This window comes from Schistocerca nitens, chromosome 9 (genome assembly GCF_023898315.1).
Source record: "Schistocerca nitens isolate TAMUIC-IGC-003100 chromosome 9, iqSchNite1.1, whole genome shotgun sequence".
In the NCBI taxonomy this organism is placed as follows: domain Eukaryota; kingdom Metazoa; phylum Arthropoda; class Insecta; order Orthoptera; family Acrididae; genus Schistocerca; species Schistocerca nitens.
The window spans coordinates 143653592-144113166 of record NC_064622.1 but is presented as its reverse complement, the minus strand read 5'-3'; the positions used below and the strand labels follow the sequence as shown (position 1 = coordinate 144113166).

Genomic DNA, 459575 nt, shown 5'->3' with positions numbered 1-459575 from the left:
TCAGTATTTTCAGAAGGGGAGGGGGCAAGGAGAGCTGAGGGATATCGATATAATTAATTAATTAATTAGTCAAGGAAGTTGATAGAGTGGTAGGGGGCGGTGGGCTATTTGAATAATCTGAAACAGCTCGTGAATACCGAAAGAGGCACAATTGAGCTATTTCCTGTCAATTTTTTCAATCAATTTAATTAATTAGACAGTTAATTTGAAATCAGAAGTGGTGGCATAACAATACTTACAGCAATTGTGAAGTAATTGTTAGTGCCCGACACAGTCAAACAAATACACAGTGATCTTTCAAAGTTTCGTTATTTTTGGTACAGCTGTAGCTGTTTGCACCCAAAAGCGACATTTGCTCCAATATTTCACTTCTTGAAGCTTAAGAGATGTAGCGCGCTTTGCCCGATTTCTCGTTCGCAAATTACGTCCATTTTTAGTCAATTTGAGAGAAAATTCCCGGTTCGTCAGACAGAAATTATGGCACCGTAGATACATAGAAAGCTGAACATAGAGTTATTGTAAAATGGGGGGCAGTATTACCTACATTTAATCTTATGTTCAGTTTTGTTGCCACAACTGGCAGGACACAGGCAATGCTCGCACACCAGCACAGACCTGTTCATTGTGCTCAGACTGACATCGACCTGTCCAGCACGCTCAGACCAGCATTCATCTGCAGATGGGGTAGAATGCTGCATTCCTGTTGGCTCCCTGGGGGAAGTGTGGGTGGAGGGGGCATAAGGTATGTAAAGGCCGCTCCACCCCTAGTCGCCCTCATTGTGTCGTAGAGAAACACATTTCATTCTCTAAATGAATGACGCCAAGAATTATGCTCTGCTTTCTTGACATGCAACATTTTATGTAGATGCCACTCCAGAAACTCGTTGAAACTTTGCCTCCGGCGGATATGCATATCACTCGAGCTGCACTTCCTGATGAGGAAAAGTTTCAGTTTGTGACTAGGAAGGGGGTTTCCCCATACATGTATGTGGACATTATGGCAAAAACTCAACAGAACCAGGCTACCCGACATAACTACGTTCTGCAATAACCTTAGAGGCGATGCCAAACGGATGCAGAGTATGAGCATGCCGTGAATGTTTGGCGGGAATTCAACATCTCCATTTAGGGGAGTATGCGTGGCTTTACATGCACTTGCTTATGGACATTGTCGAAAAATTTCAGAGACTATGCATGACCAAATATTCTCTGTATCCCACATTCTATTACATGGCACATGGGTTGTTGTAGGACGTAATGCTCAAGAAAACGAACTGCAGCATCAAATTACTTCTTTTCTTTGAGCAAGGGATCTGTGGGGGACTTTGCCAATGTGTCTATAGGCACGTGAAGACAAATAACCCATGGATGGGTGACAGGTTCCATGTATCTCTTGATTCGAGTTATATATTCCAACTGAATGTAAATAACTTACACAGGCATGGTGGGAGGGGTAGGTGTGACATGGAAAACCCCTTAGCCGTACAATAAGTTAAGAACCACGTCAATCAAAAGATAACATTAGTTTTACCCCTGAACGGGTACTTGTCCTTGATGTAGGCAACCTGCAATGTGTGCTGACGTTGTCTTTGTTCCCCTACTGCCCGCATCTAAGTAGAATACCACAGAAGAAAGAAATACGCTCTGTTCCTTAAGAGGAGACACAAATAGTAATTTTACCCGCTGACAGTGGAAACGCAACTGTTCTTCTGCCTGCAACATCTTAGCTTGGTAAGGTGATAGATTTAATGGAGGTCTCATCATATTGTAGTCTCCAGAAGGATCCAGCAGCTGCAGTAGAACAAAATACATCTGCCTTCCTCAAATCCAGCCAGTTTCCTGATCATCTGAAAAAGAACTTAAGAGTGCAAGTGCCATTTCCACCACTATTTTATGGGATGCCAAATGAGGCATGGGATGTGAGGAAGGTTTGTCCCATTGAGAGCAACATAGGAGCCCCAACATATTACCTAGCAAAACATTTGTTTCTAAAAAAGTTAGCAACATTTTTTTTAATTCCACAAAAACAGTAACAAAAATGGCTTCAATGAAATGACATAAATAAGGTGACAGATAATTGCAGTCATAAATTACAGCATTCAAAGAATGAGTCTTTAGCAGTAGCACAATTTATCACCTTCACTGTCACCTTCAACTGGTGGCTTTGCACATTTTCTTCTTCTGCAGCCGGTTCCTAATCATCATTTCCCAGACCCAAATTAATCATTCAGTAAATCCTTGATGTGTGTTCCTTCCAGGGTAAATTACGTGGACAGAAGAGCTGTCCCGAACAGCGACATCACAAAATACTTCACTGCCTTGTTATTTTTGTCAGTTCCAGCCTTCTAAACGCATCCATAGGGAGTTCAAGATCTTGCTTTATATCACACACCAGATGTTTGTCGCCATATTCTTGTATCTGCTGTACTACTGATTTATTTTTCATGTGTGACTTGCAGGTGAGGTTAGGGTCGGGAACGTGACCCAACCCATTCCCTCTCTACTAGGAATCCAGTTCCTAACCTATACGTATTCTGTTGAAGACAATTCGGAGCATGTTACCATATTTCTTATTGTGATTCTGATATTTAAGTATTTTCTCGAATTCATTTTCCATATACATCTTGTATTCAATATGTTGCCGTCCGAAGTGGCCGTGCGGTTAAAGGCGCTGCAGTCTGGAACCGCAAGACCGCTACGGTCGCAGGTTCGAATCCTGCCTCGGGCATGGATGTTTGTGATGTCCTTAGGTTAGTTAGGTTTAACTAGTTCTAAGTTCTAGGGGACTAATGACCTCAGCAGTTGAGTCCCATAGTGCTCAGAGCCATTTGAACCATTTCAATATGTTCATCGCTCCCGATATTGTTAAAAACATAACTTGTATATTTGCCCATTAACCAAATCACTGCGTTATTTTTTGACTGAGGGTAGTAACTTTCCTCTGGTCTGAAGAAAATGTTAATCGGTACATTGTTTGCTGAAGTTCTTGTTATTTGAGCAATTTTCTCCCTGGTCCACCTCCAGTTTATAATCCGACCTCCACATGTGTGACGATGAGGCACACTATCAACGAGGTTGCATTTGCTGCAGAGGTTAGTGTCACTGAAACCGATGGCAAAGACACGCTCATTAGTGCTGACGATGTTATTAACTACCTTGTACCATGCTGTTCTCACGTCAGACGAAAGAACATCACTACTGATTTTTTCCAAACCACGTTCCACGCTATTCCAGCATATTTAGTTTCTATGTTATTTTTCCTTTCATGTTTCCGTCTTTCAGCCAAAATCGCCTTTGCTGTAACGTTTTTGGAGTTTAAAAGCTTTTTGCTGAGATAACTTAGTTCAAGATAATACTCCCTAATGTGTTTTAGCTTAAAACTTATTTTTTGTATATTTATCGGCGGCTCTACATTCTGGCCTGACAATATCGTATAGTTTTGCTGTAATACAACCTGGATCATTACACGTTATGCTCCATGTTCGTTTGACATACAATGCCATCGCTTTAGACTTTATGTCGGTTAGATCCATTCCTCCATTGCTTGGATCCAAAACTGCTGCCTTCACCAGCACTCGAAACAATTCCCCTTTCCACAAGAACTTTGCTAAGGTGGACATGATCGTCTTCGCCACCATTGATGGAATGGGGAGAACTTGTGCTATGTAGTAGGCCTTGGATAAAATATACATGTTGATAAACAGTATTCTCTGGAACTGGTCTATGCTACGTTGATAGTTAGTCATGGTTGAAGTATACTGCAAAAGCTAAAAAAAACGTACACTAAACGAAAACCCTCGAACTGGAGGCTGAATGAAAACGTTCATATAACTGCTGTAACTGTCAGGGGCTTGTGTCAGTCGACGGTCCCACATTAAATTGAACCACTCACACTCATAGAGAGAGAAAAAAACACTCATATAGCTGATATGATCTCAGAGATAAGTTTTATTAGGTTACTTCATTCGACTGAAACAATCAACAATGTAAAAAATGGTTGAGTGGCCAATCGGTTGTTAAAACCAGTCGGTTTTTCCATCACTACGTTCGCTTCTAGCATCTTCCCTCAGTCTCTTCACAACATTGCACACAACTTCGGTGATGGCAGAATTTCGTTGTGGACAATTCGATGAATGTAAAAGGGTCATTGACTTGATGTTCCTGTGAACGTATGCGTGTTTTTTTTGTTTTTTTTTTTTTTTTTTTTTTTTTTTTTTTTTTTTTTTTTTTTTTTTTTTTTCCATCAGCGAGGATGATGTGTTCCACTGTGAAGTTCCACTGTTTGTTTCAGAGTCGTAACCTAACACCCATCACTTATCAGCAGTTATGTAACTAGACAGGAAATATGGATCATCTCGAACAGTCGTTTGCTGTTCAGTACGCACTTAAGCCCAATGGTCTCATTGGCCAGCGTTCAAAGGATGATGTACGAACTTCGATGCAATGCGCCTCATGTTCAGTTCTTTAGGTAGAATGCGTTGACATGCCAGTAGGAAATTCCCAACAATTTCACACACATCATGGATTATCTGCCTTCTGTCCTTGTGGATCGCTTCATGCCCTGTCATGATGGTTTTCAGAGTTGTGCGTGATGACTGTGGCCCTAGGTTTATAATCCCTGCAGACTCCCGGCCACCTCTAAATAACTTCAACGGCTCAGATGTTGTTGCTTGGCTCAAGGACTGCTCGCCAAAAGCCTCCCTCAGCGTGCTAAATGTTTGAGATGTAGTTTTACGGAATTTAAAACAAAACTTAATACAGATCCTTGTTCATTTAAACCAGCCATTTCAAAAGTCTCAGACACAGTAGAAGATGTTGTGAAGAAATCATCAACAACGTTCACACCAGAGCACTCACAACAACACCACGTGACTGTCAGTAGTTGAAACCAAGCTTGTTAGAATAAAGGGAAATGGCGTTGCCTATATTAAGGTGTTGGCTGAAGCCAAGGGATGCGGCAGTCCGCCATCTTATGGAGACCAAGACGAGGACTTCTCCATTAAAAACCTGTGTGAAAATTGCCCTGTCTACTTAGAGCACCTGAACTGACAGTCACATCTGAGTATGTACTTATATATGACCTACTTTCGTAGAAGAATACTCATAATCAGTTGCTGCAAAATTTGATTTGTTAAGCATATACTAGCTCACAGCAAATCAGCCAATCGCTTAGAGTTAAGTCGAACTGCTATCAGTTCACTGTACAAAAGACCCATAGTCTTCATGTTTATTTCACTAGCAAAATGTATGCTATTAGGAATGTAAGACTGAAATAACGCTTTTTAGTCAGAGGAACAGGACAACATTGTATGAAAATTATTGGTCGAATTTAGATGCAGTTAAATATTACCACTAAAAAAGCGTACACTTAATGTCATGCACAGCTCTCTCACACATTTTTCCGATGCTAAGAATGTTTAGATCAATCTACACACTATCAGTTTCGTTTGACAATATTGCACAACCAAAAACATATATTTCAGTCACGATTTTCACCTATAGTTGCAATCAGTAGTACAAGTAATATTCAGTTATTACGTCTGTCTGGTGGTCTGGCTTTTGTCTGGGTTGGTGTCTGACTCAGTCAAGTGAAAAATGGTCAGTGCCCTGGTCGGGGTCCAAGGGTGCACTGGATCGATGTCCAGTCACTGAACTAGGCGGCGCTGAAGACTGCTGCTGAAAACGCTACCAAAAGATGAGCTGCAGGGCACTCAAAATTGAGCCCAGAGTGTGAGTGCTGTCTATTGATGGTCATGCAGCATCTTAATCCAGCAGAAGGACTCCCGTGAGGTGTCACATAACATGTGAATGTGTGTTATATAGTATGCAGACGAAATGTAGTGCTGTGTTCGCGATGCCCCCAGTTGAAGTCTGGTGTGTACACAGAATAATGTGCAGCTGTGTATACACAGAGTGGCGTGTGGCGTGTTGCTATTGTCATCTGCCACTATCTGGAAGCATGCAGTTTGTATGCCCAGAATTGGGATTGCCACGTGTATCTGGGTTCATTGGAGGACGGCTACAGGTCTGGCAGCCCACTGGCCATAGATGTGTTCCATTGTGGTATTGGCAAGGTGAGTGCCCAGACACTACATGCACAATTGAACATCTCTAACAGTGAGAGAGCCGCCATATGGGAACTAAGAGAAGACACAAATATCATGGTTTTACCAGCTGACAAAGGCAACACAACTGTGGTACTGTGTCACCAGGATTACAATGACTAAATGCAGGGCTTGCTACAAGACACTGCATACCAGAACATAGAAGTTGATCCCACCAAGAGGGTGAAGATAATCCAGCCTGCCAGACGATACTGTTAATAAGTTATAACAGAGCACCAGCTTCACTGAGATTTTACGGACTGCCAAAAGTTCACAAAGACTGGGTGTCTTTATGGCCTATTGTGAGCAACACTGGTGATCCAACATACTCACCCACACCCACTAAATACCTGAAGGATTTGCTTAGCCCTTACATTGGAAAGCGTTCATATCACACAAACAACTCTGTGAATTTTGTTGGATGCTTTAACAATGCTAACATTAAGGGTATTGACATCCTTTTGAGCTTTGACGTTATCTCCCTTTTTACTAGAGAGCCTTTACAAGAATTCTTAGAAGTGTTAGGGCAGGAATTTGACACAGAGACGACCAACCTACTTAGGCATGTCTTGACGTCGACATACTTTCTTTTGCATGGTGGCTACTATGAGTAGATGAAAGGAGTAACCACTTGGAGCCCACTTTCATCAGTTGTTGCCAACATGTATATGGAAAATTTCGAGGAGGAAGCCCTGGTACATAGTCTTCCCCTTAATCATATTCTCACACAGGTGAGACAAGCTGACTGACTTCCTTATATATTGAATTCTACACACCAGAACGTCAAGTTTACGATGAGGCTCAAAGTGGATGGAGTGCTCCCCTTTCTGGACGTCCTGGTGCAAAGATGAATGGTCAGCATGTTGGAGACAGAGGAATGGGTGCTCAAAGCATTGGCACATAGGGCTCGTGCCCTCTCTGACAATGAACGTCTGAATCAAAAACTCGAAAATCTGAGGATGGTGTTCCGAAGCCATGGCTACAAGAAATGGCAAATTCAGAGCTGTACATCCTACACCCACTGTATATCCAGCGGAAACAGAAGAGGGACCTCAGAAGAATGCAGCCTTTGAAGTTATACCTTTTTGTGACACATTATCTGGAAAGACAGAACCAATTCTCCGGAAACCCCATATGAAGAGCGTCTTTCATCCACCAGATAGAACAGGAGTACTATTTGGTAGTGTCAAAAACGACCTTAGACTACAGAAATCCGGGATCTATCAGATATTTTACCAATGTGACAAGAGATATACACATTAAAAAACTTTTGCATCACCTCGATTCCGCGAGTTCCGGAAGCTGTACAGAAAATTCGAATAGAAATCAACATAAACATCATTTCCGCCCTTTTTATTGCTCATGGAAACCACACTTTGATGTTGTACCACCATACAGCCAGACCTTAAGAGGTGGTGGTCCACATGGCTGTACACACCGGTACTTCTAATATCCAGTAGCACGTCCTCCTGCATTGATGCATGCCTGTATTCGTCGTGGCATACTATCCACAAGTTCATCAAGCACTGTTGGTCCAGACTGTCCCACTCCTCAACGACGATTCAGCGTCCATCGTCCATAAACAGCCCTTTTCAATCTGTCCCAGGCATGTTCGATAGGGTTCATTTCTGAAGAGCATGCTGACCACTCTAGTCGAGAGATGTCGTTATCCTGAAGGAAGTCATTCACAAGATGTGAACGATGGGGGCGCGAATTGTCGTCCATGAAGATAAATGCCTCGCCAATATGCTGCCGATATGGTTGCAATATCAGTCAGAGGATGGCATTCACGTATCGTACAGCCGTTACGGCGCCTTCCATGACCACCAGCGGCGTACACTGGCCCCACACAACGCCACCCCAAAACAGCAGGGAACATCCACCTTGCTGCACTCGCTGGACAGTGTGTCTAAGGCGTTCAGCATGACCGGAATGCCTCCAAACACGTTTCCGACGATTGTCTGGTTGAAGGCATATGCGACACTCATTGGTTAAGAGCACGTGATGCCAATCCTGAGCGGTCTATTCGGCATGTTGTTGGGCCCATATGTACCGCGCTGCATGGTGTCGTGGTTGCAAAGATGGACCCCGTCATGGACGTCGGGAGTGAAGTTGCGCATCATGCAGTCTACTGCGCACAGTTTGAGTCGTAACATGACGTTCTATGGCTGCACCAAAAGCATTATTCGACATGGTGTGTTGCTGTCAGGGTTCCTCCAAGCCATAATCCATAGACAGCGGTCATCCACTGCAGCATTAGCCCTTGGGCGGACTGAGTGAGGCATGTCATCGACATTCCCGTCTCTCTGTATCTCCTCCATGTCTGAACAACATCCCTTTGGTTCACTCCGAGACGCCTGGACACTTGCCTTGTTGAGAGCCCTTCCTGGAACAAAGTAACAATACGGACGCCATCGAACCGCGGTATTGACGGTCTAGGCATGGTTGAACTACAGACAACATGAGCCGTGTACCTTCTTCCTTGTGGAATGACTGGAACCGATTGGCTGATGGATCCCCTCCGTGTAATAGGCGCTGCTCATGCATGGTTGTTTACAGCTTTGGCCGTGTTTAGTGACATGTCTGTGATACAACATCCACAGTCAATGTCTATCTTCAGGAGTTCTGGAAACTGGGGTGATGCAAAACTTTATTTAATGTGTGTATGTAAGTCAAAGAGTGTGTACTGTCAACGATCGTTACCGAGATCACCAGCGGCACACCAGACTGCAGTAGCCTAACAAGTCGGCAAACATGGAACATTGCCTGTCGGAATTAGCCGAGATGAATTAAGACCATACTAAAGTTCTGACATGGACATCTAAGTTCTGGGACTGCGTCATTAAAGAATCTACTAAGATTCGAGCAAGGTAACCCCTGATCAATTGTGGTAGTGGCTACATCCTTAGTAAGACATGGGATACCGACAAATAGTCTGATTAAGAAGAAGAAGCAGACATTCCACAATGAACTGACTTTGGGGACAAGCAGAGGAATAGCAGAGGTGCCACCAACATGGGTGCGAACCTAGGACAGAGCAACGTGTCGGCTGGAGGAGTAGGGAAAGTGAGGCTGGACGAAAACGTCATTTAGAGCTACAGATCGATGGGAGCAGGAAGGGGGGGGGGGGAGAAATAAAACCGTTGCATCGACCACTAAGCGCCACGGTTGACGCCACCTAGACAACACTCCATGCCGAGATGGAGACTGCCTGCCTCCTGTTCCGGGAAACCTCCCATCGGCAGCAGCAGATGGATCATGAGCAGTACAGACCAATAAACATGAATATAACGATGCCCTCACGAACTGAGGACCGCCCAGCACGACAACAGGGAATGAAAATGACCCTGACATATGAGCCCAAGTGACATCAGTAGATAGTGGTCAGCCGAGCAGTACAGACGTCAAGCAGCTTGCCATTACTCCCAGAGGAGAGTCTAGAGAGGCATGGATGGACACACCCAAGCTCTGTTGGCCAATAAGAGCTTACAAACGCACGGAATAGTCACACCAGGCAACTATTTGTTGATACCCAGAAAACTGACTGATACAGATGGAAGAAACTGAGTGTGAAAAGCATGGAAACTCTAGGTGTTCATGAAACGACAGCAGCTGCAAACCAGCTGTACAGCAAGGTAGTAACACTAGCTGTTCCGGCCAGTGTTTTGGATGTTTCCCTGGCAGTAAGTCAAACGCCGGAACTGTTCCCAAAAACCGTCCACTGCAAAACCATACCCTAATTCAGGAAATGGAAACCAAATACACTCCTGGAAATGGAAAAAAGAACACATTGACACCGGTGTGTCAGACCCACCATACTTGCTCCGGACACTGCGAGAGGGCTGTACAAGCAATGATCACACGCACGGCACAGCGGACACACCAGGAACCGCGGTGTTGGCCGTCGAATGGCGCTAGCTGCGCAGCATTTGTGCACCGCCGCCGTCAGTGTCAGCCAGTTTGCCGTGGCATACGGAGCTCCATCGCAGCCTTTAACACTGGTAGCATGCCGCAACAGCGTGGACGTGAACCGTATGTGCAGTTGACGGACTTTGAGCGAGGGCGTATAGTGGGCATGCGGGAGGCCGGGTGGACGTACCGCCGAATTACTCAACACGTGGGGCGTGAGGTCTCCACAGTACATCGATGTTGTCGCCAGTGGTCGGCGGAAGGTGCACGTGCCCGTCGACCTGGGACCGGACCGCAGCGACGCACGGATGCACGCCAAGACCGTAGGATCCTACGCAGTGCCGTAGGGGACCGCACCGCCACTTCCCAGCAAATTAGGGACACTGTTGCTCCTGGGGTATCGGCGAGGACCATTCGCAACCGTCTCCATAAAGCTGGGCTACGGTCCCGCACACCGTTAGGCCGTCTTCCGCTCACGCCCCAACATCGTGCAGCCCGCCTCCAGTGGTGTCGCGACAGGCGTGAATGGAGGGACGAATGGAGACGTGTCGTCTTCAGCGATGAGAGTCGCTTCTGCCTTGGTGCCAATGATGGTCGTATGCGTGTTTGGCGCCGTGCAGGTGAGCGCCACAATCAGGACTGCATACGACCGAGGCACACAGGGTCAACACCCGGCATCATGGTGTGGGGAGCGATCTCCTACACTGGCCGTAGACCACTGGTGATCGTCGAGGGGACACTGAATAGTGCACGGTACATCCAAACCGTCATCGAACCCATCGTTCTACCATTCCTAGACCGGCAAGGGAACTTGCTGTTCCAACAGGACAATGCACGTCCGCATGTATCCCGTGCCACCCAACGTGCTCTAGAAGGTGTAAGTCAACTACCCTGGCCAGCAAGATCTCCGGATCTGTCCCCCATTGAGCATGTTTGGGACTGGATGAAGCGTCGTCTCACGCGGTCTGCACGTCCAGCACGAACGCTGGTCCAACTGAGGCGCCAGGTGGAAATGGCATGGCAAGCCGTTCCACAGGACTACATCCAGCATCTCTACGATCGTCTCCATGGGAGAATAGCAGCCTGCATTGCTGCGAAAGGTGGATATACACTGTACTAGTGCCGACATTGTGCATGCTCTGTTGCCTGTGTCTATGTGCCTGTGGTTCTGTATGTGTGATCATGTGATGTATCTGACCCCAGGAATGTGTCAATAAAGTTTCCCCTTCCTGGGACAATGAATTCACGGTGTTCTTATTTCAATTTCCAGGAGTGTATAAAGGTCCCTGCACTATTGTGCTAAAAACGAATAAAGATTAATAAATGTAACTTACCTTCGTGTACGTCATGGCTGAAAAGGACAATGTATGTCTTCAAGTAGCCCACTCCACCCCACAAGAACAGAAAAAAAAAAAAAAAACAAAGAGATCAGTTCGTCGGCGTACCTGATAATTCCGATGTTGCCGCTTGCCGAAATATTGTGCCCATTGGACATTGACACCCAGCCATTCATCCATGAACTGTTTCGTCATTACGTAACCCTGGAGAAGCTGAAGAATGACAAAGCATTTCTTACAGTGGTTTTAGTACTGTGTTCAAAGAAAAAGAAAACAAGGCGTTGGTCCCAAGTAAGGTTGATATATTCACCCCCATGAAAATCTGATAAAGGAAACTGTACCCTCAAGACCTAGTAATTATTTCAACTTTCTCAGAATGGCAGTCAAACTTTTAATAACTTGTTAGAATTACTCCGCTCTCGTATTCCAGTTTCTCGACAATTGCTATGACTGAGATACTTCACAAATGTTGCAGATTCTGAAGATTTAAAATCTCTATACTGCATTGCACCTCGTATACTGACATTAGTATGGAAACAAAGAAAACTATAAATTTAGTATTAAGACTCCTGGTTATACGTCAGTAATAAAATGTTAATTTTTTCTGTCTTCCTCCGTTATACTGAGACAGGAAAGTCGTATCACCTCCACTATTTTCGTAATCTCCAACTTTTTTTTGTCCAATTATTCCTTTGCTGTTAGTTTCCACAACAGTGAGAACGCACTATACAACGAGGTGAGCTGCTATACTAATTCTTGTTCGCTCAAAATGCGCGAATAAACATTGACATGCATGCGGTCCGTCATTTCGGAAGACTGGCAACGAGCTGGCTTCTGTTTGAAAAATGCAAGCGCAAAAGCTCAAATTTGTTGCCAAATCGACCGTCAATCTTAATTTCTGTCAGAAACGTCTAAGGCAGTTCTTGTTTTACAGTCACACCAAACAAATCAGCACTCTGGCAAATAATTTGACAAACTTGTGAAATTTGACGAGCTGTTCCATTGTCTGAGGGGGTCTTTACTCAGACTTTTCTGGCCATCCAGAGTTTGGTTTCTTCTAGTTGCACTAAGCATTCTATACGCGAATGGCGAGCTGGATCTTTTGAAAAGGACAGGATTGTTTGCTTCTGCATTTACATACATACTCCGCAAACCACCGTACGGTGCACATCGGAGAGTATCTTGTACCATTACTATTCAATTCCTATCCTATTCCACTCGCAAATAGAACGAGGAAAAACCACTGCGTAAAACTCTCCGTACGAGTCCTAATTTCCCGTATCTTATCTTCACGGTCCTTATGGGAAATGTACACTAGTGGCAAAACAATCGTTCTGCAGCTGGCCTCAAATGATTCTTCTCTAAATTTGCTAAATTTGCAGTATGCCTTGCAGAAAGGGCATCGTCTTTTCTCCTTCATACTTGCATGTTGATCGAATCTACTGGTAACAAATCTAGCGGCTCACCTCTGAATTGCTTCGATGCCTTCCTTTAATCCGGCCTAATGGGGATCTTGGACACTTGAACACTATTCAAGTATGGGTCACAAAGTGTTCTACAAACCATCTCCTTTATGGATGAGCTACATTTTCCTTAAATTCTCCCAATAAAACTAAGTCGAGCATTCTTCTTTCCTATTACCAACCCGACGTGCTCATTCCATTTCATATCACATCGCAACATTACGCCTAGATGTTTAATCGAAGTAATTGTGTTAAACTGCACCCAACTAATTCTGTATTCGAACGTTAGAGGACTGTTTTTCCTACTCACCCGAATTAACTTATATTTTTCTACATTTAGAGCAAGCTGCTATTAATTGCACCAACTAGAAATTTGTGCGGGCGCAGTGGTGTCGGAGATTTGATGTTTTGCTTGATTCCTGATATCCACAGTGAACTCGTGAAATGGTCGTGTGGGAAAATCCCCACTTCATCGCTACCTCGGAGATGCCGACTATAACACAACGTTACCAGTTTCTTTGGCGCTACAGTGAATGTACTCCATATGGAAGTCTGTGCGATAGTCAAACGGCAGTCTCTTTGTACGATCCTTTTGTGTGAAGAATTTCTTAAGCGAGAAATTTAAAACTTCAGTTTTCCTTTTGCTGTCTTCTATTGCCGTCACAGACTGGCCGACGAGTGCTTCCTGACCTTGCTCTACTTCAGGCTAATGATCTTACTAGTACCGCGATATTAAACCTTGAGAATTATTACTTTTTCACTGACTCCCTTATATGCAGTACGTGAGATATTGTCTTCATTATGGCGAATTGCCTGAGAAGGTGCTTCTACCTGAGAAAGTGCTTGAACTGAGGAAAGCCTACGACACTAAACTATCGACCAGAGAGTTCTGGTGATATCATCGACGCAAGCGAATAGAAAATATTTAAAAAAAAAAGTCGATTATGAGACTGATCAGGGAAGGAATGTTCTGATTAAAAAGTTTCGCAACCATTTTTATAACCGTTTCTACACTTTAATTTTTGTATTCTCGTTCTGGTGCATTTATTAGAATCTGAAAACGTCGCGTAGATGCTTAACATGGTTTACAGTCATAGCCAATGAAGGCGAAGTAAAATTAAAAAGTTTCAGTTTCGGGACAAGTTTTGACTGTGATGCAATAATGTCTGTAGAGTGCTTATAAACCGCATACTTTATACAGTCAGTACATTCGTGCCGTACTCAGTTCAACTACGAAAAGTGTGCTTCACATATTCGCTGTTTCAGACAGTAAGGGGGAAATGAGGAAACCGAAGTGGACCGTAAGGACATCATTCGGAATTCATCTGAAAACCACACATAGGAAAAGGAATGAATGTACCCACGTAATATTAGGCCAACAGCTTTTGAAGAAAAATAGTAGCCTTGAGTGAACTGAAGCACTCATCTTCTGTGAACTCTTTCTTCTTTTAACATTGACTTAAACAAAACAAAAGAATGGGCGACAGCGTACGTGTGATTCTTTTTATACACACGTCAGCGTACCTATAAGCGAAGGTTTTCCGAGAAGCCATTAACTGCTCTCTTGAGCGCTTTGCCTTCAGAAGCAAATCATGCTACCGTCTACCGTTTACCGCCTGAGTAGAAATCAACATATGAAAGGAGGAGGCTACAGCGGAATGCTAACGAGACAGTTGTTAAGATTATTCTCCTACAGGAACGAACGGCGGTCGCCAACCTTCGCCGCGGCACCTGAAGACGTTTAGCACCACGCTGCAAGACTTCTAAACGAAAGCGCTTCCTAGAATTGTATTGCTGGCAGCTGTGACGCAAGTGCAGCAATTAAGCCGTTCGGCATGAGAACTGGCCCCTGTGGGATTTCCAGCGTCTTTCCCTGTCACCGCATTCGGTCGTGATCCAAGAACTGCAAACAGAGCCCACAGAACGCTTCTTTAACTGTGCATTTTTAATCCTGTGTTAGACTGGAAAAGGAAAATGACGCCATTAGTGCGATGGGCTTTCTGACACCCCAGATCTTTTTACTGATAAAAAAACAACTAATGAGTAATCGCCAAATCTTAATCTGTACATATTTCCCCTAAAATTTAATTCAGCTACGCTGAGACTACTAACTTTTGAGCCATGACTGAAAAAAAATCACCCCTTTAGTTTGAAATCAACATTTATGTCTTTTGTGCTATAATCAACATTTACCTTAAAGTCAACGTTACTGTTATTTTTGTGCTTGAATAATGCAAAATAAAATTAAAAAGTAAAGAAAAAAACATAAAGTTGGAGGTATCGTTATTATGACGGGAAACTAAAAACATCCATAAAATTGAAACTGCATGAAAGAATTTGGTTGTCACAGATTTATGTTTCAGAAATACGTGCTTCACAATAATGTTTTGCCTTTTTTCACTCCAAACTTGTTTTCTGTTTCTTGAACGAGGGTAAATGGGGCATCAACCTTGATGTTTTGGATGAACCAGAGGCTTCGGAATCACCCACGATGTTGACTTTGAACAATTACGTCATCACAAGCCCCGAAATGCAACACAAACATGACGTCACAATCATCCGTTTCCATGGCACCATTGACCTAAGAAGGCACAAGCGAAGAAAACGAGGGTTTTGGGCGGGGTCAAACTAAAAATCGAAAATAACAACCACAAAATCACGAAAATGCTGAAATGTAAAATCTAAGATATCCAGAAGAATACCAAAAAATGGCTGGCATCAAAGACGCAAAAAAGACCACTAAGATAGAACGAGCCAGCTATCACTGATGTCGAGAACATCAGATGACAAGTATACCTCAACTGAAAATCACGATAGCAATAAAAAAAATCGTGTAAACTAATTATAATCAATATCTGTTAGGTTAAGGGGGATCTGGTGATGCTGATTTATTTTATTGTATCACTCTTGAGACTGTTGCCCGCCCCCACCAAACTAATTCTGGTACACCTCGATTTATTACTTCCAGTTGTTAATATTGACTTCCTTACGCTGTCCTTTAAAGGATTAAGTCTTCATTTACAATGAAAAGATGTATGCCATTGCTACCCATGGGACAGTCGTCTGCTGGAAAGGGTGTTCCTCATCTGCGCTCGCTATGGTGGGTGATGCAGCATTTCCTAGCCCCATTGATCTAACAATTCAGTCACAACCAGCGCCATATGCGCCAGAGCACAGTCATGCAAAATGGCGGCTTTTGCAGAAAGCGTAGCCACTTCTTACTCTCAGCTGATCGCGAGTTGTGTTCCAAAAATGAATAGCTTAGAGAAAGGGGCAGCGACGACTTTTTGCAGGAGCGCGTATGGTACACGTTGTGACGGATTTGTTCAATCGATGGGGTTGGGAAATGCTGTACCACTTGTCACGGTCTGCGCACTTAAACCCATGTGGCTTCAACTTTATTTCTAAATTGTAGGAAGCACTTCATGGCATAAGCTATAAAACGCACTGCATTGGAGGAGATGTCATTTGTACTCAGGTTTCCGACGTGATTATGGCCGCACGATGGGAACTGGCAGATATTGAACGCGAATGGTAGTTAGAGTTAGACACGTGGACAATTCCATTTCGGCAGTCGTTACGGGATTCAATATTCCGAGATCCACAGTGTCAAGAGCTTACGGAAAATACCAAATTTCAGGCATTACCTCTCACCACGGACAACTCAGTGGCCGACGGCCTTCAATTAACGACCAAGAGCAGGAAAGTTTGCGTAGAGTTGTCATCACTTAGGCCGGTATCACACTATCAAATTTCTTTGTCAAATATCTTTGTCCAATATCTTTGTCAAAGATATTTGATGGTGTAATAGGGAACTTTGTCAAATGTCGTCCAATATTTGATTAAATCTAGGGCCTTGCTGTAGATCTGATAAAGAAGTCGCTTGTCTTCTGTTCACTGCAATGTGACATGTTACCACATAGAGCGCTAGCATTGCTGCTTTCTGTCGTCTGTAGTGTTTTTATAAACATTGCGGGTAAATACAATTGGTGTGGACCGACAACTACAAAATTAATAGAGTGTATGAAGCTGATGAGGCGCTATACAACGTGAGGCACGCTGAATACAAAAATAGATTACGAAGGTTGGAGACCTGACCTAACCTAACCTAACCTAACCTCTCCTGTAGAAATAAATCGGAGTGTTACTGTGAGCCTGTCTTCTGCAGATGTAGCAGTTCTTAAGTGAATATTGTGCTTTGTGATATGAGGATACACTTCATTGAGCACGTATAGAAACGTATGCTCATCCATTCTTAAGTAATTGATGTACGACTTGACGTCCTCCACTATAAGCTCACGTAACAAGTTTTGTTGAATGCTTTTATCGTGTCGTCGTAAAACCCAAGGCTTCACCCAGGTTTGTTTCCTTTTTTTCCCCCGCTTGTCTTCTGCATATGCACACAGTGCAATTTTGGTACATGCAACAGCTGCGGTTAATAACAAGTTGTTGTTGTCAGCCATCTTGAACTTTGACGAAAAATATGACAGTGTAATACCCCTTCTAGTGCTACGTCAAAGATCTTTGTCAAATATATGTGACGGAATATTTGATCACATCTTTGATCAAATCTTTGACAAAGAAATTTGATAGTGTAATACCGGCCTTACAAACAAGCAGCACTGCGTGAAATAACTGCAAGAAGCAATGTGGAGTGAACAGCGAATGCATCAGTTAGGACAGTGTAATGGGCTATGGGCAGCAGACGACCGACGCGACTGCCTTTGCTAAATGCACGACATCGCCTTCAGCGCATCTACTGGGCTCGTGACCATGTCTATTCGATCCTAGACGACTGGAACACTGTGGCCAGGTCGGCTGGGTCCTGATTTGAATTGGAAACAGTTGAAGATTGGGTTAAAAAATGGTTCAAATGGCTCTGAGCACTATGGGACTTAACATCTCCAAGTCACCGGGTCACAACAGTCACGATTGGTTTAACGAACATTCTGGACAGTTCGGGTGAGTGAATGCGTCACCCAGATCGCCCGACATGAATCCCATCGAAAATTGACAGGACATAATTGGAGAGGTCTCTTTGTGCACAAAATCCTGCACCAGAAACAATTTGGCAATTGTGAACGGCTCTAGAGGCAGTATGGCTCAATATTTCTGCAGGGGACGTCCGACAACTTGAGTCCATGCCGCGTCGAGCTGCTCGCTACGCCGGTCAAAAGGAGATCCAACACGGTAATAGGAGATACCCATGGCTTTTGTCACAGTATACACAATGCTTGTGACTAGTTTGAACGACACTGAAACTTTGAAACACATATCTATTTTGCATAAGTTGTAAATAAACAGTTGCCACTATTAAACTCCCAACCTAAATAGAACGTAAAACAAATTTAAAAATAAAGCAAAAACTTAGCTCAAGTGAAGAGTTTATCACAGTTACACGACTAGCTGGTGAGTGAATGACACACATAACTTAAGGAATAACAAACATTCCATTGACCCCCTGTTAGATTACAAAACCACAAGATAGATAATAGGAAAAAATTAAATGTGGCCAAATACCAATCCCGTTTGTACGGCACCACACCAGACTAACTCAGGGTTAGTTTAGGAAATATCAGTTTAACAAATTTCAAACAAACTTTTGTTCCCTACATGGGCTCCTTATTGTATGTGTCTGGTACTTCTCTCTAATTTTTCCGATAGGTGGCACATATCTTTCCCATAGTGATGTACACTTCCGCAGAGCATAACATATTGCCGTTAACCATTGCTACTTATCCATTTTGCACTTTCTGTCATGCTCATTTTTAGGTTTGCCCTTTTGCTTGCTTCATTTGTTATGGTTTTATAATTTCTCCTTGTATCAACTAAATCCCATCGCACGAATATTTCAGTAAAAAATATAATGTAAATGGACAGAAAAAATGCGAGACATTACTTACATTTGCTCATACTCACAAAATCTGAATATGAAATTTCCACAGGTAACATACCTGCGATTATTAAGTATTTTGACAAAATCTGAAAAAAAACATGTAAAAAAACCTGGTTTTTAAAATGGTTCAGTAAATTTTGTTTGCATGGACTGTAGTTACAACTAAAGAAGAGCTTGCAAACGGTTACGATATGCGATGTAGCAACAATATGTGATATCTTTCGAGATTTTTTTAAATATATGTGTTCCTGACTTCGAATATCTTTAAATCAAGCAGATAAAATAATTTGGAGGAGCTGGGATTTGAACCCATGAAGCAGACACTCTATCTCTGAGTTACAACCCTCACGCCACCCGGTCGTCTAATTGTTGATATTTACCGACACAAAATGATTATTTCTGTTTGAAATGATTATTTTTCAGTGGTGCCTATTAATATGATGTTTATAAGTTACGTTTCCTACATTAAAATAGGGCGCAATATGTTCCACATTGATGAACTGAAGCCCTATGCTTTAAGGGTCATATTCGCTTAGCAGCTATTTGTTGATGTTGCTAATGGTCTTCACAATCTAAAAACATAAATACGATCTTCATCGCCAAAGTTATGGCAGAAAGGAGCTGCAACTACAGATTTCTTGGACAATATTTATAGCAATATAAGTCAATCAGTTTTCCACGGTGTAATGAAGTAGACATAGTATTTGTGACGACAAGTTGCTGTATACCTGCGGATCTATTTATAATAGATCAATATTTCAGTAAAAATTATGACTTTTGCTCAGCTTTAATTGGACAGTAACTTATGATGGGAATCCCAATTTAGTGGACGCAGAAAATTAATACAACGGTTACGCTTCCTGCGTTCACAGCGCTCTCGATGGATTCGCAGCAGACTAATTCTCCTTGCAAGAGTTATGGGTTTTATAGACATCATAGCACAACAGTTCCGTTGCTCCACAAGGAAATCGGATATAGAGACAACTGACAGCTGTCATCTCAATTGTATATCTCTAAATGAACACCTTGTCGGCTTGTGAGTTACATTTTCCTTATTAACTGAACCTTCTTTATTAAAATTTTACCTCCAAAAAATACAACAACCAGCCACCTTTTATACAACTTTTATTGTACCAATATGCATTTCGAATTTTCAACGAACATCAGTTGCCGTATTATAAATACTACGTTTTTCACCTGTGTTTTTAAACGCTGCAGCTGCGCTGTACAAAGTAAGAATTCCTTTGACATCACGTTTCTCGCACAAGTTATTTAATCCACAGCCACTAAGGTCAACCATCGTTATCATGGATAAATTAATATTAAAATATCTGATTTTAAGTACTTAACGTACGTGTAGGCTGAATGTACGACTGCTATGGAAGAACAAAGCACCGGTATTCAATATTTTCCTAACATTTGTTTTTGGCATTGAATAACGTATTACCTTTATAGTCGATAGAACACAATTACACACAATTTCCATTAAACTATGGTCAAAGTGATGTAGTGCAACGGAAACGCATTGCAATATCACTGCATTCGTATTCAAGTGAAGCAGAGTGCAAATCTCCACGAAGTTGCCCTGTTTTAAATTTTCTGCACTTTCTGTAAGTCACCTCTGGTGCACCCTGGAAACTGATTCTTCAGGAAAGGCCACAATCGATATCCTTTACCCATTCTGCCCAGTGTATATGCGAAATGCTTACACCAACCAGATAATTTAGAGAGAGATCATATTTCTTGAATATCAGTGTAGCAATTTATTGTGGAAAATGACCTCCTTCCATATGTTTCTTAATAGGCTTCTATGCGTATCTTAGATAAAGACGTGGATTCTCTGCAACATCTCCAATGAACCATTATATACAATATTATTTGTATGACTCGTTCCTGTTGGTTAACAAGGTTTACGCAGACCATTTATCTGACTGATCGCAGTACATTATGATTTCGAATTTTAATTTTCCACGATTTTTCTACAACTACAACAAGAAATTTCAAATTAGCAGGCTTCGTGCTTCTCCAGGACCAATCCAACTGCTGTGAAGCATATGTAACACAAGTTCTATGCAATAGGATACTGTTGCACCAAATTCTGTCACGCTTGATATTTTTCTGTTTGTCATTTTATGCTTAGTGTAATACAGGATTTCTTCGGTGATGCCGCATGACTAAATAAATAAATACAAGTTGCATCGAAGTTACTTCTCAGTTTTTTAATTAGTTATGTGTGATCTGCTATTACTTATGTTATTACACAGTATGAAACGTGATCTCTATGTACATAGCATTCATTCCTCGCCAGGTGACGCTGTTATCGCATGGACGGATTTATATCGATCGTAGTTAGTCGGTCGGTAGTCACAATGTTCTGGCTGATCGGTGTAACTGTAAGGCGACAGAATGCGGTGTTTTAGTACGTACTGGTAAGAGCGAAAAGTAATCGGAGATTTACTATGCTCCGTTCTCTGTTCCCCAAAGAAGCATTAGGCGTGTTGACTCGGCCACTCACATGAAATGTGGGTTCGTCCGTGAACATTTAACGATTTAATCAGTGACTATCCTTCAAATGGTTTAAATGGCTCTAAACACTATGGGATTTAACATCTGAGGTCATCAGTCCCCTAGACTTAGAACTACTTAAACCTAACTAACCTAAGGGCATCACACACATCCATGCCCGAGGCTGGATTCGAACCTGCGACCGTAGCAGCAGCGCGGTTCCGGACTAATGCGCCTAGAACCGCTCGGCCACAGCGGCCGGCGTGACTGTCCTTCCTAACGCCCACAAATCATTATAAGAAATTGGAGTCGAGCTCCGTAATTCAGCTATAAATACAGTATGGATACATATTGAGGTATCATCGAACAAGTTCTGTTGATAAGCGGCGGAGTGGATTTCTTGTCCTGTCCTGGCTTGTCGAATATCTTCCGCCTGTGTGAGACATCTGCAATGCATTCCCAAGAGCATACTGCACCATTTAACGATGTCTCGATATGATGGGACATACCTAACGTTGTACCGACGTTTCAAAGTTCGCTGGGTCTCCACGACACTTGAAAAATTTCGCATACCATGCGACACATTGAGCACGTTGTTGTGAAGTAACAATCATTTTCATTTAACAATCGAGCCCCACTGAGCGCGCTAACTTGTGCCACCTCTGTGCAATGCGTTTCTGACTTCTTGTGTTTGCGCTGCGAACTACAAGCTATTGGCTTGGTCACTCATTGTTAACTCGTATTATATTCACGTACAGTACGGAAAACTGCTCAGAGGTATACACATTAAGTTAATAAATGTAACGTTATACTTTTCTGACATCTCAAACGGATCGTTCTGTGTATTTCGTGTTGATGACTGTCAATGTCGAAAATTCTACCTCACGTAAGTAGTATATTTCAAACGTATCAAAGCTCATTGTGCCGCGTTACCTAACTGCAGATACTCCTGCTTCACCAGGCTTCAAAACTTAAGTAGTGATAGCCGGCCGAAGTGGCCGAGCGGTTCTAGGCGCTACAGTCTGGAGCCGCGCCACCGCTACGGTCGCATGTTCGAATCCTGCCTCGGGCATGGATGTGTGTGATGTCCTTCGGTTAGTTATGTTTAAGTAGTTCTAAGTTCTAGGGGACTGAGGACCTCAGAAGTCAAGTCCTATAGTGCTCAGAGCCATTTGAACAATCAAGTAGTGATAAGGAAACGAACTACGATTTCAATGTGGAGTTTGAAGAAATATCAATAAATTGCTCTTGTTCTTCAGTGATAACTCTTGATGGAAGTTGTGCACTGAAAGGATGTTAGATCCAGTTGTGTGGATCATCTTCTTCTGGAAAGTACTTCAGAAAGTAATCACTAATTTCAGTTAAATTATCCATAAAGGCAGTTTCAATTCTTCACTCATCAATTTCTTCTAAAAAGTGTGAAGAACAGGGAAAACATAAAGTATAACAATATTTTGAGCATACTGACGTGTTGCTATCGGTAGCCCTTGCCTACCATAGTTGCTAATATTTTTACGGAAGACTTCGACAGCGAAGAACTTTAGTTGGCGGTTTTGAAACCTATGCTTTTATGGAAACATGTGTACGACACCTTTGTGTTATAGTCACGTGGGACAGCAACGCTTCCATCATTTCTGGGACATCTTAATTCCCTCCGTCCGATCATTTACTTCACCATGGAAGTGAAGAAAAATGATCCACAGAAAAGGTGGCAATCACTAAGGTGAGAGTGTGTTCCGTAAACCAACACACTGACCCATATTGTTGATTTGCAGCAGGATTTTGTAACATATACTTTGTTCGAACTTTATGAATTATCTCGAAGAAAACGGTTTATTGATAAACTGCCAACACGGATTCAAAAAATATTCTTGTGAAACACAACTAGCTCTTTATTCTTAGGAAGTCATGAGCGCTAGATTTCCGAGGGCTTTTGACACCGTACCTCACAAGCGATTTCTTGGAAAGTCATCGAGTAAAACAGAAGTAAGTAATATCTGGTGTTCCCCAATGAAGTATTATAAGCCCTCTGTTGTTTCTGATCTACATAAACGACATAGGAGACAATCTAAGCAGCCAACCTAGATTGTTCGCAGATGATGCTGTCATTTACCGTCTTTTAAAGTCATCAGATGATCAAAACAAATTGCAAAACGATTTAGACAAGATATCTGTATGCTGCAAAAAGTGGCAATTGTCTCTAAATAATGAAAAGCCTGAAGTCATCCACATGAGCACCAGAAAGAATCAGCTTAATTTCGATTACACGATAATTCACACAAATCTTTACTTTAAACTCAACTAAATACTTAGGGATTATAATTACGAGTAACTTAAACAAGTAAAAAGACAATGTTGACAGGAAAGCGAATCAAATACCGCGATTTACTGGCAGAACGCTTAGAAAATGCAACAGATCTAGTAAAGAGACTGCCTAAACTTGTCCATCCCCTTCTGGACCGTTGCTGCGCAGTTTGGAGTCAGCAACAGCTAGGACTAACGGAGGACATCGAAGAAATTCAAAAGGGCAGCTCGTTCTGTATTATCACGAGATTGGAGAGAGTGTACCATGGATATGGTATGCTAATTATGGCGGAAATCATTCAAACAAGGGCCTCGTTATCCTCGCCATGAAATTTCAATCACCTACTTTCTCCTTCAAATACGAAAGTTTTATGTTGGCGTCCACGACATACGGAGAAATGATCATCATAATGAAATAAAAAACAGATTGCACGAAAAGATTTAAGTGCCCATTTTCACATGCGCTGTTCAAGAGTGGGACGCTTTAAGGTGGTTCGATGAACCCTACGCCAGCCACTAAATGAGTAATCGTGTAGAAGTAGATGCAGTTATCTATGAGCTATGAGCTACCATCACCCATGCAGTGGTGTATTACGGACTGTCGCTCATAGAGCTAGAGTTATCTCAGATCCAGAGAGCTTATCAGCAGACTTTGGCCGCCTTCGCTCTGAGTTTCTACAGAACGGGTATTCTGAGAAGCAGATTCGAAATGCATTTCAACCAGCACGCTCTAAACGTCAAGAACAGTCGGCACAAACGGAGAACTCCTTGAGGATGGTTTTTCTACTATATTTTGGTGGTATGCCCTTCGAGATCGGCAAGCTATTCAAGAAACATAAAATAAAGTGTATCTCCCGCCCTCCAGCACGAGTGCAAACGATGCTGAATCCTGTTAAAGACGACCTACGTCTAAGGACCAAGTAATATATAAAATTCCGTGTCAGTGTGGGAAATCATACATTGGCCAGACGTTGTTGTTGTTGTTGTGGTCTTCAGTCCTGAGACTGGTTTGATGCAGCTCTCCATGCTACTCTATACTGCGCAAGCTTCTTCATCTCCCAGTACCTACTGCAACCTACATCCTTCTGAATCTGCTTAGTGTATTCATTTCTTGGTCTCCCCCTACGATTTTTACCCTCCACGCTGCCCTCCAATACTAAATTGGTGATCCCTTGATGCGTCAGAACATGTCCTACCAACTGATCCCTTCTTCTGGTCAAGTTGTGCCACAAACTCCTCTTCTCCCCAATCCTACTCAGTACCTCCTCATTAGTTATGTGATCTATCCATCTAATCTTCAGCATTCTTCTGTAGCACCACATTTCGAAAGCTTCTATTCTCTTCCTGTCCAAACTATTTACCGTCCATGTTTCACTTCCATACATGGCTACACTCCATACAAATACTTTCAGAAATGACTTCCTGACACTTAAATCTATACTCGATGTTAACAAATTTCTCTTCTTCAGAAGATGGTCGGCCGGAGTGGCCGTGCGGTTCTAGGCGCTACAGTCTGGAACCGAGCGACCGCTACGGTCGCAGGTTCGAATCCTGCCTCGGGCATGGATGAGTGTGATGTCCTTAGGTTAGTTAGGTTTAATTAGTTCTAAGTTCCAGGCGATTGATGACCTCAGAAGTTAAGTCGCATAGTGCTCAGAGCCATGGTTCAAATGGCTCTCTGCCCGGATCTCGTGGTCGTGCGGTAGCGTTCTCGCTTCCCACGCCCGGGTACCCGGGTTCGATTCCCGGCGGGGTCAGGGATTTTCTCTGCCTCGTGATGGCTGGGTGTTGTGTGCTGTCCTTAGGTTAGTTAGGTTTAAGTAGTTCTAAGTTCTAGGGGACTTATGACCACAGCAGTTGAGTCCCATAGTGCCCAGAGCCATTTGAACCATTCAAATGGCTCTGAGCACTATGCGACTTAACGTCTGAGGTCATCAGTCGCCTAGAACTTAGGACTAATTAAACCTAACGTTCCAGTAAAGTCTGGCTGACCTAACGTAGTGTGACGTCCGTGTTCATCGCATCATCTTTAATAGTGCGATACGTCTGGCCAATGTATGATTTCCCACACTGACACGGAATTTTATATATTCCTTGGTCCTTCGACGTAGGTCGCCTTTAACAGAATTCAGCATCGTTTGCACTCGTGCTGGAGGGCGGAAGATACACTTTATTTTATGTTTCTTGAATAGCTCCACATACTGGGAGTCCATCGCTAAAGAAGTATTTGAAATACATGTAACTAACAATCTGATTAACAGACAAGGGATTTCAAGTTAGCAAGGCACAGGAGCCTTGGCCGTACTAAGGCATCATCGGCCGTAGACGAACGAATATAGAGTCAAACAGGCGGGGCATCGAAGCCCGGTTCTTCAACTGCGCGCCAACACGCCGTCCGCGCTCACGAGCTGGGCAGCGATGTGCGGACGCGTGCTAAGACCGTGGCCCGTTTCTCCGGCAGGGGACACTGGATGTCGCCGTGCTCTATGATTCGTCTACTTACATTATAGCCCCACCCACTGGCACTTGCACTTTTCAAGCGAGCCAGCGCATTTATTGACGAGACCCTGCAGCAACAAGTCAGTAAACACCTGACGATGAAATGATCGTATGGCATTATTGGCCGGGAGGCCCCATGCGGGGCAGTTCGGCCGCCGTATTACAAGTCTTCGGCGACTTGCTTCGTCAATGATGATGAAATGATGATGAATGATACACAACACCCGGTCATTTCGAAGCAGAAAAAATCCCTGACCACGCTTGGAATCGAACCCCGTGCGCGGGAAGCGAGATCGTTACCCCAAGACCACGAGCGGCGGACGATTACGAGCAGCTTTCTTACTGAAATACTGTGCAGCTTTCACAACATTACCAGACGCGACGCCCGTTCATTGACGAGCCACTGAAGCAACACATCAGTAAGCATCTGAAGATATCGAGAAGCTGTCTTAATTGACATATTGTGCAGTTTTCACAACGTAATTCGACGTGACGCCCGTGAACCACTGAAGCTCTATCATTCACGTTGTCCTCAGTTTTATTCTTAAGGCTGAAATTTTGACTGACAGTTGCAAAATGTTGGTCTCATTATCTTGAAGGGATGGATTCAATGCATATAGACATGCCAAATTCAGACAAATTCTCATTCCTGAGTTTATACACCGTTTTCGAGGCATTCCCATGTGTAAGCAAGCGCAAGTTATTGTAATAAATTCGGAAATGCGCTCACTCTACATATCAACGCACGTTTGTTGAAAATATCACGACCTCTTGGTTGACTTTTAATGAAGTTTACCAATTCGATCATTTATTGCAGGACCTCGCGAAAGACAGGGCTCATGCCTTTTGAGTGCTTCTCGGTGAATAAAATAATATGAAACTTCTTGGTAGACGTGCTCTGGCATGGGGAGCCTCTTTACGTATCAGAGCTGGCAATTCGAAGTAACAACCAGCCACTCCACGGCTTCCATCTGTACACACGTCTGCACAATTTTCCCTATTAATGTTGTTTTCTTTCAAAAATGAGTGTAGTATTTCAAAGAGGTCAGTTGCTTTTTATCCAAGATTTAATCTTGCAAAACAGAAGGTCTTCCTGTAGTTTGACGTTGTGCATAAGCCGCACGTCATAAATTAGTTTCGCATCATTGTGGCTGTTTGTAGCTTAATCCAATCGAATCGAGAAATCATCTTTACCTTCGAGTGTTTCAACCAAATGATCACCAATGTATTCAGCCACATCAAGTCAGTGTCTTGAGCCGTATCAAGTATTCGAGGACTAATAGTGTTGTCTGACAAAGGCACACTTGTCAGTTTATTTTGCAGTTGACTCTCCTATCATAACAGATACCATGTCCAGAGCAGCTGATAAAATAAGGTTTTTCCGCTAAGGATGTTCGTTGCTCGTGTGTAACTTTTAAAAAATAGCCTTTGTAGGAATCGTAGCTTCTGTAGTGCAACTTTTTTCTGTCATTTTTTACTTGTGGGTAAACTATTCTCGTGGTTTGTTTACCAAATCAGAGCCGTGCCCCTGGCAGAAATGCGAAACATCCGCCCCGTCTTAACACCCCTCCCCAGAAAACTAATTTTCTATAATTTTTTCGACACAAATAAGGAAATTTTGTAACTTCATGGTAAGTTTAATAAAAATGTAGCGTCATTGAAAAATATTACTTAAATGAGCTATATACACGAAAAATATTGCGACAACAAATTAAATGTATCACTATAGGAAAAAATTACCAAATTTACAAACTTTCTAAAAGGATTTAAAGAAAACGAAATCCGTATGTCATTGTTTGTGGCAGGTACCGCAAATTGATTATTTTATCATGATGAATAATAAATAGCAGATATTATTTGCTCCTAATAAATTATTAACATTTTTTGCATGATTTATAGGAAATAAAAGAGAAAGGGCTAAAATTAAGTGAACAGATTACATTCCTTTCAAAGAATTATCTTCTTATTATGATTTTACTTTCCATTTCATTGCTTTGAGCACAGCAAACTGGTTGATAATGTCATTGAAGTCAAATTTAGCAGCTGTGCCATATTCTGTCGACAACATAAGTGAATCTCAGTCTGTATTATATCTCTTAAAAAAATAATGTAGCTATTTATTTAGAGGAAACACTCTCCCAGTAAATTTGTTTGTCCTTTGATTTATCGTGATCTGTTACTGATTTTTAGTGAAGTTAGTTTTACGTTTAGCTTTCAAAAAACATTCAAAAGAGATATAATAAACAAAATAATGAATTTCGTAGGTTGCCAATTACGTATTATATCTGGTTTTATCGAGCGCCAGGCTCCCTACAAATTACTGTAAATGCAATAGCTCTTTATTCCAGCTAATACCAGAACGAAAAGAACAAAACAGACTAGACAGAAGAATGAGCATTGTATTGTGTTTTACTCAGCTCCAGTTCACTGATCTGAAATTATTACTATCACAGAAAATACACAAGTTTTAGTAAAATTATTTCACTGGATTCCTTCAATTAATCTCACTGAATATTTTTACATAATTTCTTCCTCTCCGGCTATCAGAAAGTGTGCTGTGAAAAAATATTTTTAAATGTACCACGTAATGGCGGCTAATTGTTAACAGTCAGAGATCACTGTTACTCGCTCCGCAGCAGCTGGAAACATGCTAAATAATTTTCATTAAATATTCTTTTCATAAGATAAATGTAGCGTAGGTTCTAGAAATAACACTCGGAGATCACTTTATAGTAATATATTCTTACTCGGACACAGTTTACACCATTAAATATTTGCAATTACGTTACGACAGAAACAAATGCTAGCGCAGCACAATAGCTTGCGTACCTTATTCCAGCTAATACCAGAAGAACAGAACAAAACAGACTAGACAGAAGAATGAGCATTGTATTGTGTTTTATACTCTTACAAAGATAATAATACTTCTTTTAATTACTTACACATTATAATCTCATATAATAAAAATAATGTCTTTTCTGCATCTATCGATCTATATCGTATATTTTTTATAGTTAGTGTTATTACCTTTCACAGATAAATCGATGTTTGCAGTTCATTTTGAGTCACAGTCATTTTTATTTATGTTTCACCTCGATAATGGTGAATATTGCAAAAGGGACACTACATCTGCTTCGTCTATACTCGGTTTTAAGTAGTTTTTTAACATCTTTAATTTGCTAAACTGCTTTGAAATTGTCATAAATATCTTCAAAGCTATTTCGATGTTTGGATAAATATTTCTTAAGTCAATAGGCCTACTGCGAGAAAAATATTCGAAGTTTCAAAACTGGCTCTGAGCACTATGGGACTTAACATTTGAGGTCATCAGTCCCCTAGAACTTAGAACTACTTAAACCTAAGGACACCATACACATCAATGCCCGAGGCAGGATTCGAACCTGCGACCGGAGCGCCTACAACCGCTCGGTCACACCGGCCGGCTTCGAAGTGTCCAAACGGGATTCTGTGTTGGTGCCCTTCATTAGGTCTCAGTACTGTAATTTGAAAGCAACTATTGCGTTAACTAGCTCTGCTGTATCGATATTTCTGTTAATATCTGGCACCAAAATCTGCTGCCTGTTTTTTAAAATAAGCTACAGAGCTCTCATTTAACGCTTCCCTGGAGGTAAATTAAAGTGTGATGAAATGTTGTTTTGTATGTGAGATCCATTTCTCATTTCGCTTATTATTCTATCAAATATTTTGAAACACTCTAGCTTAAAAGGTTTTTCTCCAATTCTCAACTGGCAGAAATCGGGAAATGTAGGAAGCCTTCGGTTAAACACAGCATATTACTTGCTTGAATACCCGTAGCGAAGTAGAAGCAAAAATTCCATTGTTGAACATGAGCTAGCTGTGTAGGCAAGAGCTGTATGTACACTCTTTGACATAAAACTTGACCGGCGGCCGGCCGCTTCAGAGGCTAAGTCCGCGCCGATCGCGACATGGGACAAAAAAACTGGCCAACTCGCTAATTCTCTAAGTCCGGTTATCTGCACAATCTGGCAACACTGTAGACTGCGGCACTTCCTGGAGGAAAACTTGTCCCATGATAGAGAAACTCTAGGCTGATTACGCCTGTGGTCTAGCGGTAGCGTGCGCCGTTTCTGTTCATAATGTCTGTGGATCGAGAGCAGCTGGCATAAAATATTTTTTATAGCCTCTTCTGTCTGAATGCTGAAGACGTGAATGTAATGGTAGCGCAGATTCAATCTATTTCGCTTTGTGACACACCGATATCAAAATTTTATCCAGTAACGATTTTGCGGCAGATTTCCTGCAGACTGTCCTCCTCTGGACGCCGTATGCGGCAAAGCTCCGGGATCCATTTGTTGGCTACTAGCAGCGGCCGTGGCGACAGCAGCGGCGCTGCACTCCCCCGTTCTTTATCGAAAGCGCCTGCTACCGCTCATCGCTTTTGATGATTTAAAACGCTTTATTATTAAATGTTGCTCCACAGAAAATTTCTACAATTCCCATTCACGCTCAAAAGCAACGGAGACAGACGCCCTGATTAGTAGGCGGGTATTATATTACATTAATCGGCAAGAGCTGAGTATGGCCCGAAATTAATTTTATAGACTGGGACGAAATTAAACCACCTCACTACATTCGATGAATTTATAAATGCTTCATACCTCGTTTCTTTTCCTTTCAAACTCAATTATTTGTGCAACTTTTGGTCAATGTTTGGATGTTTTCGTCAAGCCAGAGTGAGCGTCTGTGGTGTAAAGTGTATTACAGTTCTTGTTTCATTCCTTATGGTAAGTCTATGCGATAAACTGTGTGAATACCTTGCAATGCATGCTCTGTAGCAGTGCAGGAACACTGCACATTTGGAGTTCCATGTATGGGTTCATGAAGTATTTATTGTTGATCGGAAGTGATAGTTAAGGTCATCAGATTTAAACCAGAAAAATTTGTCGTTTTGAAGGTTTCAGAGAACGGAAAGGAATTGCTAAACGTCTACAGTTAAATGCTATTGCAAAAATTTAGAAGAAGGGAACTATATTAATGAACATGTGCACTTCATAAACAACCTTCTGACATGTTAGACCTATATGACGAACAAAGCTCAAATTTATATCGTTGACAGTCGGTTTGAATCTTTTCAGGGTCTATTTTACAGTGAAGCACCTTGGAATTTGCAAAGCAGAAATCCATGATATTAACTTAATTTACTAAGTCGAAATCGGACGAAGATTGATGTTTAAAGACATTCTTCAGATTTCGCATAAGAAATTTTTACTAGCAGTTTGCAACTCCATTAATTAAAATGGAAAATAAAAGGTTGTACTCAGCGGCTTCTACCGTGATTCGAACTGCTATGTTTTATAGTACAAGCACTGCAACGCACAAAGGAACCTCTGAGCTAACGACACACTGGCTGCCAGAGGCGGAATATAGTCACTGCGATGTTGCCTGAGCCTCAAAACGCAACCTTAAACACACGAACAGAGGAGGTGGAGATTACTGTTTTAGCGTCCCGTCGACAACGATGTCATTAGAGACGGAGCACAAGCTCGGATTAGGGAAGGATGGGGAAGGAAATCGGCCGTGCCCCTCCTAAGGAAGCATCCCGGCATTTGCCTGAAGCGATTTAGGGAAATCATTGAAAACCTAAATCAGGATGGCCGGGCGCGGGATTGCACCGTCGTCCTCCCGAATGCACACACAAACAGGTGTTACTTATGTGAAGAACGCCGTTCTTGGAGTCCAGAAATTAAATATACTTTCTAATTGTGTCATCTTGCAGTGGATTATATCGTACGAGTCTTCGATGTGGAAAACGAATGTCAAGTGAATTTAGCGAGGTAACGCCGACCTACACCCGGAAGTAAATGCACTATCAGAGTGTTGACAAATACTTGCTACGACGCTGCCATTTCTAGGCTCTCTGACGAGGCAGCTCTTCAGCGAAATGCTTGCCGTGATTCTCCGATACGGTTCTTCAGAGTGGAGACGCGCGCGCACGTTTGGTTTTTATGCGGCGTTCTCCCCTGATGGTTTCTGACGTCGCCTTGTGGGCTATGTATACATATGAGACATTCAATTATCATTAATCCAGAATCATACAAGTTTCAGCTTCCAGCGTGGAAGAAGGCCGTTGACGCCGACATTATATCATTTCAACGTAGGGAAAGCAAAACGGATCATTCAATGTTTCTCATTCAACATAAAGCATGTGAGATAATTTTCCGTAACGTTCATAATCATCTAAAAATACAAACGAAGTAAAAATACACCGGAAGCTTATTCGAATTGAATATAACGCTTTGCACCTCGATGTCGAATTTGTCCACTTGCAATCTTTTGCAGCATACACATAGAATGTCATGATTACCACGAGAATGAAGAAATATGTTGGTAAGGATGGAAGCAAGAAGAGACGCAGTCAACAAATATTCTATTCCTCATGGCATTCATTTCATTTGACACGTAAGAAGAGGTAAAGCGGGAATTTACTTTCGTTAACACGAAAGATATGCCGCACATATTGATAACGAGGAAGTCTGCGTCTTCATACGTTTCCTCCTTGAAATCTGTATGCTCTATTATATACTAAGTAGCCCGATCATTGTTTCAGTAATGTTACCCTCTTGTTTGACCCCGTAACGATGAACAGATTCCAAATGCATGTCTCCCTTCCTGGGTTGTTTTTTGTGTTTTATTGCTTGGAATTCCTGAAGCAGACCACTGTGCCTTCCCCCCTCGTGGGTTAGGTCGCAAAACTAAACCGCTTTGTATCCAATGGCATAATTTATTCAGACAGCATCAGCATAAGACTATCAAACAAAGCCTTCCATTTACAGTTGCAGCACTCTAACCAGCACTGACCAAAGTGTAATCCACGGTCATGGTCCTAAATTACCAGCTGTCTGCTACTGTGGCAAAGTCCGTACTACACTTTCGATTCCGCAGCACCATTTTATCTGGTAACACTGTGTAGTTGCACAGTTGAGCTACCAGGTCTGTCCTCACACTGTCACCTTTATGTATCTCACTTCTCCTGTAGCGTAGATCACGAGGAGCCGAAGTAAATGAGTGTATTCTGCATGACGTAACATTCAGTATTCCCTTCTTTCCTAGCCACTCTTCATGTGCATCGATACCAAATAGGAATGCGAAAACTCTTGCGAGTGAGAGAATGACAATAACAATCGTAACAAGAACAAGCAAATAATGAATGATGTTTATTCCAACGCAGAACGAGAATGGCTTTAAATATAAAAATCTGTATCTATATCTATATCCATATCTATTTATCTTTGAGTTGGCATAATGCAAATATATTCTTAGCATTTAGTTACTGAATTTAGTTCTGGATGTTTGCAGAGGAAAGGAAAAGTCGGTACTTCTCGCTAGTGTAATATAATGTGAACCAGCAACTACCCTTTCCTTAGAACACGACTCAAGCAGGTCTTCAAGTAGGTAGCAAGGCACTGCTGCATTCTGTTCCCTGACATTGCTCTGATGACGGTTAATGCAGATAGTTCCGATTATGAAATACAAAACGTATTGCAGGCTAGTTCCTAGGATAGTAACATTAAATTTACGTTGTAGACGGCACATGAACATGACGACTATCCATATTACTCATCAATATAAAAAGACAATATTTTGGGAATTTAGCAGGATTACTCAAAATGAATTCTGAAATTGGGTGACTGACTGCACAGGTGCTAAACGTCGTCAAGAGTATACGATGTCCTAATCGCATTAGGAATATGAAGATCGTCTTCGACAGCTCGCAACTTTCACATTGCTATCTCCACCCTACTCCAGACAGCCCTCGGTGGAGTTGCACTACGTTGCCGATGTTATGGAAGGCCTTCAAACCGACAATAGACCACATATTGAAAAATACAAGCGAATTCTCTTGCAGCGTAAGCTTATTGTAACTAATCTAAAAATTATTGGAGAGGAACATTGTCCTATTCCAAAAAAGTAAAATGTTACACACTGTTGACGTCAAACGGATATTATCTATGTCCTGTCTTGTGTCCTACTCATCTATAATATCAAGTGTACTATGAAAATGATTATATATAATGGATGATAGGGTAATGCATTGATACCAGATGGTGGGGGCCGGCCGGTGTGGCCGTGCGGTTCTAGGCGCTTCAGTCTGGAACCGCGTGACCACTACGGTCGCAGGTTCGAATCCTGCCTCGGGCATGGATGTGAGTGATGTCCTTAGGTTAGTTAGGTTTAAGTAGTTCTAAGTTCTAGGGGACTGATGACCTTAGAAGTTAAGTCCCATAGTGCTCAGAGCCATTTGAACCATTTGAACTATTTAACACAAAATGACATTAAAAATTAAAGTTATTCACGAGCAGCTAGTTGAGAATATGTATGAACATTAAATGACACGACGAACTGAAATAATATGACGAAGAGTTCAGCGCTCACTGGGAATAGAGCCCCACACATATCGTTGTTGACTACACACAAAGAGACGTCAGCTACCGAATTTTTATCCACCAGCTGCTCAGAATAGCATCTTGAACTTACAGTCATCTCGCAAATAGTTCTGTGTCTCACTGGGAGTTAAAAACGTCAGATATCGTTAGTGTTGACAACGAATGAAAATACATTAAAAATCAAAATTATTATCCACCAGCAGATAGGTGTTCTCATGATAGAGCTTGATAATACATAATTAAATCTTTAGTGCCGGGCCAGGATTCGATCTCATTCACGCGTAATATGTGAAGGTGTTGAGGAATCTGCAGTTTTGAACAAACAACAAATTGTAGCCGAGCTGTATTGCCACGAAGGGATCAAATTCCGCGTTAAGGGCGGTTTGAGTTGCATTCCCAGTTTAGAACCAATTTTATCGACATACAGAAGCTCAAATAAAAGATGGAATAAGTGTCCTGTGACCATACATAGCGTTTGGGTCGTCACTTGAAATAAATAACTAGTATAAGAAAGGTTACTGGTGATAGAGTTTCTACATGTCGCCACTCCAGACTTTATTGTGGTTCAACCTACCGTCTACTTGGTAAAGAAGGAATATCATCTTTAATGTGAAATTTCAGACCACGCAGCCATTATATCTCCTTCACTTGGTGTAGCCAGGAGAGAATGGAATCTGTCTCTCCCTATCTAAAATCATTGACGAAAGTGGGAATCGAACCCAGACCATAGGTATAACAACCTACCATCCGTCCAACAGACCACGAAATCCTCTTCTCTGCGAGTCATTTTTCTATCGTAACGCAGTTGCGCCACACTGGATGAGAATTCTGACACACAGGCTCCCTGTAGTAATTTGCAGCATGTTCAGTAAATTCATTTACTTGGTTGACCGAATCACCATGAACTAGCTGCCTCGGCTACCCAGTGCATACATTCGACTATTTTGTAATCACAGAAATAAAATCACGTAACTGCCACCTACACACAACTGCCAACAGTGTAGGATGCAGAAGTTTAAATAGGAAGTGTTCCTTTCCACTTGACCTATTCTATTGCGCTATCTGTTACTAGAAAACGTCGTTCAGTCCAAAAGAAAAGCTGTAACTGTTTGTCTCTCAGAAGTCAAGACCTGGCCGTATGCATAATCTCACAGTGCTGTGGAATCCAAAAGTTCTGGAGGAATAGTTGCCGAGCTCTGGAGCTGCTGTAGCTACGTGTCAGCTTGTAGCATAGATAAGATGTCGCGAGTTCGAATACATTCAGTGCTACATTTTTTAAAACGCAATTCTGCTCTCTGCTGAAGGTATCAATCTAATGGAACTTTGAACATAATTCCCTTCACTTCTCAACCCAAAGTAGTCGCATGTGGAAAAAGGGCTAACTACTGTGACATTTTGTTCTATTCAGGTTTAATAGACAGCAGGCAGCAGATGCATCTCGAAGATGTGCAGGGAGAGCGCATCGTGCCATAATATGTCAGAAAAGTATTTTCTACATTAGCCGTCGTGTGGTAGTGATATTTTATTCTTCTTCAAACTTTGTTTGACAGCTGTAACTCAGAACAAGTTTTCTACATGCATGTAATCAATAAACTACATGTGCATTGTCAGACTGTCATAGGTAACATCAGAGAATTCGCATATATCGTTGATGTTTAATTTCTCTCTCATGTTTACTATTGTTTTAACAACACTAAAGGAAACCTTACGAATATTGTGCACTGTATTATAAGAAATGAAATAAAACTAACCATGATAACCTTACGACGAAAGTATCTGTACACAAGCATGCCTCTATCGACACGAATTAGTAAAATACTACTCACTTAGATTTTGATTGGGTCTGTGTTTAGTTGGTATGCTGTGTCATACTCAAGAGGTATGCAAATGTGGCATTTCATAAATATAGTTACGTATTCCTAGAAACCCAAAATTCGCTTGGCAGCAGCGGAAGGAGGCCTTACCTGTTGTGCAGCATTGTAAGTTTTTCAACATTGCACTATGAGCTGAAAGCATTTTCTTGCGATTTCCTTATTGATGTTTGATCTGACTGCTTGTAGCTCTTTCACAGAAGGGATAAAAACGTTACAGTCAGTGAGACTGGAACTGCGAACCGTAACAGACGCTTTTTCACAGGTCAGCACGTTACCACAGAGCTGGCGAGGAAGTATGGGTCTTAGCTTCCTATTACGAGGGCAATAGTAACTAGAACTCGTAAACCGCTATTTGAAGGTCGAGATTAGTTGCGGTTTCCACCTGCAACGACTTTCCTGGGCTGAAAACCGTAAATTTTCAATCTTTTGTTACCCTTCAAGCGATAATAACTCAGATTATTCAATGGAAATGACAGGTAAAATCAAGTGAACTTTGAGGCTTAATTCCGTGCACACCAGGAAGTAACTCGTCGATCACAGAGTTGCCAAACATACGTTGCCTTGTTGCCAAATCTCAGTTACAGTACCAGCAGGAAGAAGACGAACCGATGTGATCCTACAGCGGTCTGGGAAGTGACCATAGCTGGTGTCACCAAGTCGCGGCTGCTACGGCCTGGAATACGTAATGCGTCTGATTCGCTTTCTGTAACTAGGTTTAGGGACTGGAGCGTAGTTACTAATAATACTCAGAACTGACTGCAAACTGAGCATCATAAATCAGTAACTCTCATTGTTGTTTTTATATTTCTTTCGTAAGTGTACTCAAAACTAAGAAAGTCATTCACAGGCGTTTTCGTGCCTCGCCGATAGTCGAGCACAACATACAAATAAAAATAAAAAAGAATGTGTGTGTGTGTGTGTTTGTGAGAGAGAGGGAGAGAGAGAGAGATAAATAAAAAGCAATGAGAGAGTGTAAAAAATTGTTGTAAAGAAATTGAATCATGGTATTTAAAGAAATCTTTCATTAAAATGACACGTTCCACATCATTACGAAATGTCGTATTCATGATCTATGGAACAAGAGTTAAGCCGGCCGGAATGGCCGTGCGGTTCTAGGCGCTTCAGTCTGGAACCGAGAGACCGCTACGGTCGCAGGTTCGAATCCTGCCTCGGGCATGGATGTGTGTGATGTCCTTAGGTTAGTTAGGTTTAATTAGTTCTAAGTTCTGGGCGACTCATGACCTCAGAAGTTAAGTCGCATAGTGCTCAGAGCCATTTGAACCATTTGAACAAGAGTTAATCTAATGTAAGCTAATCTAATCTCATCACATCATATTGATGATTAGCCATGAAGAGTCATGAATTACCGAAATTTTGGCCAATACCAGTAACCGAATCTAAACTTGAAAATAAAAGACGACAATTTTTGTAATAAACCGTGACTCCTATCAAGACCCTTTCGTCCCTGTTATCTAACCTCGAAAGATGTCTGATATACCTCCATTCTGAAGTAACAAAGTGTGCATGCATTTAAAGATGAAGTGCATGATGTGAAGTTCTGTGACGGAGATACGAACCCAACACGTAATCCGATTGTTAACTAAGAAAAATCAAATGTTACGTATCGGTTTTTCTTACGAGTCGCTAGGTGTCTGAATCTAAAATAAGGATACAAACTTTTGTGCCTAAGCGACAATCGAACTGCACACCTACCGTGCATCCACGAATACAGCTTAAGTATCAGTTGCTTACTCATGAACAGTAAGATGTGTGCGTGTTTGACCAGAAATAACGACACCTGTTGCGATTGTTGGAAACACATGAACAGACATTGAAATTGCGCGTTAATTTTCACTAGCAGGTGGGTGTGCACTTGATAAAGCTAGAAATGAAATTATGAATATTTTTGTACTGGATCAGGTTTCAGACCCACATACTTACCTTTGGAGGAGACCTAGAGAAGATTGCAGTCTTGGGAAAAGGAACGAAATGACTGAACTATACTGTTCCGAGAGATTCAGATCCTCGAAAGAGGAGATACGAATTCGAATCACAGTCCAGCACCAAATTTTTAAACGTCTCTAGTTCAATCAAGTACAAGTAAAATAAGAGCCCTGTCCCTTTAAATGGCTATCGGTTCATCAAATAAAATAAAATTTCCTAATGTAAGTAAGCTTACTGGCGACTGTATTTCTGTTTACCATGACTTCCGCTGTGTCATTTCCCAACGTAAACCGGCTCTGCCCAGTTGGTAATGAAGGAACGTGATGTTTAATGCGGATTCTGGATTATAACGTCTTTCTCTTGAGGTTACCAGAGGTAAAATAAATCTGTTTGTGCCTCTTAAAAGTAAATGCCTGAACCCACGCATTGCACCTGTGATAGCCACATTACCCAGCCCCAAGAGTGTGCTGTAACGGATGATTTGCTTAGCTTACAAAATTAGTCACGGTGGAAAAAATGCGAGTCTATTAAATGGTCAAGTAGAAGCAAGCTTCTGACGCAGAGATTATGCTATTCTCATGTCAGCAGGATGTAAAGACTCTTCTAGGCATCATAGGCTGGATGTGAAGCCATTTTGATTTTTCACAAATTCAGCAAATTTCTTAGTTCGAGAAAATCCACTGTGAAGTGTGAAGTTGCCGGATAATTCGATTATTACTGTTATTATTAATATCATTCTATTCATACCGCTGCTGTAACACAAGTACTTGAACATCATTTAATGCCTTTTGGTCACTATAGATGTAGTTTCCCAAGAACAGGTTCTTTCCCTGTCTACGGAATCCTTTTCATGTTAATATCAAACACCAGCAATTAGTCGTAGATTACTTTAAAACTAACGTAATTGACGAAGACGTTATTTGGTAACAAAAACGCACGTCCTTTCTTCATTTACTTTCGCCTGGAAATGGCTATCGAGTACTGACAAACCAAAAGGCAAGAGATCTTACTGCCTTCCGATATACGTTGCTGTTAGTTCTTCCACAGGATTTGGTCGACATGACCTGTTTCAAGTTGTGTATGACAGACAGTGTTTTAGAAAATGTATTGTTTCCCTTTGAAATAAAGAGAAGTATTTTCATTGTAAGCTGTCCAAGTACAAAATTTTCGCAATATTAGTTCAAATTTAATATTCGCTTCTATAATGTAGGAAAGTATTTCACAGTCGCAAAACTCGCATCCGAAACGTTGACCTTACACTTAGTCGCTGACCATACATTCTAGCTCAGAGTGACACCAGTTTAAATAACCTAATGTAGCGAAGACTGTTTGCCAGTGCTCTTTCTCACCGGAAAATACGCAATTCACTCATTTGGCTCCATAAGTACACTGTAACAGTAATTTCTGTGTGAAATTTGTCAGTAAGCTTTTGCCTTCCAACCGGCAAAATACGGCAGAGTACGGCCGGTAAACAATTCACAAACCACGATTTAGTGCCAATAAGACGATTTCTTTAAACATTGTCGAAGCTGAGGGAATTTAGTTTCTGCTTAAATCGTCTTAAGCAGCAACGTTCACAGATATCTCAAATAGGAAAAAGCTGAATATCCAGGAACGAAGGTTGTAAAACAAACTTCCCACAGTTTGTGTCAGGTTGATCTTTTCGTCTGATAACACTGCTTAAGTATTTTGTCTAAGAGGTATCACAAGTAGTATCCCTGTAGCTGTGGGAATCATTGGTTGAAAACGAGTTTAACACCAATGGGTACAGTGCTGCTAAATTTTCACAATTATTATCAACCTAAGTCTGAGTTCATCCACAAACTGAGGCGTATTTATAATATTGGAGCTAGACTGTGTATCCTTGTCTTTCTTGAGTGGTCATTGGAAGGCGTTTACACACACGTATACAATACTATGAATACTTCGAACGCTATGGTTAACGTTGCTCTCATAAACTACTTTTTTTTTAAATTCTTCTGGGCCTTCAGCGTGCAATATGTGTTGTAGATACAGTCTCAGACCAAAAATTGACCGCCGAGTCGTTCACGTAAGGTGGACAATACAGTCGTGCTCCTCTCAGAATTCTATGTCTGGCAATATGCTCGATCTAGCAACATGTAGACTGCGGCACTTCCCAGAGGAAGTCTTGACTCCAGTCTTAGTACATTACTCTTGACTACGACCGTAGTCTTGAGGTAAAACGCGAGACCAGCTAATATGATATTGTAGATTCGCTTGAATTACACTCATAGCTTCAGCGCCGAGAGGAAAGGGGCGATAAAAATTTTGTCGATATGTGCTTTCGGTTGCCAGACGTCATATTAGCTGGTCTCGCGTTTTACCTGAAGACTACGGTCGTGTTCCAGCAGCGGTATGAATAAAATGATAGTAATAATAACAGTAATAATCGAATTATCCGGCAACTTCACACTTCACAGTGGATTTTCTCGAACTAAGAAATTTGCTGAATTTGTGAAAAATCAAAATGGCTTCACATCCAGCCTATGATGCCTAGAAGAGTCTTTACATCCTGCTGACATGAGAATAGCATAATCTCTGCGTCAGAAGCTTGCTTCTACTTGACCATTTAATAGACTCGCATTTTTTCCACCGTGACTAATTTTGTAAGCTAAGCACATCATCCGTTACAGCACACTCTTGGGGCTGGGTAATGTGGCCACAATGGTATGGTGGAACGAGCTATCACAGGTGCAATGCGTGGGTTCAGGCATTTACTTTTAAGAGGCACAAACAGATTTATTTTACCTCTGGTAACCTCAAGAGAAAGACGTTATAATCCAGAATCCGCATTAAACATCACGTTCCTTCATTACCAACTGGGCAGAGCCGGTTTACGTTGGGAAATGACACAGCGGAAGTCATGGTAAACAGAAATACAGTCGCCAGTAAGCTTACTTACATTAGGAAATTTTATTTTATTTGATGAACCGATAGCCATTTAAAGGGACAGGGCTCTTATTTTACTTGTACTTGATTGAACTAGAGACGTTTAAAAATTTGGTGCTGGACTGTGATTCGAATTCGTATCTCCTCTTTCGAGGATCTGAATCTCTCGGAACAGTATAGTTCAGTCATTTCGTTCCTTTTCCCAAGACTGCAATCTTCTCTAGGTCTCCTCCAAAGGTAAGTATGTGGGTCTGAAACCTGATCCAGTACAAAAATATTCATAATTTCATTTCTAGCTTTATCAAGTGCACACCCACCTGCTAGTGAAAATTAACGCGCAATTTCAATGTCTGTTCATGTGTTTCCAACAATCGCAACAGGTGTCGTTATTTCTGGTCAAACACGCACACATCTTACTGTTCATGAGTAAGCAACTGATACTTAAGCTGTATTCGTGGATGCACGGTAGGTGTGCAGTTCGATTGTCGCTTAGGCACAAAAGTTTGTATCCTTATTTTAGATTCAGACACCTAGCGACTCGTAAGAAAAACCGATACGTAACATTTGATTTTTCTTAGTTAACAATCGGATTACGTGTTGGGTTCGTATCTCCGTCACAGAACTTCACATCATGCACTTCATCTTTAAATGCATGCACACTTTGTTACTTCAGAATGGAGGTATATCAGACATCTTTCGAGGTTAGATAACAGGGACGAAAGGGTCTTGATAGGAGTCACGGTTTATTACAAAAATTGTCGTCTTTTATTTTCAAGTTTAGATTCGGTTACTGGTATTGGCCAAAATTTCGGTAATTCATGACTCTTCATGGCTAATCATCAATATGATGTGATGAGATTAGATTAGCTTACATTAGATTAACTCTTGTTCAAATGGTTCAAATGGCTCTGAGCACTATGCGACTTAACTTCTGAGGTCATGAGTCGCCCAGAACTTAGAACTAATTAAACCTAACTAACCTAAGGACATCACACACATCCATGCCCGAGGCAGGATTCGAACCTGCGACCGTAGCGGTCTCTCGGTTCCAGACTGAAGCGCCTAGAACCGCACGGCCATTCCGGCCGGCTTAACTCTTGTTCCATAGATCATGAATACGACATTTCGTAATGATGTGGAACGTGTCATTTTAATGAAAGATTTCTTTAAATACCATGATTCAATTTCTTTACAACAATTTTTTACACTCTCTCATTGCTTTTTATTTATCTCTCTCTCTCTCCCTCTCTCTCACAAACACACACACACACACATTCTTTTTTATTTTTATTTGTATGTTGTGCTCGACTATCGGCGAGGCACGAAAACGCCTGTGAATGACTTTCTTAGTTTTGAGTACACTTACGAAAGAAATATAAAAACAACAATGAGAGTTACTGATTTATGATGCTCAGTTTGCAGTCAGTTCTGAGTATTATTAGTAACTACGCTCCAGTCCCTAAACCTAGTTACAGAAAGCGAATCAGACGCATTACGTATTCCAGGCCGTAGCAGCCGCGACTTGGTGACACCAGCTATGGTCACTTCCCAGACCGCTGTAGGATCACATCGGTTCGTCTTCTTCCTGCTGGTACTGTAACTGAGATTTGGCAACAAGGCAACGTATGTTTGGCAACTCTGTGATCGACGAGTTACTTCCTGGTGTGCACGGAATTAAGCCTCAAAGTTCACTTGATTTTACCTGTCATTTCCATTGAATAATCTGAGTTATTATCGCTTGAAGGGTAACAAAAGATTGAAAATTTACGGTTTTCAGCCCAGGAAAGTCGTTGCAGGTGGAAACCGCAACTAATCTCGACCTTCAAATAGCGGTTTACGAGTTCTAGTTACTATTGCCCTCGTAATAGGAAGCTAAGACCCATACTTCCTCGCCAGCTCTGTGGTAACGTGCTGACCTGTGAAAAAGCGTCTGTTACGGTTCGCAGTTCCAGTCTCACTGACTGTAACGTTTTTATCCCTTCTGTGAAAGAGCTACAAGCAGTCAGATCAAACATCAATAAGGAAATCGCAAGAAAATGCTTTCAGCTCATAGTGCAATGTTGAAAAACTTACAATGCTGCACAACAGGTAAGGCCTCCTTCCGCTGCTGCCAAGCGAATTTTGGGTTTCTAGGAATACGTAACTATATTTATGAAATGCCACATTTGCATACCTCTTGAGTATGACACAGCATACCAACTAAACACAGACCCAATCAAAATCTAAGTGAGTAGTATTTTACTAATTCGTGTCGATAGAGGCATGCTTGTGTACAGATACTTTCGTCGTAAGGTTATCATGGTTAGTTTTATTTCATTTCTTATAATACAGTGCACAATATTCGTAAGGTTTCCTTTAGTGTTGTTAAAACAATAGTAAACATGAGAGAGAAATTAAACATCAACGATATATGCGAATTCTCTGATGTTACCTATGACAGTCTGACAATGCACATGTAGTTTATTGATTACATGCATGTAGAAAACTTGTTCTGAGTTACAGCTGTCAAACAAAGTTTGAAGAAGAATAAAATATCACTACCACACGACGGCTAATGTAGAAAATACTTTTCTGACATATTATGGCACGATGCGCTCTCCCTGCACATCTTCGAGATGCATCTGCTGCCTGCTGTCTATTAAACCTGAATAGAACAAAATGTCACAGTAGTTAGCCCTTTTTCCACATGCGACTACTTTGGGTTGAGAAGTGAAGGGAATTATGTTCAAAGTTCCATTAGATTGATACCTTCAGCAGAGAGCAGAATTGCGTTTTAAAAAATGTAGCACTGAATGTATTCGAACTCGCGACATCTTATCTATGCTACAAGCTGACACGTAGCTACAGCAGCTCCAGAGCTCGGCAACTATTCCTCCAGAACTTTTGGATTCCACAGCACTGTGAGATTATGCATACGGCCAGGTCTTGACTTCTGAGAGACAAACAGTTACAGCTTTTCTTTTGGACTGAACGACGTTTTCTAGTAACAGATAGCGCAATAGAATAGGTCAAGTGGAAAGGAACACTTCCTATTTAAACTTCTGCATCCTACACTGTTGGCAGTTGTGTGTAGGTGGCAGTTACGTGATTTTATTTCTGTGATTACAAAATAGTCGAATGTATGCACTGGGTAGCCGAGGCAGCTAGTTCATGGTGATTCGGTCAACCAAGTAAATGAATTTACTGAACATGCTGCAAATTACTACAGGGAGCCTGTGTGTCAGAATTCTCATCCAGTGTGGCGCAACTGCGTTACGATAGAAAAATGACTCGCAGAGAAGAGGATTTCGTGGTCTGTTGGACGGATGGTAGGTTGTTATACCTATGGTCTGGGTTCGATTCCCACTTTCGTCAATGATTTTAGATAGGGAGAGACAGATTCCATTCTCTCCTGGCTACACCAAGTGAAGGAGATATAATGGCTGCGTGGTCTGAAATTTCACATTAAAGATGATATTCCTTCTTTACCAAGTAGACGGTAGGTTGAACCACAATAAAGTCTGGAGTGGCGACATGTAGAAACTCTATCACCAGTAACCTTTCTTATACTAGTTATTTATTTCAAGTGACGACCCAAACGCTATGTATGGTCACAGGACACTTATTCCATCTTTTATTTGAGCTTCTGTATGTCGATAAAATTGGTTCTAAACTGGGAATGCAACTCAAACCGCCCTTAACGCGGAATTTGATCCCTTCGTGGCAATACAGCTCGGCTACAATTTGTTGTTTGTTCAAAACTGCAGATTCCTCAACACCTTCACATATTACGCGTGAATGAGATCGAATCCTGGCCCGGCACTAAAGATTTAATTATGTATTATCAAGCTCTATCATGAGAACACCTATCTGCTGGTGGATAATAATTTTGATTTTTAATGTATTTTCATTCGTTGTCAACACTAACGATATCTGACGTTTTTAACTCCCAGTGAGACACAGAACTATTTGCGAGATGACTGTAAGTTCAAGATGCTATTCTGAGCAGCTGGTGGATAAAAATTCGGTAGCTGACGTCTCTTTGTGTGTAGTCAACAACGATATGTGTGGGGCTCTATTCCCAGTGAGCGCTGAACTCTTCGTCATATTATTTCAGTTCGTCGTGTCATTTAATGTTCATACATATTCTCAACTAGCTGCTCGTGAATAACTTTAATTTTTAATGTCATTTTGTGTTAAATAGTTCAAATGGTTCAAATGGCTCTGAGCACTATGGGACTTAACTTCTAAGGTCATCAGTCCCCTAGAACTTAGAACTACTTAAACCTAACTAACCTAAGGACATCACTCACATCCATGCCCGAGGCAGGATTCGAACCTGCGACCGTAGTGGTCACGCGGTTCCAGACTGAAGCGCCTAGAACCGCACGGCCACACCGGCCGGCCCCCACCATCTGGTATCAATGCATTACCCTATCATCCATTATATATAATCATTTTCATAGTACACTTGATATTATAGATGAGTAGGACACAAGACAGGACATAGATAATATCCGTTTGACGTCAACAGTGTGTAACATTTTACTTTTTTGGAATAGGACAATGTTCCTCTCCAATAATTTTTAGATTAGTTACAATAAGCTTACGCTGCAAGAGAATTCGCTTGTATTTTTCAATATGTGGTCTATTGTCGGTTTGAAGGCCTTCCATAACATCGGCAACGTAGTGCAACTCCACCGAGGGCTGTCTGGAGTAGGGTGGAGATAGCAATGTGAAAGTTGCGAGCTGTCGAAGACGATCTTCATATTCCTAATGCGATTAGGACATCGTATACTCTTGACGACGTTTAGCACCTGTGCAGTCAGTCACCCAATTTCAGAATTCATTTTGAGTAATCCTGCTAAATTCCCAAAATATTGTCTTTTTATATTGATGAGTAATATGGATAGTCGTCATGTTCATGTGCCGTCTACAACGTAAATTTAATGTTACTATCCTAGGAACTAGCCTGCAATACGTTTTGTATTTCATAATCGGAACTATCTGCATTAACCGTCATCAGAGCAATGTCAGGGAACAGAATGCAGCAGTGCCTTGCTACCTACTTGAAGACCTGCTTGAGTCGTGTTCTAAGGAAAGGGTAGTTGCTGGTTCACATTATATTACACTAGCGAGAAGTACCGACTTTTCCTTTCCTCTGCAAACATCCAGAACTAAATTCAGTAACTAAATGCTAAGAATATATTTGCATTATGCCAACTCAAAGATAAATAGATATGGATATAGATATAGATACAGATTTTTATATTTAAAGCCATTCTCGTTCTGCGTTGGAATAAACATCATTCATTATTTGCTTGTTCTTGTTACGATTGTTATTGTCATTCTCTCACTCGCAAGAGTTTTCGCATTCCTATTTGGTATCGATGCACATGAAGAGTGGCTAGGAAAGAAGGGAATACTGAATGTTACGTCATGCAGAATACACTCATTTACTTCGGCTTCTCGTGATCTACGCTACAGGAGAAGTGAGATACATAAAGGTGACAGTGTGAGGACAGACCTGGTAGCTCAACTGTGCAACTACACAGTGTTACCAGATAAAATGGTGCTGCGGAATCGAAAGTGTAGTACGGACTTTGCCACAGTAGCAGACAGCTGGTAATTTAGGACCATGACCGTGGATTACACTTTGGTCAGTGCTGGTTAGAGTGCTGCAACTGTAAATGGAAGGCTTTGTTTGATAGTCTTATGCTGATGCTGTCTGAATAAATTATGCCATTGGATACAAAGCGGTTTAGTTTTGCGACCTAACCCACGAGGGGGGAAGGCACAGTGGTCTGCTTCAGGAATTCCAAGCAATAAAACACAAAAAACAACCCAGGAAGGGAGACATGCATTTGGAATCTGTTCATCGTTACGGGGTCAAACAAGAGGGTAACATTACTGAAACAATGATCGGGCTACTTAGTATATAATAGAGCATACAGATTTCAAGGAGGAAACGTATGAAGACGCAGACTTCCTCGTTATCAATATGTGCGGCATATCTTTCGTGTTAACGAAAGTAAATTCCCGCTTTACCTCTTCTTACGTGTCAAATGAAATGAATGCCATGAGGAATAGAATATTTGTTGACTGCGTCTCTTCTTGCTTCCATCCTTACCAACATATTTCTTCATTCTCGTGGTAATCATGACATTCTATGTGTATGCTGCAAAAGATTGCAAGTGGACAAATTCGACATCGAGGTGCAAAGCGTTATATTCAATTCGAATAAGCTTCCGGTGTATTTTTACTTCGTTTGTATTTTTAGATGATTATGAACGTTACGGAAAATTATCTCACATGCTTTATGTTGAATGAGAAACATTGAATGATCCGTTTTGCTTTCCCTACGTTGAAATGATATAATGTCGGCGTCAACGGCCTTCTTCCACGCTGGAAGCTGAAACTTGTATGATTCTGGATTAATGATAATTGAATGTCTCATATGTATACATAGCCCACAAGGCGACGTCAGAAACCATCAGGGGAGAACGCCGCATAAAAACCAAACGTGCGCGCGCGTCTCCACTCTGAAGAACCGTATCGGAGAATCACGGCAAGCATTTCGCTGAAGAGCTGCCTCGTCAGAGAGCCTAGAAATGGCAGCGTCGTAGCAAGTATTTGTCAACACTCTGATAGTGCATTTACTTCCGGGTGTAGGTCGGCGTTACCTCGCTAAATTCACTTGACATTCGTTTTCCACATCGAAGACTCGTACGATATAATCCACTGCAAGATGACACAATTAGAAAGTATATTTAATTTCTGGACTCCAAGAACGGCGTTCTTCACATAAGTAACACCTGTTTGTGTGTGCATTCGGGAGGACGACGGTGCAATCCCGCGCCCGGCCATCCTGATTTAGGTTTTCAATGATTTCCCTAAATCGCTTCAGGCAAATGCCGGGATGCTTCCTTAGGAGGGGCACGGCCGATTTCCTTCCCCATCCTTCCCTAATCCGAGCTTGTGCTCCGTCTCTAATGACATCGTTGTCGACGGGACGCTAAAACAGTAATCTCCACCTCCTCTGTTCGTGTGTTTAAGGTTGCGTTTTGAGGCTCAGGCAACATCGCAGTGACTATATTCCGCCTCTGGCAGCCAGTGTGTCGTTAGCTCAGAGGTTCCTTTGTGCGTTGCAGTGCTTGTACTATAAAACATAGCAGTTCGAATCACGGTAGAAGCCGCTGAGTACAACCTTTTATTTTCCATTTTAATTAATGGAGTTGCAAACTGCTAGTAAAAATTTCTTATGCGAAATCTGAAGAATGTCTTTAAACATCAATCTTCGTCCGATTTCGACTTAGTAAATTAAGTTAATATCATGGATTTCTGCTTTGCAAATTCCAAGGTGCTTCACTGTAAAATAGACCCTGAAAAGATTCAAACCGACTGTCAACGATATAAATTTGAGCTTTGTTCGTCATATAGGTCTAACATGTCAGAAGGTTGTTTATGAAGTGCACATGTTCATTAATATAGTTCCCTTCTTCTAAATTTTTGCAATAGCATTTAACTGTAGACGTTTAGCAATTCCTTTCCGTTCTCTGAAACCTTCAAAACGACAAATTTTTCTGGTTTAAATCTGATGACCTTAACTATCACTTCCGATCAACAATAAATACTTCATGAACCCATACATGGAACTCCAAATGTGCAGTGTTCCTGCACTGCTACAGAGCATGCATTGCAAGGTATTCACACAGTTTATCGCATAGACTTACCATAAGGAATGAAACAAGAACTGTAATACACTTTACACCACAGACGCTCACTCTGGCTTGACGAAAACATCCAAACATTGACCAAAAGTTGCACAAATAATTGAGTTTGAAAGGAAAAGAAACGAGGTATGAAGCATTTATAAATTCATCGAATGTAGTGAGGTGGTTTAATTTCGTCCCAGTCTATAAAATTAATTTCGGGCCATACTCAGCTCTTGCCGATTAATGTAATATAATACCCGCCTACTAATCAGGGCGTCTGTCTCCGTTGCTTTTGAGCGTGAATGGGAATTGTAGAAATTTTCTGTGGAGCAACATTTAATAATAAAGCGTTTTAAATCATCAAAAGCGATGAGCGGTAGCAGGCGCTTTCGATAAAGAACGGGGGAGTGCAGCGCCGCTGCTGTCGCCACGGCCGCTGCTAGTAGCCAACAAATGGATCCCGGAGCTTTGCCGCATACGGCGTCCAGAGGAGGACAGTCTGCAGGAAATCTGCCGCAAAATCGTTACTGGATAAAATTTTGATATCGGTGTGTCACAAAGCGAAATAGATTGAATCTGCGCTACCATTACATTCACGTCTTCAGCATTCAGACAGAAGAGGCTATAAAAAATATTTTATGCCAGCTGCTCTCGATCCACAGACATTATGAACAGAAACGGCGCACGCTACCGCTAGACCACAGGCGTAATCAGCCTAGAGTTTCTCTATCATGGGACAAGTTTTCCTCCAGGAAGTGCCGCAGTCTACAGTGTTGCCAGATTGTGCAGATAACCGGACTTAGAGAATTAGCGAGTTGGCCAGTTTTTTTGTCCCATGTCGCGATCGGCGCGGACTTAGCCTCTGAAGCGGCCGGCCGCCGGTCAAGTTTTATGTCAAAGAGTGTACCTCCACTACAGCACAAGTTGCTGTTTTAAGCAGAAAGCAAATAAATATTATTGTTTTTATGAAATCAGCCAACGATCTGTCACGAACACTGACAGCGGTCGGGAGAGCGGTGTGGTGACCACATGCTCCTCCATATCTGCATCCAGTGACACCTCTAGGCTGAGGATGACACGGCAGTCGGTCAGTACCGTTGGGCCTTTCGAGGCCTGTTCGGACAGAGTTTGGTTTGCTTTTATGAAACCACCGAGATACCCATGGGAGCCGCGATGCACAGTTTCAGAACGTCTGATATAAGTATAAAGAAAATTATTTACAACAAGAACATATAAGACAGATGATAAACGATACTGTTTTGTCCAGTCACTTGAATCACTATTACAAAGATCTCCAACAGAATAGGTCTTTAATGGGTGCTGTTTCAAGCTACTGGCGTCAGACGTTGCAATTCTCGAGGTAATGTGTTCAACGGTTTTAGAGCAACAAATGGAAAACTGCATTCTGTTCCTTGTGCATCCCCCAGTTTTAGGAACAGGGACAGTCAGTACAGAAGCTACAACAAATTACAGACCAGCAAACATAAAGAGACAAGCACATTTGTGGGGCAGACCTCCTGGTGTGCTGCAGAATAATAGAGGATAAACGTACAACATGGATCCAGTAAGCCGGTTTAAGAAAGAAAACAGTATATGGATAGCTTATCTTGGCATTTAATTAAAAATTTTGATGTCCGCGTATATTGGGCATTACTAAGACTTTTAAAATATGACCGAGTAACGTATCACACCGAATCTTTCACATTTCCGACGGTCCCGAGTTCACCTTAATTCCTGTAATGCGAAACAACATGAAGCAAGGCAAACAGAACTCCCAGTCAAAACATTCTACTGATATTAATTACGCAGATGGTTTCATTCTGGGACGCAATACTTTTCAGTACATTCTAGGCAGCCAAGTTTTGCTGTTTTTTTCTATGTAACAATACGAAATATAATTCACCAACAACGCATCTCAACAATGCTAACTTCGCGACTGGAATAATTATGAAATGCTAAACCGTAACATAAAATTAAAGATAGGGGCGGAATGAAGCAAAAAGAAATATTCGAAAAATGCAGAGCGTGCAGAGTTTATACTTCACATTACTGTTCGTTTTTATTGATGATTTTTGCGTCATTATAAAAAAGTAGTTACTGTAAAAGTTCAAACATTCGCGCTTTTATCCTCTGTGTAACGAAACAATAAAGTGATACAATTTTTAAAGATTATAGACATACATTGCCTATGCTGTGTTAATGTTTTAAGACGCTAAAATAATATCTTCTACGTGTCGTCGCTTGAAACAGACGTTTGAAGTATTTCTGATATGCAACTCGCAGCCCTTCTTTGTCATTTAGTAGCCGCATGACATTTTTTTTTATTTCTGTGACTGAGGACGTGGTGCGAAAACATTCACGTTGACGTCTTTTGGGCGGCTCGTATGCCAGGCGTTTTAAATGACACTGACTTTAAATGCGAACACTTTTCAAAAAGTGAGGTTTGCACAGCGAGTACTGGGCAGATGCGTGTTGGGAATTGTGAAAAGAGGATGTGTGTTGGGAATTGATAAGAGAGGCAGGAAACAAACAAATGGACTGGGGAACAACATGGCCACAATGGCAATGAGATGAATGTGGGAGAGACATGTAGCTGGGTGAATTGATGGTAGATTGGTTAGGGCGCAGGAGGTGCTTCGATTTCAAGAGACGAAAAAACTCTGAGATGATAATTTTATTTAAGAAATATGCAGGAACAACGTGCGTACAGATGAAGACATCTACATCTACATGACTACTCTGCAATTCACATTTAAGTGTTTGGCAGAGGGTTCATCGAACCACAATCATACTATCTCTCTACCATTCCACTCCCGAACAGCGCACGGGAAAAACGAACACCTAAACCTTTCTGTTAGAGCTCTGATTTCTCTTATTTTATTTTGATGATCATTCCTATCTATGTAGGTTGGGCTCAACAAAATATTTTCGCATTCGGAAGATAAAGTTGGTGACTGAAATTTCGTAAATAGATCTCGCCGCGACGAAAAACGTCTTTGCTTTAATGACTTCCATCCCAACTCGCGTATCATATCTGCCACACTCTCTTCCCTATTACGTGATAATACAAAACGAGCTGCCCTTTTTTGCACCCTTTCGATGTCCTCCGTCAATCCCACCTGGTAAGGATCCCGCACCGCGCAACAATATTCTAACAGAGGACTAACGAGTGTAGTGTAAGCTGTCTCTTTAGTGGACTTGTTGCATCTTCTAAGTGTCCTGCCAATGAAACGCAACCTTTGGCTCGCCTTCCCCACAATATTATCTATGTGGTCTTTCCAACTGAAGTTGTTCGTAATTTTTACACCCAGGTACTTAGTTGAATTGACAGCCTTGAGAATTGTACTATTTATCGAGTAATCGAATTCCAACGGATTTCTTTTGGAACTCATGCGGATCACCTTACACTTTTCGTTATTTAGCGTCAATTGCCACCTGCCACACCATACAGCAATCGTTTCTAAATCGCTTTGCAACTGATACTGGTCTTCGGATGACCTTACTAGAGGGTAAATTACAGCATCATCTGCGAACAACCTAAGAGAACTGCGCAGATTGTCACCCAGGTCATTTATATAGATCAGGAACAGCAGAGATCCCAGGACGCTTCCCTGGGGAACACCTGATATCACTTCAGTTTTACTCGGCGATTGCCGTCTATTACTACCAACTGCGACCTTCCTAACAGGAAATCACGAATCCAGTCGCACAACTGAGACGATACCCCATAGGCCCGCAGCTTGATTAGAAGTCGCTTGTGAGGAACGGTGTCAAAAGCTTTCCGGAAATCTAGAACTACGGAATCAACTTGAGATCCCCTGTCGATAGCGGCCATTACTTCGTGCGAATAAAAGAGCTAGCTGCGTTGCACAAGAACGATGTTTTCTGAAACCATGCTGATTACGTATCAATAGATCGTTCCCTTCGAGGTGATTCATAATGTTTGAATACAGTATATGCTCCAAAACCCTACTGCAAACCGACGTCAATGACATAGGTCTGTAGTTCGATGGATTACTCCTACTACCCTTCTTAAACACTGGTGCGACCTGCGCAATTTTCCAATCTGTAGCTACAGATCTATCGGTGAGGGAGCTATTGTATCAGCGTAATCTGAAAGGAACCTAATCGGTATACAATCTGGACCAGAAGACTTGCCCGTATCAAGCGACTTGAGTTGCTTCGCAATCCCTAAGATATCTACTTCTAAGAAACTCATGCTAGCAGCTGTTCGTGTTTCAAATTCTGGAATATTCCGTTAGTCTTCCCTGGTGAAGGAATTTCGGAAAACTGCGTTCAATAACTCCGCTTTAGCGGCACAGTCGTCGGTAACAGCACCATCGGCACTGCGCAGCGAAGGTATTGACTGCGTCTTGCCGCTTGTGTACTTTACATACGACCAGAATTTCTTCGGATTTTCTACCAAATTTCGAGACAATGTTTCGTTGTGGAACCTATTAAAGGCACTCGCATTGCAGTCCATGCCAAATTTCGCGCCTGTAAATTTTAGCCAATCTTTGAGATTTCGCGTTCTTCTGAACTTCGCATGCTCTTTCCGTTGCCTCTGCAACAGCGTTCGGACCTGTTTTGTGTACCATGGGGGATCAGTTCCATCTCTTACCAATTTATGAGGTATGAATCTCTCAATTGCTGTTGCTACTATAACTTTGAATTTGAGCCACATCTCGTCTATATTTGCATAGTCAGTTCGGAAGGAATGTAGATTGTCTCTTAGGAAGGCTTCTAGTGATACTTTATCCGCTTTTTTAAATAAAATTATTTTGCGTTTGTTTCTGATGGATTTGGAAGAAACGGTATTGAGCCTAGGTGCAACGACCTTGTGATCACTAATCCCTGTATCAGTCATGATGCTCTCTATTAGCTCTGGATTGTTTGTGGCTAAGAGGTCAAGTGTGTTTTCGCAACCATTTACAATTCGCGTGGGTTCGTGGACTAACTGCTCGAAATAATTTTCGGAGAAAGCATTTAGGACAATCTCGGAAGATGTTTTCTGCCTACCACTGGTTTTGAACAAGTATTTTTGCCAACATATCGAGGGAAGGTTGAAGTCCCCACCAACTATAACCGTATGAGTGGGGTATTTATTTGTTACGAGACTCAAATTTTCTCTGAAGACTGTAATGAATGGAAGGTCCAGACGAAGCCTTTATCAAACAATGAGTATTAAATGGCAGATGATGTTAATGATACCCTATGTCTGATTGTTGTATAATGAGGGGAACTTGAACCACTGCCGAATGTCTCAAAAAATATATAAAATGTACGTACCATAATGATGAAACATAGATAGTTGCCAAGTTTTATAACATGGTATAAGGAACACGTAAACGAAAATATCCTTTCTGCTTTCGACAGGCACCTCACAGAAAATAAGCACTCCACTGAAAATATCGGAAGAAATTTTACGTAATGCCGCCGAAGGCCAATTAATGGACACTTTAGTAAAACTAGAAATCTACTTTCACACGACTAAGCGCTACTTTCATACGACTAAGCGCTCAGAACAAATGTGAAACGAACAAACAGGACTGCACAGCAAAATAAATTCGTAGAAAATTTTAATAGCACCTTAATCAGCATCTAAAACACATCCATCCTACACTAAATTAGCAAATGTGCAAGTACAAACGATTGACAGGAAGCTTTTATAGCTTAATCACTGTAGGTATCACATTCCATCCTACATTACTCACTCACTAAATATGCAACTACAAAGTCTTCACTGAAAATCCAGTTGTACCAGCAGGACAATATTGTCGTACGTGGATTCCGTTGATATACAAATTAAATAATATTTCTCGTCTTAAATAATGTTAGAAATAAAATAAAAATCCATTCCACAACTGTATTATGGTGGAACACTGTCTCAAACAGGACAAAGTCAGTGGTATTAATAGAATTACCGAGTACTTCGAATATTTCAAAGATTATAGAAGACCATGGATGTACAAAAAGAATTGAGATGGTGCTATAGACTGTACCACAGACTGTGGACTGTACGCTATGCGTTGTTTTCAACCCAGAGTGGGCGGGGCCTGCCGCATCTTAAATAACCTTAACATTAGCAGACTACTGTTTACGAGTGCTTCTTGTTCATTACCTCTGTCGTGTGCACGCAACTATTGTTTTAAATACTACAAATTACAGTACTTGCATGAATAACATAGTGTCAGGAAGACAATTTCGAAGTTTTTCTGTTCTTGAATGCGTATTTGTCTAGTAATACGACACGTGGCCTCATTAATGTAACTTTGTTTTTATTCATATGTTGCAAATAACAAAGAAGAAACGGAAATGATATGAAAAGGATGCTTTCGTAATCCATTTAATTACACTTTCGTTGTATTTATGTTGTTAGCAAATGAAGCTGGAACTAAGAAACCAATGCTTGTTTGCTTATTCGTACTGCTTCTTGTTCGTTACATTTTGAGATTTCAGCACGTATGCACTACATTTTTAACGTTCACGTTTGCAAAAAACTTACATACGTGTTTTTCTCTCTAGCCCATAAATCTGTGAAATGAGGAAAGAAGCGAGGCACGCTATCATATCTTGAACATATCAACAAAGTGAACGAAATGTCAAAGAAACACAACTGCATAGAGGTTTACCTCCACACAGAACAGAGTTCTTATTTTATTAAATTGTGAGTGCATTAGTTTCACTGTCGTTTACACGTCTTCTCACTTTGAATTCTTACCTGTGATGCCTCATTCAGTGTGTGACCAATTTTAGCAGTGTACTGGGTAAAAAAAAAACGATATAATTTTTTAAACGGGTTCCGGCACTGAGCAATACTTATAAAGTTATTAAGGGAACAGTCTTAAACGGTTAAACTCCGTAAAATGCCTATTTTGTTTTAACATGTATGTAAGTCATTTATAGTAATGATAACCTAACCACTGTAACATATAGGCCTACCTTTCGAACAATAGCCCGTTTTCCTCTTTTCCTGTAATATTTTTCGCCAGTAACTATCAATTTTTCGGCAATAACCAAGCATCACAATTGAAATGTACGTCTACTTTGATCGTGTGCGTCATCTTACATTTGATGTACAGTCGTGGACAAAACGAGCGAGACCCCTCGCCTTTTCGTTATGCTGATCCGCACGGCTTTAAAGTCTGCTTCACAGCATTACAGGCAGGGTGACGAAGTGCTACCAACATACTATGCACAGGCGTGAAATTGACAAACTATCTGAACTTTTTTAGGCTGTTTTCAATAATTTGTAAGACTATATTAATGCTGATTAGTGTGTTAAATACAACACGTAAATATAAGACAGAACTGAAAGAAGAAACGCTAATTGGTATGAACTGTACCAATAAAAATGAATTTCAACTTATCGAGATAACATAACTGTTTTAGTAAGACAAAGAACCCCGGATCGTTACGAATCAGCAAAATATTATCCGCTTTCGGCCGCGAAACGGTCTGTGTCAACGTTCAGACCAGTCATACTGGATTACCGTTGCTGACCTACCATGAAAGTGTGCAAATTTAACAATGCATGAAGATTCATAACGAAATTCAGTTAAAAATCATTCAGTGCCACACTTAAGTCAGTTCCATTATTGACAGAAGCGGAAAAAGTAGGCAGTAACATGTATGAAATTCTACAAGAGTGTCATATTGACATGCACAGGGCGACAGTACAGAATAAAGGTAGCGATAAAACGTATTGGGGGCGCGAGAATTTCTTAAAATTGCTTTACTGATATTCTACCTGCCTCCATCGAGATTAGAACCGAAAACAAACCAGACCTTCCTTTCACTACGCTAGCAGACAACCCAGGCAGCCCTCTATTATTACCCCAGACATGAATAAACCGGCAATTTTGCAATGAAAATGGCAAAATGATCTGCAGTTTCTGTTGCATAGAGCTTTCTGGACTCAAAAACATGAATTTTCTTCCTTTATGTAACCGCTTATGTGCAACCATTCGGGATGTTTATCGAAATAGCAAAATACTGTTATTAGAGAGTAAATTTAGTAGGATATTTCTGCACCACCCCAGAAAATAAACGGCTACACAGCTGCCAAACGTATTCTACACTGTTTCGAATTCTCCACTAGACTCGCCACAGCCGGAACACGTTCATTAGCCTAAGTGTTTCTTAAGCTAGCTAGCAATGGGAATGTTCGCACTTCTAAAACGCGGTAGCGTTAATACTGGGATGTGAATTACCACGTGTATAGGCAAATGGATTCTATTTGCATTCCTGTAAACATGATTTGGATCGAAAGCGTAGCTACGATTAATATGCTGATGTATCGACTACAACTAGCACATTTCGAATAAAGAGTAGGGAGTGTTATTTATGCGGCCCTCATCTTCAGTAGCTGTCGTAGCTGTTTTCGTTGTTAGGATTTCGTCACCTAAATCGGTAAAAACGGAACCCTACAAGTCTCACTTTCTTGACCGTCTATCGGTCTACCCAACCTTTAAAACCCGTTTACCTCCAAAACGGGTAGACATAATAAGCGGAAATGTATCGCACTTCTTGCGGTAACCGGTCCCTTGGTGGTGTAAAAAAGTGAGCTTCTATATCAACGCAATCTAAAGATACGGCCGTTTATGAAAAGAAAATTTACGTGAAAGGTCAAAAAATGGCTCCAAGAACTATGCGACCAAACTACTTACGTCATCAGCCCCTAGACCTAGAACTACTTAAACCAACCTAACTTAACACACATCCATGCCCGGGGAAGGATTCGAACTGACGGCGCAAGCAGCCGTGCGATCCGCGATATGACGCCGTTGAAAGCACGGCTAACCCGCGCCGGAAAGCTGTTAATATCATCTGATGTTGCTAACAAGTTATTTACTTCTGGTGAATCATTTTCTGCGCAGTTCATTTAAGATAGAATAACTAAAATATATTTGATGTTACGGAAGACGAAGGACGCCTAATTCATTTCCCTCTCTTTACTTATGATGTTACATTCGCAATCTGAGCATACGTATTATCCATAACCGCACTTTAGCGCCACACAGATACGTGAATGAAACACATTGGCGTGCAGTTTTAGACATAAAAACTGACCGCCGGCCACCTGCCACAGAGACTAAGTCCGAGTCTATTCACTTAACGTAGCCAATAAAACTGACGGGCCATCTGCACAATCTGGCAACACTGTAAGATGCGGAAGCGTTAGGAGGAAGTGTTGTCTACTTCCGAGATGTTCTCGGATTGTGTGAGCCCGTGGTCTAGTGCTAGCCGGCACAGTAGCTCAGCGTGTTCGGTCAGAGAGCCGGTTGGCCTCTGTAATAAAAAAACTGAGTAGAAGGATCAACCACCGAACTTGAACAGGATGTCCTGCGACGTCCGCAACGACCAAACACAACGATCAATAATGAACAATAAGAAAAAAAAGAAAAGAAAAAATGGTAATCGTCATGCATTCTAAGCTTATGGTCGCCTGTTCGTGTCCAACTATTTTTTTTTTTTACCACATTTCGGTCTAAAGTTGTGATTCTGATCGAAGATAATTCGCTTAACATTCTACCCACCAGCAATGACAAGTGTTCCAGAAACAACTCCGCAGGACAGCTCGTGGCTGCGCCGCGATCATAACAGCTTACGCTCGAGCGTTTCCTTGCGCTGCAGCGGCTACCGGCCACCGGCCAGACGCCACCCGCCGCCTGAAATCCGGCGCCGCACATGTGAACGCGGCGCCACGCTGTTAGTGTACGTATCAACTGTCATTTTCGAATTTGAAGTTCTAGTTGTCATCTTGCAGTTAAACATTCGATTTTGCATACTTGAAAATCATGAACTACAGTTAAGCATTGTAAAATTGAGTCGCTAGTGGAAAAAGGTGTAACACTTGAAACACAACGTTTACTTTTGGTATAACAGAGGGGTGTATGCGGAGGAGGCAGCTAGAAAGATTTGAACTGTGTTTGGAGCGAGTGCTTTTGGTAAGAATACGCAAGAAAAAGATATTCGTGTTTCAACAAAGATCGTTCTGGCATGAATGATTTTCCACATTAAGGAAGTCTCGACTACTGATATATGTGATAGATTACCATTTAACCATCATGCGACATTTGCATTCAACAGGCAAAGTTCAGAAGTCTAGTGTAGGAGTACTGCATGCTCTAATTCGAAACAACAAAAATCAATGGAGTGACTATTATTGACCGTCATCAGGTCACTCATCGAGCATTCCTATGCAGTACTGTTACTGGTGACGTATTTTGTTGCCTTTATTGTTAACTTCCTAAGAAGAAATAAAGGCTGAGCCCCACCAAAAGACGTAAACTCGAGGAAAGAGTAACGTGAACATGATATTTTACATCTGATAATTCCAAAAGTGTGTTTTGGGCTACGAATTCTGCCCCCAGGTTGTGTGCAACACAGCTGGAATTTGTTGCCAACAACTGAGACACCTTTCTTTCGCAGTGTAAGAAAATCGAGCAACAAAACTACATCACCTGTGCTACTGCACGATAACGCACTATGTTGATTTGAGAAACAAAACTATCAAGGAGATTGATAGGAAAGTCGTCTCTCAGGCACTTGTATTGATAGGGAAGTCCTCTCTCAAGCACTTGTCCCTCTCGTCATATATTTGTAAAATTTTACCTTTCCCGCTCTTGATCGATCAACCGTCAAGGCAATTCATTTCTAGACGAAAATACTCTTAAAACTACTCTGGTTTAATAACATCGTTAGAGCCAGTAGGTTTCTACAGGCGTAGAATTTGTAAACAACTTTAGCATTGACAGATCGTTTTAGATATCGTGAAAGAAAATTCTGCTGCTGATTAATTTCTCTTTGATAATTACTGTTGCGTTTAGTAAACTAATGGAAAATGCAATTAAAATATTCACTGTACTAATACAAATTAAATTCAGCTTACTACAGAAACATCACGACGGCAGTCTATCTTAATAAGGCATTAAGTGTCTGTGAGACGATTGAGCCTATTTTAACACGAATTAGTAGGATATTACCGACTTTTGACTTCGAAAAGATCTGTATTTATTTCATTTCCTGTACCATTCGTAAGTATTATGAAAATGTGACATTTCATAGATAAAATTATGTATTCACAACAACAAAAAATATGTCGGCAGAAAACAAAAGTGGCATTATGAATTTGGCAGTACCGTAAGGTTTTCGCTCTAAGAGTTACTGAAAGTAGCAAGACGAATTTTGCTCGAGTGTTGTCTTACGATTCCCTTATTGAGTTTTTATCAGCCTGCTTGTAGCTGTGCTACAAAAGAATTAAAAATCTGGCTTTCTGCGAGTCTGTAAAGGCGAACGAAAGCAGCTTGCACCTGTTAGCTAAGCATGAACTGGTTTTTTCCTACAGTGGGAAGACATCCTTTTGTGGTTGAATTGTTGGCAAATGTCAGTCAGACGTGTGCCATTGGTCTAAGCGTTTCGGTGTGTTGAATTTGTACCAAAGATTTTTCTACAGGTTTTTTCTGCCCAAATAGAGAGTTGAAGTTTCCCATTAGTATTTTCACGTCATCCTGGTGAATTTTGCTCATAGTATTTTCGAGTGTGTTCCAGAATTTTTCCCATGCGGTTCTAAGCGCTACAGTCTGGTTCCGAGCGACCGCTACGGTCGCAGGTTCGAATCCTGCCTCGGGCATGGATGTGTGTGATGTCCTTAGGTTAGTTAGTTGTAATTAGTTCTAAGTTCTAGGCGACTGATGACCTCAGAAGTTAAGTCGCATAGTGCTCAGAGACATTTGAACCATTTTGAACCAGAATTTTTCGACATTTTCCGTGTTTTTCTTATTTTCGATGTTGGTGGGGACACGTGCATTGATGAGTGTATATTTTTTACTGGGGCTCTGAATGAGCATAGTACCTAAGCTTACACACTACTTAACCTAAATTATCCTAAGGACAAACACACAAACTCATGCCCGAGGGAGGACTCTAACCTCCGCCGGGATCAGCCACACAGCCCATGACTGCAGCGCCCTAGACCGCTCGGCTAATCCCGCGCGGCTACTTAAAGTATACTCGTCCACAAAACCCATGTGGACAATTATCTGATAATCGGTCAAGCTTTGCTTTGTCGCAGCTCTTTAGCATACAAGTCCATTTACTTTCAGGCTCCTCCTTACAATTCTTGCAATGCAAGGTAATTGAAAAATCCCATCCACTCGACGCCAACTGAGGAACTGACTGGTGCATGTGTTGTTCATCACACAGTAGTTGTCAGCCTCACTAGGATCAATGACTGTGTGTCTCTCTCTCTCTCTCTCTCTCTCTCTCTCTCTCTGTGTGTGTGTGTGTGTGTGTGTGTGTGTGTTTTCGTGTTCATGCACAATCTGAAATAATACTATTAACATTAGAGAGACCACCAACAATAAATAATTCATCAAATATGACTGTAAAGTATTTTAATGCGATGGGAAGTTACTAACTGAATTTTCACCCAACCCACGTCCTGCATATTACGTTAAGTAAGATGTATTAACTCCATGGTATCGTTAGCAGAGACAGTGCGCTCTTGTTGTCGAGGCTCGCGACAAGCGCAGCGATCAGCAGTGCCCAATGCCGCCACGATTTGTTTATGTTGGCTGAGCGTGGACACTGCAGCAGACGCTTCGCCATAAACAGAAAGAAATCACCTTGGCTCTGACCGCAGTGAGCGGATATCACTGCCTGCGTGTTCTTATAGTAACCAACGTGAGACTCCACTCACAGGTGCCATGGAGCAATTGCAACGGGTATCATGTCATTAGTCATCAGAATATTAACCAGTGATGAAATGTCCACTCTATTTGAATCCCAAGAAAATAGGAACCTTCTCACAAAGGAATGTGAGGTGATATCAAAATTTATCCAACATACAAAAATTAACTGCAGGGCTTTCATGTATGCAGTAGTAGCACACAAGGAAATATTATGTCTTGGAAGCGTATATTTCATTTCCTCTTCTCATATTAACGCCCTTGTTTTAGTATGAAGTGGGAAAATAAACACGAAAAACTTAAGTTCCTGAGAAGCATATAAGTCATTTCCTCTTCTCATATCATAACTTTTGTTTTAGTATGAGGTAAAAAAATAAACAGTTTAGGGTTCTGAAACATAATATGACACCAGATTCTTATCGTAGGCGATGTCGGAAACGCAAAAAGCAGGGAGCTGTCCATTGTTTTGTCCAAAAGTCTGTTTCCTTTCATGCATTACTCACGTTAGGAGATTCTTATTTAAGGACTTGTGGGCATCAAGTTCTTCAGCAGAACAAGCCTTATGTTATTGTGCTAATTACGGTATGGAAAAAATGCAACAAAGACGAGTTCCCCTGGAGCAGTGAGGATATTTGCACATGTCTGTATTCAGCAATGACCGCCAGCTGCCACAACACTTCACAGAATCCTTGCAGCAGGCAACACAACTGTGCGTGCACTTCAGATTTCATTCAGTAAGACGTCAGGAGTTGGATGGAAACGTCAAAGTCGTATTCAGTCCAGAATGAGGTGTTATTAAGGTAGTTGAACGTTCTAGCAATTACACTTCTATAATTCCCATATGCGTATTCCGATAGCCAAAAGAACCCGTTAGTGCGAAACCATCTGGAACTGCATTAACATCAAACTGCAAGAACTTGAGACAATACGTGGACTCTTCTCTTCGCTAAGTGACCTGTTACTGATATTTAGGATTCTCTCCGTCCTAGGCGTAGTGGAAATGGAACTTCAGAGGCGCCGGCCCTCGTGGCCGAGCGGTTCTAGGCGCTACAGTCTGGAACAGCGCGACCGCTACGGTCGCAGGTTCGAATCCTGCCTTGGGCATGGATGTGTGTGATGTCCTTAGGTTAGTTAGGTTTAAGTAGTTCTAAGTTATAGGGGACTGATGACCTCAGCAGTTAAGTCCCATAGTGCTCAGAGCCATTTGAACCATTTTTTTTTTTTTTAAACTTCAGAGGAGCTTTCGCTATTCTTGACAAACATGAGAAACTTGTAATTACTGCGAGTTACAACTGCGTGATGATAATGGTTTAGGTTGTCAGTAGTTTTGGTGGTGTTATGCTGTCAAACTGCTTACAGCAACGTTAATGGTGGCGCACATAATTTAGCGCTGACTACCTACTTAAGTAAAGATAGTGTTGTGGCGTCGTCGCTTGTCTTTATTTGGCCTCAGCTTGAGTAATCCGATTTAACGAACATAGTACTACATTCGCGGGCTGCTAATGATACAGTATGACTACAGAGATCATCGTGCGGGTATTACTTTAATTCTGCAATGAATTGCTTAAAAAATATTACCCTCAGCTATGCAGCTGGAATGACTCATTACACAGGTACTCTATGTTGCCCTTGGTAAAGTGATCAGTTCGCTGCAATCCTGCTTCTTCTGTTTGTAAATACTTGAATACTTCAAAAATGGTTCAAATGGTTCTGAGCGCTATGGGACTTAACGTCTGAGGTGGTCAGTCCGCTAGAACTTAGAACTACTTAAACCTAACTAACCTAAGGACATCAGACACATCCATGTCGGAGACTGGAGTCGAACCTGAGACCGTAGCTCTCGCGCGGTTCCAGACTGTAGCGCCTACAACCGCTCGGCCACCCTGGCCGACATACTTGTATACTGACCATTCGTTATTTGACTAAATATGAACTACAATCTAATTCGCATATATGGCATGGGTTAGCTCCGGCACGAAGGTATGACTAACGATTGGATTCCGTTGGAGTCCCGTTATTTTGATGGCAAGACAAATGTTCGTAAATCACTTCTATTGCCTCAAAAAACAATTGCATCTTAAATATCGAAGGACCGACGTCCACACTGTCACAACTTTCTGCAGTCAGTCTAACGATCGCATGTCATGGTCCTTCAACACGGTTCCGATGACATTAAGTTTCCGCTCCCAGTTGTTCGTGGCCATGCGCTTGGGGGTCGCCCTTAACCACAATCCGAGATGGAGACTCACTTCAGTTACATCTAACCAGTGCGCACTTATTGCACTATTGTAGGAACCGAGATGCAGTATTTTGGATTTAAAATTTTGTAAATTTGTGGTGAGAACGTATGGGACCAAGTAAGCTTACACACTACTTAATCTAACTTATGAGACCAAGCCCCCCGACCATTATTTCACTCGCTCGCGGCCACACTGTATTCCCGCGTGGGTTTGGACGATGTCGTGCGCCTAGCACTGAAAACTTTAGATGAGCCGCCGAGACCCAAATAATTATACAGGATGTTTCAGGAGGAATAGTAAATATTGTAGGAGGTGGTAGTATAGACAAGTTGCAGAAGAAATGCCATATAACATGTGTCCAATTTTTATTTCGTACATACAGCTGGGTTCAATGCATTTCCGTTTCGTATGTTGGTCCTTACAGGACCCAGTTGTCGACATTTCCTTGAAAATGACTTCCAGCGTTATTGGAAGAGGTTTATTTGGCTACAGGAATGCCTATGTTCCTCCAGCATGACGGGGCTCCTGCAAATTCTAGTCGTCAGGTGACACATTATCGAAACCTAACATTTTCTGGAAGATCGATCATTAGATATGGGCACTTTTCTTGGCCTTCAAGGTCCCTGGACGTTCACTCTTTGGATTTTTGCCTGTGGGGATGGTTAAAGGCGAAGTATACAAAGAAAAAGTAAACCCAAGAGCCGATTTGACCGTTCGGATTATGAATAGTGCAGCCCTCATAAAAGAACGCAAAGACGACCTCAGAAGAGCTACACGTGGTGTTATCAAGAGAAGTCAAATGTGCATTGAAGTTGGTGGGGAAATTTTTGAAAATCAACTTTGAACGTCCTCATTTGCCTTTGATTTGAGTTTGTTAGGGTTACGTACTAACAGCTGTATCTCTGTCCTCAATAAAAAGTGGACGCATTTATATGGAATTTTTTTATGCATTTCGTCTGTACTACCACTTGCTAAAATATCCACTATTCCTCCTGAAACACCCTGTATATGGATATATGTGTGGTGTCTGTTCTTTCGGACATGTCCGAAAGAAAATGTTTCATGGCATTCTGCAACGACCTTCGATCTAGTTGTACGGGCTGATAGAGATTTCAGAGCTGCTTGGCTGTCTGAATAAAAGTAGATGCTACGATTTTTGTAGGGTCTACTCTAATTCTCCTCCGTGCACTTGCTGATAGAAGATGTCATGTAATACTGTGGCCATCTTCCCTAAAGAGATTCTAGGCAGTACACCAGACCCGGTACATTCATCTGTTTTCGACCTGTCAGCAAACCACTATATTATGTCTCCTGCACGGTGTTGTGGTTCGTTCTTCCACTGCTCCCTGCCTCCAACTGTTACATGGCAAGGTTTATTGAAACAGCTACAAGTTATTGTATAGTTAGTCGGCATTTCCCGAGCCAGCGCCATACTGATTTGGGATTCCGTATATTCTAACTATATCCAGCTATTTCCAATTTTTAGCCTTTATGTCCCTGCCGCTGTCTCCATTTTAAGCCACAGGTGTAAGGCTGGCATGTCTAGCGTAATATCAATCCCAAGAGTGGATGTCCTGCTAATTCCATCTGTTTGTGAAAGCAGATCAGTCTCTGCACTTTGCCAGACTCCCTAGCAGCCACCTTATGTTCGACTTTGTTCATATTATAGGTCTATAAATTACCAATGGTCTTTTTACAGAGGTGTATATCCAGTAAGTACTGGGTTTAGACCCCATTTTACCCTACAGCAGCTTCTAGTGCTAATAAGATTGTCTTTCGCAATGGAACACATTATTTATGTGAGGTGTTCATAATATTTTTCCATCCAGGGCTACCTCTAGATTCATTACAACCCAGCTATATGTATGTTCAATAAAAATTGGACACATGTTATATGTCATTGTTTCTGCAATTTGTCTATACTACCATCTCCTACAATAATTACTATTTCTCCTGAAACATCCTGTATAATTATTTGGCTTTCGACGGGTCATCTAAAGTTTTCAGTGCTAGACGCACGACATCGTCCGAACCCTGACGTACGACATCGTCCGAACCCTCGCGGGAATACAGTGTGGCCGCGAGCGAGTGGAATAATGGCCAGGGAGGAGAGGGGGGGGGGGAGGGGGGTACCGCGCATGTGGTATACGGCAAAGATGGGAATTCGCGTCTGATGAGGAGCGTGTGTAGATATGTGCTGCAGAGAGGTTGGTTGCTGTGTCCCGACAGTGCCCACCGTCGGAGCTTCGAGTCCTCCCTCCGGCATTGTCCATATTTTAAGTTAGATTAAGTAGTGTGTAAGCTTACTTCGTCCCATACGTTCTCACCACAAATTTACAAAATTTTAAATCCAAAATACTGCTTCTCGGTTCCTACAATAGTGCAATAAGTGCGCACTGGTTAGATGTAACTGAAGTGAGTCACCATCTCGGATTGTGGTTAAGGGCGAACCCCAAGCGCATGGCCACGAACAACTGGGAGCGGAAACTTAATGTCATCGGAACCGTGTTGAAGGACCATGACATGCGATCGTTAGACTGACTGCAGAAAGTTCAGTTTATAAATACATACATACTTAGCAAAATTTATCATGTCAAGCAGTCTTACCGATACTGCAGGTCACCGCACATAAAATATTAGCTGTAGCCTCTTGGTATGTGTGGAAACAAAATATCTTCAAAGTACCCTTCCACACGGCGACTTTGAAGAGGCAAAACAGAGGACTTGGAATTAAAGACGTGCCTTTAAACTAATACATGCCACTAAGATAAGCATCACGAAACTTCTGTTCCTCTCGTTAGATCCTGGAGATAGGAACGCTCCTGTTAATGTAGCACGCCAGCCTAGATTACGTCCGAAAGTACTATGGCGATTGGAGCTGTATAAGACTTCCACCAGCACAAACCAACACTAGAACCGTCTATGATTATATTACCAGACATCGTCTACACAAACCAATTCCGGTGAATTAACCTACAAAAAACTGGAGGAACGTCTGGAAAAATATCAACAATAAAATTATACCAACTAGAGTCAGTGCCGTATGGTGCGACGTTGTAAACGAAACCATACCCACAGCGGAACGATTATGAAAAATCAAATTGAGACCATCTTCATACTGCGTCAAATGTGGGCTTGTAGAAACTGTAGCGCACACCATCTTATGTGAAAATAGAATCAGAATTTGGAACTGGACTAGGAAGAAATTAGCACTATCCGCAGAACCGCAGAAAGTCATATACCGATAATTGAAGCTTTAAACCTGACTGGAAATGTTACCCATCCGCAAAGAATAACAGTTATTCGTGGCTTCCGGGACAGTTTTTGTTTTAGGTCGTAATAAACAAAACTTAGAACTTAGAAGAGTGCATGTTTTACATTGCAGAAGAACATTTTAAGCTGAAGAAGAATAACAAATATAAGGAATGGTTTAAAATTTTTTTTTATCTATTGCTTTATGTGGGCTACAAAGAGGTGGACAGTTTTATTGATTAGAAGCAGAATACTATTCTTTCACTTTTTTTTATTCCTGGAATATTCTTTTACGTCGGTTCTTAAATCAGAACTGTTCTAATTTGGCAAACCCCCTCCGGCTCCGAAACTTCTTCCATTTGTTGAAAAATATATGGCTTCCTTACAGACTTCATATGCATCCAGTGCATAATAACTTAAATTATGAATATATTTCTGAATGAATGTTTGTTATTTATTTTTCCGTCACCCTGTTCACTGTTATAAGTTATGTTCCATAACGAACGCACGCCATTGGAGGCGACAATCTGTAATTTATTTTACCTTAATTACTACTTCAATTTTGTTCAACAATTTAAAGGAATATATGGGTGCAAACATGGAATACATGTGAATAATGCAGCTGCTCAGTGACAGGTATGGGGGAGGCATTGTAGCCAGGCCTCGGATTTTCGACCCCTGCCCTCTTTGCCTCCGCCTACCTGGTGCTGAAAGACTTCTCAAACTTAAAAAAAAAATAATAGTGCAGTGGTCAGCACGTCTGTCTAGTAAGCAGCAGGTCTAGGTTCGAAGCTCAGTCGGTCACAAATTTTCATCTGCTGTCGTTGCTGTATTTCAACGCGCTATGACAGTGTGGATGTCGGTCCTTCGATATTTAAGATGCAATTGTTTTTTGAGGCAATAGAGGTGATTTGCGAACATTTGTCTTGCCATCAAAATAACGGGACTCCAACGGAATCCAATCCTTAGTCATACCTTCGTGCCGGAGCTAACCCATGCCATATACATGCGAATTAGATTGTAGTTCATATTTAGTCAAATAACGAATGGTCAGTATACAAGTATGCCGGCTAGTGTGGCCGAGCGGTTCTAGGCGCTACAGTCTGGAACCGCGCGAGAACTACGGTCTCAGGTTCGACTCCAGTCTCGGACATGGATGTGTCTGATGCCCTTAGGTTAGTTAGGTTTAAGTAGTTCTAAGTTCTAGCGGACTGACCACCTCAGACGTTAAGTCCCATAGCGCTCAGAACCATTTGAACCATTTTTGAAGTATTCAAGTATTTACAAACAGAAGAAGCAGGATTGCAGCGAACTGATCACTTAACCAAGTGCAACATAAAGTACCTGTGTAATGAGTCATTCCAGCTGCATAGCTGAGGGTAATATTTTTTAAGCAATTCATTGCAGAATTAAAGTAATACCCGGACGATGATCTCTGTAGTCATACTGTATCATTAGCAGCCCGCGAATGTAGTACTATGTTCGTTAAATCGGATTACTCAAGCTGAGGCCAAATAAAGACAAGCGACGACGCCACAACACTATCTTTACTTAAGTAGGTAGTCAGCGCTAAATTATGTGCGCCACCATTAACGTTGCTGTAAGCAGTTTGACAGCATAACACCACCAAAACTACTGACAACCTAAACCATTATCATCACGCAGTTGTAACTCGCAGTGATTACAAGTTTCTCATGTTTGTCAAGAATAGCGAAAGCTCCTCTGAAGTTCAAAAAAAAAAAAAAATGGTTCAAATGGCTCTGAGCACTATGGGACTTAACTGCTGAGGTCATCAGTCCCCTATAACTTAGAACTACTTAAACCTAACTAACCTACGGACATTAAAAAATGGTTCAAATGGCTCTGAGCGCTATGGGACTTAACATCTCAGGTCATCAGTCCCCTATAACTTAGAACTACTTAAACCTAACTAACCTAAGGACATCACATACATCCATGCCCGAGGCAGGATTCGAACCTGCGACCATAGCAGTCCCGCGGTTCCGGACTGAATCGCCTAGAACCGCACGGCCACCGCGGCCGGCCCTACGGACATCACACACATCCATGCCCAAGGCAGGATTCGAACCTGCGACCGTAGCGGTCGCGCTGTTTCAGACTGTAGCGCCTAGAACCGCTCGGCTACCCGGGCCGGCGCCTCTGAAGTTCCATTTCCACTACGCCTAGGACGGAGAGAATCCTAAATATCAGTAACAGGTCACTTAGCGAAGAGAAGAGTCCACGTATTGTCTCAAGTTCTTGCAGTTTGATGTTAATGCAGTTCCAGATGGTTTCGCACTAACGGGTTCTTTTGGCTATCGGAATACGCATGTGGGAATTATAGAAGTGTAATTGCTAGAACGTTCAACTACCTTAATAACACCTCATTCTGGATTGAATACGACTTTGACGTTTCCATCCAACTCCTGACGTCTTACTGAATGAAGTCTGAAGTGCACGCACAGTTGTGTTGCCTGCCGCAAGGATTCTGTGAAGTGTTGTGGCAGCTGGCGGTCATTGCTGAATACAGACATGTGCAAATATCCTCACTGCTCCAGGGGAACTCGTCTTTGTTGCATTTTTTCTATACCGTAATTAGCACAATAACATAAGGCTTGTTCTGCTGAAGAACTTGATGCCCACAAGTCCTTAAATAAGAATCTCCTAACGTGGTTCAAATGGTTCAAATGGCTCTGAGCACTATGCGACTTAACTTCTAAGGTCATCAGTCGCCTAGAACTTAGAACTAATTAAACCTAACCAACCTAAGGACATCACACACATCCATGCCCGAGGCAGGATTCGAACCTGCGACCGCAGCGGTCGCGCGGTTCCAGACTGTAGCGCCTTTAACCTCTTGGCCACCACGGCCGGTTCTCCTAACGTGAGTAATGCATGAAAGGAAACAGACTTTTGGACAAAACAATGGACAGCTCCCTGCTTTTTGCGTTTCCGATAGCGCCTACGATAAGAATCTGGTGTCATGTTATGTTTCAGAACCCTAAACTGTTTATTTTTTTTACCTCATACTAAAACAAAAGTTATGATATGAGAAGAGGAAATGACTTATATGCTTCTCAGGAACTTAAGTTTTTCGTGTTTATTTTCCCACTTCATACTAAAACAAGGGCGTTAATATGAGAAGAGGAAATGAAATATACGCTTCCAAGACATAATATTTCCTTCTGTGCTACGAGGTGCATTCAAGTTCTAAGGCCTCCGATTTTTTTTCTCCGGACTGGAAAGAGATAGGAACATGTGCACTGTTTTAAAATGAGGCCGTGTTCATTGTCAATACGTCCCAGAGATGGCAGCACCGTACGGCAGATGGAATTTTACCGCCAGCGGCGAGAATGAGAACTGTTTTAAATACTTAAAATGGCGGCGTTTTCCTTACTTGAACAGCGTGCAATCATTCGTTTTCTGAATTTGCGTGATGTGAAACCAATTGAAATTCATCGACAGTTGAAGGAGACATGTGGTGATGGAGTTATGGATGTGTCGAAAGTGCGTTCGTGGGTGCGACAGTTTAATGAAGGCAGAACATCGTGTGACAACAAACCGAAACAACCTCGGGCTCACACAAGCCGGTCTGACGACATGATCGAGAAAGTGGAGAGAATTGTTTTGGGGGATCGCCGAATGACTATGAACAGATCGCCTCCAGAGTTGGCATTTCTGTGGGTTCTGTGCACACAATCCTGCATGACGACCTGAAAATGCGAAAAGTGTCATCCAGGTGGGTGCCACGAATGCTGACGGACGACCACATGGCTGCCCGTGTGGCATGTTGCCAAGCAATGTTGATGCGCAACGACAGCATGAATGGGACTTTCTTTTCGTCGGTTGTGACAATGGATGAGACGTGGATGCCATTTTTCAAACCAGAAACAAAGCGCCAGTCAGCTCAATGGAAGCACACAGATTCACCGCCACCAAAAAAATTTCGGGTAACGGCCAGTGCTGAAAAAATGATGGTGTCCATGTTCTGGGACAGCGAGCGCGTAATCCTTACCCATTGCGTTCCAAAGGGCACTACGGTAACAGGTGCATCCTACGAAAATGTTTTGAAGAACAAATTCCTTCCTGCACGGCAACGAAAACGTCCGGGAAGGGCTGTGCGTGAGCTGTTTCACCAAGACAACGCACCCGCACATCGAGCTAACGTTACGCAACAGTTTCTTCTTGATAACAACTTTGAAGTGATTCCTCATGCTCTCTACTCACCTGACCTGGCTCCTAGTGACTTTTGGCTTTTTCCAACAATGAAAGACACTCTCCGTGGCCGCACATTCACCAGCCGTGCTGCTATTGCCTCAGCGATTTTCCAGTGGTCAAAACAGACTCCTAAAGAAGCCTTCGCCGCTGCCATGGAATCATGGCGTCAGCGTTGTGAAAAATGTGTACGTCTGCATAGCGATTACGTCGAGAAGTAACGCCAGTTTCATCGATTTCGGGTGAGTAGTTAATTAGAAAAAAAATCGGAGGCCTTAGAACTTGAATGCACCTCGTACTACTGCATACATGAAAGCCCTGCAGTTAATTTTTGTATGTTGGATAAATTTTGATATCACCTCACATTCCTTTGTGAGAAGGTTCCTATTTTCTTGGGATTCAAATAGAGTGGACATTTCATCACTGGTTAATATTCTGATGACTAATGACATGATACCTGTTGCAATTGCTCCATGGCACCTGTGAGTAGAGTCTCACGTTGGTTACTATAAGAACACGCAGGCAGTGATATCCGCTCACTGCGGTCAGAACCAAGGTGATTTCTTTCTGACTGACATTTGCCAACAATTCAACCACAAAAGGACGTCTTCCCACTTTAGGAAAAAACCAGTTCCCAAGTAACATGCTTAGCTAACAGCTGCAAGCTGCTTTCGTTCGCCTTTCGCGACTCGCTGAAAGCCAGATTTTTAATTCTTTTGTAGCACAGCTACAAGCAGGCTGATAAAAACTCAATAAGGGAATCGTAAGACAACGCTCGAGCAAAATTCGCCTTGCTACTTTCAGTAACTATTAGTGTCAGAGCGAAAACCTTACGGTACTGCCAAATTCATAATGCCACTTTTGTTTTCTGCCGACATATTTTTTGTTGTTGTGAATACATAATTTTATCTATGAAATGTCACATTTTCATAATACTTACGAATGGTACAGGAAATGAAATAAATACAGATCTTTTCGAAGTCAAAAGTTGGTAATATCCTACTAATTAGTGTTAAAATAGGTTCAATCGTCTCACAGACACTTAATGCTTTACTACGATAGACTGACGTCGTGATGTTTCTGTAGTAAGCTGAGTTTAATTTGTATTAGTGCAGTGAATATTTTAATTGCATTTTCCATTAGTTTACTAAACGCAACAGTAATTATCAAAGAGAAATTAATCAGTAGCAGAATTTTCTTTCACGATATCTAAAACGATCTGACAATGCTAAAGTTGTTTACAAATTCTACGCCTGTAGAAACCTACTGGTTCTAACGATGTCATTAAACCAGAGTAGTTTTAAGAGTATTTCCGTCTAGAAATGAATAGCCTTGACGGTTGATCGATCAAGAGCGGGAAAGGTAAAATTTTACAAATATATGACGAGAGGGACAAGTGCTTGAGAGAGGACTTCCCTATCAATACAAGTGCCTGAGAGACGACTTTCCTATCAATCTCCTGGATAGTTTTGTTTCTCAAATCAACAGAGTGAGTTATCAAGCAGTAGCACAGGTGATGTAGTTTTGTTGCTCGATTTTCTTACACTGCGAAAGAAAGGTGTCTCAGTTGTTGGCAACAAATTCCAGCTGTGTTGCACACACCCTGGGGGCAGAATTCGTAGCCCAAAACACACTTTTGGAATTATCAGATGTAAAATATCATGTTCACGTTACTCTTTCCTCGAGTTTACGTCTTTTGGTGGGGCTCAGCCTTTATTTCTTCTTAGGAAGTTAACAATAAAGGCAACAAAATACGTCACCAGTAACAGTACTGCATAGGAATGCTCGATGAGTGACCTGATGACGTTCAATAATAGTCACTCCATTGATTTTTGTTGTTTCGAATTAGAGCATGCAGTACTCCTACACTAGACTTCTGAACTTTGCCTGTTGAATGCAAATGTCGCATGATGGTTAAATGGTAATCTATCACATATATCAGTAGTCGAGACTTCCTTAATGTGGAAAATCATTCATGCCAGAACGATCTTTGTTGAAACACAAATATCTTTTTCTGGCGTATTTTTACCAAAAGCACTCGCTGCAAACACAGTTCAAATCTTTCTAGCTGCCTCCTCTGCATTCACCCCTCTGTTATACCAAAAGTAAACGTTGTGTTGCAGATGTTACACCTTTTTCCACTTGCGACTCAATTTTACAGTGCTTAACTGTAGTTCATGATTTTCAAGTATGCAAAATCCAGTGCTTAACTGCTAGATGATAACTAGAACTTCAAATTCGAAAATGACAGTTGATACATACACTGACAACGCCGCGCGCGTTCACATGGGCGGTGCCGGATTTCAGGCGGCGGGTGGCGTCTGGCCGGTGGCCGGTAGCCGCTGCAGCGCGAGGAAACGCTCGAGCGTAAGCTGTTATGATCGCGGCGCAGCCACGAGCTGTCCTGCGGAGTTGTTTCTGGAATACTTGTCATTGCTGGTGGGTAGAATGTTTAGCGAATTATCTTCGATCAGAATCACAACTTTAGACCGAAATGTGGCAAAAAAAAAAAAAAAAAATAGTTGGGCACGAACAGGCGACCATAAGCTTAGAATGCATGACGATTACCATTTTTTCTTTTCTTTTTTTTCTTATTGTTCATTATTGATCGTTGTGTTTGGTCGTTGCGGACGTCGCAGGACATCCTGTTCAAGTTCGGTGGTTGATCCTTCTACTCAGTTTTTTTATTACAGAGGCCAACCGGCTCTCTGACCGAACACGCTGAGCTACCGTGCCGGCTAGCACTAGACCACGGGCTCACACAATCCGAGAACATCTCGGAAGTAGACAACACTTCCTCCTAACGCTTCCGCATCTTACAGTGTTGCCAGATTGTGCAGATGGCCGGTCAGTTTTATTGGCTACGTTAAGTGAATAGACTCGGACTTAAGTCTCTGTGGCAGGCGGCCGGCGGTCAGTTTTTATGTCTAAAACTGCACGCCAATGTGTTTCATTCACGTATCTGTGTGGCGCTAAAGTGCGGTTATGGATAATACGTATGCTCAGATTGCGAATGTAACATCATAAGTAAAGAGAGGGAAATGAATTAGGCGTCCTTCGTCTTCCGTAACATCAAATATATTTTAGTTATTCTATCTTAAATGAACTGCGCAGAAAATCATTCACCAGAAGTAAATAACTTGTTAGCAACATCAGATGATATTAACAGCTTGCCGGCGCGGGTTAGCCGTGCTTTCAACGGCCTCATATCGCGGATCGCACGGTGCTTGCGCCGGCGGTGTTTTTATGTCTAAGGCTGTACACTTGAGATATTTCGTTTCCCATGAAATGGTGGCAGACGATGCTGTGGCGTCTTCGAAGCGCGAGCTTCGTCAGTGCAAGATATCTCAGCACAGCTGAGCGAACGTTTTCTTCCTGCTGCTAGTCTAATGGACAATGGCAATACTGTAGAATACTTTTTGACAACTATGTGATCATCGATTTATGTTCGTGGGTGGTTCATAGTTATGTTAGTAAAATCACTCGATATTTTTATGTCCTTTAAATTACATTTGCTTCATGATTCGTATTGAAGACGTAGGAAACTTATGTTATTTGGTCCAGGAAGCACGTTCCAACATAAATTGATGCTTACATTGACATTTATGTTGCGAATTAGTCGTCTTATTCATCACCTGGATAACGAGGATGCTCCGTTTTGCTACAGTTGTTTCATAGCTAACAAGGGAACCTCCCCATCGCACCCACCTCAGATTTAGTTATAAGTTGGCGCAGTGGATAGGCCTTGAAAAACTGAACACAGATCAATCGAGAAAACAGGAAGACGTTTTGTGGAACTATGAAAAAAATAAGCAAAATATACAAACTGAGTAGTCCATGCGCAGGGATAGTGTAAGTTCGGGAGCGCCGTGGTCGCGTGGTTAGCGTGAGCAGCTACGGAGTGAAAGGTCCTTGGTTCAAGTCTTCCCTCGAGTGAGTCGTTTCATTTTTAATTTTCAGACAATCATCACCACACGTACTGTTTATCAACAAATGTAGGAAATAATCATACAAATGTTCGACAATCGTTCGATCCCTTAAGGAACTTTCCGATGCCTTACAGTTCGGAAAATATTCATTGACATTGAAGTCGCGAGCTGTATTTGCTGGATTCATATTGCCCACGGAATGCATCTCACGTATTTAATGCACTCTCTTCCAAAGTAGCGAACAGTCAACTGCCAGCCAGGGAGCCTCGTTAGCAAGAATAATCTCTCTTCCGTGCGCTGTAGTCGACTGACGTCATGTGTTTCGATGTTTGTTTCGGTGTAACGTCATCATACTATGGCGCAGTTACCTCGCATCGGACGGACAGATAATAATTGTCTGAAAAGAAAAAATTCAAATTTTCACTCGAGGGAAGACTTGAACGAAGGACCTCTCGTTGCGCAGCTGCTCACGCTAACCACGGGATCACGGCGCTCCTGAGCTTCCTCTGTCCTTGTTGTTGCGTATCTTGCGCATGGACTACTCAGTTTGTATATTTTGCTTATTTTTTTTCATACAACTTCTTCCAGTTTTCTCGACTGATCTGTGTTCAGTTTTTCAAGGCCTATCCACTGTGCCAACTTATAACTAAATCTGAGGGGGGTGCGATGGGGATGTTCCCTTGTTAGTGGTATTGTGTGTTGGTGGCGTTGCCAGTTTACATACTGTGCATGTAACACACAATAAATGTGTTGGATGCCTCCTGTGATCAGTTTATTTGAAAAACGTTTGTTGTCATCGTAATTTATGTAACTGGCTCTCCGACTTCCAATTTGACAATTTGTGGAAAAATTGTTTACCTTGCTTGTCCTAGTTTCAAATATTGTCTGACAGAAGACGTAGGCATGAAGGAGTCAGTAAAAGCAATTATTCGCTATTATAGCAAACTTTTGAATCCACTGGACACTTGAATTCTCTATATTGATTCTGAGAGTTTTGTTATTTCTCTTGTTATTTACTGTCTCAATGTCATCCGTGAGAATAAAATTAAAGGTAGTTGGATACGGTTCCTGATCTATAAACTATGATTTAATATTCTGCGCTGCTAAATAAATTTTGAAGGTTATATTCTTTACGTAAAACAGAGTATCGGTTTCAGTCCTAGGATTGACGATAAACTTCAGAAAAACAATTACAGAATAGTGGCATATCGATTATGGCTCCTCACCATCAACAATAGTTGTTACCCATAGTTTCGTATTTGCTATTTTACCGTCGTTACCCTTTAGAAACCAACCTGATCTTTCCGCAATGCCATTTTTGACTTTCTTCTTAATATGTCCTATAACTACAGATTTGTTGAAAATATTAACTGTTAAATACGCTATTCCACAAATTAAAAACTTTCAGTTATTCTTCATATCTTGAAACTTACTACCGTTGACTTTCACTGAAGAAAAGATACATGATAATAAAATGAAATCAAAGATTAGAATGTCAAAGCATAGTGTGAATGGTTAAAATGAAATGAACTAAAAATCATCTTCTTGTCTAAAACACGTTACTCTTACAGAGAACTTCGGCATCTCTCAAAATTTTTTAGACCTCTGATGTTTAGCCACATGTGGACAAATAGTGGGTCTCATGATGCAGCACTGTTTAACCGTCACAAAATAAAGCCTCAAAAATCAGTAAATAAAACTATTCTTCTACTGTTGCTCCGAATCGCATATACCAACCGCCCTCTGCTCCGACAACGACTCAAAGTCTACTGGGTATTTGATTTTTCTCTGCTTTCTCGGGCCTCCTTACCTCTCCTTCTAGCCCAACCTTTGTTCTCCAATTACGCCTTCATCGGCGAGCTTCTCCTCAATATTTTTCATTTGTGCTGAATTGTTTTGTACCCTTCTTGCATATACACGTGTGTCATGTATTTTTTACAGACTGCATGAATATATAAGGTGTGTATTTCTTCTCTTGTCAAATTAAATATTACATATCTTGCTGTGAATTAATTTGTTTGTCCACATTCCACTTACTGCGTTTCCTAGAAATTACATAAAATATACGTCTGTAAATAAAGAAAAAACTTGAAACAGCTGTTGCAGCTGATTGGTGAAGGGCTGAAAAAAAAAAAAACACCTCCGCTGATGCTGCTTAGTATCGCGTATAGCCTCCTTCGGCTTCCACAACAGCTCGAAGTCTGTTGGGCATTGAGCCCACAACTCGAGCCACATAACTATGAGATTCAAGTAACTCATTCCAAGCGTCATGAATCACATCAGAAAGCTGTAGGTGAGTCGACGGTGACTGCCCCTTTTCTCGTATTACTCTGACCATTTCTGCCCAAATATTCCCAATGGGATTCATGTCAGCTCCTTTACGTGGCCATTCCATTACAGTAATATTACTATGGTCGTCGAACCACCTCTTAACCACACGTGCCATATGAATAGGCGAGCGATCTTGTTGGAACATGATCTGATCATCGCCAAATATTGCTGTCACAGAAGGCTACATCACGTTCTCCAGAATTGATATGTAATTGCGCGCATCGAATCTTCCTTCCACTTCCCACAGGAGCCCACACCCTTCGGCCGATATCCATGCCCATGCCGTTACCGACTCCCTGCCATTCCTTCGGCAACTGTAATATATTTTCGATTATACCTAGCACCTTCAGGCCGGTAAACAAGTACTTTTCCGGTTGATGCCGTAGAGAAAACTTTTTCGTCCGTGAAAATCGCTCGCCTCCAAAACTGGAGAAGTTTGTCGACATTTTCAGCAGCAAAAGCAAGGCGAGCTTCTCTGTGGGAAACAGTCAATGTCACTTTCACAGCAGCGCTTCTTGCTCTCAGTCCACCTTCCCTTAGACGACGAGTGACGGTCTTACTACTAACATTGAGACCCAAAGTCTGCTGAATTTGTCGTGCGTTGACAAATGGGTGGTTATCACTGAAACGGCGTACCTGCTGATCCTGAGCTGCTGTTGTTTTGCGGCGACGGCCATGAGGCCTCCCATTCAGGTTACCACTCTCTTCCTTTCTTCTGATCCACCTGGCTACCGTCGACTTGGGAAGACCCATAGTTCTTGCTATATAGCCATTTGAAGATCCCTCTGCATGGAGTGCTATTATAGCGCCCTTGTCTTCCTCAGCCAGATGGGCCATTTAGCGTTGACTGAATGATTCGTCGCGGTTAATATCTGCTGCGGAAACAGCGCTTGTAGGAAACAGACTGCCTCCTCCACGACGGCAGCCACAACGCAGTGGCCAAGTATGTGTAACACGGAAATCGATGGCATAAACGAGAGGTCGCAAGCCCGTACCCGTGTCATTACATAGTGGAGCAACTTAGAATCTGTAATTTTTCTCAGAAGGGACTGGTCCACTCTTGTCATGTCTTATCCTGATAAATATTACATGAAATGAAATGTTTACGTTTTGCATATGCGGCAGGCCTAAAGCAAGAAACATTTCTGAAATATATGAGGCAACCTGAAGAACACTTCGTGAATTTTAGCTGTAGAAGGTTGCCTTATAAGAAGGAAAACGTGTTTATCCTCGCTCGCCGTGTTTCCAAGTGGCGCAGTTTACTCAGAGGCATACATAATTCTCGCCGGGCGTAAGAAGCGACTCGACTAACGAGGAGAACTCGCCAGGTGTCATAGGCTGATTGTCCGGAAACTTTGCTCAGTGAAGGAGAGGACAAAATAAGCGAACATGTGTTTCGACTTATCTGCAGACACTCGACCGTTTCCGAGAAAACGACAGTCAAAGTAATCAACGCGCTAATGCTATAGTGTAGATACCTTCTGCAGCCGAGAACGCAAATGAAGCGGTGGCTCAGTGGCTACCGTCGTTCCTTCTTAACTTTGATTCCCGTGTTCGAGACCATATTGGGTTTTTTATTACTATTTTTTCCTGCCTCTCTATCAGAATTATCTACGAATGTTTTTTTCTAATTTATGTTGAAATAATGTTGTCATTATTGGCCAATTAACTTTATGCGTAATAAATTAATTAAAAAATAATAAACGAATGAGACAAGCTGATCTAAAATCATCTGGTCTGCCTCATGTGTCGTTATATCCAAATGGTTTATAAATGTTAATCTACATTCAGATCCGATTATGGCACCTTCAGTGTGTTGAAACCGGTTATCCAGCAAACAGTATTTAAGCGATCTTGGCTTCAGAATTATTTCTACAACAGAGTGATCGCCCCACTACGCACTATGTGTTCCCTTTTTAACTTATTTCTTTACACAGTAAATTAACTGACGAATAACGACAACAGTGTTTCAACATAAATTGGAATAAACATTCGTAGATAATTCAGAGAGTGAGGGGGGGGGGGGGGAGGGAAGGAAAAACCGGGTTTCGAACTCGCAGCGCAAAGTTCCGAAGTCGCTATGGTAGCCGCAGAGCCACCGCTTCAGTTGAATCCTTACCCGCTAAGAGGTATCTACACTATAGCAACAGCGCATTGAAAACTTTGACCGTCGTTTTCTCAGAAGCGGTAGAGTGTAAGCAGATAGGCCAAGACACGTGTTCGCTTATTTTGTCCCCTCTTTCACTGAGCGAAGTTTCAGCAAGATCGGGGTATGACGCTGGGCGTGTCCCCTCGTAAGTGGCGTGCGTTGGGATTCAGTGGACAGAATGCGTCCACTTTCCTCGACTACTCATTGACATGTTTGGAAACTTTATTTCTTGTAGTGACACTTTGCATTATGAGGGCTGATTTTCCTGATAACGATCTACTAATGGACTTTGCTCCTAATTTACGTTACTGTATAGTAGACCTACTGCAACTTCTTAAACCGGAAATGTTTATTTATTTGGATACTCAGCTTCTTAGTTGCTACATTTCGCTATAATATTTTCCTTTGTTTCAAAACGGCAAGTTAAGATGACCACTGCAACTTGGTAACATCAGTAACAATTTAATACTTTGAAACAGTTATAAGTGGTGTAGGAGGAGTGTACTCTGTTGAATGAGGAATACATTAAACACGAAAACTGCATCCAATAACAATAATTAACTTTCGGTTATATGACAAAACACAACTCGAAGCACTGTCAGTTCATCTCAGTACCCAGTAAAACTCAAACTGGAACGATCGAAAACATACTTTTGTGGGGAAGGCAAACAAATGACTGCGTTTTATTGGCCGCACACTAAGAATACGCAACAGGCCAACTGAAAACACTGCCTACACTACGTTTGTCCGTCCACTGCTATAATATCCTTGACAGACGTGATTGACTGCGCACGCAAAAAACATCCAAGGAACGGTAGCACGATTTGTAATGTCACGAAATAGGGGAGAGAGGGTCCCAGATTTGATAATCGATTTGGGGTAACATTCATGAAAACAAAAGCGTTTTTCGTTGCTGCGAGATCTTTTCACGAAATTTCAATCACCAACATCTGTTCTGAATGCCAATCCTCGAGAACTTACACAGGAAGAAACCATAGTAGTAATGTAATTCAAGGCTCGCAAGAAAAGATTTAAGTGGTCCTTTTTCCCGCACACTGTTAATGACTGGGACGGTAGAGAAATAGTCCGAACCTTCTGCCAGGCACGTAAGTCTGGATTGCAAAGAAATCTTGTTGATGTAGTTGTGGTGTCACCGCCAGACACCACACTTGCTAGATGGTAGCTTAAATCGGGCGCGGTCCATTAGTACATGTCGGACCCGCGTGTCGCCACTGTCAGGATCGCAGACCGAGCGCCACCACAAGGCAGGTCTCGAGAGACTGACTAGCACTCGCCCCAGTTGTACGACGACGTTGCTAGCGACTACACTGACGAAGCCTTTCTCTCATTTGCCGAGAGACAGTTAGAATAGCCTTCAGCTAAGTCCATGGCTACGACCTAGCAAGGCGCCATTAACCATATCTGGAGAGAGTCTCACTTGTATTATCAAGAGAAATGTACCACAATGAATTAAAGTTAAGTATACGAGAAGCTCCGTTCTTTTCTTTATAGCTTTCACCACTTATCCTGTTTCAGACTTAACGCCAGTCGGCGTGTGTGTACGCGTGCCTTTCGGTTACCCGTCACTGTGGACTGGCTGCCTTGTCAGTCCACTACAGTAGTCATGTAGATGTAACAACGAAATTATGTTGAAATTGCGACATGTGACTTTCATTTGATTTGAATATCGAAGTTGTTTGCTATTTATTTACTTTTTGTTCATTAGTTTCAGCCATATACGAACACCTAGGCGCGTTAAATTGATATTGAAATAAAGTGTGATGCATGGACCAATAACAATAAATTCTTACCTACTTGTTATGGTACTGCAGTATCTGCCAGCGTCTTCAGAAGTGGATATCGCATACGACGTTCCTAGGGTGTTTATAAATGGATATTGCAGACGACTTCGAACAAAGTTTGAATGTAGCTTCGTAAAAGTTCCGTGATCAAACGATCTGAGTTGCTGGCGAATACAGTTTATCATTATACATGAGGTGAATAGGGTTCCGCCGGGTGCTGTGGTCGAGCGGTTCCAGGTGCTTCAGTCACGAACCGCACGGCTACTTCAGTCGCAGGTTGGAATCCTACCTCGGGCATAGATGTCTGTGATGTCCTTAGGCTAGCTAGGTTTAAGTAATTCTAGGTCTAGAGGCTGATGACATAAGCAGTTTGGTCGCATAGTTCTTGAAGCCATTTTTTGACCTTTCGCGTAAATTTTCTTTTCATAAACGGCCGTATCTTTAGATTGCATTGACATAGAAGCTCACTTTTTTACACCACCGAGGGACCGGTTACCGCAAGAAGTGCGATACATTTCCGCTTATTATGTGTACCCGTTCTGGCGGTAAACGGGTTTTAAAGGTTGGGTAGACCGATACACGGTCAAGATAGTGAGACTAGTAGGGTTCCGTTTTTACCGGTTTAGGTGACGAAATCCTAACAACGAAAACAGCTACGACAGCTACTGAAGATGAGGGCCGCATAAATAACACCCCCTACTCTTTATTCGAAATGTGCTAGTTGTAGTCGATACATCAGCATATTAATCGTAGCTACGCTTTCGATCCAAATAACGTTTACAGGAATGCAAATAGAATCCACTTGCCTATACACGTGGTAATTCACATCCCAGTATTAATGCTACCGCGTTTTAGAAGTGCGAACATTCCCATTGCTAGCTAGCTTAAGAAACACTTAGGCTAATGAACGTTTTCCGGCTGTGGCGAGTCTAGTGGAGAATTCGAAACAGTGTAGAATACGTTTGGCAGCTGTGTAGCCGTTTGTTTCGTGGGGTGGTGCAGAAATATCCTACTAAATTTACTCTCTAATAAGAGTATTTTGCTATTTCGATAAACATCTCGAATGGTTGCACATAAGCGGTGACATAAAGGAAGAAAATTCATGTTTTTGAGTCCAGAAAGCTCTATGCAAGAGAAACTGCAGATCATTTTGCCATTTTCATTGCGAAATTGCCGGCTTATTCATGTCTGGGGTAATAATAGAGGGCTGCCTGGGTTGTCTGCTAGCGTAGTGAAAGGAAGGTCTGGTTTGTTTTCGGTTCTAATCTCGATGGAGGCAGGTAGAATATCAGTAAAGCAATTTTAAGAAATTCTCGCGCCCCCAATACGTTTTATCGCTACCTTTATTCTGTACTGTCGCTCTGTGCATGTCAATATGACACTCTTGTAGAATTTCATACATGTTACTGCCTACTTTTTCCGCTTCTGTCAATAATGGAACTGACTTACGTGTGGCACTGAATGATTTTTAACTGAATTTCGTTATGAATCTTCACGCATTGTTAAATTTGCACACTTTCATGGTAGGTCAGCAACGGTAATCCAGTATGACTGGTCTGAACGTTGACACAGACCGTTTCGCGGCCGAAAGCGGATAATATTTTGCTAATTCGTAACGATCCGGGGTCCTTTGTCTTACTAAAACAGTTATGTTATCTCGATAAGTTGAAATTCATTTTTATTGGTACAGTTCATACCAATTAGCGTTTCTTCTTTCATTCTGTCTTATATTTACGTGTTGTATTTAACACACTAATCAGCATTAATATAGTCTTACAAATTATTGAAAACAGCCTAAAAACGTTCAGATAGTTTGTCAATTTCACGCCTGTGCATAGTATGTTGGTAGCACTTCGTCGCCTTGCCGGTTATGCTGTGTAGCAGACATTAAATCCGTGCAGATCAACATAACGAAAAGGCGAGGGGTCTCGCTCGTTTTGTCCACGACTGTACATAGTAACGGGTTGTTGTTGTAGTCTTCAGTCCTGAGACTGGTTTGATGCAGCTCTCCTTGCTACTCTATCCTCTGCAAGCTTCTTCATCTCCCAGTACCTCCTCTGCAAGCTTCTTCATCTCCCAGTACCTACCACAACCTACATCCTTCTGAATATGCTTAGTGTATTCATCTCTTGGTCTCCCTCTACGATTTTTACCCTCTACGCTGCCCCCCAATACTAAATTGGTGATCCCTTGATGCCTTCAGAACATGTCCAACCAACCGATCCCTTCTTCTAGTCAAGTTGTGCCACAAACTTCTCTTCTCCCCAATCCTATTCAGTGCCTCCTCATTAGTTATGTCATCTACTCACCTAATCTTCAGCATTGTTCTGAATCACCACATTTCGAAAGCTTCTATTCTCTTCTTGTCCAAACTATTTATAGTCCACGTTTCACTTCCATACATGGCTGCACTTCATACCAATACTTTCAGAAACGACTTCCTGACACTTAAATCTATACTCAATGTTAACAAATTTCTCTTCTTCAGAAACGCTTTCCTTGCCATTGCCAATCTACATTTTATATCCTCTCTACTTCGACCGTCATCAGTTATTTTGCTCCCCAAATGGCAAAACTCCTTTACTACTTTAAGTGTCTCATTTCCTAATTTAATTCCCTCAGCATCACCGGACTTAATTCGACTACATTCTATTATTCTCGTTTTGCTGTTGTTGATGTTCATCTTATATCCTCTTTTCAAGACACTATCCATTCCGTTCAACTGCTCTTCCAAGTCCTTTGCTGTCTCTGACAGAATTACAATGTTATCGGCGAACCTCAAAGTTTTTATTTCTTCTCCATACATTTTAATACCTACTCCGAATTTTTCTTTTGTTTCCTTCACTGCTTGCTCAATATACAGATTGAATAACATCGGGGAGAGGCTACCACCCTGTCTCACTCCCTTCCCAACCACTGCGTCCCTTTCATGTCCCTCGACTCTTATAACTGCTATCTGGTTTCTGTACAAATTGTGAATAGCCTTTCGCTGCCTGTATTTTACCCCTGCCACCTTCAGAATTTGAAAGAGAGTATTCTAGTCAACATTGTCAAAAGCTTTCTCTAAGTCTACAAATGCTAGAAACGTAGGTTTGCCTTTCCTTAATCTTCCTTCTAAGATAAGTCGTAACGTCAGTATTGCCTCACGTGTTCCGATATTTCTACGGAATCCAAACTGATCTTCCCCGAGGTCGGCTTCTACTAGTTTTTCCATTCGTCTGTAAAGAATTCGCGTCAGTAATTTGCAGCCGTGACTTATTAAACGGATAGTTCGGTAATTTTCACATCTGTCAACACCTGCTTTCTTTGGGATTGGAATTATTATATTCTTCTTGAAGTCTGAGGGTAATAATGGTAAATTTTTTTATTGTATGGTACTTCCGTCATTTTAACTTAGCCTCAGGCAGTGACGTGAGCAGCTGTGTAAACTACTCCGCAGTGCTTGTGGTTGGCTTCCACGCTATTAAGCTGAACTAGAGACATCACCACGATATTGCTGAGACGCCATCTTCCTGCCACAAACCCGCCAGAGGCAGGACCGAGTGCCGTCACGTTAGCTACGCAGGAGGGTCGGTGAGGTTGCGGCCGCAACAGTAGGTCGCTCATTTGCCTGCAGCGTTGCCAACTTGAAGGACTTCCCGTCAAATTTGATGGAATTTCATGTTGTGTGATGAGTAAAATTTAATTTTGATGGTTGACAGATTTTTTGACAGATGTTATTAAAACTGAGCCTTTTTTGATGGATTTTTCTGGTTTCATTTAATTTTCAAAGAAATTTTTTTCTTTAATAAAACTCTTACGAGTGCACATGGATGTATTGCACTCAGTATGTTGCAAAAACGGGCTGAATTTCTGATTTGTTTATTCAGATTAAATACATGCAGAATATAACTGAAAACAACTGAAATTAACTCCTCAGCTTTCCTTCCTATGACTATTTTTAGGTAGCAATATCAAACATATCTGATGACTGGCAAACTTAGCAAAGCAAACATAATGTGGTGGCAAATGACCCTAATTTTTGTTGTAAGTAAAGATCCAATAGTAAGTAAGAGTTCCATACTGACGAACTGAGCGTAGGGAGCAGAATCAGGCATCCTGAAACGCCATTCTGGGAAGGGTCCAAGTGGAGGTGGTTTGCCATTGCCCTCCTCCGACCTGTTACGAAGTGTCGAGCGTGTTTTTGTACGTAGGGGATGACTGAGACTTGTGCTGGTACTATGTGGTGTCGTGTTTGTGTTTTATGGATGAGGAGGGAGAGGTTGAAACTCGGTGCTGGAACATTGTGTAATTCTCTCGAAAAGCATCAAGGGGGCCACCGTGCTTAACATCCTCATCCGACGCACGAATCACCAACTATGTCACATGTCTTCTCTTCATGACCCCTGACCAGCCAAATACTGGCAGCGAAAGTATCATCCACCACCAGGATTCGAACTGGCTTCAAATATACACCACTGGCCATTAAAATGGGCTATAACAAGAAGAAATGCAGATGATAAATGGGTATTCAATGGACAAATACAGGGTGTTACAAAACGGTACGGCCAAACTTTCAGGAAACATTCCTCACACACAAAGAAAGAAAATATGTTATGTGGACATGTGTCCGGAAACGCTTACTTTCCATGTTAGAGCTCATTTTATTACTTCTCTTCAAATCACATTAATCATGGAATGGAAACACACAGCAACAGAACGTACCTTCGTGACTTCAAACACTTTGTTACAGGAAATGTTCAAAATGTCCTCCGTTAGCGAGGATACATGCATCCACCCTCCGTCGCATGGAATCCCTGATGCGCTGATGCAGCCCTGGAGAATGGCGTATTGTATCACAGACGTCCACAATACGAGCACGAAGAGTCTCTACATTTGGTACCGGGGTTGCGTAGACAAGAGCTTTCAATAGCCCCCATAAATGAAAGTCAAGAGGGTTGAGGTCAGGAGAGCGTGGAGGCCATGGAATTGGTCCGCCTCTACCAATCCATCGGTCATCGAATCTGTTGTTGAGAAGCGTACGAACACTTGGACTGAAATGTGCAGGAGCTCCATCGTGCATGAACCACATGTTGTGTCGTACTTGTAAAGGCACATGTTCTAGCAGCACAGGTAGAGTATCCCGTATGAAATCATGATAACGTGCTCCATTGACCCTAGGTGGAAGAGCATGGGGCCCAATCAAGACATCACCAACAATGCCTGCCCAAACGTTCACAGAAAATCTGTGTTGATAACGTGATTGCACATTTGCGTGCGGATTCTCGTTAGCCCACACATGTTGATTGTGAAAATTTACAATTTGATCACGTTGGAATGAAGCCTCATCCGTAAAGAGAACATTTGCACTGAAATGAGGATTAACACATTGTTGGATGAACCATTCGCAGAAGTGTACCCGTGGAGGCCAATCAGCTGCTGATAGTGCCTGTACACGCTGTACATGGTACGGAAACAACTGGTTCTCCCGTAGCACTCTCCATACAATGACGTGGTCAACGGTACCTTGTACAGCAGCAACATCTCGGACGCTGACATCAGGGTTATCGTCAACTGCACGAAGAATTGCCTCGTCCATTGCAGGTGTCCTCGTCGTTCTAGGTCTTCCCCAGTCGCGAGTCATAGACTGGAATGTTCCGTGCTCCCTAAGACGCCGATCAATTGCTTCGAACGTCTTCCGGTCGGGACACCTTCGTTCTGGAAATCTGTCTCGATACAAACGTACTGCGCCACGGCTATGGCCCCGTGCTAATCCATACATCAAATGGGCATCTGCCAACTCCGCATTTGTAAACATTGCACTGACTGCAAAACCACGTTCGTGATGAACACTAACCTGTCGATGCTACGTACTGATGTGCTTGATGCTAGTACTGTAGAGCAATGAGTCGCATGTCAACACAAACACCGAAGTCAACATTACCTTCCTTCAATTGGGCCAACTGTCGGTGAATCGAGGAAGTACAGTACATACTGACGAAACTAAAATCAGCCCTAACATGAAAATTTAGCGTTTCCGGACACATGTCCACATAACATCTTTGCTTTATTTGTGTGTGAGGAATGTTTCCTGAAAGTTTGGCCGTACCTTTTTGTAACACCCTGTATATTATACTAGAACTGACATGTGATTACATTTTCACCCAATTTGGGTGCATAGATCCTGAGAAATGAGTACCCAGAACAACCACCTCTCGCCGTAATAACGGCCTTGATACGCCTGGGAATTGAGTCAAACAGAGCTTGGATGGCCTGTACAGGTACAGCTGCCCATCTAGCATCAACACGAAACCACAGTTCATCAAGAGTAGTGACTGGCGTATTGCGACGAGCCAGTTGCTCGGCCACCATTCACCAGCCGTTTTCAATTGTTGAGAGATCTGGAAAATATGCTGGCCAGGGCAGCAGTCGAACATTTTCTGTGTCCAGAAAGGCCCGTAAGGGACCTGCAACATGCGATCGTGCATTATCCTGCTGAAATGTAGGGTTTCACAGGGATCGAATGGAGGGTAGAGCCACGGGTCGTAACACATCTGAAATGTAACGTCCAGTGTTCAAAGTGCCGTCAATGCGAACAAGAGGTGACCGAGAAGTGTAACCACTAGCACCCCATACCATCACGCCGGGGGATACGCCAGTATGGCGATGACGAATACACGCTTCCAATGTGCGTACACCACGATGTCGCCAAACACGGATGCGACCATCATGATGCTGTAAACAGAACCTGGATTCATTCGAAAAAATGACGTTTTGCCATTCGTGCACCCACGTTCGTCGTTGAGTACACCATCACAGGCGCTCCTGTCTGTGATGCAGCGTCAAGGGTAACCGCAACCGAGGTCTCCGAGCTGATAGTCCATGCTGCTGCAAACGTCGTCGAACTGTTAGTGCAGATGGTTGTTGTCTTGCAAACGTCCCCATCTGTTGACTCAGGGATCGAGACGTGGCTGCACAAACTGTTACAGCCATGCGGATAAGATGCTTGTCATCTCGACTGCTAGTGATACGAGGCCGTTGGATCTAGTACGGCGTTCCGTATTACCCTCCTGAACCCACCGATTCCATATTCTGCTAACAGTCATTGGATCTCGACCAACGCGAGCAGCAATGTAAAGATAAACCGCAATCGCGATAGGCTACAATCCGACCTTTATCAAAGTGGGAACCGTGATGGTATGCATTTCTCCTCCTTACAGGAGGCATCACAACAACGTTTCACCAGGCAACGCCGGTTAACTGCTGTTTGTGGCCGGCCGGTGTGGCCGAGCGGTTAAAGGCGCTACAGTCTGGAACCGCACGACCACTACGGTCGCAGGTTCGAATCCTGCCTCGGGCATGGATGTGTGTGATGTCCTTAGGTTAGTTAGGTTTAAGTAGTTCTAAGTTCTAGGGACTTATGACCACAGCAGTTGAGTCCCATAGTGGTCAGAGCCATTTGAACCATTTTTTTTTTTATTCTGTTTGTGTATGAGAAATCGGTTGGAAACTTTCCTCATGTCAGCACGTTGTAGGTGTCGCCGCCGGCGCCAACCTTGTGTGAATGCTCTGAAAAGCTGATCATTTGCATATCACAGCATCTTCTTCCTGTCGGTTAAATTTCGCGTCTGTAGCACGTCACCTTCGTGGTGTAGCAATTTTAATGGCCAGTAGTGCACGATACGTGCCTCTAGCACCAGCAGCACACTAACGAAAATATATTTGTGTGTACGTAGTTATTGAACTACGGATCTACAAACGACGGAGAGGCTTCGCTCCGCCGTAGCCCTCAGTGATATACAACCATACAACAGGCTACAGCAGTCCACTCACACCACCGCCGCCACACACCGAACTCAGGGTTATTGTGCGGTTCGGCCCCGAGTGGACTCTCCCGGGAACATCTCATTCCAGACGGGTGTAGCCCCAATGTTTGCGTGGTGGAGTAATTACGGTGTACGCGTACGTGGAAACAGTGTTTGCGTAGCAATTGCCGACATAGTGTAACTGAGGCAGAATAAGGGGAACCATCCCGCATTCACCGCGGCAGAAGAAACGAAAATATACTTTGCTTTGTGAGAGAAAGCCGCGAATACTGGATAGTGAGCGCAATACATTAGTGTACTGTACTTCTCGCGAATTGGAATCTGTCGAGCTGGATTTGCAGGCAGAGGAGAGAGCGGACAAGCTATGCTGCATGGAATGATGTGTGGCATAGTGAGAAGGGGGGGGGGGGGGGGCTAGAACAAACTCCACCTCCATGTATTGTAAGAACCCAGTGCAAGCAACAGAAACCTGTGTTTTGAGTTTCTGTGAGCTCCTGATAGCCAGCTGGAGTAGAAGATAGCCCCCATGATGAACCAGCAAGCGCATCATCACTCATTTTTTGTAAAAATCACAATGAATATGGCGCAACAAAAGACAGACTGCTCATGCAGTCAGCACCTGCTAATGGTACGTTGCGCTGTTGGCAACGAACGTCTGCAAATCACTAGGGCACGAATTCTCCCGGCTGCTGCCGATCATAACATGGGGAGCAGCATACCAGGCTAAAGACTACAGGATTGCAGTGAGTTATTGTGTGTTTAACAACTAGTGTCTAGCGCTCTTTTTGTTTGTTTTTACGACTGACTGAACATGCCTGAAAAGAATGTCAAGCGTTGTGTACGACAGTTTAGAAAAGAGTGGTTAAGTGATAAACAAAAAGGATTGATTGTCAGCGGTGCCCAGGGAACCAAGTAGTGCGTGGTGTAAAAACTGCCATTGCAACCTGAATGTGAGTTTGTCATATTTACTTCTGCTGGGAAAACCAATAAACATTTAAAAGAAGTCGAACCTTTTTCATCTTCACAACAGTCATCATTGCCATTTCAGTCTATCAAATATATGTACGAACGTGCAGTTGCTGATGCTGCTCTTACGTTGTTTGTACATAATCAGCGTGCAGTTAGATCCTTTGATCATCTTTCAGATCTAACCAAGAAATTTTTCGAAGTGCTGACCATACAGCTCTTTTATGGCTACACTGTACGAAGAGCAGTGTTTTGATCAGGAACATTCTCTTCCAGCACTTTAAATCAGAACTACAGAACGATGTTGGTAATGGACATTTCAGTCTTCTTATAGATGTCAGCACATTATTGGCTGTGTGTATCGTATATTTTTCAAAACAACAAAGCAGAGACGTTTCCACCTTTTTATCCCTTAACTCACGAGGTGACTTTTCTGTAACATATAGTACGAGGTGGGGTCTTTGGCATCCTTGTGTTTAACCCGAGAATTACGGCACAAATCATTTGAAATATTTAATTTAAGTTGTATAACCATTAGTTTTATAATTATTTAAGTTTTTTAAATACTCCTTATTGATTTTTTTGCACTGGATAATGCCAGCAATATTTTACTTTTTAATACATAATATCACATACTTCCGTGCGTTTTTTTCGAATAGTACACGTAAACTAACTGTTACAGAACTGAATTTCACATTTTAAAACATTTTAGTATCACCGTAGCAAGTAAATGTTCACACAAAACTAAATTCCAGGATTTAAACATACACCCAAAAATTGTACTCGATAGATACAAAAAGAAAGTCTACAAAACTGACATTTAATGCTGGTATCTAGATTTTTCTTTGTCACCACTCAGAATACATTTGATTTTAAGTAACATTTTAAGTGTTTTTATCGGAGAAACAGAGTTGTCCTCATAACGACTGTCCTGAAATTCTTCCTCTGAATCGCTGTTCTATTTGCTAGCAGTACAATGACCACAGGCTATTGTAAAATCGTTTTTTTCTTGATGCGTATCATGACATCTTTATCCATTCACCGATTAACAATTTCGTCAAGCTTGTTGTTGTTGTTGTGGTCTTCAGTCCTGAGACTGGTTTGATGCAGCTCTCCACGCTACTCTATCCTGTGCAAGCTGCTTCATCTCCCAGTACCTACTGCAACGTACATCCTTCTGAAGCTGCTTAGTGTATTCATCTCTTGGTCTCCCTCTACGATTTTTGCCGTCCACGCTGCCCTCCAATACTAAATTGGTGATCCCTTGATGCCTCAGAACATGTCCTACCAACCGATCCCTTCTTCTAGTCAAGTTGTGCCACAAACTTCTCTTCTCCCCAACCCTATTCAATACTTCCTCATTAGTTGTGTGATAAGTCTTGTTCCTCCTGCCACCGAACTTCACTGCGAAACCCTACATTTCAGCAGGATAATGCACGACCACATGTTGCAGGTCGTGTACGGGCCTTTCTGGATACAGAAAATGTTCAACTGCTGCCCTGGCCAGCACATTCTCCAGATCTCTCACCAATTGAAAACGTCTGGTCAATGGTGGCCGAGCAACTGGCTCGTTACAATACGCCAGTCACTACTCTTGATGAACTGTGGTATCGTGTTGAAGCTGTACACGCCATCCAAGCTCTGTTTGACTCAATTCCCAGGCGTATCAAGGCCGTTATTACGGCCAGAGGTGGTTGTTCTGGGTATTGATTTCTCAGGATCTATGCACCCATATTGCGTGAAAATGTAATCACATGTCAGTTCTAGTATAATATATTTGTCCAATGAATACCCGTTTATCATCTGCATTTATTCTTGGTGTAGCAATTTTAATGGCCAGTAGTGTAGTAGTGAGCCCAAAATGCCTCATGATAAGAGAACAACCTAATGTACTCAAACTAAATCTCTCAAGTGCTGATTTTGGAAACAGTTCTGTACACTTAACTGATAAATTACTGAACAAATTATTGGCAACAATTACATTTACAGTGGACAATATACTGCCAATAACTCAGCAGATTTAACTGAAAAAAGGAAACACACCAAATCATAGACAACCGTACATGCTTTTCTTTGGATGTAATATTGTATACACCAATGTGCCCATTAATGAGACTATCAAGACATAAAACCTCTTGAAATACAGGGTAATGTTGCAGGCAAAAGTTTATGAATTAGTGGCACTATTAACCACAATATTATCCCACATTTTAGCTTCAGTGACCACATATTCTCAGAGAAAGACCGTCTCGTAATGGTTAGTTGCCTGTCTGGTGCACTAGTAAATATAATTCTAGAGCACCTACAAAATAAATTCTTTGAAGAACAGGGCCACTGAAAAGAAAAAGTGATAAACTAAGATACATAGATGACAGCATCATTTAATTTAACAGGTCAGTAGAAGAAATTAGTGATTTCCACCATCAATTTAACAATAAGCACAAAAATATCGTCTTCACCACGAACACAACCTTAATAACAACATTAACTTCCTCTATGTTACTGTTTTGGACATTGATTCAGTACATACATGGGGCGTTCAGTAAGTAATGCAATTTTTTTTTCTCGGCCAATGTCGGTTGAAAAAATTGCAAATTTGCTGTGTGACATCGTGGAATTTCCCACTTCAGCCCCTACAGCTTCGTGGCAGTGCTATATGCAGCTATGAAAATGGTGTCTGTAATGTAGTTATATATAAAACAGAGTACTGCCAATTAGTTTCTTTTGGCAGAAAACCAGAGCACTGAAGATACCCATAGGCGCTTGGAGACTGTCTACCAACTCCTGGCAGCGAACAAAAGCAATGTGAGCCGTTGGGCGTGTCGTCTGTCATCAATGCAGGCTAGGTCACGCAAACCTGTCCAAACTCCCGCCTGCTGGCCGGCCGCACACAGCTGTGACTCCTGCAATGTTGCAACGTGTGAAAACTTTCATTCGAGGTGATAGACGGATCACAAACAAATACCCAACTGCTCAACTGGATGTTTCTGTTGGTAGTGCTGACACACTCCTCCACCAGTGGTACTCAGAGGTGTGTTCCACTGCATTCCCTGCTGCCTAACAGAAGTAACGAAGGACCATCTATGCAGAATTGCTTGCAGGTTATGAGTCTGATCGTGGCAATATTCTGTCGAACATCGTCACAGACGATGAAACCTAGGTTCATCACTTTGAGCCAGAAACAAAACGGCAACATATGAAGTGGCGCCACACCACCTCTCCTCCAAAGAAAAAGTTAAAAGCCACACCTTCAGCTGATAAAGTCAAGGCGACAGTCTTCCAAGACTCTGAACGGTTTATTCTGTTTAAAGACATCCATGATTGTGCAACGATCAACTTTGACGTGTACTGTGCTATCGTTAGGAAACTGAAAAAACGACCTCAGCGAGTTCATTGCCACAAAAATACAAACGAACTTCTCCTTCTACATGACAATGCAAAGCCTCACACAAGAAGTCTGTGCACCTGAGAGGAGCTCATGAACCTTCATTGGACTGTTTGTCCTTGTGCACCCTACAGCTCGTATCTCAAACCTTTTGACTTCCATGTATTTGGCTCAATGAACGATATATTCCACAGGAAGCAGTTCATGGATGATGTGGAGGTTATTGATGCAGCAAGATGTTGCCTCTGAAGTCCACCAGTAGAGTGGTACCATACGGACATACAGACCCTCCCAGTAAGGAGCCGTAAGGCTGTCGCACTGAATGGAGATTATGCTGAAAAACAGGGTTTTGTAGCCAAAAGAGTGGAGAATAATATGGTATAATGGAATCCTAAATAAAGCCAAACTGATCTGAAAAAAAAATGTTTTGCATTACTTATTGAATGCCCCTCGCACTTCCATTATCTTCCTCAGACCCACTCCTACAGACATCGTCATTCATAGTAACTCTTGTCACCCATGGAGCTAAATAGAGGCACACTTGAGATCGGCAGTAGTTCAAATCACCAGTTACTCTCTCAGTATGGCAGACATTAAATCGGAGCCAAACAATCACGCAATTGGCTATAACCCACAGTTAGTCGACACATCATTTAAAAAGACATTAAGTGCAAAACGAATAGTCATTGAAGAAGAAATCACGCTGACATCGACCGAAACAAAAAACAAAGATAAATTTGCAGTACTTCCACACTGTGGACATGTATCAGACACAATAAATAACATGATAAACAAAGCAAATATCAACATAGGGTTCTATGCCAACAACAAATTAGGAGCAAACATCATCCACAAAATAAACAAATCAGAACAATATAATCATCCTGATATTTCCAAAATCGAATGCAGCTAACGTAATAAAGCCTACACTGAACAGACATGAGAACTGAAAAAGCAAGATACAGAGGACAAGTAAATGAAGCGAATCTGTTTTTCTGCTTTTGGTGTGCACTTCAGAGACAATAAGCACTGCACTGAAAACATCGAGAGAAATCTCACTGTTTTACATAACGCTGCCAAAGGCCAATTAATGGACGTGTCAGAGGAAAACAGAAAAAAATGTTAAATGAACAAACATAATTGCACACAGCTGAGCTGCCAGAAAAATGTTAAATCAACGAACATAATAGCACGGCGAAAAAAAATTAATAGTAGATTAATCATAATATAAAACGCACCTCATCCAAAAGTAAAACCTTCTACAGCACCTTAATCAGTATATGAATTGCACTGCATCCTCATCCAAAAGTAAAACCTTCTACAGCACCTTAATCAGTATATGAATTGCACTGCATCCTACATTAATCACTCATCAAATACAGGACCACAGGCTATTCACTGAAAATCCAATAATAACAGCAGGACAATACTGTTGTATGTAGATTTTATTGAAATACAAATGAAATCTGTCTCCTCTTAAATAATGCTAGAAATAAAATGAAAATTTATAGTACAATTGTACATACCATCCGATCAGGGCTTGAAGGCCGAATGGCACTGCCGGCCGCCGGATGATCCTCAGCCGCTAGGTGTCAGCAGATGCGGGTATGGAGGGGTTTGTGATCGGCACACCGCTCACCTGGCCGTTAGCGGTTTTCGTGACCTGTGTAGCTATTTCTGAATCAAGTAGCTCCTCAATTGGCCTCACAAGGACTGAGTGCACCCCACTTGCCAACAGCACCCGGCATACCCGGACAGTGACGCATCCAAGTGTCAGCCAAGCCTGGCAGCGTTTAACTTTGACGATCTGATGGCAACCAGTGTACCCACTGTGGCAAGGCCATTGGCTTTACAGCTGTAACATGGTTGAACATTGCGTCTCACACTGACCAAAGTATGTGATATTAATACAACTGAAGAATAATGTGAATATCTTAATATCACACAACAAGGTTCTTTGCACCAATATCTGTGAAATTTACGATAACACCTACCGAAATTGAACCAGTGTATCACTCGGTGTTCTACAGCAAGGACAAGTTCTCCATTAGATATGATCTACAGTTGTCACATTGATCGTATCATGCTGAATAATGAATGTACCACAATTAAGATATCGAGCAGCAAGCTGGCTGTGAAACGTTAAAACTGTTAAGATGGCTCCTGTAGAGAGTGGACTCATTTCGTGTTCATACCGCATCGAACTTAGCAATGCTGGCCCACGGTGTATTGTGTATTGAACCGCGGATCTAGAAACGACAGAGGTTTCGTCCCCGCCGTAGCCATCAGTGGTTCACAACCCCACAACAGGCGACAGCAGTCCATTCACCCACCGCCGCCCCACACCGAACCCAGGGTTATTGTGCGGTTCGGCCCCCAGTGGACCCCCCCGGGAACATCTCATACCAGACGAGTGCAAACCCAAATGTTTGCATAATAGAGTAATTATGGCGTATGTGTACGGGGAGACCGTGTTTGCACAGCAATCGCCGACACAGTATATCTGAGGCGGAATAAGGGGAACCAGCCCGCATTCGCCGAGGCAGATGGAAAATCGCCTTACAAACCATCGACAGGCTGGTCGGCACAGTAAAAAGAAGGCAATAAACAGAACAGCCACTGGTAGTACTGAATATGGTTTGCCATTATGGAGCAGCAAAAGAGGATCGCTACATTGATCAAGGGGATGAGCAAATAATAATCTGAATATGCTGTACGGCAGTTTAAGAGAAAACCTGCGACATAACAGTATAAATTGTGATGACATAAATAGACCTGTCCACTCCAAGTACAGGGTGTTTACAAATGAATAACGGGGTTTTAACGCTGAAGTGGAAACGTGGAGAAACAACGACAGCTGAACCAACAACAGGCACACCTCACATAGCCACAGACAGGAACCGTCGAGCACTGAGCGGGATGGTTGGAATAAATTGCTTGAAAGCAGCGGAAGGAATCACTCGTGACTTCCAACTGCTGCCAGCTATCCAGCTATCAACAATGGTCGAGCATCTCTTAAGCCACTCATTTCTGTGCTCAGTGCTAACGACGCTTGAGGTAGTGCAAAGAGCGACTCCTCTGGACGATAGATGTCTGGAAACCATTGACTTGGAGTGATGATTCACGCTGTATCCTGTGTGCAATCCGACGGAAGGGTTTGGGTCTGGCGAATGCTTGGAAAACGTTACCGACCACCATGTGCCACGCCAGTAGTCGTGTGACTAGGGCCCTCCGTCGGGTAGACCGTTCGCCGGGTGCAAGTCTTTCGATCTGACGCCACTTCGGCGACTCGCGCGTCGATGGGGATGAAATCATGATGATTCCTGAGCGGATAAAATCTCCGACCCGGCCGGGAGTGGAACCCAGGCCCTTAGGCTTGACAGTCTGTCGCGCTGACCACTCAGCTACCGGAGGCGGACGCGCCAGTAGTGAAGTACGGTGTTACGGCAGGAGGACGTTTTCCGTGATTAGAGTGTGGCACCGGCATGTGTGTCTTGTTATTAGCATAGGTTAGTTTAAGTAGTGTGTAAGCCTAGAGACCGAAGACCTATACAGTTTGGGCCCTTACGAACTCAGACACACACAGGAGAGCAGAAGTTAAGAGAAGATGACACTTTGTGTCAGGATAACATCCCACCCTGTCTTAAAGCAGCGCCGGCCGCATTGGCCGAGCGGTTCTAGGCGCTTCAGTCCCGAACCGCGCTGCTATTACGGTCGCAGGGTCGAATCCTGCCTCGGCCATGGATGCGTGTGATGTCCTTAGGTTAGTTAGGTTTAAGTAATTCTAAGTGTAGACGACTGATGACCTCAGATGTCCCACAGTGATTAGAGCCATTTGAACAATTTGTCACAAAGCAGAATCGGCGAGGCAACGACTTATGAACAAAAACATTCCTTAAATGGAATGGCCTGCCCAGCGTCCCAATCTGAACCCAATGGAACACATTTGGGATGAATTAGAATGTCGACCTCGCTTCAGACATCACCTTCTCTAATTTCGGCTCTTGAGAAACAATGAGCTGCCATACACCTCATTCAAAGCGTCCGCAGCAGACCTCAGGTTGTCATAAAGGCGAAGGGTCGACGCACCTCATATTACACTACTGGCTATTAAAATTGCTACACCACGAAGATGACGTGCTACAGACGCGAAATTTAGCCGACAGGAAGGAGATGCTGTGATATCCAAATGATTAGCTTCTCAGAGCATTCACACGAGGTTGGCACCGGCGGCGACACCTACAACGAGCTGAGACGAGGAAAGTTTCCAACCCATTTCTCATACACAAACAGTAGTTGATCGGCGTTGCCTGTTGAAACGTTGTTGTGATGCCTCGTGTAAGGTGGAGAAAAGTGTACCATCACGTTTCCGACTTTGATAAAGGTCGGATTGTAGCCTATGACGATATCGGTTTATCGTATAGCGACATTGCTGCTCGCGTGGGTCGAGATCCAATGACTGTTAGCAGAATAGGAATCAATGGGTTCAGGAGGGTAATACGGAACGCCGTGCTGGATTCCAACGGCCTCGTATCACTAGCAGTCGACATGACAGGCATCTTATCCGTATGGCTGTAACGGATCGTGCAGCCACGTCTCGATCCCTGAGTAAACAGATGGGGGCGTTTGCAAGACAACAACCGTCTGCACGAACAGTATGGCGACGTTTGCAGCTCGGTTATCCTTGACGCTGCATCACAGACAGGAGCGCCTGCGATGATGTACTCAACGACGAACCTGGGTGCATGAATGACAAAACGTCATTTTTTCGGATGAATCCAGGTTCTGTTTACAGCATCATGATGGTCGCATCCGTGTTTGGCGACATCGCGGTGAACGCACATTGGAAGCATGAATTTGTCATCGCCATACTGGCGTACCACCCCGCGTGATGGTATGGGGTGCCATTGGTTACACGTCTCGGTCACCTCTTGTTCGCATTGACGGCACGTTGAACAGTGGACGTTACATTTCAGATGTGTTACGACCCGTGGCTCTACCCTTCATTCGATCCCTGCGAAACCCTACATTTCAGCAGGATAATGCACGACCGCAATTTGCAGTTTCTGTATGTGTCTTTCTGTATACAGAAAAGTCCGGGTGCTGCCCTAGCCGGTACATTCTCCAGATCTCTCACGAACTGAAAACGTCTGATCGATGGTGGCCGAGCAACTGGCTCGTCACAATATGGCAGTCACTACTCTTGATGAACTGTGGTATCGTGTTTGAAGCTGGATGGGCAGCTGTACCTGTACACGCCATCCAAGCTCTGTTTGACTCAATGCCCAGGAGTTTCAAGGCCGTTATTACGGCCAGAGGTGGTTGTTCTGGATATTGATTTCTCAGTATCTATGCACCCAAATTGTGTGAAAATGTAATCATATATCAGTTCTAGTATAATATATTTGTCCAATGAATACCCATTTATCATCTGCATTTCATCTTGGTGTAGCAATTTTAACGGCCAGTAGTGTAATATTCACTAATAGTGTCCGCATACTTTTCATCAGATAGTATATTCCTATCCTTTACGAAACATTAACTACTTTTAAACAAAACATGCTGTTTTCTAAGTACATTCTCTGAAAGTATACAGCTAAGAGCCAGACCGCTTCAGTTTCTGCGATACACAATACTACAGGTGTAAAGAGACATCGATGCTATGCCTTCGTGCTAGCAGTCTGCAGGACCGCTCTGTGAGGCCTTGAACCTCCGCAAAGTGCAGCGCCTTCGCTGGCGCTGCAGAAATCGTGACTGTCTCGAGCTGATACTCCGTTAACGTTCAGGCAGTTAACTCGGCCTCCTCATGATGCGATAAGTAGATTGTATGAAATCCTTTCTCTGCTTATACGACGGTGAAATTTTTCCGTGGTATTTATACAGTGAAGGCGTAAGACTACAATTGTACAGTCCTTACAAACAGAATTTTTTTTCTCTATATTGAGGTGCCTTAGGCAACAGTAAAACGAAAGAGGGTAAATGAACAGAACAGAAGACGAATTGGTAGCTTCGAAAGATGAGACAGTGAAGGCAGAAGAGGATCAAAAAAGCAGTGGCAGGGTACAAATCCTTAGGAAACACCTGTGATACTAAATTTAACTGACGAAAGGAGAAAAAATAACAATGCAGTAAATGTAATAGACAAAGGGGAATACAGCCGTCTAAAAAATGTAATTGTCCAGATGTGCACAATTGCAAAAGCGTAAATGACTATGGGAAAGATAGATACCGCCCTGCCTGCAGAAAAATTATGGAGATCTTTGGAGAAAAGAGACTCACCTGTTTGAATATTAACAGGTCAGACAAAAAGCCCGTAATAAACAAAGTAGGGATGTCTGAAACGTGCAAGGAATGCGTAGAGGCTCTATATAAGGGGCATAAACTTGAAGACAATACTATAGAAAGAGAAGTGAAAGTACCGGCAAATGATGATAAGATGGGAGATACTGCTTAAAAAATCTGTCAGAGCTCTGAAGGATTTCAGTCAAAACAAGTCTTCTAGAGTAGACAACCATCATAATTATTGAGAACCTTGGGAGAAGCAGCCGTGACAAAGCTTTTCCATCCTGTGTGCAAGATATATGGGACAGGTGAAATACTCTGAGACTTCAGGAAGAACGTAAAATTTGGAAGGTAGAGAATGAGGTACAAGCGGAAGTTGAATTGGGGCGTAGGATCCTGAGTCGAACTTTGATAGCTCAGTGAGTAAAGGATTTGCCCGCGAAAGGCAAAGTCCCAGGTTCGACTCCCGGTCCGACACATTGTTTCAGTCCACCAGGAAGTTTCAAGAATCTAATGATTACAATTCTGAAGAACCCAGATGCTGACAGGTGTGGATATACCGAACCATCAGCTTAATGAGTGACAGTTGTAAACTAATTACTCTTGAAAGGGTACAGTACCGCCCGACATTGAAAATAGGTACAACATACTTCATTATTTTTGTCAGAACAACACATTTTTTTTGTAAAATAACTCAATTTCAATTAATACAGCGAAGCCGGATACCAGTGTGGGAAAGAATGACAATTTATTTATTTAATTGATCACATGTGCACTCCCACAAAGTAAATCCCTACATCCAGTTTGGTGAGATCTGTGAAATGAATGAATGTATGGTCGTCTGCTAACCGCAGATAGTGAATGTGAATATATGATCATCTTTGAGTCGATCCTTTGGCCACCTTTGGTGGGACCAAAGAGATGAAATTTACCAGAGCTTTGAGCGCCTGAAATGTGGCTGACCAATAAGGTAGCAAGGTGCTTCTCCCACTTCGACAGAGGTGCGAGAGAACCTGAATACGGCCATGTTTCAGCACTCTGCCGCTGGATCTTGTGCTGTTAAGACCTGTTTTAGTTGTGCTCCGTAATGACGAAAGAGTGGAAACATGGTATGCATGTGGAATATTTAAGAGTAGTTTGAAATAATAATTTCTCTATCTCAGGAACTTTTGTGGGGAGAATTAAATGTCAGGCAGGTAATATTAATGGGATTCTAGTAATCTTCGGAAGTGACCAACGGTCACAATGAAACCACGTGTAGCTATAAGTTGAAATACTTCCGTGTGCTTAAGTTAAGCTGAATTACTAGCGTGTGTACAATAAGTTGAAATATTTAAGAAATAGCGTGTGTACCATAAGCTGAAATATTTAAGAAATGGCGTGTGCAGGACTTGAAATTAGAGACGAGTACTTCCACCTGGTGAGTACTGTGTGAGTCTCAATCTGTGTATGAGACAAAGGATAAAGAGAAGTACTCGTCCATGGTATCAGTTGAGGACCCGCGTTTGTGATGATTATGTTCTTAATGTTAAATTGCGTGATACGATTCCGTGTGACGCTAGATTTAAACTCTGAGAGAGAATCAAGGTGAGTCGGCCGTCTATCCAGCAACGCCACTTGGCTTGCATTGCACAGGAAGACGTGCATATATCTCCAGAGTTCACAGTAGGAAAGTAGAATTACAAAGTGGGGCAGTGTCGTGTGAAACTGGGATAAATATTAATTGAAGTGGGAAAGCTGAAAGTGATAGTGTTGTGACTATTTAGTGTTTTATATTTCTTATTGCAGTGTGATGTGTGTCATGTAATTTGGGTATGTGTGGTTTGCATGGGAGAGTAGCAAGGTAGTTTCAAAAGATTTGTGGGTTATGCATGTTCCTTCTGTATCGCTCGATCTGGAGGAAAGTTTCGTGACGATGATTGTGAGAGTCGAAGCGTGAGATATAATAAAAGATCCACCATCCTATCCAGAAAGTGCACGGTAGAGTTAAATAATTACGAGACCATAATATAGAGATTCACTAATGTAAAACCATGCCCACTGGGCGGAATTTCTCATGTGATATTGTTGTAGGTTATAGAATTTGTGTGTTTAAGTTAGAGAATTTATCGGAATAAATAAGATAGTGAAAAGGAAAAGATTGGTGGACTTTTCCTTCGAATTGTATGTTGTCATAATGTCCCGAATTTATAATGTGTGCGCCATTCATATTCAGTGCGGTGGCCACGTGTTGACAAAAGCCGTTAAATAAAAGACAAAAAGTAAATGTGGTATTGCCAGTGCGTAGTGTACAGCCAGAGTTCTGTAAATTACTGATAGTCAGATGCGTGTTTCCGTTGCGTATTATTCATACAGGAGGATAATTTGTAACTAAATAGTAAGATACGAGAGTTCATGTTACTCGATAAATTAAGAATGAATCCACTCGCTTGGCAGACCACTCATCTTGCAGGCCTGACTGCTTGATGCCACAGTATGAGCAAGGCATGTGGGTGCCTCTCACTCTAATTATTTACAGAAAAGATTAGTTTGGTTTGTAGAGGAATGTAGGAATCCGTGATTTAATACTGACTCCAGCATTACATCAGAAAACAGGTTTATAGCATTTATAGAGTTAGAGGCGGTTTACGACAGTGTAGAGTGGACTACATTCGTTTCATTTTTTAACGTAGCTGGGATAAAATACATGGAGCGAAAGGGTAGGTTATCTACGAATTGTACAAAAACCAGATTACAGTTGCAAGATCGAAGCTGATGAAAGGGAAGCACTGTTGAGTAGAAAATGAGACAGGCTTGTAGTTCATATCCTACTGTTATTCAGTCTATTTACTGAGCTAGTAGTAAAGGAAACAAAGGGTAAATTTCGAAAGGGAATTTTGTGATCTTTTAAGGCTTGCCGATGACTTTGTGAACTGAGAGATTCGAAGTACGAGTTGTTGGTCCGTTCGTTCTAGTTATCAAATTTGTCGTCCTTTCACTTCCACCCATTACTACTTCTAAATAAATTTGTCGCTGGCAAGCGTTTGGAGTTCAGTAGAGAGATTACAGCAGCCGTAGATAATTAATTTGGAGACATTTGACAATCGGATTTCAGTGATCGAAATAACTCATTGTAAAAACTTTGAACAAAATGTGTAATGCTTTTTAGCTTAGAACGTTCTCTTGTAGTTGGCATTTTTAGGTTATAGCTTTCCTGGAAACCAGAAGCGGTTTTTCCATTCAGCACGTGTGCCACATGATAAAGACCGCTTGCTGTAAGGAGCCCCGCAGCCACACTACAAGTTTTTTTCGAATGTTTGAAGAATACATTGGTCGTAACTGTACTTTATTTAACCCGCCAGGATAGCCGCATACTTTAGGACGCCTCTTCCCGGATTCAGGGAGGCGCGCTTGGCCCGGATCGAATCCACATGTTAGATTAACAACGAGAGCCGGTGTGCCAACCGGCCTTGATGTGGTTTTTAGGCGCTTTCGCGCATCTGACTAGGCGAATACTGGGCTGGTACCCACGTTTCACCTCATTTATTACGAGTCGCTAACATTTGGAAGACGTTCGCACCTTTGACACGAGACAACACTAGACGCAGACAGCTGAGGTGCACAAACCCCTTTCCGGGGGAGAAAGGTATGGCCTTAGGAGGGACATCCGCCCACCTACTACTACCAACGTTAAAAACTTGAATCATTAACATGCCGACCCTGTGATGATATGAGATAAAGGCCAGGAAAAATAAGTAATTGTACTTTATTTAACTCTATTCTACATATTACAAATTGACACAATATTTTTTTACTTATTTATTATGAACTTTCACCACCATGTTATCGACAGAGATTGTTTGGATAATAAAGTTAACAGATCTCGCCTTAAAATCATCTGTTGATATAGTCTTTACGCCGAACGATGTAGGTAGCTAAATGAAGCAGTCAGATAACCAGAGTTCTTCTGAAATAAACAAAGCCGCGAACCTGATAGTCCAGTCCATTGAATTTTATTTTTGCTATCTCACTAATTTTACACTCAGCCAGTGAGCTTTGCAGCAGCATTTCTGTAATGTTCGCAGACGTACTTTAATGTCCAGTCCCTTCAGATACGCTAGTGTGTTCATTCTCTCTCGCTGAGTGCAGCAGCAGTTTCCACCGCTAAGCACAACTTATTAACGCTCTCATAACAGGTGGTTCGCGACGTTTCACTGTGTAGCACAGTGCTATGGAGTGTGTTGCAAAATTTTGTTCTGTCCAGAAGACCGAAACTTATAAAATGACGCATTTTACATTTTAACGTGAGATGCAATTAATTTTGAGACTGTATGTACAAGTATGCGCCTGAAATGGCAACGATCAGTACATCTTGCGGATAATTCGAGAGGCGGTAAAAACCTGGAATAATGATACCTTATTCTTCCCACTCAGTTGGTCAGTTTTGATCAGTTTGCAAACCTAAGGAGATACTGGTCCTACAGTTTTATTTCAGTTTTGTGATGTTTGTTCTTTAGTTAGAAAACCTTTGTACTCTCATGTTGTGGTTTAAGTACCTAACCTCTTAAACATTTGCGTACAGGATGATCGACGGTAAGAAACACAAATTGTACATACGGCACCCTTTTGTGCAGTTAAAACATTCTGTCTTAAAAGATGAGTTACCCCAAAATATAGTATTATAAGACATTCAAGTGTCTGAAAATTCCATCAAAGATGCCTAAACTTGTACGCAAAAACATCGTCGTTCTGGACAGGATCAGTTTAAGGTCGCTCAGGGACCTTTATTAACCACCTGTGGGGCTCCTATTCACCAACACATATTCCTTTATAAGTATTACCTTACTTCCGAATAATATAGAAGGTAACGACTAATAAAATTTTTATTTCGCTAGGTCAAGCTCTAACAGATGCTATGCATTATGATTTTCGAAGCATTATATGAACAGTGCAAGCAAGATGCTAAAACAATACACCACAGTTGACTTTTATTCGCTGCAGTCACGTAGCAAGGATAAGACCGCCATTCAGAAGAGGATAGGGATTAGTCAAATGAGAACGAGGCAGATGGAAAAGAAACAGGTAAACTATTTATTATTTCAAAAGTAATCGCTATAACTGTTAATACACTTATCCCACTGCGAGACTAGACGGTCACTGTCTCCATGGAAAAATATTTGCGATTCCGTACAAAACCATTATTGTACCCTGGCATGCACATCTTCGTCTGAAGCAAACCGACGGCTACGAACGTCTTTCATCAGGGTTCCAAAAATACGGAAATCGCTTGATCTTAATGCATAAACTGATCGAATAATTTCATCAACTTTTTAATTAACTGATTCATATACTAGTGATTAAAATCATTGAACTTGTTAACTGAGCAATATGAATCTGCGACTGGAAGTATGATTTTAAATTAATTCAGCTTTCTTTCTCTGTAATGGAGACTGGGCTATTGATACCTCGCCACATGCTTTATTCATTCCTGAAAAGTCTCTGGATTATAAGCACCCTAACCAAAGGTTCCAATTGGATAGACAGCAGCTGTCCTTGCAGGAAACAGGATTCCCTCATACTCATCAGGCACAAATCAAAATCAAATAATGATGAGACATATAACCGCTGAATACAAACATGAAAAAGGGCATACCAAAATTGACCAAGCTCAGTATTATTGTTCCCTCCAAGGCTGCCTTACTATTTATTCTTTTACAACACTAGCATACGTACAAGGTTATTGTAAATAACTGAAGCGATTTCATAAATTCACTAGAATACGTTGACTGGTATATTGTCATAAAATTCAACACTCACATGGAAAAACTCAAAAAGTTTTGTTCTGTTGTAGCCGCATTTCAGATTACTGCCACGAGAGTGTAGCACTGACCAGTTTAGGCAAGATGGCGACAAGGCTTCAATAAAATGTATCTTGAAATGCATCGTCCGTAACAGTGCAACGACACTTCAGAACGAAGTTCAACAAAGATCCGCCAACTGATAACTCAATTTGGCAATGGTATGCGCAGTTTAAAGCTCCAGAATGCCTTTAAAAGGGGAAATCAATGTGTTGACCTGCAGCGAATGAATAAATGTTTGAGCGCGACCAGGCGAGTTTCGCACGCAGCCCACCGAAGTCGAAGATCAGAGCCGACAGTTGTACATACGACAAACGATTGTTTGGAAGATAAGGAAACGACTAAGCTAAAGCCTTACCGCTTGCAATTGCTACAAGCCTTGAATCCCGATGACACAGTCAGATGCTTTGAATTTTTGGCACAGCTTATGGTACAGGATGGGTTTTGCAAAAAACTCATCTTCATTAATGAAGCAACATTTTTTATGTGAATGGCACAGTGAAAACGCACCACGTGCGAACTGCGGGACAGAGAAGCTCCACACAATCGTGAAGTACATTCGAGATTCACCACAAATTAATGTATTCTGTGCAGTCTCACAGTTTTAAAGTATGTGGTCCCTCTTTCTTCTGCAAAAAGATCGTTAGAGGACACGTATATCTGTATATGCTGGAAAACTGCCTCATGCCACAAATGGATACCGACAGTATGGACTTCATCTACCAACAGAACGGTTCTCTATCCTAATGTCATCATCATGTTCATGAATCCTCTAACAAGAAATGGAGAAACGTAGGGATCGGTCGTGGTGGGATTGATGATCGTCGATTCATGTCATAGCTTCCACACGCTCCCGACCTAACCCCTTGCGATTTTTTTACCTGGGGTTATGTGAAAGATTCGGTGTTTATGCCACCTCTACAAACAAACCTACCAGAGCTGCGAGCTCGCTTTTGAACAGGTTGATAGGGACGTGCTGCGCCAAACGCGGTAAGAACTTGACTATCGACTTTATATCTGAGGAATCGGTAGGGGGGCGCATAAGGATCCCTTGTAATATTCTGAAAAGACTTTTTGAGTTTTTCTTTATGTGTACAAATCCCTGTGAAATTAAGTAAAATAATATAGCTACAGTAAATCTGTAAATCGCTTCAGTAATTTATAATGGCCGTGTACTGGTCTGGAACGGTGTTCCATTTGGTTGACACAATCAAGTCACAATCAAGGAATTGATTTTCATCGTAGTATTTCCAAAACACTTTTTTTTTCTTTAAACACTTGAATGAAAATGAAATATTATTGTTGGTGCTTCTGTTCATGAGCAACCCTTCAAATTAACAACAAATACATACAGTGTTATATATACACCGAACGCACAAAATTTCCTGCAGCTCCTAGGTTCGTACACCAGGAAGTGAAAACTCGAATTGCCATAGCGAAGGAGGCATTCAACAGAAAGAGGAGACTCTTATGTCAACTAGTAGCGTAACGGTGTCATGCACCGTAGATAAGACCTCGCGAGTTCGAGTACATTTACTGCTACATTAAGACCTAGTAGGTAGTGTCGGAAGTTCCATGCGACTTTTCGCGGATGATGCTGTAGTACACAGAGAAGTTGCAGCATTAGAAAATTGCAGCGAAATGCAGGAAGATCTGCAGTGGATAGGCTGTTGGTGCAGGGAGTGGCAACTGACCCTTAGCATAGACAAATGTAATGTATTGCGAATACATAGAAAGAAGGATCTTTTATTGTATGATTATATGAAAGCGGAACAAACACTGGTAGCAGTTACTTCTGTAAAATGTCTGGGAGTATGCGTACGGAACGATTTGAAGTGGAATGATCATATAAAATTAATTGTTGGTAAGGCGGGTGCCAGGTTGAGATTCATTGGGAGAGTCCTTAGAAAATGTAGTCCATCGACAAAGGAGGTGGCTTACAAAACGCTCGTTCGACCTATATTTGAGTATTGCTCATCAGTGTGAAATCCGTACCAGGTCGGGTTGACAGAGGAGATAGAGAAGATCCAAAGAAGAGCGGTGCATTTCGTCACAGGGTTATTTGGTGAGCGTGATAGCGTTACGGAGATGTTTAGAAACTCAGGTGGCAGACTCTGCAAGAGAGGCGCTCTGCATCGCGGTGTAGCTTGCTGTCCAGGTTTCGAGAGGGTGCGTTTCCGGATGAGGTATCGACTATATTGCTTCCCCCTACTTATACCACCCGAGGAGATCACGAATGTAAAATTAGAGAGATTCGAGCGCGCACAGAGGCTTTCCGGCAGTCGTTCTTCCCGCGAACCATACGCGACTGGAACAGGAAAGGGAAGTAATGACAGTGGCACGTAAAGTGCCCTCCGCCACACACCGTTGGGTGGCTTGCGGAGTATAAATGTAGATGTAGATGTGGCAAATTAGATGTAGGTCTAAGGAAAAGGCTTGGCAAATGTTTTGTCTGGAGTGTGGCACTATATGAGGCAGAAACATGGATGCTGAGACGAGAGGATGAAAAAAAGGTTAGAAGCATTTGAGATGTGGATGTGGAGGAGAATGGAGAGAATAAGCTAAATGGAAAGAGTGAGTAATGAAAGAGTACTGAAAAGGGTTGGTGAGAGAAGATGTCTGCTGAAGGTTACAAGAGAAAAGAAAAAGAACTGGTTGGGACATTCATTGAGAAAGGAGTGCTTGCTAGCAGATGCTTTGGAAGGACTGGTTTGTGGGAGAAGACTGAGAGGAAGAAGGAGATACAAGATGATAGACGACATAAAGGGAAGAGGAAATTATGCAGACCTGAAGAGGATGGCAGAAGACTGGACAGCCTGGAGAACTACCATGTGAAAACCTGCCTTTTGTCAGAACACTGATGATGATGATGATGATGACTAGGTTCGTTCTAGTGAGATGTCCTTTACTCACTACAGACATAATCACTTAATCACACAGGTAAAGAGGGAAGAATTTTACTGTCAACTTCCCTGATCCCGCAAACACTCTTACTTATCAGTACGATTTCAAATGATGAAAAGGGGTGCTGCAGTGGGCAGCTTGTTGTGTTGTCCAAACGGAGAAGGGATGGGTACAGTCAGTTGGGTGCAGTGGCCTGTTTCTTGGACGACCAGGGTCGACAACCTCGCTTAGCACACTCGCCCATGCCTTTAAGGTTTGGTGGCGACCGATTGGACAGTCAGCTGTTCGCAGTCGACTTCCCCTGCGTCGCAACCACAGCCGTAATACACTGCAGCACAACCCCTGTGCCTCCGTTGCCAGTTTGTACACACCCTGGGTCCTTAGAGACGTAAGTGCTATACAGCTGCTACCACTCTGAACAATTTGTAGCGGTCAACTGGTCCTGTCAGTCTATTCTGACTTTACCACCTGAGCACTCTTTACGCGAGATGTTGGTGACATATGGGTTACGGAGGCTCAGCTGCGAACAGACATTCCGCAACCTCCATGTTTTTTACAGAGTTCATAAATTATACACAACAGTAAATAAGAAAAGCCGCCCGGGGCAGACGCGCGGTCAAAGGCGCCTTGCCACGATTCGTGCGGCTCCCCCAGTCGGAGGTTCGAGTCCTCCGTCGGGCATGGGTGTGTGTGTCGTCCTTAGCGTAAGTTAGTTTGAGTTAGATTAAGTAGTGTGTAAGCCTAGGGACCGATGACCTCAGCAGTTTGGTCCCATAGGAACTTACCACAAATTTCCAAATTTAAACAAGAAAAAATTTATTACCTCTACTTAGAACTATGTTTCTCGTGGCGCAAGGCTGCTTCTTTACCTTATACAACAATACCCATCCTGCAAAGTCCTGACCAGAGTCCCGAGCAGAGCACACAGCCGACACGCGCCGACTCCCGCCGACTCACGCAGACTACTCAAGACTACTGTCGACTCGCTACTAAAGCCGACTGTCGACTCGCGCAAACAAGCGCAGACTAGCGACAAGCAACAACTAACGACATACTACCCTCTGGTCAGAGACTCTGTCATGCCTCGCCCATCGCCGGCAAAGCATACGTCTTACAGCATGAGAGTGTCTTCAGTCATGCATTGACTAATTTTATCCTTATTAAGTTGTTGGCCTCAGTGAGTGCCAGAGTGGTGTGCGAGGGTCTGTATTCACTGTCTGCTGGTTAAAACGAGTCAAATTAAGCAATTTTACTCGTTGAGGGAAGTTCAGCCGTCACAGATCGGTTCCCTGATCTGATCTGTCTTTGGGAAATATTTGTGTGTGTAAGGTGCCTCCTGTCACAAGAGGAACAGACCTCATACTGTTTCCACTCTTGACACGTGAGAACACATACCCATACTTCTAGATGTCTCTCTTTCTCGCTCTCTCTGCCGAACTGTGTCACCCCTAGCTCTTCCAGCAGCTCATCATCGACTGAGATTGTCTTCCCTCTTGTTTCAAGTAGTAGAACCACCAGTATTTGGACAGTTTTATACTAATTCAAATCGTACCCAACATACAAAAATAGATCAATCACTCATATTTACAAATATATCAAAACGCAAAGTCAGCTAGCCTTAGAATTTACTTCGCAAGATCTCGTAACCATAGACATACCAAAAATGAATGTAAAGAGTTAAATGTTCCCAGCTTTCTGTATCTCCTTATCGACATCATTGCTATGGTCTACAACCATGCAGGAATGGTTGCCTAGGACATTTTCCAAACTGTAGGGGCCATCGTACTAAAAGTAGGATTTGGATATCTTCTTTTAGACAAGGTCTGTCTGAATGTGGTTCTGAGCCAGGACCAGGTCTCCTTCTTTGACTGCTAGTTTCTTCGAGGTACGATTGTGCTGCTCTATGCTCAAAGCTTCCATCCTACAGTTTCTACGTAACGCAAATGCTAAAATGGTTTCTAGATCAACTGCAGGTGAAGGGGGTAATCTCGCCGCTTCTCGGACTAGCATGATTACGGGATTGTCTAACATTGGCTTGGGCAGGGAATAACCGATTGTGTCGTTTACCAGACTGTTGATGATATCTTCGAATTGAGGAATATGCTCAACTCATTTACGGTGTTTCGCGGAACAGTTCAAATGGTTCAAATGGCTCTGAGCACTATGGGACTTAACTTCTGAGGTCATCAGTCCCCTAGAACTTAGAACTACTTAAACCTAACTAACCTAAGGACATCACACACATCCATGCCTGAGGCAGGATTCGAACCTGCGACCGTAGCGGCCGCGCGGTTCCAGACTGTAGCGACTAGAACCGCTCGGCCACTCCGACCGGCACGCGGAACGGTATATTGGCTCTGAGCACTATGGGACTTAACTTCTGAGGCCATCAGTCCCCTAGAACTTAGAACTACTTAAACCTAACTAACCTAAGAACATCACACACATCCATGCCCGAGGCAGGATTCGAACCTGCGACCATAGCGGTCGCGCGGTTCCTGACTGTAGTGCCTAGAACCGCTCGGCCACCCCGGCCGGCGAACAGTATATTCTCGCCAGCTCTCCTACTGCTTGGAGGCATCTCCTGACTGGTTTTTGCTTAGTTTTCCAAAGTATCTTCAGTCAAGGAGACCGCTGCCACTGTTAACACAATTTCCACTGTGCGATACGGCGATGTGCGTGGTCAAGAGTACAACTTTCGTTTCCTTTCCCGAGTGTTTTCGACTTGCACCTACATCACATTCCTCTCATTATGGTCAGGTGGTGGATAATCATTACCGAATCTTTCCCAGTTTGGGGAAGGAAGTGGTACAGGCAGGTGCTGAGGTGGACAGTCTGATACTACATGGAAACGGGGCAATTCCTCCTCGGCTGAATGTTGCATATTTGAGCCAACAAGAACAGTTGTTGCTTTCTGTGTAAAGGCAAATTATCATATCTGGTTTGCTCTCTCTGCCTCTATGGCCATAACGTGAAGGGAGACTGTGTTCAGAGGCACCAGTAGTGGTGCAGCAGGCCCCACCAGCTCTGCGTGTGAGATAGAGTCCAGCAAAGGACTGAGTGTCGTGCCGTGTCTTCAAATGTGCCACCGTGTCTGTGGTTGTTGCAACTTGACATGGCCTCCTACACAAGGGACCTGCCTGGGGCTCTAACGACAGCGACCTGACCACAACGAGTTTATTCACTCGTTGGTCAGCCAAGACACTTTAATTTTCATTCCTTAACTTACTAGATAATTTTTGTTCTAATTATCGTACTGTGCAGTGATCTTATAAGCTACAACAGTTTTGAACTCTTCGAACTACCCCTTCGTTGAGACAACCTTTTTTATAGTACACCTCAACTCCGTGCGGCCAGAAGTTGCAGTGCTTCTTTCTCCCACCTGTTTGCTCAGCAATTCTTGTGTGGCCTTCTACCCATCAATCTGAATTCCAATCGTTACCATTTGCCCGTCTACAGTGCCGAATTTAGTACAAATTTTAATCAAGACCTCCTTGTTTTCTGAATGTGCCTTGTTAAATGCCTCACCTTGCTTCTTAAATTCTAGAGCCTTAGCTTCAAACCAGCTGGAGACTCCGTTACGGAGGACCTGAAGGGTTGCAGGGAATGAACTTCTGCCTGCCTCCGTCTATCGCCCAATCTTTACTGAATTCAGAACTTAATTTAGCATTCTGTGCTTCTCTTTTTTCTTTTAATTTGACATTTTTCGTTTCTAACTTCTCTGGTACTGCTTATGTTGAACTAGCAGTCTGAGTTTCTAATTCCGACTTGTAGTCCTGCGTCTCTGATAACACAAACGATGCCAACTAAGCAAACATAGCCCGAACTTCTACTTATTTTTGCCGTCCTGTGTAGCCGAGCGGTTCTACGCGCTATAGTCTGGAACCGCGCGACCGCTACGGTCGCAGGTTCGAATCCAGCCTCGGGCATGGATATGTGTAATGTCCTTAGGTTAGTTAGGTTTAAGTAGTTCTAAGTTCTAGGGGACTGATGACCTCAGATGTTAAGTCCCGTAGTGCTCAGAGCCACTTGAACCATTTTTTTTACTTATTTTCTCGTCTGCAAGATACGTTTGTGGAAGAAAGAACGGTCCAGAATGCTCACAAGAACCATTCCGGAAAACTACGATCATCCAGTGGCTCCACAAGAGAAAGAGAAGTCATAGAAAGGTTTCAGCAATCTCCTAGAGAGTCTTTGCGGCAAGTGGCTCGTGAGATTCCTAGATTACTCCGCGCTCTGAATGAGAATAATCATGGCCGAATAATTGAATTTTGAGAGTAGTATCAAGCAAGATGCGCACAGAACAAACAATGGATCACTTAATCGTATTAACTGTACCCACTGGACAGCTGAGAATCCTAATGTGACAATGGAACACCATGTAAACTTTCTTGGAGTTCCAGGGTTTATCAGCATTTGGTTTGACTGGACTTTTCTTGTTTGAACATGCAGTGAGTGCTGAAAAGTATCTGAAGTTTCTACAGGAAAAGGCCATGCCACGCATCAAAGAGATGTTTCGGGATGGGGAATGGCATTTCAAGCAGGATGCAGCACCTCTCCACTATCATCGCGACGTAAGTGCCTACCTTGACGAACACCTACCAGATGGATAGCTAGAAGAGCCACAAAAAATGGTTCAAATGGCTCTGAGCACTATGGGACTTAACATCTATGGTCATCAGTCCCCTAGAACTTAGAACTACTTAAACCTAACTAACCTAAGGACATCACACAACACCCAGTCATCACGAGACAGAGAAAATCCATGACCCGCCGGGAATCGAACCCGGGAACCCGGCCGTGGGAAGCGAGAACGCTACCGCACGACCACGAGCTGCGGACGTACCCTCCACGCTCTCCAGATTTGACCTCTTTGGTTTTTTACAGCACAAGACCAGCTACAACCAATGAGTTGAAAGCATCCGTTCTACATCTACATCTACATACATACTCCGTAATTCACCATACGGAGCGTGGCGGAGGGTACCTCGTACCGCAACTAGCATCTTCTCTCCCTGTTCCACTCCCAAACAGAAAGAGGGAAAAATGACTGCCTATGTGCCTCTGTACGAGCCCTAATCTCTCTTATCTTATCTTTGTGGTCTTTCCGTGAAGTGTAAGTTGGCGGCAGTAAAATTGTACTGCAGTCAGCCTCAAATGCTGGTTCTCTAAATTTCCTCAGTAGCGATTCACGAAAAGAACGCCTCCTTTCCTCTAGAGACTCCCACCCGAGTTCCTGAAGCATTTCCGTAGCACTCACGTGATGATCAAACCTACCAGTAACAACTCTAGCAGCCCGCCTCCGAATTGCTTCTATGTCCTCCCTCAATCCGACCTGATAGGGATCCCAAAGGCTCGAGCAGTACTCAAGAATGGGTCGTTTTAGTGTTTTATAATGTTGAAAATGAATGTGCCAACATACCAATTGCAACGATTAGGAATGTGTTGGATTCCTACGGTCTGCATTATCAGCTGTGTCTAAACAATAGTAACCAACAATCTGAACACTTTCGATAAATGGATGGTTTCTACATTTGTTCACACTATTTTGAATTTCGATTTTTTCCAGATCTTAATAAATATTAGTGTTACAATCATAAAACCCTGTTTTTCAAGGGACCTTTGTTCACATAGTGCGAGGCAACCATGCCGACAATATTGTGGCGAAAGTTCGTAACAATCCACTGCAGATCAGAGTGGAACAGGGCATGTAAGCAATACTCTTGCACCAAATTGTATACGTAAAATATGGTCCAGAAGTATGGAATTACGACGAAGTCGTAGTTCAGACGTTCGCAAATAAACACAATTTTATGTCAGTTATCTAATACTTCCAATGCTTTAAAGATACTGCCCCGTCATGCGCACGTAATCCTAAACAATATCATTATTTTAAACTCTTCAGATAATCTGGTCAGCGCCGATGAATGGTCCCTGACAGTGTTGGGTCGCTACATGTGCTATAATTTATTTGGATAAACCTCCTCTGGTTCCGGAGATGACCAGTATCACACGTAGAGGTGTTTTATAGGGTGGGGCAATGAAAGTGATGTAGAGAACAGATTTCCAGGGTACACAGAAACACAGCAGAGGAAAGGAAATACGGTATAGCCCGACTATAGCAAATGTTGAAAATGACCACCATTCATCTCTTGGCACTTTTGGGCCCTGCTGAGCAAGTCGCTGAAGACGGATCGTAGCTGAGCTACTCGAATTGATAAAATCTCATCCGAAATGTTCTGCTGCAGTTCTTAAAGACTATGAGGTTTGTTGCGATACACCTTATACTTGAGGGCTACCCACACAAAGTAATATCACGCTAACAGATCAGTGACTTGGATTGCTAGGAAGGGCTGCCACCAGACTGAACTCTGCTAACAACTCTGTCAGACGTGAATATTGTGTAAATGTGCTCCAAAATTCGGCCAGCTGTATGGGCAGTTTGTTCCATTCTGTTGGAAGTAGCTGTAGGTCTTTTCCTGCTCTGTTAGTGCTGGTACAAATGGTTTCAAAATGTTGGCAATGAAACGCGCCGAGGTCGACGTTTCATGAAAGAAGATGGGACCAATAATGTGGCGTGCATACTCCAACCTTCTGATCATGCAATTGTGTTTTGTGGAAGTTATGCAGATTCTCTGCTGCTCAGAATCTGTGTCTCCGTTTTTAAGTTGACACAACCACTCAGGTGAAACCAGGCTTCACCAGACATAAAGAACAGACCCATGTCCAAGCCATTCATTGTTATATCAGTGAATAGCCATTCACAAAACTGAAGGAAGATTTACTGGTTTCAATGCATGAATGCCAATACTCGGTAGGCATGCAAGTGCAGGTGAAGAATTCGCCCGCATGATCGACATGATATGCCGGACTTTGCGACAGGTATGGTTTTGATTTGGTAGGACTCTGAAGCATTTTCTGGTGAACCGCAGCCACATTTTCTGCTGTGCGGGCACGTTTCTGAATGTTTCTTGACTTACTCAAAACGGATCCTGTCTGACGTCATTTTCAGACAAAGGGTCGCATGACACTCTTTGCTGGCACTTTTAAAACCATTAAACTTCTCAGCGAACAGCTGACCATAGCGTTTCCACGGCTTTGTTATCACGTAACTTTCCACAACGAACACATTCTGCTCCACTGTGAGTACCTTCGTCCCCATTGCATTGCTCCACTTACACTGACATAGCCGGCACTATGCTCTGAACCGGTGTGCATCACGCGGCGGGTATGCACGTGGTGTGCGCGACACAGGGTGTGGTTGTATGCATACATTCACGTCCAATCGTATACACTCGTCCCGGACATTTTTATTTGGCCTACACTGTACTTGCTGAACGTCAGCTCTGGTGGGCTACTAGATAATTTTAATGTAGCACGATTTTCTATATACCACACTGGCGAATTGTAAGAAGCTGTTTATCGATACCCCTGCCTGGAGTTGAATGTTGGGCTACCAAAAGTTCATCCATCCTAGACTAACTGAAGGCGTTTGAAATACGAACTTACCAAAGTCTGTTCAATCTTCTGTGGATACTGGACTCATAAAATACTGCGCTGACAAAAGTCCTGGAGTCATAACCGCCAGCAAATGCATTGAAGCAGCATATTTCGCACGCATCTTTCGAAATGGATACAGCTACATGCAAATTATCGTTGAAGGAAAGATAAAAGGAAAATGTGTTCTTGGTCAGAGAAGAGTTTCATGGTCGCAGAATCTTCGAGAATGTCTCGACATCCCACAATCTGTCACACTGATTAGAAAAGCTCAGAAAAGAGGACAGCACTTCAAGAAGAAAACGGACATGATATGCAAACTGTAGGGTACTACAGGGAAGTGCAGGACATTGTGTGTCAAAGATAGGACAACAGACAAGTGTATGACATGAAGGTTTAAAACATTGGGTGTCACGGGGAGATGCAGCACATGAAGGCCAAAATGCTGGGCATTACAGGAATATGTAGATCATGAAAGGCCATGTAGGACACTTCAGCGAAATGTAGAACATGAAGAGCCAAAATGTAGGGCATTACAGGGAAATGTTGGGCATGAAGAGTGAAATTCTAGGCTATAGTATGGAATTGTAGGACATCACGTGGAAATGTATGATATAAAGGCCAAAGTGTTGCTTGGCACAGGGGAGTGGAGAGCATGAAGGCCAAAACGTTGGGAATTACAGGAAAATGTTGGTTATGAAGGGCCATAGAGGTCACTTCAGTGAAATATAGGACATGATGGGTCAAAATGTAGGGCATTACAGTGAAATGTAGATCATGAGAGGTCAGAATTAAGGGCATTATAGTGAAATGTAAGACATGAAGGGCACAATTTTGGCCGTTACAGAGAAATGTAGAGCATGAAAGGTCACAGTGTTGAGCATTACAGGGAAATGAAGGACATGGAGAATCAAAATGTAGGTCATCACAGAGAAATGTAGGACATAAAGGCCAGAATGCTGGGCATTACAAGGGAATTTAAGCTATGAAGACTCAAATTGTAGGGCATTAGAGGGTAATCTAGGACAAGAAGCACAAGAACTTTGGGTATTAGAGGAAAATGTACAACTTGAAAGGCATTGTAGGGCAACACAGAGCAATGTAGGACACTGGCACAGAATAGTAGTGTGAGACGGTCTTTCATTGATTTGTGACCGGGAAATGCATTCTCCTCTGCTGTTATAAAGGTAGCTTCGGGCACATTTTGCAGAATAGACCCGTCTTGTCACAATTAAAAACCTTTTGCGGCAGATAACCCTCAGAAGCTACGAGCACCTCCAAGTTGCTCATGAAGTTCTCTGCTGCTTTCGTGTCGGAACTAGTTGCTTCGCTGTGCCTCACAACGCTGTGGACTTCTCGAACCACCCACGGCTTCCCATAAACACTTCCTCGGCCGCTGATGATCCTGGCGTCTTCTTGACGAGGTCGGCGAAAATCATTCTCGTCTTCTCACAAATGATGTTCTCGTTAATAGTGTCACCTTGGAATTGCTTTTCATTTATCCATATAAGAAACAAACTTTCGACTTCCAGAATACGAAACCGTTGTTTAGACGCTGTTGTCACTCCCTTTGAAGCATATGTCTCCTTAAACTTGTCCTTGTTCTTGACGATAGTGCAAATAGTTGATGTAGACCGATTGTATGTGCGTGCTAAATCAGCGACGCTCACACAATGTTCGCGTTTTAATGATTTTACGTTTCATTTCGAAGGTCATTTTCAGTCTCTCACGGTCGTCTTCTTGCGGCTTTTATTTTCGGGGAAGGTTATCAAAATTTGCACACAAAATAAAATTGTGCGAACACAAGTTTACAAAAATGTGTGATCACAAGCTGCAAGCGATAGCAGAAAGAGCTCCAAACCCAGACTGCAGTACGTACTAAAGACATTGTTCATATGCCGCTGCCGACTATGAAAGGTGTTCAAATTGTTGAACGTTTCCCACGTCGCACGCAAACGGCTGGTGACGTCACACTAAATCGTCGTCATTCATTATGCGTAACATCGTTCGTTAAGCGAGTCATTTTTTTTACTTTTTTTTTTCTTTTTTTTTTTTTGCTCGTTATGCGAATTGCGGGTTAAGGGAGGTGCTCGTTAAGCGAGGTTCCACTGAATATACAAAATCTTGACCTGTGAAGTGGTGGGCGTACACGTGATGGGCATTGAAAGTAAACTTTTTCAGGTTTTCCGGAAATAGCTCAAAAACAGCGGCCGCGCTAGCGAAAACGTGTCCCAGTACAAAATTGAATTACATTAAACATCCTACAACAAAGGTCCTATTCATTTTTTTCTAGGACTAATAGCATGTGAGATCTGGGGTACAAAAAGCAGTTTTAACGGTATAAAATCTATGTTTAAGTTAACTGAACTTAGAATTAAGAGAAAATGTGCATTGTTTATTATAAACAAACATACTAAATGTGTACGTTTCAAAAACCAAATATTGAACCATTATCACCATCTTCCAGATCAAGTAACGGTGCACTATTTGTACATGTGACACGGCACGGACTGCACACCATGGCGCGTGGACCTCCTGTCACTTGTAGAGAGGGCTACACTGCGTGATGCCACCTACCATACATCCACGGAATATCTTGCAAGGCGGGTGTCAGTTGTTGTTGTTGTTGTGGTCTTCAGTCCTGAGACTGGTTTGATGCAGCTCTCCATGCTACTCTATCCTGTGCAAGCTTCTTCATCTCCCAGTACCTACTACAACCTACATCCTTCTGAATCTGCTTAGTGTATTAATCTCTTGGTCGCCCTCTACGATTTTTACCCTCCACGCTGCCCTCCAATACTAAACTGGTGATCCCTTGATGCCTCAGAACATGTCCTACCAAACGATCCCTTCTTCTGGTCAAGTTGTGCCACAAACTTCTCTTCTCCCCAATCCTATTCAATACTTCCTCATTAGTTATGTGATCTACCCATCTAATCTTCAGAATTATTCTGTAGCACCACATTTCGAAAGCTTCTATTCTCTTCTTGTCCAAACTATTTATCGTCCATGTTTCACTTCCATACATGGCTACACTCCATACAAATACTTTCAGAAATGAGTTCCTGACACTTAAATCTATACTCGATATTAACAAATTTCTCTTCTTCAGAAACGCTTTCCTTGCCATTGCCAGTCTACATTTTATATCCTCTCTACTTCGACCATCATCAGTTACTTTGCTCCCCAAATAGCAAAACTCCTTTACTACTTTAAGTGTCTCATTTCCTAATCTAATTCCCTCAGCATCACCCGACTTAATTCGACTACATTCCATTATCCTCGTTTTGCTTTTGTTGATGTTCATCTTATATCCTCCTTTGAAGACGCTATCCATTCCATTGAACTGCTCTTCCAAGTCCTTTGCTGTCTCTGACAGAATTACAATGTCCTCAGCGAACCTCAAAGTTTTTATTTCTTCTCCATGGATTTTAATACCTACTCCGAATTTTTCTTTTGTTTCCTTTACTGCTTGCTCAATATACAGATTGAATAACATCGGGGAGAGGCTACAACCCTGTCTTACTCCCTTCCCAACAACTGCTTCCCTTTCGTGTCCCTCGACTCTTATAACTGCCATCTGGTTTCTGTACAAATTGTAAATAGCCTTTCGCTCCCTGTATTTTACCCATGCCACCTTTAGCATTTGAAAGAGAGTATTCCAGTCAACACTGTCAAAATCTTTCTCTAAGTCTACAAATGCTAGAAACGTAGGTTTGCCTTTCCTTAATCTTTCTTCTAAGATAAGTCGTAACGTCAGTATTGCCTCACGTGTTTCAGTATTTCTACGGAATCCAAACTGATCTTCCCCGAGGTCGGCTTCTACTAGTTTTTCCATTCGTCTGTAAAGAATTCGTGTGAGTATTTTGCAGCTGTGGCTTATTAAACTGATAGTTCGGTAATTTTCACATCTGTCAACACCTGCTTTCTTTGGGATTGGAGTTATTATAATCTTCTTGAAGTCTGAGGGTATTTCGCCTGTTTCATACATCTTGCTCACCAGATGGTAGAGTTTTGTCAGGACTGGCTCTCCCAAGGCTGTCATTAGTTCTAATGGGATGTTGTTTACTCGCAGGGCCTTGTTTCGCCTTAGATCTTCCAGTGCTCTGTCAAACTCTTCACGCAGTATCATATTTCCCATTTCATCTTCATCTACATTCTCTTCCATTTCTATAATATTGTCCTCAAGAACATCGCCCTTGTATATTCCCTCTATGTACTCCTCCCACCTTTCTGATTTCCCTTCTTTGCTTAGTACCGGGTTTCCATCTGTGCTCTTGATATTCGTGAAAGTCGTCCTCTTTTCTCCAAAGGTCTCTTTAATTTTCCTGTAGGCAGTATCTATCTTACCCTTAGTGATATGTGCCTCTACATCCTTACATTTGTCCTCTAGCCATCCCTGCTTAGCCATTTTGCACTTCCTGTCGATCTCATTTTTGAGACGTTTGTATTGCTTTTTGCCTGCTTCATTTACTGAATTTTTATATTTTATCCTTTCATCAATTAAATTCAATATTTCTTCTGTTACCCAAGGACTTCTACTAGCCCTCGTCTTTTTACCTACTTGATCCTCTGCTGCCTTCACTACTTCATCCCTCAAAGCTACCCATTCTTCTTCTACTGTATTTCTTTCCCTCATTCCTGTCAATTGTTTCCTTATGCTCTCCCTGAAACTCTGTACAACCTCTGGTTTATTCAGTTTATCCAGGTCCCATCTCCTTAAATTCCCACCTTTTTGTAGTTTCTGCAGTTTTAATCTACAGGTCATAACCAATAGATTGTGGTCAGAGTCCACATCTGCCCCTGGAAATGTCTTACAATTTAAAACCTGGTTCCTAAATCTCTGTCTTACCATTATATAATCTATCTGATACCTTTTAGTATCTCCAGGATTCTTCCATGTATACAACCTTCTTCCATGATTCTTAAACCAAGTGTTAGCTATGATTAAGTTGTGCTCTGTGCAAAATTCTACCAGGCAGCTTCCTCTTTCATTTCTTACCCCCAATCCATATTCACCTACTACGTTTCCTTCTCTCCCTTTTCCTACTACCGGATTCCAGTCACCCATGACTTATATTTTCGTCACCCTTCACTATCTGAATAATGTGTGTATGACAGTATGTGGGATGGAATAGGACTGATCACGATCCAGCCAAGAACGGTAATTTTCTGCAGTGCATTGCTTCTTCAGTGTTCTAGTATCTGAAGTCCCATAACGCCCAAGCGAGCTACTTCTGCGACGTAGGGAGCCGACTTAAGCCTTTGGACGTCTTCATATTGTGGGAAAGCTGAGGCTGTGATGATGCATTTGATGTCCCCTAAGCGGTGAAAACTATTTCAGCTGTCGACAATGGAGACTTTGAAATCATATTGTCGTATACACATTGATAGAATATTACACTTGCTGCAGGCTTTCTGGTGCAAACTGTGCTGACAAAAGAGCGGTCCTCATATTTTTCTCATTCTGTTCTTGATTGTCTTTATATGGGGTATTGTTCCCGAAACTTGCTCCAACAATTCGCCTAAGGTAAAATTGTAGCCATCATTTCCCTCCATGTAACTGAATATCTCCCTCACAGACACCGAAATTTCTTCGTCCTCATAGTGTCTTCTTCCGATGTAGGTGCTGAGCCTATACATAAACAATCCTTGTGATACATCTGGAGCGTGTACATGCCCGACAGAGCAGACACGCCTTCGGGGCTGCCTCTATATTCGTCCTTCCTCTCCTGTGTGTGGCGAACTAATCATATTGTTGAAACTGAATGATCGAACATTCTAAACCTTTCACCGCAGTTTTTGCTTCTGCACAAAGCAGTTTTAAAATCAAATTTCTCTTTAGCTGAACGCAAACGTAGGACTCCACGCGACGTTGAATGTTTCATCACAGATCTCATTTTTTCTCAAATAATTTGCATTTACTAATTCACGTACGTCTCTCCCATCAGCGTTATATAACTATCTGACAACATCACACTCACAAATTAAATCTCTTACATCAATACCCATTTAATAACTGCAAATAAGACCCACTTCATCAACGGAAAATAGCTCCACTAAATAGCACGAGCATAGTGTTATCGTTTATATTCACTTAAGAGAAGAATTGGATGGGAAACGCTGATGAGGTACACTCTGTTATTTGGGAAGGTTGAAATTTTCTGCAAAATATTTACCAAATGTACGTCAATCACCAAAATATTAAATCATGTTAATTTCCTACAGTTCTTTATGTAATAAGCAATGCATTGTGTACTTGTAAATGCATTTAAGAGAAATGTCGATAGAGTCAATAATTTAATACCGAGAATTAAGGTTGAAGCATGTGATTCATAAACAGAAGTCAGACTAGGGAAACGAAATATTCCGGTGGAAAATGTAGGCCTATGCTAGAAGAGTCTTTACGGTAACTTGTGGTAGTTGTGTGGTTTCTGTTGTTGTAAACGAAATAGCAATTTTGACGCATCTGATTCAGAAACAGGATTCAGATAATGAAGAGCAGATTCTAGTGGAAAAAAATTTGTGGTATCTTGCGGTAACTGCATAAGTGACTTCTGCAAACGAAACAGGGATTTTGACGTATGTAGTTCATAAGCAGGAGTCAGACCACGAAGCGAAGATTGCAGTAGGAAAAGTATGCTAGAAGAATCTTTGTGGTAACTTGCGGTAATTGCGTTAGTGATTTATGTTGTTCCAAACGAAACAGGAATGACTGAGACGTAAGGCAGATGATAGTATGACGTGAACAGGCGGTATATGTAACTGTTCGGAGATCCAGGAAGAGGGTTATTGATAGTACACATCCGGGGGCAACAAGGAATATTTATCTAAAAGGAATAGTTAATTAGGTAACGTGTGTGTGTGTGTGGTGGAGGGAGGGGGAGGGCGACTGTTGATCGAAAGCAAGGCTTAAGTGCAGTAATAAGCAGCTTCAAATGCGTATCGATTTCAGGTGTTATACAGAGATTAACGGCTTCTACTGAGAACAGGAGAAACTAGTGTGGACAACTGCGTCAGACCAGTCTTAGAACTTAAAAGCACAACAACAACAAAAGAACAAACAAATCCGTTGCATGGGGGCTTAATTAAAATATAATGCAATTAATTTTTATTTTTTGTAGCTGTCTGTCCGATTACGAAGTCTCGTAACGGTTGGCCCTGAGTAGTATTATTACGCTATCTGACTGCATAGAACAATAACAAAGAATGAAATGGAAATTTTCATTAACACAATTAATTAATTAAGTCCCCAGCAACTATAAAACCTACGAAACCAAAGCACAAGTATAACTGTTCTGTGTGTGGAAGTATGACTCAACGTACGCATCTGGCCTGGTTCTTCTTCAACAACACAAGAAATTTTAAATATCATTTATACTGAATTAATTAAAGAAAATAGAAATACTACAATTGCGCAAGATAACCAGGATTACACTCTAATCCCAGAACACAAGCCAGATGCTTTGTTGACTGAACCTGTAATGAAGCATTATTTACGACATTAAATAATGAAAAATAAATCAAGTTTCGTTACCTTCATATATTGACCAAAATCACTCTAATCATTACAATATATCTCCACACCGACTCGCTATTACCACATCTCAACAAGAACTTTTCAGTATCACATCTCAGCAAGCACTCTCTACTAGCACATCTCAACAAACACTCTCTGCTACGAGTTCTTAACAAGCACTGACTACCACGAGCTCTCCCCAAGCTGCCCACTACGACATCTCAATAATCACTGCCAGTGGAGGCGGCGGAACAATGCTCTCTAGCGCGATCTCTGGCGCTGTGGCTCAGTGTAGCCACCTTTCATATGCCCTTCCTCCACGGGCTAGAATTTGATGGTATTTTTGCCAGCATTGGTGGTGAAAATACCACCAAATTCGTCAAAAAAATACAGACAAAAATAAAAGATAATATTCATGCGTAAATATCATATAACTAGATAAAATTTTGGCTTTGCACTGACCTTTCAATAACCTAATATATAAAATACAGTAAGCAATACAAATTCTTTCATACATGTGACTTTACATAACAGTTTACACAAGTATTATGTGGTTAAACAGTTCAATCAATAGCGTTAGCAATGACGAATATGTGCAGGTAAGAGTCTCATAACTTTTCACAAACAGTAATACACAAAAAATCAGTTTATACAAATATTCACATAAACGCTTTCCATAGCCCAAGAAACAAGTAGTTGACAGTTCCAGCAGTAGCACCCAGCTATGGTCAACAGGTGCAAATACCAACAAGTGACATTTTTTCAGTAGAAACAGTCCATCAGTGGCACCCAGTAATGTTGAATAGGTGCAGACACCAACAAGTAACACCATTTCAGTATAAGCAGTTCCATTAGTGGCACCAGCAATGTTGAGCAGGTGCACACAGCAACAGGTGACATCTTTTCAGTAGAAGCAGTCCATCAGTGGCACCCAGCAATGTTGAGCAGGTGCCGACACCAACAAGTGACATCATTTCGGTAGAAGCAGTCCATCAGTGGCACCCAGCAATGTTGAGCAGGTGCAGACACCAACAGGTGACATCTTTTCAGTAGAAGCAGTCCATCAGTGGCACCCAGCAATGTTGAGCAGGTGCAGACATCAACAAGTAACACCATTTCAGTATAAGCAGTTCCATTAGTGGCACCAGCAATGTTGAGCAGGTGCCGACACCAACAAGTGACATCATTTCGGTAGAAGCAGTCCATCAGTGGCACCCAGCAATGTTGAGCAGGTGCAGACATCAACAAGTAACACCATTTCAGTATAAGCAGTTCCATTAGTGGCACCAGCAATGTTGAACAGGTGCTGACCGCAGTCCATAATATTCACTTTCACTAATCACACTGTTCATCAGCAGAAATTAAACATGACTAAATGTCACACATCATGTTGAAAAGTGCAGCACCATCACTAATCAGACAGTTCAGGCATGAACAATAGTCTGAATACACATACAATGCTTTTACACTAAACATACAAATCATAATAAACACACAAATGATATCAGATAATTGTCATATTAAATATTACAAATACACAAATATCAGTAAACCTATAATTTTTATGGGTGTCAGTGCAAGCCACAACAACAAGTAAAATAATATTTAGGAGATAGGTTGGTACCAATTTGGGATAGGGAAAGGAAAACACACAAAAAACACTCACTCATCTTTCATCCACATTAGTGCTACTGTGTAATTGAATAGTGTTAACTGTGTAAATGCAATTCTGTCAAAATTTTATGTTCATCATGTGTATCAAGTAGTAGTGGCAGCAATGTATAACAGTCAATAATAGTTAGTCAACGTCATAGTCATCATGTCAAGACCAATGTTTGCCAAGCCAGATCAAAATGTACGGTTGCTGAACAACTGTCAGTGACCCAAGATATGCAATTGCTTCCTCTCTCCAAAAAAAAAGTATATACTGCTTAGTGATTTAACAAAGTGTGTGTGTAGACAATCTTCCTGCTACTTTAGTGTTCTAGTCTGCCATCTTTATCCTCCTTGTTCCATATAGACCAACGAAAAAAAAAATATGCTCCTCACTTACTTCACCTCTTATCCACCAAAACTCCAATAATCATCAGCATCACATAATCTCAATACTTCAATAATACCTCTTCAATACGTCGATCATCAATATCATTTACCTTACCTCTTGTCCACGAAAACTCCAATAATCATCAACTTCACGTAATCTCAATACCTCAATCATACCTCTTCAATACGTCGATATATATAAACCTCAGCACCAATATCATTTCACTTCCATAACAACTCTTTCCTCTAGTCAGTCTCCTCGAAAAAGTACAGACAAAATCCTAGTGCAAACTTCAATTCAGCATCCCATACAATCCGAAGACACAATGTCAACACACAACCTCTCGTGTAATCCATCTGATCCAAATCTGCTACTCATTATAAATTATAAGATACATTTTGGTTCCTTGTCCATCATTAAATAAAAGAAAGGCATACATGACCTCTAACAGCCTTTAGTTTGAATAATCTTCAGTAAGTAAGTACGAGTACGTAGTGTTAATGATCGTGATATTTCAGTGTGTACACCACTTCAAAAATTATGGCAAACCTAAGCAAACATGTGGAGTATTTTTTGTGTCGAGTGTCACTTCCTATTTCAATTGCTCACGAAGAATGCAGTGTAATAACTGTCAATGGTCTAACCTAGTGTTGGTATGTCATGTCATTAGCTTCCTTCCTATTAGCATAAATGTATACAGCTTCCATAAAACCTCCATCTCATGTGACTTCTATGCAGTTTCTTGTACCAATGTCGTTCGTAGAATTATAGCAGTTCATTTTCTTATCTTAAAGATATAAGGCACTGAGCGTAAGCAAAACATGCAATAGCGAGTAAATATACCAGTAGAGAACAGAATGTCAACAAGTGGATGCAGCACAATCCCTACAACGAGGCTCTGCCAAGCGAACAATCTATAATTAATACCATAGTGTGACCTAAACTCCATGTTCGAACACAGTATATCAGCATTTCTATACACCAAATTAAAGAGTAGTTATGACAACAAAACAGAAATGTGTAAATATGCAAACCATACGCAAAGCAGCAAATATATATCTCACACAATAAACAGGTCATTAGCATCATATCAGCATAAGCAAATAAATGTTCATACGTAACCTTAATAAGTAAATATGAAGGCGCAAGCAGATAAATCACAAAGTATATCTTACATACATAACCACAGTCAGCACAATTAATCACTTGTCAATTACAATTTAAATAAATAAGCACAGCAGGCACATAATAAAAAAAATATGACATCAGTGAAAGAGCAGTGCAGCCAAGCGATGCATAATATATACAAATAACAAGCCTGTTCATTAATCAATAATTGTCAAAATCAGTAAATGTACACAAGCACGTCGCTTCACAAGTAAATTCATAGAACATGAAATTTAGCACAAAGTATGAGTTACGTAATCGCAAGCAGCAAATTACGTCTAAAGTACGTACCTAAGTGGAAATATGTTACCTGAAAAATAAATTCAATTAATAGTTACCCTTTCTTAGTTTATTACTTTTTTTTTTTTTTGAAATTACATTCTTCCTGAAATTTTCTCCATAGCAAGTCGTCTTCACGTCGGACACGCACAGAATTTACCTGAAGGTCTTAAATATTTTACACATCCGTATCCTGAAAAATACTGAACGTTAATAACATAATTTATAAAGTCACCATAGCTTTATACAGAATTTATTCGGAGAATTTAGACTGTGTATTTGATTACGGCTGTCAGTGCATTCGCACTGAGCGCTCGATCAGCTGTAGACGCGTGACGTAGGAAGTAATTGTTTGCGGTCAACGACTGCCTTGTGCGGCGCGCAGACTGACTGTTGCTTTGAGTATGTGCCGCCGCCAAAACACAGCGCGGTATCCTTGTATTCTTTGCATGTTTACATGTAGCTGTTGGTTTCTTAAAAGTATGTCATTCCACAAAAATTTTAACGTTAGATATATGATGTATTCCCTTAGAGCGTCGTGATTTAAGAGTTTCTACTTCAACAGTGTTATTATGAATGATTTTGCGAACTCTATACGGACCGTTATAAAGCAGAAAAAATTTGCGACACAAGCCTTTTCCTTTGTGAGATAAACGATGGGACTTAATTAACACCTTCTGACCAACTGACAAAATTTTTAAACGACCAGGACGTTTAGCTGATTTCTCTCTTCTAGCGGCCGCAGATGCAATATTTCGTAGAGCCAGGTTGACAACTTCAGAATGCCGCAGTTTCCGTGAAGGCGGAAAAGGAACGATTTCAGAAATGTGATTTGTTGGTACTTTATTTTTTAATATCAATAGAGGCGGTAAAGAAGTTGAATCATTAGGAAGTTCATTCAGAATGTTTTGAAAAATATGATGATACTGATCCCACGTTCTGTGATTCTGATGACAATAAAGACGGCACAATTTATTGATTTCCTTCATCCATCTCTCTGAAGCGTTAGATTGAGGGTGAAAAAGTGAAATGAAAATTGGTTTAATCTTACGACGCCGTAGAGTACGAAGCCAAATTTTAGAGCGAAACTGTGATCCATTATCTGATATAACCTTATCAACATGACCAACTTCTTTAAGAAAATGTTTGATGAAAGCATTAGATACTGAACGAGCTGTTGCTTTGCGTAAAGGTGTAAAACACACATATTTTGATGTCAATTCCACTGCTACGAAAATGTACGCAAAACCATTAGTAGAACGAACCACTGGACCGAACAAATCGACTGCAGCCATGTCCTTTAATTTCGCTGGAATGATAGGAAACAACGGTGCTCTGTGGGAAACAGTTGGCGGCTTAGCCTTTTGACATAATTTGCATTTGGCAAGAACAGATCGAATACGATTTTCCATATTACTGAAGCAGCAATTTTCTCGTAATTTATGAAAGCATTTTCTGGGACCAAAGTGCGCATAACTAAAATGTGTCTACCAAATCAATTTATTGACCCACTCATCAGGAATACAAACTAACCAAACAGAGTTGTCGACCGATTTTCGTTTGAAAAGAATGTCATTGCGAACTAAATAATGCTGTCTAATCGCTACGCTTTCCTTTCTCCCCCACTTCTCTTTAATGTCCTTCCAGATTGGATCCTTGTTTTGCTCCTTAGCGATGTCCTGGAGCGAAGACGAAATAAAATTCTCAAACGCAACACCTTGAATGTACATCAAACAATAATGGTTTTCTTTGCAGTCCTCTCCAGCACTTTGTTTCAAACCAATAGGTGCACGTGATAAAGCATCAGCAACAATATATGAAGATCCCTGTATGTAAACAATACTAAAATCAAATTCCTGTAGGTACAACGCCCATCGTGACAATCTGCCGTGAGTTAATTTTGTCGACATAAGAAATTCCAAAGCTCGATGATCGGTGTAAACCTTAGTATGTCTGCCATACAAAAATGTGCGAAATTTTGTGAAAGCCCAAACAACAGCCAAAGCTTCAAGTTCCGTAATCGAATAATTCTTTTCTGATTTAGAGAGAACACGACTTCCAAAGGCAATAGTTTTCTGTACTACAACGCCGTCTTCTTCTATCTCTTGAAATAAGTGTGCACCTAGGCCTTTGTATGATGAGTCCGTCGCCAAACAAAAATCTTTAGATAGATCCGGATGTGAAAGAAGTGGAGCAGCAACTAAAGCATCACGAAGTTGTTCAAATTCTGACTGAGCTTCCTCATCCCAACACCAATTAGATTTCTTTCCAGATAGTTCACATAAACGAGGTGTGGCCAAATTGTCCAATCTAACAAAGCGTCTAAGAAAATTACAGACACCAAGGAAACTACGAACATCACGTTTTGTAGTAGGAACAGCATAATTACGAATTGCGTCTAGCTTTTCTGGATCAGGAAGAATACCTTCTGTAGAAATAATGTGACCGAGAAATTTCACCTGAGAACGACCAAATTCAGATTTTTCCAAGTTCACTGTCATGCCAACTCGTGCAAAAATACGTAATAATGAATCCAAAATTTTGTTATGCTCACTCCAAGAACGTTTAGCAATAAGAATATCGTCAACATATGAAGTAATATTGTCACGGAGATAAACAGGTAAAATTTCATTTAAACTACGAATGAATGCTGCAGAAGATACAGTAAGTCCAAACGGTAATTTCCGAAACTGGTAACAGTTACCAAAGGCTAAAAAGGCAGTATATTTTCTACAATCAGGGTGGAGTTCTATTTGCCAAAAACTTGCGCGCATATCAATCGTGGATAAAACTTTAATTCCATGGAAATGTTGAAGAAGTTCATCTAAATTTTGTGGACGGTCAGTTTCAGGAATAATAATATTATTTATCTGTCTGGAGTCCAGAACCAAACGAACTGACCCATCCTTTTTAAGAACGACATGTAACGGGCTGGTATAAGGACTGACTGCTGGCTCAATAATGCCCCGATCTAACATCTATTGAAGTTCATTCTTAACCTTGTCTCTGTAAGCCAAAGGAATAGCGTACGTTTTCCCGCGAAATGGTGTGTGTTCTTTTACTTTAAATAAATATTGTAAGCCTTGTATAGTTCCTGTGTGATGACTAAACACTGTAGCATGTGAAGTCAAAATATGATGCAGCTCTTCTCTTGCAACGTCATCTGGCTCTTCAGCTTTCTTAACCTTTTCATTAATTAATTCTTCGCTACTAATTACATCCTCCATCGCGTCTCTGTATCTATTGTCATTGTCATGAATAAACACACTGTCGTCATAATGCTCAACGAAAACATCAGAAGTAAGAAACCTTAAACATTTTGTATCTGATTCAGATCTTGCTAAACACTCGAAAAATTTCAAACATTTCGGCATTCCGGCAACAGTCAAATTCACACTTCCTTCTTTAAAGTTCAAAATTGCCTTATGTGTGTTAAGAAACTCCATACCTAATATAATCTGTGTACTGAGTAATGGAACAATAATAAAATTAGCAGACAATTCGTATCCTTGACAAATGAAATTTAGGTTGGTCTGTTGTTTAACTTCCACGCTTTTTCCAGAAATCGCTCCTCGAATTGTAGTTTTAGAAATAGGTAACACATGACAGGCAATAGTTCTTTCACATATACGAAAAACTGATTCACTAATGACGTTCAATGGGCTCCCAGAATCTAAAACTGCAGTGAACTTATTCTTACCCACACATACTTCAATTACAGGATGTAAAAATGCGTCTACATTATTTTCCTTTTCGCCTAGCAAAATGTCTCTCATATCTTCCAGGCGTACGTAGTGTAAAGTTGTAGTGTCATTACTTTCTGAACCGTCTACATTGCTGCCAGAAGCCGAAGCTGCAAGTCATGGTCGATTGTTTGCGTCACGTCTTTGATTATTCCCGTCATTTCGCGGATCAATTTCTACTATTTCCACTTGTCTCTCTGAATTTCTGTCACGCATAGGATGCCAATTAGGTCCTTCCTGTCTGTTAGATGCAAATTCTTGGTTGTGTCTGTTATTAAAATTTCTGTTTTCCTGTCTGTCTGCATAACTACTTCTTGTATAATTTCGACTGTCACTTCTGAAATTACTGTTAGACCTACTACCCTGGTTATTTCTGTAGTAAGAATTTCTATTGCTGTATGGATAATTTCTGTCTTGATGATACCGATTACTGTTTCCGTATGATTGATCATTCCGGTACGAATTACCGTTATTATAATTGTCTGTGTAATTTCTGTTAGAACGTCTGTTATTGTCATAAGGCTGGTATCTATTGTCCTGTCTGTTACGTCTGTCATTCTCAAAATTACCCATATAACGCCCGTTCCGATCACTATCCCTTTTCTCTGAAAATCTATTGTAATTACTGTTACTGAAAAAGTTACAAGAAGTCCCGTCGTCGTTGTCATACTCAAGTTCTTGTAACAAAGTCTTAAAAGTCTCAATGTCGTCTTTACATCTTCCGGCTAAAGCAATTTGTCGTATGGATTGTGGCAGCTTAGTTAAACAAATGCGAATTAATTCAGTCGGGCTATAAGGGTTGGACAGGAACTGATTCTTTCGAATCATGTCTTCAAAGTATTCTGCCGGCGTGCGGAACTCAGACTGTTTAAAATTACGCTGCATAATCAGACTATGTTTGACTCTGTCTTGTGTGTTTTCGGACCAATATGCCGATAGAAATGCATGATAAAAATCATTCAGATTATTACAATCTCTAATGAGTGCACGCATCCGCGTCGCCGGTTCGTTTTCTAAATATCAACACATAAATTCCAGTTTGTGACTTAGTGGCCAATTTGGTGGGAGTGCATACATAAATTGATCTAACCATGCACATGGATGTATGTCATTCTTAGAATTGCGGAAGATCTTAAATTTCCGAACAGTCAAAAAGTGTTTATAGTCAAAGTTTTCGCCTCGTGGCGACAAAGACCTACCGCGTCTGTCCCATTCCCAATGTTGATTATTGTCAAGTTCGCGCGCCTGGCGCTCTCTTGTTGCTTCCCGTAAATGAAACAAATTATTTTCTTCAAACCCCTCTGGTATCTGTGATTCTAAATTTCTTTTGCTGTCTTTTCCTACGATTTTGCCTTCAATTTGTTTGACTTGCTTTTGTAATGCCTCAAATTCCCTTTTCACGCGTTCATTAAATTTTCCCTGATTTTCAACATGCTTATTTATGTTCTGGTACTCTTCGGTTTCTGCAAATGGTAATGGAGCTGTATCATCCGAATCTCTGTCCCCATGTAAACTAAGATTTGTCAATTTATCTGAAATCTCCTCAACTCTTTCCGATAAGTCACCTATTTTTTCTTTCTGTTTATTTACGTCTTCCGTAAGTGTCGCGACTCGGGTTTCAGTATTGACACATTTGGTAGTTAACTGTTCATATTGTTGTGTTAGATTATTTATTCTGTCATTAGGTACGGATTCCTCGATTCTCTCAAATATTTCTTCCTCATCGTGTGCACGTTGTAAATTTAACTATGAAAATTTTTGTACTATCACACGATCTCTTTCTTCCTGTTCTCTATCCTGTTCCCTTTGTCTAATCTCTACTGCAATTAATCTATTATTGTGAGAATTCAAAATCGGTTGTACTTCTTCTCTAATTTCTTTCTTTAATTCATCTTTCATATTTTTGAAACATGTCCCTATTCGTGAGTCTAACCGTGTTTCCATTGTTCCCATCTCAGTTCTAATTGTTTCTATTTGTGATCCCACTGAGTCTAACCGTGTTTCCATTGTTCCCATACCAGTTGTAATTGTTTCTATTTGTGTTTTAATTGTTCCTATTTGTGAGTCTAACCGAGATCCCAAATTTAATATTGCACCCATCAACTGCTCCATATGATCTGGTTCGAAATTCCTTTCGCCCCTAACATTTCCCACAAAACCAGCTTCCTTCGTCATAGCTGTAAAGCTATCTGTGTTCGATACTATTTCAGAACCTTCTATCGTTAATCTCGTATTCTGTGAATTTTCTGATTGAGAAAAATTTTGAAATGGTTCCGGACTATTTTCCCGACTTATTAAATTGTTTTCAACTTCATTATCCATCACACTGTTCTGTGTTGGCGAGTTCGCCATGTTAACAATTTCGTCATTCTCACTATCCATCATTTTTGCCTTCTTCATCGATCGCGTAATCATTTACAAAATATACAAAACTCGTCACTATATGAAAATTACACACAATGACACTTTATCTCCAACAATACCATTCACACGAAATGTTTCCCTCAAACACGATTAATCGAACAATTGAAATAATTGCACTAATTGTCAAACCCGTAGACAAGACAACAGAAATGAAATTTTGCAAAAAAAAAAAAAAAAAAAAAAAAAATACCATTAGAAGAATGACAATTACCAAATCTACACATGCAATATAGACTACAATTACTAAACTACAAATTACTACAACAATCCTACTGTCTACTATTTCTACAATCAGAAGAATTCCAAGGGACGATCCGAAGCAGCGGTCGCCACGTGCATGGGGGCTTATTTAATATATAATGCAAATACTTTTAATTTTTGATTTAGTAGCTGTCTGTCCGATTACGAAGTCTCGTAACGGTTGGCCCTGAGTAGTATTATTACGCTATCTGACTGCATAGAACAATAACAAAGAATGAAATGGAAATTTTCATTAACACAATTAATTAATTAAGTCCCCAGCAACTATAAAACCTACGAAACCAAAGCACAAGTATAACTGTTCTGTGTGTGAAAGTATGACTCAACGTACGCATCTGGCATGGTTCTTCTTCAACAACACAAGAAATTTTAAATATCATTTATACTGAATTAATTAAAGAAAATAGAAATACTACAATTGCGCAAGAAAACCAGGATTACACTCTAATCCCAGAACACAAGCCAGATGCTTTGTTGATTGAACCTGTAATGAAGCATTATTTACGACATTAAATAATGAAAAATAAATCAAGTTTCGTTACCTTCATATATTGACCAAAATCACTCTAATCATTACAATATATCTCCACACCGACTCGTTATTACCACATCTCAACAAGAACTTTTCAGTATCACATCTCAGCAAGCACTCTCTACTAGCACATCTCAACAAACACTCTCTGCTACGAGTTCTTAACAAGCACTGACTACCACGAGCTCTCCCCAAGCACTGCCCACTACGACATCTCAATAATCACTGCCAGTGGAGGTGGCGGAACAATGCTCTCTAGCGCGATCTCTGGCGCTGTGGCTCAGTGTAGCCACCTTTCACCGTCTAATGACGGTTCAAAATATTATCTCATATTTGCTGCGTCTGAATTAAATTATTGGATGCTTGCTTACATAATATTCATGTAGGCAGTCTTCAGTTCAAAAACAATTAGTTGTTCGACATAAGTCAGTATTTAATTCATCAATTTTGCATAAATATGTATTGCAATCGAGGAAACGAATAACAATGCTTGTTTAAATTTTGGTTGGAAAGTGGAAATGAAGTCCCATGCTTCTTGACAGAGCGTAGGGGAACGATGCATGGGACCAGCACCGCCGCTCTAGGCAAGGTCCTAATGGAGGTGGTTTGCCGTTGCCTTCCTCCGACCGTAATGGGGATGAATGGTGATGATGAAGACGACACAACACCCAGTCATCTCGGGGCAGGTGAAAATCCCTGACCCTGCCGGGAATCGAACACGGTACCCCGTGCTAGGGAAGCGAGAACGCTATCGCGAGATCACGCACGGTGGACAAATTTTGGTTGGTTACGTTTATTATGTCATCGTGATTATCATAGGTGGTGTAGTTGAATTGATGTTACTGGTAATCGCCGTAATTTGACTAAAGTGATCATAACATTAACATCTTCAACGTTTTTGGTCCTGTCTTCCTCAGTTGCGTGTAATTTTGCGGTATATTGATAATTTTTACTTATGGACCGTCTGACAGCAACTGAATAAAACACCATTTTAGTGCCATACGCGTTTCGCCTTTATTTTCTGCAAGGCATCATCAGTGGCAGGTTGCGTGAACAATTTCTTACAAATTACGCTCCTGTTGCATTTTTGGATTTGTTCTTCTTCATATGAATGCCAATTTGCGGTTTTTTCCCACATACCACAGCACTATGAACTGAACGCTTATTTCAATGCAATTGGCATTCATAAGAAGAAGAACAACTCCAAAAATGCTACAGGAGCGTAATGTGTAAGAAATTGTCCACACAACCTGCCACTGATTATGCCTTGCAGAAAATAAAGGCGAAACGCGTATGGCACTAAAATTGTGTTTCATTCAGTTGCTGTCAGACGGTCCATAAGTAAAAATTATCAATATACCGTAAAATGATCATAACATTATTTACCGTTTAATAATTTGAAGTTTGCTGTAAAATAACATCCGTAACATTATTGTTTTAACAATGCAATAGCGAACTCCACAATATACAACCACTGGAAATAGGGTGAACAAGATTTACATAGTTTTTGATACGCGACATAAATTAGATACTGGTAAGTAGAAAATATTTGATAATTGTTCCTCTTTGCTCTAAAATCTGGCCGGATTCCTAACAGAAGTCGTTTCTTTCTCGTTCTATCTGCAAGTGGAACACAAAAGGAAATGACAGTTGTGGTAAAGAGTAACCTCCGCCACGCACCGGAGCCACGGTGGCTTGCGGAGTATGCATGTGAATGTAAAAGTAAAACAGAATTGAATCCAAATGGAAAATAAGTGGTTTAGGTTCCCTACAACACAAGCTCAACAGTACTGCAGTTGCATACCTCGATTTCTATCGCCTACGTTGCTTTCGCTGCGCCTCTTTCACCGGTTCCCCGAATGGTATTTCTTCACACCGTTACGTCAATGAATACGCAGGGCTGTATGCTGAGGTACTTGACATTATAAAACAAGACTGACTCACACGCGTGTCTAACCGACGCTCTCACTCGATCGTTCCACGAAGTAACACTTTATGGGTCGATCTGGCTGTTAGTGGAAAAGCCGGTCAGGCTGTTAGTGGAAAACTGACGAAGACATTACGCGTGCTGTTCAACTATGAAATAAATCCTAGCTGAGTTTCTTAGTTAACTTCATCTGTTCTAAGAAAGACGCCTGTGGAAGAGCAGAATGTTCGGAGAGTGGGGAGGGGGGCAACTTATGCTTGTTATCTGCACGGTAAATGACAAAATAGTTGTGAGATTTTTCTGCAATTGGATTGGCTATGAACACACTTGCTAGTAGTAAGTATCCATTACGTGCTTCTGGCGTTCTGAAACGGATATTGATTCGGTATGTCCATATCTATTATCTGTCTTTTATGTATGTGTCTAGTGCGGTGGGGTGGGGGGGGGGGGTGGAGAGGCGAAGGCGTTGGCAGGGCCCAGAGCCGTAACGAATTATCCCACGCCCCCGGCCCCCGGCGTAACCGCCATACCTGTGCCTTCACCATCTCTCTCCCATTATACTACCTTCCTGCAATTGTTTCTTTGCAGATTTAATACAGGTTTGTAATTTTATAAGTAGGTTGAATAAATATGAAGCGCTCCTGTAAAATACGTATGAAAAAATATTGCGTGCAGCCGTGTCAATTTTTTTCATTCTGCCTTTTAACCGTGCATTCAGACCTTACACTGACGTGACAAACGTCATGGGGTAGCGATATGCACATACAGGGTGAAAAGTATTTAAACCGACAAACTCTGGGAGGTTGTAGGGGACATCAAAACAAATATTTTTCCCGAATGTCATTTTTTCCTATGAGGAGTATTTAAACCGGTAGAGGAAGATTTCTCTGGCGCCAAATTAATTAAACCAACAAACACTTTTCCATTTTTTAACGACCAAGAGACAACACAGTAACACAACCCAATTTCAATTACAGTAGATTTTCAAAAATGTCTCCATTGACACGAAAACAAATATTACACTGCCAGATCATGTTCTATCTGACACGGGCAAAAACATCAGAAGTGTCCTGAATTGTTCCCCACACAAAAAAAGTGGGGATCGAACGGGCCATGGTACAGGACCACCTCTGCCAATCCACGTGTCTGGAAACCGTCGGTCCAGGAATCGACGCACAAAATGGTTCAAATGGCTCTGAGCACTATGGGACTTAACATCTAAGGTCATCAGTCACATAGAACTTAGAACTACTTAAACCTAACTAACCTAAGGACATCACACACATCCATGCCCGAGGCAGGATTCGAACCTGCGACTGGAGCGGTCACGCGGTTCCAGACTGAAGCGCCTAGACCGCACGGCCACACCGGCCGGCCATCGACGCACACGACGACTGAAATGTGGCGGCGCCCCGTTATGTTGGAACCACATGCGTTGTCTTGAAGGGAGCGGGACGTCTTCCAGCAATTCTGGTAATGCTCTAGCGAGAAAATTGTAATAGTGCCTGCCATTTAATGGCCTAGGTAGCAGATACAGCCCAGTTAAACTGTCCCCTACAACACCGACCCACACATTAACTAAGAACCGCACTTGATGAGCTCTAGTAACTGTGGCATGCGGGTTATCCTCACTCCAAACATGCGAACTGTGCATTTTGAAGATTTCATCACGCCCAAACGTTGCTTCATCGGTAAACAAAACAGAGGATGGAAATGTAGGATGAATTTCACACTGTTCGAGGTACCACTGCGAAAACTGTGCTCTGGATGGATACTCAACTGGTTCCAGGTTGTGGACACGCTGTAAGTGAAATGGACGTAATAATTTCTCTCGAAGGACTGTTCTTACACTCGTATGATTCGTCCCCATTTTACGTGCAGCTGCACGAGTGCTGATGGAAGGATCCCGCTGCACATGCTGCAAAGACAGCATTCTTACACTCGTATGAATCGTCCCCATTTTACGTGCAACTGCACGAGTGCTGATTGAAGGATCCCGCTGCACATGCTGCAAGACAGCGTTCTTACCGTGCGTCGGCGTCCCTGTCCAGGTAATCTTCTAAATGATTCGGCCTCACGCAGACATTGGTACACAGCAGAAAATGTCGTATGATGCGGGATACGGCTATTAGGATATTGTTGTTGATAAACCCGCTGTGCAGCTCGTCCGTTGTGGTGCGCTACGTAGTACGCACCAACCATATCAGTGTACTCACTCCAAGTGTATTGCTCCATTAGTAAACAGAGACAATGCACTTCTACACCGGTGGACAGCATTTTCCTACAACTGAAGAGCGTAATACGCCCTCTAACAACTGAATATTGTAATATGACCTCTAACAACTGAACAGAGTAATGCGGCCTCCACCGGTTTAAATAATCCTCATAGGAAAAAATGACATTAGGGAAAAATATTTGTTTCGATGTCCCCTACAACCTCCCAAAGTTTGTCGGTTTAAATACTTTTCACCCTGTATACAGATGGCAGTAGTACCACATACAAAAGGACAGTACATTGGCGGAGCTTTCATTTGTACTTAAATGATTCATGTGAGAAGGTTTCCTACGTCATTTTGGCTGCTCGACGAGAATTAAGACTTTGAACGCGGAATGGTTGTTGTAGCCAGACACACGGGACATTCAGTTTCGGAAACCGTCAGGTAATTCAATATTCCGAGATCCAAAGTGTCAAGGGTGTGCCAAGAATATCAAATTTCAGGCATTACCTCTCACCACAGACAACGGAGTGGCCGGCGGCTTCACCTAACGACCGAGAGCAGCGGTGTTTGCGTAAGTTGTCAGTGCTAATAGACAAGCAACAATGCGTGAAATAACCGCAGAAATCAATGTGGGACGTACGACGAACGTATCCGTTACGACAGTGCGGCGACATTTCCTGTTTAATGGGCTATAGCAGCATACGATCGACGAGAGTGTGTTTCCTAGCAGCACGACATCGTCTGCAGCGCCTCTTCTGGGCGCGTTACCATATCTGTTGGACCCTAGACAACTGGAAAACCGTGGCCTGGTCAGATGAGTTCCGATTTCAGTTGGTAAGAGATGATGGTAAGGTGCGAGTATGGCGCAGACCACACGAAACCGTGGACTCAAGTTGTCAACAAAGCACTGTGCGAGCTGGCGGTGGCCTCATTATGTTGTAGGCTGTGTTTACATGGAAAGGACTGCGTCCCCTGGTCCAACTGAACCGATAATTGACTGCAGATGGTTATGTTCGGCTACTTAGAGTCCATTTCCAGCCATTCATGGACTTCATGTTACAAACAACGATGGAGTTTTTGTGGATGGCAGTACGCCACGTCTGAACATTCTGGACAATTCGAGCGATTTGGCCACCCAGATCGTCCGACATGAATCTCATCGAACGTTTATTGTTGTTGTGGTCTTCAATCCAGAGACTGGTTTCATGCAGCTCTCCATGTTACTCTATTCTGTGCAAGCTTCTTCATCTCCAAGTACCTACTGCAACCTACATTCTTCTGAATCTGTTTAGTGTATTTATCTATTGGTCTCCCTCTACGATTTTTACCCTCCACGCTTCCCTCCAATACCGAGCGAGGTGGCGCAGTGGTTAGCACACTGGACTCGCATTCGGGAGGACGACGGTTCAATCCCGTCTCCGGCCATCCTGATTTAGGTTTTCCGTGATTTCCCTAAATCGCTTCAGGCAAATGCCGGAATGGTTCCTTTGAAAGGACACGGCCGATTTCCTTCCCCGTCCTTCCCTCACCCGAGCTTGCGCTCCGTCTCTAATGACCTCGTTGTCGACGGGACGTTAAACACTAATCTCCACCTCCTCCTCCCTCCAATACTAAACTGGTGATCCCTTGATGTCTCAGAATACGCCCTACCAACCGATCCCTTCTTCTAGTCAAGTTGTGCCACAAACATCTCTTCTCTACAATTCTATTCAATACCTCATCATTAGTTATGTGATCGACCCATCTAATCTTCAGCATTCTTCTGTAACACCGCATTTCGAAAGCTTCTATTCCCTTCTTGCCTAAACTATTTATCGTCCACGTTTCACTTCCATACAAGGCTACACTCCATACAAATACTTTCAGAAACGACTTCCTGACACTTAAATCTATACTCGATGTTAACAAATTTCTCTTCTTCAGAAACGCTTTCGTTGCCATTGCCACTCTACATTTTATATCCTCTCTACTTCGACCATCATCAGTTATTTTGGTCTCCAAATAGCGAAACTCATTTCCTACTTTAAGCGTCTCATTTCCTAACCTAATTCCCGCAGCATCACCCGATTTAATTCGACTACATTCCATTATCCTAGTTTTGCTTTTGTTGATGCTCATCTTATATCCTCCTTTCAAGACACTGTCCATTCCGTTCATCTGCTCTTCCAGGTCCTTTGCTGTCTCTGACAGAATTACAATGTAGTCCGCAGCTCGCGGTCGTGCGGTAGCGTTCTCTCTTCCCTCGCCCGGGTTCCCGGGTTCGATTCCCGGCGGGGTCAGGGATTTTCTCTGCCTCGTGATGACTGGGTGTTGTGTGATGTCCTTAGGTTAGTTAGGTTTAAGTAGTTCTAAGTTCTAGGGGACTGATGACCATAGATGTTAAGTCCCATAGTGCTCAGAGCCATTTGAACGAATTGCAATGTCATGGAACGTTTATGTGACATAATAGGGAGAGTTCGTGCATAAAATCCAGCACTGGCTACACTTTCGCGATTATGGACGACCATAGAGGCAGCATGGCTCAAAATTTCTGCAAGGAACTTCAAACGACTTGTTGAGGCCATGCCACGTCAAATTGCTGCACTACACCAGGCAAATGCAGGTCAGATACGATATTAGGAGGTCTCCCACAACATTTGTCACCTCAGAGTAATGATGTGGAGATACGATGGAGATACGACAGAAACAAAACGCGACTCGGATTGCATGCTACATTGGTAGCTGTCCTCTTCCCTGTTTGGTAACTGGTTAGGGACGTGCAAGTCGGCTAAGTGTAAACCAGTTGATTACTATCGTTTCAAAACAGCTGCAAAGCTAAAAAACACGTGAGTCCAAAACGTGTCGCTTTCAATTATTTATGCGTACGGGATTCAACTTTACTTTTTAAGCTTCCTGCTTTCCTTGAATCAAACACAATGCGAACACTGTCCTCTACACGGTGGGGCGAAAAGTATAGTTTGGACACTTTCAAATTATACAAAAGACGAGTAAACGAATCTCCACTGACGAGAAAGAGATTTAGGCCTTTTAAAGATCATAAAGATATGGGCACTATCTTCTTGAATGGAATTCAGAAATTACTTGCGAATGAATACACAAGATTCGAAGTAGTTCCGCAGATGGTTGAGGGACTCATTTAGAAGCACGACTACAATTTCAGACTGCCATGTTCTGCTTTCCTCAGATTCCCACTCGCAGTTCGCAATCTTAATTCACTGCAAATTCTTCGAACAACGGGCAGTGAGTTACTTAGATCTGAAGTATTGCAATAAATGTGACCAGTGACATCACCTGACTGTAATGCAGGCCTCTCTGTTCTTTCAGCAGAGTAGTAGGCTACTCAGCTTACAGCTTTCTACTTTCCTTGAATTAAACCGACATGTGGACAGGATTCTCTTCGTGGCACGGCGACTTGTCCTATATCATGATACGCTTTGCTGTACAAATTGTATGCTCTACAGGATCAATAATAATAAATAAATAACTTAAGTCTGTCATAAAGAGTCCACGACACAGAATTGTGGGGATGAGTCTGAACAAGAAGAACGCTATAACAATAGCTAACATGTAAATCATGTGCGTTTTTTGTTATTTTTTTGCTTTTATTTGTGCCATGTCAGCCAACCTCCGATACATACACACACACACACACACACACACACACATTATTTGCATGCAGTATTTACATTGGTTATAAACATATTACTTAAGGGCTGCACTTATATTAGCTATAGCTTCCAAGTAATAAGAAATTTTGAAAAAGAGGAAGTGGGTCCCAGAATGGTTGAAAAAGCACAAGCGACTGGTCACATGTTAATTTACTTCTATTTCTTTATTGGTCCTGTAAATCGTGTTTAGGTACATATTTTGCACAAACGATGTAGGACAAGTCAGGTTGGTACAGTATATACAACATCATAAACATTGTTATTTTGAAAAGATAAATAATTAAAAATTATTCAATACATGTTGAATATTGATGACAAAATTAATATAATAAAATAAAACGATAGATTGGTTAAGAATATTTGAGAAGTTACACTATACTTTTCTGGTACTCTAAAAACTCGGAAACAGAATAGAAACAGTGGTCAAGCAAGTACTGTACTCTTTCAGTTTCACTTTAAACTTTTTGTAAATTTTGCATCTGTTTAAAATAGGATGGCATGTGATTGTTCAGCATTATGCCAGGATGATACACTCCTCTCTTACAAATGTTTGTACTTACTTTATTGACATGCAAATAATGCTTCTGCCTAGTATCATGATGGTTACACCGGTTCCCGTGAGATCACCGGAGTTAAGCGCTGTCGGGCGTCGTTGGCACTTGGATGGGAGACCATCCAGGTCGCCATGCGCTGTTGCCATTTTTCGGGGTGCACTCAGCCTCCTGATGCCAACTGAGGAGCTACTCTACGTAATAGTAGCGGCTTCGGTCAAGAATACCATCATAACGGCAGGGAGAGCGGTGACAAAAGGGAGGAATTTGTAAGGGCAAAGGGAGAATTTATGATCATGAGCTGATGGGAAGTCTCATCCAGTGGTAGCTCTTTTGCTAGATGAGTTTCAGAAAAATGTTTTCCTGCTCCTAGTTTTGATGTAAGTTCCTCGGGGTGAAGATGGAGTAAGTCTCAACAATAGACTGAGCATTGATAGTTGTTCTAAAATCTAAACAGACATGAATTCCGCTTTCAGACTTTCAGAGGAATATCAACTGAGTCGCTAACAGACTTGTAGTAATGAGTATTAATATGCCTAACATTTTGAGACTGTCCATTTCAGCTTTGAACATGTCATGAAGTGCGTCGGGAATTTGGTGGGCATTAAAGAAATTTGGGATGTCCAATAGTTTCAGTTCAATGTGTGCCGCATGATAAGATGGTGCAACCAAGCTCGAGCCAAAGAGAGATGACAATTCTTCACGTAGCTTGTCAAGATTGTTGTAAGGCACCACAAGGGAAATAATGTTCACTGAATCCTCAAGCTGGAAGCCATATGCATGAAAATCATCGGGACCAAAATTTTTCGAGCACAGCCTGAAGCAACAAAATAAACTATTAAATTTCTATCTGTGTTCTTGTAATAGGCCATCGGTTGTCAGCAAACACAGGTGGGGATGTGCCAAAAAAAAAAAAAAATACTAACTACTGCCTCTCAGTATATTTACTCATTAATGAAATTTGTCCTAAATAATATATCTCTTTTTCCAACAAACAGCTCAGTTCATACATACAATACCAGGAACATAAATGATCTGCACAAGGACTTAAAAGCACTTACTTTAGTTCAAAAAGGGGTCCACTACTCAGGAACACTCATCTTCAATAATTTGCCAATAAACATGAAAAATTTAGTTACAAATAAAGATCAGTTTAAAAGGAGCCTGAAAGACTTACTAGTGGCCAACTCCTTCTACTCCATTGACGAATTTTTTAATAGAGACAAATGATATATTGTATATATTCATACTATTAGTATTGTTATTTCAGCTTTTAAAAAAAATACATGTTCCACATCCACGAGGATCTCCTCAGCACGGATCTATGGAACGAAAAACTAATCTAATCTAATCTAATCTAATCCCCACGCCCCTCCTATCCGCATCCTCCTCTGAGGATGACACGGCGGTCGGATGGTCCCGGTAGGCCACGCGTGGCCTGAAGACGGAGTGCTAGTATCATGAGGGTGGTTATCACAGTTATACTTGAAGATATTTCCATCTTTTAAAATACTTACTTTTGTGAAATTTAGTTTTTCATACATATATAAGCAAGGAAGAGGCAGTATATTGAGATCTTTAAAAAATTAATCTACAGGAATCCCTGTCCTTAGCGTGGTTTATTATTCTAACAATCCTTTTCTGTAGCCTACATGTTTTGTTTGTACCTACGGAGTTCCCCCAAAAGATAATACCGTACATCAGCAGTGACTGAATACTACCATGGTACATTATGATGACTGACGCACGGCTTGTATTTTGTGAGAGGATTCTTACTGCATACGTGTGTTTAACTTTTTATTTACATGATTAAGATGTGTCTCCCATTTTAGGTTTTGCTGAATATGTATACCTAAAAATTTTGTGTCGCTCACAGATGAGACAGTTTTTCCATCAATTTTAAAAGTCGTTCTTGCAGGATGTAGTTTCTGTGAATTGTGGAAATTGACTGTCACTGTTTTTTTCATTATTATTAGCTTGTTTGTTCTGAACCATTGTATTTACTAACAAATCAGAACCACGGACAAGAAAGAGTCCTGCATCGTACAAGTTATTACTCTTCATACGAGGAAAAAAATAAAGAAACAAAATACTTAAATGAGAGAGGCAATCGCAGTCAACGAGAAATAGGAGTACCTTTGAGATTTCTGGCGACATGCAGGTTCTTCGAATGCTCGAAGTTGTTCTATAACAGCACGCTAGTAGTAAAATGTAAACGGGAAAATTATATGTAAACTGCTGAAGCAATGATATCTACCAGGCAAGCATACATTCAGGCAATTATCATAAAACACTTTTTTACGTTTTGTGATAATCTGATGAAATTGACATGGACTTTGCAGACTCCTTACTAGATATGTGACATATTTTTTTGAGGTGGACGCAGTTTTTCCAAATTGCTGTGTAATTCACCAACTATACTATATCTCCAAATTAATGAAGTAAGCAGTGTCAGAGAATCCTCCATCTTCGATCCTAAAGTGGTATATACAATGACTATACCCTTGCATAGGCCTATTAGAATTGTCTTTTGTTAACTGACTACTTGAAACATTGAATCTGAGGTATGTAATGCACAAATGCGAACTGAAAACACAGGGCACAGTAACATTGCTGTCAGCATCCGAATGGAGAATATTGTCAAACCGTCAATACTTGACGTCACACGTTCGGTATGTTTTGACATTACGGTATTAAGAATATTTTGAGGGCCATCAATTCTGCTCGTCAATATTGCTAGTATTGATAATACGCAGCATCATACCATCAATACAATGAAGGTTCGACAATCATACTGAACGTGTGAGAGGCGGCCCCTTAATCATTACGTGCTCCCATCATTGCAATGAGACGTCACTCCAAACGCCAATTCCGTATGCATGACATAACATCCACGTCTCGAGACGAACAACTGCTTTAATCCCATAAGTTAACGGAAAGTGATAATATTCACTACCTTAATGTTATTTTCTGAATTTTATTCGTGGCCCCCAAACAAAATACGCTATGCCAGTCAAGTCGTCTCGTCGCAGATAATGTTTCCCGTGCGAATCCGGGCTAGGTCGCTAGTATCTAATAACGAACTGATTTTGTCTTCTCCTCATAAGCTATTACTAATGCATAAAGTCAAGTTTAGCAGCTGTCTCTCTATCGGCAAGAAAGCTAAATTTCAAAATCTGCTTTTCACCTACACTCGATCATAAGTCCATTTCTTATCATCTTTAGCTTGCTGAAACAGCATTCACTGCATGCAGCAGTCACTGGCATTCTTTCAAATACTCCGAAAGCTATTTCGATAAGCAACTTTTATCCTTACAGTGGAAATAAACTTTGAAGTGTCTAAATGGGAAACCGTGTGAATGCCCTTCATCATCTCTTCAATCTAGAACATTGAGGCAGATATTGCATACGTTTGTTTACATGAGATGAACAGATTGTAACTGTCAGTAAGCACAGTGACTAAGAACGCCTACAATATTAGTAAACATCCACAGATGCGAGCATGTAGGCAGCAGCCGTGTTTATCAGTCGCAATTTTTGCTATCTGGATAATAAGGACACTGTAGAAATTAGACTGTGACGAAAGTGTATTGTTACAGTCGCGACCCTACGGAAAAGCTTCTTCTCGAAAGCAGACGATAGGTACAAAAGTTGTAGGGGAATCCAGGTATCCTTACCGGTTAATTCTTAAATCGTTTTTCTTCTTTCGGTCGGTTTTTGCGCCCCCCCCCCCCCTCTCCGACCACCACCCCTCTTCGGTGCCTGAGCTCCCGGCGAATGCCTATCATGCCACCCGCTCTGAACGATCTCGATGCGTTTTTCGCGATTACTTCAGCAGTGCTTCTGCCATTAGCGGTACTATTTATCTTCAATTTGCGCCTCATATTCGAATTGACTCGCCAAAAATTTTCACTTACCAAGTTCACTGAGTTGATGGAGTCAATATTTTTTCTGGCTGGCCATTAAATTGGTATAGCTTAGTATTACGAACTATGGTAGGTGCTTTTATTTATAAATTCCAGGTCGTCTTATTACAGTAATTTCTATTAAGGAGCAAATACTTACAAATCGTCCCCATTGCTAGAAATGTGCAAGAAACATGTAGTGTCTAAATAACTAACAAGTTCCAGAATTGAATCAGTAACATGGGGAACTGTTCCACCATGATGAATATTTTTATCACATTTACTACACAACATTACTAGATCTATTAATGGAACTCACAACAATTACAGCCTTAGAATTTTTGTACAGAACAATTTTATTTCTTAATACCTACATTTTTCTCTTTCTACCACATATAACGTTCAAATGTTGGCTTGTTTTATCTTTCACTTGAAATTATAGAACACATACTTGGTTTATTTAAATTTTAATTCGTTTATATTATGGTTATATTTACCAAAAAATGACATGTTTTACTGGAATTTCTTTTTGTTATATTATTTTCACTGTAGTTACTTTAAAATTTAGTTTAGCTTGTCATACAAACTGTAAAACATGCTGCATACATAGTTAAGGAATTTCCTGATGTTTCAGTTAGACTAGAGCTCAGCTAAACGTTTTTCTTAGATTTGTGATTTTCTTTTGATATCAGGTTTGTAAGGTGTTTGCATATGTGGTGTACTGTAGCTGAGAGGTCTCACATGGGGCCATTATACAAACAGCTTTCTGACTCTCCAGAAGTGCCAGTGCTGTATTGGCACCTTGACTTTCACCTTACTGGAGTGTGCTGTGCTGAAAGTGGTCTGGGCACAGTTATGTGGTTGCTGTGGTCCTGTTATCTCAGTTCCCCCACCCCTCCCTCCTTCACTCCCAGTTGTGGAGTTGCTGGCTGGTCCTCAGTTGATGCTGAGTTCTCAGCCTGTCATGATGTACCTGTGGGCAGCTGCCAGCATTCTCCTCTTGGTTGATCACTGCTGTAAGTGAACAGTCCTTCATCTTACTTTTTATTGCTGTTTATCATATACATCTCTCAGTGGCATACATGGAGAAAAATATGTGTAGGTATGGCTATATTAGTTTAATACAAAATAGAGAATTATAGCAACTAGAAAAGAGAGAAGATAAGATAAAATAAATTTTACTTATAGTGCAGCCAAACAATAATTGTTGTTCTTGTTTTAAGTGTATGCTGGATAGGGCATTACATATAAAACTGACACTACAGCGAGAAGCATCTGGAACTGGAAATAAAACAAAAAGGTAACTATGTGCATTAACATGTACCAATGTTCATAAAATAAATCAGTGCACTTATAGTTCATTACCATGGAGCTGCTTCGGTACTGTGAAATGAAAATAGTTGAAACTTAATTTCAAATAGAACTAACTCCTCCTGTAAGACTACTTTAAATTCATTGACATACTTAGTTAGATCTGTGAGCATTATGAAAAAGTATCATGTAGAATGTGAATAACATGATTGGTTTTTTTACTTTCACTGATAATATTGAATCTCTAAATGATACTGACACATTTATAAATATATGGCAATGTTTGCTAGTGGCATTAGTGTCAATAAATGATGATAATAAAACAACATGTACCTTCTTTTTAGACCATTACTATCATTCATAAAATTCGGAATTTTGATACAATTTATTACTGCACCATAAAAAAATAAAGCTTTAGCTGGCTGTTTCAAGTCCACTGTTGAATATGAACCTTACAATAATAATTAATACAGGAACCACATTAAAAAATTACTGTGTAACTTTCTTAATTTGCTTGCAACAGTTGAGAAACTTAATAATAAAGGAGATTAGGGGTTAAGGCATTACTGAAATGTCCCTTAGCAACACACTGAGGATAATACCTTATGAAACATTTAAGAGTATGTAGCAAGTGGCTAATTGTAAATACCAGACAGTAACCACTACAGACTCTGTCATTTATAAAGTTTTAGATGTTAAACGGTGGTTGAATGATTAAAAAATTATTTAGCTCCAACAGTTCTGGGTTGTGAGTGTGGGTCAGTTCAAAATTCTGACCAACTCTTTAGGACACCAAGTTTAGGAGTCTTTCTGGTTGTGTATTTTCTACAATTGTTTCTATCATAAATTTGACACCATCCTGTAATATTTATTTATTTATCACTGCTTGCTGAGAGAAGTTAGAAGGATAAACATGTTATATTAATTTAGACATATGATTATATTGCAGTCTGAATAACTTGAATAACTGTTCATCTATGCTGCTGAACCATCTGGCTGTATGCTGTTTTTTATATATAATGTTTTTTAAAACAAAGAAAATGTGATATGACTTTCTTCATCCAAAAATTCAAAAGAATATGAAAACAGAAATAGACCAAGTAAAGAGAAAACTATCATTGTTTGACTAATCACTTTCACTTTGAATGCAGGAAATAATAGAGTAGCTCACCTTTTTCTCGGGTATAAGAATATCTTGTGATCCAGCAATATATTCCCAGATGGTGCAAAATCAGATGATGTGGAACTGTATCAGTCTCAGTGTCCTTCTGATGATGAGTATGTGCATTATAGTTGTGTTGCCAGTGATAAATGCAGCACTCTCAGAGCACGTTCCAGCATACACTTCTGTGATCGAGGTGATGAGCGCCTAATCTGCTGTCCTTTGCCTGCACAAAAAGTGAATAGTAAGTGTTGTTTTATTTCTCTAAACCCCTGATTCTAAATTAATATAGATTAATTAATATTTCAATTAGAATCATATTTAGAATTTCTGTTAATATTTATGTTAAAACTCTGAAAACCTTGTATTTCACTTTTCAGAATGTGGTCAGCCGTTAGCAAACAAACCTCCGTCTAGTCGTCTTGTAGCTGCTGTTATAGGAGGCATTTCATTAAGGAGTGCTGTTTCGTCTCCATGGATGGTATGTAGAATGTACCATACTGTAAATCTTGTCTGGATCCACACATCTGGTTGATGTTCATTGATTCAATTGTCAGGTTGCAGTTGGGCAGCGAACTAGGAATGGGTCAATTGACTGGTATTGTGGAGGAGCCCTCATTCAGGAAGACAGGGTACTTACAGCAGCACACTGTACTCTTAGAAGGTATGTTGTGGTAAAGCCTTTTGATAACTACCTGAAAATCATCAAAGTAATAGCAGAAGTGTAAATGAATTGCAGATTTTACAATGCTATTCAGCTTGTTACAAAGAATTCTGAGCATATGTTCACATCCTTGCAACCATTTTATAGGAAAATAATGTGTTATTGTTATCATTTCTTCATCTCCAGTGGACTATACAAATTGCTGAAGCAGAGTAAAACTGTGAATCACAACCATTTACTGCCTGTTTCTCTAATAACCTAATTACTGACAGGACAAGTAACACAAATGACTCCTTTTTTGTAAATTATGTACATTCTTTTATAGTGCTCTTGAATTTTTACAGATCTGGAAGTAGATATTGTTGCCTATGTTGTGCAAGTGGAGAATCAAGTGGAGCAATAACATTTCCAATATATTCCTTCTTTAGGAGTTCAAAAGAGGAACAATAGTATTAAAAAACAGATAAGATAGTACAACAGCTAAAGGGATTCCAGGGAAAAGCTGAAAAACAAAACAGCAATGTTTTCAAAGAAAGCCATTGTGATGTGAGGATTTTCCACAAACAGAAAAACTATATATTTTAACTAAATTTGTTTTCATGTAATGATGCTCAAGTCAGTGACGTTAATAACTGGCTTCCATGAATTATGGAGAGTGAACATTAGGGGACAATCATATTATATGACAATATCCAAAGTGTTAATATTTGAGCACTGCTTATTTTGAGCAGAAACAATAATCAATGTAGGGAAGTTTGTTCATTGTTGCTTGTTTATTTATGGTTAACTTGTAACTGATGAAGTCAAGCTTATTCTTATTTAACTGAATGCTGGTAAGGAAGACACTGCAGCCCTGTGGATGATGCCCATTCAGAGAAAATAATTTGCATGTATTGGAGATAAGGCAGGCTACACTATATATTACTTCATAAGGCTATATACTTCACTGCTGAGAACAGATCAGTTGTTGTGTAATTGCTGTTTATGAGAAATGACTGCGGAGATTAGGGACACACAAGTCGCTGAAATGGTCTCCAATTCAAAGACTTGCACCTGGTCATTGATCCACATGTGATTATTATGAAGTATACTCTGAGGTGGTAAAAGTCATGGGATACTTCCTAATATCATGTTGGACCTTCCATGCTTTAGTGCAGCAACTTGATGTACATGGGCTCAACCAGTCATTGGAAGTCTCCTGCAGAAGTATTGAGCCATGACCATGCTGCTTCCATACTCACCCATAACTGCAAAAGTGTTTCTGGTGCAGAATTTGATGCATGAATTGACCTCTTAATTATGTCTCATAAATGTTTGATGGAATTCATATCGGGTTATCTGGGTTGCCAAATCATTTGCTCAAACTGTCCAGAATGTTCTTCAAACCAGTCGCAAACAATTGTGGCTCGGCGACATGTTTGGGAACATGAAGCCCATGAATGGTGGCAAATAGTCTCCAAGGAGCCTAACATAATCATTTCCAGTCCACAATCAGTTCAGTTGGACCAGAGGACCTGGTCCATTTGATGTAAACACAGTCCCCACCATTATGGAGCCACCACCAGGTTGCACAGTGGCTTGTTGACAACTTGGGTCCGTGCTTCGTGGGGTCTGTGGCACACTTGAACCCTATCATCAGCTCTTACAAACTGAAATTGGGACTCATCTGACCAGGCCATGATCAAACCGATATGGCCACGAGCCCAGGAGATGGAATGTTACTTGTTTGTTAGTGCAGTGTTGCTTGTTTGTTATCACTGACAATTATATGTGAATGCCTCTGCTCTTGGTCGTTAAGTGAAGACTGTCGGCCACTGTGTTGTCTGTGGTGAGAGGTAATGCCTGAAATTTGGTATTCTTGGAACTCTCTTAACACTGTGGATCTTGGAATATTGAATTCCCCGATGATTTCCAAATTGGAATGTCCCATGTGTCTAGCTCCAACTACCATTCTGCTTTCAAAGTCTGTCAAGTCTTGTTGTGCATCCATAGTCACTGCGAAAACCTGTCCACATGAATCACTTGAGTACAAATGACAGCTCTGTCAATGCACAGACCTGTTATACCCTGTGTAGGCGATCATTCCCACCAACACCAGCTTTTCCGAACTGTGCAGTTGGAAACTCTCCCTGTGTTCCCATAACCCTTCTGGCCTCAACCTTTGTTAGTCATTGTCCTTTACACACCTGTCCCCTTCCCTGTTTCCATTCCAGCACTACACAGCCCTCAATTCCATCAGAGCACTGCAGTCCCTTTACTTCTCCCCTTTTCCACTGCCCCCCCCCCCTTCCAATGTAGCCTCCTGAGTGCACCTAGCCGCCCTACCCTCTCCCCACCTCATCCCTGTATGCTCCCACAATCAGCTTTCAACTGTCCCCCATCCCTAAGCTACTATCCCTCCCCTTCCGCACCCCAGCCTCCTCCTTACCCCTACCACCCAGTTTGCTCCTCTCATCATGCACTGCTGCTCACAATCTGGACTTGGCAGCCAGAGACTGTGGTCATGTGTGTGTGAGATGTGTTTGCGTGAGTGGTGTGTGTATGTTGTTTAATTCTGATGAAGGCCTGTTTGGCCAAAAGCTTTGTTTGACAGTCATTTGTTGTGCCTATCTGCAACTCAGCATCTCAACTATATCATGAATAGCAACTATCCTTTTCATGATATTGCCAAGAAGATTAATGAATATTTAAGAAGGGTGACAGATGCATGACCCACCATAGCAACACCTGGGGTATATAAAAATCTGTGGAGTTGCGGATAAGTGTATACTGAAACCACAAAAAGAAGTGTCAACTCCCACACAGCTGAACATGAAAGGAACTGTTGTCTGGCATATACCAAAAAATTAGTCTTAACAGAACAGGTTTTTCAAGAGGGGAGAAATGAAATAAAATTCAGTGAGACAAGCATTTTAGCAAGGACGTTGGATCATCATGCACAAGTGTATAGAGAAGCAATAGAGGTTCACAAACACCAAAATAATTTTAATAGAAAGGAAGAAGGTTTGAAGTTAGATAAAACATGGATGTCAACTTTGTACCAACAGAATAACAACTGATTATTTTTAATCGAAAATGATGGTGCCATACATTTGGCATCACATGACATATGGTTACGCCCTCTATAGACTCTGTAAATGCGAGAACCCCTCAAGCTTTAGTAGAATAGCCATTTTACGTCAAAAGATGGCTCCTGCAGTTGTAGACAAAATGTCAGGAAGCAGTTTTATACATCAACCACAGCCTCCCTGCCCAGACATTTTAGCTGAAGAATTTCATACTGAGTTATATTTCACAAGAAACATACTTTTACCCTGTAATTCTTACTGTAAAGTTATTTTTTCAATGCAATTGTGTTAGAGCTACTGGATAAATACCGTAAGTATACATTTTTATTTTATAAACTAAACAGTGTGATTGACAAAGCTATTGTGATCAGTTTGAACTGAGTTAGGTCATCTTCAGATATAAACTATCACTACTACTTGTATCAGTTGGTTCAGTTATTCTCAGTTTTTTATTGTAGCTATAAATGCTTTTATTGGCACACATGCAACAGCATGTGCTAGCTAACATGTTCCAAAAACAGCACATAAAAACAGGATTTTTCCAGGGATTATACCTTGGGTCCTGTTGGTAATAGGAAGCTAGAGTCACATGTTTGGGGTAGCCCTTGGGTTAGGGACCATTTGCATACCTAACAGAAGTACCGTCTTATTGTAACTACGAGAATCCTAGAGTTCAGGGTCAAAGTTTGAATATTACACACTTCCCCCAACTTAGGAAAATGAAATAAATCAGTTGGTTCTTTTTTCATTGTATGTGTTCTATAGCACGCCTTAAGGGGCTTATGGAGGCACCATTTAGCTCATGGGTGGCCCCCTGAGAAGACCCAAGAAACATGGTTTATGGATCCTAAAACTGAGCTGTGGATTCCAAGATGGCTATGTACAGCAAGTGTCTGAAATGTTTATGATATATTCCTAAGATTTCGAACAAGTTTGAAATTTTTCTTGATATCTTTATCTGTTTCTGATATACAGAGGTTTAAGGTTACCCTGTTTTACACACAAAGTATGCACATAAAATCTGATATGAGGCAAAACATGGTATATAAAGTGATGCAGCACAGAGAAATATGCCGTAAAGTGTATATATTTTCATCAGAAGGGTTCTGGGAACCCCATGTTACAGTGAAACACATTCAAATATTTGTTCACATAAAATATAGTCTGAAATGTAAAATTAGTTTCATGTTACTTTAATTTCACATGAGTAACATGCTGTGCTGTGGCTTGGAAAAGAAGGGAACCCACATAATAATGCTGTATCAGAGCACAAAAAAGGCTAATATGCCCCTGTTTTAAAAGACTCTGACTGAAAAGTGGAGTAGCAGCTGCCTCATTCTACTCTCTTCAACACCTTTAAAAATTATTCAAAAAATTTTAGTACGTGGACGTTTTCACACTCACTCATGCTGAGAGAAGAGGAGGCAGTGGCAGAGGGAAAGAGATGGAAAAGTAATAAATACTCAAAGGTAGTAGACAATGGTTGTGGTACAGAAATGGTTCAAATGGCTCTAAGCACTATGGGACTTAACATCTGAGGTCATCAGTAACCTTAGACTCAGAGATAATTAAATCTAACTAACCTAAGGACATCAGACACATCCATGCCCGAGACAGGATTCGAACCTGTGACCGTAGCAGCAGCGTGGTTCTGGACTGAAGCACCTAGAACCGCTCAGCCACAGCGCCCGGCCTGTGGTACAGAAAGAATAAATGAGACTAAGGTAGCATGAGAGAAAGAGAGGGACACAATGTCAGTGGGGCATAGTTGGCAGTGACAGAACAGTGCTAGGAAAAGAGTGAAGAAGATAGTGCCATTGGGAAAGGAATAAAGAGAAGGAGATAGTGGAAGTGGGTGAGAGCTAGTGATAATGGGAGACAGAGTTTATAGCAATGACCACAAGGAAGAGAGAGATAGTGACATTGAGAAGAGACAATGTCAGTGGGAAGGAAAGAATGAGATAGCAGTAGTAAGAGAGAGCAAGAGTGAGACAATGGTAGTGAGACGAGACAGTGATAGTTAGAGAGACACAAAGAATTAACAACAATGTGTTGAGCCAAATGAGTGAGTGAGAGTGGGCAAGTGGAAGTGGATGGGTAGCAGCAACTTACAGCAACGGACAAGTGGGTGTGAGTGAATTACATTTAGGGGAGCTTGTGGGAGTGAGTTGCAAGTTGCACGTCAAAAAGAGCGCAAATTGTTCGCATGCCAAAATTTTTAGTGGTGTTGAGGAAGGTACAATGAGGCAGATGGTACCTGACTTTTCAGTCAGAGTCTTTTAAAACAAGAGCATATTGGTCTTTTTTGTGCTTCAATAGGAACGTATTTTTGCTAGTTGATTTAATGCGTTGGAAAATAACTGTAGGAATTCCAATACCTAGAACAGATCTCTGTGAAATGTACAATACTTTATATTATGCTATGTTGCTATTGTTTTCTTCCTCGGCTTGTATAATTTGTTTCCTTGGATGGATACTATGTAAAATAAATGAAAAGCAACCACTCACCTATAGCTGACTGATGTGTGGTGCAGAGAAGCATGCAACAGAAAACAGTTTTTACACTAGCTTTCAAGCGCTCGCTCTTTTTCTAGTAGGAGTACACAAATTTACACAGACAACCACACATGCACATGCTAGACGTCACACCATTTAACTTTTCAGCAGTAGACAATAATATCATAAGGCAACAATAGTGAAACAATGCAAAATAAATTCATACCCGTGTCTTCTAATCAACATAATTAGAGATTAATCTAATGAAGCACATGAAGAACTAGTATCAGTTATATAGGGAATTACTTGTGTTACTATTTGGTGACTGTCAGGAGGTGGAATAGCAGATACACATATTACTCTCAAAGCAGAGCACAACTTTTAGTTTTCATTCCATTGACCAGTAATCAAAGATAATTCAGTTTATATTTGTCTTGCCTTAATCAGAACAACAGTTTTCAATTAAATGCTTGTTATATTTAAATGCAGCGAATCCATGTCAGATATAGTTTGCCTACAGGAAACCAGACGTAGTGCGTATAGGAGAATTGGATTTCGCACGCAGTGACGACAGGGCTGCACCTCAAGATGTAACCATATCAGCTGTGAAGGTACATCCATTTTATCAACCACCAGAGCATTATCATGATATTGCTGTGCTGCAGCTTGCTAATCCCGTGGAACCAAGCCAGTATATCAGTACTATTTGTCTCCCACAATTAGGAGACAATGATGATGAATTAAGTGGAAAGACTGCAATGCTTTATGGTTGGGGACTCCTTGGATTTGGTAAGAAACAAAGATAATACCTTTCTGTATCTTATATTCTTGCAATGAGCAGGTGATAATAATTGTGACTTTTTATATTATCTAATGTATGCAGATATATTTTGCATTGAAGCTCTACAACATTTATTTATGCATCCACACACCGAGTGTCAACTAAATGACAAGGAAATTATTACTATTTCATCAAAGCACTTTCTTTGAAGAAAAGTAACCATCCCCAAGATATGATCTTGTCATTCATCTCTCAAAATTGAACATTCGGGCGATATTTTGTAGCCATAAGTGTTATGACTGTGTTATTCAGTCTATGATTGTTTTATCTTGTAGCCAAAAATTCCCATATCCAGGTGTTGGTACAGTTGCAATGCTTGAAATGCCTTAAAGTAACTCTACAGCATGCTGTTGCATCTCTTCAGAATTAAAATTGTAACTGAATTTACTTTATCATAGGTGTCCCAAAAATGAAACCATTCTTAACAGTGTTATTACTTTTTGCTTTTGTAGTAAATGTAATCTTGTACTTCATCTTACACTTTACTCTCAAACAGAAACTGCATTTAACTTGTAATTCTATCACGTTTGTCAATAATTCTTCAATGCATTTGTCCTGTGCTCTTTGTAATTTTATTATGTTAGAAGAATTAATGTTGATATTAGAAATGCTAATATATATATCAAGTGATGTCTGTTCATTTTCCCTTCATAATTTCTATTTATTTATTTGCAGCTTACCTGTCTTTTATTGTATGAGTATATTTAGTTCCTGCAAATGCACATTGTTGTTTGTCACATTTTTTATTTTTCTTTGTTTGGATATGTTCTTCCCTAAAAATGAATTTTGACTTTGCATGTCTTCATTCTTGCTATAAATTTTTTACTACATATTTTCTTTCTTGCTATAGTAAGTTTAATTTTGTCATTATCTCCATGCACTTTTAGTTACTAACAGCTAGAACATCCTTGGTTTATAATAGTTATCATAAAAGAAGTTGAATAACAAACACAATGCAAATAAAATTACAGTCAAACTAACTTATATCTAACTAATCACCAACCTCAGTTTCACATATGTAGCACTAAGTATCTAAGGCCAGGCGTCTCATGCAGTGGTAAAAACTTTCCTTGAATCAGTTTAGCTGTTAGTGAAAACTGTATCAAAATCCCAACAAAGAGTACCTGAGATTAGCCTTCACATACAGACAGAAAATAAACTGAGGGACTTTAAGTTATGCATGCATAGAAGTTCAGAGCATAATAAGTACAATATGAGTAACACTTAACAGTAAAAGTGTGGTGTCACCGCCAGACACTACACTTGCTAGGTGGTAGCCTCTAAATCGGCCGCGGTCCGCTAGTATACGTCGGACCCGCGTGTCGCCACTGTCAGTGATTGCAGACCGAGCGCCACCACACAGCAGGTCTAGAGAGACTTACTAGCACTCGCCCCAGTTGTACAGCTACGTCATTTGCTTCGACCTAGCAAGGCGCCATTACCAGTTATATTGAGCTTATTATAAAACCTGTACCATCAAGAGCGATGTACACCACTTATGGATTAAAGTTAAGTATTATACCAGTTACCTCCTGTTTTGCTAGTCTTATTTCTCTGACCTGTTCCAGACCTCACGCCAATCTACGTGAGCTTAAAAGCATGCATTTCGGCCTCCTCTAGCAACACGGTGTTGGCTCTTCTGCCAACACTTCAAAAAGAATAAGTTTCATGTGTCAAGACTTTCATTTAATGAGTAAGATCAGTTTTCAACTAAGTAAGCCTTTACCTGTATTTTAAACTGTTTAGTGTCTTCCAACAGTTTTGTGACTAGGTAAAAACATTGTATACTTTGATGCTTGGGTGGAGGACACCCTTCTGAAATAGCCTTGTTCTTGTTTTCTGTACACGTATGTCTTCATTTTGTCTTGTGTTGTAAACATGCACAGTGTACCTGTGGTAATTTTTTACATTCTTGTTTCTTCGCATATGCACCCCATTTCTGTAAATGTATATACAAGGAAGACACAAGATACTATTTCCTGTGGCCTTCTTCCAATAGCCTGCAGAATTTTCTTTGGTTTACACCTTCTACTACTCTTATTACTCTCTTTCGCAGTCTTAAAGATTCTAGGCTGACAGTAGTATTCCCTCAAAACAATGCCAGTGTTAAGTGGACACATATCAAGTACACACAAATTTGAGTGTGTCACTTCTGATGCAGTTTTTTAATACTCTCTTCATGTAACACACAAGGAAACAGTGGAGTTCTGTTCTGGTCTGTGTGTATATCCGTAGCAATAGTATTCTGTGTATATTATAAATGCTCAACAGAAAAATAATCTGAGAGGCTGTCTGTGGCCTCTTGAATCTGTTTTACGAGTGTTGCTTTTAATCAATATAGCAGTATCATCTGAAAATTGAAATGTCTTTTGTGTAATAAGTCACTAACATATAGCAGTAACAGCATAAAACTGAGAACAGATTCTCATGTGACACTATTTTTCCCCTAAAAGGGTTATGTCAGATGTGATTCCATCCAGTTATTTGTTGTTTACCTGACACCTATTTTTTCTAGTTAAAAACAGTTTTTTATGACTTATTGTATCAAATGCTTTTGCCAAATCTAGTAATAAAGCTGTAACATATGCTCTGTTATCCACTGGTTGCAGTATACCATGTATAAATGAGAAGATTGCTGTTTCTGTTGAGTGAGATATTTGGAAACAATGTCGGGACTCCAATAGTATGTTGTTGGGTTCTAAAAAGTTTGATAAATTTTTATAGAAAGGTTTCTCTATTACCTTTGAAAAATTGTGATAATGAAGCTACAGGTCTGTAATGAGAGACATTCTCCTTATTCCCTTCTTACACAGTGGCTTAACTTGGCAAAGTGAATGTCACACATGTTATGCCCTCGGAGACATATCTTTTAAACAACAGGATATCCTTACATCACCTAGTGATTTCATCTACCAATGTGTTATGGACATCAGAAAAAATGTTAGTATGTATGTAAGCCAAATTTTGTTCTATTTAACATTTACCAAGGAAAAACTCTAAACAGCAGCTTCTATCAGGGATTAAAATTGTAAGTAATATGTCCAAGGAGATGAAAGAAATAACTAAGTTACATTTATTTAAAAAGGAAGCCAACGTATATCTCTTAAACAATGCATACTGCCTATTTAGAGATTACTTAGAGATCTCAAGAGTCACAGTTAATTAAAAAGAAGTGGCAACTAAAACACCCCTATCACATTACAATTTTAGTAACAATGCAATGATTTTTATAGGAAAATCGTTACCCAATATTGGTAGTGAGTAATACTAATACCTCATCATATTTCTGAGTTCAATGTGTCACTCTTCATGAGGAGTCAATGACTCAGTTTTTCAGACAGGCAGAATGGACTAGATGGAGTTGTAACAGAGGCATGGCAGTATGGTCGTGGTATGTTGTCATTTGCAAGTGTGTGCAGTGATAAGTGTTGGGAGACTAAATGAACAGCCTATAACAAGTTTTAATGTTATTAAGCTAACCTGTTCCAAATATACAGTATATGAACATAAAATAATACATTAAGTAACCTATGGTAAGATAGTATGTTTATTAAGACAATGGTCTCGGATTTGGGAGAATGAAGGCTTCAGAGTTTCTGTTTCCTAAATCAGTTCAGGCAAATGATGGGATGTTTCCTTCAACAAGACCACAGTTGATACATGGGAGAGCATCGAAATGCTGAAAGACCTGCACTGGCAGATGCTTGAAGATAGATGCCTACTATCACTCAAAAGCCTACTCATGAAGTATTTAGTGAGGAATCTAGGGATACCTACAGTTCCCTACACATCACTCCCACACAGACTGTAAGGACAACATTAGACTAATTATAGAATGCACAGAGGCATTCGAGGAGTTATTCTTCCCGCCCCCTCCTTATGCAAACTGAACAGATGGAAACTGTAGCACGTGCTACAATGTGACATACACTCTGGCATGTACTCCACTGTAGTTTATACTGTATAATTTTGGATGTGTATTTTTTATTTGTGAAGCTGCAATACTTTCTCACCCTCTTAATAATGGTTTTGTCATTCCAAGGCATTACAAGCTCCTTTTCAGCATTCCTAGTTGAATGTTGGAATAATTCCTTTGAAAAGTATGTGACATGTCTACTGCCTCATTCTAAACTCAATTCATGTTGCACTCTAAGTGACCTGATCAGTTACAGGACGTTAAACTACGATGATCTTTCTGTGTGGTGGATAGTTTGTGAAATAAGAGCAAGTGTTCATATGAACAAAAAAAAAAAAGTAGAAAAGACTGATGAAATGCTGTGTTCCAGATAATTTTCCCCCACATACTATGCTCTCACTAAATATATCAACAAAAGTTACTTTAATTTATTAATATCTGTAATTCATTTATTGACTTTTTCATTTGTTACCTCCATTTTGTTTACTCCCTTCTTTGGACATTTATTCCTTTCATCTCTCTCTCTCTCTCTCTCTCCTCTACCTATTTTCTGATTTCATTTTACTATTCTGACTTGTGCTTTTATATTGCACCATTCAGCTGATTTCTAGTTCTCAGAGTGTGAACCTTCACTTGTTTTCCTGGTGGCCTACAACTACAGCAAGTCTTTTTTAATCCAGTTTCCAAATTACTTTTAGCTGCTACATCTACTGTGCAATTATCATTTTAGTTGTCTTCACACCCATTTTGTTTCTTGCAACATATAAGCATTTAATGACATGATCTATGAGTTCCTAAAGCCAGATGTGTGGGTCATGCATATGTTTGTGCCAGTACTCACATGAAGGTGTTACTCCACTGCAAAGTGGAAGTTTCAGTACACTGTTCCAACTGTTTTAGTTTTGGTGCTTGGAAACTACAGTAGTAATTTTTTCTTATAGAGTTGCTGTTTGTATTTCTGTAGTCCCCATTTCCACATAAAAAGATAACACTTGCAATGATTTATTTTGTTCCAGGTGGAGAAAGACCAGATACACTTCAGGAAGCAAGTGTTATAATCTTTAACAATTTTTTCTTATAGAGTTGCTGTTTGTATTTCTGTAGTCCCCATTTCCACATAAAAAGATAACACTTGCAATGATTTATTTTGTTCCAGGTGGAGAAAGACCAGATACACTTCAGGAAGCAAGTGTTATAATCTTTAACAATTCAGTGTGTAATGAACAATATTCACGACCGACAGTTCCAAAACAGAGATATCCTCAGGGAATTATTGACTCTCAGTTATGTGCTGGTCATGAAGAAGGTGGAAAAGATGCCTGTCAGGTTTGTGAGAACCTTTTTGCAATTGACTGATATTTACTTGTAGCATTAGGTACTGTGAAATATGCATTGTATTGACAAATCCTTTGTGTGTTTCCAAACTTTGGTACTGAACTTATCAGTCTGTGTGACTACTGACAGCTTCTGTTACTAATATGTATGCTTTCCAATTATTATTATTTTCCTCATTTACAGGGTGACTCTGGTGGTCCACTTGTCTTACAAAATGGCGGTGTTTACACAGTGGTTGGAATTGTCTCCTCTGGAGTTGGATGTGGATCCAAATCATTTCCTGGAATTTATACTAGAGTCTCATCATATGTCACATGGATTCAAAAACAACTGTAAATATTCAGATAAAATAAAGCAAAAAGTCTTTCTTTTATATATTTTTGTTGTACCCCATGCTGTTACTACCCTAAAAGTGGACCATTAAGTAATTAACACGTTATATGTTACAGAACCTATAGTCTTGTCTTTGACTCAGACTGATTCCTCCTCTGGAACTATTATATGAGGGCTATTCAGAAAGTAGGGAATGTTCCCATCTAACGCCGCTAGGCGCGTGCCTATTGCATATATTTTGGTATGTGTGTGCTCGGCAGCTCAGTCGGCATCCATCCGTAACAGCGGGAACATCTTTGTCTGTCTGTTTTTTTTTCTGATATATGAAAATCCTGCCAGTTGTGAGGTGTGGTCTGTGATACGGTTTTTGTTGGCAAAAAACCTAAAACCCATAGAAATTTATCTGAACTGTGTGCAATGTATGGAAACAATGTAATGAGTGAATGTTCTGTCTGGAAATGGTGCATTCAGTTTAAAAATGGCCGAACCAACATTCATGATGAAGAGAAGAGTGGACACCCCAGCATTGTGACTAACGATCTTGTCACTAATGTTGATGAAACTATTCGTGAAAACCGTCGCTTCACAATAATGGAGCTTTCACTTTCTTTTCCCCAAGTTTCACGGACTTTGTTGTTTGAAATTGTCACTCAAAAGCTAGGCTACCACAAATTTTGTGCATGATGGGTGTCCAAAATGCTTACAGAGCATCATAAAGAACAGCGAATGGGGACAACATTGACATTTCAACTATCAAACTTTGCACAGCCTTAGAAGAGCAATTTAAACCAGACATCGAGGAAAGGTGACGTCAAAAATTTTGTTTTTGCACAACAATGCCCGACCTCACACGGCAAACCACACTAAAGAACTCCTTAATTCATTCCAATGGGAAATTTTCCATCATCCGCCCTACCAAGTGACTTGCGCCTGTTTCCCAAGATGAAGAACTGGCTTGCAAGGCAGCGCTTTCTTTGATGATGATGCAGAACTCCAGGCGGGTGTGACTCACTGGCTGAAGTCTCAGGTGGCAAAATTTTACAACGAAGGTCTTTCAAAGCTTGTCCACCGCTATGATAAGTGCCTCAATGTGTTTGGTGACTATGTGGAAAAGTAGTATATCAACTGCTCTTTCAGATGTATATAATATAATGTATTTCTTGTACATAGTTTTTTTTTAATGCCAAAACTTTCTGAATAGCCCTCGTATTTGTGACAATCCACCATGATGTGACACATGGCAGTAGATATATAAATAGGACACACTTTTTCTATAAAAATATAAATACATGCTGGCCTTTTAAAAGACTGGAGTCTTTGTTTTGATTTTAACATGCAAAAAAACTTGGTTGTTGAAACAGATACTTCTGTTTACTATCTAATGTAGAAACAGTTAATCCATAATCTGAAGGAATTACTACTTATCTATTGTTCAATGTGTTATTTGGAGAAAAAAATGTTGTTTTGACTAAGCTTATTATTACAGTTAAGGATCTGACCAACACTGCATAATGAAGCAGTGTTTCTTGAAGTAAAAATGCTCTGGGTTGCTTTAAGCTGGTTTTAGTAAAAATAACAATGAATACATTATGAAAAACTATGATCTGGGTAATTAAAATAATAAAATTACAAAATTGTAATCTGTTTTAAGAAATGATGAAACTGAGAAAACCTAAAAAAAAGAAAAAGCTGGACACACATTAAACATCTCAAATTATAATAAGTCTGTAACATTACACATATATAGATGAGTTCGGGTGCATAAAGCTGGTATGAGGTAAGGTGAATTAATCTGTCCAGCTGCGTACTAGCTGGTGGGTTCAGGGCCCAGAACGGGCAGCATGGCCGGCCCAGCTGAACCGACCAATACAGATCAGCCAAGGTACAAAGGCAAGGAACATGTGGCTGGATGTGGGTAAATCTCAGAACAGGGAGCATGTGGGCAGCAGTTGCTTGCATAGCAGGAGCACAGAAGATGCAGCAGAAATGGCAGAGCATAGAGAAGTCTTAAATATGGCTCCTCACAACTTTTAAACCTGAGTTCCATAATTAAGCAAATCTGAATACATCTGTGACATCAGAGAAATGAGGCATATCCAATGATGTAATAATATTTTCAATATCTTCAACACCATAAAAGTAAAGATTTTACAGTGACAGAATATTTTTAAAATGAACACCAGAATTAACAATTTATAAATGCTTCGTGCAAGTTCAACAAACAACGTCTCAGATGATAGCATGGCACTACATTAATCATCCCTGGAAGATACATATTGGTATCTACATTATTCATTGATATATTATGTTTTTATATCTTTTTCATTGTGCGAATGTTTGTCAGAACATTGTATCATCTGCAACAACACAGCAACTGAATGCAGCGTGACTACCTCATATCTTATCATATTTGTGTAGTTATTTAACGACTACTGTACTATTTTTGCCAATAACTTTACTGAAATAAATTTGCAATCAGTATTTAAAAAAACTAATGTAATTTCAAAGCAGTCAGCTGAAAGTGTTAGCTGACACCACCATTGAAAAGAGTGCCAAAGGACACTGCTATCAAGCAGCCATAAGTAATTGCTTAAACAATATTCAACAACAATTTAATGTCAGTTAATATGAGTGCATGGGCACAATAATGTTTGCTTTTTTATTTGTGAACAAATTATTATTTATACTTGTTGTAAATATTCTGACAGTGACCGAATGTCTATAACATTATTTTATTTCAATATTGATAATACACTGAAGAGCCAAAGAAACTGGTACACCTGCATAATATGTAGCGCCCCCACGAGCACGCAGAAGTGCTGGAACACAACATGGCATGGACCCAGCTAATGTCCAAAGTAGTGCTGGAGGAAATTAACACCATGAATCCTGCAGCGCTGTCCATAAATCAGTAAGAGTATGAGGAGGTGAAGACCTCTTCTGAACAGCATGTTGGAAGGCATCCTGTATATATGCCCAATAATATTCATATCTGGAGAGTTTGGTGGCCAGTGGAAGTATTTGAACTTTGAAGAGTGTTCCCGGAGCCACTCTGTAGCAATTCTGGATGTGTGGGGTGTTGCCTTGTCATGCTGGAATTCCCAGAGTCCATTGGAATGTGCAATGGACATGAGTGGATGGAGGTGATCAGACAGGGTGCTTACGTGCGTGTCACCTGAAAGAGACGTATCTAGACGTATCAGGGGTCCCACATCACTCCAACTGCACACACCCTACACGATTACAGAGCCTCCACCAGCTTGAACAGCCCCCTGCTGAGATGCCGGGACCATGGATTCATGAGGTTGTCCCCATACCCATAGACGTCCATCCGCTCGATGCAATTTGAAATTAGACTAATCTGACCAGGCAACATGTTTCCAATCATCAACAGTCGAATGCCAGTGTTGAAAGGCCCAGGCAAGGCCTAAGGCTTTGTGTCATGCAGTCACCAAGGGTACACAAGTGGGCCTTCAGCCCTGAAAGCCCATTCAGTGATGTTTCATTGAATGGTTTGCATGCTCACACTTGTTGATGGCATAGCATTTAAATCTGCAGCAACTTGCAAAACGGTTTGAATTTTGTCACGTTGAACGAATCTCTTCAGTCATCGTCGGTCCTTTTCTTGCAGGATCTTTTTCTGGCCACAGCGATGTTGGAGATTTGATGTTTTACTGGATTCCTCATACTCATGATACACTCATGAAATGGTCATACAGGACAATCCCCACTTCATTGCTACCTCGGAGGTGCTGTGTCCCATTGTTCATACATCGACTATAACACACAGTTCAAACTGACTTAAATCTTGATAACCTGCCATTGTGGCAGCAGTAACTGATCTAACAACTGCATCAGACATTTGTTGTCTTCTATAGACGTTGCCAACTGCAGCATTGTATTCTGCCTGTTTACATATATCTGTATTTGAATAAGCATGCCTAAACCAGTTTCTTTGCCGCTTCAGTGTATATTAGTTTAGTGTGGATAGTGGCCAAGTTGAGTCAAGTCATGTCTATAGGACATAAAAATGATGTATGCTTGGTTGGGATGGCCTTCAACCTTTGAGAGTTAGATGCTGGTGGAACACTGCTGGGATCAAGTTTTGACAGACACTTTTGAGTGGAGAGTTCAAGGGAGCTGTTCAGAACTTTTGTGGTGAGTTTTGGAAGAAGGCAGACCTGCTTGAAGTAACATGTGATATTCAGGGCACATGGGTGATAGATTCTGGGAGATGAATGGTAGCCACAGTTCTTTAATTTTTGCAGGGACTTTAGCTTTTGCATGGTCTGAAAGTGCCCCAGTGCACAACTTTAACTTTTGTGCTAGCATTTGGGAACTGAGACTAGACAGGTTATGAGTTCCTCCTACTTATCTCTCATGTGTTGATGTGTAAATCATCATGCTGAACTCTGAAGTATTTCGTGCTAGTGGATATTTTGTGTATTGTGATCATAAAACTGGCTTAGTTTTTCACACATCTTGGATGACTATTTAGCCTGGGGATTCTCCTACCATTCTTGAAATGCACTTAACACAACTTCATTTTTTTTTTAAATTATCTTTCTTTGTGTGTTATAACTGGTAATCTTATGACTTCTTTCAGACTATTTGAGATGACTTACTTGCATAGACATTAACCAATATAATTCTCTAGTGTCATCTGCACCAGTTTCATAATAGAACCCTTTTTATTAATTATTCACGTATCTTTTATTTAATTTTTTAATGATTCTATTCATTTACAATTCCAGCTAATGTATAGACTATCTGACTGCAGGATTTCAGCTAAAGGTTATTATTGTTAAAAAAAAAAAAAAAAAAAAAAAAGCCTCTCTCTCTCTCTCTCTCTCTCTCTCACTCACTCACTCTACGTTGTGAGTAGCAAACTTTTTAATAGACTGGCAAGAAGTATTTAATTGAATAAAAGCACACCAATTCACACAATTATGCCTATACCAATCAAGGGCTCCCAAATCATGCAGACAATGAGGTACCAGTGGAGCAGCAATGTTTTGAAGTTGCAAAAGACCAGTGGTTTAGGTTTGCTAGTTGATACAACTAATACAGAAACTATAGAAATTTAATACTATCAAGCTGTTGCACATTAGGCAGTATTCATTAAAATGGCTCAATCAAGCCATAAAAATTTAGGTTTTTCACAGTTTCCCTAAAGGGGTCGACCGAAGTGTCTGATCCTACCCATCGGCTTTGACCCTGTTGTGGTGTGTGACGTCATGACGGTGTGTAATTTAGTTTGTGAGAGTGGCGTGTTTGTAGGTGTGGTTTCGATGTGATCGGTGGTGCTCTCTGGTGGTGTGTTAGGTGATGTTTCTGGTTTAGTTTGCGTGTGTGGCGTGTTTATAGGTGGCGTATTGTTGCGGTCGGTGGTTATGGGGTTCATTTGTGTGATAGCATTGCACGTGTGTGGTATCAGGACTGAGCTTTCAGCAGAATATTTTTCAGTGAGTCAACGATTTTAGTTTTGTCATTTCGACACTATTGTAGTTTTTTTTCTGTTTGCCGTGTGAGAATTTTGGTAAATTGTTATTTTTTTATGTCTTTGGTAAGTATGGATATGACTGACAAGGTCAACAGTTTTCGCTTGTCGGAGATGATGGGGGACAGTGCGTTGTCTCTAATAAAATTTCTTCAACTATTTGGATTTTTGGATGAAGTCATGAAGTGTTCAGTATGTCGTGAAGAAATGAGGCTTACTAAAGTTCTGGCGTCTTGGACCAGGGACGGCTGTTTGTGGAAATGTCATGAGAACAGTTCTAGGGAAGTGTTCGATTCCAATTTTGTTGTTTATTGAGGTAGTGATAATTGTGGATGTGTTTGTAGTTTAGGGTTTTATGATTTGGTGTTGGTAGTTTCTATTGACCTATATAGGTCAACGGAAGTATTCGATTCCAATGTGTGGTTGTGGGTGTTCCGGTATTGGGAGTTGCTGTTGAGCTATATAGGTCAAGGGAAGTGTTATTTGTTGGATCGGGAGCTGATGTTGAGATATATAGGTCAAGGGATATGTTCGATTACAATTTGTGGGTTCGGGAGCAGCTGTTGAGGTATATAGGTCAAGGGAAGTGTCCGATTCCAGAGGATATTGTTTAGTGGAATTTGGGGAGTTCCGTGTTGTCGGTTTTTTTCGTCATTTAGTGTGGTTTCGTATGGTGGTGTATGTCTAAATTTGTTTATATTTACTTTGTCCCCACCCAAAAACCCCCAATTTCCCACGTTCGTCCCGTTAGTTTCATTAGGTTTTTTGTGGAATGTGTGTGTGTGGGTTTTTCAATGTATTTTCGTGTTTGCGGTCATGTTTACGTAATTACTTCATAGGCGCCATATTGGAGTCGTAGTGTATGGTCGTTTCCGCCATATTTGTGACGTCATGGGTCAAAGCAGACAAGTGGAATCAGACGCTTCTGTATTTCCCCCTAAAGTATCTAAGATAAATGGTTTCTTTGAAAAACAGTCTGCTAATGACACAGTCGCAGCTTTTTTCCCATCTCTAATGCTCTCACCATTGACAGATCATTCAACAAAAACATTCCTTCATTAGAATGATATATGCAGAATCCTTCTGGTACAAAAGTTTCCAAAGTACGTAAACAGGGTCGATATTTTGCCACAAAAGTGATGTATTACTTTGGCATTCCCCCCCCCCCCCTTTCTCCCTCCTTCATGAATTAGTTACCATTTCTTGGGCTCTTGGTTAGATCATTAAAAATAAATCTAAATCTAGTTATGGTGTAAATGGATTGTTTTCGCTGCTAATTACGATATCCCTGTGTGCAAATTTTGCACAGTCTTTCTTCAAAAGAAGTATAAGAAGTTGACAGAAATGAAGAATCACCTATCACTGTTGTCAACACAGGAGATTACGCTGTGATTAATTTATATGGAAGAAGTAAGAAGTCATTTATATTGTATGCAAGCAAAATTTGTGATTTAGAAGGCAAAGGTTATGTTGATGTGTTTTTCCAGAAAAAGCAAGAGCAATTAAACATCTTTATTTTAACAGATGAGGAGCCATTTTTTATATAAGGAGGGGTTGTTCAAAAGCCCTCTATTACTTCTGGTGGTACGACTTGTAGATTCAAAGACATTATTTCTAAATATTTCAATGACTTAATGTATTAACAAACAAAGAAAGAAAGTTTATCAATTTAATTTACAATAAAGTAAAGAGAGACAACAATTTTTGTTTAGAAAACAGAATTAAAAGCTACAAGTCGTGCAATATTTTCAGTTCCCGATTTATAAAAAAAAATTGTTTTTGAATCAGATAAATTTTGTTCTGTAATTCTCGTAGATCCAAAAGAAATTTGACATGTCGATATTCACCCCAAAGACTACTATACAGAAAAAAAATAATGAGATTAACACTGCTGCTTCTATTCATCCCTCCTCATGCAGTGAACAGAAACACCAAGTTTTTATTTTTTGTGTTACAAAAACTTAAGCTAGGTTCCAAACCTAACTATAAAGTTAGACACAAAACTGTAATCCCATATAATTTTGATTTTCATATTTCTTTCTAAAATAATCATTTTTTTTCCTTTAAAGTTGGAAACAGTTTGAGTGAATATTGAGGAGCCTATACCAACACATTGCATTTGTCTATGATTTACTACACATTTGATAACCTTCAGTTCTTTCTGGAAATAAACTTCTCAGGTATAGAACATGTTTTGTAACTCATGTTTTTTAACTCCATGATTGTTAAAGACTGTAAGATGAATCAACCTAACTATTGTTTTCTTTCATTCTATACTGCCTTGGTTATGTCTTGTTGTGTGACCTATAAAGGTCTATAGAATTTCAATCTCGACATAGGTCTGTATGACATTTCTTCTTAGTTAAGAAGAAGACTAAAGTTCTAGTTACACATTTTTCTCATACGTAAATCTGCATTACTTTTGATTTCCAGTCATTAAAAGTATTCACGCAGTAGATCTAGTACAGATACAAAACTCAAGTAATTTAGTTCTTGCAAACCTCAGAACAATGACCTCACATAAATTTTTCAGATGCCCACTGGAAGTTCACAGTAGTATAATTGTGTCTACATTTTTTCCTTTTTCCTCCCAATTGAATTTGTAGCCCGTACATCAATTCTTATTTTACTCAGTCGAGATATGTTTGTATTTTTTAATTTATCTTTACACATCCACGGATCATCTCACAATTGAACAGGATTTGTCAAGGTAACATCGTGCAAATCCGTAGCTCAAAATATACAACACACAGCGTACCGGTACGTAACACGCTTTATGAGGGCAGGGCATGTGTTCGGCCGTGGTCTTTATTAAGGAAGCATCGCGGCAATGCCTAAACGATCTTGGAAAATCACGGAAAACACTAATTCTATTCATTATTGTACTTCGTTGCTTTCTGTAGTGCTGAGCAGTAAAATTATTGCACCGGTACGTACTTAAGACACGATTGTAAAACAGTTAGACTTAACCTTTACAGTCCCACAACAGTGTCAACTACTTCGAGGATTAGCTCAGAATATAACTTAAGGATTTCTAGAAGTTTTCATCGGCGAAAATACGAATGCCTCCGTTGAATGCACAAAATCTTGCAACGTACGTGAATCATCTTGCAACATGCCGAGTTTCTACTCGTGTTGCTCTCTCTCTCTCTCTCTCTCTCTCTCTCTCTCTCTCTCTCTCTCTGTAGCTCGTCACGTGACTCTTATGTTGATGTTATTCAAATGCTGAGCCCGCGACCTGAGGTCACAGACTCACCAGATCCAGTAGCACAGGATCATCTGCCAGTGAGCTACGTTCGCGGCACTTTGTTAACAGGTAAGTTTTGTTAAGATGGTATTTGGTTCTTGCTTCTGATTTCTTACGCACCGTGCTGACATTCACGCTCTTGAACAGTGTTCCTTGTCGTAGCCAAAAACATCTTTTACATGTCACCGAACTTATTTGCCCGATATAATCTACATAAGATCTTTCACATCATTAATTGCTAGTGTGTTGTGGTTTGTTCCTATTTAACGCAGAAACAGCAGCCGCAGGTCTTCTCCACAATCCACAAGGCATTTTTCTCTCCCGATGTATGCAACGTGGTAGACTTGGGTCTGAGCTCTCACCAATTGTTAGATTTTTTCTTTAATAGTAATAGAGTACCGTATCTTACGTGTGTGCATAAATATGTGATCACACCTATCATAAGTAAACAATGTGTGTGTGTGTGTGTGTGTGTGTGTGTGTGTGTGTGTGTGTGTGTGTGTGTGACAGCCACATTGAAAAGCACCGCCGCGCTTAGTATCTGGGAGGCAAACTAAAAAATAATAGCATTCAGTACAAAGGAAAAGTGGAACAATTCCTCATTATTTTTTTCTGTTATTCAGAATATGATGGATAATATGTCTATATGGAGGCGTATCAACTCGGCATTTAAATTTTGATATCATTACGCAAAAGCAAGGTTGTTTGAAAGTAAAAGACTACTGAAAGACCAGAAGATCCATGACCAGTTAGTTATATGTTCCGTAGATCATTTGAACGATTCATTTATCGGAATGATGTGGAACGAGCCGGTTTACAGTATATGTATAAGTGACTAGTGTTAACATTAATGAACCCATGATTATTTTTATTCATACATCATCAACATCCACATGGCTACTCTGCATATCACACCTAAGTGCCTCGCAGAGGTTTCATCCAACCACCTTCACAATAATTCTCACTCTCGAACAGCGCGCCGGAAAAAGAACACCTATAAACTTCCGTGCGAGCTCTGATTTTCCTTATTTTATGGTGATGAACGTTTCTCCACATGTAGGTCCACGACAACACAATTCGGAGGAAAAAGCTGTTGGCTGAAAATCTGTGAGAAGATCACATTGCAACGAAAAACGCCTTTGTTTTAATGACTTCCACACCAAATCCTGTATCATGTCCATGACTCCGCAGTATTTCTCGATAATATAAAACCTGCTGCCCAGCTTTGAATTTTCTCGATGTATTCCGTTAAACCTATCTGGTAAGGATCTCCACCGCTCAGCATTTGTCCAAAAGAGAAGGAACAAGCGTAACGTAAGCGAGTCTTTAGTATATCTATAAGTGTTGTGCCAATAAAACGCAGTCTTTGGTTCGCCTTTCCCACAACAATTTATTCTTCCCAATTTAAGTTGTTCGTATTTGTAATCATAGGTGTTTAGTTGAATTTATGGCCTTTATATTTGATTGATTTATCGAGTAACCGAAGTTCAACGGATTCGTTTTAGCACTCATGTAGACGACCTCACACTTTCCATTATTTAAGGTCAATTGACAATTTTCACACTATACAGATATCTTGACTGGATCGTTTTGCACTTGATTTTGATCTTTTGATGATATTACTAGACCATAAGCAAAGGACTTGGAAGAGCAATTGAACGGAATGGATGGTGTCTTGAAGGGAGGATATAAGATGAACATCAACAAAAGCAAAAAGAGGATAATGGAATGTAGTCGAATTAAGTCGGGTGATGTTGAGGGTATTAGATTAGGAAATGAGACACTTAAAGTAGTAAAGGAGTTTTGCTATTTGGGGAGCAAAATAACTGATGATGGTCGAAGTAGAGAAGATATAAATTGTAGACTGGCAATGGCAAGGAAATCGTTTCTTAAGAAGAGCAATTTGTTAACATCGAGTATAGATTAAGTGTCAGGAAGTGGTTTCTGAAAGTATTTGTATGGAGTGTAGCCGTGTATGGAAGTGAAACATGGACGATAAATAGTTTGGACAAGAAGAGAACAGAAGCTTTCGAAATGTGGTGCTACAGAAGAATGCTGAAGATAAGGTGGGTAGATCACGTAACTAATGAGGAGGTATTGAATAGGATTGGGGAGAAGAGAAGTTTGTGGCACAATTTGACTAGAAGAAGGGATCGGTTGGTAGGACATGTTTTGAGGCAACAAGGGATCACAAATTTAGCATTGGAGGGCAGCGTGGAGGGTAAAAATCGTAGAGGGAGACCAAGTGATGAATACACTAAGCAGATTCAGAAGGATGTAGGTTGCAGTAGGTACTGGGAGATGAAGAAGCTTGCACAGGATAGAGTAGCATGGAGAGCTGCATCAAACCAGTCTCAGGACTGAAGACCACAACAACAACAAGCAACAGCATCATCTGGAAACAAAGACGGCTGCTCAAATGGCCTCATAAATCGTTTTTAAAGATAGGGAACAACAGAGGGCCTATAACACTACCTTGGGGAACGCCACGAATCACTTCTGTTGTATCCGATGTCTTTCCGTAAATTACTACAAACTGTGATCTCTGTAACGATATACCGTAAGCATGCAATTTGATTTCAAGCTGCGTATGACGCAAGGTTTCAAAAGCCTTCTGGAAATTAAGAAATACGGAATTAATTTGAATTCCCTTGTCGATAGCACTCAGCACTTCGATTGAATAAAGAGCTAGTTGTGTTACACAAGAACGATATTTTCTAAATCCGTGTTGACTGTGTGCCAATTGATCGTTCTCTTCAAGGTAATTCATAATGTTCGAACAGAAGATATGTTCCAAGATCCTGCTGCATATCGACGTTAATGACGTGGATCTGTGATTTAGTGGAGTACTTCCGTTGCCTTTCTTAAATATTGGTGTGACCTGTGCAAGTCTGGGTGCGGATCTGTCATCCAGCGAACGGTTGTATATGATTGTTAAGTATGGAGCTATTGCTTCAGAACACCCCGAAGGAACCTAGTTCGTGTGCAGTCTGGACTTGAAGACTTGCTTTTTATTAAGTGATTTAAGTTGCTTCAATACTCCGAGGATATCTACTTGTTAGTTACTCTTGTTGGCAGCTGTTCTTGATTCGAATTCTGTAGTATTTTACATCGTCTTCTGGCATGAATGAATTTCGGAAGGCTGCGTTTAATACCTCTGCTTTAGGAGCAGTCATCGATAGTATTTACATTGATATCGTGCAGAGAAGCCATAGATTGTGTCTTGCCGCTAGCATATTTTACATACGACCAGAATCTCTTTAGATTATCTGCCTGATTTCTTGACAAATTTTCGCTGCAGAAAATCTAGAATTCTAGTCCGCGCTAATTTTTGAGCTTCTGCAAAAGATCGCTAATTTTGGTGAATTTGCCTTCTTTTAAATCATGCATTCTGTTTTTTGTTGTTTCTGCAAAAGTGTTCTGACCTGTTTTGTGTACCACGGGAGCCCAGCTCCGCCGTTTGTTAATTTATTTAGTGTAAATCTTTCATTTGCTGTCGATAATAATTCCTTGAATTCAAGCCACCCACGACAACCCTGTGTTCACCAATCCCTGTTTCCGTTTTGGTGCTCGCTGTTACCGCGGAATTATTTGTTGCGAAGACGTCAGTTGTTTTACAACCGTTTACTATTCGTGTGTGCTCATAAACTAACTGCTCGAGTGCGGTTCTAGGCGCTACAGTCTGGAGCCGAGCGACCGCTCCGGTCGCAGGTTCGAATCCTGCCTCGGGCATGGATGTGTGTGATGTCCTTAGGTTAGTTAGGTTTAATTAGTTCTAAGTTCTAGGCGACTGGTGACCTCAGAAGTTAAATCGCATAGTGCTCAGAGCCATTTTTTTTAACTGCTCGAAATAATTTTCGGAGAATGCGTTTAGTGTAATTTAGGATGATGTTTTCTGCGTACCTCCGGATTGAAACATGTATTTTCGCCAACATATCGAGGGTAAATTAATTTTTTAATTTTTTTAATAGTTGCCAGTATGTAAGTAGAAATTTGTCGGTGGGATAAAAATGAATTGTCCAGGAGATCTGATTTTAAATCAGATTATACACGTTTTGTCACCTGTCAGCTTTTATGTTATTGGGAAAATGATCAAAAATTTTTGTTGCTGCCTATTGAACTCCTTTCTGAGCCACTTACAGGTTTAAGAATGGGTAATAAAGTTCATTTTTCCCTCTAGTGTTAGTAAGAATTGTTTAATTCATACGAATGTGTCTGACTTCCGCATAAAAGTTTATTTGAAGCAATGATTAACCACACTGAAATGCATGGCAGACGATACGCGGCATGGTACCACATGTTATACGGTTTCTTCCCCTTTCGACCGCATATGAAGTGCGGGAGAAATGACTTCGTGATTCGTCTGTGCATGCAGAACTAAGTCTAAATCATGATGCCCACGGAAGTGTTCCGTGGTGGGTTGAAGAATATAAGCATCCCGGCAAGAACAGAGGCACAACTCGAAAATGCAATACTTGAGAAAATTTTACTTAAAGAATAAATTCCACAAAACTTATACTGTACAAGCTTTCCTTGAATTTGAGTGAGTATTGTTGGCAGTAAATTCCATTATATTTTTCTTGTGTGTTGGGGCACTTCGCACGTGTTTTTCAGTGACAAACTAAAAATTGCCGTTTTCGTGTTGTCACTTTTCTTGCTGGGGTGCGACTTATCCAGATTTCTGTCTTAACATTGGTTCTTGAAGTTATGTTAAGTAGACTGTCGCTGAACAATCAGCGTTCATTTGTAAGAGTATGCCCGTTCACGTTTCTCGGCATCTCCGTGACCGTGCGTCGAACAAACTTGTGACCATTCGAGCCGCCCTTCTCTGTGTACAAAAGATATCCCACGCATAGTTGTACTGGGGTGACCCTGCGTCCCTGACAGAAGTTCCAAAGTTACGCCTCCCCCTGTAAAACTACCTCCTACTTGTTTCCATGGAGTTTTAGCAAATTTTACGATTTTGTACAGTACGTAGGTTTAATAAAAAATGAAACATTATTGAACAACCAATACTTAAATGAGCTGTATTGATATAAAATACCGGTATTGCCCACTACAGGTTAATAAATAATTTACAAGTTGTATAAACTTTAAAAAAATGAAAGCAAAACAGAATCTACAAAATTGTTAAGGCTTTCGTGGCCACTTGTTGACAAACTGCCTATTGGCTTCTGTCTCGGGTTCTTCGGCCGACGTTCATCTAATGATTTTTCAGACGTTTCGCCAGCACGAGTGGCTGGCATTGTCAAAGCTTCACCCTCCATTGCCGGTGGTGAACTCGCGGCCGCAGACTATATGTACCTGGCGCGCCAACGTCCGAGGGCTTCTCCGCGGTCATTTCCGGTGGGGTTCTCCTCTTGCTACCTGCGACGGTCGTTCGCTGCAGTACGGGAAGCCAGGATCCGTTTACCTTAAGGCTTTCCTCTTTCTTGTTGAAACTGTTCGCGTGTTTTTGGATTTCTACAGCTTCTCTGAACAAGCGCGTGTGATAGTGCTTCTCTACAGCCAGAACTTCCGTGTCGGCGAATTTTATTACGTGGTCGGTCTCATTCAGTGCGTGCTCTGCCACGGCCGATTTCTCCACCTGCCCCAACCTGCAATGTCGCTTATGCTCTTTGATCCTGGTGTTAATGGATCGTCCAGTCATTCCGACAAAAACTTTTCCGCATGTGCAAGGTATACGGTATATTCCCGACATTGGAAGTGGGTCTCTTTTCTCCTTCGCCGATCTAAGACACTCTTTGATCTTCCTTGTCGGTTTGAAAATCGTCTTTACGCCGTGTTTGCGCAATATACGGCCGATTCTGTCCGTCACTCTGGGAATGTATGGCAGAAAGGCCGTACCCGACATTTCTTTTTCTGGTTCCTTACTTCGCCGAGTGTTTGGCTCTGTTACACTTCTAATGTAATTTGTGGAGTACCCATTGCTCCTCAGAACAGTTTCCAGGTGTTGCATTTCTCGTTTGAGGTGTTGAGGCTCACATATTCGTCCTGCTCTCGTTACGAGCGTACTAATCATGCCTCTTTTCTGGCTCGGGTGGTGGCTTGACAGTTTGTGCAGGTATCGGTCCGTGTGTGTCGGTTTTCGATACACGCTGTGTCCCAGGTTTTCGGCGTCCCTTGTGACCAGCACATCTAGAAATGGCAGTTTCTTATCCTTTTCTACTTCCATGGTAAATGTTATGTTGGCATGGAGGCTGTTCAAGTGTCTCAGGAATTCACCGAGCTGTTCTTCACCATGGCTCCACACCACGAAAGTATCATCGACGTACCTGTACCACACCTTAGGTTTGCAAGTCGCCGAGTCCAGTACCTGTGCTTCGAAGGTGTGGTACAGGTACGTCGATGATACTTTCGTGGTGTGGAGCCATGGTGAAGAACAGCTTGGTGAAATCCTGAGACACTTGAACGGCTTCCATGCCAACATAACATTTACCATGGAAGTAGAAAAGGATAAGAAACTGCCATTTCTAGATGTGCTGGTCACAAGGGACGGCGAAAACCTGGGACACAGCGTGTATCGAAAACCGACACACACGGACCGATACCTGCACAAACTGTCAAACTACCACCCGAGCCAGAAAAGAGGCATGATTAGTACGCTCGTAACGAGAGCAGGACGAATATGTGAGCCTCAACACCTCAAACGAGAAATGCAACACCTGGAAACTGTTCTGAGGAGCAATGGGTACTCCACAAATTACATTAGAAGTGTAACAGAGCCAAACACTCGGCGAAGTAAGGAACCAGAAAAAGAAATGTCGGGTACGGCCTTTCTGCCATACATTCCCAGAGTGACGGACAGAATCGGCCGTATATTGCGCAAACACGGCGTAAAGACGATTTTCAAACCGACAAGGAAGATCAAAGAGTGTCTTAGATCGGCGAAGGAGAAAAGAGACCCACTTCCAATGTCGGGAATATACCGTATACCTTGCACATGCGGAAAAGTTTTTGTCGGAATGACTGGACGATCCATTAACACCAGGATCAAAGAGCATAAGCGACATTGCAGGTTGGGGCGGGTGGAGAAATCGGCCGTGGCAGAGCACGCACTGAATGAGACCGACCACGTAATAAAATTCGCCGACACGGAAGTTCTGGCTGTAGAGAAGCACTATCACACGCGCTTGTTCAGAGAAGCTGTAGAAATCCAAAAACACGCGAACAGTTTCAACAAGAAAGAGGAAAGCCTTAAGGTAAACGGATCCTGGCTTCCCGTACTGCAGCGAACGACCGTCGCAGGTAGCAAGAGGAGAACCCCACCGGAAATGACCGCGGAGAAGCCCTCGGACGTTGGCGCGCCAGGTACATATAGTCTGCGGCCGCGAGTTCACCACCGGCAATGGAGGGTGAAGCTTTGACAATGCCAGCCACTCGTGCTGGCGAAACGTCTGAAAAATCATTAGATGAACGTCGGCCGAAGAACCCGAGACAGAAGCCAATAGGCAGTTTGAAAACAGAATCTGTCTTTATGTTTATGGCAGCTACCGTACAATGTTTAATAAAAAACAAATTTTAATTATTTATCATAAATTGTTTATAATGCATAAATTACTAATTAGAAATAAATCAAAAAGGGGTGTAATTAATAGGAATTTTGTTGTTATTATAGTTTTACTTTGCATTCCCTTGATTTAAATTAAACTAAAATCCGCCCGAACAGGCCACGAAGGCCCAATGGTACCGACCGGCTGCCGTATCATCCTCACTCAGAGGTCACTGGATGCGGATATGGAGAGGCATGTGGTCAGCACACCGCTCTCCCGGCCGTATATCAGTTTACGAGACCGGAGGTGCTACTTTTCAATCAAGTAGCTCTTCAGTTTGCCTCACAAGGGCTGAATGCACCCCGCTTGCTTGCCAACAGCGCTCTGCAGACTGAATGGTCACTCATCCAAGTGCTAGCTCAGCCTGGCAGCGCCTAACTTCGGTGATCTGACAGTAATGGGTGTTACCACTGAGAAGAGGCCGTTGGCTTTCCTTGCTTTGTGTGAAGCAAATCCATTGCTTTTGCAGTTGTTGTCCCATTTAGCACTGTTTGGTATGCCATCAACCAGATACCAAAATATGACACTGTGCATACATTCAAACTCGACTATGATTTGCAATAAATGCGTTCACAAGATACGGTAATCATTGGCATTGTCACAATGTAACCATAGCTGTTTCGATAAGCATCTCTTAAAACATACTTTGTGAAAAAAATATTCAAATGGCATGCTGTGTATAATTCCTCACCAATTCTTTCATCTGGAACCTGAGAGCAGCTATTTACTTGACTAGTTCCACTGTATCAGTGTCTGTTGTTGTTGTTGTTGTTGTTGTTGTTGTTGGTGGTGGTGGTGGTGGTGGTGGTGGTCTTCAGTTCGAAGAATGGTTTGATGCAGCCCTCCATTATACTTTATCCTGTGCAAGCCACTTCATTCTGAATAATTACTGCAACACACATCCTTCTAAATGCACTTGCAGTATTCAACTCTTGGTCGCCCTCTACGATTTTTACCCCCCTCCACACACTTCCCCTCCAATAACAAATTGGTGCCGTACGAGGTAGCCGCATAGTCTCAGGCTCCTTGCCATGGTTCGTGGCGGCTCCCCCAGTAGAAGGTTTGAGTCCACCCTCGGGCATGAGTGTGTGTGTTGTCCTTAGCGCAAGTTAGCTTAAGTTAGATTAAGTAGTGTGTAAGCCTAGGGACTGATTACCTCAGCAGTTTGCTCCCATAGGAACTTAACACCATCACCACCACCACCACCACCACCACCACCACCACCACCAAATTGGTAGACATGTCCTATCAACTGATCCCTTCTTCTAGTCAGGTTGTGCCATTAATTTCTTTCCTCCATAATATTATTCAGTAATCCATTGATATCTCATAATGTGTCCTATCAACTAATGCCTTCTTCTACTCAGGCTGTACCACAAATTTATTTTCTCCCTAATACTATTCACTACCTCCTCGTTAGTTATGTGATCTATGCAGCTTATCTTCAGCATCTTCTGTAGCACCACATTTCAAAAACTTCTATTCTCTCCTTTTCTAAGCTGTTTATCGTCCATGTTTCACTTCCACACATGTCTACAATCCATAAAATCACTTTCAGAAAAGATTTACTAACAGATCAATCTACATTTGATAACAATTTTTTTTCTTCACAAACGCTTTTCTTGCCATTTCCACTCCACATCTTATGTTCTCTCTACTTCGGCCATCATCAGTTATTTTACTACCCAAATAGCGAAACTCATCCACCACTTTAAGTGTATCTTTTCGTAACCTAATTCCTTTAGCATCGCCTGATTTAATTCGACTTCATTCCATTACCCTTGTTTTGCTTTTATTGATGTTCATCTTATATCCACCTTTCAAGACACTGTCCATTCCGTTTTCGTTCAACTGCTCCTCTTGGTCCTTTGCTGTCTCTGACAAAAGTACAATGACCTCGGCAAACCTCGACGTTTTTATTTTTTCTCTCTGAACATTAATTCCTTCTACAAAATTTTCTTTGATTTTCTATACTGCTTGCTCAGTGTAAAGATTGAATAACATCGGGGATACGCTACAACCCTGTCTCACTCCCTTCTCAATCACTGCTTCCTTTTCATGGCCCTCAACTCTTACATCTGCCGTCTGGTTTCTCTACAAGCTGTAAGCAACCTCTCCCTGTATTTTACCCCTGCTGCCTTTACAATTTCGAAGAGAGCATTCCAGTAAACATTGTCAAACGTTTTTGCCAAAGCCTACAAATGCTATAAACGTATGTTTGCCTTTCCTTAGCCAATATTCTAAGGTAAGTCATAGGGTCAATGTTGCCTCACCTGTGGCCACATTTCTCCGGAATCCAAACTGATCTTCGTCGAAGTCGACTTTATCAGTTTTTCCATTCTTCTGTAATGAATTCGTGTTAGCATTTTGCAAACGTTACTTATTGAACTGGCATTTCGATAATATTAACACCTGGCAGCCACTGCTTTCCTTGGATTTACTGCACTGTTCTTGAAATCTGCGGGTATTTCGCCAGTCTCGTAATCTTACACACCAGATGGATGGTCGACAGTCTTTTTGGCTTTACCAGTTTACATTAAATAAATGAGCAAAGTAAAATATGAACAGTATTTGATGAGACAACTCCCCTTGTAGTTGTCTCATCAAATACTGTTCATATTTTACTTTGCTCATTTATTTAATGTAAACTGGTATACAGCCACTGCTTTGATTATAGTGTTAATGTTAAAATGCAGTACCACCACACTCTCAAACTGTAGGTTCCCTCAAACACCTCAATTTTCCTGCATTTACTAATTTCTGTTTATCTTATTGATATTGTTTAAGTTCCTCGTGTACTCTGTATTTACATTGACAACTGTCTCTTCTTTTTTAATTGGTTGTGTATCACTCTCCATGTTTCATACCTCTTGATGCAGCCTTGTCTAGTACTAATTTTATCTTATTTCATTAGTTTTGTTTATTAATAGAAACTGTTATGTAGGCATGCTATTCCTATTTTGTGCTAAAGATTTTCCTGTCAACTCCATTGTTATTTATGTACTGTTCAGTTTTTACTATTTCATTGCAAAGATGTTACTCGCTGTATGTTTCTACTTCACTCTAGATGTGTTACTTCTCTTCCAATGTTGTCTGCTAACATTTAACTTGTTTGGTGATAATACTCAGTAAATGTCTGAAGATGGCCTTGTAAGCCGAAAACCGGTTAGCAATAAAAATAATATTGTAGAACAAAAGCAAACTGGTGCTTTTCATTTATTATTATAATGTTGTTCTACCAAGAACCGACGGAAGATTCTGTTAATATGAATCTGTTGTCCTTTGCCAGCTCCGCATCGGCCAAATGTGGCTAACACATGCTCACCTCCTCCGTCGCGAGGACCCACCTCGGTGTCGCTGTGGCTCACTACGACTATCATTCACATCCACATTTTTTTGGACTGTGGAATTTTAGCCGCTCTGCGGCGGACTTTCAACCTTCCCAGAACCCTGCCTATGGTATTGAGCGACATTGCCTCAACAGGAGAGTTAGTGTTATATGATGGGGGTTTTTATCGTACCATCTAAGGGTGGGTGACTGGCCTCTCCGAGGCCTCCACCCTCCCTCCGATTTCACTCTCTGTCATCATTTCTGTGCATTTTGCTTGCCTTGTTCTTTGCTTTTCCCTATCTGTGTTCATCACACCTTGTCTTTTTGTTGGACATTTTCGTGTGTCTCAGACTGGCTGGCTCATCCTCTTTTATTCTTGTGGTCAGCCAGCCCAGACCATCTGCTCTATGGTTTTAATTCCTTCCTCTACTTTTCCTTGCGGTGTGTTTTCTCCCTTTTTTTTCGTTTTCTCTTTCGGTGTGGTTCCCCATTCCTTTTACCTTCACAAATTAAATTTGGGTGTTGTTTCACCTTGAGCGTTGTTTGCGTCAAGAAAAAGGGACTGATGACCCTGTGGTTTGGCCCCTTTGTATCCCAAACTAACCAACCGTATGGATGAGTTTGGTCATGGCTAGGAGCAAGTTTGACGGAATATCGTCTATTCCTGGGGCCTTGTTTCACCTAAAGTCTTTCAGTGCTCTGTCAAATTCTTCTCTCAGTATCATGTCTGCCATCTTCATCTATATGTCTTCCATTTCTGTAATATTGCCTGCAAGTTCATCTCCCTTGTATAGATCCTCTATAAACTCCTTCCATCTTTCTGCTTTCCCTTCTTTTCTTAGGACCGGTTTTCATTGGAGATCGTGATATTCACATAGCTGCTTCTCTCTTTCTCCAAAGGCCTATTCAATTTTCCTGCAGGCAGTATCTTCCTTTCTCCTAGTGATATATGCTTCTATATTCTTAAATTTGTCCTCTAGCCATTCCTGCTTAGCCATATTGCACTTCCTGTCAATTTCATATTTTAGACGTTTGTATTCCATTTCTCCTCCCTTATTTACTGCATTTTTTTATTTTGTCGTTTCATAAATTAAAATAAATATCTCCCGCTTTAGCCAAGGAGTTCTACTACACTTTTTTTTACCTATTTGATCCACTGCTGCCTTCAGTATTTCGTCTGTTAGAACTACCCAGTCGTCTTCTACTGTACTCCCTTCCCCTGCTCTAGTCAACTGTTGCTTAATGCTGCCTCTCAAACTCTCAATTTCAGTTTTAATCTACTGTTCATAACCATTAAATTGTGGCCAGAGTCCACATCTGCCCCTCGAAATGTCTTACAATTTCAAATATGGTCCTTAAATCTATGTCTAACCATTATGTAATCAATCTGAAACCTTTCAGTGTCTCTAGGTATCTTCTATGTACACTACCTTCTTTCATGGTTCTTAAACTACGTGTTAGCGATGACTAAATTATGTTCTGTGCAAAATTCTATCAGGTGGCTTCCTCTTTCATTGCTTTCCCCCAATCCATATTCACCTACAATTTTTCCTTCTCTCCCTTTTTGTACTATCGAGTTCCAATCCCCCACCACAATTAAATTTTCGTTTCCCTTAACTATCTGAATAATTTATTTCATCTCATCTTACATTTCTTCAATCTCTTCGTCATCTGCAGAGCTAGTTGGCATATAAATTTATACTACCATGGTGGGTGTGAGTTTCATGTCTATCTTGGTTCATTATGCTGTTCATAGTAGCTTCCCGCATTCCTGTTTTCTTTTTCATAATTAAATCTATTTCTGCATTACCCCTATCTGATTTTGGGTTATAAATACAAAATCAAATATGGGTAATGCAGGAGTAGATTTAATAATGAATAATAAAATAGTCATGCGGGTAAGCTAATGCAAACAGCATAGTGAACGCATTATCGTAGCTAGGATAGACATGAAACCCACACCCACCATGGTAGTATGCCAACTAGCTCTGCAGATGATAAAGAAATTGAAGAAATGTATGATGAGATAAGAGAAATTATTCAGATAGTTGAGGGAGACGAAAATTTAACTCTGATGGATGACTAGAAATCAATACTAGGAAAAGGAAGAGAAGGAAAACTTGTAGGTGAATATGGACTGGAGGAAGGAATGAAAGACGGAGCCACCTGGTAAAATTCTGCACAGAGCATAATTTAGTCATGGCAAAGCTCTTCAACGTGGGATCTTCAATGTTTTACACAACTTGGTCCACCCCAGAACATGGGCCACAACAAGCCCAGTCACTGAACACTTCGTCTGGCCCACCATGCAGCACAACTGCGGCACTTGGGGCCCACACGTGTGTCCCATGCCAGCGTAGTGAAGTTGGCATACACGCACAGCCTCTAGGCAAGTTTGATATCCCAAGGGGTCGCCTTCAGTATGTCTGCATTGACATGGTCAGGCCATTCCCTGCTTCCAAGAAGTAGACATACCTATTATCTATGATTGACCACGTAACTCGTTGGGTCGAGGCAGTCCCTCTCATTGACTTAACAGCAGATACCATCGCTCGCTCTTTCATATCCTTGTGGGTCGCGAGTTTCGGCTGCCCTCTTTCCCTCACTACTGATCAGGGACCACAGTTTGAATCCACACTTCTTGGTCGATTGTGCGAGTTATGCAGTGTAGTCAAATTCCACACCTTGGCGTATCACCTGCAGGCAAACAGCCTGTTGAACAGTGGCACCGAACCCTCAAAGGCGCATTCATGTGCCATGGTGGGTTATAGTCTGAGGCCCTCCCTTGGGTCTTACTCGGCATCCATAAGGAAGACCTGAATGCTTCATTTGTGGATATTCTTTACAGTGAGCCCTCCTCCTTCCAGCAGCATTCGTGGAGGACGCACCCTCGGCTGCCGCAATTGATCTTCCAGCCCTTGTGGAACGAGATATGTGCATGCGTCACTCGCCTGTGCACCCCTCTGCTTCGCCCTCATTCCACGCTGCTGGTGTTCGTCCACAAGGACCTTGCATCATGTGAATTCATGATGCTGCACAACTCCCTGCGAGCAGCCTGGCAACCAACTTATTTGGGCCCGCACTACGTCTTATGTTGCAGAGTGATTACGTTCGTAACTCATCTAAATGGACGACCCCAACAGTTTCCGTTAACTGCTTAAATCCGGCGTGATTCCTCTCCGACACGCTTTTCGGCGCTTATGATCTGCCTGCCGTATCTGCCGATCTGCCTCCCGACGCTACGGACGCTTCGAGCGACATTCCGCTGCCTACACAGCTGTTCGGCGCACGTGACTCTGGTTTCCACGTGCCCACTTTTCGCACTAGACGCCGTCTTCAACCGCTGCACTGGCACGACAAATAGGAGTTTGAGTCAGGAAGCTTCCGCACTGCCGGTGGGGGGGGGGGGGGGGGATGGTGCACTGTGGCGCCTCTGGGGTAAAGTGGCATATCTTTGGACTTTAGCATCTTTGTACTACCTTCTGTTCTATGCTCTCGGCGCGCAACTTTCGTACTGCCGTGTTGTTCTCGCTTACTTCAGTGCTAAATAAATGTATGAGAGGGGGACCCAAAAGTAACTGGAATTGTAAAGCTGCACATCGTGTACTTGTAGCAGCAGGTTGCGCCGCCAGAGGGTTGTAGTAGAAGCTCTGCTGAGTCATTCTGCCATGCAGCGTCATCCGTCAGTGAGAAGTGTGGTTTCTTTGGCAGTTCTTTGAGTGTGCGTACAGTGCAGACGTGACAGGAGGAAATGGCTGGTTCTTATGAACAACGTGCGGCAGTAAAGTTTTGTTTCTTGCTCGGCAAGAACGCAGCAGAAACCGTTGCGATGATTCAGACAGCCTACAAAGACCATGTTCTTAGTGAAACACAAGTGTACGAATGGTTTTCTCGGTTTAAAAATGGAGAAATGGTGGTTGAAGATCAGCCCCGTTCCGATCGACCTTCAACTGCTTGAAGCGAAGACAACATCGACAAAATTCGTGATCTCATCAGTGAAGATCGATGCAGGAAAATCGACCAACTCTAGAACTTGTCCGGGTTGTCCTGGAGCTCAATTCAGCGCATCTTGACCATCGATTTGGGGATGCAAAGAGTGGCAGCAAAATTCGTGCCGAAGCTTCTTACCGGAGATCAAAGGGGTCGTCGCGTTCAAGCCTGTCTCTAAATGAAGGATGCTTTCAAAGATGATCTACATTTTTTCAACAAAATCATTACAGGTGATGAGTCATGGTGCTATGGGTACGATCCAGAAAGTAAACAACAGTCATCACAATGGAAGTCACCTGGCTCACCTCGACCAAAAAAACATCGACCAAAAAAACCTCGACAAGTGAAATCGAATGTGAAAATGATGTTGATCTGTTTTTTTTTGACATCAAAGGGATCATAAACTCTGAATTTGTCCCTGAAACCAGACAGTAAACCAACAATTCTATTTGGAGGTTATGAAACGGCTTCGCAGAAGTTTGTCGCGTAAACGTCCGGCTTTGCGGGATTCTGGCGTGTGGTTCCTGCATCACGACAACGCTCCCGCGCACTTCGCCAGCTTTTGGCCTCAACGAAGACGACTACCTTGACCCACGCGCCCTATTCGCCGGATTTAGCACCCTCGGACTTCTTCCTATTCCCGAGGATGAAAAGAATGAAAAGAGACTTGAGAGGGAAGCGTTTTGCGGATGTGGAAGACGTAAAACGCAATGTCATGAAAGTGCTAGCACGCATCAAAGAGGACGAATTTAAAAGGTGCTTCGAACACTGGAATGAACGTTTGGACAAGTGTATTAATGCTAACGGAGAGCACTTCCAACGAGATTAAGGTTGTATTTGAAAACAATAAAGTATATGCTTTCTAGAAAGAAATTCCGGTTATTTTTGGGTCCCCCCTCGTATATAAGACTTTTAATGTGTGTTATTATCGTCCTACAATACGTGATAACCACAACAATCGTACCAGTTTTTCTCCGATACAATTACATTTTCAAAGTCGGGAACAAATACGTTACAAAACTGGTTCATATGGCTCTGAGCACTATGGGACTTAACTTATGAGGTCATCAGTCCCCTAGAACTTAGAACTACTTAAACCTAACTAACCTAAGGACAGCACACACATCCATGCCCGAGGCAGGATTCGAACCTGCGACCGTAGCGGCAGCGCGGTTCCAGACTGTAGCGCCTAGAACCGCTCGTCCACAGCGGCCGGCAAATACGTTACACATCTCCTCCCAAGCATTACGTTTTTCCATCTTATTGCTCTAATCCTTATCCCCTAAATCCCAAATTACAGAACGATGTTCTGCTTCAATGATGAAAAGTCCCACATTGGTAGTCATTTTTGTAGTAGAAAAGAGCACAAAATTCTGTAAAACGATACAGAAATGCACGTGTTTCAACGATCACAAAGCGCTAACAAACGGTAAATGCAGCTCAATAGCTTAGGCGGCAACTGTTCATGTGTTTAACCCCGTCCTGTGTAACCATGCAGCTATGTTGCCACGTGTGAAAAGCTCAAACGTGGATGAGGCGCCTCGACCAGTGCACAGCAGATCGCACGTTGAAATCGCTATTGTGTAAGTAGTTCGATGCCTCTCAGAAAAATTCTGGCTTTACGAGCATCTTTAATACCGTAAAGCCACGATGGTATGCCTACTGCTGGTGGCATGCTAGGACATTTCACGTGGTACGTGCACAAAAGGACGCGTCCCGATACAAGCAGAATTATTCTCTCACGTTACTCTGTTTTAAAAAGTAAAACGGAGTGAGAAAAAACACTGATAAAAAAGCATCTGTATAGTGTTAAATAAAATAGATTTACCGTAGAATGTTTGTGTCGGACATTACACGGGGCACAGGAAGGTCCGATTGTTCCCTCCATGCCCCTCCTCCTGCGTTAGTCACCACTGCCTTGGGCGGGAATTATTCGTACTGTTTTGACGTTGGCGATATTTTGATCGGGTCTTGTCGGCGGTTATTCGACAATTTTCGTGTCCGCTACGCAACTGCTGCCACACACGCAACTGCTGCCAACGTTTGTGTTGTTGCGATGTGTGGCGCTGCGGCAGTCATCATGCTGAAGCTCTGTATAAAGGGAAGTATGGCCATCTTTTCCACTGCGTATGCCGCCGTCCGCAGTCCAGGATTGGCTGAAACCATATCACGTGACATTAGCAACCATTGTGGGCCCAAGCGGTACGTGTGAAGCATAGGAAGTGTTGTGTATCTTTGATGTTTTAAGTAGAATAATGCCTCAGCGCTGTACTTTTGGCTGTTCGTTTCGAGGCGAAAAGGGAGGACAACTGTATAGAATTCCTTCCGAAGGGAGAGATGCAACAAGAAGGAGAATATTGGTCGCAATGGGAAAGGTTCCAGGAACTCGACTTAACCATTCAGTTAATGTTATTCTTTTCTGGCCTTTTGTCTTTGTCTCCTTTTTACATTTCTCTTGCTTAGTTTCCAGTCCATTTGAACAGCAAAAAAAGTCAGAAGAGCTAAATGGATGGTTTAATGGTAATTTAATTAGAAAATGGTAATCTAAGAGATAAAACTGCCACCGTTAGCACATAAAACGAAAAATAATGAGTGGTACTGTACAAAGTTATCACGACTGGTAAAAAATTTGACCTGATTGACTGTACAATATCGTTTAAACTTATACGAGGGCTGTTCAGAAAGTAACCTCCGGTTGATTTAAAAAAATACACCAAGTTAAATAAAAATATTTTAATATATACATCTTACAACTACATCTTTGCACTATTTTTCTACATAGTCTCCATAGCGATTGAGGCACTTATCGTATCTCTTCACAAGCTTTGAAATTCCTTCTGCATAAAAATCACCCGCTTGTGCCTGGAGCCAGCCTGTGACCGCATCTTTGAGCTCTTCGTCGTCATCAAACCGTACAAGAGAGTCTTAGAAATCTGTGGAAAACCAGTAGACAACTCCGACATTGAGAAACGTCGATTTTCACGAACTTTTGCATCAACTGTCTGAACGAGTTCGTCAGTCACCAATGATGGTCTACCACTCCTCTCTTCATCATGAACGTTTTCCCGTCCACTTTTAAATAAACGTACCCATTCACGGACAACTCCTTCACTCATAACTCTTGGTCCGTACACGGCACAAAGCTCACGATGAATAGCTGCTGCAGAATATCCTTTGGCTGTAAAAAACCTTATGACAGCACGCACTTCACATTTGGCGGGGTTTTCTATTGCAGCACACATTTCAAACTGCCACAAAAACTAAACTAGCGCAGGTACGACGTTGACTCGACCACGGCTTGATGCCGACTGACCTGTTGAGTGCGTGAACGCACAGATGGCGTCGCTACTCCCCCCACAACCCGCACTGTGACCAATCGGAGGTTACTTTCTGAACCGCCCTCATATTTACGATGCCCACAGTAATAAATTGTGCTTTGTTCCACACAATATAACGTACAAAAAAAAGTTTTTTTTTGCACTGGGCAAGTACCGAATCAATGACCTTTAATTCAGTAGCCATTAACATTACCTGGAGACTCTTATTACTGTTGCAACCTGGCCGTTAATCTACATTGTATTAATACGAATACAGTTATTGCTGTTTCCAACAGCCTGCTTTTGATAGTAGGCCTAGTTTTATTCGAACACATTTTAAAAATATTCTACTCTCTTGTACTTTCGTAATCATTCTCCTAATGTCGTAGAACAATTTGCAGGCAAAATTTTATGTGATAGACCTGACAAAAATATAAAGCATGCGTAATCATACAGGCACGTTTGTCAATTATATTTACTAAGGTACTGCGCATATATATTTGAATCCAATGCTTTATTTCGTATAACAAAAGAGACATTGGGCGTATTTTCGTAGTACCGAGTAGCAGGAACAAGAAGTAAGTCGATATAGTGCTTTAAATTAGCAATGGATTTTTCCTTGCACTTGCGAACTAATATTGGTTTCATTTTGTCCTGATGATTATTCGATAGGGCCATTTTAACGCTAGTTACGAAAACGGATGTTCAAACTCGATACCGCAACAACAACTACGAAATCTCTTTTCGCTATTAATAAAGGATAGCAGGGAAAAAACTGTGTTCACACTCGCCACAACAATTGCTTTTCGACTCATTTGGCTTAAATTTGTTGAACCTCTTTGTTGCTAAATATGCGACATGTTCCGTTTAAAGCCACCTATCTGTTTTAGCAATGCATTAGACAGCTGAGTGCACTTCTTTAATATGCATGGCTAAATATGCTGCAGAGGCCAATGTATCACCAGCGGTGCAGTGGGCATAAAATGGCGGCCACTTGCAAGTTGGTCATACTTTCCCTATACAGAGCTTTACATCACACAGCGAAGGGTTTATTGTCGTTATTCACCCCTTTTACATGGGGCTTCCAAAACCGGATTTCGTAAACAATTTCCCGATACCACTTCTGGATGGTCATGTAAATGCTTCAAAATCGATAGTGGGAATTCGCTTTTCCGTTTCCGCAATCGATTTTCGCTTCTATGTAAACGAAACCGGTTTTGAAACGTGCTTGGATTGTCTAGTTACGTCTTGTTTTTAGAATATTCGGTTAATATGGACTTATTGTGCAGTGAAGGAGAAGCAGAAATATTAGGCTGAGCATAAAGCTGTCTAACAGTAATATTTAAGTGAAGATAAATAACGATTGTGTTGACTGAATCAGAAACTGGATCAGCTGTTTTCCAGTCGCCATATTTAATTTGGCTAGCAAATCCGCTTTAGACCTTCACTATGTAAACACGACTGCGAAAAACGGTTTCCGAAACTCGGTTTTCGTCGTTCAGAAGATGTGTCGTTGGGCCTTACCTTTAATGGCACCATGCTAAGAAGAAAGCTTCCATCTGGAACCGGAGCGTATTAGAACGAGTTCATTCTCGACTGTTGTAATTGAAAAGTGAAATTTAACTTGCGTGATTTATACATGATTGTGTTTCAAGGTAACCATGAAGCGATTTTTAAGCCAGGAAGCTCCTACCTTCAAGGATGCAGTTAAAAAACCTGAACCAACACCTAAGCGCAGTATGATGAAAGCTACTTATTATCTGTCGTTACAATAAAGGCCAGCACAGAAACTGGTGTTAACCCAATTCCTGAGTGCGACCTATGTAGAAATGTTTTCAAACCAAAGCATCAAGTCTTCTTTGTTAAAATTCCTCTAGGTTCTAAGCACTCTGAATTAGTTGTTACGCGTACTGAAAAGGCCGATTTTCTTTGAAGAAAAGAATCGAAATGCATGGCAGATTTTACCAACACTGATACTACCTTGATGAAAGCCTCAAACGTGGCTAGTTTTAGAATTGCAAAGGAAGGAAAACCTCACACATCTGGTGAGTCTCTCGCATCGCATGTGGCTAGAAGAATAGTCCGAGCAGTTCTGCGGGAAAAAGCGTCTCAAGAAATACTGAAAGCTCCGTTACTCACCAACACAGTGAAAAGGAGAATTGCAGATATGTCTTCCAATATTGAAGAAACGCTGTTACTTCAACTACAAGAGTGTCCTTATTTCGCTCTTCAAGTAAGTACCACATGTGAACACGAAGTACTTTCACGAGAATTTATTACTTGGGTGTGTCACATTCGGCATGACGCAAAAGCTGGCACGAAAATTTATTACTTGGGTGTGTCACATTCGTCACCGTTCCTCACTCGTACGCCGGTCATAGCTCAACCTCGTGCAACCTCCCCCCCCCCCCCCCCTCCATACCTCTACCTCAGAGTTGGTTAAAAGTGAACAGGCGACAGTGGTATGCCCAAATTTCTTAATGTCAAGTGGTGCACAGGACAAGTAGTCTGGGAACCCCTGCCTTAAAGTAAGGTTGACTTTCCGAGAGGTTGTGTGGCTCTCTGCTAAGAGAGTTTGCTTGCCGCGTACATGGCGTGGGTTTGATATTTTTAAACAAGGGTGCACGTTCCGCGAGCATTTTCGCGAAGCGTAATATAAGGAAAGATCAAAAAATTGAAACAAACTTCGTTAACAAACTTTTTATAAAAGATGGGTAGGTAAGAATTTATATTTACAATAGCAATAGGATTTTATGGTGTCATAAATAATTAGAAATAAGAAGACGTGCATGTCTCATAAAAATAACAGATATGTATTAATTAGCTTATACTTGATGGATTTAAATGACATACGGATTCGAACTTAATGGAGAAAAAACGAGAAAAATAACCACCAAAAAGACAAAAAAGAACCGGCGAATGCAGGTGTCGCGTGGCACTGATTTTTGTCACCTTCTTACTAAGTAAGCATACTTCTGTGCATTGAACTCGGAAAATTTCAAAGTCGACTTTCTCGAGAATTTTTGAGAGCTGCATTGAAGTGCTTTGGGAAATCGGAATTTTAATTCTGAGCTTAACACGCCAAACATATAAAAATTGCAAAAATCTAATTGCTTTGTGGCCTGCTTGTTAAACAGGACCGCTAAACTACACTGTCTCATAGAACTTGAACAACGTGCATTAATGTCGGTTATCACCCCCATAATTTGGTGGCTTTAAGGAATCTAATATCAGTGAGTGGCGTCAATGAGATATTGTTGATCAACAGAACTCACAACTGATGAGATACCTTCACGTGTCTCTATACAGGGTGAAAATTATTTAAAACGACGGACTCTACACGAGATAGCAAAACAAATAGTTTTCTATAAAGTCATATTTTCTTTCTTTAAACCGGTAGAGGGAGTTTTCTCTGGATGAAAACTAATCAAACTAAAATATTTCCTTAGGTTTCAGTTGGGATAACCCAACCTTCTTCAGAATAAAAGGAACTACGATTTGTCCATAATGGACAACGTCAAAAAGTAAAAACAGGGATTCTTTCCGATATATTCTTGAATGCGATAGAATCTCAATTTTTTGTTAGTAATATAGAGATAGAGGAGAATATAAAGTTCTATGCAAGATACGTGGATGATATTCGCTTGGTAATTGAGTGGTCCCAAGAAGACAGAGATCAGATACTTCTACTGTTTAACGATCTCCACGAGAAAATTATTTTTACTCTTGAAAACGAGTCACCCAGTAGGACGTTGAACTACTTAGATCTTACGTTATCTATAGTAGATGATCACATAGAATATGACGTCTTCAGGAAGCGTACGTTTTCTGACAATGTCATCCCCGCTTATTCTGTGACAATGTCATCCCCGCTTATTTTGCACACCCGCTAGCGCATAAAATGGCATTTTTTCATTCTAGTATACTGTACATAGAGCGATATCCATTCCCCTATCCGTAGAAGCCTTGGAACACGAACTGGTAACCCTTGAAACAATAGCCCGAAATAACGGTTACGAGCCTGGAATGGTGAGACGGCTCTATAACAAGAAAGTAAATAGTAACAGAACTACGACAAGTTCCACGTTAGGTACCATGCCGGCAGTTAGTCCATCTGCCATAATACCTATTCCATTCATAGGTAAAGTTTCATATAAAATAGGGCATCGTTTAAAGAACCAGGGGTTCAAGACAATTTTTTTCTACTAAAATAGGCTGCAGAAGAACCTGATTCACACCTTAAAAAAGCCTAAAGATAAATTGTCATTATCCGGAGTTTACATGTGGCAATTGCCCGAAATGTTACATCAGCCAAACAGGAAGAGCGTTACTAACGAGATACAAGGAACACGTCCCTACTAAAGTTGGAAATGTCACGCGTGGTTCGACATTCGCCCAACACTTAGTGCAAACGACTCACGCACCCAACCCTCCGGATAATACTCAGCTCTTGCATTGCGAAGTGAAGGGTGCGAGGTTGGATATTTTGGAAGAAATGCAAATTTTTAAACACTTACTATATGACAAAAATAACCCTCTTAACGACCAGCTCCAGCTGCGAAACAAAAACTTTTTTGAAGGTTTTCAACCGTTATTCCATCTGCCATAATTTTAGGGAGTAATCATTATACCCTTGCCAACATGTTTCTAGCACTCCCGTTTGCTGAATGGCTGGAATTATCTGGTATTTAAAACCCGTAGTTATCCTCATGCGGTCAAGTTCGATGATTAGCCCGAATATGCTAGGTTGGCGTAAAATAGTAAACGCATTGCTTCCTTCACTTTTGACGTTTTTGGTGTTAAGACAGTCGATATATCTTTGTCCCTTACAGGATAACGTATACGTCAATTTCGTTAGTCGCACCTGGTTATTCATAAAATTTTTAGTTTAGGAGTACATGTTGGTACCAGTGTTAACAAGTACGCATGACACACTATCGCACATGCGCTCTCGAGACTATAGCCAGTTCCAGTACAACATCCGTTGCTGCCGTACTGCGGTGGCGAATTGGCTGTTTCCCAGATAAGTTATTTGCAATATGACGATGTATTACTATATTACAGATTTTAGTTTTTGACGTTGTCCATTATGGACAAATCGTAGTTCCTTTTATTCTGAAGAAGGTTAGGTTATTCCAACTGAAACCTAGGTAAATCTAGGTACACATTGCAACTGATTCTGTTGTTAATTTATAATTAAAGTTAATATTTATGCAGTTGCTGACAGGGCCGCGAAATGTTGAAAATATTAAACTAAAATAGTCTGGGAGATGCACGGGACAGTGAAAACACTGTTATGTTTTCCGGTGAGGACAAAAAGTAACACAAACATGTTTTAATTCTTCATTACAAAGGAACAACAACATCAACACACTACAGTTAGACCTACTTCCATTACAGCAGAGGTTTAAAAATGCCCCCATTGACCTGTAAGCAGAGGTTACACCGGTGAGTTATGTTCTGTCTAACACAATCAAAGAGACTGCAGGAGTGTCCGTAATCCCTACTTCTACTGCTGCAACTATCCTGGCATTAGATCCTTTTAAGATTCAGCAGAAGTCGCAAACAAAATTGTGTGTCTCTCTACACGCAAAAAAGTCCAGAGGTAATCGGGTAGGCCATAGTACAGGACCACAATTGCCAGTCCACTTTTCTGGAAACTGTCGGTCCAAGAATCGACTCACAGGGCGACTGAAATGTGCTGGCGCTCCATCATGCTGGAACCACACACGCTGTCTTGTAGCGAGTGGCATGTTATCCAGAAACTCTGGCAGTGCTCTGGTGACTAAATACACTACTGGCCATTAAAATTGTAACAACACGAAGATGACGTGTCACAGAAGCGAAATTTAATCGATAGGAAGAAGATGCTGTGATATGCAAACGATTAGCTTTTCAGAGCATTCATACAAGGTTGGCGCCGGGGGCGGCACCTACAACGTGCTGACATGAGGAAAGTTACCAACCGTTTTCTCGTACACAAACAGCAACTGACCGGCGTTGCCTGGTGAAACGTTGTTGTGATGCCTCGTGTAAGGAGGAGAAATGCGTACCATCACGAATCCGACTTTGATAAAGATCGGATTGTAGCCTATCGCGATTGCGGTTTATCGTATCGCGGCATTGCTGCTCGCGTTGGTCGAGATCCAATGACTGTTAGCAGAATATGTAATCAGTGGGTTCAGGAGAGTAATACGGAACGCCGTGCTGGATCCCAACGGCCTCGTATCACTAGCAGTCGAGATGACTGGCTATAACGGATCGTGCAGCCACGTCTCGATCCCTGAGTCAACAGATGGGGATGTTTGCAAGACAACAACCATCTGCACGAACAGTTCAAAAAATGGTTCAAATGGCTCTGAGCACTATGGGACTTAACTTCTGAGGTCATCAGTCCCCTAGAGCTTAGAACTACTTAAACCTAACTAACCTAAAGACATCACACACATCCATGCCCGAGGAAGGATTCGAACCTGCGACCGTAGCGGTCGTGCGGTTCCAGACTGTAGCGCCTAGAGCCGCTCGGCCACTTCGGCCGGCTGCACGAACAGTTCGACGACGTTTGCAACACCATGGAGTATCAGCTCGGAGGCCATGGCTGCGGTTACCCTTGACGCTGCATCACAGACAGGAGCGCCTGCGATGGTGTACTCAACGACGAACCTGGGTGCACGAATGGCAAAACCTCGTTTTTTCGGATGAATCCAGGTTCTGTTTACAGCATCATGATGGTCGCATCCGTGTTTGGCGACATCGCGGCGAATGCACATTGGAAGCGTGTATTCGTCTTCGCCATACTGGCGTATCACCCGGCGTGATGGTATGGGGTGCCATTGGTTACACGTCTCGGTCACGTCTTGTTCGCATTGACGGCACTTTGAACAGTGGACGTTACATTTCAGATGTTTTACGACCCGTGGCTCCACCCTTTATTCGAGCCCCGCGAAACCCTACATTTCAGCAGGATAACGCACGACCGCATGTTGCAGGTCCTGTACGGGCCTTTCTGGATACAAAAAATGTTCGACTCCTGCCCTGGCGAGCACATTCTCCAGATCTCTTACCAATTGAAAACGTCTGGTCAATAGTGGCCGATCAACTGGCTCGTCACAATACGCCAGTCACTACTCTTGATGAACCGTGGTATCGTGTTGAAGCTGCATGGGCAGCTGTACTTGTACACGCCATCCAAGCTCTGTTTGACTCAATGGCCAGGCGTATCAAGGCCGTTATTACGGCCAGAGGTGGTTGTTCTGGGTACTGATTTCTCAGGATCTTTGCACCCAAATTGCATGAAAATGTAATCACATGTCAGTTGTAGTATAAAATATTTGTCCAATGAATACCTGTTTATCATCTGCATTTCTTCATGATGTAGCAATTTTAATGTACAGTAGTGTGTTTTTCATATTGGCATATTTGCAGCCCTCTCCTGCTAGAGGGCTCTGAATTCTAGAGTGTACATGGCGGTGTGTAGCGTAAGTACGTCGGTGCGTGTGAAGCAACGTGCTGTAATCGAGTTTCGAACTCTATGTGGACGCCCACACACGGAGCTCGCTCTCCTTCAGCGTGACAGTGCCAGACATCTGTAACAAGCCGACGCCTTGGGTTCTCTGTCATCGATCATCCTGCATACAGTCCCGGCTTGGTCCCATCCAATTTTCATGCTTCTAAAACCCTTCCAGTACGATACTTTGATAGTTATGAATCGGTGCAAGCAGAGGTGAGGTTGTGGCACCGTCAACGGTCATACATTCTGTAATGACAGCATCAACAAATTGGTCTCTCTTTGGGAGGAAAGTATTCGACGCCAGCATACTGTGCTGAGAAATAAATATGTAGACATGAAGAATAAAGATGAAGAATGTTAATAACGTTTGCTTTATTCAGAAAACGTTAATAGTTTTCACGTAATTCGGAGGCACTACATTTCAGCAAGCCCTTGCAGTTAAAGAGAGAGCAGATCCTTCGGAATGATTCTAAGGATTCTGCTTTGTCACATGAATGGGCTCGCGGCGGATGGACAAAACTACAGCCGAATGCTCCCTGTTGACCATCACTGTCACATTTCACGCCACCAAGCAGAGTTCTCTCTATCTACATGAGCATCAATATACAATTTAAATGGTTACTGTAAGTACAGTGTGGCGCACGAAATGTGTTACCAATTGTATCTTTCACAATTTACGACGCACATTAGATATCCCGCTGGGATCTCTACAGCAGTACCAGCAGAGCTTGGAAAAACAAATGAGTTACGAAATGACGTGTAATTCACGATACTGTCACTAGGAGACTAGTAAGCAGCAATGGCTGACAATGGAAGACTGACGACACAGCAACAATCGGCAATTGTGTTACTTTTTCATGAAACGAAAAGCCTTGTTGTGACTCAGAGGCGTTTTCGACAACAGTTAAGCAGACGATGTGTCCCTTGCAAGAAGACCATCCACAAGTTGTACGATAAATTTGTACAGGAAGGAACAGTGTTGGAAGCGAAGCGACCTCGGCCTAAGCCTGTTTGTTCGCCGGAGAATATTGAAGCAGTACGAGTTGCTGTACAGAGCCCGCATCTCGTGGTCGTGCGGTAGCGTTCTCGCTTTCCACGCCCGGGTTCCCGGGTTCGATTCCCGGCGGGGTCAGGGATTTTCTCTGCCTCGTGATGGCTGGGTGTTGTGTGATGTCCTTAGGTTAGTTAGGTTTAACTAGTTCTAAGTTCTAGGGGACTGATGACCATAGATGTTAAGTCCCATAGTGCTCAGAGCCATTTGAACCATTTTTTTGCTGTACAGAGAAGTCCGGTAAATCGTTTAGATAGGCAGCAGTACAACTGGGAATATTCAGACGCTCCATTCAACGCATTCTTAAAAGTGACCTCCATATGTACCCATACAAGATGGCCTGTGCACAGAAGCTCACTGAAGAACACAAGCAGCAGAGACTACTGTTTGCTCAGTGGGTGGAGGATAGGGAAGAAACTCTCAACAACGTTTGGTTTTCAGACGAGGCGCATTTTCATTTAGACAGTGTGGTTAACAAACAAAATGTACGCTTTTGGGCCACTGAAAACCCACAAGTGCTTCATGAAAGACAACATTATGTTCCGAGGATTACAGCGTGGGCAGCAATTTCCAGTCACGGACTTATTGGACCCTTTTTCTTTGAAGAAACTGTGAACAGCGAGCGTTATTTGAGCATGCTTCGCAACAGCTTCATTCCACAGCTTCTTGCTACTGCCTTGCCCTTCAACACGCAGTGGTTCATGCAAGATGGAGCAAGGCCACATACTGCAAACACTGTGTTGCAGTTTTTACACGAGCATTTCGACATGCGGATCATTTCACTCAGGTTTCCAGGTCGCTTCAATGACGGATAAAATTGGCCCCCCAGTAGTCCAGACCTCAATCCATGTGACTTTTTTCTTTGGGGGTACCTAAAGGAAACATTTTTCCCGAAACGTCCACGTGATTTAATGGAGCTCAAAAGACTTATTCTTCAAGCTTGCAGTGAAATTACAGAAGACATGTGCCGTAGGATAATCACTAACTTCAGTGTTCATTTTAAGGAAATTGGGAAACGAAATGGTGGACATACTGAGCATGTGCTGAGTTAGAACAAATCTCCAAGGACGGCTCTTCATTGTAGTACATGTTCCTTTCAGGTTGTATTGACAATAAAGTTTATATTAAAAAAACAAAATGATAACACATTTCGTGCGCCACCGTGTATAATGGTTCAATATTCTTCAGTTCTGAAATCAGTGATTGTTCCAAAGATTTTAAAAGATTTTTTCGTCGGCAGTTACTTTTATTTGTTCAGTAAGTGGGACCTAAAATATGGACTTACATCCTCGTGACCTATATTTTAAAGCTGAGGACATTTAAAAAATCGCTATATGACGAAACCATGCTTTTCTGTTCAGTAAATTTCATTTTACGTTGTTATCACGGTTATATATGTATGTATTACTTCTGTAAAGTACCGTATCTAACATGTGTGATACTCTTGTACTGAATGGTCTATGACGGTTAAATAAATGAAATAAAGTGACGATGTTTTGCGTGTTTATTTATACACTAGTTTGAATTCCTATAGCTGTTGAATTACAACCGCTTCGTATCACAAACACTGAATTTGTAGATACACTTCTTACTTGAATATCGCACACTGAAATTTTATCAAAGAGCAGCCCAGCGCCCGCTGCTTACGACAAAAATAATTTTATAAACATATATTCGCCCTACTGAAAAGTTAATGTATTAATGAACCATTTCTTTTTATATGCAGTTTTTGCAAAGCCGATTGTCGTGGTGACTGTTAAATAGCTTTCTTCGGTTTAGCTCATAAATTGTAAAACCTTTTAATCTTTTCACGCTCATTAAGGCCATAGATGTATGGTCATTTGCGAATGTACGTCTGACAAAAAAGCGATTCTGGTAGCTGGAGTCGGAGATTTTTGTAAATTCTGCCTTTTGAGTTCTTGTGATGATATTTCCATAGAAACTTTCATCCCCTAGCACATACTCCTTTATTTATTACTGAGAAGTTAAATACCAGGTTTCATACATTTTGCTTAAAAATGTTTTAACAAAACAAAATATTTCCATTAAAAATTTCATTCCCTATGGCACTGAATTTCAAAAAACAGCGAACACGTATTTCTTATTTCCATCTGAGAATCCGAATACAAATTTTCATGGATTTAGTTCTTTAATAATGATTTATTTTCAAAGAAAACGTTCACCTACTGTTTCACACCTACAGGGGTTGAATTTCCAAAAATGCTGAAACACATTTTTTTTTTAATTTCTGACCGAGAAACGAAATACCAATTTTCGTAGTTATAGCTTCAAAATTGCCTTAATAGCGACATATTTTCAAACAACCATTTATCTCCTATGTCATGCACTTAGAAAAGGAATTTCGGAAATTTCATTCTTAAATGACGCCTACAGTGTAAAATCAGCATGCTCTCCAAATTTCTAGTTGCTATCGTTAGCGGTTTGTACTGGTTGGTGATAAATCAGCCAATCAAGACATTTCCATTCATATACAGAGAGATACTACAGCATGATTGATCTTATTCGTAGTCTATTCCATCTTGTACAACGTTTGGTAGATACGAAAGAAACAAACTCTGAAACTTATGAAGTTGAGAAATCTGCTGTTTGCTGCATTGGAGAAATTGAAAAAAAATTTCGATTGCTGATTTTTTTCTTTGTTTATGTGCTTACAGATCTAGAAACAGATTAAATATTTTGTATATAATGCTCCTGAAGCTACTGCAAATTTTGTTTACGTCATTAATAGTAACTCATATGCGCAACAAATATGCATTATGCAGCTCCAAAGCATCAGTTAAATTGATGTAACAGAGAAACGTTACAGAGATATACAAAAAAGGTCAGGATTTGTGCGAAAATACTGTGCTGTCATTGCAAGTCCACTGGGCTTTCAACTCGATTCTGCAGACGATAAGAGAGCATGAGCTGAAACAGACTGGATCGGTGAAACTAAGAGTGTAGTGTCGGCTCGAAAATATCCGAGATATGCGCTTTTGAGGAAGACAATGCATACATGCCGAAGCGTCAAGGTAAATGGCTTGTGGCGGGAGAAACAATAGTCTGGAACAGAAGGTATGTGGGACATTTCTCTGTAAAAAAGTTGACGACTGATTGATAAGAGTCTGCAGATGACAGAAAGTGCAGTTACAGACATTTACAAAAGGTTGACGAGTGGAGATTTGGATGATGCACCGCCCAAACTTTGCTCCTCGTGAAGAGATTTGGCTACGAAGGGTGTGGAAAAGCATGAAGGATAACTGTGCCGAGACTCATGACGGTAATGGGATCGGAGCTGTGCCAGATGGACCAGCCTGAAAACATTTGGAAGGTGTTGCGACCTATAGACCCGGTGAATGGTTACGCTCAGGTCATTCGTGAGCTAGACTTACAGACAAAATATTCGCATTTGCGGAGGAGCTGGCTGAGAAACATAGGGGAAGTAAGCCACATTTTCTTCAGATGGTAGCAAGTTCAATGCATCTGGCACCTATGAAACGTTGTACGAGTGGAATAAATCCATATCAATACTGAACAATAATAGGTAGGTCTCCACAGAGTGGATGGTGGAATAGTCACGGCTTGAAAGTACGTTTTGGCTAACGGCGGCGAAAACTTTGCATTTATTGCTGTGTTTGGTCATCCCAAGGGACAATACTCGGCAGAAATCAAACTTCCATTTTGATCGGACTTCCATAACTCTTGTGCAAAAAGGTGTGCAGTATACTGCTGCATCCATTTTCAATAAGCTGCTACTCGAATTCAAAAATCTTAGCAGTAATCCACGCGGTTTAAAATCGAATCTGAAGAGTTTCCTCGTGGGTCACTCCTATTCTGTCGAGGAGTTCCTTGAAAAATTAAGCTGATTCTTATTGTACTGCTGATAGCGTTTACTTAAACTTATGGACAGACTCTTTTTCAGGTTCATGGACATTTATTTTTATGTGTTATTACTTTTATGTTGTAAGTTCATGTACTGACACGTTCCATGACCTTGGAGATTTGCTCCTCAATTTGGTCCTACGGAACTTGACGTGTAAATAAATAAATAAATAAATAAATAAATTTGGTGCAGAATATACTGAAACAGCGAATGACAGTCAATTTCGGACAGCGACCCTAAATATTTTATGAATGCTTGGTGTCTTCACAAGTAGCCCCTCCTCACATATCGGGCCTTAATCGTGCGCAGCATACATGCAAGAAAAGAGGAGATCGAAGAGTGTACAAAATGGCCATTAAACGAAGAGCACTTGTGGAAGAACTAGAAATACTGAGAGTCCTTTTACTCGCAGACTGGTGCAGATTATGTCACCAAGGCCAAAAGAAATGTTGGAAATGAAGAGTGTCAAATTTAGATTTATTGCCTTGCTTAGAATTATTTTACGACAAAATGTATTACAGCCATTGATAGACCAAAACATTATGACAACCTATATAATAGGCTGATGCCCCACCCTTGGAACGTAATACAGCTGCGACTCTGCCTGGCATATATTCGAAAAGTCCTTGGTAGCTTTTCGGAGGTATGGTTACGCACAGGCCAAGCGATATCCGTCGATTACAGACGGTGGCCGCGCGGGATTAGCCGAGCGGTTTAGGGCGCTGTAGTCATGGACTGTGCGGCAGGTCCCGGCGGAGGTTCGAGTCCTCCATCGGGCATGGGTGTGTGTGTTTGTCCTTGGGATAATTTAGGTTAAAGAGTGTGTAAGCTTAGGGACTGATGACCTTAGCAGTTAAATCCCATAAGATTTCACACACATTTGAACATTTTTTTTTGATTACGGACGGTGGCTTGTGAGCGCAGAGCTGTCGCCAAACAGCGTCCCAGGTGCGTTGCGTTGGGTTCAGATCGAGGGAATTTGGTGGCTAAAACGTCAACTCGATTTCACTTTTATGCTCCTCAAACTACTACCGCACGATTCTGGCCTTGTGAGGCAGATAGTTATCCGGCTGAAAGATATCAGCGCTGTCGCAAAAGACATCAACCATGAAAGGATGCAAATGGTCCGAAATCTACATCTACATGGGTACTCTGCAAATCACATTTGAGTGCCTGGCAGAGGGTTCATCGAACCACCTTCACACGTCTCGATTATTCCACTCTCGTATAGCGCGTGGAAAGAACGAATATCTATATCTTTCTGTACGAGCTCTGGTTTCCCTTAATTTATTATGATGATCATTTCTCCCTATGTAGGTCGGCGTCAACAAAATATTTTTGCATTCAGAGGAAAAAGTTGCTGGTTGAAGCTTCGTAGAACATTCCACCGCAACAACAACAACAAAAACCTTTCCTTTAATGATGTCCACCTGAAATCCTGTATCATGTCAGTGACACTCTCCCCCCTATTCCGCGATAATACAAAATGTGCTGCTCCTCTTTAAACATTCTCGATATACTCCGTTAACCCCATCTAGTAAGGACACCACACCGCACTAACCGTACTCCAAAATAGGGCGAACAAGAGTAGTGTAGGCAGTCTCTTTAGTAGATCCGTTACCTTTTCTAAGTGCTCTGCCAATAACACGCAGTCTTTGGTTTGCCTTCCCCACAACATTTTCTGTGTATTCTTTCCAATCTAAGTTGTTCTTGATTATAATTCCTAGGTATTTAGTTCAATTTACGGCCTTTAGATTTGGCTGATTTATCGTGTAACCGAAGTTTAACGGATTCTTTTTAGCACTCATGTGGATGACCTCACACTTTCCATTATTTAAGGTCAATTGCCAACTTTTGCACCATACAAATATCTTTTCTAAATCGTTTTGCAGTTTGTTTTGATCTTATGATGACTTTATTAGATTGTAAACGACAGCATAATCTACAAGCAACCTAAGACGGCTGCTGACATTCGTCTCCTAAATCATTTATATGATCAGGAACGAAAGAGGGCCTGTAACACTACCCTGGGGAACACTAGAAATCACTTCTGTTCTACTCGATGTTTTTCCGTCAGTTACTAATAACTGTGACCTCTCTGGCAGAAAATCACGAATACGGTCACATAACTTAGACGATATTTTATAAACAAGCAATTTCACTTCAAGCCACTTGCGTGGTGTGATGTCGAAAGCCTTCCGGAAATCTGGAAATACGGAACCAATTTGAAATCCCTTGTCAATAGCACTCAACTTGTGTTTCACAAGAACTTCGAAGTAATTCATAGACATGATAGTGTTGCGGCGATATAACAGATGGTTAAGAAGAAACGTGTGGTTTATGCGTGATGGATCTCAAGCAGATGGAGTCTGAAACATTATACACCAATCAGTGAAATAGGACGAAGCTGTCGAGAAATAAAGAGAGCACCGTTTATTTGAACGGGTGTTTGCCGAGTAGGGCATACATTGGGAGGTGTCTGTAGCGAACTCCGACATCAGCGAGACAAAAACGTGGTCGGTTAAAATGAATGGCTGTGTGAACCAAGTCATCTCCTGCACTGTGGACTGACCGGCCATTTTAGAAACACGAACAGCTCCAGCACAGGCAATAGTCTCTGAGTTGTGAAATGCATCTTCAGTCTGTCCCACTGCATCACCATTATTTGCTAAAAAGTATTCCCCCTACACTCACCCTTTAGCACCTCCTACCGTTCCTAATGTAGGCCACTCTAGACACGGTCCTCAGCTGCACAAATCTGTCCAATACCAACATCTCGTCAGCTGAACACATTTCCCGCTATAAACAGAGATAGTACGTTCCACTCCCAGCTTTTTTCCCGCCAGTTCACAAGTAGAGCAGAGAGATTTATTTCTATTTGTAGGTGAAGGGGTCGTCATATATAGAGTTACTATTTTTTTGAGTACTCTACTAGTTTCGGGTGGGATTGTGAATTTTTTTCCCAGCAAGATAACACCAGCTGTATGACACCATCAATTTTTGAGCTGTATTGCGATTTCAGGCGCTCCTTGTGTAGCGCTGTTCATATAAATGTGTAATTAAGAATGATCTTTATGATTAAATTCGTAATTAGGACCAATCTTTACCTCAGTTTCTCACCCAAAATAAATAAGCACACTAACCTAACTTGTAAATAATAGATTTCAGCTATGAGTCGTCCTTTTGAAATTTTATTCACAGATCCAGATTTCAGCTAGAAACTAGCCATTTTCAATGCACTATCGTTTTTTATCAATGCATGTAATGCCTGTTGGTCGGGCTTCATCCACAGTTAATTGAGTATTCCATTTTCTTATTTTCCTAGATAATCAATTCATTGAGCATTCAATGAACTGTGGATGAAGCCCGACCAACAGGCATTACATGCATTGATCAAAAATGACAGTGCATTGAAAATGGCTAGTTTCTAGCTGAAATCAAGGTTCAAATGGTTCAAATGGCTCTGAGCACTATGGGACTTAACATCTGTGGTCATCAGTCCCCTAGAACTTAGAACTACCTTAAACCTAAGTAACCTAAGGACATCACACACATCCATGCCCGAGGCAGGATTCGAACCTGCGACCGTAGCGGTCACGCGGTTCCAGTCTGAAGCGCCTAGAACCGCACGGCCACACCGGCCGGCCAGCTGAAATCTAGATCTGCCAATAAAATTTCAAAAGGACGACTGATAGTTGAAATCTATTATTTACAAGTCAATATAACAGTCGCTGCGTGCAACAGCCTCTGAATGGAGGGTAACCTGACTAACCTAAGTTTCCTCTCCTGCAGCTGGCGGAGACCGACCGTTTTTCTGTGTAGTGGGGTGTACTTGGGCTTTCTGCCCAGAAGGACCGGCGTTTGAGTCCCAGAAAGGACACCCACCGTTTTCAATTTCCGCCATTTCCCAAGTGGGAGGCGGGTGTGGCTGGGACATCAGCACAGCCTTGAGACAAAGAAATTTGTGGCAATTTTTTAAGTCCCACCATTTTCTGAGCTTCCCACCAAAATTCGAAATTCCTGCAAAATTCAAAATTCTCACCTATAGGGCAGGTGCTGGAGTGGAGTGGGGTGGAGTGGAGTGGAGTGGAGTGGAGTGGAGTGGAGTGGGGTGGGGTGGAGGGGTGAGGAGGGGAGGGAAGGGCAGGGGGTGAGGAATCATGTGCAGGCTGGGGAAAACCCATGACATCATCTGGGAGTTGGGGACAATTAACTGATCAATTAATTCGCATTATCAATTTGATACCAAAACTGTGCTCATGACGGCTTTGCTCTGCTACTTGTACGTTGTTTGGAAACAGAAGAAATGGAGGAGCCAGTGGTGATTGAAAAGACGGCAAGCTCTGTTTTTTCGAAAACATGGATGTCAATAAGCTTCCAGGCACAAGGCAGAGCAGTAAAAATGTATCCTTGGTGGGTGGTCTTATGGAAGAGTGCTTTGGCTCTTTCAGTGCTAAAATGAGAAAAGGAAATCACCGAGTTTTTATTCTCCTAGATAATCAATATGCACCTGAAAGTCAATTTATCTGACGTGAATGTGACTTCATTCCCGCCAGGTTTAACTAGCCTCATACCACCCATGGACCAGGGAGTTATTTTCACGTTCAAGTCCCATTACAGTCGATTATTGATGCAGTCTCTCAGTGTTGAAGAATCCGAAAATACTTTTACTATTGCACGGTCAGTTTCAGCTCTGGATGCAGTAAACTGGACTGGCTTGGTAATAAGGAAAAGTGTCGCAAAGCGCTTCCGCAGTGAAGCATTTGCAGGTGATGAAGGAGACCCTTCTGTACTCATTGAACCTCAAGAAAAATCAACAGCAGTTGATGAATTTAACCACTGCGGAACATTTCATGTAGTCGGATGACTACATTCGAACTGTTGACTTCTTGTCAACTCGTTACACTTTTACTTCGTCAAGAGATCTAATAGAAATCTTCAACAAAGAATATAATGAGGAAACAAAGGAGGAAGAAGAAGAAGAGGATAAAAATGATGTGCCTAGAAAAATTTATACGCCTGCAGAGGCTACTGCATGTATAAACGCCATTCTGCAATTTTCAACACACAGAATTTCTCCCAGTGTGTTGGAACGTTTGTTTGTTTGTTTGTTTGTTTTATTTGGCCTCCAGATTCTGTACTCTGTTTAGCCGTCGAGAGCACATGTTTACACAGAATCCATACATTATGTGATCAAAAGTATCCGGACATCCCCAAAAACATACATTTTTCATATTAGGTGCATTGTGCTGTCACCTACTGCCAGGTACTCCATATCAGCGACCTCAGTAGTCATTGGACATATTGAGAGAGCAGAATGGGGCGCTCCACGGAACTCACGGACTTCGAACGTGGTCAGGCGATTGAGTGTCACTTACGTCATACGCCTGTACGGGAGATTTACACACTCCTAACCATCCTTAGGTCCACAGTTTCCGATGTGATAGTGAAATGCAAACGTGAAGGGACACGTAGAGCAGAAAATCGCACAGGCCGATCTCGTCTGCTCACTGACAGAGACCGCCGACAGTTGAAGAATGTCGCAATGTGTAATAGGCAGACATCTGTCCAGAGTTCCAGACCATCACACAGGAATTCCAAACTGCATCAGGATCCACTGCAAGTACTAGGACTGTTAGGCGGGAGGTGAGAAAACTTGGATTTCATGGTTGAGCAGCTGCTCATAAGCCACACATCACGGCGGTAAATGCCAAACGTCGCTTAGCTTGGTGTAAGGAGCGTAAACATTGGACGATAGAACAGTGGAAAAACGTTGTGTGGAGTGACGAATCACGGTACACAATGTGGCGGTCAGATGGCAGGGAGTGGGTATGGCGAATGCCTGGTGAACGTCATCTGCCGGCGTGTGTAGTGCCAACAGTAAAATTCGTAGGCGGTGGTGTTATGGTGTGGTCGTGTTGTTTCGCGTGGAAACCTTCCAGCATCTGACTGAACGTATGCCTTTGAGAGTGGAAGCTGTCATCAAGGCTAAGGGTGAGTCAACACCATATTGAATTCCAGCATTACCGCTGGAGTTCGCCACGAACTTGTAAGTCATTTTCAGCCAGGTGTCCGGATACTTTTGATCACATAGTGTAATTGTACAGAGATAATACATAAATGCGCATTTACAGAATTAAACGCTCAAGCTGCCAATTTTTTCCCACAACAAATGTTTAACAACTAGACGCAGTTATGTTATCAGTTCATAGTACTATCGTATAGTGCGAAAAATTGCATAGAAAAAACAATTTTGAACAGAAAGTTCAAACAGGTTTCCCTTCTTGATATGTGGCGAAAAAAGTGAAATGTAAAGCAAATAAACATAGGAATAATATTTATGTACAACAATACACGAATTTAAAGTTACAGTTAACATACAGACTTGCTGTATTATGTATGAGTTAGTGTAATAGTCTAGTTTTCTGTAGTACAGTTTTTCGGTAAGTGAACATTTACTGCACATGAGTAAAATTTCGCAAATACGTTCAAAATGGTTCAAATGGCTCTGAGCACTATGGGACTCAACTGCTGAGGTCATTAGTCCCCTAGAACTGAGAACTAGTTAAACCTAACTAACCTAAGGACATCACAAACATCCATGCCCGAGGCAGGATTCGAACCTGCGACCGTAGCGGTCTTGCGGTTCCAGACTGCAGCGCCTTTAACCGCACGGCCACTTCGGTCGGCCGCAAATACGTGCATAATTACAAATTTATATACTTGTGCATGGTACTTGACACATTTGATCAGCTTAGCGTTTTTTGTGTAATCTGGAAACTTCTCCAGTTTGGAAAATTATTTTAGTTCAAATGGCTCTGAGCACTATGGGACTCAACTTCTGAGGTCATCAGCCCCCCAGAACTTAGAACTACTTAAACCTAACTACCCTAAGGACATCACACACATCCATGCCCGAGGCAGGATTCGAACCTGCGACCGTAGTGATCTCGCGGTTCGAGACTGTAGCGCCTAGAACCGCACGGCCACTCCGGCCGGCATTATTTTAGTTCTCTGTGATTCTGTTTTGAGCAAGTTTTACTAGAAAACTGAAACTTCACTCACATCGATGGGTCTTAGGAAAGCGTCTGTACAGCAGGGACTGCAGTTTTTTTTTAGGATGGTTGTCAATGGTATCTTATCGCACGGAAGAGTCTCGGAAAACACGAATTTGCCCTGTTTGGGAATGACGTAGTTTCATACGAACTTGGGCGTTGTAGGTTCTTAAATATTGATCCTAGTCAGTATAGAAATATTTCCGGCATTCTAGGAAAGCAACTTATTCAATCATCTTACTCATTTCAGGAGAAGGCAATCTAGCAGTACGCTGCAGTCTCAGAGATTAGGGCACGCACAGGAACGCATAGGCTGTCACTTTCCCGTCTCTCAGTACGCGAATGGAATAAGACAGAAAATGGATCATATTAGTACTGTTGCCCTTTGACATGTACTGTCTGTTGCTGGCGGAGCATGCAAAGGGTGCATTAGATAAAGTGTTTTCCTCTGTAATTTTCAAAACAATAACAAGGATTGAAATGATAATTAAATCGACACCCCAGCTGCAAACAGGCGTTGATATACACCATTGGGGACATGCTGAAAATGAGTGCCCCGATCGGGACTCGAACCCGGGATCTCCTGCTTACATGGCAGACGCTCTATCCATCTGAGCCAACACAGAGAATAGTGCGCCTCCAGGGACTTATCCCTTGCACGCTCCCCGCGAGACCCACATTCCCAACATGTCCACACCACTACATTCGTAATGCGCCTAATAGATGTTTGTCCATCACACTCGTTACTCGTGGCAGATTAATCTACCAAGTCCCGTACGAGTTGGGACATAGTGTGTGCGTTCGCACAAGAAGGTCAATGGCCCAATGGCCGAGTAGCCATATTTCAACTATATATGAAGGTAGTATCTGTTCCCGAAAGAACAGATACCATTGAGCGTGCAAGGGATAAGTCCCTGCAGGCGCACTATCCAGTGTGCCCTCGATGGCTCAGATGGATAGAGCGTCTGCCATGTAAGCAGGAGATCCCGGGTTCGAGAACCGGTCGGGGCACACATTTTCAACATGTCCCCAAAGATGTCTATCAACGCCTGTTTGCAGCTAGGGTGTCGATTTAATTATCATTTCATTCTAGAGAAGCTGCACGGTCATCAATGGTATCTACTCTTTCGGGAGCAGATACTACCTTCATATGTAGTAACAGAAAGGAGTACTTATTTAGGTAGGTAAACGAAATAAACGTTACTCTTTCTGTGGAGCTGTTTTATAGAGAGTTAAAGCAACGAGTTAGGCAACGGCCTTGCCACAGTGGTTACACCGGTTCCCGCGAGATCACCGAAGTTAACCGCTGTCGGGCGTGGTCGGCACTTGGATGGGTGACCATCCAGGCCGCCATGCGCTGTTGCCATTTTTCGGGGTGCACTCAGCCTCGTGATGCCAATTGAGGAGCTACTCGACCGAATAGTAGCGGCTTCGGTCAAGAATACCATCATAACGGCCGGAGAGCGGTGTGCTGACCCCACGCCCCTCTTATGCGCATCCTCCCTGAGGATGACACGGCGGTCGGATGGTCCCGGTAGGCCACTCGTGGCCTGAAGACGGAGTGCTAAAGCAACGAGTAGCACTTTTATGGCTTGATCATTATTCTTTCTGTCATGTAACGAATGATCAAAAGTATCCGGACACCCCTACATAATGCCGAACTGACCACGAGAGGCAGAACCGCCGGTGTAAAATTAGGCACCGGAGTGTTGTGTCGTCAGTAGAGGAGCAGAAACAGTAGAATGAATGACAGCAGAGGTCAGTAGCTTCGAAGGTGGATTGGTCATTGAATGTCACCTGACTAGCGAGTTCATGAGACAATTCAATCCATCTAAAATTGCCTGAGCAGACGGTTGGTGATGTGATTCTCAAGTGGCAATGCGAAAAGGAACAACCACAGCTAAAGCAAGACCAAGTAGGCCTTGTGTACTAGCGGAAAGGAATCGTTGAGAGTTGCAGAGGGTGGGTGTAAGAAATAGCATGAAATCAGCGGAAGGGATCACTCGTGAATTTCAATGTGCTACTAACGGTCCTGCTAGCACAATGACTCTGCGTGGTAAGGTAGGAAAAATGGGGCACAGTTGTGAAGGAACTCCTCGTGAGCCACACATTTCTGTAATCAGTACTGAGCGACGCTTGAAGTGGTTTGAAGACAGACGCCACTGGATAGTGATTTGGAGTGATGTATCGTGCCATACCTTGTGGTAAACAGGTGGAATGGTTTGGATTTGACGAATGGTTCAAATGGCTCTAAGCACTATGGCACTTAACATCTGAGGTCATCAGTCCCCTAGACTACTTAAACCTAACTAACCTAAGGACATCATACACATCCATGCCCAAGGCAGGATTCGAACCTGCCATCATGTGTAATGCCAACAGTTACCACGTGAGGTTTTTTTTGTGGTTAGGGTGTGGCCTCCTTATTTCCCTTAAGAAAACGCCTAACGCGAAAAGGTATGAACACATTTCACAGCATCATGTATAGCGTATACCATAGGAATAGTTCGGAGCTGGTGATTGATGATGTCAGCATGACAGTGCACCTGTTGTGAAGCAGCAATGGTTTGGGGACAACAGCAACCCTAAAATGGACTGGCCTGCCCAAATCCTTACGTGAACCCAATGGAACACCTTTAGGATGCGTTAGAACGTAGACTTCGCTGTAGACCCTAGTACCCTACATCACTACCTCTCTGGTTCCGGGTCTTGTGGAAAAATGTGTTGGCATTGTGAAACATCCCCTTAGAAAAAATTATAAAAGACAGTGCTGGAAAACCTCTACGTTATTTGATTTCCAAACAGTTGAGCACAACTGAACGTACTCAGAAATTTCTCTCTTTACTTATTCTGATCATCACTAAACTGACACCCAATTTTTTTTTTAGCGCAACGCAATCTGACTTTCAATAATCCCTACAAAAGAATGGCCCTGACTAACAATAACCTATACCTTACATGAATCACGTACCTCACAAAAATCTTCGTTATTCAAACTACTGCAATACAGCGCCAATACTGCCAGCTAAATAAAAGATTCTAACTACTGAAGGCACTAACTACTGATAGGCATAGTTAGCAAATGAAAGATTTTGATAGAGGACAAACAATGTATTTACCTTAATAATGTTCAAAGGTCATCATACATATCAGTTCATCATATCCAGTATTACAAATTTACTCTTCCTGATGGACACACGTCCAGATCGTCCGCTATCAAAATTCTGCCATCTCTCTCCCCACATCCACCACTACTGGCGGTTCACCTCCAACTGCGCAACGCTACGCGCTGTTCAAATACAACTGCCCAACACTACAATAACGAATATTCCAACAATGCAAACCAGCCACTGACTGCACACAGCACAGTCAGTGATTTTCATACAGAGCGCTACGTGGCGTTACCAACATAAAAACCCAAACAGCCTACTTACAATTCCTCCGCAGACCTTGAGACACCTCATTGAAACCGTCCGCAGCACAGTTCAAGCCGTCATAAAGGCGAAGGGTGGACGAAATCCATATTGATGTCCACTAACAGGTATTTGGATACTTTTGAACAGGTTGTCTATTTGAAGCAAGTGTGCACAGATCAGTTTAAATCAAATTTCTATGAATTTTGGGTAGGGAACTAGAAACGTTCGAAGTATTAGGGCTGGAACATAAATTCGCTGTTATCCCGCAGCACCAACCGTCCTCGATGTGCTATTTGAACGCAGCTGGGTTTGTGGGTTCGATTACACAAACACAATTCCTCAGATATCCGTACAAAAAAATTTTACCGGTGTTAAGGCGACTTTGCGGACCATTCCTGGGGAACATGGCGACGTAATCATCTCCTAATGTTCAGTTCTTCCAGAACATCACCCGCGCTGTTTGCTGCGTCACCACTGTGTTGCATAGACCCGGTTCTAGAAGATATATATATAATACAGGGTGGTCCATTGATCGTGGCCGCTCCAAATATCTCACAAAATACGCGTCAAAAGAAAAAACTACAAACAACGAAACTTGTCTAGCTTGAAGGAGGAAACCAGATGACGCTGTGGTTGGCCCGCTAGATGGCGCTGTCATAGGTCAAACGGATGTCAACTGCGTTTTTTAAAATAGGAACCCCCATTTTTGTTACATATTCGTGTAGTACGTAAAGAAATATGAATGCTTTAGTTGGGCCACTTTTTTCGCTTTGTGATAGATGGCGCTGTAATGATCACAAACATATGGCTCGCCAGTTTAGACGAACGGTTGGTAACAGGTAGGTTTTTTAAATTAAAGTACAGAACGTATGTACGTTTGAACATTTTATTTCGGTTGTCCCAATGTGATACATGTACCTTTGTGAACTTACCATTTCTGAGAACGCATGATGTTACAACGTGATTACCTGTAAATACCACATTAATGCAGTAAATGCTCAAAATGATGTCCGTCAACCTCAGTCCATTTGGCAATACGTATAACGACATTCCTCTCAACAGCGAGTAGTTCGCCTTCTGTAATGTTCGCACATACATTGACAATGCGCTGACCCATGTTGTCAGGAGTTGTCGGTGTATCACGACAGCAAATATCCTTCAAATTTCCCCACAGAAAGAAATCCGGGGACGTCAGATCCGGTGAACGTGCGGGCCATGGTATGGTGCTTCGACGACCAATCCACCTGTCATGAAATATGCTATTCAATATCGCTTCAACCGCACGCGAGCTATGTGCCGCACATCCATCATGTTGGAAGTACATCGCAATTCTGTCATACAGTGAAACATCTTCTAGTAACATCGGTAGAACATTACGTAGGAAATCAGCATACGTTGCTCCATTTAAATTGCCATCGATAAAATTGGGGTCAATTATCCTTCCTCCCATAATGCCGAACCATACATTAACCCGCCAAGGTCGCTGATGTTCCACTTGTCGCATCCATCGTGGATTTTCCGTTGCCCAATAGTGCATATTATGCCGCTTTACGTTACCGCTGTTGGTGAATGACGCTTCGTCGCTAAATAGAACGCGTGCAAAAAATCTGTCATCGTCAAGTAAATTTCTCTTGTGCCCCGTGGCAGAACTGTACATGACGTTCAACGTCGCCATGCAATTCTTGGTGCATAGAAATATGGTACGGGTGCAATCGATGTTGATGTAGCATTCTCAACACCGACGTTTTTGAGATTCCCGATCCTCGCACAATGTGTTTGCTACTGATGTGCGGATTAGCCGCGACAGCAGCTAAAACACCTACTTGGGCATCATTTGTTGCAGGTCGTGGTCGACGTTTCACATGTGGCTGAACACTTTCTGTCTCATTAAATAACGTAATATCCGGCGAACGGTCCGGAGACTTGGACGATGTCGTCCAGGATACCGAGCAGCATACATAGCACACGCCCGTTGGGCATTTTGATCACAATATCCATACATCAACACGATATCGACCTTTCCGCAATTGGTAAACGCCGGCCGCGGTGGTCTAGCGGTTCTGGCGCTGCAGTCCGGAACCGCGGGACTGCTACGGTCGCAGGTTCGAATCCTGCCTCGGGCATGGGTGTGTGTGATGTCCTTAGGTTAGTTAGGTTTAAGTAGTTCTAAGTTCTAGGGGACTTATGACCTAAGATGTTGAGTCCCATAGTGCTCAGAGCCATTTGAACCAATTGGTAAACGGTCCATTTTAACACGGGCAATGTATCACGAAGCAAATACCGTCCGCACTGGCGGAATGTTACGTGATCCCGCGTACTTATACGTTTGTGACTGTTACAGCGCCATCTATCCCAAGCGAAAGACGCGGTCCAACTAAAACATTCATATTCCTTTACGTACTACACGAAAATGTAATAAAAATGGGGTTTACTATTTAAAAAAAACGCAGTTTATATCCGTTTGACCTATGGCAGCGCTGCTATCTAGCGGGCCAACCATAGCGCCATCTGGTTTTCCTCTTCAAGGTAGACGAGTTACGTTCTTTGTAGTTTTTTCGTTTGATGCTTATTTCGTGAGATATTTGGCCCGGTCACTATGAATGGACCACCCTGTATATATATTTTTTACCTTTTTTTGGGCTTTTGGTAAGACGTTTAAAAATAAATCTAAAACTAGTAATAATGGAAACTGGTTGTATTTCTTTTTGGAATAAGTAGTAAATGGGCAATCCTTGGTAACAGTACTATATCATAAAAGAAGAAACAATTTATTTTCATTTAAGGTGATTTCTGATATCTTTAAAAGCTTTTAGTGAAAGAAGATCGAATAAGCCTGATGTTTTGTTCTAGCTTCAGTTCAAATGGTCTGTGCATTAACCTGAGTGGAAAGAACGAAAATATAAAATTTCTTTTATTTTTTATTGTAAGAATGCATATACTTTACAAATTATATCACTTTCCGTTGGGTTGGAAATACATCATCTAATTTTATACTGACATGTTAAACGTTTTTAACTGCGTAAGTTTTATACATGTGCCGAAATTCACCAGGAAGTAGTTAAATTTTAGAAAATTTCCATGAAGTGAGTTGGAAATTGATAAACATGGGCAAAATTTTTACACATGCGACTGTAAAAGAAAATAAAGTTTGTGTATGATCTTAAAGAGAATTATTCTATTAATAAAGCCGTGTGAAGACGACTCGTGAAACACCACCTTAACAGGGATGAATGAACAGTAAACTATAGAACATAGTTTCTTGTAGTAGTGTTACATGTCTTGATAAGCTAGGACTTGGATATGACTTGGGTCTATTTATATAGGGATTCAGTACAAAGGTTTCATTTCAGATTCATTTTTACTAACTAAGACAACATTTGATACTGAAGTCGGTGGCGGCTCATAGCGTCACTTTCGCAATTATCTCGCAGACAGCTCGCTTCTGGACCCATTTTTATTGAAAAAAAATCGTTAGTGTCTTTCGCGAAGGAGTCATCTCAGCATTCGCCTACAGCTATTTAAAGAAGCCACTGAAAACCTGAATTTGGACGGTCGGCCGGGGTTTGAACCTCTATCGTCCTGAATACGATCCAAATCCTACTATTGCATTCTTCTCACTCAGTGCTAATGGGGAGGCAGACCGACTGGCGAAGCGAATGGGGAAACAGCATGATTATGAAACCCTCACATGTGACTTGCACACTTAAAATGAAAACTCAGAGAAAAGAAGCAAGAAGAACAGCAGGCTAGCTCTGTAGACAAAGGTTATTTCAACTTATTCGGTTCAGAAACAAGTACAATATATGGTCAAAATGTTCAGATGTACGTGAATTCCTATGGGACCAAACTGCTGAGATCATCGGTCCTTAGACTTATACACTACTTATACTAACTTATGATAAGAACTACACACACACACCCATGGCCGAGGGAGGACTCGAACCACCGCCGGGAGGGACCGCGCAATCAGTGAGTTGGGGCCTCTAACCTCGAGGCCAGTCCGCGCGGCTACAATATGTGGTTATTACCACTAAAAACAAATGACAGAAAGAATAATCAAGGTAAACTACTGTTGGACTAAATCTTGCAACTTCACATTGCACTCGGAGTCGTAAACAGATTTCCTTGTGTGCGAGACACAGGGCACAGTTGACAATCCAGTAGGTGCTGCATAGTCTGCCGTTCTTCTCAGCCACAATTGGTGGTATTCAAAGGGAAGTGCCATTTCTTGAGGTTACTCTTCGGTCTTGCAAACGAAGACGGTTGAATGAGTCCCACACACGCAATTTGGTTCATGCCCAGGTGGGAAGGTCCTTTCCCGTGGCTGAGGGGCGGAGAACACTGGTTCGATTCCCGGTAGTGCCAGGGATTTTTCCTTGGTGGGAGGACGGAACGGGTCGCACTCAGCCTCGTGAGGCCATATGAGGGGCTTCTAGATCGATCAGTACCGGTTCACCGACAACGATTGAGAAAGCAGCCATATGGCCTTTTACACCGCATCCGATGACGCCATTGACAGAGGGTAACGCGGTGGCTGGTCAGGTTCGATTGACCCGTCTAGGCTGAAAGCGCAGAACCTTACTGCTGCTTACCACGTGCAAAGGGTACCTGAAGAGAGATAAATTCACAGTTGTTTCCTTGCTGTGGCTGCTGCTGTTAGTGAGCCTGAAGTGGTCTCTAAGAAACCTCTTCCGGACCTCAATCTGGTGGCTCCTGGAACGTGCCATTGTAATGGATGACTTTTCCCGATGGGCCTGATTTGTTCTCTCCGCGTTGGCAGCTACTTCCCGACTAATATCTGGTAGCATTGTGCCCGCGAGCTGACCCATTATAAGAAACTTCCAAGCATATTAAAACTGTGTACTCGAGACCTTTGTCACTCGTGGGCACTAACGACTATTTTTCGTCATTGTTCTCGTTGTTTGGTCTGGGCGAACGTCACATGACACAGGGCGAACACACTGAGCTACCATGCCGACAATCAAATGAGGTACCGAAACACGACTCTTGACCCCTCCTCGCAGCTGTAATTTCGCCACTGCCTTAACTCCTACTACCTTCCAAACTTCATAGAAGTTCTCCTGCGAAAGTTGCAGGACTAGCGCTCCGACTTCCGAGTCTCGGTCCAGCAATGTCTAAATCTGCCAGGAAGTTTCGTATCAGCGCTCACACTGCTGCAGAGTGAAATATTCGTTCTGAGAACCTGTAATAAACCTGCACGTTTCGTTTAGCGTCTTATCGCCAATGTTTTCTTGGTTAGATTTGTACCAGACCGGGCATAGTTGCTATGCAGCATTATAACATGTTACTAAGGCCGTCGTTTGCAGGATTTGTGGACGAGAGCCCCACGTGCTACCAGTGATCTTGCGATGGGTGTTCTATCTGGCTTCCGCCTCCATTCTCGTATTCTTGCAATGCTACTTGTACCTCAGAGTACAACAGATAGAGGTTTGTGCCGATAAGAAAAATCCTAATCGCACCGCAGCTGTAGGATCCATATCCGCCCCCCCCCCCCTCCCTTCTCTGCACGAGTCTTTTATCTGCATACGCGGATGTTAAAGTCTTGTAAACCACTGTAGCTCGTTCGGTAAGCTAGAGCTCTAGCGGTAGGCTTGAGTCTAGCCGGAATTTCTGTCTGCCAAAGTCCTATCTTGTAATATACACTGAAGAGCCAAAGAAACTGGTACACCTGCCTAATATCGTTTAGGGCCCCCGCGAGCACCCACAAGTGGCGCAACACGATGTGGCATGGACTGGACGAATGTCTGAAGTAGCGCTGGAGGCAACTGACACAATGAATCCTGTAGGGCTGTCCATAAGTCCGTAAGAGTACGAGGGGGTGAAGATCTCTTCTGAACAGCACGTTGCAAGACATCCCAGATATGCTCAATAACGTTCAAGTCTGGGGAATTTGATGGCCAGCGAAAGTGTTTAAACTCAGAAGAGTGTTTCTGGAGCCACCCTGTAGCAATGGAGTGTCGCATTCTCCTGCTGGAATTGTCCGAGACCATCGGAATGCATAATGGACAGGAATGGATGCAGGTGATCAGGCAGGATGCTTATTTACATGTCACCTGTCAGAGTCGCATCTAGACGTATTGGATCCCATGTCACTCCAATTGCACACACTCCACACCATTACAGAGCCTCGATCAGCTTGAACAGTTCCCTGCTGGCGTACAGGGTCGATGGATTCATGAGGCTGTCTCCATACCGGTACACGTCCATCCGCTCGATACAATTTGAAACGAGACTCGTCCGACCAAGCAACATCTTTCCAGTCATCAACAGTCCAATTTCAGTGTTGACAGGCCCAGGCGAGGCGTAAAGCTTTGTGTCGTACACGAGTGGGCCTTCGGCTCCGAAAGCCCATATCGATGATGCTTCATTGAATGGTTCGCATGCTGACACTTGTTGATGGCCCAGCATTGAAATCTACAGCAATTTGCAGAAGGGTTGAACTTCTGTCACATTGAGTGATTCTCTTCAGTCGTCGTTGGCCCCGTTCTTGCAGGATCTTTTTCCGGCGGCAGCGATGTCGGAGATTTGATGTTTTACCGTATTCCTGGTATTCACTGTACACACGTGAAATGGTCGTACCGGAAAATCCCCATTTCATCACTACCTCGGAAATGCTGTGTCCCATCGGTCTTGCGACTACTACAATACACATTCAAACTCACTTAAATGTTAATAACCTGGTATTGTAGCAACAGTAACCGATCTAACAACTGCGCCAGATACTTGTCTTATATAGGTGTTGCCGACCGCAATGCCGTTTTCTGACTGTCTACATGTCTAAAAATTTTCATATAGTCACTGATTTTGTAACGAACGAAATTTATGTGCTATGCGATTCGCATAAAGAAGCGACGATGTCAAAGAATGTAGTGTCCTAGTTCAGCCTCTGTGGCAGCTTTCTGTAAATTCCTGACCTGTATTAATGCGAACGAAACAGGTATGACTCAGACGTAAGGCTGCTGCTGGTACAATGGAAGCAGGATGTAGATTTAATTGTGCGGAAAATCGGGGAGATCGCAATCTCGGAATCTCTAGTGTTTGCAGAGCTCAACAACGGATCTGTTGTCTCCAGAACACTGTGCATTTCAAGCCAATATAGCGAGATTACGCCCCGAATGGGTAATAATGACTTCAATAATAATAATAATAATTATTATTATTATTATCATCGATTGCTTGCAATGCAACAATAAACGGCAATCGTAATATTGACGCTGACTTTAAACTACAAAGAGATTGTTATTGTGGATGCTCGCAAATCCATACACGGACATCCATATCGGCGCAAAATGTTCATATGTGTATGAAATCTTAAGGGACTTAACTGCTAAGGTCATCAGTCCCTAAGCTAAGATTTGATGTTTTACCGGATTCCTGATATTCACGGTACACTCTTAGTAGTTCTAAGTCAGTGAGTTTGACAGGGGAAGTTTGTACCGTTAATTGTTAGTAAAAGCGTCTCCGAGTTTCAGTCGTCTGACGTAAGGGAAGTCACTTATATTATTCTTGTTATCTCACTTATTCGTAAAGTAATACTTCTTTACAGTACCAGTCTTTAAACAAGTTCTTTTGGCTTACAAGTGTAGTTCCTTACCGTTTGTTTTGATTTGATAGTTTCTCCTGTAAACCACTAATGACGACGTGGCGTCCGACCGGGAAAAGTTGTCGCACTAGTCACTGAGAAAATTGTCCACCTTGGCCATTTTTTCCCACAGCTCATTTTTAATGGGTTTTCCCCCAAAAAAGAGTTAGTTATCTTTATACATCACGTATTATACTACACACTGACTGATAAATCCTTTTTTATACAAACCTATCATTCATCATTCTGTTCTTTTGTGATGATTTTGAACTGATTTATTAATTATATTCAAAACAATATCTGTTCTATTTGCCGTAATACGAACATTAGATTGAAAACGGCTTGCTGTAGCCGCTTGGTATTGTTTTGAAAACATGGCGCGAACATGACTAGGAAATATGTTCTGAAATAAGATCAACGACTTAGGTATCTTGTGATTCTAGCGCCGATTAGTTATAAGTTGCCTTTTCTTTTACAGGAGGAAGGCAATGTAATGTGCAACGTAACAAATTGAAAAAAAGAGTTATTGGAAAAAAATAGAGATGCTTTAGGCGGTAAAAACGTTATGGGAAGGTTAAGTTGTATATTCAATGAAGAACAAGGACAAAAAATCCTTTATTCTATTTTTGAAATGGAAAAGCGATTTTATGGATTTACAGTGAATGACCTACACCTACAAGTATTTTAGCTGGCAGAGCGAAACAATATACCAAATGGTTCAAATGGCTCTGAGCGCTATGGGACTTAACATCTTAGGTCATCAGTCCCCTAGAACTTAGAACTACTTAAACCTAACTAACCTAAGGACATCACACACATCCATGCCCGAGGTAGGATTCGAACCTACGACCGTAGCAGTCCCGCGGTTCCGGACTGCAGCGCCTAGAACCGCACGACCATCGCGGACGGCAAACTAATATACCACCTCATTTTTACATGCACTAATAATCTATACGGAGAAGTGGGCAGGCATTGGGCACATTGACCCCACAGGCAGGGAAAAGAGCCACTACGTAAGCCTTCAGCAAAAATCCATAAAGTTCCTATATATTATTTTCTTTTTCGCTTAAAAATATTTGGTATGTTACTTTTTAATAAAATGGTTCAAATGGCTCTGAGCACTATGGGACTCAACTGCTGTGGTTATCAGTCCCCTAGAACTTAGAACTACTTAAACCTAACTAACCTAAGGACATCACACACATCCATGCCCGAGGCAGGATTCGAACCTGCGACCGTAGCAATCGCACGGCTCCGGACTGCGCGCCTAGAACCGCGAGACCACCGCGGCCGGCTTACTTTTTAATAAGTAGATTCGAAACGTGTAGGTGTCAAGCTTCTATCAGTAACCATGTTTCGGAGAAAATTCAATTTCTATTAGAGTAGCCACTTTACCCCACCTTCCGCTACTCGACAGGTGAATGTCTTGGAAAATTTTCTACAACTACTGCCAGACTGAAGTTTATTCATGGTTGTTATCAGAAACGTTTGTTCGGAACAGACGTGACTGATACTCCGAACTGCTCCTGCTTTGGTTACGAAGAAGCAGGTTAGGTGTAAAAATTTGTCGACGTCTCATGAAAACGCTATTGAGGTTGAATTGTGGACTGCCTACATGGCGGAGGACACGTAAAAGTGTACGGAGGAGAATACAGGGTGTAATAATAAAGTACAGACAGACATTCAAGATACACTCTTCGCAGACAGAAGAGCAAAATATTTTACGTGGATATGGATCTGAAAACACCTTATATTTTGCTGGAAAATTAGCAGTTTGGAGCTGACACCTGTCCCCACGCAACCGTTGAAGTACGTCATCCGCAATGATTTTCTGTCAATATTTGTCCGGCATTGTCGATTACTGCTTGTTAGGATCATTGTGCCACCATACAGTACTGACGGATCAACCACATTATTTTTTTAAACTTTATTTGCAAGTGAAAACTCTACCTGATCTGCGTGTTTATCAGTGTGGAATGTTAATGTCCATCGGCTTCCAAGTAACAGATTCAGTGGTAGATGGGCTACTAGAGGTGAACTAATTACTGGCCTCCACGTCCTTCGGACCAAAACTCACTAGACTTGAACGCTCTTGCGTGTCTAATCCCGGTACAAAATATAGTATGTCCCCATCCTAGTACTGTGGAAGGCTACGAAACTGTACGCATTACTGAACGAATCTCTCAGCGGATTTACGTATTAATTGTGAAGGAGAATTAATACATTCTGGTGACCACTAGAAAACTTGTAAGGTGTCAGGCAAACCCAACACCTTCCATGAAAACCCTGACATGATAAGCAAATCCAGTAGTATGTCACATAGCTCCGAATAAATCGTGACATTAAATTAACCAAAGTAATACGAATAACGAGTGAGCAAATGGAATACCACAGACTTACACAAGAATGCCTAAATCCATGTCATACCTTCCCACCGTGAGACAGACGCAGCTCCGAGGGGAGAAACGAGAACAGAAGCCGAGAGCAGAACCGTGTTAAGCTGGAAGGCCCTGCGAAAAGGGACGGACGGACACCCACGTCGCCAGCTAACCGCTAGGACCACACCTCCTGCAAGTTTTAGCGTGAGACTTTTTCGCGTCTCTGTTACGTTAGGATCACCCCCCCCCCCAGCCCATGTTAAAAGCTAGAGCCCTCCAGATGTACAGTATAGATCTTACTATAACGCTAAAAGGACCACACCAGCTGCAAGTTTTAGCGTGAGACTTTTTCGCGTCTCTGTTACGTTGCAAACTTTAAAAACGTTGCCCCACCACGAAAAGTATAACGTTTCTCATTGGATACACAGAATTTTTGTAGGCGGAGCTTAAGGTTAACATTGAGACGCTGACTGGTCAGATGAAAACACAGCCAGATAGCTTTTTTAAACCAACTTCGGTAAATTGTAGTAAGGAGAAGTTAGGACATCGAGTTGCTTCCGAGACGGTGAGATGAGCGGAGCTGTGCTGCCCGCCGCCCCCTGACGAACACCGACAAGGTAATGAACACACGAGATGCCGCATAACAGCGCATAAAGCTTCACTCAGAACCGCAGAAGTCTCATCTGTTACACCCCCTTTTTGCGTAATAGTAGTGTCGATCGTCAATTAAAGCTCACGTTGTTCACATTTGCCGCTTGAAGTAAAAATCTGAAATGCGATGATTTTTCTGTTATATAGTTACGGAGAAGCCACATCAGCCACTGTAATTTACGACAAGTTAGATAAGTAATTAAAGATAATTGAGGGTCACTGTAGACCATTTTGATAGTTTTCTCTCTTGTGAAACTTAATTTAAACCTAGATTATAGATGTGATATGGCATAGGTCATCCTTCGATCCATTGTAGAACTTGGAAACCCATTCAGGGAATATTCGTTCACATTTTTGTTGAACGCAGTTGGTTTTTACCATCCTATATTAAAACATTTCCTTTTATCATTAGTGCAATTTATAAACTATGTTTTGTGAGTAGAATAAAATTTCCAATGGTAAACTTAACTGCTTTTTCGACGTTATTTTACCAGCTAACTAAAAATAGGAAAGCCTTGAACCCCTTCCACTAAATTTAGTTAGTATTAAGATTCTTTTACAGGGAGTGCAGTGGAGCTGACGCTGAAATCATTAAGTATTTGATTATATCATCGCTAGTCTCACTGAACTCTTCTGAATTCTACACGTCATGCGTGGTCTGGCGTCTCCTTACCAGCAACAGGTCCCAGGTTCAAACTAGTCAATTCCCTAAAAAACACGCTCAGAGCGTCGTTGCGCGAAAGTGGTAGGGAGACACGATATAGAACAGACAGACACCACACAGAATGTTAGAAACTGACAAGTAAATTCTGGGATTCTAACACCTTTTTCAGTGAGGCAAGGAATATTTTAAAATCGATAACATGGAGCGAATGTACAATTTCTTTGACACTACAATACATCAAACTGAAAATAGTTTCTGTCTTCTTTCACAGTTTGAAACATGGACCCTTAAGGCCAGAAACAAGCAACGTATTAGTGCTGGCGCAGGATGCTGCGCATAAAAGGAATTCAAAGAACAACCAATGTGTCCATTATTGAGCAACTCACTATCTCCAGACACTTTTCTTCTCGTGTCAACCGAAAAATTCTCCAGTTCTTTGGCCATATTGTAAGAAGAGATGGAAAAATCTAGGGAAAAATGATGGAAGGAAAGATCAGGGCGTGAGAACGAGTGGAGAGCAGCGAGCAGATCGATAGATCATATCAAGATCTCCGGTTTACCTCTTCTGGAGGCTCTAAGAGCAGCTGCTAACCATCCAGGACAGCGACGCTTGGTTCATGCGGGTCACAACGCTCGGCAGTGAGCACAACGTCGTGTTATCGTCATGATTACGCACCTCCAGAAAGTAAGTTTTATTTATTTGAGTGTTAATGAAACATTATGTTTCTCACTTTAAGAACAGGTGTGTTAATTTATGTTCAATCTAAAGCGCTAATCTTCGTTAGGGGGCAGTGTTTGACGTGGTCTCACAAAGGGTGGGAGACACTGTTCGTGGTACTCGGCTATCAGTAACTGCTCCGTGGTGTGTATACTTCACAGATCCTAAGAGTTGCCTCTTCAAGCTTGAATTACGAGAAGTCAGCCGGTCTGGCTGGCGCCAGCGGCAGCGCAGTAGCTTACAATGCAAAGCGAACTGTAGACTATCAGCAAGCAGAACACTGCGAGTGCTTCCTCGGGCGTGCAATTCACCTGATCTGACATCTTGTGAATTTTTTTTTCGCCGTGAACAATTCCACCTTGCAGGCAAGATACACCTGACAACAGAAATACCTCCAGACTTAAGAAGAATGTTAAAATTCTAATTCCAACCGGGCCAGCTGGCGCAGTGGTTAGCACACTGGACTCGCATTCGGGAGGACGACGGTTCAATCCCGCGTCCGGCCATCCTGATTTAGGTTTTCCGTGATTTCCCTAAATCGCTTCAGGAAAATACCGGGATGTTCCTTTGAAAGGGCACGGCCGACTTTCTTCCCCATCCTTTCCTAATCCGATGGGAGCGATGACCTCAATGTTTGGTCACTTCCCCCGAATCAACCAACCAACCAATCTAATTCCACACGTTTAATGGGTCATAGTTACAGAGTAATGACACGAATTTTTCTGTTTCTCGTATGGTCCAGCTAAGGACCACGTGCCAATTTCGATTCCTTATTCGTTGTTCACTTCTTTTCTTCCAGTACTCTTTCGTTTGTTCATTATGTTTTTTCTTCCTGTCTTTTGACCGCTTTATATCGGTTTTTCCCCTAAACACTTCTCTGCCAGTTGTTTCTTCAGAGTTGATATTGTTTTGTTTGTAAATTCTGTTTTACTTCAGGGATCTAACTTGTTGTCAACATCTAATCCCATAAGTATTTGAAGATCTTTTTGGTTAATCTGTTGTCTTCCATTCGCTATAAACGTCCGAAAAATACGTCTTCTTTTTCTCATTACTTCTGACATGTTTTCTGTATTTTGATAAATTTCACCATTACTACGTGATTACCAAACTTTCGTAGTTTTTCGTGGGCATAATATATTCCTAATGATTCGCCTTTCTAATTTATGTAAATTATAGTCTAATAATAGACATTCACTTGCACATAGATATTGTGCCTTCACTACTGTGTTGTAATGCCTTATTTCTACATTTTTTGACAGGCAGTTTCTGCTACAAAAGTCTTTGGTTATACCATATGCCCTTCCCATCTTACATGTCATTTCCCTTTAGCAGGTTTTTCCAGACAATTTTCTTGGGTTATCTCACCAACCTATTTGTATTGTTTAACCTTTTCAGTTTGAGCATTGTCTGTTTTCGGAAATTTCGGTGCATTTTTAATGTTCGTAAAAAAATTGGTTTTCTCTGCAGACAATCTTAAGCCATTTTTTCTAAAAGATTAATTTGTGTTGCGGTGGATGTCACATTTTCAGAAAGTATAGCAAAGTCATACTCAAATGCGAGACAATTTAATCCAATATTTTCTTTCCTCTTAACAATCTTATGTGTGAAATCTTTTATTCATTCATTTTTTCATTCCAAATCCCACTATTTTTTCTAGAACCCAATTAAAAATAATTGGTTATAGGCTATAACCTTGCCATACACCTGTGTTTATTTCGAAACGCTGAGATATTTCTCCCATAAATTTCACCTTAGATACTGTGCCTGTAAGTGTTTCACAAATTAGGTTTGGTAGTTTAGACTGTACACCAGTTTCTCGTACTATTTTATCTATAATTTTTCTCTCTGCGAAATCAAAGGCCTTTTTGAAATCAAGAATCATTACCACAAATCTTTCAGTAATCTGTGACGGATATTTGACTTCAGATTAGACATTTGCTCAAAACATGACTTGCCCTTCATAAAGACACTTTGATATTCACCTAAATGACTGTCCAGTGTTGTTTCCACCCTGTTTAGTAAAATCTTGGAAAATATTTTGTATGCAACTGGATAGCAAACAAATTCTTCTGTAGTTGTTAGGGTCTTGTTTATTGCTTTCTTTTTCACAGGATGTATCAAGCCTACCTTCCAGTCGTCTAGGAATTTCTCTGTTTGGCGATTTTCTCAAAGATTGGTTTTACCTAATTTTTTATTATATCTATAAATTAAGTAAACTGTGCAAGAAAACAAGGAGAAATTTGCGAAGGGGATTAAAGCGCACGGAGAATAAATGAAAAATTTTCGTTTGCCAATGGCCATGTAATTCTGACAGAGACGGCTGAGGACACGGAAGAGAAGTTGAACGGAATGGATAATGTATTGAAAAGAGATTACAAGATTAAAATCAACAGAAGTAAAACAAGGGTTATGCAGTGTAATCGAATTAAGTCAGGAGATGCTTAGAGACTTATATTTCGAAAGGATACAGTAAAAGTAGTTTTCCTATTTGGCTATCAAAATAACTGATGTTGGCAAAAAAAAAAATTTTTTCTTTTTTTGGTCATCAGTCTACTGACTGGTTTGATGCGGCCCGCCACGAATTCCTTTCTTGTGCTAACCTCTTCATCTCAGAGTAGCACTTGCAACCTACGTCCTCAATTATTTGCTTGACGTATTCTAATCTCTGTCTTCCTCTACAGTTTTTGCCCTCCACAGCTCCCTCTAGTACCATGGAAGTCATTCCCTCATTTCTCAGCAGATGTCCTATCATCCTGTCCCTTCTCCTTATCAGTGTTTTCCACATATTCCTTTCCTCTCCGATTCTGCGTAGAACCTCCTCATTCCTTACCTTATCAGTCCACCAAATTTTCAACATTCGTCTATAGCACCACATCTCAAATGCTTCGATTCTCTTCTGTTCCGGTTTTCCCACAGTCCATGTTTCACTACCATACAATGCTGTACTCCAGACGTACATCTTCAGAAATTTCTTCCTCAAATTAAGGCCGGTATTTGATATTAGTAGACTTCTCTTGACCAGAAATGCCTTTTTTGCCATAGCGAGTCTGCTTTTGATGTCCTCCTTGCTCCGTCCGTCATTGGTTATTTTACTGCCTAGGTAGCAGAATTCCTTAACTTCATTGACTTCGTGACCATCAATCCTGATGTTAAGTTTCTCGCTGTTCTCATTTCTACTACTTCTCATTACCTACGTCTTTCTCCGATTTACTCTCAAACCATACTGTGTGCTCATTAGACTGTTCATTCCGTTCAGCAGATCATTTAATTCTTCTTCACTTTCACTCAGGATAGCAATGTCATTAGCGAATCGTATCATTGATATCCTTTCACCTTGTATTTTAATTCCACTCCTGAACCTTTCTTTTATTTCCATCATTGCTTCCTCGATGTACAGATTGAAGAGTAGGGGCGAAAGGCTACAGCCTTGTCTTACACCCTTCTTAATACGAGCACTTCGTTCTTGATCGTCCACTCTTATTATTCCCTCTTGGTTGTTGTACATATTGTATATGACCCGTCTCTCCCTATAGCTTAACCCTACTTTTTTCAGAATCTCGAACAGCTTGCACCATTTTATATTGTCGAACGCTTTTTCCAGGTCGACAAATCCTATGAAAGTGTCTTGATTTTTCTTTACCCTTGCTTCCATTATTAGCCGTAATGTCAGAATTGCCTCTCCCGTCCCTTTACTTTTCTTAAAGCCAAACTGATCGTCACCTAGCGCATTCTCAATTTTCTTTTCCATTCTTCTGTACATTATTCTTGTAAGCAGCTTCGATGCATGAGCTGCTAAGCTGATTGTGCGATAATTCTCGCACTTGTCAGCTCTTGCCGTCTTCGGAATTGTGTGGATGATGCTTTTCCGAAAGTCATATGGTATGTCGCCAGACTCATATATTCTACACACCAACGTGAATAGCCGTTTTGTTGCCACTTCCCCCAATGATTTTAGAAATTCTGATGGAATGTTATGTATCCCTTCTGCCTTATTTGACCGTAAGTCCTCCAAAGCTCTTTTAAATTCCGATTCTAATACTGGATCCCCTATCTCTTCTAAATCGACTCCTGTTTCTTCTTCTATCACATCCGCCAAATCTTCACCCTCATAGAGGCTTTAAATGTATTCTTTCCACCTATCTGCTCTCTCCTCTGCATTTAACAGTGGAATTCCCGTTGCACTCTTAATGTTACCACCGTTGCTTTTAATGTCACCAAAGGTTGTTTTGACTTTCCTGTATGCTGAGTCTGTCCTTCCGACAATCATATCTTTTTCGATGTCTTCACATTTTTCCTGCAGCCATTTCGTCTTAGCTTCCCTGCACTTCCTATTTATTTCATTCCGCAGCGACTTGTATTTCTGTATTCCTGATTTTCCCGGAACATGTTTGTACTTCCTCCTTTCATCAATCAACTGAAGTATTTCGTCTGTTACCCATGGTTTCTTCGCAGCTACCTTCTTTGTACCTATGTTTTCCTTCCCAACTTCTGTGATGGCCCTTTTTAGAGATGTCCATTCCTCTTCAACTGTACTGCCTACTGCGCTATTCCTTATTGCTGTATCTATAGCGTTAGAGAACTTCAAACGTATCTCGTCATTCCTTAGTACTTCCGTATCCCACTTCTTTGCGTATTGATTCTTCCTGACTAATGTCTTGAACTTCAGCCTACTCTTCATCACTACTACATTGTGATCTGAGTCTACATCTGCTCCTGGGTACGCCTTACAATCCAGTATCTGATTTCGGAATCTCTGTCTGACCATGATGTAATCTAATTGAAATCTTCCCGTATCTCCCGGCCTTTTCCAAGTATACCTCCTCCTCTTGTGATTCTTGAACATGGTATTCGCTATTACTAGCTGAAACTTGTTACAGAACTCAATTAGTCTTTCTCCTCTTTCATTTCTTGTCCCAAGCCCCTATTCTCCTGTAACCTTTTCTTCTACTCCTTCCCCTACAACTGCATTCCAGTCCCCCATGACTATTAGATTTTCGTCCCCCTTTACATACTGCATTACCCTTTCAATATCCTCATACACTTTTTCTATCTGTTCATCTTCAGCTTGCGACGTCGGCATGTATACCTGAACTATCGTTGTCGGTGTTGGTCTGCTGTCGATTCTGATTAGAACAACCCGGTCACTGACCTGTTCACAGTAACACACCCTTTGCCCTACCTTCCTATTCATAACGAATCCTACACCTGTTATACCATTTTCTGCTGCTGTTGATATTACCCGATACTCATCTGACCAGAAATCCTTGTCTTCCTTCCACTTCACTTCACTGACCCCTACTATATCTAGATTGAGCCTTTGCATTTCCCTTTTCAGATTTTCTAGTTTCCCTACCACGTTCAAGCTTCTGACATTTCACGCCCCGACTCGTAGAACGTTATCCTTTCGTTGATTATTCAATCTTTTTCTCATGGTAACCTCCCCCTTGGCAGTCCCCTCCCGAAGATCCGAATGGGGGACTACTCCGGAATCTTTTGCCAATGGAGAGATCATCATGACACTTCTTCAATTACAGGCCACATGTCCTGTGGATACACGTTACGTGTCTTTAATGCAGTGGTTTCCATTGCCTTCTGCATCCTCATGTCGTTGATCATTGCTGATTCTTCCGCCTTTAGGGGCAATTTCCCACCCCTAGGACAAGAGAGTGCCCTGAACCTCTAACCGCTCCTCCGCCCTCTTTGACAAGGCCGTTGGCAGAATGAGGCTGACTTCTTATGCCGGAAGTCTTCGGTCGCCAATGCTGATTATTTATCAAAATTTAGGCAGTGGCGGGGATCGAACCCAGGACCGAAGACGTTTTGATTATGAATCAAAGACGCTACCCCTAGACCACGGGTACACAAATACAGAGGATATAAAATGCTATACAAGAAAATTGTTCATGAAGAACTGAAATTTGGTAACACTGAATATCAATAAAAGTGTTCGGAAGTCATTTCTTAAGGTATTTATAAGGAGTGCAACCTTTTATGAAAGTGAAACGTGAACAATAAGCATTTCAGACAAGAACAGAACAGAAGCTTTTGAAATATGGTGTTAAAGAAGAATGTTGATAAAAAGATGCATAGATCGAATAACTAATGGAGAGGTACTGAATCGAAGTAGAGAAAAAAAGAAATTTATGGCACAACTTGACTAAAATATGGAGTCGGTTGATAGGACACATTCTGAGGCATCAAGGGACCATCAGTTTGTTAATTGAGGGAATCGTGGGGGGGGTAGAAACCGTAGAGCTTGATAGGATCCATCTTGAGCCATCAAGGGATCATCGGTTTGGTAATGGAAGGAATCATGGGGGTAAGAAGTGCAGAGGTAGACCAAAGCTCGAATGTTGTTGTGGTCTTCAGTCCAGAGACTGGTTTGATGCAGCTATCCGTGCTACTCTATCCTGTGCAAGCTTCTTCATCTCCCAATACCTACTGCAACCTACATACTTCTGAATCTGTTTAGTGTATTCATCTGTTGGTCGCCCTCTACGATTTTTACCCTCCACACTTCCCTCCAATACTAAAGTGGTGATCCCTTGATGGCTCAGAATGTGTCCTACCAACCAAATCCTTCTTCTAGTCAAATTGTGCCAAAAACTCCTCTTCTCCCCAATCCTATTCAGTACCTCCTCATTAGTTACGTTATCTACCCATCTAACCTTCAGCATTCTTCTGTAGCATCACATTTCGAAAGCTTCTGTTCTCTTCTTGTCTAAACTATTTATCGTCCATGTTTCACTTCCATACATGGCTACACTCCATTCAAATACTTTCAGAAAAGACTCCCTGACACTTAAATCAATACTCGATGTTAACAAATTTCTCTTCTTCAGAAACGCCTTCCTTGCCATAGCCAGTCTACATTTTGTATCCTCTCTACTTCGACCATCGTCAGTTATTTTGATCCCCAAATAGCAAAAAATGGTTCAAATGGCTCTGAGCACTAAGGGACTTAACATCTGAACTCTAACCTAAGGACATCACACACATCCATGACCGAGGCAAGAGTCGAACCTGCGACCGTAGCACTCGCACGGTTCCGCACTGAAGCGCCTAGAACCGCTAGGCCACCACGGCCGGCCCCATGTAGCAAAACTCATCTACCACTTTGTCTCATTTCCTAATCAGCTTCCTTCTCCATCACCTGTTTTAATTCGGCTACATTCCATTATCCTTGTTTTACTTTTGTTGATGCTCTTCTTATATCCTTCTCTCAAGACACTGTCCATTCCGTTCAACTGCTCTTCCAAGTCCCTTGCTGTCTCTGATAGAATTACAATGTCATCGGCAAACCTCAAAGTTTTTATTTCTTCTCCGTGGATTTTAATTCCTACTCAAATTTTATTTTCTGTTTCCTGTACTGCTCGCTCCATATACAGGTTGAATAACATTGGGGATAGGCTACAACCCTGTCTCACTCCCTTCTCAACCACTCCTTCCCTTTCAATCCCTTCGACTCTTATAGCTGCAGTCTGCTTTCTGTGCAAATTGTAAATAGCCTTTCACTCCCTGTATTTTACCTCTGCCACCTTCAGAATTTGAAAGAGAGAATGCCAGTCAACATTGTGAAAAGCTTTCTCTAAGTTTACAAATGCTAGAAACGTAGGTTTGCCTTTCTTCTAAGATAAGTCATAGGGTGAGTATTGCCTCGCGTGTTCCAACATTTCTACGGAATCCAAACTGATCTTCCCCGAGGTCGGCTTCTACCAGTTTTCCCATTCGTCTGTGAAGAATTCGTGCTAGTATTTTGCAGCGGTGACTTATTAAACTGGTAGTTCAGTAATTTTCACACCTGTCAACACATGCTTTTTTGGGATTGGAATTATTATATTGTTCTTGAAGTCTGAGGGCATTTCACCTGTCTCATACATCTGGCTCACCAGATGGTAGACTTTTGCCATGGCTGGCTCTCCCTAAGCTATCACTAGTTCTAATGGAATGTAGTCTACTCCCAGGGCCTTTCTTCTACATGGGTCTTTCAGTGCTCTGTCAAATTCTTTACGCAGTATCATATCTCCCATTTCATTTTCATCTACGTCTCTTCAATTTCCATAGTGTTGCCTTCCTTTCTGGAAAGTTTGGTAAGGTCTTATGAGACCAAACTGCTGAGGTCATCGGTCCCTAAGCTTACGCACTATTTAATCTAACTTAAACGAACTTGCGCTTATGACAACACACGCAGCCATGCCCGAGGGAGGACTCGAACCTCCGACGGGGGAAGCCGCGCGGACCGTGACAAGGCTCCCAAGACCGCGCGGCCCACCTTTCTGCTTTCTCTTCTTTACTTAGGGCAGATTTTCCATCTGAGCTCTTTATATTCATATGGGTGGTTCTCTTTTCTCCAAAGGTCTCTTTAATTTTCTTGTAGGCAGCATCTATCTTACCCTTAGTGATATATGCCTCTACGTCCTTGCATTTGTCCTCTAGCCGTCCCTGCTTAGCCATTTTACACTTCCTGTCGATCTCATTTTTGAGACGTTTGTATTCCTTTTCGCCTGCTTAATTTACTGCATTTATATATTTTCTCCTTTCATCAATTAAATTCAATATCTCTTCTGTTACCCAAGGATTTCTGCCAGCCCTCGTCTTTTTACCTAGTTGATCCTTTGTTGCCTTCACTATTTCATCCCTCAAAGCTACCTATTGTTCTACTCTATTTCTTTCCACTGGTCTTGTCAATCGTTCCCTAATGCCCTCTCTGAAATTCTCTACAACTTCTGGTTCTTTCAGTTTATCCAGGCACCATCTCCTTAAATTCTCACCTTTTTGCAGTTTCTTCAGTTTTAATCTACAGTTCATAACCAACAAATTGTGGTCAGAGTCCACATCTGCCCCTGGAAGTTCCTTAAAATTTAAAACCTGGTTCCTAAATCTCTGTCTTACCATTATATAATCTATCTGAAACCTTCCAGTGTCTCCAGGCCTCTTCTACGTATACAATCTTCTTTCATGTTTCTTAACCAAGTGTTATCTATGATTAAGTTATGCTCTGTGCAAAATTCTACCAGGCGGCTTCCTCTTTCATTCCTTACCCAATACATATTCACCTACTACTTTTCCTTCTCTTCCTTTTCTACTATCTAATTCCAGTCCCCCATGATTACTAAATTTTTGTCTCCCTTAACTATCTGAATGATTTCTTTTATGTTGTTGTTGTGGTCTTCAGTCCAGAGACTGGTTTGATGCATGCTCCTCTATCCTGTGCAAGCTCTTTCATCTCCCAGTACCTACTGCAACCCACATCCTTCTGAATCTGTTTAGTGTACTCATCCCTACGTCTACCTCTACGTTTTTTACCCTCCACGCTGCCCTCCAATACTAAATTGGTGATCCCTTGATGCCTCAGAATATGCCCTACCAACCGATCCCTTCTTCTAGTCAAGTTGTGCCACAAATTTATCTTCTCTCAAATTCTGTTCAATACCTCCTCATTAGTTATGTGATCTACCCACCTAATCTTCAGCATCTTCTTCTGTAGCACCAGATATTGAAAGCTTCTATTCTCTTCTTGTCTAAACTATTTATCGTTCACGTTTCACTTCGATACATGGCTACACTCCATATAAATACTTTCAGAAACGACTTCCTGAGATTTAAATCTAAACTAGGTGTTAACAAATTTCTCTTCTTCAGAAACGCTTTCCTTGCTGTTGCCAGTCTACATTTTATATTCTCTCTACTTCGACCATCATCAGTTGTTTTGCTCCCAAAATAGCAAAACTCCTTTACTACTTTAACTGTCTCATTTCCTAATCTAATTCCGGCAGCACCACCCGATTTAATTCGACTACATTCCATTATCCTCGTTTTGCTTTTGTTGATGTTCATCTTATATCCTCCTTTCAAGACACTGTCCATTCCGTTCAACTGCTCTTCGAAGTCCTTTGCTGTCTCTGACAGAATTACAATGTCATCGGCGAACCTCAAAGTTTTTATTTCTTCTCCATGGATTTTAATTCCAACTCCGAACTTTTCTTTTGTTTCCTTTACTGCTTGCTCAATATACAGATTGAATAACATCGGGGATAGGCTACAACCCTGTCTCACTCCCTTCCCAACCACTGCTTCCCTCTCATGCCCCTCGAGTCTTATAACTGCCTTCTGGTTTCTGTACGAATTGTAAATAGCCTTTCGCTCCCTGTATTTTACCCCTGCCGCTTTCAGAATTTGAAAGAGGGTATTCCAGTCAACATTGTCAAAAGCTTTCTCTAAGTCTACAAATGCTAGAAACGTAGGTTTGCCTTTCCTTATTCTATTTTCTACGATAAGTCGTAGGGTCAGGATTGCCTTACGTGTTCCAACATTTCTGCGGAATCCAAACTGATCTTCCCTGAGGTCGGCGTCTACCAGTTTTCCCATTCGTCTGTAAAGAATTCGTGTTAATATTTTGCAGCTGTGACTTTTAAACTGATAGTTCGGTAATTTTCACATCTGTCAACACCTGATTTCTTTGGGATTGGAATAATTATATCCTTCTTGAAGTCTGAGGGTATTTCGCCTGTCTCATACATCTTGCTCACTAAATGGTAGAGTTTTGTTAGGCCTGGCTCTCCCAAGGCTGTCATTAGTTCTAATGGGATGTCGTCTACTCCCAGGGCCTTGTTTCGCCTTAGATCTTCCAGTGCTCTGTCAAACTCTTCACGCAGTATCATATTTCCCATTTCATCTTCATCTACATTCTCTTCCATTTCTATAATATTGTCCTCAAGAACATCGCCCTTGTATATATCCTCTATATACTCCTCCCACCTTTCTGATTTCCCTTCTTTGGTTAGTACCGGGTTTCCATCTGTGCTCTTGATATTCGTGAAAGTCGTCCTCTTTTCTCCAAAGGTCTCTTTAATTTTCCTGTAGGCAGTATCTATCTTACCCTTAGTGATATGTGCCTCTACATCCTTACATTTGTCCTCTAGCCATCCCTGCTTAGCCATTTTGCACTTCCTGTCGATCCCGCTTTTGAGACGTTTATATTCCTTTTTGCCTGCTTCATTTACTGCATTTTTGTATTTTCTCCTTTTATCAATTAAATTCAACATCTCTTCTGTTACCCAAGGATTTCTATTAGCCCTCGTCTTTTTACCTACTTGATCCACTGGTTGGTTCGTTGGTTGGTTTTTGGGGGAAGAGACCAAACAGCGAGGTCATCGGTATCATCGTATTAGGGAAGGAAGTCGGCCGTGCCCTTTCAGAGGAACCATCCCGGCATTTGCCTGGAGCGATTTAGGGAAATCACGGAAAACCTAAATCAGGATGGCCGGACGCGGGATTGAACCGTCGTCCTCCCGAATGCGAGTCCAGTGTGCTAACCACTGCGCCACCTCGCTCGGTCCTTGATCCACTGCTACCTTCACTATTTCATCTCTCAAAGCTACCGATTCTTCTTGTACTGTATTTCTTTCCCCCATTCTTGTCAATCGTTCCCTTATGCTCTCCCTGAAGCTCTCTACAGCCCCACCTTTTTGCAATTTCTTCAGTTTCAATCTTCAGTTTATAACCAATAGATTGTGGTCACAGTCCACATCTGCCCCTGGAAATGTCTTACAATTTAAAATCTGGTTCCTAAATCTCTGACTTACCATTATATAATCTATCTGATACCTTCCAGTATCTCCAGGCTTCTTCCATGCAGACAACCTTTTTTTTATGATTCTTGAACTAAGCAAAGCATCATATATCTCTCCGATCTGTTCATCATCTGCAGAGCTATGAGGCATATAAACTTGTACTAGTGTGGTAGGCGTGGGCCTCGTCCTTCTTGGCTACAATAGTGCGTGCGCTATGCTGTTAGTAGTAGCTTATCGGCACTCCTATTTTTTATTCATTATTAAACCATCTCCTGCATTGCCCCGGTTTGTTTTAGTATTTATAACCCTGTGTTCACCTGACCCACTATGTCTATCTTTAACTTATCCACTTCTCTTTTTAAATTTTCTAATCTACCTGCCCGATTAAGGGATCTGACATTCCACGCTCCAATCCGTAGAACACTAGTTTTCTTTCTCCGGATAACGACGTCCTCCTGAATAGTTTACCTCCGGAATATTTTATCTAAGAGGACGCCATCATCATCTGCCAGGCACTTTATTGTGAATAGCAATCACATAGATGTAGATATAGATGTAGATTTAACCATACAGTAAAGCTGCATGCCCTCGGTAAAAATTAGGCTGTAGTTTCCCCTTGCTTTCAGCCGTTCGCAGTACCAGCACAGCAAGGCCGTTTTGGTCGATGTTACGAGGCCAGATCAGTCAGTCATCCACACTGTTGCCCCTGCAACTACTCCTCTTCAGCTCGAATACAGTAACGTAATCAGGTCCACACGGAGGCTGGTTGAGGATACACTAGCACGTATCTAAGCAGTCTTCGGGCTGAACTGCAACAACAATAAGGATAAGAACCGCAACACCAGCGCAACAATAGGCAACAAATAAAGCATGTTAAAGAAGCACTTTCCTTTGTCTGAATGTGCAGTGGCATCCTACAGCTGTGTATTGAATGGCATTCTCCGAGAAATGTAGACTACATTTTGCAAATGGTTATGAAGAGTGATGTACTGCATAAATGTTCATGAGGAGTACTTGAAAATAGCTTGCAATTTTCGAATAAAATGACTGCAACTGATTCAGAAGAAAGGCATTCGGTGTGCCCAACGTACGCTGATGCAGTTAAGCTCCTTGCACACGATCGACTTCCTTGTAGCGCCAAAACAGCGTATGCTGTGAGCGCTGTCTAGTGTGTAGTTTCGCGTCTGAAAGGCGAAAGTGACCTAATGATGAACTATCTTTCTTAAGAAAACTAAATACATGAACAAAATGTAGGAGCAAGCAACGATAATAGTTTATTGATGACCAAAGAAGAGTTTATTGTGGAAGTTCATGTTAAAGGTCATGTGGCAAATTCTATAACTCCAGAAAACTGAAAGAGTAGGAGAAGTGTTATCGCAACACCTCAGAACATGCACAGTTTTATTTGCTTGAGAAATTTATACGCATTAAATAATGTGTAGGACACAGTAAACAGCGCCTTTTAGCTGTATCGTTTGTATTTTGTTACCTTCCTAACTGTTAAAGAACATCGAACATTATTTTCTCGTCAATTAATTCTAATTTCTTTCGCTGTTGAAATAATTATCATTAAAACACGTTTGTCTATTTAAGTTTTGATTTATGCGCAGTGCACGGTTTTTTTCTGTCAAACGTAAATACTTTTTTGCTTTCTGATATTTCGTTTCTCTTGTAGCAGAACACTAGTAGCAAACGAGGGCCTTGTGTAACTTTTCAGTGTGTTACGAAAACAAAGCAAAGATTAACAAGATACGAAAGCATAAGTTGGGATTGAGCTGGACCGGAAAAGGTAAACTTCCGATTTTAGCAGAGGCCGCCATTGTCTCTTGTTTCTGGGCACATGCAGTGTGCAGCATATTCGGAAATTCAGAACTCCACACTCGGCACAATCTATACATCATTGACGTCACGGGCACGGTCGCGTCCTGGTTGGTTGCTGATTTACATGCAGGCATTATTTTGACCAAAAAGTCACTTGGGTAAAGCGAGCTTAAGACGTATTATTGTTGGCTTCATAAGTATGCCTGAAGATACGGGCCTCCACTCAGTTTACTACGCGCTGTCTAGCTCTGTACAGTGCAGCAGCCTATTGGACAGTCTTTAAACCTGTATTGTATCGTATTGTATTATACCGGGGACCTAGAAACGACGGAGGGGCTTCGTCCCGCCATAGCCCTCAGTGGTTCACAACCCCGTAACAGGCCACAGCAGTCCACCCGCCCCACACCGAACCCAAGGTTATTGTGTGGTTCGGCCCCCAGTGGATCCCCCCAGGAACGTCTCATACCAGACGAGTGTAACCCCAAATCGTATGTTTTTGGATAGGGTCCGCCTTTAGCAAAACACAATTTTAGTTTTATCACCCAAACATGTTTCACTGCAGTTGCAGCATCTTCTGTGGGCTTTTATTTTTCATCTGTTAAAGATAAACAATGTGCTTTGCTGTTTCTATACACGTAACTATTAGGTTTTAAATCGTAATTACAGATATTTGAAAAAAAACCACATAAATTATGAGTTCATACCTTTTTACCACATGGTGTCGTTGTTCTGATGTGTTGTGTTTCTACATTGACTGTTTTGTCCCACAGTTTGTCATCTGCAACGACTTATACCTTAAAGTAGATAAATTGTTTAAGCCAAAATTACGATTTGAAAAAATTGTCATTTCTATGGCTGAAATTATTTGATTCTGTGTGTGTGTGTCTATGTTTATTTACATAATGTTTTGCTTACATTTTCTTTTTCTTCATATTCATGACTGTCAAACACTATACACTGAGTTGTCACAGTCACTGTTTCGCTGTTTACCAGCTGTAAAAACAAACATGGCGGGCAGTGGAACAGTTGAAGGTGTAAAAACAAGATGGCTGACAGTGGAACAGTTGAAGGTGTTCCTGACGGTTGTTCTGAATCTCCCAGAGGCGCCTGTGATTTGTGTGTGTGTGTGTGTGTGTGTGTGTGTGTGAAAAAGAAGAAAGAGAGTTTATTTATTTATTTTTATTGTGTGTGTGTGTGTGTGTGTGTGTGTGTGTGTGTCTGAGTGGGGGGGGGGCTGGGGTGGGGGGCAGGTGAGAGCTCTACAGGTTAGACTTGTCTAATAATTCTTTGAGGGCAGAGAACAGAGTACCATTGCAGAGAGCTGTGTGAACATTTATGACTTGTTTGGCTTCCACTATGGCTTTTTGTATCTGATAATTTTCTTCTGTTATTAGTTTTTGTGAGGGGCTGTTGCTGCATTTGAGAATTTTCAAATCCGTGTTGATGTTTGTTGGGTTATGTTTCTTGTCCATGAGGTGTTCATCAAATGTTATAAAACAAAAATTGTGTTTTGCTAAAGGCGGACCCTGTCCAAAAACATACGTATTGCTAAAGCAAACACGGAAAATAGAGCTTCAACCCCCAAGATGATTATTGTAACCCCAAATGTTTGCGTGGTAGAGTAATTATGGTGTACGCTTACGTGGAGATAGTGTTTGCGCAGCAATCGCCGACATAGTGTAACTGAGACGGAATAAGGGGAAGCAGCTCGCATTCGCCGAGGCAGGCGGAAATCCTCCTTAAAGACCATCTACAGGCTGGCCGGCACATCCGACCTCGACACTAATACGCCAGGCGAATTCATGCTTTCCCACTCGGGAGGCAGCGCGTTAGACCGCGCAGCTTGCCGGGCGAGGTGTCTTTAAACTTAGTTACGGAAGACTCAAGTTACTGGGTTGTTACTAGGCAGCATTTAGGGCGACTCTAGTCACTAACGATAGAATCGTTGTTGTTGATGAGATTCAGGGCGCTCAGCGGCAAGTCATAAGCATGCAAATGAAATTATTTCTTGACAAGTGAATATAAAACATGTAAAATCTTAGCATTCAGTATGCTATAAACACAGTAAAAGCTCCGAGGAAAAATACATCAAGTTTTGGTTAGAACAGTTACTGAGTTTTGTCCCTTCATTGTGGTAAGCCAAGAATTTGGTTCTCAGGTCGTGCCTTGGCACGACTGCCACAGCGTTCAGCCTAGTTGCACACTTTCCCCACCATCATGGCAGGCTGTCTGAGCTCGTTGTCATGTAATAGAAACTTATTCTAGTTCCATAATGGAAAAATTGCGTTTCGTACCCATGATTGAAATGTAGTAGCAGTTTTGCAACCTCATTATGGAGACATGGAAACTCGACCTGTGGAAAACAATGTAGATGCCCTGATCACTTAATGTAAAAGGATTTGGATTTAAAAAGGGAAATACATTGCAGATCAATGACATCTCCACGTGCACTAGGATTCTTTCAAGTGGAACAGCAGATGATCTCCAAAACATACGTAAGATTGGCAGTGTCTGAAAAACGTTTAGAAACGGTCCTTGTAATTCTTTCGAGGCCATGTTTTCTTTAACGTCGTTGAGATTACAGAAATGGACAGTTCTTTCTGTCCAAATTTGTCCCTTACATAATGCGATTTTCTTTTTAAATACGTCCCCATCAAGTCAGAAATGAGCTGTTTCTCACTTTGCAGCGCCTTACTGTCGTCAGTATGCAGTCAAGTTCACATAAAATGCAAGGTCTGCAATCCATTCCAGATGTTGTAATTTTCGTCCCTGCACTCCTTCTTCCTTCATAAATCCAACAATAGCGGATTTTAAATCGAAAATCTATCCTGACATGCCCCTTGATTTACCGAAGTATCTTGCAGAAACAACTCCGGTAAGGCATGTGTGGCGCTGGACTTGGCGTATTCAGTACAGACTAGGCGTGAGTCCAGGTTGTTTACGAGTAGTGCACACTTCGTAGTTGCATTCAGAGGGCGAGATCAACGTGCAATGAAAGACCTAAGAGACTTTCAAAAAGGGCAGATTGTGGGGGCCCGATTAGCTGGAGAATCAGTAACCAAGACAACGAACTTATTGAATGATTCGAGAGCAACTGTTCCAACAGTCATGACACCCTACGCAAAACATGGAAAGACATCATCGTGTAAACGTTATAGTGGGCGCAAAGCAAAACTAAATGACAGAGATCGTCGTACGCTAACACGAATTGTGTCGAAACAACACAAAACTACAGCGGCTAAAGCAACTGCATAGCTCAATAGCCATCTTCGAGAACCCGTATCTATCGACACTGTCCGCCGAGAACTCCTTAAAGCAAATATTCATGGACGAGTTGCTGTACCGATACAATTAGTGACAATAACCAACACAAAGAAGCTTAAAACATGGTGTCAGTAGCTTAAATCCTGGACGGCTGATCAGTGGAAACACGTCATATGGTCCGAAAAGTCAATGTTTTTGTTATTTCTAACATCGGGCCGGCTTTACGTCTGGGGAACGCCAAAAGAAGCCTACAATCCTGATTGCTTGATTCCAACGGTTAAGCATGGAGGTGGAAATGTGATGGTGTGGGCAGCCATATCATGGTATTCTGTTGGTCCCATCATTACTCCATTACTCTCAAAGGCCGTGTTACAGCCAACGATTATGTGCATATTTTAGGTGATCAGGTGCACCCCCTGATTCAAATGTTGTTCCCAGCAATGATCCCATGTTTCAGGACGATAATGCACTCATTCACACGTCCAGCACAGTACAATCGTGGTATGAGAAGCATGCAACTGAATTGAAGCGTCTTCCCTGACCATCACAGTCAAAAATGGTTCAAATGGCTCTGAGCACTATGGGACTTAACATCTATGGTCATCAGTCCCCTAGAACTTAGAACTACTTAAACCTAACTAACCTAAGGACGCCACAGAACACCCAGTCATCACGAGGCAGGGAAAATCCCTGACCCCGCCGGGAATCGAACCCGGGAACCCGGGCGTGGGAAGCGAGAACGCTACCGCACGACCACGAGCTGCGGACCCATCACAGTCCCCAGACTTGAACATGATCAAACCCTTGTGGGCAGCATTGGAGTGCAGACTCCGGAGCAGATTTCCGCCTCCCTCATCGCAACAGGAGTTCGAAGAGGTTCTGCTCTAAGAGAGGCATAACATTCCACTGGAGACTATAAAATTATATGCCAGTGTTCCAAGAAGAATCGCAGCTGCATTACTGGAAAATGGAGGTCCAACTGCTTATTAATAAACCATTCCCACACCGCACATTATTGTGCCTGTCCCATATGTATAATAAAATGAGTCCCATGTGAACCCTGATTTATTTTGAAAGAAGATTCTTAAGAATTTATTTTATTTACTAGCGATTCATCAAGAACATTAACACATTTAATCACACTATGTAAGCATGGAAGTAGTTGCCAGGGAGTAACTGATGAAATCATAACCAAATACCTTTAACAAATGGAAACTTTATTCACTTTAATAGTGCCTAAAAGCATTTAAAAGAAACAGATTTAAAATTATAATCAGAAAGCACTCTCTAAATATTAAATTTACAATTTATTCAGGGGCAGAAAGAACCAAGTTTTGACTGTATGAGCTTTCAGGCAGAGAACCTTACCGCTCCCTTTTGACACGGCCGTAGTTACGACCGCTCACAACAGCCTCTGAAAGACTAGACTGGTGCAAATCTGCAACACACCAGATTGTTTTAAACTAAGAGTTTTAACAATTTACACAAGCACACAAACTGTGCACCCCCCATAGGAGGGGTGGAAATGGTACAAAACACTAACAATTAAAATATTAACCTTGCCACCGAAGGTGCAACTTGATTTTAACTTCTAAGAAAAGTCTTACAGTGAAAGGTTGGCAACTTTATATACTAAAATGATCATTTAAATAAAATTATACAAGGTTGGCCAAACAATAGTTAAGATGCTCTACAATACACAGATACCACCTCTCAAGATCATAGGCAATAATATCAAAGTTTCCAAAGATCAAAACATATCTCAGGTATTAGGACGTTACACTCCAAGCAATAAATTCGTTAAAACACCAAATCCAACAAACATGACAGAGGCAGCTACTAACGTACGGTAGATTGATAGGGAGATTACCGAACAACCCGAACCGCAGGTTCCTCTAACCCGCCCCTACTCCACAAGGGAAAAACGGACCACTCAATTTACAAACAACCACCTTCGCGCGGGTGGGCAAACGGAGAAGAATGGTGGGACGACCCCAAAGCAAAACGGCTGGTGACCTCACAAAGAAAACAAGTAGAATTTAACAAGAGCCGGCCGGAGTGGCCATGCGTTTTTAGGCGCTACAATCTGGAGCCGAGCGACCGCTACGGTCGCAGGTTCGAATCCTGCCTCGGGCATGGATGTGTGTAATGTCCTTAGGTTGGTTAGGTTTAATTAGTTCTAAGTTCTAGGCGACTGATGGCCTCAGAAGTTAAGTCGCATAGTGCTCAGAGCCATTTGAACCATTAGCCATTTAACAAGAGAAAATCAAACAACATATCACCAACCACTTAACTTGTAATAAACTGCGATTTCTCGAGCAGACCTGGCGCAGCACCCCCAAATCGCTCTCCCGAACCATCCGCTGCCAGCCGCTTCAACGGACGCAGGAAGGTGCGCCGATCTCCCGTCTCACGGCGTCGCAGCTCGCACCGGCCAGACTGATGTCGTGGGTTGACTCCTGTTGCTCTTGTGTCGACCGCGAAGTCACTACCGCTCGCTATACGGCGCGGCCCACTGGACTCACGTGGCGACCTCACACGCGCCGACGCTCAAGACGGACAAGTCATCTTGTGTCTCAGTGTGCGTCCGACCAACTGATCGATCCAACCGCCAATGACCATTGCCTGAGCAAACTCGAGCAGACTGGCGGCCTAACGCGCAGACTCAGATGCAGGAACTTAGCCCCAACCGGACGAACGCTCGCTGAGTTCTCTTACTGGCGGAGTGGAAAGACTCTCATTTTGCCGGCTTTAAAGGTTGATCCGAACGACAGACATACTAGCACTCCGAACGACAGACAGACACTAAATGCCTAACAAATGCGGACGAGAGACAGACTAACAAGCTGGGGACCGGCAACCTTTCCCCTTTCCCACCAGAGGGAGACACCAAAGTTGCGATTGCCACAGCAGCACCACCAGCAGAAACGGAGGGCGACTGCTTCACACTACAGATGGAAGGGCTGTGGTCACGAGGGTGCACGACCTCGTCGTAAACCATATCTTGCAGGCTTTAAGATGAGTGCATTTCAATTCAAATAGAGAAACCTCCACCATTGTGACACCTCGCGATTCACCAGTGACTTGGGTTCGTGTTGCTGCTCGTAGAGTCGCCGAGGCGAAGAGCAGCGAATGGAGTGCTTGGGGAAAGCGGATCTGATTAGCTTTCCTCGACTTCTTATTACTATTTACTGCGTTGAGCTTGTTACAATTTGTTAAGTTCAACCAGCGGTGTTTTTCCTGCCTGGTGGCTGCTAACGCCCCAGCTACCTGCCCTGAGGGGGTTGGTGTATGTACGGCAGTGTACGTTTCCTCGCCTTGCCACCGCCGTCCGGTAGGCTTTCTTGATTTTAGGCCGTTTGTGATTCTTCTACTCTGGTGGTAGTGATTCATTTCTCGTTTCGGGCGCTCTAAGCACAGTATTCTGGGGGCGTAGTGCAGTCCGCCGGTTCCGGCTTTGGCGCGCTGGTCCATTCTTGCATTTGGTTTATTGGACGTCAGGTAGCTTCAGCAAGATTATCATTAGTCGTTCGTTAGACTGCCACTAGTCTGAGTCACCATCCTGTGAAGTAAATGCAACTCTTGGCTGCCTATCTCATCGCTCGTGAAATTGTTTGTTGCTGGACCTTCTCAGAGGTCGATTCCTGAAGCACCGTCTGTGACTGGTCCTTGTGTTTTATTACTGTATTATTCATTACCATACCTTGTAATGCCTACATTAAAGGTTATGTTGTTGTTGTTGTTGTGGTCTTCAGTCCTGAGACTGGTTTGATGCAGCTCTCCATGCTACTCTATCCTGTGCAAGCTTCTTCATCTCCCAGTGCCTACTGCAACCTACATCCTTCTGAATCTGCTTAGTGTATTGATCTCTTGGTCTCCCTCTACGATTTTTACCCTCCACGCTGCCCTCCAATGCTAAATTTGTGATCCCTTGATGCCTCAAAACATGTCCTACCAACCGATCCCTTCTTCTAGTCAAGTTGTGCCACAAACTTCTCTTCTCCCCAATCCTATTCAATACCTCCTCATTAGTTACGTGATCTGCCCACCTTATCTTCAGCATTCTTCTGTAGCACCACATTTCGAAAGCTTCTATTCTCTTCTTGTCCAAACTGGTTATCGTCCATGTTTCACTTTCATACATGGCTACACTCCATACAAATACTTTCAGAAACGACTTCCTGACACTTAAATCTATACTCGATGTTAACAAATTTCTCTTCTTCAGAAACGATTTCCTTGCCATTGCCAGCCGGCCGAAGTGGCCGTGCGGTTAAAGGCGCTGCAGTCTGGAACCGCAAGACCGCTACGGTCGCAGGTTCGAATCCTGCCTCGGGCATGGATGTTTGTGATGTCCTTAGGTTAGTTAGGTTTAACTAGTTCTAAGTTCTAGGGGACTAATGACCTCAGCAGTTGAGTCCCATAGTGCTCAGAGCCATTTGAACCATTTGCCATTGCCAGTCTACATTTTATATCCTCTCTATTTCGACCATCATCAGTTATTTTACTCCCTAAATAGCAAAATTCCTTTACAACTTTAATGGTCTCATTTCCTAATCTAATCCCCTCAACATCACCCGATTCAATTTGACTACATTCCATTATCCTCGTTTTGCTTTTGTTGATGTTCATCTTATATCCTCCTTTCAAGACACTGTCCATTCCGTTCAACTGCTCTTCCAAGTCCTTTGCTGTCTCTGACAGAATTACAATGTCATCGGCGAACCTCAAAGTTTTTACTTCTTCTCCATGAATTTTAATACCTACTCCGAATTTTTCTTTTGTTTCCTTTACTGCTTGCTCAATATACAGATTGAATAACATCGGGGAGAGGCTACAACCCTGTCTCACTCCCTTTCCAACCACTGCTTCCCTTTCATGCCCCTCGACTCTTATAACTGTCATCTGGTTTCTGTACAAATTGTAAATAGCCTTTCGGTCCCTGTATTTTACCCCTACCACCTTTAGAATTTGGAAGAGAGTATTCCAGTCAACAGTGTCAAAAGCTTTCTCTAAGTCTACAAATGCTAGAAACTTAGGTTTGCCTTTCCTTAATCTTTCTTCTAAGATAAGTCGTAACGTCAGTATTGCCTCACGTGTTCCAACATTTCTACGGAATCCAAACTGATCTTCCCCGAGGTCCGCTTCTACCAGTTTTTCCATTCGTCTGTAAAGAATTCGCGTTAGTATTTTGCAGCTGTGACTTATTAAACTGATAGTTCGGTAATTTTCACATCTGTCAACACCTGCTTTCTTTGGTATTGGAATTATTATATTCTTCTTGAAGTCTGAGGGTATTTCGCCTGTCTCATACATCTTGCTCACCAGATGGTAGAGTTTTGTCATGACTGGCTCTCCCAAGGCCATCAGTAGTTCTAATGGAATGTTGTCTACTCCCGGGGCCTTGTTTCGAATCAGGTCTTTCAGTGCTCTGTCAAACTCTTCACGCAGTATCTTATCTCCCATTTCATCTTCATCTACATCCTCTTCCATTTCCATAATATTGTCCTCAAGTACATCGCCCTTGTATAAACCCTCTATATACTCCTTCCACCTTTCTGCCTTCCCTTCTTTGCTTAGAACTGGGTTGCCATCTGAGCTCTTGATATTCATACAAGTGGTTCTCTTTTCTCCAAAGGTCTCTTTAATTTTCCTGTAGGCAGTATCTATCTTACCCCTAGTGAGACAAGCCTCTACATCCTTACATTTGTCCTCTAGCCATCCCTGCTTAGCCATTTTGCACTTTCTGTCGATCTCATTTTTGAGACGTTTGTATTCCCTTTTGCCTGCTTCATTTACTGCATTTTTATATTTTCTCCTTTCATCAATTAAATTCAATATTTCTTCTGTTACCCAAGGATTTCTATTAGCCCTCGTCTTTTTACCTACTTGATCCTCTGCTGCCTTCACTACTTCATCCCTCAGAGCTACCCATTCTTCTTCTACTGTATTTCTTTCCCCCATTCCTGTCAATTGTTCCCTTATGCTCTCCCTGAAACTCTCTACAACCTCTGGTTCTTTCAGTTTATCCAGGTCCCATCTCCTTAAATTCCCACCTTTTTGCAGTTTCTTCAGTTTCAATCTGCAGTTCATAACCAACAGATTGTGGTCAGAATCCACATCTGCCCCTGGAAATGTCTTACAATTTAAAACCTGGTTCCTAAATCTCTGTCTTACCATTATATAATCTATCTGATACCTTTTAGTATCTCCAGGATTCTTCCAGGTATACAACCTTCTTTTATGATTCTTGAACCAAGTGTTAGCTATGATTAAGTTATGCTCTGTGCAAAATTCTACAAGGCGGCTTCCTCTTTAATTTCTTCCCCCCAATCCATATTCACCTACTATGTTTCCTTCTCTCCCTTTTCCTACTGACGAATTCCAGTTACCCATGACTATTACATTTTCGTCTCCCTTCACTACCTGAATAATTTCTTTTATCTCGTCATACATTTCATCAATTTCTTCATCATCTGCAGAGCTAGTTGACATATAAACTTGTACTACTGTAGTAGGCATGGGCTTTGTGTCTATCTTGGCCACAATAATGCGTTCACTATGCTGTTTGTAGTAGCTAACCTGCACTCCTATTTTTTTATTCATTATTAAACCTACTCCTGCATTACCCCTATTAGAGTTTGTATTTATAACCCTGTATTCACCTGACCAAAAGTCTTGTTCCTCCTGCCACCGAACTTCACTAATTCCCACTATATCTAACTTTAACCTATCCATTTCCCTTTTTAAATTTTCTAACCTACCTGCCAGATTAAGGGATCTGACATTCCACGCTCCGATCTGTAGAATGCCAGCTTTCTTTCTCCTGATAACGACGTCCTCTTGAGTAGTCCCCGCCCGGAGATCCGAATGGGGGACTATTTTACCTCCGGAATATTTTACACAAGAGGACGCCATCATCATTTAATCATACAGTAAAGCTGCAAGGTTATGTAGGTCTAGATAATAGTCCCAGTCGCCTTTTGGAATAAATCTAGCAGTGTAAGGGTTGTGTTACGAGGTTACCATCATTTTACTTCACCCATTTGGTGGTCAGTTGCTTGTTTCTCTTAATTAACCTTTGCTTGTACTTGCTGTTTTACAGCAGGTTTCTAAATTTTTAATATAATTGCCGTTCCTGGCGTGTAAGACCTTCAGCTGTGATTGTGGTCATTTGCTTTGAAAAAATAATTCGATATTTGTATTTTAGCAGTAAGCCTTAAAGCCTTATTTACTGCCATTCCTGGCATCTGATACCATCTCTGCGTTTGTGGTCACTTACTTTTTAATATTTCAGCACCTGTAAGTTGTAATTGCAACTTCTTAAACGCTCTTAATTTATTGCCATTGTTGGCGTGTAAGCCTTCAGCCATGATCACAGTCGCTTTTTTTTTAAACATTATCTTCATCTGTATTTTATGGTGATTTGCTAAATTGTAACGCACTGTAAACACTATTATTTACACAGTTGTTTATTCTTTCATTAATAACATGTGGTATTTTTTATTTATTGTTGAGTCTGGAATTACTGTTTTAAAAATAAATGTGTGTAACTGTAAAAGGCAACCTATAGTAACTGATTACGGACCCGTCCACAATCATAACCGAATCCTGCTCTACCATATCTTCATTCGTCGTCGGCGTTGTCGTTGTTGCCGTGAGGCACCGTTATACCAAGTGAAAAGGCGCGTCGATCTTAGAGCACGAGATATGGTAACCTTAAGTCATTGACAACACACAACGGTCACGGTAGCACCTGATTCCAGAATAGCTGCAGTAGTTAGGATCTACGAACTACCCCCTCTTGACCAGGTCCCCAAAACTTAACTCGTAACGAGATCGCTTTGGAGCAAATTGTCATAAAGATCATCTATAAAGGCTTCATACAAAGATAAGAAATGTTACAGTTTATGGAATAATAACAGATACGACCAAACTGTCTTGTTTCTTCTGTTTTATTTAACATAACTTTGTTCACAGTTTTGTTTCGCATTCACCACTCATTCACTCCCTGATATGGAGTATATGCGAGTGCCTGAACCCTAACTCCCAAGTTCCATCGAAACCCTTTGATGAACAGTTTTGGTTGCTCGACACCAACAGTCAATGATAATGATACAGTATTTTGGTATTGACTCTTCTAGTTTAGCCACCGCCCTCCACGAATGTTTGTTAGGCGTAAGACAATTACACACTTTTCTCTCCGGTCCGCTATTATTAAGGGTTCGCGTAAAAGTTAACGTTTTTCTCCTTTTCATAAATTGGAGCCAGCTCTCCGCGATATAATTAAAAAAAAAAAGGTCTCAATAAATTTATCCCGGAATTGAACGCCCTGTAGGTGTACTCAATTTAATGATCACACTTCGCTATCCGCGATTTCGTGAAACTAAATGTCCTTTTGTTACTCTGATCGTATACCGTAGTTATTTCAGATTCGCCCCTCGCCCCTATATTTTTTCATAACGCACAATTAGCACTTCTTTACTTGTTTATTTCTAAGAGGAAACGAAAAAATGACGCCGTATCATCGGCTGCGTCGATATAAAGCAAAACACCTCAATATGCCCAATTTTATCTCTTCTTATTGGATCGGCTACCTTACTCATTAATTTACTACATATTATTTCCAATAACACTAAACAGGTATCGCCGTTATATTTTAATTGTATTCAAAAGCATGTTATTATTATTATGACCGACCAAATCGTAACTAATCGCGCGGCGTGCGTTTTTAAAGATAGCTTTACACTCGCCCAGCCTTTACTCATGCAATATTATACATAAATATACAGACAGGACCGAAAGATCGATCTCTCTACCGTAACCAACTGAGGCAAATACGTTATTCAAATTCTGTTACATCTATCTTGACTCGTATTGTTACACTGCCTTCCCTTGACTACCCTCAGGTCGCAATATTCTCGCCTCAGCCCCTATAGTTTCACGATGTTCTGATACATGGCGGTGCTATATGTAGCCTTCAAAATGACGTCTGTAAAGGAGGTGCGTTCCAAGCAGAGAGCTGTCACTGAGTTTCTTTTGGCAGAAAACGAGAGCGTCGTAGCTATTCATAGGAGGTCGCAGAATGTCTTGCATTGACCTAGCAGCGAATAAAAGCTCGGTGAGTCACCATTCGACAAGGCCGCGCAAACCTGTCCGATCTTCTCCCACATGCCGGCCGGCCACACACAGCTGAGACTCCTGCAATGCTGGAACTTGCGGACACTCGTGTGAGGCGATCGGCGGATCACAAGCGGACACTTCGCTGCTCAACTGGACGCCTCTGTTGGTAGTGCTGACTCTCGTGTCCACCAGTTAGGGTGGCCATTGGGTTCCTCGCTGCCCAGCAGAGGGCCATCTATGCGGAAGTGCTTGAGCGTCACGAGGCTGATCGTGACAATTTTTTGACAAACATTGTCACAGGCGATGAAACATGGGTTCATCACTTCAAACCGGAAACAAAATGGCGATCCATGGAGGGGCAGCACATCACATCTCCTCTGAATGGGTTATTCTGTTTGATGTCCTCCCCTGTGGTGCAGTCATTATACCCGGGCCAGTGAAACATGTCGCTTGAGAGCTCGCGTGTGGTTGCCTACACTGCGATTGCGAGGTTGCAGTAGCTGCCACCGCACACACCCACAACTCCGAAGTACGTTTTGTAACGGTAAGCTACAATCAACGTTTATACGTAAGTGCAACGTAGTACGTTTTTCTAACAATGGGGAGAACGACGACGGAGACAAAGCGTTTGATGATATATAAAACCGGGAAATAAAAACACCCGAAGTTAATATCTACGAAAAGTCGTTCCAAATTGTCACAGTAATAGCTGCATGTAAAACGTCGTATAATAATGTAATCAAAGCATACCAAATAACACGCTATCCACACTCATAGAAAGAAATAAAGCAAAACATGCATAGACTACCGGATTGCAGAGAGAAAAAGAATTAATTCTGTATACATTTACACTCACCAATTTACGATGTCAATCGCGCAGTTCCATCCAGTTCTCCTTCACTGTAATCGGAATCGGCGCCAAAACCGTTGTTTTCGTCACCATCTTCATTAAGATAAATCATTAATTGTTTGTTTTAATTTATAATACCATCTATAGTTTGTGCCTCTCTTATCAGTTTAGCATGAGGCAGCGTCTACAGTAGTAAGACATTCACGAGCAGTCTTTCCACTTCTGTTATAGTAAAAGACTTGTTGTTACTTCTAATGTACGCCTTCACTTCACTCCAAACCAATTCAATTGGATTAAAATGGCAGTGATAAGGCGGTAGCCTAATTACCAAGTGACCCTGTTCACTCGCAATTTCATCTACAACGTATTTAGATGTCACAGGCTTATTTTGTTTCATGAGCGAGTATAACAGCAGCTTTGTCATGCTCATGTCCGCAGCAATGTCTCTCCCCTGCAACCACTGCACCATAGTTTCTTTACGGTCACTAGTGGTCCGAGTTTTATCTAAAATCACGGAATGGCACGGTGCATTGTCCATCACAAAAACTGTCGGAACACTAAACTGTAGCAACAAATTTTTAAACCACTGTAGAAACCGTGTGTGGTCCATATGCTCATGACAGTCACCGGCTTTTTTGTTCGAAAAACTAGAAGTCCTTCAGGCACAAAGCCCTCTGAAGATCCTGCATGGGTCACAATTAATCTTGATCCTCTTCCTGTTGGCTGATGACCGCTGCTATTCGGAGTATCATCTGTACAGCATTTCTCAACAGATTCTCCAGCGTTGACCCAGGTTTCGTCTAACCATATGACTGAGTGTATGTCCTTTCCTACAATTTTGTGTAAGAAAATGGTACGAGCTGCAACGACATGAGCTTTTTCTAGTAACAGTTTTTGTCCGTCTAACTTTTTAAAACGGAAGCCAATACTTTTTAATATCATCTTAAGTGACGTTTACCCCCCTGAGAAAAGTTCACTTTCTTTTCAAGAAATTAGCAACTTCGCTATTGTGGGATATTCTTTCCTTTTATAGACCCGCATATGTGTCGACGAATTGCATCGGATTGGAAAGAATAAATTACTGTAACAGGACGAGGCTGCTTTTTTTTCTTGCCCGGAGTACTTAAAAACACACTGTTTCTTCCACAGGGGCTTTCTTCCACACTGTTTACCTCACTGTCTTGTAAATCTTCAGGTAGCACCCCTTTCCTTATAACTGTTCTTTCACTGAGTCCTAGAGTTTTCGAGGTACGCTCTAAAACTTTATCGGCAGGAATCTATGCATGCCAATGAACAGAAACAAATTCTTTTTCTTGCTCGTAAAACTCACGCGTCCTCCGTAGCAATTCCAAAGCCTGACTATTTAATGACAGTCCATGGCGCAACGGATTGTCGCTTGGTGAACGACATCGTTTTGATGACATTGTTTAACAAACAAAAACTGTAATCAAGGCAGTGACACAACACAACGGCAGGCGTTCGCGCACTAACATAGAATGTTTACACGGAAGCCGGCAACGTGGTAGCGTCGACGCCGGAACCGGCTTTTGTTCGGTGCTGTTATTGTTTCCTCACTTGTTTGTTAGTTATACTACCAACTCTACGGCGCTTGGGGAGTGACCTTGAAGTGACATGTTTCAGCGGCCCGGGTATAATTCTGAAGTATATCGTGCTATCCACAGGAAATCGAAGAAGCAATGTCAGTGTGTTCATCTCCACAAAAATGCGAACGAACTTCTCCATGGCAACGCAAGGCCTCACACAAGGTTGCACACCCGAGAGGAGCTCATTAAACGTCATTGGACTCTCCTTCCTCATCCACCCTGCAGTGGAGCCCGGTTGTCTCAGCTTCCGACTTCCATCTGATTGTCCCAGTGAGGGATACACTCCATGGGATGGACGAGGAGGCTATTATTGGTGCAGAAGACGTTGGCTCCGACGTCGACTAGTAGAGTTGTACCAAGCAGGCGTCCAGGCTTTCTAGTAAGATAATATTAGGACGTCACACTGAATGGAGATTATGTTGAAACGTAGGGTTTTATAGCTGAAACAGCGTGGAATAATATGGCGTATTGGAAACAGGAACAAAATTAATCTGCTTCCAGAAGAAATTGTGTTGCATTACTTATTGAACATCCCTTACTTCTTGAACATCCCTCATAAAAATCCTGACTGGTGAGGTCTGAGCGTCGGGGTAGGGTGGCGTTTAAGGTCACTTGGCTGAGAGCGAAAATGTTCGCCAGTACAAAATTAAACTACGTTAAATTTCCTACAGAAAAGGTCCTATTATTTTTTTTTTTTTGTCTAGGACTAATACGCTACTGGCCATTAAAACTGCTACACCAAGAAGAAATGCAGATGATAAACGGGTATTCATTGGACAAAGTTATTTTACTAGAACTGACATGTGATTACATTTTCACGCAATTTGGGTGCATAGATCCTGAGAAATATGTACCCAGAACAACCACCTCTGGCCGTAATAACGGCCTTGATACGCCTGGGCATCGAGTCAAACAGAGCTTGTATGGCGTGTACAGGTACAGCTTCAACACGATACCACAGTTCATCAAGAGTAGTGACAGGCGTATTGTGACGAGTCAGTTGCTCGGCCACCATTGACCAGACGTTTTCAATTGGTGAGAGATTTCGAGAATGTGCTGACCAGGGCAGCAGTCGAACATTTTCTGTATCCAGAAAGGCCCGTACAGGACCTGCAACATGCGGTCGTGCATTATCCTTCTGAAATGTAGGGTTTCGCAGGGATCGAATGAAGGGTAGAGCCACGGGTCGTAACACATCTCAAATGTAGCGTCCACTGTTCAACGTGCCTTCAATGCGAACAAGAGGTGACCGAGACGTGTAACCAATGGCACCCCATACCGTCACCCCGTGTGATACGCCAGTATGACGATGACAAATACACGCTTCCAATGTGCGTTCACCGCGATGTCGGCAAACGCGGATGCGACCATCATGATGCTGTAAACAGAACCTGGATTCATCCGGAAAAATGACGTTTTGCCATTCGTGCACCCAGGTTCGTCGTTGAGTACACCATCGCAGGCGCTCCTGTCTGTGATGCAGCGTCAAGGGTAACCGCAGCCATGGTCTCCGAGCTGATAGTCCATGCTGCTGCAAACGTCGTGGAACTGTCCGTGCAGATGGTTGTTGTCTTGCAAACGTCTCCATCTGTTGACTCACGGATCGAGGCGTGACTGCACGATCCGTTACAGCCATGCGGATAAGATGCCTGCCATCTCGACTGCTAGTGACACGAGGCCGTTGTGATCCAGCACGGCGTGCCGTATTACCCTCCTAAACCCACCGATTCCGTATTCTGCTAACAGTCATTGGGTCTCGACCAATGCGAGCAGCAGTGTCGCGATACGATGAACCGCAATCGCGATAGTTTGTAATCCGACCCATATCAAAGTCGGAAACGTTATGGTATGCATTTCTCCTCCTTACACGAGGCATCACAACAACGTTTCAGCAGGCAACGCCGGTCAACTGCTGTTTGTGTATGAGAAATCGGTTGGAAACTTTCCTCATATCAGCCACGTTTTAGGTATCGTCACCGGCGCCAACCTTGTGTGAATGCTCTGAAAAGCTAATCATTTGCATATCACAGCATCTTCTTCCTGTCGGTTAAATTTGGCGTCTGTAGCACGTCATCTTCGTGGTGTAGCAATTTTAATGGCCAGTAGTGTAGTTTCCGTATTGCTGGGGATGGAAATATCGCAGATTATGAAAAATATTGTTGCAACGGTATAAAATTAGTGTTTATCTTTAAATGAAGTGCGTTAAAAAGAAATATTAAATGCGTGTACCACATCTAGGACCAGTAGAGCTTTACTAAGGGATGAATTGTGTTCTGGGGGTGTAATCGGTTGGAGGAGGAAGAAGTGGGAAGTGGAATTGTGAGGGAAAGTAGGTCGCCAGATTGTGTTCATGCATTTTCCTCCTTTATAGATCTGCGAACTAAAGGTTGAGCAGATGATACCCCTTTCTGTCTATCCCAGCACGTCCTGAGAAGAAGCTACAGACCCTCCACAGTGCGCCTCATGATTCATTGGTGAAAAAGTATTCACACGTGCCCAGGGAATGTTTATTTTACACAACATACTTTAGCACTACGTGGAATGAATATATGAATTATTAATAACAGAATCTACGTCAATCTCTGCACCCTATACCTCAATGCTAGAGAGAAAATTGATTCTTTGCCATCCTGTACTGCAGCTGTAGTTTTTGTACGTCCATCCTTGTGATCGGAGCTCTTGGGGATTTCGGCTGTTCACTTATGTAATAAAATGAAACACCTACAGCCGTACTTATGATGTCATTTATTGTATGGCTACCAGTGTCGATGCTTCACTGCACCATCCACAGGATTTAGTTGATGCAAAGGGGGTTAACACTATCCATATACACGAGGAACAGTGGCCAACATCTAAAACCGGTTTTTGCAGACTACTTATAACCAAGATGTTGTCTCTCCAACCAACAATCAACGTGATAGTTGGTGGTTGGAGAGACAACATCGCGGTTACATCATATGGACGGCTGTAAGTGTTTCATTTTATTAAAGCAGCAGTAGTGTTCTTCTGTGGAAGGCAAATTTCCCCATCGTGAACGTTGCTCAGTTTTCAGATTAAAGACGGACTACACACTCCTCTAGCATTACCTGTCCAGTTCTCTTATGTGAGTAGGCAAAAGAACTTCTCTGAGCTCGTGCTTATGTAGTGGAGCTATTTTCAGTTTATTAAATGAATACTTATTTGCAATTGTTATGTGAGCTATTACGCAGAAAAGCTCAGCAGCTGGACCTGTCAATAGTCTACCACATTGAAAAGTCTTTCTAGAGGGTGCCATGCTGCCAATATGTATTGTATTTGACAATATAGATTTCATTCTTTCCACTGTGATGTCTGGAATACTTTGCGCTGCATGGGTCTATCAAATGCATCACCCCAGCCTCAGCTCTACCAAAACGTGTAGTGGCCCAGAGACTTAAATTGTCGCCTTCTTCTTTAGAAGTAGGTCACCTAGGTGTCATGGAACTTCAGATATTTTCACATAAGTCAAGCAATACATTACAGAAAATTGCTGTTCTGTGTTTGAACGTGATCATTCACATTCCGTCGGACATATTCACACCAATCTTGCAATATATACTGTGGATATGAGGTAAGCGGCTCCACTCAGAGCAGCCCAGTCCACAAATGCCAGCAGTTCCTAAGTGGAAGTGCAGTAGCTTTTCGGTCATCCATCAATACCAAATAGGTAAAACACAATTACACAGTTCTACAATACGCTGCCAACGATAGACATCAGCAAAGTGTCACGTATATCAATCCAATCCCTTTCCCACGAACACTACATACGCCAGTAACAATGTCACAGAAATAAAACAGACATATCTATTACACAAAAGCTCACTAAACAACTGCGGGTAACTAGTCATTCAATAAATTGGAAAAAACCTCAAGTAATTAAACACGTGATCTGTGAAGTTATTTTATTACTTAGATTCTGTCGATGTGCATTACTTGCATTAGTGTTATCTGTAACTCATTTCTTCATCCCATGTAGTGTTAACCATTTTTTGCAAAATGAACACTCCCTGGGCATGTCTGCACACTTCGTCGCCAGTGATTCGATAGGTTTGGCGTGGAGGGTTCGTATAACTTTGGGAAACCTCTTATAGTTCTTTCTTGTGACGTACTGGGGTAGACGGAATGGGGAATTACCTGCTCGACCTCAAGTTCGCAGACCTATGAAGAAATGTAGTGCATGATCACAATCTGGCAACCTACGTTCCCCACATTTCTGCCCCACACATCTCCCCCTGTAACGAAATATCAAAATATAATGTAAAGTCAAAGATGTAATTATCCTGCAAAGGGTACAACACTAGCACACATGATACAGATTTGTAAAATTCATGCAGAATCTGTTTCAAACAAACTGCTGTGCGGCTTACTCTTGTCTTTTACTGCTTGTTGGCTGTCTTGATTGGATGTGCAGAGACAAGGTTCTGTGTTTATTTGTGTTAATATACATGATGTTTAGAAATGCTTCTTGTTACTCATTACCACCATCATTATGATCCTATTCTAATAGTTTGATTTTAATCCACTTCATTTAAGAGAAACATTAATTTATAGCGTTAGAACAATATTTTTAACAAACTGCGATATTTCCATCGCATGAAACACGGAGACTATTAGTGTTACAGAAAAAAATGAATAGGATTTTTTTGTAGGAAATTTAATGTAATTTAATTTTATACTGGTAAAAATTTTCGCTCGGAGTCGCGGTTTTCGAGTTATTCGAGAGAAACATTAAAAAGTGACCCTTAAACCGAACCCCCTTTCCCCCACGCACATGCCAGCGGTCAGGCGTTTCCCTGCTACCACTGTGAAAGAAATGGCGAGTGCACGATTTTTTTTTCCCCTGATCGACGCTTTTTGGTCTTCGTTGACTGGGCTATAATGGTCACTTTGGTGAACCAGAGTAATCACTGCAGTGCTCGTGTAGATACTTTTCTTGCTGCAAACAAGCACGTTTCTCAATTCAAAGTACGATTCCGCATGGTCAAGTGAATACTGAGTCTGTCCTCTCGGGATGTAGTTGAGTAGGACTATTGAGATACTGCATGGTGTTGGGTACAACCCTTCCAAAACCATCGATTCCATATGCTCATGGCAAGCATGGACAAAGTCCATGTGAGCAGCAATATCACGGAACAATAGACAGCAGTCTCGATAGGCCATGCTATGGCTGCTGTCCAATTCCGACACGAACTATATTTTTGTCCTTGTTATATTGTAGTCTTTCTTATATACCCTGGTTGACAAAAAAAAGTGAAGCATCCAGAAGTGATAAAGGAAACAAAATGAATCTACAAGGGTTGGAAGGATATGTGATGTCATTTCAGTGATTATAAAATCAAGTCAGACTGACAAAGAACTCGCAGTATCGGACCACTTATTAGCAGGACACTGCACTCCCTCTGGCCCAGGTACATGCACTGATTCGGTTGGGAATGGCGTCATGAAGTTGGTGTTGTCCTCTCCTGAGGCGATTTAACCCGCAATTGTTGTAAATGGGCCTTGATATCGTGGATACAGACACTAGAAAGGAGCTGACGCCGAAACTGGTTATACACATATTATACACGTGTTGGAGACAAACCTAGGCACCTTGCTGGCCAAGAAAACACCTCAACATCGTGCAGACAGTTCATAGAGACATGTGCCATGTGTGGAGAAGCATTGCCCTGTTGAAAAACGACACCACGGTACAGTTGAATGAGAGGTAGTTATGCTATAAGAGTTCCCTCAATCACTACCGGCTGTGACCTGAAGTGATGCCCACTGGCTCCCCACACAATGGGACCAGTATTAACACTGCTGTGCTTCTCCAAAAAATTGAAGTAATGGTTCCCATTCCCATATTGCCACCATACTCGCTGATGATGATACTGAGGTCGTGCAGAATGGCGAGTCATTGCTGAACATAATGTGATGCCATTCATGAGCAGTCCATGCTTCGTCGTCATGACACCAGTCCAAACAAAGCTGCTTGTGTTGTGTTAACGGCAGCCTGCACCCAGCAATTTCCTAATCCTGCTGCTGCTGCTAGTCTCTGACCATTGTTGCAGAGAATGCTGCACAGAGCTCATTACATGTTCTCAGATGGCAGTTGCAGATGTGAAGAGGTTATGATGTGCTTGGTGCACAATATGGTGATCCTCCCTTGTGCTGTCCAGACTTGGTCGACCAGAACCTTGACGACGAGTGTGTGTACCCTCACATTACCATGCAGCCAAACATTGGGCCATTGTCATAGCCGAATGCCCACAGATCTGGATATTGTACCGTTCGATCAGCCGACCAAATGAAGAGCGACAATAAGGTCTCTTTGAGAGTCAAACAGGTGCTTATAATGCTGTCTCTTACCAGCACGCTGTGTCATGGCTGTCTATACTGATTAATGTGTTATGTGTCATGGTTGTCCAGTTTGATTAGTACCAGCAAAGACATGAGACAACATAAGACCAGTGGATATGGTAGCGTGCGTGGCACATTAAATAGGATCAGGTGAAAGTGAGTCATCATTTATGGGTATGTTTCTGGCAGTGAGGTCGTATGTATGTCACATTGCCACAGTCGGCCACTGAATCACAGAAGAGGTAGTGAGCCACCCAGTTTTGGGCACTTCTCTAATTGAGTGTGGAAGGTTTCCAGAAATTAGGAAAAACAATCAGAGAGTGAGAGCAGAAAATAAGTGACAAGAAACCCAGAGACAGAATCACTAGTAAATAGTAGGCTATAAGTGGGAGTAGTAGAGAAGAAGTGGCAGTTAGCTGTGAGAAGTCATCGCATTACATTCGGAAAAGAATGACATAACAGGATGCCTGAAGAACAGCAGTACCGCCTCAATGCTATAGAACTAAGAAGTAAGCTTTCTAAAAAGAAGTCTGTATTGCATTTCGATGACAAACTGACATAGATAATAGAGTACTAGAAGTATGGGGTGTTTTTGCCTATGTGTCAAATAACAGGAGAACAAGAGCTGTCTATTAGTGAGCTAATATAGTGTTTCTGTCATGACATAGTACTGATCCCTGGCAAAGCTCAGTAGTTATGGGGACAGAGTGAGGTATTTGTGTTCCCTATAGGTAAGCAGAACGAGTTAGGGGACAGCACTAATCTGTGGCAGCTAGGAACCAGTGTTTCTAAAGTAATCACAACAGTTCACTGTAATGCAGCTGAAGGAATTAAGCCAGCGATCCACAGAGGTAAATCCACTGTAAGACATCTCTCCCAGCAGTGAAAATATTTATGAAACAAATAGCTGAATGATTCATCTATCACTTGTTAAATATTTCATAGTCTGATTGTAACCCTCTTCATTCTTCTCACTTTTTCTAAGTAACTGGGGCAGGTGTTTAGCCCCGTCACTTCCTACGATGTTAGGACCCCACAAGGAACTGTTCCTCGAGTTCTGTCAGCAGCTAGCTGGGACACGAAATGAAAAATATTTTGGTGCCAGGCGTGTGGTAAGGTGTTAATGCTTTTCTGAGAGCTAAGATCAGAAATTAGGCAAGAGAGCTTAAGAGGAGAGAGTAGGAAGGATATCTGGTCAGACTTATGAATGGTTACTGTAGTAGTGGTGGTGGTAGTTAGTGTTTAACGTCCCGTCGACAACGAGGTCATTAGAGACGGAGCGCAAGCTCGGGTTAGGGAAGGATTGGGAAGGAAATCGGCCGTGCCCTTTCAAAGGAACCATCCAGGCATTTGCCTGAAACGATTTAGGGAAATCACGGAAAAACTAAATCAGGATGGCCGGAGACGGGATTGAACCGTCGTCCTCCCGAATGCGAGTCCAGTGTGCTAACCACTGCGCCACCTCGCTCGGTATGAATGGTTACTGCTAGAAGATAAACCCATCTGGACCTACAGAGATAACAGAGGTTGAAGAAATAAGAAGAAGAAGAAGAAGAAGAAGAAGAAGAAGAAGAAGAAGAAGATGATGATGATGATGATGATGATGATGATGATGATGATGAAGCTCGCTTGGACGCCAAGGTTGTCAGAGCCAGATAAGTTGAAATTGACACGAAGGAAGCCCAGAAAAACTCGTAATAGCACTAAAGATAACACCAGAGGAAGGGTGTAATCGTCATAGCTGTCACCATTGCAAGCACTGTCGCTACAGAAGGTCACATAGGCAAGCAACAACAACATTAGTATTAAGGTACTTTGTGGTTGTATAAGCCGATCCCTCCACTAGCAAAGGAGTTATCACAGTCAGTAATAAACACACACTAGTACTAATGAGCAAATCTTTTGATGGGACAGGAGTTCAGAGAGTTCATCGGGAATATGAGTGCAGCATTTGAGGCTGTGGGGGGTGAAGATAAGGTATTTTTGTTGCAATATGTAAAAATAACTGGGGATGCTAATTTAACTGTGCAGGAGTAGACTAACATGAGGAGTCAGGTACGTGAAATGTAGAAGAGAATTACCCAGATAAAAGAAGTTTTCACTTTTATGCCCGACAAATTATACATTATTGTAAGATATTTTTTACTTTTGACACATCGCTGTCTTATGATACAATCACAACCTGTTTCACCCTACAATGGCCTCTTCAGATGCTATGGGTGGCATTCTGTGAACAAGAGTTCATTCATTTTTCACCAAATGCCATCCATAGCATTTGAAGATGGCCATATGAAAGGGAAACTCAGCAGTAAGCAGCATTTGAAGAACTGAAATAGAAATTGGTTACCCGTCTGATATTAAGTTACCCACACTTTGAGAAACCACTTACAATAACCACATATGCCAGTGTGGAATTGTTAGTAGCAATGGTATGACAAATAGGCCTAAGTCTCGTCATTCTTAAATGAGACAGAGAAGAATTATTCGGCGATCGAAATAGAATGTTTGTCAATAGTGTGGGCACCAAACAGTTCAGACCATATGTGTATGGAAGACATTTTGTGGTAGTAACCAATCACAGCCACTGACACAGATTTCTAGAGTCCAAGATCCATCTTTGTAATTGTTGAATTTAGAGGAACACTCATATGATAATGTGTACAAGCCAGGCAAGCTGAATGCAGACGCATTAAATAGGATAAGGGCTAATGATACAGGTAGCACAGAGGAAGGTATGGAGCCTCACATAACAAGAGTTACGGGAGAAGAAGAATAAGATGCCGAGGACGAAGAAATTAGAGCAGACGAAAAAACACAGATTATGAAGGAAATGCATGAGGGTCCATTAGGCAGACACCGAGGGACCTACAGAACACTGGATCGCATAAAAAGTATGAAACATGGAAAGATACAAATAGTCGTGGAAGAAAATACCAGAATATGCGGAAAGTGTCAGAGTATCAAACATATGAAAAGTAAATCTAAGATTGCGTTAGTGAATGTGGACGCGCTAAACACATCTGAGGAGTGTCATAAGGACACATGATCTACTACATATCACAGTTGCATGGAATAGACATATCCTGCATTTCATGATGATTTAAGCATATTTATGGTTGTGATACCAATCGAATCTCAAGACGCCGAAACTGTGGCACAAAAAATTTGCGGAAGAGATTGTACTGAGATGTGGGATTCCGTCGGTATTAGTAACCTATCAGATGCATGATATTTAAGCAAGTATGCACGCTAGTATGGACATAGAATATACAGACGATAGCTTTTCACCCACAGAAAGAGCACTACAAATGATTTATAGTACATTGGTACAATATCTCAGACATGTTGTCAAAGTATACAGAACAGTTTACTGTAATGAAATTTAGGAGTTTGGCCAGAGTGCCATAAAGGTAAAGCTCTTGTATACCAAGTCTCTCAGCAGTGTAAATATCTATCAAATAAGTTGGTGAATTATTCAAGTGGCACCAGTTTCAATAGTTTCTGGTCCGTCAATGACCCTCTTAAACTCTCCTCGACTTTCCTAAGTAACTGACGAAGGCTTCTGCTCCCGCTCCCTTCCTGGGACGTTACGAACGAGCCAGCCCACAAGGCATTGTCACTCATGGTGTGTCAGCAACTAATTCTATTTCTGCATCCTAAACAGTAATACTCAACACCTGACGCTGTTCGCGCTCCTTATATACCCCACCACGCCTGGTAACAACACTAAACAGCTACACTACTAGCCATTAAAATTGCTATACCAAGAAGAAATGCTGATGATAAACGGGTATTCATTGGACAGATATATTATACTAGAACTGACATGTGAATACATTTTCAAGCAATTTGGGTTCACAGATCCTGAGAAATCAGTACCCAGAACAACCACCTCTGGCCGTAATAACGGCCTTAATACGCCTGGGCATTGAGTCAAACAGAGATTGGATGGCGTGTATAGGCACAGCTGCCCATGCATCTTCAACACGATACCACAGTTCCTCAAGAGTAGCGACTGGCGCATTGTGACGAGCAAGTTGCTCGGCCACCATTGACCAACGTTTTCAGTTGGTGAGAGATATGGAGAATGTGCTGGCCAGGGCAGCAGTCGAACATTTTCTGTATCCAGAAAGGCCCGTACAGGACCTGCAACATGCGGTAGTGCATTATCCTGTTGAAATGTAGGGTTTCGCAGGGATCGAATGAAGGGTAGAGCCACGGGTCGTAACACAACTGAAATGTAACGTCCATTGTTCAAAGTGCCGTCAATGCGAACAGGAGGTGACCGAGGCGTGTAACCAATGGCACCCCATATCATCACGCCGGCTGACACGCCAGTATGGCGATGACAAATACACGCTTCCGATGTGCGTTCACCGCGATGTCGCCGAACACGGATGTGACCGCCATGATGCTGTAATGAGAACCTGGATTCATCGGAAAAAATGACGTTTTGCCATTCGTGCACCCAGGTTCGTCGTTGAGTACACCATCGCAGGCGCTCCTGTCTGTGATGCAGCGTCAAGGATAACCGCAGCCATGGTCTCCGAGCTGATAGTCCATGCTGCTGCAAACGTCGTCGAACTGTTCGTGCAGATGGTTGTTGTCTTGCAAACGCCCCCATCTGTTGACTCAGGGATCGAGACGTGGCTGCACGATCCGTTACAGCCATGCGGATAAGATGCCTGTCATCTCGACTGCTAGTGATACGAGGCCGTTGGGATCTGGCACGGCGTTCCCTATTCCCTCCTGAACTCACAGATTCCGTATTTTGCTAACAGTCATTGGATCTCGACCAACGCGAGCAGGAATGTCGCGTTACGATAAACCGCAATCGCGATGGGCTACAGTCCGACCTTTATCAAAGTCGTAAACGTGATGGTAGGCATTTCTCCTCCTTATACGAGGCATCACAACTACGTTTCACCAGGCAACGCCTTTCAACTGCTGTTTGTGTATGAGAAATCGGTTGGAAGCTTTCCTCATGTCAGCACGTTGTAGGTGTCGCCACCGGATCCAACCTTGTGTGAATGCTCTGAAAAGCTAATCATTTGCATACCACACCATCTTCTTCCTGTCGGATAAATTTCGCGTCTGTAGCACGTCATCTTCGTGGTGTAGCAATTTTAATGGGCAGAAGTGTATTTTATCCAGTTGCGCTGGAATGCTAATCATTTGCATATCAGGGACGTAGTACTTTTGACGTTTTTATATCTACATCCACGTCATACTCCCCAAACCATCTAATGGGCTGTCGCGGAGGATAATTCTGGTACCACTAACTGATTCCCCTCCCCCCTTCGCAAAAGGCGCGTGGGAAGAATGGTTGTTGGTAAGCCTCTATATTGGCTCTAATTTCTCGAATTTTTTCGTCGTAGTCATTACATGAAATGTACGTGGGAGGAAGCAATATGTTGGTCGAATCTTCCCGGAAAGTGCTTTCTCGAAATTTCAATAGTGGACCTCTTTGTGATGCACAACGCCACTCTTGTAACGTCTGCCGCCGGAGTTTGTTGAGCATCTCGCTAACGCTCTAGCACCGAGAAAACTACTCGTATCCCGAGACGAAACGCGCCGCTCTTCGTCGAATCTTCTCTGACTTTTACGTCCTGCCTGGTTAGGATCCCATATTGATGAACAATACTCAAGAATCGGTCGAACATGCGCGCCCATGAAGTTTTAATTTTAATGACCAGCAGTAAAATTGCATTAAGACTGACGGTTTTCACTTTTATGTTTACATGAGCTTAGTTGTTGCTATTCGAAGTAAGTTGTTTATTTCAATAAAAAACTAATCATTTCGGACTATTAGTTTCTTATCTAAAACTGTGTCCAGATCAAAACTCAAACCTGGAACGTGAAGCCTTTTGCGGGTACTTGGACATTGTAGTACACAAAACTACTCAATTTAATGGATTTACGTCTGTATAACTTTGGTCCTAAAGATTCGGGTCACCCTATGTGCAGTGAGAGAATTCTTTACGCGCTGTTTGGCGGACAGAAAGACTGCAACCGAACCAACTTGATGGCAAGGTAGCATTTCTGTGGAAGTGCTTCATCGCTGCCCTTGTAGATAATGTGTCTCCTTTTGGGGTGTGACCAAGGTGAGCGGGAACCATTATTTCTAAAGAAAGCATTCAGGCGCTCTCGGGCTACACTCGGCGTGCTTTGTTTTTAAATCGAGCGTGACGCTGCGACTGTGGCATCAGATTGTGTGCCCTTAGGCCAAGCGAATTAGTGGGATGGTTAGGACACAGCACAAGCATTTCTGAGAAGCAGTGTCCAGACCCATTCAGTCTATCTTCGTGTTTTATTATTAACTGGAGAAATTAGCTTAAAAAAGTGCTTGATTTCCTACCAGTCATTGTCTGACTTCGTCTCTAATCACATTGGCGTCAACTGAAAGTTATACCCTGATCTTTCATGCTTGTCTCCTCTGCCCCTACAGTTAGCAGTGGAACACATTACATTTACAAACTGCTTCTCATAAATGTACCTCCGTTACAGCGCTAATTAAATCTTTCGGCGCATAAGTAGCTGCTAAATATTTACTACACAGCATTAGACTCTTCAATGCAGCTTTGACTCGGCCCGCGTGTCGCGCGTTATACCCCTGCCTGCATTAAGGCGATATCACATTCATCTATACGGAACATAATGCAAAGAAATGTACGGAAATGATAAATAAAACATTGAGGGCGGTAAGGAGACCGGGCGCGACACAACGTGCTTGTGTTCGAAACACTGACGTTACTAATCCCGTTACAAAATTTCTAATTAATGTTCGATTATTTCCACTGTACATTCCACGTGGGTGCGAAGGTTCTCTAACAAGGACAAATTTGGCCAGTCGTACCTACACAGGCACTATATACCTGCTGATACTGGTTAGTTGTCTATAAGATGTGATCATGGGGAAGAAGGAGAAGAGATGGGGAAGAAATTAATTTTAGTTGTGTCTTTCTTGTCTGAAACACTATCATCTTCAATAAAACTATTCTGAATGGGTATTATGCAGATGAGTTGAGTCTTCCCTTGTGAGTGTTAATATGACAGTTGTCAGAATTCTGTGGATACCTTGTCTGCCAGTATTTCAGTGTTACTGTCAGGCGCTTTGATAGGTTTTTTTTTCTTTACATTTCGAGTAATTTTATTTACTCATAAGGAGAAGAGAGTAGTTGTTGTAAGTGTCATTAGTCTACATCTACATCTATACTCCGCGAGCCACCTTACGGTGTGTGGCGGAGGGTACTTATTGTACCACTATCTGATCCCCCCTTCCCTGTTCCATTCACGAATTGTGCGTGGGAAGAACGACTGCTTGTAAGTCTCCGTATTTGCTCTAATTTCTCGGATCTTTTCGTTGTGATCATTACGCGAGATATATGTGGGCGGTAGTAATATGTTGCCCATCTCTTCCCGGAATGTGCTCTCTCGTAATTTCGATAATAAACCTCTCCGTATTGCGTAACGCCTTTCTTGAAGCTGGAGCTTGTTCAGCATCTCCGTAACGCTCTCGCGCTGACTAAATGTCCCCATGACGAATCGCGCTGCTTTTCGCTGGATCATGTCTATCTCTTCTATTAATCCAACCTGGTAAGGGTCCCATACTGATGAGCAATACTCAAGAATCGGACGAACAAGCGTTTTGTAAGCTACTTCTTTCGTCGATGAGTCACATTTTCTTAGAATTCTTCCTATGAATCTCAACCTGGCGCCTGCTTTTCCCACTATTTGTTTTATGTGATCATTCCACTTCAGATCGCTCCGGATAGTAACTCCTAAGTATTTTACGGTCGTTACCGCTTCCAATGATTTACCACCTATGGCATAATCGTACTGGAATGGATTTCTGCCCCTATGTATGCGCATTATATTACATTTATCTACGTTTAGGGAAAGCTGCCAGCTGTCGCACCATTCATTAATCCTCTGCAGGTCTTCCTGGAGTACGTACGAGTCTTCTGATGTTGCTACTTTCTTGTAGACAACCGTGTCATCTGCAAATAGCCTCACGGAGCTACCGATGTTGTCAACTAAGTCATTTATGTATATTGTAAACAATAAAGGTCCTATCACGCTTCCTTGCGGTACTCCCGAAATTACCTCTACATCTGCAGATTTTGAACCGTTAAGAATGACATGTTGTGTTCTTTCTTCTAGGAAATCCTGAATCCAATCACAAACCTGGTCCGATATTCCGTAAGCTCGTATTTTTTTCACTAAACGTAAGTGCGGAACCGTATCAAATGCCTTCCTGAAGTCCAGGAATACGGCATCAATCTGCTCGCCAGTGTCTACGGCACTGTCAATTTCTTGGACAAATAGGGCGAGCTGAGTTTCACATGATCTCTGTTTGCGGAATCCATGTTGGTTATGATGAAGGAGATTTGTATTATCTAAGAACGTCATAATACGAGAACATAAAACATGTTCCATTATTCTACAACAGATTGACGTAAGCGAAATAGGCCTATAATTATTCGCATCTGATTTATGACCCTTCTTGAAAATGGGAACGACCTGCGCTTTCTTCCAGTCGCTAGGTACTTTACGTTCTTCCAGAGATCTACGATAAATTGCTGATAGAAAGGGGGCAAGTTCTTTAGCATAATCAGTGTAGAATCTTACGGGTATCTCGTCTGGTCCGGATGCTTTTCCGCTACTAAGTGATAGCAGTTGTTTTTCAATTCCGATATCGTTTATTTCAATATTTTCCATTTTGGCGTCCGTGCGACGGCTGAAGTCAGGGACCGTGTTACGATTTTCCGCAGTGAAACAGTTTCGGAACACTGAATTCAGTATTTCTGCCTTTCTCCGGTCGTCCTCTGTTTCGGTGCCATCGTGGTCAACGAGTGACTGAATAGGGGATTTAGATCCGCTTACCGATTTTACATATGACCAAAACTTTTTAGGGTTCTTGTTTAGATTGTTTGCCAATGTTTTATGTTCGAATTCGTTGAATGCTTCTCTCATTGCTCTCTTTACGCTCTTTTTCGCTTCGTTCAGCTTTTCCTTATCAGCTATGATTCGACTACTCTTAAACCTATGATGAAGCTTTCTTTGTTTCCGTAGTACCTTTCGTACATGATTGTTATACTACGGTGGATCTTTCCCCTCGCTTTGGACCTTAGTCGGTACGAACTTATCTAAGGCGTACTGGACGATGTTTCTGAATTTTTTTCCATTTTTGTTCCACATCCTCTTCCTCAGAAATGAACGTTTGATGGTGGTCACTCAGATATTCTGCGATTTGTGCCCTATCACTCTTGTTAAGCAAATATATTTTCCTTCCTTTCTTGGCATTTCTTATTACACTTGTAGTCATTGTTGCAACCACTGACTTATGATCACTGATACCCTCTTCTACATTCACGGAGTTGAAAAGTTCCGGTCTATTTGTTGCTATGAGGTCTAAAACGTTAGCTTCACGAGTTGGTTCTCTAACTATCTGCTCGAAGTAATTCTCGGACAAGGCAGTCAGGATAATGTCACAAGAGTCTCTGTCCCTGGCTCCAGTTCTGATTGTGTGACTATCCCATTCTATACCTGGTAGATTGAAGTCTCCCCCTATTACAATAGTATGATCACGAAACTTCTTCACGACGTTCTGCAGGTTCTCTCTGAGGCGCTCAACTACTACGGTTGCTGATGCAGGTGGTCTATAGAAGCATCCGACTATCATATCTGACCCACCTTTGATACTTAACTTAACCCAGATTATTTCACATTCGCATTCGCTAATAACTTCATTGGATATTATTGAATTCTTTACTGCTATAAATACTCCTCCACCATTGGCGTTTATCCTATCCTTGCGGTATATATTCCATTCTGTGTCTAGGATTTCGTTACTGTTCACTTCCGGTTTTAACCAACTTTCCGTTCCTAATACTATATGCGCACTATTTCCTTCAATAAGCGATACTAATTCAGGAACCTTGCCCTGGATACTCCTGCAGTTTACCAATATTACGTTAACTTTTCCTGTTTTTGGTCTCTGAGGACGGACGTTCTTTATCAACGATGATGATGTTCTCTCTGGTAAGCCGTCAGGTATTTTATCGTTTCGCCCAAGGGGGGGTCCCTCTAACCTAAAAAACCCCCGTGTGCACGCCACACGTACTCTGCTACCCTAGTCAATGACTAATGCGCAGCTTCTGATGAAAGCTTTTTGATGTACACTTTTCACCCGTTCGTCAAAGTGGGAAAGGGCTCATCGATCCAAAATTGCAAAATACTGACGTTGGAATGTACCAGGATAATTAAACATTTCAACAATTCCGTAGGCATTTTTTTTCTATTTTGCAAGTTGTTTACAACTCTCTGGATCGTTTCTCGCAACTTCGTATCGAAGACTCTCGATCCTCGTATAAATCTTCTGATTTTCCTGTCTTGGCTTGGTTCGAGAAGTGAGGAAGATAACGTTCTTGACTTCAGCAGAAAATATAAACTAAGCCCACCCACCGTTTCAGAAATGTGATTAACACCAAAGCAACTATAGAACTCAGAAATTTCTCCCTCTCTTTCTCTCTCTCTCTAGCAGTGCCTTCAACCAGGCCGCTAAAACTCTAAAAGTGGTGAGCATCATGTTTACAGAGTTACAGAGATATTTATTTCGACTTCCAAATATAATCGTTTTGGTCTATAAAAGCAGATATTGCAACTGATACCGGTTTCGGGATCTGTTTCCCACAAAAGCGTGTGAAGTGTCTCAGAGAGGTTTCACAAGTGTGTCGTGATCTTTTTGGAATCTGTCTTCAAGTGCGGGGCTATACATCACAAAATTGAAGCAAAATATTGTGCAGCGGTCTGTTTGAAAGTGTACTCAGAGACATATTCAGCTGGATTTAGTAACTTCTGAAGCAGCTCGTGTTCATAGACAAGAGCGCCAAGCGTCTCCGGGACAGTTTCACAAGTGTGTCGCGATCTATTTTAGAGTCCGTGTTCACGTGCAGTGGTGGTGGAATTCCTCGGAATAAAACGTGTAATTACATCGCAAATTGTTTAAATATTCTTGCGTCAACAGCAATACTCGCTCACTCTCTTTGAGGATTGGTACTTAAAAAAAAAAATTCAAACGTGTGTGAACTCTTATGGGACTTAACTGCTAAGGTCATCAGCCCCTAGCTTACACACTACTTAACCTAAATTATTCTAAGGACAAACACACACACACCCATGCCCGAGCGAGGACTCGAACCTCCGCTGGGACCAGCCGTGGTACTTTTAGTTCCTGTGACAACTTCAAGTTACGTATGTGACAGTATTCCACACACTGCTTAAACAGCAGACGTAACAACTCTCGAAGCAGTTCATGTTCAACGACAAAGGGTATAGGAAGGATGGGAAGGAGGAAGGCTGCGGGTATTTCCAACGCGACAGGAAGTACGCGGCCTCTTTTCGACTACCACTTGGCGGTGCCGTGATCCGGCGCATGGCCTTTGGGGGCAGGGAGCACATGCCCCGGAGTGAACGTCTTGCTTCTTGCACTCCGGAAGACTGGCTGGACTTTTATCGAATGATCTATATCAGGCTCATCCAAGAATCGCGCCAGGCGGGCGTGCCCGCGCCCCGCGGGCGCAAGGCAGTGTAGTTCAGCGCCCCGTCCGCGACCGTGTGTCGCTAGTGTCGGCATAGGAGCGAGAGAGATAGCTGCGGAGCGAGTGAGATCTCACAGCACTGCTCTACGCTGGACCGTCCCGCGGTCTGATCCAACGTAAACAAAATATTCTATTTTAGAAATAGTTTTATGTAAGCGATATAGTGTCTCATTCTTACTGTTAGTAGTTACAAGTAAATATTTTTTGTTATACTTCGTGCTACAGCTTTTTGTATCCCTTTTCAGAGTTTAGAAATCGGATCCTTAGTTTGCTGTTTTGTACGTAATAATTTTAACTGACCAAGTTTGGAAACTTATTAAAAATAGAATTAAGGTTATAAAGCCCTTTAATTCTTACAGTCAACATTGTTAAAGAAGACAATTAACATTTTACACGTTTTTCTTTTTCGAGGAAACTATTTTGTCTAGGTTTGGTACAATATTCCATGAGACTGCTAACCTCAAAGAATTGCTCAAATTTTTATCGCCAACTAATGAACGGTTCTTAATTTTAGCAAGCTTTAAAAGAGAGAAAAAGCGCTCACAAATATACGTAAAACCAAACATTGAGAGAAATTTGGCCGTGTGCTTGTGCAAAAGAGGATATTTCTCTCGTGGAAGACATCTGTAAAAGTCATCCAAAGTTTAACACATAAGAAAGCGGTTCTTCAGGCGGATATCGCACTGCAGGTCAATCAGCTCTTCTTGAAGCACTTGTGAGACATCCTCTGCCCAAAGGGAAAACGGGTGAAAAAAAAAAATATATATAAGGCCGATTGAAGCTCACTTATCTCCAAAAATCTGTTTTCAGACTGTTCTTGTAATTCGCAAATGATTTCAACATAACCTGAAAAATCCACACTTCTTTAACACTGTCTAGTGCAGGAAAGTGTCCACAATTCTTCTCGCACAGCTGTTTTCCCCACAAAATAAGTTTTTTTTTAAATGCTTGAATCGTCTGCACTAAATCAACAACAGAGTGATTTTCGCCTTGGAGTGAAATGTTCAAAGTATTTAAATGACCAGTAAGGCCACTCAAAAAGCCAAATTCGCCACCCACTTAGGATCACAAAGTAATTCTTCTGGACATCCTTTCATTTCAAAAAGATATTTATTTCACCCCTCTAGGAGAAAAACCGATGAAGCACCTTTCCTATGCTCAGCCATCTCACTTCGGTGTGGTAGGGGATTTCCGGGTATTCCGCTTCGATATCAGCCAGAAATTGTTTAAACTGGTGATGTGTGAGTCCATGCGATCGAAGATAATTAACCGTTCGAAGAACTGTGTCCATAACATTTTTTATGTTGGCAATCTTCGCACAAAGTGCCTCCTGGTATATCAGACAATGGACTGCCGCGAATAAGGAACAGCCGACTTCAGCCATTTTTGACCTGGCGTAACCCAGGAATCCAGTGCGTATCCCTCGTAGCGCACGGGCTCCATCTGTTGTTACACTGGTCAGGCGTTCCCATTTTAAATACATTGGCTCGAACACGTTCTCCACGGCTAGAAAAATATCCAAACCCGTGTTTGTGTCTTATAATGGCATAAGGTCGAGAGGCGCGGCTGGGGTTAGGCGGTCCCGCACGGCCACTGCGACAACATACGAATTTGCCCGCGGCCAGGGGCACAGTTTGGACGGGCCTGATCTAGAGTTGCAGCACAAGAATGTATCAGCGCGCGTTGCGAAGTGTAATTCAGATCCATCCTGCTGCATCTTCATTATTTAATGTAGCGTCTTTGTCTTCACCAAATATCATTGCTTTGCAAACATCATGTAGTTACCTATCGACACAGTCCTGAGCTGCATGATTACAATTAATATACCAATTAAACTCCTCCTCCTTCAGCACAGATATCTCATCCATTGAACACAGTAAACAATTACGTCCATCCTCCCAGTCCAGCAGCCAACACAGACTGAGCGAATTTCCCTCCATTTTTTTCCCCAGATCGCCATCTTGGATTAAGTCATGGGAGAGGAGAGGGGAGGTCTGACATTCTTCTCTGGTGGTGGTGGTGTTTTGAATTATGTCAGTCGGACCCCAGACCTCATGGTGAACATACTGGGTGGAGCCACAGTCTATAAAAACTCAAATTGTTTAAATAAACAATGCATACAAAATAAGGACTTACATCTGGCCTATCCAGGAGTGACCACAGACTGAGTCCTTTTCCTGCCAATTTCCAGATCGAGGAGGGAAGGGGGAGGGGAGAGCAGATGGGAGAGGAGATGGGGTTATGTTAGCGGAGGTAGCCTAATTGACCCACTTTCCCATCAATATTTGAACTTCCCACCATGATGTCAGTGCGACATTGCTGCATCTATGGCTGTCAGTTGGATCCGCCATCTGTGAATAAATTTGGCAACAACATAGAGTGGGGCGACGCTTTCTTTGCCCTGCTACTCAGGCTCACATTAACTCTGACTCTCCCCCCCCCCCCCCCCCCCCACGCCGCCTATTATTCCCAGTCCTAGGATTTTAGTAATATACTAATAAATATTCTCATATAACGGAAATAATAGTAATAAATTACTATTTTTTTTACTTCAGCGCTTAGTACGTCACTACAGCATAACTTCAGACAGACAGAATTGTTCAAACGGCTCTGAGCACTATGGGACTTAACATCTATGGGCATCAGTCCCCTAGAACTTAGAACTACTTAAACCTAACTAACCTAAGGACATCACACAACACCCAGTCATCACGAGGCAGAGAAAACCCCTGACCTCGCCGGGAATCGACAACGGGAACCCGCGCGCGCAGACAGACAGAAATTCAGAGAAATACACCATTAGAAAATCTGAGAAATGTGTTTGTCATGCAATGATTTCAGAACGCTAGTAGGAGCAAACATTCACATCTTGACTTCTCGACTATTAACAAGTGTGAAACTCAACATTATCAGTATTTTACTCACTACTATGCCTAGAAAGTCTGCAGACTACGGACACACAATTGGGGCACAGGCCGACTGTTTAGGTCGTTTCTACTTGTGTTTGACAACAGTCAATAAAAGTGCATCTGCTATCAGGTTACAGCTTGTTTTAAAAAGTTTCGGCTAACGTGGAAGGAGTGCCGTTTCACATAGTGAAGGAGAAGTAGAAATATTACATTGAGCATGAATTGTTTACTTCTAATATTTAATTGAAGAGAGATAGTGATTGTGCTGACTAAATTAGAAACTGGAACAGCTGGTTTCCAGACGCCATATTTTACTGGTCTGGAAATGCGCTTCAGGCGTTATCTTGTAAACGCAACAGCGAATAACGGTTTCCGAAATTCGGTTTTCGTCATTCGGAAGATGTGTCGCATGTAAACATAGTGATAGTGGCATGTACTTTACACCTTATAATGCTGTCAGCACATCATATGGCTTCGTTCCTCCATTTTCTCAGTAGGTGGCAACATCGTCTTAAAGAAAGCCGCTTATCACAGTTTCAATGTGTAGTCGAGAAATAAAGGCAATTCCGGTTTGTTTTAGTAATTTTGGCCTAGAGAGTGTTTAGAACATAATGTGATTGTTTCTTTTATGATGCACCGGTGCTACATTCGGCAAAGACCTATATTTTGACATTCCAAGGACCTTCTTCCATAATTTTTAGGTGTTTAATGTTGAGTTTTCTGAATATTGCACATATTTGTCGTTTTTTAACAAAAGTAGTATTGAATATTACACATATTTGTCGTTTTTAATAAAAGGAGTATTCAATTTTAACATGTTCTAAAATGTTTTTGAATCACCTGCAGTTTTTACATTTAGTATTTTAATCTTAATTTATCTCAGACAAATACACTGACCACCAATACAAATCTTTCATTGTAAAATCTAAGCTCAGGACTGAGGAGGTTAATAGTCATGCAACATTGTTCTTCAAAAGTTGACTAAAAAGTTTGGAAATCGGTAACAGAAAAGAACAGAAATGGTCGCCTGAAGAGAATCGTGACCCCGATGACCGTCCTCTTGGATCAGCGCCTGGTTGTAGATGGAATTAGTCGTAGAGCCGAAAATTATAGCCGCTCAAAAATGACTGGAAATGTGTGTGTACCTGTATGTGAGCGGAGAGAGAAGAGGCTGTTGTACGCCACTAAACTAAAACGGCCCCTTGTTGGAGAAGGCAGATCCGGTAACCAGAAAGCTTCTCGAGGTTCTCGAAATATATCTGCGGACTGAGACCGCCGGTACGCCATGCCTCAGCGGAGCGGAACTAACGGGATACAGCTCTGGTCAAGCAACCCTCCTCAGTAACTGATCTCGAGTCCCAGGCCGAGCGCGACGCGACGTTCTTCTCGTGCGACACTTTGGACAACACGCCTGGCAATAAAACTAACTCCACCGCTGAAATTTCCTGGCAGATTAAAACACTGTGCAGGACCAGGACAAGTTGACGATGTTAGTGGTAAACATTTTTGATAAGTGCATTTTTAAAGATAGTATGTTGTGTTTTGCATATCTTAATAGAATGGCCTTTTATCAAATGTCACCTGTTACATGAGTTTTTGATTTAATATCATCACAATCATGTTGCCAATTTTGAGAGCTAAAGCAGAAGGTTTTTTCCCTAGTGGGCCTAGAGCAATCATTATATGGAAGCACGACATATTTTTATATATAGTTAGAGATTTCTGATGCACTATTTATTTATTTACTCGTATTGATACTACTTACACAACGAGCCCGTTTCGGTGTTCTGATATTATCAACCATATCTGTGAAGGTTGTATACTAGGCATATGTTGTTCCTTAGGCCTGTGTTACACTACTGGCCATTAAAATTGCTACACCACGAAGATAACGTGCTACAGACGCGAATTTAACCGACAGGAAGAAGATGCTGTGATATGTAAATGATTAGCTTTTCAGAGCATTCACACAAGGTCGGCGCCGGTGGCGACACCTACAACGTGCTGACATGAGGAAAGGTTCCAACCGGTTTCTCATACACAAACAGCAGTTGACCGGCGTTGCCTGGTGAAACGTTGTTGTGATGCCTCGTGTAAGGAGGAGAAATGCGTACCATCACGTTTCCGACTTTCATAAAGGTTAAATTGTAGCCTACCGCAATTGCGGTTTATCGTATCGCGACATTGCTGCTCGCGTTGGTCGATATCCAATGACTGTTAGCAGAATAAAGAATCAGTGAGTTCAGGAGGGTAATACGGAACACCGTGCTGGATCCCAACGGCCTCGTATCACTAGCAGTCGAGATGACAGGAATCTTATCCGCATGGCTGTAACGGATCGTGCAGCCACGTCTCGATCCCTGAGTCAACAAATGGTGACGTTTGCAAGACAACAACCATCTGCACGAACAGTTCGACGACGTTTGCAGCAGCATGGACTATCAGCTCGGAGACCTTGGCCGCGGTTACCCTTGACGCTGCATCACAGACAGGAGCGCCTGCGATGGTGTACTCGACGACGAACCTGGGTGCACGAATGGCAAAACGTCATTTTTTCGGATGAATCCAGGTTTTGTCTACAACATCATGATGGTCGCACTCGTGTTTGGCGACATCGCGGTGAACGCACATTGGAAGCGTGTACTCGTCATCGCCATACTGGCGTATCACCCGGCGTGATGGTATGGGGTGCCATCGGTTACTGTCTCGGTCACGTCTTGTTCGCATTGACGGCTCTTTGAACAGTGGATGTTACATTTCAGATGTGTTACGCCCCGTGGCTCTACCCTTCATTCGATCCCTGCGAAACCCTACATTTCAGCAGGACAACGCACGACCGCATGTTGCAGGTCCTATTCGGGCCTTTCTGGATACAGAAAATGTTCGACTGCTGATCTGGCCAGCACATTCTCCAGATCTCTCACCAATTGAAAACGTCTGGTGAATGGTGGCCGAGCAACTGGCTCGTCAGAATACGCCAGTCACTGCTCTTGATGACCTGTGGTATCGTGTTGAAGCTGCATTGGCAGCTCTACCTGTACACGCTATCCAAGCTCTGTTTGACTCAATGCCCAGGCGTATCAAGGCCGTTATTATGGCCAGATGTGGCTGTTCTGGGTACTGATTTCTCAGGATCTATGTACCCAATTTGCGTGAAAATGTAATCACATGTCAGTTCTAGTATAATATATTTGTCCAATGAATACCCGTTTATCATCTGCATTTCTTCTTGGTGTAGCAAATTTAATGGCAAGTAGTGCAGATTATGTCTACGTTTGACACGTTATGCTTACGTCTTAGCTGGTATGACGTGGTCCATATTGCGTCTTGAAGCGGAAATATAGGATTGTCTTTTTGTTATGTTATGATCACGCTGTTTATATTTACTCGTGGTTTTATTTGCTTATTTATATGTACTTTTATTTGCTTGACCACGGTAAAAATTATTTTTGAAAGTTTCGGGTCCAGCGATGCTATATGTTTACAAGAAAATTTCTATTTCGTGCAAAGTGAATGATGATGTTTGATTATTCAAACAGTCAGTAATTTCGGAATTACATTTAAAGAACATACACGAAACTGCGAAAGCATCCACGTTTTACTTGTATTTAAAAAAGCCAAAAACTTTAGGCAGAAAATATTGAAAACGCCCTAAAAATCATACACAAAGTCAATGATTATGTTTAATTATTCGGAGTCAAACAGTCAGTAATTTCGGAATTAGATTTAAAGAACATACACGAATCTGCGAAAGCATCCACGTTTTACTTGTATTTAAAAAAAGCCAAAAACGTAAGGCAGAAAATATTCAAAACGCCCTAAAAATCATACACAAAGTACCTAAAGGGCATTCATGAACATTTTGATGGAAATGCAAATTTAAACTCACACAGAAAATGGTGTTCAAACTGGGTGCCAAGCTCCGGAAGGACCGGCTGTATTGTGGTGGGAATATTAATTCTCCTGGAACCCTCAATTTTCGCCTTATACCATTAGTGCTGGTGAACACTGGATGTCCTTCTCTGCCGTTTGGACTCAAGTAGAACCAGTGGCAACGCTTCCCACCACTGTACTTCAGGGCGGTTATGAGTGCGCGGTGGAATCGCTCTATCATTCTGTTGCTCACTGGATAGTAGCTTGTGGTGAGGAGGTTATTGCAGCAGCAGAGGGGGAAATGTTCATTGAAGATCTGCCGTTCAAATTCTCTCCTGGGATCTGTAATTATGTTTCGCCGTATACCAAACCTGGAGAACTAAGCGTGCAGCAACGCTTTCGCGACTGATTCAGTGGATATATTCTGTACCGCGACAACCTCTGGCCACCTGGCGAAAGGATCGACGATAGTAAGTAACGATATCCGGCAGAGTATGGTAGTGGCTCTACGATGTCCGAGTGTATGTGCGACAGTCTGTCAGACGGTATTGGTAACTATGCAAGGTTCGAAAACAAGCCTGACGATCTTATCACGCTGGCAAGTCAGGCATGTACGTTCCCACGTGGGGCAGTCTTTCTGTACTCGCGGCCACACGACTTCGGCGGAGACTAACTTAGCGGTTGCTCGGACTCCTGGATGTTGTAAGCTATCCAGCGTGTCGAAAACTTCTGTACGGTATTATTCAGGTATGTAGGGCCGCTGCTTCCCTCTTGCTACGTCACACCAAATACCATCCGGCACATCCTGGACTGGTACACACATGAGCTGAAACGCTGTTCGCTTCTCGTGTATGAGACATCTACATCTACATGGTTACTTTGCTGTTCACACTTAAGTACCTGGCAGAGGGTTCATCGAACCATTTTCAAACTACTTCTCTACCATTCCACTCTCGAATGGCGCTTGGGAAAAAGGAACACCTAAATCTTTCCACTCGAGCTCTGATTTCTCTTATTTTGTTATGATGATCATTTCTCCCTACGTAGGTGGGAGTCAACAAAATATTTCCGCATTAGGAAGAGAAAGTTGGTGATTGAAATTTCGTAAATAGATCTCGTCGCAAAGAAAACCGCCTTTGTTGCAATGACTGCCACCCCAACTCGCGTATCATATCAGTGACACTCTTACCCCTGTTGCGCGATAACACGAAACGGGCTGCCCTTCTTTGCACTTTTTCGATGTCCTCCGTCGATCCTACCTGGTAAGGATCCCACACCGTCCAGCAATATTCAAGCAGAGGACAGATTAGTGTAATGTAAGCTCTCTCTTTAGTGGGTTTGTCGCATCTTTTAAGTGTTCTGCCAACAAAGCGTAGTCTTTGTTTCGCCTTCCCCACAATATTTTCTGTGTCTTCTTTCCAATTTAAGTTGCTCGTAATTGTAATTCCTAGGTATTTAGTCGAATTGACAGCCCTTAGATTTGTGCGATTTGTCGTATACCCAAAATTTATCCGGTTTCTTTTAGTACCCATGTGGATGACCTCGCACTTTTCTCTGTTTAGTGCCAACTGCCACTTTCCGTACCATACAGAAATTCTCTCTAGATCATTTTGTAACTGGAATTGATCGTCTGATGGTTTTACCAGACGGTAAATTACAGCGTCATCTGCAAAAAATCTAAGGGGGCTGCTCAGATTATCACCTAGATCATTTATGTAAATCAGGAACCGCAGAGGGCCTATGAGACTACCTTGCGGCACGCCAGATATCACTTCTGTTCTACTCGATGATTTACCGTCTATCACTACGAACTGTGACCTCTCTGAGAGAAAATCACGAATCCAGTCTCACAACTGAGACGATACTCCACATGCACGCAATTTGATTAATAGTCGCTTGTGAGGAACGGTATCAAAAGCCTTCTGGAAATCTGGGAATATGGAATCGATCTGGTATCCCTTGTCGACAGCACTCTTTACTTCATGGGAATAAAGAGCTAGCTGCGTTGCACAAGAGCGATATTTTCTGAATCCGTGTTGGTTATGTATCAGCAAGTCATTTTCTTCAAGGTGATTCATAATGTTAGAGTAGAGTACATGCTCCAAAATCCTACTGCAAATTGAGGGCAGTGATATGGGTCTGTAATTCAATGGGTTACTCCTGTTTCCTTTCTTGAATATTGGTGTGACCTGTGCTACTTTCCAGTCTTTAGGAGCGGTTGTATATGATTGCTAAGAAAGGCGCTATTGTGTCTGCAAACTCTGAAAGGAACCTGATTGGTATACCATCTGGACCGGCAGACTTGCCTTTCTTAAGTGATTTGAGTTGTTTTGCAACTGTGCTAAAAGGGATCCTCCCGTTGTTTCATTGGTATCTATGTTCAACGCACTTGAGAAATGTGTAATGTACTCGATCTGCCTGCACTGAAAAATGAACTAATGGGTGGCAGTCCTTTCCTGGGGAGGCCTTCAGTTGCTGTGTTACAAGTCTTTCCAGTTGGCCCCACATTGGCTGACTTGCATGTCGATGACGATGAAATTAAAATGAGGGACAACACAACACCCAGTCCCTGAGCGGGGAAAATCTCCAGGAATCGAACCATGACAGCCAGATGCGCTGACCACTCAGCTAAGGGGATGGATACCTGCCTGCCCTGATGTGGCCAGGTGAGACAATGAGATCAGTGTCGCTCTGAAAAATGGCTACCAACGGCCAGTAAAAACTGTGAAATGTCTCCCTTCGAAGGATGAGCGGAAATGTTTCATTGCTACATAAATAGCAAGCAACTCGCGGTCAGTTGCACTCCATCTTCACTGTTGTCTAGTCAGGTACTTAGAAAAAAAGGCAAGTGGCTGCCATTTGCCGTCGACATTTTGTTGCAGTGCTGCTCCCACTGCTGTTTGGCTTGCCTCTATCATTACTGTCAAGCGGAATTCAATCTCGAGTGTCCCAGCACCGTTGCCTGTGCTAGATGTTTCTTGAGGTCCTGTTTCGGTACCGGAATCCACGGTGCATTACCATTGCCTACAGTGTTCTTGCCGGTGAGTAACGCTGTGAGCCGGTCTTGGACGGCAGCTAGGTGAGACAGGTGCCGTCGATAATACGCTACTGGCCATTAAAATTACTACACCAAGTAGAAATGCAGATGATAAACGAGTATTCATTGGACAAATATATTATACTAGAACTGACATGTGATTACATTTTCACGCAGTTTGGGTGCATTCATTCTGAGAAATCAGTACCCAGAACAACCACCTCTGGCCGTAATAACGGCCTTGATACGCCTGGGAATTGAGTCAAACAGAGCTTGGATGGCGTGTACAGCTTCAACACGATACCACAGTTCATCAAGAGAAGTGACTGGCGTATTGTGACGAACCAGTTGCTCGGCCACCATTGACCAGACGTTTTCAATTGGTGAGAGGTCTGGAGAATGTGCTATCCAGGGCAACAGTCGAACATTTTCTGTATCCAGAAAGGCCCGTACAGGACCTGCAACATGCGGTCGTGCATTATCCTGCTGAAATTTAGGGTTTCGCAGGGATCGAATGAAGGGTAGAACCACGGGTCGTAACTCATCTGAAATGTAACGGCCACTGTTCAAAGTGCGGTCAATGCGAACAAGAGGTGACCGAGACGTGTAACCAAAGGCACCCCATACCATCACCCAGGGTGATTCGCCAGTATGGCGATGACGAATACACGCTTCCAATGAGCGTTAACCGCGATGTCGCCAAACACGAGTGCGACCGTCATGATGCTGTAAACAGAACCTGGATTGATCCAAAAAATGACGTTTTGCCATTCGTGGATCCAAGCTCGTCGTTGAGTACACCATCGCAGGCGCTCCTGTCTGTGATGCAGCGTCAAGGGTAACCGCAGCCATGGTCTCCGAGCTAATAGTCCATGCTGCTGCAAACGTCGTCGAACTGTTCGTGCAGATGGTTGTTGTCTTGCAAACGTTCCCCTGTGTTGGCTCAGGGATCGAGACGTGGCTGCACGATCCGTTACAGCCATGCGGATAAGATGCCTGTCATCTCGACTGCTAGTGATACGAGGCCGTTGGGATCCAGCACGGCGTTCTGTATTACCCTCCTGAAGCCACATATTCCATATATTCTGCTAACAGTCATTGGATCTCGACCAACGCGAGCAGCAATGTCGCGATACGATAAACCGCAACCGCGATAGGCTACAATTTGACCTTTATCAAAGTCGGAAACGTGATGGTACGCATTTCTCCTCCTTACACGAGGCATCACAACAACGTTTCACCAGGCTACAGACGCGAAATGTAACCGACAGGAAGAAGATGTTGTGATATGCAAATGATTAGCTTTTCAGAGCATTCACACAAGGTTGGCGCCGGTGGCGACACCTACAACGTGCTAACATGACGAAAGTTTCCAACCGATTTCTCATACACAAACAGCAGTTGACTGGCGTTGCCTAGTGAAACGTTGTTGTGATGCCTCGTGTAAGGAGGAGAAATGCGTACCATCACGATTCCGACTTTGATATGGGTCGGATTGCAAACTATCGCGATTGCGGTTTATCGTATCGCGACACTGCTGCTCGCATTGGTCGAGACCCAATGACTGTTAGCAGAATATATGGAATCGGTGGGTTCAGGAGGGTAATACGGAACGCCGTGCTGGATCCCAACGGCCCGTATCACTAGCATTCGAGATGACAGGCATCTTATCCGATGGCTATAACGGATCGTGCAGCCACGTCTCGATCCCTGAGTCAACAGATGGGGACGTTTGCAAGACAACAACCATCTGCACGAACAGTTCGACGACGTTTGCAGCAGCATGGACTATCAGCTCGGAGACCATGGCTGCGGTTACCCTTGACGCTGCATCACACACAGGAGCGCCTGCGATGGTGTACTCAACGATGAACCTGGATGCACGAATGGCAAAACGTCATTTTTTGGATCAATCCAGGTTCTGTTTACAGCATCATGATGGTCGCATTCGTGTTTTGCGACATCGCAGTGAATGCACATTGGAAGCGTGTATTCGTCATCGCCATACTGACGTATCACCCGGCGTGATGGTGTGGGGTGCCATTGGTTACACGTCTCGGTCACATCTAGTTCGCATTGACCGCACTTTGAACAGTGGGCGTTACATTTCAGATGTGTTACGATCCGTGGCTCTACCCTTCTTTCGATCCCTGCGAAACCCTACATTTCTGCAGGATAATGCACGACCACATGTTGCAGGTCCTGTACGGGCCTTTCTGGATACAGAAAATGTTCGACTGCTGCCCTGGATAGCACATTCTCCAGATCTCTCACCAATTGAAAACGTCTGGTCAATGGTGGCCGAGCAACTGGTTCGTCACAATACGCCAGTCACTATTCTTGATGAACTGTGGTGTCGTGTTGAAGCTGCATGGTCAGCTGTACCTGTACGCGCCATCCAAGCTCTGTTTGACTCAATGCCCAGGCGTATGAAGGCCGTTATTACGGCCAGAGGTGGTTGTTCTGGGTACTGATTTCTCAGGATCTGTGCACCGAAATTGCGTGAAAATGTTCACATGTCAGTTCTAGTATAATATATTTGTCCAATGAATACCCGTTTATCATCTGCATTTCTTCTTGGGGTAGCAATTTTAATGGCCAGTAGTGTACTCCGGCGCGGATGACGCTGGATATCTCCGTGGAGAAAGCCACTGGCACGTCGTATTGTGTTTGCCCTAGCGCGGAAGGCACGGTATGGGATATCTGTTTGTGGATACTGATACTAATCGATGGTTGACCAGGTCGTGGATAAGCCGATAATGACGTAAGAAGTCCACGTCTGCAATCACTAAAGTCCATGTTGGGTGGAAGTTTGAATCCAGGTGTATCGTTAATCATTTTTCACCGTAGGTAGCGATCCTGGAACCGTTGTTGTGTTGTTGCCATCAGTGTGTCACCGGCACTACCAACCCGTACCGATAAGAAACTTGTCACATAGTAGCTGGTTCTGTATAAACGATCGGTGTGTCTGGGTGACGGCTGCTAACGTGGCATTTGCATGTCTGCTTCTTATGACGCTCTGATTTGGGCGCTTCTATTGCCGACAGACGTTAGCGTACTGTAGCGCCCGTCTTTGAAATTTGGGCAATTGCTGGGTTGAGTGCATTTACGTGCAGAGTTGCCGAAACGTCTGCGTTACGGCTACCACCATTCCGGCGAGTCTTGTTGCATGACAGTCTTCCTACTTTTCCACCGGCGACCTCTTAGTTGCTGTTTGTACTGCATTCTTTTATCGAATCAGTATAGTTAATTATAAAATGGTGTGACTGACCTCGGAAGGTTAGACGTTTGCCTCAGAAGTCTTTATAACTGATCTATGAGTCACGTTTAGAATCCATGTAATTCGTTAAATGTCTTGTAGAGTTTCCTTTATTTTCTTTCCAATTTCTTAAGCAGTAGTTTTATTGTCGCGAATAGGGTAAAATTTTTCCAACGTCGCTTCGTAGTTCATTTGTAACTGTATTCTTGATGTATGTGTAGCAGCGGTACATTACAGCTGATATATTTTTTCAAATCCGTGATAAATTAACTTTGTTATCCCACTGACTATCCATCGTGGTCACGATACCAGCTTTCAGCAGCCGCTCGAACTCCGCTGCTGCTGCAAGTAGCTTCTCCAGATGCAGATAAAGCGTGCGAAATGGGACGGGTTGATTTCGTGTCATGCAGATGTGATGTAGAGCCTGAGGCGCCTTGCCACGGTCCGCCCCCCCCCCCCCCCCCGCCCCCCTCACTCACCCCTTAATCGGAGATTCGAGTTCTCCCTCGGGCATGCTTGTGTTTGTGTTGTCCTTAGCGTAAGTTAGTTTACGTTAGATTAAGTAGAGTGTAAGCCTAGGGACCGATGACCTCAGCAGTTCGGTCTCATAGGAACTTACCACCACCAACTTTTTATTCAGGAAATAGCTTTTATAATGTTCATGAGAAGAAGCTCAAGTGATACCACGTCTTTAATGTGCAGTAAGCTCATGGAGGTTAAAAAACGGAGGGTGTTGTCATTACGTTACAAATTTGAAGCCGACGTCCGCCATGCTATGTAGCTCAAAACAGTACGTTCACCACATTTGTACTTCCCTGGTTCATCGCGGTGATACTAACCCCAGGATGTCACTCTGACGTGCCCGTACCCAGTTTCGACCGTTGAGGATGTCTATACCGGCTTTTATGGTGGTATTCTAAATAACATCTGGTGATTTCATTGTGAAAAGACATAGTTGTTTTATCAAAAATGCCCGCTTGTGTCGTTTACGGCTGTACTAATCAATCCGATCGCAGTCTGAAGTTTAAAAGAATCACATTTTATTCATAAGTGGAGCCGATCAAGCAATATTTTCTTTTGTATACTGAATTACGGTTGCGCTGTTTACTTTTATTCTTTCCTGTGGTTTTCATTGGCTTCCAATGTTGTAAAGTCCTTTTTGAAACACCCTTTATATGTACACTAAAAGCTTAGTATGCTCTACCCTGTCTGTTGATGTGTTATATTTACTGAAGGGACTGTATTCCTTGCAGCAGAAAATTGGATGTACCGTGTTTTTCAAAAGTTCAGAGCAAGTCCATTCTCAGAAAACCAATTAATATCTTTTCCAAAGACATTATTTGTATCATTTTCTACTAGAGTTTCTTTTACTGGATTAATAATGATGCTTGTATCATCAGTAAACAGTGTCAGTTTACATTCTTGTTTCAGATAAGAAGGGAGGTTATTAACATATATGAAGAACAGAAGGGGACCCATGATCGAACCCTGAGGAACACCTAATTTAATTTCACCCTGGTTAGAAGAAGTGACAAACTTCCTTAAATCACTTAAACTATATAAAGAAACTTTTTGCTTCCTGTTCTGTGGGTATAAATTAAACCACTCATATGCTTTTTCATTTATATCATAGAACTGTAATTTCTGTAACATAACATCATATTTCACACAGTTAAATGCTTGCGATAAATCACAGAAAATCCCTATTGATGACATTTTACTATTTAAAGACTCTATTATGTGGACAGTGAAACTGTATATTGCTGTCTCAGTGGAACATCATTTTTGAAATCCAAACTGTGATTTACTAAGTATCCCATTACTGCTGAGATGGCTAACTACTGTTGAGTACATTACTTTCTCGACGATTTTTGAAAATGCTGTAAGCATATATACTGACCGGTAAATAATGACATCTGTGGTGTCCCCTTTTTTGTAGAGAGGCTTGACAATGACATATTTTAACCTGTCTTGGAAAGTACCTTGAGTTAGTGATGCATTACATATGTGACGCATAATATGCGTAAAGACTGCCAGGTAAAAGTTCTGGACCTGCTAATGTACGTAAAGATTTGAGTCCTTGTGACAGAGTTTTATCGCCCATGTTTTTATTTGCGAAAATCTTTTCTAATCGCCGTTGTGATGGCACTATGTAGGTCGTACGAGAGCTTCATTTAGCGCAGTTTAACTTTGCTGCGATAAAATTTCTTCAGTTTCCTCAATCGAGATGCGAAGTCACAATATTAAGTTTACCCGTGTTATTGAACGCCCGACACTGCAGAAATATACATTCGACTTGTGCATAACACATTTGAGGTCTTGTCGACCAGAACGCGGGAAGCTTAATATTTCTATGTCACGCTTCCGTTGTGCTCCCTTCTTGCATGTGTACCTCTGTCGTGTCGTTTTGTGGCGAATTGAAGGTTTTCCAGTGTTTGCGTCAACAGATCCATCGTTATCCTGTTACCCTTTGCTTCTTTCCTTTTTCCGGGATCATCGCTACGGAACGCTAACTTGTTCTAGTGTTCACAATAAATGCCGTTCAATATTCGGTAATGATCTTTATTCTACAAGCATAGCAAAAGGCAAAGCATGGAAAACTAAACAGTATTGTACATAATAACAGTAACCATACCGTCAGGAGCAAAGATGCTTATCATGGTCCGCAATGATTTCGTCATACACACACATTACTAAACTGGCAAAGGCTCATCTCTTGCTGAAGTCTGACGTTTGGCGAGGTAAGATGGCAGCGTCAGGTAGAATCGTACTATTACGACTTTCTGAAATAAAATAAGTTTTACGAGGAGTTGAGCCAATATTTGCGTGCTGGTTGTGTTTAACACATATTTACATCCAAATGCATACTCCCCAAGCCACCTGGCGGTGTGTGGCGGAGGGTACCTTGAGTACCTCTATCGGTTCTCCCTTCTATTCCAGTCTCGTATTGTTCGTAGAAAGAGAGATTGTCGGTATGCCTCTGTGTGGGCCCTAATCTCTCTGATTTTATCCTCATGGTCTCTTCGCAATATATACGTAGGCGGGAGCAATATACTGCTTGACTCCTCGGTGAAGGTATGTTCTCGAAACTTCAACAAAAGCCCGTACCGAGCTACTGAGCGTCTCTCTTGCAGAGTCTTCCACTGGAGTTAATCTATCATCTCCGTAACGCTTTCGCGATTACTAAATGATCCTGTAACGAAGCGCGCTGCTCTCCGTTGGATCTTCTCTATCTCTTCTATCAACCCTATCTGGTACGGATCCCACACCGGTGAGCAGTATTCAAGCAGTGGGCGAACAAGTGTACTGTAACCTACTTCCTTTGTTTTCGGACTGCATTTCCTTAGGATTCTTCCAATGAATCTCAGTCTGGCATCTGCTTTACCGACGATTGTTTTATATGGTCATTCAATTTTAAATCACTCCTAATGCCTACTCCCAGATAATTTATGGAATTAACTGCTCCCAATTGCTGACCTGCTATATTGTAGCTAAATGATAAAAGATCTTTCTTTCTATGTATTCCCAACACATTACACTTGTCTACATTGAGATTCAATTGCCATTCCCTGCACCATGCGTCAATTCGTTGCAGATCCTCCTGCATTTCAGTACAATTTTCCATTGTTAGAACCTCTCGATATACTACAGCATCATCCGCAAATAGCGGATGTTATCCTCGAGGTAATTTATATATATTGTGAATAGCAACGGTCCTACGACACTCCCCTGCAGCACACCTGAAATCACTCTTACTTCGGAAGACTTCTCTCCATTGAAAATGACATGCTGCGTTCTGTTATCTAGGAATTTATTTAGGAATAATGGTATGTCAGCATTAAACTACATCAGTTAGTACTAGATTTATTAAACCCCTTAAAATATAAGTAAGCTGTTTAATCACTGCCAGTATTTGAGATAAGACAAACTGTAATGTAATTATTTAGGTTTACAAACAGTACAATAGCAAAAATATGTTTCTCGTTATACTTACGTTGAGACTTGTTTCTTTCCTTCTATCTTCCGTCCGCTGTATGCAAAATTACAGCCAAACACGACGCATGTGTTGACCATTATTTCAAAGCTTTAAAGGTAACGTAGTTATATCAATGTATCCTCATTTCTTACGAGTGTGCTATCAGTAAATAAGCAGCCATTTACATGTCCGTTGTGTTCTCCGTCACACTGCGATACTGCAGTGATAGCTTCAGTTACATCAATGAAACTCTATACAGTAATGTCAGTCTAGAAATGTATGTCTGTGGATTTCATCCACTTATCGTGGCGAAGTGTATTGTGGTGTTGCCACAGCTCAATGAAAACCAAAACACTATCTTTGAAAAGTCAAACGTAATCATTGACTTTCGCGAAATATGAATTTCATTGTGAACATTTAGCATTTCTGGAACCGAAACTGTCAAAAAAGCCGTCAAAAATAATTTTTTAAGGGTCTCGCAAGTATGTATAAACAACGTTGAAATACAGAGCTATTAGACATAAGCCCACCATATGTACATTCGTCGACTTTAAGAAGGCGTATGACTCAGTCGACCGTAAATCCCTTGTCAACACTCTAATAGAACTCGGACTTGACCAGAAAACATGTAAGCTCATTGAACAGACAGTCTCCAACACGACCTCTAAAGTAAAATTCATGGGGGATATCTCAGAATGTTTTGAGATCAGAACTGGAGTAAGATAAGGAGACGGACTATCTCCAATTCTGTTCAGTATCGTTTTGGACAAGGTCATAAGGGAATGAGAGACTGAGCTTAGAAAACGTGACCTATGGAAGCCAAAGAAGATTGGAAGGAAAACTGAAGTCACCTGCCTAGCCTTTGCCGATGACCTTGCAATTTTGACTAACAAAATGCAATTACATCAAATAGAAATATTGAAGGAATGCGCCGAGAAGGTTGGCTTGCAAATTTCTTTTGAGAAAACGGAATTTATGTGTACACTCTTAAACATACAGAATTTCACCACAAAATATGTATGGATAAACACCGTTCCACATTTTAAATACCTGGGTGAAATTTTGGAACCAACTTTACAGCAAAAAGTGCATGCCCATGCATGCAAAAATCAGGCACTGCAGCACTGTCATTAAACCCGAAGTGCTATACGCAGCAGAAACCTTATCACTCTATAACAAGATGCTCCTACAAAATCTACAAAAAGAACGAAAGATCATTAGGAAAATCCTTGGACCACAATAAACTGACGCTGGATATAGATCTCAAACCAACGAAACTACAGAGGAAATTCAAATATTGCTGCTGGCGTTAGAAAAAGACTCCTTAAATTTTATGGACACATACACAGACTCCCTGAGTATAGACTCACACGCCTGATACTCACAGCCACTGAAAACCTTAAAGGTATGACATAGGCCGAACAAGTCCGAAGAGACCTTGCTGATGCTCAGCTCATCATTCAGGACACTGCAGACCGTAAAATCTACAGAAGCAAAATAGACAAGTGGGAAGTCCAGCCAGAGACAAGAGCCAAAAAGACCCGTACAGCGAGAAAATGAAAGTTCATGGAAAAACCGCAGGAAGAACTGTAGAAGCTTCACGTGATCCACAAAGGGTCTACTATGTGTATAATAATAATAATAATAATAACAATAATAATAATAATAATTAATAATAATAATGTGATAATAACATAACAGAAAGACATCCGACGTTTACGCTCCAAGATGGAAAACGGATCACTCCATACCAGCCAATGGAAGACATAGAGAGTGCGCTATGACATAATTACTTACAAGAAAGACTCCCCATCGCACCCCGTGAGATTTAGTTGTGAAATATAAATGTCGTGTGACTAGGGCCTTCCGTCGGGTAGACCGTTCGCCGGGTGCAAGTCTTTCGATTTGACGCCACTTCGGCGACTTGCGCGTCGATGGTGATGAAATGGTGGTGGTTAGGACAACACAACACCCAGTCCCTGAGCGGAGAAAATCTCCGACCCAGTCGGGAATCGAACCCGGGACCTTAGGATTGACATTCTGTCCCGCTGACCACTCAGCTACCGGGGGCGGTGGTCAGATTTAGTTGTAAGAAGGCCCAGCGGATAACCTGTCAAAAGTGAACACAGATCAAGAATGAAAACAGGAAGAAGGTGTACTGAACTGTTAAAAAAAAGTTTCATAACATTATGAACTGTCCGTCCGGTCATAGAAATGTTCGTTCGCTCTCTGTAGTCTTGGCAGTTGTCATACTATACACATTGGTCATAGGATATGAGTCATGCGGTAAGAGTCCGTTACCATCGCAAGTAAACGTGATGAATAGTGAGAGCAGCCTAGATACCATATAGATGTCTCACAGAAACGGAAACAACAAATAAACGGCTGTGTACTACTACAACAAAGGGATTCAACAGTCAAAACTTCCATAACGGAACACAACTTCAAAAACGTTAAAAACATATATTTTGACAGAGCCTAGAGAAACCGTGTGATTGTGAAACTGTTGCATTCATTTGTTGCACCTTGTGTGGCAAACTATTATGTTTTCATCATTTTTCACGGTAAATGATGACAGCCAAAACAGTTGCAGAATAAAGACTTCTTAAAATTCTTGACCACGGTTTCGGTATATATAAATATACCTTCATCAGAAGTAAAATACCTGAAATTACATCCTGCAATGGAGATTAATAAAAGAATTGTCCATACTCATGTTGTGTAAATGGAGATGATGTTTTAACTACTGACGACGCCTTTGGCACAATTGTTTTATTAATCTCCATTTCAGGATGTAATTTCAGGTATTTTACATCTGATGAAGGTATATTTATATATACCGAAAGCCTGGTCAAGAATTTTAATAAATCTTTATCCTGCAACTGTTTTGGCTGTCATCATTTACCGTGAAGAATTTCAACAGTTGCTGTTTCAGCCATGTTTAAAATTTTCATCATTTCCTTGGGAGTGATCACATTCACATTCATACGAACACCTAAATCGGGCAGGGAGGCATATCTAGGCATATCTCACTCACTTGCCAGGCGTACAAATTAGGTGCGTCGGTAAGAGATTCGTGTCATATGATACACGTACTGTCCATAATGCCGTGTATGACACAGCAGACGTGTTTTCCGTTGGAGGATACGGCTGACTTGTCGCCTTCTCATCAAACGTTTCCGCGTCCCATTCGAAAGCCACTTCCTTTCGCCTGCTAATAGAGTAGCTGTGCAGAATCAACTGTCCTTGTAGGTCCATTCCTTACAGCTCGCTGTTGCAAACGGGCGTTCCACCAGCGAACAGCGGAAAAAAAAAAAAAAAATACGCTTTTGGCACGAGATACGAAAACGGCTCGCCCGCTTGGCAGTCCTAACACCATAACCACTAAACAGCGACGCCATTGTGCTGTAAGTCGCCTTTTGTGATCTCTCAAAGGCTTTTGATTGTGTAAATCATGGAATGCTTCTAGATAAGCTCAAGTACTGTGCTATGAATGGGACAGCGCTCAAATGGTTTAAATCATACCTAACTGGGAGTGCAGAAAGTTGAAATAAGCAGTTCACATAATATGCAAAGGACTGGTGATTTCTCAAATTGGGGAACAATCAAGAATGGGGTGCTGCAAGGTTCGGTCTTCGGTCCTCTGCTATTCTTAGCATATGTTAATGACTTGCTATTCTATATTCACGAAGATGCAAAGCTGGTACTTTTTGCTGATGATACAAGTATAGCTATCACACCCAACAGACAAGAATTAACTGGCGAAATTGTAAACTATGTTTTGCAGAAAATCATTAAGTGGTTCTCTGCAAATGGGCTCTTATTAAACTTTGACAAAACACAGTACATACAGTTTCACACAGTAAATGGAATGACAACATTAATAAATATGGACTTCGATCAGAAGCCGGTAGGTAAGATAGAATATTCAAAATATTTAGGTGTATGCACTGATGAGGGGTTGAACTGGAAAAAAACACACTGAAGATCTGCTGAAATGTTTGAGTTCAGCTACTTATGCTATTAGGGTCATTGCAAATTTTGGCGATATACATCTCAGTAAATTAGCTTACCACGCCTATTTTCATTCTCTGCTTTCGTATGGCATCATATTCTGGGGTAACTCATCACTGAGTAAAAGTGTGTTCATTGCACAAAAGTGTGTAATCAGAATAATTGCTGGAGCTCATCCAAGATCGTTCTGCAGACACTTATTTAAAGAACTAGAGATCTTCACTGTAGCCTCACAAAATATATATATATATATATATATATATATATATTCACTTATGAAATTTGTTATTAACAATCCGAACGAATTCAAAAGTAATAGCAGTGTACATGGCTACAACACCAGGAGAAAGGATGATCTTCGCTACTCAAGGTTGAATCTAACTTTGGCTCAGAAGGGGGTAAATTATGCTGCCACGAAAGTCTTTGTTCACTTACCTAATAGCATCAAAAGTCTGACAGATAGCCATATAGCATTTTAAAGGAAATTAAAAGAATTTCTGAATGGTAACTCCTTCTACTCATTAAATGAATTTTTGGATATAGTAAGTGGGTAATTTCCCCAACACCCACAAAAAAATCAAAAATATTAAGTGTCATGTAATATTTTGTGTAATGCAATATCTTGTATAGACACCTTTTATTAATCTGACACGTTCCACATCATTAAGAAGTGTCGTATTCATGATCTATGGAACAAGTACTAATCTAATCTATACTTCCACTACAGTCCTTGGAATTTCACTGTTTCTATTTTCCTTTCTTTTCACAGTTCAGTATATTTTTCTGTTTTCAGCCTTGATTTCTGTTCAACTTTGTGACAGGCTGTCCATTGGGCCATCTTATTACTAAATCTGAAGGGGATTCGATGGGGAGTTTCCTTTGTTAGATTCGCGGGGCCAACGAGATATGCGGGCTCAGTAACGAACATTTGACGGCACAGTAGTCAGCTTGACCGCCACACTTCGCGAACGCGTGGCTCCGGACAGGGCTCATGGGAATTCAGTATTTAACTGAAAACGTACCCACTAAAGATCTTAGTATTGTCGTGTACTATCGAGAACTTGCAGGCATTTAAACACGCTGTCAAGAATTATTAAACTCGTATGAAATGTAGGGTGTACATAAAGTCTGGGAACACTTTCAATTATTTATTGCACAAGAACCAGACATTGTAGAGATGTCATACATATTGCATTTTGAAGAGAAACTCTGTACGATTTTTTTTCACAGATATTCGATATGCGAACCATGAGTGACCTGGCAGACGTCAATAATCGATTTCTTGCCATACCCGTCCCAGCATGGCATCGTCGACTGTGGCAGTCGCTTCCCGTATTCTCTCCCGGAGCTCTGCTACATCACGTCGTAGAGGCGGTACATACACACGAGATCTTTAATGTGTCCCCACAGAAAAAAGTCACACGGAGTGTGAGGTCTGGTGATCGGGGAGGCCATTTCATGAAACAGGTCCCCTTCTGTAGCACGACTGCTACGGTCGCAGGTTCGAATCCTGCCTCGGGCATGGATGTGTGTGATGTCCTTAGGTTAGTTAGGTTTAAGTAGTTCTAAGTTCTAGGGGACTGATGACCACAGCAGTTGAGTCCCATAGTGCTCAGAGCCATTTGAACCATTTTTTTCTGTAGCACGGCCCATTAATCGATGCGGCAGCTCCATGTTCAGGTAACACGATGAAAATGAAGACTGCTTCTGTCACAGGACTTTCCACACTGTCACTGGAGCCAATTCGAGTTCACGGGATGCACGACGCACTGATTTCTTTGGACTCCTTATGAATGTTTCTCGTACGCGCTCCACATTAAAAAAAAAATGGTTCAAATGGCTCTGAGCACTATGCGACTTAACTTCTGAGGTCATCAGTCGCCTAGAACGTAGAACTAATTAAACCTAACTAACCTAAGGACATCACACACATCCATGCCCGAGGCAGGTTTCGAACCTGCGACCGTAACGGTCGCTCGGCTCCAGACTGTAGTGCCTAGAACCGCACGGTCACTCCGGCCGGCACTCCACATTCACTTCACTCACACTGGAACATTCGCTTCTCTTTGCTGGACACAAGCAACCCGTCGTAACGAATTTGTTGTGCCAGTGGTAAATGGCTTTCCTTGTTGGTGGCTTCTTACCGTACTTGGTTCTAAACATCCGTTGAACAGCTGTAGCAGACTTGTTTTTGTCGAACTCTTAATACACAGAAAGCTCGCTCCGCGCCTGAAATCGCCATGTTTGCGACTAGCGCTGACTGTCGGCAAATTACTGAACTACGCTGTGGCGTTATACATGAAAAATATTTTCAGGGTTTCTCTTCAAAATGACATACGTATGGTGTCTGTACAATGTTTGGTTCAGGTGCAATAAATAATTGAAAGTGTTCCCAGACTTTATGTACACCCTGTAGTTACTAGCTCCTCACCGGAGACGGCTGCAGGTTCTCTAAGACCTTCAGTGTCAGGTGTTGTGACGTACGCGCCACGGGCTGTCTTTTTCGTAGACCCCTGTAGGTTCGCTGCAGTTCTCTTAGTGACACCCCCTTAGACCGAGCACAACAGGTACCAAGTTGAATAACAGGTTTCAACGAATAAATCAGATCCTACACTCAATGAACACTCCAGTTTTAACGTTAGTTATTACTATCTTCCACCAACCTTTTGCCACTGATAAACACCGCTTCTAGAAAACCTAGATGCCATGATGTACCTATCTATCGTCTTCAGTTCAGAGAACGACAAAATAAGAAAAATGATTGGCTTTGAAACCGGTATATGAACTACAATTGGACAGAGTGATACATAATCATCCACGAAAACTACGAATGTAAGTCAAGAACCCGACAATTACGGCCTGCACTACGTACTCTTACAAAACGATGGTATACTGGATTTTTTTTTAAAAAATATATGTTTCTAAGATACTACACAAACATTGATGAGCAGAATCTACACTTACATCTACATGGATAGTCTGCAAATCACACTTAAGTACCTGGCAGAGAATTCATCAAACCACCATCACAATAATTCTCTATTACTTCACTCTCGAACAGCGCGGGGAAGAAAGGAGCATCTATATCTTTCCGTGCGAGCTGTGATTTCCCTTATTTTATTATAATGAGCGTTTCTCCCTATGTAGGTCGGTGTCAACAAAATATTGTCGCAGTCGGAGGAGAAAGTTGGTGATTCAAATTTCGTGAGAAGATTCCGCTGCACCGAAAGACGCCTCTGTTTTAATGATTTCCACCCGAAACCCTGTATCATGGCAGTAACACTCTCTCTATTTCGCGATAAATACAAAATGTGCTGCTCTTCTTTAAAGTTTCTCGATCTACTCCGTTAATCCTATCTGGTAAGGATCCCAGATTGCGCAGCAGTACTCCAAAAAGAAGACGGACAAGCGTAGTGTAAGCAGTTTCCTGAATAGATCTGTTACATTTTCGAAGTGTTCTGCCAATAAAACGCAGTCTATGGCTTGCCTTCCCCAAAACATTTTCTGTGTGTTCCTTTCAATTTAAATTGTTCGTAATTGTAATTCCTAGGTGTTTAGTTGAGTTTTAAACTGGTTTATCGTGTAACCGAAGTTTAACTGATTCCTTTTAGCACTCATGTGGAGACCACACACTTTTCATTATTTAGACTCGATTGCCACTGTACGCACCATTTAGATATCTTTTTTAAATCGCTTTCTAATTTGTTTTGATCTTGTGATGAGTTTACTACACGATAAACGACAGCATCATTTGCAAACAACTTAAGACGGTTGCTCAGACTGTCTCCTAAATCGTTTATACAGATAAGGAACAGTAGAAGGCCTATAACACTAACTTGGGGAACGCCAGAAATCACTTCTGGTTTACTCGAAGACTTACTGGTAATTACTACGAACTGTGACCTCTCTTACTGGAAATCACGAATCCAGTCGCATAACTGAGACGATATTTCATAAGCACGCAATTTCAGTACAAGCCGCGTGTGTGGTGCTCGTACAGTTTCAGAAGCCTTCTTAAATCTAGAAATACCAAATTAATTTGAAATTTCTTGTCATTAGCACTCAACACTGCGTGTAAGTAAAGAGCTTGTTGTGTTTCGAAAGAACGATGTTTTCTAAATTCGTGATGACTGTGTATCAACAAACCGTCCTCTTCGAGGTAATTCATAATGTTCGAACACAATATATGTTCCAAAATCCTGCAGCATATCGACGTTAATGATATGGGCCTGTAATTTATTGGATCACTTCTACTGTGCACCTTTCCAGTCTTTAGATATGGATATTTCGTCGAGGGAGCGGTTGTATATGATTGTTAAGTATGGAACTATTGCATTGGCATAGTCTAAAAGGAACCTAATTGGCATATAGTCTGAACCAGAAGACTGGATTTTATTAACTGATTTAAGTGCTTCACTGCTTCGAGAACATCTACTTCTAAGTTACTCATGTTGGTAGCTGTTCTTGATTCGAATTGTGGAACATTTACTTCGTCTTCTTTGGTGAAGGTATTTCGAAAGGCTGTGTTTTAAAACTCTGCTTTCGCAACACTGTCGTCGATAGTATTTCCATTCCTATCGCGCAGAGAAGGCATTGACTTTGTCTTGCCGCTAGCATACTTTACATATGACCAGGATCTCTTTGGATTTTCTGCCAGGTTTCGAAACAAAGTGTCGTTGTGGATCTATTGTAAGCATTTCGCATTGAAGTCCGCGCTAAATTCGAGCTGCTGTAAAAGATCACCAATCTTGGAGATTTTGCGTTCGTGTAAATTTGGCATACTTCTTCCTTATTTCTGCAACAGTGTTGTAACCTGTTTTGTGTACCGTGGGGAATCAGCTCCGTCGTTTGTTAGTTTATGTAGTATAAATCTCTCAACTACTGTCGATACTATTTCTTTGAATTGAACACGCATCTGGTCTACACTTACTTTGAATTGAAGGCAGATTTGGTCTACATTTACATTTTTAATTTGGACAGAGTGGAGATTGTCTCTCAGGAAGGCATCTAGCGAATTTTTATCTGCTTTTTTGAATAGGGATGTTTTTCGTTTATTTTTGAAGGATTTGGGGCCTACAGTATTATTCAATTTCGCTACGACAGCCGTGTGCTCATTAATCCCTTATCCGTTTTGATGCTCGTTATTAGCTCAGGAGCAATTATTACGACCACCTGCTTGATAGGGTGTTTGTCTTCCTTTGGAACGCAATACAGCAGCGATTCTGCGTGGCATGGATTCGACAAGTCCATGGTAGGTTTTCTGGGGTATGTGGCACCAGGTGTATACGCACAGGACACGCAGTTTCCGTAAAATACTGGCCCAGATAGCATCTCACATGGATTCTCTTTGTCTTGATTCAAAAACCTACACGGGTATCACGACGAGTGCGGGTGTGGGTAAATTAATTAATAATCTATGAGGAGAAGTAGACAGGATCGGTCAGGGGAGCGTGCTCGGATAGCCTAAGCGATAGGGGACCTACCGTGATAAGTCGCTTTGGGTGGTACATCTATATTTATTACAGTTGAGTTGGATTTCAGGAACGAATTTCAGTATTTCAAAACTGCAGTTCCTCATCAAGTATAAAGATTGCAATCGCGAACAGGGCAAGCACGGATGGACGGCTAGCAAGTAATATGTTAGAATATGGCGTCAATTAAAGAACAACAGTGGACTTAAAAAGAGAGTATTTGTCCTGTCTCTCAGACGTGTTTGAACACAAAATCACTTGGTTCAGATCTGGATGCGACAATATTTTTCTGAATGCACGTGTATGTTGAATTATATTTTTCTCCATTATTAAGACCAAACAGAATACTAAAAGATCGGTTCACTGTTGCCTTTCACTCTTTAGAGCAAGCGACATCTTTTTCGGCAGCAGTCCAGAACTTACAGAACGAAACACCTGTTCCCTGATCGTCTTTCACGTATCTGTTACAGAGAGGCTAAGTTCGTAAGCCGGCATTCTAAACTTGGAGGACCACTTTCGATAGAAGTTGACACACTGCGCAAAACTTATGAATTAAACTTAGCTGCAGATTAATACGAAACTAACGGGGCGCACGCAGATTACGAACAGCTTTGTGCCTAATGCACTTGACAGAAACATTTAATGTTTCTGGCGCGTTAGAGAGAACACTGTGCCACTCCACTGGTCCTGTTTTTGTGTTTTGTAACAGGAAATACACCGCAGTGATAACTGCCTTCGGCAGTTCCGAAGCGACGGTTTACCAGTATGCTTTCGTAATTTCCACATCCTGAAAATAACGCCTAGAGCTGATTCTCTTCATAGCAGTTCTTTGTCCTACCAGTTTCGCACCTCGGTGTTACGGACTCTGCAGTCCGATTTAACCGAAAGTAAATAAATTACGTGCTTCACTTGCCACGGTATGATGGGTGCTAAACCGTACCTCACGTCTTTATTATTACTGACTGCACGCCTTCGAATCTGCGCTCATCTGTATTATCATGCCCATATGATCTTTACGTGAGATATCAGTTGCTTGTCATAGACTGTTTTATCCTATACCTCGAGCACTGATTCCTTCTCCTGCAGATTTCACGGTCGGTCTCATCCACGATTACCGTGCAGAAACAGCTAGCTCTTCTGTTACACTCTCCTGCTAAACAGCATTGTTCCGAATCCCTTTGATCTCCGTCATTAATTTGACATGACGTGCATGTTAAACCCTCAAGCAGTTCTCAAGGGAGAAGGTATTGTACCAACGCCTTCTACACTTCTTTGCAGCTGCGCTTCGTTTAATCTACCTGACACGATGCAGCACTGGTCTCGCATCCAGAAAGAGTAGGGTTCAAATTTTCGCGTGGACATCCAGAGTTAGGTTCTCTATAATTTTTCTACATCGGTTAATGCGATTTTCGCTATGGTTCCGTTATAAAAGGATACGGCTGGTTTCCTTCCCCAGCCTTGTTATGTTCGAGCTCGTGTTCCTTGTCGTCCTTCTTTTTCCTCTTGACCGAGATCTGCTGTATCCCCTGTGGAACAAGCGCAATCGGTTTCGAGGAAAAAATCTTCCTTAGGTTCCCGCATTGTCAGCAATTCGAAAATCTAGACAAGTCAGCTTACCGACTACAGAAAAGCTTCAGCCTAATCCTAATTATTGTTATTAGTTAAAAAAGAAGAAGCAGTAATTTCTAGAAGCTCTGTTAGATATTCGACTGTTACAGAACATGTTGCAACACGCAGAGACCAAATGAAGCCGGAGATTGGTTTGAGTTCCTCAGTGGTGTACTAGCCATGTATCTGTTGTAGGTAATACGTTCTTGCTGACACTCCTCGTTGACTGAATGCTCAACCCTAATCTTTCTTCCTTTCTACCTCAGAACTGCATCGATCTGCTAGTCGTACGGAGGTACACAATTCTATGTGAAATTAGAACCACAGCGGAAACGTTTTTATTCATCGAAATTATTGACAGAGCTGAAAAGCCGTTTCAGTTGCCAGAAAAAGAATAGGGCTGCTGGGGTCCAAATACCAGATAGTACAGCACTTCAAATAACACCCTATATGCTACTAAAGATTCCAAGAGATAAAGTCGGACCAATGTGATCTAATTGAAGGTGGGTGGATGATACTGGGAGACATGCATGGGCAACATGGGTGTGTGCTGCTCAAGACTATAATTCAGGGAAAAGCTTAGATGAGGTCAAATTACCAGTGGTGCTGGTGGTACTACTAAGAACTGTATATACTTCATGTTTTGTCAGTTGATACCAGTGTTCAGTTAATTTATATGAGTAGAATACCTGAGGATTTTTGACTGAAAAATATGCCGCGTCATACTCACGCAAACATGTACATTGTCGTGAAAAAGGTAGTACTTTGTAAGTTTCTCTTCGTTTTCATGCTGATATTTCGCTCTGGCTATTTTTTAAAATGTCGTTGGAACCCTGCTCTGTTTCGATATTCCAAAGAAATTTACGTTTCGGTGTTCTCTAATGCCTCGTATGGACTTGCCCTTAACTCTGGGGCATTCCATACAGAGTTTTTGAGATTGATTGGGAGATGCGGCAGCGCATACAGCACCATGTTAACTTTCCGGGAGTGTACTGAATTTCGAAGTCACATTATTGAAGTGTTAATGCCCATAGGGCCACTCAGTTTTGCATTAGCTTACATTTCAGAAAAAAAAAATGGTACCTTATGGTCAGTTTTTACGATGCACGTCACATTGACCTCCACGTAGGAGGTACGTCGAGGTTAGTACATGCCTGAATTAGTCGAGGACGGTCCCATCAAACATCTCTCCGATAAGATCGAGTGAGTCATTCAGCGGCACTCGTGTGAAGAGAGACATCACGTCGAAATTTAACATGGTGTCAGAGTCCACGATGTGTCGTTGCCTTAGTCGTTGTAGGAAGTCCTCAAAGTTCCGAATGTGATGTGCACATCTGCCCAAATGTGGTGCCAGCAACTTCTCCAGATATTTTTCAGGAAACCATTGGAGGTGCTCCCGGCGTGCACGGACCGCGGACGGAACACCCGAGGAAACGCAGACCGGTTACGAAGCGCCCAGCACCATCCAGGCATAAATACTGGACTCGATTCACCCGAGGACCATTTTCGGGTAGCACCTAAAGAATACGAAATATCGTGCGAGGACGACGCGAACATCCAGCAGAAATCCCGAATATTCAACGTATGTGATATATGATTTATTCACAGAGTTCTGTCGTTGATGGTTCGCATAAAATTGTGTTCACAGCTGTTCGTAGTGCCTGGATGATAGTTTATACATCATACGCTAGTGTATTGCTGGTACGGTAATTGGTAAAGTCGAGCGCGAGCCTTCGGTGGTATTCACCACCCAATGAATGGTACACACTAGCTTGAACATATTAACCCGAATATTGTCTTTTCAGATCAAAAAATATGCCCTTCCAATTCGTTTTCAACCTTGTTGGAAAACACTTTATTGGGACCAAAAATTTTTGTATCCTGCTTCACATTTTCGATTTTATTTTCAGCGTGTCCCGTAATTGTTGGCTTGGGCACATTTTATATGCATCACAATCATTTAATCCATGATCCCCATTTAGATATACTGTCACAGCTAAATGCAGTTTACCACATTTCTAAACATTATGCTACACTAATAATGCTAAATGCCCATTATACGAACAAGTTTGTCAAATTGTACTGGTTTAATATCGAAAACTTACAGTGGTACATTATAGGCAACAAACGAACTGCTGCAAATAGTAGTGACTGCCTGCAAAATAAAATTATTTCATATATATTTACCCATCAATAAAACATTATTTTGCCACTTGCTGTACAACAGTAATTCTCTTCGCCACATACACAAAAACGCACACAAAAACGTACACGAAAACTACAACAAGATCAACGCTGTCTTCAGACGATCTGTTCCTCAACCCACACATAACTCATAGCTGACGATATGGGTCCAGGAACCACGTAGTTACTAAATGTTGGTTTGTACAAGATTTACGAATTTTATAGCTGTGGTACGAATTACGAGCCGGTACAATATAGACAACTCTCCATTATCTCATAAAATTCAATGGGTGGAAGTGTTAATGTTGGGCTGATTCTGGAAATTCTATTCGTGAGATCGTTAATAACAAAGTTTGTTCAATTCACGCTACAACTTATTTTGTATTATTTCATTCTCTTGCGTAATGAATCTACATCAATAGACGAGCTGCTCTTCTTTGTACCTTTGATATTTTTGTCCAGTTCTCAGATATTTGTCACTAAATTAGAATACTGCCGCAGCACACACTAATTTAACAACCCAAGCTCTTGTGTTCTTCAGACAGTGTTCGCATGCTAATAACTTTGTAGAAGTCTGCATTTCTGCCGCAGCTAGAGCAACAGTTGGGTTTGCAAATCTGTCCCATTCATTTGCACTTGACACTGCCGCTGGATTTCAAATTTGAATTAATTAACCTCACATTTAATTTTTACTTCTCGGGTGTGAGTGTCTGTTTTTTGATCTGATGTCTGAATTCCTTCCTTCATTGCCTTCGGTGCATCATTTCTATTATCATTGGCAGCTGCGGCTCTGGGAGGGGGGGGGGGGGGGGAGGCGGCGGCAAACTGGCGTATCTACCCTAGGCAGAAAATTCAGGGGGCGCCAAATTCATATTCGTGAACAAAAAAAAAAAAAAAAAAAAAACTCTTTCACAAAGTGCCTAGCATCCAGCACAAATTGGTCTATCGATTATTCAAATGATTTTGAAACACATCCCAGTTGGTTTTTGAATATATTTGAACACACTATATGTTCAGTTTTGAACGAATCGTCAGTTCATTTTTGAATGCGTGCATAGTGAACGTGATGTCTCTGACAGGGGAATCCCCGTCGCATCTAGAAATAAAAACTTTCTCGCAAACAAAAGGGGACGGATCTATACGAGCTGAGTCAAATAAACCCGAACAGGTGAATGCCAATCGCTGTTGGTTTATGTGGTTGATTGCGTGTGCGAATGATCAGCTTCGTTATAATTATTAGCAAAATCCATAGATTCAGACTACCAAAATGGGAATAAATGAGTAACAGGAATAACACCTAAGAAAGATTACACTTTACCTTCTTGGTGCATCCAAGGAAATGAGATTTTGACAATTTTTGCCGGATCGCTTCACTACTAGGGACCAGTTGCACAGTCCACAGTTAGCATCCAGCCCATTCTTCCTTCCCAGGCTACATTTCCTTCAACCTGCCCCTCCCTCCCTGCCCCTGCTCCTTCCCCACTGCCCCCTCGTTCCCCTCTCTTTGTGTTGTAATTTATGTCGACCTAGCTATCCACATGGTTCCCTGTATTGCTTGCAATTTTGATCCTCCTACCTGTTCTCTTTCATCCTTTTTGACATTCAAATCCCTGCTTGAGGTTTGACCTCCACTTGTAAATTTTCTGTTTTTAGTGTGAGCCATTTGGCAAAGAACTCCCTCTCTAGCGTCTACGGCGTGGATTCCTCTCCCCCCCTTCCTTTCCTGCCGTAGCCCCCCTCCAACCCCGCTAATAACATCGGAACTCCCAGCAATGGCCGCTGGTGCCAGGCGGCCCTTGCTGTGGCTGGGTGGCGCCCATGAGGAGAGCCCCTGATCAGAATGGGTGGTATCAGGGCGGATGCTTGGTGCATGAAGCCTATCAAGCTCCAGAAATTTGGCCATTCCCAAATGGCTGTCTCCGTGAATGGTGAAGGATCATTGAACGCTGCTTCGTATGACCTGGCAACCTTCCCTTCCCTGGCTAAACCATGGGAGGAGGGCCAGGCTCATCGTCTTGGGACGAAACACTTTCCCTGCTACCTCGTCTGTATTAGGGCAGACAGGGACATATTCACTGCCACAAAGCCATTGTTTTTTGTGGTGAAGTGGAGCCTCTCAGTTAAGATGTGCTCAAACTCCCTGTTGATCAGAGCTGCTTCTGGTGCCCAATTTGCAGTTCTTCGTGCTTGTGATCGTCTTGGGAATGTCCCAGTGTCTATTACCCCTCAAAAATATCTGAATATGGTCCAGGAGTGATTTTTCATAGGGACCTCGTCCTGCAAAATCATGAGGAATGCCGGGCTAATCTGAAGTGATTTGGCATTCATTTTGTTTGACGTGTGCAGAAGGGTCATAAAGACAATTACACCAATGCCAGCGCATTCATTCTGGCTTTCGAGGGGACTACCCTCCCAAAGAAGGTCAAGGTTATGTGCTACAGATATGACGTGAAGCCATATGTCCCACCGCCAATGAGGTGTTTTAGGTGCTTGCGTTTTGGGCATATGTCTTCCCGCTGTACAGCAGACCCTCTGTGTGGTTACTGTAGACATCCACTCCATGACAGAAGCCCCTGTGTCCCGCCTGTGTGTGTCAGTTGTCATGATTGCCAGTCTCCTCACTCGCCAGATTACCCATCTTACAAATAGAGAAAAAAAACGTCCAAGTGTACAAGTCACTGGATTGCCTGTCTCATGCCAAGGCTCGCCAAAAGTACGAGAGAGTCCATCTGGTGTCACTTTCTTCAACTTTTGTCTCTGTTACATCCCTCCCCCTCCTACCTCTTCATTACCCAAGCCACATCCCCCTCTCTCCTCCTCCTCCCCTGCAGTTCCCATTCTCTCCACTCTGAGAGCTGCTCCCCCTCCCCGGCTGAAGAAGTGGGCCCCTTCTTCGGCACCTGCTGGTGACGGGGCTCCCCTGGGACCCCTCTTCTAGGTGTCTCTCAGGCTGGAAGCCTGTTACCAGTACTCAGCCATGAGACACACTATCTATGTGCCCCAATGTCGCCCACTCTCTTTCTGTTCTAGGTCTTGCAGAAGCCTATACTCCCTCTGTGCCCTGCACACTCCTCCACCTCCAAAAGAGAAGAAGAAGAAACATAAGTCCTAAGACAAGCCCCCCCCCCCCCCCCCCCAGTGCCCCTGGAAGTGCAATCTCCCATCTCATAACCAGAATCTAACATTTTGTTTATGGGTGTCACTCCATCCTTGATGGCGATGCCCACTGACTAAGTGACATGACGTCTCCTCAACTTCTTTATGTCTAACTTGACTCTCTCCACACTACAATCCATGGGACTTGCAAAGGATACTATCGTCACCTACCGGAAATACAACGTCTTGTTTCCTCGTATTCTGCGTTCTGTCTTGTTCTACAAGAAACGCACTTCCGTGATGACCACTCTCCAATGTTTTGTGGCTATCGGGCATTGTATCGGAACTGTTCTGGCCCTGGCATAGCAACTGGAAGGGTCTGCAGTTTGGTTCACTCTGATGTCATTAGTGACTGGATCCCCCTCCATATCAGTCTGGAAGCAATAGCGGTAAGAGTGCAAACGACTCTGTCAATCACTGTTTGCAATCTCTACCTTAATACACAGCAACTCCCGCCCCTGTTTCTCCTCCTTGGATACTTGAGTGCACATCACCCCCTCTGGGGGAGTAGCAATTCAATGGGTAGGAGTCTCCCAATTGACCAAATTATTACAGACATTGATTTATGTCTCCTCAATGACGTTTCCCCTACCCAATTAATTGCCACTCATGGCACATTTACTGCTTTCGATCTCATGATCTCCTGCCCTGCAGTCATGGCTTCCTTGCATTGGTCATCTCATGATGATCTTTGTGACAGCGATCACTTTCTGGTGATCATATCGTTCCCCTGCTGCCGCCAGGCAGACAGACCCCCATGTTGGGCATTCCACAGGGCCAGTTTACATTTGTACAGGGTGTTACAAAACGGTACGGCCAAACTTTCAGGAAACATTCCTCACACACAAAGAAAGAAAATATGTTATGTGGACATGTGTCCGGAAACGCTTACTTTCCATGTTAGAGCTCATTTTATTACTTCTCTTCAAATGACATTAAACATGGAGTGGAAACACACAGCAACAGAACGTACCAGCGTGACTTCAAACACTTTGTTACAGGAAATGTTCAAAATGTCCTCCGTTAGCGAGGATACATGCATCCACCCTCCGTCGCATGGAATCCCTGATGCGCTGATGAAGCCCTGGAGAATGGCGTATTGTATCACAGCCATCCACAATACGAGCACGAAGAGTCTCTACATTTGGTACCGGGGTTGCGTAGACAAGAGCTTTCAAATGCCCCCATAAATGAAAGTCAAGAGGGTTGAGGTAAGGAGAGCGTGGAGGCCATGGAATTGGTCCGCCTCTACCAATCCAGCGGTCACCGAATCTGTTGTTGAGAAGCGTACGAACACTTCGACTGAAATGTGCAGGAGCTCCATCGTGCATGAACCACATGTTGTGTCGTACTTGTAAAGGCACATGTTCTAGCAGCACAGTAGAGTATCCCGTATTAAATCATGATAACGTGCTCCATTGAGCCTAGGTGGAAGAACATGTGGCCCAATAAAGACATCACCAACAATGCCTGCCCAAACGTTCACAGAAAATCTGTGTTGATGACGTGATTGCACATTTGCGTGCGGATTCTCGTCGGCCCACACATGTTGATTGTGAAAATTTACAATTTGATCACGTTGGAGTGAAGCCTCATCCGTAAAGAGAACATTTGCACTGAAATGAGGATTGACATATTGTTGGATGAACCATTCGCAGAAGTGTACCCGTGGAGGCCAATCAGCTGATAGTGCCTGCACACGCTGTACATGGTACGGAAACAACTGGTTCTCCCGTAGCACTCTCCATACAGTGACGTGGTCAACGTTACCTTGTACAGCAGCAACTTCTCTGACGCTGACATTAGGGTTATCGTCAACCGCACGAAGAATTGCCTCGTCCATTGCAGGTGTCCTCGTCGTTCTAGGTCTTCCCCAGTCGCGAGTCATAGGCTGGAATGTTCCGTGCTCCCTAAGACGCCGATCAATTACTTCGAATGTCTTCCTGCCGGGACACCTTCGTTCTGGAAATCTGTCTCGATACAAACGTACCGCGCCACGGCTATTGCCCTGTGCTAATACATGCATCAAATGGGCATCTGCCAACTCCGCATTTGTAAACATTGCACTGACTGCAAAACCACTTTCGTGATGAACATTAACCTGTTGATGCTACGTACTGATGTGCTTGATGCTAGTACTGTAGAGCAATGAGTCGCATGTCAACACAAGCACCGAAGTCAACATTACCTTCCTTCAATTGCGCCAACTGGCGGTGAACCGAGGAAGTACAGTACATACTGACGAAACTAAAATGAGCTCTAACATGGAAATTAAGCGTTTCCGGACACATGCCCACATAAAATCTTTTCTTTATTTGTGTGTGACGAATGTTTCCTGAAAGTTTGGTCGTACCTTTTTGTAACACCCTGTGTACATCTACTGTGCACTTAGACACCTCTGTAATTGCATTGATGCGATTGTGCAAGGTGTCTCAGCCACTATTCTTCATGCTGTTGGAACTGCTGTCCCCCTATCCACAGGACCCCTTGGTCATTGACTGGTACTACGGCGGATCAAGAATGTAGCAGTCACTGTCCAGGACTGCCGACGAGCTTTTCAGCGATTTAAATGATAGCCTTCGCTGACCAACCCCTTCGCTTTTAAGTGGCTCCATACTAGGGCTCGTTACCTTATTAAGTAGAGTAAAAGGAAATCTGGGAGCACTGTGTCCTCCCTGGGGACGTATCCCTCTTTCTCACAGATCTGGTCCAAGCTCTGTAGCCTTCTGGGCTGCCAGCGACAGTGAAATGTCGTGCTCTGTGTAATCATCCATTGGTCCTTGATAAACATCTCACAACACACTTTGTGACGGCATCGGCATCCACTTCCTATCCTGTTACTTTTCTCTGGCAGAAACGCCAAGTTGAACAGACCTCCTCTGTTTCAATCCCCGCCGGCCGATGTGGCCAAGCGGTTCTAGGCGCTACAGTCTGGAACCGCGTGACTGCTACGGTCGCAGGTTCGAATCCTGCCTCGGGCATGGATGTGTGTGATGTCCTTAGGCTAGTTAGGTTTAAGTAGTTCTACGTTCTAGGGGACTGATGACCTCAGAAGTTAAGTCCCATAGTGCTCAGAGCCATTTGAACCATTTTTGTTTCAATCCCCACCACAATGAATCCTATAGTGAAGCCTTCACTCAGTGGGAGGTCTCACAGCTCTTCACATGACATGGCACCAGGGCCAGATTCCATCCAGAAACAGATGAGCAAACACATGGACGTTACCCAGAGGCAATATCTACTCAGGGTCTTCAACCGCATTTGGTTCACTTGTGCTTTCCAGTCACAATAGCGAGACAGTATAGTTATTCCCATCCTTAAGCCCAGGAAGAACCCAACATCTATCAACAGCTACCACCCGATTAGCGTGACGAATATACTTTGTAAACTGCTTGAGAGGATGGTTAGCTTCTGATTATGTTGGGTATTCACATCTCGGGGCCTTTTGTCCCCATTCAGTATGGCTTCTGGGAAGCATGATCTCCAACTGACCATTTACTCAGACTGGAAACAGCAATCTGACAGGCTTTTACTAACCACCATCACCTTGTTATGTTCTTCTTTGAGCTACGTAAGGCATACAACATGGCTTGGCGCCATTACATTTTAGTTACCCTCCATGACTGAGGCTTTAGTTGCCCCTTCCAATTTTTTTTCCCGCGAGTTTTTCTCATTGGCACTTCTTGGTTTGAGTAGGCACTTCACTGAGCACACCTCAGATTCAGGAGAACAGCATCCCACAGTGTTCCGTGTTAAGTGCCACGCTCTTCCTCATACCCATCAATGGGCTTGAAACCTCTGTTGGGTCTGTGGTTACCCCAGCATTGTATGTCGACGATTTTTGCATCTAGTGCAGCTCCCACTCGGTAGCATCTGCTGAGCACCGGCTCCAAGACGTCAACTGATGGGCCTCTGTGTGGGCTGTCTCCCATGGCTTCCAGTTTTCTCCCTCCAAAATGCAGGCTATACATTTTTGTCATGGACACACAATACACCCCCCCCCCCCCCCCCAGAACTTCATGTAGGCGACCAGCTCCTAGATGTTGTAGCACAGTCCCATTTCATGGGCCTTATTTTTGATAAAAAGGTGACATGGCTGCCCCATATTCACCACCTGAAGACTACATGCATGTGAAAGCTTAATACTCTCCACCTCCTGGCCCACACATCTTGGGGTCCAGCACATGCTACTCTTCTCCATCTTTACCATGCTCTATCTTGTCCAGACTAGATTATGATAGCCAAGTTTATGACTCAATGATCTCAGTGGCTCCTTCCACTTTGAAAATACTTGACCCTGTTCACCATTGTGGGTGCATCTGGCTATTGGTGCCTTTTGCACTAGTCCCATTGACAGTCTCCTCACAGAAGTGGGGATTCCCCCTCTACAAATACTCCTAGTTTCTTATACAATCGCCATTCCCCATTTTGCTGACCGTCATGTGTACCTTTTCATCTTTATAAACGAGGGATGTCTCCCTCCTGATAACCGCCCATGGCTTCCCCCCCTCCCCCTACACCTTGGATGGTGCCTAGACCATGTATTAGAATCGAGCTATTCCAGGGTCCTAAGGTCTCTGTTGCCCCTATGGTCTTACAGTGTCTTAAATGTTCCATCCTTGCAGAGTTCCAGGGTGCCACCATCATCTACACTGATGATTCTAAGATGATAGGTAAGGCAGTATACGCTTTCACATCTCCTACTGGCTTAGAACACCAATTATTGCTGGGATCTTGTAGCGTGTTTCCAGCAGAGCTGCTAGCCATTTACAGGACCCTCTTTTTTGTTACTCACGCCTCCATCCACAGTGTTTTAATATATACCGACTCAACGAGCAGCCTGCAGGCTGTCGACCAATGCTACTCTCGCCATCCTTTGGTTTCTGCTATCCATGACCTTCTCTCTGCCCTTGGCCATGCCGCCTGCTCAGTTGTCTTTCTCTGGCTACTTAGACATGTGGGTATCCCAGGAAATGACCTGGCTGACTGTTTGAACCAGATATTTACCCCCCCCCCCATTCCCTTTCATGATTCCAGCTGTGAATATGCGGATCTACGTCAAATCTGTCTTTGCCCAAAAGTGGAATAACATCTGGTGCACTTGTGCTCTCAGTAATAAACTTCGCACAGTCAAGGAGTCTACTGAAGTTTGGTGCTCTTCCTTGTGATCCTCTTCGAAGAGTACACTGTCTTATGCCGTCTATGCATTGGTCATACCAGACTCATTAGTGTTTCCCCTTGCGTAACGAACCACTCCAACAATATGGTTGTGGAGCCAGACTGATAGTATCCAATATATTGGTGCAATATCCCCTTCTTTTGGCCTTTTGTATTAAGTCTAGTCGTCCAGATATTTAATTTTGATATTAGCAACGATTCATGGATGGTTGAACTGGTCCTCTGTTTTCTCCATGGAAGTGGTTTTTATTTTCAGATATAAGGGTTTGCTTTACTCCTGGAGCTGGAGCAGGGGCAGGGTGGATGTGGCTGGGCCTCTCTTCATGTTTTCTCCGTCTGGGACCCATGGCCATTCCCCCTTGCAAAGACCGCTCTTTTATCTGTCCGTGTACGCAGATTTTAGATTTGGAATATCCTTTTATACCTTCTACTGAATGTGTTTTATCTTCCTCGTTTTATAATTTGACTCCCCTGACTGGATCTGTCCACTTTTAGTGGACCCTCTCTCTTCCGCGTGTAACTTTGGAATCACGGGACTGGTGAACTCGCTGTTTAATCCCATAACCCCCCCCCCCCTCAGTTAATCAATCAATCAATGCGGTTAGCAGTCACTTTAAGGCTGCGGTCTTATTGGCACCGATATCGGCGAATTCCGCCGACGACCAACATCAGCTGATCTTTTCAAATCAGAATGTGGGCGTGAATGCGGACACACGGTAGCTGATCTCATCATCTGAAAGTACAGACTTCGGACGACATTTGGTGAAATTCAAATCGATGTTGTCCATACGAGCTGTGAAAAAACTGATGTTTAATCCAAGAAAGAATGAGTTTGTGACATCCTGAGGGTAAAAAAGTCATAATCGGGATGGTGTTCGGAATCTGTCTACAGAAATTGCAGGTTTATTAGAAACCACAACTAGGCAAAGCTTTATCGGAAATTTTAGGTGTGAACTGTAATCTCAAAAAATAATTTGTTCAAATGAGAATAACGGAGTATCTTATGCTTAAAGTTACTGTAGTGGATCTTTTTTGTGTTGTGGTTGGTGGACATTAGCTGTCTACAAATTACTGGTACGGCTTACTGATGTTTTTATGCCAGGAGGGGGGGGGGGGGGGGAGGTGATTCTGTTACATGAAACGGTTTGCAAATGTTGTGTTATGTGCGTCCAGTTTTCAGTGCTTTACATGTTCGTAGTATCGTATTATAAGGTTTATTTATCTTTCACGCGTATGCTAAATGGTAATCATTGAAGATTAACTAACGTATGCCTGCACAACTTCAAATAAATTCACCAAAACATAGTGTTTGTAACCTTGCTTTTCATCACTAATCATATTGAGTGCGTAAAGCCGAAGACTCAAACGCAAAACAATTTCGGGTACTTGTAGAGGTGTAATTCGAGCTCAGTTAAAAAATCCGATACATTAAAGATACAGTTCTGTCTCAAGTAAAAGTAGACGTGACATTTCGGTATATGACACCTGGCGATTTCATCTTTCCACTATTCAAGCCTATACCACATTCTGAAAATACAATTTCAAAGTTTTTGTTCGATATTATGGATGCTATTTACGAGGCTCTAGATACCAATTCAAGCGCTAATATCTTCACTCTTGCACCACAAACACCGAAATGTTAAATTTATTCTGTGCAGAATTGTGAAGCTACGCTTTGTGCAAATGCACTAAAAAGACACAGTGATAAGTTATAGATGATTTCCTATATTGAAATCTACACTCGATTTCAAATAATACTGCTATCAGAAACCTTGTTACTTCCTTTCTCAAATCCACTGAGCAAGCGTTTAAAGAGCACTGAAGTTTCCTGTACTAGAAACTGATTATCTGAATATCCTGCCACCATTTCTTTAATCTTCACCATTTTTAAAATAAGGTGAGCTACTTTGAAGGCACAAATCTGTCTTATATTAATTGAATAATTCTTCCTTACTCACACAAATTTTATCCGTGTATCATACAGCTACTTTCACCACGTAAGATAACCATTATGTGCTCACAATCTCATTGGCAAAAAGCTTTATACGTAGAAGTCGCACATCCTATCACAGTTGCATAATAAACCATACTCAGAACAACATGTTTGGGAGAGAGCCTTATTGCGATGTATCGTTGAAACTACATATTTTGGTATTATATATATGAAACGCATCATGAACGGCATTTTAGATTCCAAGGTAGTGGTTCCTTCTGTCGCTAATTGGTGGTGGGAGAAGGAAAATGTTGTCACAAAGTTGAAGCATTTTTAACTTTTGTAGCATGGCGTTTTCCCATTCATCTCATATTCATAAAACTTGTCGCATAATTTCAAGAACTGATGACAGAGTGTACAGTACTCGCCATGTTCATTTCGAGACAGATATAGATTATTTACATGCATTTGGAACCTTTTTAATGCCAAACGTAATACTGCAACACTCACCTCCAAGCACAAAGGCGTCATGGTATCTATCCCACCTTTGGAGGTTAAAATCTTATCCATACTTCATCCATACAATAGATTCTAAGCTAACCTAACCTCCCCTCCTTGACCTTGCCGCAAACTGCCGAAGATCGGACGGACCGCGACCAAGCTGTTGGCCGATGTTATCGGGTGGCATCTGATGGCGGGGGTCTGACGAACGTTGTCGGTGACACTATAAACGTAAAGTAAGTTCTGTTCTCGGAATAGCGCTGTACAAACATGTAATAACGTCTAATCGAAGAATAAACGCGGAACAATTGAACCGGTGATCCTGTCAGGGTTAGCTAAGTTCCCCAGAGAATAAGTTTTGACAGTGGCTGGAATAGTTACGGAATTAGTTATGACGAGATTGTTTGTTAGAATAAGGAGTGAGAAGAAACGTGGACATCCCACAAATTATATGGTAGAATATGACGATTCAAAATTTATACAAAAATTTCTTATTACTACTTTTCGATCTCATGCTTCAGAAACTGGAGCACATGAATGAAATGCGAAACTATTTCCTAACATAAAACTTTTGCTTGTAGTAAGCTTAATAGGCATGTGATATTGATACTTGTTGAAATATATTCTGTCCTGTTATTTATGTAATGAGGTACATAAAAATTACCATTTGTGTCAAAATACTCTCCGTCACTTTGCGTGTGTTAAAATTGATACAATATCAGAAAGTCCTATTTCGTTTTATCTAACAGAAATTGACATAATAGACGTAATCAAATCAGGAAACCACATCCGTCTTAGGTTCTATTCGTATTAATAACTTTTTCAGTATTAGACAGCGACATTTTGATTTTTCATGTAGCAAAACGTTTGACGAACTTTGATGATGTAAGATTATTTTGTAGAAAAAGGATTGAAGAAGTGTGTACCGTCTTGCTTGTCTCTTGGCTTTACTCGTTTTAGCCGGCCGGAGTGGCCGAGCGGTTCTAGGCGCTACAGTCTGGAACCGCGTGACCGCTACGGTCGCAGGTTCGAATCCTGCCTCGGGCATCGATGTGTGTGATGTCCTTAGGTTAGTTAGGTTTAAGTAGTTCTAAGTTCTAGGAGACTGATGACCTCAGAAGTTAAGCCTCATAGTGCTCAGAGCCATTTGAACCATTTTTACTCGTTTTATGTTTCCCATACTTAATTTTATGTCACACGAAAGAGAAAGTTATTAGCTAATAGGCAATATAGAGTGCAAATTTTCTGAAGAGTTCTTATTCTCCCGGTCACATACAAGTCCCACCCAGTATTAGTTGTGAGTTTTTTTTTTTTTTTTTTTTTTTTTTACGGAAGTTGTCAAACCGGCCTACTGAGAGCGGGAGAGGCACCACAGGACATTTTAATTTCCACTGTCCTGAATAAAGGTTTGATGGCTTCCATTACAAAGTATGCACGTTTGAATTCCACAGAGCGAAATAACTGTGACGGGGAAATAGAAGAATGCTGTGTGAAGAGGCGTGGCACTGCGCTTTGGCACAGGTAAGACCAAATAACATGTCTTACATTTCCTCGAACGTACAAGTTTTATACATCAAACTCTTCAGAAAGATATGAGCTACAAACTGAACATATTTTTGTAAAATCCGTATTTTAAAGTTTTTGATGTCCTACCTCAAACACTCGAGGGGGCAGTGGACGGGGACGGGGGGGGGGGGGGGGGGGGGGCTCCACTATCCCTGGTTCGGAAATATCGTAGATTCAGGACTGATCATTGTTAGCTGAATTTGCATTATCGGGTCATTGCTCTCTTTTGCACATCATTAACTACAAGATTACTCACAACTAAGTGCAATTAGCAGCTGTTTGTGCGTTAAGTTCAACGAAGTTAAAAATGAGTCATTTCCCCCGACAATCACGTTATCACTATCGGTGTCGTTAAAATTAACCTTTGTGAACTCACTGCTCTACGTGCACAAATCAAAATGACAGTTGCTTAGTTCATAATGATAATAATTAACCATTTTAAATTTTCTCCTATACAAAGTCGTTCCACTGGATAATAAAGCACCGCTGAAAATTTAAAATACTCTCAACGTAACTTTACAGTGGCAAGCAGACTGCCTGTCCAAAGACTGCCACATTGCTGTAATTTCGCCATGTACGAAGATTCTTACGAGTCTGCTTCTGTAGCTGCGGTGTCAGCGCGGCAGGTTGCTAACCGAAGTGAGCCCGGGTTCGATTCCAGGCTATGTCGCGGATTTTCGTCGCTTGGGTACTCTATGTTCTTTTGTCTTTACGTCTATCGTCGTAACTAAGAAAATCTTCTCCAATGCAATGTCGTATCGACTTGCCATAATTAAGATAGCTGATGGGCACGATTCAAAAGCCAATAAATTGAAATAAATAAAAAGGATTCTTGCGAGAAAAGTCAATCACTTCCACATAATGACTGGGATTCCGGATGGTTTGAACATAAGAACTCAAACAATAATGGTCAAGAGCATTATTTTATCATCCAGCGACCTACATATATTTACAATAAAGCTCACTACACCGATGTGACACAAGTTATGGGATGCCTTCTATTATCATCAGACCTCCTTCTGCCCAGTGTACAGCAACACCTCGACGTGACTTGGATTTATAACTGCTGTAACGTAATATTTGCGGCAGTTCCCAAAAGATGTTGCTTGACGATATTTAGTCTAATTTTAAATCACCAAGAACACACGCCACTTGGCCTGCTTAAGACTTCTTTATTGACTTTTTACTTAGCAGCTATCCCAGAAGCATCACATCTTTGCTACCAAAGAATAAACAAAAAATTTAAAGATACTACATCATGTTATCAGTAATAAACTATAACTATTAACGGTCTTGGCAACTTCATAAAATATAAAAATTCCATTTAGATTTCATCACTGTTGCCTTTACACTACTCCCCCACCACTAACATGGTTACGAATTAATACATGGTGATGAAGGAATTTTCTTAAAAAAAAATCAGCACAACATTAACATAAAACAATAAAAAACATATTGGAATGACAAAAGATATGATACAAAATAATTACAAAACTTTTTACAATGTCTGGTATGATATTTGATTAATTGTCCACAGAGACAACTGCTCTAAGAATCGAGGTGGGAACCTTATAATCCGTCCTGACTTCGATACTCTGATATTTGGAGATGGTTCCTCTGTGGAATGTTGTGGTTCAGTATACTTAGAAAAGTTTGGAAGTTCCTTCTCTGATCCCATTTTTCTTGCAGGAGATAAGCTGATTTAAGTCTGTCCACTGACACATTTATGTGTTTGCACTTCCTTTTAATAGTGAAATTTTTTCATGCCTTGAAATGACAGGAAAGGGACCATCATATATAGGTTCTAATGGTTTTCTAACCCTGTCACATCTCAGGAAGATATGGGAACATGTTTGCAGATCTTTTGGAACAAATACTGACCTTGATTTGCTTTGTATAGGCCTACTAGGTTTCAGATGAAGCATTTGATTTTGCAAATTAGATGCAAATGAATCAAGGTCAATTTCTGTAGTGGGCTCTTCAAAAAATTCACCAGGAAGTCTTATAGTTTTTCCATATACCATCTGTGCAATGGAATGGTTCGACGTTTCTCGCACTGCAGTACGCAACCCCAATAGAACAGTAGGCAGAATTTCTGTCCAATTAGAACTGTTATGGGCCTTGATTGCAGACTTCACAGTTCTATGTAGTCGCTCAATTTTACCATTGCTTTGAGGATGATATGGCGTTGTGTGCTGAATTTTCATTCCACATACTATGCCCAAATTATCAAACAACTGAGATCTAAACTGTGTTCCTTGGTCAGTGATTATCTGTGATGGTACACCAAATCTTGCAATCCAGTGCTGGTAGAAGGCTGTTACCACTTTTTCAGCTGAAATATCTTCAAGTGGTATGACTTCCATCCAAGATGTGAAACGGTCAATGCAAGTTAAACAATAAGTCATGCCATTAGGAGGAGGAAAGGCCCGATGAGGTCAGTGTGTACAACACTGAAACGTCCATCGGGTTCTTCAAACTTCTCTAGCGGTGATTTTGTGTGGCGAGTGACCTTGGTTTTCTGACAACTGACACAGGATTTAGTCCACTGTCGCACATCACTTATGATGTTTGGCCAAATGGCTCTGCTACTCAACAGTTTCAACTGTGCTGTCTTTATTCCATGATGAGCTAAACCATGAAAATGAAGAAATATTTGAAAACGAAAAGGGTGAGGAATATAAGGTCTGATATTTGCAGTGGTTGTGTCACACCACTATGTTTTCCCTGATGGAAGTTGATATGACTTGAAGTTTAAGGAGTTGTTCCCTGTTCGGAGTTGCTGTAGTTCTTGATCTTGTTGCTGGTTTTTGGCAATTTCATCATAGTCCAGTATTACTACTTCATCAACTCTGGATAGGGAATTTGCAACAATATTGTCATGGCCACTGACATGACGAATATCGGTCGAAAATTGTGAAATGTACTGTAACTGTCTCATCTGTGATCTTATCATTGTTTTGCTTGAAAGCAAATATGAGTGGCTTATGATCAGTGAAGATTATGAAGTCTCTTTCTTCCAGTAAATGCGTAAACTTTTTATACAGAAAGGTAAGTTCCCAATAATTCTCGGTCATAGGTACTGTAACCCTTCTGTGATTTACTCAGTTTCTGTGAAAAGAATGCAACAGGTCTCCAATTTCCAGTTGCTGGAGCGCAGAACCAACAGCAATATCTGATGCATCGGTACATAATGTAGTTCTAGAAAGATCTGCTAATTATATTTTCATGGATATTAATAAATGGTTTAAAGCCAACTCACTGACAAACTTCGAAAAGACTCACTATATGCAATTCAGAACCTGTAAGAGGTTTCCACCCAGCATATGCATAAAATACGAAGAAGAGCAGATAGAAGAGGTTGACAGTCTTAAATTCCTGGGATTACAACTTAATAATAAATTCAGTTGGGAAGAGCACACCACAGAACTGCAGAAACGCCTTAACAAATCTGTATTTGCAATTCGACTGTTAGCAGACATAGGCGACATAAAAATGAAAAAGCTTGCATACTTTGCCTACTTTCATTCCATAATGTCATATGGTATAATATTTTGGGGTAACTCTTCAAGTCAAACAAAAGTTTTCAGAGTCCAAAAGCGTGTAATACGTATTATTTGTGGAGTAAATTCACGGACGTCCTGTAGAAACCTCTTCAAAGAACTGGGTATACTAACTACTGCCTCTCAGTATATTTACTCCTTAATGAAATTTGTCCTAAATAATATATCTCTTTTTCCAACAAACAGCTCAGTTCATACATACAATATCAGGAACAAAAATGATTTGCACAAGGACTTAAAAGCACTTACTTTAGTTCAAAAAGGGGTCCACTACTCCGGAACACTCATCTTCAATAATTTGCCAGTAAACATAAAAAATTTAGTTACAAATAAAGATCAGTTTAAAAGGAGCCTGAAAGACTTACTAGTGGCCAACTCCTTCTACTCCATTGACGAATTTTTTAATAGAAACAAATGATGTATTGTATATATTCATACTATTAGTATTGTTATTTCAGCTTAAAAAAAATGACATTTTCCACATCCACGAGGATCTCCTCAGCACGGATCTATGGAACGAAAACTAATCTAATCTAATCTAAAAATAATGCTAGGGATAACTCCGAGTTAGAAAAAGCCAATAATGCAGCATTTACTATATCTTGTTTAGATTTCTCAAACATTTTCTTTGCTTCTTCAGTCCACTGAATTTGTCTATTATCTTTCCTTCTTGCTCCCTTAAGATAGTCATGCCTAACAATTTGAGTCTGTGCTGCATCTTTAAGGTAGTGACGGTAGCGGAGCTCATGCAGCTTCTCAGGTAACATACTCTAAAATTGCTTGCACTTTCTCAGGTAGTGGACGGGATCCCGCTGATGTTATCCAGTACCCCAGGAATTCAATTTCATTTACTCCAAAGGTTGATTTTGATATGTTGATTCGAAGTCCATAATTAGACAATCGCTCCAGGACTAGTTTCAGGTGTGTTCGGTGTTCTTCAGTACTGGATGAGGCGATTAAAATGTCATCGAGGTAAGGAAACACAAAGTCTAGCCCAAACATAACTTCATTAATGAATCGCTGGAATGTTGAAGGTGCATTCCGCAGGCCAAAGCTCATGACATTAAATTCATACAGTCCAAATGGTGTGATTACAGCTGTTTTGTGCTTATCTTCTTCAGCAATAGGTATTTGATAATAGGCCTTAAAGAGGTCGATTTTAGAAAATATGTTTTTGCCTTGAAGAATACAATGGAAATCTTCTATTCTAGGTACAGGATAACGGTCTGGAATTGTTCTTTCATTTAACCGTCTATAATCTCCACACGGACGTATTGAGCCATCCTTCTTAGGTACAGTATGGAGAGGACTTGCCCATGCAAATTTAGATGGCCTAATGATGCCGTTGTCTAACATGAATTTAAATTCTTGTTTTGCCATCGCCATGCGCTTTGGGTCTAATTGTATTGCCCTAGAAAACACAGGTGGGCCTTAAGTGGTAATATAGTGTTTGACATCATGTTTAATTTCGCTAGGTACCAGATTAGGTTTAGCTATGTCTGGATACTGTAACAGTAGATCTGTAAATTTTGTGGTTTGGCTCATGGTGCTCAGGACGTTTTCCTCTGAGATTGACATAACTTTACCGTCAGCATTGAGCTTGGTTACATCATCTATTAATCTTTTATTATGGAAATCTACTAATAATTGAAATTTATTCAAAAAATCGGCACCCAATATAGCTTTATTGATCTTCGCAACTATAAATGGCCACTGAAATTGACGTCGCAGTCCTAGATCAATAGTACGAAGTTCGATTCCGTAAGTAGGAATTTCGGTACCGTTTGCAGCATACAATTTATATGGTTACTCACCATTAATATCTGCGTGAGTTGGAATTACAGAAACATCCGCCCCACTGTCGACTAAAAATTGCAATCCCGTTTTTTTTTGTCGGTTACAAAAAGCGGGTTTTGCGGCAATGGACTTGGGCAGCAGAACTTGCCGCTAATTCAGCTGCTGGGTCGCGTTTCCCTTTTCAGTCTAGCTACATGGAGGTGTGCATTTTTCAGGCTTGCAGTTCTGCTCAAAGAGAAAGTGGTAATAACAGTACTTGCCCTTGGGGTTGTATTTATTTCGAGACTTACTACGACTTCTTTTACATTGACGCTCACAGCTTCTGTTACGAGACCTGCCTCGATAACCAGCTGACACCTGACAGCGCGGCCATTTGTTGCTCTAGCCCCGAAATTCTTGTCATCAAGTCACTCATTGTTATCGAAACATCCTGTTGGCTACAAGCACCACTTTTTGTGACGAACAATTCGTTACGGGGATTTCTTTCTGTTATTCTATCAGCCATTATAGCCACCTTTTCGAGTCCCTAGTCACTGACAATTAAAATGTTCCTTATAGAATCCGGAAGTTTTTCTAGCCAAAGTGTCTTTAGGACTTTTTCTGACACATCTACACCTTCCAAGGCTTGCATTTTGCATAATAACTGACTAGATTTTTGGTCTCCCAAATCAATTACAGTAACTAATCTCTTAATACGCGTATCTTCTCTTTCTTTGAAAATATTCAGTAGACGTTCCTTAGCCAACGAATATTTATTCGCATCTGTGCCGCAAATAATGTCCCAAATATTCTCGATGTATTTTGGTTCTAATTGTGACACTAGGTGGTTAAATTTAGTTTCTTCTGTGACAATTTTGCAAATGCTGAACTGATAGAACCAAATTTCGGGTTTTCACTCCAAAAAGGCGGAATTTTGTTGCTAACCTTGTTTACTTCCAGGCGATCCTCGGAACCACTCCCGTTTGTTGTCATATCTTCTTATTATCACGTCGGGGTCACCAAATATAACTGCTGTAACGTAATATTTGCGACAGTTCCCAAAAGATGTTGCTTGACGATATTTAGTGTAATTTTAAATCACCAAGAACACACGCCACTTGGGCTGCTTAAGACTCCTTTACTGACTTTTTGCTTAGCAGCTATCCCAGAATCATCACACATTTGCTACCAAAGAATAAAAAAAAAATAAAAAAAAATAAAAATTAATGATACTACATTATGTTATCAGTAATGAACTGTAACTATTAACAGTCTTGGCAGCTTCATAAAATATAAAAATTCCATTTAGATTTCATCACTGTTGCCTTTACAGATTTAACCAGACGTTGGACTTCCCATGCAGAAATATTGAGTCATACTGCCATTATAGTCATCGATAATTTCTTAAGTGTTGCTGGTGCAAGATTTTGTACATGAACTGACCTCTAAATTATATCGCATAAATGTTCAATAGGATTCATGTTGGGCCATCTGGGTGGCCTAATCATTTTCTCGAATTGCCCAGAATTTCTTCAAATCAATCGTGAACTATTGTGGCTCGGTGATCTGACATCGTTGTTTGAGAAGATGAATTCCATGAATGGCTGCAACTGGCCTCCAAGTAGCCAAACATAACCATTTCCAGTCAGTGATTGGTTCAGTCGAACCAGAGGACCCAGTCCATTCCATTTAAACATGACTCACACCATTATGGAACCACCACCAGCTTGCACAGTACCTTATTGACAACCTGGTCTCATGGCTTTGTGCAGTTTATGCCACACTCAAACCCTACCCTCAGCTCTTACCAACTGAAATGAGGACTCATCTGACCAGGCCAGTCGTCTAAGTTACAACCAATATGGTCTTGAGCCCAGGAGAGTAGCTGTAGGTGATGTCGTGCTGTTACCAAAGGCACTCGCTATGGTCATCTGTTTCCATAGCCCATTAACACCAGATTTCACCTAATGGATATGTTCATTGAATGTCCCACATTGGTTTCTGTGCTTATTTCACGCAATGTTGCTTGTACTGTAGCACTGACAACTCTATGCAAATGTCGCTGCTCTCAGTTGGTAAGTGAAGGCCATTGGCAACAGCATTGTCTGTGGTGAAAGGTAATCCCTGAAATTTGGTATTCTTAGCACAGTGTTGACACTGTTGATCTCAGATAACTGAATTCCCTAATAATTTCCAAAATTAAATTTTTCAAGCATTTAGCTCCAACTACTATTTTGCATTCAAAGTCAATTAATTCCCATTGTGTGGCTATGATCACATTGGAAACTTTTCACATAGGCACCTGAGTACAAAGACAGCTCTGCCGATGCACTGGCCTTTTGTACCTTGAGTATGCAATATTACTGCCGTCTGTATATGTGCATATTGCTATCCCATGTATTTTGTCACCTCAGGATATATTGTGTACCATGAAATACCATCAAGATGTTTCACAATATTAAATTTCCCAAAGTGGATGCACACCTGTTCTCCCTTGCTTTATGACAATATTAATTGAATCATCAGGTCTGTATGCCAGCACTACATTTTTTGGATAACGACTACACAGCATCATGGCTCACAAGAAAGCACTAAGAATGTATACAGCTCTAGCATTGTATCTCTATGACTCGTTGTTGGTTAACAGTAGTATGCTTATGTTTCTTTCAACAGATGGATATTATCTGACCTGCTATTACCTAGCTATTATTGTTAGCCATGCAGACTCTGTGTGGAAAAAAGTAAAGAACAAAAGTAAGTAATAACACACAAAAATATTGTGTGTAAGGATATATGACCCTTACAATGGAGCTAATATTTTATTTAGGTTGTGCAAATGATTCACTGTTGCTGTGCTGAAGCCAATATTGTATCTACTTCATATTTTATTTATATAATACATAATTTATACTTAAATTATATTTTGTTCTTTGCAGAGAACATAACATCATACAATAATGAGAAATTACCATTGTCCCAGGCTGCTATCGAGACTGAAATTGGATGAATTTGAGAAACTACATTGGCCTGGTTGTGATCTAGTTCAGAAGTGTTACAGCACCCATAGCACTGTAACAGCTGGAACATCAGACCCCAAATTATTTAAACACATACCTGGACCCAAATCACTACCACTGATAGGAACTTTGTTAAATTATGTTCCACTACTTGGTATGTAACAAATCTGAATTTTGTATTTTGAAGTATATAAATGACCCAGTATTTTAGTAATTTTGAAAGCGTTGAGCAAAACTGTTTGGTATCAGACATTGCTTCTCTGACCTTTTTTAATAAGGCCTATGGCTGGCTATGCACATTATTCATAGGCTTGTTTGAATGTTATTTTTTATTTTAAATCTGATTAAAAATACAGAAGATTGAATTATTGCAGTGTGAAACGAGCAGCAATGATATTTATATTCCAACTTGTTTCTTCTGAATATGATGCGGTATCCAAAGGTGTGGTTAGGTGGAAATCTAAGAGTAAAGCTTAAATGATCCCAGAATGAAATTTTCACTCTGCAGTTGAGTGTGCACTGATATGAAACTTCGTGGCAGATTAAAACTGTGTGCCGGACTGAGACTCGAGCTCGGGACCTTTGCCTTTCTCGAGCACGTGCTCTACCATCTGAGATACCCAAGCACGACTCATGACCTGCCCTCACAGCTCTTCTTCCACCAGTACCTCATCTCCTACCTTCCAGACTTCACAGAACCTCTCCTGCGAAACATGAAGAACTAGCACTCCTGGAAGAAAGGATACTGCAGAGACATGGCTTTACCACAGCTTGGGGGGTGTTCCCAGAATGAAATTTTCACTGCTGAAGAGTGTGCATTGATATAAAACTTACTGGCAGATTAAAACTGTTCTGCCAGACCAAGACTCGAACTCAGGATCTTTGCCTCTCGTGGGCAAGGGCACTTGCCTGTGAAAGGCAAAGGTCCTGTGTCTGAGTCTCAGTCCGGCACACAATTTTAATCTACCAGGAAGTTTCAGCTTAAATGATGGTACACCTCTATGTTGCTGTGCCAAAGGAAGCCACAACAATTGGGAGGCTCTGGTTGAATATCCCATGGTGCAAAACTGATTGACTGGAAGCACTACAGTACTTACGACACCTCCAAAGGGGACAGAAACATCACAGTGGGAAAAGTCCACAGAGTTGAAGAGTTTATTTATTGTTCTCTGCTAAGTTTTTGTGGCTTTTGATTTTTGGATTGAATTCAAAATTGGAAAGTAATTTAAATACTTCAAGGCAATGTTTGAATTTTATTCTTATTAACTGCAGGGACAATCTCCAAACCACACAAATAATTTTATGGATACAATAATGATGTTTATATCTAAATGCATGAATATTGGTCTTTGAGAAACACAGGCCCTTCTGTTTGTCTGTACTGCTGGTAACTCTGGAGTTAAATCATTAATAGTAAAGAATAAATGTGAGAAGGTATCTGATCTCAATAAAATGTGAGATACAGCTAATTTGGTGGAAGCTGTGTGAGACCAATATTTTTAATCGTAGCCTTGTACCTCATTTGTTAATAAACTGTATTTATTAAAGCTGAAGAAACTTTTGTTTTTGGTATATATTGTTATGATCTACCAGTGTTAATATCAAAACAACACAGTTAAGGCACTCAGAGCTGATTTCAAGTTACGCAGGTTCTGTAAAACAGATGAACTATAGGGCCCTGTGTGGCGATATGTGCTCATTTTTTTAGTCATATTATTTTACTCTCATATAACATTTTAAGACAACAACTAATTTGAGCTGTATAGGTGTTATGCATTTTTATTTTTGACCTATTATCCAAGCACTATCTATTGTCATAGCTTAGTGGTCAGCATGGCTGACTTCCATGTGGATGTGGGTTCAATTCCTATTACTGCCAGGGAGTTTTCTTTGGCTGGATGACTGAAGCGAGGTACACTCAGGCTTATGATGGCAGTCAATGAGCTTCTTGAATGAGAAATAGCAGCACCAGGTCTGCTAAACTGACAATGACTGGGAGGTCAGACCTCACACTCCTCCACTGCATCCATATGATGAGGGCCAGCTCCAGAATTTTTTCCTCCCAAGTGACTTATTATTTGCTCCCTCCACCATCTTCCCTCATACACTTTCACCTGTCACTTTTTGCTACTAATTGTGATAAAAATCTTGCACTTGTGGTGCTCCTAGCACCTTCCTCATTTTGGTGCCCCTAGCAGCTGTTTCCAGTTGTGATAAGTCCTGCATATCACAGGTGTAGTGCCTCTGGACCCCAAGCAGCAGCTTGTGCTGCATGGGCCTTAAACTTACTCTTCATGTGGCATTTTACAGTAGAAGATGACATGGCAGTCATTCAGTCCTGACTGCTTTGTCTGTGACCAGAGTAGTGGAGCTTTTTTTGGCTTGTGTTGTTATGTAACTATTGACTTCACACAGGTCACTACCCTTAGCAGTCATGTGATGAAGAGATGAAAACACTCTTGTGCCAAGGTCCTTAAACCCAAAAGGACTTTGCTACCCCTATCTGAAAGTTTGTACAAATGTTGTGATTTTTGCACACTGTCATTATTATTAGTTATTTTCTGTAATACCTGCAAAGTACTGGAGTGTGTCGGTGCAAAATCTTAAAATTAAGGCCAAAAATACTTTTGTCCTTCACACATTCACAAAACGTATCACTCAGTTTGCATGCACTGTTGTCCTGTCAGCAGAGTCAATTGTGCTCTCCAATATACGTCAAACAGTAGCACTGAATTTATGCTTTGGATATGTTAACACTAAAAGATGCACCCGAATCTCACCCTCCTCTTATTGGCATAATTACTAACACTGATTAAAAAATCATATATTTTGTCATATAATTTTGACTAGGCAGTGTTGCTAATCTATGCTATCCAGTTTTTGGCTAGGTTTAGATTCAATAGCATGTTTGCATTTTATAGGTGACTATAAGTTTGACAGATTGCATCGAAATGGAATGAAGAAGTTGAAGAAATATGGAAAGCTTGTGAAAGAAGAAATTGTACCTGGTGTTAATGTTGTATGGGTCTTTGACCCATCTGATATTGAAACAGTATTCAAAAGTGAGGGACGATATCCAGAGCGCCGAAGTCATCTTGCAGTGGAAAAGTACCGACGAGAGAGACCTGAAATCTATAGCAATGGCGGTCTTTTGCCTACGTAAGAACTAGAAATTCTTTCATTGTGTAAAACATTCAGTTCTGTTAGTTTTACAAATGAACTTGTGCAGCACTGATGAATTTAAAAAAAATAGACAACAGATGTATTTGACACATTGGTACATGTGAAACCGTTCATGTCAAGAAAATGCAATTCAAGTGAAAAAGAGCTGAAAATATGGCAGTGAATGCATGTGAACAAAATAAAATTTACAGGCACTTGAATGATTACTGATAATGTGTCCTACATTAAACAGTGAAACATATTTGCAGTACTCCATGCTAACAATTTCCAGACTGTGTTATATTAAACTATAGCTACTCTTTTGTTAAAGTTGTGTGAAATACTTTCATCAAAAGAGGGTTGCAAGGAGAATAATAACAGAGGGAATTTTAAGGAAAACTGACTGTTTATATGCTATGGTGAAGAATTAGTAATGATACTAATTTTAAAAATTTTCATAATGATATTTTCTGCAGCCAAGAAATTATTCTGTACAACTTAGATGCTGTGTTGTACTAACATCATAATGATGCATTGTTCTGTAAATTGATTTTCACATGCTCTTATATACACTATATTTTTAATTAATTATTATTGGCACTGAAATAATATCAATACTTTCTTACTTTTCTGTGCAGGAATGGAGCAGATTGGTGGCACCTGAGAAGTAAATTTCAGCAAGCATTGAGTCGACCCCAAAATGTTAAGCTGTACATAGAACAAACTGATGCTGTAATTCAAGAATTTATAGAACTGGTCAGAAGACATTCAAAATCTCGAAAACCACATGATTATCTACATGATTTGTCTCATCTTTTCATGGAATGTATGCATTTTTATGTATCTGTGTTACTGCTGAGTGAAGAGGATACTGTAACATTTTCTTATTTTATTTTGTAAAAGTAGACTAAAACATGTTGAATAATCACATTTCTGGTCTAGTTTATCTTCTTGGACAGTTGACAACAGGTGTAATTTCAAATAGCCAGCAAAGTTGCCAATTCCATTTTTATGTGCAAGATTTTGTCAACAAACATAGAGAAATAAGTCTGACTCTGTGTGTTGGTATTATATATGTTTGATGACTGGACACCAACCATATTCTGATATACCGGTATTGTTGGTACAAAAGTGCTAGTTATGTCCAACTTAGACTACTGGCACCTACTGTGCATTTTGCTCATATATTTTCCAAAATCAACATTGATATTCATCTTAATCATCCTACAGTATAAATGACCCTGCCAAATGAAGTGGCTGTTGTAATATTAACAAATTAAGTATTACATCTCAAGCCTTGTCTAGATGAAGTTATGAATATTATTTAAGAGATTTTCTGAAATTCCTATTTTAATAGACTCTTTAAATATGCTACCAGAGAAATTAAGAGCCAACCCTATCAAATTTAATTTCATGTTTATATTCCAGGGGTAGTGTGTGATGTTGCTGATCTTAACTATCAAGAAATTGATCACTCACAATAGTGCCCACTTGCATTGCCCATTAAGCCCTCGGAGTCTCAATGATCAAAGTCTCATAGAACTGATGTAAATTGCAACTTCCTGGCAGATTAAAACTGTTTGCTGGACCGAGACTCAAACTCAGAAACTTTGCCTTTCGCAGGCAAGTACTCTACCATCTGAGCTATCCAAGCACGACTCATGACCTGTCCTCACAGTTTCACTTCCGCCAGTACCTTGTCTCCTACCTCCCAAACTTCATAGAAGTTCTCCTGCAAAACTTGCAGGACTAGCACTACTGGAAGGACAGATATTGTGGAGACATGGCTTAGCCACAGCCTGGGGGATGTTTCAAGAATGAGATTTTCACTCTGCAGAAGAGTGTGCACTGATTTGAAACTTCCTATCAGATTAAAAGTGTGTGCCGGACCAAGACTCAAAGTCAGGACCTTTGCCTTTAATGGGCAAGTGCTTCATTCTTCCAGTAGTGCTAGTCCTGCAAGTTTCGCAGGAGAACTTCTGTGAAGTTTGGAAGGTAGGAGACAAGGCACTGGTGGAAGTGAAATTGTGAGGATGGGTTGTGAGCCTTGCTTGGGTAGCTCAGATGGTAGAGCACTTGCCTGCAAAAGGTAGAGGTCCCGAGTTTGAGTCTCGGTCCGTTACACAGTTTTCATCTGCCAGAAAGTTTCAAATCAGTGAACACTCCACTGCAGAGTGAAAATCTCAGTCCAGATGTAAACTGGTTCCTGGAAATTGTACTAATGATCTACACTACACAAATTTTCAAATAATGTGGTTTTTTCTCCATTTATTATCACATCAAATATCGTGACAACCAGATCCAGTTTCACATATAACATCCTTTGCAATTAGTTACCATCACACTGTGTCATGGTAGTATAGTGGTTAGCACATCTACCTAGTGGGCAGGAGGCCCAGGTTCGAATCCTGGTCTTGGTACAAATTTTCATTCCTCAGTTCAGTCTTCGCATGTACATAATAGTTTCCATCAATTTACTGTACCTAAAAGTGGCATTAATAACAGAGTCACACTATGAATTCAAAGTTCTTTTTGAACACAATATTAATAGACCACAGTGTAAAAGACAGTGCACATGTTTGAAAGAAGTTCATACAAAATCGTACACTTATCAAAGTTGATATGTTGAGTCAAAGGTATATCTTGAGTGAACAATACTGGTGGCTGATTTTTATACAATGTTATGAACTTGGACTCTCACGAGTATGTTACATAGGTGTTACTTGATTGCTTGCTGGTCATGAACTTTCACATAAATGTTGCTTGTGAACTTTCAGAACATGGACTTACTTTTTGGGGTGACATGAGCTTTATCAAGACAGGTGTATGAACATATTGTGACTTTGTAATCTATATTTTTGTTTAAAAAATGGCTAGGTAAGATTTTGCTAACTGAAGAGACTATATGTTACAATATTAATCTTGCATACAAAATATGTGGTGGTTAGGAAGATACAAAAGATAAGGTAACCACATTGTACACCCTCACTTTAAATAACCTATCTAGAAGTACAGTCACTGTATTTTGATTTAAAATCATTTATAGAAGTTTTGGGTAATTCTCAATGAATGGCTTAATTACTTAGTGAGAGGTGTCATTTGGTCCAGGAAATTTAGAGTGACAAAAGCATAGTGGTAAGAGTTGGAATCTAACAAGTATAATGGCTAAATTTGCAATGGAAAATCTAAGTATATTTGAGATTTATAATTATCAGTAAAATTAAAATACTTTACCATAAAGTCTTAATGTTGATCTTTTAGTGAGTAGTGTCATCATTATCAAATATATCTATTACTTCGAAATGTTTTCCCCGCTACGTACTGTAGTAGAATTTTTGGTTGGGCATAATTTTTAATAAACAAAACTAATTGCATCTTTGAAATCATCTGATCTGAGATAATGTACAGAATAATGAAACTGAATGGGATCTGGTCTAAATAATAAATGGATAGATTCACGCGTACTTCAGGGATACACGTATAGAAAATGAGAATCAAATCACATTTAAAGAAAAGAAATTAATTACTGCTATGAGTGTAATTAGGAAAATGGGAGATTTCAGTTTGCTCTGTTCCGAGGCAGCTGCATTTTCAGCTCGCTGAAGTTTACAGAAGTTGGTGTTTCACATATGTGAGTTACTAGAAGTGAATCTAATGGCAGATGTTGTGTATTTTGTTAGTTTTTTGTAACTTTAAATGAAGTTGAATCAAGAAATGTCATCTCCAGGTAGGAATATCAACAATACAGGAAAAGACAGAGTGCTACTTACTGTACAGAAGACACACCAAGTTGCAGTCAGGTGCAATGTTAATAAAGTTGGTTTGTCTCCTAATACTGTCCCCCACATACAAGAAGCTAAGCTGGCATGCAATGTTTTATATACTCGGCTTTGATACTCTTAGTTTGACCTTAATGTTTCAGTGAAAACGTTTTGTCATTGTTGATGGAAATGAAATAATTTTTCTGGAGACAAAAGACAGCCAGTAGGGGGTATAAAAACAACCTTTATATTTTCCTCAGTGCTCCTGATTTTTTACCACAATGAGAAATTGATTTGTCAGTTTGTGTATTTATCCTTTTTAAAAATATTCATAGACATTTTATTCTATGAAAAAACTCTGTCTATCTGGCACTGCTATTAACTTTATGGATCAAGGCTCCTAGTGTGGTACACCTGTACATGGAGCATTTTGGGACAAAGGTACTAGAATTCACTAAGTCCCAGTTGGTGTGTTCCTGTATGGGTGATATGTTTGTGGTATGGTATCCGAGAACAAGGAAACTACTTGAAAACCTAAAATTTGTACATGTTAATACAAAATTTAATGAAAAGTTTAGTTGATACGTCCATATAGCAGAGATGCTGAATCATAGACAGGCATAGCAAAAAGATTGTCAGAAAGTGAGCTTTCAGGCAACAAGGCCTTTGTCATGTAAGATGACTAGAGAAACACAGGAAAGAAGAGAAAGAAGGATGATAAAGTCTTGTTGGCTGAAAGCTCACTTTTCAACTGTCCTTTTGTTGTGCCTATCTGTGACTCAGTATCTCCACTATATGGTGAGTAGCAACTATCCTTTTCATGATATTTTTACATTCCTTCATGCATTTTCCATTGTTTGGCAATCCAAAATTTATTCCACAACTTGAAAATCTGGACTTGCTGTCACTTCTCAAAGTGTTAGTTGATGGAAAACAAGTGAGTTACCCAGCAAAGATCTGCATAGAAAATTTGTGCACACTGGTGCTCTTTCTGTGTCTGAAGCTGCCATACCAACTGTAAGCTGGATGTAACACTTTAATTGCTTACCTACCACCTTCCCTCATAGAGAAAGGCCATACTGAGGTGAAGTGGAACTCTGCATTTCATGAAAATACTACAAAACTATCTTAAATACTAGCATGGAACTTTCTAGAACAGCTAATTTCAAAGTCAACTCATGTAAAAAATATATCAGATATTATGGCAATAAATAGTCTTTGAGAATGTCCATACTGAAAAGGGTATTGGTGACCATGAGGCAGTTGTAGCAATACTGATAACTGGAAGTACAAAGGACAACTAAAAGACATATGAAGATTTGTATACTTGTTAAACTGGAAAAAGAGGCAGTAGTTTCATATTTCAAGGAGCTAATGAAATCATGCACTCCTGGACATAAGCATATAAGCATGTAGTAGAATTCTAGTCCAAGTTCAGCTGAACAGTTGACGAGGCACTAGACAGATATGTTCCTAATGAAACAGTCATTATGGAAATGGTGACTGCTACAAAACAGTTGTAAAACAAAGCATAGAGCTGGAGATAGATGCTGAATTAAACATGCTTCACTGTCAAGAAAGCAAATAAATAAATAATTAAATATAAAAATAAATAAAGGTATGAAGCCTTCAAGAACTACTGTAGCAGCACCTTATTGAAAGACCTCTTACAAAACTCAATGAAATTCTGGTCATGTGTAAAGACTGTCAGTGGCACCATAGTTAGTCTCCAAAAACTTGTGTATGAAACATAAACCGTGGGTAGCAAAGCAAAAGCAGAAATGCTAAACTCTGTTTTCAAATAGTCATTTACAAAGGATGATAATAATAATAATAATAATGGTTTATTTGTCCATAATAACTTTTACAGTCCCATGAATACTGCTCTAGTTTAACTCTTGCACCACTGCAAAGATAAGTGATATACAGGATTATACATAAGTATCTCCAGGGTTTCAGAAAACAACTGCACAAAAAGTTGTACAGAAAATAGATACATATCAGTGGATAGAATAACTCACCAAGTTATTAACTCATATTACAGGTGTCCAATATGGGCATTGTTTGTCACACACCAAATGTCAATAAGTGCACTGCTGGAGAAGGCATGTCAGCAACTCGCTTTGAAAATCTGTTCACTGTGTTACCTATCTGCAGGTGTGAACTAATTAGACGCAACAGTATGGAACAGATAACTTGTCTGAAAGTTATGGTATACCTGCTGCCTACACCATAGCACATATGATGAATCAAAACTTAGAGAGATGCAAGTCATTTTTCTGTGTGGCTTGTAGTTTTCACACAGTCAGCTTCTGAAACTCTGAATAACCATATGAGTACCTGTGTAGTGTCATTGAGAAACAGCTGAAATCATTGGTATTGAACAAGACACAAGGGCCTGATGGAATCACTATCATATTCTGTTCACAATTTGCAACAGAGTTAAACATAATACACCATGGATTATTTTAATTTTTTAGTTTTATATTTTTTATATTTTTATACCTTTTTTTGTGTGTGTGGGGGGGGGGGGGGGGTTGTCAAAATTGTCCTCGGTGGTTGTAAGAAACTTCAAGTGACACCTGTCTAGCGGCAGATAAGCACAAATGATTGTTTAAATGACCATCTAATGTCATTGACATCCATCAGTTGTAGAAACCTAGGACATATTCGGAGATCAAATGTAATGAGATGTCTTGAATAGACTGAGTTCCCCATATCAAACAGCACGGATTCCAAAAACATTGGTCCTCCGAAACTCACTTGTGCTTTTCTTACATGGCATTCAGAAAGTCATAGATTGAGGCAATCAAGTGGATACATTATTTCTTGACACATGAAAAGCATTTACCTAAGTACTAAACCAACATTTATTAACAAAAGTGCAATTATACTGGGTGGCAAACAAAATTGGTGACCGTATAATGTAATTGGATTGATAAAAACCACTTACATAGAATTCTGTTCTGAATGATTGGGATGCAAATATTTATTTTCTACTGTCATTTGGATTTTCTATTGTTACCCTTTAGCTATACAGGTGAATTTGTGGCATGGTTCCTCCCCTTGACTGTGTTCTGTCATCCATCCTCATCCAGCTTAATTTGTGCTCTAGCTCTGATATTGACAATATGTTACAGTAATTCTTTCTTTCTACTTACCAATTTTTCCTTTCAAAAGTATCTCTCTTCTTTATTGGGCATCTGTTAAGGTGAATTACAAGATTTGAGGCTGCATCTTTCTTTATGTTACAACTTATCATGTTTGCTCTTTGTCAGTAAAGAGAATCTGCACATTAACCAGCAAGTGATAGGTGAAATCTTTTCCCATTATTATAGGTCTGTTTTACTGTAATGATGTCCCTTACTCCATCATGGAGAAAAAATTTTGTTTTAAAATTATGGATGATATTCTGCCAGCTGTAAGTATTTATGATTGTTTCTTTTTTCCCTGTATCAGTGTATAACAAGCATTATTTTAAATAGAAATTGTCTGATCAGTATGGATGACTGAATCCTTTTGATTATTACTAAACATTGTAGCAACAAAGAAGGTCCCACATTGTTCCTTTTCCAAAGGATTAGTGGTAAAAATCCTCTAACCTGTGGATGAATTTGGCAGTTATATATGCAAGTGTATTATGAAGGCAGCTGTGGTGACTTCCTATGCAATGCAGTGGATTCTTGTGTTTTTATTGTTGTTGTTGTTGTGGTCTTCAGTCCTGAGACTGTTTGGTGCAGCTCTCCATGCTACTCTATCCTGTGCAAGCTTCTTCATCTCCCAGTACCTACTGCAACCTTCATCCTTCTGAATCTGTTTGGTGTATTCATCTCTTGGTCTCCCTCTACGATTTTTACCCTCCACCCTGCCCTCCAATACTAAATTGTTGATCTCTTGATGCCTCAGAACATGTCCAACCAACCGATCCCTTCTTCTAGTCAAGTTGTGCCACAAACATCTCTTCTCCCCAATCCTGTTCAACACCTCCTCATTAGTTATGTGATCTGCCCATCTAATCTTCAGCATTCTTCTGTAGCACCACATTTCGAAAGCTTCTATTCTCTTCTTGTCTAAACTATTTGTCGTCTTGTGTTTCACTTCCATACATGGCTACACTCCATACAAATACTTTCAGAAACGACTTCCTAACACTTAAATCAATACTCAATTTTAACAAATTTCTTTTCTTCAGAAACGCTTTCCTTCTCATTGCCAGTCTACATTTTATATCCTCTCTACTTCGACCATCATCAGTTATTTTGCTCCCCAAATAGCAAAACTCCGTTACTACTTTAAGTGTTTCATTTCCTAATCTAATACCCTCAACATCACCCGACTTAATTCGACTACATTCCATTATCCTCGTTTTGCTTTTGTTGATGTTCATCTTATATCCTCCCTTCAAGATACTATCCATTCCGTTCAACTGCTCTTCCAAGTTCTTTGCTGTCTCTGACAGAATTACAATGTCATCGGTGAACCTCAAAGTTTTTATTTCCTCTCCCTGGATTTTAATACCTACTCCGAATTTTTCTTTTGTTTCCTTCACTGCTTGCTCAATATACAGATTGAATAACATCGGGGAGAGGCTACAACCCTGTCTCACTCCCTTTCCAACCACTGCTTCCCTTTCATGCCCCTCAACTCTTATAACTGCCATTTGGTTTCTATACAAATTGTAAATAGCCTTTCGCTCCCTTTATTTTACCCCTGCCACCTTCAGAATTTGAAAGAGAGTATTCCAATCAACACTGTCAAAAGCTTTCTCTAAGTCTACAAATGCTAGAAACGTAGTTTTGCCTTTTCTTAATCTAGCATCTAAGATAAGCCGTAGGGTCAGTATTGCCTCACTTGTTCCAATATTTCTACGAAATCCAAACTGATCTTCCCCAAGGTCGGCTTCTACTAGTTTTTCCATTCGTCTGTAAAGAATTTGCGTTAGTATTTTGCAGCCGTGACTTATTAAACTGATAGTTCGGTAATTTTCACATCTGTCAACACCTGCTTTCTTTGGGATTGGAATTATTATATTCTTCATGAAGTCTGAGGGTATTTCGCATGTCACATACATCTTGCTCACCAGATGGTAGAGTTTTGTCAGGACTGGCTCTCCCAAGGCCGTCAGTAGTTCTAATGGAATGTTGTCTACTCCTGGGGCCTTGTTTCGACTCAGGTCTTTCAGTGCTCTGTCAAACTCTTCACGCAGTATCGTATCTCCCATTTCATCTTCATCTACATCCTCTTCCATTTCCATAATATTGTCATCAAGTACATCACCATTGTATAGACCCTCTATATACTCCTTCCACCTTTCTGCTTTCCCTTCTTTGCTTAGAACTGGGTTCCATCTGAGCTCTTGATATTCATACAAGTGGTTCTCTTTTCTCCAAAGGTCTCTTTAATTTTCATGTAGGCAGTATCTATCTTACCCCTAGTGAGATAAGGCTCTACATCCTTGTATTTATCCTCTAGTCATCCCTGCTTACCCATTTTGCACTTGCTGTCGATCTCATTTTTGAGACATTTGTATTCCTTTTTGCCTGCTTTACTGCATTTTTATATTTTCTCCTTTCATCAATTAAATTCAATATTTCTTCTGTTACCCAAGGAATTCTACTAGCCCTCAACTTTTTACCTACTTGATCCTCTGCTGCCTTCACTGCTTCATCCATCAAAGCTACCCATTTTTCTTCCACTGTATTTCTTTACCCCATTCCTTCCATTTGTTCCCTTACGCTCTCCTTGAAACTCTGTACAACCTCTGGTTCTTTCAGTTTATCCAGGTCCCATCTCCTTAAATTCTCCCACCTTTTTGCAGTTTCTTCAGTTTTAATCTACAGTTCGTAACCAATAGATTGTGGTCGAGTCCACATCTGCCCCTGGAAATGTCTTACAATTTAAAACCTGGTTCCTAAATCTCTGTCTTACCATTATATAATCTATCTGATACCTTTTAGTATCTCTAGGGTTCCTCCATGTATACAACCTTCTTTTATGATTCTTGAAACAAGTGTTAGCTATGATTAAATTGTGCTCTGTGCAAAATTCTACCAGACGGCTTCCTCTTTCATTTCTTACCCCCAATCCATATTCACCTACTACGTTTCCTTCTCTCCCTTTTCCTACTACCGAGTTCCAGTCACCCATGACTACTAAATTTTCGTCTCCCTTCGCTATCTGAATAATTTCTTTTATTTCATCATACATTTCTTCAATTTCTTCGTCATCTGCAGAGCTAGTTGGCATATAAACTCGTACTACTGTAGTAGGCATGGGCTTCATGTCTATCTTGGCCACAATAATGCGTTCACTATGCTGTTTGTAGTAGCTTACGCGCATTCCTATTTTTTTATTCATTATGAAACCTACTCCTGCATTGCCCATATTTGACTTTGTATTTATATCCCTGTATCCGCCTGACTAAAAGTCTTAATCCTCCTGCCACCGAACTTCACTAATCCCCACTATATCTAACTTTAACCTATCCATTTCCCTTTTTAAATTTTCTAACCTACCTGCCCAATTAAGGGATCTGACATTCCACGCTCCAATCCGTAGAACGCCAGTTTTCTTTCTCCTGATAACGACGTCCTCTTGAGTAGTCCCCACCCGGAGATCCGAATGGGGGACTATTTTACCTCCGGAATATTTTATCTAAGAGGACGCCATCAACATACAGTAAAGCTGCATGCCCTTGGGAAAAATTACGGCTGTAGTTTCCCCTTGCTTTCAACCGTTTGCAGTACCAGCCCAGCGAGGCCGTTTTTGTTAGTGTTACAAGGCCAAATCAGTCAATCATCCAGACTGTTGCCCCTGCAACTACTGAAAAGGCTGCTGCCCCTCTTCAGGAACCATGCGTTTGTCTGGCCTCTCAACAGATAACCCTCCGTTGTGGTTGCACCTACGGTACGGCTATCTGTTTCGCTGAGGCACGCAAGCCTCCCCACCAATGGCAAGATCCATGGTTCATGGTTTTTTTTATTGTTATTGATGCTTATAGAAATTACAGTTTGGAAATGAGTGCCTCCAGGTTCAAGTTCATATCATACCCTTTTTTTAATATTACCAGTGGTGCCAATAACAACGGAATATTCCCAAATGTAAATGAATGATCTTGCAACTTAGTGGGCATGTAGAACAGGCAAAATAAGCCAGTACCTATTTATTCATATGCGTGCAAATTCATTTTTAAGGGGTAAAATACACCCAAAAAGGTAAGTTAGCGTATTAGGTTTAGAGTGAATAGCTCTGAAACCATGAAATATAAAAAAATGTGCTTCATATGAAAGTTGAAATGGAACTAACATTCTTGAAAGCTGTATAACCAACTTTTGAAAAAAAAAAAAACTGAAAGTTTGCAAATTACCTCACTCCCATCAATGAATTTTACAAAATGGAAACTTTTTTTTTTACAACATACATTAAAGAAGCTTTCATGCCACATACATCCACATGCAATGAAGCTGGTTTTAGTAATACCATTTTTGCAAAATATGTTGTCCATAATGTGCTGTTGGAGTATGTGCAATGTATCTGATTAAAATATCTAAATATTCATTATTATTCTGATTATTTGTTGTACATATTTTTGTGGTATTGTGTAAATCATTATTTTATGGTTTCAAGTCTTTTTTGGTTGTTCCTTAGTTTACTATTTCACAAATGTGTATTCTGTTAACTGAAAATAGTAAGTAACTCATTATTATGATACAAAATTGTTACAATAATGATAATCTATAAAGAAATGCTTGAAACATAACATTTTTGTACCCCCCCCCCCCACACACACACCAAATGAACATTTCTTCCCATAATACACATGATGGACAAGTCCATAAAAAACAAAATTCAGCTGGTGGCAGCCAGTTCTCTGACTATGCTCATTTATACCAGGCATATTTTGGTAGACTGGAAAACCTTGGTGAAAAGAATTGACTATATACTAGTGACTCCAGCTTAATTGTATTGTTTCCTGAGTGGAGATTGACACCATGATCGTGCAGCAGAACTAGTTCTGAAAATCTCACAAAATTCTTCTGACATTGAAAGCTGTATACATTCAATGGCTGTACCTGCCCTGTTGAGCCTTTTGGGATAACCATGTGAACAAGTTCCTTGTCCTCAGGAACAGCACTCCAAACAATTCTTTCATGCTCACCACCCTAGGAATCTTACAATAATACAGATTTTCCTCTTGCACTGGGAAATAAAACATCCTTCAAATAACTTTTGATGTGGTCAGATGGTTTACCAGATTTTGATGCTTCACAAGAACATCTGGGGCTTCAAAGAGAGATTCTTTAATTCTCACTCCAAACTATATATTAGGTTCTTTTAAAACTATGAAAAGGGGGAAAAGCAGTTTACCAGCTGCAGAGATTGTAAGCTGAATAGTGTAACTGTGAGCAACTGATGACAATGACTGCACTATGGATTCAATTTTCTTTGCCTCTTTTGGAACAAAGCACATCTAATGTGCAACTCCAGATTCAATCTCCTCTAATCAGGGTTGTAAACACTTTCAGCCACCAAAATGCTGATATGCTCCTTAACTTGCACTAAAAATTTTAAAGTGACCTTGTTGAGATAATTTTATTGTTTATGTAGTGTCTAGTTACAAATGTTGCTATTTTTTGAGATACAATTCCATTCTCATTTTTAAAATTCAGTAGCCATTTGGGGACTGAATTGGAATTACATAACTTCACTCCCCTGCTCATTTGCAAGCTCCACTTTTGATGGTCAGTATCATTGGTAACCAGACAATGGTCCATAGCCTCCAGTACTTTTAGTGAAGTCTAGCAGTGTAGTACCATCATAATATCATGTTTTGAACCATCAAGAACAACATACGTTTCCCAGTGATACAGCTGTTTCACTGACATAGCTTTGTGATATTTGTGCTACGTGGATAAAAGCCACCTTTTCCTTTCTTTCTGTTTTTCCAAAATTCAACCATAGATTTCTTGTATTCAAAGTTTAATTCCCTTTCTGAAGGAAGGACATTGCCTGGGATGAAGAAGTCTTCTTGTGTTTCACAGTCAGATACACAATCATTATCGATCATTGCTATATCATGGAGCCCCAGTCCATCAAACCATAGGCCATTATCTTGTTCCATAATAGTTGAATGTCCCTCCATGCTGTCACAAATCAATGTTACAATGGTGTCTTTTAGTTGCACTTACTGCCAATTGATAGAGCTCCAGGAAATTTCATACTGCTCAAATGATCACTTAGCATTCAGGAAATACTAACTGGGTTTACATTTGGCACCTTCCCTATTTGCAAACAGATTTACTTCATACACAATACAAAGTCTCACACCAATTTGGCAACAAGTTTATTCAACACCACATGCTCAGTGAATACTGACAAGTACAGGCAGTGCAAAGAAGAATATGAAGAAATGTCCATGTTGATGGCCACGTTCAGAAATCTGTGTGATGTGCAGTAATCCAAAGAGTATTCTGTGTGAAAGAGAGAGATCCTAAGAAGCCTACCAGTGTCCAGTAATCATACAGTGATGTACAGTTCCATAGCAGTTGCAAGTGCCAGATGAGACTGCTGCAGAACTGTCAGCACTGGCTTATATAACAGGAGGCACCAATGGAATACACCAGCATGCACAGCTCTTAGCAGACTTGTAACATGGTCTACAATGCCATCAACCAATTAGTGGTGCAGCCTTGTTCCCCATGAGCTGCTAGTAGACTGGAGGCCACAAACTGCAGCACTCTGAGCTGCAGCTAGTGAGATGTGGTGCCGGAGAGAGCTGGCTCCTAGAGGTGTAACAGGGTGTGTTCATGTCATAATCCTTTTATAATTTTCAAATAATAGTCCTGAAATCACCATAGTTGTATCATGAAGATCTTTCTGCAGTGACTGTTTTAGACAGACAGTGTGCCAAGCAATACGTACTCAAAAGCATTGTCCAAATAGACGAACATTTGCTGACAATGTGTATGCTGTTTCATTGTTTGTGAGATGTTTTCTTTGAGAGCCTACAAAGATGCACCATGGAAAGAACTTTACTTACACAATTAAGCCATCAGTCTCTTCAGCTGGAAAATTGCTTACCCTTCTTTTCATAGTTTTAAAAGAAACTAGTGGTGAGTTTGGACCGAGAATTCGAGGATCTCTTTACGAAGCCCACAAATATTGTGACGGCATCAATATGTGGCAAGCTAATGTTTGGACAGATGTTGTCTTCCCCAGTGTGGGAGAAAATTTGTTCATCTTGTGTACATGGTGTAAAAAATGTTATATTGTGTTTCTTTACTGATTATCATTACTGTAATGATTGTATGTCACAGTAATAGGTTTCTTATTATTTACGATTAACAAAATACATGTATGTGAAACTGTAAACTAAAAATGAAAAAAGAAATTACAATGTAATATAATAGTTTAAAAGATAAACCAAAATAATAATACAAGTAATTAGAATAATAATGAACATCCAGGTAGTTTAATTAGATATGTGGCACATACTCTGTCAGCAAATTGTGTGCGACTTATTTTCCAAAAATGGTGTTATGGAAACCAGCTTTATTACACATGGATGTATGAGGTATGAAACTATCTATATGTTGTAACAAAAGTTACCAGTTTGCAAAATTCATTAATGACAGTGGCGTAATTTCCAAATTTTCAATTTTTTCAACAGTTGATTATACAGTTTTAAAGAGTGTTTGTTACATTTCAACTTTTATTTGAAATAAATTTTTTATGTTTGATGGTTATGAAGCTGTACCCTCTAAATCTGATATACCTGTGAGGCATGTTTTACCTTTTAAAAATGAAATATGTATAGCATTATCTTGCCCCCTCTACACACCCACCAAGTTTCATCAAGATTGTTCATACATAGGATTGTTCTCTTGTAAGCTGCTTTCACTGAGTAAGACACTCAAAAGAAGTCTGGAATATGAAACTGGATATTGTTGCACAGTCTGATGTTCAGAAACTACTTGCTGCAATCTCTCCTTACCTCTGATGACCATATAGTGATGTTAACTTTTTTTGCCACTATTATTTGGACTAGCTACCTACAGGTTTAGTGCTACAGTGGAAAAACTGCTGATCTTTTTGTTTTCAAGCATGTTTGGTAAGAGGTATAATTTCAAATGTGCTCAGCAGAGGGGACAGGTTATCCGGTCAATCTGCACGAATTACTACTACAAAACTGTAAAAAATGAATCTGTGAATTATTGGAAAAAGCAGTTTGAGGATTTAGGAGGGAAAAATTTTCATGACAACAGTTTAATGAGTTATGTTTAAGTTGGTTTCATATGTATATACACTGAAGTGCCAAAGAAACTGGTACAGACATGTGTATTCAAATACAGAGATATGTAAACAGGCAATATATGGTGCTGCAATCAGCAATGACTATATAATACAACAAGTGTCTGGTGCAGTTGTTAGATTGGTTACTGCTGCTACAATGGCAGATTATCAAGATTGAAGTGAGTTTGAATGTGGTGTTACAGTTGGCACATGAGCAATGGACACAGCACCTCCAAGGTAATGATGAAGTGGGGATTTTCCTGTACAACCATTTCATGAGTGTGCCATGAATATCAGAAAACTGGTAAAACATCAAATCTCCAATGTTGCTGTAGACAGGAAAAGATCCTGCAAGAATGGGACCAATGATGGCTGAAGAGAATTGTTTAATGTGACAGAAGTGCAACCCTTCTGCAAATTGCTGCAGATTTCAATGCTGGGCCATCAACAAGTGTCAGCATGTGAACCATTCAATGAAGCATCATCAATATGGACTTTCGGAACTGAAGGCCCACTTGTGTACCATTGATGACTGCACAACACAAAGCTTTATGCCTTGCCTGGTCCTGTCAATACCAATATTGGACTGTTGATGACTGGAAACATGTTGCCTTGTTTCAAATTGAGTGGGTGGATGTGTACAGGTATGAAGACAACATCATGAATCCATGGACCCTGCATGCCAGCAGGGGACTGTTCAAGCTGGTGGAGGCTGAGTGATATGGGACTACGACTCTGACAGGTGACACATATATAAGCATCCTATCTGATCACCTGCGTCCATTCATGTCCATTGTGCATTTCAATGGACTTGGGCAATTCCAGCAGGACAATGGGATGGCCCACATGCCCAGAATTGCTACAGAGTGGCTCCATTAACACTCTTCTGAGTTTAAACACTTCAGCTGGCCATCAGACTCCCCAGACATGAACATTATTGAGCATATCTGGGATGCCTTGAAACATGCTGTTCAGTAGAGATCTACACCCCCTCGTACTCTTATGGATTTGTGGACAGCTCTGCAGGACTCATGGTGTCAGTTCCCTCCAGCATTATTTCTGGCATTAGTCAAGACCATGCCACATAGTGTAGTGGCACTTCTGCTTGCTCTTGGGGGCCCTACATGATATTAGGCAGATGTAACAGTTTCTTTGGCTATTCATTGTATGAGAAATAACATAGAACATATGCTACCATGTGAGATATGAAACAAATTTTGTCTTGTAATTCCTATACTTCTGATGCAGTTTCATTGGTGCATATTTAGTCGTTATTGAGACAGAGACAAAGAGAGGAGAGAGAGAGAGAGAGAGAGAGAGAGAGAGAGAGAGAGAGAGTTTACATTGGTCTCATTGTGCCATATTACTTGTATGTAAATTTCATTACATGTTTATACAGTGTTCCTTGAAAAATTAATCTAATTCCTGCATTACATTGTTGATCATGTATGTATAAACTTATAACTTGTAGTCTTTTTAGGGTTCACAAACATTTTATTTTATTTATTATTACGTTTCTGTTATAAATTCATGTACTGACACATTCCATGACACGGAGATTTGCTTCTCAGTTTGGCCCTACAGGACTAGATGTGTAAAATAGAATTAAAAAAGTACCTATAACACATTTAACTAACATATCACAGCAAATCTGAATGTCATGGTTGCATTTGTTCTAATGGTTAGTTGTTATATTTCATTCTCAGTGGTGGGGTTAGTGGCATTTGACGTTAATTTAGGCAGTCTTACTGAAGAAGGACTGAAAAATGAATCTCGATCATCAAAACTGATTAAAGCTGCAGAGACTACTAATAGCTGTGTTGTGGAACTAGACAATGGATTACAGCTGTGGAAATTCATGGAAACTCCACTGTACAAGAAGTTCAAGATAGCTTATCATTTTATGGAGAGGTCAGTGAAATATTGTTTTATATTGCATAACTTTCATATACTATCAATCATACCATTTTTGTGTATAATAGACTATCACTCCACTTAAAAGAAGCCACAACCAATAATTAAGGTAGTAAAATAGTAAAAACCTGCTAAGCTTGTTTTTCAATAAAGGTGTTCTTCTGGAATAGTCTTCTGTTGACTTCAGATAATTTCATCTTTATAGAAAAGCCCACATAGTATATTGACTGTAGTTACTAAACATTTGTTTGTATAACCTATTCATTCTAATTTCCATAAAAATACTTCCCTTTTTTCCAGTCTACTAATAATCTATAGAGAAAATGGAGTTCAACAATAATAAGCATCTGCTTTATGAATCACTGAAGTGCAAATCACATCTTGGAATATGATACATAAGGAATCAGTTGTGAGTTTTCTGCCCAGTCTCTTCCTCCCTGATAACAGTGAGTCAGTCTGTGCCCATGAAAGGACTGTGGTCAGCTGTGGAAAAAAGCAGGAGCAGGTGAAGCTCATTTCTGATAGTACTGCCACCCCACAGCACCACAGGACTCACCACCATGCTCTCTCCTGGGAAAGCCAGGTGCATAATGAACTTACACAGCAGAACACTTCCTCTTCCCCAAACTCAAAGTTCAACACTTAATAATACTCCCTCCGAGTGATAAGAACTCTTGAACTTTTTAATAAACAAGAAATAGTGAAATTTTGAGGCATAAAATGAATAGTCCAGTTCTGCTATCTCTTCAATATTAGTTCTCACATAAGTGCAGCATTATTACATCTTTTTTCAGACATTTGCAACTAGGAATTTAAAGTTGAATTAAATAGGATAATGCAATCTTATTACTGAAGGTGAAGTTGTAACTGATAACTATCAAGTCATCCTATTCATTAAAGAGAATAATGAGTAGGTTCTCCATAATATGACAAACTGTGTCTACTATTGAAAGTAACTGCTAAATTAGGCACATAGTTCTATTTTCTGCATTTAAAATCAGAGTGGAAACTCTTTGTTTCACTTATGTAGCCATATAGTTAAAACATTGAAAGTTGTATATGGTGAATGATTTTAACTTTAATTACATATGTCTATTTTAGACACAGTGTCTTAGCTTAATAAGTAAGTTTTGCTTCCTCAATAGTCCTTCTTCATAGCTTACTGCACTATATGTGTAAACACATTTGCAAACTGTTATGTGAAAACTACCAAGTGATTTTCACAATAAAGTGTCTTATAGTTGTTGTGAAAATCACAATTTTTCAAAAAACATGATTTTTATTATTATGAGAAGGAAAGTTGCCACCCACCATATAGCGGATAGGCACAACAAAAAGACTTTCACAATTAAAGCTTTTGGCTATTGGCCCTTGTCAACAATAGACACACACGTGCACGCGCGCGCGCACACACACACACACACACACACACACACACACACACACACACACACACAAAACTCACACACATGACAGTCATGTGTGTGAGTTGCGTATGTGTCTCTATTGTTGACGAACGTCAATGGCCAAAAGCTTTTTGTTGTTCCTATCTGCAACTCAGCGTCTCTGCTATATGATGAGAGGCAACTTTCCTTCTTATAATATTGTTACATTCCATCATGGATTTTCCATTGTTTGAATTTTATTACTGAATCTCAAATCATGTTCTGGATCTCACAAACTCAGTTATGGCAGAACTAAAGAAACATTTGTTTGATTGCATAGACCATAAAATTCTGCTATGGTAACTAAAATCTTGTGCTGTTAAAGGCATTCCTTTTGCATGGACAGAGTATTAGCATAAGAATAATAAGTTCACTTACAGCCACCAGAAGTAGAGATCAATAGGCATAAATTGAATGAGTTTCCACAAGTGAAGTTCCAAGGCAGAGATACATCATAAACTCAAATGATTACAGCATTGGATCAATTAACTGAAAAGTTCAGTTCAGCCTGCTTTGTGATTAGAAGTCTCACCAAATTGTCCTACAGGCAAGATTGCTAGCATAGCTTCACTCACTACTGTTCTGCTGAAATGGACCTAAGCCTAAAAATTATTTATTCTACAGAAGCATACTATGAGAACATTGTGTAACATAGATAACCAAATTGCAGAATCCTCTTGAGGAAGCTGGGGACTCTTATAGTTACATCTGCATCCACATCTCCACACTCAAAACCAATGTGAAGTGTGTGACAAAGGGTACTTCCCATTGTAAAACTTGTTGAGGCTTCCTCCCATTCCATTCATGATATATGGAGTGTGAGATCAATGATTGCTGAAATATCTATGTTGTGCCAATACATATACTCCTGAGTAGTATTTGTTACGAACAACTAAAGTGCATTTAGGATTTACTCTACAATTCATAGCCACAATACTAGAAGAAAATGTAATTTCTGTGTGCTGTGCATCCCTACGTAGGGTTCCGAGAGGACTTTTATGTCCAGTTGTGCAAATGTATAGCAGGTTGTCAGCAGACATCAGGCAGGAAATTGAAAATTTATAGATATTCAAAAACAAATTAAAAGAATATCTCATTAACTACCCCTTTTACAATTTGTCAGAATATTTGGAATTAAGATTAAAAATTTGATGTAATCTACCACCACATAAACACCATGCAAGCCACCAGATGGTGAGTGGTGGAGGGTACTTTTGGTACCATTAACTGATCCCCCCTTCCTTGTTCCATTCCTGAATGGTGCATGGGGAAAATGATTGGGGTTAAGCCTCTGTTTTAGCTCCAATTTCTCGAATTTTAGCATTATGGTCAATTTGAAAGACATATGTGGGAGACAGTAGTATGCTGTCCGACTCTTCCTGGAATGTACCCTCTCAAAATTTCAATAATAAACCTCTCTGTGATGCACAGTGCCTCTGTTGCAGTGTCTGCCATGGGAGCTTATTGAGCATCTCTGTAATGCTCTTTTGCAGACTAAATGATCCCCTGCTGAAAGGAACCACTCTTTGTTGGATCTTCTCTAGCTCTTCTATCTGTGCTACCTGGTAAGGATGCCAGATAGATGTACAATACTGAAGAATTGGTCAAACAAGCGCCTTGTAAGCCATTTTTTAGTAGGTAAATTGGATTTTCTTAATATTCTTCCTGTAAATCACAGTCTGCCATCAGCTTTTCCTACTGTTTGTGGGCATTTCACTTGAGGTCACTCTGTATAGATACTTCTAGTTATTCTGTGGTAGTTACTGTTTCCAGCAATTTGTCATTAGTAGTGTAGTTGTACAGTAGCAGATTTCTTTTGTCATGTAGGTGCACTAGTTACATTTATTTACATTCAGTATCATCTACCAGTCCCTGCTCCATTTATCAAACCTCTGTAGGCCCTTCAGCAAACTATTCCTGTCTTCTGGCATTGCTACCTTCTTATAGCCAACTGCACCATCTGTGGACAGCCTTAAAGAGCTGCTGATGCATTATACTAAAACATTTATATTCATTATAAACAGTGAGGTCCTCTCTCACTTCCCTGAGGTACTCCCAGAATTACCTTTACATCTGTCAGTTTTGTTCCATTAAGAGTGATGGGTTGAGTTCTGTCTGCAAGAAAGTCTTGAATCCAGTCATGAATATGGTTCAATACTTGGTAAACTTATTTTTTTTTTCACTAAGTGGCACTGTGGGACAGTGTCGAATTCCTTTCTGAAGTCTAAAAAATGTATAAATATGAATGCTGAATATTTGCAGTGTTGTGGATATCATAGAGTGACAGAATGACTGAGTTCACAATACCTCTGTGTTTGTGGAATCCTTCTTGATTTTTATACAGGAGATTTTCATTTTGCAAAAACATCACAATACGTGAGGCCAAAACATGTTCCATATTAACATCAATGATATGGTCCTACAATTATGTGCATCTGTCCTACGACACTTCTTGAAAATGGGAATGATCTGAACTGTTTTCCAGTCAATTGGTACCCTTTGTTGCTCCAGAAACTTATGATAAACTGCTGCTAGAAGGGGAGCAAGTTCTCTTGCATAGTCTTTGTAGAATATTAAAGATATTTCATCTGGTCCTGATGCCTTTCCATTACTAACAGATTGCAGTTGCTTTTCTATTCCATGACTGATTATCTCAATATGTGCCATTTCAGAATTTATACAGTGGTGGAAAGGAGGGACTGTGTTATGGTCCTCCACACTGAAACAATTTCAGAAGACTGAATTCAGTATTTCTCTTTGTTATCTTCCATTTCAATTTGAGTATGAACACTGTGTGAATGAATAGATTTTGAACTGCTTACTGATCTTGTGTTAGATCAAAACATTGGGTTCTTTTCTTAGCTCAGTTGACAAAATTTTGCTTTCAAAAGTCATTGAATGCTTATCTCATTGCTCACCTTATGCTCATTTTCACTTTATTCAGCCTTTGTTTGTCAGCTAGGTTTTGACTTCTCTTCCATCCATGAGGAAGGTCTCTTTGTTTATTTAGCAGTTTTTTTAACAAAACCATTACATGACAGTGGATCTTTCTCATCCCTTAAGACCTTGCTCAGAACATACTTGTCTAAGGCATATTGAACAATGCTTTCAAAATCTTTCCATTTGTACTCCACACCAACGTCCTGAGTACCAAATATTTGATGTTGAGTACTCAAATATTCTGCAATTTATATCCCATAACTCTTGCTAACCAAAAACCTTTTCCTGCCTTTCTTAACATTCCTTGTAATGACCATAGTCATAGATGCTATCATAGCCTTGTGATCACTGATACTCTCCTTTGCATTAACTAGTTTGAGAAGTTCATATCTGTTTGTTGCTAAGAGGTCTAAGACTACCTTCATGAGTTGATTCTCTATCAGCTCAAAGTATTTTTGGACAAGACATTCAAAATAATGTCACACAGTCCCCGTCTCTGGCACCAGTTTTGATAGCATGACCATCCCAGTCTACAACAGAAAAGCTGAAGTCACCCCCATTACAACTGTGTGATCAGGAAACTTATTCACTAAATTCTGCACGTTCTCTCTGAAGTGCTCTACCACTTCTTATGCTGAGACAGGTGGCCTATAAAAGGATCTCATTACCATTTTTGACTCACCTTTGATGCTTAACTTCGCCCAGATTAATTCACATTCAGAATCCATTATAATCTCACTAGATGTTATTGAATCCTTTTCTCCACAGAATACATGACCACCATTGGTGACTAATCTACGAGTATGATAAAAATGTAGAATTTTGTTGCTATTCACAAATTTCCTTTGAGATCTTGATAATATTTCAAAGTATTGTAAATATTTCAACTTACATTAAATGTTCAGAAATGTAAAATTGTGAATTTTACAAAATGCAGAAAAATGATATCTTATGACTGTAATGTTGGTGATTCTCAGCAGGAATCAGTCAATTCATACAAATATCTGGATGTAACAGTCTGTGTAGATATGAATTAAATGATGATGTGCATTCAGCTGTCAATAAAACAGGTGCCAGGCTTCAGTTCATGATAGGATACTGGGAAGATGCAGTCTGTATACAAAGGAGATGGCTTAAACACTTGTGCATTCCATTATAAAATATTGCTTAAGTGTGTGAGATCCACACCAAATAGAACTAACAGGGATACTGAACATATTCAAAGAAGACTAGCACACATGATCACAGATTTGTTTGACTCAGCAAGTAGTGTCATGGAAATATCAGAAAAGCTGAATTGGCAGATGCTCAAAAATAGATGCAAACTGCACTGAGATATCTTACTTCTAAGGTTCTAAGAATCAGTATTAAGTGAGAAACCAAGAAACAGATGTTTTCCCCCTATAGGGCCTGTGAAGAGAATATTAGACTAATTATGGCAAGCACAGGGACTTTTAAGCAGTCACTCTTACTGTGTACCATACACAATTGGAGTGGGAAGAAATCTGAACATTGGGTACAATAGTAAGTACTCTCTCATATGCAATTTTGAACAGTTCATGAACTTTGTATGTAGATGTAGAAGATGTGACATATTGAGTGTTGAATTTGTTTCCACACTTTCTGAAGAATGACCTGAGTATCACTAACAATGTAGGAAAAGATAGACTGCTACTTACCACAAAGATAACATGCTAAGTTGCAACCATCATAATTAAAAGACGCACATAAGTTTTTGGCCACAGCCTTCATCTGGAAAAGAGAAACACACACCATTCATTCACACAAGCAAGCACACCTCGTGCACACATGACTGCCAACTCTGGCAGCTCTGGGCACAATGCATTGTATGTAATGAAATGGAACACTTACAGCAGTCCTATCAATGTTATTTATTATGTGGATACCAGTTCAGTGCTTCAGTACACCATCTTTAGGCCTTAACTGATGTTGACAATGTTAACTCCAATCATATACACAATTCCATCAGTGGCATCTATAAACTGGTTTTTGCTGACTAACTGTAACAATGATGTTGTGTCTCCAACCATCAACTACCACTGGTTAAGAGCTGAAGATGGTGTACTGAAACACTGAAACTGGTAGCCATATAACAAATAATATCATAATGATTACTGTAGGTGTTCCATTTTATTATGTAAGTGAATGGCCAAAGTCCCCCAAATCTCCAATCAGAAGGATGGACATACAAAAACAATGCATTGTGGTCCAAGCTGCTGGAGCTGGCAGTCTTGTATGTGTGAGGTGTGAATGGTGTGAGTTTCTCCTTTTTCAACAAAGGCTGTGGCAGAAAGCTTATGTGTAAGTGTCTATTAGTTGTACCTGTCTCCAACTTAGTGTGTTATCTTTAAGTAAATAGCAACCTATCTTTTCCTATATTCTTGATATTCCTACCTGGAGTTTCCATTGTTTGAGGGTCATTCAATATCTTCTAAATCAATGTTTCATAAAACCTTCTATAGCCCCATTGACCAAATATGTCATTGCACCAGTCTACAGTCATTCAACAGATCAGCCTGTCACTAAAATCTGCATTTGAGCTATAGTGTTACTCCCAGGATGTCTAATGGTCCATTTGAAAAATGTGCTTTAGAGTTCAGTGTTCTCTATTAGTTATTTATATAGGACCATGAAAATATTATATGAGTTTAGGGTGTCCCTAAAAAATTCAATTCACAATCATATCTCCAATAGTGGACATTGAAACTTTTATCTCCGTATCTTGAATGCCCAACTTGAATTTAGTGCAGAAAATGTGACAAATGTAATTAGCAGTATACTTGTTAACACATTGCTTCTACATGTATCCACTTTCAGCTCCATCATGTGACAAGTCACAGTGTTGCAGTGTTATTCGTGGGGGGGGGGGGGAGGGGGGAGGATGCTTGTCTAGAGACTTTTGACAACCTACACTGTGGCCACATCATTCTGGAAATCTGAAATTTGTGTGCAGTAGGTTCTTCAAAAGCTACTGTGAAAATGATGTAAATTTTACTTGTGATGTAGAGCTAAAAAAGTTGCACTAAAAAAAGGAAATGCTTCTTTTTAATTTTCTAAATATGGTGTTTTATTTCAGTGTTGCATTGGAGCTGGTCTCACAGAAAGCTACAGCTATGGAAAAAGGATGGAAGCGAAATGATGGACATCAGGCCTCTCTTCTAGAACAGTATCTCTTATCACGTGATTTAAGCCATAAGGATATTGTAGGGATGGCAGTTGACATGATTTTAGCTGGAATGGACACAGTAAGCACTGTTGGAAACAAAGAATTTGTGAGATTGTACAAAAATCTGTTGGAAGTATAAATCATACTTTGGCAATAAGATCAGAATAACATTAATCTGTTAATAATCAATGAGAATAATCAGTTTTTGAAAATATGATGTAATTGGATGGATAAAAAAATCTAACATCCAGGCAGCAGCAGGAGAACACACATATAAAGGAATTAAAGTTTGCAAGCTATCAGAGCCAGTGGCTCCTTCTTCTGGCAGAATGGTTGAAGGGATGTAACAGGGGTTAAGGAAGAGTGTTGATGAGGTTAAGAAAAGTGATAGCATTCAGAAAAGTTGCCCAGAACCCCAGAGTTGCTTTTCCTTAAGTCCTCTTCCATCCCCTTCAACCCTTCTGCCAGAAGAAAGAGCCGTTGGCTCCAAAAATTAGCAACTGTTAATGCCTTTATCTTTGTGCTCTCCTGCCAAGGCTTGGTGAGTAGCTCATCATATTAATTAGATAGTCAATGATCATGTTCGATGCCCCACTGTATTCACAAAATAATTTGCCACGTTACTGGAAGTGGAGCAATTGGTGTAAGTTTGACTTATTGCCAACCAAAGTTAGGAAACAATACAGTGTGCTGTAAGCATTGCAACTGCAATATTGGGTCCAGTGTGCTGCCTGCCCTGTGAGGAGGACATGGGGCTATCACCCCTGCCTCCTCTCTGCCCCCCTTCCCCCCTCCTACCCACACCATTACTGCAGCAGCCCATGTGCTAGCCATGCTTATGCTTCCAGAATCCATTATCAAAGTGCAAAGTTGTTTGTTTGCTTAGTACATAGATGTACTTGTTGCTTTCAAGACTGTTTCTGCTAATTTTTATAGTATTTTATCTTTTGTCGATTGATAATTCCACATTGTATTGTACATTGTGGACTGTTTTTCTTCCATTACTGCATGACATCCACCTTCACCCCCCCCCCCCCCCCCCGCCCCAACTGCCCTGACACCCCCCTCTCTTTACTTTTCTTGAAGATGTCAGGGTGGTGCATTTCAAATAACCTCTTTGCTCCTATCCCCCCCCCCCCCCTTCCTCCAGCTTCCCACCCCCTTCCCATCATGAAAATTTTATATTACTTAGTAAAAGACTATTTTAGAGATTTCAGTAATTATTTTAGTGTTTATTTTTTTGTATACTGAAGGCTAGAGAACAAACTAAAAACATATCAAGAAGAAATTGACTCATGCTATTAAACTCCATGGGCATGTAGGAAAACTGCATCTTTATTTTAGAGTAACACTGATAATAACATATTGCTTACAAATCCGATATAATGACAAGAAATGTAGGCAGAAAAATGTCTGTGAAACTAATAACATATGATCATTTAATCAGTGGCACATGACACAATTAGCTGTGGCCTGTTATTTTTAGAAATAAGTGACTGCCTCTGTTAATGGACAGGATTGTGATAATCATTATAATTGTCGTGAACATGTTACCAACAGCATAAATTTACAATAAGCGAAGACATATGTATTTCTATGAGAAAAATTAACTATGTAAATTCTGTTAAGGAATGATGAGAATTTCTTAATACAATATTTCTTTTTCTTACAGACATCTTATTCATCATCATTTGCCCTGTACCATCTAGCTATGAACCCAGAAAGCCAGAAGCTCATGCATCAAGAGGCACTGAAACTTCTTCCAGAAAAGAGTACTCCTGTGACATCGAAAGTGCTTAATCAGGCATCCTATACAAAGGCTGCCTTAAAGGAGACATTTCGACTCAATCCAATTTCTGTGGGAATTGGGAGGATACTGGCACATGATGCTGTTCTTTCTGGATTCCATGTACCAGCAGGGGTATGTTTGTTAATTATGGCTCTCATTCAATCTTGTAATTACATTTATACATGAGGTTTGTGTTTGCAGCTGAACAAAGAAAGTGCCCTATTTTAACCAGTAATACACAACTGGAATAAATATAAGTAACAGAATTAAATTATGTATTTCACATTCTGTTTGGGTGAAGCAGCTTTTGGTAAATATTACTCTCAGCTTTTGAAGAGTGTGTTAGTTTTAATTACTACTTGTCGCATTCTCAGTCCCATCAGTGCTATGCCTAATCCATTTCTGGGCTAGAGGCAACATGCTACTCTGCATTTATGTAATACTGACAGGCATAATTCACTTTTACTAGTTCATGTGTGACTTCTCTACCATTATGTACTTTCCTGTACAGCCAATTGTACTTGAAAGTTGCTTGTCTTATATTGGTAGATAAATGCGATGTTGCAGTGTCTGTGTTATTCTGATTACGGTGCAAAGTTCCTTTGGACATGCATGCATATCCAGAAGAATAGATGCTGCAGTGACCACAGCCATTACGAAACACATCAAATGAATCTGCAGTTGCAAATAAGGACTATCATCAGCCGTAGAATGGGATGACGACAATGAAAATTTGTGCTTGAACGGGACTCAAACCTGGATTTTCCACTTATCACAACCAGTCACCTTACCATTTGGCTAACCATGCACGGCTCACAGCCAGACTTGCAATATCTTTGAAATGTTATTTATGAAATTATAACTACAGTTCACAAAATTAGTGTACATAAGTTATTTAGATATGAAGTTATTTACAGTAAAAAAAATATATTAGCATCCATTTGTGTGTTGCCCATCATTTTTGCGATGTTACATTCGCATGAACCATGGACCTTGCCGTTGGTGGGGAGGCTTGCGTACTTCAGCGATACAGATAGCTGTACCATAGATGCAACCACAACGGAGGGCTATCTTTTGAGAGGCCAGACAAATGCGTGGTTCCTGAAGAGGGGCAGCAGCCTTTTCAGTAGTTGCAGGGACAACATTCCGGACGATTGACTGATCTGGCCTTGTAACACTAACCAAAACAGCCTTGCTGTGCTGGTACTGTGAACGGCTGAAAGCAAGGGGAAACTACAGCTCTAATTTTTCCCGAGGGCATGCAGCTTTACTGTATGGTTAAATGATGATGGCGTCCTCTTGGGTAAAATATTCCGGAGGTAAAATAGTCCCCCATTCGGATCTCCAGGCAGGGACTACTCAGGAGGACGTCGTTATCAGGAGGGGTAATGCAGGAGTAGGTTTAATAATGAATAAAAAAAATAGGAGTGCAGGTAAGCTACTACAAACAGCATAGTGAACGCATTATTGTGGCCAAGGTAGACATGAAGCCCACACCTACTGCAGTAGTACAAGTTTATATGCCAACTAGCTCTGCAGATGACGAAGGAATTGAAGAAATGTATGATGAAATAAAAGAAATTATTCAGACAGTGAAGGGAGATGAAAATTTAATAGTCATGGCTGACTGGAATTCGGTAGTAGGAAAAGGGAGAGAAGGAAACGTAGTAGGTGAATATGGAATGGGGTTAAGGAATGAAAGAGGAAGCCGCCTGGTAGAATTTCGCACAGAGCACAACTTAATCATAGCTAACACTTGTTTCAAGAATCATAAAGGAAGGTTGGTGAAATCTTCTCGGGTGATCAGCCGAGTAAAGGCGTCGTCTTCTCGCAACGTTTCGAAGGGTTTCGTACCCATCGCTTGAAGATGATGGGTACGAAACCCTTCGAAACGTTGCGAGAAGACGACGCCTTTACTCGGCTGATCACCCGAGAAGATTTCACGAATGGAATACGCCGAGAAAGTCTCAAATCACATATAAAGGAAGGTTGTGTACATGGAAGAAACCTGGAGATACTGACAGGTTTCAGATAGATTATATAAAGGTAAGGCAGAGATTTAGGAACCAGGTTTTAAATTGTAAGACATTTCCAGGGGCAGATATGGACTCTGACCACACTCTATTGGTTATGAACTGTAGATTAAAACTGAAGAAACTACAAAAAGGTGGTAATTTAAGGAGATGGGATCTGGATAAACTGACTAAACCAGACATTGTACAGAGTTTCAGGGAGAGCACAAGGGAACAATTGACAAGAATGGGAGAAAGAAATACAGTAGAAGATGAATTGGGTAGCTTTGAGGGATGAAGTAGTGAAGGCAGCAGAGGATCAAGTAGGTAAAAAGACAAGGGCTAGTAGATATCCTTGGGTAACAGAAGAAATATTGAATTTAATTGATGAAAGGAGAAAATATAAAAATGCAGTAAACGAAGCAGGCAAAAAGGAATACAAATGTCTCAAAAATGAGATCGACAGGAAGTGCAAAATGGCTAAGCAGGGATGGATGGAGGACAAATGTAAGGAGGCTTATCTCACTAGGAGTAAGATAGATACTGCCTACAGGAAAATTAAAGAGACCTTTGGAGAAAAGAGAACCACTTGTATGAATATCAAGAGCTCAGATGGAAACCCAGTTCTAAGCAAAGAAGGGAAAGAAGAAAGGTGGAAGGAGTATATAGAGGATCTATACAAGTGTGATGTACTTGAGGATAATATTATGGAAATGGAAGAGGATGTAAATCAAGATGAAATGGGAGATATGATACTGCGTGAAGAGTTTGACAGGGCACTGAAAGACCTGAGTCGAAACAAGGCCCCAGGAGTTGACAACATCCATTAGAACTACTGACAGCCTTGGGAGAGCCAGTCCTGACAAAACTCTACCGTCTGGTGAGCAAGATGTATGAGACAGGCGAAATTCCCTCAGACTTCAAGAAGAATCTAATAATTCCAGTCCCAAAGAAAGCAGGTGTTGACAGATGTGAAAATTACCGAACTATCAGTTTAATAAGTCACGGCTGCAAAATACTAACGCAAATTCTTTACAGACGAATGGAGAAACTAGTAGAAGCTGACCTCGGGGAAGATCAGTTTGGATTCTGTAGAAATATTGGAACACGTGAGGCAATACTGACCCTATGACTTATCTTAGAAGCTAGGTTAAGGAAAGGCAAACCTACGTTTCTAGCATTTGTAGACTTAGAGAAAGCTTTTGACAATGTTGACTGGAATAGTCTCTTTCAGATTCTGCAGGTGGCAGCGGTAAAATACAGGGAGCGAAAGGATACTTGCAATTTGTACAGAAACCAGATGGCAGTTATAAGAGTCGTGCGGCACGAAAGGGAAGTAGTGGTTGGGAAGGGAGTCAGACAGGGTTGTAGCCTGTCCCCGATGTTATTCAATCTGTATATTGAGCAAGCAGTGAAGCAAACAAAAGAAAAATTCGGAGTAGGTATTAAAATCCATGGAGAAGAAATAAAAACTTTGAGCCAGAATGAGATTTTCACTCTGCAGCGGAGTGTGCGCTGATATGAAACTTCCTGGCAGATGTGCCCGACCGAGACTTGAACACGGGACCTATGCCTTTCGCGGGCAAGTGCTCTACCAACTGAGCTACCGAAGCACGACTCACGCCCGGTACTCACAGCTTTACTTCTGCCAGTCCCTCGTCTCCTACCTTCCAAACTTTACAGAAGCTCTCCTGCGAACTTGGCAGAACTAGCACTCCTGAAAGAAAGGATATTGTGGAGACATGGCTTAGCCACAGCCTGGGGGATGTTTCCAGAATGAGATTTTCACTCTGCAGCGGAGTGTGCACTGATATGAAACTTCCTGGCAGATTAAAACTGTGTGCCAGACCGAGACTCGAACTCGGAGCCATTGCCTTTCGCGGGCAAGTGCTCTACCAACTGAGCTACCGAGTTCGAGTCTCGGTCGGGCACACAGTTTTAATCTGCCAGGAAGTTTCAAAAACTTTGAGGTTCACCGATGATATTATAATTCTGTCAGAGACAGCATAGGACTTCGAAGAGCAGTTGAACGTAATGGATAATGTCATGAAAGGAGGACATAAGACGAACATCAACAAAAGCAAAACGAGGATAATGGAATGTTGTCGAATGAAGTTGGGTGATGCTGAGGGAATTAGATTAGGAAATGACACAAAGTAGTAAAGGAGTTTTGCTATTTGGGGAGCAAAGTAACTGATGATGGTTGAAGTAGAGAGGATATAAAATGTAGACTGGCAATGGCAAGGAAAACGATTCTGAAGAAGAGTAATTTATTAATATTGAGTATTGATTTAAGTGTCAGGAAGTCGTTTCTGAAAGTATTTGCATGGAGTGTACCCATGTATGGAAGTGAAACATGTACGATAATTAGTTTAGACGAGAAAAGAATAGAAGCTTTCGAAATGTGGTGCTACAGAAGAATGCTGAAGATAAGGTGGGTAGATCACGTAACTAATGAGGAGGTATTGAATAGGATTGTGGAGAAGAGAAGTTTGTGGCACAACTTGACCAGAAGAAGGGATCGGTTGGTAGGTCATTTTCTTAGGCATCAAGGGATCACAAACTTAGTATTGGAGGGCAGCACGGAGGGTAAAAATTGTAGAGGGAGACCAAGAGATGAATACACTAAGCAGATTCAGAAGGATGTAGGTTGCAGTAGGCACTGGGAGATGAAGAAGCTTGCACAGGATAGAGTAGCATGGAGAGCTGCATCAAACCAGTCTCTGGACTCAAGACCACAACAACAACAACAACATTTGTACATAAAATTACATGAGTCTGTCCATGTAATGCTTCAGCATTCTCTGACCTCTACATTTTGTGATGAAACATGATCATCCAATACCATATGGCCTATTTGTTATTTGATCATCCTTCAACCATTTTCTGTAGATTCTCATGACAGTAGTATGCCAACAGGTGACCAGCTTCACCTTTTAGAGATTCTCGTTTCCAACCTCAGGGGCATAACAATGTGACCTTTGTCAAAACTGCATATATCAATGGATTTTTGCATTTGCAGCCTATATCTTTGCTATAATGCCTGCCCGTTCATCTCTCTTCTGCTTACATTCTTTCCTTACTGTGTCATATGTCCGTAACACCACCACAAGGCATTCGAGCTCATGGTGGGTAGTGGTCATAATGTTTTGGTTCATCAGTGTAGGTAGTTGCAATTTAACAAGAACGTCATAAATGAATGCAGCTATGTCTGCTCCACATACGTAATGAGTTTTATAGAACTCCAAAAAAACTTTAGCGATGATCTAAATTGTCATCACACCTTATTTTTTTTTAAAAAAAGAAAAAAAACAAAAAACAAACACACACTTGTTCATCACCTGAAATATCCCTTGTGCCATGACAAACCACTGTATAATTAAAGGATTCACTGAGACAGCTATTTAAGTTTACTGTTCAAAATTTATTTACCAAGGATTTCAATTAATTCATTTTGTATCATTGGATAGGTGCAACTTTGTCCTCTTTGAAGCCTCAGTTTTAAAGATAGCTTTCATTTACTGTGAAATTCAACAGTTCCATTTAGTTTCCTTCAAAGTTTTTCTATCCTATAACAGCCAATACTTATCTGATAAGATATTTAAGGCTATTAATAATGATCATCAGCAATTCTAAAGCCATTTCTTGTTGCTGAATTTCAGTTGAGATAGTTCCATTTAGTAGGTAGGTGCTTTACGTGAATATGACTCAATAAGTTTGTGAATGAGCAGCTTTCTTCTCATGTGCTCTGAATTTTTCAGTAGTCTTTCTCCAGTTCTGAAATCCTTTTCCAGTAAATGCTGTATCAGCTTTAGTTGCAAGAGTTGTATGTGGACATGTTGTTGTTGCTGTGGCCTTCAGTCCAAAGACTGGTTTGATGCAGCTCTCCATGCTACTCTGTCCTGGGCAAGCCTCTTCATCTCTGAGTAATTACTGCAGCCTACATCCTTCTAAACATTATTGCTGTATTCATCTCTTGGTCTCCCTCTACAATTTTTACCCCCCTCCCCACACTTCCCTCCAGTACTAAATTTGTGATTCCTTGATGCCTCGGAATGTGTCCCGATCCCTCCTGTTAACCAGGTTGTGGCACAAATTTATCTTCTCCCCAGTTCTCTTCAGTACCTCATAATTAGTTATGTGATCTACCCATCTAATCTTCAGCATTATTCTGTAGCACCACTTTTCAAAAGCTTCTGTTCTCTTCTAAACTGTTTATCATCCATGTTCCACTTCGATATATGGCTACATTCCATACAGATACTTTCAAAAAGGACTTCCTGACACTTAAATCTATACTCGATGTTAACAAATTTCTCTTCTTCAGAAACGCTTTTCTTGCCATTGCCAGTCTACATTTTATATCCCTTTACTTCAACCAGCATCAGTTGTTTTACTTCCCAAATAGCAAACTGATCTACTACTTTAACTGTCTCATTTTCTAATCCAATTCTCTCAACGTCACGTGATTTATTTCAGCTATGATCCTCATTTTGCTTTTGTTGGTGTTCATCTGAATCCTCCTTTCAAGACACTATCCATTCTGTTCAACTGCTCTTCCAAGTCCTTTGCTGTCTCTGACAAATTATAATGTCATTGGCAAACCTCAAAGCTTTTATTTCTTCTGCTTGGACTTTAATTTCTACTCCAATTTTTGTTTTGTTTCCTTTACTGCTTGCTCAGTACACAGATTAAATAACAAGGCAACACACACACACACACACACACACACACACACACACACACGCACACACGCACACACACACATGAACACAGTTTCTGGCAGCAGAAGCCAGACTGCAAGCAGCAGTGCATGATGGGAGGGGCAAACTTTAGTAAACTGTGCTACAGTTGACTGTGTACTTCTTGCGGGTAAGGAGGAGGCTGGTGTGGGGAGGGGAAGGGATAGCACGGCAGGGGTGTGGAGCTGTGGGAGTGTGCAGAGACAGGCAGAGAGGGTAAGGCAGTAAGGTTGGGGGAGAGGGAGGGGGGGAATAGTACAAAAGGAGAGAAGTAAAAAGATTGTATGCTTTGGTGGAATAGAGGGCTGTGTAGTGCTGAAACGGGAACAGGGAAGAAACTAAATAGGTAAAGACAATGATTAATGAAGTTTGAGACCAGGAGGGTTATGGGAACATAGGATATATCATGGGGAGAGTTCTCACCCTCACGATTCAAAAAAGTTGGTGTTGGTGGGAAGGATCCAGATGGCACAGGTTGTGAAGCAGTCATTGAAATGAAGAACGTCGTGTTGGATGCATGCTCAGCAAGAGAGTGGTCCAGCTGTTTCTTGGTCACCACCATGGATCATTGCTCCTTCCATCTGCACCAATACAGAAAAATTTCCTAACCCCTAGCCAGAACCCAGTCCCACATCTATGAGCGGTAAAAACCTAATCACAAAGTTCACAGTTCTTGAAGTATACCTTCAACAGGTCCAAGTGGCAGTTAGTAAGGAAATGCACTGCTATCATGTCCCTTGGAAGTGGTTCTCCTCCTTCACAGTACATGAAAAAATGAGACAAAATACCCTACTTTAGTACACTTTTACTTCTAACTTAAGTCTAAGGAGAAAAGCTTCACTAATGGCAAATGATAGTTATTACATCATAAATACATTACATTACTTAGTTCTCATGACATTACAATAATTAGTACTAAATTTGACTATAGCACGAAAGGTGGTGACTAGGAAAAATGTTAAATAAAGTGCAAATTACACTACCAAAACATTACTCAAAGTCATAACTGTCTGAGACTGATTAAACTTGAAAGATTTGTGTTTCTTTTCCAATTGCAAGCTAGCAAAAACTCAAGATGTGCAGTAGTATAGATTTACTAATTATTACATTATGAAAAATGAATAGAGTCACCATCACATAAATTGATTACCATTCAAATCAAAATTAAGGGGATGGAAGTTGTACCAAATCATTGCCCCACTTCTCTACTCCACTCTGAGCACTACACTCATTCAATCAGAAAATTAAATCCTCACAAAATCACTAAATGTTATCAAGTAGAGAATATTCACATCACTGTAGCACCACAGTTATCAGTTAATCAGCAAAATTACTTTTCTTCATCCCAGTATTACCAATTTAAGCTCTAATTCCTCAGAACAGAAACAGAAGTTTAAAGACAATGTATAGCTCCAATAATGCGGCATTATATGGCATCTACCTCACAAAAGTGTTGTTCTTTCTGTTAAGTTCTCATTCCTAGCTGCAGTGTCATGGATTGCACAATATGCACAGTACCCAATCTTGCCTAGTTCACAGTTAGATCATCAATACAGTTACCTTTTTCATTAATCATGCCTGTCAGCTCCATTATTTTACTTACGTCTCACACTTAGTTAACTAGTGGAGTGCATTCTCAAAAAATATCCATATTGCAGAGACAGGCTCCCTAACCATTAAGACCCTAACATTATTCATTATTTTATTATTCCATTATTGCTTCATTAACTAATAAATAAACACCTGCTCTGCTTATTCACTGCAAAATTGATTCTACTGAAAAACACTCCACAGTAACAGATCCTTCTACTAAGGCTAACTTAACTCTCATTAGTGATCAGACAAAATTATCACTTAGAAAAACTATTATTTCACTGTATTCCATCAATTGCTTAATATTCTAGTCTGAAGGGCAATACACTTATAAGTCATGCTTATTCTTTCCACACATTACTCCAGGCAACTAGGTTTAAAGTTGTAATTCCTTTATGTTAGAAAAGGCTGTACCATGACATACTTCTATAGGTAGATAGTTATCTCAATATACTGATGGCATTGAACACAAACACTTCTATTATACCACAATTAATATTACGATCTAGTATTCAAGATGGTTTCTTACTGCATATTGCCTCTGCTGCTGCACTAACCACTAGAGAAACTTTTTCTAAAATATTTCTATACTAGAGAATCCTACTGCACAAAATCACATGAAAGTCAAAGATAGAATGTTAAGATTCACTTATAAACTACAGGAAACATGAAAAACGAGACACACAATGAATCCAACACAGATTGTTGAACCACCTACTTGCCAATTGCACAAGGAATTAGTCCCAAATTTTACATCAATGCTGAGATTTTGAATCACCAATAAATTGCACTCCAACAGCTGTCCTACTAATTCCACAGTTAATAGTACCTCTTGTCTCACACTCTTTGATAGATTACCAGTAGCACCAATAATTTTTATTCCAGAAACATGCATCCCTATACTTTCTGTGTTCTTACTAGATTCAAAAAATGCCTGTGAAATGCCATTCAAGTCACTACCCCTGTTCAGTAAACACTTAACATGTATACCTTGTACACTTGTTATTACGTGGTGCCACACTTTCTTTTACTTACCATGTGATCTTCATACAACAAATCCTCATTAATCTTTTCTTTACTTAACGCATTGCCCTCATTATCAATTATAAATTCAAATACCCCATTCTTATCACTACTGGATTCGTCATTGCTATCATCATTACAACTACAGTCAGAATCAGACCCACTGTCATGTATGCTATGCTTTAGATCTTGTACCTCTTCCTCTTTTTGCTCTATTTCAGTTAATTTTGAATCTACATTTTTATTTACTTTTTCCAGTTTTTCCTCTACCACTACTGGACATTTGGTTTCTACCTCCATTTCAAAATCATTTTTAATCTGATCGATTTAGTTCTCAAGATTAACCTACTTTCAGCACATACTGTAATCACAAAGCTTCTTTCTCTCTTCCACACATTTACGACTCAATGTTAATTTCTCATTGGTATTATCACAATCTTTAACTACCACATCAAACTTTTTATTTAATTCTGAAAGATTAGTGCTAACTACCTTAATTTCCCTTTTAATTTCGTTCTTCAGTTCATCCTTTAAGCTAACCATGTCAGTTCTAATGCCATCAGTTTTCTTTCCCACCCTATTAATGTCTTCTTTCATGCTATTTTACACCCTACTAATGTCTTCTTTCATACTCACATTACTCAAACAACTCATCATAATAACAACACTTCCAGATTTCTGTCTACCATAAACTGTTGCCCTTGCTGACTTTTGCTGCTGGATTCCTCCTCCTTAACCTTAATGATCTCACCCACTTCAGTACTGTTTTCATCAATTTCGCTCACATCATCACACAGTGTAGATGAAGCTTTTATCATTTCATCTGCAATAGGACTTTTGTCCCCATCATTCAAAGTTACATTCATGTTTGATTTATAATCATCTACAGAACCAATCCCACTTAGGTCTTTCTGTTCATTAAACAACTTAACCTCTATAGCTTTGTTTTCAGTCACACTGTCTTGTTTGTTAAGATCACTCATTATGTATCACTTAATGCAAAACAGCTTTTGCAATGAATTACCTTGTTTTTAAATATTCGCCTGCTGCCGCTCTGCTGTGGTTATCATCTCAACTCATCGTCTGCTGCAAGTTGTAATTCTCCCGGTGAAGCGTCTTGTTTATCTCGGTCAGCTGTGTCCACCTGTGTGCAGATTGGCTGTTCCTGTACTCAATGGCTGCTTCCATAGAACCCACTTGCTGATTGACTGCTGCACCATCTTTGTTATGAAACACCTTCCATTTAAAACTGTACTGTAGTCAAATTTCGTGAGTTCTAGTTCACTGTGCCCACATACAATAGACCTCATGTCAAGGCACCACATGAGATGACGCTCACCTGATTTCTTTATTTCTTCATTTGTTGTCCTCGGTGTTCCCGTACTGGCTGAAAAATGGGTTGTGGAAGTGCAACTACTGTCTACTGTAAATGATGTAGCCAACAGATGCACAGTTGCGTTTCTCAGTCTTTTACTTTTGCTGTTCACAACCCCCCAGTACTACACAGTTATATCGCCAGTGCATTATTGTTAACTTTTGTTAAGCCTCATTAATAGGTTGCAGGTTGACATCCACATATTGCTACAATAGTTTACTATTGAACATCTACAAACAGTAAAAACCTAACCACAAAGATCACAGTTCTTTAAGAATAGAAAGTTACGTATGGAGCAAACTCTGTCATTGTCTTAATATATGGCCTAATTGTGTAACACTTATTTCACAGTTAAGATGAAGCATTGTTGTTGTTCTACGCAATACAGCTTTCTCATTTGAAACTCGGCCATGGACTGACTGTGTTGTGACCAAAAATTGAGCCCTTATATATCCTCACAATAATAGGTATCAAAAATACACATTGTTTGAAGTTAAATTTACAGAAATTACAATTAAAACTTAACTCATTAAAGTAACTGAGTACATCAAAAAATTCGTTCCTTTTAACAATTTCTTCTACTACCAGGTTTAGGCTGAATTATTTGTTTAAATGATGAAATTAACAGATATTGATATGCAAACAATACTTTTGACAAAACTGTTAATTTCTCTGAATTAATTAATTTGAATCTGCTAACATATTTTTGAATAGAGACAGATAGATACTTTAAGATTACTAGCATTTTGACTTCCAAATGTTTACAATTATTGCAGAATTTGTAGTTGTTTATATGCCAACAATATAATTTAAGTTACAAAACAGTTACTGATTTCAACCTATAACAAAAGATACTAACTAGGAGTAGTTGAAATAAATTAGAAAATCAACTACATACATAAAACTAATAAAACTAAGCACAAAATTAGATCTGGTGTTACATTCTTAAAAATTGATGGCCAGTCTTTCTCTTTTATGAAAATGCAGATTATACTCATGTATGTCAATGTTAATTAGTTTAAAGTAAAAAAAAAAAAAAAAAAAAAAAAAAACAATCCAACTTTGATCCACCCCTACTACCCCCAAATCACCCTCTGTTAACTTCCCAAAATTTCTTAACCTTGAACATTGCCTCACCATCAAACCCCAAATCCCTCAACAAGCAAACTAACCTTACATCTGCAGAAAAAACAATCCCCCACCTAAAAATGATCCCAACCTTATAATCCTACTTGCTGATGAAGTTTCCACCACTGTTGTTTTAAGCTGCAATGATTACCTTACTGCTATTAAACACTACCTTTCCCAACACCTGACAGATTCCAGACCAACAGTCTCCTTCCTAGTTGCCATGACCAACTATATACTCACCAACAATTACTTGTTCTTTGAAGGCATTACCTACAAACAAATCTGGGGTGTGGCTAAGAGCATCTGCGTGGCACCATCGTATGCCAGCTTATTCATGGACCATCTATAGGAAGGCTTCCTAAACACCCAGAATCCCAAACCCCTCATCTGGTTCAGATTCATTGATGACATCTTCATGACCTGGATCGAGGGTGAGGACACCCTATCCACATTCCTCCAGAACCTGAACACCTTCTGCCTCATTTGCTTCATCTGGTCCTGCTCAACCCAACAAACCACCTTCCTCTATGTTGACCTCCACTTAAAGATGGCCACATCAGTACCTCTGTTCATATCAAATCTACCAACCACCAGCATTACTTCCGCTTCAACTGCCACCCATTCCATACCAAGAAGTCCATTCCATACAGCCTAGCCACGTCCATTCCATGCAGCCTAGCCACACATGGCCATCATGTTTGCAGTGACAAGCAGTCCCTGTCAAAAGATACCAAGGGTCTCAATGAGGCCTTTAAAGACAGTAATTACCCTTCAAACCTTGTACAAAAACAGATATCCCATGCCTATCTTTCCAGTCACTCACTACGTTTGGCGGTTCTAGGCACTACAGTCTGGAACTGCGCGACCGCTATGGTTGCAGGTTCAAATCCTGCCTTGGGAATGGATGTGTGTGACATCCTTAGGTTAGTTAGGTGTAAGTAGTTCTAAGTTCTAGGGGACTGATGACCTCAGCAGTTAAGTCCCATAGTGCTCAGAGCCATTTGCACCATTTGAACTCACTACCTTTCAAAGTCCCACTGCGCAGCCACAAAGGAGCATTTCCATCATTACTCAGTACCACCCAGGAGTGGAGCAACTTGATTATGTTCTCCACCATGGTTTTGACTACCTCTTGTTGTGCCCTGAAATGAGAAATGTCCTACCCACTATCCTTCCCACCCTTCCCACAGTGATATTTTGCCACCCACTGAACCTACATCCTTGTCCATCTCTACACAACCCCTGCCTCATGGCTCATATCCTGTAATAGACTTAGATGTGGGACCTGTCCCATACATCTCCCACCAACACCTACCCCAGTCCAGTCACAGATATCATCTATCCCATCAAAGGCAGGGCTACCTGTGAAACCAGTTGTGTTATCTACAGGCTAAGCTGCAACCACTGTGCTGCATTCTATGTGGACAATGCAACCAACAAGCTGCCTCTTCACATGGATGTTTACTGACAAACTGTGGCCAAGAAACAACTGGACCGCCCTATTGCTGAGTGTGCCACCCAACACAATATTCTTCATTTCAGTGATTGCTTCAGAGCCTGTTCCATCTGGATCCTTCCCACAAACACCAGCTTTTCTTAACTGTGAGAGTGGGAACTCTCCCTGCGATATATCCTACATTCCTGTAAACCTCCTGGGATAAACCTTAGTTAATTATTGTCTTTACCTATCTAGCTCCTTCCCTGTTTGCATTGCAGTACTACACAGACCTCTATTCCACAGACGCACACAGTCTTTTTACTTCTCTCCTTTCTGATACTCCTCCTCTCTCTACCCCAACCTCTGTCTAATCTCCTGACTGCACCTAGCTGCCTTATCCTCTCTCCATCCATCTCTGCTCACTCCCACAAGCAACACCTTACTGTCCCCCACCCCTATCCTGCTATTTCTCCTCCTCTCTGCTCCAGCCTCCTCCTTACCCCTGCCACCCAGTTGCCTCTCCCATCATGCACTGCTGCTGGCAGTCTGTCTTCAGCTACCAGAGACTGTGGTCACATGTGTGTGAGTTGCTTTTGCATGAGTGTGTGTGTATGTTGTCTGTTTTCTACAAAGGTCTTGTTGGATGAAAGCTTACTGTCTGACAGTCTTTTGCTGTGCTGATTTGCAACTCAGCATCTCCGCTATATGGTGAGTAGCCACTATCCTTTCGTAATATTGTTGTACGTTTCTTAAGGACACTGACTGGGATCTTATCTAACCCTGTGGATTTTTTAATTGTGTAATTGGTGTATTACCCATTCCACCTCTTTCTCTGTTGTTTGAAAGAGCACTATTGAGTGTGGTGGCTGGTCCTGGTGTAGAATATATGTGTCTGGAAATTTCTCTTGCAGTTTCTTAGCAGTGCCGATGAAATGTTCATTCATGAAGTTTGGGTTGCTGATTTGAATATCTTTGTTTTTAATCTTTTTTTTTTTCAGAAGTTTTTGTCCAACATTTGCTGTCTCCTCTTTGATTGTGTTCCAGATTGCTTTGCTTTTGTTATCTGCCTTCAGTAATGTTTCAATGATTGCAAGTTCATTTGCAGCTAACAGTACCTTTCTATAAGTTCTCCAGTAATTTTTGTAAATGCTGAATAGGTGTGTCATTTTGGCTATTTTTGATGGATGTGAGATGTCTTAGAGTTCAGTGGAGATTTTGATACCGCTGTTCACCATATAATTTTTATCAGCCTTCAACAATGACGTGCAATATTTTGGGAAATGCTTCCTCAGATTTTAATTTAAACATTGTCATCAACATTTTATTTACATTTGTTTCTGCATACACTTCCTTCCACCTTTCATGTTGTAGCTGGAATAGGAACTAACATACACTTGATTCTGAGAAGATGCTTTTGTATTCATTCAATATGTTTGCTTTTAATATCTGCTAGAGATGATCTGATAGGCCTAGCTCTTGAGCAAGTAACTTTCGGTGCCTTCTTTCTATGTATGTTGCCACATAGTTTGTTATTGAGGAAGATTGTTTGGTCACTCTTGTTAGATAGTTTACGAGTCATGTTACAACATAGCTGCAGAGAATACAGTATTCAGGTATATACTACTAACAACATCTGATTTTGTTGTGTTCATATTTAAATCCACACATATGAGAAAGTTCAGTTTTGGGCTAGATACTGTGCTCTGATTGAGTTTTGAGAAAAAATGTCTGTATTAGCACTAGGGAATCTATACAAACAAAATACAATTAATTCTCTAATCATATAAGTCCACTGTTGCCTAACATTGCATTTCCACTGGTAATTTGCTGAAATATAATGAAACAAAGATTGTGGGCCATAAGTCAAGTCTTTGGAGCTTGATCATCAGTGAATCAGTGGAAATATGACTGCCTGAATCCCTTATGAATCGAGATGGCAGTTTCTAGTTAAATTCTACATTGGACTCAATTATTGAAAAACTTCATACTCTGCATAATCAGTGTTATCCTGTGGTCTTACCTTGTGAAGACAATCGTTCAGATATCAAAGAGGTGATCTTCCACCGTGGACAGTGTGCAGACACTTACAGCTAACGCACATGTGCTCAAGAAACACATGCATAATACCAACCAGGATACCATGCATGTACCGGCAGGATCTTAAATAGGGGAGCTTAGTGTATTACTCATCAGTATTCACCTGAAGATGACCAGAAGGCTCTGTGCTGAAATATCATACCAGCAAGTTACTGGCATCCAGCAGTTCCCAAAATTTTATAGAACTGTTTTCATATGTTTGAAAGCCCTCTTCATAACTTGGTCTGTGGAACATGACATAAGTGAAGGAGTGAATGAATGTGTGTGATGACTGAATTAAGGCTGTTCATCACTCCATACTGTAGACTATATGCAATTAATTACCCATATAATGTACATTAGAAGAAATATTTATCTATATACCACAAACAGGTCAATAAATGAGCATGGAATTGGAGCCTGCCAGAGGAAATTAAAGATGTAAATGACCCAGCACTTCTAGCCAAAGGCTTAAGGAACATTTTTGAATGACACTTAATATATCATAAATGAAGTCCGCCCTGGTAGCTGAGTGGTCAGCACAGCAGAATGCCATGCCATGGGGCCTGGGTTCGATTCCCGGCTGGGTTGGAGATTTTCTCCACTCAGGGACTGGGTGTTGTTTTGTCTTCATCATCTCATCCCCATTGACATGCAAGCTGTTGAAGTGGCATCACCTAAAAAAACTTGCACCAGGTGACTGGTCTACCTGATGGGAGGCCCTAGCCACACGACATTTCATTTCAGCGTAAATGAATAGTTAAAACAGCCCTTAACAGCCCAGTAACTATCCCTAAACTGCAATATGTAACTTTATTCCCATATATGTGTATTATGTAAAAATATATATTAATGACATAACTAGGAATGTTATAGAACTAAGTATGAAAACTTCCAAAAAATGTAAGAAATTATGTACATTATTTAATAAGAGTATTGTATCAACCACTGACAAAATCCTTACAATATAAACTGTACCAAGGATGAGGATATAAATATATAATTAGAAAATCCATTACCTCTGTATCAGGTAAGGAGTGCAGCATATGAGACAACAGATAAAGAATACCAATGATTTAATTTTTAAAATCCAAATTTTTCATTGATGACATGTTTGAAAATGAAATTCAGTAACTCATATGGAAAACTAGTAAAATGTGAAATAATATTCAGAATATTGATCATAAAAATTAATATACATGTTTTGTATTTTAGACTGTAGTTGTGACACAAAATCAAGTATCATGTCGGCTACCAGAGTACTTCCCAGATCCTGATCGCTTTGTCCCAGAAAGGTGGCTGAAAGGACATGCTTTGTATCATGGTAGTGTCAGCCCATATCTGGTACTTCCTTTTGGGCATGGACCACGCAGCTGTATTGCTCGCCGCCTAGCAGAGCAAAATATGCAAATTCTGTTGCTGAAGGTATGTGAGTTTCAAACAAACTGAAGATAACGGTTACTGCATTTTTTTGTTTCCTCACTGAATGTGCATAGAAAAAGAATTCAAATGTCTCTTTATTACCATTTTATTTCCAAGCAGCTGGGCTTCACCTTTCTTTGCCTGAGCCCTGTTTATAGATGGGATGAAAGAAATGAATGAGAACTAAAACATAATGTCTCAATGACAATAAAGAAATTAAAGGACAAACTGGCTAAAAAGTTGGATTTGAATCAAGCAAAGTGAGCTGTCTTTAGAAGCGCGTATAGAACAATGAACCGTTTGCAATGAGAAAATGGATATGAGATAGTATTTTGATTGGGAATCAAATGTTTTGAAGAATTTTCAACAAAAATTTGCTCTTGAGAAACAAAGCATTGATATCAACTTGATACCTGCTGGTGAGACTGTGAGTAATATATTTGGTAGCTAGGTTTTCACTTATCCTTGAGCAGCTTCTGCATTCTAATTGGTTGCATTCTGATTGGCTGCTACACAAGAGATACCAAAGAGTGATTTTCTATTTGATATATGGTGGTCTGATATCTACATATACATCTACATGATTCTCTACAAATCACTGTGAAATGCATGGCAGACAGCAGTCACCATTGTATCACTTGTTAGGGTTTCTTCCTGTTCCATTTGCAGTGGATTGTGGGACGAGTGTCACGATGTAGTCAGTGAAGTGGAGTGGACTTGATGGTCCCTGGTATTAGCATCACTGTGTGGTTTAACTGCAGTTCTGCAAGCCATACTTCTTTACATCACAACAGTGTAGCCAAGTGGGTACAAAGTATGTGGTACAGAGCCCAGTGAAGCCCAGTGAAGCTGTCTGCAGGATCCTTGTTTGTACTCTTCAAGACGTGACTATTATTTGTGGAGAATATTGTTTCATACTCCAGCTTTAGAGGCAGTGCAGGGAAGACCCCGATTGTACAGTAGATATATGTCCAGTTTGACATATAGTTAGGATGCCTATTTGACTGGATTTATAGTTTAATGTTCACAAGCATGTTTAAAATGTTGAAGTAGTGCATTTCAGGTTTTCTCATTTTAGGACAATCAGTTTTTTGAAGTAGATAGGCCGACTCCTCCTCATGATGCTCCTGGATAAGTACATTTGACAGCTCAAGAAGTGGGTCACCCCTGAATTCCATTGTGTAGGCCGCACCTGACTGTATGCAACCATCATAGCACAGCTGTGTTGCAGGTCCTCTAATCCTGCAGCAGTACAGTTGTTTGACTATACACAGTGGTTACCACAAGAGACCACTAGAGAACACTGCTCATTATGGCAGTTAGTCCAGATGTAAACTAATACCACTATCAACAAATATTAGAAGACAGTCCTTAACATGTTTAATCCTCGAGCAAGCGTGCTGATTTTTGTAACATGAGCAGACGTGCGGCGCACTTTTTACACATGTAGTCAAAAGCTATCATTATGCTACCAAGGGAAACATGTATGAGTTAAATCACAGTTTAATTTTAGTTTCTTTAAACAACAATATAAGAAACTTACATTACATTGATAATTTCCTATTTGATTAAACAAATAAGAAACTTTCATACCATTCTATTGCCGCAGCTGACATATCAACCTATTCCAACACTGAACATACTGAACAAAAACGCTCTTTCATCGCAGTATAAGAGGACAAAGGATTTATACATTGATGAAGTATCAGTTATCACAAAGTTCCTTCCATCTACACAGTTAATTGTCTTGCGAATTTTTGGGAAATGCTTTACACTTCTCACATGTATGCACTGTTTTTACATGTCATTTGCAAACAAAGCTGTGGCATGAGTTACACCTTATGGTAGTAGATATATTTCTTGCTCATCCACATGTCACACACCAACCTCTTTTCTTGGTGGTAGGCTCCTTAATTCTTTCAACACGTTGATCTTTGTATTTCACGAGGAAAGTTGCAATGTCGGCAGGAAGTGAAGGAATACTAGCTCTTCCCACTAGTTGAGGCTTCATAAGAGACAGTGCTAAATCTTTCAAGAAAATTCTTACCTTCTATTTTGGATTAGCCTCATTTGCATGAAAAAATATTTGAGCATTGATTTCTGCTATATCTATTTGAGCATAGAATAGAACCAATGTCCATCTTTTTGTCACCTGTGTGACGGAATATGCACCTACCAGTTTATTGACTGTGTCAACTTCTCTCTTTCTTATATTGTCATCCAAACCTATCTCTGGTGTACCTGAAATCATGCATAGTTGAAAGTAATATAACTGCCTTGTTTTGTTTTGGCACATATGAGACTAGCATCATATCATTCTGAAAACCAAATAAAGAGGAGTGAATAGCCCTACATTTACCAGGTAAGAGTTCTTGTGGGGTCTCGCGTTTGTTTTTTCTCAATGTCCCAATGCATGTTAGTTGCTTTTTCAAAAGGGAGTTGGCTATGGCATAGCTAGCATACCAATTACCCATTGTAATGTTTCTTCCTGAGCCTTCAGTGTAAGTAAATAGCCTTTGTACATTATCACAGGGAGAATTAGAAACATTTTATGGTCCTTTAGGTTGTTTTCCACAATACACTTCAATATTACTAGTGAAGAATGTTTTAGCATCTGTTAAAATAAAAATCTTTATCCCATACTTCACTGGCTTGCGTGGGATGTGCTGAACAAAAAGGACAGCGACCCCAGAAAGCTTGCAACTTTTCATCTACTGTCACAAATTTTCCTATGCTGTAAGTGTTCTAGCAATTCACCACAAAGACATCCAATATTTGCTTTATTGCAGCAAGTTTATCAGTTACTTTTCTTTTTTGCCTTGTACTCTTGTCATCATAACAGATACATCGTAAAAGGAACAGAAATCTTCTGTAGCTCATCACACTCTTGTAATCTCCATGCCAGTACAATGTGCTGTCCACAGTTCAATGACATTGGTGTGGTTTGCTTTCTTGGTTGCAATGAGATACAGCAATCCCAGCAATGCCATTATTTCATACCTTGTAGTTTCATTATTGCCCCTTTTTCTGAAATATTGTACACATTCTTTGTTAGATTGAATGTATATATTCATGTATTTTACAATTTCATCTATCATTTCCAGGCTAAGTATTGTCCATAAAGCCTCTGTTTCACTTATGATCCCTCTGGCAACATGCGTAGGCCCAGAGAATATTTTCAAAATATGCTTTCTTTTTGTTTTTGAAGTCACATTAGGACATATTTTATTCCATTTACACGTTTTGTCCCCCACAATGAAAATACCACCAGTGGAGAGTGGCCCTTTACAGTCATCATCTGAATTATGGACTTGACCAGAATCTGAATCGTGGTCACTTTGAGTGATAAATTCCTCTATTTCTACAGAGCTGTCATTGTTTTCGTTGCCTGGTACAGAGTTGAAATCTGGATCCTTGTTGAGTAACCAATCAGGCTTGTGGTCTGTCAGCTTTGATCTTGCCCTGGACAGAAATATACCTGCTTGTTACATGTTATCTTTTAATTCAACTAAAAAGGAACAAAATAAAAGTGAAGGAAAAATTACTTACATGTCTGGGTGTGTGGTGTACACTAAGATGAAACACTCACAGTTTCTTTTAAATTACTGAAGTTCACATGAACCAATGACAGCACAACTTCTCACTGTGCTAGCTGAAAAAAATAATGCAGGGATAGGTAGGGGCTTGCTATTGTAAAACAACAATGGAACTGTGCATGACTGTGTTACGTGCGGTTGGCGCACTTTATACAAAGGCGTGCTCGCTTGAGTGTTAAATTAAACTTCATTACAATAAATGCCACTGCAAAAGTCTTATCACATTGACTAAATAACAACATGAGCTTTTGTTTGTGATCTGAATTTGAATCCACTGTTAACTAAACAAAGCTTGCGTGACTGATGGAGACTTGACTAGGCATAAAAGAACCTAAAGTATCAAAGTGTTCACCAGTATCAATTTAGAAAGCAGATGTCTGAATGGAGAAATAAATGACAATACATTTAGAACTGCACCATAAATCCCCTGAAGCTTATTTTGCCCCAGGGAAGTAATCATGAAAGGTATGAAATGAAGCGCAACGCACAAGTGTGACACACCATGAGGTAAAATGGTGGTGATGGACAGGGAGTCAAACCCAGTACCTATTGAATAAGTTCACCAACAGTGTGATATTGGAATGATGATACACATGATTTTTGCCTGGTAGGGATTTGAACCTGGCACCTTTCGCTATTGTCTTATAGCTATGAATAGACATGAAATATTTATTGTTTCTTCACCAGTAGCGAGATCAGCACATGTTCAGCTAGAGGAAATGTAACAAACAGTTCCACACTGCCGCAGACTCCAACTCGTGCATATTGTCATTGTTGACCACACACAAAGAGGTGTCAACTGCAAAGTCTCTTTTACTAGTAGTTTAGAATCACACCGTTTGTAGAGAACTGGAGGAGTCTGGCGTCGTGTGGAAACAACAAAATGATTGGACAGTATCGTCTTGAAGGGTTCAAATTGAGAGAAAAATATGAATCAGAGTTCAAATATATTCAAAATCTCAAGTTCACTTAAAATAAGAAATGAAGGTCCTGTGATGTCACATGATGATTGGTTCATGAACTAAAATAACATTACTACTGTAAAAAGCTAGAGATAGAGTTTCTGCAAGCAGTGACTTCCACTACTGATAGCCAAAACTAATCCAACTCTGTTCCAGTGAGTAGCAAATATTGATTTGCAACCACAGCACAATCCTGTGTTCTTTACTTTGCATTACTGGAGGTGAAGAGGGTATGTTTGTAGCTGTTAAAAACTAGTATCCCCAGAGGGAATCAAACACATACCTAAGCCATTACAAACTAGCCTCAGTCCAATCAACCACCAAATTTCACATGTGTTAGCATTGCGTTTGTACCATAATGGGGGTACACAGCACACTTCACAAGCATTGTTGACTTCCACTTGAGCTGCTGTTGTGAATAATCCATTCATAATCTAATGGTCAACGTCATGCAGTGTGAACACAAAGCTCTGATACCAATACTCATCCTTTTCCTTTCTTTTGGGCGCTGATGACCACGCTGTTTAGCGCCCGAAAACCTCAAACCACACACACACACTTTTTTAAGCTGTATTCCACGTGTCTGTTAAGAGCATCAGTCTGAAAGAAGGTCAAACACAGTTTTGTTCATTTTCTAACTAGCCAGTAACAGAAAAATATTACGGAAACATGTTTGTTAAAGGGCTCGTAAGTGTTTGACACAGTTAAACCAGTTCCGATACCTTCAGCCAGTGGCTATTTCATACAGACCGGCAATCACCCAAGTGATCATGTTGCATCGGGCATAGAGCCTGTGATCTCCAGCGGACTTTCATGTGCTTAAAGTAGCAATATAACATTATGTAACATTGCCCATGGTATAATACTATGTTTCAGGATGCTCCATAGCGATTTTGTATGGAATGTTACTATAAACTTATTTAACTGTGGTCTTATTTTATTCAAGTTTGTAGTATTGCTCGTACAATGACAACTTGAATATTTCTCATTTTTTATGTTATAAAGAGCATCATTTGTGCATTAACAGAGTAAAGTCTAATATGTGTTACATTGTGTTCTTTTTGTGTTTAATAAAAGGGAGAAAGCAGTTGAGGCAGTTCGAAACACCTGTGCCCTGTATGGAGTGAGTGTTATCGATAAAGTCAAGTTGTATTGTTTCAAGTATGATCATTGTGAGATAAATTGATCACCACATTTAGGAAGACAAAGAGGCGTTAATGCAGGATGTTTCTCCAATTTTCTAGTATGGTCAATGACGGTGAATCTGACAACTGGCAATGTAATGACCAATTAAACTTCATGTGACACTTGCCTTCAGTAACCATATTGAGGTTAAAAGAAAGGAAAGAGGATTACAGTACAACATCTTGTCAAAAACCAGATTAGATGCGAAGCAGGTTCTCCAACTGGGAAGGAGGATGAAGGAAGGTGACTGCGCCCTTTCAAAGTATTGGTCTTGGCATTTGCAGTAAAAGATTTGAGGAGATTACTGTAAACCTAAATCAGTGTGGCCTGATGGGAATTTGAAGTACCTTATGATACCTTCATAAAGAGAAAATAGTGAGTAAGCCATACCGAACATTATCTAAAATGATGGCCTGTATACATCAACAAAATGTGTTGTTGTTGATACACATTTGGTGGCACAAAGAAGATGTTTTGTGTTACGAACTGTTTCACAGGGACATGTCCTTCACAGTTGGCATTTGTTTCCAACAAATGAGATGCCTTGAAGTTGCAGAGTAACAGCCATGTTGGTGAAGATGCCTGCTGCACATCCTCTAAGCTGGCACCCACACATTTTTACCTTTTTGCCCCTTATTGATGAACCATCAAGAAAGTTAGTTTTTGTTTTCTTGTGTTTTTTGTTTTGGTGATCGTGCTTTAAATGTGGCTCATCTCAGGATCAGCAAGTCGCTACCTACACTGTGCATCTGAGATGGTTTTTGATAATGAGGTGGAATGTATTTTTGAAAATTTCTCTAATATTTGTGTCTATTTTGTTCAATAACCTAACAGGAAATGCTATAAATATGCACTACACTAATACAACTGGTGTCTCATCATAGTACCATACAATGAATGACTATCATAATTAAACTTGAAATCTTTTCTCATACTGAAGTAGCTCTACCAGACTACAATGTAAATATAACGATGTGACTGTGAGAGCAGTTGTTGAACGAAATACATTTAACAGAGTATCAAGTGATATGATTTCATTAATTGATTTGTATATTTTGAGTAGCAGTTCTGCTATATTGCATATTTCTTACCCCTGGATCTACTGGTTACTGAACACGGCTGCTCATAGCTCTGTCACAGAGGAGGTAAAATCTTACTTTCACACCAATTTGGAACTGAGAGCTACCGTCTCTTACTCTTCACAGCGTGTGGACATTTTTGTGGAGTAAGCGACCAACCGCAGCATTCATTGCCTCCTCCTTGCAATTGTGATGGCTTATACAGATAATTCATGAAGAACTCAATGATATTAGTCATAGTTGTTGTGTGAAAGTAATCTCTGCTTTCTGTAAACTTATGTCTGATAAATCAATGACACACCAAAATGAATTTCATTCAGAATATTTGATTGGTATACCATGAATATATCAAGTGAATCTTACAAGAAATTGTGTCATTCGAGGCAGCATCAAAACTATCACAGTGTCATCAGACATGTTCCACTGTGTTATCATGAACCTATCATACTTGTAGTAGGAGGATTATGATTCTACCGGCAGTGTCTTTCTTGAGTGGGCTAAAAGTTTACAACTGCATCTTGCGCATCAATGATGCAACAGCTTAATTGCTTTTCCTACCACATCATGATGAGTATTTCAGTATTTATGGTGAGAGAGAAGAAGGGAAAGTTGCACAGACCACTGCAATACATACAACAGAAAATAAACATAATACACTGAATTACAGACGCATTTAATTGACTTAGACATGTAGCAGGATGTGTGAACAAATACTTTGTTCCAATGTTATGAAATACCATGAGATATATTACATATTGACATGAAACAAACATGCATTTCGAAAGCATCACTCTTGTGAGATACAGCTGGCTCTTTATTCACATGGTGTACTGTGTATAGGGGCTCTCAAATTGCCTCCATCTTTACAGAGTTGTAAAAAGACATTTTATATTATTTCTCATAAGTGGCTTCTAACTTCACTGATTTTCTGTGAACTATTGTCTCAGTTGTGCAACTGAATTCATGATTTCCTGCCTGAAGGAGAACGGTTTGCAGTAACTGATGGGATGCCACCTAGTGAAATGGAAATAATGAGTCTGATTCTGCAAGTAAAGTGATATAGACCTTCTGCTGTATCTAATGTATGCAAACTATTTAGCAATCAGAACATGTCTCATAGATTTGTGGCAGGTAATGCAACCATATAGTAAACTCCTCATAAGAGCAAAGTGAGTGGCAAAATGATGTTGAAAATTTATCTTCACAGTGCAAAAGGTAACAATTGACTTTAAACAATAAAGTGGGTGAGGTTCTCCACATGATTACTAAGAAGATTTCCTCAAGCTTTGAGAAATTGAGAAGTAACACAATTTTTTTGGTTATAGATTTAATGAAAGACCTAGGAATTACAGACATAAACAGTGTAACTGGGAAACATCACATGTGGCAAAGGTGAAACAAATGTTGACGTATTGACCAATCCTTAGAAGACCCAAGAAGTCTACTAATGTGATTGCCAGCACTATGGTTGTTCAACTTCTTCTGGAATATTTCTGAGCACTGTGTGATCATTACCTGAAGGGATTGATGGAGGACATCAAAAACATTGAAAGAAGACAGCTGATTTTGTAGAATAGTGAATTAGGGGAGAGAGTGTCACAGATATTTTTCTTTTTTTCTCCTTAGGTGGAGGGGAGGGGGCAGTGGGACGAGTTGGGGACACAATATTAAAACATGTGAAATGTGATTTATTAGTCTCATTACGTATATTGTACCGATCATACGATCTATTGTACAGGGACCCCCTTGAGTTTAGCAAAAATATATTGTATAATGATTTACAGAAATTCTTTTTACACTATTTTAAGAATAATTCCAATAAATACAACACTACAATATTTACTATAAATTAACAGTTCACCAATTTCCTTTGTTGTTCACAGACAACACTGCAATATTAGCTATAGATATTTATTGTTCAAAGTGTCAGGCTGTCTTCCATGAATTCTTCAATGGTGTAGTAACATTTCTCTATTAAAATACACTCCTGGAAATGGAAAAAAGAACACATTGACACCGGTGTGTCAGACCCACCATACTTGCTCCAGACACTGCGAGAGGGCTGTACAAGCAATGATCACACGCACGGCACAGCGGACACACCAGGAACCGCGGTGTTGGCCGTCGAATGGCGCTAGCTGCGCAGCATTTGTGCACCGCCGCCGTCAGTGTCAGCCAGTTTGCCGTGGCATACGGAGCTGCATCACAGTCTTTAACACTGGTAGCATGCCGCGACAGCGTGGACGTGAACCGTATGTGCAGTTGACGGACTTTGAGCGAGGGCGAATAGTGGGCATGCGGGAGGCCGGGTGGGCGTACCGCCGAATTGCTCAACATGTGGGGCGTGAGGTCTCCACAGTACATCGATGTTGTAGCCAGTGGTCGGCGGAAGGTGCACGTGCCCGTCGACCTGGGACCGGACCGCAGCGACGCACGGATGCACGCCAAGACCGTAGGATCCTACGCAGTGCCGTAGGGGACCGCACCGCCACTTCCCAGCAAATTAGGGACACTGTTGCTCCTGGGGTATCGGCGAGGACCATTCGCAACCGTCTCCATGAAGCTGGGCTGCGGTCCCGCACACCGTTAGGCCGTCTTCCGCTCACGCCCCAACATCGTGCAGCCCGCCTCCAGTGGTGTCGCGACAGGCGTGAATGGAGGGACGAATGGAGACGTGTCGTCTTCAGTGATGAGAGTCGCTTCTGCCTTGGTGCCAATGATGGTCGTATGCGTGTTTGGCGCCGTGTAGGTGAGCGCCACAATCAGGACTGCATACGACCGAGGCACACAGGGCCAACACCCGGCATCGTGGTGTGGGGAGCGATCTCCTACACTGGCCGTACACCACTGGTGATCATCGAGGGGACACTGAATAGTGCACGGTACATCCAAACCGTCATCGAACCCATTGTTCTACCATTCCTAGACCGGCAAGGGAACTTGCTGTTCCAACAGGACAATGCACGTCCGCATGTATCCCGTGCCACCCAACGTGCTCTAGAAGGTGTAAGTCAACTACCCTGGCCAGCAAGATCTCCGGATCTGTCCCCCATTGAGCATGTTTGGGACTGGATGAAGCGTCGTCTCACGCGGTCTGCACGTCCAGCATGAACGCTGGTCCAACTGAGGCGCCAGGTGGAAATGGCATGGCAAGCCGTTCCACAGGACTACATCCAGCATCTCTACGATCGTCTCCATGGGAGAATAGCAGCCTGCATTGCTGCGAAAGGTGGATATACACTGTACTAGTGCCGACATTGTGCATGCTCTGTTGCCTGTGTCTATGTGCCTGTGGTTCTGTCAGTGTGATCATGTGATGTATCTGACCCCAGGAATGTGTCAATAAAGTTTCCCCTTCCTGGGACAATGAATTCACGGTGTTCTTATTTCAATTTCCAGGAGTGTATTTTGGAGTAAACTTTTCAATGAATCAAGGTCCATTGTTAATATGTTTCTTCCTTTTAATTTGTTATATATTTTTAGCCCCATGTATAGTGGTGTCTGAGCATAAAGCTTTAAGTGATCCAAAGGAAATTTGAGGTTTTCCTTGTGACAAGTACCATAGTTATGCTAAAAATGGAACTTTTCAAGATTATGTTGATTATTATATACAAAAAAAATTCAAAAATGTACAATGAAGTAATTGTTAGTATTTTTAATTTCTTGAACAATGAGTGACATGAATTATTTTTGTGGGCAGCACACATCTTTCTAATGAGTTTCTTCTGAAGAACTAGTAGCCTTGTACTGCTTCTAGAGTTTCCGCAGTAAATTATCACATACTGAATAACAGATTCAAAATAACTTTGGTAAACTGTTTTTCTTGTGTCCATATTAGTGGTACCACATAAAATAAACATTGCAAAAGCTAGGGAATTTAATTTATTTGCCGGGTGGTCTATATGTGTCTTGCAGTTTAAACTTTTATCAAGTTTAGGCCCAAGAATTTCACATGACTGACTTCTGTCATCAGCTGATTATTATGGGCTATTTGTTCAGGACATATTGCTGACAATTTAGAAACAAATTGCATTATCTGGGTCTTAGTGACATTGAGCTTTAGTCCATTTTTATCGAACCAGGATTCCAGTTTCCCCAGAACATTTTCTATACTATGTGTAATCTTTTCTATTGTATCATTTTCTATCAGGACTGAGGTGTCATCTGTGAACAAGACTGAATGAGCATCAATATTTAATGGTAAATCATTTATATGCAACAAGAACAGGTAAGGACCCAGTACTGAACCCTGTGGAACTCCTTGGGAAATTGTTTTCCATTTGGAGTGGTAGTTAACTGAATTTGATGTTAAAATAACTCTTTGCTTCCTTTCTGTCAGATAAGAGTTGAACCACTCTAATGCAGTGGCTTCGATCCCATAGCTCTTCAGTATGAGTGGTTCGCTGAGTCACAGGCTTTCATTAGATTCAGAGAATATTCCTGAGACTTTGTACCCTGGTCTAGTGATGTGATTATTTTTTCTGTAAATTCTCTTATGGCATTTATGGTGTTTTTTCCTCTTTCAAAATCAAACTGATTTTTACAAATAATGTCATTTACTGTAAGGAAATTTTCTAGTTGTTTTGCCACAAGGATTTCAAATATTTTAGAAAAAACAGGAAGGAGAGAGATAGGCTGGTAGTTTCCCATACATTCTGGTGATCCCTCTTTAAGTAATGGCCTAATCTCTGCATATTTTAGGACATCTAGGAAAGACCCATGTTCGAAGGACTGGTTTACAATAGTACTCAGTGGGTATGAAATAATATGGCGTACTGACTTGATTACTATGGAAGGTATTCAACCATCCAGCTGAAGTTTTGTTTTTTAATGATAATATTGTGTCTTCCACATCTTTCTGAGTGATTTTCAGAATTTTTTAAAACATGTTTTGTATGTCATATTTATGCCTGAAAATCATATTGTCCTGACGGGCTGTCATGTCTGTCAGATTTTGATATATTGACAAAGAAATCATTGAAGCAGTTTGACATTTGAACACAATTTACAATGATATCACCCTGAAACCTAATTTGAGATATTTCCATGACTTTCAACATTAACTCCCAACTCTGATTTCACAACAGACCTCGGCATATTTCGAGAGGGACTGCTTGTCACTGCAGATCTGATGACCAAGGGTGGCTATGCTGTAAAGAAGGGACTTCTTGGTATGGAATGAGTGCCAGCTGTCGAAGTGGAGCTATTGGAGCTATTGGTGGTGGTTAGTAGGTTTGATATGAACGGGGATACTAATGTAGCCATATTTGAGATGGAGGCCAACATCTAGGAAGGTGGCTTGTTGGGTGGAGTAGGACTGGGTGAATCAAATGGAGGAGAAGTTGTTGAGGTTCTGGAGGAATGTGGATAGGGTATCCCCACCTTCAATCCGATCGCAGTCATCAATGAATCTGAACCAGGTGAGAGGTTTAGGATTCTGGGTGTTTAGGAAGGATTCCTCTAGACGACCCATGAATAGACTGGCACAGGATGGTGCCACGCAGGTACCTTTAGCCATACCCTGGATTTGTTTGTAGGTAGTGCCTTGAAAGGAGAAGTAACTGGGGGTGAGGGTATAGTTGGTCATGCTGACTAGGAAGGAGGTTGTCAGTTTAGAATCTGCCAGGCTTTGGGAAAGTAGTGTTCAATAGCAGTAAGGCCATGGGTATTGGGGATGTTAGTAAAAAGGGAGGTGGCATCAATAGTGATGAGCAGGGCACTGTGTGATAAAGAGGCAGGAACTGTGGAGAATCAGTGAAGGAAATAGTTGGTATCTTTTATATAGGATGGTAGGTACTGGGTAATAGATCAGAGATGTTGATCTATGAGAGCAGAGATTCTTTCTGTTGTAACTGTGACCAGGACGGTCGTGGGGTAGCGCTGACGGAAGGCGCGGCGGGACCCGCGGAGAGGCCCACAAACAACAACACAACAGAAAAGAACGGACACGACCAATGTAGGACAGAATGAATACGACAAGACTGAACAACAGAGTCACAAGGAAACAAACTCGTACATGAACCAGGAAGAAAGCAGTCTAGCGCAAGCGAGGTGTAAACCAACATAAGCTAGGTTAGACTGACTGGATGAGCAAGTGGTCGGCGCTTAAGTACGCTCTCGGGGATGCCGCTATTGGCCGCTGGGACCACGTGTTCCACTGTGGCGCCCCCACACTAAAAGCAGGCCAGGAGGTGCGCGCCGCCATAGCTTACGGTGATGCGACCTCTGTGGGTCTTCGACGTCCATGACGTCTGGCACGGATTCAAATTCTGCGGCGCGTGGTACCAGACTTTCAGTGGGGGCACAGTAACTGGCCACAATGGGCATCCTGGGTGGTTGGATTTATGGACTTTAGGAAGCATGTAGGAGGTAGGAGTGCAGAGAGTGGTAGGTGTCAGCAGAGAGATGAACTCCAGGGAGATGTTCTGGGATGGGCCTAAGGATTTGAGGAGAGAGTGGAGATCCTGCTGGATTTCTGGAATGGGGTCGCTGTGGCAAGGTTTGTAGGTGGATGTATCTGACAGCTGGCAGATTCCTTCTGCCAGGTGACCCTGATGGTTCAAAACAACAGTGGTGGAGCCTTTGTCTGCAAGTAGGATTATAAGGTCAGGATAAGTTTTTAGATGGTGGACTGTGGTTCTTTCTGCAGGTGTAGGGTTAGTTTGTATGTTGAGGGATTTAGGGAATGATGGTAAGGCAAGGTTCAAGGCTATAAAATTCTGGGAAGTTAACAGAGGGTGATTTTGGGGTAGTGGGGTGGATCAAAGTTGGATGGAGGAGTGAACTGAGTTAGGCGGGGTTCAACATTTTTTTTTTTTTTTTTTTTTTTTTTTTTTAGTCTGATTGGTAGGTTTGGTGGCAAAAAAGTGTTTCCAGTGTATGGACCAGGAGAAGGAAAGAAGGTCTTTAATGAGTCCTGCATGATAGAATTTGGGAGTGGGACAAAAGGTGCGGCCTTAGGACAGGACTGATATTTCTGTAGGACTAAGGCTTCTGGAGGAAAGGTTCATGACTCTGTTTTGGGTCTGTTTAGGTTCTGAATTTTGTGTGGCAGTGGAGGGAGTTTTGGAGGGTAGGGTAAATGTAATAGGTCTGTCAGACAGGGTTTGTCAGCTATGAGGGGAGGTGGGAAGGGTTTGGAGGTTATTGTAGAGGTGGTGGACAGTGGTACTCCAAGGCAGGAATACAAAGTAAGCAGGCTGGAGGGTGTTCTGTGGTGGCATTGTGCATGTTGCGCTAGTTCCTGGAAGACAAGAGTTCCAGTGTGTGTTATGGGTTCTGGGAATTTGGGATTGTATAGCAGCAGAAGTTTGCAGGTAGAGAGAAGGTACAGCAACGAGGTTAGGGCTCGGTTGATATGTTTTTACAGGACTATGTTGGTGAGGGTTGAAGATTGGCAGAATCTGAACAGGTGGAGATCATTATGGAAAGAGGGGTGGCAGCCAGAGATGGGTAATTTGATGGTAAGGCCATTTTGGGGAATTCTGTGAGCCAGGCAACAATGCAGGAACAGTATGTCTGATGGGATTCTGGCTAGTGACAAGGAAACTTTCCTGTATTGCTGCAGATTCCAGTTTAAGTAGTCTGTGATCATAACTCCTAGATATTTGGTTGAAATGGCAATCTTAAAATGTGACTGATTTACTGTGTAAGCAAACTTTAACAGAATTTTTTGGTATCAATGTGGAGAATGTAACACATTTTTTGTTTAGGGTCAATTGTCACATTTTGCACTGTGAAGATATATTTTCAACATCATTTTGTAATTTTCTTTGCTCTTCTGAGGAATTTACTAGATGGCAGCATTACCAGCTACAAATCTGAGAGAAATGTTCTGATTGCTAAATTGTTTATATACATTAGAAAGCGCAAAAGGTCTACATCACTTTACTTGTGAAATCACTTCCATTTCAGTAGGTGATGTCCCATCAGTTACTGTGATCTGTGATCTTTCTGACAGGAGATCATGAATCCAGTCACACAGCTGAGGTGACAGTCCGTAAAAAAGCAATGTGGTTAGAAGCCACTTATGAGGAATGATATCAAAAGACCTTTTAGAACTCTATAAATATGGAAGCAATTTGAGAGCCCCTGTACATAGTACATGGTGTGAATAAAGGGCCAGCTGCATCTCACAAGAGTGATTCTTTCGATATGCATGCTAATTTGATGTCAATAGGTAATAAGTTTTGGGGTATTTTATAACATTGGAACAAAGTGTTTGTTCAGACATCCTGCTACATGTAGATGTGAATGAAATGGATCTGTAACTCAGTGGATTATGTTTATTTTTTTTGAACATACTGCAGTGGTCTCTGCAACTTTCCAGTCTCTTCTCTCACCATAAATACTACAATACTCATTATGATGTTGTAGGAAAAGTAGTTAAGCCACTGCATCATTGGTGCAGATGATGCACGTAAATTGTTAGTCAACTCAAGAAAGACATTGCCAGTAGAAACATAATCATTCTGCTACAACTATGATAGGGTCATTACAACATAGTGGAATATGTTGGATAGTTTTGTTACTGGAAAAACAGAGAATTAGCTTTCAAGATTCACCTGATATATTCATGGTATACCAATCAAATAATCTGGATGGATTTCATTTTGGTATGTCATCAACTTATCAAATGTAACTTTACAGAAAGCAGTGATTACTTCCACACAACAACTATGACTAATATCATTGACTTCATCATGAATTGTCTGTATCAGCCATCATATGGGCAAGGAGGAGGCAATAAATGCTGCAGTTGGCCACTTGCTCCACAAAAATGTCAATGCACTGTAAAGAGTAAGAGGCAGTAGCTGACAATTCCAAACTGGAGGGAGAGTAAGATTTCTATCTCCTCTGCGACAGAGCTATGAACAGCTATATTGAACACAGAATGCCATCTTGAGAAATTTTGTTATAATAAGATATGTTGCTACATTCAGTAACTGGTAGATCTAGTGGTAATAAACATACAATATCGCAGAACTCCTACTCAAAATATACAAATCGGTTAATGAAATTGTATCACTTAATGCTCTGTTAATTGCATTTCATTCAGCAACTACTCTCACAGCCATATTGTCATATTTACTTTGTAGCCTGGTAGAGCTACTTGAGTATGAGGAAAGACTTCAAGTTTAATTAAGATAGCCATTCACTGTATGGTATTATGATGAGACACCAGTTGTGTTAGCGTAGTGCATAGTTATAGCATTTCCCGTTATGTTATTGAACAAAATAGACACAAATATTAGAGAAATGGTCAACAATATATTCCACCTCATTATCAAAAACCGTCTGAGATGCACAGTGCAGGTAGCGACTTGCTGATTCTGAGGTGAGCCACATTTAAAGCACAATCACCAAAACAAAAAACACAAGAAAAGAAAAACTAACTTTCTTGGTGGTTGATCAATAAGGGGCAGAAAGTTAAAAACATGTGGGTGCCAGTTTAGAAGATGTTCAGCAAGTATCTTTACCAACATGGCTGTCTTCCAGGTCACATTAGTTACTCTGCAACTTTAAGGCATCTCATCTGCTGGCAACAAAGGACAGCTGTGAAGGACACAGCCCCATGAAACAGTTTGTAACACAAACACCTTCTTTGTGCCACCAGGCGTATATCAATAACAATACATTTTGTGGATGTATACAGGCCATCATTTGAGATAATGTTTGGTATGGCTTACCCACTATTTTTTCCTTATGGAGTTATCATGTGGTACTTAAAATTGCCATCAGGCCACACTGAATCAGGTTTATGATGACCTCCTTAAATTTGTTACAGCAAATGCCAGGATCAATGTTTTGAAAGGGTGCAGACACATTCCTTCACACTCCTTCCCTGTCCGAGATTCTGCTTCGCATCTAATCTTGTTTTTGACAATATGTTGTACTGTAATCCTCCTTCCTTCCTTTTAACCTCAATATGACTACTGAAGGCAAGTGTCACATGAAGGTTACTTGGTTGTCACACTTTCCACTTATCAGATATACTGTCGCTGACCATACTAGTAAATCGGAGAAACATCCTGCTTCGATGTCTGTTTGTCTTCCTAAATGTGGTGATTCATTTATCTCAAAATTATCATACTTGAAACAATGCAGCTTGGCTTTCTTGATAGTAGTCACTCCATATGGGGCACAGGTGTTTCAAATTGCTTCCATTGCTTTCACCCTTGTATTAAACACCAACAGAACACAATGGCATAAATTTTATACTTTATTTGTTTTAGACTCCATTTTCTAATGCATAAAGGGCAGTCCTTGTAACGTCAAGAATGAGAAATATTCAAGTTGTCATGGCATGAGCTGTACTGCAAACTTGAACAAAATAAGACAATAGTTGAATAAGTTTATAGCAACAAGCCATGCAATATCGTCACAGACCATGCTGAAACATAGTATTATATCTTATGCAATGTTACCCTTGCTAATTTGAGTGCCTAAAAGTCCACTGGAGATCATAGGCTCTTTGTGTGATGCATCATGATCACTTGGTGGATGCTGGTCTGTATCAAGCGATCAATGGCTGATGGTGCTGAAATTGGTCTTACCATGACAGTCACCCAAGAGCCCTTTCACAAACATGTTTCTGCATGACATTGACTGTTAGATTATGAATGGGTTATTCAAAGCAACAGCTCAAGTAGAAGTCAACACTTCTTGTACCATGTACTGTGTACCAGATTATGGCAAAATCATGGTGCTAACACATGTGAAATTTGGTGTTTATTTGGACTGAGGCTAGTTTGTAATGGTCAAGGTGTGGGTTCGATTCCCTCTGGGGATACTACTTTCTAACAGCTACAAACACACCCTCTTCACCTCCAGTAATGCAAAGTAAAGAAGGCAGGACTGTGCTGTGCTTGAAAATCTACATTAGACATGTCCATTTGCTACTGACGAACAGAGTTGGATTAGTTTTGGCTATGAGAGGTGAAAGTCACTGCATGCAGAAACTTTGTCTCTAGTAAGCTTTCTTACAGTAGTAATGTTAGTTTAGTTCATGAACCAATCATCATGTAGTAATGTTATTTTTGCTCATGAACCAATCATCATGTGAGGTCATAGGACCTTCATTTCTTATTTTAAGCGACCTTGAGATTTTGAAAATTTTGGCACTGGGCTGTGATTCAAGCTCTGATTCCAATATTTCTCTGGATTTGAGCCCTTCAAGACAACACTGTCCCATCATTTTGTTGTTTCCACATGATGCTTAACTCCTCAGGGTCTATACAAATGGTTTGATCCTAACCACTAGTGAAAGGGAATTTGATAGTCGACACCTCTTTGTATGGAGTCAACAACAACAACAACAACAACAATAAGCCTGGGGTTGGAGTCTTCAGCAGCATAGAACTATTTTTTGCATTACCTGCAGCCAAACTTGTTCACATCTCACTACTAGTGAAGAAACAAAAATGTTTCATGTCTATTCATAGCTATAAGACAATAGCGAAAGGTAGGGTTCGAATCCATGCCAGGCAAAAAGCACTTGTATTGTTGATCCAGTATCATGCTGTTGCTGAACTTATTCAATATCTGACACCTGATTGTGCTTAGTTAATAATGCATACGTGTACTGGGTTCTACTCCCCTTCCATCATCACTTCATGATGTGTCATAACTGTGTGTTGCACCTTATTACATAGCTTTTGTTGTTACTTCCCAGAGGCAATATGAGCTTCTTGGGGTTCCTGGTGCAATGCTAAATGTATTGTCATTTATTTCCACATTCGGATATTCAGCCTTGTAAACTGATACTGGTGAACATTTTGATATTTTAGGTCTCTCTATGTCTAGCCAATTCTCAATCAGATACCCAAGCTTTGTTTGGTTAACAGTGGTTTCAAATTCTGATCACAAACAAAAACTTGTGATGCTATTTAATGGGTGTGATAAGACTTCTGCAGTGTCACTTATTATAATTAAGTTTAATTTACAAGTTTTAAGGACTGTCTCATCTCTAATAAAGTGTTTTCTAATATTTGTTGTATAGTGGTATTAGTTTACATCCAAACTGACTGCTGTAATGAGCAGTGTTCTCTAGTGGTCTCTTTTTGTAACCTTTATGTATAGTCAGTTGACTGTACCCCACAGAGTTTTGGTGTTTAGAGGACCTATGACACAGCTATATTATGTTGATTGCATTGAGCAGTGGACATTTTTTTGCTGTTAAGTGTAGATGGTAGCAGAATTTTCTCTACAGAAGAATGTTAGTATCTGGCTGCCAGACTAAATTATTCCCCCGCTGACTTACAGATGAAATGGTCAGCAATACGCACTAATGGAACAAATCTGAACTATATTTATTTTGCTGCTGTCATTGTACAAATGTAATTTTATTGGTGTAAGTCTGGCAGTAGGCCTGAAAATCAGTTGCAGTAAGACTGAAATAATGTATGACCAACACACTGAAAAGGAAATGATGCAAATTAAAAACTATGTCATATTATCAATTGATGAGTTTTATGTTTATAGTACTTGAAGACAGTGACTGGATGAACATGAAAAGAAGTTAACAGAGGTGCAAACATCTGCTGGAGTGCTTAGACATTTTGTATAAAAACCAAGTGAAACATTAGGGTAGTGCTGTGAACAATAGAAAGCTGCTTGTTGAGAATTTCTAAGGTTGGCTGGGAAACAAACAGGTGGATCAGGGAACAGAATGGAGTGGAAGACATAATTCTGAGTATAATAAAAATGCAATGGAGAAGGAAGGAAGGATGGACGGAAGGAAATTAGAATTAGGTGGGACAGGTGACTAAGTGAATGGAATGGTAGATGGATCAGAGAAGCTCTTTGCTGGATTACACAAAATGAGAAGAGAATGAGATGATCTGATGGAAGGAGATCGATAAAAAATGTGACAGAATAGTATAGATACCAACTGAAGTAGATCATAAGGCATGGAGAAATCTAGGGGCAGCCTTTATGCAGCATTGGATGTAAAATGGCCTGATGATGATGCAGCCTAAGAACATAGAAGATTTTACCTACAGTGGCAGCGCCCATTTAAGCCTGCAGACTTGACGATGCCGATGATGATGTTGATGAGGATGATGATGAACTACTACTATTGCATTCATGTGGAACCATTTGGAACCATTTCTTTGTAATGCTCTATGTGACCATTATTATTACAGTTAAATTGTTACAATTTCCTGTAAATACACACCCAGAGGAATAACTACACTCAGAAAATATAAATGTCTAACCAGTTTGTGTTATATGTTACCTAAAACTCGTGAATCATTGGCTCCTTCGCTGTTGAAACTAAAACTCTTCTTTTAAGAAATCTGTTTGCTGAGCAGAACAAAACAACCAGTTGAATTCACAGTTGTTACTTTTTGTTCATTTGATGATTAGTTTCAGGCTGAGACCCATTTTCAGATCACCATAACAAAGTCGAAAATGGCATTTCTGGAGATCTCAAAAATCTGCAACGAACATTTACAGTGCATGCAGATAACTCCTTTTTTAAAGCTACATTCACAAACTTTGTTGGTACCTTATCAATCTGTCACATACCATTACTTGTCAAAAAGTCCAGGTCCTTTTTCCTGTACATTACCTCTGATAAATACAACTAATATACTTCCTTTATTGGCTTTTGTTATTAAAGTGTTCTCTCTATGTAATTTACCATTGATGCCCACCAAAATCCATTGCTCATTTTGCTTAGCCCTATTGCCCTTAGCACTGGGATGCTCCTTAGCTAACAGTTCTTGTATTTTGACAGCAACTAATGTCTCCTCAAGGCAGTCCAGTTTGCTGTATATACATGCCGCCTTAACTTCAGTTATCAAGTTTGTCGCATCACTGTCGGACATAGGCAACTGAAGTGAATAACCTGATCCCTTGCTCAAAAGTAATGTTTCCTCATGTGTAAACTGGACATTAGTCAAATTAACAACCCTTTTGGCAAAAGTATGTGACTCAGGAATAGCACTAGCGAGACATAGTCATCTAAGCGTATTTCTCTGTGTGCTTCATATTTCACTCCACTTTTCACTAACATAGGGATAAAGAACTGGAATTGTAAATATCCAATATACGCTATCAATTTCAATCGCAAAAAATAAAAAGCTTTGTCTTTTGTACCATGGGCCATTCTAATCTCACTCCTAACCCACCCTCCTATTCAGTGTCACTACACTTTTTGGCTTGTTTTTGATAGTCACCTTTGCATATTTTGGAACAATACCATTCTGGAAACATCTTCGATTGAACTGTATCTTTACACAGGGCTTTGTCAGCTTCAGCCTTATGTTCATATAGCATATGCATCCCTTAATGTCTGACCTGGCACTGTAAATGTTCATTGTTCATTTTTGACGTCTTCAGAAATGCTATTTTTGACTTGAAAATAGGTCTTAATCTGAAACTAATCATTGAATGAATAAAAAGTAAAAGTTACAACTTGGACTGGTTTTTCATTCTACTGATTAAGCTACTCCAACATGCTGGAAGTTTGTAAATCTGTTTGCTGTTTAATAGTTTGTGGTATGCTTACTTTACAGTAATGTATTTTATGCTAAATAATAATTTTTTTCTGTCTTGTCAGGTCTGTCGCAACTTCAAGATAGGCTGGAGTGGTGGAATTTTGGATGTTAGGACCCAGCCAGTAAATAAGCCTGATGAACCAGTATTATTGACATTTGATGAATATTGACATACTTTGTGTTTTGTTGGTGTATTAAGTTCTCTGTAAAATATTTGCAAAATTAAATTGAACTTCATTGTATTAGTGCTTTTATATAACTGGTTTGCAATGTCTAGTGCCAGAAGAAAAAGTAATCATACAAACTGAACCTGTTACACTGTACAGTCTATTCAATTTTTGACTGCCATGACAATAGCAGCTTATACAGCTACACACTATGGAGTTTCATACACAGTCAAGAATATTAGAACACTAAGTACAACTTCAACAGCTGTGATAGTTCTAGAAACCAGTTTCATCCAGCTCTTTACATGATTCCAATAAAAGTATTCCGTCTATGTAACTGAAAACAGAATACGACTACCATGGTGAAGCCTTAAAGCTATGTATCAGAGTGGTTCCTAGCGCTGTACAGAGCCTTTTTTTTTTTTAATGGTTTTCAAGGTGCACTGATATTTCTCAATTGATTTTTTATGCGTTTACCCTACAGAGAAGGCCACCAAATCCAATTTTTAGCATTCAGTAGGCTTAATTGGAAATAGTGCCAGCGATCTCTGACAAAAACTCTCTAAAATGCTCTCTCTCTAGCTCAACCTTCAGTTACTGATGCATGCCAGTTTCTTACCAAAATTTTTCGTATGTGAACCAACTGAAAAACTCTGAAAGTTCTTTCCTAGGATCCTATCTACTCTACTCAATTGTTGCATTTAAACTTTGATTGTTGATTTTTATAAAATGCACAAATTAGAATGTGAGCCATACACAGAATTTCTTGACTCATGGTACTGATTCTAAATACTTATATTGAATTACCTCAGGTGGAAGTATACTCAATTCAGCTTTAACCAAATACAACATAAAAAGGCTTTATGTTTCTATCATAATCAATGTTCACCAGTAGTGAACTCCCTAATTCCAGCTCTTTCATTACCGAAAAGTTTCAACTCCAGAATTTGAACTGAACTCACTCTTAAATAGAAAATTTACTAAGTACAATTCACTAAATTATCTCAAAGTCTAATTCTCATTGTGAAGCAGTTGTAAAGTATCACATTAAAGCTGTTAGTCCTAGACTAAAAGTTTCTTAAATACCAATGCTGACATTGTGTGTCTTACTATGGTTGCTTGTTAACAAACTATAGTGATAATGAAGCCTGAATTAAAACAGAGTTGTGAACATAACACACATTGTGTCCAAGGTTGCATCCATACAAATAAAAATAAAAACATGGACAAACACTTCGCTAATGCAAAGTGTCTTCCTTACATATTTCCACTAAAATGGGATCCGATCTACATCTACACCTGAAATGCATCGAGGACGTACTCCCCATTGTACCAATTATAAGGGTTCTTCCCATTCTATTTATATATTGAGTGTGGGAAGAATGATTGCTTAAATGCTTCTAAAATTACTGCAACTATTCTAATGTTATGTTAGTGATCCATGTGCAAGTGATACATAGGAGATTTTAGGATATTCTTAGATTCTTCACTTAAAGATGGCTCCTGAGACTTTCTAAGTAACCTTACATAGAATAGTTTGCTTCTATCCCAAGCATTTGATAGTTCAGTTTTTCCAGCATCTCTGTGTCACTTTCCCACAGGACAAACAAACCTGCCTTTGTTTGTATATATTCAATATCACTTGTTGGTCCTTTTGGTATGGGTTTAATATACTTGAGCAGTATTCTAGGATGGGTTACATGAGTGTGTTAAGCAATCCAGTTTGTAGCCTGATTGCATTTGCCTAATACACTACCAATAAACTGAAGCCTGCCACCTGATTTACCTCTGAATAATCCTATGTGATCATTCAATTTCATATCCCTAGACCTTGTTACAACCAAGTATTGGTATGAGTTGATAGATTCCGTTTGTGATTTCAAAGGCCTACAAGTGGACAATCGTTGATTGAATAGTGACTTGCTGGGATACAGTCCGTAATCACAGAATGTATTTAACAGTTGGTGATCATGAAATGATTTGAGTGTGATTGGACTAGGATCACTGTCAAGTCTCGTTCATGCAAAGTGGTTTCAAGCAAGTACAAATACTAATCACAGCTGTATCATCAAGCCAAGTGTATCATAAGCTAACTGTCCAATTGTAACTAAGAAAATACCAATGAGCACCCACAGATAAAAAGTGCTCATAGACCAAAGGTTTCATATGATGCTATGAACTGAATGCAGAGTGCTGGAGCTGCCAGCCTTATTGTGGTGACTGCATCAGCACATCCACCCACAGTACCGTCTTGTGGTGGCTCCTGCTGGTGTGATTCCGTATTGTTGACTCCTGTCTACTGGCTTCTACCTCTACATCTTGACAAATTTATACAACAGTGACTTAACTGAGTCCATTTTGATATCACAGTTTGGTGGGGGTATAAAAATCCACGCTCCATTTAATTGGCCCCTAGTGCCTTCTGGGTCCACATCTAACTGTGCAGTAAGACTGGGACCTTTCTCGTATGACAAGTGGTTTTTGCCTCACTGGGAAGAATTCCATTTGCATTGGGGTGCCGTAATACTAGCAAGGACCTATAGTTGCTGCAGCTGAGGGTGGTAATGAAGCCATAAATCATTGCAATGTGTGAACTAAAGTTGTGTGGAGGCCTGCACAGATTGGTGGTACAAGGGTAAGGCAATGTCTCATTACATGTCTGTGAAATGTTGCAGGGGGCATAGGCAGAGCAGGGAGCATATGTGCCTCTTGGTGTTGTGGCTTAAGCTGGCCATGGTGCTGAACCAAACAGTTTTAACTGGTCTCAAAGAGTGGATGCACCCCACACTCATGATGACTTCTTGAATACATGTTGGGGTATGACCAAATGTATGTGCTCAGGCACAAGTTCTACGGGATAGTGTCTGTGAGAAAAGGGGTCCTATCACTGATATTTCAGCATGCTCCTGTCCACAAATGCAAATTGTCTGCATAATTGAACTGTTCAAATATGCTTATCTTCATCTTAAGTATTTTCTTCTGTCATTGTGTAGGCAATGACTATTTCCTGTAAATACTGCCAAAGTTCTTCAGTGCTCAACACCCATTTATAAGTAAATAATGTTCACTATTACTGTTTCACCAGCAGTGTTATTAAGGCAAGATGGCGCCAGGTAAAAGCGTACAAATTGCCGATCCTGCAGTTCCAATGAATTTCGACCGTAATAAGTGCAAAATATGTTCAAAAAGAGTTATACGAGATATTCAGTGTATTAAATGTAATTACTGGTACCACAAAAAATGTGTTAAAGTTAACCTGAAATACTTTAACAGTGAAGAACAGTGGACATGCCGCCAGTGCATCATACTAGCAATTGAATCCAAAGTAAACAATACTCTAAAAACGCAGGATCACATAATTACGTCGTTGAAACAAGAAATAATGGACCTCAACCTCAAACTTGAAAGCCTACTGGTGAAAATGGTTCAAATGGCTCTGAGCACTATGGGACTCAACTGCTGAGGTCATTAGTCCCCTAGAACTTAGAACTAGTTAAACCTAACTAACCTAAGGACATCACAAACATCCATGCCCGAGGCAGGATTCGAACCTGCGACCGTAGCGGTCTTGCGGTTCCAGACTGCAGCGCCTTTAACCGCACGGCCACTTCGGCCGGCCCTACTGGTGAAGTATCATGAACTATTAGTGAAGTGTAATGAACTTGAAGTGGCAGTAACCAATAAAATCACGAACAATGAACTCGTTATCCGCACCCCGAATGTAAATATCGGTAACAAAAACTGGCGTTTGACAGGACAGCATACTACGAGAAATAGTCAAGCCACAAATCATGTTCAGAATGCAATGCTCAGAAATCGTGTGTTGTCTAGCGCCACGTGTGATGGTAGCCCTGTAAAATCTGCATGTAAACAAACTGCAACAGAAAACAAAGCTAATGTGGGGGTAGACCTATGTGAAATGGATCCAGAAAGTGATTCTAAAAGTGTAACTACTGATAACCGCTCGGTGCAAGTTGCTAGCAAGGTCAATTTACAGTCTAACTTTGCACAATATCTTACGCAAAAATTAACCCAAAGTGAACAATCCGCCACAAAGTGTATGAGTAATCCGCCAACGAACATAATCTCTCAAGCACCAATATATGTGCAGGACAAAAACCAAAAAAATTCCAGAACGTTACATGAACCATGGACCTTGCCATTGGTGGGGAGGCTTGCATGCCTCAGCGATACAGATAGCCGTATCGTAGGTGCAACCACAACGGAGGGGTATCTGTTGAGAGACCAGACAAACGTGTGGTTCCTGAAGAGGGGCACCAGCCTTTTCAGTAGTTGCAGGGGCAACAGTCTGGATGACTGACTGATCTGGCCTTGTAACACTAACCAAAACGGCCTTGTTGTGCTGGTACTGCGAACGGCTGAAAGGTAGGGGAAACTACAGCCGTAATTTTTCCCGAGAGCTTGCAGCTTTACTGTGTGGTTAAATGATGATGGCGTCCTCTTGGGTAAAATATTCCGGAGGTAAAATAGTCCCCCATTCGGATCTCCGGGCGGGGACTACTCAAGAGGACATCGTTATCAGGAGAAAGAAAACTGACGTTCTACGGATCGGAGTGTGGAATGTCAGATCCCTTAATCAGGTAGGTAGGTTAGAAAATTTAAAAAGGGAAATGGATAGGTTAAAGTTAGATATAGTGGGAATTAGTGAAGTTCGGTGGCAGGAGGAATAAGACTGCTGGTCAGGTGACTACAGGGCTATAAACACAAAATCAAATAGGGGTAAGGCAGGAGTAGGTTTAATAATGAATAGGAAAATAGGAATGCGGGTAAGCTACTACAAACAGAATAGTGAATGCATTGTTGTGGCCAAGATAGATATGAAACCCACGCCTACCACAGTTGTAGAAGTTTATATGCCGACTAGCTCTGCAGATGATGAAGAAATTGAAGAAATGTATGATGAAATAAAAGAAATTATTCAGATAGCGAAGGGAGACGAAAATTTAGTAGTCATGGGTGACTGGAATTCGGTAGTAGGAAAAGGGAGAGAAGGAAACGTAGTAGGTGAATATGGATTGGGGCTAAGAAATGAAAGAGGAAGTCGTCTGGTAGAATTTTGCACAGAGCACAACTTAATCATAGCTAACACTTGGTTCAAGAATCATAAAAGAAGGTTGTATACATGGAAGAAGCCTGGAGATACTGACAGGTTTCAGATAGATTATATAATGGTAAGACAGAGATTTAAGAACCAGTTTTTAAATTGTAAGACATTTCCAGGGGCAGATGTGGACTCTGACCACAATCTATTGGTTAGGAACTGTAGATTAAAACTGAAGAAACTACAAAAAGGTGGTAATTAAGGAGATGGGACCTGGATAAACTGAAAGAACCAGAGGTTGTACAGAGTTTCAGGGAGAGCATAAGGGAACAATTGACAAGGAGGGGGAAAGAAATACAGTAGAAGAAGAATATGTAGCTTTGAGGGATGAAGTAGTGAAGGCAGCAGAGGATCAAGTAGGTAAAAAGACAAGGGCTAGTAGAAATCCTTGGGTAACAGAAGAAATATTGAATTTAATTGATGAAAGGAGAAAATATAAAAATTCAGTAAATGAAGCAGGCAAAAACGAATACAAACGTCTCAAAAATGAGATCAATAGGAAGTGCGAAATGGCTAAGCAGGGACAGATGGAGGACAAATGTAAGGAGGCTTATCTCACCAGGGGTAAGATAGATACTGCCTACAGGAAAATTAAAGAGACCTTTGGAGAAAAGAGAACCACTTGTATGAATATCAAGAGCTCAGATGGAAACCCAGTTCTAAGCAAAGAAGGGAAAGCAGAAAGGTGGAAGGAGTATATAGAGGGTCTACACAAGGGTGATGTACTTGATGACAATATTATGGAAATAGGAGATGATGTAGATGAAGTTGAATTGGGAGATATGATACTGCATGAAGAGTTTGACAGAACACTGAAAGACCTGAGTCGAAACAAGGCCCCGGGAGTAGACAACATTCCATTAGAACTACTGACAGCCTTGGGAGAGCCAGTCCTGACAAAACTCTACCATCTGGTGAGCAAGATGTATGAGACAGGCGAAATACCCTCAGACTTCAAGAAGAATATAATAATTCCAATCCCAAAGAAAGCAGGTGTTGACAGATGTGAAAATTACTGAACTATTAGTTTAATAAGTCACAGCTGCAAAATACTAACGCGAATTCTTAACAGACAAATGGAAAAACTGGTAGAAGCCGACCTCGGGGAAGATCAGTTTGGATTCCGTGGAAATGTTGGAACACGTGAGGCAATACTGACCCTACAACTTATCTTAGAAGCTAGATTAAGGAAAGGCAAACCTACATTTCTAGCACTTGTAGACTTAGAGAAAGCTTATGACAATGTTGACTAGGATACTCTTTCACGTTCTGAAGGTGGTAGGGGTAAAATAAAAAGCTATTTACAATTTGTACAGAAACCAGGTGGCACTTATAAGAGTCGAGGGACATGAAAGGGAAGCAGTGGTTGGGAAGGAAGTGAGACAGGGTTGTAGCCTCTCCCCAATGTTATTCAATCTGTATATTGAGCAAGCAGTGAAGGAAACAAAAGAAAAATTCGGAGTAGGTATTAAAATCCATGGAGAAGGAATAAAAACTTTGAGGTTCGCCAATGACATTATAATTCTGTCAGAGACAGCAAAGTACCTGGAAAAGCAGTTGAATGGAATGGACAGTGTCTTGAAAGGAGGGTATAAGATGAACATCAACAAAAGCAAAACGAGGATAATGGAATGTAATTGAATTAAGTCGGGTGATGCTGAAGGAATTAGATTAGGAAATGAGACACTTAAAGTAGTAAAGGAGTTTTGCTATTTAGGGAGTAAAATAACTGATGATGGTTGAAGTAGAGAGGATATAAAATGTAGACTGGCAATGGCAAGGAAAGCGTTTCTCAAGAAGAGAAATTTGTTAACATTGAGTATAGATTTAAGTGTCAGGAAGTCGTTTCTGAAAGTATTTGTATGGAGTGTAGCCATGTTTGGAACTGAAACATGGATGATAAATCGTTTGGACAAGAAGAGAATAGAAGCTTTCAAAATGTGGTGCTACAGAAGTATGCTTAAGATTAGATGGGTAGATCACATAACTAATGAGGAAGTACTGAATAGGATTGGGAAGAAGAGAAGTTTGTGGCACAACTTGACTAGAAGAAGGGATCGGTTGGTAGGACATGTTCTGAGGCACCAAGGGATCAGAAATTTAGTATTGGAGGGCAGTGTGGAGGGTAAAAATCGTAGAGGGAGACCAAGAGATGAATACACTAAGCAGATTCAGAAGGATGTAGGTTGCAGTAGGTACTGGGAGATGAAGAAGCTTGCAGAGGATAGAGTAGCAAGGAGAGCTGCATCAAACCAGTCTCAGGACTGAAGACCACAACAACAGGCACGTCCTACATCTCAATAGGAAAGGGAAGGGGAAACTGGCTGGGGTAATAGCAGGAAATTTAAGGGGGGGAGGCACTGCCATGAATGGTAAAATACCAGTGGTTACAGGTGTTGGAGCAGCACCTTTTTTAGGATAGGTAAGACAGAAAGATGTCAAGTTCTACGAGAGGTCAGGATTGAAACAAATCTTCAGTTTAGGAAAGAAATTAAACAGCACAATTCTAGCACATTGGATCACCAATCACAGCTATCGATTATAAATTTTCACCAATCACCAGAAATTTTATCTCCACCAAGTTGTATCTCAGTCCTAGGTAATTGCATTGATGAATTAAAGTCACCCAACCCAGTTGACATAATCTGCCTCTCTGAACACCGTGTGACCACTGGTATAGGAACTAGGCCTAAGCACAATGAGAAACTCAGACAGGAGAGTACTGCAAATGTTAGAATAAGGAAAGGTTCTCATAAAAGTATAATTAAAAATAATGTAAGTATATTTCATCAAAATATTGGGAGTTTAAAGAATAAAGTAGATGAGCTTCTGGTTTGTTTAGAAGATTTAGAAGCTGAGAATGAAATAGATATACTATGCCTGTCTGAGCATCACATTGTTACTGATATGGATAAGGTAAATGTAAGTGGATATAAGCTCTCTGCACATGTAATGAGAGAAAATATGGAGAAAGGAGGAGTTGCCATATATGTCAAAAGTTTTCATTGTGCAAAAAGTATAGAAATAAAAAAGTTTTGTGTAGAGAAACATATAGAAGCATGTGCCTGTGAGCTTAAATTAAATAAAGGCACATTTATAATTGTAACTGTATATAGGTCCCCATCAGGAAATTTTCATCTATTTCTGAAAAATTTGGACTCCTTGTTGTGCTATCTGTCAGACACGGGGAAGCAAATTATTATTTGTGGGGACTTCAATGTAGATTCTCTGAAAGAGGGTAATAGGAAAAATGACCTTGAAGTATTACTCGGTTCTTTCAATTTGATGCCCGTTATTGATTTTCCTACTCGGGTGGTAAAGGATAGCAGCTCACTGATAGATAACTTCTTTATAGACCAAGATAAGTTTAACCAGATAAATGCTCAGCCTGTTGAGAATGGTCTTTCTGATCATGGTGCACAGCTAGTTACAATATATGACATAGCTCCATTCAGCAATACTAAACAGTCCTCCAAAGTAGTACGTCCAGTCAACGATTTAACAATTGCAAATTTCAGGGAAAGCCTACAGCAGTTAGACTGGGATGAGGTGTACCGTGAACCTGATGCCAATTTAAAATATAATTTATTTCATGACATTTTTGTAAATGCATTTGAAAACTGCTTCCCCAAGAAAATAGTTAAATATACTCGTAAGAAACCTTGTAACAAACCATGGCTTACTAAGGGTATAAAAATATCTTGTAACCGGAAAAGGGAAATGTATCTGACAGCAAGAAAGAGTAGTGACCCAGAAACTATCAAAAATTATAAAAACTACTGTGTTATATTAAGAAAAGTTATAAAAAATCCAGGAGTATGTGTATCATGTCTGAAATCAGCAACTCTGATAATAAAATTAAAACAATTTGGAATATTATTAAAAGAGAAACAGGTCAACCAAGAGCAGAGGAAGACAGTATTACCATCAAATTGAATGAAAACTTTACGAACAAAAAGTCAGAAGTTGAAAATATTTTTAATAATCATTTTCTAAATGTTGTGGATATAGTAGGATCCAGGTGTTCATTAGAAGATGCTAGGCTGTTAATGGAAGAAGCCATACCTATGCAATTTGATACAATTGAAATCTCACCCACTTCTCCCTCTGAAATTAGGAAAATAATAAACTTGCTTAAAAGCAAAAACTCACATGGAATTGATGGCATTTCCAGCAAAATACTAAAAGCTTGTTCTCAACAGATAAGTAAGATTCTCAGCCACCTGTGTAATAGCTCTCTGGAACAGGGCATTTTCCCTGATAGACTGAAATATGCTATTGTTATACCTTTGCATAAAAAGGGGGATAGATCTGATGTCAACAATTACCGTCCAATCTCCCTTCTAACAGCTTTATCCAAAATTTTTGAGAAAGTAATGTATTCAAGAGTAGCTTCACATATCTGTAAAAATGAAGTACTAACAAAATGTCAGTTTGGTTTCCAGAAAGGTTTTTCAACAGAAAATGCCATATATGCTTTCACCAGTCAAATTTTGAATGATCTGAATAACCGAACACCACCCATTGGGATTTTTTGTGATCTCTCAAAGGCTTTTGATTGTGTAAATCATGAAATTCTGCTAGACAAGCTCAAGTATTGTGGCATGAGTGGGACAGTGCACAAATGGTTTAATTCGTACCTAACTGGAAGAGTGCAGAAAGTTGAAATAAGTAGTTCTCGTAACATGCAAAGATCAGCACATTCCTCAAACTGGGGAACTATCAAGAATGGGGTTCCACAAGGGTCAGTCTTGGGTCCTTTGTTGTTCTTATTATATATTAATGACTTGCCATTCTATATTCATGAAGAGGCAAAGTTAGTTCTCTTTGCTGATGATACAAGTATAGCAATCACACCTGACAAACAAGAATTAACTGATGAAATTGTCAATACTGTCTTTCAGAAAATTACTAAGTGGTTCCTTGTAAACGGACTCTCACTGAATTTTGATAAGACACAGTACATACAGTTCCGTACAGTGAATGGTATGACGCCATTAATAAATATAGACCTTAATCAGAAGCATATAGCTAAGGTAGAATATTGCAAATTTTTAGGTGTGTCCATTGATGAGAGATTAAATTGGAAGAAACACGTTGATGATCTGCTGAAACATTTGAGTTCAGCTACTTATGCAATAAGGGTCATTGCAAATTTTGGTGATAAACATCTTAATAAATTAGCTTACTACGCCTATTTTCACTCATTGCTTTCATATGGCATCATATTTTGGGGTAATTCATCACTGAGGAATAAAGTATTTATTGCACAAAAGCGTGTAATCAGAATAATAGCTGGAGTCCACCCAAGATCATCCTGCAGACATTTATTTAAGGATCTAGGGATATTCACAGTAGCTTCTCAGTATATATACTCTCTTATGAAATTTGTTATTAACAACCAAACCCAATTCAAAAGTAATAGCAGTGTGCATAACTACAATACTAGGAGAAAGGATGATCTTCACTATTCAAGATTAAATCTAACTTTGGCACAGAAAGGGGTGAATTATACTGGCACTAAAGTCTTTGGTCACTTACCAAATAGTATCAAAAGTCTGACAGATAACCAACAAGTATTTAAGAAGAAATTAAAAGAATTTCTGAATGACAACTCCTTCTACTCCATAGAGGAATTTTTAGATATAAGTTAAGAAAAAAAATATTAAAAAAAATAAAAAAAATAAAAATAAAATATAAAGAAAAACAAAAAAAAAAAAACACAATAAAATAAAGTTGTTATATTAACTTAAGTACGTTGTTAAATTAACCTAATTATGTCATGTATTGGAAAATTCGACTCGTTCCACATCATTACAAAATATCATATTCATGATCCATGGAACTAGTATTAATCTAATCTAATCTAATCTAATCAACAACAACAACAACATAGCAAGAAAATCTCGGGAAAAATGAAAGTACTAATATTAAGTGACAGTCATCGAAGAGACTGTGCTCAAATACTGCAAGACAAACTAGGGCCCTCATACCAGGTAAAAAGCATAGTAAAACCTGCCGCCCCACTAAAAGAGGTGATATAAAACACAGAAAATTTGACAAGAAGCTTCAGTACACGTGATACTTTGATTGTAATAGGGGGTTCTAACGACATAGACAAACCTCTCGATCTAATGTTGAAACATGTGGTAGAACCATTGGAACCAATACTCGTTCTAAGTCACAAAATGAATATCATTATCCATCCTATACCCAGGAGATATGATGTTCAAAATTTAAGTAGTAAAATTAATACTGCAAACCTCCACCTGATACAGGCTCTGAATTTAGCAAAACATGCTTACAAAAAAATAATTGCTGTGAACTTTGAAATAGAGCGACTAGCCAGAAACCATTTCACAACACATGGCTTACACCTAAACAAATGTGGCAAGGAGATTATCTGCAATAGACTGGCCTTCCTGACAACTACGGGGGACAATAAGAAACCAAAAGTCAGAAACCATAAACAGACGCTAATAAGCAATTGGTTAAAGACAAACAAGATGGGAAATAAAAAGAGTAATAGTGACCATACTGTGCAAACTACACTAGACAAATGGGTCATGAAGTCACAGAGACGAAACACAAACCCCCTGACCCCTCAAAAAGGTCAGGAACCTGAAAGGATCAGTAATTTGATGGTGGACATTATCGAGACATCCCTCCAAAACGTCAATGTGATGCCTCAGCAGTGTGAAGTGCATGTGGATACTTTTCAGGCCCATCTGGAAGATGAGTCGGCTGCCAAGGTCGACCAACAGAGCCAGCACAACTGCTCAGAAGTCAACATACCTGGAATACAGTACAATTTAAACTAAAGGTCAGTGACACAGTAAATATGACTTCGAGCCCCCTGAGTAAACCCCACACAGACCTGAAAATCTATTATCACAATGTCCAATCCTTGAGCAACAAAACTGATGACTTAAGCATTTTGCTGACCAGTGAACTCAGTGATATCTCAGTAGTATGCCTAGCAGAACACTGGCTCTGCACTGATGTAGTTAAGTTAATCTCACTACCAAACTTCAAATTGTGCGAACACTACTCCAGATCAAATGATGGTCACGGTGGGGTTGCCATCTTCATCAAACAACACATTGAATATAGCCCACTTCCTACCCTAAAGGAAATAGCAACAGACAAGATCTTTGAATGTGCAGCCATAAAGCTTACAGATCTAAATCTAATTCTAGCTACAATTTACCGTCCCCCCTACAGTAGTATTAACGATTTTCTGTTACAAATGGACTTGTTTCTATCCAAAATAAGTCAGTGGAAACAGGATGTGATTATATGTGGTGACTTTAATATAGACTTTCTCACCCACAGCAGAAACAGGGAAACATTGATTAACATTGCAAAAACTTATAATCTGCTTGGCCTTGTAAACGAGCCCACTAGAATAACACCCACATCAAAGACAGCTCTAGATCAAATTTTTGCAAATAGAAATAAACTTAACCCAACTCTAGAAGTATACAATGCAGGATTCAGCAACCACCAAGCTGTCATTCTAAAGGTTGATGTTAGCAAAGATACCTCAAACCCAGTCCCACCTAAAACTTTATGAAGGTTTATCACCCAAGAGAACTTAAACAAGCAAAATGCCCTCCTTGGTAAAGAAAAGTGGACAGAGATGTACACAGCTAATGATGTCAACATGAAATTCAACATATTTCTTGACAAAATGATCCACCACTTTGAAGAGGCCTTTCCACAAAAACCAGTAAAAATAAATAATAGTAATAATAGAAACAAGAGTTGGATTACACCAGCTATAAAAATCTCTTGCAAACATAAAAGAATACTCCACATGTTATGTAAACGAAGTAGTGACTCCCCCCAACTAACAGAATACTATAAAAAACTACACATGTATCCTAAGAAGAGTGATAAGACAAGCAAAAAGGATGCAGAATGATGAGTTCATTGACAAATCCAGCAATAAAGTAAAAGCAATGTGATTATATGTGGGAAAGAGGGGAAATGAAAGCTTCACACACGAACATAGAAATCAAACTCAATAATGAATCTGTATCTAATCCCGAAGTTGTGGTGAACTCTTTCAACAATTTCTTTATGAGCATAGCTGAAAAATTGGTCCAAAATAATCCTAACACAAATTACCAACCAGCAAACCAAAAATATCACACATGTGCAGAGTCAATTTTCATTACCAAAGTCATCGAAAATGATAATGCAAAAGCCGTCAGAGAGTTAAAAAATTCATATTGAGATGGAATTGATGGTATCCCAGCAGCTGTAATCAAAAACTGTGAACACACAATTGCTGAACCATTAACTCACCTCTGTGATTGTTCTTTCCAGGCAGGTATCTTCCCAGAGAGTGATAGGTAGGGAAATGTCCTAAAACACACTTCATTCTATTACTGTGGCAAACACAAGCCACAATTGATTGTGCAGATTCAGTGCAAAATTTATCCTGTGCTGTTTTTCTTGGCTGGGGATGGTTTCAGTTACCATGTCATGCCATATGGATCAGACATTTGTGGGTAATGTTTTATTATGGATACTAAGGTGAACCATTGGCCAGTCACAAGCTGTTTGATTGGATTCATGATTTTCTGTCAGAAAGCTCAAAGTTTGAGGTAATGACAGAAAGTCATCGAGTAGAACAAAACTCATATCTGGCATTCCCCAAGGAAGTGTTATAGGTCCTCCACTGTTCCTAATCTACCAACTGGTTATAATTAAAGCAGCTACTCACAAAGATCCAGTGTGTTATGTAATTACTGTATGACAATGAAACTGGGTAGATATATTAATGTGTTAATGTGGAACCGATTTACACTGGAAAAAATTAGTCCCAATTTTGGCAACCAGGAGCAAATTTGGCACTGTGAATGCAAGAAAGCTATACAGAAATGTTTCCATGGGTATTGGATTAGAAATGGGATCTGGGCAGAAAAGGTAAAACAAGTGAGAAAGGAATAATGTTGATTTTATTGTTAACCACCCCTTATACAGCCTGTTCAATATGAGCACTGGAGACATCAATGAGGTGCTATACAGTGCTGGATGTACACCCGGAGGCCAAAACTGGAACTAAATTTTTTCAGCACAAATTGGTTCCGCATTAATGGATTAGTGTGTGTATGTTTCACTGCCATATGATAATTACAGTCCCCAATGGACCTCCATGAGTAGCTGCACATTAATTGTAACCAACCAGTATGTAAATGATTTAGGAAACAATCTGAGCAGCCCTCTTAGATTGTTTGCAGATGATACTGTTGTTTACCATCTAGTAATGTCATTAGAATGTCAAAATCAATTGCAGAACGATTTCCACAAGATAAGAAAAAAAGCAACTTTGAAGTCAACTAAGGGAGTACTAAAAGGAATCTGATAAATTTCGGTCCACAGTAAGTCAAACAAATCTGAAGGCTGTCAGTCCAGCTACATAGTTATAGATTACAGTATTGAATAACTTAAACTGGAACACTCACAAAGAAAATGTTGTGGAGAAGGCAAACAAAACACTGTGTTTTATTGACAGAACACTTACAAGATGTAAGAAATCCATTTTAGAGACTATTTATTTATTTATTTATTTCGTGTTCCATAGATCCATATGGGAACATATCCCTGGATATAGAACAATTCAAGGTTTTTACAGATTATTGTTTTGTGCACAGATACATTGATCTTATCATTTGATTAAAGAAACTGAAGTTTAGCATATACCCTTACATATTAGTTAAGATACAGGATTTCTGAAAGAATATACAGTCATACATAAATTTGGGTATTGTTCTTAAGTTATACAGGCGTCATATACAGACATACATAAATTTGGGTATTGTATTAAGTTACACTGTACTTAGAGTATGATTAATCAATTGTAGTGGTCACACAGTAAGGTTTAAACACAAGCAAGAGATTCTATGCATTTTTGCTAAGAAATTCATCAATACTGTAACAAGATTCATCTAAAAGGAACTGCTTCAGATTTTCTTTAAACTTTGGCATGTTTCCAACCAGTTCTTTAATGTTTGGTGGGAGGGCATTAAAAATCTTGGTGCCACTGTATAAAACCCCCTTCTGGACCATGCTTTTCGTTTTTAGCTCATAATGGATATCCAGTTTCCTTAGGGTGTTATAACTGTGGTATGAGCTATTGATTTGGAATAAGTTGCTATTTTTTGAAACAAAGCACATCAGGGAAAAATATATATTGGGCAGGTGTTGTAAGGATTTGTAGAGCTCTTAACAGATCCCTGCATGAGTGCCTAGGATGTACTCCACACATAATTCTTATTGCTCGCTTCTGTGCATGGAACACTTTTTTTGCTATTGGTTGATTTCCCCAAAATATTATGCCATAGGCCATAAGTTGGTGAAAATAGCCAAAATATGCAGTTTTTATTGTGATCATTTCCCTAGTGTCTGAAATTATTCTTAAGGCAAAATGTCTGCATTATGCTCGTCCGCCCTCTTCTGGAGTATTGTTGTGCAGTATGGGATCCAAATGAGACAGGATCACACGGAAAAAGTTCAAAGGACCGCAGCTCATTCATATTATCAAGAAAAAGAGAAGGGAGTGTAATCGATACGACAAGTGAGGTGTGGTGGCAATCATTACAAAAAACCAGTTTTCGTTGCGGCAAGATATTTTCATGAAATTTCAATCGCCAACTTTCTTCTCTGAATGTGAAAATATTTTGTTGACTCCCACCTAAGTAGGAAGAAATGACTATCATAATAAAATAAGAGAATTCAGAGCTCGCACAGAAAGATTAAAGGATTCATTTTTCCCACGTGATATTCGAGAATGGAATGGTAGAGGAATAGCCTGGAGGTTCAATGAACCCTCTGACAAGCACTTAAAAGTGGATTACAGAGTAATCATGTAGATGTAGATCATTATTGATTGTTATGCTGAGACTATCTGCATATACTTGGACTACAAATTTTATGTCATCAAACAGAAATCCATGATAGTGTATGGTGTAGTTGGTGCAACAAGGCTCCACGAGTATCGCATAGAGTGTCATTGAGAGAGGGCAACCTTGCTTTATTTCTGTAGGGGCCTAGACTCTAGAGCAGTGGTTCCCAACCTGGGAGTAATTACCCCTTGAGGGATAAAATGAAATTTTCTGAGGGATAGAAACAAAAGCATTCAACTGTGTTTTGGTCACTAAACTAAATTAATTAAAAAAATCATTACTATATCAATATTTTGTATGGCTTTAATATTGATTACATAAGTTACCAATTGTTACTTTCTTCTGATACTAGCAGCCCTGCAGCCAGGCGACTAGCACAAGTTTTGATGTTCTCGTAAAGATAAGACATTTTAGATCATAAAAACATTTAGTTTAGTACTGATTACATGGTAAATAGATGTATTACTGTGCTTTTTAATCATACCATTAAAGGTTTTATTTTTCTTTATGTAATATAGCAGAAAATGCGAAAAGACCGTACAGTCAGGTTACAGTCGTATTTTCTGTTTACTTTTGGCTGCAGCAAATCTATAGAATTACGCTTATTCGTTCTTTGATCTCTCTCGCAATTTAACTGTAGCGTACCTCTACATTATTTAACTCACATTTCTAGAAAGTAGCGTAAAGTTTAAGTTATTGTTTCAGAAACTTCGCACTGTTGTTTTTGTTTACACACAGCTGCGTATAGGCCAAATTTGAAGAGTCATATTTTTGTGTTTATCTGTAATTTAACTGAATTATTCTTAATAAACTATTACGTTTATCATAAGTGAAAAGTACTTGAGTTGCCGTAGAATTGTTAGGTTGGGGCTTTGGTGTGACAGGTGCTGTAGTTTTTTCCATGTGGGTGACTGTAGTGGTGTGGGAGTAGGGGAAGTAAATGAGACTCATCAGTGGTTTTGTAGGATACGTAGTAGAGATAGGAAGATACTAGAACGGGAGGGGAAAATTGCCACCCTTCAGGCTGAGTTAGACAAGACCAGGGAAGATCTTGACAGGTTGAGGAGGGAGAAGGGTAAAGAGAGGTGGGAAGTGGCAACAGGCAACAGGAGGGACAGGCCTAGAACTTTGTCTGACTGCTTCATAGTGAATGTGGAAAATAGATTTGACCTGTTGCTTCAGTTAGAAGCTGGTGAGCCTCAAGCAGTTGCAGGTGTAGACAGGGCACAACAAACTTTCAGCAGCAAATTGAAAAGTAAAAATGTAGGGAAATCAGTAAAGAGAAAGAAAGTGTTGTTGTTAGATAGTTCCCATGAAAGAAGTGTTGGCCAACTTTTGCAGGATAAAATAGGATCAGAATACCAGGTCACCAATTTTTTAAAACCTAGTGCTTGTTTAGAGCAGGTGACAGAGGATTTAGGATCACTTTGCAAAGGTTTCACTAAGGAAGACACTGTGGTTATAGTGAGTGGGCCAGGTAATAGTATTGACAGAGATCCTGGGTACAGTATAGAGTGTGACCTGGCAAAGATTGCATCAGCTTTGAAGCGTACTAGTGTTGAGTTTGTATCTGTTCTTGGGCGTCATGACCGACCTCATTTGAAGTCTTCTGTCAAGAGAGTTAATTTGGAGTTAGAACTGCTGCTTATGCCAGGTACAGGGTCACACATTGGTGTGGTTCCTTTTGATTCTCTCAATAGGTGGGATTATACTAGGCATGGCTTTCACCTCAACAGGAAAGGGAAGGGTAAACTGGCTGGGAAAATAGCAGGAAAGTTCAAGGGGGAGGCACTGTCATTAGTGATAAAATACCAGTGGTTATAGGGTTCAGAAAAGACCCTTTTTTAGGGTAGGGAGGACAGAAAGAAACCAAATTTTAAGAGAGGTTAGGACTGAGACAAACCTTCAGTTTGGGAAAGAAAACAAAAAACATAATTCTAGCTTATTTCATCAGCATAAACAGCTATTGGTTAAGAATTTTCAACAATCAGCAGCTATTTCAACTCTACCCAATTTTAACTCAGTCAATGTGAAATGTCAGCTATCTTTATTGCATCAAAATATTTTAGGACTAAGAAATAAAATTAATGAATTAACTATGTGCATAGATGAATTAGAGTCCTCAAACCCAGCTGACATAATCTGCCTCTCTGAACATCATGTGACCACTGGTATAGAACTTTTAAGTGTTACAGGATTTATGTTAGCGTCTCACTTTTGTAGAGCAGAAATGGAAAAAAGGAGGAGTTGCTACATTCATCAGGAACTGTCATAAATTTAAGAAGATAGACATTCATAAATTTTGCCTAGAACAGCATATGGAAGCATATGCAACAGAAGTAGAATTTCAAAAAAAGTCATCGTAATATTAAGTGTATATCGAGCACCTGCAGGTAACTTTAATCTGTTCATAAACCACCTTGAAATTGTACTGGCCCATTTAACAACCAAAAACAAAGAAATAGTGGTTGCTGGTGATTTCAATGTAGATTTCCTTAAAGACTCTCCCAATAAGAACTTATTTGAGTAACACTATCATTAAACTTAATTCCCACTGTAAAGTTCCCCACAAGGGTAGCCAATTGCTCACAACAGCCATTGATAACATCTTTATAGAAAAGTCCAATGAACAAAATTATATTACAAAGCCAATAGTCAATGGCCTCTCAGACCATGACATGCAGTTCCTTCTGTTAAATGTTAATACTGAACAGGATATAAAATCTGTTAAATATGAGCTCAAGAGGGTAATCAATAAGCTAAAAATTGATTATTTTAGGACACTCCTCAGAGACATTTGCTGGAGTGATGTTTACAGTGCTCACGGCATGAATGAAAAATATAACACTTTTGCTAATAGAGTGCTTACCTTATTTGAACACTGTTTTCCCCAAAAACTAACCTAGGTTAGAGCAAAGTCTACAAAGAAGCCATGGATTACTCAAGGAATAGAGGTATCTTCTAAAACAAAAAGAAAACTGTATCTGTCAATCCGAAACAGTTCTGATGTTGATGCTGTAACACATTACAAGAAATATTGCAAAATACTAAAGACTGTAATATGGACATCCAAGCAAATATATTACAAGGAAAAGACAGTCATATATACAATATGGGATATAGTGAAGGAGGAGACTGGTAGAATCATTAAAAGTAAATGATACATTGGTGACACATGTGTATAGTGTTGCAGAACTTTTTAACAAACATTTTATAACTGTTACTGAAAAGATGGGGTTGTCAGGTTCTGTAGGTGCTGCTATGGGATACCTCAGACCAGACATTTCAAGTAACTTCCATAATATGAATTTGACCCTCACTACCCCAGCAAAAGTAATGTCCATCATAAAATCTTTAAAATCAAAAACATCTAGTGGGTATGATGAAATGTCAACAAAGTTAATTAAAGAATTTGATTCTGAGTTAAGTAACATATTAAGCTATCTGTGTAACCAGTCATTTATCAGTGTAATATTTCCTGAATGGTTGAAATATGCTGAAGTTAAGCCACTGTTTAAGAAGAAAGATAAAGAAATAGCATCAAATTTCTATCCAGTTTCACTTTTGCCAGCATTCTCAAAAATTTTAGAAAAGGTAATGTACAATCAGCTTTATAACCATCTTATCACAAATAACATACTGTCAAAGTCGCAGTTCAGATTTCTAAAGATTTCTGATACCGAGAAAGCTATCTACACTAACAGTAAAAATGTTCTTAATTCATTAGCAAAAGTTGCAGGCAACTGGTATATTTTGTGATCTGTCAAAGGCATTTGACTGTGTAAATCACAATATCCTTCTAAGTAAATTAGAATATTATGGTGTAACAGGAAATGCTGCTTAATGGTTCAAATCTTATATCTCTGGCAGGAAACAAAGGATATTATTAAGAAAGAGACATGTATTAAACTATCAGGCATCATCCAACTGGGAACTAATTACATGTGGGGTCCCACAAGGTTCCATCTTAGGGACCTTACTTTTTCTTGTGTATATCAATGACCTTTCATCAGTTACATTACCAGATGTCAAGTTCATTCTGTTTTCTGATGATACAAACATTGCAATAAATAGCAAATCAAGCATAGTCTTAGAAAGATCAGCTAATAAAATATTTATGGACATTAATCAGAGATAGAAGAAGTGGACAGTGATAATTCTTGGGATTAGAGCTTGATAATAAATTCAACTGGGAGAAGCACACTACAGAACTGCTGAAGTGTCTTAACAAATCTCTATTTGCAATGCGGATTGTGTCAGACATAGGCTATATAAAAATGAAAAAACTGGCATACAATGCTTACTTTCATTCCATAATGTCATTTAGGATTATTTTTTTGGGTAATTCATCAAGCCAAGCCAATGTTTTCCAGGCACAAAAACGTGCAATAAGAGTTATATGTAGTGTGAACTCAAGAACATCCTGCAGAAGCCTGTTTAGGGAACTAGGGATACTAACTACTGCTTCCCAATATATTTATTCCTTAATGAAATTTGTCATTAAAAATATATCGCTTTTCCAAACCAACAGCTCAATTCATGGAATCAATACTAGAAATAAGAATAATCTTCACAAGGATTTAAAGTCACTTACTCTTGTGCAAAAAGGTGTGCATTATTCAGGAACACACATTTTCAATAACTTGCCAGCAGCCTAAAAAGCTTAACAACCAATTAAATTCAGTTTAAGAGAAGCCTAAAGGATTTATTGGTGGCCAACTCCTTCTACTCCACTGATGAATTTCTCAGTAGAACCAACTGATTTGTGTCTCTTCTGCACCAATTTAGAGCAGTAAAGTGTTCATTTTAGATAAGTGTGTGTGTGTGTGTGTGTGTGTGTGTGTGTGTGTGTGTGTGTGTGTGAGAGAGTAAGTAAGTACAATCTAATGTCTGAATCATTTCAGTGCAGTAATGTTTTCATTGCAAATAAGTATTGTAGTAGTTCTATTATATGTTTATTACCTTATAAATAAATAAAATATTTTTTAAATTTTAAATCCAGTGCATTAATGTGATCTTAGTAAATGAGTGTTTGTGAAATGATTCTTTCATATAGTGTTCATTAAGAAATGATGATCATTCCACTTAGGACCTGTGGAAGGTTCATTAACTTATTTGTTTCAGTTGTAAATATTTGTCATGTATTATTGTTTTTCTGACATGTCCTACATCCTGGAGGACCTCCTCACTACAGATCAATTGGAATGAAAGTAAATCTAATCTAAGCTAAACCAATTATGTGTGACACGATGTGGTGGAGGTTACAGCTTGTGATAAAAATATGTCACCATCAACTTTGTCACATAACTCAGCCACTACACACACATAAATAATTTTGTGTTTTGTATTGTGTATCTATAACAGCAACATTGAAACATATGTATGACATGTGTTTAAATATCTCATGAAAATGCCTTAGCTGACCTGTTGTCAGTTCCCGCAATAGACTAGAAATTGCTTCATTATTTACTTTGTAACCATCAATGACTAATTGACAGTACTGCACAATGGTGACTATGTAATTGTACTATGCTTATGTAGGGCCTAAGCAGTATTATTTTATTATTATTATTTTTATTATTTTCTCAAGGCTTTTATTTCTGATTGGTGATTTTTTATGTGTTTTTGCCTCTTGTTTATGAGTCTGAAGATAGATTTTATGTATCACATAATGATTTTACAGAATTTCAATTTAAATATTTCCTTAACCTCTACTATCAATGTAGGAAATTAAGTGCAGAAAAGTAACCATAACTATCTAAAAACAAAATTATTAAAGAAGATTGTGTACTGCTTACATTGTTTGTCAACATATAGTATTAGTTGGTACATGGCATTTCCAGCATATACATTTGCTGACGTAGACTCACTTCCTTTCATTGGAGAAGTGTGATATTTGAGATTGCCTTATGTGTTGAGAGTTCATATTGTCTGTCTTCTTAGACCAGCAATAGTCAGCTAACATCACAGAATTCCACTTTCCCTGGTAATGTGTCTATTTCTTTCATGTCTCATGGAACCAGTCCCCTTCTTCTTCACAAAAATCTCCCAAGTTTTCAGGGAAAATGTTGAGATGGCTATGAAGGAAATTCAGCTTGATACTCATATTTGCAACTTAAATTTTTTATAGGCATCAACATATATTCCAAAAATTTCTTGTAGTCTTGGTACTTTCTGTTCCCCAAAAAACTATTTTATCACATTCTTGTTTCCTCATAAGAAATTAGATCCTCAAATTGTATGTCTGTCATTAGATTCCTTATCTGTGGTCCCGCAAAGGTTTCTTCTTTCAGTTTATCAGCTGACAGGAAGGATAATATCTGATGGATATACTTAAAACACTCACCATCTTTATTCAGTTCCTTTACAAAATGTTTCATGATCCTGAGTGTAATGTGGAAAGATAGAAGAATGATTTTCTCTTGTTTCATCAAATTTGCTTTCGTATCATTCTTGTCTCCTGGATCCAGATTTGTTCTAGCTGCCCATTCCATTCTAATACAGTGCAAATCACATCTACAACCACCCCATAGGCAGAGGAAGCAGGGATATTTTGTGTAGCCTGACTGTTGTCCGGGAAGCATTCCTATAACCTTTAGATCAAAACATGTAATCAATTCATGCTCTGAATTTGTTATTGCCATTAATACCAATGCAGGATTTCATAGTTTTACTTCAAGACATACACTGCTGGTGTCAAACCATATTTATTGGTAATGCGTAGAAGTGCAGGTTTGATATCTTTTGGGTTCCATTGATAAATAAGCAGCATTCTTTCTTGTTGTGAGTGGTTCCATATGTTGGTACTACTCCTTCTATATTATTACCATGAACAAGAGGGCATCAGCAGTGAAGTTCTCGTGAAACTTCTCTTCTATCCTTTGATGCCAGGAGAGTGATGTTCCAAGGACTGTCAGTCTTTCCTCCTTTAAATGAGAACCCGGAACTTGTGACAACTCTTTAGATCTTTTACTAAGTCATTTAATTCAGCCTGGATAAGCAGCTCTGGTTTCAGCTCTTTTGTGAGCACAAAAAATTCCATCACCATACACAAAATCAGATGACCACTGTAGAGTTAGAGGTGGGTTAGGTAGGGGAATGTGGGTCCATGTGGTGAGGCCTGATGGCTGATTTCAGGTTTGGAAATACAATGTTTACAATATTCTACTTGTTATAGCCTTCAACTTTTACCGTGCAAAAATAACAGTTATTGGTTTAGTTTGTTTGCTCTCACTATGTCATTGGAATTCCAAAAGATAATGGCTACTGCTTCCCCTGGATCTATTTTCTAAATCCTGTAACACACTTAGGACATACAATGTGTGGCATGAATATTTTATCTTGGTGTCGTAACCTGACACCAAAATAAGTGAGGTAAGCTTTTTTTCATAAATGAGCTCATGGTTATGCTTCTTGATTCAAAGTAAATAAACCATAAATGAAGCAAAACGAGTTGGGATTGCTTACGCACTGTTTTCATGAGGGACTCACCATTTGTAGATAGACTTAACTGCAGTGGTAAGTGTAAGAGTTATACAAAGCACAGTTGAAAACCAAAGTAAAACAGCATCAGTGTTTCTTTGTGAATGTATCATCAGAATATATCGATCTTACCACAACTCTTATGTACATTACGAGAGTGAGTCAAATGAAAACCTTAAATTTTTAATAACAAATTGAAATTTCCTGCCGTTATACTGTAAGTTGTGTAAGCATGCTACAAACAGCGTGCAGAATGGCCTGTAGGTGGCAACATAGTACAGATGCACACATACCATCGCAGTATCAGATGACCGCCCCACTTGCGACTTGCACCAAGGAAGAACAGCCTTCTGTTATTCGGTTTTTGCGTAGTGAAGGTGCGAAACCTATTGAAATTCATCGACAAATGAAGGTTCAGTACGGTGATGCATGTTTGTCACAGCAGCAAGTCTACGAATCGAGTAGGAAGTTCGAAAATGGTGTGACTTCAGTGGAAGATGCTCCTCGTCCAGGTCGGGCACAACGAGTTGTGACTCCACAGAACACTGCAGCAGTTGAAGCCATAGTAAAGGAAAACTGCCAAGTGACATTGAATGACACTGCAGCATGTTTACAGATTACTCATGGGTCAGCACACTACACTGTGCATTATATGCTCCAGTTTCACTAAATGTCTGCAAGATGTGGGCCACGGCAGCAGACTCCTGAAATGAGAGAACGACGTGTTCATGCTTGTGAAGAACTTCTTCAGCACTTTGAACAAGAAGATGATGGCTTGCTTGCTTGCAAGAATCATTACTGGGGACGAAATCTGGGTTCACTTCCACCAACCGGAAATGAAGAGAGTGAGCAAGGAATGGCACCATTCCTCATCGCCAAAACCCAAAGAAATTTCGAACAGAACCATCAGCAGGGAAGGTTATGTTGACTCTCTTTTGGGATGAAAAAGGCGTCATTTTGGAGCATTACATGCCTAGAGGAACCACTGTCACCAGTGCATCATACACAGATGTCCTAAAAATCATCTGCGGCCTGCAATCAAATCAAAGCGACATGGATTGATGTCAGCAGGTGTCTTTTGCAACATGACAATGCAAGGCCCCACACTGCCCGTACAACAGTTGCAACAATCACAGACCTGCATTTTGAGTGTCTTCCTCATCCACCATACTCACCAGACCCTGCTCCAAGTGGTTTACATATGTTTGGACCACTCAAAGCCGCAATGGGAGGAAAGAAGTTCCATTCTGATGAAGAGGTACGCCTCACGGTGCATGAGTGGTTGCGTGGACTACCAAAAGAATTTTTTTCTAAAATAATTTATACACTTTGTAAATGCTGGAGGACTTGCAATGAGTGTGGGGGAGATTATGTTGAAAAGTGATACAGATTTGTACCACTTCTGCACACTAAATAATATTTAAAAAAATATTTAACGTTTTCATTTGACTCACCCTCATATGATCTTAACTGAGCATACTAGCAGGCTATGTATTAATTCAGTAGACCCCTCCATGAAGGCAGGGGATAGACAACCCCAAAAATTCTGAAAAGAAAGTTGAAGAGCTTTCTGTGTATGTGCAACAAATTGGAGGAGAGTGAGGAGTACGTTCATTGCTTGCTTGGCCTTTAGGAATTTAGTCAATATGGAGCAATTTTCGGGAGCGGACTGCACATTCAGTGGGTGAGAATTTTTGTTTAAAACTGTGATTTTATGACTGTAGCAGGAGGAAGTTTTGATCACGGATTGCACAATGTAAATGATGCTCCAAGTGTTCCCCTTATCTGGAAATGGATCAAAACTTTTTAGGAGACTGGTTCAGCAATGGCCAAATGAACTCTGGGCAACCAAGGCCATCAAGAATGGTGAAATCCGTGGAAAGTGTAAATCAACGTGTCATGATGATCATAACCTCTCCATTCATAAGCGTGCAAGCTCTTAAAATGTGAACGGATCGTCTTAGCACCAAAGTTTGCAAAAAGACCTTAAACTGCACTGTCACAAAATCCAATTGGCCTAAGAGTTAAAGCCTCTGAATGCCAGACCTAGGCTGCAGTTCTTTAATGATGTGATTGAGTGCCTTTCATTTAACATCATCTAGTTTTCTAACAAGTCTCATTTTCGCCTGAATGCTCATGTCAATAGGTCAAATTTGTACTACCAAAGTGCCACAAATCCTAAATAGAAGCATGAGAAACCCCTTCATCTGTCTAAAGTTACTGTATGGGCTGCAATGTCAGCTTGATGAATAATTGGCCTGTACCTTTTGGAGGATGAGACTCGTTGTGCAAATACAGTGAATTTTGAATATTATGTGCTGCTATTAAATGACTTTTTGTTGCTTGTATTGCAAAAATTTCCTGTTTATAACCAGAAATTTTGGTTTCAGCAAGACGGAGCCACAGCACACATGTTCAATGTGTCTATTCTGTGCATTCATGAAATTTTCCCTGCCAAATTGCTCTCCAGGAGGTGTGACATAAATTGGCCCCCACACAGTACATACACTCCTGGAAATTGAAATAAGAACACCGTGAATTCATTGTCCCAGGAAGGGGAAACTTTATTGACACATTCCTGGGGTCAGATACATCACATGATCACACTGACAGAACCACAGGCACATAGACACAGGCAACAGAGCATGCACAATGTCGGCACTAGTACAGTGTATATCCACCTTTCGCAGCAATGCAGGCTGCTATTCTCCCATGGAGACGATCGTAGAGATGCTGGATGTAGTCCTGTGGAACGGCTTGCCATGCCATTTCCACCTGGCGCCTCAGTTGGACCAGCGTTCGTGCTGGACGTGCAGACCGCGTGAGACGACGCTTCATCCAGTCCCAAACATGCTCAATGGGGGACAGATCCGGAGATCTTGCTGGCCAGGGTAGTTGACTTACACCTTCTAGAGCACGTTGGGTGGCACGGGATACATGCGGACGTGCATTGTCCTGTTGGAACAGCAAGTTCCCTTGCCGGTCTAGGAATGGTAGAACGATGGGTTCGATGACGGTTTGGATGTACCGTGCACTATTCAGTGTCCCCTCGACGATCACCAGTGGTGTACGGCCAGTGTAGGAGATCGCTCCCCACACCATGATGCCGGGTGTTGGCCCGGTGTGCCTCGGTCGTATGCAGTCCTGATTGTGGCGCTCGCCTGCACGGCGCCAAACACGCATACGACCATCATTGGCACCAAGGCAGAAGCGACTCTCATCGCTGAAGACGACACGTCTCCATTCGTCCCTCCATTCACGCCTGTCAGGACACCACTGGAGGCGGGCTGCACGATGTTGGGGCGTGAGCGGAAGACGGCCTAACGGTGTGCGGGACCGTAGCCCAGCTTCATGGAGACGGTTGCGAATGGTCCTCGCCGATACCCCAGGAGCAACAGTGTCCCTAATTTGCTGGGAAGTGGCGGTGCGGTCCCCTACGGCACTGCGTAGGATCCTACGGTCTTGGCGTGCATCCGTGCGTCGCTGCGGTCCGGTCCCAGGTCGACGGGCACGTGCACCTTCCGCCGACCACTGGCGACAACATCGATGTACTGTGGAGACCTCACGCCCCACGTGTTGAGCAATTCGGCGGTACGTCCACCCGGCCTCCCGCATGCCCACTATACGCCCTCGCTCAAAGTCCGTCAATTGCACATACGGTTCACGTCCACGCTGTCGCGGCATGCTACCAGTGTTAAAGACTGCGATGGAGCTCCGTATGCCACGGCAAACTGGCTGACACTGACGGCGGCGGCGCACAAATGCTGCGCAGCTAGCGCCATTCGACGGCCAACACCGCGGTTCCTGGTGTGTCCGCTGTGCCGTGCGTGTGGTCATTGCTTGTACAGCCCTCTCGCAGTGTCCGGAGCAAGTATGGTGGGTCTGACACACCGATGTCAATGTGTTCTTTTTTCCATTTCCAGGAGTGTATTTGAGCTCCGGGTATTTTTTCTTATGCGAATATGTCAAATCTAAAGTGCATGTCAAGAATTCAACTTCTCTTGAGCAACTGATAGAAAATATCCATAGCAAAGTGGCAGCTCCCAGTGTCTACATTCTGATCTGTCTTGCAAAATTTTGTTCATCATTTGAATGAGTGCCTTAGGCATGCTGGATTGCATTTAAATGACATTATTTTTAAAACGTAAATTCTTAAACTGTATATTTCAATAATAAATAAATTTTCCGTCGGCTTAAATGACGATTTTATTGTGACATATCAAATATAAACTTTCTTTTGGGACACCCTGTGTTTCATTAATATATCATTAACTCCTACACCTATTATGTACCAGTATCTGACATCAAACTCAATGGGTAGCCTGTCTGTGGCCAGTGGTTTATTAGGTTGGGGCATAAGTTCATAGCATTTTTCCATAGGTTTAATGAACACTGTAGGTACACATAATAGAGACTTTAGTTATCAATAATATACGGTGTTAAAAAAAATTATCCTGTATGTCAGGGGATGATTGTATGCATCAAAACAAGAAAAAAAGTTTTATAACCATGGGTCCTACAAAACATACATTCTGACATATGACCACTTGTTCAGAGGAGGGGATTGACATGATGTCCTCCCTCGGGCATGGGTGTGTGTGTTTGTCCTTAGGATAATTTAGGCTAAGTAGTGTGTAAGCTTAGGGACTGATGACCTTAGCAGTTAAGTCCCATAAGATTTCACACACATTTGAACATTTCAGATCCCATACCTTGGCCTGCTATACCCCTCCTTCGCCCCCTCCTCCCCCGCTGACCTAAATTCACTAGACTTCGAATTATGGGGACACTTGCAACAATTAGTCTATGCATGTGCAATAAACAGTGTGCAAACACCACACAATCATAACTTCAATGCATCTCAGGACATTCAGACCCAACCACAGCAATTTCAAAGACAATATTCAACGTTTCCTACTCTTCACTATTCCGTGACATTACACATCCCCCTCCTTTAAGAAAATTCGTCCCGAATTTTACAATTCTGGACTTACTGGTTGTGCGCGCCATACCTCCTTATACTCTACAGGTATCTTACAACTATTTCTTTAACACTGTCAAACTTTTCTTATCCGCTAGTAACCTATTTACACTTAATACTGATTCCAATCTTATCATTTATTTATATTACGTTCCACTATTCCCGATCCATCCCATAGGTATTTGATGTACAGTTGTTATTTCAGAACGAGACATCTTTTTCTGTATACAAAAGTAAGTTGCACAAATAAAAACTAGAACTAAGATTATGCTAGTCGTTGACACACCAAATATAATTGTGTTTTGCTTACGTTTCTCCTGATATTGCTGCACGTGCTGCAGTAGCTGATTAACTGAGATCTGCTCTTTTTCTGAGATAATCAGGTTATCTAAAGATTGTAGCAATGTGGGATCCGAGGACTCGTTAATAAACGTTAGGTTCTGGCGAGGCAATATGTGTGGTGGTTTCTCTGGACAATACAAGATAGGCTGTGTCACGTTAATCATTGTTTTACCCGTGAAAGTAGCTGGTAGGTGAAAATGCTTCCTCACTATTTCACATCCAGTGCCATTAATCAATAACCCACTGCCCTGCAATTCAAGCGTAGATATATCTGTCAAAAAAATGGCTCTGAGCACTATGGGACTCAACTGCTGTGGTTATCAGTCCCCTAGAACTTAGAACTACTTAAACCTAACTATCCTAAGGACATCACACACAGCCATGCCCGAGGCAGGATTCGAACCTGCGACCGTAGCAGTCCCACGGTTCCGGACTGCACGCCTAGAACCGCGAGACCACCGCGGCCGGCGATATATCTGTCAATCTACCATTTCTGTAACAAGTGGCAACTACGGTCTCTAGTTCGAACATAGAGTAAATCGAATGTTCCTCAACTTTCTGAAATTTCGGTCTCGGAAGTAACACCTTCTTTTCGCATTCTAAGGTTCCCATATTCCCCAAGAACAACTGCATCTCACATGAATGATTGTGGGTTGCCACCTCCTTTGCTGGACAAATAAAACACTTCCTCTGAAACAGTCTGTCAAATCTTCCGTAGACATTACCCCATGAGCACTCCTCCGTCTTGATACTAACAACACTTCCCGAGTTTGCACTTGCACCCACTTCCCAAGTGCACTCCATTTAGTTGGATACTGGTGTACTGTATAACACTGGTACCGTGTATACTCGCCTGATCCGTAATTACCCTCACTTTAGACATGCGATAGAATAACGGTAAATTCCGCTTCGCAGGAGGGACGACATGACGCTCTCCTTCCGAGAATCCTTTCCGCGCTTTCAGCAACGCCTTCAGCATCTGATCTGGACCCAAAAAACTGACACTTAATTGCCCATGCACTGCGTGATACATAGCTTCATATAACGCTTCCAATTCGACACGCGCATCATCCACCCTGTCTGCTAATGCCCTCAATAAAGCTGCTACTTGTATTTTCCCGTCTATTCGGCTCAATCTCGCCTTTATAGCCTCTATATCCCCATTCAACACATTCTGGTATTTGCTGCATACCGTTCCAGGTCTGACGTCAACTCCCGCACTTTTCTAGTGACATTCAATATCCCCTGCTCCATGTTACCTATACGTGTAGTGTGCCAATCCACTTCCGACTTTGTCTCCTCCACCAACTCCTGCACCTCTCCCACCGTACTATTTAAGCTCCTTATATCTTCCTCGTCCGCTGTTCCAAACACTGTTTTCAGCAGTTTTCCCCCTTTTGTGACGGCCTTCGTAGCGACAACACTTCGCTGTAGAAACGGCCTACGAAGTCACCGCCACACTTTTAATAGCGGGCCGACCGGTCCGCTGGAACAGTGAACAGAAAGATGAAAACCCAAACACTCGGATTAAATGAAAGTCGGTACTTATCTTTATTAACGACGATACAGAACACAGTGGTGAACATGGTCTACAGAAATCTGTCTAGTTCGAGACGGTGCGGCTAGGTCGGCGTCGGCTGACGACAAACAGCAACTCTGCTGCGATGAACACACAACGGACTAGCAAGTACACAATTCGGTGGCGAGTATACAACTGAGCGGCGAATACAGAACTGTCCTAGCGCTCGCGACTCCAGCGCTTAAGAAGCCAGAAGCCAGCGGTGGCGCGCGCAGACTTGCGGCGATTTCCTGTATCGCTGGCGCTGCTTATGCGGACGGCGTCCGGACTTTGATGCTGCCAACCTTTTTGGCAGCGGGCTCGGTTGGCATTACTGGCTAGGATATAACACCCCCTGCATCCAGCCACCCTCGTTTCCTGCGAACGAGCGTTTGCGGAACCACTTCCGTTACTTGTTGCAGCTGCCTCCTCAGCTTTTCGTATGAGAGCTTCAATTCCTGATACTCGTTCCGTATGTCTTGAAACAACCCCTCCTTCTCCGTGGCCGCCTATAGCGCCGTAAACCTATCCTGTAGTGTCCAACATCATTCCTCACTCCCCATATATTATACGTGAACACAATTGTCCACCTGCTGCTTGACAATACCACATCTAATTGTCTTGCAAACAAAATTCCGTTATCTAGTGGTTGCACCTGCACCACCTCTCCTCTGCAACAGTGTTGCAGTACCAGACTGACGAAAAGTTTCCCGGGCCACATCCTGGAACGGCACCTAAAGGAAAAGGAAGCCATGTCAATCGCTCCCTTCCTTACCACGTCTAAAACACACAAATCACAAGTAAAAACTACACATACCCTATTACCTAATAACAATAAATACGACATGTTCCTCCCCGAGGACACTTAATCTACGTATCCCTAGACCTAAGTGCGTAAGGAACGTTCCTCTGCTGTTCTTTTAGCATCGGTACCCTCACATCCTTTGTTACTGCTGGAGGAACCTGCGATAACGCATCCACTGCGCCCTTAAACGGCTTAATCCTACTCACATGAACTACTGACGACTTGGTTGGTAACTGCAAAAAAATGGTTCAAATGGCTCTGAGCACTATGGGACTTAACTTCTGAGGTCATCAGTCCCCTAGAACTTAGAACTACTTAAACCTAACTAACCTAAGGACATCACACACATCCATGCCCGAGGCAGGATTCGAACCTGCGACCGTAGCGGTCGCGCGCTTCCAGACTGTAGCGCCTAGAACCGCTCGGCCACCTCGGCCGGCTGGTAACTGCAACTTTACGTTCACTGGAGACACTATTTCATTTACCTGATACGGTCCAGAATATTTCGTCAAAAACTTCTTCGTTTCACCCTTCGGAACATAAGGATTAGCCAACAATACCTTTTGACCAATTCTGTATTGCGGCAGTTAGCACCTGCACCTTTGCCCAATACTCTCTTGCTTCTCCAAAGCTTTAGTATTAGCACGCCGTACCCTTTGCCAAATCTCTCTCAATTTCTTGGCGAAATTCTTCACTGACTCATCCTGTGAACCTACCTGAGGTTTGAGCACATCAAATGGTGCTGGCATTTTCCGGCCATGAATTACCTCGTACGGAGAGAGCCCCGTTCTTGTATGAACTTTCGCGTTATATGCGCTTGTCAACAGATTTAAATACACGTCCCAATCCGTGTGTTCTGAATTTACGTAATGACTAATCATCTTAACTAACGTCCTATGAACCTGTTCTGCTCGCCCATTCGACTGAGGATGAAATGGGCTTGTCCGCAATTTCTTAAATTTCAATAAACGGCATAACTGCTTCATCAGCTCCGACATAAAGTTACTACCCTGATCTGTAATTATAGTATCAGGCACCCCATACTTCAGCAACCAGTTATTTACTAAGGCTTGCGCAACAGTGCTTGCCTTCTGATCTGAAATAGCTACTATTACCAGGTATCGGGAAAAATGATATAATATTGTTAATATGTATCGATTACCCGCTTGGGTCTTGTTAAATGCTCCGATTACGTCTAATCCTATGAATGCGAACGGACGATCCGCTTCAGGTAGTCTCTGTAACTGAATTTTCTGATGACTTAAATCTGCTCTCTGCGCACACGGTATACAATTTTGCACATACTGCTCTACATCATTGCGACGTGTCTTCCACCGAAACCTTTCAGCTACCCGTCTATCAGTCGTTCTTTCACCACAATGACCGTCAGTACATGGTCATGCGCTTGTTTAAACACTTCTTCCCTCAGCGACTCCGATACTACGACGCGTAGTCCGCACTTCGTCTTCCTGCAAAGCAACCCATCCTGCATTTCAAACTGCGGTTGCGTTCGAAACAATTGACACTCTCTGTCAGTGGCTTGCGCCTTTACCCACTCCTCACTTATGCCCACAACTTGTACAGCTGCTATTTTTCTACTAAGCGCATCTGCATTCGTATGTTTTACCCCTGGTTTGTGAAATACCTCGTAGTCGAATTCACTTAGTTTCAGCGCCCATCTCGTTAAACGACTCGAAGGATCTTTCAACCCCAACAACCACTTCAATGCTGCGTGATCTGTAATCACCTTGAACTTACGCCCATATAAACAACAGCGAAAATACGAGATACCGTAAATCACTGCTGACATTTCTTTCTCCGTAGTTGAATAATTCTTCTCTGCCTTATTCAGTTGCCTGGAAGCATAAGCCACTGGATGTTCCTGTCCATTAACCCACTGAGAAAGATTACAACCTACAGAAATATTACTAACATCACAAGATAGTATGAACTCTTGTTCGAAATCAGGAAGTATCAACACTGGGTCTGATGTTAGTATCTGTTTGAGTTTCTCGAATGCCTCCTGACATTGTGCTGTCCATTCAAACTTAACACCTTTCTTTAACAATCTCGTTAATGGATGTGCAATTTCCGCGAACCCCTTTACATATCGTCTGTAGTAATTACATAAACCACTTGTTTAGTGGTCTGTGGTACTGGAAAACCACGCACAGCCGACGTTAGACGAGGATCCGTTCTTACCCCATCCTGACTGATAATATGCCCAAGATAAGTCACTTGCGTCTGAGCAAACTGACATTTCTCGACATTAAACGTAAGATTTGCCGCTCTTAGCCTACTAAATACTTCGTTCAGTCGTTCCACATGCTCTTCTATATTACGCGAAAAAGTAACAATATCATCGAGGTATACCATAGCAATCTTCGGTTTCAGTCCCCGAAGCACACCATCTAACAGACGCTGGAAAGTAGCAGGAGCGTTTTTCAACCCAAATGTCATTCTGCGATACTGAAAGTGACCAAGGCGTGTTGTAAAGGCCGTCTTCGGTCTGTCCTCGGGACTTACGTCTATCTGATGGTAGCCACTCTTTAGATCTAGCGTCGAAAAATATTTACACCGTCCTAGGTTGTCCAACGTTTCCGTGATGTTCGGTATTGGATACGCATCTGTTACAGTTCGTGCTTTCAAAAAACGATAGTCACAACAAAACCTATACTTTTTAGTACCGTCCAATGACTTCTTAGGAACTACCACTATGTTGGCAGACCACGGACTTTCACTGTTCTCTATAATACCGTCCCTTAGCTGTTGATTAATAAATTCTTCCACTAGTGGTTTTAGGTGTTTCGCTATCCTATATGGTTTTCTATAGACCGGCGGACTATCGCCAGTCGGTATAAGGTGCTGTGTAATAGGAATTGCTGGTAATGGACCTTCTGAATTAAACAAATCTAAATACTCTAATAACAAAGCTTCCATAGCTTTCCGATCACCATTCTCCAAATGACGAATCTTCTCACGTAGTACAGATGCCTTGACGGTTTGCTTGACGTTATAATCATCTTGGGATTCACCTATCTCCTCATCGTCGAGTATTTCCAAACTTGCCACCACTAAACCCTTTGGGAGATCCACTTCATCTGCCCCAAAATTATCTACACTGACCGGAATCATCAGTTCTCCATTTATATCCGTTACGCGTGCAACGCTTCTCCTAATAAAACAATGTATTTCATCCAATGCTTCATTGCTCTGCAGTGGCTCCACCACACATAGTCTCTGATGTGGTACATCGGTACCTACTGACAACCAAACTAGCTTCCCTGTACCCGAAGGCACTTTGACATGCGTAATCATCTTTAATGCCCTTGTGCGCGGTTCAATTGGTGACATCTTAGCAACGGATGCACATCGCGAGGTAGAAACATTTACAGCTGTTGTACCCATTGAAAACAAGTTTCCACTAAGTTCAACTGTACGCTGTGAAAGACTAATTTTGGCATGGTATTTATCGAGGAAGTCCAGTCCTAGAATCACAGAATACCCTTGTCCTACAGTTGGCAACACTTCCATTTGCTCTCCGAACTGTACAGTTCCAATCTTAAAAACGAGCTGTGTTGTACCCAATGATTGCAACTCATTATTCCCTACTCCACGTAATTTATACCTAGGAGTACCTAGTCTTCTTCTACCCAGGAGGTCTAGACTAGCAACAGATACATGTGCCCCTGTATCAATCAAAAACTTACATTTGTTATTCCTTACAACACCGATCAAGCAACAGTCCGTCTCTGAACTAGTTTTCACCGTACTTCTGCTTACCGGGAATGTCTTCCGACGGACGAAACACTCCCGTTCCCGTTTAACGCTTTTTCCTGTTTATTCCCGGTACCATTCTGCTTACTACGACACTCATTCGCCTTGTGACTGTAGCGTTTACAAGCATAGCACTGCGGCTGTCTGCATTGAGCCTTCACGTGACCTTTCCTCACACAACGGTAACAATTGCTCTCAGGTGCAAAGACGCGTTTATCATTGCGAACCCTTGTTGCAATGTCTATCTCCTGCAGATCGTTGCAATACGCAGTGCTGCAGCTAAATCCCCAGGATTCTCCATCCTAACCCTACGAGAAAATTCTGCAGGAATTCCCCTGAGGAATACATCGAGGGCTCTGTTTTTTGCCTCTCGTAGTAATACACGATCCACATCAGAATTACCCGATAATTCACAGGTCTGCGAGTTAATTTTCCGTATCCTATCTGAAAAAGACTCCACTGTCTCATTGACCTTCTGTGTCAAATTAGCTAACTTCTCCCTAAAAAATCTTGCACTATTCTGCTTACGATATCTTTGTCGTAACCCATCTGCCAATTCTTCAAACGTGCTCGCCTTACTAAGCGTCTCATGGTTCATCACGAACGTCTTGACTTCCCCTGCAAGTCGCAAATTTGCCATATGTAACGTAGTTACGTCCGACCAATTGCTCATTGCAGCTGTTGCCAAAACATCGTTAATGAACGCTGTGACATCCTCTGTTGTTTTACCCGAGAAAGGCGTGATCAGGTTAGCTACTGAAGGATATATTGCAAGGTTGGACACAGCTACTGACTTGCACTCACTTGAACCCGTTTGCGACTCTTGCGCCGAACGCAACGTCTCCATTTGCGTCATTAATTCTACTTGACGTAACTTATGCTGCGCATTCTCTTCTAACAATTTTGAGACTTGCTCCGTCAGAGCAGCTATACTCACTTCAGTACTAACGGATCTTGTTTCCGGCATGATTTGTGCAAATTACCAACAACTTACTCTATACTGGATTTACTCCTCATAACAATAACCACACTAGCTACTCAACTCCTTTTTCACAGTTGAGCACTACACACAAGAAGACAAACAAGACTCACAATGCACAACTAAACAAAATTAATCCTTCCGCCTTGTTATTGCCCAGCGACACTCTTTACAATTGTGCGCTGCATGACCAAACCGTCTACAAATTGAACATTCTACTGGTACAAACTTCGTGCTTGGCTCCCCATGCCCTGTTAAACTACACACAGTACATCTGACTGGTACCAAGTACGTTTCCCAGCTGTTTCCCTTAAACTCAGATAAATCTGCTGTTTCCGTAGGTCTCACAAAGTGCACTCCCAACAAAGAACATGCATCCATAGTTATTAATAAGAATCGCCTCATGCACTTACCACAAGGGTGCGTAGAGTCGACAGTTCTGACCGCAACTCTGTGGTGTCAGCCCTGCAGTGGCGGTGTCGACGACTCCAGATACCAGATCTGCAGGCCAGTGCTGTAGTGGGCGGTTCAAACACTTCTCATACCAAATCTATAGGCAGTGGGCGCGAGGACTTGTGACACCAAATCTGTACGCGCCCTGGTAGTCCCGGTCGCCTATGATGGACTGGAGGCCAAACGGTGACCTCTCCACTTGTCAGGATGCTAGGAAATGACTCTGGACGCGTCAGAAACGCCAAAGAAACATTATTAATTCATAACACCAAATCTGTAGGCGCCCCGGTGGTCCCGGTCGCCTACGGTGGACTGGAGGCCGAGCGGTGACCTCTCCAGTTGTCAGGATGCTAGGAAATGACTGTGGACGCGTCAGAAACGCCAAAGAAACATCATTAATTCCTGCTGAGTACAATGTGGCCCGCGTAACACAGGCTGGCTGAGCTTGGTGATATCAACGACCTTCCCCGAGTCCTCGCTGACTCGTAGTGATGACACCAGCTCCGGGCCGCACAAGTCTTGCTAGCACAGCGCTGCGTGGTGTGACGTAGCGGAGGAATGTTCTTACTTCGTACTTCGGCGGCGCGTGGCTGGTGGTGCCCGGCTGGCCGGTGCGCGTAGGAGGCTCCGGGTTGGAGTCCGGCGCTGTCGGCATGAGAGGCGTTCTCGTAGTGCGGAGTGTACTCTATCCCACCCCGTCTTCTTCCCTGCTCCTCCTGGTGGCTCGTCCGCGGTGGACGGGCGGAACGGGCTGCAATCCCCCAGCGTCGTCGGCTCACCCGGTTGTGACGGCGGATGCACAGGATCTAGGCCCCGCATGATCTCGACGGTGGCTCACTGATGTGGTCAGCATTGGCGGCGAGCGAGTCTGTCGCGATGTCTGCTAATCCTGGGTTGATGATTGACAGCAGAGAGGACCAGAGCTGGTACTGTCTCCTCATGTCTGCTGCTGGATGGGCCACCCTTACTGCAACATCTCCTTAATAAAGATTAACATGTCGATCACCGAGCTGAGCGCTACGCAGCGACCCGGTACACATCTAACTGCATGTCTAACTGCGAGAGCCTTGTTGCTATCAAAGCTGGCGTATTTAAAGGAAGCGCGAGCGACGTCCTGACGTCATGCTCGTTTGTAATGAACGCATTCGTTCCACTTATACTGCTGATTCATCTGTCGTACTCGCCCCTTAGATGTTCTTGCGACAGAGTTACGTGTTGTTACGGCAGACTTACGCGAAGTTGTGAAATGCAATACAGCTGACGCTATACCTCTGTCTTACACTCTACGAAAGTCTCCGTCTAACACAAACCCGAGTGCTAATCAATTCTCTCTCGACATGTGCAATCCTCTTACCTCTTGGCTAACACCAAATCTGTAGGCGCCCCGGTGGTCCCGGTCGCCTACGGTGGACTGGAGGCCGAGCGGTGACCTCTCCAGTTGTCAGGATGCTAGGAAATGACTGTGGACGCGTCAGAAACGCCAAAGAAACATCATTAATTCGTGACACCTTTATTCCTGCTGAGTACAATGTGGCCCGCGTAACACAGGCTGGCTGAGCTTGGTGATATCAACGACCTTCCCCGAGTCCTCGCTGACTCGTAGTGATGACACCAGCTCCGGGCCGCACAAGTCTTGCTAGCACAGTCTGGCTCTCGGCAGAGGCAACAAAACTTTGACAATATTCCACGTTTCCAACTCTTTACTATTCTGCGACCCTACACTACTGACGACGCCTTTGGGACAATTGTTTTATGTATTTCCACTGCAGCATGTGATTTTAGTGTATTTTACTTCTAATGAAGGTATATTTAGATATACCGAAACCGTGGTCAAGAATTTTAATAAATCTTTATCCGGCAACTGTTTGGCTGTTATCATTTACCGTAACCATTGTGACATTTCTGGTGTCAGAAGCCATGATATTCTGCCCCCAGGCTTCACTTCATAATTTGCCTGAGATTACATTAGCTGAGGTGTGATACTAGAAGTGAGAGGCAGATGACGGGTGGTACAATGAGCTCCAGTTCCGAGAGAAACTACGAAAGTTCAGTACGAGTATAATCTGATTGGCCACAGGAGCCAGCACGCCAAAGCTCTAAGTTTCATTTAATGATGTTGTATAAAGCACAGCTCAGATGTAATTGTCTATCATTCTAAACATCCTCTCAGCAGCAACTTCAGATACCAATTTATTAAAAAATTTCGTTAACAACAGAATGACAATATCCAGGCTGTTCGGACCATCGACTCCCACAGAAAGTGCGCGCCACGCGAAGTGATTCGGGATGACCAGTCCAGTCTGTTAGGATGTGTCATACTGTACAGTTCACGTTAAGGGCCACACGATTAAGATCTGCGTAGCGCGCCCTTTGGTTCAAATGGCTCTGAGCACTATGGGACTGCTGAGGTCATCAGTCCCCTAGAACTTAGAACTACTTAAACCTAACTAACCTAAGGACATCACACACATCCATGCCCGAGGCAAAATTCGAACCTGCGACTGTAGCGGTAGCACGGTTCCCGACTGTAGCGCCTAGAACCGCTCGGCCACTCCGGCCGGCACGCCCTCTGGAATGATCTTAAATAATTACAATTCTGCGTGCAAAATAGAAAAGAATAGAGTAGAAGTACAACTTATTTTGGGAGTGGAATTTCTCAAATGTACCTAAATGCAAGAGTTATCAGCGTTTCTAACATGAACTATGATACATGTAACTTTGTAGGCGTACTTGCGTAAAATATACTGTCGGTAGTTCGATGTGTTGTCTGCAGTGTGATTCGAATGATAATTAAAAAACCATATGGCATTCCGAATTGAAATTTGACAGATTATTTTGTAGCCCTGAGAGCATTAGACATCTCACTAGTTTCTTACAGCTTCATCTCAAGAATTCGCGACCTGAGTGCTATATCTCCGCTGGAACAAGGACGTCTTCACAAGAAATCTGGCTCACGAATCACAGCAGAATATCAGCGTTCTGTCTTGACACAGTAGTATACGCATAGTTCCCTCGCATGTCCTGCGTTTCCAGTACAAATGGGAATACTTGATCACAAAATCCAAGTTTTCTCACCTCCTGCCTAACTGTCATAGTACTTGCAGTGGATGCTGATGCAGTATGGAATTCCTGTATGATGGTCTGGGTAGGTGCCTGTCTATTACACATTACGACCCTCTTCAACTGTCGGCGGTTTCTGTTAGTCAACAGACGAGGTCAGTCTGTACGCTTTTGTGCTGTACGTGTCACTTCATGTTCCCACTTCACTATCACATTGGAAACAGTGGAGCTAGGGATGTTTAGGAGTGTGGAAATCTCGCGTACAGAAGTATGACACAAATGGCACCCAATCACTCGACCACCTTTGAAGTCCGTGATTTCCATGGAGCGCCCCCTTATGCTCTCTCACGATTTCTAATGACTACTGAGATCGCTGATGTGGAGTACCTGGCTGTAGGTGGCAGCACAATGCACCTAATATGAAAAACGTATGTTTTTGGGGGTGTCCAGATACTTTTGATCACATAGTGTACTTTTCAACTAGAGTATATAATACTTTGTACTATTATTATTATTATTGTTGTTGTTGTTATGTTGACCTACATTTACTACCATGTTTGTTTCTACGCACAACACTTTAATAACTTGTAGAAGGTAAACTTAATCATATCATACACAAAATTAGAAAATATTCAACTCAAAGTTTCATGTATATGTATTCCAGTTCTCTCAGTTTAATAGTTTCATATCCAGATAGATAGAGATTAGTTTTTATAATGCAATTTTTTACAAAATTATCACTAAGACGTTTCTGGTAAGCATTGTAATCAATTAATAAAAATGTAAACATTTCAAGTATTAACAATATTTACCATTATTTTAAAGAAGTCTATTTGCTTGAATTGATACTGGAATTTTTTTAAATGAAGGGAAGTGAAATACTCAAATATTTTACTTATAATTTGCATAATTCTTGTGTTATTGCATAAACATAAAACCTTACAAGTTTTTGTGTAGCGATGATTAATGTCTAACTGTAAGTATTAGTTAGACATTTAATTTATTTAGGTAGAACATATTGTCATACTAAAAACCCTTTCAATAATTCCTCATTATAAGTCAGTACTTGTAAAAATATGAATATGGAATTTATTATGTGACTGATACTAAAATATTTTAGGAATTACACTGATTACATGTTAGTGGCTGTCTGTTCACGTAGTAGTGGAAGTTGTGTTGTGTAATTTACGTCGCAGTTTGGCAGCAGGTTTTGAACAACCAGATATTCGTATGTACCAGCCTTCAACCATGTATTTGCAATTTCAATGCTGCATTCCATAGGGAGTGAATATGACTGCATGAAACAGAAAATATGTTTTTATATTCATAGTTTATATTATGACCCAGATCTTTTGCTGACCCATGACAAATGCTAAGTGTTTAATAAATTCTTTATAATTCTCCTGTCGCTACCTCACATATTACAATGATTGTCTTAAATTAGTGACACTGTAGATGGGAAGGTACATCAGCTACTGGTTGCTATGATTGTTTGTCATCTCACCTTATATTGTAACCAAGAGGTTTTCTACCAATATAAATCTATTAAGATGTTTTTACTTAGTTGCTGTCTACATCATAGAAATCGGTATAGAATACAAATCATCGATTTATTAATGTTTCTTTTGACTGTACTATACTTTTTATGTATTTTACTTCCAGTTTTTAATTTACAACTATCTCGCATTGCGCACTTAAGTTTAATAGCACACTTATTTTTTCCAGTCCAATATACTGCGTAACTTATAATTTAATGCTAAGTGTTTACTTGTTGATAAGCATTCTAGCTACAAAACCATTCCTTAATGACTTAATTCAGTTTTGTGATTTTATATACATAAACTTCTGTTGGAATTATTATTCTTCCTTCCTGTAATGATTTACTATTTGTTTTTATATACAAAGAGTTCTGATGCAAGTAGGCCTCTCCTTAATCATGCAAAATTCTCCTTTTGTTTTGTAGCTTCTTTTTTAGTTTGCAGTCACTTTATCTAGAAAGAAGTGTTTTCTTTGCAGTTTAATTTTTTGACAGAAAAATCTAGAATAGAAGACCATATATGTTTTCGAAGAGATTGCTGCTCATCGAACAAAATAGGTCCTGAGTAGGAGACATGCATGTTGAGGATGAATCAGACTAAAGCGTCAGTACACATTAGCAGTACTATGTCTGCGTGTGGCACCTGTGTATATTAGATCTCAAGGAGAAATCTGTTCGGCAACTAACCAGTTTTTCATCGTACAAGGTCCAGTCACCTATGTTCCAAGTCAACGTGCAGCAACCACTCATAGATAGCAGGTGACAGGAACGGTGATGGAGGAACGCAGAAAACAGTTCAGCAATTGTTATAAAGTGAAAAATGGGGCGCTTTATCTGATCTCCGAAAGAACATGATAATTGGCTCTCAGGTGAAGGGTGGAATCTTTTCCAAACCAGCTGAGGCTGTAAACTGTTTCTATGTCATCATCAGTTGAGTGTACTATAGATGGCAAAATGGCGCTATCCAAAGCCAGCTCGAACCAACTGTTGTGCCCCACAGGCCATAGATGATAGGGATAAATGACGGCTTCGAAGACGTGTACGACAGAATAGACATCCAACTGTTTAGAATTGGCCGCCCAGATGAACCAAGGGGGCTACCAACAGTGTCTTTTCAACAATTGTTCAGCGGACATTGGCGCAGGCGCCTGGTCCATACAGTCCTGCTGACTGCTGTTCATCAGCAATGAAGGCTGGAATTTGCAAGCCAATACCACAATTGGATGTCCATTGAGCAGTGACAGGTGGCCTTTTCAGATAAATCATGTTTAATGTTCCATCAGACAGATGGTCGTTGGCTCATTTGAGAAGGGAGTTGCAGATGGTAGGAGATCACGCTATCTACAAACGCCTGTGATTTAATAATGAGTTCTTCTTGCTGTGGATAAAATTTATCAACTGAAAGCAAACTTCCTGCAAGAATCAACAGAATGGTCCAAGCCAGAGGAGTGATCCTGGGTGATCTTGTCACTCTGGAAAGCGCAGTGGATCAACACAAGCATGCATCTATTCTTAGGGACCAAGTCCATCCCTACATACAGTTTGTTTTTCCCCAGCATGACGGCATCTACCAGCGGAAAAATGCAACGTGCCACACGGCTTGTAGGGCACATGCATAGCTTGAAGAGACCCATGATGAGTTTACTCTAGTCCACTGTCCACCTAACACCATAGATTTAAACCCAATCGAAAACCTGTTGGGACCATCTCCATCGAGGTGTTGGCGCCATAGATCCTCAGCTATGAAACCTATCACTGCTGGCCACGGCACTAACGTCGGCATGGCTCCATGTCCCTGTCTGTACCATCCAGAGCCTCATTGACTCTCTTCTTGCACTTCTCACAGTTGTCCGTGCAGCAATAGGTGGTTATTCAGGTTTTTGACAAGTTCAAAAAGGTTCAAATGGCTCTGAGCACTATGGGACTTAACATCTATGGTCATCATACAACACCCAGTCATCACGAGGCAGAGAAATTTTGACAAGTGGTCACATTAATTTGACTTGACAGGGTGTGTCTGTTGCTGTTCTCCTAATTGGTGCATCTCCTATTTGGTGGGTCATTATCTTTCCTCATATACAGGGCATACAAAAACATGTGTCAAGGAATAATGCTTGAAGTAAAAAAATTATCAAAAGTTCATATGAACCTGGGCCTGAAAACCCTGAGTTAGGGATATGTGAAAGGAATTCTCTGTAGTGTCTCCTTGTTGCATAATTTACACTACTGGCCATTAAAATTGCTACACCACGAAGATGACGTGCTACAGACGCGAAATTTAACCGACAGGAAGAAGATGCTGTGATATGCAAATGAGTAGCTTTTCAGAGCATACACACAAGGCTGGCGCCAGTGGCGACACCTACAACGTGCTGACATGAGGAAAGCTTCCAGCCGATTTCTCATACACAAACAGCAGTTGACCGGCGTTGCCTGGTGAAACGTTGTTGTGGTGCCTCGTGTAAGGAGGAGAAATGCGTACCATCACGTTTCCGACTTTGATAAAGGTCGGATTGTAGTCTATCGCGATTGCGGTTTATCGTATCGCGACATTACTGCTCGCATTGTTCGAGATCCAATGACTGTTAGCAGAATATGGACTCGGTGTTTTCAGGACGGTAGTACGGAACGCCGTGCTGGATCCCAACGGCCTCGTATCACTAGCAGTCGAGATGACAGGCACCTTATCCGCATGGCTGTAACGGATCGTGCAGCCACGTCTGGATCCCTGAGTCAACAAATGGGGACATTTGCAAGACAACAACCATCTGCACGAACAGTTCGACGATGTTTGCAGCAGCATGGACTATCAGCACGGAGACCATGGATGCGGTTACCCTTGATGCTGCATCACAGACAGGAGCGCCTGCGATGGTGTACTCAACGACGAACCTGGGTGCAAAACATAATTTTTTCGGATTAATCCAGCTTCAGTTTACAGCATCATGATGCTCGCATCCGTGTTTGGCGACATCACGGTGAATGCACATTGGAAGCGTGTATTCGTCATCGCCATACTGGCGTGTCACCCGGCGTGATGGTATGGGGTGCCATTGGTTACACGTCTCGGTCTCCTCTTGTTCGCATTGAGGCACTTTGAACAGTGGACGTTACATTTCAGATGTGTTACGACACGTGGCTCAACCCTTCACTCGATTCCCGCTATATCCTACATTTCAGCAGGACAATGCACGACCGCATGCTGCAGGTCCTGTACGGGCCTTTCTGGATACAGAAAATGTTTAACTGCTGCACTGGCCAGCACATTCTCCAGATCTCTCACCAATTGAAAACGTCTGGTAAATGGTGGCCGAGCAACTGGCTCGTCACAATACGCCAGTCACTACTCTTGATGAACTGTGGTATCGTGTTGCATCTGCATGGGCAGCTGTACCTGTACACGCCATCCAAGCTCTGTTTGACTCAATGCCCAGGCGTATCAAGCCCGTTATTACGGTCAGAGGTGGTTGTTCTGGGTACTGATTTCTCAGGATCTATGCACCCAAATTGCGTGAAAATGTAATCACATGTCAGTTCTAGTATAATATATTTGTCCAATGAATACCCGTTTATCATCTGCACTTTTTCCTGGCGTAGCAATTTTAATGGCCAGTAGTGCACCTCAAATGTGTAATTTTACTCATTTCCTTTTTTATAATTTGATATGGTATTTGTTTTGTTTCGTCATACGTTTTGTGTCAGAGTAATTTCCATATTAACGATGAATTTAGTGTCTTAAATGACGTACATGCACTGCATGTATGGCCTAGCAAACGGGAATGCAGGTGCAGAATATCAACGTTAGCTGATAGTTGCCCTGGGTGACAGTTACCTCGTGCAAGAATGTTTGTACAACGCCTCAATGCTTGCAAGAGACAGGGTCATTTTGAAATGAATTGCAAATGGTAGGAGATCACACTGTCTACGAATGCCTGAGCTTGAATAATCAGTTCTCCGTACTGTGGATGAAATTTAATCAACCGTAGTAATACAATGAGAAATGCGAGAAGTCAAGGCGTTAATCGCACGATGATCTGGAATATTCTGTATGAAAAGGTTCTATGTCCATATCACCTTCAATGGGTGCAAGATTAATTGAGGACTTTATTCACTAATGAGACTGGCTTTTCACATAGTGGGATCTTCGATTATCATGACAACCACTCCTAGACCCTCATGTTGTGGAACAACGCAGACATCAACAGAAGTTCAGACTCAACGTGTGGGCTGCGTCCATTCATGATCATCTTATTGGCCCCTACTTGTTTCTACAATATCTTACTGTGTAAACTGTATGCAATTTCTCAGACATGATTGTTACAGTAGATACACCAAACAGACACTTATAATGAGTAATCTTTATTTACAATTACGATAGACTGTTTCGGCTTTATCGCCATTTTCAAGTACCTGCAATTTCAACTTTTGTGAGAACAGGCATGGATGTCAATGTCGTTCATATTAAAGAAGCTGTCTTGTACTCAGATCTAGATTGATGTGACATCCATATTGCGTCGTTAGTTGACTGTTTTGTAACTGTCACTGCTTTAATACGATCGTAAATGTTGTTGTCAAGATGTTAAAAGTAAATGTTAATTGTGAAGCGACAGCAGTTTGACAGTTCCACTATTACGACACTATATGTTTACAAAGATTGTGCAGATGAAGAGCGATGTTATTTTACTAACTAAAATTTGTTACGATTATCTTTGGTTGTTGCAAGTGTTACTTCCGATTTATATATTTTCGTGTTCTAAAAGTTCAATAACATATGCAACAACCAAAGATAATCGTAACAGTCCACTAACGACGCAATATGGATGTCACATGAATCTTGACGTGAGTACAAGACAGTTACTTTAATATGAATGGCGTTGATATCCATACCTGTTCTCACCAAAACTGTAATTGCAGGAACTTGAAAATGGCGATAAAACCGAAACAGACTGTCGTAATTGTAAATAAAAATTACTTATTATAAGCTGCTGTTTGGTGTACCTACTGTAACAATCATGTCGTAGTGAGACATATATTACGCTGCTGGCCCTACTTGATGATGTACTCCAGAAGTCATCGAATGAGTGCGGTTTATGAAACATGGTGCTGCATCTCACATTACACTTATAGTTCAGCTATGTATCGACTGTCACTTTATAAAGAGGCAGACTGGTTTATCGGAATCCATCACATGGCTTACCCGATAGTCAGATTTGAATAGAATGGATTTTTTCCTTCTGTGATATTTAAAATCCTGGATGTATCCAACTCCTGTATCCAATGTCAGTGTTCTGTGGAAGCGTATCCAAATTGGATTTGATAAAATATGGAATGCAGCATGAATTTTTTACAACACACAGCAAAATATGGAAAACAGGCTCAGGCAATGCATGGAAGCTGGATATGATCACTCGAAGCAAATTTTGGTAAATGTAAATATGTTCGCTCAATGTATCATTTTTGTGCCATGAGTAAAAACTTCTTTCATACATATCTAACAAAGTATTTCTGGACCCATATTCATATGAAGTTTTTGTGATATTGTCATACCAAGAACAAATGCCTAAGGTTTCTAACACTCATTTTTTTACTCCTTATACATATGACACTACTAAAAACTAAAAACTAACTCCGTCTACAGGCCGCAAGCGACCCATCGGGACCATCCGACCGCCGTATCATCCTCAGGTGAGGATGCGGATAGGAGGGGCATGGGGTCAGCACACCGCTCTCCCGGTCGTTATGACGGTTTTCTTTGACCGGAGCCGCTACTATTCGGTCGAGTAGCTCCTCAATTGGCATCACGAGGCTGAGTGCACCCCGAAAAATGGCAACAGCACGTGGCGGCGGGATGGTGACCCATCCAAGCGCCGGCCACGCCCGACAGCGCTTAACTTCGGTGATCTCACGGGAACCGGTGTATCCACTGTGGCAAGGCCGTTGCCATATACATATGACACTTCTAGCCATTAAAATTGCTACACCAAGAAGAAATGCAGATGATAAACGGGTATTCATTGGACAAATATATTATACTAGAACTGACATGTGATTACATTTTCACGCAATTTGGGTGCATAGATCCTGAGAAATCCGTACCCAGAACAACCACCTCTGGCCGTAATAACGCCCTTGATACGCCTGAGCATTGAGTCAAACAGAGCTTGGATGGCGTGTACAGGTACAGCTGCCCATGCAGCTTCAACACGATACCACAGTTCATCAAGAGTAGTGACTGGCGTATTGTAACGAGCCAGTTGCTCGGCCACCATTGACCAGTCGGTTTCAGTTGGGGAGAGATCTGGAGAATGTGCTGGCCAGGGCAGCAGTCGAACATTTTCTGTATCCAGAAAGGTCCGTACAGGACCTGCAACATACGGTCGTGCATTATCCTGCTGAAATATAGGGTTTCGCAGGGATCGAAAACGCGTCGTAACACATCTGAAATGTAACGTCCTCTGTTAAAAGTGCCGTCAATGCGAACAAGAGGTGACCGAGACGTGCAACCAATGGCACCCCAGGCCATCACGCCGGGTGATACGCCAGTATGGCCATGACGAATACACGCTTCCAATGTGCGTTCACTGCGATGTTGCCAAACACGGATGTGACCATCATGATGCTGTAAACAGAACCTGGATTCATCCGAAAAAATGACGTTTTTCCATTCGTGCACCCAGGTTCGTCGTTGAGTACACCATCACAGGCGCTCCTGTCTGTGGTGCAGCGTCGAGGGTAACTGCAGCCATGGTCTCCAAGCTGATAGTGCATGCTGCTGCAAACGTCGTCGAACTGTTCGTGCAGATGGTTGTTGTCTTGCAAACGTCCCCATCTGTTCTCAGGGATCGAGACGTGGCTGCACGATGCCTGTCATCTCGACTGCTACTGATACGAGGCCGTTGGTATCCAGCACGGCGTTCCGTATTACCCTCCTGAACCCACCGATTCCATATTCTGCTAACAGTCATCGGATCTCGATCAACGCGAGCAGCAATGTCGCGATACGATAAACCGCAATCGCGATAGGCTAAAATCCGACCTTTTTCAAAGTCGGAAACGTGATGGTACGCATTTCTCCTCCTTACACGAGGCATCACAACAACGTTTCACCAGGCAACGCCGGTCAACTGCTGTTTGTGTATGAGAAGTCGGTTGGAAACTTTCCTCATGTCAGCACGTTGTAGGTGTCGCCACTGGCGCCAACCTTGTGTGAATGCACTGAAAAGCTAATCATTTGCATATCACAGCATCTTCTTCCTGTCGGTTAAATTTCGAGTCTGTAGCATGTCATCTTCGTGGTGTAGCAATTTTAATGGCCAGTAGTGTAGATACAAGAACTTTAATTTTTAAAATTACAAGGCTTTTGAATGGTTGTCCGTAACTTACCTACAGGAAGCGACATTGTAAGTTCTGCCGATATACAGATATAAAAGTTGAAAAACGATCGTAAACTTCGGTTTCATTGGGGAGAGGGGAATAGGGATAAATTGATAATGATTCGATGGAGGGATCAGTCACTCAGCAAGAATGTACCTGGGAACTGAGTCAGGGAGTGGGGGTGTGGGGAGACTCATGTCAGTGTTCCTGTGTATGGGCTGTTCGCCCTCCCTACAATCAAGCACTCTCACACCATTATTATGCAAGTGGGCTACACGGTGAAGTTACAGGGGCCACACCTTCAGACAGCAGTCAGAAGCCTTCACATGCCTGGGCTGACAGTCATCAGTGTAGGAGCATCACCAGATGTCGCTGGTCGGCGGACAACCTTGCTTCCACGAAGTTACCAGGCCGCGGTATTTAGCTGGCACCGAGCGGTGCCAGACCAGTTCATTCCTTCGAGTTCTATGGGCCAGGTACCAATCACTGTAGTGGTCCATTAATAAGAGCTCTCACTAATGACATCGTCAGAGTCTCTGATGCCATGCTACAGCCAGTTGCCACCGCAACGTGGAGCATCCAGAGACTACCTCAGTGATTGCCAGGGAGTGTCTCTACTTCAGTGGACTTTGGTGTTGCCTACCGCCGTTACTCTATGTTGTAACTTTTCAACTCCAAAGCAAACTCAGACTTTTCATTTATTTGGGCTGTCTCGTCAATTACGGACTTGTGTTGATAACCAACTTTACCATGAATGTACTTTAATAAACATATTCTGCGCTGTTTACCTGGGCCTCCTCCCATATGGGACATACCAAGTTTGACAATGAATGAGAGAATAGTTTTGAGATCATATGACAAATAGCTCTAGGTCACTTGCTACTAGTGAATATTGATTACATTATTTGGTTTCTGTAAACTAATACCGAATTGTTATGTCTGTTGTTTGACGAGGCAGAATACGATTACAACTTGTGAAGTTTTTTGTAAGGGGGGGGGGGGGGGGGGGACAACAACATGTTGGGAAGACGTGGACGTGCTATCTGTAATTCGTCAGCTCTCTTCTGTGTTCAGTACCCTTTTTTACATATTTAGCAATTATTTTACTTTGTTTGCCGGCTGATCCTTTTTCTTTGTCTGGCGATTATTTTCTGTGTTTAACAATCTCATTTCTATGTTTAGCGATCTGTTTCCATTCTTTTGCTCTCCACTTACATTGTATAACGATTTATAGTCATTGTCGATCTCTCTGTCTGGAAATATTCTTTTTTTGTATGTCTACAGTTTTTTCTCAATTTAACCATCTTCTTCCCTCTCCTTGCAGTTACGTTTGAGTCATATCCCCTCCTCATATCAACTTAGGGTCTGAGCGATCTAACACTCCTTTCCAACAGTCCCTTTGTAGTTAAAGGCCAAACTAACCCATAAAAACACAAACAACAAACTAGTTCTACTGGTTTCAGTCTTAGGCCTACCTCGCAAAGAAAAGCTCCAGATCAACGACATCACAAACTTTTCTTAACGCCAACACTTTCAGTATTGTGCAAACACTACCTTCCCCTATCCCAACGAAGCGTGACAATTCGTTCACTGTGATGCGTCTTCAGTGATCTTTTCGCTTGGCAATAGCAGAACATGCGACGTATGGGGTCAAATGAGAAGTTTGTTAAAAATATTTTGAATATTTCTTTACAGCATCTGCTTTTCAGCAAGAATTGTGCACTGATGTTCACAATAATGTCAAAAACATGCAGCTACATTTTATTTCTCGGGTATGTTTTAGTAGAGGAAATAACTCGCGATTGCAGCATTGCTGACTGAGGTTCTCCATCACACAAAGCGTGGATACATAAAATCAGTTTGATTGGCTGAGCTTGTTTGAGACTATGAGTACTTTCTCAGTTGTTACAGCTTTTGGCGATGCCTCCAGCGTTGGAAGACGAAACCTTAGGCAGGCAAATGCTCGACCCATGGCCAAATGCCCATTAAACAAAAATCACCAAAAATTGGTTTCTTCAGTTTCCACCCGAATCACATCATTTCGAAGACACCGTTACAATTAACAAAAGACAGTTTTCGAAGCCGTTTGTCAGCTGATGTCGTTAGTGTGAATGTGCTCCCTGATGTTTTGTGGTTGCTTTCTTTGGTAGTACAACCATTTCGCCGACCAAGAAACTATTTGGTCATTTCCGACTTCGGTATTGGGAAGTATAATCAGTGTATTTACTTCAGCAATTCCTATTTCCTTCATATATCAGATGATATATCATCATCACCTACAGCATTCCCCTTTTCCGTTTGTTGCATGCCTTTTGTCTAATATTGCCAGATGTTCCAATTTTTTCGAGGTGACCCGATTTTCAGCGGTGTCATGACTTGTCCCACTTAAACCTTACCCGGAACGGTAAATGTCCCGACTTTTGCCACTGATAACAGTTTGAAATACAATGAACACTCACTTCAAAAACGGTCTTGTACATGAAAGTTCCGAAATCAATTTCTGAATGCGTCAAGAAAGTTGGAATACGGTGCACGAGAAGGGACAAAAGGGATGCTTCAGCGCGTGTCCAAACCGTACCTTTTGAAAACACTAAGCCGCATGGCTTCCATTGTTTTATTATCACCACGCCGCTGCCTTCTGAACGTCGTTTCAACTCCCCCACCTTCCCCCTTTCGCAATTTGACCGGCAGTGACTTCTCTTGTTCCGCCAGTTACTACTTCGTTTGCTTGTGCCGAAGCGTGGCGGATTTTTTAATATAATCCAAAAGTGTTTTCTTTGATGAACAGAAGAGCATTTTTTTTACTACAGTTGTACCAGTGTATCAATTTCGTTCATTAAATATTACAAGGAAATACACTGGTGTCCAAAATTAAAGCAACAAACGGAAATTTTTCAAGGTTGCGTTTATTTTGACACAAAACGTTACAACTTGAAACAATGTAAAGAATACAGAACGTAAACAGCTGCAACGTTCATAACGGTAGACAAATATGTTCTTCGCATTTTCCAACGTAACGGATTTGCACACTTATTGTGACAACGTGTTAACTTGCTCAGTACGGGATGTGACCACCTCTGGCAGCAATACAGGCCTGACAACGACAGGGCACGATGTGAGTGATATCATCAATCTCATGTTGAGGCAACAACGCCCATTCTTCCTGCAGAGCTGCTCGCAAGTCTTGAGGAGTGGTTGGTGTATGCTGACGCGATGCAATCCATGTCTGTAGTGCATCCCAGACAGCTCTATGGGGGCTAGCAGGCCACGCCATGTTTGCGGTTTCTCCTGGTACCAAGAAAACGTCAAACACTCGTGCTCTAAGAGGCCTGGAAATATTGACCATCAGTACAAAAACATCACAAAAACTGCCCTTTTCAAGATCTCGTCACGATACCTGGCAGCAGTTAAAACTTGCCGTTTCACCTGTACAATTTCATGAAGGGCTGTTCGAGTGGTCAACAAAATCCCTGCCCACACCGTTAGGGACCGTCCTCGATATCAGTCTCATTCCACAATCTTTGGGTCTCCGAGTTCCAAGTTCCCTCCAGATGAGAATCCGTGGACACTCACTCTCCAGACCAATTCGGGACTCATCTGTGAAAAAAACAGTGGCCTACTGTTCGACCGGGCAACGGCCTTGCCGCAGTGGACACACCGGTTCCCGTGAGATCACCGAACTTCAGCTCTGTCGGGTGCGGTCGGCATTTGGATGGGTGACCATTCAGGCCGCCATGCGCTATTGCCATTTTTCGGGGTGCACTCAGCCTCGTGATGCCAATTGAGTAGCTACTCGAACAAATAGTAGCGGCTTCGGTCAAGAATACCATCATAACGACTGGGAGAGCGGTGTGCTGACCCCAAGCCCCTCCTCCCCTGAGGATGACTCGGCGGTCAGACGGTCCCGGCAGGCCACTCGTGGCTTACAGACGGAGTACTACTGTTCGACCATCCAGACGACATGCTGACCACTCTAGACGTACCGTCTGAGAAGTCGCGTCAGAGGTACACATACAAGTCTCCGATAACAAAGGCTACCCTGCTGAAGTCATCTGTACACGTCCAGTGGATGCTGCGAGGTCAGATGTCAGTGCCGCGCGGTACTGAAGTGGTACCGCCGTCCACTTACAGCCAAATAACGGTCCTATCTTTTCGATGCCACACATGGGTCGGCCCTGCCCTGGTCTTCGGGATGCAGTTTCGGCCTCTATAAACTGTCGCCACATCCGAGAAACAACAGAACTATTCACATTAAGTCATCTGGCCGCATCAGTCTGCGACTGTCCTGCTTCGATTCTTCCTGCGCCTCTCCACTGCGGAGAGTCTGGTAGGCACCTTCTCTGTGCCATACTGCACTGTGACTGCGTGCACAGCGATTATGGAAGTGGGACTACGCGACAAGCACTACCACGTCATATCTGGCGTGGTTGTCCGTTGACCGGGCTGCCATTTTCCGTGCAGAACATGATTGGTTATTTGTTGACAGTTGGTACGATTACATCATGACTTAGACACAGTCTCAACTTGTAAGTCCTTGTGTATCCGAGTTTTTAAACCAGCGGTTCCTAAGTTGCTATTTTCTGCATATTGGACCTAGCAACACTATTTTTACCACTTCGTGCCTTAAAATGTTCCTTTCTTGTCATCATGTATTCCATCTTCGACCTCAGTTAAATTTTAATGAAGCCACTTTATGTGCACATCGCAAACTCTTAACCTTTTTCTGGAAAATATGGTTGTAAATTAATACAAGCAAATCATTATGTGGTCTTATGGCTTCCTTTATACTGACGGACCAACATATTTTATCAGAAAGCTTTACTTTCGACATCATTCCTGTAAGAATTTCAGGCACTCGATTTGGTAACATGAGTTTCACACTAATTCTTGTTTTTATCTAGTTTTCTCTACAAGCACATTCAGATCCTTTTACGAAGTATACAACTACTAAAACAGTGGTACTGGACTGGGATAGGCTGTGTGGATTGTAGAGAGTCGTATGTACAAGGTCTGATTAAATTTCAAGACAGTTTGTAAATGAACTTACTTTAATGTTACAAATAACTTTGTCTTACAACTAAATTACAGTGCTGTCACTTGGCTCGAAATAATAAATACAGCCTGGAAGGCCGCCAAGAGGAACGTATGTATGATGCGGAGTGTCACATGCTGGTAGCCGAGGCGGCGCCCTCCTTGCAGACCATTCCACATTCCATTCGGAGGCCGTGGTTCACCATCGGACGTGGGTCAACCGCAGTTGCTCACGGTGAGGTTCATAGGCTGGCCAGAGTACGGCCTGTCTCGCAGTCTGTCATAATGCCAGTCTGCTACAAGCTGGAAACAAATTACTTGCCAGGTTTGTTCTACACTCGTAGTACTACTGCAACTGCTACTGCTACAAATATCCAAATCAAAGACAGTTTCCACGCTTTTTCTTAATCTTATCGTCTAATAAAATATAAAAAATAGTAATATCTTCGTAAAAAATTTTATATGACAAAAACAGTAACTTGCCTGTAATCAAATCTGATCCCCTCTGGTTTATTAATTACCCAATATTTCAAATTTTCGACGAAATTAAGTAAAAAGTAATAAGTCACATCTGCAAAATACTAACGCGAATTCTGCACAGACAAATGGAAAAACTGGTAGAAGCCGACTTCGGGGAAGATCAGTTTGGATTCCGTAGAAATGTTGGAACACGTGATGCAATACTGACCCTACATCTTATCTCAGAAGAAAGATTAAGGAAAGGCAAACCTACGTTTCTAGCATTTGTAGACTTAGAGAAAGCTTTTGACAATGTTGACTGGAATACTCTTTTTCAAATTCTGAAGGTGGCAGGGGTAAAAAACAGGGAGCGAAAGGCTATTTACAATTTGTACAGAAACCAGATGGCAGTTATAAGAGTCGAGGGACATGAAAGGGAAGCAGTGGTTGGGAAGGGAGTGAGACAGGGTTGTAGCCTCTCCCCGAAGCTATTCAATCTTTATATTGAGCAAGCAGTAAAGGAAACCAAAGAAAAGTTTGGAGTAGGTATTAAAATCCATGGGGAAGAAATAAAAACTTTGAGGTTCGCCGATGACATTGTAATTCTGTCAGAGACAGCAAAGGACTTGGAAGAGCAGTTGAATGGAATGGACAGTGTCTTGAAAGGAGGGTATAAGATGAACATCAACAAAAGCAAAACGGGGATAATGGAATGTAGTCGAATTAAGTCGGGTGATGCTGAGGAAATTAGGTTAGAAAATGAGACACTTAAAGTAGTAAAGGACTTTTGCAATTTGGGGAGAAAAATAAGTGATGAAAGTTGAAGTAGAGAGGATATAAATTGTAGACTTTCAATGGCAAGGAAAGTGTTTCCGAAGAAGAGAAATTTGTTAACATCGAGTATAGATTTAAGTGTCAGGAAGTCGTTTCTGAAAGTATTTGTATGGAGTGTAGCCATGTATGGAAGTGAAAGATGGACGATAAATAGTTTAGACAAGAAGAGAATAGAAGCTTTCGAAATGTGGTGCTACAGAAGAATGCTGAAGATTAGATGGGTAGATCACATAACTAATGAGGAGGTATTGAATAGAATTGGGGAGGAGTTTGTGGCACAATTTGACTAGAACAAGGGATCGGTTGGTAGGACATGTTCTGAGGCATCAAGGGATCACCAATTTAGTACTGGAGGGTAGCATGGAGGGTAAAAATCGTAGAGGGAGACCAAGAGATGAATACACTAAGCAGATTCAGAAGGATGTCGGTTCCAGTAGGTACTGGGAGATGAAGAGTCTTGCACAGGATAGAGTAGCATGGAGAGCTGCATCAAACCAGTCTCAGGGCTGAAGACCACAACAACAACAACAACAAGTAAAAACACTTTTCATTAGAAGTGAACGAATTTGAAAAAAGAGAAAAAAAGACAAATTAAAAAATATATACTTCGCGCAGGATTTTAGCTGGCGACCTTTGTATTTGATGAGATTGGCGTTACTTTTCTGCCAGCTCTCTTATCATGCACGCTTGCTGTTCATTTCTGATCTGAATTGTCCTCGTGTAACACAAAAACTGTTAAAAAAAAAAAAAAAAAAAGAAAGCACACAAAACGTTAAAATATTTCTCAAACGTCATTACTCTTTGGATTTAAAGTAAGAAAGATATTGAGAAGCTGTTAGATGCTCCATTGTAACAAAAAAGATCACTATTCCTAGAATGAGCTAGTACAACACAAGTGGCTTCGTTTGAATACTTAAATTAACCACTTTTTTTAAAAATGTATATCCTCACCAGCACCACTGTAATCTCGAAGCTGAGTTGAAAAATATATATCACCATGTCTTCGCAGCGTTAACGTAATTACACAGTGCCCTTCCTTTTCAGACGCTACTCGTATTCCAGGAATTTGTAGCAATGAGAAGCTCACTAAAGAAAATTTCGCTGCCATCTGTCAATAAATTTTAGTAAACGCCTTCTATACAGGTTGTCTGTGAGTTGCATGGTGGTAATAATAGGGTAGAATGGGCAAAATACAGAATCAAACTTCTTGATTAGAACTGAAGATCACATTTTAGAGTTCCAAAATTATTGGAAGTACTTGTTTCTGCAGTCGATATGCACAGTTGATTTTTTTTATTGCTTCCACTTGCAATACATAACGCTATGAATTATGGACGAAAACAGTAAGAGGGATGTTCAGAAGAGGAATTGGTACGGAATTGAGTTTGACTTCAGGAAAGACAAAAAAGAGTAGTGTCCTCTGATTTTATGTTGTGTGAAATAACAAGTGATTAGGAAAATTTGATTTGCCGTGGTTGTAATTGTGAAATGAGAATTTTTTTACAGTGTCGGGTAAGATACCTTATTAGTAGTTCTGCAAGCGATATGAAGTTCAGAAAGAGGTAAGTATTTACAATCCCTGCAAGAAACAAGCCTAAATAATGAAAGCAGAACATTAATGGAAACATGCTTCTATTTTTCCTGCATGTAAGACGAGTAGCAGTGTACAACTGGGAGAGCATAAAGTGAAAATAATATTTAGAGGATTGGTAAAGGTGTAACGATAAATGACACCTTTCTCGTTAAAAGTGATAAACATTAAACCTGATTATTAATTGAAATCAAGCGGCAGCGGAGAAAAACAGGCTTGAGCACAAAAAAAGAGTGAACGCGGAAACAAGAATAACAACTCACTGTAGATAAAGATCGAGAAGCAACGGAAGTACAAATAGTTAGGTAATACAATTGTCTAGGAAGACATACAGAACAGACTAGACAGGGAAAGTATGCAATCGATATATATTGCTATGAGAAGTTGGTTATGGTCTTCAAACTCAGCAAAAAAGTGTACAATGCATATTAAAATTATATCTCTTTAGGAAACATTTGAAGCTTATGATGCAGAAGAATTCATAGTTTAAATGAACATACTTCATACGAAATGAAAATTTGCTAAAACGGAGACGAAAGAAGTCTCCAGAAAATCATTTCTAGGAGAAGGAAGATTTTCGTGGAAAGAACTCAGAATCATTCAGCCCTGTCGAATTTTGATGTCAAAACCAGTGATAAAAGAATAAGAATGGACAAAAAACAGAGCTGATTGAGGGTATATCCAGAGATAAGCAGCATGACAAGGTAAATACAAATGGAGACGGTAACAAAAATAAAAAAAAATATTGCTAATTGTGTTTTGGGAAGATCTGCGGTCATTTGCAAGCTACATGTACTTAAATACACCTGACGATGATAGTCATGCTACATTTAAGAACTATTGCAATAGCTCATTGAACATAAACTGTACATACACAGTGTAGAAGAACATGTCGCGTAGTGCGTACAAAGTTAGTGTTACCGAACTTAGACGTCTTTTTGCAGTCGTGTTTTTCATACTCATTTCCTCTCAACTCCAGTGCTCTGCTTATTACATTCAGAAACAGTAGTTTATTTCATACATTAATTTGTAACTTTTAACCATGGGGAATATAATATCTCACTGTGACCAAACGTATAAATTTTTAAAAAGTACTGGTACTAGTATATCCGAAGCGTAATCTTTCACAGAAAATATTTATTAATAAAGAAGACGCATAGCAGGAAAGCAACAGCAGGAACTTCTTCAAAATTTTGTAGCAAGTCTCTAACTTTTAACAAATTATAATTATTTGCAAACCAGAGATCAAAATCTTCGAAAATAAAACACTGTGTTCTGTAGGATCTATTTCGAAATCTCAGTATAGCCTTTCTGATTAGGTTTTCTGTGTTGTTACAATCTCCACTTAGGCGAACATTGGAATATTTTATTAAATATTGTCAAGACCGACTCCTTGCCTAGTCCTCCGTGTTAATTACCAAAATTCATAGACATAAGTGCGCTTTAAGACAACAAGGAAACTGTTGTTGTTGTTGTGGTCTTCAGTTCTGAGACTGGTTTGATGCAGCTCTCCATGCTACTCTATCCTGTGCAAGCTTCTTCATCTGCCAGTACCTACTGCAACCTACATCCTTCTGAATCTGCTTAGTGTATTGATCTCTTGGTCTCCCTCTACGATTTTTACCCTCCACGCTGCCCTCCAATGCTAAATTTGTGATCCCTTGATGCCTCAAAACATGTCCTACCAACCGATCCCTTCTTCTAGTCAAGTTGTGCCATAAACTTCTCTTCTCCCCAATCCTATTCAATACCTCCTCATTAGTTACGTGATCTACCCACCTTATCTTCAGCATTCTTCTGTAGCACCACATTTCGAAAGCTTCTATTCTCTTCTTGTCCAAACTGGTTATCGTCCATGTTTCACTTCCATACATGGCTACACTCCATACAAATACTTTCAGAAACGAATTCCTGACACTTAAATCTATACTCGATGTTAAGAAATTTCTCTTCTTCAGAAACGATTTCCTTGCCATTGCCAGTCTACATTTTATATCCTCTCTACTTCGACCATCATCAGTTATTTTACTCCCTAAATAGCAAAACTCCTTTACTACTTTAAGTGTCTCATTTCCTAATCTAATCCCCTCAGCATCACCCGATTTAATTTGACTACATTCCATTATCCTCGTTTTGCTTTTGTTGATGTCCATCTTATATCCTCCTTTCAAGACACTGTCCATTCCGTTCAGCTGCTCTTCCAAGTCCTTTGCTGTCTCCGACAGAATTACAATGTCATCAGCGAACCTCAAAGTTTTTACTTATTCTCCATGAATTTTAATACCTACTCCGAATTTTTCTTTTGTTTCCTTCACTGCTTGCTCAATATACAGATTGAATAACATCGGGGAGAGGCTACAACCCTGTCTCACTCCTTTCCCAACCACTGCTTCCCTTTCATGCCCCTCGACTCTTATAACTGCCATCTGGTTTCTGTAAAAATTGTAAATAGCCTTTCGCTCCCTGTATTTTACCCCTGCCACCCTCAGAATTTGAAAGAGAGTATTCCAGTTAACGTTGTCAAAAGCTTTCTCTAAGTCTACAAATTCTAGAAACGTAGGTTTGCCTTTTCTTAATCTTTCTTCTAAGATAAGTCGTAAGGTTAGTATTGCCTCACGTGTTCCAACATTTCTACGGAATCCAAACTGATCTTCCCCGAGGTCCGCTTCTACCAGTTTTTCCATTCGTCTGTAAAGAATTCGCGTTAGTATTTTGCAGCTGTGACTTATTAAACTGGTAGTTCGGTAATTTTCACATCTGTCAACACCTGCTTTCTTTGGGATTGGAATTATTATATTCTTCTTTAAGTCTGTGGGTATTTCGCCTGTCTCATACATCTTGCTCACCAGATGGTACAGTTTTGTCAGGACTGGCTCTCCCAAGGCCATCAGTAGTTCTAATGGAATGTTGTCTACTCCCGGGGCCTTGTTTCGACTCAGGTCTTTCAGTGCTCTGTCAGACTCTTCACGCAGTATCTTATCTCCCATTGCAACTTCATCTACATCCTCTTCCATTTCCATAATATTGTCCTCAAGTACATCGCCCTTGTATAAACCCTCTATATACTCCTTCCACCTTTCTGCCTTCCCTTCTTTGCTTAGAACTGGGTTGCCATCTGAGCTCTTGATATTCATACAAGTGGTTGTCTTCTCTCCAAAGGTCTCTTTAATTTTCCTGTGGGCAGTATCTATCTTACCCCTAGTGAGACAAGCCTCTACATCCTTACATTTGTCCTCTAGCCATCCATGCTTAGCCATTTTGCACTTCCTGTCGATCTCATTTTTGAGACGTTTGTATTCCCTTTTGCCTGCTTCATTTACTGCATTTTTATATTTTCTCCTTTCATCAAATTCAATATTTCTTCTGTTACCCAAGGATTTCTATTAGCCCTCGTCTTTTTACCTACTTGATCCTCTGCTGCCTTCACTACTTCATCCCTCAAAGCTACCCATTCTTCTTCTACTGTATTTCTTTCCCCCATTCCTGTTAATTGTTCCCTTATGCTCTCCCTGAAACTCTCTACAACCTCTGGTTCTTTCAGTTTATCCAGGTCCTATCTCCTTAAATTCCCACCTTTTTGCAGTTTCTTCAGTTTCAATCTGCAGTTCATAACCAATAGATTGTGGTCAGAATCCACATCTGTCCCTGGAAATGTCTAACAATTTAAAACCTGGTTCCTAAATCTCTGTCTTACCATTATATAATCTATCTGATACCTTTTAGTATCTCCAGGATTCTTCCAGGTATACAACCTTCTTTTATGATTCTTGAACCAAGTGTTAGCTATGATTAAGTTATGCTCTGTGCAAAATTCTACAAGGCGGCTTCCTCTTTCATTTCTTCCCCCAATCCATATTCACCTACTATGTTTCCTTCTCTCCCTTTTCCTACTGACGAATTCCAGTCACCCATGACTATTAAATTTTCGTCTCCCTTCACTACCTGAATAATTTCTTTTATCTCGTCATACATTTCATCAATTTCTTCATCATCTGCAGAGCTAGTTGGCATATAAACTTGTACTACTGTAGTAGGCATGGGCTTTGTGTCTATCTTGGCCACAATAATGCGTTCACTATGCTGTTTGTAGTAGCTAACCCGCACTCCTATTTTTTTAGTCATTATTAAACCTACTCCTGCCTTACCCCTATTTCATTTTGTATTTATAACCCTGTAATCACCTGACCAAAAGTCTTGTTCCTCCTGCACTGAACTTCACTAATTCCGACTATATCTAACTTTAACCTATCCATTTCCCTTTTTAAATTTTCTAACCTACCTGCCCGATTAAGGGATCTGACATTCCACGCTCCGATCCGTAGAATGCCAGTATTCTTTCTCCTGATAACGACGTCCTCTTGAGTAGTCCCCGCCCGGAGATCCGAATGGGGGACTATTTTACCTCCGGAATATTTTACCCAAGAGGACGTCATCTTCATTTTATCATACAGTAAAGCTGCATGTCCTCGGGAAACTACATAGTATTATTGGTAACGGATCAGTTGAGGTGAAGTTTCACACCGTTATATGAACGACGTTGAACGTAGATTTTGAAGGCTATTACATTAGCAACTATAGTATACAGGCAGGGGCATATAGCTTTGTGCCCGTATCTGGCCAGTTCAGTAGTTCTGCTGAAAGCCTGCATAGGGTTACCGAAGTTTGGTACTACTCCGACACATAACACAGGTGACCTTTAAAGGAAGTAAGTTTATAATTCCATCAACGAGAAGAAGCAGCACCTGAATTGGTCAAGGTTGGGGAAGAAAACCGACCGTGTCCTTTCCACGGTTTAAGAGACTTATGGAAACTAAGTAAAACTCTAATGTGGAAGGCAAGATGGGAAACTGAACGCATCTCTTCCCTATCGCTATTCGTCTGTCGTAAGCACTGAGCTATACTGCTCAGTTACAACTGCGAAGTGTGGTGGTTCTGATATCGCGGCTCCATGAACCGTTTCTGAGGTTGGAAGGAGGTTGTGGCATGCCACTTCCAGTAGGGTCATACTTTGTAAAGTGCTATGGGGTGGTAGTCAACCTCCCAGTTGGCAATTATTTAGGACTGACTTCGTAGATCTCCATCTATAAAGGCACGTATGTAAAATAAGGGAAAGGGAGCCTCTCATCTATAGCGGACAAAACAGACGCCCAAACGCACGCTCCTCCGGCACTGCAACACTAATGGCAGATTTATTGACTGGGGAGTGCTGGAAGTTTTAACACAAAAATGAACTTACTAATGTATCCTCCTATGTGTTACTACTTTTGTGTTATGACGTTGTGATTATGTAGGATGTAACAGTGTACGAAATACAAGCTGGAACATGTGATTGATGCTTCTGTTGACATTTGTGCGGCACACAAAGATAAAGGCAGAATCTCTGTGACGGGTGAGTACGTCCTGAGTGCTAAAGGAATTGGCCATGTTTTGCTTTGAGGGGCCTCAAGCTCTGTATTTAGACTGCTCGCTTGAATGCATGAACTGGACATCGACTTCGTTATGGCATCGACGATGTAACTTCGTAATGTCTGTGTTTATACAGTGTCTGTGTGCTTCATTACAATGTCATTCAGACATGCGTGCATACATTGTAATGTAACATACAAACTCTGTATGAACATAGGCATTGTGTCAATCATTGGTATATATGTCTCGAGGGGCTACAACACCGATAGCAAAAATTTGTCTCTCTTGCTCTGTGGGAATCACAAAGTGCGAGGATAGGGGACATGGACAGCTAGAAGTTTGGGTCGGTCCACGAGGCTTGCAGAGATAGCCAAAGTGCGTAAGGCATCAGCTTACGATAAGCGGGAAATCCAAGTTCGGCTCCCAGTCCGGCACAAATTTTCATGCGTCACATAAAATGTGCTGCTCACGTTAAACCGAATTCTCAGTTTGCGAATCCCTCTCGAGATAAAACTTAGAGTAGAATGAAATACTAAACACTGTATCTACATGTACATCTTCCAAGTACACGCGGAAGTTTAGTGAATTAAGAAATGAGAGTTTGTGTCGGTCTGGGAGGAGTGCACAGGTAGCCGAAGTAGTTGAGGCGACCGCTCGCAACAAATGGGAAATCCCGTTTCGAGACCCAGTATAGCGTGCCACCATTTCTTCTCATACCTTCCATAGATTGACACTTGGAAAAACGATAGCTTATACGTTCTGTGGAGCTCTTCTTAAAAGGAAAGTGTTTGAGGAAACGCAGATACCATTAGAGCGGGCCCTGAAAAATGAAACGTCTCCGTGCATTTACGATGTAAACTTTACGTGCTCATACTCTTCAGAACTTCTATGACATCCATGTACAATTGGTTCGAAGTGTGACTAAAGGAGTTGTCTTTCATTGTTAAACTACAGTGAATCTCCTAAACAAATTAGAATTTGTTGTTGGGCCTAACTGAAGCCAGCATCCCTCCTTCGCGATTAGCACTCTGGAAACCAGTGTGCGTTTGCATCACTGATCCACCCAATGCTTCAGCATGCCTATACATCAGTCCAACGTAAGGAATCTCCACGGAGCTTGTCACAGGAGAAAAGGGTGTGGCGGGCAATAGCTTAGCCACAGCCCAGCATTTGTTACTGCATGAACGGAGAACAAGTTGGAAGCCCTTGAGATCAATGAATATCTGACAGAATGTCCTAAGTACTCGAAATCAGCATAGCAATTTTCCTAAATTTCATCGAAATATCTCCACTACTTTTCGATTCTGATGATAATGATAGTCCGATAATGGGCTTGTAAGATAAACACATATTGCAGAGCATCCAGCGTTTATGTTTTCGTTTATAATTTGCAGTTATTCCGCCAAGCAGCGCCAGAAGAATCCATTGATATGGTGTGGATGAGAGAAGAAGACGAGAAAGAAGTAAAAAAATAAAAAAATAAAAAAAAGCTGATAAATGAGCTGAAAAGTAACGATCTGCAGTTTTTCTCAATCCTTCCATTTGTGGGAAGCATGACCTTGTAAACGTGCGAGTTTGTTGCACTCTGTTCTTTATATTTCAGTTGTTATTCACTAAGCTGCAATGTCCAAGTAGAAAACACAAGTAACGCTCAAGTACCCAAAATACGAACATATCTAAATATTGTAATCTGCTAATTTAAAACGGGGCTTCAACCTAGTTAACACTAATTCACGAATCCACTGATCGTCGTAACGTATTCCATCAACACGTTCATCTTGCATCCGTCGCACCTCACATTTGCTTTTACGTGGCATTTTGTAGATAACTCCATGCACTTACTGTACATTTTCCTCCGCAACAACTGGAAATCTCTATTCTGAATGAAACTTATCCGTCGAGGTATTGGTACACGTCCACCTCCGTAGCTGTGTGGTCAGTGCGAATGTCCGCCATAGAGAGGACACAAGATCCATTCCCGGTACTGCCCATGAGTTTTCCTTGGCGGAAGGACTGGTGTGGAGTGTATTCGGCCTCGTGAGGCAAAGATTATCGGCGGTTCCAGTGTCAAGAAACCCAACAACGGCCGGGAGAGCATTGTGCTGACTACATGGCCCTCCATACCACATACAATGACGCCATTGGCAGAGGATGAAAGGCAGTCGGTCGGCTCAGACCGTTCCATCTAGGGGCAAATGTGGAACTCAGTCTTACTGTAATGCCGTTCGGCAACTTCATAACTGAAGACGTGATGTCTTGGGAAAACTGCTATTGATATAACGAAATAAAATATCGTCTTGATTACTACATTTATTTTTCGATTACTGGCTCCAATGTGATGAATATCCCCACATTTTATAACTGTTTTGACGAACAGCATTTTGCAGCGCTAGATTTGAAAATGATCTAATTGTGAGATCGTAAACAGCAATCAATACATAGATGCAGTGATACAGAAAGTGTTTTTTTTATCGGTATTGAACAACATTATTTACATCATGTGTAAAGGCAGCTAAGACAACGTCGGGAACATTGGGAGCATTACCGTCTGCTGAGGTCTTAAACAAGGATAAAGACCGATTCATTGCAATTGTAAGAGTAGCAAAGATGACATTTTTTGTTCTGCAAAACCGTTGCCATCAGAAAGAGCGGACTGACTGCCAGTTTCTGGAGAGTACTTTGTCTTACGGAAAATAATGGCATTTCAACAGTTGCATTACTTTCTGGCATATGGTCGACTAGGGTATGCAGTGGTTTTTATTGAGAACAACAGAAGAGGCGTACTATTTGATCAAAACCACCCGGACGTCTATTACTAGACATTGATACAGGGCGTGTTCACCTATCACCTTTATGATGGCTTTAACTCTGGTGGGGACGATTTCAGTGAGGTGTATGAACGGATGTGGAGGAACGGCAGCCCATTTCTCCTCAAGAGCCGAAACCAGAGAAGTTAGTGAGGTCGGACGCTGTTGGTTGGGTGATTCGGTAGAGGGGACCAAGCAGCGAGGTCAGTGGTCCCATCGGATTAAGGAAGGATGGGTAAGGAAGTCGGCCGTGCCCTTTCAGAGGAACCATCCCGGCATTTGCCTGAAGCGATTTAGGGAAATTACGGAAAACCTAAATCAGAATGACCGGACGCGGGTTTGAACCGTCGTCCTCCCTAATGTGAGTCCAGTGTGCTGACCACTGCGCCACCTCGCTCGGTTGGAAGCTGGGATCTGGAGCGAAGTAGACGTTCTAATTCATGCCAGAGGTGTTCTGTTCGTTTCATATCTGGTCTCTGGGTAGACCAGTTTATTTCAGGAATGTCATTGTCCACAAACCATTGCCTCACACATATTGCTTTATGACTGGATGCATTCTCATGCTGATATTACCATCATCTCCCAACTGCTGTACGCAGTACACAATATTGTAAAATGTGTTTATATCCTTCTGCGTTAAGCGTTTTCTTGCGCAATAAAGGGCCCGCTCAGTAACCACGAGAAGCGATCCGGTATCGTAACACCACCTTCTCGACTCTTCACTGTTGGGGCTACAACATGATTGCAGGTTACGTGCTCCAGGTGTTCGCCAAACCCAAACTCTTCCATCGGATTGCCACAGGGCACAGCGCCATTCGTCACTCCAGATCACTCGTTTCCAGTCATCCACTGTCCACTGAAGTCGCTCTTCACACCGCCTCAATCGTCGCTTAGCAATGACTACATAAATGTCTGACTTATAAGGAGTTGTTGGACTGTTTTACCCCATTCTTTTTAACTCCCTACCCACAACTGCTTGCTGGACTCACGACTAATTTCTTCCGCTGATTTCATGCGATTTTTTACGAGAACTCTCAACAGTACTTGACGGTCCTTTTTCGTCAGTACCTGAGGTGTACCTGATCTTGATTTAGCTGTCGTTGTTTCACGTCACAGTCACATCGCGAAGAGTCGACGTGAGTTGTTTTAGAAGGACTGAAATGTCTCTCATGGACCTGTTACTCCGATGGCATCCAGTTACTAGCCCACGTTCGAAACCACTGACGTCTCCTGACCCACCCATTGTGCTGTTTCTGCTTCAGTACTAGCGACACAACACTCTCCACGTCCTTTCATTCTGGCTGGTCCGCCTCTCGTGGCATCTAGTGGTCAATTCCCCACTGGATAGTTTTGATTAGCAGTGAATATAAAAAAAATATTTCAAGACCCCCAAGAGCTGCTGGTAAATAAATCTTTATTAACGGCCGATTTCCATCGGCTGATCGTCTTCACGTACCATCACTTTTTGTATAGCTGTCTGTACGTCAACGTTATTACTGCGGCGTCAAATAAATTGGAAAAAAATCATCCTGATTCAATGCCGTGAGTAACAAAAGGCACTTTATAGTCAACAGTAAAAGTCTTTGTTGTAATTTAAGTCAGTGTACGAAGATTTATGAATTATGCCATTGCATTTTACTGTGACTGTACAGGATGAACTTAAACACTTAACTTCCAGAGGGCATTCGTACTGCCGTCTAATGAACGAAATATGAGCCTACAAAGACAAACGAACCGTGGAACTGGACTGGAGAATTTCCAGCAAACAGAAAACAGCATCTTACTCTCAACCGGGAGCAATATTCAGACGTAAAAGTAACTTCGTTTGTACTCGGGAGGAGTGTTAGAGCGCCATTACTTTTCACAGTGTGTATAAATGACCTACGAGGTGCGACAATATAGTAATGAGACTGATTTTCTTTGCAAGATGTGGCAACCCTGCAGGCTTGCGTAGACACAATATCTTTGACCTTCGGCTAGAAGCTGCTTCTAGTCCAAGTGGCACATCGATGCAACAGCTCAGTCGTGAATTGTGCTGTAATAAATTAACACGTGTTTGTGTCTCTCGTCACGGAAATGGAACCGCATAATATTGCGCAACGGTGTGCCATTTCTTTTTGCGTTAAACTGAGTGAAAACGCGACGACAATTTATGGTAAGCTTCAGAAGGCTTTTGGAGAGGAGGTTATGTCAAGTGCTCAAGTTTTTCGTTGGCATAAAATGTTTATTGAAGGCAGAACGAATGCTGAAGATGAAGACCGCACTGGACGACCATCAACGTCACGGACGGATGTCAACTTGGCCAGGGTGTGTGAATCCGTACGATCTGATCGAAGATTGCAGAAGAACTGAACATCAATCGAGACTTCGTAAAAGAGTTCTTCGTGTCCGTTCCAACATTGCTGGTAATTGGATTCTGCATCACGATAATGCTATGTCAGTACAGCAATTTTTAACCTTAAAACAAATTTAAGTACTACCACAGCCACCTTATTCACCAGATATCGCTCCGTGCGACTTTTTTCTTTTTCCAAAAGTCAAAACGGCGGTGAAGGGACATCATTTTCAAACAACACAAGATGTCCAAAAAGCTGTGACGAGGGTCTTGGAAGATATTACAGAAGATGAGTTCCAGAAATGTTACCATCAATGGCAGAAGCGCTGGAAAAAGTCTGTGCAATCAGAAGAGAACTACTTTGAAGGAGACAACACTAAATTGGACTAAAACGGCAAGCAACATTTTTTTCACATCGGCCCCATTACTTTATTGTCGCACCTTGTAGATGATAACGGCAGAAATTCCATATGCTTTCTGCGGATGATGCTGTTCACTACAGAGAAGTAGCAGCACAACAAAATTGTAGCGAAATCCAGGAAGACCTATGAAGGATCGACACTTGGTGCAGAGATAGGCAATGGACGCTCTGCATAAACAAAAGTAACCTATTACGCACAAATAGCTGGAAAAGATAGATAATTATATGATTGCACGACTGCAGAACTCTCATGGGAAGCAGTCACATTCATAAAATATCTAGGAGTATGTGTACATAGCAGCTTAAAGTGGAACGAGCAAATAAAAATAATGACATTTAAGGCAGATGCCAGAGACTCATTGGAAAAACGGATTTTTTGATAGAGAGGGTCCAAAGAAGACTAGCGCGGTTCGTCACAGATTCATTTAGTATTCGCGATAGCGTCACGGAGATGCTCAGCCAACTCCAGTGGCAGATTCAACAAGACAGGCGGTTTGCATCACAGTGAGATCTTACGTTCCTAGAGGAGTCAACTAATGTATTGGTTCCTTTCGATCTCACGAAAAGACCATGGAGGTAAAATCAGATATCCGAGCTGACACCGAGACTCACCAGCAATCGTTCTTCCAGCGAACCATTCGCCACTGGAACAGGAAAAGGGTGACGTGACAGTGGTACAAATAGTACCCTCCGCCACACACTGCAAGCTGTCTTTCGGAGCATAGATGTAAGACGTAGAACGTAGCACTCCTCTTACTTCGTGAACCGTTCAAGATAACGAAACGAAGTTTTCGGCAGCAGGCCTCATAATTTTGTTGCAAGTTTTACCAAGATTATTATACCCTCGTAAAATTTACGATTGCAGTAAGGTATAAAACAGAACTTTTGTACTTAATTTGACACGTACCGCATTATTGGATATCTAATATCTACATATACAGCTATATAATTACTTTGGAATTCACAATTAGTGCCTGGCGGAATGTGCATTGAATCACCTTTAAGCTACTTTCTAGCGTTCTTCTACGAAAAAGCGCGCGGGAAAAACGAACACTTAAGTCATTCCGTTCGAGCTCTGATTTCTCTTGTTTTAGTATGATGATGATGTCTCCCTCTGTAGATGGGCGCCAAGAAGTATTTTCACACTTTTGTAATTTCAGGAGAAGGTCCTGCCACAACGAAAGACACCTCTGTTTGAACGACTGTCATTGCGGTTCCCGTATTGTATCCGTGGCGCACTCTCCCCAAAACGTCCTCCAATTCAATATGTTACAGTTTCTAAATGTTCTGCCAATAAAATCACATTCTTTGGTTTGCTTTCCCCACAATATTATCTATGTGATCATTCCAATTTAAGTCATTCGTAATTACAATCCCTAAGTATTTAGTTGAGCTTGCAACCTTTAGATTTGTGTGATTTATTCTATAGCTAACATTTAGATGATTGTTTTTAGCGCTCGTGTGGATGACTTCATACTTCTCATGATTTAAATTCCCACTTTTTGCACCATAGAGATATCTTGTCTAAATCATTATGAAATTCGTTTTGATCGTCTAATGACATTACAAGAGCGTAAATGACAACATCATCTGCAAACAATCTTATAGGACAGCTCAGTTTGTGTCTTAAATTGTTTATATGGGCCAGGGACAACACAGGGCTCATAACACTTCCTTGGGGAAATCCAGATATTACTTTTGTTTTATTCGATGGCCTTCCGCCAGTTGTTACGAACTGTGACCTTTTTGACAGGAAATCATGAATACTGTCACGCAATTTGAGACGAATTTAATTAGAAGTCGCTTGTAATTAACTAATTTTTAACCTATAGATTATGACTTCCTTTGAACGAAACTTTACGATAGTCCAAACCAGTGTAACATTTATCCTCTTTAGTGTTCAAGGGTTAATCCACTGAACTGTTGTATCAGCCGAGATACTGAAATTGAAATGAGTGAGGATTTTCTTTCTTTTTTTTTTTTTTAAAAAGCCAATAAAGAGGTGTGTTTTAATTAACTGCATTCGAAACTTCATGGAAACTTGTGTACAATGAGACAACGCTTGTTAAGTGCTGAAGTTGAAAGTTTTCGCAAAAGTATCCGAGAAACGAGTTAGAACTGAAAGACAAAGCGGGCGGGATCACCGAGTGCTGTGTAAAAACCACCGACTGCAACTCTTGTGCCAGATTTTGTCCTTATATGCAGCAAGAAGGTAGACCCGTACCACAAAGATTAAACGTAACTCCTCTTGGGCCGATCATGTAGACCAAAGATACAAGATACTGTAACTGGAACTACTGTGTATAGTAACTTCTGGCACACCGAAAGTGTTTAGGAAAACTATTTCAAACGTCTAAGTGAACAATGTTTACGTTAAAAAATAAATGGTCGGCAGTCTTGATAAAACGATGGAGCTTGGCCCGAGAGCCTCACGTCTACGTACTCCGCAAGCCACCACACGGAGCGTGGCGGAGGGTTCTTTCCCGTTCCGCTTGCAAATGGAGCGATGGTAGAACGACTTTCTATATGGCCCTGCACGAGCCCTAATTTCTCTTATCGTGTCTTCGCAGTCACCACGCAAAATGTACGAGCACGTTAACGACAGTAGAATCGGTCTGCAGTCAGCCACAAATACCCGTTCTCTAAATTGCCTCTATAATATTTCGTGGAAGGAGCGTTGACTTCGCTCCAGGTATTATTTGAGTTCACGGAGCATTTCCGTAATACTCGCGTCTTAATCGATGCTGCCGGTATCAAATATAGCAACTCGCCTCTGAATTGCTTCGATGTCTTCCTCTGATCCGATCTGGTAGTGATTGCAAACACTAAAGTGCTACTCGACAATGCAGTTTTCTGTACGCTGTAAACTGTCCTATAATTCTCCCAATAAATCGAAGTCGACTTCTCGCTTTCTCCACCTTTCGTGAACGTTCCATTTCATAACGCTTTGCAGCGCCTCTTCTAGAAATTTAACCGGCGTGATTGTCTCAAGTAAGAAACCACTAATGCTGAATTCCAATATTAAAGGACTGTTTTTCATACAAATCTGTACTGACTTATATTTTTCTGTGTTTAGAGAAAGGTGTCTCTCATAATACCAAAAAAACATTTTTTTTCCAAGTCATTTTATATCCTCGTACAGTCACTCAAAGCCGACACTGCAGCGTCATCAGCCAACGGCCGCAGATCGCTGCTTACCCTGTACTTCCGATTGTCAATGTATACAGAGAACCAGAGAGGTCTTATCACAGTTCCCTGGGGCACTGCTAACGAAATTCTCGTCTCTGATGAATTCTCGCCGACAAGGACAGTGTATTGCGTTCTGGTTTTTTAATAAGTCTTCGAATCACTCAGATATCTCGGAACCTATTCCGTATCCTCGTGCTTTCGTTAACAGTATGCAGTGTGGCACAATGTGAGAAAAGGGCACTCTGAGTTTCGCACGAACGACGGTTTCTAAATCCGTGCTGACTTGGGACAGAAGCTTTTCTGTGTCAAGGAAATTTGTCATATCCGAACTTGGAATATGCCAACGGCCTTGCCGGTTCCCGTCAGATCACCGAAGTTAAGCGCTGTCGGGCTGGCTAGCACTTGGATAGGTAACCATCCGGTCTGCCGAGCGCTGTTGGCAAGCGAGGTGCACTCAGCCCGTGTCAGGCACACTGAGGAGCTACTTGATTGAAAAGTAGCGGCTCCGGTCTCGGAAACTGACATATGGCCGGGAGAGCGGTGTGCTGACCACATGCCGCTCCGTATCCGCATCCATGACCCCTATGAGCTAAGGATGACACGGCGATCGGTTGGCAGCGTGGGGCCTTCATGGCCTGTTCGGGAGAACTTGGAATATACTCAATAATTCTGTAGCAAACCGATGTTTTCACTCTTCACACAAGCAAAACCGATTCCGG

General features: G+C 41.2%; 2 protein-coding genes across 3 annotated transcripts; both read left to right on the top strand.

The window, feature by feature from the left end:
* Positions 1-147114: 147114 nt before the first annotated feature.
* Positions 147115-161558, top strand: LOC126203250 (venom protease-like). Its single transcript, XM_049937505.1, has 7 exons — positions 147115-147406; positions 148922-149107; positions 149244-149344; positions 149421-149527; positions 155612-155880; positions 161005-161174; positions 161367-161558. The coding sequence occupies exons 1-7, from the start codon at positions 147334-147336 to the stop codon at positions 161517-161519; spliced, it is 1059 nt and encodes a 352-aa protein (XP_049793462.1). The 5' UTR covers positions 147115-147333; the 3' UTR covers positions 161520-161558.
* Positions 161559-170184: 8626 nt separating this feature from the next.
* LOC126203248 (cytochrome P450 302a1, mitochondrial) lies at positions 170185-388472 on the top strand. 2 transcript variants are annotated; one of them, XM_049937503.1, is made up of 9 exons: positions 170185-170332; positions 320519-320753; positions 323521-323758; positions 324400-324587; positions 340521-340725; positions 348211-348379; positions 349973-350221; positions 366695-366904; positions 388293-388472. In XM_049937503.1, exons 2-9 carry the CDS (start codon positions 320540-320542, stop codon positions 388398-388400), a joined length of 1581 nt encoding a protein of 526 aa, XP_049793460.1. In that variant the 5' UTR covers positions 170185-170332; positions 320519-320539; the 3' UTR covers positions 388401-388472. The 2 variants fall into 2 exon arrangements, with proteins under 2 accessions (XP_049793460.1, XP_049793461.1); XM_049937504.1 differs by lacking the exon at positions 170185-170332 and adding an exon at positions 273957-273976.
* Positions 388473-459575: the final 71103 nt, after the last annotated feature.

Bases quoted from the DNA above. Each gene is read 5' to 3' on its own strand.
- LOC126203250 (XM_049937505.1), top strand. From the start codon at position 147,334: ATGCTGAGTTCTCAGCCTGTCATGATGTACCTGTGGGCAGCTGCCAGC. The intron at 147,407-148,921 runs GTAAGTGAACAG...ATATATTCCCAG, and splicing joins CCTCTTGGTTGATCACTGCT to ATGGTGCAAAATCAGATGAT. The intron at 149,528-155,611 runs GTATGTTGTGGT...GTTTGCCTACAG, and splicing joins GCACACTGTACTCTTAGAAG to GAAACCAGACGTAGTGCGTA.
- LOC126203248 (XM_049937503.1), top strand. From the start codon at position 320,540: ATGAGAAATTACCATTGTCCCAGGCTGCTATCGAGACTGAAATTGGAT. The intron at 323,759-324,399 runs GTAAGAACTAGA...TTTTCTGTGCAG, and splicing joins AATGGCGGTCTTTTGCCTAC to GAATGGAGCAGATTGGTGGC. The intron at 348,380-349,972 runs GTAAGCACTGTT...TTTTTCTTACAG, and splicing joins TTTTAGCTGGAATGGACACA to ACATCTTATTCATCATCATT.